At 47.0% G+C, this 576,716-nt stretch overlaps 14 protein-coding genes and 3 long non-coding RNA genes across 23 annotated transcripts; 9 read left to right on the top strand and 8 right to left on the bottom strand.

Moving 5' to 3' along the window:
- The first annotated feature begins 179,921 nt into the window (after window positions 1–179,921).
- Window positions 179,922–182,542, top strand: LOC135813621 (uncharacterized). Its single transcript, XR_010553047.1, has 3 exons — window positions 179,922–180,040; window positions 180,465–180,620; window positions 182,062–182,542. It is a non-coding gene; the product is annotated as an uncharacterized LOC135813621 (long non-coding RNA).
- A 411-nt stretch (window positions 182,543–182,953) lies between these two features.
- Window positions 182,954–186,657, top strand: LOC135813618 (uncharacterized). Of its 3 annotated transcripts, XM_065326693.1 has the most exons (5): window positions 182,954–182,982; window positions 183,664–183,873; window positions 184,042–184,402; window positions 185,289–185,389; window positions 185,668–186,657. In XM_065326693.1, exons 3-5 carry the CDS (start codon window positions 184,087–184,089, stop codon window positions 186,172–186,174), a joined length of 924 nt encoding a protein of 307 aa, XP_065182765.1. In that variant the 5' UTR covers window positions 182,954–182,982; window positions 183,664–183,873; window positions 184,042–184,086; the 3' UTR covers window positions 186,175–186,657. The 3 variants fall into 3 exon arrangements, with proteins under 3 accessions (XP_065182765.1, XP_065182764.1, XP_065182763.1); XM_065326692.1 differs by lacking the exon at window positions 182,954–182,982 and having other exon boundaries at window positions 183,038–183,873; XM_065326691.1 differs by lacking the exons at window positions 182,954–182,982; window positions 183,664–183,873 and having other exon boundaries at window positions 183,918–184,402.
- On the bottom strand, window positions 185,895–188,996 carry LOC135813620 (uncharacterized). Its single transcript, XR_010553046.1, has 4 exons — window positions 188,254–188,996; window positions 187,205–187,332; window positions 186,907–186,989; window positions 185,895–186,018 (listed from the first exon to the last, which is right to left on the bottom strand). It is a non-coding gene; the product is annotated as an uncharacterized LOC135813620 (long non-coding RNA).
- A 16,606-nt stretch (window positions 188,997–205,602) lies between these two features.
- On the top strand, window positions 205,603–211,515 carry LOC135813413 (uncharacterized). Its single transcript, XM_065326510.1, has 2 exons — window positions 205,603–205,860; window positions 206,140–211,515. The coding sequence occupies exons 1-2, from the start codon at window positions 205,603–205,605 to the stop codon at window positions 211,513–211,515; spliced, it is 5,634 nt and encodes a 1,877-aa protein (XP_065182582.1).
- A 7,060-nt stretch (window positions 211,516–218,575) lies between these two features.
- LOC135813617 (uncharacterized) lies at window positions 218,576–231,384 on the top strand. Its single transcript, XR_010553045.1, has 3 exons — window positions 218,576–218,753; window positions 228,983–229,060; window positions 231,005–231,384. It is a non-coding gene; the product is annotated as an uncharacterized LOC135813617 (long non-coding RNA).
- A 1,315-nt stretch (window positions 231,385–232,699) lies between these two features.
- Window positions 232,700–235,531, top strand: LOC135813412 (uncharacterized protein K02A2.6-like). Its single transcript, XM_065326509.1, has 2 exons — window positions 232,700–232,940; window positions 233,358–235,531. Exons 1-2 carry the CDS (start codon window positions 232,700–232,702, stop codon window positions 235,529–235,531), a joined length of 2,415 nt encoding a protein of 804 aa, XP_065182581.1.
- A 6,877-nt stretch (window positions 235,532–242,408) lies between these two features.
- On the top strand, window positions 242,409–339,471 carry LOC135814609 (ATP-dependent RNA helicase A-like). Its single transcript, XM_065327762.1, has 32 exons — window positions 242,409–242,608; window positions 247,076–247,202; window positions 249,829–249,969; window positions 253,194–253,551; window positions 261,427–261,473; window positions 264,499–264,629; window positions 266,597–266,643; window positions 271,743–271,876; window positions 273,301–273,390; window positions 275,198–275,365; window positions 278,259–278,339; window positions 278,858–278,977; window positions 286,016–286,087; window positions 289,462–289,603; window positions 291,754–291,836; window positions 293,045–293,201; window positions 294,870–294,976; window positions 306,917–307,018; window positions 307,412–307,526; window positions 316,689–316,783; window positions 317,523–317,596; window positions 321,228–321,380; window positions 322,332–322,492; window positions 324,106–324,217; window positions 325,003–325,170; window positions 325,432–325,522; window positions 331,686–331,728; window positions 332,379–332,434; window positions 333,092–333,259; window positions 335,840–335,955; window positions 336,842–337,042; window positions 338,338–339,471. Exons 2-32 carry the CDS (start codon window positions 247,083–247,085, stop codon window positions 338,570–338,572), a joined length of 3,888 nt encoding a protein of 1,295 aa, XP_065183834.1. The 5' UTR covers window positions 242,409–242,608; window positions 247,076–247,082; the 3' UTR covers window positions 338,573–339,471.
- On the top strand, window positions 310,461–312,895 carry LOC135813319 (uncharacterized). The gene is made up of 2 exons (XM_065326420.1): window positions 310,461–310,633; window positions 310,864–312,895. Exons 1-2 carry the CDS (start codon window positions 310,461–310,463, stop codon window positions 312,788–312,790), a joined length of 2,100 nt encoding a protein of 699 aa, XP_065182492.1. The 3' UTR covers window positions 312,791–312,895.
- Window positions 339,472–344,932: 5,461 nt separating the features above from the next.
- On the bottom strand, window positions 344,933–416,113 carry LOC135814607 (uncharacterized). 3 transcript variants are annotated; one of them, XM_065327760.1, is made up of 30 exons: window positions 415,886–416,113; window positions 414,773–414,821; window positions 413,923–414,045; window positions 410,521–410,592; window positions 410,242–410,270; window positions 409,444–409,511; window positions 406,991–407,072; window positions 405,679–405,763; window positions 403,152–403,211; window positions 394,781–394,899; window positions 392,438–392,462; window positions 390,850–390,936; window positions 388,358–388,508; window positions 385,869–385,941; window positions 383,726–383,906; window positions 383,018–383,062; window positions 379,710–381,134; window positions 379,527–379,667; window positions 377,800–377,910; window positions 377,443–377,559; window positions 373,108–373,274; window positions 371,514–371,553; window positions 369,767–369,901; window positions 366,146–366,240; window positions 355,482–355,692; window positions 352,839–352,967; window positions 351,301–351,391; window positions 349,152–349,429; window positions 347,696–347,785; window positions 344,933–345,563 (listed from the first exon to the last, which is right to left on the bottom strand). In XM_065327760.1, exons 2-30 carry the CDS (start codon window positions 414,785–414,787, stop codon window positions 345,432–345,434), a joined length of 4,377 nt encoding a protein of 1,458 aa, XP_065183832.1. In that variant the 5' UTR covers window positions 414,788–414,821; window positions 415,886–416,113; the 3' UTR covers window positions 344,933–345,431. The 3 variants fall into 3 exon arrangements, with proteins under 3 accessions (XP_065183832.1, XP_065183831.1, XP_065183833.1); XM_065327759.1 differs by having other exon boundaries at window positions 379,527–381,134; XM_065327761.1 differs by lacking the exon at window positions 413,923–414,045 and having other exon boundaries at window positions 379,527–381,134.
- A 2,422-nt stretch (window positions 416,114–418,535) lies between these two features.
- LOC135813733 (uncharacterized protein DDB_G0271670-like) lies at window positions 418,536–419,705 on the bottom strand (the record flags this gene model as incomplete). Its single annotated transcript, XM_065326745.1, has 1 exon — window positions 418,536–419,705. A coding segment is annotated over one exon (1,170 nt), but the record flags the coding sequence as incomplete, so codon positions are not given.
- A 387-nt stretch (window positions 419,706–420,092) lies between these two features.
- On the bottom strand, window positions 420,093–421,106 carry LOC135816130 (uncharacterized protein DDB_G0271670-like; the record flags this gene model as incomplete). The annotated part of the gene is made up of 1 exon (XM_065329510.1): window positions 420,093–421,106. A coding segment is annotated over one exon (1,014 nt), but the record flags the coding sequence as incomplete, so codon positions are not given.
- Window positions 421,107–422,943: 1,837 nt separating this feature from the next.
- On the bottom strand, window positions 422,944–424,059 carry LOC135813731 (uncharacterized protein DDB_G0271670-like; the record flags this gene model as incomplete). Its single annotated transcript, XM_065326744.1, has 1 exon — window positions 422,944–424,059. A coding segment is annotated over one exon (1,116 nt), but the record flags the coding sequence as incomplete, so codon positions are not given.
- An 11,047-nt stretch (window positions 424,060–435,106) lies between these two features.
- Window positions 435,107–508,094, bottom strand: LOC135814606 (aromatic-L-amino-acid decarboxylase-like). The gene is made up of 15 exons (XM_065327758.1): window positions 507,602–508,094; window positions 503,410–503,523; window positions 500,637–500,688; window positions 500,199–500,278; window positions 475,950–476,084; window positions 475,426–475,521; window positions 463,345–463,377; window positions 462,367–462,433; window positions 460,203–460,297; window positions 445,785–445,852; window positions 443,650–443,729; window positions 440,470–440,486; window positions 440,013–440,111; window positions 437,591–437,701; window positions 435,107–436,126 (listed from the first exon to the last, which is right to left on the bottom strand). The coding sequence occupies exons 1-15, from the start codon at window positions 507,806–507,808 to the stop codon at window positions 435,908–435,910; spliced, it is 1,473 nt and encodes a 490-aa protein (XP_065183830.1). The 5' UTR covers window positions 507,809–508,094; the 3' UTR covers window positions 435,107–435,907.
- LOC135813318 (uncharacterized) lies at window positions 481,252–498,902 on the top strand (the record flags this gene model as incomplete). Its single annotated transcript, XM_065326419.1, has 14 exons — window positions 481,252–481,451; window positions 481,929–481,979; window positions 484,725–484,828; window positions 486,176–486,239; window positions 486,543–486,613; window positions 488,379–488,467; window positions 488,778–488,856; window positions 489,904–489,985; window positions 490,441–490,505; window positions 491,550–491,657; window positions 491,917–492,012; window positions 492,223–492,255; window positions 492,667–492,722; window positions 498,627–498,902. Coding segments are annotated over 14 exons (1,374 nt in total), but the record flags the coding sequence as incomplete, so codon positions are not given.
- Window positions 508,095–509,609: 1,515 nt separating the features above from the next.
- On the bottom strand, window positions 509,610–551,474 carry LOC135814605 (kinesin-like protein KIF28). The gene is made up of 29 exons (XM_065327757.1): window positions 551,138–551,474; window positions 548,720–548,758; window positions 548,463–548,539; window positions 546,224–546,240; window positions 545,367–545,389; window positions 544,856–544,977; window positions 541,533–541,611; window positions 540,434–540,500; window positions 539,613–539,702; window positions 538,986–539,082; window positions 535,392–535,477; window positions 534,328–534,495; window positions 533,450–533,532; window positions 530,446–530,514; window positions 530,000–530,160; window positions 529,553–529,653; window positions 527,038–527,179; window positions 525,041–525,137; window positions 519,683–519,825; window positions 519,087–519,236; window positions 518,255–518,342; window positions 517,760–517,828; window positions 517,054–517,141; window positions 516,241–516,417; window positions 515,715–515,837; window positions 515,156–515,425; window positions 512,611–512,784; window positions 510,979–511,107; window positions 509,610–510,533 (listed from the first exon to the last, which is right to left on the bottom strand). Exons 1-29 carry the CDS (start codon window positions 551,146–551,148, stop codon window positions 510,231–510,233), a joined length of 3,243 nt encoding a protein of 1,080 aa, XP_065183829.1. The 5' UTR covers window positions 551,149–551,474; the 3' UTR covers window positions 509,610–510,230.
- Window positions 551,475–553,336: 1,862 nt separating this feature from the next.
- Window positions 553,337–571,714, bottom strand: LOC135814603 (DNA mismatch repair protein Mlh3-like). Of its 3 annotated transcripts, none has more exons than XM_065327755.1 (10): window positions 571,620–571,714; window positions 562,984–563,070; window positions 562,546–562,597; window positions 562,058–562,135; window positions 561,400–561,719; window positions 561,099–561,122; window positions 559,173–559,245; window positions 558,441–558,540; window positions 554,907–554,958; window positions 553,337–553,479 (listed from the first exon to the last, which is right to left on the bottom strand). In XM_065327755.1, exons 1-10 carry the CDS (start codon window positions 571,668–571,670, stop codon window positions 553,423–553,425), a joined length of 894 nt encoding a protein of 297 aa, XP_065183827.1. In that variant the 5' UTR covers window positions 571,671–571,714; the 3' UTR covers window positions 553,337–553,422. The 3 variants fall into 3 exon arrangements, with proteins under 3 accessions (XP_065183827.1, XP_065183825.1, XP_065183826.1); XM_065327753.1 differs by lacking the exon at window positions 571,620–571,714 and adding an exon at window positions 564,313–566,450; XM_065327754.1 differs by lacking the exons at window positions 561,099–561,122; window positions 571,620–571,714 and adding an exon at window positions 564,313–566,450.
- Window positions 566,655–575,612, top strand: LOC135814604 (hydroxypyruvate isomerase-like). Its single transcript, XM_065327756.1, has 9 exons — window positions 566,655–566,971; window positions 569,885–569,992; window positions 570,526–570,637; window positions 570,985–571,087; window positions 571,651–571,720; window positions 573,093–573,142; window positions 573,442–573,511; window positions 573,768–573,902; window positions 575,145–575,612. Exons 1-9 carry the CDS (start codon window positions 566,869–566,871, stop codon window positions 575,186–575,188), a joined length of 795 nt encoding a protein of 264 aa, XP_065183828.1. The 5' UTR covers window positions 566,655–566,868; the 3' UTR covers window positions 575,189–575,612.
- Window positions 575,613–576,716: the final 1,104 nt, after the last annotated feature.

Genomic DNA, 576,716 nt, shown 5'->3' with positions numbered 1-576,716 from the left:
CCCGTGAATCTTCACTTTGCGAGTAAACTATTCACAGCAGTGCCAAATTTTCTGGGTCACTGAATGCGGGTGCCAGCGCCCTACAAGCAAACCAAAAATCAAACCAATGCGACCACTGAAATTACAGCTGGGTCATGTTATAGAGAGGTATGTTGAAATTGAAAGGTCAGCACAAATGGTCAAAATCGAACATTTACTCACCTTTCTGCCCGTTCGCAGCTCAGAAAATGACAATGACCATCCTCATCTCGTTGTGTTGCTGGACATAGACAAGAGCACCATGAAAAAGAGCCACATTTCTCTAAAGAACTCACCCAGGGCTGCTGAAAGCTGAAAAAGAACCTATCTAGAAGTTTGGGGCTTTTTACCCGTGAATCTTCACTTTGCGACTAAACTATTCACAGCAGTGCCAAATTTTCTGGGTCACTGAATGCGGGTGCCAGCGCCCTACATGCATACCAAAAATGAAACAAATGCGACCACTGAAATTACAGCTGGGTCATGTTATAGAGAGGTACGTTGAAATTGAAAGGTCAGCACAAATGGTCAAAATCCGACATTTTCTCACCTTTCTGCCCGTTCGCAGCTTAGAAAATGACAATGACCATCCTCATCTCGTTGGTTAGCTGGACATAGACAAGAGCACCATGAAAAAGACTCACATTTCTGTAAAGAACTCGCCCAGGGCTGCTGAAAGCTGAAAAAGAACCTATCTAGAAGTTTGGGGCTTTTTACCCGTGAATCTTCACTTTGCGAGTAAACTATTCACAGCAGTGCCAAATTTTCTGGGTCACTGAATGCGGATGCCAGCGCCCTACAAGCAAACCAAAAATCAAACCAATGCGACCACTCAAATTACAGCTGGGTCATGTTATAGAGAGGTGCGTTGAAATTGAAAGGTCAAAATCCGACATTTTCTCACCTTTCTGCCCGTTCGCAGCTCAGAAAATGACAATGACCATCCTCATCTCGTTGTGTTGCTGGACATAGACAAGAGCACCATGAAAAAGAGCCACATTTCTCTAAAGAACTCACCCAGGGCTGCTGAAAGCTGAAAAAGAACCTATCTAGAAGTTTGGGGCTTTTTACCCGTGAATCTTCACTTTGCGACTAAACTATTCACAGCAGTGCCAAATTTTCTGGGTCACTGAATGCGGGTGCCAGCGCCCTACAAGCAAACCAAAAAAGAAACAAATGCGACCACTGAAATTACAGCTGGGTCATGTTATAGAGAGGTACGTTGAAATTGAAAGGTCAGCACAAATGGTCAAAATCCGACATTTTCTCACCTTTCTGCCCGTTCGCAGCTTAGAAAATGACAATGACCATCCTCATCTCGTTGTGTAGCTGGACATAGACAAGAGCACCATGAAAAAGACCCACATATCTCTAAAGAACTCGCCCAGGGCTGCTGAAAGCTGAAAAAGAACCTATCTTGAAGTTTGGGGCTTTTTACCCGTGAATCTTCACTTTACGACTAAACTATTCACAGCAGTGCCAAATTTTCTGGGTCGCTGAATGCGGGTGCCAGCGCCCTACAAGCAAACCAAAAATCAAACCAATGCGACCACTGAAATTACAGCTGGGTCATGTTATAGAGAGGTATGTTGAAATTGAAAGGTCAGCACAAATGGTCAAAATCCGACATTTTCTCACTTTTCTGCCCGTTCGCAGCTCAGAAAATGACAATGACCATCCTCATCTCGTTGTGTTGCTGGACATAGACAAGAGCACCATGAAAAAGAGCCACATTTCTCTAAAGAACTCACCCAGGGCTGCTGAAAGCTGAAAAAGAACCTATCTAGAAGTTTGGGGCTTTTTACCCGTGAATCTTCACTTTGCGACTAAACTATTCACAGCAGTGCCAAATTTTCTGGGTCACTGAATGCGGGTGCCAGCGCCCTACATGCATACCAAAAATGAAACAAATGCGACCACTGAAATTACAGCTGGGTCATGTTATAGAGAGGTACGTTGAAATTGAAATGTCAGCACAAATGGTCAAAATCCGACATTTTCTCACCTTTCTGCCCTTTCGCATCTCAGAAAATAACAATGACCATCCTCATCTCGTTGTGTTGCTGGACATAGAAAATAGCACCATGAAAAAGAGCCACATTTCTCTAAAGAACTCACCCAGGGCTGCTGAAAGCTGAAAAAGAACCGATCTAGAAGTTTGGGGCTTTTTACCCGTGAATCTTCACTTTGCGACTAAACTATTCACAGCAGTGCCAAATTTTCTGGGTCACTGAATGCGGGTGCCAGCGCCCTACAAGCAAACCAAAAATCAAACCAATGCGACCACTGAAATTACAGCTGGGTCATGTTATAGAGAGGTACGTTGAAATTGAAAGGTCAGCACAAATGGTCAAAATCCGACATTTTCTCACCTTTCTGCCCGTTCGCAGCTCAGAAAATGACAATGACCATCCTCATCTCGTTGTGTTGCTGGACATAGACAAGAGCACCATGAAAAAGAGCCACATTTCTCTAAAGAACTCACCCAGGGCTGCTGAAAGCTGAAAAAGAACCTATCTAGAAGTTTGGGGCTTTTTACCCGTGAATCTTCACTTTGCGACTAAACTATTCACAGCAGTGCCAAATTTTCTGGGTCACTGAATGCGGGTGCCAGCGCCCTACATGCATACCAAAAATGAAACAAATGCGACCACTGAAATTACAGCTGGGTCATGTTATAGAGAGGTACGTTGAAATTGAAAGGTCAGCACAAATGGTCAAAATCCGACATTTTCTCACCTTTCTGCCCGTTCGCAGCTTGGAAAATGACAATGACCATCCTTATCTCGTTGGTTAGCTGGACATAGACAAGAGCACCATGAAAAAGACTCACATTTCTGTAAAGAACTCACCCAGGGCTGCTGAAAGCTGAAAAAGAACCTATCTAGAAGTTTGGGGCTTTTTACCCGTGAATCTTCACTTTGCGAGTAAACTATTCACAGCAGTGCCAAATTTTCTGGGTCACTGAATGCGGGTGCCAGCGCCCTACAAGCAAACCAAAAATCAAACCAATGCGACCACTGAAATTACAGCTGGGTCATGTTATAGAGAGGTTTTACCCGTGAATCTTCACTTTGCGACTAAACTATTCACAGCAGTGCCAAATTTTCTGGGTCACTGAATGCGGGTGCCAGCACCCTACAAGCAAACCAAAAATCAAACCAATGCGACCACTGAAATTACAGCTGGGTCATGTTATAGAGAGGTACGTTGAAATTGAAAGGTCAGCACAAATGGTCAAAATTCGACATTTTCTCACCTTTCTGCCCGTTCGCAGCTTAGAAAATGACAATGACCATCCTCATCTCGTTGGTTAGCTGGACATAGACAAGAGCACCATGAAAAAGACTCACATTTCTGTAAAGAACTCGCCCAGGGCTGCTGAAAGCTGAAAAAGAACCTATCTAGAAGTTTGGGGCTTTTTACCCGTGAATCTTCACTTTGCGAGTAAACTATTCACAGCAGTGCCAAATTTTCTGGGTCACTGAATGCGGGTGCCAGCGCCCTACAAGCAAACCAAAAATCAAACCAATGCGACCACTCAAATTACAGCTGGGTCATGTTATAGAGAGGTGCGTTGAAATTGAAAGGTCAAAATCCGACATTTTCTCACCTTTCTGCCCGTTCGCAGCTCAGAAAATGACAATGACCATCCTCATCTCGTTGTGTTGCTGGACATAGACAAGAGCACCATGAAAAAGAGCCACATTTCTCTAAGGGCCGATTCCCACTACGGTACCGTGAGTGCCGTGCCGTGAGTACCCATGGTGATTTGCTCACGTGAGGGGCAGTTTTGGCGCGAGTTCATTCCGTGGCTCCTGCCGTACCGCGCCGTGGACATTCCGGTGCCGAGGGTCTCTGGGGGGTGGAAATGGCATGCCGTGGTATTCCGTGAGGTCGAATGCAGTGAGTAGTAGGTATTTTACTACTCCCTGAAAGGAAGTTTTTTCTTTCTTTTGTATTTGTGGTACGAAGTTTTTTCTTGGCTTTTGGCTTTTCGATTGGTTGATTCTTGAGCTTTCTCCAGTCATCTCCCCCGCTATTTTCCCTCAGGACCAAAGTCAGAAATTGATAAAAATGGTGATCCGGCCTGCCGACGGAATGCACGGAATGATTGGGCGCAGGTGTAAATCACTCTCAGCTTCAAGCTCGTACCGTGGGGTACACGTGACCTACCCAAATTGTCGGCACGGCACTCACGGTACCGTAGTGGGAATCGGCCCTTAAAAACTCACCCAGGGCTGCTGAAAGCTGAAAAAGAACCTATCTAGAAGTTTGGGGCTTTTTACCCGTGAATCTTCACTTTGCGACTAAACTATTCACAGCAGTGCCAAATTTTCTGGGTCACTGAATGCGGGTGCCAGCGCCCTACAAGCAAACCAAAAATGAAACAAATGCGACCACTGAAATTACAGCTGGGTCATGTTATAGGGAGGTACGTTGAAATTAAAAGGTCAGCACAAATGGTCAAAATCCGACATATTCTCACCTTTCTGCCCGTTCGCAGCTCAGAAAATGACAATGACCATCCTCATCTCGTTGTGTTGCTGGACATAGACAAGAGCACCATGAAAAAGAGCCACATTTCTCTAAAGAACTCACCCAGGGCTGCTGAAAGCTGAAAAAGAACCTATCTTGAAGTTTGGGGCTTTTTACCCGTTAATCTTCACTTTGCGACTAAACTATTCACAGCAGTGCCAAATTGTCTGGGTCACTGAATGCGGGTGCCAGCGCCCTACAAGCAAACCAAAAATCAAACCAATGCGAGCACTGAAATTACAGCTGGGTCATGTTATAGAGAGGTATGTTGAAATTGAAAGGTCAGCACAAATGGTCAAAATCGAACATTTTCTCACCTTTCTGCCCGTTCGCAGCTCAGAAAATGACAATGACCATCCTCATCTCGTTGTGTTGCTGGACATAGACAAGAGCACCATGAAAAAGAGCCACATTTCTCTAAAGAACTCACCCAGGGCTGCTGAAAGCTGAAAAAGAACCTATCTAGAAGTTTGGGGCTTTTTACCCGTGAATCTTCACTTTGCGACTAAACTATTCACAGCAGTGCCAAATTTTCTAGTTCACTGAATGCGGGTGCCAGCGCCCTACATGCACACCAAAAATGAAACAAATGCGACCACTGAAATTACAGCTGGGTCATGTTATAGAGAGGTACGTTGAAATTGAAAGGTCAGCACAAATGGTCAAAATCCGACATTTTCTCACCTTTCTGCCCTTTCGCATCTCAGAAAATAACAATGACCATCCTCATCTCGTTGTGTTGCTGGACATAGAAAATAGCACCATGAAAAAGAGCCACATTTCTCTAAAGAACTCACCCAGGGCTGCTGAAAGCTGAAAAAGAACCGATCTAGAAGTTTGGGGCTTTTTACCCGTGAATCTTCACTTTGCGACTAAACTATTCACAGCAGTGCCAAATTTTCTGGGTCACTGAATGCGGGTGCCAGCGCCCTACATGCATACCAAAAATGAAACAAATGCGACCACTGAAATTACAGCTGGGTCATGTTATAGAGAGGTACGTTGAAATTGAAAGGTCAGCACAAATGGTCAAAATCCGACATTTTCTCACCTTTCTGCCCTTTCGCATCTCAGAAAATGACAATGACCATCCTCATCTCGTTGTGTTGCTGGACATAGAAAATAGCACCATGAAAAAGAGCCACATTTCTCTAAAGAACTCACCCAGGGCTGCTGAAAGCTGAAAAAGAGCCTATCTAGAAGTTTGGGGCTTTTTACCCGTGAATCTTCACTTTGCGACTAAACTATTCACAGCAGTGCCAAATTTCCTGGGTCACTGAATGCGGGTGCCAGCGCCCTACAAGCAAACCAAAAATCAAACCAATGCGACCACTGAAATTACAGCTGGGTCATGTTATAGAGAGGTACGTTGAAATTGAAAGGTCAGCACAAATGGTCAAAATCCGACATTTTCTCACCTTTCTGCCCGTTCGCAGCTTAGAAAATGACAATGACCATCCTTATCTCAATGGTTAGCTGGACATAGACAAGAGCTACATGAAAAAGACTCACATTTCTGTAAAGAACTCGCCCAGGGCTGCTGAAAGCTGAAAAAGAACCTATCTAGAAGTTTGGGGCTTTTTACCCGTGAATCTTCACTTTGCGAGTAAACTATTCACAGCAGTGCTAAATTTTCTGGGTCACTGAATGCGGGTGCCAGCGCCCTACAAGCAAACCAAAAATCAAACCAATGCGACCACTGAAATTACAGCTGGGTCATGTTATAGAGAGGTACGTTGAAATTGAAAGGTCACCACAAATGGTCAAAATCCGACATATTCTCACCTTTCTGCCCGTTCGCAGCTCAGAAAATGACAATGACCATCCTCATCTCGTTGTGTTGCTGGACATAGACAAGAGCACCATGAAAAAGAGCCACATTTCTCTAAAGAACTCACCCAGGGCTGCTGAAAGCTGAAAAAGAACCTATCTAGAAGTTTGGGGCTTTTTACCCGTGAATCTTCACTTTGCGACTAAACTATTCACAGCAGTGCCAAATTTTCTGGGTCACTGAATGCGGGTGCCAGCGCCCTACAAGCAAACCAAAAATGAAACAAATGCGACCACTGAAATTACAGCTGGGTCATGTTATAGAGAGGTACGTTGAAATTAAAAGGTCAGCACAAATGGTCAAAATCCGACATATTCTCACCTTTCTGCCCATTCGCAGCTCAGAAAATGACAATGACCATCCTCATCTCGTTGTGTTGCTGGACATAGACAAGAGCACCATGAAAAAGAGCCACATTTCTCTAAAGAACTCACCCAGGGCTGCTGAAAGCTGAAAAAGAACCTATCTTGAAGTTTGGGGCTTTTTACCCGTTAATCTTCACTTTGCGACTAAACTATTCACAGCAGTGCCAAATTGTCTGGGTCACTTAATGCGGGTGCCAGCGCCCTACAAGCAAACCAAAAATCAAACCAATGCGAGCACTGAAATTACAGCTGGGTCATGTTATAGAGAGGTATGTTGAAATTGAAAGGTCAGCACAAATGGTCAAAATCGAACATTTTCTCACCTTTCTGCCCGTTCGCAGCTCAGAAAATGACAATGACCATCCTCATCTCGTTGTGTTACTGGACATAGACAAGAGCACCATGAAAAAGAGCCACATTTCTCTAAAGAACTCACCCAGGGCTGCTGAAAGCTGAAAAAGAACCTATCTAGAAGTTTGGGGCTTTTTACCCGTGAATCTTCACTTTGCGACTAAACTATTCACAGCAGTGCCAAATTTTCTGGGTCACTGAATGCGGGTGCCAGCGCCCTACATGCACACCAAAAATGAAACAAATGCGACCACTGAAATTACAGCTGGGTCATGTTATAGAGAGGTACGTTGAAATTGAAAGGTCAGCACAAATGGTCAAAATCCGACATTTTCTCACCTTTCTGCCCTTTCGCATCTCAGAAAATAACAATGACCATCCTCATCTCGTTGTGTTGCTGGACATAGAAAATAGCACCATGAAAAAGAGCCACATTTCTCTAAAGAACTCACCCAGGGCTGCTGAAAGCTGAAAAAGAACCGATCTAGAAGTTTGGGGCTTTTTACCCGTGAATCTTCACTTTGCGACTAAACTATTCACAGCAGTGCCAAATTTTCTGGGTCACTGAATGCGGGTGCCAGCGCCCTACATGCATACCAAAAATGAAACAAATGCGACCACTGAAATTACAGCTGGGTCATGTTATAGAGAGGTACGTTGAAATTGAAAGGTCAGCACAAATGGTCAAAATCCGACATTTTCTCACCTTTCTGCCCTTTCGCATCTCAGAAAATGACAATGACCATCCTCATCTCGTTGTGTTGCTGGACATAGAAAATAGCACCATGAAAAAGAGCCACATTTCTCTAAAGAACTCACCCAGGGCTGCTGAAAGCTGAAAAAGAGCCTATCTAGAAGTTTGGGGCTTTTTACCCGTGAATCTTCACTTTGCGACTAAACTATTCACAGCAGTGCCAAATTTCCTGGGTCACTGAATGCGGGTGCCAGCGCCCTACAAGCAAACCAAAAATCAAACCAATGCGACCACTGAAATTACAGCTGGGTCATGTTATAGAGAGGTACGTTGAAATTGAAAGGTCAGCACAAATGGTCAAAATCCGACATTTTCTCACCTTTCTGCCCGTTCGCAGCTTAGAAAATGACAATGACCATCCTTATCTCAATGGTTAGCTGGACATAGACAAGAGCTACATGAAAAAGACTCACATTTCTGTAAAGAACTCGCCCAGGGCTGCTGAAAGCTGAAAAAGAACCTATCTAGAAGTTTGGGGCTTTTTACCCGTGAATCTTCACTTTGCGAGTAAACTATTCACAGCAGTGCTAAATTTTCTGGGTCACTGAATGCGGGTGCCAGCGCCCTACAAGCAAACCAAAAATCAAACCAATGCGACCACTGAAATTACAGCTGGGTCATGTTATAGAGAGGTACGTTGAAATTGAAAGGTCACCACAAATGGTCAAAATCCGACATATTCTCACCTTTCTGCCCGTTCGCAGCTCAGAAAATGACAATGACCATCCTCATCTCGTTGTGTTGCTGGACATAGACAAGAGCACCATGAAAAAGAGCCACATTTCTCTAAAGAACTCACCCAGGGCTGCTGAAAGCTGAAAAAGAACCTATCTAGAAGTTTGGGGCTTTTTACCCGTGAATCTTCACTTTGCGACTAAACTATTCACAGCAGTGCCAAATTTTCTGGGTCACTGAATGCGGGTGCCAGCGCCCTACAAGCAAACCAAAAATGAAACAAATGCGACCACTGAAATTACAGCTGGGTCATGTTATAGAGAGGTACGTTGAAATTAAAAGGTCAGCACAAATGGTCAAAATCCGACATATTCTCACCTTTCTGCCCATTCGCAGCTCAGAAAATGACAATGACCATCCTCATCTCGTTGTGTTGCTGGACATAGACAAGAGCACCATGAAAAAGAGCCACATTTCTCTAAAGAACTCACCCAGGGCTGCTGAAAGCTGAAAAAGAACCTATCTTGAAGTTTGGGGCTTTTTACCCGTTAATCTTCACTTTGCGACTAAACTATTCACAGCAGTGCCAAATTGTCTGGGTCACTTAATGCGGGTGCCAGCGCCCTACAAGCAAACCAAAAATCAAACCAATGCGAGCACTGAAATTACAGCTGGGTCATGTTATAGAGAGGTATGTTGAAATTGAAAGGTCAGCACAAATGGTCAAAATCGAACATTTTCTCACCTTTCTGCCCGTTCGCAGCTCAGAAAATGACAATGACCATCCTCATCTCGTTGTGTTACTGGACATAGACAAGAGCACCATGAAAAAGAGCCACATTTCTCTAAAGAACTCACCCAGGGCTGCTGAAAGCTGAAAAAGAACCTATCTAGAAGTTTGGGGCTTTTTACCCGTGAATCTTCACTTTGCGACTAAACTATTCACAGCAGTGCCAAATTTTCTGGGTCACTGAATGCGGGTGCCAGCGCCCTACATGCACACCAAAAATGAAACAAATGCGACCACTGAAATTACAGCTGGGTCATGTTATAGAGAGGTACGTTGAAATTGAAAGGTCAGCACAAATGGTCAAAATCCGACATTTTCTCACCTTTCTGCCCTTTCGCATCTCAGAAAATAACAATGACCATCCTCATCTCGTTGTGTTGCTGGACATAGAAAATAGCACCATGAAAAAGAGCCACATTTCTCTAAAGAACTCACCCAGGGCTGCTGAAAGCTGAAAAAGAACCGATCTAGAAGTTTGGGGCTTTTTACCCGTGAATCTTCACTTTGCGACTAAACTATTCACAGCAGTGCCAAATTTTCTGGGTCACTGAATGCGGGTGCCAGCGCCCTACATGCATACCAAAAATGAAACAAATGCGACCACTGAAATTACAGCTGGGTCATGTTATAGAGAGGTACGTTGAAATTGAAAGGTCAGCACAAATGGTCAAAATCCGACATTTTCTCACCTTTCTGCCCTTTCGCATCTCAGAAAATGACAATGACCATCCTCATCTCGTTGTGTTGCTGGACATAGAAAATAGCACCATGAAAAAGAGCCACATTTCTCTAAAGAACTCACCCAGGGCTGCTGAAAGCTGAAAAAGAGCCTATCTAGAAGTTTGGGGCTTTTTACCCGTGAATCTTCACTTTGCGACTAAACTATTCACAGCAGTGCCAAATTTCCTGGGTCACTGAATGCGGGTGCCAGCGCCCTACAAGCAAACCAAAAATCAAACCAATGCGACCACTGAAATTACAGCTGGGTCATGTTATAGAGAGGTACGTTGAAATTGAAAGGTCAGCACAAATGGTCAAAATCCGACATTTTCTCACCTTTCTGCCCGTTCGCAGCTTAGAAAATGACAATGACCATCCTTATCTCAATGGTTAGCTGGACATAGACAAGAGCTACATGAAAAAGACTCACATTTCTGTAAAGAACTCGCCCAGGGCTGCTGAAAGCTGAAAAAGAACCTATCTAGAAGTTTGGGGCTTTTTACCCGTGAATCTTCACTTTGCGAGTAAACTATTCACAGCAGTGCTAAATTTTCTGGGTCACTGAATGCGGGTGCCAGCGCCCTACAAGCAAACCAAAAATCAAACCAATGCGACCACTGAAATTACAGCTGGGTCATGTTATAGAGAGGTACGTTGAAATTGAAAGGTCACCGCAAATGGTCAAAATCCGACATATTCTCACCTTTCTGCCCGTTCGCAGCTCAGAAAATGACAATGACCATCCTCATCTCGTTGTGTTGCTGGACATAGACAAGAGCACCATGAAAAAGAGCCACATTTCTCTAAAGAACTCACCCAGGGCTGCTGAAAGCTGAAAAAGAACCTATCTAGAAGTTTGGGGCTTTTTACCCGTGAATCTTCACTTTGCGACTAAACTATTCACAGCAGTGCCAAATTTTCTGTGTCACTGAATGCGGGTGCCAGCGCCCTACAAGCAAACCAAAAATGAAACAAATGCGACCACTGAAATTACAGCTGGGTCATGTTATAGAGAGGTACGTTGAAATTGAAAGGTCAGCACAAATGGTCAAGATCCGACATTTTCTCACCTTTCTGCCCGTTCGCAGCTCAGAAAATGACATTAACCATCCTCATCTCGTTGTGTAGCTGGACATAGAAAATAGCACCATGAAAAAGAGCCACATTTCTCTAAAGAACTTACCAAGGGCTGCTGAAAGCTGAAAAAGAACCTATCTAGAAGTTTGGGGCTTTTTACCCGTGAATCTTCACTTTGCGACTAAACTATTCACAGCAGTGCCAAATTTTCTGGGTCACTAAATGCAGGTGCCAGCGCCCTACAAGCAAACCAAAAATCAAACCAATGCGACCACTGAAATTACAGCTGGGTCATGTTATAGAGAGGTACGTTGAAATTGAAAGGTCAGCACAAATGGTCAAAATCCGACATTTTCTCACCTTTCTGCCCGTTCGCAGCTCAGAAAATGACATTAACCATCCTCATCTCGTTGTGTAGCTGGACATAGAAAATAGCACCATGAAAAAGAGCCACATTTCTCTAAAGAACTCACCCAGGGCTGCTGAAATCTGAAAAAGAACCTATCTAGAAGTTTGGGGCTTTTTACCCGTGAATCTTCACTTTGCGACTAAACTATTCACAGCAGTGCCAAATTTTCTGGGTCACTGAATCCGGGTGCCAGCGCCCTACAAGCAAACCAAAAATCAAACCAATGCGACCACTGAAATTACAGCTGGGTCATGTTATAGAGAGGTACGTTGAAATTGAAAGGTCAGCACAAATGGTCAAAATCCGACATTTTCTCACCTTTCTGCCCGTTCGCAGCTCAGAAAATGACAATGACCATCCTCATCTCGTTGTGTTGCTGGACATAGACAAGGGCACCATGAAAAAGACTCACATATCTCTAAAGAACTCGCCCAGGGCTGCTGAAAGCTGAAAAAGAACCTATCTAGAAGTTTGGGGCTTTTTACCCGTGAATCTTCACTTTGCGACTAAACTATTCACAGCAGTGCCAAATTTTCTGGGTCACTAAATGCGGGTGCCAGCGCCCTACAAGCAAACCAAAAATCAAACCAATGCGACCACTGAAATTACAGCTGGGTCATGTTATAGAGAGGTACGTTGAAATTGAAAGGTCAGCACAAATGGTCAAAATCCGACATTTTCTCACCTTTCTGCCCGTTCGCAGCTCAGAAAATGACAATGACCATCCTCATCTCGTTGTGTAGCTGGACATAGAAAATAGCACCATGAAAAAGAGCGACATTTCTCTAAAGAACTCACCCAGGGCTGCTGAAAGCTGAAAAAGAACCTATCTAGAAGTTTGGGGCTTTTTACCCGTGAATCTTCACTTTGCGACTAAACTATTCACAGCAGTGCCAAATTTTCTGGGTCACTAAATGCGGGTGCCAGCCCCTACAAGGAAACCAAAAATCAAACCAATGCGACCACTGAAATTACAGCTGGGTCATGTTATAGAGAGGTACGTTGAAATTGAAAGGTCAGCACAAATGGTCAAAATCCGACATTTTCTCACCTTTCTGCCCGTTCGCAGCTCAGAAAATGACAATGACCATCCTCATCTCGTTGTGTAGCTGGACATAGAAAATAGCACCATGAAAAAGAGCCACATTTCTCTAAAGAACTCACCCAGGGTTGCTGAAAGCTGAAAAAGAACCTATCTAGAAGTTTGGGGCTTTTTACCCGTGAATCTTCACTTTGCGACTAAACTATTCACAGCAGTGCCAAATTTTCTGGGTCACTGAATGCGGGTGCCAGCGCCCTACAAGCAAACCAAAAATCAAACCAATGCGACCACTAAAATTACAGCTGGGTCATGTTATAGAGAGGTACGTTGAAATTGAAAGGTCAGCACAAATGGTCAAAATCCGACATTTTCTCACCTTTCTGCCCGTTCGCAGCTTAGAAAATGACAATGACCATCCTCATCTCGTTGGTTAGCTGGACATAGACAAGAGCACCATGAAAAAGACTCACATATCTCTAAAGAACTCGCCCAGGGCTGCTGAAAGCTGAAAAAGAACCTATCTAGAAGTTTGGGGCTTTTTACCCGTGAATCTTCACTTTGCGACTAAACTATTCACAGCAGTGCCAAATTTTCTGGGTCACTGAATCCGGGTGCCAGCGCCCTACAAGCAAACCAAAAATCAAACCAATGCGACCACTGAAATTACAGCTGGGTCATGTTATAGAGAGGTACGTTGAAATTGAAAGGTCAGCACAAATGGTCAAAATCCGACATTTTCTCACCTTTCTGCCCGTTCGCAGCTCAGAAAATGACAATGACCATCCTCATCTCGTTGTGTTGCTGGACATAGACAAGGGCACCATGAAAAAGACTCACATATCTCTAAAGAACTCGCCCAGGGCTGCTGAAAGCTGAAAAAAGAACCTATCTAGAAGTTTGGGGCTTTTTACCCGTGAATCTTCACTTTGCGACTAAACTATTCACAGCAGTGCCAAATTTTCTGGGTCACTGAATGCGGGTGCCAGCGCCCTACAAGCAAACCAAAAATCAAACCAATGCGACCACTGAAATTACAGCTGGGTCATGTTATAGAGAGGTACATTGAAATTGAAAGGTCAGCACAAATTGTCAAAATCCGACATTTTCTCACCTTTCTGCCCGTTCGCAGCTCAGAAAATGACAATGACCATCCTCATCTCGTTGTGTAGCTGGACATAGAAAATAGCACCATGAAAAAGAGCCACATTTCTCTAAAGAACTCACCCAGGGCTGCTGAAAGCTGAAAAAGAACCTATCTAGAAGTTTGGGGCTTTTTACCCGTGAATCTTCACTTTGCGACTAAACTATTCACAGCAGTGCCAAATTTTCTGGGTCACTGAATCCGGGTGCCAGCGCCCTACAAGCAAACCAAAAATCAAACCAATGCGACCACTGAAATTACAGCTGGGTCATGTTATAGAGAGGTACGTTGAAATTGAAAGGTCAGCACAAATGGTCAAAATCCGACATTTTCTCACCTTTCTGCCCGTTCGCAGCTCAGAAAATGACAATGACCATCCTCATCTCGTTGTGTTGCTGGACATAGACAAGGGCACCATGAAAAAGACTCACATATCTCTAAAGAACTCGCCCAGGGCTGCTGAAAGCTGAAAAAGAACCTATCTAGAAGTTTGGGGCTTTTTACCGGTGAATCTTCACTTTGCGACTAAACTATTCACAGCAGTGCCAAATTTTCTGGGTCACTGAATGCGGTTGCCAGCGCCCTACAAGCAAACCAAAAATCAAACCAATGCGACCACTGAAATTACAGCTGGGTCATGTTATAGAGAGGTACATTGAAATTGAAAGGTCAGCACAAATTGTCAAAATCCGACATTTTCTCACCTTTCTGCCCTTTCGCAGCTCAGAAAATGACAATGACCATCCTCATCTCGTTGTGTAGCTGGACATAGAAAATAGCACCATGAAAAAGAGCCACATTTCTCTAAAGAACTCACCCAGGGCTGCTGAAAGCTGAAAAAGAACCTATCTAGAAGTTTGGGGCTTTTTACCGGTGAATCTTCACTTTGCGACTAAACTATTCACAGCAGTGCCAAATTTTCTGGGTCACTGAATGCGGGTGCCAGCGCCCTACAAGCAAACCAAAAATCAAACCAATGCGACCACTGAAATTACAGCTGGGTCATGTTATAGAGAGGTACGTTGAAATTGAAAGGTCAGCACAAATGGTCAAAATCCGACATTTTCTCACCTTTCTGCCCGTTCGCAGCTCAGAAAATGACATTGACCATCCTCATCTCGTTGTGTAGCTGGACATAGAAAATAGCACCATGAAAAAGAGCAACATTTCTCTAAAGAACTCACCCAGGGCTGCTGAAAGCTGAAAAAGAACCTATCTAGAAGTTTGGGGCTTTTTACCCGTGAATCTTCACTTTGCGACTGAACTATTCACAGCAGTGCCAAATTTTCTGGGTCACTGAATGCGGGTGCCAGCGCCCTACAAGCAAACCAAAAATGAAACAAATGCGACAACTGAAATTACAGCTGGGTCATGTTATAGAGAGGTACGTTGAAATTGAAAGGTCAGCACAAATGGTCAAAATCCGACATTCTCTCACCTTTCTGCCCGTTCGCAGCTCAGAAAATGACAATGACCATCCTCATCTCGTTGTGTAGCTGGACATAGAAAATAGCACCATGAAAAAGAGCCACATTTCTTTAAAGAACTCACCCAGGGCTGCTGAAAGCTGAAAAAGAACCTATCTAGAAGTTTCGGGCTTTTTACCTGTGAATCTTCACTTTGCGACTAAACTATTTACAGCAGTGCCAAATTTTCTGGATCACTGAATGCGGGTGCCAGCGCCCTACAAGCAAACCAAAAATCAAACCAATGCGACCACTGAAATTACAGCTGGGTCATGTTATAGAGAGGTACGTTGAAATTGAAAGGTCAGCACAAATGGTGAAAATCCGACATTTTCTCACCTTTCTGCCCGTTCGCAGCTCAGAAAATGACAATGACCATCCTCATCTCGTTGTGTTGCTGGACATAGACAAGAGCAGCATGAAAAAGAGCCACATTTCTCTAAAGAACTCACCCAGGGCTGCTGAAAGCTGAAAAAGAACCTATCTAGAAGTTTGGGGCTTTTTACCCGTGAATCTTCACTTTGCGACTGAACTATTCACAGCAGTGCCAAATTTTCTGGGTCACTGAATGCGGGTGCCAGCGCCCTACATGCAAACCAAAAATCAAACCAATGCGACCACTGAAATTACAGCTGGGTCATGTTATAGAGAGGTACGTTGAAATTGAAAGGTCAGCACAAATGGTCAAAATCCGACATTTTCTCACCTTTCTGCCCGTTCGCAGCTCAGAAAATGACAATGACCATCCTCATCTCGTTGTGTTGCTGGACATAGACAAGAGCACCATGAAAAAGAGCCACATTTCTCTAAAGAACTCACCCAGGGCTGCTGAAAGCTGAAAAAGAACCTATCTAGAAGTTTGGGGCTTTTTACCCGTGAATCTTCACTTTGCGACTAAACTATTCACAGCAGTGCCAAATTTTCTGGGTCACTGAATGCGGGTGCCAGCGCCCTACAAGCAAACCAAAAATGAAACAAATGCGACCACTGAAATTACAGCTGGGTCATGTTATAGAGAGGTACGTTGAAATTGAAAGGTCAGCACAAATGGTCAAAATCCGACATTTTCTCACCTTTCTGCCCGTTCGCAGCTTAGAAAATGACAATGACCATCCTCATCTCGTTGGTTAGCTGGACATAGACAAGAGCACCATGAAAAAGACTCACATATCTCTAAAGAACTCGCCCAGGGCTGCTGAAAGCTGAAAAAGAACCTATCTTGAAGTTTGGGGCTTTTTACCCGTGAATCTTCACTTTGCGACTAAACTATTCACAGCAGTGCCAAATTTTCTGGGTCACTGAATGCGGGTGCCAGCGCCCTACAAGCAAACCAAAAATCAAACCAATGCGACCACTGAAATTACAGCTGGGTCATGTTATAGAGAGGTACGTTGAAATTGAAAGGTCAGCACAAATGGTCAAAATCCGACATTTTCTCACCTTTCTGCCCGTTCGCAGCTCAGAAAATGACAATGACCATCCTCATCTCGTTGTGTTGCTGGACATAGACAAGAGCACCATGAAAAAGAGCCACACTTCTCTAAAGAACTCACCCAGGGCTGCTGAAAGCTGAAAAAGAACCTATCTAGAAGTTTGGGGCTTTTTACCCGTGAATCTTCACTTTTCGACTAAACTATTCACAGCAGTGCCAAATTTTCTGGGTCACTCAATGCGGGTGCCAGTGCCCTACAAGCAAACCAAAAATCAAACCAATGCGACCACTGAAATTACAACCTGGTCATGTTATAGATAGGTACAATGAAATTGAAAGGTCAGCACAAATGGTCAAAATCCGACATTTTCTCACCTTTCTGCCCGTTCGCAGCTCAGAAAATGACAATGACCATCCTCATCTCGTTGTGTTGCTGGACATTGAAAATAGCACCATGAAAAAGAGCCACATTTCTCTAAAGAACTCACCCAGGGCTGCTGAAAGCTGAAAAAGAACCTATCTAGAAGTTTGGGGCTTTTTACCCGTGAATCTTCACTTTGCGACTAAAGTATTCACAGCAGTGCCAAATTTTCTGGGTCACTGAAAGCGGGTGCCAGCGCCCTACAAGCAAACCAAAAATAAAACCAATGCGACCACTGAAATTACAGCTGGGTCATGTTATAGAGAGGTACGTTGAAATTGAAAGGTCAGCACAAATGGTCAAAATCCGACATTTTCTCACCTTTCTGCCCGTTCGCAGCTTAGAAAATGACAATGACCATCCTCATCTCGTTGGTTAGCTGGACGTAGACAAGAGCACCATGAAAAAGTCTCACATATCTCTAAAGAACTCGCCCAGGGCTGCTGAAAGCTGAAAAAGAACCTATCTAGAAGTTTGGGGCTTTTTACCCGTGAATCTTCACTTTGCGACTAAACTATTCACAGCAGTGCCAAATTTTCTGGGTCACTGAATGCGGGTGCCAGCGCCCTACAAGCAAACCAAAAATCAAACCAATGCGACCACTGAAATTACAGCTGGGTCATGTTATAGAGAGGTACGTTGAAATTGAAAGGTCAGCACAAATGGTCAAAATCGAACATTTTCTCACCTTTCTGCCCGTTCGCAGCTCAGAAAATGACAATGACCATCCTCATCTCGTTGTGTAGCTGGACATAGAAAATAGCACCATGAAAATGAGCCACATTTCTCTAAAGAACTCACCCAGGGCTGCTGAAAGCTGAAAAAGAACCTATCTAGAAGTTTGGGGCTTTTTACCCGTGAATCTTCACTTTGCGACTAAACTATTCACAGCAGTGCCAAATTTTCTGGGTCACTGAATGCGGGTGCCAGTGCCCTACAAGCAAACCAAAAATCAAACATATGCGACCACTGAAATTACAGCCTGGTCATGTTATAGATAGGTACGTTGAAATTGAAAGGTCAGCACAAATGGTCAAAATCCGACATTTTCTCACCTTTCTGCCCGTTCGCAGCTCAGAAAATGACAATGACCATCCTCATCTCGTTGTGTAGCTGGACATAGAAAATAGCACCATGAAAAAGAGCCACATTTCTCTAAAGAACTCACCCAGGGCTGCTGAAAGCTGAAAAAGAACCTATCTAGAAGTTTGGGGCTTTTTACCCGTGAATCTTCACTTTGCGACTAAACTATTCACAGCAGTGCCAAATTTTCTGGGTCACTGAATGCGGGTGCCAGCGCCCTACAAGCAAACCAAAAATCAAACCAATGCGACCACTAAAATTACAGCTGGGTCATGTTATAGAGAGGTACGTTGAAATTGAAAGGTCAGCACAAATGGTCAAAATCCGACATTTTCTCACCTTTCTGCCCGTTCGCAGCTTAGAAAATGACAATGACCATCCTCATCTCGTTGGTTTGCTGGACATAGACAAGAGCACCATGAAAAAGACTCACATATCTCTTAAGAACTCGCCCAGGGCTGCTGAAAGCTGAAAAAGAACCTATCTAGAAGTTTGGGGCTTTTTACCCGTGAATCTTCACTTTGCGACTAAACTATTCACAGCAGTGCCAAATTTTCTGGGTCACTGAATCCGGGTGCCAGCGCCCTACAAGCAAACCAAAAATCAAACCAATGCGACCACTGAAATTACAGCTGGGTCATGTTATAGAGAGGTACGTTGAAATTGAAAGGTCAGCACAAATGGTCAAAATCCGACATTTTCTCACCTTTCTGCCCGTTCGCAGCTCAGAAAATGACAATGACCATCCTCATCTCGTTGTGTTGCTGGACATAGACAAGGGCACCATGAAAAAGACTCACATATCTCTAAAGAACTCGCCGAGGGCTGCTGAAAGCTGAAAAAGAACCTATCTAGAAGTTTGGGGCTTTTTACCCGTGAATCTTCACTTTGCGACTAAACTATTCACAGCAGTGCCAAATTTTTTGGGTCACTGAATGCGGGTGCCAGCGCCCTACAAGCAAACCAAAAATCAAACCAATACGACCACTGAAATTACAGCTGGGTCATGTTATAGAGAGGTACATTGAAATTGAAAGGTCAGCACAAATTGTCAAAATCCGACATTTTCTCACCTTTCTGCCCGTTCGCAGCTCAGAAAATGACAATGACCATCCTCATCTCGTTGTGTAGCTGGACATAGAAAATAGCACCATGAAAAAGAGCCACATTTCTCTAAAGAACTCACCCAGGGCTGCTGAAAGCTGAAAAAGAACCTATCTAGAAGTTTGGGGCTTTTTACCTGTGAATCTTCACTTTGCAACTAAACTATTCACAGCAGTGCCAAATTTTCTGGGTCACTGAATGCGGGTGCCAGCGCCCTACAAGCAAACCAAAAATCAAACCAATGCGACCACTGAAATTACAGCTGGGTCATGTTATAGAGAGGTACGTTGAAATTGAAAGGTCAGCACAAATGGTCAAAATCCGACATTTTCTCACCTTTCTGCCCGTTCGCAGCTCAGAAAATGACATTGACCATCCTCATCTCGTTGTGTAGCTGGACATTGAAAATAGCACCATGAAAAAGAGCCACATTTCCCTAAAGAACTCACCCAGGGCTGCTGAAAGCTGAAAAAGAACCTATCTAGAAGTTTGGGGCTTTTTACCCGTGAATCTTCACTTTGCGACTAAACTTTTCACAGCAGTGCCAAATTTTCTGGGTCACTGAATGCGGGTGCCAGCGCCCTACGAGCAAACCAAAATGAAACAAATGCGACCACTGAAATTACAGCTGGGTCATGTTATAGAGAGGTACGTTGAAATTGAAAGGTCAGCACAAATGGTCAAAATCCGACATTTTCTCACCTTTCTGCCCGTTCGCAGCTTAGAAAATGACAATGACCATCCTTATCTCCTTGGTTAGCTGGACATAGACAAGACCACCATGAAAAAGAGCCACATTTCTCTAAAGAACTCACCCAGGGCTGCTGAAAGCTGAAAAAGAACCTATCTAGAAGTTTGGGGCTTTTTACCCGTGAATCTTCACTTTGCGACTAAACTATTCACAGCAGTGCCAAGTTTCTGGGTCACTGAATGCGGGTGCCAGCGCCCTACAAGCAAACCAAAAATGAAACAAATGCGACCACTGAAATTACAGCTGGGTCATGTTATAGAGAGGTACGTTGAAATTGAAAGGTCAGCACAAATGGTCAAAATCCGACATTTTCTCACCTTTCTGCCCGTTCGCAGCTTAGAAAATGACAATGACCATCCTCATCTCATTGGTTAGCTGGACATAGACAAGACCACCATGAAAAAGAGCCACATATCTCTAAAGAACTCGCCCAGGGCTGCTGAAAGCTGAAAAAGAACCTATCTTGAAGTTTGGTGCTTTTTACCCGTGAATCTTCACTTTGCGACTAAACTATTCACAGCAGTGCCAAATTTTCTGGGTCACTGAATGCGGGTGCCAGCGCCCTACAAGCAAACCAAAAATCAAACCAATGCGACCACTGAAATTACAGCTGGGTCATGTTATAGAGAGGTATGTTGAAATTGAAAGGTCAGCACAAATGGTCAAAATCCGACATTTTCTCATCCTTCTGCCCGTTCGCAGCTCAGAAAATGACAATGACCATCCTCATCTCGTTGTGTTGCTGGACATAGGCAAGAGCACCATGGAAAAGAGCCACATTTCTCTAAAGAACTCACCCAGGGCTGCTGAAAGCTGAAAAAGAACCTATCTAGAAGTTTGGGGCTTTTTACCCGTGAATCTTCACTTTGCGACTAAACTATTCACAGCAGTGCCAAATTTTCTGGGTCACTGAATGCGGGTGCCAGCACCCTACATGCATACCAAAAATGAAACAAATGCGACCACTGAAATTACAGCTGGGTCATGTTATAGAGAGGTACGTTGAAATTGAAAGGTCAGCACAAATGGTCAAAATCCGACATTTTCTCACCTTTCTGCCCGTTCGCAGCTCAGAAAATGACAATGACCATCCTCATCTCGTTGTGTTGCTGGACACAGACAAGAGCACCATGAAAAAGAGCCACATTTCTCTAAAGAACTCACCCAGGGCTGCTGAAAGCTGAAAAAGAACCTATCTAGAAGTTTGGGGCTTTTTACCCGTGAATCTTCACTTTGCGAGTAAACTATTCACAGCAGTGCCAAATTTTCTGGGTCACTGAATGCGGGTGCCAGCGCCCTACATTCATACCAAAAATGAAACAAATGCGACCACTGAAATTACAGCTGGGTCATGTTATAGAGAGGTACGTTGAAATTGAAAGGTCAGCACAAATGGTCAAAATCCGACATTTTCTCACCTTTTTGCCCTTTCGCAGCTCATAAAATCACAATGACCATCCTCATCTCGTTGTGTTGCTGGACATAGACAAGAGCACCATGAAAAAGAGCCACATTTCTCTAAAGAACTCACCCAGGGCTGCTGAAAGCTGAAAAAGAACCTATCTAGAAGTTTGGGGCTTTTTACACGTGAATCTTCACTTTGCGACTAAACTATTCACAGCAGTGCCAAATTTTCTGGGTCACTGAATGCGGGTGCCAGCGCCCTACATGCATACCAAAAATGAAACAAATGCGACCACTGAAATTACAGCTGGGTCATGTTATAGAGAGGTACGTTGAAATTGAAAGGTCAGCACAAATGGTCAAAATCCGACATTTTCTCACCTTTCTGCCCTTTCGCATCTCAGAAAATGACAGTGACCATCCTCATCTCGTTGTGTTGCTGGACATAGAAAATAGCACCATGAAAAAGAGCCACATTTCTCTAAAGAACTCACCCAGGGCTGCTGAAAGCTGAAAAAGAACCTATCTAGAAGTTTGGGGCTTTTTACCCGTGAATCTTCACTTTGCGACTAAACTATTCACAGCAGTGCCAAATTTTCTGGGTCACTGAATGCGGGTGCCAGCGCCCTACATGCATACCAAAAATGAAACAAATGCGACCACTGAAATTACAGCTGGGTCATGTTATAGAGAGGTACGTTGAAATTGAAAGGTCAGCACAAATGGTCAAAATCCGACATTTTCTCACCTTTCTGCCCGTTCGCAGCTCAGAAAATGACAATGACCATCCTCATCTCGTTGTGTTGCTGGACATAGACAAGAGCACCATGAAAAAGAGCCACATTTCTCTAAAGAACTCACCCAGGGCTGCTGAAAGCTGAAAAAGAACCTATCTAGAAGTTTGGGGCTTTTTACCCGTGAATCTTCACTTTGCGACTAAACTATTCACAGCAGTGCCAAATTTTCTGGGGCACTGAATGCGGGTGCCAGCGCCCTACATGCATACCAAAAATGAAACAAATGCGACCACTGAAATTACAGCTGGGTCATGTTATAGAGAGGTACGTTGAAATTGAAAGGTCAGCACAAATGGTCAAAATCCGACATTTTCTCACCTTTTTGCCCTTTCGCAGCTCATAAAATCACAATGACCATCCTCATCTCGTTGGGTTGCTGGACATAGACAAGAGCACCATGAAAAAGAGCCACATTTCTCTAAAGAACTCACCCAGGGCTGCTGAAAGCTGAAAAAGAACCTATCTAGAAGTTTGGGGCTTTTTACACGTGAATCTTCACTTTGCGACTAAACTATTCACAGCAGTGCCAAATTTTCTGGGTCACTGAATGCGGGTGCCAGCGCCCTACATGCATACCAAAAATGAAACAAATGCGACCACTGAAATTACAGCTGGGTCATGTTATAGAGAGGTACGTTGAAATTGAAAGGTCAGCACAAATGGTCAAAATCCGACATTTTCTCACCTTTCTGCCCTTTCGCATCTCAGAAAATGACAGTGACCATCCTCATCTCGTTGTGTTGCTGGACATAGAAAATAGCACCATGAAAAAGAGCGACATTTCTCTAAAGAACTCACCCAGGGCTGCTGAAAGCTGAAAAAGAACCTATCTAGAAGTTTGGGGCTTTTTACCCGTGAATCTTCACTTTGCGACTAAACTATTCACAGCAGTGCCAAATTTTCTGGGTCACTGAATGCGGGTGCCAGCGCCCTACAAGCAAACCAAAAATCAAACCAATGCGACCACTGAAATTACAGCTGGGTCATGTTATAGAGAGGTACGTTGAAATTGAAAGGTCAGCACAAATGGTCAAAATCCGACATTTTCTCACCTTTCTGCCCGTTCGCAGCTTAGAAAATGACAAGGACCATCCTCATCTCGTTGTGTTGCTGGACATAGACAAGAGCACCATGAAAAAGAGCCACATTTCTCTAAAGAACTCACCCAGGGCTGCTGAAAGCTGAAAAAGAACCTATCTAGAAGTTTGGGGCTTTTTACCCGTGAATCTTCACTTTGCGACTAAACTATTCACAGCAGTGCCAAATTTTCTGGGTCACTGAATGCGGGTGCCAGCGCCCTACAAGCAAACCAAAAATGAAACAAATGCGACCACTGAAATTACAGCTGGGTCATGTTATAGAGAGGTACGTTGAAATTGAAAGGTCAGCACAAATGGTCAAAATCCGACATTTTCTCACCTTTCTGCCCGTTCGCAGCTTAGAAAATGACAATGACCATCCTCATCTCATTGCTTAGCTGGACATAGACAAGAGCACCATGAAAAAGACTCACATATCTCTAAAGAACTCGCGCAGGGCTGCTGAAAGCTGAAAAAGAACCTATCTTGAAGTTTGGTGCTTTTTACCCGTGAATCTTCACTTTGCGACTAAACTATTCACAGCAGTGCCAAATTTTCTGGGTCACTGAATGCGGGTGCCAGCGCCCTACAAGCAAACCAAAAATCAAACCAATGCGACCACTGAAATTACAGCTGGGTCATGTTATAGAGAGGTATGTTGAAATTAAAAGGTCAGCACAAATGGTCAAAATCCGACATTTTCTCACCTTTCTGCCCGTTCGCAGCTCAGAAAATGACAATGACCATCCTCATCTCGTTGTGTTGCTGGACATAGACAAGAGCACCATGAAAAAGAGCCACATTTCTCTAAAGAACTCACCCAGGGCTGCTGAAAGCTGAAAAAGAATCTACCTAGAAGTTTCTGGCTTTTTACCTGTGAATCTTCACTTTGCGACTAAACTATTCACAGCAGTGCCAAATTGTCTGGGTCACTGAATGCGGGTGCCAGCGCCCTACATGCATACCAAAAATGAAACAAATGCGACCACTGAAATTACAGCTGGGTCATGTTATAGAGAGGTACGTTGAAATTGAAAGGTCAGCACAAATGGTCAAGATCCGACATTTTCTCACCTTTCTGCCCTTTCGCATCTCAGAAAATGACAATGACCATCCTCATCTCGTTGTGTTGCTGGACATAGAAAATAGCACCATGAAAAAGAGCCACATTTCTCTAAAGAACTCACCCAGGGCTGCTGAAAGCTGAAAAAGAACCTATCTAGAAGTTTGGGGCTTTTTACCCGTGAATCTTCACTTTGCGACTAAACTATTCACAGCAGTGCCAAATTTTCTGGGTCACTGAATGCGGGTGCCAGCGCCCTACAATCAAACCAAAAATCAAACCAATGCGACCACTGAAATTACAGCTGGGTCATGTTATAGAGAGGTATGTTGAAATTGAAAGGTCAGCACAAATGGTCAAAATCGAACATTTTCTCACCTTTCTGCCCATTCGCAGCTCAGAAAATGACAATGACCATCCTCATCTCGTTGTGTTGCTGGACATAGACAAGAGCACCATGAAAAAGAGCCACATTTCTCTAAAGAACTCACCCAGGGCTGCTGAAAGCTGAAAAAGAACCTATCTAGAAGTTTGGGGCTTTTTACCCGTGAATCTTCACTTTGCGACTAAACTATTCACAGCAGTGCCAAATTTTCTGGGTCACTGAATGCGGGTGCCAGCACCCTACAAGCAAACCAAAAATCAAACCAATGCGAGCACTGAAATTACAGCTGGGTCATGTTATAGAGAGGTACGTTGAAATTGAAAGGTCAGCACAAATGGTCAAAATCCGACATTTTCTCGCCTTTCTGCCCGTTCGCAGCTTAGAAAATGACAATGACCATCCTCATCTCATTGGTTAGCTGGACATAGACAAGAGCACCATGAAAAAGACTCACATTTCTGTAAAGAACTCGCCCAGGGCTGCTGAAAGCTGAAAAAGAACCTATCTAGAAGTTTGGGGCTTTTTACCCGTGAATCTTCACTTTGCGAGTAAACTATTCACAGCAGTGCCAAATTTTCTGGGTCACTGAATGCGGGTGCCAGCGCCCTACAAGCAAACCAAAAATCAAACCAATGCGACCACTGAAATTACAGCTGGGTCATGTTATAGAGAGGTGCGTTGAAATTGAAAGGTCAGCACAAATGGTCAAAATCCGACATTTTCTCACCTTTCTGCCCGTTCGCAGCTCAGAAAATGACAATGACCATCCTCATCTCGTTGTGTTGCTGGACATAGACAAGAGCACCATGAAAAAGAGCCACATTTCTCTAAAGAACTCACCCAGGGCTGCTGAAAGCTGAAAAAGAACCTATCTAGAAGTTTGGGGCTTTTTACCCGTGAATCTTCACTTTGCGACTAAACTATTCACAGCAGTGCCAAATTGTCTGGGTCACTGAATGCGGGTGCCAGCACCCTACAAGCAAACAAAAAATCAAACCAATGCGAGCACTGAAATTACAGCTGGGTCATGTTATAGAGAGGTATGTTGAAATTGAAAGGTCAGCACAAATGGTCAAAATCGAACATTTTCTCACCTTTCTGCCCGTTCGCAGCTCAGAAAATGACAATGACCATCCTCATCTCGTTGTGTTGCTGGACATAGACAAGAGCACCATGAAAAAGAGCCACATTTCTCTAAAGAACTCACCCAGGGCTGCTGAAAGCTGAAAAAGAACCTATCTAGAAGTTTGGGGCTTTTTACCCGTGAATCTTCACTTTGCGACTAAACTATTCACAGCAGTGCCAAATTTTCTGGGTCACTGAATGCGGGTGCCAGCGCCCTACATGCATACCAAAAATGAAACAAATGCGACCACTGAAATTTCAGCTGGGTCATGTTATAGAGAGGTACGTTGAAATTGAAAGGTCAGCACAAATGGTCAAAATCCGACATTTTCTCACCTTTCTGCCCTTTCGCATCTCAGAAAATGACAATGACCATCCTCATCTCGTTGTGTTGCTGGACATAGACAAGAGCACCATGAAAAAGACCCACATTTTTCTAAAGAACTCGCCGAGGGCTGCTGAAAGCTGAAAAAGAACCTATCTAGAAGTTTGGGGCTTTTTACCCGTGAATCTTCACTTTGCGACTAAACTATTCACAGCAGTGCCAAATTTTCTGGGTCACTGAATGCGGGTGCCAGCACCCTACAAGCAAACCAAAAATCAAACCAATGCGACCACTGAAATTACAGCTGGGTCATGTTATAGAGAGGTACGTTGAAATTGAAAGGTCAGCACAAATGGTCAAAATCCGACATTTTCTCACCTTTCTGCCCGTTCGCAGCTTAGAAAATGACAATGACCATCCTCATCTCGTTGGTTAGCTGGACATAGACAAGAGCACCATGAAAAAGACTCACATTTCTGTAAAGAACTCGCCAAGGGCTGCTGAAAGCTGAAAAAGAACCTATCTAGAAGTTTGGGGCTTTTTACCCGTGAATCTTCACTTTGCGACTAAACTATTCACAGCAGTGCCAAATTTTCTGGGTCACTGAATGCGGGTGCCAGCGCCCTACAAGCAAACCAAAAATCAAACTAATGCGACCACTGAAATTACAGCTGGGTCATGTTATAGAGAGGTACGTTGAAATTGAAAGGTCAGCACAAATGGTCAAAATCCGACATATTCTCACCTTTCTGCCCGTTCGCAGCTCAGAAAATGACAATGACCATCCTCATCTCGTTGTGTTGCTGGACATAGACAAGAGCACCATGAAAAAGAGCCACATTTCTCTAAAGAACTCACCCAGGGCTGCTGAAAGCTGAAAAAGAACCTATCTAGAAGTTTGGGGCTTTTTACCCGTGAATCTTCACTTTGCGACTAAACTATTCACAGCAGTGCCAAATTTTCTGGGTCACTGAATGCGGGTGCCAGCGCCCTACAAGCAAACCAAAAATGAAACAAATGCGACCACTGAAATTACAGCTGGGTCATGTTATAGAGAGGTACGTTGAAATTGAAAGGTCAGCACAAATGGTCAAAATCCGACATTTTCTCACCTTTCTGCCCGTTCGCAGCTCAGAAAATGACATTAACCATCCTCATCTCGTTGTGTAGCTGGACATAGAAAATAGCACCATGAAAAAGAGCCACATTTCTCTAAAGAACTTACCCAGGGCTGCTGAAAGCTGAAAAAGAACCTATCTAGAAGTTTGGGGCTTTTTACCCGTGAATCTTCACTTTGCGACTAAACTATTCACAGCAGTGCCAAATTTTCTGGGTCACTAAATGCGGGTGCCAGCGCCCTACAAGCAAACCAAAAATCAAACCAATGCGACCACTGAAATTACAGCTGGGTCATGTTATAGAGAGGTACGTTGAAATTGAAAGGTCAGCACAAATGGTCAAAATCCGACATTTTCTCACCTTTCTGCCCGTTCGCAGCTCAGAAAATGACAATGACCATCCTCATCTCGTTGTGTTGCTGGACATAGACAAGAGCACCATGAAAAAGACCCACATTTTTCTAAAGAACTCGCCGAGGGCTGCTGAAAGCTGAAAAAGAACCTATCTAGAAGTTTGGGGCTTTTTACCCGTGAATCTTGGTAGGATGTAAGGTCCTTCGACACAGCACACACACACACAGCAAGGTCAAGTCTTTATATATAGTTATGATCCATTAATCTTACGCGTTTCTGCCTGTAAGGCTTCGTCAGAGACAAGGATGAAATAATATGAATAAAGACTAGTAGTTATATAGGGCTTGATTCTATGTGCCAGATGGGTGCTTGGGCGGTAAATGCGCTATCAAGCAAGTTTAAAGGCGCAATAACTTGAGTTGCAGACAAGTGTAACAAATGTCAAAAAAGTTGTACAAGTTGAACTAATGTACTAAACCGTAAGACTGGGGGTCAAAATATGCGGTCATAGTACCAGAATGTTTGTACAGAGTCAAGATCATGCAGAATCAAAAGAGAGCGGGAAAAAATGGGCGGGAAAGTTTAGGTGGGAACCAGAAATTTCTGGTTCCCACCTAAACGCAGAGCGCTGTGCTCTGCCAGTGTCAGTGATTTGTACAATAGAATGTAAGCTTAGTACTACATGTAGTAGAGGAATCTAAATTGTACAAGATTAATAGAACAATTGCTTAGTTCTCCTGAAAAAGATTTTCCCGTCTTTCATAAAGGATTGTTTAATGAGAGCTTTGTAATCATTAGTAATGAAATGCGGATGGTACTGAGTAGTAAATACAATAGTATCAGATTTAGGCTTGGGAGTTTTACTTTCTATAGCATGATTCATTACAGTAGGCAAAACATCAGTGAATGAGCTAGCCAGAAATTGCGGAGGATAACCTCTTCTGCGTAAACGTTTCCAGAACAAAGATCTTACATGTTGAATGTCAGCAAGTCTTGAGTTTGTTCTGTTGTAACGCAGCAGCTCAGCTTTGATGAAAGCACGCAGATTAGCTCTTGGGTGATCGGAGATCGGAGTTTAGGTGGGAACCAGAAATTTCTGGTTCCCACCTAAACTTTCCCGCCCATTTTTTCCCGCTCTCTTTTGATTCTGCATGATCTTGACTCTGTACAAACATTCTGGTACTATGACCGCATATTTTGACCCCCAGTCTTACGGTTTAGTACATTAGTTCAACTTGTACAACTTTTTTGACATTTGTTACACTTGTCTGCAACTCAAGTTATTGCGCCTTTAAACTTGCTTGATAGCGCATTTACCGCCCAAGCACCCATCTGGCACATAGAATCAAGCCCTATATAACTACTAGTCTTTATTCATATTATTTCATCCTTGTCTCTGACGAAGCCTTACAGGCAGAAATGCGTAAGATTAATGGATCATAACTATATATAAAGACTTGACCTTGCTGTGTGTGTGTGTGCTGTGTCGGAGGACCTTACATCCTACCACTCTGACCGCTACCATGGCCTCCCTCAGCACTCCAGCCAGCACCAAGCGCCGACGATCCATGCAGACGTCGCCAACCGCCACTGCTACCTCGTTCGCCGCTACATCATCAGCCACCTCTGCTCCACTGAATCTTGTCGACAATGACACGTCCAAATACTACTCCTGGTGCGTCGGACGTATCTTCACATCCAAGAAGATTATCGGTGAGCAATCTGCAAAATTAGCCTCATTAGAAGCACAGCTCATTTCCTGTGAATTTCCGACTTGGGTTAGGAATAAGTACAAGAACCTGTGCCCAGAAGCTATGAACATCCAGTGTAAACACTTCACCAACACTGCTATCAACGCTTGCAATGTGAAACTAGCCAAAGCCGAAGCTACTATGAAAACTGCCTACTCTGACTTTGATGATCTACTGAAAGCTTTGTCCAAAAATGCCGACACTAGACCAGCAGTCGAGCCAGTTAAAGAAGCATTCAGAACATTACTCGCATCCAGACTAGCTGGGAGTACAGCAAAAGCTATGTTGGCTGAGAAGCAAAAGAAGGCCAGTGCAGCTGCCGCTATTCCAACTGATGTGTCAACTGCACCACCTTCAACAGAAGAAATTGGCAGCCTCATCAAGAAAGAAGTGAGAACACAAGTGAAAATGGAAGTGAAACAAGTGAAACAACTGGAAGTGAAACAGAAAAAGACGAATCCAGTGAAGAAGGTTAAGAAATCAAAAAACAAGAACGGTGCTCGGAAGACGAAGCCAGGGGGGAAAGGCAACGCCAATGCCCGCCGAAGAGCCAGAAAACATTAGCCGACTTGAGATATCGCTATATTTGGCACCTTAGACTTTCTGACCATGCCGTTTTAGTTACCAACTCTGGATTTCATAACTTTTCTGACCACTCATTCACTGCAGTTGAGAAGCAAGTACTAGGTTACGGTTCTAAGTTTAGACCTACCTCATCACTGCCTTCTACTGACACTTTATTAAATGACATCACCATTTTTGAGAGGAGAATTCGTTGGTCCGACTTCTTCATGAATCGACCAGAACAGCCACTCTCATCTAAACTATTCATCCCAAAATTCCACCAGCCGTCAAATATCCAGCCACCCAAAGCATCCTCTGCGTCTGAATCGGCATTAGCGGAATTTAAAACTGAGCTCCTTAACAACGTTTCACAAAGCAGATGGTTGAAACGAAAGCCAAATGTTTCCTCATCAGAACGTAATGCTATCATCCAACTCAACCAGTATAACGATATTATCATCTGTGATGCAGATAAGAATCTGGGAACTGTTGTTCTTAATAAGTCTGATTACCTTTCAGAAGGCCACCGTCAGCTGAATGACACTAAGTTCTACCGTCTAGTCACCCACGTACCAGTAGGTATAAACGAACCCTTTACTCGTTTTGTACCAGAAGTTAATTTCCTGGAAGACGAACTTCTAGACATTTGCAATGATCATGATGACTTGCTCAATGTTAAGGACCGCTCTTGTATGTTTGCTGCTTTTCCGTTTAAACCCGCTAAGTTTTACCTTTTGCCTAAGCTACACAAGCCTCTAGGTCCGTGTGGGTTAAAGGGACGGCCTATTGTGTCGTGTATTAATTACTGCACATCTCCTGCCTCCCGTTTTGTTGACCACCATTTACGAATAGTTTTGCTCTCCCTAGCAGACACAACAATTCTTAAAGATACAACAATGCTTACAAATCGTTTGAAAACCTCTAGCTTTCCAAACAATGTCCGTATTCTCACGGCAGATGTGGAATCACTTTACACTAACATGAACTGGCATGACACTATAGCTGCAGTCGATTCCCTGTTAGTCAACCACCCACTTCGAAATCTCTTGTTAGATCTGTTAAAGTTTGTTCTAGAAAACAACTACTTCATTTTTGTTAACATTCTATACCACCAAGAGTTCGGAATGGCCATGGGTACCCCAATGGCCGTAAATGTGGCCAACGCTTTCCTTTTCGTACATGAAATGAAGTCTATTACCACATTCAAGTCATCCATGCATTTATTCAATAGATTCATTGATGATCTTATCTTAGTGATCGAAGAATCTGCTAATTTAGCAGCTTTGCAAGCGTCTCTCTACAGTGAGCTTCCAAGTATCAAATTAAATTGGACATTGCCTTCGGACTCTTGCATCTTCCTGGATCTGGACATTTTCAAAACATCTAACAATGATCACTGTGTGTTTGAGTTTCGTACATTCCAGAAACCTCGCAACGCATACCTTTACATACCATTTATCTCCGATCACCCAAGAGCTAATCTGCGTGCTTTCATCAAAGCTGAGCTGCTGCGTTACAACAGAACAAACTCAAGACTTGCTGACATTCAACATGTAAGATCTTTGTTCTGGAAACGTTTACGCAGAAGAGGTTATCCTCCGCAATTTCTGGCTAGCTCATTCACTGATGTTTTGCCTACTGTAATGAATCATGCTATAGAAAGTAAAACTCCCAAGCCTAAATCTGATACTATTGTATTTACTACTCAGTACCATCCGCATTTCATTACTAATGATTACAAAGCTCTCATTAAACAATCCTTTATGAAAGACGGGAAAATCTTTTTCAGGAGAACTAAGCAATTGTTCTATTAATCTTGTACAATTTAGATTCCTCTACTACATGTAGTACTAAGCTTACATTCTATTGTACAAATCACTGACACTGGCAGAGCACAGCGCTCTGCGTTTAGGTGGGAACCAGAAATTTCTGGTTCCCACCTAAACTTTCCCGCCCATTTTTTCCCGCTCTCTTTTGATTCTGCATGATCTTGACTCTGTACAAACATTCTGGTACTATGACCGCATATTTTGACCCCCATTCTTACGGTTTAGTACATTAGTTCAACTTGTACAACTTTTTTGACATTTGTTACACTTGTCTGCAACTCAAGTTATTGCGCCTTTAAACTTGCTTGATAGCGCATTTACCGCCCAAGCACCCATCTGGCACATAGAATCAAGCCCTATATAACTACTAGTCTTTATTCATATTATTTCATCCTTGTCTCTGACGAAGCCTTACAGGCAGAAACGCGTAAGATTAATGGATCATAACTATATATGGCCCAATATCTGAGAAAATCGACCTTCGGGGCTGTTTTGGTGAAATTGATTTTTTTATTGCAAATTGATGTCTTGCCTTTGTAGAGTATTGTGACTTCGTTTCACGGCCATCAGACCAATATTGACCATGTAGAAATGCATTCTACAGTCAGGAGTCATGTTAATGAATTGTTCTTTTTTTACAATTTTGAAATATCAGTGTGTTTGGAGCCACCAAAAATTGTTTCTATGTGATATCAATAGCCAACTAATATAGTAAAGTGTTTTGACTGTTCAGGTCACACGTTCATTTCCAGCATTCCATGACTTTATTGAGGTTGTGTAGTTGCAACAGCAGCAATAGCAGCATTAGAAGGAGAGGTGATTTATCTGTTCTCCTGGTGATAGACATGCTTGACAGGATAGTCTGCAACAGATTTTGACGGAACACCATGATACATGTGACAGCATTCACATACTCATTGTGAAGGAGTCAAACAGAGCAAATGCGTCCAGATTCGCCTTGTTGCACTTTGTGGAGACTGACCATTTCCAAACATCAGTAAACCAGCCTGACAAGCGTTTCACACCACCAACTCAAAAGTAACAGAATGTTACTCGAGATTGCCCAGCCTCATGTGCTCCGTGATGGTCTGATTCGCCATTATTAGCTCGAGTATCAAGCTTGCCATCCCAAACATTTTAGGATCATCGTCGCAAAGAAAACTCGCATCATTTCGTGCTGTTTTAGCAGGTCTGGCGTGACACTCAGGAAACAGTTCTGCCACTCGCGCAAGGGCGCCCAGCGACCTTGCAAGCGGCGTACCCTCAGGAATCCACCTGGTTGTCCTTGCCTGGAGCTGTAGCAGCTATCGCTGAGGCAGACTGTGGTTGGCCTTGATCATACTCATCCAGGCCAAGTCCTCATCATCGTCGGCCCCGACAGGTAAGTACCGCGTGTCACTTGCGATCGATACGCCTGACATGCGCTCTCAGAACTAGAAGCGCTGTCGCCGCTTGACAGGATATCCACAAAGAACGATGCATCACCGTCCATGGGATCGCGGCTGCTGTGCTCCGTGAGCCCAATAACCAACTGACACAAGTATCGCCTTCAATTTTCTTCCGCCATTGTCGTCTCTGCACTTTGCTTTGACGGAATCGATTTTTTTGCGAACAAATTTGTTTTTAGTGTTTTCTCAAAAAACCCGCGTAGCCCCGAAGGTCAAAAGTCTCAGATATAGGGCCATATAAAGACTTGACCTTGCTGTGTGTGTGTGTGCTGTGTCGGAGGACCTTACATCCTACCACAAAATCCGACATTTTCTCACCTTTCTGCCCGTTCGCAGCTTAGAAAATGACAATGACCATCCTCATCTCGTTGGTTAGCTGGACATAGACAAGAGCACCATGAAAAACACTAACATTTCTCTAAAGAACTCGCCCAGGGCTGCTGTAAGCTGAAAAAGAACCTATCTAGAAGTTTGGGGCTTTTTACCCGTGAATCTTCACTTTGCGACTAAACTATTCACAGCAGTGCCAAATTTTCTGGTTCACTAAATGCGGGTGCCAGCGCCCTACAAGCGAACCAAAAACGAAACCAATGCGACCACTGAAATTACAGCTGGGTCATGTTATAGAGAGGTACGTTGAAATTGAAAGGTCAGCACAAATGGTCAAAATCCGACATTTTCTCACCTTTCTGCCCGTTCGCAGCTTAGAAAATGACAATGACCATCCTCATCTCGTTGTGTAGCTGGACATAGACAAGAGCACCAAGAAAAAGACCCACATTTCTCTAAAGAACTCGCCCAGGGCTGCTGAAAGCTGAAAAAGAACCTATCTAGAAGTTTGGGGCTTTTTACCCGTGAATCTTCACTTTGCGAATAAAATTTTCACAGCAGTGCCAAATTGTTAGGGTCACTGATTGTGGGTGCCAGCGCCCTACAAGCAAACCAAAAATCAAACCAATGTGACCGCTGACATTACAGCTCGGTCATGTTATAGAGGTACGTTGAAATTGAAAGGTCAGCACAAATGGTCAAAATCCGACATTTTCTCACCTTTCTGCCCGTTCGCAGCTCACAAAATGACAATGACCATCCTCATCTCATTGTGTAGCTGGACATAGACAAGAGCACCAAGAAAAAGACCCACATTTCTCTAAAGAACTCACCCAGGGCTGCTGAAAGCTGAAAAAGAACCTATCTAGAAGTTTGGGGCTTTTTACCCGTGAATCTTCACTTTGCGACTAAACTATTCACAGCAGTGCCCAATTTTCTGGGTCACTGAATGCGGGTGCCAGCGCCCTACATGCATACCAAAAATGAAACAAATGCGACCACTGAAATTACAGCTGGGTCATGTTATAGAGAGGTACGTTGAAATTGAAAGGTCAGCACAAATGGTCAAAATCCGACATTTTCTCACCTTTCTGCCCGTTCGCAGCTCAGAAAATGATAATGACCATCCTCATCTCGTTGTGTAGCTGGACATAGAAAATAGCACCATGAAAAAGAGCCACATTTCTCTAAAGAACTCACCCAGGGCTGCTGAAAGCTGAAAAAGAATCTATCTAGAAGTTTGGGGCTTTTTACCCGTGAATCTTCACTTTGCGACTAAACTATTCACAGCAGTGCCAAATTTTCTGGGTCACTGAATGCGGGTGCCAGCGCTCTACAAGCAAACCAAAAATTAAACCAATGCGACCACTGAAATTACAGCTGGGTCATGTTATAGAGAGGTACGTTGAAATTGAAAGGTCAGCAACAATGATCAAAATCCGACATTTTCTCACCTTTCTGCCCGTTCGAAGCTCAGAAAATGACAATGGCCATCCTCATCTCGTTGTGTAGCTGGACATAGAAAATAGAACCATGAAAAAGAGCCACATTTCTCGAAAGAACTCGCCCGGGGCAGCTGAAAGCTGAAAAAGAACCTATCTAGAAGTTTGGGGCTTTTTACCCGTGAATCTTCGCTTTGCGACTAAACTATTCACAGCAGTGCACAATTTTCTGGGTCACTGAATGCGGGTGCCAGCGCCCTAAAAGCAAACCAAAAATCAAACCACTGCGACCGCTGACATGACAGCTGGGTCATGTTATAGAGAGGTACGTTGAAATTGAAAGGTCAGCACAAATGGTAAAAATCCGACATTTTCTCACCTTTCTGCCCGTTCGCAGCTCAGAAAATGACAATGACCATCCTCATCACGTTGTGTTGCTGGACATAGACAAGAGCACTATGAAAAAGAGCCACATTTCTCTAAAGAACTCACCCAGGGCTGCTGAAAGCTGAAAAAGAACCTATCTAGAAGTTTGGGGCTTTTTACCCGTGAATCTTCACTTTGCGACTAAACTATTCACAGCAGTGCCAAATTTTCTGGGTCACTGAATGCGGGTGCCAGCGCCCTACAAGCAAACCAAAAATGAAACCAATGCGACCACTGAAATTACAGCTGGGTCATGTTATAGAGAGGTACGTTGAAATTGAAAGGTCAGCACAAATGGTCAAAATCCGACATTTTCTCACCTTTCTGCCCGTTCGCAGCTCAGAAAATGACATTGACCATCCTCATCTCGTTGTGTAGCTGGACATAGAAAATAGCACCATGAAAAAGAGCCACATTTCTCTAAAGAACTCAACCAGGGCTGCTGAAAGCTGAAAAAGAACCTATCTAGAAGTTTGGGGCTTTTTACCCGTGAATCTTCACTTTGCGACTAAACTATTCACAGCAGTGCCAAATTTTCTGGGTCACTGAATGCGGGTGCCAGCGCCCTACAAGCAAACCAAAAATGAAACCAATGCGACCACTGAAATTACAGCTGGGTCATGTTATAGAGAGGTACGTTGAAATTGAAAGGTCAGCACAAATGGTCAAAATCCGACATTTTCTCACCTTTCTGCCCGTTCGAAGCTCAGAAAATGACAATGACCATCCTCATCTCGTTGTGTAGCTGGACATAGAAAATAGAACCATGAAAAAGAGCCACATTTCTCTAAAGAACTCGCCCAGGGCAGCTGAAAGCTGAAAAAGAACCTATCTAGAAGTTTGGGGCTTTTTACCCGTGAATCTTCACTTTGCGACTAAACTATTCACAGCAGTGCCAAATTTCCTGGGTCAATGAATGCGGGTGGCAGCGCCCTAAAAGCAAACCAAAAATCAAACCACTGCGACCGCTGACATTACAGCTGGGTCATGTTATAGAGAGGTACGTTGAAATTGAAAGGCCAGCACAAATGGTCAAAATCCGACATTTTCTCACCTTTCTGCCCGGTCGCAGCTCAGAAAATGACATTGACCATCCTCATCTCGTTGTGTAGCTGGACATAGAAAATAGCACCATGAAAAAGAGCCACATTTCTCTAAAGAACTCACCCAGGGCTGCTGAAAGCTGAAAAAGAACCTATCTAGAAGTTTGGGGCTTTTTACCCGTGAATCTTCACTTTGCGACTAAACTATTCACAGCAGTGCCAAATTTTCTGGGTCACTGAATGCGGGTGCCAGCGCCCTACAAGCAAACCAAAAATGAAACCAATGCGACCACTGAAATTACAGCTGGGTCATGTTATAGAGAGGTACGTTGAAATTGAAAGGTCAGCACAAATGGTCAAAATCCGACATTTTCTCTCCTTTCTGCCCGTTCGCAGCTCAGAAAAGGACAATGACCATCCTCATCTCGTTGGTTAGCTGGACATAGACAAGAGCACGATGAAAAAGACTCACATATCTCTAAAGAACTCGCCCAGGGCTGCTGAAAGCTGAAAAAGAACCTATCTAGAAGTTTGGGGCTTTTTACCCGTGAATCTTCACTTTGCGAGTAAACTATTCACAGCAGTGCCAAATTTTCTGGGTCACTGAATGCGGGTGCCAGCGCCCTACAAGCAAACCAAAAATCAAACCAATGCGACCACTGAAATTACAGCTGGGTCATGTTATAGAGAGGTACGTTGAAATTGAAAGGTCAGCACAAATGGTCAAAATCCGACATTTTCTCACCTTTCTGCCCGTTCGCTGCTCACAAAATGACAATGACCATCCTCATCTCATTGTGTAGCTGTACATAGACAAGAGCAACATGAAAAAGAGCCACATTTCTCTAAAGAACTCACCCAGGGCTGCTGAAAGCTGAAAAAGAACCTATCTAGAAGTTTGGGGCTTTTTACCCGTGAATCTTCACTTTGCGACTAAACTATTCACAGCAGTGCACAATTTTCTGGGTCACTAAATGCGGGTGCCAGCGCCCTACATGCATACCAAAAATGAAACAAATGCGACCACTGAAATTACAGCTGGGTCATGTTATAGAGAGGTACGTTGAAATTGAAAGGTCAACACAAATGGTCAAAATCCGACATTTTCTCACCTTTCTGCCCGTTCGCAGCTCAGAAAATGACAATGACCATCCTCATCTCGTTGTGTAGCTGGACATAGACAAGAGCACCAAGAAAAAGACCCACATTTCTCTAAAGAACTCGCCCAGGGCTGCTGAAAGCTGAAAAAGAACCTATCTAGAAGTTTGGGGCTTTTTACCCGTGAATCTTCACTTTGCGACTAAACTATTCACAGCAGTGCCAAATTTTCTGGGTCACTGAATGCGGGTGCCAGCGCCCTACAAGCAAACCAAAAATCAAACCAATGCGACCACTGAAATTACAGCTGGGTCATGTTATAGAGAGGTACGTTGAAATTGAAAGGTCAGCACAAATGGTCAAAATCCGACATTTTCTCTCCTTTCTGCCCGTTCGCAGCTCAGAAAAGGACAATGACCATCCTCATCTCGTTGTGTAGCTGGACATAGAAAATAGCACCATAAAAAAGAGCCACATTTCTCTAAAGAACTCACCCAGGGCTGCTGAAAGCTGAAAAAGAACCTATCTAGAAGTTTGGGGCTTTTTACCCGTGAATCTTCACTTTGCCACTAAACTATTCACAGCAGTGCCAAATTTTCTGGGTCACTGAATGCGAGTGCCAGCGCCCTACAAGCAAACCAAAAATGAAACCAATGCGACCCCTGAAATTACAGCTGGGTCATGTTATAGAGAGGTACGTTGAAATTGAAAGGTCAGCACAAATGGTCAAAATCCGACATTTTCTCACCTTTCTGCCCGTTCGCAGCTCAGAAAATGACATTGACCATCCTCATCTCGTTGTGTAGCTGGACATAGAAAATAGCACCATGAAAAAGAGCCACATTTCTCTAAAGAACTCAACCAGGGCTGCTGAAAGCTGAAAAAGAACCTATCTAGAAGTTTGGGGCTTTTTACCCGTGAATCTTCACTTTGCGACTAAACTATTCACAGCAGTGCCAAATTTTCTGGGTCACTAAATGCGAGTGCCAGCGCCCTACAAGCAAACCAAAAATGAAACCAATGCGACCACTGAAATTACAGCTGGGTCATGTTATAGAGAGGTACGTTGAAATTGAAAGGTCAGCACAAATGGTCAAAATCCGACATTTTCTCACCTTTCTGCCCGTTCGAAGCTCAGAAAATGACAATGACCATCCTCATCTCGTTGTGTAGCTGGACATAGAAAATAGAACCATGAAAAAGAGCCACATTTCTCTAAAGAACTCGCCCAGGGCAGCTGAAAGCTGAAAAAGAACCTATCTAGAAGTTTGGGGCTTTTTACCCGTGAATCTTCACTTTGCGACTAAACTATTCACAGCAGTGCACAATTTTCTGGGTCACTGAATGCGGGTGGCAGCGCCCTACATGCATACCAAAAATGAAACAAATGCGACCACTGAAATTACAGCTGGGTCATGTTATAGAGAGGTACGTTGAAATTGAAAGGTCAGCACAAATGGTCAAAATTCGACATTTTCTCACCTTTCTGCCCGTTCGCAGCTCAGAAAATGACAATGACCATCCTCATGTCGTTGTGTAGCTGGACATAGACAAGAGCACCAAGAAAAAGACCCACATTTCTCTAAAGAACTCGCCCAGGGCTGCTGAAAGCTGAAAAAGAACCTATCTAGAAGTTTGGGGCTTTTTACCCGTGAATCTTCACTTTGCGACTAAACTATTCACAGCAGTGCCAAATTTTTAGGGTCACTGATTGTGGGCGCCAGCGCCCTACAAGCAAACCAAAAATGAAACCAATGCGACCGCTGACATTACAGCTGGGTCATGTTTTAGAGAGGTACGTTGAAATTGAAAGGTCAGCACAAATGGTCAAAATCCGACATTTTCTCACCTTTCTGCCCGTTCGCAGCTCAGAAAATGATAATGACCATCCTCATCTCGTTTTGTAGCTGGACATAGAAAATAGCACCATGAAAAAGAGCCACATTTCTCTAAAGAACTCACCCAGGGCTGCTGAAAGCTGAAAAAGAATCTATTTAGAAGTTTGGGGCTTTTTACCCGTGAATCTTCACTTTGCGACTAAACTATTCACAGCAGTGCCAAATTTTCTGGGTCACTGAATGCGGGTGCCAGCGCCCTACAAGCAAACCAAAAATCAAACCAATGCGACCACTGAAATTACAGCTGGGTCATGTTATAGAGACGTACGTTGAAATTGAAAGGTCAGCACAAATGGTCAAAATCCGACATTTTCTCACCTTTCTGCCCGTTCGAAGCTCAGAAAATGACAATGACCATCCTCATCTCGTTGTGTAGCTGGACATAGAAAATAGAACCATGAAAAAGAGCCACATTTCTCTAAAGAACTCGCCCAGGGCAGCTGAAAGCTGAAAAAGAACCTATCTAGAAGTTTGGGGCTTTTTACCCGTGAATCTTCGCTTTGCGACTAAACTATTCACAGCAGTGCCAAATTTTCTAGGTCAATGAATGCGAGTGGCAGCGCCCTAAAAGCAAACCAAAAATAAAACCACTGCGACCGCTGACATTACAGCTGGGTCATGTTATAGAGAGGTACGTTGAAATTGAAAGGCCAGCACAAATGGTCAAAATCCGACATTTTCTCACCTTTCTGCCCGTTCGCAGCTCAGAAAATGACATTGACCATCCTCATCTCGTTGTGTAGCTGGACATAGAAAACAGCACCATGAAAAAGAGCCACATTTCTCTAAAGAACTCACCCAGGGCTGCTGAAAGCTGAAAAAGAACCTATCTAGAAGTTTGGGGCTTTTTACCCGTGAATCTTCACTTTGCGACTAAACTATTCACAGCAGTGCCAAATTTTCTGGGTCACTGAATGCGGGTGCCAGCGCCCTACAAGCAAACCAAAAATGAAACCAATGCGACCACTGAAATTACAGCTGGGTCATGTTATAGAGAGGTACGTTGAAATTGAAAGGTCAGCACAAATGGTCAAAATCCGACATTTTCTCTCCTTTCTGCCCGTTCGCAGCTCAGAAAAGGACAATGACCATCCTCATCTCGTTGTGTAGCTCGACATAGAAAATAGCACCATAAAAAAGAGCCACATTTCTCTAAAGAACCCACCCAGGGCTGCTGAAAGCTGAAAAAGAACCTATCTAGAAGTTTGGGGCTTTTTACCCGTGAATTTTCACTTTGCCACTAAACTATTCACAGCAGTGCCAAATTTTCTGGGTCACTGAATGCGGGTGCCAGCGCCCTACAAGCAAACCAAAAATGAAACCAATGCGACCACTGAAATTACAGCTGGGTCATGTTATAGAGAGGTACGTTGAAATTGAAAGGTCAGCACAAATGGTCAAAATCCGACATTTTCTCACCTTTCTGCCCGTTCGCAGCTCAGAAAATGACATTGACCATCCTCATCTCGTTGTGTAGCTGGACATAGAAAATAGCACCATGAAAAAGAGCCACATTTCTCTAAAGAACTCACCCAGGGCTGCTGAAAGCTGAAAAAGAACCTATCTAGAAGTTTGGGGCTTTCTACCCGTGAATCTTCACTTTGCGACTAAACTATTCACAGCAGTGCCAAATTTTCTGGGTCACTGAATGCGGGTGCCAGCGCCCTACATGCATACCAAAAATCAAACCAATGCGACCACTGAAGTTACAGCTGGGTCATGTTATAGAGAGGTACATTGAAATTGAAAGGTCAGCACAAATTGTCAAAATCCGACATTTTCTCACCTTTCTGCCCGTTCGCAGCTCAGAAAATGACAATGACCATCCTCATCTCGTTGTGTAGCTGGACATAGACAAGAGCACCAAGAAAAAGACCCACATTTCTCTAAAGAACTCGCCCAGGGCTGCTGAAAGCTGAAAAAGAACCTATCTAGAAGTTTGGGGCTTTTTACCCGTGAATCTTCACTTTGCGAATAAACTATTCACAGCAGTGCCAAATTGTTAGAGTCACTGATTGTGGGTGCCAGCGCCCTACAAGCAAACCAAAAATGAAACCAATGTGACCGCTGACATTACAGCTGGGTCATGTTATAGAGAGGTACGTTGAAATTGAAAGGTCAGCACAAATGGTCAAAATCCGACATTTTCTCACCTTTCTGCCCGTTCGCAGCTCACAAAATGACAATGACCATCCTCATCTCATTGTGTAGCTGGACATAGACAAGAGCAACATGAAAAAGAGCCACATTTCTCTAAAGAACTCACCCAGGGCTGCTGAAAGCTGAAAAAGAACCTATCTAGAAGTTTGGGGCTTTTTACCCGTGAATCTTCACTTTGCGACTAAACTATTCACAGCAGTGCACAATTTTCTGGGTCACTGAATGCGGGTGCCAGCGCCCTACATGCATACCAAAAATGAAACAAATGCAACCACTGAAATTACAGCTGGGTCATGTTATAGAGAGGTACGTTGAAATTGAAAGGTCAGCACAAATGGTCAAAATCCGACATTTTGTCACCTTTCTGCCCGTTCGCAGCTCAGAAAATGACAATGACCATCCTCATCTCGTTGTGTAGCTGGACATAGACAAGAGCACCAAGAAAAAGACCCACATTTCTCTAAAGAACTCGCCCAGGGCTGCTGAAAGCTGAAAAAGAACCTATCTAGAAGTTTGGGGCTTTTTACCCGTGAATCTTCACTTTGCGACTAAACTATTCACAGCAGTGCCAAATTTTTAGGGTCACTGATTGTGGGCGCCAGCGCCCTACAAGCAAACCAAAAATGAAACCAATGCGACCGCTGACATTACAGCTGGGTCATGTTATAGAGAGGTACGTTGAAATTGAAAGGTCAGCACAAATGGTCAAAATCCGACATTTTCTCACCTTTCTGCCCGTTCGCAGCTCAGAAAATGATAATGACCATCCTCATCTCGTTGTGTAGCTGGACATAGAAAATAGCACCATGAAAAAGAGCCACATTTCTCTAAAGAACTCACCCAGGGCTGCTGAAAGCTGAAAAAGAACCTATCTAGAAGTTTGGGGCTTTTTACCCGTGAATCTTCACTTTGCGACTAAACTATTCACAGCAGTGCCAAATTTTCTGGGTCACTGAATGCGGGTGCCAGCGCTCTACAAGCAAACCAAAAATCAAACCAATGCGACCACTGAAATTACAGCTGGGTCATTTTATAGAGAGGTACGTTGAAATTGAAAGGTCAGCACAAATGGTCAAAATCCGACATTTTCTCACCTTTCTGCCCGTTCGAAGCTCAGAAAATGACAATGACCATCCTCATCTCGTTGTGTAGCTGGACATAGAAAATAGAACCATGAAAAAGAGCCACATTTCTCTAAAGAACTCGCCCGGGGCAGCTGAAAGCTGAAAAAGAACCTATCTAGAAGTTTGGGGCTTTTCACCCGTGAATCTTCGCTTTGCGACTAAACTATTCACAGCAGTGCCAAATTTTCTGGGTCACTGAATGCGGGTGCCAGCGCCCTAAAAGCAAACCAAAAATCAAACCACTGCGACCGCTGACATGACAGCTGGGTCATGTTATAGAGAGGTACGTTGAAATTGAAAGGTCAGCACAAATGGTAAAAATCCGACATTTTCTCACCTTTCTGCCCGTTCGCAGCTCAGAAAATGACATTGACCATCCTCATCTCGTTGTGTAGCTGGACATAGAAAATAGCACCATGAAAAAGAGACACATTTCTCCAAAGAACTCACCCAGGGCTGCTGAAAGCTGAAAAAGAACCTATCTAGAAGTTTGGGGCTTTTTACCCGTGAATCTTCACTTTGCGACTAAACTATTCACAGCAGTGCCAAATTTTCTGGGTCACTGAATGCGGGTGCCAGCGCCCTACAAGCAAACCAAAAATGAAACCAATGCGACCACTGAAATTACAGCTGGGTCATGTTATAGAGAGGTACGTTGAAATTGAAAGGTCAGCACAAATGGTCAAAATCCGACATTTTCTCACCTTTCTGCCCGTTCGCAGCTCAGAAAAGGACAATGACCATCCTCATCTCGTTGTGTAGCTGGACATAGAAAATAGCACCATAAAAAAGAGCCACATTTCTCTAAAGAACTCACCCAGGGCTGCTGAAAGCTGAAAAAGAACCTATCTAGAAGTTTGGGGCTTTTTACCCGTGAATCTTCACTTTGCGACTAAACTATTCACAGCAGTGCCAAATTTTCTGGGTCACTGAATGCGGGTGCCAGCGCCCTACAAGCAAACCAAAAATGAAACCAATGCGACCACTGAAATTACAGCTGGGTCATGTTATAGAGAGGTACGTTGAAATTGAAAGGTCAGCACAAATGGTCAAAATCCGACATTTTCTCACCTTTCTGCCCGTTCGAAGCTCAGAAAATGACAATGACCATCCTCATCTCGTTGTGTAGCTGGACATAGAAAATAGCACCATGAAAAAGAGCCACATTTCTCCAAAGAACTCACCCAGGGCTGCTGAAAGCTGAAAAAGAACCTATCTAGAAGTTTGGGGCTTTTTACCCGTGAATCTTCACTTTGCGACTAAACTATTCACAGCAGTGCCAAATTTTCTGGGTCACTGAATGCGGGTGCCAGCGCCCTACAAGCAAACCAAAAATGAAACCAATGCGACCACTGAAATTACAGCTCGGTCATGTTATAGAGAGGTACGTTGAAATTGAAAGGTCAGCACAAATGGTCAAAATCCGACATTTTCTCTCCTTTCTGCCCGTTCGCAGCTCAGAAAAGGACAATGACAATCCTCATCTCGTTGTGTAGCTGGACATAGAAAATAGCACCATAAAAAAGAGCCACATTTCTCTAAAGAACTCACCCAGGGCTGCTGAAAGCTGAAAAAGAACCTATCCAGAAGCTTGGGGCTTTTTACCCGTGAATCTTCACTTTGCGACTAAACTATTCACAGCAGTGCCAAATTTTCTGGGTCACTGAATGCGGGTGCCAGCGCCCTACAAGCAAACCAAAAATCAAACCAATGCGACCACTGAAATTACAGCTGGGTCGTGTTATAGAGAGGTACGTTGAAATTGAAAGGTCAGCACAAATGGTCAAAATCCGACATTTTCTCACCTTTCTGCCCGTTCCCAGCTCAGAAAATGACAATGACCATCCTCATCTCGTTGTGTAGCTGGACATAGAAAATAGAACCATGAAAAAGAGCCACATTTCTCTAAAGAACTCGCCCAGGGCAGCTGAAAGCTGAAAAAGAACCTATCTAGAAGTTTGGGGCTTTTTACCCGTGAATCTTCACTTTGCGACTAATCTATTCACAGCAGTGCCAAATTTCCTGGGTCAATGAATGCGGGTGGCAGCGCCCTAAAAGCAAACAAAAAATCGAACCACTGCGACCGCTGACATTACAGCTGGGTCATGTTATAGAGAGGTACGTTGAAATTGAAAGGCCAGCACAAATGGTCAAAATCCGACATTTTCTCACCTTTCTGCCCGTTCGCAGCTCAGAAAATGACATTGACCATCCTCATCTGGTTGTGTAGCTGGACATAGAAAATAGCACCATGAAAAAGAGCCACATTTCTCTAAAGAACTCACCCAGGGCTGCTGAAAGCTGAAAAAGAACCTATCTAGAAGTTTGGGGCTTTTTACCCGTGAATCTTCACTTTGCGACTAAACTATTCACAGCAGTGCCAAATTTTCTGGGTCACTGAATGCGGGTGCCAGCGCCCTACAAGCATACCAAAAATGAAACAAATGCGACCACTGAAATTACAGCTGGGTCATGTTATAGAGAGGTACGTTGAAATTGAAAGGTCAGCACAAATGGTCAAAATCCGACATTTTCTCACCTTTCTGCCCGTTCGCAGCTCAGAAAATGACAATGACTATCCTCATCTCGTTGTGTTGCTGGACATAGACAAGAGCACCATGAAAAAGAGCCACATTTCTCTAAAGAACTCACCCAGGGCTGCTGAAAGCTGAAAAAGAACCTATCTAGAAGTTTGGGGCTTTTTACCTGTGAATCTTCACTTTGCGACTAAACTATTCACAGCAGTGCCAAATTTTCTGGGTCACTGAATGCGGGTGCCAGCGCCCCACAAGCAAACCAATAATCAAACCAATGCGACCACTGAAATTACAGCTGGGTCATGTTATAGAGAGGTACGTTGAAATTGAAATGTCAGCACAAATGGTCAAAATCCGACATTTTCTCACCTTTCTGCCCGTTCGCAGCTTAGAAAATGACAATGACCATCCTCATCTTGTTGGTTAGCTGGACATAGAAAATAGCACCATGAAAAAGACTCACATATCTCTAAAGAACTCACCCAGGGCTGCTGAAAGCTGAAAAAGAACCTATCTAGAAGTTTGGGGCTTTTTACCCGTGAATCTTCACTTTGCGAATAAAATCTTCACAGCAGTGCCAAATTTTCTGGGTCACTGAATGCGGGTGCCAGCGCCCTACAAGCAAACCAAAAATCAAACCAATGCGACCACTGAAATTACAGCTGGGTCATGTTATAGAGAGGTACGTTGAAATTGAAAGGTCAGCACAAATGGTCAAAATCCGACATTTTCTCACCTTTCTGCCCGTTCGCAGCTGAGAAAATGAAAATGACCATCCTCATCTTGTTGTGTAGCTGGACATAGAAAATAGCACCATGAAAAAGAGCCACATTTCTCTAAAGAACTCACCCAGGGCTGCTGAAAGCTGAAAAAGAACCTATCTAGAAGTTTGGGGCTTTTTACCCGTGAATCTTCACTTTGCGACTAAACTATTCACAGCAGTGCCAAATTTTCTGGGTCACTGAATGCGGGTGCCAGCGCCCTACAAGCAAACCAAAAATCAAACCAATGCGACCACTGAAATTACAGCTGGGTCATGTTATAGAGAGGTACGTTGAAATTGAAAGGTCAGCACAAATGGTCAAAATCCGACATTTTCTCACCTTTCTGCCCGTTCGCAGCTTAGAAAATGACAATGACCATCCTCATCTCGTTGGTTAGCTGGACATAGACAAGAGCACCATGAAAAAGACTCACATATCTCTAAAGAACTCGCCCAGGGCTGCTGAAAGCTGAAAAAGAACCTATCTAGAAGTTTGGGGCTTTTTACCCGTGAATCTTCACTTTGCAACTAAACTATTCACAGCAGTGCCACATTTTCTGGGTCACTGAATGCGGGTGCCAGCGCCCTACCATCAAACCAAAAATCAAACCAATGCGACCACTGAAATTACAGCTGGGTCATGTTATAGAGAGGTACGTTGAAATTGAAAGGTCAGCACAAATGGTCAAAATCCGACATTTTCTCACCTTTCTGCCCGTTCGCAGCTCAGAAAATGACAATGACCATCCTCATCTCGTTGTGTTGCTGGACATAGACAAGAGCACCATGAAAAAGAGCCACATTTCTCTAAAGAACTCACCCAGGGCTGCTGAAAGCTGAAAAAGAACCTATCTAGAAGTTTGGGGCTTTTTACCCGTGAATCTTCACTTTGCGACTAAACTATTCACAGCAGTGCCAAATTTTCTGGGTCACTGAATGCGGGTGCCAGCGCCCTACAAGCAAACCAAAAATCAAACCAATGCGACCACTGAAATTACAGCTGGGTCATGTTATAGAGAGGTACGTTGAAATTGAAAGGTCAGCACAAATGGTCAAAATCCGACATTTTCTCACCTTTCTGCCCGTTCGCAGCTCAGAAAATGACAATGACCATCCTCATCTCGTTGTGTAGCTGGACATAGAAAATAGCACCATGAAAAAGAGCCACATTTCTCTAAAGAACTCACCCAGGGCTGCTGAAAGCTGAAAAAGAACCTATCTAGAAGTTTGGGGCTTTTTACCCGTGAATCTTCACTTTGCGACTAAACTATTCACAGCAGTGCCAAATTTTCTGGGTCACTGAATGCGGGTGCCAGTGCCCTACAAGCAAACCAAAAATCAAACCAATGCGACCACTGAAATTACAGCTGGGTCATGTTATAGAGAGGTACGTTGAAATTGAAAGGTCAGCACAAATGGTCAAAATCCGACATTTTCTCACCTTTCTGCCCGTTCGCAGCTTAGAAAATGACAACGACCATCCTCATCTCGTTGGTTAGCTGGACATAGACAAGAGCACCATGAAAGAGACTCACATATCTCTAAAGAACTCGCCCAGGGCTGCTGAAAGCTGAAAAAGAACCTATCTAGAAGTTTGGGGCTTTTTACCCGTGAGTCTTCACTTTGCAACTAAACTATTCACAGCAGTGCCAAATTTCCTGGGTCACTGAATGCGGGTGCCAGGGCCCTACAAGCAAACCAAAAATCAAACCAATGCGACCACTGAAATTACTGCTGGGTCATGTTATAGAGAGGTACGTTTAAATTGAAAGGTCAGCACAAATGGTCAAAATCCGACATTTTCTCACCTTTCTGCCCGTTCGCAGCTCAGAAAATGACAATGACCATCCTCATCTCGTTGTGTTGCTGGACATAGACAAGAGCACCATGAAAAAGAGCCACATTTCTCTAAAGAACTCACCCAGGGCTGCTGAAAGCTGAAAAAGAACCTATCTAGAAGTTTGGGGCTTTTTACCCGTGAATCTTCACTTTGCGACTAAACTATTCACAGCAGTGCCAAATTTTCTGGGTCACTAAATGCGGGTGCCAGCGCCCTACAAGCAAACCAAAAATGAAACAAATGTGACCACTGAAATTACAGCTGGGTCATGTTATAGAGAGGTACGTTGAAATTGAAAGGTCAGCACAAATGGTCAAAATCCGACATTTTCTCACCTTTCTGCCCGTTCGCAGCTTAGAAAATGACAATGACCATCCTCATCTCGTTGGTTAGCTGGACATAGACAAGAGCACCATGAAAAAGACTCACATATCTCTAAAGAACTCGCCCAGGGCTGCTGAAAGCTGAAAAAGAACCTATCTAGAAGTTTGGGGCTTTTTATCCGTGAATCTTCACTTTGCGACTAAACTATTTACAGCAGTGCCAAATTTTCTGGGTCACTGAATGCGGGTGCCAGCGCCCTACAAGCAAACCAAAAATCAAACCAATGCGACCACTGAAATTACAGCTGGGTCATGTTATAGAGAGGTACGTTGAAATTGAAAGTTCAGCACAAATGGTCAAAATCCGACATTTTCTCACCTTTCTGCCCGTTCGCAGCTCAGAAAATGACAATGACCATCCTCATCTCGTTGTGTTGCTGGACATAGACAAGAGCACCATGAAAAAGAGCCACATTTCTCTAAAGAACTCACCCAGGGCTGCTGAAAGCTGAAAAAGAACCTATCTAGAAGTTTGGGGCTTTTTACCCGTGAATCTTCACTTTGCGACTAAACTATTCACAGCAGTGCCAAATTTTCTGGGTCACTGAATGCGGGTGCCAGCGCCCTACAAGCAAACCAAAAATCAAACCAATGCGACCACTGAAATTACAGCTGGGTCATGTTATAGAGAGGTACGTTGAAATTGAAAGGTCAGCACAAATGGTCAAAATCCGACATTTTCTCACCTTTCTGCCCGTTCGCAGCTTAGAAAATGACAATGACCATCCTCATCTCGTTGGTTAGCTGGACATAGACAAGAGCACCATGAAAAAGACTCACATATCTCTAAAGAACTCGCCCAGGGCTGCTGAAAGCTGAAAAAGAACCTATCTAGAAGTTTGGGGCTTTTTACCCGTGAATCTTCACTTTGCAACTAAACTATTCACAGCAGTGCCACATTTTCTGGGTCACTGAATGCGGGTGCCAGCGCCCTACCATCAAACCAAAAATCAAACCAATGCGACCACTGAAATTACAGCTGGGTCATGTTATAGAGAGGTACGTTGAAATTGAAAGGTCAGCACAAATGGTCAAAATCCGACATTTTCTCACCTTTCTGCCCGTTCGCAGCTCAGAAAATGACAATGACCATCCTCATCTCGTTGTGTTGCTGGACATAGACAAGAGCACCATGAAAAAGAGCCACATTTCTCTAAAGAACTCTACCAGGGCTGCTGAAAGCTGAAAAAGAACCTATCTAGAAGTTTGGGGCTTTTTACCCGTGAATCTTCACTTTGCGACTAAACTATTCACAGCAGTGCCAAATTTTCTGGGTCACTGAATGCGGGTGCCAGCGCCCTACAAGCAAACCAAAAATCAAACCAATGCGACCACTGAAATTACAGCTGGGTCATGTTATAGAGAGGTACGTTGAAATTGAAAGGTCAGCACAAATGGTCAAAATCCGACATTTTCTCACCTTTCTGCCCGTTCGCAGCTCAGAAAATGACAATGACCATCCTCATCTCGTTGTGTAGCTGGACATAGAAAATAGCACCATGAAAAAGAGCCACATTTCTCTAAAGAACTCACCCAGGGCTGCTGAAAGCTGAAAAAGAACCTATCTAGAAGTTTGGGGCTTTTTACCCGTGAATCTTCACTTTGCGACTAAACTATTCACAGCAGTGCCAAATTTTCTGGGTCACTGAATGCGGGTGCCAGTGCCCTACAAGCAAACCAAAAATCAAACCAATGCGACCACTGAAATTACAGCTGGGTCATGTTATAGAGAGGTACGTTGAAATTGAAAGGTCAGCACAAATGGTCAAAATCCGACATTTTCTCACCTTTCTGCCCGTTCGCAGCTTAGAAAATGACAACGACCATCCTCATCTCGTTGGTTAGCTGGACATAGACAAGAGCACCATGAAAGAGACTCACATATCTCTAAAGAACTCGCCCAGGGCTGCTGAAAGCTGAAAAAGAACCTATCTAGAAGTTTGGGGCTTTTTACCCGTGAGTCTTCACTTTGCAACTAAACTATTCACAGCAGTGCCAAATTTCCTGGGTCACTGAATGCGGGTGCCAGGGCCCTACAAGCAAACCAAAAATCAAACCAATGCGACCACTGAAATTACAGCTGGGTCATGTTATAGAGAGGTACGTTTAAATTGAAAGGTCAGCACAAATGGTCAAAATCCGACATTTTCTCACCTTTCTGCCCGTTCGCAGCTCAGAAAATGACAATGACCATCCTCATCTCGTTGTGTTGCTGGACATAGACAAGAGCACCATGAAAAAGAGCCACATTTCTCTAAAGAACTCACCCAGGGCTGCTGAAAGCTGAAAAAGAACCTATCTAGAAGTTTGGGGCTTTTTACCCGTGAATCTTCACTTTGCGACTAAACTATTCACAGCAGTGCCAAATTTTCTGGGTCACTAAATGCGGGTGCCAGCGCCCTACAAGCAAACCAAAAATGAAACAAATGTGACCACTGAAATTACAGCTGGGTCATGTTATAGAGAGGTACGTTGAAATTGAAAGGTCAGCACAAATGGTCAAAATCCGACATTTTCTCACCTTTCTGCCCGTTCGCAGCTTAGAAAATGACAATGACCATCCTCATCTCGTTGGTTAGCTGGACATAGACAAGAGCACCATGAAAAAGACTCACATATCTCTAAAGAACTCGCCCAGGGCTGCTGAAAGCTGAAAAAGAACCTATCTAGAAGTTTGGGGCTTTTTATCCGTGAATCTTCACTTTGCGACTAAACTATTTACAGCAGTGCCAAATTTTCTGGGTCACTGAATGCGGGTGCCAGCGCCCTACAAGCAAACCAAAAATCAAACCAATGCGACCACTGAAATTACAGCTGGGTCATGTTATAGAGAGGTACGTTGAAATTGAAAGTTCAGCACAAATGGTCAAAATCCGACATTTTCTCACCTTTCTGCCCGTTCGCAGCTCAGAAAATGACAATGACCATCCTCATCTCGTTGTGTTGCTGGACATAGACAAGAGCACCATGAAAAAGAGCCACATTTCTCTAAAGAACTCACCCAGGGCTGCTGAAAGCTGAAAAAGAACCTATCTAGAAGTTTGGGGCTTTTTACCCGTGAATCTTCACTTTGCGACTAAACTATTCACAGCAGTGCCAAATTTTCTGGGTCACTGAATGCGGGTGCCAGCGCCCTACAAGCAAACCAAAAATCAAACCAATGCGACCACTGAAATTACAGCTGGGTCATGTTATAGAGAGGTACGTTGAAATTGAAAGGTCAGCACAAATGGTCAAAATCCGACATTTTCTCACCTTTCTGCCCGTTCGCAGCTCAGAAAATGACAATGACCATCCTCATCTCGTTGTGTAGCTGGACATAGAAAATAGCACCATGAAAAAGAGCCACATTTCTCTAAAGAACTCACCCAGGGCTGCTGAAAGCTGAAAAAGAACCTATCTAGAAGTTTGGGGCTTTTTACCCGTGAATCTTCACTTTGCGACTAAACTATTCACAGCAGTGCCAAATTTTCTGGGTCACTGAATGCGGGTGCCAGTGCCCTACAAGCAAACCAAAAATCAAACCAATGCGACCACTGAAATTACAGCTGGGTCATGTTATAGAGAGGTACGTTGAAATTGAAAGGTCAGCACAAATGGTCAAAATCCGACATTTTCTCACCTTTCTGCCCGTTCGCAGCTTAGAAAATGACAACGACCATCCTCATCTCGTTGGTTAGCTGGACATAGACAAGAGCACCATGAAAGAGACTCACATATCTCTAAAGAACTCGCCCAGGGCTGCTGAAAGCTGAAAAAGAACCTATCTAGAAGTTTGGGGCTTTTTACCCGTGAGTCTTCACTTTGCAACTAAACTATTCACAGCAGTGCCAAATTTCCTGGGTCACTGAATGCGGGTGCCAGGGCCCTACAAGCAAACCAAAAATCAAACCAATGCGACCACTGAAATTACTGCTGGGTCATGTTATAGAGAGGTACGTTTAAATTGAAAGGTCAGCACAAATGGTCAAAATCCGACATTTTCTCACCTTTCTGCCCGTTCGCAGCTCAGAAAATGACAATGACCATCCTCATCTCGTTGTGTTGCTGGACATAGACAAGAGCACCATGAAAAAGAGCCACATTTCTCTAAAGAACTCACCCAGGGCTGCTGAAAGCTGAAAAAGAACCTATCTAGAAGTTTGGGGCTTTTTACCCGTGAATCTTCACTTTGCGACTAAACTATTCACAGCAGTGCCAAATTTTCTGGGTCACTAAATGCGGGTGCCAGCGCCCTACAAGCAAACCAAAAATGAAACAAATGTGACCACTGAAATTACAGCTGGGTCATGTTATAGAGAGGTACGTTGAAATTGAAAGGTCAGCACAAATGGTCAAAATCCGACATTTTCTCACCTTTCTGCCCGTTCGCAGCTTAGAAAATGACAATGACCATCCTCATCTCGTTGGTTAGCTGGACATAGACAAGAGCACCATGAAAAAGACTCACATATCTCTAAAGAACTCGCCCAGGGCTGCTGAAAGCTGAAAAAGAACCTATCTAGAAGTTTGGGGCTTTTTATCCGTGAATCTTCACTTTGCGACTAAACTATTTACAGCAGTGCCAAATTTTCTGGGTCACTGAATGCGGGTGCCAGCGCCCTACAAGCAAACCAAAAATCAAACCAATGCGACCACTGAAATTACAGCTGGGTCATGTTATAGAGAGGTACGTTGAAATTGAAAGTTCAGCACAAATGGTCAAAATCCGACATTTTCTCACCTTTCTGCCCGTTCGCAGCTCAGAAAATGACAATGACCATCCTCATCTCGTTGTGTTGCTGGACATAGACAAGAGCACCATGAAAAAGAGCCACATTTCTCTAAAGAACTCACCCAGGGCTGCTGAAAGCTGAAAAAGAACCTATCTAGAAGTTTGGGGCTTTTTACCCGTGAATCTTCACTTTGCGACTAAACTATTCACAGCAGTGCCAAATTTTCTGGGTCACTGAATGCGGGTGCCAGCGCCCTACAAGCAAACCAAAAATCAAACCAATGCGACCACTGAAATTACAGCTGGGTCATGTTATAGAGAGGTACGTTGAAATTGAAAGGTCAGCACAAATGGTCAAAATCCGACATTTTCTCACCTTTCTGCCCGTTCGCAGCTTAGAAAATGACAATGACCATCCTCATCTCGTTGGTTAGCAGGACATAGACAAGAGCACCATGAAAAAGACTCACATATCTCTAAAGAACTCGCCCAGGGCTGCTGAAAGCTGAAAAAGAACCTATCTAGAAGTTTGGGGCTTTTTACCCGTGAATCTTCACTTTGCAACTAAACTATTCACAGCAGTGCCACATTTTCTGGGTCACTGAATGCGGGTGCCAGCGCCCTACCATCAAACCAAAAATCAAACCAATGCGACCACTGAAATTACAGCTGGGTCATGTTATAGAGAGGTACGTTGAAATTGAAAGGTCAGCACAAATGGTCAAAATCCGACATTTTCTCACCTTTCTGCCCGTTCGCAGCTCAGAAAATGACAATGACCATCCTCATCTCGTTGTGTTGCTGGACATAGACAAGAGCACCATGAAAAAGAGCCACATTTCTCTAAAGAACTCACCCAGGGCTGCTGAAAGCTGAAAAAGAACCTATCTAGAAGTTTGGGGCTTTTTACCCGTGAATCTTCACTTTGCGACTAAACTATTCACAGCAGTGCCAAATTTTCTGGGTCACTGAATGCGGGTGCCAGCGCCCTACAAGCAAACCAAAAATCAAACCAATGCGACCACTGAAATTACAGCTGGGTCATGTTATAGAGAGGTACGTTGAAATTGAAAGGTCAGCACAAATGGTCAAAATCCGACATTTTCTCACCTTTCTGCCCGTTCGCAGCTCAGAAAATGACAATGACCATCCTCATCTCGTTGTGTAGCTGGACATAGAAAATAGCACCATGAAAAAGAGCCACATTTCTCTAAAGAACTCACCCAGGGCTGCTGAAAGCTGAAAAAGAACCTATCTAGAAGTTTGGGGCTTTTTACCCGTGAATCTTCACTTTGCGACTAAACTATTCACAGCAGTGCCAAATTTTCTGGGTCACTGAATGCGGGTGCCAGTGCCCTACAAGCAAACCAAAAATCAAACCAATGCGACCACTGAAATTACAGCTGGGTCATGTTATAGAGAGGTACGTTGAAATTGAAAGGTCAGCACAAATGGTCAAAATCCGACATTTTCTCACCTTTCTGCCCGTTCGCAGCTTAGAAAATGACAACGACCATCCTCATCTCGTTGGTTAGCTGGACATAGACAAGAGCACCATGAAAGAGACTCACATATCTCTAAAGAACTCGCCCAGGGCTGCTGAAAGCTGAAAAAGAACCTATCTAGAAGTTTGGGGCTTTTTACCCGTGAGTCTTCACTTTGCAACTAAACTATTCACAGCAGTGCCAAATTTCCTGGGTCACTGAATGCGGGTGCCAGGGCCCTACAAGCAAACCAAAAATCAAACCAATGCGACCACTGAAATTACAGCTGGGTCATGTTATAGAGAGGTACGTTTAAATTGAAAGGTCAGCACAAATGGTCAAAATCCGACATTTTCTCACCTTTCTGCCCGTTCGCAGCTCAGAAAATGACAATGACCATCCTCATCTCGTTGTGTTGCTGGACATAGACAAGAGCACCATGAAAAAGAGCCACATTTCTCTAAAGAACTCACCCAGGGCTGCTGAAAGCTGAAAAAGAACCTATCTAGAAGTTTGGGGCTTTTTACCCGTGAATCTTCACTTTGCGACTAAACTATTCACAGCAGTGCCAAATTTTCTGGGTCACTAAATGCGGGTGCCAGCGCCCTACAAGCAAACCAAAAATGAAACAAATGTGACCACTGAAATTACAGCTGGGTCATGTTATAGAGAGGTACGTTGAAATTGAAAGGTCAGCACAAATGGTCAAAATCCGACATTTTCTCACCTTTCTGCCCGTTCGCAGCTTAGAAAATGACAATGACCATCCTCATCTCGTTGGTTAGCTGGACATAGACAAGAGCACCATGAAAAAGACTCACATATCTCTAAAGAACTCGCCCAGGGCTGCTGAAAGCTGAAAAAGAACCTATCTAGAAGTTTGGGGCTTTTTATCCGTGAATCTTCACTTTGCGACTAAACTATTTACAGCAGTGCCAAATTTTCTGGGTCTCTGAATGCGGGTGCCAGCGCCCTACAAGCAAACCAAAAATCAAACCAATGCGACCACTGAAATTACAGCTGGGTCATGTTATAGAGAGGTACGTTGAAATTGAAAGTTCAGCACAAATGGTCAAAATCCGACATTTTCTCACCTTTCTGCCCGTTCGCAGCTCAGAAAATGACAATGACCATCCTCATCTCGTTGTGTTGCTGGACATAGACAAGAGCACCATGAAAAAGAGCCACATTTCTCTAAAGAACTCACCCAGGGCTGCTGAAAGCTGAAAAAGAACCTATCTAGAAGTTTGGGGCTTTTTACCCGTGAATCTTCACTTTGCGACTAAACTATTCACAGCAGTGCCAAATTTTCTGGGTCACTGAATGCGGGTGCCAGCGCCCCACAAGCATACCAAAAATGAAACATATGCGACCACTGAAATTACAGCTGGGTCATGTTATAGAGAGGTACGTTGAAATTGAAAGGTCAGCACAAATGGTCAAAATCCGACATTTTCTCACCTTTCTGCCCGTTCGCAGCTCAGAAAATGACAATGACCATCCTCATCTCGTTGTGTTGCTGGACATAGACAAGAGCACCATGAAAAAGAGCCACATTTCTCTAAAGAACTCACCCAGGGCTGCTGAAAGCTGAAAAAGAACCTATCTAGAAGTTTGGGGCTTTTTACCCGTGAATCTTCACTTTGCGACTAAACTATTCACAGCAGTGCCAAATTTTCTGGGTCACTGAATGCGGGTGCCAGCGCCCTACAAGCAAACCAATAATCAAACCAATGCGACCACTGAAATTACAGCTGGGTCATGTTATAGAGAGGTACGTTGAAATTGAAAGGTCAGCACAAATGGTCAAAATCCGACATTTTCTCACCTTTCTGCCCGTTCGCAGCTTAGAAAATGACAATGACCATCCTCATCTCGTTGGTTAGCTGGACATAGACAAGAGCACCATGAAAAAGACTCACATATCTCTAAAGAACTCGCCCAGGGCTGCTGAAAGCTGAAAAAGAACCTATCTAGAAGTTTGGGGCTTTTTACCCGTGAATCTTCACTTTGCGACTAAACTATTCACAGCAGTGCCAAATTTTCTGGGTCACTGAATGCGGGTGCCAGCGCCCTACAAGCAAACCAAAAATGAAACAAATGCGACCACTGAAATTACAGCTGGGTCATGTTATAGAGAGGTACGTTGAAATTGAAAGGTCAGCACAAATGGTCAAAATCCGACATTTTGTCACCTTTCTGCCCGTTCGCAGCTTAGAAAATGACAATGACCATCCTCACCTCATTGCTTAGCTGGACATAGACAAGAGCACCATGAAAAAGACTCACATATCTCTAAAGAACTCGCCCAGGGCTGCTGAAAGCTGAAAAAGAACCTATCTTGAAGTTTGGTGCTTTTTACCCGTGAATCTTCACTTTGCGACTAAACTATTCACAGCAGTGCCAAATTTTCTGGGTCACTGAATGCGGGTGCCAGCGCCCTACATGCATACCAAAAATGAAACAAATGCGACCACTGAAATTACAGCTGGGTCATGTTATAGAGAGGTACGTTGAAATTGAAAGGTCAGCACAAATGGTCAAAATCCGACATTTTCTCACCTTTCTGCCCTTTCGCATCTCAGAAAATGACAATGACCATCCTCATCTCGTTGTGTTGCTGGACATAGAAAATAGCACCATGAAAAAGAGCCACATTTCTCTAAAGAACTCACCCAGGGCTGCTGAAAGCTGAAAAAGAACCTATCTAGAAGTTTGGGGCTTTTTACCCGTGAATCTTCACTTTGCGACTAAACTATTTACAGCAGTGCCAAATTTTCTGGGTCACTGAATGCGGGTGCCAGCGCCCTACATGCATACCAAAAATGAAACAAATGCGACCACTGAAATTACAGCTGGGTCATGTTATAGAGAGGTACGTTGAAATTGAAAGGTCAGCACAAATGGTCAAAATCCGACATTTTCTCACCTTTCTGCCCTTTCGAATCTCAGAAAATGACAATGACCATCCTCATCTCGTTGTATTGCTGGACATAGAAAATAGCACCATGAAAAAGAGCCACATTTCTCTAAAGAACTCTCCCAGGGCTGCTGAAAGCTGAAAAAGAACCTATCTAGAAGTTTGGGGCTTTTTACCCGTGAATCTTCACTTTGCGACTAAACTATTCACAGCAGTGCCAAATTTTCTGGGTCACTGAATGCGGGTGCCATCACCCTACAAGCAAACCAAAAATCAAACCAATGTGACCACTGAAATTACAGCTGGGTCATGTTATAGAGAGGTACGTTGAAATTGAAAGGTCAGCACAAATGGTCAAAATCCGACATTTTCTCGCCTTTCTGCCCGTTCGCAGCTTAGAAAATGACAATGACCATCCTCATCTCGTTGGTTAGCTGGACATAGACAAGAGCACCATGAAAAAGACTCACATTTCTGTAAAGAACTCGCCCAGGGCTGCTGAAAGCTGAAAAAGAACCTATCTAGAAGTTTGGGGCTTTTTACCCGTGAATCTTCACTTTGCGACTAAACTATTCACAGCAGTGCCAAATTTTCTGGGTCACTGAATGCGGGTGCCAGCGCCCTACAAGCAAACCAAAAATCAAACCAATGCGACCACTGAAATTACAGCTGGGTCATGTTATAGAGAGGTGCGTTGAAATTGAAAGGTCAGCACAAATGGTCAAAATCCGACATTTTCTCACCTTTCTGCCCGTTCGCAGGTCAGAAAATGACAATGACCATCCTCATCTCGTTGTGTTGCTGGACATAGACAAGAGCACCATGAAAAAGAGCCACATTTCTCTAAAGAACTCACCCAGGGCTGCTGAAAGCTGAAAAAGAACCTATCTAGAAGTTTGGGGCTTTTTACCCGTGAATCTTCACTTTGCGACTAAACTATTCACAGCAGTGCCAAATTGTCTGGGTCACTGAATGCGGGTGCCAGCACCCTACAAGCAAACCAAAAATCAAACCAATGCGACCACTGAAATTACAGCTGGGTCATGTTATAGAGAGGTATGTTGAAATTGAAAGGTCAGCACAAATGGTCAAAATCCGACATTTTCTCACCTTTCTGCCCGTTCGCAGCTCAGAAAATGACAATGACCATCCTCATCTCGTTGTGTTGCTGGACATAGACAAGAGCACCATGAAAAAGAGCCACATTTCTCTAAAGAACTCACCCAGGGCTGCTGAAAGCTGAAAAAGAACCTATCTAGAAGTTTGGGGCTTTTTACCCGTGAATCTTCACTTTGCGACTAAACTATTCACAGCAGTGCCAAATTTTCTGGGTCACTGAATGCGGGTGCCAGCGCCCTACATGCATACCAAAAATGAAACAAATGCGACCACTGAAATTACAGCTGGGTCATGTTATAGAGAGGTATGTTGAAATTGAAAGGTCAGCACAAATGGTCAAAATCCGACATTTTCTCACCTTTCTGCCCTTTCGCATCTCAGAAAATGACAATGACCATCCTCATCTCGTTGTGTTGCTGGACATAGAAAATAGCACCATGAAAAAGAGCCACATTTCTCTAAAGAACTCACCCAGGGCTGCTGAAAGCTGAAAAAGAACCTATCTAGAAGTTTGGGGCTTTTTACCCGTGAATCTTCACTTTGCGACTAAACTATTCACAGCAGTGCCAAATTTTCTGGGTCACTGAATGCGGGTGCCAGCACCCTACAAGCAAACCAAAAATCAAACCAATGCGACCACTGAAATTACAGCTGGGTCATGTTATAGAGAGGTACGTTGAAATTGAAAGGTCAGCACAAATGGTCAAAATCCGACATTTTCTCACCTTTCTGCCCGTTCGCAGCTTAGAAAATGACAATGACCATCCTCATCTCGTTGGTTAGCTGGACATAGACAAGAGCACCATGAAAAAGACTCACATTTCTGTAAAGAACTCGCCCAGGGCTGCTGAAAGCTGAAAAAGAACCTATCTAGAAGTTTGGGGCTTTTTACCCGTGAATCTTCACTTTGCGAGTAAACTATTCACAGCAGTGCCAAATTTTCTGGGTCACTGAATGCGGGTGCCAGCGCCCTACAAGCAAACCAAAAATCAAACCAATGCGACCACTCAAATTACAGCTGGGTCATGTTATAGAGAGGTGCGTTGAAATTGAAAGGTCAAAATCCGACATTTTCTCACCTTTCTGCCCGTTCGCAGCTCAGAAAATGACAATGACCATCCTCATCTCGTTGTGTTGCTGGACATAGACAAGAGCACCATGAAAAAGAGCCACATTTCTCTAAAGAACTCACCCAGGGCTGCTGAAAGCTGAAAAAGAACCTATCTAGAAGTTTGGGGCTTTTTACCCGTGAATCTTCACTTTGCGACTAAACTATTCACAGCAGTGCCAAATTTTCTGGGTCACTGAATGCGGGTGCCAGCGCCCTACAAGCAAACCAAAAATGAAACAAATGCGACCACTGAAATTACAGCTGGGTCATGTTATAGAGAGGTACGTTGAAATTGAAAGGTCAGCACAAATGGTCAAAATCCGACATTTTCTCACCTTTCTGCCCGTTCGCAGCTTAGAAAATGACAATGACCATCCTCATCTCGTTGGTTAGGTGGACATAGACAAGAGCACCATGAAAAAGACTCACATATCTCTAAAGAACTCGCCCAGGGCTGCTGAAAGCTGAAAAAGAACCTATCTAGAAGTTTGGGGCTTTTTACCCGTGAATCTTCACTTTGCGACTAAACTATTCACAGCAGTGCCAAATTTTCTGGGTCACTGAATGCGGGTGCCAGCGCCCTACATGCATACCAAAAATGAAACAAATGCGACCACTGAAATTACAGCTGGGTCATGTTATAGAGAGGTACGTTGAAATTGAAAGGTCAGCACAAATGGTCAAAATCCGACATTTTCTCACCTTTCTGCCCTTTCGCATCTCAGAAAATGACAATGACCATCCTCATCTCGTTGTGTTGCTGGACATAGAAAATAGCACCATGAAAAAGAGCCACATTTCTCTAAAGAACTCACCCAGGGCTGCTGAAAGCTGAAAAAGAGCCTATCTAGAAGTTTGGGGCTTTTTACCCGTGAATCTTCACTTTGCGACTAAACTATTCACAGCAGTGCCAAATTTTCTGGGTCACTGAATGCGGGTGCCAGCGCCCTACAAGCAAACCAAAAATCAAACCAATGCGACCACTGAAATTACAGCTGGGTCATGTTATAGAGAGGTACGTTGAAATTGAAAGGTCAGCACAAATGGTCAAAATCCGACATTTTCTCACCTTTCTGCCCGTTCGCAACTTAGAAAATGACAATGACCATCCTTATCTCGTTGGTTAGCTGGACATAGACAAGAGCACCATGAAAAAGACTCACATTTCTCTAAAGAACTCGCCCAGGGCTGCTGAAAGCTGAAAAAGAACCTATCTAGAAGTTTGGGGCTTTTTACCCGTGAATCTTCACTTTGCGACTAAACTATTCACAGCAGTGCCAAATTTTCTGGGTCACTGAATGCGGGTGCCAGCGCCCTACAAGCAAACCAAAAATCAAACTAATGCGACCACTGAAATTACAGCTGGGTCATGTTATAGAGAGGTACGTTGAAATTGAAAGGTCAGCACAAATGGTCAAAATCCGACATATTCTCACCTTTCTGCCCGTTCGCAGCTCAGAAAATGACAATGACCATCCTCATCTCGTTGTGTTGCTGGACATAGACAAGAGCAGCATGAAAAAGAGCCACATTTCTCTAAAGAACTCACCCAGGGCTGCTGAAAGCTCAAAAAGAACCTATCTAGAAGTTTGGGGCTTTTTACCCGTGAATCTTCACTTTGCGACTAAACTATTCACAGCAGTGCCAAATTTTCTGGGTCACTGAATGCGGGTGCCAGCGCCCTACAAGCAAACCAAAAATGAAACAAATGCGACCACTGAAATTACAGCTGGGTCATGTTATAGAGAGGTACGTTGAAATTGAAAGGTCAGCACAAATGGTCAAAATCCGACATTTTCTCACCTTTCTGCCCGTTCGCAGCTCAGAAAATGACATTAACCATCCTCATCTCGTTGTGTAGCTGGACATAGAAAATAGCACCATGAAAAAGAGCCACATTTCTCTAAAGAACTTACCCAGGGCTGCTGAAAGCTGAAAAAGAACCTATCTAGAAGTTTGGGGCTTTTTACCCGTGAATCTTCACTTTGCGACTAAACTATTCACAGCAGTGCCAAATTTTCTGGGTCACTAAATGCGGGTGCCAGCGCCCTACAAGCAAACCAAAAATCAAACCAATGCGACCACTGAAATTACAGCTGGGTCATGTTATAGAGAGGTACGTTGAAATTGAAAGGTCAGCAGAAATGGTCAAAATCCGACATTTTCTCACCTTTCTGCCCGTTCGCAGCTTAGAAAATGACAATGACCATCCTCATCTCGTTGGTTAGCTGGACATAGACAAGAGCACCATGAAAAAGACTCACATATCTGTAAAGAACTCGCCCAGGGCTGCTGAAAGCTGAAAAAGAACCTATCTTGAAGTTTGGGGCTCTTTACCCGTGAATCTTCACTTTACGACTAAACTATTCACAGCAGTGCCAAATTTTCTGGGTCACTGAATGCGGGTGCCAGCGCCCTACAAGCAAACCAAAAATCAAACCAATGCGACCACTGAAATTACAGCTGGGTCATGTTATAGAGAGGTATGTTGAAATTGAAAGGTCAGCACAAATGGTCAAAATCCGACATTTTCTCACCTTTCTGCCCGTTCGCAGCTCAGAAAATGACAATGACCATCCTCATCTCGTTGTGTTGCTGGACATAGACAAGAGCACCATGAAAAAGAGCCACATTTCTCTAAAGAACTCACCCAGGGCTGCTGAAAGCTGAAAAAGAACCTATCTAGAAGTTTGGGGCTTTTTACCCGTGAATCTTCACTTTGCGACTAAACTATTCACAGCAGTGCCAAATTTTCTGGGTCACTGAATGCGGGTGCCAGCGCCCTACATGCATACCAAAAATCAAACAAATGCGACCACTGAAATTACAGCTGGGTCATGTTATAGAGAGGTACGTTGAAATTGAAAGGTCAGCACAAATGGTCAAAATCCGACATTTTCTCTCCTTTCTGCCCGTTCGCAGCTCAGAAAATGACAATGACCATCCTCATCTCGTTCTGTAGCTGGACATAGAAAATAGCACCATAAAAAAGAGCCACATTTCTCTAAAGAACTCACCCAGGGCTGCTGAAAGCTGAAAAAGAACCTATCTAGAAGTTTGGGGCTTTTTACCCGTGAATCTTCACTTTGCGAATAAACTATTCACAGCAGTGCCAAATTTTCTGGGTCACTGAATGCGGGTGCCAGCGCCCTACAAGCAAACGAAAAATCAAACCAATGCGACCACTGAATATACAGCTGGGTCATGTTATAGAGAGGTACGTTGAAATTGAAAGGTCAGCACAAATGGTCAAAATCCGACATTTTCTCACCTTTCTGCCCGTCCGCAGCTCAGAAAATGACAATGACCATCCTCATCTCGTTGTGTTGCTGGACATAGACAAGAGCACCATGAAAAAGAGCCACATTTCTCTAAAGAACTCACCCAGGGCTGCTGAAAGCTGAAAAAGAACCTATCTAGAAGTTTGGGGCTTTTTACCCGTGAATCTTCACTTTGCGACTAAACTATTCACAGCAGTGCCAAATTTTCTGGGTCACTGAATGCGGGTGCCAGCGCCCTACAAGCAAACCAAAAATCAAACCAATGCGACCACTGAAATTACAGCTGGGTCATGTTATAGAGAGGTACGTTGAAATTGAAAGGTCAGCAGAAATGGTCAAAATCCGACATTTTCTCACCTTTCTGCCCGTTCGCAGCTTAGAAAATGACAATGACCATCCTCATCTCGTTGGTTAGCTGGACATAGACAAGAGCACCATGAAAAAGACTCACATATCTGTAAAGAACTCGCCCAGGGCTGCTGAAAGCTGAAAAAGAACCTATCTTGAAGTTTGGGGCTCTTTACCCGTGAATCTTCACTTTACGACTAAACTATTCACAGCAGTGCCAAATTTTCTGGGTCACTGAATGCGGGTGCCAGCGCCCTACAAGCAAACCAAAAATCAAACCAATGCGACCACTGAAATTACAGCTGGGTCATGTTATAGAGAGGTATGTTGAAATTGAAAGGTCAGCACAAATGGTCAAAATCCGACATTTTCTCACCTTTCTGCCCGTTCGCAGCTCAGAAAATGACAATGACCATCCTCATCTCGTTGTGTTGCTGGACATAGACAAGAGCACCATGAAAAAGAGCCACATTTCTCTAAAGAACTCACCCAGGGCTGCTGAAAGCTGAAAAAGAACCTATCTAGAAGTTTGGGGCTTTTTACCCGTGAATCTTCACTTTGCGACTAAACTATTCACAGCAGTGCCAAATTTTCTGGGTCACTGAATGCGGGTGCCAGCGCCCTACATGCATACCAAAAATCAAACAAATGCGACCACTGAAATTACAGCTGGGTCATGTTATAGAGAGGTACGTTGAAATTGAAAGGTCAGCACAAATGGTCAAAATCCGACATTTTCTCTCCTTTCTGCCCGTTCGCAGCTCAGAAAATGACAATGACCATCCTCATCTCGTTCTGTAGCTGGACATAGAAAATAGCACCATAAAAAAGAGCCACATTTCTCTAAAGAACTCACCCAGGGCTGCTGAAAGCTGAAAAAGAACCTATCTAGAAGTTTGGGGCTTTTTACCCGTGAATCTTCACTTTGCGAATAAACTATTCACAGCAGTGCCAAATTTTCTGGGTCACTGAATGCGGGTGCCAGCGCCCTACAAGCAAACGAAAAATCAAACCAATGCGACCACTGAATATACAGCTGGGTCATGTTATAGAGAGGTACGTTGAAATTGAAAGGTCAGCACAAATGGTCAAAATCCGACATTTTCTCACCTTTCTGCCCGTCCGCAGCTCAGAAAATGACAATGACCATCCTCATCTCGTTGTGTTGCTGGACATAGACAAGAGCACCATGAAAAAGAGCCACATTTCTCTAAAGAACTCACCCAGGGCTGCTGAAAGCTGAAAAAGAACCTATCTAGAAGTTTGGGGCTTTTTACCCGTGAATCTTCACTTTGCGACTAAACTATTCACAGCAGTGCCAAATTTTCTGGGTCACTGAATGCGGGTGCCAGCGCCCTACAAGCAAACCAAAAATGAAACAAATGCGACCACTGAAATTACAGCTGGGTCATGTTATAGAGAGGTACGTTGAAATTGAAAGGTCAGCACAAATGGTCAAAATCCGACATTTTCTCACCTTTCTGCCCGTTCGCAGCTCAGAAAATGACATTAACCATCCTCATCTCGTTGTGTAGCTGGACATAGAAAATAGCACCATGAAAAAGAGCCACATTTCTCTAAAGAACTTACCCAGGGCTGCTGAAAGCTGAAAAAGAACCTATCTAGAAGTTTGGGGCTTTTTACCCGTGAATCTTCACTTTGCGACTAAACTATTCACAGCAGTGCCAAATTTTCTGGGTCACTAAATGCGGGTGCCAGCGCCCTACAAGCAAACCAAAAATCAAACCAATGCGACCACTGAAATTACAGCTGGGTCATGTTATAGAGAGGTACGTTGAAATTGAAAGGTCAGCACAAATGGTCAAAATCCGACATTTTCTCACCTTTCTGCCCGTTCGCAGCTTAGAAAATGACAATGACCATCCTCATCTCGTTGGTTAGCTGGACATAGACAAGAGAACCATGAAAAAGACTCACATATCTCTAAAGAACTCGCCCAGGGCTGCTGAAAGCTGAAAAAGAACCTATCTTGAAGTTTGGGGCTTTTTACCCGTGAATCTTCACTTTACGACTAAACTATTCACAGCAGTGCCAAATTTTCTGGGTCACTGAATGCGGGTGCCAGCGCCCTACAAGCAACCTAAAAATCAAACCAATGCGACCACTGAAATTACAGCTGGGTCATGTTATAGAGAGGTGCGTTGAAATTGAAAGGTCAGCACAAATGGTCAAAATCCGACATTTTCTCACCTTTCTGCCCGTTCGCAGCTCAGAAAATGACAATGACCATCCTCATCTCGTTGTGTTGCTGGACATAGACAAGAGCACCATGAAAAAGAGCCACATTTCTCTAAAGAACTCACCCAGGGCTGCTGAAAGCTGAAAAAGAACCTATCTAGAAGTTTGGGGCTTTTTACCCGTGAATCTTCACTTTGCGACTAAACTATTCACAGCAGTGCCAAAATTTCTGGGTCACTGAATGCGGGTGCCAGCGCCCTACAAGCAAACTAAAAATGACACAAATGCGACCACTGAAATTACAGCTGGGTCATGTTATAGAGAGGTACGTTGAAATTGAAAGGTCAGCACAAATGGTCAAAATCCAACATTTTCTCACCTTTCTGCCCGTTCGCAGCTCAGAAAATGACATTGATCATCCTCATCTCGTTGTGTAGCTGGACATAGAAAATAGCACCATGAAAAAGAGCCACATTTCTCTAAAGAACTCACCCAGGGCTGCTGAAAGCTGAAAAAGAACCTATCTAGAAGTTTGGGGCTTTTTACCCGTGAATCTTCACTTTGCGACTAAACTATTCACAGCAGTGCCAAATTTTCTGGGTCACTGAATGCGGGTGCCAGCGCCCTACATGCATACCAAAAATGAAACAAATGCGACCACTGAAATTACAGCTGGGTCATGTTATAGAGAGGTACGTTGAAATTGAAAGGTCAGCACAAATGGTCAAAATCCGACATTTTCTCACCTTACTGCCCGTTCGCAGCTTAGAAAATGACAATGACCATCCTTATCTCGTTAGTAAGCTGGACATAGACAAGAGCACCATGAAAAAGACTCACATTTCTGTAAAGAACTCGCCCAGGGCTGCTGAAAGCTGAAAAAGAACCTATCTAGAAGTTTGGGGCTTTTTACCCGTGAATCTTCACTTTGCGACTAAACTATTCACAGCAGTGCCAAATTTTCTGGGTCACTGAATGCGGGTGCCAGCGCCCTACAAGCAACCTAAAAATCAAACCAATGCGACCACTGAAATTACAGCTGGGTGATGTTATAGAGAGGTGCGTTGAAATTGAAAGGTCAGCACAAATGGTCAAAATCCGACATTTTCTCACCTTTCTGCCCGTTCGCAGCTCAGAAAATGACAATGACCATCCTCATCTCGTTGTGTTGCTGGCCATAGACAAGAGCACCATGAAAAAGAGCCACATTTCTCTAAAGAACTCACCCTGGGCTGCTGAAAGCTGAAAAAGAACCTATCTAGAAGTTTGGGGCTTTTTACCCGTGAATCTTCACTTTGCGACTAAACTATTCACAGCAGTGCCAAATTTTCTGGGTCACTGAATGCGGGTGCCAGCGCCCTACAAGCAAACCAAAAATGAAACAAATGCGACCACTGAAATTACAGCTGGGTCATGTTATAGATAGGTACGTTGAAATTGAAAGGTCAGCACAAATGGTCAAAATCCGACATTTTCTCACCTTTCTGCCCGTTCGCAGCTTAGAAAATGACAATGACCATCCTCATCTCGTTGGTTAGCTGGACATAGACAAGAGCACCATGAAAAAGACTCACATATCTCTAAAGAACTCGCCCAGGGCTGCTGAAAGCTGAAAAAGAACCTATCTTGAAGTTTGGGGCTTTTTACCCGTGAATCTTCACTTTACGACTAAACTATTCACAGCAGTGCCAAATTTTCTGGATCACTGAATGCGGGTGCCAGCGCCCTACAAGCAAACCAAAAATCAAACCAATGCGACCACTGAAATTACAGCTGGGTCATGTTATAGAGAGGTATGTTGAAATTGAAAGGTCAGCACAAATGGTCAAAATCCGACATTTTCTCACCTTTCTGCCCGTTCGCAGCTCAGAAAATGACAATGACCATCCTCATCTCGTTGTGTTGCTGGACATAGACAAGAGCACCATGAAAAAGAGCCACATTTCTCTAAAGAACTCACCCAGGGCTGCTGAAAGCTGAAAAAGAACCTATCTAGAAGTTTGGGGCTTTTTACCCGTGAATCTTCACTTTGCGACTAAACTATTCACAGCAGTGCCAAATTTTCTGGGTCAATGAATGCGGGTGCCAGCGCCCTACATGCATACCAAAAATGAATCAAATGCGACCACTAAAATTACAGCTGGGTCATGTTATAGAGAGGTACGTTGAAATTGAAAGGTCAGCAGAAATGGTCAAAATCCGACATTTTCTCACCTTTCTGCCCTTTCGCATCTCAGAAAATAACAATGACCATCCTCATCTCGTTGTGTTGCCGGACATAGAAAATAGCACCATGAAAAAGAGCCACATTTCTCTAAAGAACTCACCCAGGGCTGCTGAAAGCTGAAAAAGAACCTATCTAGAAGTTTGGGGCTTTTTACCCGTGAATCTTCACTTTGCGACTAAACTATTCACAGCAGTGCCAAATTTTCTGGGTCACTGAATGCAGGTGCCAGCGCCCTACAAGCAAACCAAAAATCAAACCAATGCGACCACTGAAATTACAGCTGGGTCATGTTATAGAGAGGTACGTTGAAATTGAAAGGTCAGCACAAATGGTCAAAATCCGACATTTTCTCACCTTTCTGCCCGTTCGCAGCTCAGAAAATGACAATGACCATCCTCATCTCGTTGTGTAGCTGGACATAGAAAATAGCACCATGAAAAAGAGCCACATTTCTGTAAAGAACTCACCCAGGGCTGCTGAAAGCTGAAAAAGAACCTATCTAGAAGTTTGGGGCTTTTTACCCTTGAATCTTCACTTTGCGACTAAACTATTCACAGCAGTGCCAAATTTTCTGGGTCACTGAATGCGGGTGTCAGCGCCCTACAAGCAAACCAAAAATCAAACCAATGCGACCACTGAAATTACAGCTGGGTCATGTTATAGAGAGGTACGTTGAAATTGAAAGGTCAGCACAAATGGTCAAAATCCGACATTTTCTCACATTTCTGCCCGTTCGCAGCTTAGAAAATGACAATGACCATCCTCATCTCGTTGGTTAGCTGGACATAGACAAGAGCACCATGAAAAAGACTCACATATCTCTAAAGAACTCGCCCAGGGCTGCTGAAAGCTGAAAAAGAACCTATCTAGAAGTTTGGGGCTTTTTACCCGTGAATCTTCACTTTGCGACTAAACTATTCACAGCAGTGCCAAATTTTCTGGGTCACTGAATGCGGGTGCCAGCGCCCTACGAGCAAACCAAAAATCGAACCAATGCGACCACTGAAATTACAGCTGGGTCATGTTATAGAGAGGTACGTTGAAATTGAAAGATCAGCACAAATGGTCAAAATCCGACATTTTCTCACCTTTCTGCCCGTTCGCAGCTCAGAAAATGACAATGACCATCCTCATCTCGTTGTGTTGCTGGACATAGACAAGAGCACCATGAAAAAGAGCCACATTTCTCTAAAGAACTCACCCAGGGCTGCTGAAAGCTGAAAAAGAACCTATCTAGACGTTTGGGGCTTTTTACCCGTGAATCTTCACTTTGCGACTAAACTATTCACAGCAGTGCCAAAATTTCTGGGTCACTGAATGCGGGTGCCAGCGCCCTACAAGCAAACTAAAAATGACACAAATGCGACCACTGAAATTACAGCTGGGTCATGTTATAGAGAGGTACGTTGAAATTGAAAGGTCAGCACAAATGGTCAAAATCCGACATTTTCTCACCTTTCTGCCCGTTCGCAGCTCAGAAAATGACATTGACCATCCTCATCTCGTTGTGTAGCTGGACATAGAAAATAGCACCATGAAAAAGAGCCACATTTCTCGAAAGAACTCACCCAGGGCTGCTGAAAGCTGAAAAAGAACCTATCTACAAGTTTGGGGCTTTTTACCCGTGAATCTTCACTTTGCGACTAAACTATTCACAGCAGTGCCAAATTTTCTGGGTCACTGAATGCGGGTGCCAGCGCCCTACATGCATACCAAAAATGAAACAAATGCGACCACTGAAATTACAGCTGGGTCATGTTATAGAGAGGTACGTTGAAATTGAAAGGTCAGCACAAATGGTCAAAATCCGACATTTTCTCACCTTTCTGCCCTTTCGCATCTCAGAAAATGACAATGACCATCCTCATCTCGTTGTGTTGCTGGACATAGAAAATAGCACCATGAAAAAGAGCCACATTTCTCTAAAGAACTCACCCAGGGCTGCTGAAAGCTGAAAAAGAACCTATCTAGAAGTTTGGGGCTTTTTACCCGTGAATCTTCACTTTGCGACTAAACTATTCACAGCAGTGCCAAATTTTCTGGGTCACTGAATGCGGGTGCCAGCACCCTACAAGCAAACCAAAAATCAAACCAATGCGACCACTGAAATTACAGCTGGGTCATGTTATAGAGAGGTACGTTGAAATTGAAAGGTCCGCACAAATGGTCAAAATCCGACATTTTCTCACCTTTCTGCCCGTTCGCAGCTTAGAAAATGACAATGACCATCCTCATCTCTTTAGTTAGCTGGACATAGACAAGAGCACCATGAAAAAGACTCACATTTCTGTAAAGAACTCGCCCAGGGCTGCTGAAAGCTGAAAAAGAACCTATCTAGAAGTTTGGGGCTTTTTACCCGTGAATCTTCACTTTGCGAGTAAACTATTCACAGCAGTGCCAAATTTTCTGGGTCACTGAATGCGGGTGCCAGCGCCCTACAAGCAACCTAAAAATCAAACCAATGCGACCACTGAAATTACAGCTGGGTCATGTTATAGAGAGGTGCGTTGAAATTGAAAGGTCAGCACAAATGGTCAAAATCCGACATTTTCTCACCTTTCTGCCCGTTCGCAGCTCAGAAAATGACAATGACCATCCTCATCTCGTTGTGTTGCTGGACATAGACAAGAGCACCATGAAAAAGAGCCACATTTCTCTAAAGAACTCACCCTGGGCTGCTGAAAGCTGAAAAAGAACCTATCTAGAAGTTTGGGGCTTTTTACCCGTGAATCTTCACTTTGCGACTAAACTATTCACAGCAGTGCCAAATTTTCTGGGTCACTGAATGCGGGTGCCAGCGCCCTACAAGCAAACCAAAAATGAAACAAATGCGACCACTGAAATTACAGCTGGGTCATGTTATAGAGAGGTACGTTGAAATTGAAAGGTCAGCACAAATGGTCAAAATCCGACATTTTCTCACCTTTCTGCCCGTTCGCAGCTTAGAAAATGACAATGACCATCCTCATCTCGTTGGTTAGCTGGACATAGACAAGAGCACCATGAAAAAGACTCACATATCTCTAAAGAACTCGCCCAGGGCTGCTGAAAGCTGAAAAAGAACCTATCTTGAAGTTTGGGGCTTTTTACCCGTGAATCTTCACTTTACGACTAAACTATTCACAGCAGTGCCAAATTTTCTGGGTCACTGAATGCGGGTGCCAGCGCCCTACAAGCAAACCAAAAATCAAACCAATGCGACCACTGAAATTACAGCTGGGTCATGTTATAGAGAGGTATGTTGAAATTGAAAGGTCAGCACAAATGGTCAAAATCCGACATTTTCTCACCTTTCTGCCCGTTCGCAGCTCAGAAAATGACAATGACCAACCTCATCTCGTTGTGTTGCTGGACATAGACAAGAGCACCATGAAAAAGAGCCACATTTCTCTAAAGAACTCACCCAGGGCTGCTGAAAGCTGAAAAAGAACCTATCTAGAAGTTTGGGGCTTTTTACCCGTGAATCTTCACTTTGCAACTAAACTATTCACAGCAGTGCCAAATTTTCTGGGTCACTGAATGCGGGTGCCAGCGCCCTACAAGCAAACCAAAAATGAAACCAATGCGACCACTGAAATTACAGCTGGGTCATGTTATAGAGAGATATGTTGAAATTGAAAGGTCAGCACAAATGGTCAAAATCCGACATTTTCTCACCTTTCTGCCCGTTCGCAGCTCAGAAAATGACAATGACCATCCTCATCTCGTTGTGTTGCTGGACATAGACAAGAGCACCATGAAAAAGAGCCACATTTCTCTAAAGAACTCACCCAGGGCTGCTGAAAGCTGAAAAAGAACCTATCTAGAAGTTTGGGGCTTTTTACCCGTGAATCTTCACTTTGCGACTAAACTATTCACAGCAGTGCCAAATTTTCTGGGTCACTGAATGCGGGTGCCAGCGCCCTACACGCATACCAAAAATGAAACAAATGCGACCACTGAAATTACAGCTGGGTCATGTTATAGAGAGGTACGTTGAAATTGAAAGGTCAGCACAAATGGTCAAAATCCGACATATTCTCACCTTTCTGCCCTTTCGCATCTCAGAAAATGACAATGACCATCCTCATCTCGTTGTGTTGCTGGACATAGAAAATAGCACCATGAAAAAGAGCCACATTTCTCTAAAGAACTCACCCAGGGCTGCTGAAAGCTGAAAAAGAACCTATCTAGAAGTTTGGGGCTTTTTACCCGTGAATCTTCACTTTGCGACTAAACTATTCACAGCAGTGCCAAATTTTCTGGGTCACTGAATGCGGGTGCCAGCGCCCTACAAGCAAACCAAAAATCAAACCAATGCGACCACTGAAATTACAGCTGGGTCATGTTATAGAGAGGTACGTTGAAATTGAAAGGTCAGCACAAATGGTCAAAATCCGACATTTTCTCACCTTTCTGCCCGTTCGCAGTTTAGAAAATGACAATGACCATCCTCATCTCGTTGGTTAGCTGGACATAGACAAGAGCAACATGAAAAAGACTCACATTTCTGTAAAGAACTCGCCCAGGGCTGCTGAAAGCTGAAAAAGAACCTATCTAGAAGTTTGGGGCTTTTTACCCGTGAATCTTCACTTTGCGACTAAACTATTCACAGCAGTGCCAAATTTTCTGGGTCACTGAATGCAGGTGCCAGCGCCCTACAAGCAAACCAAAAATCAAACCAATGCGACCACTGAAATTACAGCTGGGTCATGTTATAGAGAGGTACGTTGAAATTGAAAGGTCAGCACAAATGGTCAAAATCCGACATTTTCTCACCTTTCTGCCCGTTCGCAGCTCAGAAAATGACAATGACCATCCTCATCTCGTTGTGTTGCTGGACATAGACAAGAGCACCATGAAAAAGAGCCACATTTCTCTAAAGAACTCACCCAGGGCTGCTGAAAGCTGAAAAAGAACCTATCTAGAGGTTTGGGGCTTTTTACCCGTGAATCTTCACTTTGCGACTAAACTATTCACAGCAGTGCCAAATTTTCTGGGTCACTGAATGCGGGTGCCAGCGCCCTACAAGCAAACCAAAAATGAAACAAATGCGACCACTGAATTAACAGCTGGGTCATGTTATAGAGAGGTACGTGGAAATTGAAAGGTCAGCACAAATGGTCAAAATCCGACATTTTCTCACCTTTCTGCCCGTTCACAGCTCAGAAAATGACAATGACCATCCTCATCTCGTTGTGTTGCTGGACATAGACAAGAGCACCATGAAAAAGACTCACATTTCTCTAAAGAACTCGCCCAGGGCTGCTGAAAGCTGAAAAAGAACGTATCTAGAAGTTTGGGGCTTTTTACCCGTGAATCTTCACTTTGCGACTAAACTATTCACAGCATTGCCAAATTTTCTGGGTCACTGAATGCGGGTGCCAGCGCCCTACAAGCAAACCAAAAATCAAACCAATGCGACCACTGAAATTACAGCTGGGTCATGTTATAGAGAGGTACGTTGAAATTGAAAGGTCAGCACAAATGGTCAAAATCCGACATTTTCTCACCTTTCTGCCCGTTCGCAGCTCAGAAAATAACAATGACCATCCTCATCTCGTTGTGTTGCTGGACATAGACAAGAGCACCATGAAAAAGAGCCACATTTCTCTAAAGAACTCACCCAGGGCTGCTGAAAGCTGAAAAAGAACCTATCTAGAAGTTTGGGGCTTTTTACCCGTGAATCTTCACTTTGCGACTAAACTATTCACGACAGTGCCAAATTTTCTGGGTCACTGAATGCGGGTGCCTGCGCCCTACAAGCAAACCAAAAATGAAACAAATGCGACCACTGAAATTACAGCTGGGTCATGTTATAGAGAGGTACGTTGAAATTGAAAGGTCAGCACAAATGGTCAAAATCCGACATTTTCTCACCTTTCTGCCCGTTCGCAGCTTAGAAAATGACAATGACCATCCTCATCTCGTTGGTTAGCTGGACATAGACAAGAGCAACATGAAAAAGACTCACATATCTCTAAAGAACTCGCCCAGGGCTGCTGAAAGCTGAAAAAGAACCTATCTAGAAGTTTGGGGCTTTTTACCCGTGAATCTTCACTTTGCGACTAAACTATTCACAGCAGTGCCAAATTTTCTGGGTCACTGAATGCGGGTGCCAGCGCCCTACAAGCAAACCAAAAATCAAACCAATGCGACCATTAAAATTACAGCTGGGTCATGTTATAGAGAGGTACGTTGAAATTGAAAGGTCAGCACAAATGGTCAAAATCCGACATTTTCTCACCTTTCTGCCCTTTCGCAGCTCAGAAAATGACAATGACCATCCTCATCTCGTTGTGTAGCTGGACATAGAAAATAGCACCATGAAAAAGAGCCACATTTCTCTAAAGAACTCACCCAGGGCTGCTGAAAGCTGAAAAAGAACCTATCTAGAAGTTTGGGGCTTTTTACCAGTGAATCTTCACTTTGCGACTAAACTATTCACAGCAGTGCCAAATTTTCTGGGTCACTGAATGCGGGTGCCAGCGCCCTACAAGCAAACCAAAAATCAAACCAATGCGACCACTGAAATTACAGCTGGGTAATGTTATAGAGAGGTACGTTGAAATTGAAAGGTCAGCACAAATGGTCAAAATCCGACATTTTCTCACCTTTCTGCCCGTTCGCAGCTTAGAAAATGACAATGACCATCCTCATCTCGTTGGTTAGCTGGACATAGACAAGAGCACCATGAAAAAGACTCACATATCTCTAAAGAACTCGCCCAGGGCTGCTGAAAGCTGAAAAAGAACGTATCTAGAAGTTTGGGGCTTTTTACCCGTGAATCTTCACTTTGCGACTAAACTATTCACAGCAGTGCCAAATTTTCTGGGTCACTGAATGCGGGTGCCAGCGCCCTACAAGCAAACCAAAAATCAAAACAATGCGACCACTGAAATTACAGCTGGGTCATGTTATAGAGAGGTACGTTGAAATTGAAAGGTCAGCAGAAATGGTCAAAATCCGACATTTTCTCACCTTTCTGCCCGTTCGCAGCTCAGAAAATGACAATGACCATCCTCATCTCGTTGTGTTGCTGGAAATAGACGAGAGCTCCATGAAAAAGAGCCACATTTCTCTAAAGAACTCACCCTGGGCTGCTGAAAGCTGAAAAAGAACCTATCTAGAAGTTTGGGGCTTTTTACCCGTGAATCTTCACTCTGTGACTAAACTATTCACAGCAGTGCCAAATTTTCTGGGTCACTGAATGCGGGTGCCAGCACCCTACAAACAAACCAAAAATCAAACAAATGCGACCACTGAAATTACAGCTGGGTCATGTTATAGAGAGGTACGTTGAAATTGAAAGGTCAGCACAAATGGTCAAAATCCGACATTTTCTCACCTTTCTGCCCGTTCGCATCTCAGAAAATGACAATGACCATCCTCATCTCGTTGTGTTGCTGGACATAGACAAGAGCAACATGAAAAAGACTCACATTTCTGTAAAGAACTCGCCCAGGGCTGCTGAAAGCTGAAAAAGAACCTATCTAGAAGTTTGGGGCTTTTTACCCGTGAATCTTCACTTTGCGACTAAACTATTCACAGCAGTGCCAAATTTTCTGGGTCACTGAATGCAGGTGCCAGCGCCCTACAAGCAAACCAAAAATCAAACCAATGCGACCACTGAAATTACAGCTGGGTAATGTTATAGAGAGGTACGTTGAAATTGAAAGGTCAGCACAAATGGTCAAAATCCGACATTTTCTCACCTTTCTGCCCGTTCGCAGCTTAGAAAATGACAATGACCATCCTCATCTCGTTGGTTAGCTGGACATAGACAAGAGCACCATGAAAAAGACACACATATCTCTAAAGAACTCGCCCAGGGCTGCTGAAAGCTGAAAAAGAACGTATCTAGAAGTTTGGGGCTTTTTACCCGTGAATCTTCACTTTGCGACTAAACTATTCACAGCAGTGCCAAATTTTCTGGGTCACTGAATGCGGGTGCCAGCGCCCTACAAGCAAACCAAAAATCAAACCAATGCGACCACTGAAATTACAGCTGGGTCATGTTATAGAGAGGTACGTTGAAATTGAAAGGTCAGCAGAAATGGTCAAAATCCGACATTTTCTCACCTTTCTGCCCGTTCGCAGCTCAGAAAATGACAATGACCATCCTCATCTCGTTGTGTTGCTGGACATAGACAAGAGCACCATGAAAAAGAGCCACATTTCTCTAAAGAACTCACCCAGGGCTGCTGAAAGCTGAAAAAGAACCTATCTAGAAGTTTGGGGCTTTTTACCCGTGAATCTTCACTTTGCGACTAAACTATTCACAGCAGTGCCAAATTTTCTGGGTCACTGAATGCGGGTGCCAGCGCCCTACAAGCAAACCAAAAATCAAACAAATGCGACCACTGAAATTACAGCTGGGTCATGTTATAGAGAGGTACGTTGAAATTGAAAGGTCAGCACAAATGGTCAAAATCCGACATTTTCTCACCTTTCTGCCCGTTCGCAGCTCAGAAAATGACAATGACCATCCTCATCTCGTTGGTTAGCTGGACATAGACAAGAGCACCATGAAAAAGACTCACATATCTCTAAAGAACTCGCACAGGGCTGCTGAAAGCTGAAAAAGAACCTATCTAGAAGTTTGGGGCTTTTTACCCGTGAATCTTCACTTTGCGACTAAACTATTCACAGCAGTGCCAAATTTTCTGGGTCACTGAATGCGGGTGCCAGCGCCCTACATGCATACCAAAAATGAAACAAATGCGACCACTGAAATTACAGCTGGGTCATGTTATAGAGGTACGTTGAAATTGAAAGGTCAGCACAAATGGTCAAAATCCGACATTTTCTCACCTTTCTGCCCGTTCGCATCTCAGAAAATGACAATGACCATCCTCATTTCGTTGTGTTGCTGGACATAGAAAATAGCGCCATGAAAAAGAGCCACATTTCTCTAAAGAACTCACCCAGGGCTGCTGAAAGCTGAAAAAGAACCTATCTAGAAGTTTGGGGCTTTTTACCCGTGAATCTTCACTTTGCGACTAAACTATTCACAGCAGTGCCAAATTTTCTGGGTCACTGAATGCGGGTGCCAGCGCCCTACAAGCAAACCAAAAATCAAACCAATGCGACCACTGAAATTACAGCTGGGTCATGTTATAGAGAGATACGTTGAAATTGAAAGGTCAGCACAAATGGTCAAAATCCGACATTTTCTCACCTTTCTGCCCGTTCGCAGCTTAGAAAATGACAATGACCATCCTCATCTCGTTGGTTAGCTGGACATAGACAAGAGCAACATGAAAAAGACTCACATTTCTGTAAAGAACTCGCCCAGGGCTGCTGAAAGCTGAAAAAGAACGTATCTAGAAGTTTGGGGCTTTTTACCCGTGAATCTTCACTTTGCGACTAAACTATTCACAGCAGTGCCAAATTTTCTGGGTCACTGAATGCGGGTGCCAGCGCCCTACAAGCAAACCAAAAATCAAACCAATGCGACCACTGAAATTACAGCTGAGTCATGTTATAGAGAGGTACGTTGAAATTGAAAGGTCAGCACAAATGGTCAAAATCCGACATTTTCTCACCTTTCTGCCCGTTCGCAGCTCAGAAAATGACAATGACCATCCTCATCTCGTTGTGTTGCTGGACATAGACAAGAGCACCATGAAAAAGAGCCACATTTCTCTAAAGAACTCACCCTGGGCTGCTGAAAGCTGAAAAAGAACCTATCTAGAAGTTTGGGGCTTTTTACCCGTGAATCTTCACTTTGCGACTAAACTATTCACAGCAGTGCCAAATTTTCTGGGTCACTGAATGCGGGTGCCAGCGCCCTGCAAGCAAACCAAAAATGAAACAAATGCGACCACTGAAATTACAGCTGGGTCATGTTATAGAGAGGTACGTTGAAATTGAAAGGTCAGCACAAATGGTCAAAATCCGACATTTTCTCACCTTTCTGCCCGTTCGCAGCTCAGAAAATGACAATGACCATCCTCATCTCGTTGTGTTGCTGGACATAGACAAGAGCACCATGAAAAAGACTCACATTTCTCTAAAGAACTCGCCCAGGGCTGCTGAAAGCTGAAAAAGAACCTATCTAGAAGTTTGTTGCTTTTTACCCGTGAATCTTCACTTTGCGACTAAACTATTCACAGCAGTGCCAAATTTTCTGGGTCACTGAATGCGGGTGCCAGCGCCCTACAAGCAAACCAAAAATCAAACCAATGCGACCACTGAAATTACAGCTGGGTCATGTTATAGAGAGGTACGTTGAAATTGAAAGGTCAGCACAAATGGTCAAAATCCGACATTTTCTCACCTTTCTGCCCGTTCGCAGCTCAGAAAATGACAATGACCATCCTCATCTTGTTGTGTTGCTGGACATAGACAAGAGCACCATAAAAAAGAGCCACATTTCTATAAAGAACTCACCCAGGGCTGCTGAAAGCTGAAAAAGAACCTATCTAGAAGTTTGGGGCTTTTTACCCGTGAATCTTCACTTTGCGACTAAACTATTCACAGCAGTGCCAAATTTTCTGGGTCACTGAATGCGGGTGCCAGCGCCCTACAAGAAAACCAAAAATGAAACAAATGCGACCACTGAAATTACAGCTGGGTCATGTTATAGAGAGGTACGTTGAAATTGAAAGGTCAGCACAAATGGTCAAAATCCGACATTTTCTCACCTTTCTGCCCGTTCGCAGCTCAGAAAATGACAATGACCATCCTCATCTCGTTGTGTTGCTGGACATAGACAAGAGCACCATGAAAAAGACTCACATTTCTCTAAAGAACTCGCCCAGGGCTGCTGAAAGCTGAAAAAGAACCTATCTAGAAGTTTGGGGCTTTTTACCCGTGAATCTTCACTTTGCGACTAAACTATTCACAGCAGTGCCAAATTTTCTGGGTCACTGAATGCGGGTGCCAGCGCCCTACAAGCAAACCAAAAATCAAACCAATGCGACCACTGAAATTACAGCTGGGTCATGTTATAGAGAGGTACGTTGAAATTGAAAGGTCAGCACAAATGGTCAAAATCCGACATTTTCTCACCTTTCTGCCCGTTCGCAGCTCAGAAAATGACAATGACCATCCTCATCTCGTTGTGTTGCTGGACATAGACAAGAGCACCATGAAAAAGAGCCACATTTCTCTAAAGAACTCACCCAGGGTTGCTAATAGCTGAAAAAGAACCTATCTAGAAGTTTGGGGCTTTTTACCCGTGAATCTTCACTTTGCGACTAAACTATTCACAGCAGTGCCAAATTTTCTGGGTCACTGAATGCGGGTGCCAGCGCCCTACAAGCAAACCAAAAATGAAACAAATGCGACCACTGAAATTACAGCTGGGTCATGTTATAGAGAGGTACGTTGAAATTGAAAGGTCAGCACAAATGGTCAAAATCCGACATTTTCTCACCTTTCTACCCGTTCGCAGCTCAGAAAATGACATTGACCATCCTCATCTCGTTGTGTAGCTGGACATAGAAAATAGCACCATGAGAAAGAGCCACATTTCTCGAAAGAACTCACCCAGGGCTGCTGAAAGCTGAAAAAGAACCTATCTAGAAGTTTGGGGCTTTTTACCCGTGAATCTTCACTTTGCGACTAAACTATTCACAGCAGTGCCAAATTTTCTGGGTCACTGAATGCGGGTGCCAGCGCCCTACAAGCAAACCAAAAATGAAACAAATGCGACCACTGAAATTACAGCTGGGTCATGTTATAGAGAGGTACGTTGAAATTGAAAGGTCAGCACAAATGGTCAAAATCCGACATTTTCTCACCTTTCTACCCGTTCGCAGCTCAGAAAATGACATTGACCATCCTCATCTCGTTGTGTAGCTGGACATAGAAAATAGCACCATGAGAAAGAGCCACATTTCTCGAAAGAACTCACCCAGGGCTGCTGAAAGCTGAAAAAGAACCTATCTAGAAGTTTGGGGCTTTTTACCCGTGAATCTTCACTTTGCGACTAAACTATTCACAGCAGTGCCAAATTTTCTGGGTCACTGCATGCGGGTGCCAGCGCCCTACAAGCAAACCAAAAATCAAACCAATGCGACCATTAAAATTACAGCTGGGTCATGTTATAGAGAGGTACGTTGAAATTGAATGGTCAGCACAAATGGTCAAAATCCGACATTTTCTCACCTTTCTGCCCTTTCGCAGCTCAGAAAATGACAATGACCATCCTCATCTCGTTGTGTAGCTGGACATAGAAAATAGCACCATGAAAAAGAGCCACATTTCTCTAAAGAACTCACCCAGGGCTGCTGAAAGCTGAAAAAGAACCTATCTAGAAGTTTGGGGCTTTTTACCAGTGAATCTTCACTTTGCGACTAAACTATTCACAGCAGTGCCAAATTTTCTGGGTCACTGAATGCGGGTGCCAGCGCCCTACAAGCAAACCAAAAATCAAACCAATGCGACCACTGAAATTACAGCTGGGTAATGTTATAGAGAGGTACGTTGAAATTGAAAGGTCAGCACAAATGGTCAAAATCCGACATTTTCTCACCTTTCTGCCCGTTCGCAGCTTAGAAAATGACAATGACCATCCTCATCTCGTTGGTTAGCTGGACATAGACAAGAGCACCATGAAAAAGACTCACATATCTCTAAAGAACTCGCCCAGGGCTGCTGAAAGCTGAAAAAGAACGTATCTAGAAGTTTGGGGCTTTTTACCCGTGAATCTTCACTTTGCGACTAAACTATTCACAGCAGTGCCAAATTTTCTGGGTCACTGAATGCGGGTGCCAGCGCCCTACAAGCAAACCAAAAATCAAAACAATGCGACCACTGAAATTACAGCTGGGTCATGTTATAGAGAGGTACGTTGAAATTGAAAGGTCAGCAGAAATGGTCAAAATCCGACATTTTCTCACCTTTCTGCCCGTTCGCAGCTCAGAAAATGACAATGACCATCCTCATCTCGTTGTGTTGCTGGAAATAGACGAGAGCTCCATGAAAAAGAGCCACATTTCTCTAAAGAACTCACCCTGGGCTGCTGAAAGCTGAAAAAGAACCTATCTAGAAGTTTGGGGCTTTTTACCCGTGAATCTTCACTTTGTGACTAAACTATTCACAGCAGTGCCAAATTTTCTGGGTCACTGAATGCGGGTGCCAGCACCCTACAAACAAACCAAAAATCAAACAAATGCGACCACTGAAATTACAGCTGGGTCATGTTATAGAGAGGTACGTTGAAATTGAAAGGTCAGCACAAATGGTCAAAATCCGACATTTTCTCACCTTTCTGCCCGTTCGCATCTCAGAAAATGACAATGACCATCCTCATCTCGTTGTGTTGCTGGACATAGACAAGAGCAACATGAAAAAGACTCACATTTCTGTAAAGAACTCGCCCAGGGCTGCTGAAAGCTGAAAAAGAACCTATCTAGAAGTTTGGGGCTTTTTACCCGTGAATCTTCACTTTGCGACTAAACTATTCACAGCAGTGCCAAATTTTCTGGGTCACTGAATGCAGGTGCCAGCGCCCTACAAGCAAACCAAAAATCAAACCAATGCGACCACTGAAATTACAGCTGGGTAATGTTATAGAGAGGTACGTTGAAATTGAAAGGTCAGCACAAATGGTCAAAATCCGACATTTTCTCACCTTTCTGCCCGTTCGCAGCTTAGAAAATGACAATGACCATCCTCATCTCGTTGGTTAGCTGGACATAGACAAGAGCACCATGAAAAAGACTCACATATCTCTAAAGAACTCGCCCAGGGCTGCTGAAAGCTGAAAAAGAACGTATCTAGAAGTTTGGGGCTTTTTACCCGTGAATCTTCACTTTGCGACTAAACTATTCACAGCAGTGCCAAATTTTCTGGGTCACTGAATGCGGGTGCCAGCGCCCTACAAGCAAACCAAAAATCAAACCAATGCGACCACTGAAATTACAGCTGGGTCATGTTATAGAGAGGTACGTTGAAATTGAAAGGTCAGCAGAAATGGTCAAAATCCGACATTTTCTCACCTTTCTGCCCGTTCGCAGCTCAGAAAATGACAATGACCATCCTCATCTCGTTGTGTTGCTGGACATAGACAAGAGCACCATGAAAAAGAGCCACATTTCTCTAAAGAACTCACCCAGGGCTGCTGAAAGCTGAAAAAGAACCTATCTAGAAGTTTGGGGCTTTTTACCCGTGAATCTTCACTTTGCGACTAAACTATTCACAGCAGTGCCAAATTTTCTGGGTCACTGAATGCGGGTGCCAGCGCCCTACAAGCAAACCAAAAATGAAACAAATGCGACCACTGAAATTACAGCTGGGTCATGTTATAGAGAGGTACGTTGAAATTGAAAGGTCAGCACAAATGGTCAAAATCCGCCATTTTCTCACCTTTCTGCCCGTTCGCAGCTCAGAAAATGACAATGACCATCCTCATCTCGTTGGTTAGCTGGACATAGACAAGAGCACCATGAAAAAGACTCACATATCTCTAAAGAACTCGCACAGGGCTGCTGAAAGCTGAAAAAGAACCTATCTTGAAGTTTGGGGCTTTTTACCCGTGAATCTTCACTTTGCAACTAAACTATTCTTAGCAGTGCCAAATTTTCTAGGTCACTGAATGCGGGTGCCAGCGCCCTACAAGCAAACCAAAAATCAAACCAATGCGACCACTGAAATTACAGCTGGGTCATGTTATAGAGAGGTATGTTGAAATTGAAAGGTCAGCACAAATGGTCAAAATCCGACATTTTCTCACCTTTCTGCCCGTTCGCAGCTCAGAAAATGACAATGACCATCCTCATCTCGTTGTGTTGCTGGACATAGACAAGAGCACCATGAAAAAGAGCCACATTTCTCTAAAGAACTCACCCAGGGCTGCTGAAAGCTGAAAAAGAACCTATCTAGAAGTTTGGGGCTTTTTACCCGTGAATCTTCACTTTGCGACTAAACTATTCACAGCAGTGCCAAATTTTCTGGGTCACTGAATGCGGGTGCCAGCGCCCTACATGCATACCAAAAATGAAACAAATGCGACCACTGAAATTACAGCTGGGTCATGTTATAGAGGTACGTTGAAATTGAAAGGTCAGCACAAATGGTCAAAATCCGACATTTTCTCACCTTTCTGCCCGTTCGCATCTCAGAAAATGACAATGACCATCCTCATTTCGTTGTGTTGCTGGACATAGAAAATAGCGCCATGAAAAAGAGCCACATTTCTCTAAAGAACTCACCCAGGGCTGCTGAAAGCTGAAAAAGAACCTATCTAGAAGTTTGGGGCTTTTTACCCGTGAATCTTCACTTTGCGACTAAACTATTCACAGCAGTGCCAAATTTTCTGGGTCACTGAATGCGGGTGCCAGCGCCCTACAAGCAAACCAAAAATCAAACCAATGCGACCACTGAAATTACAGCTGGGTCATGTTATAGAGAGATACGTTGAAATTGAAAGGTCAGCACAAATGGTCAAAATCCGACATTTTCTCACCTTTCTGCCCGTTCGCAGCTTAGAAAATGACAATGACCATCCTCATCTCGTTGGTTAGCTGGACATAGACAAGAGCAACATGAAAAAGACTCACATTTCTGTAAAGAACTCGCCCAGGGCTGCTGAAAGCTGAAAAAGAACGTATCTAGAAGTTTGGGGCTTTTTACCCGTGAATCTTCACTTTGCGACTAAACTATTCACAGCAGTGCCAAATTTTCTGGGTCACTGAATGCGGGTGCCAGCGCCCTACAAGCAAACCAAAAATCAAACCAATGCGACCACTGAAATTACAGCTGAGTCATGTTATAGAGAGGTACGTTGAAATTGAAAGGTCAGCACAAATGGTCAAAATCCGACATTTTCTCACCTTTCTGCCCGTTCGCAGCTCAGAAAATGACAATGACCATCCTCATCTCGTTGTGTTGCTGGACATAGACAAGAGCACCATGAAAAAGAGCCACATTTCTCTAAAGAACTCACCCTGGGCTGCTGAAAGCTGAAAAAGAACCTATCTAGAAGTTTGGGGCTTTTTACCCGTGAATCTTCACTTTGCGACTAAACTATTCACAGCAGTGCCAAATTTTCTGGGTCACTGAATGCGGGTGCCAGCGCCCTGCAAGCAAACCAAAAATGAAACAAATGCGACCACTGAAATTACAGCTGGGTCATGTTATAGAGAGGTACGTTGAAATTGAAAGGTCAGCACAAATGGTCAAAATCCGACATTTTCTCACCTTTCTGCCCGTTCGCAGCTCAGAAAATGACAATGACCATCCTCATCTCGTTGTGTTGCTGGACATAGACAAGAGCACCATGAAAAAGACTCACATTTCTCTAAAGAACTCGCCCAGGGCTGCTGAAAGCTGAAAAAGAACCTATCTAGAAGTTTGTTGCTTTTTACCCGTGAATCTTCACTTTGCGACTAAACTATTCACAGCAGTGCCAAATTTTCTGGGTCACTGAATGCGGGTGCCAGCGCCCTACAAGCAAACCAAAAATCAAACCAATGCGACCACTGAAATTACAGCTGGGTCATGTTATAGAGAGGTACGTTGAAATTGAAAGGTCAGCACAAATGGTCAAAATCCGACATTTTCTCACCTTTCTGCCCGTTCGCAGCTCAGAAAATGACAATGACCATCCTCATCTTGTTGTGTTGCTGGACATAGACAAGAGCACCATAAAAAAGAGCCACATTTCTATAAAGAACTCACCCAGGGCTGCTGAAAGCTGAAAAAGAACCTATCTAGAAGTTTGGGGCTTTTTACCCGTGAATCTTCACTTTGCGACTAAACTATTCACAGCAGTGCCAAATTTTCTGGGTCACTGAATGCGGGTGCCAGCGCCCTACAAGCAAACCAAAAATGAAACAAATGCGACCACTGAAATTACAGCTGGGTCATGTTATAGAGAGGTACGTTGAAATTGAAAGGTCAGCACAAATGGTCAAAATCCGACATTTTCTCACCTTTCTGCCCGTTCGCAGCTCAGAAAATGACAATGACCATCCTCATCTCGTTGTGTTGCTGGACATAGACAAGAGCACCATGAAAAAGACTCACATTTCTCTAAAGAACTCGCCCAGGGCTGCTGAAAGCTGAAAAAGAACCTATCTAGAAGTTTGGGGCTTTTTACCCGTGAATCTTCACTTTGCGACTAAACTATTCACAGCAGTGCCAAATTTTCTGGGTCACTGAATGCGGGTGCCAGCGCCCTACAAGCAAACCAAAAATCAAACCAATGCGACCACTGAAATTACAGCTGGGTCATGTTATAGAGAGGTACGTTGAAATTGAAAGGTCAGCACAAATGGTCAAAATCCGACATTTTCTCACCTTTCTGCCCGTTCGCAGCTCAGAAAATGACAATGACCATCCTCATCTCGTTGTGTTGCTGGACATAGACAAGAGCACCATGAAAAAGAGCCACATTTCTCTAAAGAACTCACCCAGGGTTGCTAATAGCTGAAAAAGAACCTATCTAGAAGTTTGGGGCTTTTTACCCGTGAATCTTCACTTTGCGACTAAACTATTCACAGCAGTGCCAAATTTTCTGGGTCACTGAATGCGGGTGCCAGCGCCCTACAAGCAAACCAAAAATGAAACAAATGCGACCACTGAAATTACAGCTGGGTCATGTTATAGAGAGGTACGTTGAAATTGAAAGGTCAGCACAAATGGTCAAAATCCGACATTTTCTCACCTTTCTACCCGTTCGCAGCTCAGAAAATGACATTGACCATCCTCATCTCGTTGTGTAGCTGGACATAGAAAATAGCACCATGAGAAAGAGCCACATTTCTCGAAAGAACTCACCCAGGGCTGCTGAAAGCTGAAAAAGAACCTATCTAGAAGTTTGGGGCTTTTTACCCGTGAATCTTCACTTTGCGACTAAACTATTCACAGCAGTGCCAAATTTTCTGGGTCACTGAATGCGGGTGCCAGCGCCCTACAAGCAAACCAAAAATCAAACCAATGCGACCACTGAAATTACAGCTGGGTCATGTTATAGAGAGGTACGTTGAAATTGAAAGGTCAGCACAAATGGTCAAAATCCGACATTTTCTCACCTTTCTGCCCGTTCGCAGCTTAGAAAATGACAATGACCATCCTCATCTCGTTGTGTAGCTGGACATAGAAAATAGCACCATGAAAAAGAGCCACATTTCTCTAAAGAACTCACCCAGGGCTGCTGAAAGCTGAAAAAGAACCTATCTAGAAGTTTGGGGCTTTTTACCCGTGCATCTTCACTTTGCGACTAAACTATTCACAGCAGTGCCAAATTTTCTAGGTCACTGAATGCGGGTGCCAGTGCCCTACAAGCAAACCAAAAATCAAACCAATGCGACCACTGAAATTACAGCTGGGTCATGTTATAGATAGGTACGTTGAAATTGAAAGGTCAGCACAAATGGTCAAAATCCGACATTTTCTCACCTTTCTGCCCGTTCGCAGCTCTGAAAATGACAATGACCATCCTCATCTCGTTGTGTAGCTGGACATAGAAAATAGCACCATGAAAAAGAGCCACATTTCTCTAAAGAACTCACCCAGGGCTGCTGAAATCTGAAAAAGAACCTATCTAGAAGTTTGGGGCTTTTTACCCGTGAATCTTCACTTTGCGACTAAACTATTCACAGCAGTGCCAAATTTTCTGGGTCACTGAATGCGGGTGCCAGCGCCCTACAAGCAAACCAAAAATCAAACCAATTCGACCACTGAAATTACAGCTGGGTCATGTTATAGAGAGGTACGTTGAAATTGAAAGGTCAGCACAAATGGTCAAAATCCGACATTTTCTCACCTTTCTGCCCGTTCGCAGCTCAGAAAATGACAATGACCATCCTCATCTTGTTGTGTTGCTGGACATAGACAAGAGCACCATAAAAAAGAGCCACATTTGTCATGGCCAGCAATCAAGGACATCTGAGAGTTGTAATTTTCGTACTCCTCCGAGGTGTGATTTTTGGCGTGCTGGGCCAAGCACAAGGAAGCCAACTGCAAAAAAACTGCAGAAAATCGTTGTTGTTTGATCCTTTGGTGTAATCTTTGTTTCTAGTCGAAGCTGGTTGCTGTTTGGAGCAGAAACGCTGAAATTTACTATTTTCTGCATGTACTCATACATGTACTCATGTACTCAGGCATGCAGTCTCACTCGTATTTTAGCTATTTTTCTGGAATGGATGCTGCTCTGCGCCCCTTGGTGAACATTTCCTGCGCTCGTGGAGCAGCTGAAAAGGACCACTGGTATGTCTGGTTCCTGGTTTGAAAGTGGAGAGTCGACTTTTGTGCCTTGAAAAAGGAGTAGAGAGCGATAAAGGTACGTCTGTGGCTGATTTTTGAGTGCTCCTCGTACATTTTTGATCGTGATAGAAATTCTCAGACCAAAGTCAGACCAAAGGTCGTACAGTTTTCTTGTGAATTTTTTAGTTGTTTCATCTCGTATCTATGTCAGTGTCGTGATGGTGAAGTGGAGAGGGTGATTTTCTTCCTCTAGGCTTCGTTCGGCCGACTTTGCTTCGTCCTCGTTGAAAAGTGATCCTGAAAAAAAGGTCGATTCGCAAAATTATGTTGATTTTCAATGTACGAGATGACATGCGATTGCTGGCTATGATAAAGAACTCACCCAGGGCTGCTGAAAGCTGAAAAAGAACCTATCTAGAAGTTTGGGGCTTTTTACCCGTGAATCTTCACTTTGCGACTAAACTATTCACAGCAGTGCCAAATTTTCTGGGTCACTGAATGCGGGTGCCAGCGCCCTACAAGCAAACCAAAAACCAAACCAATGCGACCACTGAAATTACAGCTGGGTCATGTTATAGAGAGGTACGTTGAAATTGAAAGGTCAGCACAAATGGTCAAAATCCGACATTTTCTCACCTTTCTGCCCGTTCGCAGCTCAGAAAATGACAATGACCATCCTCATCTTGTTGTGTTGCTGGACATAGACAAGAGCACCATAAAAAAGAGCCACATTTCTATAAAGAACTCACCCAGGGCTGCTGAAAGCTGAAAAAGAACCTATCTAGAAGTTTGGGGCTTTTTACCCGTGAATCTTCACTTTGCGACTAAACTATTCACAGCAGTGCCAAATTTTCTGGGTCACTGAATGCGGGTGCCAGCGCCCTACAAGCAAACCAAAAATGAAACAAATGCGACCACTGAAATTACAGCTGGGTCATGTTATAGAGAGGTACGTTGAAATTGAAAGGTCAGCACAAATGGTCAAAATCCGACATTTTCTCACCTTTCTGCCCGTTCGCAGCTCAGAAAATGACAATGACCATCCTCATCTCGTTGTGTTGCTGGACATAGACAAGAGCACCATGAAAAAGACTCACATTTCTCTAAAGAACTCGCCCAGGGCTGCTGAAAGCTGAAAAAGAACCTATCTAGAAGTTTGGGGCTTTTTACCCGTGAATCTTCACTTTGCGACTAAACTATTCACAGCAGTGCCAAATTTTCTGGGTCACTGAATGCGGGTGCCAGCGCCCTACAAGCAAACCAAAAATCAAACCAATGCGACCACTGAAATTACAGCTGGGTCATGTTATAGAGAGGTACGTTGAAATTGAAAGGTCAGCACAAATGGTCAAAATCCGACATTTTCTCACCTTTCTGCCCGTTCGCAGCTTAGAAAATGACAATGACCATCCTCATCTCGTTGTGTAGCTGGACATAGAAAATAGCACCATGAAAAAGAGCCACATTTCTCTAAAGAACTCACCCAGGGCTGCTGAAAGCTGAAAAAGAACCTATCTAGAAGTTTGGGGCTTTTTACCCGTGAATCTTCACTTTGCGACTAAACTATTCACAGCAGTGCCAAATTTTCTAGGTCACTGAATGCGGGTGCCAGTGCCCTACAAGCAAACCAAAAATCAAACCAATGCGACCACTGAAATTACAGCTGGGTCATGTTATAGATAGGTACGTTGAAATTGAAAGGTCAGCACAAATGGTCAAAATCCGACATTTTCTCACCTTTCTGCCCGTTCGCAGCTCAGAAAATGACAATGACCATCCTCATCTCGTTGTGTTGCTGGACATAGACAAGAGCACCATGAAAAAGAGCCACATTTCTCTAAAGAACTCACCCAGGGCTGCTGAAAGCTGAAAAAGAACCTATCTAGAAGTTTGGGGCTTTTTACCCGTGAATCTTCACTTTGCGACTAAACTATTCACAGCAGTGCCAAATTTTCTGGGTCACTGAATGCGGGTGCCAGCGCCCTACAAGCAAACCAAAAATCAAACAAATGCGACCACTGAAATTACAGCTGGGTCATGTTATAGAGAGGTACGTTGAAATTGAAAGGTCAGCACAAATGGTCAAAATCCGACATTTTCTCACCTTTCTGCCCGTTCGCAGCTTAGAAAATGACTATGACCATCCTCATCTCGTTGGTTAGCTGGACATAGACAAGAGCACCATGAAAAAGACTCACATATCTCTAAAGAACTCGCCCAGGGCTGCTGAAAGCTGAAAAAGAACGTATCTAGAAGTTTGGGGCTTTTTACCCGTGAATCTTCACTTTGCGACTAAACTATTCACAGCAGTGCCAAATTTTCTAGGTCACTGAATGCGGGTGCCAGCGCCCTACAAGCAAACCAAAAATCAAACCAATGCGACCACTGAAATTACAGTTGAGTCATGTTATAGAGAGGTACGTTGAAATTGAAAGGTCAGCACAAATGGTCAAAATCCGACATTTTCTCACCTTTCTGCCCGTTCGCAGCTCAGAAAATGACAATGACCATCCTCATCTCGTTGTGTTGCTGGACATAGACAAGAGCACCATGAAAAAGAGCCACATTTCTCTAAAGAACTCACCCAGGGCTGCTTAAAGCTGAAAAAGAACCTATCTAGAAGTTTGGGGCTTTTTACCCGTGAATCTTCACTTTGCGACTAAACTATTCACAGCAGTGCCAAATTTTCTGGGTCACTGAATGCGGGTGCCAGCGCCCTACAAGCAAACCAAAAATCAAACAAATGCGACCACTGAAATTACAGCTGGGTCATGTTATAGAGAGGTACGTTGAAATTGAAAGGTCAGCACAAATGGTCAAAATCCGACATTTTCTCACCTTTCTGCCCGTTCGCAGCTCAGAAAATGACAATGACCATCCTCATCTCGTTGTGTAGCTGGACATAGAAAATAGCACCATGAAAAAGAGCCACATTTCTCTAAAGAACTCACCCAGGGCTGCTGAAAGCTGAAAACGAACCTATCTAGAAGTTTGGGGCTTTTTACCCGTGAATCTTCACTTTGCGACTAAACTATTCACAGCAGTGCCAAATTTTCTGGGTCACTGAATGCGGGTGCCAGCGCCCTACAAGCAAACCAAAAATCAAACCAATGCGACCACTGAAATTACAGCTGGGTCATGTTATAGAGAGGTACGTTGAAATTGAAAGGTCAGCACAAATGGTCAAAATCCGACATTTTCTCACCTTTCTGCCCGTTCGCAGCTCAGAAAATGACAATGACCATCCTCATCTCGTTGTGTTGCTGGACATAGACAAGAGCACCATGAAAAAGAGCCACATTTCTCTAAAGAACTCACCCAGGGCTGCTGAAAGCTGAAAAAGAACCTATCTAGAAGTTTGGGGCTTTTTACCCGTGAATCTTCACTTTGCGACTAAACTATTCACAGCAGTGCCAAATTTTCTGGGTCACTGAATGCGGGTGCCAGCGCCCTACAAGCAAACCAAAAATGAAACAAATGCGACGACTGAAATTACAGCTGGGTCATGTTATAGAGAGGTACGTTGAAATTGAAAGGTCAGCACAAATGGTCAAAATCCGACATATTCTCACCTTTCTGCCCGTTCGCAGCTTAGAAAATGACAATGACCATCCTCATCTCGTTGGTTAGCTGGACATAGACAAGAGCACCATGAAAAAGACTCACATATCTCTAAAGAACTCGCCCAGGGCTGCTGAAAGCTGAAAAAGAACCTATCTAGAAGTTTGGGGCTTTTTACCCGTGAATCTTCACTTTGCGACTAAACTATTCACAGCAGTGCCAAATTTTCTGGGTCACTGAATGCGGGTGCCAGCGCCCTACAAGCAAACCAAAAATCAATCCAATGCGACCACTGAAATTACAGCTGGGTCATGTTATAGAGAGGTACGTTGAAATTGAAAGGTCAGCACAAATGGTCAAAATCCGACATATTCTCACCTTTCTGCCCGTTCGCAGCTTAGAAAATAACAATGACCATCCTCATCTCGTTGGTTAGCTGGACATAGACAAGAGCACCATGAAAAAGACTCACATATCTCTAAAGAACTCGCCCAGGGCTGCTGAAAAATGAAAAAGAACCTATCTAGAAGTTTGGGGCTTTTTACCCGTGAATCTTCACTTTGCGACTAAACTATTCACAGCAGTGCCAAATTTTCTGGGTCACTGAATGCGGGTGCCAGCGCCCTACAAGCAAACCAAAAATCAAACCAATGCGACCACTAAAATTACAGCTGGGTCATGTTATAGAGAGGTACGTTGAAATTGAAAGGTCAGCACAAATGGTCAAAATCCGACATTTTCTCACCTTTCTGCCCGTTCGCAGCTCAGAAAATGACAATGACCATCCTCATCTCGTTGTGTTGCTGGACATAGACAAGAGCACCATGAAAAAGAGCCACATTTCTCTAAAGAACTCACCCAGGGCTGCTGAAAGCTGAAAAAGAACCTATCTAGAAGTTTGGGGCTTTTTACCCGTGAATCTTCACTTTGCGACTAAACTATTCACAGCAGTGCCAAATTTTCTGGGTCACTGAATCCGGGTGCCAGCGCCCTACAAGCAAACCAAAAATGAAACAAATGCGACGACTGAAATTACAGCTGGGTCATGTTATAGAGAGGTACGTTGAAATTGAAAGGTCAGCACAAATGGTCAAAATCCGACATATTCTCACCTTTCTGCCCGTTCGCAGCTTAGAAAATGACAATGACCATCCTCATATCGTTGGTTAGCTGGACATAGACAAGAGCACCATGAAAAAGACTCACATATCTCTAAAGAACTCGCCCAGGGCTGCTGAAAGCTGAAGAAGAACCTATCTAGAAGTTTGGGGCTTTTTACCCGTGAATCTTCACTTTGCGACTAAACTATTCACAGCAGTGCCAAATTTTCTGGGTCACTGAATGCGGGTGCCAGCGCCCTACAAGCAAACCAAAAATGAAAGAAATGCGACCACTGAAATTACAGCTGGGTCATGTTATAGAGAGGTACGTTGAAATTGAAAGGTCAGCACAAATGGTCAAAATCCGACATATTCTCACCTTTCTGCCCGTTCGCAGCTTAGAAAATGACAATGACCATCCTCATCTCGTTGTGTAGCTGGACATAGAAAATAGCACCATGAAAAAGAGCCACATTTCTCTAAAGAACTCACCCAGGGCTGCTGAAAGCTGAAAAAGAACCTATCTAGAAGTTTGGGGCTTTTTACCCGTGAATCTTCACTTTGCGACTAAACTATTCACAGCAGTGCCAAATTTTCTGGGTCACTGAATGCGGGTGCCAGCGCCATACAAGCAAACTAAAAATCAAACCAATGCGACCACTGAAATTACAGCTGGGTCATGTTATAGAGAGGTACGTTGAAATTGAAAGGTCAGCACAAATGGTCAAAATCCGACATTTTCTCACCTTTCTGCCCGTTCGCAGCTCAGAAAATCACAATGACCATCCTCATCTCGTTGTGTAGCTGGACATAGAAAATAGCATCATGAAAAAGAGCCACATTTCTCTAAAGAACTCACCCAGGGCTGCTGAAAGCTGAAAAAGAACCTATCTAGAAGTTTGGGGCTTTTTACCCGTGAATCTTCACTTTGCGACTAAACTATTCACAGCAGTGCCAAATTTTCTGGGTCACTGAATGCGGGTGCCAGCGCCCTACAAGCAAACCAAAAATCAAACCAATGCGACCACTGAAATTACAGCTGGGTCATGTTATAGAGAGGTACGTTGAAATTGAAAGGTCAGCACAAATGGTCAAAATCCGACATATTCTCACCTTTCTGCCCGTTCGCAGCTTAGAAAATGACAATGACCATCCTCATCTCGTTGGTTAGCTGGACATAGACAAGAGCACCATGAAAAAGACTCACATATCTCTAAAGAACTCGCCCAGGGCTGCTGAAAGCTGAAAAAGAACCTATCTAGAAGTTTGGGGCTTTTTACCCGTGAATCTTCACTTTGCGACTAAACTATTCACAGCAGTGCCAAATTTTCTGGGTCACTGAATGCGGGTGCCAGCGCCCTACAAGCAAACCAAAAATCAACCCAATGCGACCATTGAAATTACAGCTGGGTCATGTTATAGAGAGGTACGTTGAAATTGAAAGGTCAGCACAAATGGTCAAAATCCGACATTTTCTCACCTTTCTGCCCGTTCGCAGCTTAGAAAATGACAATGACCATCCTCATCTCGTTGGTTAGCTGGACATAGACAAGAGCACCATGAAAAAGACTCACATATCTCTAAAGAACTCGCCCAGGGCTGCTGAAAGCTGAAAAAGAACCTATCTAGAAGTTTGGGGCTTTTTACCCGTGAATCTTCACTTTGCGACTAAACTATTCACAGCAGTGCCAAATTTTCTGGGTCACTGAATGCGGGTGCCAGCGCCCTACAAGCAAACCAAAAATGAAACCAATGCGACCACTGAAATTACAGCTGGGTCATGTTATAGAGAGGTACGTTGAAATTGAAAGGTCAGCACAAATGGTCAAAATCCGCCATTTTCTCACCTTTCTGCCCGTTCGCAGCTTAGAAAATGACAATGACCATCCTAATCTCGTTGTGTTGCTGGACATAGACAAGAGCACCATGAAAAAGAGCCATATTTCTCTAAAGAACTCACCCAGGGCTGCTGAAAGCTGAAAAAGAACCTATCTAGAAGTTTGGGGCTTTTTACCCGTGAATCTTCACTTTGCGACTAAACTATTCACAGCAGTGCCAAATTTTCTGGGTCACTGAATGCGGGTGCCAGCGCCCTATAAGCAAACCAAAAATGAAACAAATGCGACCATTGAAATTACAGCTGGGTCATGTTATAGAGAGGTACGTTGAAATTGAAAGGTCAGCACAAATGGTCAAAATCCGACATTTTCTCACCTTTCTGCCCGTTCGCAGCTCAGAAAATGACAATGACCATCCTCATCTCGTTGTGTTGCTGGACATAGACAAGAGCACCATGAAAAAGAGCCACATTTCTCTAAAGAACTCACCCAGGGCTGCTGAAAGCTGAAAAAGAACCTATCTAGAAGTTTGGGGCTTTTTACCCGTGAATCTTCACTTTGCGACTAAACTATTCACAGCAGTGCCAAATTTTCTGGGTCACTGAATGCGGGTGCCAGCGCCATACAAGCAAACCAAAAATCAAACCAATGCGACCACTGAAATTACAGCTGGGTCATGTTATAGAGAGGTACGTTGAAATTGAAAGGTCAGCACAAATGGTCAAAATCCGACATTTTCTCACCTTTCTGCCCGTTCGCAGCTCAGAAAATGACAATGACCATCCTCATTGCGTTGTGTTGCTGGACATAGACAAGAGCACCATGAAAAAGAGCCACATTTCTCTAAAGAACTCACCCAGGGCTGCTGAAAGCTGAAAAAGAACCTATCTAGAAGTTTGGGGCTTTTTACCCGTGAATCTTCACTTTGCGACTAAACTATTCACAGCAGTGCCAAATTTTCTGGGTCACTGAATGCGGGTGCCAGTGCCCTACAAGCAAACCAAAAATGAAACAAATGCGACCACTGAAATTACAGCTGGGTCATGTTATAGAGAGGTACGTTGAAATTGAAAGGTCAGCACAAATGGTCGAAATCCGACATTTTCTCACCTTTCTGCCCGTTCGCAGCTCAGAAAATGACAATGACCATCCTCATCTCGTTGGTTAGCTGGACATAGACAAGAGCACCATGAAAAAGACTCACATATCTCTAAAGAACTCGCCCAGGGCTGCTGAAAGCTGAAAAAGAACCTATCTAGAAGTTTGGGGCTTTTTACCCGTGAATCTTCACTTTGCGACTAAACTATTCACAGCAGTGCCAAATTTTCTGGGTCACAGAATGCGGGTGCCAGCGCCCTACAAGCAAACCAAAAATCAAACCAATGCGACCACTGAAATTACAGCTGGGTCATGTTATAGAGAGGTACGTTGAAATTGAAAGGTCAGCACAAATGGTCAAAATCCGACATTTTTCACCTTTCTGCCCGTTCGCAGCTCAGAAAATGACAATGACCATCCTCATCTCGTTGTGTAGCTGGACATAGAAAATAGCACCATGAAAAAGAGCCACATTTCTCTAAAGAACTCACCCAGGGCTGCTGAAAGCTGAAAAAGAACCTATCTAGAAGTTTGGGGCTTTTTACCCGTGAATCTTCACTTTGCGACTAAACTATTCACAGCAGTGCCAAATTTTCTGGGTCACTGAATGCGGGTGCCAGCGCCCTACAAGCAAACCAAAAATCAAACCAATGCGACCACTGAAATTACAGCTGGGTCATGTTATAGAGAGGTACGTTGAAATTGAAAGGTCAGCACAAATGGTCAAAATCCGACATTTTTCACCTTTCTGCCCGTTCGCAGCTCAGAAAATGACAATGACCATCCTCATCTCGTTGTGTAGCTGGACATAGAAAATAGCACCATGAAAAAGAGCCACATTTCTCTAAAGAACTCACCCAGGGCTGCTGAAAGCTGAAAAAGAACCTATCTAGAAGTTTGGGGCTTTTTACCCGTGAATCTTCACTTTGCGACTAAACTATTCACAGCAGTGCCAAATTTTCTGGGTCACTGAATGCGGGTGCCAGCGCCCTACAAGCAAACCAAAAATCAAACCAATGCGACCACTGAAATTACAGCTGGGTCATGTTATAGAGAGGTACGTTGAAATTGAAAGGTCAGCACAAATGGTCAAAATCCGACATTTTCTCACCTTACTGCCCGTTCGCAGCTCAGAAAATGACAATGACCATCCTCATCTCGTTGTGTAGCTGGACATAGAAAATAGCACCATGAAAAAGAGCCACATTTCTCTAAAGAACTCACCCAGGGCTGCTGAAAGCTGAAAAAGAACCTATCTAGAAGTTTGGGGCTTTTTACCAGTGAATCTTCACTTTGCGACTAAACTATTCACAGCAGTGCCAAATTTTCTGGGTCACTTAATGCGGGTGCCCACGCCCTACAAGCAAACCAAAAATAAAACAAATGCGACCACTAAAATTACAGCTGGGTCATGTTATAGAGAGGTACGTTGAAATTGAAAGGTCAGCACAAATGGTCAAAATCCGACATTTTCTCACCTTTCTGCCCGTTCGCAGCTCAGAAAATGACATTGACCATCCTCATCTCGTTGTGTAGCTGGACATAGAAAATAGCACCATGAAAAAGAGCCACATTTCTATAAAGAACTCACCCAGGGCTGCTGAAAGCTGAAAAAGAACCTATCTAGAAGTTTGGGGCTTTTTACCCGTGAATCTTCACTTTGCGACTAAACTATTCACAGCAGTGCCAAATTTCTGGGTCACTGATTGCGGGTGCCAGCGCCCTACAAGCAAACCAAAAATCAAACCAATGCGACCACTGAAATTACAGCTGGGTCATGTTATAGAGAGGTACGTTGAAATTGAAAGGTCAGCACAAATGGTCAAAATCCGCCATTTTCTCACCTTTCTGCCCGTTCGCAGCTTAGAAAATGACAATGACCATCCTCATCTCGTTGTGTTGCTGGACATAGACAAGAGCACCATGAAAAAGAGCCATATGTCTCTAAAGAACTCACCCAGGGCTGCTGAAAGCTGAAAAAGAACCTATCTAGAAGTTTGGGGCTTTTTACCCGTGAATATTCACTTTGCGACTAAACTATTCACAGCAGTGCCAAATTTTCTGGGTCACTGAATGCGGGTGCCAGCGCCCTACAAGCAAACCAAAAATGAAACCAATGCGACCACTGAAATTACAGCTGGGTCATGTTATAGAGAGGTACGTTGAAATTGAAAGGTCAGCACAAATGGTCAAAATCCGACATATTCTCACCTTTCTGCCCGTTCGCAGCTTAGAAAATGACAATGACCATCCTCATCTCGTTGGTTAGCTGGACATAGACAAGAGCACCATGAAAAAGACTCACATATCTCTAAAGAACTCGCCCAGGGCTGCTGAAAGCTGAAAAAGAACCTATCTAGAAGTTTGGGGCTTTTTACCCGTGAATCTTCACTTTGCGACTAAACTATTCACAGCAGTGCCAAATTTTCTGGGTCACTGAATGCGGGTGCCAGCGCCCTACAAGCAAACCAAAAATCAAACCAATGCGACCACTGAAATTACAGCTGGGTCATGTTATAGAGAGGTACGTTGAAATTGAAAGGTCAGCACAAATGGTCAAAATCCGCCATTTTCTCACCTTTCTGCCCGTTCGCAGCTTAGAAAATGACAATGACCATCCTCATCTCGTTGTGTTGCTGGACATAGACAAGAGCACCATGAAAAAGAGCCACATTTCTCTAAAGAACTCACCCAGGGCTGCTGAAAGCTGAAAAAGAACCTATCTAGAAGTTTGGGGCTTTTTACCCGTGAATCTTCACTTTGCGACTAAACTATTCACAGCAGTGCCAAATTTTCTGGGTCACTGAATGCGGGTGCCAGCGCCCTACAAGCAAACCAAAAATGAAACAAATGCGACCGCTGAAATTACAGCTGGGTCATGTTATAGAGAGGTACGTTGAAATTGAAAGGTCAGCACAAATGGTCAAAATCCGACATTTTCTAACCTTTCTGCCCGTTTGCAGCTCAGAAAATGACAATGACCATCCTCATCTCGTTGTGTAGCTGGACATAGAAAATAGCACCATGAAAAAGAGCCACATTTCTCTAAAGAACTCACCGAGGGCTGCTGAAAGCTGAAAAAGAACCTATCTAGAAGTTTGGAGCTTTTTACCCGTGAATCTTCACTTTGCGACTAAACTATTCACAGCAGTGCCAAATTTTCTGGGTCACTGAATGCGAATGCCAGCGCCCTACAAGCAAACCAAAAATCAAACCAATGCGACCACTGAAATTACAGCTGGGTCATGTTATAGACAGTTACGTTGAAATTGAAAGGTCAGCACAAATGGTCAAAATCCGACATTTTCTCACCTTTCTGCCCGTTCGCAGCTCAGAAAATGACATTGACCATCCTCATCTCGTTGTGTAGCTGGACATAGAAAATAGCACCATGAAAAAGAGCCACATTTCTCTAAAGAACTCACCCAGGGCTGCTGAAAGCTGAAAAAGAACCTATCTAGAAGTTTGGGGCTTTTTACCCGTGAATCTTCACTTTGCGACTAAACTATTCACAGCAGTGCCAAATTTTCTGGGTCACTGAATGCGGGTGCCAGCGCCCTACAAGCAAACCAAAAATGAAACAAATGCGACCGCTGAAATTACAGCTGGGTCATGTTATAGAGAGGTACGTTGAAATTGAAAGGTCAGCACAAATGGTCAAAATCCGACATTTTCTAACCTTTCTGCCCGTTTGCAGCTCAGAAAATGACAATGACCATCCTCATCTCGTTGTGTAGCTGGACATAGAAAATAGCACCATGAAAAAGAGCCACATTTCTCTAAAGAACTCACCCAGGGCTTCTGAAAGCTGAAAAAGAACCTGTCTAGAAGTTTGGGGCTTTTTACCCGTGAATCTTCACTTTGCGACTAAACTATTCACAGCAGTGCCAAATTTTCTGGGTCACTGAATGCGGGTGCCCACGCCCTACAAGCAAACCAAAAATAAAACAAATGCGACTACTAAAATTACAGCTGGGTCATGTTATAGAGAGGTACGTTGAAATTGAAAGGTCAGCACAAATGGTCAAAATCCGACATTTTCTCACCTTTCTGCCCGTTCGCAGCTCAGAAAATGACAATGACCATCCTCATCTCGTTGTGTAGCTGGACATAGAAAATAGCACCATGAAAAAGAGCCACATTTCTCTAAAGAACTCACCCAGGGCTGCTGAAAGCTGAAAAAGAACCTATCTAGAAGTTTGGGGCTTTTTACCCGTGAATCTTCACTTTGCGACTAAACTATTCACAGCAGTGCCAAATTTTCTAGGTCACTGAATGCGAGTGCCAGCGCCCTACAAGGAAACCAAAAATCAAACCAATGCGACCACTGAAATTACAGCTGGGTCATGTTATAGAGAGGTACGTTGAAATTGAAAGGTCAGCACAAATGGTCAAAATCCGACATTTTCTCACCTTTCTGCCCGTTCGCAGCTCAGAAAATGACAATGACCATCCTCATCTCGTTGTGTTGCAGGACATAGACAAGAGCACCATGAAAAAGAGCCACATTTCTCTAAAGAACTCACCCAGGGCTGCTGAAAGCTGAAAAAGAACCTATCTAGAAGTTTGGGGCTTTTTACCCGTGAATCTTCACTTTGCGACTAAACTATTCACAGCAGTGCCAAATTTTCTGGGTCACTGAATGCGGGTGCCAGCGCCCTACAAGCAAACCAAAAATGAAACAAATGCGACCACTGAAATTACAGCTGGGTCATGTTATAGAGAGGTACGTTGAAATTGAAAGGTCAGCACAAATGGTCAAAATCCGACATTTTCTCACCTTTCTGCCCGTTTGCAGCTCAGAAAATGACAATGACCATCCTCATCTCGTTGTGTAGCTGGACATAGAAAATAGCACCATGAAAAAGAGCCACATTTCTCTAAAGAACTCACCCAGGGCTGCTGAAAGCTGAAAAAGAACCTATCTAGAAGTGTGGGGCTATTTACCCGTGAATCTTCACTTTGCGACTAAACTATTCACAGCAGTGCCAAATTTTCTGGGTCACTGAATGCGGGTGCCAGCGCCCTACAAGCAAACCAAAAATCAAACCAATGCGACCACTGAAATTACAGCTGGGTCATGTTATAGAGAGTTACGTTGAAATTGAAAGGTCAGCACAAATGGTCAAAATCCGACATTTTCTCACCTTTCTGCCCGTTCGCAGCTCAGAAAATGACATTGACCATCCTCATCTCGTTGTGTAGCTGGACATAGAAAATAGCACCATGAAAAAGAGCCACATTTCTCTAAAGAACTCACCCAGGGCTGCTGAAAGCTGAAAAAGAACCTATCTAGAAGTTTGGGGCTTTTTACCCGTGAATCTTCACTTTGCGACTAAACTATTCACAGCAGTGCCAAATTTTCTGGGTCACTGAATGCGGGTGCCAGCGCCCTACAATCAAACCAAAAATCAAACCAATGCGACCACTGAAATTACAGCTGGGTCATGTTATAGAGAGGTACATTGAAATTGAAAGGTCAGCACAAATGGTCAAAATCCGACATTTTCTCACCTTTCTGCCCGTTCGCAGCTCAGAAAATGACAATGACCATCCTCATCTCGTTGTGTAGCTGGACATAGAAAATAGCACCATGAAAAAGAGCCACATTTCTCTAAAGAACTCACCCAGGGCTTCTGAAAGCTGAAAAAGAACCTAACTGTTATCTAGAAGTTTGGGGCTTTTTACCCGTGAATCTTCACTTTGCGACTAAACTATTCACAGCAGTGCCAAATTTTCTGGGTCACTGAATGCGGGTGCCCACGCCCTACAAGCAAACCAAAAATAAAACAAATGCGACTACTAAAATTACAGCTGGGTCATGTTATAGAGAGGTACGTTGAAATTGAAAGGTCAGCACAAATGGTCAAAATCCGACATTTTCTCACCTTTCTGCCCGTTCGCAGCTCAGAAAATGACAATGACCATCCTCATCTCGTTGTGTAGCTGGACATAGAAAATAGCACCATGAAAAAGAGCCACATTTCTCTAAAGAACTCACCCAGGGCTGCTGAAAGCTGAAAAAGAACCTATCTAGAAGTTTGGGGCTTTTTACCCGTGAATCTTCACTTTGCGACTAAACTATTCACAGCAGTGCCAAATTTTCTAGGTCACTGAATGCGAGTGCCAGCGCCCTACATGGAAACCAAAAATCAAACCAATGCGACCACTGAAATTACAGCTGGGTCATGTTATAGAGAGGTACGTTGAAATTGAAAGGTCAGCACAAATGGTCAAAATCCGACATTTTCTCACCTTTCTGCCCGTTCGCAGCTCAGAAAATGACAATGACCATCCTCATCTCGTTGTGTTGCTGGACATAGACAAGAGCACCATGAAAAAGAGCCACATTTCTCTAAAGAACTCACCCAGGGCTGCTGAAAGCTGAAAAAGAACCTATCTAGAAGTTTGGGGCTTTTTACCCGTGAATCTTCACTTTGCGACTAAACTATTCACAGCAGTGCCAAATTTTCTGGGTCACTTAATGCGGGTGCCAACGCCCTACAAGTAAACCAAAAATCAAACCAATGCGACCACTGAAATTACAGCTGGGTCATGTTATTGAGAGGTACGTCGAAATTGAAAGGTCAGCACAAATGGTCAAAATCCGACATTTTCTCACCTTTCTGCCCGTTCGCAGCTCAGAAAATGACAATGACCATCCTCATCTCGTTGTGTAGCTGGACATAGAAAATAGCACCATGAAAAAGAGCCACATTTCTCTAAAGAACTCACCCAGGGCTGCTGAAAGCTGAAAAAGAACCTATCTAGAAGTTTGGGGCTTTTTACCCGTGAATCTTCACTTTGCGACTAAACTATTCACAGCAGTGCCAAATTTTCTAGGTCACTGAATGCGAGTGCCAGCGCCCTACATGGAAACCAAAAATCAAACCAATGCGACCACTGAAATTACAGCTGGGTCATGTTATAGAGAGGTACGTTGAAATTGAAAGGTCAGCACAAATGGTCAAAATCCGACATTTTCTCACCTTTCTGCCCGTTCGCAGCTCAGAAAATGACAATGACCATCCTCATCTCGTTGTGTTGCTGGACATAGACAAGAGCACCATGAAAAAGAGCCACATTTCTCTAAAGAACTCACCCAGGGCTGCTGAAAGCTGAAAAAGAACCTATCTAGAAGTTTGGGGCTTTTTACCCGTGAATCTTCACTTTGCGACTAAACTATTCACAGCAGTGCCAAATTTTCTGGGTCACTTAATGCGGGTGCCAACGCCCTACAAGTAAACCAAAAATCAAACCAATGCGACCACTGAAATTACAGCTGGGTCATGTTATTGAGAGGTACGTCGAAATTGAAAGGTCAGCACAAATGGTCAAAATCCGACATTTTCTCACCTTTCTGCCCGTTCGCAGCTCAGAAAATGACAATGACCATCCTCATCTCGTTGTGTAGCTGGACATAGAAAATAGCACCATGAAAAAGAGCCACATTTCTCTAAAGAACTCACCCAGGGCTGCTGAAAGCTGAAAAAGAACCTATCTAGAAGTTTGGGGCTTTTTACCCGTGAATCTTCACTTTGCGACTAAACTATTCACAGCAGTGCCAAATTTTCTGGGTCACTGAATGCGGGTGCCAGCGCCCTACAAGCAAACCAAAAATCAAACCAATGCGACCACTGAAATTACAGCTGGGTCATGTTATAGAGAGGTACGTTGAAATTGAAAGGTCAGCACAAATGGTCAAAATCCGACATTTTCTCACCTTTCTGCCCGTTCGCAGCTCAGAAAATGACGATGACCATCCTCATCTCGTTGTGTAGCTGGACATAGAAAATAGCACCATGAAAAAGAGCCACATTTCTCTAAAGAACTCACCCAGGGCTGCTGAAAGCTGAAAAAGAACCTATCTAGAAGTGTGGGGCTTTTTACCCGTGAATCTTCACTTTGCGACTAAACTATTCACAGCAGTGCCAAATTTTCTGGGTCACTGAATGCGGGTGCCAGCGCCCTACAAGCAAACCAAAAATGAAACAAATGCGACCACTGAAATTACAGCTGGGTCATGTTATAGAGAGGTACGTTGAAATTGAAAGGTCAGCACAAATGGTCAAAATCCGACATTTTCTCACCTTTCTGCCGGTTCGCAGCTCAGAAAATGACAATGACCATACTCATCTCGTTGTGTAGCTGGACATAGACATGGGCACAAAGAAAAACAGTCACATGTCTCTAAACAACTCACCCAGGGCTGCTGAAAGCTGTATAATAACCTATCTCCAAGTTTAGGTGTTGGCACCCGTGAATCTTCACTTTGCGACTAAACTATTCACACCAGTGCCAAATTTTCCGGGTCACTGAATGTGGGATCCAGCGCCCTACAAGCAAACCAAAAATCTAACCAATGCGACCACTGACATTACAGCTGTGTCATGTTATAGAGAGGAACGTTGAAATTGGAAGGTGAGCACAAATGGTCAAAATCCGACATTTTCTTACCTTTATGCCCGTTTTCAGCTCAGAAATTGACAATGACCATCCTCATATTGTTATGTAGCTTGACATAGACAAGGGCACCCAGAAAAAGACCCACATTTCTCTACACAACTCGCCCATGGCTGCTGAAAGCTGAATAATAACCTATCTCCTAGTTTAGGGCTTGGTACCCGTGAATCTTCACTTTGCGACTAAACTATTCACAGCAGTGCCAAATTGTCTGGGTCACTGAATGTGGGTGCCAGCGCTCTACAAGCAAACCAAAAATCAAACCAATGCGACCACTGACATTACAGCTGGCTTATGTTATAGATAGGTACGTTGAAATTGGAAGGTGAGCAAAAATGGTCGGATTCCGACATTTTCTCAACTTTATGCCCGTTCACAGCTCAGAAATTGACAAAAACCATCCTCATCTCGTTGTGTAGCTGGGGGAAATAGACAAGGGCACCCAGAAAAAGACCCACATTTCTCTCAAGAACTCGCCCAGGGCTGCTGAAAGCTGAATAATAACCTATCTCAAAGTTTGGGGCTTTGTATCCGTGAATCTTCACTTTGCGACTAAACTATTCACAGCAGTGCCAAATTTTCTCGGTCACTGAATGTGGGTGCCAGCGCCCGACAAGCAAACCAAAAATCAAACCAATGCGACCACTGACATTACAGCTGGCTCATGTTATAGAGAAGTACATTGAAATTCAAAGGTGAGCACAAATGGTCAAAATCCGACATTTTCTCACCTTTCGGCCCGTTCGCAGCTCAGAAAATGACAATGACCATACTCATCTCGTTGTGTAGCTGGACATAGACAAGGGCACCAAGAGAAACAGTACCATTTCTCTAAAGAACTCGCCCAGGGCTGCTGAAAGCTGAACAATAACCTATCTCCTAGTTTAGGTCTTGGTACCCGTGAATCTTCACTTTGCGACTAAACTATTCACAGCAGTGCCAAATTTTCTGGATCACTGAATGTGGGTGCCAGCGCCCTACAAGCAAACCAAAAATCAAACCAATGCGACCACTGACATTACAGCTGGCTCATGTTATAGAGAGGTACGTTGAAATTCAAAGGTGAGCACAAATGGTCAAAATACGACATTTTCTCACCTTTCGGCCCGTTCGCAACTCAGAAAATGACAATGACCATACTCATCTCGTTGTGTAGCTGGACATAGACAAGGGCACCAAGAGAAACAGTCACATTTCTCTAAAGAACTCGCCCAGGGCTGCTGAAAGCTGAATAATAACCTATCTCCAAGTTTGGGGCTTTTTACCCGTGAATCTTCACTTTGCGACTACACTATTCACAGCAGTGCCAAATTTTCTGCGTCACTGAATGTGGGTGCCAGCGCACTACAAGCAAACCAAAAATCAAACTAATGCGACCACTGACATCATAGCGGGCTAATGTTATAGAGAGGTATGTTGGTATTCAAAGGTGAGCACAATTGGTCAAAATCCGACATTTTCTCACCTTTATGCCCGTTCGCAGTTCAGAAAATGACAATGACCATACTCACCTGGTTGTGTAGCTGGACATAGACAAGGGCACAAAGAGAAACAGTCACATTTCTCTAAAGAACTCGCCCAGGGCTGCTGAAAGCTGAATAATAACCTATCTCCAAATTTAGGTCTTGGTACCCGTGAATCTTCACTTTGCGACTAAACTATTCACAGCAGTGCCAAATTTTCTGGGTCACTGAATGTGGGTGCCAGCGCCCTACAAGCAAACCAAAAATCAAACCAATGCGAACACTGACATTACAGCTGTGTCATGTTATAGAGAGGAACGTTGAAATTGGAACGTCAGGCGAAATAGCACGTCATCGTACATTTGAGATCAGCGGGAAGAAGATGACGACGTCCACTAATTTAGTATCTGTGCACACGAATCTGCTGTGTGTATGACTCTGTGTGTCAGCTATGATATCATCTTCTGTGGTTCCATGCCTAGCATGTACGTCTGAACCATCCTGCAAAGTTTGAATGACTTAGGTTGAGCGATCGCTCCGCGAAATATACTTTTTGAAATTCTCTTCATAGTATATCTTCCACCATTGAAATTTCGAATTTCTTCAAAAAAAGTGCTGAGAGGGGTGGCTTGCAACCTCGATATGGCTTGTTCCAGGCATGCTTTGGAGCCATCTTCTGTTGAAATAGTGGCGGGGATCTGCCCTGCAACTGCTACAACAAAAAATGATTCGATCTGAGAAAGGGTGAGACCGCGAATCTCGGTTGAATATTGAGTATTTCAAACCTTTTCACGACGAAGATGGAGTTCTTTTTGGAGATGGACGTCGCGGCAAAGGAGATGGTGTCCGACGTCTGGCGTCTGGTGAAGCCAGGGATCATTTGTCCAGTCAGGTCGGCAGCCTAACCGTCGGTAAGCTTGTGTTTGGATCCCGTTCTGCTCGATGTGGTAGATCACAAACAATTTGATATCGCACAAATTGATCTCAGCATCGTGCGTACGGTATTTTATATTCAGAAAATCCCAAAGTGTCTCTGTGTGGCCGTCCTATGCCACGAGAAACTCCAATCAGGCTCCTATGTCCTCTGCCTTCATGATTGAATGTCCACTTCGTTTGAACAACGAACACAACAATCGAGGACGGCTTTGCAATGAAAAATTCAGCTATACTGGAGCTGAAAAAAGAAGAAAAAAAACGTGCTCAGGATGAGACTCGAGTACACGCATACTCTCCCAGCAGGTGAAACGCAAATTTTTGTGAAAAATGCGTGACGCCGACTGACCAGTAATTTCGCCTGACGGGTGAGCACAAATGGTCAAAATCCGACATTTTCTTACCTTTATGCCCGTTTTCAGCTCAGAAATTGACAATGACCATCCTCATATTGTTATGTAGCTGGACATAGACAAGGGCACCCAGAAAAAGACCCACATTTCTCTAAACAACTCGCCCATGGCTGCTGAAAGCTGAATAATAACCTATATCCTAGTTTAGGGCTTGGTACCCGTGAATCTTCACTTTGCGACTAAACTATTCACAGCAGTGCCAAATTTTCTGGGTCACTGAATGTGGGTGCCAGCGCCCTACAAGCAAACCAAAAATCTAACCAATGCGACCACTGATATTACAGCTGGCTTATGTTATAGATAGGTACGTCGAAATTGGAAGGTGAGCAAAAATGGTCGGAATCCGACATTTTCTCACCTTTATGCCCGTTCACAGCTCAGAAATTGACAAAAACCATCCTCATCTCGTTGTTTAGCTGGAAATAGACAAGGGCACCCAGAAAAAGACCCACATTTCTCTCAAGAACTCGCGCAGGGCTGCTGAAAGCTGAAAAATAACCTATCTCAAAGTTTGGGGCTTTGTACCCGTGAATCTTCACTTTGCGACTAAACTATTCACAGCAGTGCCAAATTTTCTGGGTCACTGAATGTGGGTGCCAGCGCCCGACAAGCAAACCAAAAATCAAACCAATGCGACCGCTCACATTACAGCTGGCTCATGTTATTGAGAAGTACATTGAAATTCAAAGGTGAGCACAAATGGTGAAAATACGACATTTTCTCACCTTTCGGCCCGTTCGCAACTCAGAAAATGACAATGACCATACTCATTTCGTTGTGTAGCTGGACATAGACAAGGGCACCAAGATATACAGTCACATTTCTCTAAAGAACTCGCCCAGGGCTGCTGAAAGCTGAATAATAACCTAGCTCCAAGTTTGGGGCTTTTTACCCGTGAATCTTCACTTTGCGACTGCACTATTCACAGCAGTGCCAAATTTTCTGCGTCCCTAAATGTGGGTGCCAGCGCCCTACAAAACAAACCAAAAATCAAACCAATGCGACCACTGACATCATAGCTGGCTAACATTATAGAGAGGTATGTTGATATTCAAAGGTGAGCACAATTGGTCAAAATCCGACATTTTCTCACCTTTATGCCCGTTCGCAGTTCAGAAAATGACAAAGGCCATACTCGTCTGGTTGTGTAGCTTGACATAGACAAGGGCACCCAGAAAAAGACCCACATTTCTCTAAAGAACTCGCCCAGGGCTGCTGAAAGCTGAATAATAACCTATCGCCAAGTTTGGGGCTTTTTACCCATGAATCTTCACTTTGCGACAAAACTATTCACAGCAGTGCCAAATTTTCTGGGTCACTGAATGTGGGTGCCAGCGCCCTACAAGCAAACCAAAAATCAAACCAATGCGACCACTGACATTACAGCTGGCTCATGTTATAGAGAGGTACGTTGAAATTCAAAGGTGAGCACAAATGCTCAAAATCCGACATTTTCTCACCTGTATGCCCGTTCGCAGCTCAAAAAATGACAATGACCATACTCATCTCGTTGTGTAGCTGGACATAAACAAGGGTACCAAGAGAAACTGTACCATTTCTCTAAAGAACTCGCCCAGGGCTGCTGAAAGCTGAATAATAACCTATCTCCAGGCTTAGGGCTTGGTACCCGTGAATCATCACTATGCGACTAAACTATTCACAGCAGTGCCAAATTTTCTGGGTCACTGAATGTGAGTGCCAGCGCCCTAACAGCAAACCAAAAATCAAACCAATGCGACCACTGACATTACAGCTGGCTCGTGTTATAGAGAGGTACGTTGAAATTCAAAGGTGAGCACGAATGGTCAAAATCCGACATTTTCTCACCTTTATGCCCGTTCGCAGCTCAGAAAATGACAATGACCACACTCATCTGGTTGTGTAGCTGGACATAGACATGGGCACAATGAGAAACAGTCACATTTCTCTAAAGAACTCGCCCAGGGCTGCTGAAAGCTGAATAATACCCTATCTCCAAGTTTAGGTCTTGGTACCCGTGAATCTTCACTTTGCGACTAAACTATTCACAGCAGTGCCAAATTTTTTTGGTCACTGAATGTAGATGCCAGCGCCCTACAAGCAAACTAAAAATCAAACCAATGCGACCACTGACATCATAACTGCCTAATGTTATAGAGAGGTATGTTGATATTCAAAGGTGAGCACAATTGGTCAAAATCCGACATTTTCTCACCTTTATGCCCGTTCGCAGTTCAGAAAATGACAATGACCATACTCATCTGGTTGTGTAGCTGGACATAGACAAGGGCACAAAGAGAAACAGTCACATTTCTCTAAAGAACTCGCCCAGGGCTGCTGAAAGCTGAATAATAACCTATCTCCAAGTTTAGGGCTTGGTACCCGTGAATCTTCACTTTGCGACTAAACTATTCAGAGCAGTGCCAAATATTCTGGGTCACTGAATGTGGGTGCCAGCGCCCTGCAAGCAAACCAAAAATCAAACCAATGCGAACCCTGACATTACAGTTGTGTCATGTTATAGAGAGGAACGTTGAAATTGGAAGGTGAGCACAAATGGTCAAAATCCGACATTTTCTTACCTTTATGCCCGTTCTCAGCTCAGAAATTGACCATGACCATCCTCATATTGTTGTGTAGCTGGACATAGACAAGGGCACCCAGAAAAAGACCCACATTTCTCTAAACAACTCGCCCATGGCTGCTGAAAGCTGAATAATAATAACCTTTATCAAAGTTTGGGGCTTTTTACCCATGAATCTTCACTTTGCGACTAAACTATTCACAGCAGTGGCAAATTTTCTGGGTCACTGAATGTGGGTGCCAGCGCCCTACAAGCAAACCAAAAATCAAACCAATGCGACCACTGACATTACAGCTGGGCCATGTTATACTTCGAATTAGATAGGTACGTTGAAATTGGAAGGTGAGCAAAAATGGTCAGAATCTGACATTTTCTCACCTTTATGCCAGTTCACAGCTCAGAAATTGGCAATAACCATCCTCATCTCGTTTTATAGCTTGACATAGACAAGGGCACTCAGAAAAAGACCCACATTTCTCTAAAGAACTCGCCAAGGGCTGCTGAAAGCTGAATAATAACCTATCTCCAAGTTTGGGGCTTTTTACCCATGAATCTTCACTTTGCGACTAAACTATTCACAGCAGTGCCAAATTTTCTGAGTCACTGAATGTGGGTGCCAGCGCCCTACAAGCAAACCAAAAATCAAACCAATGCGACCACTGACATTACAGCTGGCTCATGTTAACCCGACTGCTGCATGGACGATAAGTGCTGCGAATAGTGATCATGCACCCTGGCCTGAGTACCTCGCTTGGCTAATTGAAAGTCTGCCGACCTGGGCTACATTATGTTGCTAATACATGCACAACCCCAGTCACAGCGCACAAGTAGTTGGTTGAGTTTGGCCGTCAGGAGGCCAGCGCAAGGTATCCGGGGCGCGGGTCTGATTCCAGCGAGGGGCAATTATGTGGTACCCCGCAGCGCAAGGGTAGCGTGATACCCTAAGCCAACGTGCGTGCTGCATGAGTAGCGTGATACTCGCCGAGCGCTTTTGCTGTTGCCTAGCAACGCGTTTCTGTCTTTCCTGGGCCCCCAAATGCATGTTGGGTGGCCCTGCGCACGACTGCACGTTGTCATAGCAACCTTGGAAATCTCAAGCCGGTTACCAACAAGCTAGGAATCAGACCAAGCCACCGAATGCCCCCGCCGGCCCCCGGCGCTTCATTGCAATTGCATTAATATTTTGTCCAGAATAGTGAGCTAGGACAGATCAAATACAATGTAGCTTGGAGTACCATCATGCTGAGTGGCACTCATTGTGAGACGTAGGATAGTGTAGAGCGATAATAAATACCAGGAGGCGTGGGTGAGAGGGAGAAATTGCAAAACAGTTGGATGCACGCAGCAGCACAGCTAGCAAGAGAAAGAGCCGTGGATGGGTTTGTTCCTGTTTTTGATGGCTGTGGCCATCCGTTCGCCCAAAGCTCGTGTGAGTACGGCGTTTGTTTGTGCTGCCAGCTCGGGCCCGGTGCGCGAGTGAAACCGAACCGTGACAAAGGCTTTCGCTCTTTAGTGCTATTGACTGGCTTTTCATACGATGCCTATTGATGTCTAGAGACATGCTGTCTAGCCTTCCCCTGGTACGCATTCACGGGGCTTTGTTGAAGTTCGTGCCGTGAACTGCCAAAGGGAATTGTTTGAATGGTGCTGGGGCGAGTGCGACATTACGGCGTCCCTGCAGCCGGCCTAATCGCGTTTGTTGCCACAACCGATTTTAACCCGACTGCTGCATGGACGATAAGTGCTGCGAATAGTGATCATGCACCCTGGCCTGAGTAGCTCGCTTGGCTAATTGAAAGTCTGCCGACCTGGGTCACATTATGTTGCTAATACATGCACAACCCCAGTCACAGCGCACAAGTAGTTGGTTGAGTTTGGCCGTCAGGAGGCCAGCGCAAGGTATCCGGGGCGCGGGTCTGATTACAGCGAGGGGCAATTATGTGGTACCCCGCAGCGCAAGGGTAGCGTGATACCCTAAGCCAACGTGCGTGCTGCATGAGTAGCGTGATACTCGCCGAGCGCTTTTGCTGTTGCCTAGCAACGCGTTTTTGTCTTTCCTGGGCCCCCAAATGCATGTTGGGTGGCCCTGCGCATGACTGCACGTTGTCATAGCAACCTTGGAAATCTAAGCCGGTTACCAACAAGCTAGGAATCAGACCAAGCCGCCGAATGCCCCCAAATTCTGCGTTGGTCAGCCGAATGACCTTAGTGTGGTATTCAAGCGCTTCAGCTACATGTACGTAGTTCAAATGCGTGCCATTCGTATGGTTGTTTTCCCTTAGTGACACCAAGAGTAGATAAACAAGAGTGTGCAACTCCAGCTATGGGGTCTGCGACGGCAGAACTTCACATCACGTGATGAACCCGTGCACTCTAGTGCATGATAGATACTGGGTTGTACGCAGCCCAGCTTTGGGTACAACTCTCTTGTGGTCACTTTGCACTGTTTGCCAGCATAACCTTTTGAACCATGTCACGTGATGTGAAGTTCTGCCGTCGCAGCACAGCATAGAGGTTGTGCAGGCAGTTGCACACTCTTGTTTATCTACTCTTGGTGACACTGATAAGGGTTTGAATCGCATGTAGTCGGCAAAAGCAATGGGTGGCATGATGCCTTAGGTGGGAGCTATAGCACAGCAACTGAGGGTGCAGGTAACTTATCATAAGTATCAGAGGCGTGCGTGCACAGTCAGTGCTAGAACGTGAGTGCATACGTCCGCGAATGGGCGTACCAGCGTGTGTACCTGCATGCGTGCTTGCGCGGTGTCAGACTGCGGGTGCGCGTACGCGTGCATGCATATGTGTGTGCATGCGTGGGGGTGTGCGTGTGTATGTGTATGCGGGTGCGTGTATGTGGGTGTGGCTGTGCGCGCTTGCGCCAGCGCAAGGTATCCGGGGCGCGGGTCTGATTCCAGCGATGGGCAATGTGGTACCCCACAGCACAAGGGTAGCGTGATACCCTACGCAGCACAAGGGTAGCGTGATACCCTACACAGCACAAGGGTAGCGTGATACCCTACGCAGCACAAGGGTAGCGTGATACCCTACACAGCACAAGGGTAGCGTGATACCCTACGCAGCACAAGGGTAGCGTGATACCCTACACAGCACAAGGGTAGCGTGATACCCTACGCAGCACAAGGGTAGCGTGATACCCTACGCAGCACAAGGGTAGCGTGATACCCTACGCAGCACAAGGGTAGCGTGATACCCTACACAGCACAAGGGTAGCGTGATACCCTACACAGCCCAAGGGTAGCGTGATACCCTACACAGCACAAGGGTAGCGTGATACCCTACGCAGCACAAGGGTAGCGTGATACCCTACGCAGCACAAGGGTAGCGTGATACCCTACGCAGCACAAGGGTAGCGTGATACCCTACACAGCACAAGGGTAGCGTGATACCCTACACAGCCCAAGGGTAGCGTGATACCCTACGCAGCACAAGGGTAGGGTGATACCCTACGCAGCACAAGGGTAGCGTGATACCCTACACAGCACAAGGGTAGCGTGATACCCTAAACAGCACAAGGGTAGCGTGATACCCTACGCAGCACAAGGGTAGCGTGATACCCTACGCAGCACAAGGGTAGCGTGATACCCTACACAGCACAAGGGTAGCGTGATACCCTACGCAGCACAAGGGTAGCGTGATACCCTACGCAGCACAAGGGTAGCGTGATACCCTACACAGCACAAGGGTAGCGTGATACCCTACGCAGCGTAAGGGTAGCGTGATACCCTACGCCAACGTGCGCGCTGCATGAGTAGCGTGATACTCGCCAAGCGCTTTTGCTGTTGCCTAGCAACGCGTTTCTGTCTTTCCTGGCCCCCAAATGCATGTTGGGTGGCCCTGCGCATGACTGCACGTTGTCATAGCAACCTTTGAAATCTCAAGCCGGTTACGAACAAGCTAGGAATCAGACCAAGCCGCCGAATGCCCCCAAATTCCGCATTGGTCAGCTGAATGACCTTAGTATGGTATTCAAGCGCTTCAGCTACATGCATGTAGTTCGAATGCATGCCATTCGTATGTTTGTATTCTCTTAGTGACACTGATAAGGGTTTGAATCGCATGCAGTCGCAAAAGCTATGGGTGGCATGGTGCCATAGGTGAGAGCAATAGCACCGCAACTAAGTGGAGCGGATAGCTTCTCATAAGTATCAGAAGCGTGCGTGCACAGTAAGTGCTAGAACGTGAGTGCGTGCGTCCGCGAGTGGGCGTACCAGCGGTTGCGCAGCGTGTGTGCATGCGTGCATGCTTGCACGGTGTCAGAGTGCGGATGCGCGTACGCATGCGTGTGTGCATACATGTGGGTGTGCGCGTGCGTGCGTGCGTGTGCATGTGTATGCGGGTGCGTGTATGTGGCTGTGCGCGCTTGCGCGCCTGCAGACGGTGAACAGTTACTTTCCACAGCGGACATAGTGTTCGTAGCAGGCACTTCGCCGTTCTGCCGAGTTTCATGATCTCGGATTCGGTGAAGCCGCTCAATGCTCCTGTGGTTGCGGGTCCGGCTCTGAGGCCGTGCAGTGGATACTGGTTCGGTGGGTACCCTGCGCTGCTCAGGAGCTGACGGATTAGACGTGTGAGTCTTTGTGCAGCCAGGAAATTGCCACAGCTTTCGATGACCAGTGGTCTATTGGGCAGGTTGGCGCGTCTGGAGAGATAGGTGTGCATGGCTCTGACCGAGCAAACCGTTGAGTTGGTGGTTGTGAGCCGGACGGAGTGACCCTTGCCGAGTTGGTCGGTCTTGGACTTCTTGATTGTGACCTGTATGGCCTGCGGCGTGATGGAGAGGTCATTTGTTCGGAGGCCCCCGTCTGACATGGTTGTGGCGGTTGTGGAAGTGTATTTGCTTGCCCGGAGACAGGCGAAGAAGCCCGGGCAAATAGCTGCCCATGCCATGGCTCGGTCGGTAGCGTTGAGATTAGACCTAATCAGGGCGTTGCGCATAGCTGCCATGTGGGGCCGGAGGATTGGCTTGCTGGCGTTCTTAGTTCGGTTGGCCTGTGCACGTGCCACTCCTTTAACTGCGAGGTCCACTCTTCGCGAAGAGAGATCTTTGCCGTTTTCTTTGGCAATTGCCCGGATCGCCGACACATACAAGCGGACGGTTGACGCGGCATGTTGACGTGCCAGGTAGGCTACAAACGCCATCATGATGGTGTCTGTCATCACCTTGGTGCCGACTAGTTTGCAGAATTGGTGCAGTCGTTTCCAGGCTGTCGCGCATGTGGCGCTCAGGCACCACAACATCAACAGAGACTCGACCAGCCCGCTGTGCTGCTGTTGCTGCTGCTACTGTTGGGAGTGTTGGCTGTACACGTGGAGGTACCAATGGTTGCAGACCCATCGATGTGGTCAAGTGGCTGTGCGCGTTCAATATGTAAAGCCACACGGCGACGCTCACCGCCATACTTGCGCTCTAGCAACTTCTTAGCTGCGTCATAGGCTGATGGTGAGTAGCCAAATCGCTCGATGGCTGTCAGTGCTTCTCCTGCCAAATACTGCCTCAATTGCAACAGCTTGTACTGAGGGGTGGCGGGTGCACTATCTACACATGCCATGAAAGCTTCTCGGAATGACTCAAACGTACGTTTGTCACCGCTGAATATCGGTATGCCAACTCGTTGTAGCTGCTTCCATGGCTCTGCACGAGCCTGGTTTTGTTGCATTTGAGGTAGCCCTGTTGCATACATTTCAATTTGATTTCCAATATTGGATGGTGTTGCATAACCCTTGGCTGTTGCATGTACCCGGAAGACATCTGTGGTTGGTCGGTATGCCCATATACATTAGTACCTGTAGAAGCCATTGACATTGTGCTCATAGGCGGTGCCTGCCACTGGATACATGACTGGGGCGCTGCCATTGACACTGGAGGCTTTCTGAAAGAGTGTGGATTAGCCTGTGTACCAACGCTGTACTTAGTATTCACTGCAGTATTCACACTATGCGTACTGGTTGAGTATACAGAATTGCTTGGAAGAACATTGCTACTGCCAGTACTGCCCAAGGGTAATGTAGGACCAGTAACCTTAGAACTACTACTAGATGTACTGCCTGAGGTAGTTGTGTTTGCAGTAGCAGGCCTAGCATGCACACTCACACCATCATTGACACTTACTGTGGTACATGTAGTGGCACTTGTCATGGTCACTTTTGGTTTTGCGGAACCATCTGTATACTGGCCAATGGCAATGTTGGACTGGACAGCGCTGCGCTGGTGACCTCTGTAGTCTGGGATGGTACCACCAGTACCATGTGTACCAGTAGCTGTTGAAATAATTGAATGCCCTGTTACTGCTGTGCGGTCATCCGTGTCAAAACGTAGTTGTTGATCAGTTGCATTTGTTGCATCTCCGCTGGCGGACCTGTTCACGTCTCGTTGTTGTAGCGATCTGGCCAGCAATCCCGCTGTGACTCAAACCCAAGCATGGCAGTGGTCCTGCGGACGGTTCATTGCTGTAAACATGTCCTGGCCACCAGCCGCCGACTGCCCTGGCTTCATCGCGGCACTGTTGATGCGAATTACCGGTATACTGCTGCGTTTCAGCTGAGGCGACTGGCACGCGGTGAGTTGTTCTTACAATTTCAAACGCCAAGTCCGTCGCTTCGTCAAATTGCCTCTGGAGTACTTCCAGCTCACTAATCATCTTATCCTTCTCTCTCGCATTGCTCTCTGCTTCGTATAAACCAGCTAGATCTGTGATCGTCCCTTCCGCCTTCCGCTCCCTCATATGATCTTTCGAGCTCGTTCATTTCTTTTTCGACATCGAAATAGCTCTCATCGGCCGTGCATCGCATCTGCACTCGCTGGGCTTTTACTATCAGCCCTCGTCTTGTCCTGCGTTTGGCTCATGTTATAGAGAGGTACGTTGAAATTCAAAGGTGAGCTCAAATGGTCAAAATCCGACATGTTCTCACCTGTATGCCCGTTCGCAGCTCAAAAAATGACAATGACCATACTCATCTCGTTGTGTAGCTGGACATAAACAAGGGTACCAAGAGAAAAGGTACCATTTCTCTACAGAACTCGCCCACGGCTGCTTAAAGCTGAATAATAACCTATCTCCAGGTTTAGGGCTTGGTACCCGTGAATCTTCACTTTGCGACTAATCTATTCACAGCAGTGGCAAATTTTCTGGGTCACTGAATATGAGTGCCAGCGCCCTAACAGCAAACCAAAAATTAAACCAATGCGACCACTGACTTTACAGCTGGTTCATGTTATAGAGAGGTACGTTGAAATTCAAAGGTGAGCACAAATGCTCAAAATCCGACATTTTCTCACCTGTATGCCCGTTCGCAGCTCAGAAAATGACAATGACCATACTCATCTCGTTGTGTAGCTGGACATAAACAAGGGTACCAAGAGAAACTGTACCATTTCTCTAAAGAACTCGCCCAGGGCTGCTGAAAGCTGAATAATACCCTATCTCCAAGTTTAGGTCTTGGTACCCATGAATCTTCACTTTGCGACTAAACTATTCACAGCAGTGCCAAATTTCCTGGGTCACTGAATGTGAGTGTCAGCGCCCTACAAGCAAACCAAAAATGAAACCAATGTGACCACTCACATTACAGCTGGTTCATGTTATAGAGAGGAACGTTGAAATTGGAAGATGAGCACAAATGGTCAAAATCCGACATTTTCTTACCTTTATGCCCGTTTTCAGCTCAGAAATTGACAATGACCGTCCTCATATTGTTGTGTAGCTGGACATAGACAAGGGCACCCAGAAAAAGACCCACATTTCTCTAAAGAACTCGCCCAGGGCTGCTGAAAGCTGAATAATAACCCATATCAAAGTTTGGGGCTTGGTACCCGTGAATCTTCACTTTGCGACTAAACTATTCACAGCAGTGCCAATTTTTCTGGGTCACTGAACGTGAGTGCCAGCGCCCTACAAGCAAACCAAAAATCAAACCAATGCGACCACTGACATTACAGCTGGTTCATATTATAGAGAGGTACGTTGAAATTCAAAGGTGACCACAAATGGTCGAAATCCGATATTTTCTCACCTTTCGGCCCGTTCGCAACTCAGAAAATGACAATAACCATCCTCATCTGGTTGTGTAGCTGGACATAGACAAGGGCACCAAGAGAAACAGTCACATTTCTCTAAAGAACTTGCCCAGGGCTGCTGAAAGCTGAATAATAACATATCGCCAAGTTTGGGGCTTTTTACCCGTGAATCTTCACTTTGCGACTAAACTATTCACAGCAGTGCCAAGTTTTCTGCGTCACTGAATGTGGGTGCCAGCGTCCTACAAGCAAACCAAAAATCAAACCAATGCGACCACTGACATCATAACTGCCTAATGTTATAGAGAGGTACGTTGACATTCAAAGGTGAGCACACATGGTCAAAATCCGACATTTTCTCACCTTTATGCCCGTTCGCAGCTCAGAAAATGACAATAACCATACTCATTTGGTTGTGTAGCTGGACATAGACAAAGGCAAAAAGAGAAACAGTCACATTTCTCTAAAGAACTTACCCAGGGCTGCTGAAAGCTGAATAATAACCCATCTCCAAGTTTGGGGCTTTTTACCCGTGAATCTTCACTTTGCGACTAAACTATTCACAGCACTGCCAAATTTTCTGGGTCACTGAATGTGATTGCCAGCGCCCTACAAGCAAACCAAAAATCAAACCAATGCGACCATTGTTTTTTACAGCTGGGTCATGTTATAGAGAGGGACGATGAAATTCAAAGGTAAGCACAAATGGTCAGAGTCTGACATTTTCTCACCTTTATGCCCGTTCACAGCTCAGAAATTGACAATAACCATCCTCATCTTGTTGTGTAGCTGGACATAGACAAGGGCACCCAGAAAAAGACCCACATTTCTCTAAAGAACTCGCCCAGGGCTGCTGAAAGCTGAATAATAACCTATATCAAAGTTTGGGGCTTTTTACCCAAGAATCTTCACTTTGCGACTAAACTATTCACAGCAGTGCCAAATTTTCTGGGTCACTGAATGTGGGTGCCAGCGCCCGACAAGCAAACCAAAAATCAAACCAATGCGACCACTGACATTACAGCTGGCTCATGTTATAGATAGGTACGTTGAAATTGGAAGGTGAGCAGAAATGGTCAGAATCCGACATTTTCTCACCTTTAAGTCCGTTCACAGCTCAGAAAATGACAATAACCATTCTCATCTCGTTGTGTAGCTGGACATAGACAAGGGCACCCAGAAAAAGACCCACATTTCTCTAAAGAACTCGCCCAGGGCTGGTGAAAGCTGAATAATAACCTAGATCAAAGTTTGTGGCTTTTTACCCATGAATTTTCACTTTGCGACTAAACTATTCACAACAGTGCCAATTTTTCTCGGTCACTGAATGTCACTGAATGTGGGTGCCAGCGCCCTACAAGCAAACCAAAAATCAAACCAATGCGACCACTGGCATCATAGTGGGCTCATGTTATAGAGAGGTACGTTGACATTCAAAGGTGAGCACAAATGGTCAAAATCCGACATTTTCTCACCTTTCGGCCCGTTCGCAGCTCAGAAAATGACAATGACCATACTCATCTCGTTGGTTAACTGGACATAGACAAGGGCACCAAGAGAAACAGTACCATTTCCCTTATGAACTCGCCCAGGGCTGCTGAAAGCTGAATAATAACCTATCTCCAAGTTTGGGGCTTTTTACCCGTGAATCTTCACTTTGCGACTAAACTATTCTGAACAGCAGTGCCAAATTTTCTGGGTCACTGAATGTGGGTGCCAGTGCCCTACAAGCAAACCAAAAATCAAACCAATGCGACCACTGACATTACAGCTGGCTCATGTTATAGAGAGGTACGTTGAAATTCAAAGTTGAGCACAAATGGTCAAAATCCGACATTTTCTCACCTTTCGGCCCGTTCGCAGCTGAGAAAATAAATGACAATGACCATCCTCATCTCGTTGTGTAGCTGGACATAGACACGGGCACAAAGAAAAACAGTCACATTTCTCTAAACAACTCGCCCAGGGCTGCTGAAAGCTGTATAATAACCTATCTTCAAGTTTAGGGCTTCGTACCCGTGAATCTTCACTTTGCGACTAAACTATTCACAGCAATGCCATATTTTCTGGGTCACTGAATGTGGGTGCCAGCGCCCTACAAGCAAACCAAAAATCAAACCAATGCGGCCACTGACATTACAGCTGTGTTATGTTATAGAGACGTACGTTGAAATTGGAAGGTGAGCACAAATGGTCAAAATCCGACATTTTCTTACCTTTATGCCCGTTCGCAGCTCAGAAATTGACAATGACCATCCTCACATTGTTGTGTTGCTGGACATAGACAAGGGCACCCAGAAAAAGATCCACATTTCTCTAAAGAACTCGCCCAGGGCTGCTGAAAGCTGAATAATAACCTATATCAAAGTTTGAGGCTTTTTACCCGTGAAGCTTCACCTTGCGACTAAACTATTCCCAGCAGTGCCAAATTTTCTGGGTCACTGAATGTGGGTGCCAGCGCCCTACAAGCAAACCAAAAATCAAACCAATGCGACCACTGACATTACAGCTGGGTCATGTTATAGAGAGGTACGTTGAAATTAAAGGGGAAGTGCATCGATTTTTCAAGTAGGGCTCAGATGAAAGACAAATAAATATCATATCGGTTCCGATGGTATATCTCTCGCCTCCGTACGACCGCTGCTTCTGTTCGGTCCAGGGCAGAATAGACACGGCTGCTCAAGCTCTCCCCGGCCATACGTCGGTCTCATGGCAGATGACCAGAACTCTCGTTTTGTGGTGGAGGTGGTGTGTGTGTGTGTGTGTGTGTGGTTGCGCGCGCGCGTGTGTGTGTATGTGTGTTGCTCCCTACGTAGACACACTCTTTTTTTGTGTCCCTTGCGCCGTGGGACGGCATTCTTCCATTCTCTCTCCACTGCCCCTCCTTGCCCACGAGACTCTTGTGGCAGTGGCTCGACAGGGCAGGGCAGGTGTGTGTATGGTGCATGGTGTGTGCTGGCATGTCTGTATAAACATGTTGGACAGGAATTTGTTCACCCACGACGTTCACGGAAAACCATGCCAGGTGTTGCTGGAACGTATGGAGTCTGCAAGCACTTACAATAACTTACATCATGTCACAACTAAGAACGGTGCAGTGTTTGACCCTCATGTACTGTGAAACATGATGGTGATGGTACCTCACCTAAGCTATCCAGAAGCTAGAAAGAACATCAGGCCAACAGAATTGTACCAGAGGAAAGCATCTATTGCCCTGACTTCTTCATATGAAATGAACAATACCCTTCTCCAAAGAGACAACATGCAGATGAAGTGTATGGACAAATAATAAATAGACCATTCAGTGAGGGCATGTAATGATCTCTACGTGAAGATTGGATAGACACATGCACGTCTGCAAGGAAAGCATTTGCTCATGGGTTAGCTTGCTGATTGAGTTCACATGGCCTACATTCATACATGCCATCTCTCCTGAGAAATATTTAGCAAACATTTCAAAACATACGACATTATTTGGTTCGCTGATTACCGTTACCCGTCGTCTCACGTGGCTTCAGAATATGTTACGAGAAAGAGAGATAGGAGAGTCTCCAGCAGGCAGCGCATCCATCGTCAGGAAGTGGAAAGAGCAAACGGCATGGTCCTTGGTTGAGGTAAATGCTGAACGTTTGATTTGTCCCAACCAATTCAGCACTTGGTTCGTCACGATTTTCGCTTGCCAGCTAACGTCCCCGCACTCCAGCTTTCTCCTGTCGGTGTCACGTCCCAGTACACAACGGAGAGGACTACTAATAAACAGTTCACGGAACAAACAGCATTGAACACAGCACTTCTTTCACTTCGTGAATACAATAAGACAACTGAAAATACACAATTCTGCAGTGATCGACCTTCTCTCTCTCACGGAGCTATGCAGAATGTGCGTCATCACCTGTAGTCGCCATGGAAACGCAATCAGAAAATCGATATGGCAAGTTTGCAATCTCGTACGGAGGCGAGAGATATACCATCGGAACCGATATGAAATTGTCTTTCATCTGAGCACTGCTTGAAAAATCGATGCACTTCCCCTTTAAAAGGTGAGCACAAATGGTCAAAATCCGACATTTTCTCACCTTTATGCCCGTTCCCAGCTCAGAAAATGACAATGACCATCATCATCTTGTTGTGTAGCTGGACATAGACCAGGGAACCAAGAAAAACAGCCACATTCCTCTAAAGAACTCGCCCAGGGCTGCTGAAAGCTGATTAATAACCTATCTCCAAGTTTAGGGCTTGGTACCCGTGAATCTTCACTTTGCGACTAAAATATTCACAGCAGTGCCAAATTTTCTGGGTAACTGAATGTGGGTGCCAGCGCCCTACAAGCAAACCAAAAATCAAACCAATGCGACCACTAACATTACAGCTGGCTCATGTTATAGAGAGGTACGTTGAAATTTGAAGGTGAGCAGAAATGGTCAGAATCCGACATTTTCTCAACTTTATGCCCGTTCACAGCTCAAAAATTGACAATAACCATCCTCATTTCGTTGTGTTGCTGGACATAGACAAGGGCACCCAGAAAAAGACCCACATTTCTCTAAAGAACTCGCCCAGGGCTGCTGAAAGCTGAATAACCTATATCAAAGTTTGGGGCTTTTTACCCATGAATCTTCACTTTGCGACTAAACTATTCACAGCAGTGCCTAATTTTCTGGGTCACTGAATGTGGGTGCCAGCGCCCGACAAGCAAACCAAAAATCAAACCAATGCGAGCACTGACATTACAGGTGGCTCATGTTATAGAGAGGTACGTTGAAATTCAAAGATGAGCACAAATGGTCAAAATCCGACATTTTCTCACCTTTCGGCCCGTTCACAGCGCGCAAAATGACAATGACCATACTCATCTCATTGTGTAGCTGGACATAGACAAGGGTACGAAGAGAAACAGTCACATTTCTCTAAAGAACTCGCCCAGGGCTGTTGAAAGCTGAATAATAACCTATCTCCAAGTTTAGGGCTTGATACCCATGAATCTTCACTTTGCGACTAAACTATTCACAGCAGTGCCAAATTTTTTGGGTCACTGAATGTAAGTGCCAGAGCTCTACAAGCAAACCAAAAATCAAACCAATGCGACCACTGACATTACAGCTGGGTCATGTTATAGAGAGGTAAGTTGAAATTAAAAGTTGAGCACAAATGGTCAAAATCCGACATTTTCTCACCTTTATGCACGTTCGCAGCTCAGAAAATGACAATGACCATCATCATCTTGTTGTGTAGCTGGACATAGACAAGGGCACCAAGAAAAACAGCCACATTCCTCTAAAGACCTCGCCCAGGGCTGCTGAAAGCTGAATAATAACGTATCTCCAAGTTTGGGGCTTTGTGCCCGTGAATCTTCACTTTGCGACTAAACTATTCACACCAGTGCCAAATTTTCGGGGTCACTAAATGTGGGTGCCCGCGCCCTACAAGCAAACCAAAAATCAAACCAATGCGACCACTGGTATTACAGCTGGCTTATGTTATAGAGAGGCACTTTGAAATTGGAAGGTGAGCACAATGGTCAGAATCCGACATTTTCTCACCTTTATGCCCGTTCACAGCTCAGAAATTGACAATAACCATCCTCATCTCGTTTGTAGCTGGACATAGGCAAGGGCACCCAGAAAAAGACCCACATTTCTCTAAAGAACTCGCCCAGGGCTGTTGAAAGCTGAATAATAACCTATATCAAAGTTTGGGGTTTTTTACCCATGAATCTTCACTTTGCGACTAAACTATTTACAGCAGTGCCAAATTTTCTGGGTAACTGAATGTGGGTGCCAGCTCCCTACAAGCAAACCAAAATTCAAACCAATGCAACCACTGACATTACAGCTGGTTCATGTTATAGAAAGGTACGTTGCAATTCAAAGATGAGCATAAATGGTCAAAATCCGACATTTTCTCACCTTTATGCCCGTTCGCAGCTCAGAAATTGACAATAACCATCCTCATCTCGTTGTGTAGCTGGACATAGACAAGGGCACCAAGAGGAACAGTCACATTTCTCTAAAGAACTTGCCCAGGGCTGCTGAAAGCTGAATAATAACCTAACTCCAAGTTTAAGGCTTTTTACCCGTGAATCTTCACTTTGCGACTAAACTATTCACAGCAGTGCCAAATTTTCGGGGTCACTGAATGTGGGTGCCAGCGCCCTACAAGCAAACCAAAAATCAAAGCAATGCGACCACTGACATCATAGCTGGCTCATGTTATAGAGAGGTACGTTGACATTCAAAGGTGAGCACAAATTAATGGTCAAAATCCGACATTTTCTCACCTTTATGCCCGTTCGCAACTCAGAAAATGACAATGACCATACTCATCTCGTTGTGTAGCTGGACATAGACAAGGGCACGAAGAGAAACAGTCACATTTCTCTGAAGAACTCGCCCAGGGCTGCTAAAAGCTGAATAATAACCTATCTCCAAATTTAGGGCTTGGTACCCGTGAATCTTCACTTTGCGACTAAACTATTCCCAGCAGTGCAAAATTTTCAGCGTCACTGAATGCGGGTCACTTCGCCATTACCGAGCCACCGTGCTCACAGCAGAGACTTCTGTGTGTGTTATTGTTGTGAAGTGGACCACAAAGACACCCAAAAATCAAATCAATGCGACCACTCACATCACAACTGGGTCATGTTATAGAGAGATACGTTGAAAGTGACACGTGGGCATAAATGGTCAAAAAGCGACAATTTCTCACCTTTCTGCCCGTCCGAAGCACAAGAACTGACCATCGCCACCCTGATCTTGTTGTATAGCTGGACATAGGGAAGTGCACTAAGAAAAAAGGCCACATTTCAATAAACAACTCGCCCAGGACTGCTGAAAGCTGAAAACATCCTATCTCCCAGTTTTGGTCCGTTTTGCCCGTGATTCTTCAATTTGCGACTAAACTATTCACAACAGTGCCAACTTTTTGGCGTCACAGAATGTGGGTGCCAGTGGCCTACAAGCAAACCAAAAATCATCTCAATGCGACCACTCGCATCACAGCTTAGTCATGTTATAGAGATTTTTTTTTTTTTTTTTTTAATGTTTATTTGAATTCGGATAGCTCAACAGTACAGAAGTACAACTACAAAGAGTACCGAATAGAAGGCCCCGAGAACGGGAAACCAAAAAACAAAACAAAAACAAAAAAAACCACAACATCAAGTTACTGATTATGCACATTGCTTGAAAGCAAATCACAACAATGATTAAGAGTTAAGCTGTCTTTTAGCCAAATAGCCAATTTGACGCGGAAATCTGCGATAGTAGTGCAGGACTTCAGGTCGTCTGGTAAATAATTCCAAACAAGAGCCGATTTACTTGAAAAGGACAGAAAGCCAGACATAGATCTATAGCGATTGATACTCATGTTATGAGTTGTAGAGCCGCGAGTAGTTCGGGTAGACGTACAGATGGGAAAGAGGGACTGCAAGCAAACAGCCGGCTTAATACAGTAACAGTGGAAAATGAATACAAGGAACAAAAATACTGATCGATATTGGAAAGAGGAAACATTGAGGTGGTGAAGAAGTGGCGTGATATTAGCTTGGGGTGATGCGCCACAAGCAACTCGTACAGCGCGCCGGTGGAGTGAGGCTAGCTTGTTTCTATTTTTAGCGGATATAAACGAAAGGTATACAGGGAGAGCATATTCTAGATCAGGCTGAATAACTACGACAACGAAAGTACGGCGGGCAAACAGGTTCATCTGGCGGAAAGATCGACGCAGTACACCGATCTTCCGTGAGGCTTTCCGGACGACATTGTTAATGTGTTGGTCAAAGGACAGCTTATTGTCAACAACGACTCCTAAGCATCTGGTGCTTTCCACTTCCCCTAGCGTAACATTTGACAAGGTGATTTGCAGTTGTTGCCTTTGTTGTTGTTGCTGACTCCCTGTGGCACGTTTGGGATGGATTTGCATGACAACGGTTTTGTCGGTATTTATCTGCATACCAATGGAGCCAAGGTGGTTGTTTAGTATCTCCAGTGCCGATGACAACTTGGCTTCGGAACGCGCCTTCGACGGATCACTAGAGTAGACGGTCTTGTCATCTGCGAACATCAGTAATTTTGAACCCGCTGTCTCCGCAAGTCGGGGAAGGTCCCTCAGGTAGACATTAAAGAGGGTAGGGCCTAAAATACTTCCCTGAGGAACTCCTCGAGACACTGCAAGACTTGAAGACTGGCTGGCTTGCGTGACGACACGCTGAGATCTCCCGGCGAGGTACGACGCAAACCAACGCAGGGCGCTTGCATGTACACCCATGCCATGGAGCGCAACGAGTAACTGTTGATGCTGGACGCGATCAAACGCCTTGCTGAGGTCGACAAAGGCTACACTGGTAGTCTCTCCGCGGTCCTGGGCCAGTTTCCAATCATTTACAGCAAGTGTGAGCAGTTGTGTCGTGGAACGAGCTGGTCGGAACCCAAATTGGTGATCGTGGAGGTGATTTTCGATGGTCAAACTGTCACATACCTGATTTAGAACCAGGCGTTCCAGAGTCTTAGCCAGAATCGACGTGAGTGACACAGGACGATAGTTCGAAGGAGAAGTAGGATCGCCCTTACGGGATTTCAATATCGGCGTGACATTAGCCAACTTGAATTGTGTCGGGAACACAGCAGTGCACAAAGAGGTATTAAATATTAGGGTGAGGGAGAAGGCGATAACTGGTGCAACGGCCTTCAGGATGCTCGGGAGGAGACCATCTGGCCCAGGCGCTTTCGTACCGTCGAGTTTCTGAAGGTGCCGAAGTACCTCATCCTCAGAAATAGGGCGAAACTCGTGCAAGTCACACGGTCTTGAGGTACCACTTGGAACAACATAAGCCGGGTTCGGATCTGACACAATACTATGGAAATACCTGTTCAAGGTATCTGCCTGGACGAGAGGCTCAGTTCTTGGGTTTGTGCGCCGGGTGACTGAGTTGATGGTGCTCCAAAGACGCCTGGGATCTCGCCGATAATCGTCACAGATGGAGCGGAAGTGGGCATTTCGGAGTTGGCGATAAAGGTTATTGCATTTGCTGTGCAAAACTTTGAACTCCTTCTGTAGAACCGTACTACTGCAGTCAGACGAGCGGTACTTTCTGTAGACGGTTTTACGTCGCCTAATGAGAGCTAGTAATTCCGGTGTCATGAATGGGCACTTCTTCCTTTTTCCACGGGATTGTCTCCGTGATATTATGTAGGGTGCAACCACATCCAAGGCGTCTTCAAATTTTCCTTGCCACTCTTCTAGCATTACATCGACCGACGGGGACGAGAAGGATCCGAGATCAGAAATTGACAATAAATGAGAGAGATCAGAGGCAGAGGCCTTACTGTAATCACGGCGGCGGGATCGATATATTTGTCCTTGTGTTGGAATTGACTTTGGAAAAATAATACTGGTGTGAACAAACTCATGATCGGTGAACTCACAGGAGTGAACGCTTCCGTGCTCAACACAATCCATGTTCGTTAGTACACAGTCGAGAAGTGTTTTAGATGTAGGTGTGATCCTTGTAGGGTGCGTAATCATATTCTTCAGATCAAGGGGAAGTAGCAGGTATGTGTTCAAATTGTCAAAATGATGCGTTTGAGGGGACAAGAAATCAACATTTAAGTCGCCCATCAGAATGAGATCTTCGCCCTGAATGTCATACATGACTTGCTGTAAAGATTGCCAAAAAGCCGCCGGTGCGGACGGTGGCCTGTAGAGACAGCCAATGAGGAATGATTCACCTGCTTCTCGTTTTTTGGAACGCAACCAAACCATTTCCAGGTCGATGTGCTGAATCAACATCCGCTTAAGGAGGCTCCGAACAGTTGCGCAGCGCAGTGTAAAAAGGTCACCTCGAAAATCTGTTTTTTGCCGCGAAATTCGAAAAATGCTGTGTTCCATGCGGAAATAAGCTGTTAGAAAGAAGTTTTTTGATTTCTCTGTGCTCGCAGTTGTTCCAGGATGTACATGTAGTTCTACTCGTTGCAGTGTTTCTGTAGCAGTGGCTGTTTCTACGCTGGAAAGAATCACTGGCCATGGCTAATGCTAAACAAAGGCAGTTCCTACGCTGCTTGATTTTTTTGTGAAAACTTTGTTGATCAATTGAAGCGGTACGATGTGGCCACGAAGAACAAAATATTATTATAATACTGACGGAGAAGGGTGAGAAAAGCAGGCTGAAGTCAGTGAAGACATCGATGTCGAACGTAGTGATACTAGTACTGGCACTGGAATTTAGCATGGACTACCTGTGGAGCGTGAAGTGGCTGCCCACTCGCTGGTAAGTGGACCCACTTGCAGCTCCAGTCGCACGGGGTACGAGTGCCGTTTGAAACTTTCTGTGGATCCTAGAGTATCCTGAGCTCAGTGGACGACGCATCCCAGAGCTGCTGAACTTGGGCGACTGTCCCTGTAGGAATGAGGTTCGTGTCAACCACTGTACTGCACTGATGGTGTAAGGAAAACGCTGGCCAGAAGCTTGTGTTCTGAACCAGGGACGAACTTCTAAATCCTGCTTTTGTAAAAATGGGGATGCCACAACTAAGATGTGCACACTCAGGTGTGTATTGGGTAAATGCCTGTGGTTGATTATTTTGAATCCTTTCCTATGCGCAAGTACATGCGTTTGTGTGTGTGTGTGTACGCGCGCATGTGTGTGTGTGTGTGTGTACTCTCGCGCGCGTGCGCGAGAGTGTGTGCGTACGCGCGCGCGCGAGTGTGTGTGTGTGTGTGTGTGTGTGTGTGTGTGTGTGCAAGCTGTTGAAAGGTGTAATCCGAGCACAAGTTGCTATGTCTAACGTAGTTTGTTCGCTATCCTCGCTTCAGCGTTGGGCAGGTGTATGAGTGTGTGTGTGTACGCACGTGTGTGTGTGTGCGCACGTGCTCGTGCCCGCATGTGTGGGTTCGCACGCAATGTTGATCTGGGTTATGCACATGTCCCCACGAGTGCACTGTGTGCACGTGCATGCAAATGTCTGTGTACATGTATGTGTGTATGCACGTGCATGTGTGCGCGCGTGTGCAAAGCTAGGTGTGGAAGGGGGGGGGGGGGGAGCTCACGGTGCTGGTTCTGTATGCCTCTCCTCTCTGGTGTCTGCAAGGACAGTGTGGTAATGGCTTTACAGTACAGGAGTTGCATGTGAATGCGCATTTGTGAACCGTATTTGAGACACAAAAAGAATTGCCGAGAGAGCATGACAGTACACTACATGTATATCGTATATGTGCACGCCAGCGTGTGTACAGTCAACTTCGCTTATAACGACTGCGGATATAACGACAATTCGCGAATAACGACAGCATTTCCGTGCCCAGAGCAAAGTCCCTTCCAACTGTAATACATATAATGAGACTTCGGGTATAACGACACTTCGCGAATAAGGACACTTTTTTGATGCCCCACCGAGTGTCGTTATAAACGAAGTTGACTGTAGATGCATATTGCCCTTCATGCGATGTTTTTCTGGAGTCTGCTGCTATCAACGCAAATGACAACCAGCAAATGCATGCCCAGTGCAGTGGCTGGTCTTCATGCTTTTATTTACACTAAGTCCTACTATGGACTAGTAGTGTTACAATGATGCGTGCATGAGAGTGCGTGCATGTGGGTGGGTGTTTATGTGCGTGCGCACGCGTGTGAGTGTTTAGTGTGCCTTATTTTGAATGCCTGCTTTCACATTATTCATGTGCCAGTTTCATGGTCGAGGTTGTTATGAAACCTCGCTGCCACATGTACATGTACACTACTCGTATATCAATGTGCTAGGACTGAAGGCTACATGACATACATGTACATGTAATGATACATGTACCTTTCCAAGCACAGACTGCCTGGTATGTCCAAAGGAGGTTGCAGCATGAAAATAACTTCTTCTAAAATAATATTACCATACTACCATGTCATTGGTAGTGATATTTAGTCAAGAAGGCAAGAATGGTCAGATTTTCTAAAAATGCTATTTTCAGAATTGGCCTAAAAATACCATATTTTGATACCTATATTGTTTGGTAGGGGCCTAAAGCATGTAAAGTGCCTGGTGACACCTTCAAAACTGTCCATTATCGGTTTCCTTGGGGCTCAAGGATCACAGAAAGCCACAAAAATCAATATGTCCATGGACAAAATGTTGCAGGCTGAACCATTTCATAATTCAGCACCCGATGGAAATTTCGGTACCCGTAATTTCGAAAAAGTGGCTCGCCAAGGGCAAAACCAAGACGCAGTCTATCTTGTGTAGCCAAGATACCTCCAAATTTGGTTCTTAAACATATGATGAAGAAAATGCTTAGTATCCTCCTTCCAGGAGGCTTCTTTGGGTCAAAAACCAAATTTTTTTACCATTTTTTTACCGAAAATCAAGAAATTGTACACTCACTAAATACACCAGAATACCTCTTATATGCCTGGTGACCCTACCTAAAAACTATACCAAATTGAAGAAGAGACATCACTCCACCATTCTATGCATAAAAAACAGGGTGTCCATGGACCTTTTATTTTTACTTCTTTAGGTGGGAGCCTCCTTAAACCCAAGTTCCCACCTGCTGTAAATCACTACACCGCCGCGCTTTTGGCAAGGTGTTCCATTTGTACAGGAGCAGTTGTAATTGCACTTTCTGTCGAGACGGTGCATTGAGAATCCCCGGATGTCGACTTCTGAGTCCGAGATGCTGTTGTCGAGCCATGTTTCTGATACTGCTAAAATGTCTAAGTTATGGACCCGGACAAGCTTGGACAACACGAAAAGCTTATTTAGAGATGTACGTTGAAAGTGACACGTGGGCACAAATGGTCAAAAAGCGACACTTTCTCACCTTTTTGCCTGTTTGAAGCTCAAGAACTGACAATCGCCACCCTGATCTTGTTGCATAGCTGGACATAGGGAAGTGCACCAAGAAAAATTGCCATATTTCAATAAACAACTCACCCAGGGCGAGCTAATCTATTCACAGCAGGGCCAAATGTTTGCCATTCTGCCCGTTCGAAGCTCAAGAACTGACCATGACCACTCTGATCTTGTTGTATTGCTGGACATAGGGAAGTGCACGAAGAACGAATTGGCGCTTTTAGTGACATTTTGCATACAAATCCCCATCTAGTAGGGCGCAGTCACCCAGTTTCGGTGGAAGTGCGCGAGTTCGATTGGGAATAAAGAAGGAAGGGAGCGTCTCAGCTTCGTTGGACCAAGACCATTCGACTCAGCACCCTGAAGACTACAACTGGTGAAAATTTGATTTTAGGCTTAGCTTTAACTTTTCCTTTTGAAGAATACGACATACAGGTTTATTCTTCAAACTTTGGTTGCAATCATGCTGCTGCACTTCTCACAGCATTTGTTCCAAACTGTAGCACAAAATCCTGGATTTTCGCTATGTTTCCTGCAAAATTTGCGCAAGGCAATTACAAAGAAATTTACATTGTATCTACCTGAATATGAATGCAATTCACCTGAAACTTCACCAGACGTTGAAGAAAGGGTCATGGTTCAACACTCCAGCAAAATATCAATTTCGCCAAAATAGAACCTAAGGTTGGTTTTTGCAGAGCACTGGTCACATGTACTATAGTACTGTGTGAGTTACAAATCACTAACATCGAGCATAGTCACAATACAACGTCTGCCATCATGCCCTTCAGAATACGGTTCGTGCCTCTTCATTGGCGTTATCGGTATGGGTGTGGTAAGTGCAAACTACCAGATTGAATCTGATTCACTTACAGTTCATAGAACCATAATTTCCTCTTGCAAGTATCGTCCATCGTTCTAGCTGCTCGATGAGCCTGCATGTCCCTGCGTCGCGCGCTAGGAACTAGCTAGCGTGCCATTTCAACACCCGTCTTGGACTTGGCGATGTCGGCAGCATTGTGGTTCACAACCGAGGCTGTCACAAAACTCTAAACTGCTTTCAATGTTTTTACTCGGCTTCTAAAGGGAACGTTTTATTCCAAAAATGTTTTAGTGAATGCAGCAAATGTGATTCGCTCTCCATGAAGATTACCATCCTCGATTCAGACATCATGACTGCATGCATCAGATCAACAGCTCGTGGACTATCTTTTTGCCGACAACTGTACTGTACTAATAGTTACTGACTGTACAAGTACTACAATGTACTATTTATGATTGTTAGTACAATGATGACTGTATGACTACGTATAGGATATTGCACGGTTCCGAGGGGATTATTTTTCAGCGCCGCGGGGATTATGAAAAATAATCCTCGCGGACACTGTGCAATATCCTGTATAGACCACACTTTTCGGGTGATCAGCAGCGCTGCATGTAGCATGAACCAGTGCACTGACAGTCTGTGAACGGAACACCGAACACGAAGTACCGGTAGTTCTGATAGTCGTTTGTTCGTCGCCTCTCCAGGTTTTGATCCACTTATTGGTTTGAGGGGATTATGGCTCATAATCCCCTCAAACGAGGGGATCTCATATCCACAGGAAATCCTGTGGATCCCCTCGGACGGTGGGTCGGACCCAGTCCTTCTACCAGCATAACCAAGAGAGCTAGCTCCCTTGGCTGCTGCTTGAATATGCAAGAATGGGCCTTCCAGATAAGGTCCAAAAAGGGGAAGTGCCTATAGTTGTCAAAAGAAAAGCATATTGGTGAAACAAAACTAGGGAAGTGGCAATCTTTCTATCAGCAACAAACAAGAGCATCTTAATTTGCAACATGCTACATGAACCGGGTGTGCCGAACACCGGTAACCATAGAGACACACCACACTCTCATGTAGATACTGGTTATAAATAGACCGAGTAAGGAAAATAATCCAATAGCCTATGGAGAGTAAAAGAAATTGAGTCAATAGCGAGGTTTTGCATTCCGAAATTCGGCAAAAAGATTCGGCACGCGGGAGCGAGGTCGAAAATGCACACGAAGATTCGGCGTGTTTGTTCGGAAAAAGCTCACTTTGCCGAAAATATTTTTCGGATGCATTTTCTTGTAGAAGAGCGCTAGCGCGTGATTTATTCAAAGAGGTTTCTTATCTCGGCATCGCTTGGCAGGCGTCTTTGGCGACATTTTTTTTATTTATTTATTTATTTATTTCACCTTCCCGTGGCCAGAGAATATAGGCCAATATGGAGGGAGGGGGGCGGTAGCCAGCCATGGCAGTAAACAAAGCAAAAATAAATAAATATTACACATTACTGGAGGCAAAGAGAAACAAATGTGAATGAAGAACTAGCAGTTATTAGAACACGAGCTTCATGTTGGCCTTGAAATCCTTTAGCGTACAAGACGATTTTACTGATAGAGGCAGGGCCAGCCATAGAGAATAGGCAGCAAAAAACGGAGATCTGGTATAAGCTGAGGTTCGGGCTTTAGGTAAAGTGCAGGGATTGCGCGTAGGACGAGTGGGAAGAAACCAGTTATATTTACGCAAGTGTGGCGGGGCTTTGTCAAGACGAATAGAATGAACAACAATACACAGTTTTCGATCCGCTTGACTAGAGATAGGGAAGGTGTTAAACAAATCATACAGCTCAGCAGAAGGAAAGTATGATGGTTTGCGGAAAAGGACTTTGAGTATCCTCTTATTGTGGACTTCCAGGATACTCATTAACGATTTACTAAGTAGGGATGACCAGGCGGTTGAGCAATAGAGAAAAATGGGGAGAATATAGCAATGATAAAAAAAGGCGAATGCATTCAAGCGGTAGGTGGGAGCAGTGAGACACGAGGTAGCCAACAGCTTTACTGACTTTGCTACAGATATAGTCGACATGTCTACTAAACGATAAGTCTGAGTCAATGACCAAACCAAGATGTTTGTGTTGTTTTACCACTGTGAGGTCTGTGAGGGATCCGGGATGACATAGCATCGTCAGCTACCTTTGATTGCTCCTCTCCACTGCCTGTCTACTCTCTTTCGCCTGGAGTGTCCTCACCGTCATCTGTGTGGCTGAAAAGACTATGGCGACACGCATAACATTTGACTTGGGAATGGAGTTGGTTTTTCTGAGGCGACTGAGGGGGCAGGTTTGGCCCTCGACTCTTTCGGCGATCAAAGTTCGTTGGAATCAGCAAGAAATGGAGCACGGGACAGGACGTTGCTGATGCTGGGGCTCACGAAATGAAAACACATCATTTTCGACTTGCAAAACAAACGTTGGTGCGAAAATTCGACATTTTGATGTTCGACAAATGACCGAAGAACGCTGTACCGAAATTCGGAATGCAAAACCTCTCTAATGACAACAAATGCTCGTCCAGCACACGAGTTGTTATAGAAACATTGAACGAAATGACAAAGACGCATAGTAATGAGCATAGCCGTTGAATGCACACTTTGGTTTCTAGAACAGTGTTTGGAAAATTCCTTCTTTCACAGACCTGAAAGATAAATCTTTGCAGCAGTTAGCCTACTACTAACTCAATGTCATTGGTTCTACATGTACGTGTAGATGTACCCATTCACGCTCTACTGGTCTTGTCAAATTTGTTCCACACGATCACAAACAATCCATCTTATTTCGGATACTCTTACACCATTTGACTAAGCCATGGGACGGATCAGTGTCTGACAATAGACCAATCCCGAAAAGATTGTCTGGGTTCGAAAGGGGGCATGTCAACTGAGAGTACACTGTACAACACATACATGGCACTACCTGATCAGCATGCGGCACAGGACGTGTTTGATAGTTCGCATGTGAATGCGAGGGTAAGTACACGGTTTTCTCGTTAGTTGCATGCAAGAGAGACGATGCGACAGAAAGCAAAGCCTTTTGTAGTTTTCTCTCTCGCACTGGTAATGGTCTGCTGTTGGAGTTGAAATGCTAAGACATGATCCTTGTTTCGCTCTTCTGTGTAGTGTGAAGAGGTCAACGAACATGTAGAGCTCACTTTGATGAAGTAGGCAAGGCTGTGAGCGCTGTGGCTCAAAGCGATAGGCCCTAAATCTTACGAGATATTTCGAGTGCTATTGTTTGTTGCGAGCGCTTCGTCTTCGATGAGTTCTGCCTCTTTCCTGGCAGCTGCCCTCCTATAGGACCAACCACGAAGTGACTGAACTCATCTGCAGCCGGTCAGTGTTATATTGCACAAGAAGATATCGTTTTCGCCAAGCCAGTGCCCCGCCAAAGACCATCGCCGTGTCACACCGTCGGAACGAGTTCATGATGAGGAACATCATTCGCGCGAGCGTGATGAAGAACTATTTCGAAAGACAACATAGTCTTTACCCCCGAGACGACAACTATGCGCACGTCCTGCAAGGGGAGAATGTCACCAGCGACATCAACGAAGACGACGGCAGTATTTCGGAAACCTGGAGTCAGCGGAGGTCGTCAAGGTCCTCCGCGACCCGGTACATGTACAATAGGTGACATGTCGACACGAGCTTGCGGAAACACAGCATACACTGTAGTAATATTGCGAGAGTTTGCGGAAGGAGTCCAAGTCGGGAAATCCATCAGCTCCAAAAGCTACCTGTGGGTGGGCGATGAGAGTCCAGCTTCAGACTACAACATGCAACAGTCAGGACTTGTAAATAGTTGAACTTTGTGAAGCGGCAGATCGAGTTAGTTAGCTGAAATCGTAGCCTGTTGCAGTATGTCGGCGCTATGTAGCTTGCATTTTTTACGGAGAGTCCATCGCCACGCGAATGTTTCTCTCCTCACCGAGAGCTTGCTGGCCTCCAAACTCCGTCAGGGTCTGCCTAAGGTACCGAAGGTCCTTTGATTAGCTGCTGGCAGGACTCCATCAAATCCTTTAGCTTCAGCTCGGCGAGCAAAAGTCTCTCTCTCCTCCGCCATGAGCTGACACACACAAACTGAATACAAAACGATGCACTTCACACGTGCTGGCTTGCACGCGTGCCCCCTTTCACGAACCCAGACAATCTTTTCGGGATTGGTCTATTCTTCATTGTAGTCTTTGATTTGTAGGGAATAAATCGCCTCCACGCCGGTAGGTGACAGACGAGCAGAGCACCTCAAATTATTTTCAAATAATTACAATATCTACTATTTCGTCGTCTTCACTTGATCGCTATCAGTATCGCTTTTCCCCACGGTCTTGTCAGCTACCAACAAGCAGCAGAGTTCATTAGGCTTCGTCTTGGGAGACAAACCAAAGAAAGTGTGTGACAATCCGCATTCGCCTCAGTCAAACCAATAAGTGGATCAAAACCTGGAGAGGCGACGAACAAACGACTACTACTAGTATATCAGAACTACCGCGTACCGGTACGTTCACAGTGCACTGGTTCATGCTGCATGCAGCGCTGCTGATCACCCGAAAAGTGTGGTCTATACAGGATATTGCACAGTGTCCGCGAGGATTATTTTTCATAATCCCCGCGGCGCTGCGCGCCTTGGGGATTTGAAAAATAATCCCCTCGGAACCGTGCAATATCCTATACGTAGATCTATTACTACATGTAGTACTACTACTAGTACTAGTCGGACGAGACCTTGTCCACATCATGCGATTTTTTCTCAAATTTGGCATGCAAAAGTCAAAGGATATCACCGAAATGTTATCATAAATTCACAATTTCACCAAAAATGCAAGAAACATTCGCTTTGCTGCCATGGTAACCAATATGGTGCCAGAATTTGCCATAAATTGTATGAATACATGAATCAGGGAGTCGTAAAAATACCGGTTTTTAACGACTCCCTGGCATGAATGTACTGTACTGCATAGCATGCGTGTACAGTGCCATTGTACAAGCCTGTACCAAGAGTATCCATGGTAACCCCAGGTGTTATGGACTTTTGCCTGTACACGTTAGGGAAGGCCCGAATATGCTTGCGCATATTTTCGCATATTTTGTCCTTTTGACTCAAGGTCGCATAAAGTAGCAAATCTAGCATATTGTACCAAATGTAGCATATTTTGCTACAAGGAGCAAAGAATTCGCATAATTATAGGCATAATTATAGGGCTGATTGCGGAAATGGACAAGAACACTTACCACGGCACGCTCGGTCAGGGAACACTTCCAAACTTAGCCCGGAAGGAAAAATGCTCATCCAGACACTGGGCGAAAATTTGACCCGAGAAGAGAGTGTCTGCGACTCAAAGTCGCATAAAGTAGCAAATCTAGCATATTGTACCAAATGTAGCATAATTTGCTACAAGGAGCAAAGGATTCGCATAATTATCACTGATATCAGTTCTGGTGATCAAGCATATTTCGAGCATATTTTTCTGCTTTTGTGTGATTTCGAAGCATATTTTGAAATAAGTGGCACATATGCGAAAAGCATAATATGCGAAATTTTGGAGCATATTTGGGCCCTCCCTAGTACACGTGGACAGGTGCATGCACAATAATAGCCCAGTTATTAGCATTTAAAAAAGTAAAAAGTACTCGCTTGGTATCTGCTCTTGCTACTGTACTCTATGGCTGCCAGACCTGGACCATCTCTAGGGGTAAGCGGTATATGCTCTGGAAATGAGCAGATTATGCTCTAGCGGATGTTTGCAGAATGCTCGAGAAAACAGCCAATTATGCTTTTATACACTTCACTAGAAAGACCAAAAGAACATAATTATAACCGTCATGAATAAAGGACTCAGACCATTCTCATGATGTGGATGGACTGGGAGCTTTGTGGAAGTACATGACATTAATAATTATGCAAGAGGAATACCAAATTCACAACCAAACCCTGAACTTTTTTTATCATTCTTAACCGACAAGAAGCGGTATGACATGTATGGTCCTTGAATAGCAGATGTGTAACGTCATAATAATATTATAACGTTACATAACAGCCTCATTGAGCATCTGCCCTTGTTTTTCGGATGCCATTTTACGTCCCTTCCCAAAAAGGACCTGATTATGCCAAAAAGTATGCCTTCAATAGCAGGTGTATATAACAGCCTCATTGGGCATTTGCCCTAGTTTTTCGGACGCCATTTTATGCTCATTCTCAAAAAGGACCTGATTTTGTCAAAAGTTATGCCGGGATAATCCGCTTACCCCTAACCCTCTCACAAGCTATCATAAATCGAATTTTTTTTATATACTATGTGCACATCCCTACAAAGTAATAGGGGTAATAAAAAAATTAGAGCTTTTGAGCTCAGGTATATATCTGCGTAAGTTGCTTGGCATCAAATACCATCTTCATCGCGCAAATCAGTCAGTACTGCACGAAATCAACAATGATATTGGCCCGATCACACGCCTTGATTCAACTCAACTTTAAAAGCATATCAAGTTGAAGTGGTTTAGACATGCGGCAAGGCATCATCATAGCTATTTCAAGATCAATCAATTGGTTCACCAGCATCAAAGACTGATCAATGAATCGTACAATTCTGCCTCTCTCTCTCTCTCTCTCTCTCTCTCTCTCTCTCTCTCTCTGTCTCTCTCTCTCTCTCTCTCTCTCTCTCTCTCTCTCTCTCTCTCTCTCTCTCTCTCTCGTTGCTGCTGATCGTGATAGGTAGAGGCAGCTACATTCTCTTTTTTCTTCTTTTTCTTCTTTTGATGCTGCTGCCTTATGACACACGTGGCGCCCCTACGGCCAGAATGGTTATGGGTTCTACATACACACAATGTACCCAATGCTGTAGACATACATTAGGCTATGACAGTAGCCAACATTCTGATTGTATTTCGGACCCAGGTTTTGTACTCGAATGAACAGAATAAACCGGGATTGCGGCCATGTAACCGAACTACTACACGTAAAAGTCGTAAAAGGGGATCACGTAGAATCCCGTACACCTCGCGCGCACTTGGACCTAGCATGGCGTGTATGTCCAGTGCATCGATTCTGGCTGGAGAATTAGCAATTCCACCCTCTCTTCAGAATTGAGGGGTGTGACGGAATTGGATTCCGTCAATTCTGACGACCGAATTTGGGTAATCGAACAGTGCATCCACCTTAACTAATTCCAGAATTGACCGAAATGTGTGTAATCAAATGCGCCCATAGTCTGCATGGCAGAAACCAAAAAAAGAAAAACGCCGACCGACTGATGAGTGAAGTGACCCAAAACAACGAATTAATTCTGGGTGGCCTTATTATTATTATTATTATTTCCGTGGAGATATTGCTCTATTATTATATGCCGGGATATTGTAGAAAGGACGGTAGAATTGTAGTATTGAAGTACAGTGCGTATCGGTTATAGTGTGGTCGTATACAAGAAAATACTGCTTACAAGAATGAACACTCATTTTTTCATAATCATAACACATATTTTATGTGTATTTTATTCTTAAGAAATGGTTTGCTCCCCACACCGGAGCTCGCGCTATTCCGCCGACTTTACTTGACACTTTACTGACTCACGACTGCCTTCCAGAGCACACGAGAAGTCCATCGAACCTTCCACTCGGCAAACCTGCAAGAAAGCACCACTCCCTGCTCAATACACAGTGTTTCGGGGAATTCACCCCTAATCAGTTGAGCTTGAGTAGGCTGAGGAAGATTGTGCCTGAAGAGCACCACTTATATAGTGCTATCCAGGCACAAACATCACCAGGGATACAAACTTACAGAGACGCTCAGTTTCCAGCGCGACAAACACCTCGTGAACACCAGATAGCAGCGTGAGTCAGTGTCGCTCCTGGACGGTGATACAGACGTCGAGGTGTGGGGAGCAAACCATTTCTTACAAATCATCGCCGAAGTCGCAACCACTACTTCGTATTTTTTTCTTACAAGCAGTATTATCGCATAGTAGAGTATATTGGCCCCAGGAATGGATTTTGTGTAGCAAAATATGCCAGATTAGTGCAAAGTGTATCGCCTGTAGTAATAACATCTGTGCTCTGTGCATGCTCAATACAATAATATTCACCACAAAAAGAGAGTTATGCCCAAGGGAGCATTGGAGAATCACTTTTTCTGTCCAGTCAGACTCTTTCTTCCGACTTCTCTCGTATCCGCTGCTCCGCAGCCGCCTAGCACGACCGCGAGTCTGATTGATCCGTGTGTATCATGTGTACGTGACTACGTGTCCATATGCCAAACGTGCGCGGCACTGCGCGCATATGATAATGTCACACGTGCATATGATACATGTATGTCACACGTGATTTATCGTGTGTAAGAAATATCGGCAATAAGAATCAAATGACTGTCATTTTTCAAACACCCACGCTATAACCGATACCTACTGTACATGGTAGATCTACTAGTACATGCAACAAAAAGATTTATATTATTTATACAAAAGAGAAAGACCGAGGAAGAAGTCCATTTATATTATTAGGCCACACTGAAGAAGGTCTGTGGTTCGACTCACCCGACCGACCGTACATTTTTCAGCCCGACCGTAACTTTTTTTCGGCGGGCTGTCGTGTGACTGACGTACGTGGACTGAACACGTCCACGTCTACGTGCTGTGCAGCGTGAGTCTGCGGACGCAGGCGCAGCAGACGGCTCCTTTTTTTTTTTTTTTTTTTTTTACTTCATCATCATCATGTCAGTGCTTGTCATGATAAATAAATACAGTATACTAGTAATCAATCAGTAAAATCCAAAGAAACCGCTAGAAGCAGTATGCGTAGTAGTCTACGGCCAAGATACCAGAAACCGTATCAAACTCAGCACGGGGTTCGAGGTACTAAAACGATTACCAAATTAAGTCAAGGATTGACCATTACATGCTGCATTCTGCCACTGCTAACGTGATCGAAGGGCAGCCGTTGATTCTTTTGGACTTGACTTGTAGTTGTACTGCAGTGCAGTGCAGTGAGTGGTACGACTGCTGCCTTGTGCTGGTAGTAGAGTCTACTCGATACGACCACCGGCAGACTGGCGAGACTTATTTTGAAGTGACCGTCCGGTTGAGAGTGATTGCCTCGTTCCAGATTAAGGACGGCCTTCTGTTTTGGGATGAAGGACAGACGAGATTGCACTTTCCTCGTGTATTGGGAACGATATTTCACCTGTACCGGTAAGTTGCTGCTCCATGTGTGCAAGCACAGGAAGCGTCGATGGAAAAAGCCCATGTATTCGTGCACGCCGACACCAAACTAGCAATACATGTACCGGTACATTGTACAATTTGTACTTCGAAGTAGTTCCCGAACTTACTTTCAACTCGCATCGTTCTTCATTTGCTTGATGATTTGGACAGTCAGAGTCACCGCTTGAAGTTATTCCCTTCTCGTTCCAGAGCTACACAATGTTTCAAAGTATTAGCCAGTGATCCCTTTATACAACATGTATGGCATAACACTGCGTACTAATGCCGATGTACTGGGTGTCTAAAGGCAGTGCAGTGTATTTACATGTACTAAAAATATATATTAAAAAAAAAATCCGCCCGCCCGCCCGTAAAAAAAGATGTCCATGTTAGTCGAACCACACACCTTCTTTAGTTTGGCCTTATTCAAATAATCTACGTGGAGATAATAATTTTAATATAGCTATGAATAGGATGAAGGCCGCAGACATCACGCAACTACGTTACTTGTTTGACATGTATTTACTGTACATGTCAAACAAGTAACGTAGTTGCGTGATGTCTGCGGCCTTCATCCTATTCATAGCTATTATTATTATTATTATTTTTAGAATTGCGATCAACAGAACTAGCTGAACCGACATTTCACAAAGGCTTTTATTGTATTCAAAAAACGAGTGGATACGAAGGCATGCAGTGAAGAACATGGAAGAAAGAAAAAATGTGATATGGAGAAAATGATGAACAAAAAATCGTACTTCGAACTAGTTTTCGCACAACACTCCTCAGGAAGCTACGTTGTACTAATGAAAAACAATCCAGAAAGATACTAATAAAGAGAAATGGAGTGAGAAGAAACAACACCTATGAAAATGATAATCCTAGCACTAAGGTAATAACAGGAAAAAACTGCGAAAGCACTTAACGAACTTGTAAAGACTACTAGTATACTGTGACACAAGATATGACACCATGGCCAACCAGGGCCAAACAAACAGAACAAGCTGCTACTAGAACAATTTCAAACGAATAATGCTGTCCTTCTGGACACACAGATTAGGCTTATGGATACGTTGACAAACAGCTTCTAACACACTCAACTGCAACTTATAACCATGACGAGCACGGCACAAAACAGAAAAAGAAGAATCAGAATACACCTTGCAGCAATCAGGACGAGATACAAGATGCTTATACACTGATGACTTCCTACTAGAAAACACACGCTCGCACCCACTCTTACTCACACAATCATTCTCGCTCTCACACTCACCGGACTCACTGGACTCACTGGTCGAATCCTCCTCAACGACGTCCAGCCTTGGAGCAATCAGGTCCCGTCTCCTCCCATCCCTTGTCTCACGCTCCTGTTGTGCATTCCGTTGGCTCTGTACTTCCGTACTGAAATAGGTCATGGTGTAATTCGCAGTTGTTCTTCTGGGTCTCGTTGATATTGAGGTAGGTATTGTTGTCGTCTCTGCCGGTGATGCAGCAAGCGATGATGACGCAAACGTGTCTGCATGCAACACACGTGGCGTCGCCCAAGCCACATCCACCTCCGCTGGTGGAGGGAGTGACTTGGTCATGGCCACGGGAGCCAATAGTGGACTTGCCGAGTGGGACGCTGGGTCCTGTGTTGGCGGAGGTAGTGGTTGTTTACGGGGTCTTCCCCGCGTGGGACGCTCCAGTTGTGCGCTACGTGGGATGTGTAAAGGAGTGTGTTGCTTGATTCGTTCGCTCAGGTGATGAACAGTCCTACCAACATACCGGCTAGCACAATTCCGGCATTCAAAGTTGTAGATTACATGACTTACATGACTTTGAATGCCGGAATTGTGCTAGCCGGTATGTTGGTAGGACTGTTCAGCACCTGTGTAACAGTTTTCCCCTGGTCTCTACAACTTTACACTCCCTCGCACCTCATGCGTCTTACGCCTGTCTATTAGCACCTTCATTGGCGCCATTGCCACATGTATACTATCACATTTTGCATATAACTGGTCGAGGCACGCTCAACCAGGCCTCTTACTTTTCAAGTTTGATTAAACCTGTTACACTGGTAGCAGAGGATGGTTACTACTCTGCTTTTGGCAGGTGTTCTGGTCGCTCTGCTTACGCTCCTCGTACTCGTCGTTCGGCTGATAAACGATATCAAGACCGCTCAGCGCGTTAGCCAAGGAAACCGAACGATACATCCGAACTCGGAACCGTGGGAGCCAACACCCCGCCTTACGAAAGAGCCGCCTGTGTTTGGAGGAGATTCCGCTACATTCAAGGAATGGACGTTTGCAATGGACATGGCCCTACGGTCGTTGGCACTCCCAAATGCGGCACAGAGGGTCGACTACGCGGCAGGATTTTTGACTGGAAACGCTCATCTTTGGTTGATAGCGGCATTGGAAGCTAACCAAGTGTTTTCCGACTGGCCTGCTCTGAAAGCGGCACTTGGCGATGTGTACGGACCGCGGCACAACGAGGAAACATCGCGTATGGGACTAATTTCCGCAGCGCAGCGCGGGTCGCTGGACGCATACATTGCTGCTTTCACTCGCCTCAGCCTGCAAGTGCCGGAAATCGACCACCACACCAGAGCGCTGCTGTTCGTCAGGGGTCTAGTGCCGCACATCCAGCGACAGGTCATGCGTGAGCATCCACGTACCCTGGAGCAAGCTGTCATGGCAGCAAACACCGTGGAGCAGTCGTCAGGGCCACCGGCGTCGGGGCCACCAGCCAGTAGAGAGTCGCGTTCCGTGCCCAGCTTCCGTGGTCAGGGCCTCCGCAAGCTGACGGACCAAGAGCGTGTCCAACTGCGAGCAATGGGACACTGCTTTGCTTGCAGGAAGCCAGGCCACCTCGCTAAAGACTGTACTGAGGGTGGACAGCGCTACCCAAACGCTGGTCGCCAGTAAGAAAGGGGGTGCGCTTACTGGCGACGACCCAAGCACCCACGCCGGTACCAGTCGCTAACCGGTTCGGAGCTCTGGAGGTTGAAGACGTTGCTCTCCAGGAACCTACGGAGCCGGAGACACCCATAGCTGTAGGAAATTGTCCCGTTGCAGAAAGGTGTCATGTCAGCAACGTCAGCGTCGGCAATGAACCTGAACACGACCTACTGCGCATACAGGGAAAGATCGGCGGTCGCCGTGCAGTGATGCTGATAGATTCCGGTTCGACGCATGACTTCATTGCAGACAGTTTTGTTCGAAAGCATCATCTTGACACGGATGCAAGCTCAGCAGTGCTGAGCGTAACATTGGCGGACGGCTCGACCAGCGAGGTCCCGCAGATTTCCACACGCACGCTAAGGGTGACAGTCGGGGGCTTCAGTGAGGAACAGCACTTTACTGTGTATCCCCTGACTCGCTACGACGCTATTCTTGGCAAGCCGTGGCTTACAAGGAACAACCCCAGCATCAACTTCCGTACGAACGAAGTTCAGTTGGACGGTGAGCCCTTTGTTGCCAAATTGCCTTCAGCTAACCCGCCGACAGCCGACCGGCCATCTGTGGAAAGCATGTTTATCAGTGGCCGACAAGCTCGTCATGCCCTGAGGAGTGGAGCCGAGGGGTTTCTTGCATGGGTCACTGCTGCAAACGAGGAGAATCGTTCCGGGCCACAACTCCAGGAATCAGAGCAACAAGACATCCAGAACCTGCTCAAGAGGTACCAGGATTTTTTCCAGACGAGCTGCCGAATGAGCTTCCACCGAAGAGACCAGTCGACCATGAAATCCAGATAGAAGATGGAGCCAGACCACCGTCTCGACCCGCCTACCGCCTGCCGAAACCAGAGATGGACGAGCTCCAGTCACAGCTGTCAGAATTACTTGAGAAGGGATTCATTGAGCCAAGTAAGTCGCCATACGGTGCACCTGTGTTTTTTGTGAAAAAGTCGGATGGTACTCTGAGAATGGTGTGCGATTGGCGAGAATTGAATAGAATTACGATCAAAAACAAAGCTTGTCTTCCTAATATTGATGACTTATTCGACACGATCCAGGGCAGTGCATATTTCTCCAAGTTGGACTTGCGGTCGGGGTACAATCAAATCAGAATTCAAGACTCGGATGTTTCTAAGACGGCCATTAATACGCCGTTCGGCCACTTCCAATTTAGAGTCATGGGATTCGGGCTGACTAATGCCCCGGCCACCTTTCAGTCACTCATGAACTCTATTCTGCAACCGCATCTCCGAAAATTCGTTGTAGTATTCTTGGATGACATTCTAGTTTTCAGCAAGACCTGGGAAGATCATCAGCATCATCTTCAAACAGTTCTAGAAACACTTAGAAATAGTGAGCTGTATTGCAAACAGTCTAAATGCGAATTCGGCGTGAGAGAAGTTCTCTTCTTGGGGCATAAAATTAACGGCACATCAATTTCCCCTGATCCCAAGAAGATAAGTGCTGTGGAAACATGGCCAACTCCGTCGTCAGTAACTGATGTGAGGAAGTTTCTTGGCTTTGCAAACTATTTCCGAAGGTTCATAGATCGACACTCGACCATCTCTCGTCCATTAGAAGAAATCACCGGAAAAAATTCACGCTTTGAATGGAGCGCTGCTAGACAGAAGGCATTCGAGTCTCTAAAATCAGCATTACTCGAGGCGCCAGTGTTGCAACTGGCCGATGTTGAGAAAGGCTTCACGGTAGAAACTGACGCAAGTGACTTTGCCGTGGCGGGTGTGCTCCTGCAGCAGGGAGAAGATATGGATTTGCATCCCGTAGCCTATTGTAGTCGGAAACTGTCAGCTGCAGAACGCAACTATACTGCGGCCGAGAGGGAAACGTTGGCTGTGGTATTTGCATTAAAGTGCTGGAGAATCTATCTATTCCGCCACTTTGACCTGATGACTGATAATATGGGTGTTGTCTATTTACGAACCAAACCGACTCTCACCAAGCGTGAGGCAAGATGGGTAGAGTTTTTAGCTGACTATGACTTTACGGTCTTTCACAAACCAGGAAAGAAAAACATTGCCGACCCGCTTTCACGCCGTCCAGATCTGTTCAGTGATTCTGAAATAGGCGGGTCATCCTATCCTCCTAACATTCAGTTGAATGCCATAGAGCATACCCTAGAGATTAATCCAGACTTAGCGCAGTTAATTGTCAGCGGTTACAAGTGCGACAAGGATCTTGCTCCCATTATCAGGAGACTGAAAAATTCAAGCCATGACAATCTGCACGACCGTTACCTTCTAAATGAAACACCCGGTTATCTTTATCTCAGATCTTCACCACAGAACAGGTTATGCATTCCAAAGAGTAGCAAACTCCGACTCGCCCTGCTTCAAGAATACCATGACTGTGTGACTGCGGGGCATCCCGGTCGAGATCGCACCTATTTCAGACTCGCTAGATATTTCTATTGGCCCAGAATGGGACTGGATGTAAAGGCGTTTGTCAAGTCATGTGACGTCTGCCAACGAGTTAAAGGCGGCCAGCTAAAAACTGGTCTCTTGCAGAATTTACCAGTGCCCAATCAGCCGTGGGCGGATATCTCGATGGATTTTATCATGGGTTTGCCTAGGACCGATACAGGTCATGATGCTATATATGTATTTGTAGACCGCTTGACAAAGTGTGTACATTTAGCACCTACTTCCTCTACTATTGACGCTAAAGGAAGTGCTGATCTGTATATTCAACATGTATTTCGACTTCATGGTTTGAGTTCTAGTATTGTATGTGATCGTGATCCAAGATTTACGGCAGCATTTTTTCAGGAATTGTTTGATCGCTTAGGAACGAAACTAGCATTTAGTACTGCCAATCACCCTCAGACAGATGGCCTAACTGAACGAGTAAACAGAATAGTAGAGGATGTGCTGAGGGCTTTTGTAAATCATAAACAAGATAACTGGGATATGCTCCTACCTCTCTGTGAGTTTTCTATCAACAGCGCTACTCAATCATCTACAGGAAACACACCGTTCTTCTTAAATTACGGTCTAAATCCCAGAGCGCCACCCGACTTCCTCAACCCTATTCGGGGAGGCAGAGATTCAGCTGATTGGTTGCAAGCAAGACAAGACGCGGTCAAGATCTCACAAGATGCGTTAGTGGCAGCTCAAGCTCGTCAGGCCTTCTATGCAGATCGGACAAGGGTCGAGGGAAAGCTGAAGGTGGGAGATTTGGTAATGGTCTACCGGGATTTCCTCCTGACTCCTGAAGCTCGGGACCGACCATCCCATAAATTACGCCCCAAGTGGTTTGGCCCCTTTCCTATAACTCAAGCTCAAGTTGCCTCATACCAGCCGCTGTCACCCGGTATTTAATGTGTCGGCACTCCGTGCCTATGAGAAGAACGCTATTCCTAATAGGAGACAGCCTACGCCTCCGCCTATCACGGACCTTGATGGTCATGCCCGCTATGTGGTGGAGAACATTCTCAGTCACCGCCGCCGGCAGAATCAGCTTCAGTACCTAGTCAAGTGGCAAGGCTACTCTGATGCCACTTGGGAGCCTGAACATTATTTGTTGGATGAATCTGGTAATGACATTGTTCCACTTCAGAAGTACAAAACCTTGGCTTCTGCCCACTGAGTTTTGCAGTTGAACTTCTAGTTTCACCTTACACATTTGTTGAGCTTATTACACTTTATTTGCATGGAGTTTCAGTCGTCTTATTGTGTTACTTCAGTGCGAAGCCTTTTTTCGTCTCGCACGTGTTTGCGCTTATTGTACTCTATTCCACTTGAGCATTTGGGTTATAAGCTCCTTCCTCTCCATAGGAGGGGGATGATGTAACAGTTTTCCCCTGGTCTCTACAACTTTACACTCCCTCGCACCTCATGCGTCTTACGCCTGTCTATTAGCACCTTCATTGGCGCCATTGCCACATGTATACTATCACATTTTGCATATAACTGGTCGAGGCACGCTCAACCAGGCCTCTTACTTTTCAAGTTTGATTAAACCTGTTACAACCTGAGCGAACGCATCAAGCAACACACTCCTTTACACATTATCCCACGTAGCGCACAACTGGAGCGTCCCACGCGGGGAAGACCCCGTAAACAACCACTACCTCCGCCAACACAGGACCCAGCGTCTCACTCGGCAAGTCCACTATTGGCTCCCGTGGCCATGACCAAGTCACTCCCTCCACCAGCGGAGGTGGATGTGGCTTTGGCGACGCCATGTGTGTTGCATGCAGATACGTTTGCGTCATCATCGCTTGCTGCATCACCGGCAGAGACGACAACAATACCTACCTCAATATCAACGAGACCCAGAAGAACAACTGCGAATTACACCATGACCTATTTCAGTACGGAAGTACAGAGCCAACGGAATGCACAACAGGAGCGTGAGACAAGGGATGGGAGGAGACGGGACCTGATTGCTCCAAGGCTGGACGTCGTTGAGGAGGATTCGACCAGTGAGTCCAGTGAGTCCGGTGAGTGTGAGAGCGAGAATGATTGTGTGAGTAAGAGTGGGTGCGAGCGTGTGTTTTCTAGTAGGAAGTCATCAGTGTATAAGCATCTTGTATCTCGTCCTGATTGCTGCAAGGTGTATTCTGATTCTTCTTTTTCTGTTTTGTGCCGTGCTCGTCATGGTTATAAGTTGCAGTTGAGTGTGTTAGAAGCTGTTTGTCAGCGTATTCATAAGCCTAATCTGTGTGTCCAGAAGGACAGCATTATTCGTTTGAAATTGTTCTAGTAGCAGCTTGTTCTGTTTGTTTGGCCCTGGTTGGCCATGGTGTCATATCTTGTGTCACAGTATACTAGTAGTCTTTACAAGTTCGTTAAGTGCTTTCGCAGTTTTTCCTGTTATTACCTTAGTGCTAGGATTATCATTTTCATAGGTGTTGTTTCTTCTCACTCCATTTCTCTTTATTAGTATCTTTCTGGATTGTTTTTCATTAGTACAACGTAGCTTCCTGAGGAGTGTTGTGCGAAAACTAGTTCGAAGTACGATTTTTTGTTCATCATTTTCTCCATATCACATTTTTTCTTTCTTCCATGTTCTTCACTGCATGCCTTCGTATCCACTCGTTTTTTGAATACAATAAAAGCCTTTGTGAAATGTCGGTTCAGCTCGTTCTGTTGATCGCAATTCTAAAACTATTGTCGCCTCGACGCCTATTCACATTATTATTATTATTAACCGGTTTGAGGGGAAGAGACAAACAAAAGAGACAAAATATTATTTGAAACTCGGATGTTGAGCCATAAATAAATGTAGAAGAGAAAAGGACATATCGATACGAGTTAAGAGTAACTCTCCATCACTGTAACATGATACTATACACAGTCAGAAAGTGCAATAACTAGGCACAAAACTGACAGAGTACTCTGTCAGTTTTGTGCCTAGTTATTGCACTTTCTGACTGTGTATAGTATCATGTTACAGTGATGGAGAGTTACTCTTAACTCGTATCGATATGTCCTTTTCTCTTCTACATTTAAAAATATTATTATTATTATTATTATTATTGACTGGTTTTGAGGGAAAGAGACAAATGGGAAAAGTCTGAAGAAAAAATTGACTGTCACCACCAGGACTCGAACCAGGGACCCTCGCTTGTACTTGTAGCCAGCGATGCTCTAACCGCTGAGCTATGGTGTAGTCGTCATCCAAGCAGAGACCGTCCAACGTTTTCTTCAGACTTCGTAACTCACACTTCCTGTGAATCCACACAGGCGGGTGGGACGCAGCCCTCACTGTAACCCACACACTTCACGTGCAAACTAGCACGCGGGGAGCCCCAAGTCATATATTGACTGGTTTTGAGGGAAAGAGACAAATGGGAAACGTCTGAAGAAAAAATTGACTGTCACCACCAGGACTCGAACCAGGGACCCTCGCTTGTACTTGTAGCCAGCGATGCTCTAACCGCTGAGCTATGGTGTAGTCGTCATCCAAGCAGAGACCGTCCAACGTTTTCTTCAGACTTCGTAACTCACACTTCCTGTGAATCCACACAGGCGGGTGGGACGCAGCCCTCACTGTAACCCACACACTTCACGTGCAAACTAGCACGCGGGGAGCCCCAAGTCATAAAATATTGACTGGTTTTGAGGGAAAGAGACAAATGGGAAAAGTCTGAAGAAAAAATTGACTGTCACCACCAGGACTCGAACCAGGGACCCTCGCTTGTACTTGTAGCCAGCGATGCTCTAACCGCTGAGCTATGGTGTAGTCGTCATCCAAGCAGAGACCGTCCAACGTTTTCTTCAGACTTCGTAACTCACACTTCCTGTGAATCCACACAGGCGGGTGGGACTATTATTATTATTATTTAAAAAGGCGACGTGTCACGAATTCCATTGATAATTGTGACAAGAAAACGTTCTGGAATACATTATTCGTCCCCATGGTTGTGATATGAGTGCGCATTTAGTTATATCATTGCATTAGGCCACACTGAAGAAGGTCTGTGGTTCGACTCACCCGACCGACCGTACATTTTTCAGCCCGACCGTAACTTTTTTTCGGCGGGCTGTCGTGTGACTGACGTACGTGGACTGAACACGTCCACGTCTACGTGCTGTGCAGCGTGAGTCTGCGGACGCAGGCGCAGCAGACGGCTCCTTTTTTTTTTTTTTTTTTTTACTTCATCATCATCATGTCAGTGCTTGTCATGATAAATAAATACAGTATACTAGTAATCAATCAGTAAAATCCAAAGAAACCGCTAGAAGCAGTATGCGTAGTAGTCTACGGCCAAGATACCAGAAACCGTATCAAACTCAGCACGGGGTTCGAGGTACTAAAACGATTACCAAATTAAGTCAAGGATTGACCATTACATGCTGCATTCTGCCACTGCTAACGTGATCGAAGGGCAGCCGTTGATTCTTTTGGACTTGACTTGTAGTTGTACTGCAGTGCAGTGCAGTGAGTGGTACGACTGCTGCCTTGTGCTGGTAGTAGAGTCTACTCGATACGACCACCGGCAGACTGGCGAGACTTATTTTGAAGTGACCGTCCGGTTGAGAGTGATTGCCTCGTTCCAGATTAAGGACGGCCTTCTGTTTTGGGATGAAGGACAGACGAGATTGCACTTTCCTCGTGTATTGGGAACGATATTTCACCTGTACCGGTAAGTTGCTGCTCCATGTGTGCAAGCACAGGAAGCGTCGATGGAAAAAGCCCATGTATTCGTGCACGCCGACACCAAACTAGCAATACATGTACCGGTACATTGTACAATTTGTACTTCGAAGTAGTTCCCGAACTTACTTTCAACTCGCATCGTTCTTCATTTGCTTGATGATTTGGACAGTCAGAGTCACCGCTTGAAGTTATTCCCTTCTCGTTCCAGAGCTACACAATGTTTCAAAGTATTAGCCAGTGATCCCTTTATACAACATGTATGGCATAACACTGCGTAATAATGCCGATGTACTGGGTGTCTAAAGGCAGTGCAGTGTATTTACATGTACTAAAAATATATATTTAAAAAAAAAATCCGCCCGCCCGCCCGTAAAAAAAATGTCCATGTTAGTCGAACCACACACCTTCTTTAGTTTGGCCTTATTATTATTTTTTCTTTATTTTTTTCACTTCTCTGCGGTTGACGTCACAGTATAAGAATTATTATTATTATTATTATTATATAAAAACTCACGATGGAATCAAACTCATGATGGAAACTACAACCCAATGAGTTGGAAAACCAACCACAGAATTAGATATTGGGAATAGAGTCAGACACAACAACAACCGAAATCAGTACACCAAAAATCTGTCCTACAAAAAAACAAAGGAACAAGAAAAACAAGAAAGACGAAGTACAAAGAATCCCCAAAAAAGAGGGGAGAACGGGATGAAAGAGGACCGGAGAGCGGCAAACCCCAGGAGGACTTAGCGTCACGTAGTAGCGGGAATGCGGGCCTCCACAGAAACAGCATCCACATCCGCCGCCAGACCAGGTGCACGGAATGCACGGCGACTCCCACGAACCATCAGGACGGAGTCGCGGACAAGGCTGAAAGCCAGGTCCGTCCGCAGCTTTCCCATCACGAGGGGATAAGGCTGCGGGAGCTTGGTGGAGAGCTTCGTTCCGAGCAGCTTCAGGAACCGGGTGGCCTCCTTCGCCAGGGCACCAGCAGAAGACAGGACGATCGGGGTGAACGACGCGTGCTCAACTTCCTGGATCCGGGCACCGTATGCCGACTGCTTCTGACGCTCGTGCCATTGGAACACCTCAGCCAGCGGGCGAGATCGGTACGACTGTGCGTTGGGATAGAACACCCTTACATAAAAAAAATGCATTAGTCTGTACCGACCAAAACCCCCTGGCCTTGATGTCCGGTCTGGCGTCGTCCGCAGTGAGCAGGGCAGGACCATGGTCAAACGTGCGGACCGTCGGTAGAGGTTGCAGCGGTGGCTCCAGCTGCACATCCTCAGACACTTGAGAGAGAAGTTGGCCCAGGTAGTTGCGGACATGGTTGTGCCGGTGGATGGGATAGCCGCCCAACTTGCAGATCATTGCATGGTCGATGGTGAACGGCCGGCCGCATGGACGCTCGGTAGGTGAATCGTGGATGGTGAGGCCATACCGAATGCATAGGGCATCAACGAAGGACCGCCGGTCGAGGGAGTATCCATGCTCGCGAACAGGAAGACAGGTCAGCCATGCACCTGTTCCCTTGGCCTGGAGGTGCTCCAGAAGCATTGGTGGTAGGGCCTCAGGAACAGCTGTCTGCAGGACGGTCTTGGTAGTCACAGACTGGGCTTGCTTGGCAGCAGCCTTGGCGGCGCAAATGGCTGCTGGGTCTACGCTGTAGAGGGAGGACTGGTCCGCAATAAGTTGCTGGAGACTGCTCGTGATGGACAGAGATGCTGTCCGCTGTTGCGGGGCAGCCTCAACTGGATTGAGCACTGCAAGGCCACCATGACGCACAGGCAGAGCAAGGAGGCTGCGTAGAGGGGCAGGGACGCCTGGCACACCCAATAGAGCTGGCAACATGACGGAGCGAAGAGAGGACTCGAGAGGCTCGAAGACGTCTGGTGCACAGCTCGACACGCGCATCAGGAATGTCCAGCGGTGACGGTACCCAAAGACCAGTGTGGCATACACGGCTTGGGGCTCGGCCTCGGCCACGTTCACCAGCTCACGCATCTCAGATGCCCAAGCCTCCACTCGAGCATTGCAAAATGTTGTCTTGAAGGCTTCCGAGCCCAGAGGAGCACCCAGGTAGGGGCGGCCCTCAGTGGTGATGTGGACATCGGTGTCGGCGAATGCAGCGTTGGCAGCATCGAGATGCTCGGGCTTGACAACCAGCCAAGTCTTGGCAGCGTTTGGATAGTAGCCGAATGCTGGGCCAAGTTGACAGATCTGATCCCACCAGGTGCGAAGGCGCTGCAGCAGGCCAGCGGCTCCCGCGTCATCGGCATACCATAGCTGGATGGTCGAGGCGTCCGGTCGAGCAGCGGACGCACCGACGCCGGCTGGTCTCTCAGGTGATTCGCGGTCATGCACCGTGCCAGCTGGAGAGTCGTCCATAAGGGCGGTGGCGAGGGTAGTGACAAGTGGCGTAATGGCAATAGCGTAGAGGGGCATGGCTAGTGGGCAGCCTTGCGTGGTGCCTTCAGCAGACCAGATGACCGTACCGCTGACGTGGAGAGGTACTGTGCTGCGGTAAAAGTTTTTCGAAATTGTTGCTATTGCATTATTATTATTATTAAAAAGCTTAAGTGGAGATAAAAATGTAATCAACGCAATAAATAGAGTAAGCTGCGCACTCAGTACAAACTTTTTGAAGTTTTTGGGGACGGTTGGCGGTTTTCGTGCTCTGAGGATCAGCCTCAGCGGCACTCCTACAGCATCCCTTAAGCAGTGACCAAACCTTTCTGTACCTTACGATGTCACTTGATGAGAATCTAGACCTAGCCCTGGTAGGATTCAAGGACCTAATTGACCTGGGCGAGCGGAAATTAGAACTCCGGAAGATGGGCGTGGGAGTGCTGCCGCAGCCAGCAAGTCCAAACGGTACGTTGGAACAATTGTCTAGCCTTGTATCATGTGTTTCAACCTTGTCCAAGGAGATTGTTATGTCGAGGGAAGATAGAGACAGCACAATGTTGGCCCTGAAATTGGAAATCCAAGAGCTGAGGCGTGAAGTAGTAGAGCTTCGTCAACAGAAGTCTTCCATCCCTGACCCCTTACCACACACCGTACCCACGTACACATCCCAACAAAACGTGAGTACGGGACCTCCAGCTGCGAAGTCCTACAGTAATACCGTACGCACCCATCATGTTGCAACACCACAAGGTACAAGTCCAAGTAGCACCCAGACCCAGCCTGCCCAACAAAGCCAAATGTGTGCTGCATGCACCAGTGATACTTGTAGTTGTACAGTCCACACAGCCGACACACAATACTGTGAAGCAGGGGTCACTGGCATATGTAGTACAGAGCCGACACAGAACACGTGGAAAGAGGTGAACCATAGACGAAAAGGACGGCAGGACAAAATCACGGACAGCGTATCCAAAGCTCTGCGGGCTACTATAACCTCTCGGTACGTGAAGGAATCACCTAACACGGAACCTGCTGATCCGTGTGTCCTGACAGGGGTGGTGCCCATCAACAAACTTGTGCTCTACGTTGGAAGCATCAACAGCGGTTGCAACGCTCACTCCATCAGAGACTGGTGCGAAGCGAGGGACGTGGAGGTATTAAATTGCTCCGTCATGGAGTCGAAATACCTTGGCACATCGTATGCCAGAGTCACTGTGGCTGCAGAACATGAAGAGCATGTACTAGACATAGCCTTCTGGCCCGAAGCCATCAGCCACTCAGTACGCAAGTGGCGTTTTGCGGACAGCCCCAAAGTGACGAAGCCAGCTTCCAATGCGTAACCTTTATCCCTCCTCTTCCACTTCAATCCCTGCGCCTCTCAACGCTCTTGCCCCATTCTGTACATGCTGCTACTCACCGACTTACAATCTGTGTCCTTAATGCTCGCTCCATAGCAAACAAGTCTGGCGAACTCATTCAAATCTGTGAGGATCACACACCCAGCGTAGTATGCATCACAGAGACCTGGCTAACTCCCACACAAGCTTTCCACGTGCCACACTATGAATGCTTCCGTCGAGACCGACCTGTTTTAGAAAATAGACAGAACCGTGACCCACACAGGGGAAGGGGTACGGAGGAGTTCTAATCTTAGTTTGTGAAGGTCTGTGTACTTCCATTGATCAGCTACCGGATTTTCAGCCAACGGGCTTGGAAGCGCTAGCACTCCGGCTTACACTCGCTGAACATAAGCTTGTCTCACCTTCTGACCTGCAAACAACCCACCTAACAGTAGCCTGTATCTACCGTGCTCCTTCCCCGTCGACGGATGACTTCTCGACTTTTCTCGACCGCCTCCAAATAGCCCTGCAATCAACTCAAAGGAAGCCCGAAGCCCTTGTGATATCAGGCGACTTCAACTGTAGGTATTCCGGCTGGTGCTCAACTGACCAATCGGATGAACAGGGTCTGAGTCTTGACAACCTTTTCTCATGCTATAATTTGACCCAATCGGTAACCTTTCCCACCCACCTCCGCTCGAATGGACTTGGCAACTGTCTAGACCTTATCGCGAGCAACATCCCTAACCAACTCAACCACATTCAACACCTGGCTCCTCTTGGCGCGTCAGACCATGCCGTCCTGCTCGCTGAGTTCTCCTCCTCAAAGTCTTCCCCCACAGCAGCCAGCGCCTGTCGTAGCCCACCATCTACGCAAAAATACAATGTCCTGAGTGCCACGGATAACATGTGGAATGCCATGAATGTTTTTCTCGCAGATGTACCCTGGTCTCAGGTCCTTGCCTCCCACTGCATCGACACGGCTGTCTCCGCATTCACTGACATCCTTGAAGGTGCCTTGGACCTATATATAGGAAGATCCTCCCCTCCTCGTCGGAAATCACGCCACAAACCCTGCCCCTGGATGACTCCATCACTGAAAGCAGCTATTAAAGTCAAGAGCGATCTCTACAGCATCTACCGGAAATACCCATCCCCTACAAATTTCAACAAATACAAAACACCAACGTAACTATGTAAAATGCCTTTCCAGATCCTGCCATCGCTGCTACATCCGCAACCTCCGTGCCACGATATCTCCCACAAACCCTCGCCTCCCATCCCTGCCTGTGCTCATTCGTCAACTGCGAAATCCTACCAGCGCCCGGGTCATACCTTCGAAGATGGTGGGCCCCAATGGTCGAACAAGCACCTCTCCGGCATCCATTGGTAACTTATTGAACCGCCACTTCGTCAGTGCTGGCTTACAGGTTGACCCCGATGCTCCTATTCCCACTATTTCCTCTCTACCTCCATCAGCAACTGCATTGCACTCCCTGATCATCACCTCATCGACTGTTCACAAGTATATTGCAAGACTGCCTCTGAACAAATCCCCCGGAGCTGATAGGATCACCAATGAGATCCTCAGGAAACTGAGCTACTCAATTGCCCGCCCACTCTCCATTATTTTTAACCTTTCCCTCTCCTCCGGCACATTCCCGTCACGATGGAAGTCAGCCACTGTCATTCCAGTGTACAAAAATAAAGGCGACAAGAACAACCCGTCTAATTACCGACCAATCTCCCTCCTGTCCTGCGTCTCCAAACTGCTAGAGAGAATAGTGTACGACCGCTTGTACGACCATATCTCCCCTCTTCTTCACCCCGCACAATCTGGCTTCCGCCGTAAGGACAACACATCCCTGCAATTGTCCCGCATAATCCAAGACCTCTGCTCCCTAAAAGACCAGCGGCAGGTCTCCTGCATCTGTTTCTTCGACCTCTCCAAGGCCTTCGACACCGTGTGGCACAAGGGCCTGATCGCCAAACTTCGTGCCCATGGTGTCTCCGGCTCCCTACTCGCCCGGATAACTAGCTACCTCTTGGACCGAAATCAGTGCGTCACAGTAAATGGAACCTTATCTGACCCCGAGTCTGTGACATCCGGAGTGCCCCAGGGCTCCATTTTAGGTCCCCTGCTCTTCCTCACATACGTTAATGACCTCCCCTATTCAATTCCCAATATTTCTTTGTTTGCAGATGATACCACTGTCCTTGCTTCCTCCCCATCTCACGCCACCCTGTACCCCAAAGTTCAGACCTGTATCAACGACATTGTTCACTGGATGAGCACTTGGTACCTTCAGCCAAATGTGACCAAAACCGAGCTCCTCCTTTTTCCCCCTCCCACAGATCCAGTGCCCATCTTCCACTTTCCCGATGATCCCGGTCACCCTATCTCTGTAGCGCCCCACCATAAACACCTTGGCATTGTCATAGATTCCGCCCTCTCCTGGTCTCACCATGCTGATCATGTGTCGTCCAAAGTATGCCGATCTGTCGGCATAATGTCAAGTCACTTGTCCCATTTGCCCCAAAATTGCCGGATTAATTTTTATACATCATACATTCTTCCCCTCTTCACGTACTGCTTCCCTGCCTGGTCCACCATTAACAAAACCCACATAGGTAAATTAGAAGTTCTCCATCGCCGTATACTGCGCATCATATTTCGTACTGATCGTTATATCACAAATCTAGACTTGTATGCTGCTGCATCCACTACCACTCTGCAACATTACCTTGATGCTTCCAAATGCAACCTGGCACATTCAATTTTTCTTGACCAGCACCCTGCTCATTTACAGTCCCTTAATTGGTTCAATTCAGGTGGCACCACCCGAAGCTGCGTTCGTCTCCCCCTAGCTAAGTCTACCCTATTCGTAAATTTCCCTTTCTTTTCCTCCTACTCCACGTGGCTCCAACTGCCTCCCAGTGTTAGACAAGCTCCAGATATGCCCAAATTCCGTACCCTCGTCAGACAGCACTTCAGTATCTCCCAGTAAACAAAGTCACAGTCACCACTTCCGCTGCATAGCTCGCTGAGCATCCCATTGCTTTTTAAGTTGCTAATCCCTTCCCACTTTGTGTACGTGCTCTTCATTTTCTTTTTTTCTCTTCTTCCGTGGTTGGTCTCACCCTCTCCTCAATTCAATTGGCTGTCTTGACATGCCACGAGGTGCAGACATAAATGTACTGTAGATGTGCGTGCTACGATTACCCCAGCCAATACAATGTACTGTAGATGTGTGTGATACAATTACCCCAGCCAATACAATGTACTGTAGATGTGTGTGCTACGATTACCCCAGCCAATACAGTGTACTGTACTGTAGTACATGTGTACATGACTTGTTGACCTTAGTCAGTGCCTCTTCCGTGATCATTCTTTTTCTTGACACCAACAATCCGAAGCTATCTCAGGACCGTATCATCAATGTCTCCTGTTACTAACCACTACATTGTAAACCATGCTATTCTGCTATTTCATGCGGAGAATCAAGATTGTTTTTGGATCTGGTGTGCGGTTGCTATGCGTTGCTAAGGAAAGTGGGTTCTCTCAGTTTGACATATCTCTCTGATCTCAAAATGTGTGGGACGTTTGTCGGAAAAATCCGGTGATAGGCGATGACTATTTCGTTTGTGACTTTTTCCTTTGTCCGATTTAGAAAAACTAAAGACCAAACTCCTCAAGAAGCTCTAACCTATCCAAAAAACACAGAAAACCGATTTGAAAAAATGGTCTGAAGTTCCTACTAACTATCTCTGTCACGCAAGACCGGACCTAAACACCTACGAAGTAAGAATTGGTGTTACGGGTAGTACGTGTAGTGAAATAAATTGGTATGCATTGCATCGTGACACAACTTGTACGTCAGGCAAAATAGCACGTCATAGTACATTTGAGATCAGCGGGAAGAAGATGACGACACCCACTAATTTAGTATGCATGCACATGAATCTGCTGTGTGTGTGACTCTGTGTGTCAGCTATATCATCTTCTGTGGTTCCATGCCTAGCATGAACGTCTGAACCATCCTGCAAAGTTTGAATCGCGATCGCTCCGCGAAACATACTTTTTGAAATTCTCTTCATAGTATATCTTCCACCATTGAAACTTCGAATTTCTTCAAAAAAAGTGCTGAGAGGGGTGGCTTGCAACCTCGATATGGCTTGTTCCAGGCATGTTTTGGAACCATCTTCTGTTGAAGTAGTGGCGGGGATCTGCCCTGCAACTGCTACAACAAAATATGATTCGATCTGAGAAAGGGTGAGACCGCAAATCTCGGTTGAATATTGAGTATTTCAAGCCTTTTCACGACGAAGATGGAGTTCTTTTTGGAGATGGACGTCGCGGCAAAGGACATGGTGTCCGCCTTCTGGCGTCTGGTGAAGCCAGGGATCATTTGTCCAGTCAGGTCGGCAGCCTAACCGTCGGTAAGCTTGTGTTTGGATCCCGTTCTGCTCGATGTGGTAGATCACAAATTTGATATCGCACAAATTGATCTCAGCATCGTGCGTACGGTATTTTATATTCAGAAAATCCCAAAGTGTCTCTGTGTGGCCGTCCTATGCCACGAGAAACTCCAATCAGGCTCCTATGTCCTCTGCCTTCATGATTGAATGTCCACTTCGTTTGAACAACGAACACAACAATCGAGGACGGCTTTGCAATGAAAAATACAGCTATACTGGAGCTGAAAAAAAGAAGAAAAAAACGTGCTCAGGATGAGACTCGAGTACACGCACACTCTCCCAGCAGGTGAAATGCACATTTTTGTGAAAAATTCGTGTCGCCGACTGACCAGTAATTTCGCCTGACGCGTGATTGTAAATGTACAAACAACATGCAACGCCGTAGTAAAAACTATCGTAACTCGTGAATTCCGTGTTGTTGACTGAAGGCAAGCAGTACTTCGTTTACACGCTGACAACGACGAACGAATTGATTAGATATGTCACCTGCAGTTACACAACAATCCCGTATGGCAGCGTGCATGCCAAGACAATCAGGGAGTAAGTATTATGCTCTTGTAAAACCTGTCAAGGCAACGACTCGGATATGGCGACCACTACAATCAGGGCCAAGGAATGCTATTTCTAGTCTAGTGACCCTGGATAAGGAGACCACCTGGTAACAGAGACCACATGTTGAAGGTTCCTTGAGCGGTCTTTTTCGACAGGCTTCACTGCTCTCCCTGTTTAAAATCACTAGTAATTTCGTTGGTCACACATCACTCACGTGCACTGTTTTCCCAACAGATATCACAACCCTTGCAGCTATGCACAGAGAGAGACATTCAGGTAATCCGTACTGCGCTGATGTGCCAGCTAACCACATCTAGCCAACGCTGCTGCACTTGTAGGTCCATTCTGTTGTATCCCTTTTAGGAGATAAATTTAAAACCTGAAAATGTGGGTAAATGAGAACCATGCATTTGAATGGCAACAATACATTTGAATAGAGTCCACCATTATTATTTATTATTATTATTTTGCTTGTTCGCGTTGGCATCAACCTGCATAAAGCAGGTATATAGCCTTCGCTTAAGCTGCCAAAAAAAGAAAGCTCATCCTAAGCGAGAGGGCTAGAGGGAAATATAACGATAACGAGATACAGAATACAAAGAAATCCAATGAGTTCAACGTACAATTCAAAACAAGAAAGAAAGGGAAGAAAAACAGAGCCGAATCTACCGATTGATCCATCAATCGACAAAGGGGACTAATCCGTTAGTGTTGCAAAGTAGAAGCTGATTATAGTTGCAGATCTCCAGGCCAGGGCCAGCATATTGCCGATTCTGGATAGGTCTCCGCAGCATTTGATGTGGTAATTATCATAATGTTTGATAAAATTGTTAGAGTATCTAGTATCTAGAGTACCGAGTCTCTAGTATCTAGAGTATCTAGTGTAATTGTATCCGTTATTATTGTTAAGGGTATCTAGTGTAATTGTATCCGTTATTATTGTTAAGGGTATCTAGTGTAATTGTATAACTTCAGCCATTACACACAGCACACATTAGATCCTTCCACTTTCGACGATCCTGGGCGAGCTGCCTCAGTGCAACTAGATCCTCGTGTGATGTGAGGGAGTTTGTGGATCTGGAATTTTTCAGGTCGTTGTTGATGGATCGCGGGAGTGTTGTTCTCGGGCGGCCTCGGAACCCTGAGCTTCCTGGCTGAAAGTATGCCGACATAGCCTGCTGGACCGGGGATGAGGTGTCTAGTCGAAGCATGTGGCCAAACATTCTCCACCTAGCAGACTGGATGATTCTGCTGAGTGGCTTGGAGCCAGTGCGCTTGTACAGTGCTTCATTGCGTATTATACGGGGATATTTGACCCCTATGACTGCTCGTAACTGCTGGCGGTGGAACGAGTCAAGTTTCTTTTCTTGAGTCTCTGTCAGGCTCCATGTGCCGCAGTTATAAAGAAGTATTGGGAGAATAAAGCTGCCGTATAACCTAATCCGAAGGGGTTCACGGGCATGGTTACCTCTTAGCCATATCACCCACAGCTGATGTAAGGCGCATGTTGCTAGACGTTTTCTCCGACTGATATCTTCCTCCACTCCAAGCATCGATCCTAGTTTGACCGTGTTCCGCCATCGCTCGTCTACTCTGTCCTTTTCTCTTTTAATTGTAGTATATTCGGTTTTGGCTTCATTCATTTTTAGATTGTATTCCGCTAACGAGGATGATAGTATGGGTTGATTGTCATGCAAATATTGTAGGCTGGTGCTGATGAAGTCTACGTCATCCGCATACGCTGTTTCATTGGGCAATTGAAGCTGAATATCCAATGCTGGTCGCGGTGAGAGTCGCTCTCGAATCAACCTCAATGCAGCCTCGAGGTAGACAGTAAACAGGACTGGCGATAGAGAATCACCTTGTGGGGTTCCATTGTGTGTGACTAATGGTTGGCTGAGAATGTTATTCAGCTTTACTTTTATTGTGGTGTCTGTCAGAAGGCACTGGATGATGTGCAGCTCATCATGATCAATGACTGTTGACAGTATATCGATCAGCCTGACCCTTGATATAGTGTCAAATGCCTTTGACATATCAATGCCTAAGATTGAGATCTCCGACGCCGACCATACCCGCATTTGAATGACAACCATGCATTTGAGAGGGAACCATGCATTTGAATGGAGTCCATACATCTGAATGGGAACCATACATTGGAATGGCGTGCATACATTTGAATGGGAACCATACATTTGACCAGCGTACACACATTTGAACGGTGTACACACATTTGAATGGGAACCATACATTTGAATGGCATGCATACATTTGAACAGTGTGCATACATTTGAATGGAAACCATACATTTAGATGGTGTCCATACATTTGAATGGTGTCCATACATTTGAATGGTGTCCATACATTTGAATGGTGTCCATACATTTGAATGGTGTCCATACATTTGAATGGTGTGCATACAATCAGATAGGGCCCATATAATGCATACAGAATCAAAATGGCAGCCAAACCTGAAAATTTTGGGCATAGGTCCGTTGCTTTTTGTGTATATTTTAGGAATTTGAAGTTTCTTAGTTATAATAATATTACATCATTTATGCCCCCAATTATGATCTGATTTTCAAAGACTGAGTTTAAAAGTTTCCCTCCCCATTGACAGGTGTTCCGTTCCATTTTTCGGGTCAGCAATGAGACAAGGACATGGGTGTGCAGCCAATTGAAGAAACTCTGGAAAGCCAAAATTCCATGCAATGGAAAGGATCAAAGATTATAGGCTCAACTCCTGATCCATGCTCATTGCTGATTTATTGGGAATGTTGAAATAATAAAAGGAGGGAAGCTGCTGGCGACTCCATGACGTGGCCTTCATCGACGTTCCAAGCGGCGTGTCAATAACCTGTACATGTGGGCTAATACATCTACGAATTAGTGAACAGCAATTTTAGTTGTACAATTTTGATGTCACATGTGGAGTGTGCTGCGGCAATGAACACATCTATCTGTGAAAGGCGCATCCCACGGCTGCGTGTATGCCATCACAACAAATCCCAGGCGTGGTCAAATCTCCATCGGCAAGAGCCATGCAAGGAGACTAGGGACATGAGGACAGGAGAGGTTGCTGTGGATAAAGGCCTTCTAAGATGCGTACGCTCCCTAGAATGGGTCTCTCAAATAGTATTTAAATTGCTTTCTTTGAGAACTCAGTGGAGGCTTCACACTATTGAGAAGCATGCATTTGGCAAGTGCTAGTAGTTCCCTGTTCACTCGGAATTATGGTATCGGAGTTCAGAGTGTCTATTCTAATTGTTACCTCCAGTCAGCGTACAGTTTACCCTTCTGGGATCCCAGACCTAGTGCTAACCGGGGTACAACGTGCAAGTTCATGCAATTAACTCCCAAGCCCGCACAAATGGGTACCAGAAAAATGCTTTACCTTTTTTAGAGCTGGAGATGAAGGCAACCTCCAAGCTGCATCCAACCCGGACGATGAGAGAGACAGCTTCTCATCAGTAGTAACAGTGCGACTGACATCTGCAGAGTAGAGAGGTTGACGGTGCCGGCGTCATTGTGACATGCAAGAGGTGATCAGTCATGTGATAGCTGGCGTTGAGAGCATCGGTATTGGCGTGATCTGGTCACACAGCTGTTGTGATTCGATAGTCAATGCCGGTAGTAGCAATTTACAGTAGCTATTTAGTATTTGCAGTTTTGGTAGTGTCACGTTTGGCTGATGCCGCCAGTAGCAAAGCATCCGGCATAGGTGATAGCGAAGTGGTCAGCATGTATCGCATCAAAGCGGCCGGCATCGATAGCAGCGTTATGGCTGGAAACTGGCATCGGTAGTAGCGAGGTGGCCAGCGTTAGTAGTAGCGAGGTGGCCGGCATCGGTAGTAGCGAGGTGGCCGGCATCGGTAGTAGCGAGGTGGCCGGCATCGGTAGTAGCGAGGTGGCCGGCATCGGTAGTAGCGAGGTGGCCGACATCGGTAGTACTGAGATGGCTTGCATCGGTAGTAGCGAGGTGGCCGACATCAGTAGTACTGAGATGGCTTGCATCGGTAGTAGTGATTGAAATGATGGTGGTTGTGATGATTTACCTGGGCAGGTATGGAGCAAACAGTAATGATTAGCACCAGGTACACGACAATTATGGTGATCACAGTTTTCAAACACATAAGAAATTTCTGGCAAGCACAGTAGAAGAGTAAGCGGCATGGTCTGAGATGTGGCCAAGGCATGTACCTCCCGTTGTACATGCAATCATCAGCCACAAACAAGTTGCAAAGCAGTCCAAACATTCACCGGCTACGGACAGGTGCATCAAATTGGTGCACATGTCGTGAATACAAAGGGATCAAGAATGACTGTGCAGCAACAAACAGCTGGAAAATGGCTGCAATTGGCATTGATTGCTCCATTTCAGAATTCATCCATTTTTGTATTAGCCACACATTCACCAACCCAACACACCTGCCAGTAGCAAGCAACCGCATGTAAACTCTGCTACTCATCAGTAACCTCAACACTCCATGTACAACTGAGCAACATATTCAAACCACATACTCTGGCCATGTCCCTATCACCTACTCTGCAAGTCAGAAATGAATAATTGCAGCATGCAGAAATCAAATTGTGTAACGTACCAAACAAATGGCTTATACTTAGCCATGCTGTGAAGAATCTTGGTCCATTGGCCTTGCAAGTCTAGCGGAGGAAAAATAGACAGCTTCACACAATGGATTAGAAGCATACACCCATGTGACAGCAGCCATCACCGGCTATTGTCACACGGGGAACTAGCAAGCCAAAACAGCAGAATGCATACCCTACCAATGTCTACATACGTACCACCCAAATATACGTTACCAGGGAGACGGGCATCAGCGAGGCTGCCGTGGAGTGCTTGAACCTACCTGAGAGGGAATGAATGAGCATGACACAATTGATTGGTTACATACACCCACACAACAGCAGCCTGTGACAGCCACTGTTGTATGGGGATAGTACAAGTAACGGACACGGTTACTAAACAACATGGTGTTGTACAATACACCAGGCATGCAGTACATAACTACATATTTACCAATGGTAGGCCCGATGACTTGACGCCGTAGCGCTGGTTGGTTGTAGGGCTGGTTGGTCGTAGCGCTGGGTGGATGTAGAAGAGATGACCTACAGGGCTCTTACCTGGCCTGATCTATGCCTAGCTAACCTAACTAAGAATGTGGATATATTAGAATTTGAGTGAGAGAAATGCAATAATGTGAAAATATGAGTTTAGTGTGGCATGAGGGTCGAATATTGTTTAGTGTTTGTTGTGGTTGATAGTCTGGTCGGCTCCAGCCACCAGTTGCCGCCTCTGCTTGGCTGGTCGCACTAATCATCAGCCGAGTGTGTGCTGCTCCACCTCGCTCCCCGCTGGCCACATTGTGTAGTACTCGCTGAGTGTGTAGTTGTGTACTGATCCCTGAGGTGTGTGTGGGAACAAACATGCAGGTGTGGAAATAGTAAGAATGATGTGGCTGTATAATAATGCTACATGTAACAGTACAATTCAATTCATCCACAAACAAATGAATTCATGAATAATTCTACCAAACGTGATCAGTGATCGTGCAAGATAGGTAATACAGTTCTATTAGGGCAGGAATATGGATACTGCAGACTACTAACTTACAGACTATATAGGGCGTGTGTTGTGATGGCATACATACAGGAAATACCTTGAATGCTATAAATAGCAAAATCAATGATCGATAGCCAACATGTTTTGTCGTGACGCTTTGTGGCCTTTTGCCGTACAAGCTTGACCAGCGGTCTTCCGCAAAACAGGCCAGGAAGGTGTTGAATAGAGGCAACTTGAATCGCACAAGATTTTTGATTTATTCACAGACTTACAGATTCCTTTTCCTGCAACCCCATTTTTGAGGCAAAGTTTGATCGAAGGCAGTCATGGAGTCGCCAGCAGCACCCCACCCCCTTTACCCTTTCGTAATGGTTGAAACCAGGGGAAATGGAACGGAACACCTGTCATTTTGTGGCAGCTACATTGCAGCAAGAGTCTTGCCGCAATGAAGTGCCCCCCCCCCAAAAAAAGGTTTTCCAGGAGCAAAATGTATCATAAGGGGAAGCATGGATGGCAGATGGCAAGCCTGGAGCAAACACACACACACACACGATAGGGAGACGCAACACACACACACACACACACACACACACAAGAGGGAGACACAACACACACATAATACTGTGCGCAGTTTGGAGCAAGTAACGATATTCTCAAAGAAATCGTAAAAGGTACCATCACAATAATTGTTATGATTGCCAGTCATGCTCACTCGTTCAAAACTATGCAGGGCAAATCCTTTCTATTGTCTCGTTCTCATACTGGTAGAAACCATGCAAACAACTGCACACACTTCACTGTAGGACTCGTGTAGCTCTTCTTGTTCACATTCAATGGAGGTTGGATAAAATCAGATAAAGGAGCAGGGTTTTTATTGTCGATATGATCCAACCGTAGTTGTCAGTCCAAAACCTAACTTTTTGAAAGTGCTTTCCAGCTTAATAAGCTTGGCTCTAATTGGACAGATTTCCAAAGCTCCAAAGGTCTTCAACTAATGTCGCGGACATTGAAATCCGGTCGGAAGCCAAGTGGCCCAGGGCCATGCAGCCGTGAGTACGAATACGATCAACACGTGCACTGTGCATGCAACGTGCTGTACGTACTGAGGTACTGAGGGCACTGCCGGACCCCGTGTCGTTCGACCGGATTTCCATGTTCACAGCAGTACGCGGATGATAGAATATACAATAGCCTACAGTTGCGAGTTTTGAAGGAGCCGAAATTGATACTTATCACGACAGGGGAACATATCCTATTTCCCACTCTCCACAGGTTGTCCCCGACAAACTCGACTGGGCACACACAAGAAACAGTGACACAGAACAACATGGTCCTTTGGGAAACCTATTCGAAGAGCTATAGTGCGGCACCTTGCTTATTTTTGCTCATTCGCAGTAGTTGCACTTAAAAGCGAAGACATTAGGACATGATTTACGACTCCTGGGTCAAATTGAATGCACTCCATTGAATGCACTCCACCAATAGCAAAGTACGATGTGGAGGGAACTAGCTAGGCCTCATGTCCCGTGCATATGTGGTTTTCTGTAATAGGAGTGGGTCCCCATCCAAGAGGGCCCAGATCAGTCACTGTCGGAGGAGGTGTCCCCTTACCGTGAAGGGAAACCACCACAAAGCGTGTACTCATGTATGGAGCCATAAACCTGGATTCAAGTGGATCCAGAAGTCAGCGTTATCACGCCTCCAGTGTTGTTGTGGTGCAGCACTTTCAAATCATATTTGTAAGCTGTTACAGTAGTAGCAAAAGTTTCCAGAAGTCACCTTGCCCGCAGTTTCAAATTTCCCATTCGGCATCGGTAACCACCGTTTCTCATCAGACAGCTTAGTTATAAATTTCGATCAATGTGAGCATGTTTACCTGCGAGAAAGAAGGTGGGCAGCAGCCACGTTTTTGATGAAGAAGCCTTGGTCCAGTGTACTTCTCAATGAGAACCGTTCCTAACTCGTAGCCTGTGCTTGTCCAGGTTTACTGGTGAACAGACTGACTAGCGGTGGACACTGCCATGGGTGTTCTCCAGTTGCTGGCGCATAGTGGAGAATGCATGTTGCCCGGACATCTGGGTGAGCATTGCTCAGTGGTTGCAAAACACAACAAAACAAAAGCAAACAAGTCGATGTGTAGGGTCTCCTATAGCTGTACCGTATAACCATAGTCTACCACAAGTGAATAGGAGAAGCATGGCATCCATGTGCTGTTGGACTCAGGCACATACGCAATATTGAATATCCTATCGGGTCTCGACAGTATTGCCCTCGCTGCCTGCGTACCGGGGATATCGCCGTAGAATGACTTGTCACGCTCATCCCGGAGAGACGCGTCCTGACGTGACACATCAACGAACTCAATGCTATCGTCGTTTACTAGCCATTCTGGCTGCCCAGGATCAATCGATCTAACTTGCAAACAACCTATTCAAGATTGACCCGTCTTTGACTTCACTGCCTTCACGATTGATCGCGGTCGCGTTTTCTTTGAATACCAGTAACTTTGACGTCACATTCTGATGAAAGTTGAAATCAGGTCCCAAGATGGCCCATATGTTGTAGTCTTTTGGACGCTGAGTCGACTGGTTTTGGTCCGAAAAGGCTGCGATGCAGCGTTCCTCCTTTATTCCCAATCGAACATGGTTGAACAAGCGGTCACGTGCTCCTGGGTGCCCAAATCACCTGGTCACCACGCCAGCAGGCGACAACTTTCACACCAAGGTTCAACTCGAGTGACAGGACTGCACCCAAAAAAGGTCAAACAGGCTAGTAAGTTGTACCCTGCAGGCACGGTGACCAGGTGACTGGCGTACGCAGGAGCACTTGACCGCTTGTTCAACCATGTTCGATTGGGAATAAAGGAGGAACGCTGCATCGCAGCCTTTTCAGACCAAAACCAGTCGACTCAGCGTCCAAAAGACTACAACATATGGGCCAATCGCGATCATCCGTGCTTTTATAAGAACGAAATGGCGCTTTTAGTGACATTTTGCATACAAATCCCCATCTAGTAGGGCGCAGTCACCCAGTTTCGGTGGAAGTGCGCGAGTTCGATTGGGATTCAAGTAGGAAGGGAGCGTCTCAGCTTCCTCGGACCACGACCATTCGACTCAGCACCCCGAAGACTACAACTGGTGAAATTTTAATTTTTGCCTTAACTTCCCCTTTAAGGCACCTCCTTCCCCATTTCCCCTTTCAAAACCTGACTTTTCCATAGTTGGTGACCAGTTTAAAGGGGAAATTAAGGCAAAAATTAAAATTTCACCAGTTGTAGTCTTCGGGGTGCTGAGTCGAATGGTCGTGGTCCGAGGAAGCTGAGACGCTCCCTTCCTACTTGAATCCCAATCGAACTCGCGCACTTCCACCGAAACTGGGTGACTGCGCCCTACTAGATGGGGTTTTGTATGCAAAATGTCACTAAAAGCGCCATTTCGTTCTTTTAAAAGCATGGATGACCGCGATTGGCCCATATGTTGTAGTCTTTCGGACGCTGAGTCGATTGGTTTTGATCTGAAAAGGCTGCGATGCAGCGTTCCTCCTTTATTGCCAATCGAACATGGTTGAACAAGCGGTCATGTGCTCCTGCGTACGCCAGTCACCTGGTCACCGTGCCTGCAGGGTACAACTTACTAGCCTGTTTGACCTTTTTTGGGTGCAGTCCTGTCACTCGAGTTGAACCTTGGTGTGAAAGTTGTCGCCTGCTGGCGTGGTGACCAGGTGATTTGGGCACCCAGGAGCACGTGACCGCTTGTTCAACCATGTTCGATTGGGAATAAAGGAGGAACGCTGCATCGCAGCCTTTTCGGACCAAAACCAGTCGACTCAGCGTCCAAAAGACTACAACATATGGGCCAATCGTGGTCATCCGTGCTTTTATAAGAACGAAATGGCGCTTTTAGTGACATTTTGCATACAAATCCCCATCTAGTAGGGCGCAGTCACCCAGTTTCGGTGGAAGTGCGCGAGTTCGATTGGGATTCAAGTAGGAAGGGAGCGTCTCAGCTTTCTCGGACCAAGACCATTGGACTCAGCACCCCGAAGACTACAACTGGTGAAATTTTAATTTTTGCCTTAACCCTTTGTGGACGGACTGTACGAGTTTCGATCTAATAAGATCGAAACTTCGTAACTCCATCGTTTCTTGAGCAAATTCCACAATCGAAGGGTCTACGTGGTAGCGGGAACTCCAAGCTGTGCAATGCAACAATCGCTGAAGAGTTACAATGTCGGACGCCAGAGATATTGCACGCCGTATTCTTACCTCGGCAAATTCAAATTTTTGATCGATCATTTCGCCATTTTGGGGGAAAATCCCTTTTCGTGTGCTCTTTGAGCGACTGAGCACATGATAATGACGTAGCCGGCTGAAGTTTGAATCGTCTCAAACAGATTTGAGCGTTCTGCGATGAAGGAGAGTGGAATGGCGTTGATGGGACGAATTTGCTTGCATATCAGGCTTGGAGACGACTTTGCTGTGTTACCGCGCCTGATTTGTGGCGGCCGGATAATGGAGATTGGTACCTTGACGTAGCTCTCGCCAAGAGCTTTCCAATGAGCCCTTGATTGTGAAAATCAAGTGAAGGACACCAAAGTTATGACATGGAAAAGTTGAAAATTGTACTGACATTTTGTAATTCTGGTGCATACTGTGCTAGTAATCCGTCCATAAAGGGTTAACTTCCCCTATAATGGATACCAGCCACAGATCTCAAACTAGACCTCGCCTAAATGAACCAGTTATTTTCAGCAGGGTTCTAGCCAAAGAAGGGTAGCTCACTCCGAGTGGTGGGGGAGGGTACTAAACTTAATGCTAGGAAATGAACTGGGCTAACATTACTCTGCTGCACATCAGCCAAAACCGGTGTCAAGGTTGCAACGTTTTCTTCAAGAATCAACAAAATAACGCAACCCTTTGCAAAACCCTACCTTCCATCAATTATTGCTCACCTAAAAGTTGAATTGCTTTCCTGCATTCCCAGGGGGGGATAACAAAGAACACTTTTATGTCACCCTTTGGTTGTAAGCGATGTCCGGCGCTTCTCCATAGCGACCCTCACAGGGACTAACCAACGTAACTGTTCTGTAGCAATCACCACAGTGAACCACAGTGAACCGGTGGTCAAGCTAGTTGCAGGACCGTGCAAGGCACCTGAGTGGCGAACAATGCACACAGAATCCACTCACCTGCGCGTCCAGAGCTATCCCACTTCTCAACATCAAGTCTCAGTTGCCAGCATCACAGCAGCCCATCAACCACGAGATGATTGATGACAGCCTCTCTTCAGTTAAACAAAGTGAAACGGAAAAAGGAAAGAGAAAGGCAGCAAATTTGTCACGTGAAACCTATCAGCAACAACAACCCACGAATCCATGGAGAAAAATACTGAGAATGGTGAGGTTCTGCTATACATGAAAACGTAGAGAAATCACGTTGCGAGCAGGTGTCTGGGTTAGAGACTACGGTTTCGCGTGTTTTGGGTCAGATTTCTACACAGAGTTGAGGTTCTCTACGCTGTGGCTCCCGCAAAGAAAATGCGTACGCATCTGCTGGGTCTCACTTAACCCTTTACCGTTTGTACGTACAAATTTCGACCGCTTGCGGTCGATGACTTCTATGCGCACAGCGCTGGACTGGTTCACCGCAGAGAGCTGGGATTTTCCCTACTGGTAGCCAAGATGTACGCGCAGAGGATGCCGACAATTTTTTTGTGTGATGCAATATAAAAAATCGCGAAAATCGCGACTTGAAAAATGCGCTTTGGGAAAAGTGCGTACCCTGCGACTTTTGGTATTGCCTGCAGATTATTTCGACTTTTGCTTGAGCTGGCCTCACGACTGTCTGCCCTGCTGGGCAAGCCATGGACGCGGAGCAAGCTCTTTCGCTTCTGGAGACCCTTCCTGACGACTCTGTCGCTGCCTCATCCAGCGAAGATGAGTTTGTGGAGCCAGACAATCCTGTTGAAAATATTTATTCTGACGACGACCGCGACGATGACATGGCGAGTGAAAGCAGCGCCAGTGAGAGTGACATGGATGTCACAGACGACGACAGTGTTGCTGAGATGAGTGCCACTATTGGTGGAAGGGGACGTGGCAGAGAGAGAGGATTCGGCCGTGGAATAGGCCGTCGTCACGGTAGAGGTCGTGGTGCACAGGTACTATGTACAGCCAGCGGTGCAACCTGCACTAGTCGATATTTGCAATACTTGGGACAATGCTGACACCGCTGTGACTGGTAACACTCCTGCATTCCACCCAGAGAACGAACCTGGTATCCACTTACCTGAGGGAGCCACTCCAGTGCAAGGATCTGATTTATTGCATATTGCAACAGTTTGCCCGATCGGGAATAAATCCAAATAATTATTAGTGCTAAATGAGCCCCAGCCAGCAGAAACCTGAACATGTGTAATTTTTTCAAAAATTATTTTTTCGCTCGAAATTGATTCTACACTATTAATCATTCAAGTTATCAAGTTTGGTGACAATCTGATAAGCGAAAGCATGGAAAATAGAGTTTGAAGTCACACAGGTCAAGATTCGGTACAGTCGGCGCAGCATCCATGCCTAGTGACCCCATGCAAGTTGATCCTACAGTTTCTGATTGTGATGTGGAACAGGTACATGTAAGTAAATAGAATGGAAGTCAGGCTTGCCCTCTTGGTGCTGCAGGCATGAGTAGTTCAGAAGTGTGACGATATTCCGTATACACCACTACCTTCTTTACAACACCAGACTCCAGAGTGCAAAACGATGATTGGTAGCTGGCCTTCCAAATTGTGTTCAGGGACCTCTGTGCTGGCAGTTTGAGCGTTGTCCCGAAGCTTGCCATACTGATAGATGTACTGACCAATACCACTGACATCCACTTCCTTGCACACTTTCACTCAGACCATGATTTCAGCATAATTGTATTTCAATGATATGAGCGAATACTCGCGTTTTGTAGCACGTGAAGATGTTGCCCCCAAGCGTTCAGCCGGTTTGACTTTTTAGGAATCCCCCTTTCTCAGCACAGGCAGCAGCCAGCTTGGCGTCGTCCGACAAGGCAGAGTACTGATAATACTACGCTCTGTTTTGCGTCGTGAGAAGCCCTCCATCAGTGTCTGCAACATCATTGTTGTTGATGTAGAAATACGGATCGCTCAGCGGGTCGACATTCAGCTTCTCCTCGCAGTCGCTATTACTCCAGCACCGACTAGCGTTGCCACCAGTATCCAGTGTCGATTTTATGAGGACTCTTCGTTGCTATGAATATGAGACTCGCCACTGCTGGACAAACTCAGCGAGATCGCCACCAAAGAAATAATTCCGATCGCGAACAAACTTTCAGCGCCGCTTCGTACAGGGAGTCTCACGCTGACAACTCTGGACCTAAGTCCTTGTCGCGACACCTGTCGCCATCGCTGTGTCTAAACTCAACCTCCGTTTGACGAGCACTCACCTAGCGCTAAAATCAATTGACCAGACTCATTTGAAGACATTTGAAACTCCTTTGACAACGAAGACACCCACTCGATCGAAAAAGAATCTTCAAAAGCCAGCTCACTGCGCGTCCCAAACTTTGACGTCACATTTTGATGATTGATATCAAGTACACAAGTGCTGGTTTTCGCTGGCCGGGGCTCAAATAGTGAAATCTGTGTTCGTTTTCTGGACTTCAAAGTTGTTGCATCGCATTCCTGAGGGTTTTTACTTTCAGAATCACCCCATTTTGTACATAATAAAAGTAAAAAATAAAAAAGTTACGGCATGAACAATGACGGTCGGTTTATGCTGTACAAATACCTGAAACGGTAAAGGGTTAAATGCAGGCAGAAACCTGCCAAATTTGGAAGGGGAAATTCCCAGTGAACGTAGAGCAGAATTGGTTCCCTTTGCGTTATGGAACACTCTTCGTGTTCCCAGGATTCTTCTCGTCACATTCCCGTAACGTAGAGCAGAACATCGCTAATGCCAAGAGTCCATAATCCCCCCAAGTGTGCAGCTGGGATGGGGCTGTGGGACGGCGTAATCCATGATGTACGTCATTTTTTGGGTCGGACTTGCGTCACTCCGTCGACGCAGTCCACCACAAACACACTTCCCATACTCATATCACACTATGACGTGCAACACGGATTTCGCCGCCCCAGGTCTGATCAGTGACGTTGCGCACTCTGGGGGATTATGGACTCTTGCTAATGTGCATAATGAGGTCTTCACGTAGGTTTCTGGCAAGACAAGGAAATTGCAACGGCAACAACGTAAAAATGCCATAAAAGGAAACAGCAACATCGGTGAAGTCACAGTCCAAAAGTTGATGGACAACAAATTGCTTACCTGTCGGATGGGCAGAGCAGTGCCATGAGTACATAACCCCCAAGAGTGTGCAACTCAACTATGGGTGCCGTCCCGACAGAATTTCAAGTTGACGTCATTTTTATGATGCAAAGCCCATCTGATGCTGAACAAATTATTGCAAAGAAAACGTGTGATACTTGACACCCGTACACATGTTGTAAATCACTGGTGCAAGGAGCATTGCATCATAAATAATGACGTCAACTTGAAATTCTGTCAGGACAACAGGATATGTGGGAGTTGCACACTCTTGGGGGGTTATGTACTCTTGGCGGTGCCTGTAGAGTTCCTGGATGAAGATTTCCCATTCTTCAAGGCAGGCTCCCGAGTACAAGGCTTGAAGCAACCCTCACTCCAGACTGTCAGTGGGTGATTGGAATCCAGTGGTCTAGCGTACACACCCGGGTAAGAGCAGCGGAATGGAATGCTGTCAGGTTGAAGACGATTGAGTAGTCTCCTTGAATGTTCCTGGAATCCATCCGTACGTTGCTCAGCAATCACATAGGCACATACACAAGAAATGCCCTCCATTACATCATGACTTGGGAAAGCAGGCATAGGTAAACGTGTGAAGCCAGATGAGAGCGCCAGGAGGGGGGGGGGGGGTGTTTGACCTCAGATCAGTGGGGTTCTGTTGCTGGTAGCGTAGTGCCAGGAGAATATGCCAGCCCTTTAAGTGCTCATGACAGCACAACCATGTCATATTGACGGCTACTCGACTTGGGAAGTGACCTCAACATTATCGCATATAAAGTCTGACACCCACCAACGGGAGAGTACACGGTATGCAACAACCAAGAAAACCAAACATTGTCCACAATTCCCAACACCATTTTTGTCTAGGGCAGCCCCTTGCGGTGGGGTAGGAGTGCAAGCGCGACAGTGCTTACGAAGCATTCTTACGCTGCCCTGGGAACATAAGTTACATGACGATGTGGTCAAGCGTCCGCAGGGGGACCGACAACACACACATCGGCAACACGAACACAAATGGCTGCACCCCCACTACACCTCTCTGAAGGGGTTACGCATGGGTAGATGCTGGCGAGTAGTGGCACTAGTTATAGGATGATTCGATATAGAAATCCAAAATCTAAACCAGCTAGGGTGTTAGCTACTGAATAATTACGAAACCGTAACAGTTACCCTTCAAACGTGGAATTCCGATGATTGCAAACAAAAGCCATGCTAAATGCGCTCAGAATATTGGACGGATGTCACACCGAAACCTTCACACTGCCCGTTGTTGCTAAGATTCAACTGGTTAGAAGTTTAGCAGGCTGTTAGTCTTCACCAAAGAATAATAGAGAAGAAACTCATAAAATCATAATAGGCAGCATGGGACCTCGGTGCAAATTATCCAATATCCATCAACTGTGTTAGCCGTCTCGTAATAATAATTATTATAATGCTCTTTACCAGAGGTTGAAGTACTACATGTACTAACAGGATTTGGAAGTAGGAATATTTTCCGGAGGCGGAATTTCGAAGTGCACCCTATCGCCAGCATCATAAAATCTACATATCCGTCACAGGGGCCCCATGAGCTGAGCCTCTACCTGGCTCAAGACGACATTACTTTGTTGTACTTACAGCTACAGCTGCCATTTTGGCAGTGCAGCCTGGTAAGCACAACGTTCGAACAGACCTACATGTTACCCATGACAATCTAGTACATGTATCACGGTCAAGCTGCAAAGCGTCGCTCCACAGGTGGACGCGTTCCAACGCATTACAATTATCATAATGTGGGTTGTGGCTAGCGACCACAACACGTGTACAGTGTAGGTCCACACGCTTGGACAGACATGTACATTGCACTCGTACAACACTGTCTTCTGACCAACAGGAATGTCGACTCGCGAAATACACGCCACCCGACCACCAAGAGGACAAGACACTGTACCTTTTGTTTGGGGAGTTATGCCCTCCGCTACTCCAATCTGCACAGCGGTCCTGATGCAGGCGTGCAATCCGTTGCGAGTGCGCCGGTTGCCCTGCCAAATAATCCAATCGAATATTCGACGCTCGAAAGATGACGAACTGCCAGCAGAGAACCGAAAACAAACAGGTCGGAGAAATGAGTCACCAGAAACTGTTCCGACTTTGAGAACGCATAAACTACTTTGCACTGGCATTGCCGACAGCAATGGAAAACCCACTACATTCTACAGGAGCAGCACAACAAGGCGGCAGTTTAGTACCGAAAGACGGCGGCCTCGCTCTCCAACCTCCACAAAATAGACACATGTCGCCAGAATTAAACTTACCACAAATCCAGATACTACATCGTCAATCCGTCACCATCATGCGCTCGTAGCCGAACCAATGCATGAAGCATAAACACACCAGCACAGCAAGGACACTTCCTTTAACGGATAATTAGTTATTTTGGAGCTTTGAGTATGGCCGAAAGCTCTGTTGCAATAATTTTATTGACAAGTCCAGATCGGGAAAAGTAATTTTATCAACACTGCAACGCGCCTCCGCGTGACTAAAATTAATGGAGGTTAGGCGTTTCCTGTAGTCATTACAAAGAGGTTGTGGAAATGGTCTTCACGTGGCTCTAGTGCTAGTCGAAATAGCGAGTCGGAAGAATTTAGCGACAGTTCGGACACTGCAAGCCACGCAGCTACAGAGCACCGACCCATACCGACAGAAGGATATGTCTTATAAGAAGAAAAAGAGGACCAAAGATAAATTATCTGCTCGTGAAGGACATGTGCGGGCGTGCTTACCGCGTACATCATTACCAGTCTCTTCTTGCAGCCGGGCAACACTCTTCCATGGAATTTGCGCATGCGCAGTCGAACTGATAATGGCAATACATGCTCCTTCACCGGTCACCTTGGAGGAAAGAAAAAGAGAACAAAACAAGAAGGGCATAGAGTTTAGGTACAGCGGCAAAGTAGCAGCAGCGAAGCACGGCAAAGTACAATGCGAAAGGAAGACACAGCGCAAATGCCAGTCACGTGGTTAGCGGACAACAAATACCGGCCACACCAAACAAATGAAGTTAGCGGGAAAGAAACGATCTCAACGATCACTTGCAACCAATGGTGAACGAAATCAAACCCTTACCATCGCTGCAGTCGCCTGTAATTGTTGGTTGAAATTTCTCACGGAGCTGCTGCTACATAGCGCAGCTCTGTCTTTGCTTCGTAGACTCTACCATCGCTTCGCCAACAACCTCAAATTGTAAAGCAAGGCGGATGATTTTTTTCAGGTCCCGCTTCAGGGCACTCCGTTAGCGAACGGTTTAGGGATTGGTCTCTCCACTATCGGACATAAGCTACTTGAAACTTCTCGCAGCGGAGCATCGTGTACGATAACGCCAGTCACGACTCAGTTCATCTCGAATGCAACTATTTGATACAAGAACACAAACCACCTACACCTAGCTAGGCAAGAGAAGGAAACTCCGAGAGAGAGAGAGAGAGAGAGAGCGCTGAAACTCAACCCACCTCCTACAACAACAACGAAGAAAATGAGTCGTTGGGGCGTTCGGACGAAGCTCCGCAGCTGCGTCCTGGTTCCAAGAAGCTCGTAAGCGCTGTGAGATGTGCAGGGGTCATGGGGTCACAGGTTCAGCTCCGGTAGATTACTGCATAAAGAGTTTGTATCCATGGAGATCGTGCGAGAGGAAGACTAGAGAACAGTACGTAGTCGACGTCTATTGGTCAACGTCGGTTGGATTTCTGCGAAAGCACGTGGCAAATGTGACCCGAGTCACTCGAGAACGTGATGCGACAAGTCTCCCACCGCACGCGCGCCGGTGCACCGCGGGCCGGCCGGCAAGCAGTCTAAAAAGCGAGCGTCCACGAGACCACGACCCCAGTGCAAGGGGTTATGATTCATGGCTATAAACTCTTGACTCTTGTTGGTTGTTGGCAACTAATTTACTTGTAGCCGGCCCTGAGCTGAGTGGAATGCCCCAGCGGGCCTCTCGTTTCAAACTAACTGTTACTTTGCGAGTGGCTGCTCCTAGACCTGCTCGTATCACACTCGCGACTACCATGGTACCAGTATTAGACGTGTGGCACATCAGCATCATATCAGTGAGGACTCCTGCTAGCTGCTGTCGATCCCGTCGACGGGCGGACAGGGCGGTGTGAATCCTGGACGGCAACCCGGCGAGCCTGTCGCGTTCGCAGATATCTCAGCGGTAGAATCTACGGTGAGTCTCACCTCGTCATCTCGCTACGCACAACATACTTTCCAGTGGCATCATTATTCTCGCTTTATTGCAATCAGATCCCCTGATGCTCGTCTCCTAATGCCTGGTTCACACTTGGCCGATTTTCCGGCCGATGCTCCCACACCGACTCCGACAAAAAATCGACCGACTGTGTCGGATGAGTCGGACTAGCTGTTCACACACAACGCTGGCCAATTTCGCTTGTACTATAGTTGTATGCTTGTCTGTTACAAACATCAGCCCAATCTGACAACAGGTTTGAATAGGTACAGCCTTATATTTTCGCTTAGTAACACCAGTTTTTCAATTGCCCGAATAGGTCTTGCCAAAAACACAATTTTCCTTGATGACACAAAATAACACAAAATCCCAAAATTGATGAGAAATCGTCCATAACATCAGTTAGGACAGAAAACATGACATAAAATTTTACAGACTGTTCGAGGTATTGACTAAGATGATATCAACACCGAAAAATGTACACTTTGGTTGACGATGGGATCCAGGTCGTCATTTCCTGGAGAAGAACAAAAAGACGCAAAAAATGAAACTTTGAATATTTTTTGCAGCTTATTTTTGAGTTTGCCCCATATGTGGATACTTCAAATACGTTCTATAAGTGGGTTGGAACAGGTTTACCGTGGCGAAAATAGGGGTCACCGTGCATATTCTGGAGAAAAATCCAAAAAACTGTCAAAATTTGCCTAAAATTGGTAAATTCACGTATCTATATTGCTTGTACTTCTCTGCTGCTGCTTTGGTCATAACTTATTGGATTTTTGGCTGTTAGGTGTTGCATAAACTCACTAGAGCCCTCGGCGTTCAGAACAATACAAGGATGGAATAGCTGAACTAGTGAATTTGCCGGAAAACCCTGGGTGCACGCATTATCGATAGGTACTTTTCTCCATGCTTACTCTCCTGTTGGTACTTGGTTTTGATACATGTACAAGTAGCTGTGATAGCGCTTAGCACAGCCCCATTTCAAATTACAATGAAAGCTGACATGTTGGAACGAATCAGACAACATTGAGTCCTCTTGTTCTTCAACTATGCGAGCTAGAACGTGTCCCCACACTGGCAAAAATGATGGTATTTTACGGTGCGCACAAACAAGTGAAGCACTGTGCCACAGGGCGTTCCTTACAGTTGGGTTGCTACTGGTTCTTCGCTAGGTGTTCAGCCACCGCTAATATAATGTTCCTTGAGACTGTCACCCGCTTTTTACCTCTGACTTGCTCCGTCATCAGTCTGGAAATGGCTGGCTCACCACTTCATTCGTAGGACAAGACAAAGTGCTTCATCACCAACCCACTGGCAGCTGCCCGCACTGCAACTGATTTAGAGAAGCACGTTGCTTGGACCAACGGTTGAAGGGTGGCCAGCCGCTTTTGCTGATGTTCTGCAAACTCCATCGCCGAACATGCTGATGCAAAAGTGACAGAGTGCTACAGGATACTGGCATCAGGGCGAGCTTCGACAATTTCAGCTAGGGCCGCAACATCCGCAACAGCATCATGAGCAGCGAACTCATTCCCAACGATGAACTATAAATCAATCTGAGGCTGTAGCTTGGGAGCTCCGGTATCGCGGTTTAGGGATCAGAGTGTTCACCCAGCACAAAACTGAACACCATCGACACACACATCCGTGCACACATACACACACACACACACACACACACACACACACACACACACACACATACACACATGCATGCTCTCACACGCAATAGAACACACGCGCGCGTACACACACATACATTCACGCACGTGTGCGTACCCACCCACATGCATGTGCACACTCATGTGCATGAGTGGAGATGCCCGCATACACATGTCACACCAACATGCCCTGGGAGCGGTCATGCACGTGTGTATAGTATGTGTGCGAGGGCACGTCCACATGAGCGCATAATTATGCATGTGCATGTTCATACATGCGTATGGTGCACACATGCACAAACATGCAGGTCTATGCAAACACACACGCTCGCGGCCGCCGCGCATACAGTGTGCTCATACATTTCCATAGCCATAGGGTGGCAATGACTCGCAAATATCATGAATAAATCTTATGAGATTGAAAAACACACTTACCCAAAGCAGCTTTGGTGTTGCTTGTGGAAGCACGGGGGCCAGGGTGTTGAGCAGTTACAGGGCTATCTGTATCTATAAAATTCTCCATCCCACACTGCTGCCACGGAATGACAAGTACGCTGCCCAGGTCGTACCTCTTCTCTTCACCGCAATCAATGAGCGCCAGAGGTTTGCCACATCCAGGATTCTGGCACGCAGACAATCCCACAGCCAGATACCTGAGATGAACGATTCGTCGACCGTGAAGAGGGGCACTGAACGACCTCTTCGCGGGAGTCGAATCCAGTGGCGTTAGTGGTGGAGATCGCCCTTTCCGTTTTTCAGGAACTCGATCGATCGTTTGAGTTTGCGAAGCGTCCCCCTCCTCGGCTTCTTGCATCGTCCAGAACGCAGAATGAGAGGCGCGTCGTGGGTGACGGATTACTCTCCCGCGTCTTCATCCCCACGACACGTCGGCAGGAGAACCGAGCTATCCAAAAACCGCCAATGTCAAAACAAATCCGCAAGTCCACTAGTGGCTGAGCTTCTTCCTCAAATCTTGTCTCGACTCGAGCAGGCGCTGCGAAGTCATCATCGCGAAGTCATGGGGTCAAACTGCTTGCATGATTGTAGTTTACTGTGCATGATCGCGTCCCATTTTTCCACTCCGAAAGGCATTATTTTTCCACTCCGAAAGGCATTATTTTTCCACTCCGAAAGGCATTATTTTTCAGAAAAAGATTCGGAAATCCAACATGGCGCTAACCGTCGCGAACCTCCTTAAGGCAAAAATTAAAATTTCACCAGTTGTAGTCTTCGGGGTGCTGAGTCGAATGGTCTTGGTCCGAGGGAGCTGAGACGCTCTCTTCCTACTTGAATCCCAATCGAACTCGCGCACTTCCACCGAAACTGGGTGACTGCGCCCTACTAGATGGGGATTTGTATGCAAAATTTCACTAAAAGCGCCATTTCGTTCTTATAAAAGCACGGATGAGCACGATTGGCCCATATGTTGTAGTCTTTTGGACGCTAAATCGAATGGTCTTGGTCCGAAGAGGCTGCGATATAGCGTTCTGCTCTTATTTCCAATCGAACGCGGTACGTGATCCCGTACGGATGCGTACAAAAGACACCGTGCCTGCCAGTGCATGCAGTGCACTGACCGGTCGACCACTGCTGACTGTGCCGGTGCACAGACTCAGATGGCTGCAGTCTGTGAGACTGTGACACGATCGAGTACAATGACATGGCATCTCGATAACGCGATCTCATCAAGAGTTCATGGACTTTGGGTCTATGTTACATAGCCAGCTAGCCAGACGTACATGTCGACGAGGGTGTATGACGGGAAGAGTTCAAAGTGCACTGCCAACAATAGCAATGCACAACTTCGAGTCTTTGTTTGAAGTACATCGCCAACCAAGTCTGAATTCCTTTCGCTATCCTGGTTCATGGCGACGCTAGCAGCTCGGTACCTTTGGTTTGTTTTTCTATTTTTGTTTCCTTCCACCACCGGCAATGCCTGCCTGTGCCGTTGTGGGCTGCGGAAATCGTAGCGGTGGAGGCATCTCCCTTCACAGACTCCCCGCAGAGGCAAAACGACGCGCCGCTTGGGTGAGAGCACTGAGGAGGGTTACGTTGCTCGATACCTGCGCGGTCTGCTCTGCTCATTTTGTACATCCAGACGACTTTATTGCGGATGTGCCCTCGGCTACCACTCCACCAAGGCTACATCTGAAGCCAACCGCTGTTCCGTCCCTCAGACTTTGGCCACACCATCCACCTCCGCCGAAACGCCGGAAGTCTACTTACCAACAGAAAAGGGAAGCAAATAAGGTACGGGCTTTTATACCGCGTACCGGTACCTGATGCGGAATGTGTTTCCGCTCTAGATTATTCTAGTGAAGGAGAAGTGAAGCACTGTGACTGTTATACAGTGTTTCAGTTCGGCACAGACAGTACCTGATCCATTGTTACTTGACTAAAGTCTGTGGTCAGAATAACTTGTACTTTTCACCAAAACACCACTACCGGTATGCAGATCTTAGGATGCATGTGCTTTCAGAGTAGCCAGAAGCCAAACTAAACTTATACGCTGTAGATAATTATACTGTATATAAATATCGGCGAATTGCTTGAAAAGGCCTATTCGGACTGATGCATAATGCTCGGCCATAACTCACGGCGGCATACATACCAACTGCATAGCTGGCCATAACTGCAAACAATTTCAACAGTTGCCTTTACCATGTTGTTACAGATATCGCCTCAAGCAGACAAGCAGCCGTCAATTTCTCAACATCGAGTTCAGCCCCCCATAGCCTCTGCAACTGTCACAGCCACGGAATACCCAACTATTGAGCTACAAGACCATGATAGCATTACCAAGACGGCGTATGCAGTGAGCAGTGCCAAGGTAAGCGAGTCCCTTGACTTTCTGCGACCGATTATCTGAGTATTGGAGTTATTTCCAAAGCCCACATGTGCATGTGCCCATCTCTGCTGATTGTCTACTTTGAAATACAGTCAAACCTCATTAGGACGAACACTGATAAGGCGAACTTTCCTTTAGTACGAACTAGGGCCAATCCTATGGTTGGCCAGGCATCAGTATCAAGTCAAAGTTATTCGTTCACGACGAACTCCTGTACGGCGAACTTTCGTGAAGACGAACTAATTTCAAGGGTGATTTGAACAGAATCAGCGTGCAGTATGAACTTTCAGTCCCCTTGAGTGCGCTGGCTGTAATTTTTTTTCCGATAATTGAGGCATCTTGTTCTGGCAAAACATGTTACAAGGCGGAGGACATGCTGTCATGAAGTCACTGCACATCATGTTGTACTTACCTGTTGCTGGGTTATGTTATGAAAACAATGTCTTACAGTTTGCCACAGCATGCACCTTCACATAAATACAATCCATAATATGCATATCAATTTTTTGTCAGGTCTGGATAATACGAATTCCGGATAAGACAAACAAACTTGTTCGGTCCCTTGAAGTTCATCCTAACGAGGTTTGACTGCAGTACAATAAATACAAGTTTATAATGCCCCCACAAATGGTCTGACCACTCGCTTTGAGGATGGTATGCGTAGGGTTTTCTGTGTATCTTCAGAAGAACAAAATGTATACTTGAACAGTACGTATAGAACTATAGGTAGAGTACAATTTGCTCATCCATTCTTTAACCCTTTATTACCGGCCTGCAGACTTTCGATCATCTATGATCGAAAGTCTGTAGGCCAGTAATATCTTCGTAACTCCATCATTTCTTGTGCCAATTCAACAATCGAAAGGTCTATTTGGTAGCGGAAACTCCAAGCTATCCAATGCAACAATCGCCGAAGTGTTACGATGTCGGACGCCAGAGATATCGCGCGCCGTATTCTCATCTCGGCAAATTCAAATTTTTGATCGATCACTTCGCCATTTTTGGGGAAACTCCCTTTTCGTGTGCTCTTTGAGCGACTGAGCACATGATAATAACGTAGTCGGCTGAAGTTTGAATCGTCTCAAACAAATTTGAGCGTTCTGCGATGAAGGAGAGTGGAATGGCGTTGATGGGACGAATTTGTTTGCATATCAGGCTTGGAGACGACTTTGCTGTGTTACCGCGCCTGATTTGTGGCGACTGGATAATGGAGCTTGGAGCCAAGGCGTTGCTCTCGCCAAGAGCTTTCCAACGAGCCCTAGATTGTGAAAATCAAGTGAAGGAGACCAAAGTTATGACCTGGTGAAGTTGGAAATTGTGCTGAAATTCGTAATTCTGGTGCATGCTGTGCAAGTAATCCGGTAATAAAGGGTTAATATTGATTTGATTCTAATCCCCCACATGTGATTCTCTACTTTTATAGGTGGGCATGATGGGAGCTGAGTCAGGGAAGAAGAGGGTGGTCTCGGGGAAACAGTCACTGGCATCAACACTCTCCAACCATCTACTCCCACCAAAGCGGCACCTGGTGTCCAAGTATCTAGCACAGAGACTATAATATCGAACTTATCAGAGTATGTGCCAGGCACTGAAAGTTCCGACTCCCACAGCGAATCTGATAGCTCTCCTCCAGCCAGTGACACATCACCTGAAGACATGTACTTTGTCTGTGAGTCGTCCCTCTTTACGCTAATGAAGTATTGCCCCAAGTGCGGAGGGAAAGTTATCAGTCAAAGCAAAACCGTAGTTGGTCCCATGCTAGTGGTGAAGATGATATGTGAGCAGGGCTGTGTCGTCATTTGGCGGTCGCACACCACCACGGGGAGTCAACGACAGTCACTGTGTGAGTACATGTATTTCTGGTATTTTCTGGCTTCCATTTCTCTTAAGTTAAATCACCATTTCTCCTATTACTGAAACTTGGGTTGGTTTTTGGCACTGCATATATTTGGGTGGGAGGAGAATTCAGGAGTTAAAAAAAAGCATGGTTCATGGGAGAGTCAGTGATGTTTGGGATTTGAGAGCTGCATGCTGAAATCTTATCGAGACAAACAAACAATATACTTCAGTACATGAAGTTTAAGTGACTGGCACATCGTGATCAAGACAGTGATAGCTGTGTGTACTTGAATCTTGGCACTTTGCACTGCAGGTTCTGTTCTGCTTGTAGCAGCCATCCTTCTGTGTGGCGGCACCTACAGTAAATTCAGCAAGTTTGCTGAATTTTTCCACCTGAAATTCATGTCTGCAGTCACTTTCTATTCAATACAACAGAAGTTTGTATTTCCAGTCATCCAAGCGGCATGGCTTGCAGAGCGTACACGTGTTCATTCACTTTTGTTAGGTAAGGTGTCTTTGCTACCTGTATGTGCTATAGTATACAAAACTGTGTGGCATTGTTGGATTGTCTGTGTTGTAACTGAGAGACAACAGTACAGGAGAATCTGCTCACTGCCTTGGCCAGCGAATATTACCGGCATGGGCCATGCCTACTTAAAACCCCATCAGTATTTCTAGCTGTTTGTGTTCACAACCAGATTACTGGCACTTGGGAGTACAGTCAACTTTGCTAATAACGACTACGGAATAACGACAATTCGCGAATAATGACAGAATTCCCATGCCCAGAGCAAAGTCAAATCTAACTGTATACATTATAATGAGACTTCGCGAATAAGGACACTTCGCGAATAAGGACACATTTCTGATGCCCTGCCGAGTGTCGTTATACGCAAAGTTTGTCTGTACTTGGGACCGGTGGATTATGCTCGAAAAGGTGGCAGATTCTGCTCCAAGAGCAGTGAAATTGGCAGAACCATACAAACCTTATGGCGGGCAATTCCTCGAATTCTGCTCCATTTCTTTATCCACATACCAAACCTGCATGAAACTTACCAGAAAAAGTACCGAATTCTGCTAATTTTTCTGCCGGCAGAATCCGCCGGACCCTAGTCTGTACCCACACCTTGTTGATGAGGAGGAGGACAGTTTCTGCATATTTTGTCTTTGCTATGCTACGCTGTAGGCAGACAACTCACTGTAGCTGGCGATGGCAGGTGTGACAGCCCTGGGTATTCCGCACGATTTGGGACATACACCTTTATGGATGTTGCATCTGACCTAATTGTTGATTACCATCTGGCGATGTCCACAGACACAACCAGTTCAGTGGCAATGGAGAAAATGGGATTCGTTGTTACACTTGACCGTTCAGTGTTTGGAGCAAGGGTTGAAGGTGTGTACAGATTGGATATATTTCCTTATTTTAAAACAATGTGCCACTTGCAATATCATTTTGAAGTTCTGCTTGTTTTGATGATTTATGACCCTGAGGAAAACACCCACAAATCCTACATTTCTCTCCTTTTATGTGTACATTTACGTGCTTCGTCCCCTTCTCCAGATTGCCACTGTTGTCACTGACCGGAGCCCCAGCATAAAGAAGGAGATGCGAGGACGCCACTCCATCAAGCATCAGTTTGATGTATGGCACTATGCCAAGAGTGTCGCATCCAAGATCAGGGCAGGATGCAGGAGAAAAGACCAGCAGGCCTTGCTCGAGTGGTTACCAGCCATCAATAACCACTTGTGGTACTGCGCCCGGTCGTGCGGAGGCAATGCCGTGCTGCTGCGTGAAAAGTGGAACTCAGTCCTCTACCACATCGTCAACCGACATAGCTGGACTGAGGGTACACTTTTCACGCAGTGTGCACATCCTCCACTTTCCACCGATGAGCAGCGACAGAAGAAGTGGCTGACACCAGGTCAGTAAAACGTGAAAGTTATGTCACTATCACTATCAATTTCAATAAGTAGGGCTGCAACGGGTAGGGGTTTGGCCGGGTAACGAGATTGGGTATTTCTATCCGGGTAGCATGGGCACCCTATCAGGTATTTTCTTGACATAGTTTGTACATTGAATGTGCACTTGCGCTACATAGACAGTGTACACTGCAGGTATGCTTCTTTTTTTTCATGCACCGTTGCGAAAACTCCGTACTCCAACTACCCGATCGGGTTCTCAGGAGTAAACTGGTACCATAATTAGGGGTGAAACGGTTACCCTTCGAGGTTACAAACGGGTACGTGGCTTAACGGGCGGGCTATCGGGTACCCTTTAGCAGCCAATAGTAACAGTTGCTATACAATAGCCTTTCGCATTTCGTGCCAGGAGGACATGCGATGTCATGCAATTCACAGCGAATGCACTACATCGCGACAACCGCAGCACGCCCACTTACTGCGCTACATGCAAAACAGTCCAAATTGTCATATGTAGCAGGATCAAACTAGCAACAACACATTCAAACTGTACATCGAACTGTACAACTGTACAAGCCAGCTAATTATAACGTACCATACCGTCGTACACGACTAACGGGTACTCGTTTGCTAACGGATCAGCAGCTAAACAGACGGGTACCCGGGTTACCCGGATCACCCCTTTCACCCCTAACCATAATACCCACTCTATTTACGGGTAGCACGGGTACCCTACTACTCGATGACACCCCTATCAGTAAGTCATGCATGAGCACTACAATTTCTGAGCATCTCACGCGTACGTATACACTTTTACCCACGCACACAAAAATTAACAGTAGACCAGCACTAATAGATTCTGATTCTATATCTTTCTGCCTTTCTTAGGGTCTCCAGCGTACAAAGTTCTGGAATCAGTTGTCCAAGACAAGAGACTGCTGGCAGATTTGATGCGCTTGTCAGATTTTCAGCACACTGGAAACGTAGAGGTAAGGAGGAAATAGACCCTTGATGCATCACTTTCACTTACAAATATGCAACAGTCCAATGGAGGAAGGTCAGTTATCCAAACACCTATCATAACATAGACCGATCATCGAAACACTGTGCTCATATTGGGAGTGGTACTAAAATATTGACTCCCTCAGCATTGCACTGTGTTCCCATAACATACGTAAGTTCTGTCAATAATTGACATAAGGAGCATATCAGTCAAATCCAGGTATCAGTGACCTGAATAACTTTCTTGTTCGTCATGTGCATGCAGGTGTACCATAGCATGATGACGAAGTACATGCCGAAGCGGATTCAATTCAGTAGAGAGGGAATGGAGGCCCGAACCCAGCTTGCTGCTCTCGACCATAACTTCAATGCTGGCAGAGAGCAGGCAACAACATCAACAGGACAGCCACAGTACAAAGTCCAGTTTTCTCGAGTGAAGGGTGATTTCGTTGCCAAAAAAATCTACAGTGAAAAGAAATACGGATGCATGCACAGCATGATGCAGCAGGTCAGTGATGTGGCCACGAAGAGGCTGACAGTCCCAGCCATCCAGAAGTGTAAGCCTGTCAACGTGTCGCGACGCGGGGCCCCAGTCAAGGCAACAGTTGTCGCAAACCTGAAAACAAGATTGGCAATGGCAGCAACAGCAGAATCACCATCAGTTGCAGCAGAGGAGGAGGAGGAACAAGAAGAGTACGAAGTAACGTTAGAGGAGGATGCAGGGTATGTGGAGGAGGAAGAAGAGGACAGCGAAGATGAAGGACAACAGTAGTGTGTTGTTCAATGTGATGTTCCCACCCAAATATGAGCACATGGCAACACAGCTGGTGCGTGTAACCAATGTGCGTACTACACAATGCGCAGCACTGAGTTTGAATATGGCATGCGTTTATTTATCGTTCCATGACGGATTTTTTTACATGGCATCAATATAATTATTATATTCCTTCAAGTCCAACTTTGCTTAGCAATTGAACAGCCATCTCTAACATAATGTTAAAATATCCACAAGTGTCTTCACTTATGACTCAGCTTCCCGGATGCACCAGAGCTTGTGCTGTGCTGCACTGCGCTTGTTGTCGCCACTCGCCTATTTCCACATGTTTTAAGACAGCCTCTTGAACGATTCTCGTTTTACCTTACCTTGTTTGTGAATATTTATTTATTGTCCTCCGAGTCATATTGGTGCGAACGCACACCTGGAGATGCTCCAGTCTACAGCCATGTCGTAATGTATTCTGTTATTACGAGCATCCATGCTATTGTTCTACAGAATTCAAGGTTGTTGTTCCTCCGAATCGTTTTTCCGTTGTGCACGAATGTGGAGTGTGCCACTGTGTGAGTGTGCTTTCCCTTTAGTGAACTTTTCTTGAAGTAGTAAAAATAGGTAAGATGCAGTTCTTCAGTATTGCAGCATTGATTCCAAAATGCCCATCCTACAGGAATCCTAGATTGTTCATTGTTTATATTGAAGTATACAGAGAGAAGGCAAGTCATTGCTTACCTCATAAAAGTTATGGTGTCAATCTTCAGGCCACTGAGTAGCCTCCTCATCTCTGGCTTCTTCAAACCCATGGTACGGTACACCTTCGCAGACAATTATCACACACACACACACACACACACACACACACACACACACACACGCACACACACATGCACGCAGGCATATCCGCACCCAAACCGTTCATTCATTTATATTCATAAGTTGATATCTTCAAGTTCAACATACTTCAAGGCAATGGAGTTTCCACATTTCACTCGTATTTGCATTCACTCCATAAAGTGACATCAATGCTTACCTGGAGGGTTTGGAAAGCACTGACGTATTGCTCCCACAAGGCAGGCTGGGATACGACATCTTACACCACGACCCATTTTCCCATGGATCATCCACGTTACCTGTCGGTAGGCAGCATATCTGAATGATCTGGGCAAAGTACACAATATTCCATCCATCATGACTTCACGAAAGTGGACTGAATAGCACATCACACTTTCACAGAGTCCAATCCCGTCTAAGAAGATAGATACTTCTGTCACAGCTTTTGGCAAATCTCAAAGCAGCTGACTAAGCCATCTTCGTTTCCAGTACGCTTTGGCATCCATGTCACGGGCGTCGGAAAGTATTTTCGTGTGATGCGGTCAGCCACCTGAAGTACAATTTACTAGGGTAGGAGGGGTTGCTGAGGTGAAACGTTTGGAAATTTAGAGCACAGGTCAGTGTATTTTAGTGATTCACGGGGTGGACGTCCCTGCACGTACTAATGATACTTCAAACGTTCATTCGAAGTTTCCTTTTCAAATATTCTCGGATCAGTCTGTCAGATCCAACAAAATAGAATACAGCGGTTACTTTCTTGTTACAGCTGTTACATCCCTACTATACATGCATGTACATTAGTTCTGCCAGCGTTCAGCCAACGATGTCCATGTACGTACCATTTGCAAGAGGTGATTGATGCCTGGCTGCACTCCGTTTTTTCTAGTGTTCTTACAATTATTTTCTACTGCATTCTCCCATGCAAAATGGAGCAAATCAGGTCATCATTTGGATCAAATTGTCATGTTTACCAGTATTTCTTTACCATTCTAGGCACGAAGCAGGCAGCCGCACTCTGAGACCACCGTCACTGATGACAGACCAGGGCGAGGTACCTGGTTCAAGCCCTGTTTGGGACAGGTTTATCCAGCCGCGCTGTTAGTGCCACCCACAGTGAACTGTTACTGAGAACTTGTGGGTTGTGACCAAACACCGAGTTCACCCCACTCCTCCCAAGACCTTTTTTTTATCCGTACATCTACACACCACAGCTAAAGCAAGATAAAAATTGAAGTTGAACTCACTCACCTATTGTCAAAATGTGTCGGCGGCTGGTTACAGAGCTGCTTGGTCATGTCCAGGTATCCGCGCAAGGCGATGGTCAAAACGTGTTTATTTAGGCAACCGGTTTTGAATTCCTCTGTCTCAGACACGCACTGTTCGGTGCTGTGCCTGAGAGGAACTGCAGCACAGCATCCACTTCACGGCAGCATATGCAGTCCAGTCTACACTCCATCTGCACGCAGCATGTACATTCACACCAGGAACTGTTGCCGACTCTGGTGTGGGGAGGCCAGGCTTCTTCGACGCTCGCAGCAGCAGCAGCAGCAGCAGCAGCTTCCTCCTCGTTTTCAACGTGCTCATCGCCACCGTCACGCAAACTCTGGAGCTCCTCGCTCGTGTACTGTGGCTCCCTGGCATATGCTAATACATCGACGGCTTCTGTACGCGAACTCGTCGGGGTCTCCCTGCCAGCCATTTTCGAGGTAAACGAATAGCAAACGTAGTGGCAGCAAAAATAAAACTCACAGTGCTGAGCGGCTATAGTGTCACCATGAAAAAGGAAAACGAAGGGCATTTCACACCCAGATTCAAAGCAGTTTTTTTTCTGAAGTGGAAGCAAATTTTTGAGCTCCGCAGTTTTTCAGTCTCTGGCAGCCCGTCGGCGTGGCCAAGAGGACCACTAGCAGTATTAGTTAGTTAGTATCGTGTAGTAGGGCTGGCCCACCTCTGGCGGCCATGCCCCCAGCTACAAAGGCCGCCCTCAAGGGGCTCTCAGAGGTAGAGACAAAACTGTTGTGCTCCCATGTGCTCCCTCCCGGGTATCGAGTCGTCTGTGATTGAGGTTATCACTTGAAGACCCTGGCGAACTTAGCGTCCGAGTCGGCCGATCGCGAGGATCGCCTCAACAAAAGAATCAATGACCTGTCGCGGCAAGTGTCAGGCCTGACTCAGGAAGTTGTCTCCCTCAAGGAAGCCGCCATTGCCAAGGCAAGTGTTCTCCCAAATATTCAAGCTCCTCAGCAGAGCCAGCGTACGAAGAGTAGATCTACGAAATCGTCAAGAAATCGTACCCGTACCCGCACAGGCCAGGCTGCCGCGTGCACTGCTAGTACGGGTGAGCCCCGTAGCGTGGGTGACACTGGCAGTGACCCTGAGGCGTCCGGTGAGGAAGACAGTAATTCTGAGATCATTGACATTGGCATTGAGGGCCCCTACAGCAGGAGCGCTAAACATCGCTCCAAGCCAGTCCTGGAGGTCTTAGACGACGACAGCTGGCAACTGGTGTCAGGAGAGCCTCCCAGGTCCAGGAGGGCAGTTTTGTATGTAGGCAATTTAAGCTCAAGCTGTACTGAGGAGGGACTGAAATGCTTCACCCGCCAGCGTGCAGTTGCAGCAGGGGGTACGGCAACGGTGCACACTTGCAGCCTCCACACCACGGAGGCAGGAAGAGTGTCTGCCCACCTAACTGTGGACGCTAAGGACCTCACCCTGGTCACAACTGAGAATTTCTGGCCAAGGCCCCTGTACGCGAGGCCATGGCGATTTAAGGAACGCACTGAGCAGCAATCCAAATGATTCCCCCAAGCCTAACGCTCCTGCTGACAAATCCCTTCGGACTGCAATCCAAACTTGGTGAGTTCCAGCACACTGATGAATCGTCTGGTGCCCTCAAGGGATCGTCTAGCATGCACGATGCCCAGTAGCCAACCAACGATGTTCAGACTCTTGGTGACGAATGCCTTTGGCCTATCGTCCAAGCTTGCAGAATTCCGCCACACCCTCCAGACCCTGAAGCCAGATATAGCAGTAGTCACAGAGACAAAATTTACGCCAGAGAAGTGCAGCGAATCTGAAGCAGCCATGCCTGGCTATCACACCCCCATCCGCAAGGATCGCTCTGCACACGGTGGTGGAGTAGCAGTCTGGGTGAAGGCTGGCCTAGGATATGAACATCTTGATCACATCCAGTGCCATGATCACGAGATCATCTGGCTGAGTGTCACGACGCAGAGTGGACAGAAAGTTGTTATCTGTGCAGCCTATCGGCCCGGGTCCTGTTCGGAGACAGATCTCCAGCTATTGGAATACTTGGACAACACGCTGGAGGCATCCCGTACCTACGGATCAAATGTCATTGTGACCGGCGACTTCAATGTGCATAACGCTGCCCGGCTCTGCAGCAACAAGACCACCCGAGCTGGAGAGTATGCAGAGGATATCTGCTGCTACCATGGCCTGAGTCAACATGTCGACGTACCCACCCGAGGTGATAACACCCTGGACCTGGTGATGTCTGATTTCCCTTCACCAGCAACTGTTAAGGCACACCCGCCTATTGGACTCTCTGATCATGCTGTCCTCCAAGTTGACTTTCCTGTGAAGCTCACCCGTGAGCCCAAGACATCGCGTAGAGTCTGGCGATACCACCGCGCAGACTGGGAGCGGCTTGGCCACTTCTACCGAACAACAGACTGGGAGAGCATGCTCGGACCTGAACCGGATCTCAGCTGCGACAACATCACCAAGAGGATCCTCGAAGGAATGGCACAATTCATACCCAACAGAGTTATCTCATCGCGCCCCTCCGACGAACCTTGGTGGACACCGGAGTGTACAGCTGCAGTCAACACCAAGCGACAGATGTGGCACCAGATGCGCTCAAATCCCGACAGTGCTGATAAGAAAGCACACTACCGCACAGCTGCAGCCTCTGCACGCAGTACCATCCAGCGAAACAGAGAACGGCATATTACCATGCTCCGGCAGAAACTCACCACTGGTAGCCTTCGGGACAAGGAATGGTGGTCCACTATCAAGCGTGCGGGTGGCAAGGGCCGCAGCGCTGATATACCAACACTCCGATCTGCTGATGGAACTGAGTACACAACCAGTCAGGAGAAGGCCAAGTGCCTTGGTCAGTACTTCGCCGATAAGTGCAGCCTCGGCCCACAGGACTTCAATGAGGAATCTGAATTCCCCTTTGTCCAGCCTCGCTCCCAAAGCCGTCTCCTAAGTATTCGCTTCCGCCCTGCTGAGGTCCGTAAATTGCTGAGGGCCCTTGATCCTTCGAAAGCGTCAGGCCCTGATGCAGTTCCGGGCAGAGTCCTCAAAGCCAACGCTGAGCACCTTGCAGTGCCACTATGCTTGCTCTTCCGCCAGTGCAGGACGTCGGGGACACAACCACAGTCTTGGAAAGTGGCAAGTGTCGTCCCAGTCCATAAGAAACGGTCAAAGTCAGCCCCATCGAACTATCGGCCCATTTCCCTCCTGTCGCTCATCTCCAAGACAATGGAAGCAGTTGTTAACCGTGCTCTCACCAACTTTCTCGAACGAAATAATATACTCTCAAACCACCAGTTCGGTTTTCGTCGAGGGTTAGGACCTGCTGATCTCCTAACAGGACTACACCACCAATGGAGCAAGATAGCAGCTGCTGGCGGTGCTGTACGTATTGTTGCCGTCGACATTGCGGGGGCCTTCGATAAAGTCTCCCACGCAGGTGTCCTTCACAAGGCAAAGGCTTACGGAGTGTCCGGGAACCTCCTCAAGTGGCTCCACAGCTACCTGGCGGATAGACGAATCCAGGCCGTTGTGAGTGGACAAACCTCACCTAAATTCCGAATCAGCTCAGGTGTGCCGCAAGGGAGCATACTGGGCCCCACTCTGTTCCTCCTATATGTCAATGACATGGAGGACCACCTCCCAGCCACAACCCAGCTCGCCATATATGCAGATGACACCACGCTTTATCAGTGCATCCCATCCCTGACCGCTCTCCCAGTTGGCCTAGCGCAGCTCCAGACTGCTGTGGATGCCTTAGCTGAATTGGGCCAGAGCTGGAAGATCGCATTCGAGCCGACAAAGTCGCAAGTCTTGACAGTTTCGCATCACCGTCAACCCTGGCTGATTCCTCCAGCCACCTTCAATGGGGTGGCCATAGAGGAAGTGGAGGAGCTGAAGTTGCTCGGAGTGCTCTTTGATCGGAGCCTCTCCTTTCGCTCCCACATTCGACAGGTTGCAGTCCGTGGTCACTAACGTCTTGGCTTCATGAGGAAGGCCCTGCCCATTCTCGACAGCAAGGCCAAGTATGCAGTGTATCGCGGCTTCGTCCGCCCAGTACTTGAGTACTGCCCGCTTTCATGGTTGGGTGCGTCCCAGTCTACCCTGAACCAGCTGGACCGGGTACAGCACCGAGCCCTAAAGCTCATCGGCCCAGGGTCATACCTCCCAAGCCTCACTGTTCGGCGTCAAGTCGCAGCACTCACATTCCTGTACAAGCTGCATTGGATCGACGGTCCCCCAATCCTGACCACCATGACACCACCGAGGGCAGTTGCAAACCAGCACCGGCGCTCCACTCGCCACCAGCAAAAGAACCAGCACCAGCACCAACTAGCACCGACACTGCCCGCCGGAGCCCGTAATAGTGCTCTCCGATCATTCCCCCATGCCACGATCCAAGACTGGAATCGTCTCCCATCTGCCCTGCTACGCAACCTTCCCACGCAGAAGGGAATGCAGGCATTCAAGGAAGGCGCCTACAAGTCGCTCCGCAGCCGAGACTGGCGTTCAGCCACAGATGCCCTCTGAACACTCCCTGAACACCCTCTCTGCTTGCACCCTGGCTCCCCCCTTTTTATTTTTTTTATTTTTTATTATTTTATTTATTTTTTATTTATTTATTTTTTATTTTATTTTTTTCTTCCTCTATCACATGTATCATCTCTCCGTTTTTCCTTCCTCTATATAAATGTACCCCCCTCCCCTCCCCCTGTGCCTACTCCTCCCCAGTTTTTGGTGCTCTGAAGTGTCGCTGAAGCCGAGACCTCAGGTCGGCGGAGATGCTCCAGTTTTCACCACCACAGTTGCGTCTGCAACCACCTCTACCATGCAGTATTCTGTTCTCGAGGTTCGTGGCTTCTCGTAAAAATAAAAAAAAATAAAAAAAAGTGCATGCAGTGCAGTGCACTTTGAACTCTTCCCGTCATACACCCTCGTCGACATGTACGTCTGGCTAGCTGGCTATGTAACATAGACCCAAAGTCCATGAACTCTTGATGAGATCGCGTTATCGAGATGCCATGTCATTGTACTCGATCGTGTCACAGTCTCACAGACTGCAGCCATCTGAGTCTGTGCACCGGCACAGTCAGCAGTGGTCGACCGGTCAGTGCACTGCATGCACTGGCAGGCACGGTGTCTTTTGTACGCATCCGTACGGGATCACGTACCGCGTTCGATTGGAAATAAGAGCAGAACGCTATATCGCAGCCTCTTCGGACCAAGACCATTCGATTTAGCGTCCAAAAGACTACAACATATGGGCCAATCGTGCTCATCCGTGCTTTTATAAGAACGAAATGGCGCTTTTAGTGAAATTTTGCATGCAAATCCCCATCTAGTAGGGCGCAGTCACCCAGTTTCGGTGGAAGTGCGCGAGTTCGATTGGGATTCAAGTAGGAAGGGAGCGTCTCAGCTTCCTCGGACCAAGACCATTCGACTCAGCACCCCGAAGACTACAACAGGTGAAATTTTAATTTTTGCCTTAACTTCCCCTTTAAGCCTCTTATACGGGCAATCACAGAACATGATTTCACTGGCCTGACCGCGGCAACAACTTTCATGAGAGGAGCCATTGGAGTAAACATCCACATGGTTCACTGATTACCTGTGCATTAGAGTGGATTCACCTTTCTTATCCTTGACTATTGTGTGTGTGTGTGTGGGGGGGGGGGGGGGGGGGGGTGTATGTGTTTGTGTTTGTGTGTGTGTTTGTATGTGTGTGTGTGTGTGTGTGCAGCGTTGCAAGCTGTTGAATGGTGCAATCCCAGCACAATCTGCTATGACTTCTGCTGTAGCATCGCTATCATCGCCTCTGGCGAAGGGCGTCAAATGGTCAAAATGGTCAAATGGTGTGTGTGTGTGTGTGTGTGCTGGAATTGTGAATTTGTCGTGTTGTTTGGACCTGAGTGGCCAGTCGTCGTGCGGCGATGGTGTTGTGATGTTAGCTTGCTGCGCATACTCCTCGTCGTTTCGTGAAAGTACGTCTTGTGGAGCCCTTGTGGGACGTTCGGTGCCCACCCTCCAGCTCAAGATTGTGCTTTCCTGGTGCATGAAGGCCGAAGCAGTACAGACGTTATGGTTGAACAGAACATCATGTTCACATTAATATTGTTCCTTTCTTCAGTCGTTGCATGTTATAGTGGACCTACAGCAGACTGTTCATCTGGTTTGTGATATTTCCTTCCTCTGTTTGTGAGTCCCTTTCCATCAATATGGCAGCTTGTTTTGATTTCCTTTTTTTCAATTCATTTTGCTGTACTTTCTGTTTTGTTTGCGCCACTGCCTCTCACCTTGCGCTCAGTTCTCTGAGTGGAGGGCGGCGTGACCCCAAGGGGTAGCTGATTGATAGTAGTAGTAGTAGTAGTGTGTGTGTGTGTGTCTGTGTCTGTGTCTGTGCGCGTGTGTGTTTGTGTGTATGTGTGTGCGCATTCTTGGGTGCGTGCGTGCATCCATCCACACATGCATGTGCATGTGACTTGGTAGGTTGCTGAGTATACAAATTCATGACTCACACTGCACTGGAAGTGCCAAGTGGAGGAAGGGTGTTTGTTTGGGGGGGGGGGGGGCATCTGTGCACCTGTTTGGTCGTATCATCACATGTACAGAGTGCTACGCGCCTACGCAGCATTTCGCTAGGCACACACGTAGCCTGGGCTATGCTATCTCAGACTCGGGTCTTACTGGACCAGCAGCTAGCTGTAATCCCCCCCCCCCCTCCGCCTCGAATGATTATGTACTGACACCATAGCTGCGCTCGCTGGTCTTTCCTTCACTGCTTCACTTCAGTTCAGACCCCAGACCCAGTCACCAGGTCACCATTGCCATTGGCCACGGCGATCACCATGATCACTGCACTGCGGAAGCGTTTCTTTTGACGCGCGCAGGAGATCACCGTCAGTAAAAGGCATGTTATCACTCCCTTAGTATTGACTCACATAGATTTTGCCATACCTAAGCAGTCAAATATTCCTGCATATTTCACTCCTAAGGGCTATATTGACTGCTTATATTTGACTGCTTAGGGGTTGCGCAGTTGAACGGTGCCTAGTGTCGCATTGTCACTGCATGAGTAGGTGGTGGTGCAACGGTTGTGCAATCATAAAACCGGGATTCATGAGGTTATCGTTCTGGAATTTGAAATACGGACTGTTTGTCGTGTTAAATCTAATATTGACTTCGCACTTGGTCAGTATATAGGAAATAAAAACCTCGTAAAAGACCTCGGCTTCGGCTTTTATTTCCTATTGACCTCGTCGTACTCAGTCATTATTAGATACGTAATGTACGTACATGACTTGTTACCTGTCAGTGTCAGTGATGGTAGATCTATGTTGGCCAAACACACTTCCGGTCTGCTCAGTTGTCTACCGGATGCCATGGGCATGGTGTAGATCTACGCTACATGTAGATATCGCTGCGAGTGGAACTACCAATGCCTGGAGAAGATCCACATCTACATGATCTGGCCACGCGCGCTGACCTCGCAGCACTCACAGACAGTACAGAGTCAGTGGCAGCAAGGAAACACACTGGCGCGCAAAACCGTCCCGTGCAGCTGCATCAGATCATGCACGATCATGATGATGGTATTCCGCGTTGCACAGCTAGCTAGCCTACACACTACACACTACACAGACAGTCGACCGTACAGTCAGGATATGCAGATCGTCCGTATTTCTGTAGATGCAGACATCTCTCACAGACTGACTGTGGAGGAAGGAGTAGAGGCGCGATGCCTGCAATCACTATACTTGTCGTTGTGTGTCCTGTCTCCAACCAGACTAGATCATCCTGTGTATCTACACAACACGTGTTGTCCCCGTAACGCAAGTTATAATTATTTGCACAATCTTACTATTTGCCTCTGAATCTAACTTCTATGGGATTAGAACGATATTGTCAGAGCAGGATAGTTTGTAGCAGTTTGTAGCAAGCGGCGCACATGGTCCGTAAATAGCTTAGCTACGAAGGGAATGCAGCAGCTGACAATTATTTCTACGTTACACTGCCACAACCGTTCGAGGTGAGAGACATATTTCCCGTCTGCTCCTTATCGTCTCGGACTTGGGAGAAATGGGAGGTCGAAGAATAGCCGTGCAAGTACAGCACTGGGCATGCCGCTAATATCAATTTTATTCCCTAATAACAATCATTATACTCATAAAAAGGACACACTTCAGGCTCATTACAAACATCTTGAAAGTTTCTGTCTTCACAAGTATACTTTCAAGCCTTCTCGACAGGTGAAATACAGGCAAGGGAAAAGGAACAGGAACAGTGGATTAAATACAGTAAGAAGGTGGTAAAACAGCACACAAAGAAACCCAACCTTTGCAAGCAGAAACAAATCAAATTCACACTTAGGCTGTTAGGTAGGTCGTCAAAACCTCGTTAGTTACATGTATGTCCAGTGGTTGTCTCTTGTTGTCGCACTACATGTCACGCTTATTGAGTTTTCTCGCATTTGCACCTTTGTGTGCATTATTGCAATTTTCGCTGTTTACTTTAGCTATCTTCTTTCTTTTTTTGCGCTGTTTTACCACCTTCTTACTGTATTTAATCCACTGTTCCTGTTCCTTTTCCCTTGCCTGTATTTCACCTGACGAGAAGGCTTGAAAGTATACTTGTGAAGACAAAAACTTTCAAGATGTTTGTAATGAGCCTGAAGTGTGTCCTTTTTATGAGTATTATCGCATTTTTGTCTCAGAGGAAACTGTTTAACAATCATTATCGCATTCTTAGTAGGGATCTCAGCGCGTGAACTGTGCAGCCAGTCTGCGCAGGTGAGATTTTCGATCCCAAACGCGTCCAGTGCAGAAATCGTGGAAAAGAACATTTTTTCGGAACAAATCAAGTTGAAGAAGACAGTAGAAATGGCTGAATATTGCGTCCAGGAAAGCACGTTCTACGGCCATCTCCAAGCTACCTATCTCCCAGACACTCTCTCAGAGGAACTATGGAGGGTCAAAGAGCACAATCTTTCACTCTTGGACGCAGCGTGAACACCTCTTCTACTGAGCGCGATGTCTTCTCTCTGAGTGATAATGGCGGCGATGTTCGCGATGGCTGATGCACTGAAAATCGAAGTTAGGACAATCTAACCGGAGAAAACGTCTGAATTTTTGACTGAATCCTCTCTGAAGTGGGTTCCTGCCGCATGGCAAATTATAGGCAAATTGACCGGGGCGATATCGCCTTGGCCACGCTGTCCTTCGGCGGGAATTACAAAGTATGTTTGAACGACGATGAAGATGACGATTCCGCTAGTGTCCACCGCGTCCGCTAGTGTCGAAAATCGACCGTCGCCATTCTCTGCTGTGTCTGCGAGCTGCACTCAAAACTCGATGACGCAATGTATGCGCAAACACCCTGCGCACTGCACGCGCTGAGATCCCTATTCTTAGTATTTGACCCCACCGATTTCCTTGATACCTAAGCGGTCAAATATATCGCATATTGAACTGCTTAGTCAAATACGCAGTTATACTTGACTATTAATAGGGAGGTTTAGTTCCCACGTAACGGAAACGCGTACGTGGGTGATCCACGTAAAGTGGATGAAGGGCACCCACGTTGCAATGTTGTGTTTAGTCACAAGGAACAAACAAAAGCATGAAGCGAAAGGCCCAAACCTGGTCAAAGACGAAGCTACCCGGGCCTAAGAAGCTCATCCAGTATTTTGATTTCGTACTTCGGAAACTTCTTCAGCTGAGCACCCTCACAGCTTGCACAATGCACTCCATTCTGATTTTCACCCACGTTCTGGCGGAACGTGGTTGAGCCTTCATACACGGTATGTCGTGAATCAGAAAACGTCTGTACGTGGGTCACTGAGCATCACGTGGTACACACACGTAGAGTACCCACGGATTACGTGGGACTAAACCTCCCTAATAATTGATTCCTTAGAACCTCTTGGACACATACATTGTCTCTCCACCTTAGAAAAAGAAAATTTTGAACAAAGCAGATGTACACAAGAGGGGATTCAACCCACGACCATGTGAATGTCAGGCACTCTTCCTTGCAACCCAGCCCCTGAGTCTGTGCTACCGATGCTGAACGTGCTGTGTGCGTGTGTGTTTGTGTGTATGTGTGTGCGCATTCTTGGGTATGTGTGTGTGTGTGTGTGTGTGTGTGTGTGTGTGTGTGTGTGTGTGCGTGTGTGTTTGTGTGTATGTGTGTGCGCATTCTTGGGTGCGTGCAAAAAAAGCTGCGAACGGGCATAAAGGTGAGAAAATGTCGGATTTTGACCATTTGTGCTCACCTTCCAATTTCAACGTACCTCTCTATAACATGAGCCAGCTGTAATGTCAGTGGTCGCATTGGTTTGATTTTTGGTTTGCTTGTAGGCCTCCTGGCACCTACATTCAGTGACCCAGAAAATTTGGCACTGCTGTGAATAGTTTAGTCGCAAAGTGAAGATTCGAGGGTAAAAAGCCCCAATTTGAGATAGGTTATTATTCAGCTTTCAGCAGCCCTGGGCGAGTTCTTTAGAGAAATGTGGGTCTTATTCTGGGTGCCCTTGTCTATGTCCAGCTACACAACAATCTGAGGATGGTAATTGTCAATTTCTGAGCTGCGAACGGGCATACAGGTAAGAAAATGTCGGATTTTGACCATTTGTGCTCACCTTTGAATTTCAACGTACCTCTCTATAACATGACACAGCTGTAATGTCAGTGGTCGCATTGGTTTGATTTTTGATTTGCTTGTAGGGCGGTGGCACCCACATTCAGTGACCGAGAAAATTTGGCACTGCTGTGAATAGTTTAGTCGCAAAGTGAAGATTCGAGGGTAAAAAGCGCGAAACTTTGAGATAGGTTATTATTCAGCTTTCAGCAGCCCTGGGCGAGTTCTTTAGAGAAATGTGGGTCTTATTCTGGGTGCCCTTGTCTATGTCCAGCTACACAACAATCTGAGGATGGTAATTGTCAATTTCTGAGCTGCGAACGGGCATAAAGGTAAGAAAATGTCGGATTTTGACCATTTGTGCTCACCTTTGAATTTCAACGTACCTCTCTATAACATGACACAGCTGTAATGTCAGTGGTCGCATTGGTTTGATTTTTGATTTGCTTGTAGGGCGGTGGCACCCACATTCAGTGACCGAGAAAATTTGGCACTGCTGTGAATAGTTTAGTCGCAAAGTGAAGATTCGAGGGTAAAAAGCCCCAAACTTTGAGATAGGTTATTATTCAGCTTTCAGCAGCCCTGGGCGAGGTCTTTAGAGAAATGTGGGTCTTATTCTGGGTGCCCTTGTCTATGTCCAGCTACACAACAATCTGAGGATGGTAATTGTCAATTTCTGAGCTGCGAACGGGCATAAAGGTAAGAAATTGTCAGATTTTGACCATTTGTGCTCACCTTTGAATTTCAACGTACCTCTCTATAACATGACACAGCTGTAATGTCAGTGGTCGCATTGGTTTGATTTTTGATTTGCTTGTAGGGCGGTGGCACCCACATTCAGTGACCCAGAAAATTTGGCACTGCTGTGAATAGTTTAGTCGCAAAGTGAAGATTCACGGATAAAAAGCCCCAAACTTTGAGATAGGTTATTATTCAGCTTTCAGCAGCCCCGGGCAAGTTCTTTAGCGTCAGGCGAAATTACTGGTCAGTCGGCGACACGAATTTTTCACAAAAATTTGCGTTTCACCTGCTGGGAGAGTATGCGTGTACTCGAGTCTCATCCTGAGCACGTTTTTTTCTTTCTTTTTTTCAGCTCCAGTATAGCTGTATTTTTCATTGCAAAGCCGTCCTCGATTGTTGTGTTCGTTGTTCAAACGAAGTGGACATTCAATCATGAAGGCAGACGACATAGGAGCCTGATTGGAGTTTCTCGTGGCATAGGACGGCCACACAGAGACACTTTGGGATTTTCTGAACATAAAATACCGTACGCACGATACTGAGATCAATTTGTGCGATATCAAATTGTTTGTGATCTACCACATTGAGCAGAACGGGATCCAAACACAAGCTTACCGACGGTTAGGCTGCCGACCTGACTGGACAAATTATCCCAGGCTTCACCAGACGCCAGAAGTCGGACACCATGTCCTTTGCCGCGACGTCCATCTCCAAAAAGAACTCCATCTTCGTCGTGAAAAGGCTTGAAATACTCAATATTCAACCGAGATTCGCGGTTTCACCCTTTCTCAGATCGAATCATATTTTGTTGTAGCAGTTGCAGGGCAGATCCCCGCCACTACTTCAACAGAAGATGGCTCCAAAGCATGCCTGGAACAAGCCATATCGAGGTTGCAAGCCACCCCTCTCAGCACTTTTTTTGAAGAAATTCGAAATTTCAATGGTGGAAGATATACTATGAAGAGAATTTCAAAAAGTATGTTTCGCGGAGCGATCACTCAACCTACGTCATTCAAACTTTGCAGGATGGTACAGACGTACCTGCTAGGCATGGAACCACAGAAGATGATATCATAGCTGACACACAGAGTCACACACACAGCAGATTCGTGTGCACAGATACTAAATTAGTGGACGCCGTCATCTTCTTCCCGCTGATCTAAAATGTACTATGACGTGCTATTTCGCCTGACGAGAAATGTGACTGTTTTCCTTGGTGCCCTTGTCTATGTCCAGCTATACAACGAGATGAGGATGGTTATTGTCAATTTCTGAGCTGCAAACGGGCATATAGGTGAGAAAATGTCGGATTTCCACCATTTGTGCTCAGCTTTGAATTTCAAAGTAACTCTCTATAACATGAGCCAGCTGTAATGTCAGTGGTCGCATTGGTTTGATATTTGGTTGGCTTGTAGGGCGCTGGTATCCACAATCAATGACCAAGAAAATTTGGCCCTGCTGTGAATAGGTTAGTCGCAAAGTGAAGATTCACGGGAAAAAGCGCGAAACTTTGAGATAGGTTGTTATTCAGCTTTCAGCAGCCCTGGGCGAGTTCTTTAGAGAAATGTGGGTCTTTTTCTTCGTGCCCTTGTCTATGTCCAGCTACACAACGAGATGAGGATGGTCATGTTCACTTTCTCAGCTGCGAACGGGCATAAAGGTTAGAAAATGTCGGATTTTGACCATTTGTGCTCACCTTCCAATTTCAACGTACCTCTCTATAACATGACACAGCTGTAATGTCAGTGGTCGCATTGGTTTGATTTTTGGTTTGCTTGTAGGGCGCTTGCACCCACATTCAGTGACCCAGAAAATTTGGCACTGCTGTGAATAGTTTAGTCGCAAAGTGAAGAATCACGGGTACCAAGCCTTAAACTTGGAGATAGGTTATTATTCAGCTTTCAGCAGCCCTGGGCGAGTTCTTTAGAGACATAGCCAGCAATCGCATGTCACCACGTACATTCAAAATCAACTTAATTTTGCGAATCGACCTTTTTTTCAGGATCACTTTTCAGCGAGGACGAAGCAAAGTCGGCCGAACGAAGCCTAGAGGAAGAAAATCACCCTCTCCACTTCACCATCACGATACTAACATAGATACGAGATGAAACAACTAAAAAATCCACAAGAAAACTGTACGGCCATCATCGCGCTGACTTTGGTCTGACTTTGGTCTGAGAATTTCTATCACGATCAAAAATGTACGAGGAGCACTCAAAAATAAGCCACAGACGTACCTTTATCGCTCTCTACTCCTTTTTCAAGGCACAAAAGTCGACTCTCCACTTTCAAACAAGGAACCAGACATACCAGTGGTCATTATCAGCTGCTCCACGAGCGCAGGAAAGGTTCACCAAGGGGCACAGAGCAGCATCCATTCCAGAAAAAGAGCTAAAATACGAGTGAGACTGCATGCCTGAGTACATGAGTACATGTATGAGTGCATGCAGAAAATAGTCAATTTCAGCGTTTCTGCTCCAAACAGCAACTAGCTTCGACTAGAAACAAAGATTACACCAAAGGATCAAACAACAACCATTTTCTGCAGTTTTTTTGCAGATGGCTTCCTTGTGCTTGGCCCAGCACGCCAAAAATCACACCTCGGAGGAGTACAAAAATTACAACTCTCAGATGTCCTCGATTGCTGGCAATGAATGGTACTGTTTCTCTTTGTGCCCTTGTCTATGTCCAGCTACACAAACAGATGAGTATGGTCATTGTCATTTTCTGAGCTGCGAACGTGCATAAAGGTGAGAAAATGTCGGATTTTGTTCATTTGTGCTCACTTTGAATGTCAACGTACCTCTCTATAACATGAGCCAGCTATGATATCAGTGGTCGCATTGGTTTGATTTTTGGTTTGCCTGTAGGGCGCTGGCACCCACATTCAGTGACCCAGAAAATTTGGCACTGCTGTGAATAGTTTAGCCGCAAAGTGAAGATTCACGGGTAAAAAGCCCCAAACTTGGAGATAGGTTATTATTCAGCTTTCAGCAGCCCTGGGCGAGTTCTTTACAGAAATGTGGGTCTTTTTCTTGGTGCCCTTGTCTATGTCCAGCTACACAACGAGATGAGGAGGGTCATTGTCACTTTCTCAGCTGCAAACGGGCATAAAGGTTAGAAAATGTCAGATTTCCACCATTTGTGCTCACCTTTGAATTTCAACGTGCCTCTCTATAACATGACCCAGCTGTAATGTGAGTGGCCGCATTGGTTTGATTTTCTGTTTTCTTGTAGGGCGCTGGCACCCACATTCAGTGACGCAGAAAATTTGGCACTGCTCTGAATAGTTTAGTCGCAAAGTGAAGATTCACGGGTACCAAGCCCTAAACTTGGAGATAGGGTATTATTCAGCTTTCAGCAGCCGTAGGCGAGTTCTTTAGAGAAATGTGACTGTTTTTCTCGGTGCCCTTGTCCATGTCCAGCTACACAACGAGATAAGGATGGTCATTGTCATTTTCTGACCTGCGAACGGGCATAAAGGTGAGAAAATGTCGGATTTTGACCAATGTGCTCACCTTTGAATTTCAACGTGCCTCTCTATAACATGACCCAGCTGTAATGTGAGTGGTCGCATTGGTTTTATTTTTGGTTTGCTTGTAGGGCGCTGGCACCCACATTCAGTGACCCAGAAAGTTTGGCACTGCTGTGAATAGTTTAGTCGCAAAGTGAAGATTCACGGGTTCCAACCCCTAAACTTGGAGATAGGTTATTATTCAGCTTTCAGCAGCCCTGGCCGAGTTCTTTAGAGAAATGTGACTGTTTCTCTTGGTGCCCTTGTGTATGTCGAGCTACACAACCACATAAGGATGGTCATTGTCATTTTCTGAGCTGCGAACGGGCATGAAGGTGAGAAAATGTCGGATTTTGACCATTTGTGCTCACCTTCCAATTTCAACGTACCTATCTACAAAATGAGTAAAAAGCCCCAAACTTTGATATAGGTTATTATTCAGCTTTCAGCAGCCCTGCGCAAGTTCTTTAGAGAAATGTGGGTCTTTTTCTGGGTGCCCTTGTCTATGTCCAGCTACACAACGAGATGAGGATGGTTATTGTCAATTTCTGAGCTGTGAACAGGCATAAAGGTGAGAAAATGTCGGATTCTGACCATTTGTGCTCACCTTTGAATTTCAACGTATCTCTATAACATGAGCCAGCTGTAATGTCAGTGGTCGCATTGGTTTTATTTTTGGTTTGCTTGTAGGGCGCTGGCACCCACATTCAGTGACCCAGAAAATTTGGCACTGCTGTGAATAGTTTAGTCGCAAAGTGAAGATTCACGGGTACCAAGCCCTAAACTTGGAGATAGGCTATTATTCAGCTTTCAGCAGCCCTGGGCAAGTTCTTTAGAGAAATGTGACTGTTTCTCTTGGTGCCCTTGTCGATGTCCAGCTACACAACGAGATGAGGATTGTTATTGTCAATTTCTGAGCTGTAAACGGGCATAAAGGTGAGAAAATGTCAGATTTTGACCATTTGTGCTCACCTTTGAATTTCAACGTATCTCTCTATAACATGAGCCAGCTGTAATGTGAGTGGTCGCATTGGTTTGATTTTTGGTTTGCTTGTAGGGCGCTGGCACCCACATTCAGTGACCCGGAAAGTTTGGCACTGCTGTGAATAGTTTAGTCGCAAAGTGAAGATTCACGGGTTCCAACCCCTAAACTTGGAGATAACTAAGTTATTATTCAGCTTTCAGCAGCCCTGGGCAAGTTCTTTAGAGAAATGTGACTGTTTCTCTTGGTGCCCTTGTGTATGTCGAGCTATACAACCACATAAGGATGGTCATTGTCATTTTCTGAGCTGCGAACGGGCATAAAGGTGAGAAAATGTCGGATTTTGACCATTTGTGCTCACCTTCCAATTTCAACGTACCTATCTACAAAATGAGTAAAAAGCACCAAACTTTGATATAGGTTATTATTCAGCTTTCAGCAGCCCTGCGCAAGTTCTTTAGAGAAATGTGGGTCTTTTCCTGCGTGCCCTTGTCTATGTCCAGCTACACAACGAGATGAGGATGGTTATTGTCAATTTCTGAGCTGTGAACAGGCATAAAGGTGAGAAAATGTCGGATTCTGACCATTTGTGCTCACCTTTAAATTTCAATGTATCTCTATAACATGAGCCAGCTGTAATGTCAGTGGTCGCATTGGTTTTATTTTGACCCAGAAAATTTGGCACTGCTGTGAATAGTTTAGTCGCAAAGTGAAGATTCACGGGTACCAAGCCCTAAACTTGGAGATAGGCTATTATTCAGCTTTCAGCAGCCCTGGGCAAGTTCTTTAGAGAAATGTGACTGTTTCTCTTGGTGCCCTTGTCGATGTCCAGCTACACAACGAGATGAGGATTGTTATTGTCAATTTCTGAGCTGTAAACGGGCATAAAGGTGAGAAAATGTCGGATTTTGACCATTTGTGCTCACCTTTGAATTTCAACGTATCTCTCTATAACATGAGCCAGCTGTAATGTCAGTGGTCGCATTGGTTTGATTTTTGGTTTGCTTGTAGGGCGCTGGCACCCACATTCAGTGACCCAGAAAATTTGGCACTGCTTTGAATAATTTAGTCGCAAAGTGAATGTTGCTGCATGACAGCACTGACTCACGGCACCCTTTTCGTTTGTGCTTTGCCCGATTGGGCACCCACTGTAAAGAGCACGATACAACACTTTTCCATACATGTCCGACTCACTTTGCACACTATTTTTCCTATAATCACACAACTCCCGAGAACAGGGACAGATCAATAAAGAACACCTTCTAACCAACAAGAGAATTAGGAGCTTGTGTCTGTGACGAGGGTTGTGCCACGGGGCACCAGGATCTCACGAAAACATTGGTCCTTCGAGCCGGATTCTCTGCGGAGAGGGTCCGGCATCGCCATACTCGAACCAACCAGAGAGCTGAGGAGCGTCGCGGATCGACGCCACAGCGAACCTATGTACACCACACGGAGTGGCCGTCTGTCTCGTGCACCGACGCGATTCGGAGACGACGACAACGCAACAGCAGCAGCGGCAGCCCAGGACGACGCCGGCAAGTCAACGCAGATGGCTGACATCGTCAAGACGGAACAAGAGGCTGAGCTAAGTGAAATCACTCGAGGTGGAGCTGGAGAAAGCACCAACCAGTTAGGTCCTGGTCTCCACACACCAAATAATTATATGCCTGTTTGTTCTGCTGTTCGTAATACTAATGTTAGTAGTTCCACGAATGAGTTTGTTCATGAAAGTCATGAAAACAATTTTGAAACGTGTAATGCTTCCTCTACAAGTAGGCCGTTTTCATATTCGCACACACGCACCTCACAAATGCATGCAAACAATGATCCCGTACACGCACCACATCATGTTGCTGTAGATTTAGCACCTCACCAGCCGTACGCTGGCCAGTCCTTTTTAGGTTCCGATTTGCATGACACTCACACGCGCTCTGTGACCCCGGCTGTTCCTTTTTTGCCTCATGCACACCAAAAGCGTGTCCAGTACACAAACGACGCGCAGATCGGCGAAAATGCAGGCCTTGCTGCAGCCAGCGCAGGGTACCAAAACGGGAGCAGGTCGATGAGCGCTCGTTCACTCACCACTTCATCAGCAACGTCTTGCAGCAGCCGGCGCTCGCTCCGCTCAATCGACGAACTCGACGCGGAAGCGGAACGTATCGCCGCGGAGGAGCTTGCAGAAGTAGAACGAAAGCTGATCCGCAAGAAGCTAGAACTCCAGAAGAAGTTGAACAGAAACCGGTCAAGCGGCAGCAGTAATGCCAGCGTCCGATCAAGTTCGTCCCGTCGATCACGGGAGACCGGCAACGGATCCGAGCTGACATGCGCGGATCGCATTAGCCTAGCTGAGCGCGCACAGCGCGCCGAGCGTGCGGAGAGAAACATGGGAGCAGCGCTTGAGGAAGCCAATGGTCAAATCCAGGATCTGTTACTGGACCACCAAGTCCAAGGTGAGCGGGCTTCAGGGAACGAGCCCAATGGCACACGTCCTACCCCTACAAGTGCAAGGCAGTCACACCCCATGAATCTCACCACCCACCATTTCATGGCAAGGCAGTCCACTGCCAAGGACTTGCCTCAGTTCTCTGGACATGCTGACGAGTGGCCAGCATTCATCTTCGCCCTGGAGCACACGACCAGAGAGTGCGGATTCTCGAACGGGGAGAACCTTGGACGACTGCAAAAGGCGCTGCGCGGAAAGGCAAAGGAAGCTGTACAGGGGATGATGACTCTCCCCGACAATGTAGGGGAGGTCATCTCCATCTTGAGGATGAGGTTCGGCCGCCCGGACCAGATTGTCCAGAATCTCATTCTGAAGACGAAATCACAGAGAGGCATGAAGTCGGAGGAGGCCATCGAGGTACTGATTGAAATCAGCGCCCTGTGCCGCAACTTTGTGGCCACTATGCGAAGCACAAAGTGCACCGGCCATCTCTACAACCCTCAATTGGTCAAGGAGCTAGTTGGCAAGCTGTCTGGGGGGCTTCGGATCCAGTGGGGAGAGTACGTGCTTAAAACCGGCACAGACCCGCACCTGGACACCTTCTCTGCCTGGCTTCAACAGAGGGCCAAGGCTGCATGCCTAGTCGCTCAGCCGAGCCCATGTGACGTCAGTCATGCCACTCCACGCACAGGCCAAACGTTCACAGTCGTGGAGGCCACCGCCGGTAAGCCACATTGCCTATTCTGCAGCAAAGCTGGGCACACCACAAGTAGCTGCCGTCAGCTAGCCGCGGAGCCACTTAACGCCCGTCGGCAGTTCGTTAGTGACAGACGGCTGTGCTTCCGCTGCCTTGGCGAAGGCCACCTGGCGAGGGTATGCGAGGAGAAGGCCTGCTCGTGTGGCAAACCCCACCATCCGCTACTACACCGCGATGGCCGCGGAAGTGTAGCACCGCTAGGACGCATGTCAGAGACGACATACACCTCGGCAACCCACGTGTCGGAACACAGTGGAAGGGTGCTGCTGAGGGTGATTCCGGTCACGGTACGAAACGGAGACACAGCGGCTGATACATACGCACTCCTGGACGAAGGCTCAACAGTGTCCTTGATTGAAAGCGAACTGGCGGAGGAACTTGGACTTGCAGGATCAACGCGGCCCCTGAGGCTGTCATGGACGGATGGCAAGCAGCACCAGGAGTCCAGCTCCAAGGTAGTAACATTCAGCGTAGCTGGCAGGCAGAGACAGGACAGCTTCACCTTGACAAACGTCCACACTCATGCCAAGTTCAACCTGCCAACACAATCAATCAACCCTCAACGGCTGAAAAACTGCCCCCACCTGGAGGGACTTGAACTACCAACGCTGTCTTGTGCCAAGCCCAGACTCCTAATCGGACAGGATAATTACAGCCTGATCGCACCACGGGTGATCGCGGAGGGCCCTCCAAACGCACCCGTAGCTACTCAGACCAAGCTAGGGTGGGTTGTTCATGGCAAAACGATCGCCGACCGCTGCAGAATCGATGAAGGCGTGGTCCTCTCCACCTGGGGTCTCAACAGCGACCTCCATGACCTGGTCCAGCAGTCGTTCGCCCTAGACTCCCTCGGGGTCAAGCCTGCGAAAATCCGCAGCAAGGCTGACGACCGCGCACTCCAGCTGCTAGACACTCTCACCACGCGTACCGGACGCCGGTGGCAAACGGGGCTTCTCTGGCGGGAGGACAACATCACCCTTCCACGGAGCAAGGCAACGGCTGCCCAGCGTCTCGAGCAGCTGGAGAGGCGCCTGCGGAAGGATGACACGCTTGCACAAGGCTACCAGAGCAAGATCGACAGCTATTTGGAACAGGGGTATGCCCGGAAGCTGTCACCTGAGGAGGCCACCCACCAGCCAGAGCGGACATGGTACCTGCCACACTTTGCTGTGTACAACAAAGAGAAAGGCAAGGTGCGACTGGTGTTTGACGCCGCGGCAAAGTCGCATGGAAAGTCTCTAAACGACTTCCTCCTCACCGGCCCCGACCTCCTGACGCCGATCACACAAGTTCTGTACAACTTCCGACTGTATGAGGTTGCCTTTGGTGCAGACATCAAGGAGATGTTCCACCAGGTGAAGATGCGTCCCGAAGACCGTCATGCACAACGCTTCCTCTGGCGCGACATGGATGCAAGCAGACCAGCTGATGTGTACCAGATGGACGTGATGACGTTCGGTGCAGTCTGCTCACCAACCGCCGCCCAGTTTGCGAAGAACATCAATGCACACAACTTGGCTTCTGGAGATGCGCGAACCGTGACAGCCATAGAGGAGTGCCACTATGTCGACGACTATTTCGACAGCACCCCAACAACCGAGGAAGCTGTAGCACTGACTCGCAAGGTGATGGACGTCCACGAGGGGGGAGGGTTTGTGATCCGTAACTGGGTGAGCAACTCTCCGACGGTCCTCGAGAGCCTTCCATCAGATCTGAGGTCACCAAGAATCGTGAACGTCCACAGCCACGACCTCCCCATCGAGAAGACCCTGGGCCTCCGATGGGACCCTGCGAAGGACACTCTTGGCTTCTCCTGCGGCACGAAGCCAGATCCAAAGGCACCAGTCACGAAGCGAAGCGTCCTGCGACACACAATGTCGGTATTCGACCCACTCGGCCTGGTGTCCTGCCACTCCATCATCGCACGCATGCTTCTCCAAGACGTGTGGAGAGCTGGCATAGGCTGGGATGATGAACTCCCTGCATCTCTTGCACTGAGATGGACAGATTGGGCTGCAGAGCTAGATCAGGTGGCCACCGCAGAAGTGCCACGGTGCTACACACCGTTGATTGCAGTCGCTACAGACATCCAGCTGCACGTGTTCGCTGACGCAAGCGAGAAAGCATACGGCGCCGCTGCGTACTTGAGAGTAGCGAACCACGGTACTCAGCTGGCAGTGTCCCTAGTTGCAGCGAAGGCACGCGTTGCTCCACTGAAACCGGCCTCGATACCCCGTCTGGAACTCCAGGCTGCGGTCCTCGCCTCGCGCCTATCCTGTACCGTACGGGAGCAGCTGCGTATTTCAATTCCACGGGTCATATTCTGGACAGACTCCAGAACGGTGCTGTTGTGGATACGCTCGGACGCCCGGCAATTCAAACCATTTGTGGCCCACCGGATCGCGGAAATAACAGACACAACAGAAGTAGGTCAGTGGCACTGGGTACCGACAAGACTGAATCCAGCCGACGACCTCTCCAGAGGCATCTCTGCCCAGCGCTTGCAGCCGGACGATCGCTGGTTTGGCGGCCCGGACTATTTGAGGCAAGGCGAAGCAGACTGGCCCGCCGAGGAGACTCGTACGCCGGACCCGGATGATCTCGAGCTGAAGCGTGCGTTCAGTGGCGTCCACGCAGCAGCCGGAGACAGCTCAGAGCCACCCAGCCTGAAGGCAGCACTACCAGAGATCGAGCGCTTCTCAAGCTGGTGTCGCCTGGTAAGAGCAACCGCCTGGGTGCTACGCTTCACTCGCCACCTGAGACACGGAGGAAGAGACACTGCCAAGCCGTCGCTGACAGTCCCCGAGCTACGAGCCGCGGAGAGTCTTTGGTGGAAAGCTGCACAAGCGGAAGGCTTCCCAGAAGAACTCGCTGCGCTCCGCAATGGCAAGCCAGTCAACAAGGACAGCCGCCTGGTCCAGATGACACCCTTCATCGACGACAATGGCATCATGCGCTCTGACAGCCGCGTACGGAACGCAAAGGTTGAAAACAAGAACCTGCGCCAACCTGTCTTGCTCCCGCCGAAGCACGCCTTCACTAGGCTGCTCATACAGCAACACCATGTCTGGTCGTTACATCAAGGACAGGATCGCGTAGTGAACGAGCTGCGTCAGAAGTACTGGGTACCCGGTATCCGCACAGCGGTAAGAAGCACCTGGAGCGAGTGCCAGCATTGCAAGAATCTCCGTGCCAAGCCGCAGCCACCAATCATGTCGGCCCTGCCAGAGTGCCGCACTGACGCCTTTCAGCGACCCTTCACACGGACAGGACTGGACTACTTCGGCCCGCTGTCTGTCACTGTTGGGCGCAGACATGAGAAGCGGTACGGCGCTCTCTTCACTTGTCTCGCCACCCGAGCCGTTCACGTGGAGCTGGCGCACGACCTGTCCACAGACTCAACGCTAATGGCCATCCGGCGATTCATCAGCAGGCGAGGCTGTCCACTGGTGATCCACTCAGACAACGGAACCAACTTCAAAGGCGCCGCCAAAGAGCTCCGCCAGGCCATTCGTGAGCTGAATGAAGCCCGCATCCAGGACCAGCTTTCTCATGGCGGCATTACATGGTCGTTCAACCCGCCGGCGGCACCCCACATGGGCGGAGCCTGGGAGCGGCTCGTTGGATCCATCAAGACCGCACTTCACGCCATCCTCAAAGAGCGCCATCCCAAGGAGGAGACCCTCCTGACCGCACTGGCAGAAGCAGAGGCACTCGTGAACAGTCGACCTCTCACACATGTCAGTCTGGATGCCGCCGATGACGAGGCCTTGACTCCGAACCACTTCCTGATCGGTTCCTCGTGTGCCATTCTTCAAGGAATCGCGCAGGCAGGAGATGTCTCGCTGCGGCGCCAATGGCGCGTTGCGCAAGCCCTTGCAGATATGTTCTGGCGCCGTTGGGTTCGCGAGTACCTTCCAACTCTCGCTCGCCGCACAAAGTGGAACCGCCAAACGAAGCAGCTCGTCGTAAACGACATTGTCATTATCGCGGATGACAACGCACCACGGGGTTCCTGGCCCAAAGGTGTCGTCTCAGCTGTCCATCCAGGCCGCGATGGTGTTGTCCGTGTTGTCGACGTCAAGACCGCATCAGGTAGCGTTTTTCGCCGACCCGCCGCGAAAATTTGTGTACTGGACGTGCGGTCGTAGAGCTGTCATGCCTCCCGCACTTCTGAGCTGCAGCTAGCTGCGCTGTTTTTTTCTCTTTTTTTTCTTGTTTTCCTTTTTCTTGTTTCGTGCGTCCATGGACCGTCCACCCTCATTTCTACTCAAATAACACGATGGTTGCTAGGTTTTAATACAGTCTTCTTCGCTTTTCTTCTGTTCTTTTTTGCATGTTTATGTTAACTCTCCCACGGTTCGTAACCAGGGGGGAGAATGTTGCTGCATGACAGCACTGACTCACGGCACCCTTTTCGTTTGTGCTTTGCCCGATTGGGCACCCACTGTAAAGAGCACGATACAACACTTTTCCATACATGTCCGACTCACTTTGCACACTATTTTTCCTATAATCACACAACTCCCGAGAACAGGGACAGATCAATAAAGAACACCTTCTAACCAACAAGAGAATTAGGAGCTTGTGTCTGTGACGAGGGTTGTGCCACGGGGCACCAGGATCTCACGAAAACAGTGAAGATTCACGGGTACCAAGCCCTAAACTTGGAGATAGGTTATTATTCAGCTTTCAGCAGCCCTGGGCGAGTTCTTTAGAGAAATGTGACTGTTTCTCTTGGTGCCCTTGTCTATGTCCAGCTACACAACCAGATGAGTATGGTCATTGTCATTTTCTGAGCTGCGAACGGGCATAAAGGTGAGAAAATGTCGGATTTTGACCATTTGTGCTCACCTTTGAATGTCAACGTACCTCTCAGCATGAGCCAGCTATGATGTCAGTGGTCGCATTGGTTTGATTTTTGGTTTGGTTGTAGGCCGCTGCCTCCCACATTCAGTGACCTAGAAAATTTGGCCCTGCTTTGAATAGTGCAGTCGCAAAGTGAAGATTCACGGGTAAAAAGCCCCAAACTTGGTGATAGGTTATTGTTCAGCTTTCAGCAGCCCTGGGCAAGTTCTTTAGGGAAATGTGACTGTTTCTCTTGTTGCCCTTGTCTATGTCCAGCTACACAACCAGATGAGGATGGTCATTGTCATTTTCTGAGCTGCGAACGGGCATTAAGGTGAGAACATGTCGGATTTTGACCATTTGTGCTCACCTTTGAATTTTTAAATGCAGCTCTCTATAACATCAGTCAGCTGTAATGTCAGTGGTCGCAATGGTTTGATTTTTGGTTTGCTTGTAGGGCGCTGGCACCCACATTCAGTGACCCAGAAAGTTTGGCACTGCTGTGATTAGTTTATTCGCAAAGTGAAGATTCATGGGTAAAAAGCCCCAAACTTTGATATAGGGTATTATTCAGCTTTCAGCAGCCCTGCGGGAGTTATTTAAAGAAATGTGGGTCTTTTTCTGGGTGCCCTTGTCTATGTCCAGCTACACAACGAGATGAGGATGGTTATTGTCAATTTCTGAGCTGTAAACGGGCATAAAGGTGAGAAAATGTCGGATTCTGACCATTTTTGCTCCCCTTCCAATTTCAACGTTCCTATCTATAACGTGAGCAAGCTGTAAAGTCAGTGGTCATATTGGTTTGGATTTTTGGTTTGCTTGTAGGGCGCTGGCACCCACATTCAGTGACCTAGAATATTTGGCACTGCTGTGAATAGTTTAGTCGCAAAGTGAAGATTCACGGGTACCAAGCCCTAAACTTGGGGATAGGTTTTTATTCAGCTTTCAGCAGCCCTGGGCGACTTCTTTAGAGAAATGTGGGTCTTTTTCCGGGTGCCCTTGTCTATGTCCAGCTACACAACGAGATGAGGATGGTTATTGTCAATTTCTGAGCTGTGAATGGGCATAAAGGGGAGAAAATGTCGGATTCTGACCATTTGTGCTCACCTTCAAATTTCAACGTACCTCTCTATAACATTATTATTCTTTATTTCCACGATGGCCCATGGCCAATAAGGAAGATAATATGATTCAAATCAGTGCAGAATTATATAAAGTCAGTCTAGCAAGTAAGGAAACCATTACATTGCAGGGGGATGGGGTTACGATGGGGTACAGTGTGAGCTACTACAGGAGCATATGCATGATAGAATGAGGCTAGACGCCATTGATTTAAACGCATGCTTGCTATTTGTTTCACGCAGGTCGGGGGGTAGTTGGTTGAAATTGTGAAGGGACAGGTTGATGGGTGAGTTGGTGTGTCGGTATGTGTGTGATGTTCTCAATGTGTATGTTCTCATGTATCGTAGTGCATATGGCTGCTCTGTGATTGGTCGTGCAAGATGAGGCTGTTGCAGGTGAAGGGGAGCGCGGATGTACTTGATGTTGTGGGCAAGAGTAACCTGTCGTAAGAGTTGCCGGGAGACTAATGTGGGGAGTTGGAGATGATGAAGAAGTGAGCTGTGATGGACTGGTGCAAAAAGGGGTATCCGCAAGCAGATACGGGCTGCTCGTCGCTGAACGCGTTCTAATTGGTCCTTCTGTGTGCGGGTGGTGTTGGATAACACGAGACTGCCGTACTCTATAACCGGGCGAATGTAGGCGGTGTAGATTACGAGCAGACTGGGGGTGTTAAGTTGGCCTCGCGTTTTACGAAGTTGGTGAAGGAGTGTTTTGGATTTGTTTACAGTTGAACATCGATTATCCGACCACCTCTGGGCAGACAACTGTCAGGCGGTGTTCAGATAAGGCAAATGTTCCGGATAAGAAAAAACTGTCCCTCACACACTTTCAGTGGTTATTACTAGCCGCACGACCTTTTTACTTTTTACTTTTCAAAATTTTCGTATTTTTTGAATGGCTCACTACAGGCACAGTGCGTACTCTACGGCACGTGCGCCCAAAAAAACTGTTACGGGTAATCGAATGGTCGGATAGTTGATGTGCGGATAATCGATGTTCAACTGTATTATGTGCGTGACATGTGAGTTCCATTGGACGTTGTTTTGTAGTATGATTCCAAGGTGACGGTGTTCGTTGACTTGCTTTAGGGGTGTGCCGTTAAGAGTGATGTTGAGTTGGTGGTTTGGTGTGAACGACAAGGTAACGGTCTTTGAGGCATTGACGAGGAGGTGCCATCTGCGCAGCCAGGTTGCGGCAGCTGAAACGGCTGACTGCAGGGACAACTCCGATGTCAAACGGCTCTGGTGTGTTGCGATGAGCGCCGTGTCATTTGCAAATTGGCTGCACTTTGTGTTCGAGTTGGTGCAGGCAGAGGGCAGGTCAATGGTGTAGATCAAGAACAGCAGGGGGCATAGAACGGATCCTTGGGGCACCCCTGCTGGTATGGCTTGCCACTCACTGAAGGCGTCGCCGACACGAACACGTTGACGGCGATGGGTGAGGTAGTTGACCATCCATTGCAGGGCGGTATCCTTCAGGCCGAGGTGTTGCAGTTTCTTGAGGAGACCGGCGTGCCAGACTCTGTCGAAAGCCTTCGAGAGATCAAAAAACCAAGATGTGACGGAAAGACCTTTATCTCGGCTCTCGGAAACCTCGTGCACGAGTCTGGCGAGCTGGAGTTCGGTGCTATCATTGGCACGAAAACCGGATTGATCCACTGGGAGGAAGGGTGTGACGTGCTTGTAACATGAGCCAGCTGTAATGTCAGTGGTCGCATTGGTTTGATTTTTGGTTTGCTTGTAGGGCGCTGGCACCCACATTCAGTGACCCAGAAAATTTGGCACTGCTGTGAATAGTTTAGTCGCAAAGTGAAGATTCATGGGAAAAAAGCCCCAAACTTTGATATAGGTTATTATTCAGCTTTCAGCAGCCCTGCGCGAGTTCTTTAGAGAAACGTGGGTCTTTTTCTGGGTGCCCTTGTCTATGTCCAGCTACACAACAAGATGAGGATGGTTATTGTCAATTCCTGAGCTTAGAACGGGTCGAAAGGTGAGAAAATGTCGGATTCTGACCATTTGTGCTCACCTTCAAATTTCAACGTACCTCTCTATAACATGAACCAACTGTAATGTCAGTGGTCGCATAGGTTTGGTTTTTGGTTTGCTTGTAGGGCGCTGGCACCCACATTCAGTGACCCAGAAAATTTGGCACTGCTGTGAATAGTTTAGTCGCAAAGTAAAGATTCACGGGTACAAAGCCCGAAACTTTGATATAGGTTATTATTCAGCTTTCAGCAGCCCTGGGCGAGTTCTTTAGAGGAATGTGGGTCTTTTTCTTGGTGCCCTTGTCTATGTCCAGCTACACAACAAGTTGAGGATGGTCATTGTCATTTTCTGAGCTGCGAACGGGCATAAAGGTGAGAAAATGTCGGATTTTGACCATTTGTGCTCACCTTTGAATTTCAACGTACCTCTCTATAACATGAGCCAGCTGTAATGTGAGTGGTCGCATTGGTTTGAATTTTGGTTTGCTTGTAGGGCGCTGGCACCCACATTCAGTGACCCAGAAAATTTGGCACTGCTGTGAATAGTTTAGTCGCAAAGTAAAGATTCACGGGTACAAAGCCCGAAACTTTGATATAGGTTATTATTCAGCTTTCAGCAGCCCTGGGCGAGTTCTTTAGAGGAATGTGGGTCTTTTTCTTGGTGCCCTTGTCTATGTCCAGCTACACAACAAGTTGAGGATGGTCATTGTCATTTTCTGAGCTGCGAACGGGCATAAAGGTGAGAAAATGTCGGATTTTGACCATTTGTGCTCACCTTTGAATTTCAACGTACCTCTCTATAACATGAGCCAGCTGTAATGTGAGTGGTCGCATTGGTTTGATTTTTGGTTTGCTTGTAGGGCGCTGGCACCCACATTCAGTGACTCAGAAAATTTGGCACTGCTGTGAATAGTTTAGTCGCAAAGTGAATATTCACGGGTACCAAGCCCTAAAAACTTGGACATAGGTTATTATTCAGCTTTCAGCAGCCCTGGGCGAGTTCTTTAGAGGAATGTGGGTCTTTTTCTTGGTGCCCTTGTCTATGTCCAGCTACACAACAAGTTGAGGATGGTCATTGTCATTTTCTGAGCTGCGAACGGGCATAAAGGTGAGAAAATGTCGGATTTTGACCATTTGTGCTCACCTTTGAATTTCAACGTACCTCTCTATAACATGAGCCAGCTGTAATGTGAGTGGTCGCATTGGTTTGATTTTTGGTTTGCTTGTAGGGCGCTGGCACCCACATTCAGTGACTCAGAAAATTTGGCACTGCTGTGAATAGTTTAGTCGCAAAGTGAATATTCACGGGTACCAAGCCCTAAAAACTTGGACATAGGTTATTATTCAGCTTTCAGCAGCCCTGGGCGAGTTCTTTAGAGAAATGGTACTGTTGTTGTAGTACGTTATTCTCCTGGTGCCCTTGTCTTTGTCCAGCTACACAACGAGATGAGTATGGTCATTCTCATTTTCTGAGCTGCGAACGGGCCGAAAGGTGAGAAAATGTCGGATTTTGACCATTTGTGCTCACCTTCCAATTTCAACGTACCTCTCTATAACATGAGCCAGCTGTAATGTCAGTGGTCGCATTGGTTTGATTTTTGGTTTGCTTGTAGGGCGCTGGCACCCACATTCAGTGACCCAGAAAATTTGGCACTGCTGTGAATAGTTTAGTCGCAAAGTGAAGATTCACGGGTACCAAGCCCTAAACTTGGAGATAGGTTATTATTCAGCTTTCAGCAGCCCTGGGCGAGTACTTTAGAGAAATGTGACTGTTTCTCTTGGTGCCCTTGTCTATGTCCAGCTACACAACGAGATGAGTATGGTCATTGTCATTTTCTGAGCTGCGAACGGGCATACAGGTGAGAAAATGTCGGATTTTGACCATTTGTGCTCACCTTTGAATTTCAACGTACCTCTCTATAATATAATTTTCACGGTTCGCGTGAGACTCGGCTGGAAGCCGGGTTTTCCGCATCCGTAGGAACGCCACCACCCTTCAAGGATCAAGGCGCAGATGCAGTTCCTAAAGCGGTGGGAGGTGAGTAGATCAGCTCACCAGCAAGTGGTCAAAGACCGAAAATCCCATTCACTGCATACATGTTCCTCGTGCCAGGCCACGAGTTCCCAATTAAAGGGGAACTGTCACCAAAAATATTTTTTGTCTTATCTTGTAGTTCTTTGGCTCCTGATCACGATGGTTTTATCCGTTTTTCTCTGCGATGGCTGGAAGTGGGTGAAAACTTGAAAAGAAGGTGCCCAAAATTGTCCCGAAGTACCGAGTGACGTCACGCCGGACTTGACCTCCACGCGTACATTCGTCGTCAAAAACGAAGTCCAGCCCGTGTGCTGGTCGATTGAGCTAGCTGTTCCAATGTACGGTGCACGTGTGCCTTTTGAACTGTAACACAGATGGGTACGTCGTACCGAAGGAGAATGCCAAAGAGGCAGTGACCCACGTGCAGCTACACAGCCAAATCAAAATAAAAAGCAGCTGAGCTTTCACCTTTTTGACTTCTTCCACGAGGATCTAAGTTTTATTTTGTGAGAACGGAAGTACGTCGTTGTTTTGAACTTTTCGTGTGAGGAACAACACGATGATGAGTGCGTATGCAGAAAACAGTACTCCTCCGGCCGGCGATAACACCACCAACCCGAGCCCCAAAGGAACGCAATGTAGGTACGTGAAGGCGATTCATCTGGCGATGTTGCTGAAGATGCCGATGACAAACTCCGACGTCTTTCATTTCAGAGCCGAGTGGGCAACACCGCCACCTTCGGCTTCGATACAACGACATCATTTTCAAGCACGAGGTATGTGTGTCACACTAACAGCAAACAAACATCCTTCCACTCCTTCGTAATCACAAATAAAACAAAGAGCTGGAGCTTCGTGGAGGAAGTACCAGTGCGACAAATTGCTGTCGACTTTAGTATATTTTGTCCCTTTTTGGCGTTCTCATTGTGTACAACGTACACATCGAGTGTCCGAGTTCAGAAGGCAAGCGTGCACCGTACATCGAATAGTTGGCTCGATCGACCAGCACACGGGCTGGACTTCGTTTTTGACGACGAATGTACGCGTGGAGGTCAAGTCCGGCGTGACGTCACTCGGTACTTCGGGACAATTTTGGGCACCTTCTTTTCAAGTTTTCACCCACTTCCAGCCATCGCAGAGAAAAACGAATAACACCATCGTGATCAGGAGCCAAAGAACTACAAGATAAGACAAAGAAAATTTTTGGTGACAGTTCCCCTTTAACTGTGGGTCGCAGCACGGCTAGAAAAAATCCTTCCGTTATTATTCAGCTTTCAGTAGCCCTGGTTGAGTTCTTTAGAGAAATGTGACTGTTTCTCTGTGTGCCCTTGTCTATGTCCCGCTACACGACGAGATGAGTCTGGTCATTGTCATTTTCTGAGCTGCGAACGGGCCGAAAGGTGAGAAAATGTCGGATTTTGCTCATTTGTGCTCACCTTTGAATTTCAACGTACCTCTCTATAACATGAGCCAGCTGTAATGTCAGTGGTCTCATTGGTTTGATTTTTGGTTTGCTTGTAGGGCGCTGGCACCCACATTCAGTGACGCAGAAAATTTGGCACTGCTGTGAATAGTTTAGTCGCAAAGTATGGAATCAAGCAAGAGTACGAGTGTGAGATCGCCTAATCACAGCCCGCCGCGCGAAGCGCGAAGGGCTGTGATGTAGGCTGATCGAACATGAGTACGAGTGTTTTGATTGCATTTCTGACATGCACCCGCGCTTGAAACTCATATCGGACTTGTAAATACTTCGCGAAGGGCTGTGATTGGCTGATAGAACGTGAACACGACTGTTTTGATTGGATTTCTGACAAGAACACGCACTTCGATCTTCCTATCGCGCTTGAAAGCACGACTGTCAACCTTCTCGAGCCGGAGTCAAGTAAAAAAAAGCGAGCTTGATCAGTGAATCAAAGCCCTAGTGGAGCGGGCTTTGATCGTAAAATCAAAGCCCGCCTGGGCGGGCTTTGATGGGAAAATCAAAGCCCGCTCCACTAAATATGGAGTTCTACTTCTTGTAGCATGCTTTGATGGCCTCATCTAGGCCCTGCTAGGTGCAATGCGATTGGTCATCTCCGTGCCTACAGTCTTGTGACATGTCAGAAGTGAAGATTCACGGGTACCAAGCCCTAAACTTGGACATAGGTTATTATTCAGCTTTCAGCAGCCCTGGGCGAGTTCTTTAGAGAAATGGTACTGTTTCTCCTGGTGCCCTTGTCTATGTCCAGCTATATAACGAGATGAGTATGGTCATTGTCATTTTCTGAGCTGCGAACAGGCCGAGTCCTCGCGGACACGAGTCCTCGCAATGTTCGTCCATCACAGACATCAAGCGCCGCAAGGAGCTGATACGCAAGAATGGTCGTTGCTTCATCTGCCTGAAGAAGAACCACATGGCTCGCGACTGCAAGTCCAGGCTGAGATGTAGCAAATGTGAGCATCGACATCATACGTCCATTTGCGAACCCAAGTCGTCAGAGCAGCCTGGGACTGGCGCGAAGACATCATCTCCGCCATCTAGACAAGGCGGAAGTGGAAAATGGTCGAAGTCAGTGTTTTCGTCAACAACCGCAGCTACTGTCAGCGACAGCGGAGCTGTATTTCTACAAACTGCACAGACCTCGGTGGTCTCGCCTCAACGTCCAGATCGAAAAGTGCCTGTACGAGTAATGCTAGACGGTGGGAGCCAACGCTCGTACGCTACATCATCGGTACTGACTTAGCTGGATGTGCGCCGCTCCGGTCAAGAACGTGTAGTGATAAACGCGTTTGGCGGCGAACAGCCAAGCCCAAGCACACTCCGGGACGTGGTCGAACTGGACATTCAGTGCGTCGATGGCAACCGGATTCATGTCAACTGCATCGTCGTTCCATCAGTCTGTGCACCCATGCAAAATCAGCACACCGCAGATGTAGTCACAGCGTACGAGTCTCTACAGAATCTCAGTCTCGCCGACAACTGTGGCGGCTCAGCTAGCATCGACATTCTACTCGGCGCTGATGTTTATTGGCAGATCGTCACGGGCGACATCGTTCGTGTAGATGATGGGCCAACTGCTCTCGATACTCGCCTCGGGTGGGTTCTGTCCGGACCAACAGGCAGGTGTAATTCAGGCATCATCTCCACTAACGTCGCAACCGTTCACGCTTGCGATGTCGAACCATCTACCGTGCAAGATCCAGACAGTGCTTTGGTCCAGCTACTCCAGACGTTCTGGCAGCTTGAATCCATCGGCATCTTGCCTAATGAACCGGACACTCTGCAGCTGTTCCAACAGACCATCCGCTACGATGGGCAGAGGTACACGGTCAGGTTGCCATGGAGGGAGAATCATCGCGCGCTTCCAGACAATTACAGTCTGTCCGAGAAACGGCTGCAGTCAACACTCAAGAAACTGCAGAAGTCACCAGAAATTCTGAAGGAATACAATGCAGTAATTCAAGAGCAACTTCAGAAGGGCATCATCGAGGAGGTGCCAACTACAGAGCACGACGTGGTGGGCGAAGTACATTACCTGCCTCACCATCCTGTCATTCGGCAGGACAAGACCACTACGAAGGTTTGTGTGGTGTACGATGCCTCAGCCAAGGTGAAGACGCATCCGTCCCTGAACGACTGCATCCACACGGGACCACCGCTGCTCGAGCAGATCACCAGCATACTGCTCCGGTTCCGAACGCATGCGGTAGCCTTCACCGCAGACATAGAGAAGGCGTTCTTGATGGTTGGGATTGAGGCAGCCGACCGCGACGTCCTACGCTTCCTCTGGGTCGACAATCCCACAAGCGCTCAGCCTGTACTCAAGACGTACCGATTCACGCGTGTTGTCTTCGGTGTATCCGCTAGCCCATTCTTATTGAACGCTACCCTGCAACACCATCTCGCCAAGTTTGATCCCGAGTTCACTACGAAGCTGCTGCAGAGTCTGTACGTGGACGATGTTGCGAGTGGCGGCAACAGCAATGCAAATGCGTTGGAATCGTTCAACCGTGCCAAGAATCACCTTGCAACAGGCGGATTCAACTTGCGCAAGTTTGTCTCCAACTCCGCTGAGTTGAATGAGATCGTCAATGGTACCGCAGCGACACCACTGTCGACTAACGGTCTGCCTACTGTCGCCGTGGACAACGACTCGTATGCCAAGACCATGTTGAACGGCTCATCCGCAGCCACCACCAAAGTCCTGGGCATTCCATGGGACAGGACATCTGACCGTCTTACGTTCAGCGTCGACGAGGTGTTCAGCACGACCAAGGTCGACTCGCCAGTAACTAAGCGCCAAGTCCTATCGGCGTCAGCCAAGCTGTATGACCCCCTCGGACTCCTGGCACCTATCACCATCACCCTCAAGGTATTTCACCAACAACTATGCCAGTTGAAGATGGGCTGGGATGACCCATTGGAGGGAGAGTGTCTTGGCAAGTGGCAGACGATGATACGGGAATTGAAGGCCATGCCACCGGTCTCATTGCCACGGCACTACGCAACAGACGCGAACGGCAACATCACACGTGTCGAGCTACACGGTTTCTGTGACGCGTCCGAGAGAGCCTATGCAGCAGCGATCTACATTGTGTTCACGACGGAAGTGGGCACTTCAGTACAGCTAGTCGCTGCAAAGACTCGTGTTGCGCCGCTGAAGCAACAGACCATTCCCCGTCTCGAGTTGCTTTCAGCACTGGTATTGGCTCGCCTGATGGCATCAGTCTCCTCAACTTTGGCAGATCTGAAGATTGATCAGATTCACTGCTGGTCAGACTCCCAAGTGGCACTGGCGTGGATAGCTGGAGTGGAGCAAACTTGGAAGCAGTTTGTTGAGAGCCGGGTTACAGAGATCCGACGTCTCGTTCCGACGTCCTGCTGGAGCTACTGCCCAACAGCTTCGAACCCAGCCGACCTGCCGTCGCGAGGAGTGAAGCCCAGCGAGCTCACCAGTACCATCTGGTACACTGGTCCGAAGCGGCTACACGAGCCACAACCCCGAGCAGAAGTCGACAGCGGCTCCGCAGTATCTCAGTGTGAAGAAGTCGAGAGAGAGAGAGAGAGAGAGAGAGAGAGAGAGAGAGAGAGAGAGAGAGAGAGCGGAAGGCGACACCTACCACGGTCATGGCAGTCGGCGCTATCCAGTAATCTGGTGCGCACCCCGGCGCCATGCGTCCGAAGAGAGATGCTGCCCGGTCAGCTGATAAGGCCAGACAGCAACTGATTAATGTTGGCTCCTTATAGAACTGCAGCAGCAATATTCTGTGTTTGATGAGAGCATCACGTTGCACCATGCTCTGTACTCTAGTAGCATCACGCTGTTGTAGGAATGAGTCAGGTACATGTAGTACACTAATTTCTAAGCTCTCATCTGGAGGGAGTGTGGAATATTGCATGCTTGTTAGATATTGCATGCTTGTCAGATATTGCATGCTTGTTAGAGATTGCATGAATAAGAGTATTGTCACAAACTAATGGTTCGCACCAAGCATACATACAAGCATACAAGCAATTGATTATACAGTCTTCTTTCTTCTTTCTATCGTGTCTTCTAAAGTATTTTACTTACCTTTTGCGCCATGGTACGCCTACGACGTTCCCATGGTCTTCACGTACGACATACGGTTTTCTAGCCCTTTTTCCTGGAGCTTGTCTCCTCGTGTCGTTTCTGTTTCATTGGTTTTTCATTACGTTGTCTAGTGATAAGTTACAGTTTTGAGTCTAAGTGAACCCAAGATGCGCTCGCGTTGAGCCAAAGCAGCCTTACAAGATACCGTTTTGTAAAGGAAGTAACACGTTAGTTAGTTTGAGTTTTTGAGGTTATCAGTTCCCACACGTGTGACAGCGATCGTGGCTGGTGTTCTGGGTGGGCGGACAGAGTTTTTTTAATAATCTGCAGTGCAGGCAGAGGTGTTTTATTCATGGGTGTGACTGGTGTGGTATGATTGAGTGATTTGCGTGGTCTTTTCCTCTTTTTCCTCTGTTTACTATTAGAATCGAGGACGATTCTACTCTTGGGAGGGAGTTATGTTGTAGTACGTTATTTTGTGTACGTCGTGTGTACGTCATGTTGGTGCATGCGCGTGTTGCTGTGGTGTGAAAAGCAGTCTTCGTCTTGAGTTCATCACGTCTTCGTCTTGAGAGTTCATCATGTCTTCGTCTTGAGTTCGTCATGTCTAGTTGTGTTTCTTCGTCGTGTCAATAAACAGTCTTCTAAATGTAGTTATCGTCGTCCCTTTGTATAAATGTGGAGATGGCACGGGACTGGGAGCAGGTAGAGAAAAGCGAGATACAACACAAGCACGGGCAGGCATCAGAGTACGCCGATGTCCTCACCGCTCTACGCCAAGGAAAGCAGCAACAGCTCATCCAGCTCAAGCTCTTTCAAGGCCCCGATGACGTCATCCGCTGCCGCGGGCGCTTGGAGAACGCTGACCTAGCAGACAGCGCCAAGTTTCCCGCTCTCCTGCCCCCCCGCGGACCACATCACGCTACTTGTCATCCGGCAAGCGCATCAGAAAGTGCTACACAATGGTGTCGCGCACACGCTCGCGCGAGTCCGCACGGAGTACTGGATACCCACTGGTCGTGCCGCGGCAAAGAAAGCAATACACGAATATGTGATGTGTAAGCGCGTTCAAGGACTGCCGTTTGCGACGCCCGATTTCCCGCCATTGCCAATGGAACGAGTCTCCAGAGCCACTGCGTTCACCAATACTGGCCTGGACTACTTTGGCCCCCTGTACGTCTTCCGGCAAGCAGAGCCACAGAAAGTGTGGGTGGCACTGTTCACATGTATGACGACACGAGCCGTCCATATGGAGTGTGTTGAACACATGACAACGTCTGAGTTCCTGCTAGCGCTCCGGCGCTTCATATCAAGACGTGGCGCACCCCAACTTATTGTGTGCGACAACGCGCCTCAGTTCGCTCTGGCGCGAACGACCCTGGACACGGCATTCGAGACGTCGGTGCGAAGTGACGACCTTCAGCACCTTCTGACATCTGCCAGGATATGCTGGCGGTTTATCGTGCCTCTCTCGCCCTGGATGGGCGGGTTTTATGAACGCATGGTTGGGCTTGCAAAGCGCTGCCTGCGCAAGACCCTCGGCAACGCCCGGCTTCAGTTGTCACAGCTGGTGACGATGCTGAGCGAAGTCGAGGCAGTCCTGAATTCGAGACCGCTGACATACGTCGGTGACGACATCGCGGCTGTGCTGACACCATCGGCATTTCTCTGTCACCGGACTACGACAGCTCTACCACTGCCCTCGCCGGACAATTCGAACGACCCGGAGTACGTTCCGAACGCCACCCCAGCACACGACCTGGTCACCCTGTGGGCAAAGGGTGAGCGCCTGCTGAATGCCTTCTGGCAACAGTGGCGCAATGAGTACTTGGCGGAACTGCGTGACCGCCATCAGCGACTTCAACAGCGTGATAGAGCCACCACAGCGGGTCCAGCAGTCGGCTCAATTGTCTTGCTGACTGATGACGCACCAAGAGCTACCTGGAGGCTCGCTAGGATTGTTGATCTCCAGGTTAGCGCCGACGGTCACATCCGGTCGGCGACAGTCATCACTGCAGACAAACGCCAGCTGAAACGCCCGTTGCGCCTTCTGTATGCTCTGGAATGCGAGGATGTAGCACCCGCCGCCGAAGCCGCTGCCGCAGATACACTCGCCGCCACAGCCACACCCGCCGCTGCCGCCACGCCGCCGCCTGGTCGTCCGCAGCGTGCAGCTCCTGCAAGGCAACGCCAGCAACTCCAGCAGCTAATCAACAGCGACAAGTTGTGAAGATGACTTGTTTGCCAGCATCATAGTTAAAATTCGTATTGTCTTTCTCTTTCCATCTATCGTCTCCCAATTTCTTATCTTCATATACGTGTATGTAACTAACTTCGTTCCCGTCTTTCTGGGGGGAGTGTCACGACGGGTGTCGTGATTCTATTCCAGCTATCTCTTAGCCTGTCACCAGGAAACCCTATATATAGGGTTTGACATAACGCTACACATAAAGACCCTATATATAGGGTTAGGACCCCTAAAGAAAGGGTTTGATCAGTCCTCACAACTGGGCACACAATACACACAGTTTCACTTGGTTTTTTTTTGATATTTTCACTGCATTGCCATTGATGTTAGCAGGAGCGCTCCTACGACGTGCGCGAGTGTCGCCGCATTTGCTGCTTCCGACCCACGTGTGGATCAGCTGATGCAGAAACGGCAATGGCGGGAGCGGCAGCTGCGACAGCCGCTGTTGATGCTTCGCCTTCTTCTTCAGGAGCATCCGACGCTGCTGGAACATCGACATCATCATCCTGAGTCGACACCAGGTCGCCAGGAACATTCTCATCGCCCGAGTTCGTCTCCACTAACTCAAGTTGCTCTTCCTCCATCGTGAAAAATCAAACCCTAGATATAGGGTCTAGAAAATGTTACGACAGCGCTGCACTAAAACTAACCGTACTCGAAGAAAACAGCAACAAAATGATCACGGTCTTCAGCAAGAGAACCGTACGTACATTCTACGTATGTAGGCCCAGGCGTCTAGTTGCCATAGCAGCCAAGTGGGCTCTCAAGAGAGCTCAAGATAGAACGCGCGGCTGAAAACCCTATATATAGGGTTTGACAGGCTAAGAGATACACATATGCAAACCAAGTCATCATATTACTACATGTACAGGAGTTGCGATCTGGCTTCACCTTTTTTTTCTCCTGTTTTTGTCCCTCTTGCTCATGTTTGAATTTGCCGCGACGCCTTTGTTTCTCCAACTTTACATCATCCACTTACATACGTACTGGTAGTACCTCGCGAGTTCACCATTCTGGGCTCACACCTAGACCACGACATGACATCCATCTTGTTCTTTTCTGTTGAGTTACCTTTTTTCCGTTTTCACCTTGGGGCAACAGCGAGTTCTCCGCTGGTGCCATATCACTTCAAAGAAACGGAAACTGTTCAATACTCTAGATCCTTGTGCGGTTTGAACTCACCCCTAGCTCTCCCACTGTACCCAACTAATCTTCATTCCGCACAAAGTATGTGTGCAAGTGGATCTCTTCGATTTCGCTCAAATTTTGCAGGTATGTTCCCTTTGGGGTGTAGATCGATTGTGCAAAGCCCTTGAAAAAGTTTCTGAAGGGAACCTTGAAACTTGCATACCCCTCAAAAATTGTCGGTGGCGCAAGGAGAAGCTTGGCGTTTGGAGTGACAAGTGATCACCGCTGGTTTTCCTTGTCAGAGTCAACAATACACTTTATTCTGCAGCGTTGGGAGTAGTGTTGGAGTAGAAATTGCTGAGGAGACATTGCGGAGGGGCGAGCTTTCTTGCGCAGGTATGACTTTGGTCGAGTGGAAAAATTCAAAAAAGTTTATTTCAAGAAAACCCCAAAAGGAAGACGGGGGACATGTCGGATGATGTCCTCAGCGCTAGAAGAGGTGTTCTACTATCTGCCGGTGTATAGTTCTTGCCAATTGAGGACGTAGCTGGCTGTTTTGGCAGCGGTTGTAAATTGGCTATTTTCAAGACGATCATTTGTGGCGTCGGGGGGGGGGGGGGGGTGGCCCTGGTCTTCTGGGATCCTGGCGTGGCTGAGCGGTACTGCTCCAGGAACTCTTCTAAGGTGAGGCAATGTTGGCTTGATGGAGTTTTGTTCGTAGCTTGTTCGTATACGCTGTGGCGTGACTCGTTTGTAGACCCATAAAGAGTGTGATATTTCGGCCATATTTGAGGGGTATGCAAGTTTCAAGGTTCCCTTCAGAAACTTTTTCAAGGGCTTTGCACAATCGATCTACACCCCAAAGGGAACATACCTGCAAAATTTGAGCGAAATCGGAGAGATCCACTTGCACACATACTTTGGTATTCTCAGACATGCTCTCTTTTAAGTTTTATTGTGTGCACTCAACACACCGCCTCACGATCACGCAAAAATTCTAAAATGTGAGAGCACAAATCATAAAAATAACAAAAAGAACAGAATCCACTGGCTCTGTGGGGGCCTCTAGTTATCCTCATAGAAGGGCAAATAAAAAAACGAACAGAACACACGCGCTGTGCGGGCGCCTCTTTACCCTCGAGGAGAGCAAATAATAAAGAAGAAAATGTTGGGAGAACAGAAAATACAAAACTCACATACTCATCACGTTCACAACAACACACGTACCCTCTCACCAACGAAACTCCTCACGCCGTCTGCCATGTCGTCCGCCATCTCAAAGCGCTGCTCACCGTCCACATCCTCACACTGCAGCCTTCACCTTCCATCCTTCTTTTTTTCTGTTTTAGTTTTTCTTCTGGGCACAGTTTTACGTCGTGTCCGGGACCATCCATCGATCATCCTTCTTTTCCCTTTCCTTTTCTTCTGGGCACAGTTTTACGTCGTGTCCGGGACCACCAGTGACGACGACTGACAAGAGACGGGAGAGACGAATGATGAAGGACGAGGACGATGGACTAACTTCTTCAAGACGGACAAAACTGTGACGATAGGACGACTGGAGATGACATCGGAAACTGGGAGCGAAGGCCACGCAGGACGAATCCAGAAGTTGCAGTTTACAACAATTTCCATTACCGCTGCCACCAATGTTAGCTGCTCCCGGCTAATGATGCCCCCTCACACCGGAACACAAGGGTTTTATATGATTGGATAATTAGAAGTATTTGATAAGAGTGTAGACAGAAGGAGAACAGGACAACGACAACTCAAGGCAGACTAGAACAGAACAGAACTGGAGCATGCGCTCTTCTATGTGAGTGGCTCATTGCCAAGGGGAACGAGCGGGAAATACGAATAGTGAGTATTCAGGTCGTAGCATACATACACCTATTACATATGCGTGCATGCATGTGGGTTAACAGGTATGTACGTATACTTCTTATAGCAAGTATATGAACCCTGAAACCAACAAATACACCTTCAAGCAGCAGAGCCTTATGGCAACCCTAACACCATCTGGCGTAAGTGTACCCACCAACCGAACTAGCTGGCACTACACGCCTAACACACACACACACACACACACACACACACACACACACACACATACATACACCCAGACATACTCTCTCCATCTCTCTGTTTCTGTCTCTTTGTCTCTCCCTCTCTGTCTCACTGTCTCTCTGTCTCCCTATCCGTGTGTCTGTGTATGCATGTGTATATGTGTGTCTATATGTCTGTCTGTTCCTCTCTCTCTCCCTCTCCCTCCCTCCCTCCCTCCCTCCCTCCCTCCCTCCCTCCCTCTCTCTCTCTCTCTCTCTCTCTCTCTCTCTCTCTCTCTCTCTCTCTCTCTCTCTCTCTCTCTCTCTCTCTCTCTCTCTCTCTCTCTCTCTCTCTCTCTCTCTCTCTCTCTCTCTCTCTCTCTCTCTCTCTCTCTCTCTCTCTCTCTCTCTCTCTCTCTCTCTCTCTCTCTCTCTCTCTCTCTCTCTCTCTCTCTCTCTCTCCTCTCACTCTTTCTTTCTTTCTCTCTCTCTGAATTGAGTGGCTGATTTGTTTTTCGGTACATATGCATATATTCTTTCCATCCGTGTGTGTGCCTGTGCACATGCTGCACATGTGTGTGTGTGTTTGTCTGTATGTGTGTGTGTTTGTGTGGGTGTGTCTTTCCGTATGACTGTGCTTGGTTTGTTGTTGACAGCCCTAAGTATCGTTCATTGCCTGCACGAGCTATGAAATACAATAAACAGGACACTATCCTGACACTATCAATAAACAGGTTAGTTACTCGTGTGTGTGTGTGTGTGTGTGTGTGTGTGTGTGTGTGTGTGTGTGTGTGTGTGTGTGTGTGTGTGTGTGTGTGTGTGTGTGTGTGTGTGTGTGTGTGTGTGTGTGTGTGTGTGTGTGTGTGTGTGTGTGTGTGTGTGTGTGTGTGTGTGTGTGTGTGTGTGTGTGTGTGTGTGTGTGTGTGTGTGTGTGTGTGTGTGTGTGTGTGTGTGTGTGTGTGTGTGTGTGTGTGTGTGTGTGTGTGTGTGTGTGTGTGTGTGTGTGTGTGTGTGTGTGTGTGTGTGTGTGTGTGTGTGTGTGTGTGTGTGTGTGTGTGTGTGTGTGTGTGTGTGTGTGTGTGTGTGTGTGTGTGTGTGTGTGTGTGTGTGTGTGTGTGTGTGTGTGTGTGTGTGTGTGTGTGTGTGTGTGTGTGTGTGTGTGTGTGTGTGTGTGTGTGTGTGTGTGTGTGTGTGTGTGTGTGTGTGTGTGTGTGTGTGTGTGTGTGTGTGTGTGTGTGTGTGTGTGTGTGTGTGTGTGTGTGTGTGTGTGTGTGTGTGTGTGTGTGTGTGTGTGTGTGTGTGTGTGTGTGTGTGTGTGTGTGTGTGTGTGTGTGTGTGTGTGTGTGTGTGTGTGTGTGTGTGTGTGTGTGTGTGTGTGTGTGTGTGTGTGTGTGTGTGTGTGTGTGTGTGTGTGTGTGTGTGTGTGTGTGTGTGTGTGTGTGTGTGTGTGTGTGTGTGTGTGTGTGGTGCCAGCTAGTTCGGCAGGGCCGGCGGAGCCGCTCCGGTCGGTCCGGCCATGGCCGGACCAACTTTTCGGCCACCGACGATTTTTTTACGACGCAGTAACGTTATGACTGTTGTGATCATCGATTGCATGTACGCGTACTTGCGATCTCGCTCTGATCTTGCCGTGTACGTGTGCGCGCTTGAGGGCTAGCTGTGGCCTGTGTGTGGGCGACGCCTGTAGCTGTGGCGCGACCTGAAAGCACGTGCCATGATGGATTCTACATTGTAATTAATTTTGTAGTCTTGAGGGTATTTCGTCAAGTGCTTCAGATTCTTTTACTGAACGAAGTAGTTTTTCAAATTTTTCTCGCTGTTTGGTCAGCTTAGCTGCAGTGCATGCTTAGCAGCTATGGCTTCTTCCAGCGAAATATCTGTGCCAGAAGTGCCAGTCCACCCAACCACTTCCTTCGCGTTTCCTCGGCGGGAATTTGGGAAAAAGACAGTGGTGAAGCGCTCTTGTCAGGCGTCACAATTATTTCAAGACATGGTCTTGGTTGACCTACGATCAAAGCAAAGAGACATTGTGTTGTGTCACACGTGCGCAAGTGCTGTGCTGGCGAAAAAACTTGGCCGGACCAATCAACAATTGCTTCCGCCGGGCCTGTTCGGTTGGTGGGTACACGTATGCCTGATAGTGTTGGGTCTGTTGCCAACGGGCTCGGCTGCTTGAAGGTGTAATGTTGTACCTGCCACCTTTGTTGGTTCCAGGGTTCATATACTTTCTATTTGAAGTATACATACCTGTTAACCATGAACTGCTTCTGGCTAGATTAACTCTTGTGTACTCAATGGTGCTAGTGAAGCTTATATCAGATCCACTCTGATTTAGCCACCCACACTAGTAGCAAGTATTACCTTCACTGGGGGCAGGGGTTCTGCAGTTGGATCCCAGGACGGATACCCTGATGCCGTCAATCCTTTTTCTGCACCTTGTCCTCACCCACTTACTGAGGTGTGGTGAGCCCATAAGTGGGATCATTTTCAAGTCCACCCAGAGTTTTGGGGATTTCAGGGGGTGTCGGCCGTTGGGCGGTTCAATAGCCAATTGAGTCATCTTTCCAAGATTCCTTTTGAGTCTCTCTCCCCTCTCCCGGGAAGACCCACGTGGCCAGTTTTGGCAGTGAGCAACAAGTACAAGTACAAGTGTGTGTGTGTGTGTGTGTGTGTGACAGCAAGGGTGGTCTAGCTGTTCACCGCTTTTCCGCACCTCAGCCTCAGCCTCCCGAGCCCCGGCAAGTCTATGTGCAGGATGCCTGCTGTGCTGCGCACTGTGCTGTGTGTGCCCGCTGCTTTCGGTCTGTGCAAGGCCGCGGTCGTCACCGGTGCTCGAGGACTGGCCCGCGCCCGACTGCCCAGCAGCGTAATTCGTTCAGCCATGTATGCGTGTGTTCTCGCCGGTTCCGTTTGCCCCACCATCTCCGGCGTCATCAGGCTGCGTGCTCCATCTTCCTCTCTGATGCCCCTCCGGGGCCCACGTGACCCCTGTGGCAGTGGCTCTACAGGACAGGACAGGTGTGTGTGTGTGTGTGTGTGTGTCTCTCTCTCTCTCTCTGTCCGCCTCTCTCTCTCTCTCTCTCTCTCTCTCTCTCTCTCTCTCTCTCTCTCTCTCTCTCTCTCTCTCTCTCTCTCTCTCTCTCTCTCTCCGAGTCTCCGAGTCTCCCTGCCTATGTGAGTGCTCAGATTGATTCTATTTTTGGTTTCTTGGTAGGCCGCTGGCACCCACACGCACTCACCCCAAAATGATCGCAATAACCCCGAAATTATTTTCAGGTTTCAGCAGCATGGGGAGGTTGTTCACGGCAATGTGTGTCATTTCTGTTGTGCACTACCCTTTGTGTGCCTATTGCAGGAATTCACGCTGGTCACTGTCCATGTTGCAGCTGTGAATAGTCGGTAAGGTGAGAATTGGTGAATTTTTGACCATTTGTGTGCACCTGTTCATTTCAATGTACCTATGGGTAAATGGGGCCAGTTACAATGTGGGTGCTGGAACTGCTTCGATTTTTGGTTTAGGCTAATAGGCCGCTTGCACTCGTAGGCAGTGCCCTAGGAAATTTGACCTTGCTGTAACTGGCTGGATTTCCAAGTTCGGATGTACGGGCAAAAAAGCCACAAAGTTGGACATCGGAGCCGATTTCGAATTGTGGCTCGAGGACATTGATGATTACCTGAAAATTTGTGGAGTTACGACGGCAGCTGATAAGAAGAGGCTGTTTCTGAACCTTGCAGGCCTCGCTGTCAGGCGTATTGTCAAAGGAATCGTAGTTCCTACTCCACCAGCTCAGGCTGATAGCAGTGCCGGATGTGAGTACAAAGCTCTGACGGATGCTGTAATTGCTCATTTTCATCCTGCCACAAACACAACATCGGAGCGCCACCGGTTCCGTCAGCTTCGTCAGAATGAAGGCGAGTCTGTCACATCATTTGTGGGACGCCTGCGCGAAGCAGCTGATCGCTGTGAATTTGCGTCTACTGCTGTGGACTCCATCGATCAGGGATAAATCCGTGACCAATTGATCGAGGGCCTGCGATACCAGGAGCTACGTAAAGAACTTCTCAAAGAGTCAAAGTTTACACTAGCCAATGCTGTGAGCAAAGCTGTTGCGCTCGAGTCCTCTATCACGGACAGCAAGCTTTATGGTAACGCTGCAGCTACTCCATTGTCTAATTCATTCTCTCAAATTCACCGTGGTTCACACTCCCAGCCCGTCTCCGCGCACAAGAAGTTTGGGAAGTGCAAGTACTGTGGCCGCTCGCATCCAAGAGGCAAGCAGCATTGCCCTGTAGCGGATTCTACTTGTGGCAACTGCTCGAAAGTCGGCCATTTCACAACAGTATGCCTGTCTCGCAAGTCTGATAACGCGTGCATGGCATCCGAACAGGTGGAGGAGGAGGACGCCAACTATTTCTGTGATTACGCATTCTCAGTGGATACTTCTCAGCACCAGCAATTTTTTCGTAAGACGCTGATCGTCAACGGCCGTCCCTGTGAAGGTCTATTGGATACAGGTGCTACCCGATCGGTGCTAGCCGATGATGTTGTCCAGCCAACGCGAAAGAGTGATCGAATTTTGAAAGCGTACAATGGCGGCATCATCTCGACACTCGGTATGGCTGATGTGACGATCTCTGTTGGGTCACGCAGCATTGTATGTACAGTCGAATGTCACTTATCCGGTCGCCAGTTATACGAGCGCATCGGTTATCCGACAAGCCCAGGAGTGGTAATTTTATGACTCTCAACAGTAAAATTCTAAATTTTTGTTTTGTTTTGTATATTATACGGTGTAATATGCATTTACTTGAAGTAGATGTGGTCAAGTATGCTAACATGTATGTGTACATGGAGAAATTCATGAATATGCATGAATATATGTAGGTATTGTGTACATAAATCAATGAAATCCAGCCATATATGCACATAAAAATGATATCAGTTATCCAACATATTCAGTTATCCAACATGCCTGATTCCCGAAGTGGTCGGATAAGTGACATTCGACTGTAGTTGTTTTGTTGTCCCAGTCGCGTCTGGCCGCCAAATCCTGTATGGCCCGGAGGACGTCATCTCCGAACTGGAGTTGCTGACCTCTGCTGAAGTCAATGTGGTGAACGTGCCCATCTCTATCACAGCGGACCCTGACACCACTCCAACAGCACTCCCACCCCGTCGGCACGCGTTCAGCATCCGGGATGAAATTGCCAAGGAGTTGGATCATCTGGTGAAGCATGACATAATCGAGCCAGTGCGAGAAGCTACTCCGTGGGTCTCACCGTTGATGCCGGTCAGGAAGTCGAGCGGTGCTTTGCGTCTCTGCGTGGACTACCGCATGCTAAACAAGATCGTAGTCCGGGAGCGTCACCTACTTCCCACCGTTGAGGAAATCAATGCACAGCTGGACGGTGCAACAGTGTTCTCTGTTCTGGATGCTGAATCTGGCTTTCACCAGCTCCCTTTGGCCGATGAATCTCGTCCGTTCACCACTTTCGCAACGCACAAGGGCCTCTTCAGATTCAAGAGACTCCCATTTGGCATTGCTTGCGCACCGGAGATATTCCAACGCGTGGTGTCTGACATCCTTGCCGGCCTACCTGGAGTTATTGTCTATATAGATGACATTCTCATCTATGCCCGCAATCGACAGGAACACGACGAGCGCATGGCTGCCGTACTCCGTCGTTTGAGCGAAGCCCATCTGCGCTTAAACTGGGAGAAGTGTCGAGTACGTCAGTCAGAAATCAAGTACTTGGGACACTGGCTGAGCAAGGATGGTGTGCGTCCTGACAGTGACAAGCTACTGGCAATCCAACAGTTGCAGCTGCCGCAGACCTTGACAGATGTACGTCGTTTCCTTGGTATGGTGACGTACCTTGCCAAATCCATACCGCAGCTTTCACAGACAACTGAGCCGCTGAGGAAACTGGCTCAGCGACAACCGTTCATCGTTGATGATGCGCTGACAGCCGCATTCACCGACGCAAAGACAGCCGTGGCCTCGTCGCCAGAGTGCTTAGCGTACTTTAAGCCATCCTTGGACGTCCCAACCAAGGTAACATGTGACGCATCTCCACTTGGTCCGGGTGCTATTCTGTGGAAGCAAGACAAGAGAGGCACTTGGTTACCTGTCACCTGCGCCAGTCGTTCACTGTCCGATGTTGAATCCCGCTATCCCCAGTTGGAGCACGAGATGCTTGGTATCGTATTCTCTCTGACTCGATTCCGACAATACGTCCTGGGGAGATCTGTTCAAGTTGTGACCGACCACAAGCCCCTGATCTCAATCGTCCAGAAGCCGTTTGACGAAGTACCACCACGGCTGCAGCGCTGGATGGTCGCTCTCATGCCATACCAGTGCACCTTCTCACATGCACCTGGGAAGCAGATGGTGTGTGAAGACACATTGTCAAGAGCGCCTGTCCAAGACTCAACTGCCTCACCAGAAGAAGCCCGCTCTATGGCCGAGTTCATTGGCCTGGTCTTGGAAGAGTGCCCAGTCAATATCGACGATATCGCCAAGGCGACTAGTGATGACTCCCTGTTGCGCAGCATACAGCAGCGCGTCTTGATGCAATCATGGTCGCAAGTCACACCCGCCGAAGAGCCATACTACCTTATCCGATATCAGCTGACGACCATTGACGGCATCCTGCTATTCGGTAACCGCTGTGTAATACCAGAAGCTCTCCGACATGCCGTACTGCAGTTGGCCCACGAAGGTCATCCGGGTCGGGACATATTCAAGGATGCTTTGCGACGACGAGTATGGTGGACCGGCATGTCTAAAGATGCAGACAAGTTCGCCGAGCAGTGTTCGGAGTGTTGGCGCCGTCATACAAACCCCGCACAAGACCTGCTGCCATCAGAAATTGAAGAAGCGTGGCAGAAACTGGCGGTTGATCTGGTGTGTATCGAGGGTCAACAAGTATTATCCATCGTTGACTACGGTTCACGCTATCCGGAACTACTTCCCTTGTCAGCTACCACAACCGCAGCTGTCATTGACCGGCTGATGGAAGTATTCGCGAGGTTTGGCCTGCCTAGCGTGTTGGTGTCCGACAATGGCCCCCAGTTTGCCTCAGCCGAAATGGCCCAGTTCCTGCAGTGGTTGGGTATTCAGCACAATCGATCAAGCCCACGCTACCCCAGAATTAATGGCATGGTGGGACGTCTTCATCGAGTCGTCAAAGAGAGAATTTAATCTCTACGACCGTCCCTGTCTTTGCAACGCCGTTTGCCACAAGTTCTCTTTCATATTCGCAACTCGGTGCACCGAATGCTGGGCATGTCACCCAATGAGGCTATCTTCGGTCGCGTGGTTCGCACCCATCTACCTCACCATTCCACCCCACGCATTGTGAATGCTTCTCATCAGATTCGCGCGAAAGCTGACATGGCAGTCTCGCATGATAGTCGCCGCGGTGTTCGCCAGTTGCCTATGCTGCATCCCGGCACAATGGTGGTCTTGCAGGATGGCTATTCTGACCCAATAATTCTTTGGCGCGTGGTCGAGCAATATGGCAGACAAGTCGGCGTCACTGATGGCAGGCGGATACTGCTCCGAAATTGGCAGCATGTGCGAGAACATGCTTCACCTGCGTCATCAACTGCCACCTCTTCTCGGTCTTTGGATCTCGAGCCAGTTCCGACGCCAGATCTTAAGCCAGCTACAGCGTCAGAAGTGAAATCCTCGGCAGATGTGCCACCTGCTAAGCCTACTGCTCCATGTGAAACAGGAGTGGAATCTGAGATTAAAGAGGCTGATGCTCAGATTCATCCAGACTCCAGTGATCAATCACGTCACCAATCATGCCTACCACGACCAGATGCCCAGTCTGGCTTGCTCTATCGCGAGGGCTATGTAACCCGCTCTGGCCGCACTGTCAAGCTCACCGAGAAAGCTGCTGGTGCGTTGATGTAATATCTCCATTTTGACTGACCATGTTGCATAACTATGCCAATTTGCGATTTAGTTGCTGGTTTGGTTTGGTTTGTTTTGTATCGTGGTACAGGTTTGATGTATCTTCAGTGAGTTGACCCTGTCAGTGTCAGGGTGTATCGAATTTGTTGCTTTGAATTGATTCTTGCTGATTCTTGCTCTTTTCCTTATCGATTTTATTGTTCTTTTCTTGTCTGCATTTTTTCTCCTTTTTCTTTTTTTTCTCTCCTTTTCTTTTTTTTCCTCAAACAGGTTTGCATTTGCAGACATTTTTTCTTGGGGAAGGGGGGTAATATGGTAGTCATGCCTTCTACATCACGGCTGTTGAACTGATGTGCACAGTCATGGTAACAGTGCATTGCGTAATGCTCTTGGCCATATGCTGCTGTTGAGCTGGTTTTACAGATGAAGAATCTGAGAGACACAATGGCTGGTTGTCTATTCTTTCCGTGTGCTTAGTCTGGTTTCTTGCATGCCTACACACCTGTTCTTTCCGATGTACTTGTGGGTAAATGGGCGCAGCTGTAATGTGAGTGCTGGAATTGCTTAGATTTTTTGTTTGCTAGTAGGCCGCTTGCACTCGTAGGCAGTGCCCCAGGAGATTTTACTGTGGTATAACTGGCTTGAGTTCCAAGTCCTGATGCGCGGGCAAAAAGCCCCAAAATTGGAGATTGGTTGTATTCCGGGTTCAGCAGCCCTGGGCAGGTCGTTTATGACAATGTGTGTCATTTCTGTTGTGCACTACCCTTTGTGTGCCTATTGCAGGAATTCACGGTGGTCACTGTTTATGTTGCAGCTGTAAAATAGTCGGAAATGTGAGAATTGGGGAATTTTTTCAACATGTGTGCGTATGTGGGTGTGCGCACGCGTGCATGCGCATGCGTGAATGTGGGCGTGCATGCATATGTGTGTGTGTGTGCGTGTGTGTGCGTGCGCGCTGATGCTTAGCTCTCCAGAATTATGTCCGTGTGCGTAGCCAGTGTATGGTGGCAACATAGCCTTCCTTCATGTATAAGTGTGTGCGCATACTATTTGGGATGCTTTACTGTTTTTGGTGGCATCCAGTTACATAGTTTTCTGTTCCATTATTTATGTGTATACAGCTGCTGTATTTGTAGTGCAATTTCATGCCTTTCTGCTGGTCAATTTGTCGTCTTGATGGTGTTCTAATGCTGATATACATAGAAAATATTACCCTCAGAAAGTGTGCTCGTTGTGAAGTTGTCCTTCTTTGGGCTCAAACCATTGCTCGTGTATACGTAGATATATATCAGTGGGTTCGATTTGTGGTGATAGGTCAGCCTAAATTGTTTGGGGCGGAATTCGGCACGAAATCTACGCTGAGTACTTTTTGACGAGTTGCGTCGGTCTTGAAAACTCTGGCGAGAAAGCGAGGAAAATGATATCGCTTGGAGCTTTCCGCGAAACTAAGGGCAGCTAATGCCCGCACCTTCCCAAACATTGCCTCGGAACAAGACGATACCACCAGGGAAGCTCTTGTGGGCCAGGGATAAAATAGTCTCTTTTTGGCGATATTGAGCTGAGTTTCAAATTTCCCGGGCCTGGTGTCGGATTTGGAAAGCGCAGTGTAAAAAGCAGGGAGTAGTACAATACCGTATTGTACTACTCCCTGGTGTCGGCGCAGTTCAACACGCGTAACAAGAGTACATAACCGTTATGTACTCTTGATAGTAGTAGAATTTATTATTTTGATAGGGCAGACCCTACGTAGTACAGATAGTGTAAAAACAACAGAAAAAAATGATAAGGCAGTTAAAGGCACCCATTTTGATAATCCAGGGGATGGCCCACGCCTGGTACTGCCACTGTATAAATCATACGTAATGACTGATAAAATGCTACACCTGGGAAGTAAAAGAAAAAAAGGCCCAACCCTGCCCTGCCAGCTATTTGGGCTTACGGGGGTCGCCATGGCAAGTAATAATATTAAAGAACTAAAGACTATAAAATTAATGACGGGAAGTGCCAGCTTCGGCAGCAACTAGGGAGGCAGAAGAAGAGACAGGTGCATGTACAGCGAAAACAGAGCGGCTACCACGCAGGCACATGACACTTGCTCTGAGCAACGCAAAGCTAAGGCGGCAGCGGATGAATGACATAACAACCGAATACGGTTCGCTGCTTTTCTCAGCAATGAGAGATGCAATTCGCTTGTAAAGCGAGGCAGATTGCTTGCCCATGCCACCGGTTGTCGAGAAGACCAACGGGACAAATGCAGCATGCTCGATCTCCCGCAGCCTCTCTTCATACGATCTCTTCTTCGCTTTCTCATGGCGAACGTAGGTGGCAGAAATGGAGGAGGACTGGTTCGAAGACGCAAAAGGGTTGAACACCCGGACGTCGAAGAAGGTGCGTTCGAACCGCCCTCCCCACACTCCATTTGCTGCTACGTCCAAGCGAGCCTGGTCGTCGCGGATGGCGGTGCGATAGCGCAGCTGCTCCCCACTCAGGGGCTCCAGATGAGGCTCTACAGATACGTTGGTGGCAACACGCTTCAAGAAACCAGCGGTCACATCGCGGATCTCGTTATGTCTGATGGTAGGGTAACCGCCGGTGGGGCACGAGAGGGCATGGGCCACAGTAAACTGGCTTCCACAAACGCACCCTGATGGCATGCGCTGTGGTTGCCAGTTGTACCTTAGGCTTAGGTGCACTCCATCGCGAAACTCCGCTTTGGAGAGGGCAAATCCATGGCGCTTCAAGGGCCTGCAGGTCAGCCAACTGGAAGAGCCCTTCTCCGCAGCCAGGTCGATTACACGCTGCTTGGCCTCCGGCACACTGGAGCGGAGCTGCAGGGCTTGGGCTTTGACAGCATTCCGTGCTGTTATCCTCACCTCCGCCTTGGCAGTACGAACGAGACTGGTTGCAGAGCCGAGCGCCATAGTCTGCAGCTTGATGTTGGTCTGCAAGGACTCAGTCACCCTTCGCGATGCATCATACTGGGATGCGAGATCCACGGGATTGCCCAGCCCGAGCCCTCCGTGACGACATGGAAGCGCAAGAATTGACCTTTCCTCCGAGTTGACAATATGGCCGGTAAGAGCGGGGATGAGCCTCTCCATTAGCAGCTTCTCCACAGGCGTCAGAGCAGCTGTTGGTGTGGTGCGGCAGAGGAAAGACCACTTATTCTGCAGGCCTTGGGTGAGTGCAGCGTATGCAGCTTGTGGTTGCGTTTCCGCATACGAGGACGACTTCTCCACGAGGTTGAGCCATCTTGTTGCCTTCTGCTCAACAAAGCTATCCAGGAACGCAGGCGTACCAATAGCCGAACCCAGGTACCGGCAACCATCGACGCGGATGTCAACTCCAGTGTCGGCGAACATCTCCACTGCTCGATCATAATGCTCAAGACCAAGAGTACATAACCCCCCGGGGGTTATGTACTCTTGTCAAGACCCTACGTAGTAGAATTTATTATTTTGATAGGGAAGACCCAACGGTAAGCCTACGTAGTAGAATTTATTATTTTGATAGGGAAGACCCTAGCCCTACGTAGTACTTCAAGTAGAATTTATTTTTTTTATAGGGAAGACCCTACGTAGTAGAATTTATTATTTTGATAGGGAAGACCCTACGTAGTAGAATTTATTATTTTGATAGGGAAGACCCTACGTAGTAGAATTTATTATTTTGATAGGGAAGACCCTACGTAGTAGAATTTATTATTTTGATAGGGACTCTTGAAGACCCTACGTAGTAGAATTTATTATTTTGATAGGGAAGACCATACGTAGTAGAATTTATTATTTTGATAGGGAAGACTCTACAGACGTTGCCGTCTTGTTACAGGGAACCTTAAGTGCTCTTTACAGAGCGAAACAAAAACGGATAGATGCTCAACTTGACGAGGTATAGGAGAAAGCCAAAGCAGCTCACAACAAACAAAAGTTAAGGACGATGGAAAGAGAGCATGTCAAAAAGAAGAGGAACAGTATGAAATTCAAATGCCATTATGGTTTTGAACACTCGTACCGTACCACCAACTTACTACACAGTATACCACTTTCAATAAATCGTGACGCCATTTTGTTTTAACACGCATATCGCGGACTATACTCTAGTCTATATATATACATGTATATACCCAATGCTGTAGACAGCAAGCTGTTTCGGCCATAAAGGCCTCATCATATAGTCGACTACGCGAGCAAGAGTACACATGGTAAAATTTTGCGAAATTCTACCTTTTTTAGACCTATTTTTAGGGGTGAGGTGGAGCACGCATCGTTTGTGCCTGCAGTGTTTTCCACTACGCGTATACGGGTGGCATGAGCAAGTGCGCCTCGTCGCTCTACAAGCGCATCGCTGCTGGCGGAGAAGACGTGCGAGCCATACTCGACAACCATGGCCCATATCCACTGCCGCCTTAGCTTTGCCCTTGTGCGTGCTAGCGTCATGTGCATCCGTGGAAGTCGCTCCCTCTTCCCCTCGCATGCACCGGTGGACTGCCCTGCCTCTCTCGTAACTGCTGAGGCCGTCGTTGTACGAGTGTAGTTCTTTCCTGCTCACATGTGCCCCTTATAACTCTTTGCGCGCGACCCTCATGTCCGCATATTTCCTTTTTTTATTTTCATGTTGAGGTCCGCACTTTATCTATACTATAGGTTTTGTGCCAGAAATAATCCCTGAAACCGTTTTCGCGGATGGTCATTTTTAGGGGTTTTAGAAAAGGACCAAAAGCACCGATCACGTACCGCTATTTCTTTTTTCGCGTACATTTTTTTAACACAATACTGTCCCTCCAGGAATCCGCCGACAGAAAGTTGAAATTCTGCGCTGAATTCTGCGGCACAAATCGCTACATTATGCGGCGGATGGCGTGAATTCTGCGGCAATACTGCGGTATTTCTGCGGCGCTGCACCGGCGAAAAGACATGGCTATATGCTATGTACAAGTATCAATAAAAAATTTAGTGGTCGAAAACACACGATAGGCTCAATACAGTAACTAAGAAAACTGGTACAGTTTGAATGCAACAAAATAGCGACAGGACACTGCACTGTGCATGAATATGAAGCGCGTGCTCGCATTGCCCCCAAACCGTGACTCGAAGTTTTTCACGATTCTGCGGTGAAAACTGTGAATTCCGCGGGATATAAAAAAAATGAATTCCGCGGATTTTACCGCGGCCGCGGAATCCTGGAGGGACAGACAATAATAACTCAAAGCGTCTTGTACGGGCAAAAACAGAATAAAAACAATGATTATTGTAGATCGAGCGCACGCGGCGATGATCATGTACAATGTTCTTGACAGATTTATTGGGGCGTTCGTTTTTGATTTACAGGTTTGGGTAGAAAACTTCTTTCGGTAGAGGTGTTCGTTCTTTGAAAAAAATTCTACTCAAAAGGGTAGATTGTACTTTCCTCTACCGGCTCTACCAGGAAAAAGTTGGTAGAATCCGGTGGAAGTTAGTTGGTAGAGCTACGGGATTTCCAGCTAGATCAAGGATTTGTACACAACTCCATACAAAAAATAAACATTTCACGTACTTCAGAGTACACATCGTGTTTTAAACTACTATAAATCCGGTAGAACAGCGTTCGTGCACTTACCTCTAGCTAGCTCTACCATCTACCTCTATCGGTAGAGTGACTCTACTCTACTCTACCAGGTAGCTAAAAACGGACGCAGCCTATGCAACAACAAGCGCTGCCGAGTCTGAAGCTGGTAAGAATGCCTTGCGTGCACCACGCAGGTACGTCAGCACTGAACCAGTGCAAAGCCAATCTTTATCATTCTGGCAGCGGATGGAAGCTAGGGTGATGCCTGATGGCTGATGCTGTATGGCTCCCCAGTCTTGGCAGCATCACTAGACTTTTACTGAGTTTTACATGGCAGTCCATATCAGAATGAAAATGACTTGCTTTTTGAACGAAAAAAATAATTAGAGTACATAAATCCGGTGATCCCCGCGGCCCGGCCGGCCCGGGCCCGAGCTAGCTGCTAGCTACGAGAGAGTGCACAAACTATGTACATAATTTATTATAAACCTATGGTTTATGTACTCTTGTTACGTAATCTCTTTTAAAATGTACATAATTTATGGTCCGGTTTTTGTAATCTCTTTTAAAATTTTGTTCGAACAGTTGATGTTTGAAAAGCAGGAAAAAGCAGCCGGTACATATTGAACAGTGGGTCAAATCTTGGACAACTCGAGCTAAGTAATAGCAAAGTAAGAGTACTGGTTTTCATGTACTCTTGGTAGTAGTAGTTGCGATTGAGTCTTGCTTTGCAGCTTGGCGATGGATGCTACGACTCCTTGAATGGCGTGCGTCGGCTCTGTGAACGTAGTTGCGTAGACCAGGATAACACTGGTAAGAAACGATGCTGTTAAAAATATTCTAGATTAATTTCGTGAATACTTTTGTGCTGTGGATCATGGACTCAGCATCCCACCCCTTCAACACGAAAGTGCTATTTTTTCCAGGTTGCAGGTAGCATTTATAGCCTCTTTTTCCTTCTTCTTATTTGACCGATTTGAGAAGCAGCATGTCGCGGTGAAACCAGTGCTGTAAATTTGTTGCACTCAGAGAAAAGAAAAGAAAAGCATAGCTATATAGCCAGCAATCGCATGTCATGGTACGTACACATTTCAATGAGGACACAGCAAAGTCGGCCGAACGAAGCCTAGAGGAAGAGAATCATCCTGTCCACTTCACCATCACGATACTGACATAGGTACGAGACGAAGCAACTAAAAAATCCACAAGAAATCTGCACGCCCACCGCCATGCTGACTTTGGTCTGAGAATTTTCTATTGCCATCAAAATCTACGAGGAGCACTGAAAAATCAGCTACAGACGGACCTTTGTCGCTCTCTACTCCTTTTTCAAGGCACGAAAGTCGTCTGTCCACTTTCAAACCGGGAATAAGACATACTAGTGGTCCTTTTCAGCTGCTCCACGAGCGCAGATAATGTTCACCAAGGGCCGCAGAGCAGCATCCATTCTAGAAAAACAACTAAGATGCGAGTGAGACTGCATGCCTGAGTACATGAGTACATGCATGAGTACATGCAGCAAATAGTTAATTTCAGCGTTTCTGCTCCGAACAGCAACTAGCTTCGACTAGCGACAAAGATTACACCAAAGGATCAAACAACAACCATTTTCTTCAGTTTTTTTTGGCAGAAGGCTTCCTTGTGCTTGGCCCAGCAGGCCAAAAATCACACCTTGGAGGAGTACAAAAATTACAATTCTCAGATGTCCTTGATCGCTGGCCACGAAAGGATAAACATACTAGTAAACAGGTGCAACTCAACGAGCTAGTTGCAACTGCTTATACTTATAATAGTATAGAGAATGGGTTGTTTGGTGTCCCCTAACATGCATGTTGCGTTTGGTCTCTGTGATGGGCATTGCATTACAAAGCAGGGATGAATTTACTGTAATTATTTTGAATTGCAGTTTTTGCTATACAAAATCTCAATTGTGTAGCAATCTTTGATTTTCGATTGGCACAAAGCAGATGTCTGCGTACATTTCCCGCTAGCTTCCACCCTACGTGTGGTTACTTGCATCATACGTGTGCACGCAAATTGAGACTATAGTCATGTACCACCTACACTGCACTGTGTGCATGTTACTTGACGACGCAAGCTAGGCATGCCTAGCCTGTATGTATCGCAGTTTTCTGCTAGTCGCGGTGATATTTGAGTAGCAGTAGATCAATTTTGCTTAGCAAACTGCGGTGCGATACCGGATAAATTCATCCCTGCAAAGTAGTAGTTGAAAATACTTTCACTTCTTACCGTCGGGTATACTGTTATGTAGGCAGGAGAGACACAACAAAGATATGTTTTTTACACGATACAGGTGACAGATTTGGCATTGTCAATTCGCATGGCGTTGGGAGTTACTCAATCTCCGGACAGCTAGCTGCTTTGACCTTCTTACAGCGTTCAGCCCTTATTCCATAACGAGCACGTAATGCAGCGTACAGCAGTCACCACACCTGAGTCCAGTCCAGTGCACCTTGTACCTGGGAGTACTCGAGTGCAGTGCCACACCATCTCACATATGCCTACAGTCCATTCATACGCCGTATGCTCGTTATACAGATGTGCGAAATTTCGTAGAGTCTTGTAAAATCCCGTAGACCCGGTCGGGTGTTGAACATTCAGGACCCTATTATGTTTGCTGCTACTCCCACTACGTAACGTGTCCTGAATGCATTTCCCACGAAAGTTTTCAAGGACGAAGATCTAGCTAAAATTCGTCTATGGTAACATTGGCCAACACTCAGTTGCACTGTTATTGCACACAGCCTGTCGGAAGTGTTTGCTCAAAGCAAAAAAAAGCAAAAACTTCTGACTATGTGAAATACTATGCAGAAATAGTAGTATTAAAATAGTAGTGCGTCCCTTTTTTGTTACAGTAAAGCTGCTTGAAGCATTGTTCCGAATTTAGGAGATCTAGCTAGTCATTAGCTGTAATCAAAGTGATGAAGCTGGAAAATCGATTGTCTGCCATTGATTATAGGGCTTAATTGGTCAAATGCGCATGTATAGCACACAGCGAACACCCAACTGGACACTACACACCTACAGGATTTCGTACATCTGTACGACGTGCATGAGGAACATTGGAAACGGGCACTCTAACATTTTGACTTTCCATCTTAGTAAATGCAATACCGTAAAAGCCCCTGTATACGCCCACCCTCCGTGTACACGCCCAGTCAGGGGAAGACAACACTTTTGTTTCAAAATAGCGCTCATGCCCAAGTATACGCCCAGGTATGCCGGAAACACCAGTACATGTACAGGTACTGATACCCAATACTTACTGCTATCCCTATTCCAAGTATACGCCCGGTTCCAAAATAACGTCCGTGCCCTGGAAATCGAGGCTGCTATTCTATACGCCCGGGGGCCTATACACGGGCTTTTACGGTAATACAGTTTGAATGCAGATGGTGAGCCAATGTAGTCATGGATTTAAAAAAAGAAGAGAAGGACCATACCATGTTGCGGGCTCCCGGTTGTTAGGGTAAGTTTTTGGCTGCGCCATGAAGCGAATCGAAATAAGCACGATTTGAGAGCACGGAAGTGACATCCATTAGGAGACAGGCAGTGGAGATGTCTTCACAGTATGAGCAACCTTAGCTCTTTATCGCACGAAAACAATGCTATCTAATGTGAAACGCATTGTGTCGAACCACAACTATGCCTGTTTCAATAAATCGTGATGTCATTCACATACGGTCCATTGACCGTGGGTATGTTTAGACTGTTTGGCTGGTGATTACACGTAATGTAACAACTGCATGGAATGTCTTCTGCAGTTGTGCAGAAAGAGACCTACTTGAATCCTGCTTGTGCGCACTACATCACTAAAATGATGTAATCACGGAATTCTGCCGTGACAGCAACCCATCAGAGCTGCACACTCTGGTTTTCATGTACTCTTGGTTTCGCTCTATGTGATTTCTCCACGACTGCTAAGCATGCCTTGTTGCGTTGGAGACGTGTCGGCTGCATGCCCCCACCGCATGCACCACAAACCTACACCACATTCCCCATTTAGTTTTCCACGTGCTGTGGACCTTGTGTTTCGCCCGACCTGAACGTTGCCATGGATACATCCAGAAAATTCGAAAACAAAAATATTTCAAAAAGTCCTACGAAGGACCGAACGCAGGAAAGAGCTTTCAAAAATCCGTAAAGAGATCTACGTAGGAAAGTTGCTCTTGCTCCCCGGCACGTACGACATGGATTTTCACACGTGATTTATCGAGTGATCTTTTCAGCCCTAGTTAAAAAGTCATATGGTGTAGTAAGTAAAGTAAAGCTTGCACATCCACGTTACCACCGGCTTAACAGCAATGGTGATATGGTGAGTCTCACGACCAATGCCCGATAGGGGGCGAACCTCGTCAGCTGCATCTCTATTACCCTCACTCCGAGTAGTGAGTACCCAGTTGACTGTGGGTGTCGGCACAGTTCATTGCATGTACCGTAAGACCAGATATTTTATGCCATTAAAGTTAGTGATCTCTGGGGTTTTTGTTAGTAAACGAGGTGAAATGTTAACGAATTCTGTCTGTCAAAACGGGTGAATGGCTGTACACGTACATTGTTTTGCGCATAACGACTTCATACAATTCGTTAAGTCTTTAGAATTAAGTGTTCGTTAACATTAGTGGTCTTACAGTAAAGTGGTTCACGTATGCATCACCGCATTTGTTAACGCAGTACATGCTCCGTGCTCCCAGCGCTGGTCTCGAACGACGAATGTGGTGTAGGTCAGGCTAAATAGTGGTGAGTCTGGTGACCCACTCTTTAGGCTTGCAAGCTGTTATATGGTGCAAAACCAGCACAAGTGGCGATAGGTTTTGTTCCAGCATTGATATCAACTCCTGTGATGGGTGTCTAAAGATGCAGTCACAACCAACGCAAGCAGATGCAGATACAGATGCAAGTCGTGTGGAAATATGAATTGTTCGACTCGGATGAGCACAGAAAGCGTATTTGAATTACTTCAAGTACGTGTCACATTACACAAATAATTATAGAACCTGCCCTCTTTCTGCTTCTTCTCGCAGTGACACAAAGTGCCAATTTGTTTCATGCCATGTTAAGGTGTGTGTGTGTGTGTGTGTGTGTGTGTGTGTGTGTGTGTGTGTGTGTGTGTGTGCGTGTGTGTGTGTGTGTGTGTGTGTATGCGTGTGTGTGTGTATGCGTGTGTGTGCATGTGCGTGTGCATGTGCGTGTGTTTGTATGTGTATGCATGTTTGTATATTTGTGTTGGTGTGCGCATGTTTGTTTGTTTCGTCCTAGTCTGATAATGGCAGATTATGCCCATTTTAAAAATTTCCTCTATGCTTGGTGTGGCAAGCAAAACATCAAGCCGGAGTATCTATTTGAGTCTGAAGGTGATCCACATCAGCTGACATTTTATTGTGAGGTATGGTAATTTTGTCACAGACTTTGTGTTCTGCAGTTTTTGTTCCTGTAGCATATTGTAAATCAGGAATAGTTGTGCACACTTTTCATCTGATGTTTGGGACTTTACTCCCTCACATCCAGGCCCTGATTTCAGTGCAAACAGGTTTGTAGAAACTGTGTACGCTGTCCATGGCACAGTCATACATCATGGTGTTTTCTGCCTCGGCAAGATAACATTTTAGCCGCTCAGGATGAGTATGTTTCTTTGTTGGAGAGAGGAGGTGTCTGTGCTGATGAGGCCCGAAGTCCCATAGCCACATGACGAAAGGCGCACAAAAGGCGTACAAAGGATCACTTTTGTAGGTGCAACATTGAATATTGCTCTGTCACGAAATATTGAGCTTTCTTTTGCAGTGTTTTCCCCCAAGCCTTGTAGGCAATAAAGACCTGTTTAAAAACCGAGGCGCTGCCAGTGTTTTTATAAATTGTTTTTTTTTCCAAGAGATTTATTTACCAACGACAAGGGCTGGAACGGACGTGTTGTGTTCCTTCGGCCCAACCTCGCCCACCCGTTTCTCTTCAGAAAACTATATACTGTAGTCCGTTTCAAAAAGATTAGCAATCAGGTTTTGGTCTTGAAAAGTACGAAGATAAGAGAAATTCGGACAACAAAATACATAGAAGGGCTTGTTAGGGCACGGCAAATTGTTCTGTGAACAATTGGACCAGCCGTTAACCCTTTGGAGCCCGTACAGTCAAAAATGAAACGAACTTATCAAATTCATCAATCAAAGTAGCACAGTTTGAAAGGACACCTTCATTTGATTACCAAAAACAGGAGAACCGAACTTCCAAAGAAGAACCTGCCAAGAAAAAGCAGCGTGCCGAGAAAGGAGGTCGTACTCACAAGTCAACTCGCTGTGGCCCAGTCGCGGGACCGTATCTTCCCGGACACACGAGATTGGTGCACGTAATATCACAACCCTGTAGCACCCGTTACGTTTGTGCATTCCAGCTCGACTTTTCTTCACCAAAAACACCTAAGACTCTCGACTCAAAAACAAAGGTGCCCTGCCTTGCACTGGTGTTGAGCGTACGCGCGACATCAGAAGATCCGACTACGTTCGACCAAGACCCTATGCAGATCTGAATCAGGTGTTGCACACTCTGGTGGTTACGTACTCTTGATAAAAGTCATAATAACTCGGGCTCATCTAATAATCTATACATACCGTAAAAGCTCGTGTATACGCCCACTCGAAATAACGCCCACCTTCCGTGTACACGCGCAGTCAGGGGAAGTCAACTCTTTTGTTTCAAAATAGCGCCCATGCCCATGTATACGCCCAGGTTTGCCGGCAACACCAGTACATATACAGGTACCGATACCCAATACTTACTGCGGTGTTGATGGATGTGTTTCAGGATCGCTTTTCCCAACCAGAACACTGTTTCTGGTTCATTCAAGCGAGTATACAGTATTTATAGTGTGCATGCTCAGCTAAAAAAATGAAATGGATACAGTTTTTGAGCAAGGGAAGAATGTCAACATATACAGTAGGTATCGGTTATAGCGTGGGTGTTCGAAAAACGACTTTCTATTCTTATTTCCGATATTTCTTACACATGATACATCAAGTGTGACATATCATATGCATGTGCGCAGGGGCAGGAAGATCATCGTACGTGCAGCGTAATGCTACTGTGCATGCGGCTGGTCAGACTCATAGTCCCATAGGCTTACCATGTGGCTATCCAACATGAGTTACATGACCACAACAGTTGAACCTGCAGCACTACGACGCAACGCGAGTCAGATCAGAACTGCATGGGACAGATGTTATTACGACAGGCGATACACTTTGTACTAACCTGGCATGTTTCGCTACACAAAGTCCATTCTTAGGACCGATATATTCTACTATGCGATAAATTGCTTGTAAGAATAAAAGTGCACTTGAAACTAGGGGTGAAACGGTTCGGGTAAGGAACCGGTTTTGGAACCGCCAGCTGAAAAGAATCGGGTACCCGTTCCGTCAAATTTTGAACCGAAACTCGAAAAATCTCGTTCTTGTACAAATACATGTACACATCAAGGCTACTCAAGATTTTAAATGTCTTACCTTACGATCCCCACTCTTCCAAAGAGTTCTCTGGTCATTATCTTCTTCACAATTGGACTCTCCGATGTCTCATTCTTGCTCGTAAAAATGTTTTTTCTAAAAAATAATTGTCGCGAACGCATTTTGTAGGTCTGGAGAAAAAAGTGCATGGAACCGATACCTGAACCGTGGGAAACAATGCTGGCATTTGGGCACCCGAACATGAAAAACATGGAACCGTTTCACCCCTACTTGAAACCCATGTTATGATTATGAAAACATGAGAGTTCATTCTTGTAGGCGGTATATTCTTTTACACAACCACGCTATAACCGATACGCACTGTATATATTCCAAGTATAAGCCCGGTTCCAAAATAATGCCCATGCCCTTGTATACGCCCAGGAAATCAAGGCTGCTTTTCTATATGCCCGGGGCCTATACACGGGCTTTTACAGTATTAGATAATGGTTCGTGCTCCTTCAGTGAATAACACATGATAGGAATGCTGATTTGTGTTTTCTTTCTGTTCCACGTATCCAGCTGAGGCTCAATGGGTTTGATTACGTAAGTTGTGGAGAGGCAAAGAACAAAAAAGAGGCCCAGGGCCTTGCTGCGAAACAGTTTCTGGAGTACCTTGTGCAAGGAGGTCAGGTTTGCGCTGATGCACTAAGTGCTGATGATGTAAGTTACACCCTTCCTGTGACCCTGCTCTTGCCCTATTTCCTTTCCTGACTTGAGCCTTCACCTAACTTAGAGTATAGTGTTGGTTAGGAAAGCAGTCCCTGCTGCTGCTGCTGTTGCTGCTGCTGCTGCTGCTGCTGCTGCTGCTGCTGCTGCTGCTGTTGTTGTTGTTGTTGTTGTTGTTGTTGTTGTTGTTGTTGTTGTTGTTGTTGTTGTTGTTGTCAACTTGGGAACTCAACCAACTACTAGTGAAACGTGGTTTCAGTGACCACCCATTTGACGAGTCTATCATGGCGTTTTAATGTAGATGGTCTCTGAAACTAAGTTATCCCCATGTACTTCCACTTATTTCTTGCCAAAGAACGATGGTCTTATAGGTAGGGCTGAAACGATTATACCGATTACTCGGTAATACTCGTTAGAAAGATATCGAACGAGTATTTTAGTTGCTAACGGCTTATCGGCTTGAAAAAGTACAAATTTTGACGACGAGAGGTATTATTTATACCGTGTATGCATCCATTGGTCGCGTCGAGAAGCATTGTGACGTATGACAGTACACCTGATACACTGCGCGGCGTGGAGCTTGCAGTGCAGGTCAACAGACTCAGTTCACGCGCATCATGCAGTATACTGTATGCTGTGCCGGTGGCTGTAGCAGCAAGAAAAATGTTTCGCTTGAAATGAGAATGAACATGATGGATTCACCTTTTGAAAAGTGTAGTTTTTCCTTACTAGTGGGCTCTTCTTTTCTCGAACACTCGCCTTTGCCAAGGTGTTCTCCAGCGAACCGAGGACTGGATTGTGGATGATTTTTGAGCGTGGTGTGGAGAAACATACTTCTGTTCGAGCGGAGAAAAACACGTTCTACTGGCAGAGCAGGATGTGCTATCTCTTCGCTCACCTCGCGTTGGAAAACCCATCGATATTCCAACTCGGGCACCCTGCAGGCGCGGCTACTGAATCGGACTAGAGAAGTTCAACTTTTGCAGATTCGGACAAGCGCTGCAACGAGTTGGGTTTACTTGGCAACTCCACCAGTCGCCCATGTTTGATCGCACGGGACTGAGAAACTCGCCGACCTGAATCTTGACTGGGTAGTGGCAGTTGATCATTGCAACTCGAAAGAAGACACTGTATTGCTGTAACTCAGAGTTTCACGCACGGGCGATCACCAGCTTCATAGCACGGTTGGCTAGTGCTAGCTGATGAAACTCAAGAGTTGCAGAAATTTTATTGACCTTCCCCCTCTACAAAAAGTCTAAGTACACGATGCCCTACACCCAGGTGCACAGAGCACTCACTCGAGCTACCACAATCGTGTAGAATTTATATTCACATAATCCCATAATCCAATTTTTTTAAACTGATCCCGTGTCGTGATTGTGTTGATTCTGCCATATGGAATGAAAATATGTCGCTAAGCCGATAAGCCGATCGTTATGATAATTATCAGCTAAGCCACTAAGGAAATATCACGATCGATTCAGCCCTACTTATAGGTGGTTGGTGAAACCAGGGGTTGCTTAAAACCCTTTGTGAGGACTGCTAAATGTATGTTGTAGTAGTTGAATTTGACCTCAACTCGCGTCAAATTAATGTCCATGACAGTACATGCCACAAAGGGTTAAGCAGGTTTCACCTATAATGTCATCTGCGCCAAAGACTGGGTTACTGTGTTCATTCGGCAACTGAGGTTACAGTCCATTCATGAAAAGATTATATTCTAGCTTTTGGCCATAAATGGGTCAAATTTTGAGTTTTTTCGCAATTTTTTGGCAATCCCCGATGGAATCCTCTTCCAATTGTGATTCTGAAGGCTATTTCTCCAAAAAGAAAGCCATAACAAGAATAGGATATCGGCCAGGTTTTGCCCCCAAAGCACTGAATTGGGGAAAAACCATGAAGCCCGTTCACACCACTTGCATAACTGTAATTAACAGTACATTGTGTGGTTCGAACCCCAGTACGAGGTGAATTGCTATTTCTGGACATTGTACATTTCTGGACATTTCGAGTAAAATAATTTTTTGTCGCGTGTAGAGTCAAGTCAGTCAGGTTGATGAAGTTTTTTCTTGTTGTAGTTGACAGCTGGGCTGTTGTGGTTTCTCCTCTTGTCGGTGCCTTGTTGATAGCCTTTCCTTGGGAGGCATTTCAACGAGTTTTGTGGTACTATGTCGCATGAGAATTTTGAGTAAAATAAGAAGTAATGGACGAATCGTTGGCTTCCCCATGTGCACTCCACTTCAGACGCTGTATAGTCTTGGACCTGTTGGCTGGAAGTGTGAAGAAGCCAACTGCAGTCCACCAATAGAAAAATAACAAAAATGGTGCAGTATAGGATGCCTATTGACGCTATTTTACTTTCATGTCCAGAATTCCATACACTGAAATTTAGGCCAAAAAATTGGCCTGTCGAAAACATCCTGCTATAAAGTCTCTGGGATCACAGCATGAGCAATTGTCACGTATTTGGAAAGATGAAGGATTAGGCCATACAATAGATACAAAAAGATATGAAAAATGTAAAACACACAGCCAGTGGGCCTCTATTTTATTTTCATGTCCAGAAATTGCTATTCACCTCGTAGAGGTACCTTTTTGGACCCTTTTTCAAGTAACAGTTAGTTTCAAGTCTTGCGGCACTTCACCGTGTACCACAAAATCATGAAAAATCACCAAATAAAGGAGCTCGGCAGAGCCAGCGCTCATCCTTTTCTGAATGGACTGTGGTGGGTCTGTTTACTGGTTAATTTACCCTATTTTTCAGGTATACAATGGCTCAGGCATAGTTGACATGGGTGTTGATGGGGACGTAATAAACTGCATGTCCCCGAGAGAAGCAAGGGAAGGACATGTTTGACCACATTGCAAGCATCGGCTCTAGGACTATGACAACTAAAACTGTCAAGGTTCTTTCTTTTCTCTGTTCCGTCTTCTGAACACATACACGGGATATGTACTTGATGCACACGATCGATGCTCACGCGGGGTCATGCGACTCACGTGCACCATACCCGCGCTAGCACCACACTTTCTCCACATGCCTTCTGCGAGCCCTGGGATTATTACCAAGATGCAATGTTGGTGAAAAGCGAACACAAAACTGTCTGGAGAAATCACACCTTGATATTTTGGTGCTGTCATTGTATCCTGCTTTATCCTACCTTGATTGCTACATTATTTTATTTAGAATAGTATGCTTTTGTATGTTTATGGCTCAGGGCAGAGCACTGTTGCAAAGTCATCCACAGCAGCAGCAGCAGCAGCAACATCGACATGGTGGGCTGCCGCCTCCAGCTCCTGCACAGAGGTATTCTGACCAACCAGCTCCTTCAGACCAGAAGCACTATGATGATCAGGCACTTACTAGCGGGCGGCAGGGTAATCATCATGGAGGCAATGTAGCCACAGCACATGTACATAGTGGCTACAGTCAGGGCCAGCAAGGAGGTGGTCATCCTGAACCAGCAGCTAAGCGCCCATATTTAGGTGGAGCTTCTGTTCAGTTTCCATCCGGCACCCGTATACCACAGCCCATCGCTACATCAATGGCGCCTCCTGTGTCAACCAAGAGAGATGGTAAGCCTGGGACCTGTTTTTAGATTTGCTTTTGTCGATGAGTGCAAAAACGGGGAGTATCCCATCTCAAGCAAGTAAAACTTGAGCTCCTCATCGTGATCGACAGTCAGAGAACAGTTTTATACTTCACTTGTAATTTCTCCTTCAAGGCTCCTATCGTTCTTTCTGCTATTTAGTCAGTGGATACCTAGGCATGATGTCGAGCTATTGCTGCAAATTTGTGAGCAAGAAATTCGCTTCGCAGCTCGATTTCTCTCCGGAATATTTTGTTCGCGGAAAAAATGACCAGGGAGAACAGAGCCAAGCGTTTCCATGACTGTACAACACCAAGAACCAAAACCTTCTCTCAGCCCATTTCGGCAGAGACTAATGTGGGTGCACAGATTGCAGTAAGTTCTGATTCTCAAGTGGCGAAATTAAATTTCACGGTTTGTGTGAGACTCAGCTGAAGGCCGAGTTTTCCGCATCCATAGGAATGCCGCCACCCTAAAGGATTTAAGGCGCGGATGCAGCTCCTAAAGTGGTGGGAGGTGAGTAGATCAATCCTTCCACTTCCAAGCAGGACTTGAATATGGTACCCTCTGTTTCTCAATCATGGTCTTAGACCATCCCACTATGCCTGCATGCGAAACATACTTATACGTGTACACTGAAAACATTGCAGTCTAGAGTGAGTGGCAAATCAGTGGTGAACTACTGCTACTTGTTGGGATGTTCTTTATTTTATTTTATTTATTTTTACGAAAGCTGCAACTCTTCAGCTGCCAACATCATGTAATTCCTAACCTGCGTCCGTTTGAATCCATATGCATACTCTGAAGCTCTGAAAAAATTCGGAGTGTGCTATTCTCATAATTATTGTCATGCTGCGAAGTATTTGTAAATGTCGTATACAACACCTCTAATTATTATTCCTACAGTACCCGTACTAGTCCTATGAAGGCTATGATATTAATATAATATCATAAAAAAGCGTACAGTCAACTTCGCTAATAACGACTGCGGATATAACGACAATTCGCGAATAACGACAGAATTTCCAAGCCCAGAGCAAGGTCCCATCTAACTGTAATACATATAATGAGACTTCGGGTATAAGGACATTTCGCGAATAAGGACACTTTTCTGATGCCCCGCCGAGTGTCGTTATACGCGAAGTTGACTGTAGTCCTATGATGCGTACATGCACATGTACACACACACACACACATGGCATGCACGCCCGCACTCGCGTTTGTGGTCGCGCACGTTGTATGTGTGCCCGCGCTCATACACACCTCTACATGTGTGACACACGTAGTCAGGAGGTTGTGGTAGCTACTCAGTAAATTATTATTTGCATACCTTTTTAATACATGGGTGTGCACGTATATGACATATTTTGTGTGTGCAAGGTGTACTTGTTTGTGAGTGTTAGTATGTACGCGTATTTATGATTGTGGGAAACGCACACTTACGCGCACTTGCATATGCTTGTGCGAATCCCGCGTTATTGGAAGTGTACATACTTGAAGTAATATGCTATGCTTGTTAGGGGTGAGAGTTTGCAATGAGGTCCTGAGTTCGAGTACTCTGATTTTTTTCGCCTCCTACAAATCACATAATGTAACAAGCATGAAACTCAGATAATACAAGCCCCGATTGAACAGATTCGTGGTCCTTTCCTTGATTACATTTGATTGATTGGTCATTGTGGATTCCCTCTACTCCTGTACCAATGTTCACGACACAGCCTGTACATCACTAATGATTTACTATCACTATTCACTATGCCTCTGTCTGAGTCTGCCAAGTCTCTCACTACGTTCATCACGCCGTGGGGGTAGATACCGATTCTGCCAGAATCCACAAGGTCTCGTGTCCGCTGGCGATGGACACTCGTTACATGTGTGTTTCAGGATAGGTACTAGGTATGGGCCGGGGACTATAATTGTAGGATAGGTACTAGGTATGGGCCGGGGACTAGAATTGTAGGATAGGTACTAGGTATCGGCCGGGGACTAGAATTGTAGGATAGGTACTAGGTATCGGCCGGGGACTATAATTCCCAAATGGGAAAGATAACAAATAATAGGAAACAAGGGGGGGGGGGGGGGGCAGAGAAAATTTTGCATGAGGGCGGATTTTTTTATTCTTATAATTTCGGACGACCCCTTATCCTCCGAATGTGAACGAAAGTACAAGTTTGGTGTGTGTGTGTGTGTGTGTGTGTGTGTGTGTGTGTGTGTGTGTATGGCCAGAAAAAGCCACTTCATAGCTGTGTGGTGACCAGGCTGAATAGTGGTGGTCAATTCTTCAGCCTTGCAAGCTGTTGAATGGTGCAATCCCAGGACAAGTTTAGTAGGGATATCACCGTATTTTTTTCTTTCGTAGTAAACCAAGAAAACTGTTTGTTTTCGGGAAGAACTATAGTACAGGAGATAGCACAGAAAATTTGGATGAAAAATCTTGAAGGATACCATAGATATGAGGCGTCAAAGTCATACGCCAACCTTCATCATGATGTATGCGGAATGCCATACTGCTGTGGCACCAACAGGGTTTTCCGGAAAGCCTAGCAAATGCTTAGCAACATTACAATATTGTCAGAATGCTATGAAATCTGGCTTGTAGGTGCAATATAGGTGTCTCTTCGTCTGGTGAAGCCTACATATAGGCTTTGGGCATGTTGACAGGGGCGACGCACAGGCTGAAGCATTGCCATGGCAAAATATGGCCGCTGAGTGCCCACACAAACATATCTGTGCCACGTAGGCCATAAAAACTGAGAGAGAAACGCTTTTTTCACAGAAAGAACGAAGAGTATTGCCTTGCGAGTCGTGCTTTTTTCTCAAGCCTATTGAAAGGCTTTGCGAAGACTACTTCCTGCTATCAGCTGATCATGGAGGTTCCGAGTGCGGACGAGTCAGCTGGCACGAACAGCGATTTAGAGTGCGCTCCTGGGCTTGAGTCGGATGGAGAGGTGGACACCGGCAGCGGTGATGAAGTTGAGACTGAGACTGAGAATGTTCCTGCTGTGGCAGCCAGCAGCGGTGAACAGCCAGCACGAAGAGCTCGGCAAATTAATGTTGGCTGGACTGACGTTCTGCCTACAAATGAGCTGCCGACTTTTAACGGCCTTCCGGGCATCAAGGGCGACCTGACTGTGGAGCAATTGGCAGATCCTGAGTTTGTATTTTCCAAGTTCATCACTGAAGAAATGTTGAAAATTTGTGTGACCCAAACGAATTTGTATTATCACCAATGGATTGCCCGCGTAGTGCTGCAAGATATGCCACACCAACGCCCATGGAAGGATCTGACAGTGTCTGAGCTAAAGGTGTGGATTGGAATTCTACTGCACAATGCTCTACACCCGTACCCCTCCATATCCCTGTACTGGTCTTCCGACCCAAACTTTGCGAGCGAGATTGTTAAAAAGACAATGAGCCTAGTACGTTTTGAGCAAATCAAGCGGTTTATTCATCTGGCCGACAGCGGACAAGAGCCTAAGCGCGGTGCAGCAAACTATGATGTCCTCTACAAGTTGCGGCCTTGGCTGGCAGGTCTACTGACCAACTCCCAGGAGATGTTTGTGCCGGGCAAATGTGTGTCAGTAGACGAAATGGACATATCCTTCAAGGGCCGGTCAGCGTTCAAGTCAAGGGTCAAGTTCAAGAGAGCTGGGGATGGATTTCTTGCCTACGCTCTGTGCGATCCAGTGACAGGCTACACCTACTCGTACCAGTTTCAGTTTGACAACAAGGTGGCCACCACTCCTGGCCTAAGCAAAACTTTCAGTGCTGTTTATCAACTGATGCGCCAGCTTCCAGGTGACGGCTATCATGTCTTTGTGGACAATCTGTACTCAAGCTGCTTGCTGGCAGAAAAGCTGCTGGAGGACAACAAACTGTACACGTGTACAGCGCGCTCAGATCGGATTCCCGACTGTGTGAAGCAGACTGTTCGCCGTGGCCAAGGAGCAGAAGAAGCACGAGGCACCGTCAAATGGGCATGCCGGCGCAATGTGGTTGCTCTAACCGTTTATGACAATAAGCCAGTTCCCATGATAACAACCGGTCATCACAAGCTAGAGGACGTGGTCTACACTAGAAAGAGAACAAGGATAAACCTCGACACTGGCCTCCCGCACACGGAGGATGTTGAGCTGAAAAAGCTCAATGTCATTCATGATTACAACTCCAACATGAATGGCGTTGATATGGCAGACCAGCTGCGAGGGTACTACAGCTGCTCGATCAAGTCCCTCAAGTGGTGGCATTCGATTCTCTTTTGGATTATTGATACTGCTGTGTGCAACGCGTACATCATTCATCGTGAAGGCATGAAAGGTCATGCCACCGCCTTGCCAACCCAGTCTCACTTGCAGTTTGTGAGTTCCCTTGCCACAAAGTTGTTGCAGGCTGAGTGCCAGGCCAAGGAGCGAGCCAGTAGCAGTGGAAGAAAGAGGCGAAGGTCATCAGACGCTGTAGCAAACCGACCAGCAGAGAGGCTTCTTGGAAAACACCTCATCCGGTCGATTCAAGAAAGCACTGCAGCCACTCCGCAGCGTGATTGTGTCCTTTGTAAAGAGCAAGGGAAACGCGCCCGCTCTAACTATGAATGTGGCACGTGTGATGTTGGTCTTCATCCGGGCTGTTTTGAAGGCTGGCATCAGTAGTACAGCTTGCTGTTCCACCTGGGATTGGCATTTTAGACCTTAGTGTACTTTGCAATCCCCGATGTTCTTCTGTATTTTTTGGTAGCAGCATCCTCCTAAGCGTTTTTGCATGTTTTGTTGGTACTGACCCTTTTGCTCTTGATTGCTGATTCAATGAAGTACTTAGCATTCGCCAATGTTCTTATGCAGATTTTGCTAGCATATTCCTCCCATGCTTTTCTGTATGTTTTGTTAGCACTGACCCTTTTGCTGTTGCTTGCTGATTCATGTTTCCTTCTGGTTTTTGAAATTGCATGATCAGTAGATAAGTAACAGGCTGCTTTAGCCAGCATGTTGGCAGAATCAACCTCGGTTGTTTGCATGAAACAAGTGTCCATGTGGAGTGTGCCTGAAGGAGCGGTGGTATTTTGTGTGTGCTCAATAACTGGGTTGCTGAAACACACTATCATACACATGCTTGGGTCAAATCCAGTCTTGAAAGTCCAACAAGAAAAGCAGCCGCAATGAAAATAAACTTTAGCGGGCTTGATGTGGAGTTTGAAACAGTTTTTTCTTGATTTTTTGAAAAGAAACCGACTTTCCAAAGCCTGTCAGGCCTCCCAAAGTCAGCTGAGTTGGCCTGAGCCTATAAATAGGCTTGAAACGCCTTTTAAATGAGCTGAAGTATGGGATTTCTTTAGAGCCTATATATAGGCTTTGTCCCACCAGACTAAGAGATAGGTGTAATATAGGTGCAATACAGGTTGGTTAGTCCTAATATTGACCAAAATATAATATTTCGGCAAGCGATGACCAATGAGAACGAGCGCGGCGCCCGTAGCAACCACCATAGCAACAATGCTAAATCCATTGAACACGAGTTCCATTACTATGAAATTGAAGTGAGCACTGATGGCTATGGTTGTATTATACATGTACAAATAATAAATACAGCAGTTTGGTCTTCAGATGCCCAACTTTACTGCGGCTGTCACACAGTTGATCAATCATGTACATGTACATTTTTCATGTAAAATGCACAATAGTGAAATATGCGTACAATCCAATCACTGACGCGATCCATGTCAGAGCACCACTCCATAGCAATTTCTTTCTGGTTTCAAGGCGACGAGTCGAATACAAAATCATAGCTCACTTTGTCGCAATAGCGAAAGTCTCCGTCAGGTGCAATCTTTCACTAGGGCCAACAAATCATCTGAAACACTCCTAGCGCTTGAACATATTGGGTCCAGAAATTCATTCCTTTTGGGCGACCAGGAGGTGAAAGTCTTGAAAGCGCGATGAAGAGCGATCCCCCAGCTCGAGAAGAAAGCACTATTCTACATAATTCGAGGTCGCTGAACACGATGGTGGGTGTTTCCTGGCCGTGTACTCCCTCCAAACGGATGAAAAATCCAATTGAAAACTACACTCCTCACAACAAAAAGCTCAAACTACAGTTGCCCAAGCAAGTGCGGCACCAAAACGAGCAGGAAGACCTCAGCTATCAAACGCACCAACTTTCAACTTTGAAAAAGAAAGCAGGACAAAGCAATTCGACAAAAACTGCAGCGAAGTCCATGGTGCCACCGCTACCATGCTAATGTACGTGACCCGCGTGAAGGCTGTTTTCAGCTGATTTGTCACGTGACTGAACTCCCTAAGTTTAGGGTTCACGGCTTGCCACTAAAAGCACCCGTCACGTGCGCCTCCATTTTGGATTATGGACGCGCGCTACAGGCCGCGACAGCGCCTATCGAAGTAAAAAAATATCGACTCGAAGTCTAGCCGGAGAGCGTACTTTTTGAATTTTTCCTTGGCTTCAGTGGCTTCACTTCACTCGGGCTTTGCATTTTTCTGACTGACCTGGACTTGATGATGGCGGCGGTGGCGGTCTTGGCGAAAGATCCAGTTCCATCTGAGACACTCTGTCGTCTTTTCTTATCTGCTGAGGTTCTGCCAAAGCGCAGCTGCATCGAACCTGACTAGATGTAGCTGCACGCATCCTTTGTTTGCCCTGCAAATCTCGATCTGTTGCTCCTCTTGCTGTTTGGCCGCTGATGCCATGGAAGAAAATATTCTTCCTGTAAAGAGGCCGAAACTGAGCTAGGGCACGTCAAGATATGTAGGGTATACAAAGAAAAAGAAATGTCATGGTCGTTTCAGCAGCTCACGACAGCCAACACGCTCCATCGTCGGGATTGGAAGTATCCAGCACGGCTGTTCCGAGCGCTGCTGCTCTTGTTATTCTTCTTCTTCAGAAATTCTCCACACCTTGTCGGCCAAAGTACGCGCGCGCGTGCACGGAAAATAGATGCGCTGAGCCGTTTCTTGTTCGATTTTGACAAATAATGGCTTGTTGTTTTGCTCTCGACCTTGGCTATCCTTCTACCGTTCAGTATTTTACGGAAACGCAACGGCTCCCCCTGTTTTTTTAGCCGAACTTTGGCCAAAGTTACTGGAAAACCAGGAACTCGTTTGAAAAAATACGAACGGTGGAAGTCTTGGAACGTCTTTCGTGCGTGTGGATTCAAAAATTCAGGCAGTTTGAGCCAACCGTAATGAATCCCGTAGAGTTGAAAGTGAGTGATATTGATGGGAAAATGCGATTTGAGCACTGACCGATTGTGTGGGACAGTATATGCACGCGCCTGTCACGTGCGTGATGTAGCTGGCGACGCTAGCATGCCAATCCGTGAACCCTAAAGTTGCTTCTGCTGTAGCATCGCTATCATTGCCTCCGGTGATGGGCGTCAAATGGTGTGTGTGTGTGCGTGTGTGTGTGTGTGTGTGTCCCATATGGTGCAGTGGTATGTGCAGTCGATTTCCAGTCGAGAGGTTGCAGGTTCAATTCCCGACAATTACGGCCGCACACGTCTTTCTTCTCTTTCTCATTCTCCTAGCTCTTCTTTCATTCTCCTGGGTGGTTACCAACAGCCAGTGTATGCCGGAGTATGTGGTGTGGCGTGCGTGTAAAAAAATTAAATAATTGAAAAAATTAAAAATAGGGATTCACTGGCCAGAAAAAGCCACTTCAATCAGCTGTGTGGTGGATACCAGGCTAAAATTAGTGGCGGTCAATTCATCAGCCTTGCAAGCTGTTGAATGGTGTAATCCCAGCACAAGTTGCTATGTCTAACATAGCTGTTCGCTATCATCGCTTCCGCGATGGGCAGGTCTGAGGTCTGAGGTGTGTGTGTATGTATGCATTTTCTTATTTCATGTCTGTCTGTTAGATGCATTGCAACAGTCTCTGGAGAAAACTTTCCAATATCAAGACGAGGTGAGATTTTCCAGACATGACAATGCATTCTGGTGTCGGTCTAGGTATTGCTGATACATGTGTACAGGAATTTATCACTACAGTCTTCTTGTGATAAGTTACGCAGAATGTCCTGCATTAGATAATGTGCCACTGACCGCGAGTGTCCAACTTGCAACATCCACCATGCACCACTTGCATAATTATCCACAGTCGTGACTTTTGCTCTTTCCACTGTGGATGCTGCACACTTTATTACACTCTGTAGAGGGGTGGCGTTTTTCCCGCAGTGGTGCACGCATAATATAGGAACGGGCTCAAAGTTATTTATTCCCGTAGCTATACAAAATATGTTACTTTAGTAGTGTCTGGCGCTAGCCAGGGTCCACACCGCTTTAATTCGTATGTCTGTGTGTGTGTGGTCAGGCCATGATCATGTGACGCGCTATCCCGTACATGTGCCGTATGCCAGTAGAAACGTCTTTGCAAAACAAAAAATGTGCCCGGATATCGTTTCCGTCAGTTCGAATAAAACACGTGATGACCTAGGTAAAAAGCAAAGTGTAGCGAGGGCTCCTGTACTTTCAAGCCCTTTCGTTTGTTGATAATTATTTTGATTCGGAAACATTGTCACAGCGAGACTATGATGTTTACTCAATGGCAAATGTTCACGTCCCTGCGAAGGTTTTTGCCATGTGGTTCTTCTTCTTATAGCAGGTGAACAGTGGTTCGCCTCTTCCTGATAAAGCACCTTTCACCAATGAAGCCACGATTGTAAAGGATGCGCACATGAGGCATATCTTATTTCTGTCTTGGCCGTGGTGAAAAAATAGCACCTAGAATTTCTGAATAAAAACTCGGATATTGAGCCAATAGTAATATGTAAAAGAGAAAAGGACCTAACAGTCCACCAAGGTAACGAGATAATATACAGTCAGATAGTGCGACAACAAGACACAAAACTGAGAAGGATATTGAGACATTCGACGACCTGACACCTAGCTCCAACATATCTACGAATCGCATTATTGTCGCACTATCTGACTGTATATTATCTCGTTACCTTGGTGGACTGTTAGTCATAACTAGTAACTTATAGGTCCTTTTCTCTTTCCATAGAATTTCTGAACTCAAATTTAAGTGGAATCACTAACTACTATTATTCCCTTTTGAAACTGCCTCTGTTACACCAAAATTTGATACGAGAAATTGGGCTGCTTTAAGGCAACGGACCAACAGACAGGAGTGGCTGGGTTCGTTCGCCTCTGGCCTCAGAATAAACTTCAATATGTCAGCTTCCACAAAATATATTTCGAGTGAACTATCCACGCTATTAAATGATCAGTTTCGGCCCACATAGTTTTTGGTGACTGGTGTATGCAATACGGGACCATATTGAATTGGGAAAAGCAGGTTCTGAGATGGTCATCTTCATCCATGTTTCTTAACCCATTCAGCGCTACTGGGCCTTGCCTATGGTACTCTGCATATAAAATGCTAAAAACAGGGCCAATAGCATGTTCTAAAACTCCAGGGTTCTGGCAACTGGGGTCCTCAAATCTTTTGGAAAGGATTGCCAAGACTATCAACCACAGGGTGACAGAATCGATACAGTCCCCAAAAAGAATAGCGCCTCACAATAGGGGACGCAAGTTTGCTCTAATTGCGTGAAATACGCCAAATGCATGAAATTGCAGCTGAAAGATCGCTGAAAAGAGAAGAAAAAAAGACGCGTAGTGTTTCCAAGCGGGATTCGAACCAACGACCTATCGTACAAGAGGGATGATCATGATCCAAATGACTAACAGGGCTTTTACACACCAGACAGTGCCAGAAATCACTATATATCTCATGACGTCTATAGACGTCATCCCGCGCATGGGGGGCATTTTCAATGACGTCTATAGACGTCATCAGCGTTCAATGGGTTAAAGTGGTGCTTTCAGTGAAAACATTCCACTATCTAGTTGAGCGCACTCATCTTATTGCGGTGGAAGTGCGTGAGTTCGATTGGGAATATAAGACCATGGGAGCTCTCGGACTAAAATCATTCAACTCAGCGCCGAAAAACTACACGTACGGCCGCACCAAAAAAATCCTTTGTTTCGGGCAACCCGACTAACCGATGTTTTGAGCGCCGACCGATTTTTTTGTATGCAGTCATACATATGCATATATTGTGCGCATCCTACGCATGTACGTGCGCGCACTTCACAGTGTGCCAGGCCGAAGGCTCTTCCTTCCTAGCTCTGGCTAGTCGTTTCAGTCCTTTGTTTTGAGTAGACTCAATCGAGTCGGATTTGTTGCAGGGCGCTTGTAGTTGCCAAGTGTAGCGTTTTCGACACCGACATGTAGTTTAGAAACTCGAGTGGCAAAACGATTCCGTCACTATAGTTGATGGCGGCCGGACCGTCGTCAACAGCTGCCTTATCACGGTGGATTGTACACTGAGCAATTTGTTGGAAAATCTTCATCCAGAAGGCATCACTCGCTTCAAAGCAGTGTTTGCTGCCTCCGTCAAAACTGGGTCAAGCCGGAACGATGCTGACATGAGTGATAATGTTGAACTTCATTTTTGAGTTCGGACGCCAATTCTTGTCTTTTACATTGGAGCAACAGGAATCTGTAGTTTCTGGCCCGCGACGATCGCTGAACGATGTGTTGGTGCTCAGCGTCTCAGAGTATGACCACGGTCCAGTTTGACTGTTCCTGGTGGTCTGATTGAGCTGTTGATTGCGATTGCTATGTACGCCTGCTTTATCAACCACGCATTTTGTATCTGGGCTGTGTACTCTACACATGTGCATACTGGTAATTACATCTGGCATGCTTAAAAAATATCAGCAAAAAAAAAGAAAGCCGGCCGACTGACCGGTATTTTCTGGCCATGTTGCCCGAAACAAAAGACTTTTTCGGTGCGGCCTATTAAATGGCATTTAGATGTTAGGCCTTACTTCCTCTGTAGCATACTGTAGCTGTGTTTTAATGTATGGTGGCTTGATGATGGCATGACTGATTGTGACATGTACACGTTCTTGTCATCCAGACTGCTACGGAGGCACAGTCACATGGTAGCTGGACTCTGGAGAATGCCAAGGGTAGGCTTTGTGCCTTTCTACAGCAGACTAAGCAGAGCAAGGAGATCAGAATCACCACAGAAGGACCTGCTCACTGCAGGTAAGAAGTTATCCTTTCTAGTTATCCGAATGCAGCCCCATGGACTGATATGTACAGTCAACCTCGTTAGAACGAACACTGAAACGGCGAACTTTCCATTACTACGACCTGGGGCCAATCCTATGGTTGGTCAGGCATCATATCAAGTCAAAGGTATTCGTTTACGACGAACTCCTGTACAGCGAATTTTCGTGGAGAAGAACTAATTTCAAGCGTGATTTGAACAAAATCAGCTCATAGTACTTGGTCCGCGTCACCAATATGGTCGCTTATCTTTCGACAATTTGAACTTAGACTTTGGACAACAACGCATGCACTTCAGGTGATAAAACCTGGTACGATGGAAGGTAAGGTAGAGAATGACAACTAGCCATGAGGAATTTATTGTCCAATGAAGGGTTCATCCTATTTTTGGTCCTCTTCGTCGCTTCAGCGCTGGCGACAAAATATTCCTGCTCGGGATCGCCTCTCTCGCTTTCGCAAGTTCATCTCTCTTCCTCTCAGCTGCCTGGCTATTTTCTAAAGGGAAGTCGATCGTCACGGTTGCCTTCTCTATAGATCTTCCCGTGGAAAGTCGAACGGCGCGAGTCATAAGGCACGGTCCGTGACGGGGTGACTTTCGGACCTAATTTCTCATTTTTCGGGTCTTCTTTTCAAATATTTTTCCTTGAAAGAAGCGGAATCAAGTTCACAATACCAGTTTTTCACGAAGACCAAAAATTAGCCCTGAAAGTTGTGGCATTCCAATAATAGCCCCAGGAAATGATAGAATAGTTCATCTGTCACGCTCCTGAACTATCCCTAAATACGATAAGTGACATGAGATCTTATCTTGCTAAAATTCAACTCAAGTTGTGCTAGCCATTCTGTGAGTTATCATGGGAAGCGCAGTGTTCGAAATGCTAAAAATTTCCAAGTACGAATCGGGAGTAGTTGGCGCACGACACCGTCTCCTGTTCACACTCGAATTGCAGCCGTTCTGTAAGCTTGCGTCCCGTCTACGGTATGAAAAGTTGAATCGATCAAACTCTTCCCGTCGCTTCCCGATCTGTACGGTAGTACGGTTGCGTTCCCGTTCCTGGTGTTGACATTGGACGCTGTCAGACAGTCCCGTCGCTTCCCGTCGATCCTTACGTCGCGTCCCGTCGCGCCCCGTCGAATGTGAACTAGGCTTAAATTATCACAAGTGTAGCCAACGCGTATAGGCGATTGGTTTGTAGGCTTGCCGCCTGCCAATCATGAGAATCATGAGATCATGAGAATCATGAGATCATGAGAATCATGAGGTTCTGAGTTCAAACCTGCGCTGGTAACAGGGAGTGTGTGTAGTGCTCTCTCAATCACGCTGATGCGGGCGGGTACCACTTTACATCCAATGGACTGTGCCAACACCCACGGTGAACTGGGTACTCACTTGCTCGGTGTGAGGGTAACAAGGATGCGGTTTATGGGGTTATAGGACCTTTACACGCCCACTTGTTGAGAGACTTATCCCCTCTCCCCTGACTCACTTGTGAGGTCTGCATTCGACACTGAGGATATATGGGCGAAGTGGTGGCCCGTCGATGCCAATGTATTTGCTTGATGTGTTCCTAAACACGTCAGGTTTTGCGGCCACGAATCCGGCTAACTTTACTTTACTTTAGAGAACGAGTCCAATACAAAAGCATAAACAGACTGTCCCGAAGTTATTTTGGGAACAAAATGTACTACTTGCTGACACTGACGTTGACGTTGACGGAACACGAATTTGTGTTTAACACGCACAAAGTCTTGTACATCATTATGCGCCGGTGTTGTGGAGTAAACAGCAGGCACGACCACAGTCACCAATCCAGCTTCAACCCTGCGCTCGCTTCAGCAGCATGTTGCTCGCGCTTGCTTTACCTCCACACGGATGGACGACCAGCGCAGAGTGACATTTTTTGATGTTTTTGTATCTGTTTTCTCTGTTTATGGCTGTTTAGGCGGTTCAAAGCTGAGCTTACAATAGATGTCCCCCGCCTTCGTCGCAGTGAGTAGTTGAACCCTTTGGAGTCCATTATTTCATTATTTTTGCTTCCTCAGAATTTGTGGTAGCCACAAAACCCACACACCTTTCCAACATAGCTTTGGTTCTACTTACCCGATTTTGAAGATCTATTGGAAAGCTCTTGGTCAGTTGATTGCACTGAGCCCAAACTCATCAAGAGCACTACTCAATGCCTGCCGCTGCAACGTACTCCAAAAGCGACTCCAGTTCCAGATCTGAGACAAAATCAGTCCTTTTCACACTGATCCTAGATTGCAACTGCTTTTTTTCTTCTTCTTTCGAATGGAAGCTTTCCTCGCCGTGGCTTCACGCCACACTGGTCTTGGCACGTGCTGCTTGCCCTGAAGCTGGGGTAAATTGATTTTTCATGCACTATTTGACTCACAGCACGCATTGCAGAAAATCCGAAAATATTCGATTGCTTGCCGCTTCCTCCAACTTCACCGGAGAGACTTGAGATTTGTTCAAAGCCATAGCGCAGAGTTTTCCCTACCACTTAGACCTTTCGATCATTGAATTCTGGTTAAGATTCGGCTGAGTTACTAGTGTGCAGAACTGCAACCGCATTATTGTGTATAGTGTGAAGTTCACCCTAAAATGAAAATTTCACAACCTGTAGCGAAAGATGCACTGGTTTTAACCCTTTGAGGCCCATAGTACGGATATATCTGTACCAGTGTACTTGCATACTTTTATAAGCGCAACCTGGCGTAACTCGGCTGTCCCTTGGACCAAATCGGACAATCGAAAGGTCTGTCGACATTTGAATTGTCTCGGCTATCGGCTCGAAAAAACCCGAAGGCGATCCGATGTCGGAGAGCGGAGTTATAAGACTCGAACTAAGTTCTCTCTGCAGAGTCAAATCGGGTGCGTGCATTTTGTACTCGTTTTGGGGGTTTTCCCCCACTCGCGGCCCATGCAGCCACAGATAGTTCATGTCATCACAAAGGCATGTTTCTCAGCTCTCATGTAAAAAAATCTGAGCCATCTGCGATACGATTTGTTGAAATGGTAAAGAATTTGAGTTGGGCGCTCACAATGCTGGCTTTGGAGCGCCGAATCGCGCTGCGGCGCTGGTTCTATGGATCCAATGATGGATAGCTAGCTATCGCTGTGTTTCTCTGGCCAAGAGCTTTCCAGAAAGCCCAAGATCACCAAAATCGGCCAAAGGACACCAAAGTTACGACCAGATAAGTAACTGGGCTCGCGTACGCAGTGCATTCCTTGAAATAATCATGGGCCCTGAAGGGTTAATATTGCATCTCGGGAGACCTGCATCGGTGGCTCCAAGACTACCTCTGCAACCGCACACTTCAAGTCCTCATCTCCGGCCAGACATCAGCCAGACGCCCAGTTAAGGCTGGGGTGCCACAGGGCAGTATCCTGGGGCCCACCTTATTCTTGGTCTACGTCAACGACCTTGAAGACCACCTCCCAATCGGCTCCAACCTTGCCTCATTCGCCGATGACACAACCATATACGCCGAAATTGCAACGCTCGCTGCTGTTCCTGACAACGCTAGAGTACTCCAGGCTGCTGTCGACCTAGTATCCAGTTGGGGCTCGGATTGGAAAGTGCAGTTCGAGCCAGCCAAATCTCAGGCCCTTACAATTTCCCACCATCGTCGGGACTGGCCAATACCCCCCATTGTCTTCAATGGAACTCCTGACGAGGAGCAGCCCTCCATCAAAGTACTCGGCGTCACGTTTGACCATCAGCTAAAATTCAGCCAGCATATCCGAACTGTTGTAGTCCGAGCAACGCAGAGACTTGGAGCCTTGCGCAAGGCATTTCACTTGCTGACTATTCCTGCCCGGCTTCGAGCCTACAAAGCCTTTGTCCGGCCGGTTATGGAGTACTGCCCAATCGTCTGGATGGGGGCAGCTCCTTCCCACTTGAATCGGCTGGACTGGGTGCAGGAGCGAGCCATCAAGGCAATACATCCGCAATGCTGGCTTCCTAGCCTCATAATTCGCCGCACCATCGCTGCCCTCTGCCTCCTGTATAAAGCCCTTTGCGATAATTCTCCCGCTCTTCTCTCGAGAATGGCTCCACCCCCGACACACCAACCCAGGACCACACGCCTCACCCGCCAGGCTGTACGACTGTCCACCGCGCATCCCCATCAGTTACAGAATGTTCTTCCTGCCAATTCCCGGAACAATGTGAGCCGAGCCTTTCCCCACTCCGTCATCCCAATTTGGAACCAGCTGCCTACCTCTATCATTCCCCACCCATTTCACCCAAAGAACATCCAAAAGTTCAAGACAGCAGCTTATCACCATCTCCTCAGAACGAACTGGAACTGGGCCACTCATAGCATACGCGAGTAAGAGGGTACAGTGTCCTACCCTGCTTGGACATACATGTAATCTCTCCTCACGGACAGTCTCCTCTTGAATTTAAAAGTCTAACAGCGTTCACATCAATATTCAACTTATTCTTTTGCTCACTGAGCAATACAATCTTTCCATTTTCTTTCGTCTGTTTTCTTTTTCAATTTAATCCTCCCCACCCAATATCCCTTTGGTGCGTCCATGGAGCTATGAAGCCGAGACCTCTGGTCGGCGGAGCTTAATGGGCCCCACCACCACACTCCATCATTCACCCCAGTGTCTGGAGATATGTGGATTTTGTAGAGAAAAAAAAAAAAAAAAATTGAAGGTCCCAGGTTGATCAGACCAGCTGTTCCAGAGTTATAGCAGCTTGACGTTTCATCTAAATTTGATGACATCATGATGACAACATTAACTTGCCCAGAGTAGGCCAGATTTGTGACATCACAGAGATAAACTTTGTATGGGAGTAGATAGGGAAAAATCTTTTTCTTTCTTTCTACAACAACCGAACTTCTTGCCAGAATTTTTTTCCAGTCAGGATACCGATAATGTGCCATATGTCCCACACCGAAGTTTGAAAAACATCCGACTTCTTTGGGACAATTTCGAGCCAAAATACTGTTATTTCCCTATCTTCTCCAATAGAGCTTTTTCAAGGTCGACGCGTCGTGCCCGCCACCGGCGCTCACCCTAAGATTGTGGTGAACAAGTCGCATTTCAAAACGCATTGTAAGATACACAAAATGTGACAGGTTCGTCTCCACCAGCGCTTGGAGCGATTCTGAAGCTTGTTCTTTTTCGCCCAAGCCATGGAAGGGCTTCCTGGCAACTGCTCTGACTCCACACGAGTGTCGGACATCAAGTGGAGCTCCATTCTAGTGCTTCTTTCACCTGCATGCATCCATTCCCATACATTCTAGTGATTCTTTCACCTGCATGCATCCATTCCCATACATTCTAGTGATTCTTTCACCTGCATGCATCCATTCCTATACAAAGTGAACGTGAACTGGGCTTTGCCTGTTCACCAGTGATTCAAGATTTCTTGCACTTGACCCCAAAAAGTGACCGTTGGTCCAACCTTGAAAAGCTCTATACAACGTCTTATCTCTCTGACGTCCCAGATCTAGGGGGCGTTCGTTTTTGATCTACAGGTTTGGGTAGAAACTACTTCTTTCGGTAGAGGTGTTCGTTTTTTGAAAAAAAATTCTACTCAAAAGGTTAGATTCTACTTTCCTCTACCGGCTCTACCGGAAAAAAGTTGGTAGAATCCGGTAGAAGTTGGTAGAGCTACGGGATTTCCAGCAAGATCAAGGATTTGTACACAACTCCATAAAAAAAAGAAACATTTCACGTACGCATCGTGTAAACTACTAGATCTGGTAGAACAGCGTTCGTACACTTGTCTCTACCATCTACCTCTATCGGTAGAGTGACTCTACTCTACTCCACCAGGTAGCTAAAAACGAACGCAGCCCTAGCCTATTCTGGGCAAGTTAATGACGTCATAATGATGTCACCAAATTTAGTTTTCCTCACAAGGTGAGAGCAAATTGTATCGCAGCTCAAAGAAACTTTTCGGTCACCAAATGAAATGGGACTTATGCCGCGCTTCAACATTTACCATGCTATTGATATGTCCTTTGTGATTCCATGATCGAGGAAGATATTTGCTTGTTGTAAGTTAGACATGGAGAGTGAGTTTGTCATTTTTCATGCTTTCGTGCAGAATATTTCTTTGATTTCAAAGCGTGCTTTTTTCCAGGAAGCTCACACAGTTAAACGGTTAACTTGCTGCATGTTCATCAGGATTGCTTATTGTTTTGAAACTCTCAATAGTATATGGCGAGAATATGCGTTAAACATGAACTCATTAGTATAATTATGACTGAGAATACTCAATGTGCGGACAGAAGTGTTTTGTCCTTTGTGGACTCATCAGCGCAGCACAGAGAAAATGAGGCCGAACCTGATAGCAATGAAAAAAAGATGAAAAATCAATTTCCCCAAAGCCGGATTTAAACCAGGCCCGAACGTTCCTTGCCAGAGTGCTCAAACTGAGAAATACAGGTCACACTACTGGTACAACACAAGTCTGTAGTCTTAGTAAAACAATACAAGGCTGTAGTCTTAGTAAAACAATACAAAACTGTAGTCTTAGTAAAACAATACAAAACTGTAGTCTTAGTAAAACAATACAAAACTGTAGTCGTAGTGACACAATGCAAGACTGTAGTCGTAGTTTTCGGCTTTCATGGCTCATCAAGTGACATAAACAATGTATTCCGGTTTTGCAACGGCTTAGATGTGGAGTTGCAAGCTGCACGTGGTATACTTCACTACAATCGTGTGAGATGTCGAACCTGTATCATTGTTAGCAGCCACCTACAAATATGTAAAAAGTTTAATCACAGAGAATCACATGACAAACTCTAGCTTTATTGCTTAGGAAAAGCAGTCAAAATTGGGCAATGGCTCCATCATCCCCACAGTATGTCAATATACTGACAGCTGAACAAAATGCCATGCAAGGGAGTGCTAGGGGATTTGTGACACTGAAAGTATGAATGAATGCCGTGTGCCTGGCTGTTGCTTACACCTGCTGTCGCCACCACTCGCTCGCACTGTTGTTAATAGTGCTAGTACTGGTTATGGTGCTGCTGCTACTACTGTGCAGTGCATATGTGTCATGAGTGATGTCACTTTCATCTTCTACTCTTGTGTATTGTGCCCTCCACCAGCCATCAGTGCCTGTGAACTAGCCAACAGTAAGAAACAGGCTGGAAATTCCTGTGCCTTGTCCCTTGTTCGTCAGCTTTTTCACATGGGTGCTATTGATAGCAGTAAAGCGCCAGTGAAAAAGCTTTGTGATCAGGTATGTGCAGCTGGTATGGCATTTTACGGTTGTGCTACATATGAAATACAATATTGGTTTCCCGTACGTCGGTGCCAGCATGGATTCCATTGCTTTTTGCGTGCGTTTCCCATTTTAAGGGAGCATCTCAGAAATTCGCATTTTGTTTGTAAACGTAACGCATTTCGAATGGACTCTACCCCTCCCCCCCCCCCCCCTCTATTCGAAGGTCTTATCACACATTTTCTGTGTACTACATATACCTGCCACTGACATACCTTGCAATCCATGGTATACATGTACATATACCAGTGGCATACCCGGGGGGGGGGGGGGGGGGGGGTGCTTTGGGTGCTCAAGCACCCCCCTCAAAGTCTTGACATTCATGTAGGCCAACTTGATGTACCCATGCCACGAAAAGTACCATAACTTTGTGACCGATTTTCCGATTTACGCAAATGACAGCCCATTGGAAAGGTCTTGAGCGAGGCTATTCATTGAGATGTGATTGAATTTGATATTTTAGAAAACTGTATTGTGCCCAAACTCTGAAAGAAGAAATGGGAATATTCATGAACCAGACTTTTGAACGCATTTTTGGTGGCAATTATCAGATTTTTATAACTGATTTTTTGCTTTCCGCTCGCTGTCACCACTACTACTGGTAGTTGATCATAGTTCACCGTGTTGCATATACTTCCATGTGCCGGGGCAGAGAGTTATCCATACTGTCAAGGCCTTGCCTTTTCTATTCCGATTTCCGGGAACACTCCGATCTGTTGTTCCGACAAACCGACCGAAAACGATTGTTCACGAAAGTGAACTAATCTGTTGTTTCGGGCCCTTGAAATCCCGAAAATATTACGGCTTCTAAAGGGGTCGCTGCCTCCTCGACTCCCTGCCATTGAACACCTCAGAATATCTGAGGAATGATGCTCGGACCATGTGACCACTGGTGGTCGTTGTCATCAATTGATGGCTACTTCACTTGTCAACATACTGTAACGCATGCACAAGGAGTTTATGAATATTGCCAGCAAGGGTCGTATTTACGGCTATTTCCTAAAAACATGTCAAAATTGTGGTCAGAAGACTCCTTTTGAATCTCTTTCTATAGTCTGTAAAATGGTGGTCAGCATACGCCAGACATCACACGCTCTATCTAGCTGCAACCAGTTTTGTCACATCTTGCAACGGTAGCAGCAGCAGTGTTTGCAGCTAGGTAGAGCATGTGATGTTCAGGTGTGATGACCGCCAATTTACAGACTGAAAATGGCAGAAAGGTTGTAATATTGTCGATCTACTTCGAGTAGAAATCAATGATACAGATCATATTCAGTTATGTGGAGGTTCGAGGGTGGTATATTTAGAACACTTTAGGATCGAAATGTTTTCTCTGGAGTTTATGAAATTGAAATATTTCTTTGTTTCCCATCCTCGTGCAGATGAAGCCAACAGTTGTTGATATTCCAGCTGAGCTTCAAGCTGATATTCGCGATCATTTAGCTCAGTTGAACTTTCCCATAGCTACACCAGTAAGTTATAATATAGAAGCCTTGCTTGATAGTTTAACATGTTTTCGATGAGCGCTGTGCGTCGTCCTCGCCTTGTAACATGATGAGCACTGTGCGTCGTCCTCGCCTTGTAACTTGTAACATTTGTAACATTTGTAACATGCCGTTTAAACCAGTAAGTTAGGTAGGTGAAATTGAGAGGCAAACTAGCCAACAAAAAATGCTCTCTTTTCCTCTGGTTGTAGCTGCGACTCAGTGAAAGTATGCTGATATCTATTTTGAAGGAAACTTCTGCGATGGCCCAGTTGCGACAGTTGCGTGAGCTGCGAGATGGATGCGATATGGGGATTTTCCGGTTTCGCGGCCGTCGCATCGCACATTGCAAAAATGCTTCTGTGAATCCCGCTTTAGGCTGTATTTACATGAGAGTTTTCAAACTGTTGCAGTTTCGTAACTCTGAGTTTCGCGAATTGATCGATCATCTGATGGATATTGATATTTTCACTGCCCCGAGAATACTGCTATATGCTATGATTGTGGCAACATCGCCCTACATACATGACAATTGTTACGCTGAACTTGCCACATTCATGATAATAATATAGAAGTGCTCTCAGGGCAGGGACAATATCAATAATTGCTCCAAAACATCTTAGCTCGCGCTTCCTACCGACTGACTTGACACTTGACTCACTCAGGACTGTGTCTGGAACACACGAGAAGTCCATCGAACCTTCCACTTGGCAAACCTCCAAGAAAAAAAGCTCAACTCCCTGCTCAATACAATCATAGTGTTTCGAGGAATTCACCCCTCATCAGTTGAACTTGAGCAGGCTACAGTCCATTCATAAGAAGATGAGCGCTGGCTATGGTGAGCTCCCGTATTTGGTGATTTTTCGTGATTTTGTCGTACACCGTGAAGTGCCGCGGAATTTGAAACTTAAAAATGGTCCGAAAAAGGTACCTCAACTAGAGTTTGAACCGCACAATGTACTGTTGCAAGTGGATTGAAATGGCATGGATTTTCATGTTTTTCCCAATTCAGTGCTTTTGGGGAAAACCTGGCCGAAATCCTATTCTTGTTATGGCTTACTTTTTGAAGAATTAGACTTCAGAAACATAATTGGAAGAGCATCCCTTGGGGGATTGCAAAAGCAATTATGAAAAAACTCAAAATTTGACCCTTTATGGCCAAACGCTAGGATATCATCTTTTTATGAATGGACTGTAGTGAAATTTGTGCTCTGAGAGCACTGCACTATGTTGTGCTCTCCGAGCCGAAACATCACTAGGGATACCAACTTACAGTGACGCTCTGTTTCCAGCATGATCAACACCTCGTGAGCATCAGGCAGCAGCGTGAGTCAGTGTCTCACATGGAGTTGTGAGAGCAGACGCTGAGGACCCTTTCCCATTCGCAACACTGTCGCCTCCAACCATCTAGTCGCGTTCCCGTGCGAGGGACAACAGTTCGAACTAAGATGCCGAGAAGTACTTCATTTAGGAGTACATGTATCAATGTAATTGAAGGAAGAAGGAAAAAATTGCCCATATTGGTATTCCAGCCCACAAACCTTGATTTGGGAAAGAAAACAGAAAAGGGTCACCTAAAGTCGTTTTCAAAACTCACAACCTTCGGTTTTTTGCCGAAATGGTGATATATGTACATGTAATTGGTAACTGTCGCGAACTGCTGTCTACCAAAGAAGGCAATGAAAGTGCTGTGGAAATGTTAATTGGAAAGAGCCTGAAGTCTGTGTTGTTCATTGGTCTCATTGCATTTTGTCGTCAAGAAAATTATTCTTTTCCATTCATGTTTCCTTCATAGACAGCTGATGGTGAAGTAACTCGTATCATTGCGCCAGAAAGCAGCATGGGAGCACCACGTGGTGACAGAGATGGTGTCGTGATATGGGAGCCACCTACCATCGGCTTTAATCCCTGGACTGGACGTCAAGATGAAAGTTTACAAGAGAAGTTGGCCATGTCAACGCCAGTACGTATATAGGCTTAGCTTTCACCCCCCCCCCCCCACACACACCCTCATATTCTCTATTCTCCTTTCTTCACGTTCATGCGTGCAGCCTTCACGAAAGCCGTGATGGGCTGCTCATCTTTCCCTGCCTTATGTTTGGGTCCCTATGATCAATCCTATAATCAATCCTACTGCTACTTAAAGGGGAAGTTTGTATGGGAGTAGATGGGGAAAAACCAGTTTCTTTCTCGTTTCTCTGAAACAATGATTTTCATACCAGAATGTTTTCCAGGCGGGGTACCGGTAGGGTGTCATATGTCCCATACCGAAGTTTGAAAAAGATCCGACTTCTTTGGGACAATGGAGAGCCGAAATGCTGAAATTTCCCCATCTACTCCCATACAAAGTCTATCTCTCTGACGTCATAAATCCGGCCTAGTCTGGGCAACTTAATGACGTCATCATGATGTCACCAAATTTAGTGCAAACTTCAAGCTGGTATAAATCGGGAACGGCTGCTCCGATCAACCTGGGACCTTCACCGTTGGAATCAGTGCATTTTTCGCTACAGGTTGTGAAGTTTTCATTTTAGGGTGAACTTCCCCTGTTAAAGGGGCACTCCGGTTATTTTTTTGGTAGTGTGTTCTCTTCATGGGGGCTTCGGATGGCCCCCAAGGAATGGGGAATCGCGAAAACTAGACCTAAAAAGTCGATATATGAAGCCAGGGAGGGCTAAGTTTGTCTCCTCCGCGGACGGTTTTGATGACGTCACGTGTGACTAGGAGCTCAATCGCGCTCCCGGAGCTTGAATGGGAACACTGCTGAAACTGTCGAGGTGAAGCGCTGCAGGGTAGTTGTCAAGTTTGTTTCTTTCATGTCGTCGATGTGCCAGCTTCAGATTTCCTGTCTGTCATGCGGAGGTGCTGTGCTCCCGGCTGTTCAAACGATCCGAAGGATGAGGCATGCACACATTTCATGTGGTTTACGTTTCCCCACGACGCTGAGTTGCGTCTTTCGTGTGTCAAAATCATGGGCAGAGCAGCTCGAGTCGCCGGTGGGAAAACGCACAAGCTCTTTGAGCCAATAAAGTGGGATCGTTTGTGTTCAGCCCACTTTGAACCGACCTGCTTTCAACGCGATCTGATGAGCGAATTTGTGGCTAGCGGAGCGATGAGCAGCCAGTCAGGAAAAAAGCGAGCTCGTCGCGTGGAGGGTGCAGTGCCAACGTTATTTTCGAGTTCAGGCGTGTCTGCAAAGTCTAGTTCCACACCGAAAACAACACCTCGAAAGGAATCACTTTACCTCAAGCGAAAACGCGAGCAGGAGGAGGGATCGGACGAGGAGCTGGTAAGTGTTTAGACAAGCTGACGGGAAGTCGGGGTGATGCGTAATGCATGTCAAAGCGCTGTCAATGCTGACAGCTCCGTCGCTCTCTCGACAGCAAAGGCAATCGACTGCCCTCTGCATCACTCCGCATTTCTGGCAGGAACACCAATCGTCTTCATTGTCGACCAGTGAAGTCGTCTCCTCCAATCTCCTGGCCTTCATCACGCTGCACTTCTACCAGGGGCACCTGAGGAGGCCCCTCAGGTTCCTTGGAGTATGGCCGCAGTTGTCAAGCTTGGGAATGTCGACCAAACATCGTTCTTCATCACCAGAAAATTCAAACAACTAACACCTTCAAATGCAGGGAATTTGAATACTAATCACACGTGACGTCATCAAAACCCTCCGCGGAGGAGACAAACTTGGCCCTCCCAGGCTTCATATATCGACTTTTTGGGTCTAGTTTTTGCGATTCCCCATTCCTTGGAGACCATATGAGGCCCCCATGAAGAGAACACACTACTGAAAAAATTCCCGGAGTGCCCCTTTAATGGATGTAACTTATTTTTCCTCTGCCCCTGGAATCAATCCAACTGCTTCTGAGCCCTTTGGTGTCCATCACTCAAAAGCCACAGGCCTATTCAGCCGCTTCTGACTACAGAATCTTGGAGATACTAGATGGTCCTTAGAATTTGGTGTGCAAGAAAAACCAGCTTTCTGCGATGGATACAAGTCAAGTTTGAATGGTACGAGGAATATGTTAGAAGAACTCAAGTGGATACTCTGTGATGCAGCGACCGGTACATGCCCGAAGGCAGGGGGCCATACCAAGATCTGTATCCCTCCTGTCACTATCTTTCCAACGAGCGCCCATCCTGAAATTAGGGTTAGACCACCGCCATAGGCTGCTAGGTCATGTCCCAATTCCCAACAAGTGGTCTGAATAAAGTTATCTGCTAAAACTCACTTAGGGAAGTATTCAAATCTTGAACTTTTCAGCGACTCTACACTCGCAGAACCCAACCCTATGGTAAGGAAGCTTACATGGAGTGCCGCGACATGCCTTTGCACTAAGCTTCCGGCCCCAAAATTACTTGGGAATAATCCCTGCCCTCACAGAAACTTGAATGAAGCCACCACGAAACACCACTTGCTGAACAACAGTGCCACCTGACAAGAAAGAAGATCTAGCGACAGCAACAAATCAGCAAGGAATGCAACAGTCACTCAAGCTCCCCGGGAAATTCCTGCTGTACTGGGCAGCTCAAGCCCATGAGTGTCACATGCATCATGAGGTACTAGTAGAAAATCGTGACCGAATAGTTGCACTTTTGAGGATTTCTATTATGTTTAAATGCATGAGGTAAATCATGCATCCACACGCGTGCTCATAGCAACCTGAACTAAAAGTTGAATTTTTGGTGTGAATGTGAGGCGCATGAGAAACTGGAGTGCCCAAGCTGCACAGTACACCAGGAATTAGCTTGGCTTAGCCTATTTTAGTTTAGTGAAAAGGCGTATGGCACTTCCCTATTTTGATAGCTCCCCTCCCCCCTCTTTTTGTTTCTTTTTATGTGTTCTTATGCAGGATCTTGTTGGTCAAGCGCTCAGTGATGATCTTTATCAACGCCAACAGCAAGCACAAGCTTCAGACCCAGCTTTGCAGGAGGTATACTAGATCTATCACGACAACGCCCACCTAAATTGCTGTTTGGAAAATGCTAAAAGAGAGAAAGGGGAATTCGATACTATATCTGTGTCTATATTATTACCTTTAAGGGAATGAAGACCGGTCAGGTGGACGCACCCATTCCTAAACTGGCTAAAGACACTGCGAATCCTAACCAGTAACTTTTTTCTTTCTTTTTTACAACGCTTCAGCACTTGGCCATGTGAGCGAGTTAGTTTTCCAAGTCATGAACACTACCTCTGTACATGACTAATGATTACTCAATCTGCGGACAGAACTGTTTCATCCTTTGTGGACTCGTCAGTGACTAATGATTATGTAGTTTTTGATGTCAAGAAAAATCTGCCGTATATCAAAGCGAGTAGAGCTGCTGCTTTGTGGACTCTTGCTATTACTAGTATGCATTAGTAGTCATGTCACCACACGGACATACTAGTGTGCGTAGCTCTTGAAATTATTGTCTGTGTGCATGTATTCTCATTTTGTCTTCTCTACAGCGGATTAGTAAGCGTCAAGAACTACCTATTGCCAATGTAGCCGTTGACATTCTGCAGGCCATACGTTCAAACCGTGTCGTCATTGTGCGAGGTGCAACTGGCTGTGGTAAAACAACGCAGGTATATCAGTTTTCAGGGGGTGCTGCTGTCTCTTTTGTTTTAACAACATACATAGTAATTTATGATGCAGTTGCGTGATGTCCACCACTTTCTCAGTCAACATACATACTGTTATGTTTTCTTAAAAGGAAACACAACTATTGTCATGCAGGTTCTCACACGCAACGGGAACACTTCGTGGTAGTAAAATAGATATTTCGCAAACAACAAAAAACAACCCTTTCTCTTCGAAGAACCGAACTTGCCGAGCCTCATCGAAAACAAACAAACTCTGAAAAACCCCTACATTACACTAGTACGGGATTCAGCGCAGAGCAAAAAATAATCATGAGTCATTATACAATGCATGCAGTGTAGCCGTGAAAACTGGTGAATAAAGAATGCAGTAGGTTGGCAGCACGTGACCCGTCGTACCGCAGTACGCGACGGCGTCGCGGCTTAGAAATGAAAGGAAACACTGCGAGAAAAGACAAAACGAAAATACATGTCCCTTTGTCAAAACTTAGAAGAAACAAACAAAATGCGACCAAGAATCATTTTGAGAGTCAACGTCAATACTCTTGTGCAGTTGTGCAAATTCTTGTCTTGCACTGTGCAACACAAGAAACAAACAACCTACGAAATAACTCGTGAACTAACTGTAGGCTAAATCACTACATGTACGCGAAATTGCGTTCCAAAATAAACTGAATTTCTGAGACATTTCATATTTCACATCCTGAGGGAAATATTGAATAAATAGTAAATACATCCTAAAAAAACACATGGCCACGACGGCCTTCCCAACATACCCCCCTCCTTGATACATCCGTATCAAAGAATGAGTAAAATGAGAAAAGAGATCGAACTGACTAAAGATGGCGATAAGTCCATCTAAAACGTGCGTACGGACTGTCAGCCTTTCACAACCGGACATAGCCGTACAACTGACCTAGTTACCTGCTTGCCTCCGACCTGGAGCTTAGCGACACGCACTCTGCCGTCAGAACCAGGGTAGACCTCCAACACCCGTCCAAGAGGCCACCTGCCACGGGGGGTATCAGCTGACACAACGAGGACGATGTCACCGACACTGAGATCCGGGTACTTTTTCCACCACTTGGACATCCATGCTGTCACTCCAGAACACGACATTCTCCATTGCAATGGCGGTGTCTTGGCTACGGACACACCAAGACGACATCCGATGACTGCTCCCATTAGCTCGAGTCAGGGGATGCTAACAGCTGATAACGGCGCCACTTTGGCTCAAGCCATGACGAATCTACTGGACCTCGTACCATCCTGGTACACATGACAGAGATAAGCGACTGCTCCATATGCATCTTGCGAGGCATCGCAGAATACCTGTAGCTGAGTCTCCACCACCTCTTCATCGCGTTGAAGACACCGGTGAACTCGGACATCCTGGAGTGCATCCATGTCGGCACACCACTTTTGCGCCTCTGCGCCTAGCTCTGGCGGCAGAGAGTCGTCCCAGTCAGCACCTGCTAGCCACATCTTCTGGAACAACATCCAACCAACTATGGTGAATGGCAGTACGAATCCGATCGGATCAAACAATGTGGCTAGGTTCTTCAAGAAAGCTCTCTTGGTGACAATGTCTGATGGCGGCTTGACATGAATCAGGAACTCGTCTTCCTCTGCTCGCCACTTAACTCCGAGAGTCTTGGTCGTCGGCAGGATTCCATTAGCGAGGTCCACTTCCTTGGCTCGGTCCTCCTCGGGGACTTCGGCGAGCACCTCAACATTGTTGGAAATCCATTTTCGCACATGCATTCCAGCGAGACCCCACAGCGCCATAAGCTCGTGGTACAGCTGAATCGCTAGCTCTGTTGACTTTGTCGAGTCCATTGAATCGTCCATGTACGTGGACTTCAACACGGTTTCTGCTGCCATAGGAAACTCCTCCTGGTTCCGCCGCGCATGCTCTTGCGAGACCAGTTGAGCTAAGAATGGAGATGTATTGATCCCGAACACCACTCTATTGTACTGGTAAACGGCCGGTTGGTCCTCCGTATCTTCTCGCCAAAGAAATCGATGGAACTGTCGGTCATCCTCTTCCAACTCGATTTGTAGATACATCTCTGCCACGTCGGCTACCAGTGCGTTTGGGTGTCGCCGAAACCGCAGGAGAACGTCGGTGAGGTCCCGTTGTAGTTTGGGCCCAGTGCTGATGTAGTCATTCAGACACTTGCCTTTCGTCTTTGCTGCTGCATCAAAGACCACACGCACCTTTGTGGATGTAGCCCCAGGTCGTACAACAGCAAAGTGCGGCAGATACCAGCCGTCGCCATCACTTGCGTTGCTGATCTTGCTGATATACCCTTGTTCTAAGTGACGGCGAATCACGGTTCGGTATTCCTCAGCGACGTCTGGCTCCTTCGCCAGGCGTCTCTCTACTGCGATGAGCCGCTTCATTGCAGTTTCTCGACTGTAGTTGTCCGGAGGTGGTCTCTTGATCCACGGCTCCGAAACCTGGTACCTTCAGTTCTTGTAGGTCATCGACTGGACCGTCTGATCAAAAACGGCTTGATCATCTGCACAGAATTTGTACAACTGGGGAAGTTCCCCCACCTCCCACATCCTTCTCACCAGTGCATTCAGGTCGACGTCCTTTCCGAAGTACGTGCGTGTGAAATTTGTCGTCTGTTGCGGTCTGGTGCTCCTGCCAACGCATGTCCACCCGAGTGGCGTTCTGCGTGCGAATGGCTCATGAGCCTCACCATAGACTTCCTCCATGCACCTGTGGAGACTAGCGTGGTCAAGGCCGATCAGCGCTTCTACTCGCTTCTTCTGGCATTGCGGAAACTCGATGCCGTTGAGGTGCGGATACCGTGTCTGATCTACCGACCAATCATGAGGTGTAAGGTCACCGGTGACATTCTTGGCAGTCAGAGCAGAGAACTGTGTGATAAATCTGCCATCCAGACTCTCGATGTGGCAGTCGACTGGCATGGTCTCTAGGGTCTCGATGCGGCCGTTCAGCGTGCTCACTGACACTTCTTGTGTGGGAGCGCTAAGCTCTAGCTGTGCTGCAACGTCGCAATTAAGGTAAGACTGCGTGCTGCCGTCGTCCAGCAGCGCGTTGACCGTGACATTCTTGTTGCCGTGGCGAAGTATGACGGGAACGGTTCGCAGTGCGACAGCTCTAACGCCGACACTACTCATATATGTGGCCATGGAACTGGTGTCACCCCCCCCCCCCCCCTCCGTGGAGGCGCTAGACTGGAGCACTGGCTTCTGTGAGGCTCCATTCGAGTCTGTAGTAGCACTAGACTTTCCGTGCAGCAACGCCTTGTGGGTCTCTGTACAACCGTCGGCACCACAGGGCTGCGACCTGGGACAGTTATTTCCCAAATGACCAGAGTTAAGGCAACGGTAGCAAAGCTTGAGCGTCCGGGCCTTCTGCCAACGCTCTGCAATTGACAGCTTCCGATACTCTAGGCATTTCCAAACGGGATGGACCTTCGTGCAGATCGGGCAACTGCTGCTGCTCTGGGCCTTCTTGGGCTTGTCAGCGAAGAATGCCTGATGCTTCACTCCACCATGACTGGCCTGACCCTTCAGCGGGTGACTCTTTGCTGTTTGAGTGGACCCTACTGGAGTTGCCGTGGAGATACCTTGGATCGTCTCCTGGGCTCGTACTTGGAACTCGCTTTCCAGCTCCACCCATTGCAGAAGCGCTTCGACAGATTCAGAGGTGCTTGTCTGGTGTATCCACTTCTGGTAGCTCAGCAGAAGAGACACCCCCAGCTTCTGTGTTAGCCGGACATAAAATGTCCCGTTAGCCAACTCCTGTGTCTGACCACTCGCCTTCAAATTCACCACAGCGACATCGAGTAGCTCCGCAAAACGCTCCAACTCCTGGGCGTTTGCAGATCTCATCGCTGGGAACTTCTCAAGGGCTTCTAGATGCACTGCAACTAGACGTCGCTGACCACCGAACTTGCGTTCCAGCCTACGTCGTGCTGCCTCATACGCCTCGGCCGAGTAGCCAAGAGTGTCGATAGACCGTAGTGCATCGCCCGCGAGGTATTTTCGGAGCTGCAATAACTTCAGCCCATCCGGAATGTTAGCGCAGCCAATGCACATCTCAAACGCCGCCTTCCACGTCTCATATTGCCGCTTGTCGCCCTTGAATGTTGGAATTGACACTTTCTCTAAATGTCGGTACAACTCGATTCTACCAGAACTACTCGCTTGCACTGGTAGACCACTCGGCGAAGTCATGGCAACTGGAAGACTGCTCGGCTGCACACGACCATAATCTTCATGGTGTGACGCGTGACCCGGCTGACCAACTGGTATTTGTTGCATGACCGGTTGGGTCGCTGGTGGTGTAGACATTATTCCAGACTGATTCGGCAAGACGTGCGTCGGGAAGTCGGGTGCCGACAAGAAACCCGGTGGTGTTCCAAATGAGAATGGATGTCCAGAATGGGTCGGCGGTGGAACGTACAAATTTCCTGATCCCGGCACAAATGCAGGTGTAGAAGCCGAGAGAGTATGACTTGCAACTGCACGAGGCTGCACAGCTGGAGTTGGTTGCGTCCCACGAGGAGGCTGCACTGCAGGAGTTGGTTGCGTCTGGGCTGACTGCACGAGTATGGTCGTGGCCGACAATGCTCTGGGTGGTACACTGACCCCACTTGAACTACGGTTAGGGGCAGTGATTACATTTCTTGCCGAAGCTGCCGACGTAGATACCGGTGCCTGCTGCGCGCCAGACTGAGCAATGCCACTTGCCTGGTTACTCCCTGCAGACTGATGACCAATGTCCAGCGGTGTCGCCATGGTTTCGGCGGTTGCCATGGCAACCGGGTGAACTTTTGACAAGAGCTCCGCCGTAAACGGTAATGTAGGTACAGACGACAAAGAGACCGGAAAGGACACCTTAATCGTGCGTGACTTGTCTGTACTCACATTGGTTGCCATGGTTGCACTTGACGACGACACAATTGGCTGGCTGTCACTGACGCTTGCCGTGTCAGCCGCAAGCGATTCGTCCTGTCTATCATGATGGTCACCACTTGGAGTTCCCAGGGGGAGTGCCGATGCATTTGCTCCCAGAGGTGCTCCCGAGGAAACGGCAGGTGGCTGGGTAGTCCCCTCAACAGTCGCACTCTGGCTGACACTGGATGCAGACACATTCCCAAAACGACTGAGACTCTTCTCAGCACACATGTTCTGTTTTTCCTCAAGGGCCTTGCTAGGAGAGTGTGGCGGTGTCAACATCCTCCCACTTGCTCTGGGATTCTCCAAGCTCTGCGTCAACATTGCCTTTACTAATCTTATGTTCTTGGCTCTGGTGATGGAAGCTGGCGAACTTTCACCCGTTCTGGCTCGACTTGGCCTCTTGCTGATTTCTGCCAGCACGTCGCTGGTCTTGCTGACAGCATCGCTGTAGTCGACGTTGATGACCTCTATCTCCTCGTGCACTTTTTCTGTGGGTAGTCCTAATTCTGCGTACCGAGTTACCAGTTTTAGACACACATCCACAGCGTTGTGAACACTCTCAGTCACGTCATCCAACAACCTCTTGATCTCTTTCGAGGTCGCATCCTCTTCGTAGATCCAGCTGAGCAACAAGTTTCGATTTCGTGTGACATGGAACTTGGCCTTGGCCTTCGCCTTCTTGCACTCCTCAAGATCCATGTTGTCCAGCGAAAAGCCGAAATGCTACTCACTACCACACTGCGCTTGGTGAAGGAACCACTACTTGACAACTATCCTCTGCTACCAATTTGTCATGCAGGTTCTCACACGCAACGGGAACACTTCGTGGTAGTAAAATAGATATTTCGCAAACAACAAAAAACAACCCTTTCTCTTCGAAGAACCGAACTTGCCGAGCCTCATCGAAAACAAACAAACTCTGAAAAACCCCTACACTACACTAGTACGGGATTCAGCGCAGAGCAAAAAATAATCATGAGTCATTATACAATGCATGCAGTGTAGCCGTGAAAACTGGTGAATAAAGAATGCAGTAGGTTGGCAGCACGTGACCCGTCGTACCGCAGTACGCGACGGCGTCGCGGCTTAGAAATGAAAGGAAACACTGCGAGAAAAGACAAAACGAAAATACATGTCCCTTTGTCAAAACTTAGAAGAAACAAACAAAATGCGACCAAGAATCATTTTGAGAGTCAACGTCAATACTCTTGTGCAGTTGTGCAAATTCTTGTCTTGCACTGTGCAACACAAGAAACAAACAACCTACGAAATAACTCGTGAACTAACTGTAGGCTAAATCACTAGATGTACGCGAAATTGCGTTCCAAAATAAACTGAATTTCTGAGACATTTCATATTTCACATCCTGAGGGAAATATTGAATAAATAGTAAATACATCCTAAAAAAACACATGGCCACGACGGCCTTCCCAACAACTATGTATGTCGTACTGGGGAACCTTCTCTAGATCCTGCATTATGTACTATTGTGGCATGCAACATTATTTATCTTCAGTCCTTACAGGCCATTCACACGACGTGTAAACACTTGCACGTGTGTGACCAAGATAACACTGGGAAACCGTGATCCAGTTCACACGGTGCTGGGCAAACTTTGCAACCGTCAATGTATCCATAGTGACCTCCTAGAAATGCCGGGAAATGTTAAATTTTGAATTTTCCTTTGTTCAAGCACTGCATTTGCAGTACGCACTTTCAACAACCGATACTTTTGCTGGCATGCAAAGATAGTCGTGAGCAAAAGGGCCTCGGTCAAGATACAAAAATCAGTTGCACGCGTGTGTCCAAGTTTATCGTATCCGAGTAAATATCCTTGGAAACGATACGATAAAAGTGAGTTTGGACGTCGTGTGAATGATAAAAGTGAGTTTGGACGTCGTGTGAATGGCCTATAATAGTCATTTGACTCCATCCTTTCAACTTCACGGAAAGCAACAACTTGTAAATAACAACGCATTTCGATTGCCATTATCCACAAGGTTGACTGTATTTTGGCATCACTATTGGGATTTAGTGTTCTGACTATTCCATATCCTTCTACTTTGTTGTTATTTTTAGTTGCCCCAGTTCATTCTGGATGATGCCATTGCATCAGGTCGTGGAGCTCACTGCAATATCATTGTCACGCAGGTTAGTGACACAGTGAAGTCCTAATAAGAGAAATGTACCCCTCAATCCTAACCCTCAGTTTTTTGGTCAATTTAAGCGGCAGCTAGTCACGTGCAAATTTATTTTGAGATACCAGTAGGCGTTACTGAGTATTTGGTTTTCAATTCTGTTTTTGAATTGAGTTTAAATTATGCTTGCTTGCGATTGGATATACACTATAATCAGTGTCAATTCAGACCTTTTGCTAACGATTTTCGTACACAATTTTCGTAGTTCGGGAACGAGGTTACGAAGATCTTACGGAACTTCGTCTAACCTTGACGGAAAAATACTCTTTCAACGAATCTTGCTTTCGTTCTTATTTGGCGGGATTTGTTTCAACATTTTTAAGACTTTTCCCTCTTTCTTCTCTAACCGTAAACGTGTTGCACTGTATGGCAACAAATTTGCCTGCGCCTGTTCCTCCCACACCTGTTACACTGGATCGGCAAAGGGTAGTTTGGGACTCAGACATGGACTTGGTCCGGCCTAGACAGATTCGGGGAGCAGGCAATCCTTTTGTGCGTGGTTCTTCTGTGTTGGATGATGTCGTTGAAGAGTGTCGTGATGGAGCACGAAACCGCGCTGGCAGGACGAGCCTTTGAAGCAGGCGCGTATGCAGGGTCAACGGGAGGGGGGTTACTTGGGGTCCGTTGTAGTAAATAGCTACGTCACGTTAACCAACTCTCGCGCGTGTTGCGTGTTTCAGCGCATGTGCAGTGCATGAAGACGTCAAGTAGTCGTAGAATCTGCGACTTGACGACTCGTTGACAGCATGGCGCGACGCCCACGCACAGCGCGAGCGCAGGGCAACAAAAGACGAAAAACCGAAAAAATCGTTCAGTTGGCTGACAGAAAGGGGAGATCGTCCGAACCCTGTGGAACCCCCCCCCCCCCCCCCCCCTGGGTACGCGCCTGTTGAAGCAACTCCAGAACCTGTGCTTTCGTAAAGTCAGGTGCGTGCACCGGGTCAAAAAAAGGTGGTTTCCAAAAAATTTCGACCGCCATCTTGCAATATTAAGCTACCTGCAGATTCAGCAGTATTACACGCATTACACACTGAAAGAAAGCTTTAAAAGTTATGGCTGCCAGTCCCACCGAGCCATCAAAACAAATGTGGTACAAAGGCATTTTCCTGACACAGGATAAATGAATAGGCTAGCCGACGTTATACAAGTAGTTCGAAGCAGTGAAGGAAGATTCAGACACTCTTGCTAGTAAGTGAGTCAAAGAAGCAGGTCAATCCATGTCACTGTCTGAGTCTGCAGTGGCACTATAGCCCTGGGAAGACACGTGCAACCGGAAATTGAGACAATTCGCTAAGATCCATGGTATTTTTGTAGTATTCATCGTAGAGCGCTCCTTTCTTTTCTAGCTGACCGCTAAAGACCTGTGCCTGACGTCACACAGGTCTATGCATTTCTGGAGTCCTGGACTAGACTGTCGTGCAATAGAGGAAAATATTTATGACAAAATAATAATTATGATTGCCACCCAAGTGCGGAAGTGAACATTCCGTTCAGGGAAAGCCGAGTTACGAAATATTTGAGTGTTTGCAGAATGCACTTCATAGCGGATGCAAAAAGGTGGTTTCCGGGCTCCAAGAAAACCACGAGGTGCACGCGCCTGAAAGTGATATCTACGCAAACACGTCTCCTCGTCAATTTTGTCGAAAAGTAAGCGATCACCCACATGCTGAGGCAGATTCGCACAGGTATCTTCACATATACATGTAAAGCGAATGAGAAGCAGAAGCTCCTCTACATCCAAAATTTTAGGGGTCAAACGGGTGTACCTTTAACTAACGAACGGGTAATTTTCTTACCGGGCGGGTTAACGGGTACCCTTTAGCAGCCATGTTTAATTTTTACGCATTTTTACATACATGTACTTGGTCCGTTTCATCGCAATTGTCGCTTATCTCCCACGCACCTTTTGACAGGTAAAACCCAGTCCTATCTCGATATCTAACTCACATTCGTTTGGGAGGTTGTGATGGCAAGATCAGAGGAGCCAGAAAGAAAAAAACCATCGCGACTAGCGCCAGTGGCATCGCGATTCATACAATTTTGATGGAAAAGTGGGAAACTTTTCGCTGCAGTGAATGCACTGCAGTGAATGCACACATTCACTGCAGCGAAAAGCCAAGCGCAGCTCAAAGACCGGAACTGTAGCAGGGGAAATCGACATCCTGACCTGGAGAGCGTGACAGTCACGGCCAGGACTGATGGCGAGATGGTGGCAAAGAAGACATTGTCCGACCTGGCAGCGGCAGCACAAGAGTCGTGGTCAGCGTATCCAGCAGAGCGTATGACAGCTGTCTGGAGAGGGATGAGTGCCTGATTCAAAAACATTGTTGAACACACAGTACTGTAGTGACAGACGGGTCACGCTGCCCACGTTCCTCCAAGTGCCAAAGTGACAACCGCGACTGTTCCTTTCCCGTCATACACACCAGTGAATGTGAGCTCAAGTGGCATCAGCTCGAGTGATGCAGAGCCAGAGTCGGATAAACTAAAGCCTGAGTGCAAGAAGGCGCTCCGTCGCTGTTTTCTTTTGTACATTTTTTGTAACCTTGCTTCCTTTCTTCGACTTGCTTCATCAGATTCCATCGCTGAATTTATTTCTTGTGGCGGACAGGAATCCTGTATCATGCTTCTTCACTATGCGTATTGGAAATTTCACAGAGCGGTAAAAAAAACTCCTGTTCTTAGTTGCGATAGATAAGCGACAATTGCGATGAAACGGACCAAGTAAATCATTATTTTAATTCATCTGGTCTCATGTTGCATTTTGATATCACATTGTGATTCGCAAATTGATTTGTGTCTGATAGTTGCAGAGGTAGACCTACTACTGAAGGTGCGAAAATGCTACAACAATGCAGACATCCAGGGTAGAGTTGTAAATAATTGACTCCCGCCGGGAATGCGCGATCCCAGCGGTGTTGTTCCGTGCTGACTGGATCATCGAAATCCAAACGAGTACCCTTTTACTAACGGTACCAGAGATTAACGGGCGGGTACCCGGAACACCCCTTTGACCCCTACAAAATTCCATTCTCGTGCTCAAGAAGGAGCAGAGAGAAAAGCATTTGATGATCGAGTTCTCAAAGGCGAAATTCGAAATAGAAACAAGAAAACACAAAAAGGTACGCCGTAAAATTGTTGTTTTTCAATCTCCCGCAGGTGAGAAAAATGTTGCTATGCCAACAACGCAACGAAATGCGGACATGTGGAGCAAAACGAAAATTTTACGGAACTTCTGTGCGTAATCCAGGCCAAAGGAAAATTAACGAAGATCGTTAGCGAAAGGTCTCTAATGCTTCTGTGTTCTCTTGTGCTTTCTTGGTACAGCCACGTCGTATCAGTGCTGTATCTGTGTCGGAACGTGTTGCCTTCGAACGAAATGAGCGCCTTGGGGAAAGTGCTGGATACAGCGTTCGCTTTGACTCCAACTTGCCCAGATCTTATGGCAGTCTGTTTTTTTGCACTGTTGGTAAGAGTCGTACTGTTTTGTTTAGTCACCCACACCCTATCAGATTTAATGTAATGGATAAATGTAATTGATTATGTAAGTTAACTCATTTAGAGATTAACGGGCGGGTGTCCGTAAATACATGTATTTACTTAGAGACGTCCAAGAGGCGTTTCTTTCTTGACCCACCCACCCACCCCCAGAAACGCCCCCCCCCCCCCCCCACCCCCCTACGAATACAGATAATACCACTCAAAATAAACACCATACTATGCACACATATACCGTACAGTCGACTCCACTTACATGTATAACGAGCTCGCATATAGCGAATTTCGTGATATAGCGAACCCTTGTCCATTTCCCTATTTGAACCCATACATATGTGTCCCTGCCTCCCTGTCGTCCTTGGTCTACTCTGCCGTGATGCGTGCAGTGCAGTGCGTCTCAACGCCTACTTGTGTCTGATCTACAACCTGTAGTGCAGTGCTACATCATGTACATGTACATGTACACACGCGGTATGGTATGCATGCACTCCGAAATGTATTTTTTAGAAACGCCTTGCAGGCGAACCCACCCACCAGAAACGCCTGTTAGACGTCTCTAAGTAATTACATGTATTTACGAACGGCCCCTTAACCCTTTCAGTGCTAATGACGAGATATCTCGCTCTGTAAAGTGTGCCTGAATGGCGGATGACGAGATATCTCGCTCCACGGCCCACGAAATAGTACGAAGTGCATATATCACTGTACAAACTGTCAACGGCGGCTGATTTTCAGAACCGATATACTGTTGGAAAGGTATTGAGCTTAGCTTTCCAGTGATATACAGTTCTTTGCCGATAGGACTAGATTTGAGTGAGCGATGACGAATAGAATTGCAACAAATCTAAAATACGCTTTCTGGCCATCAGTTCAAACTTTTTGCTCGTGACTCGCTTTTTTAGGGATTTCCCTTTGCTACAGCGCATTCGTGTTGGGCATCAAGCAAAGCGCTTGGATCTCTGCTTTGCAGCGCAGTTTGAATCGTGAAGTTTGGTTTAGTTTGAGAGAGATGGCGAACGAAAATGTATTGTGAAGTTGTTTAGCGATTCTGAGACATGTAAGGGCTTCTTCTAGTGCACATAGAAGTGACCCTGGGATGCCTATGGAGCTGAGAACTGCCAAGGAGTCTTCGCTTGGCTCAGGCCTTTCCAACAAGCCATAGATCGTGGAAATCCATCAATGAATGCAAAAATGGCGAAAGATTTTGCTCGGCAACGTGCATGCAGGGTTTGAAATGAAAGCAAATGCGCTGAAAGCTTAGCCGGCAGGGGGAAACTAGGCCAGCAGTGAAAGGGTTAAGGCCACAGGTGATGACACCCAGGCTCTACACTCCTTATTTGGCATTGAAAAATACCCGTTATACGTCCTCAGCGCCTGGGCGTCATTATCGAACATCTTTAGCGCTGAATGGGTTAAAAGCAAGCAGAGTGAATGTATGTACGAAATATGAACCAGCCAAGTACAACCAGCCCCCCCCCCCCCCCCTCTCTCTATTCGTGTTGTCATTCTTGCCATTTAGTCCGAGATCCAAGCCTGGGAAATATTGAAACTAAGCTATTCCGCTCCTATGGGAGGTGTACCAAGGCTTGACGTCACAGATCGATAGAGAAACCATATGTGGCCATCTTTCGAGTGGACTTGGTTGCCGAAGCCTGACTTGGTGGCTCTTACTCACAACAAAACTTCACTTTTTTCCGAAGCGAATTCCGGACTAATTGTTGTGTGTGTTGTGTGTGTGTTGTGTGTGTGTGTTGTGTGTGTGTTGTGTGTGTGTGTTGTGTGTGTTGTGTGTGCTGTGTGTGTGTGTGTGTGTGTGTTGTGTGTGTTGTGTGTGTGTGTGTGTGCGTGTGTGTGTGTGTTGTTGTTGTGTGTGTGTTGGTATGTGTGTGCATGCGTGCGTGTGCGCGCGTGTGCGTGCGTGTGTGTACGTGTGTACGTGTGAGTACATATGTCCGGGTGTATGCACCCGTGTGCCTGTGTTCATGTGTGCCTGTGTTCATGTGTGCCTGTGTTCATGTGTGCCTGTGTTCATGTGTGCCTGTGTTCATGTGTGCCTGTGTTCATGTGCCTGTGTTCATGTGCCTGTGTTCATGTGTGCATGACTGTGCTTATGGTTATTAGGTGTGCTGCTGCGCAAGTTGGAAACAGGAATTCGTGGAATTTCACATGTTGTTGTAGATGAGATTCATGAACGTGATTTGAATGTGAGTACACTACAGGTATTCATGAATTCAAAATGATTACAGGGAATATTATAACCGGTATTGCATCGCAGTGTGTGACCCAAATCTTCTTCTATGGTGCGAAGAAACTTTAGGAATGAATGTGTCGCAGGAAACTGTGAGTGTGAGGCATGTCAAAGTTTCACTGTACCATATGATGTACAGTGTGCATACCCGGTGTGCCACTCAGGGATCAAGTAGGTGCATTTTAAGAAGTGCTGTACATTGTCGCATACACTCGGTTGGGTTCGCAATTAAATGGGAGTACATGCACATAAACGCTAAAGTCAAAGTTTCACCAGTTGTAGTCTTCGGGGTGCTGAGTCGAATGGTCTTGGTTCGAGGAAGCTGAGACGCTTGCTTCCTCCTTTATTCCCAATCAAGCTCGCCACTTCCACCGAAACTGGGTGACTGCGTCCTACTAGCTTTTAGATGCTGAGTCGACTGGTTTTGGTCCGAAAAGGCTGCGATGCAGCGTTCGGCCCTTATTCCCAATCGAACACGGTTGAGTAAATGGTCACGTGCTCATGCATGCACCAGTCACCTGGTCACCGTGCCCACAGACTACAACTTACAGCCTGTTTGGGCGCGTTCCTGTCACTCGAGTTCAACCGTTGAACCTTTGAGTTGAACCTTGGTGTGAAAGTTGTAGCCTGCAGGCACGGTGTACGCGTGAGGATGTGACCGCTTACTCAACCGTGTTCGATTGGGAATAAGGGCCGGACACTACATCGCAGCCCTTTCGGACCAAAACCAGTCGACTCAGCGTCCAAAAGACTACAACATATGGACCAATCGTGGTCATCTGTGCTTTTGTAAGAACGAAATGGCACTTTTAGTGACATTTTGCAGACAAATCTCCATCTAGTAGGGCGCTGTCACCCAGTTTCGGTGGAAGTGGCGAGTTCGATTGGGAATAAATGAGAAAGGGAGCATCTCAGCTTCCTCGGACCAAGACCATTCGACTCAGCACCCAGAAGACTACAACTGGTGAACAATTGATTTTAGCCTTTACTCTGAATGCTATAGGGTGCATTGGTCTGACTCCTCTTTTTTGACTCCCATGTCGTATCGCATGTCCTCATGTTTGCATGCCTATGTGGGCATGTGGGTCTCTGTGTGTGTGTTTGCGTACATTTGCGCATACGTGTAAGTTGCAATTTGTTTGTAATTTTGCATCCACTGTGTAGACTGACTTCCTGCTGGTAGTTCTACGTGACATGATGATTGCCTACCCTGCTCTTCGAATTGTCCTCATGTCTGCCACTATCGACACGTCTCTGTTTTCTCGCTACTTCGACAACTGTCCCATTCTGGAAGTGCAAGGAAAGACCTTTCCTGTGTCACGTAAGACTACAAGACAGTCAATACTAGCATGGCGCCGATATTTTTTTAATAGCTTTACTTGAGAACGGCGATATACCATTATAGCTTTACTACCGTACTGGCAATATAATTATATGGTCGCAGTGAGGCCATGAAGCGTTACATTGGCACATGTTTACCGCACGCAGGGCGTTACATGCAAAGTCGCACAGGAGCCGTTACACAGGTTTCTATATTGCCGCAGTCCTTTTTTTGCTATTGCCACATCACTTTTTTTGCTATTGCCGCATCATTTTTTTGCTATTGCCGCATCATTTTTTGCAAACTGCAATGAAAAGATCGCCGCACCCCGCCGGACGCGCGTTACGAACGCAACGAAAATTTGTCGCACTAGCCTGGTCGCGCGTTACGCCGCACCCCCCTGCGTTACGCGTTACGCGGCAACATATATTGCCAGTACGGTAGTATGCTGTTCTGAAAGACCCGGTCATGCATGCATGCTCATACGCATAGACAAGAGCCACGAGACAAGCACACAGGCTCACAGTGTTAGGCCGGGTGCTGCTGGCATGGTTCAATTCTGTAACTACTTTATTTACTCAAATTAGCCCTGCCTCGAAAATAAGCGCCACCTTGTTATAAGCCCTTTGGTAGAGAAGTGGTTGAAATGTTCAACTCTTATCTGAAAGTATCTCCTGTGGGGGGCTATTTTGACACAAGGCATATTTTTGGTGCGATCGTCAACTGCAAACATGTACCGTATATTATACATAGGTCAGATGGTAAAAACATCCTTCAAACGCATTGCAGTACGGTGCAGATCATGAACTCTGCAGAAATGTATGGTGTACGACTAAACGTTACGCATTTCAGAAGTGTGTACGCCACTGCACGGTAATTGTTTCCCGTATTCTCTGATCTGTATGATTTTCCTTTGTCCACAGCTGGCAGAACCCAATAATACATAGGTACCCAAAACGGGCTCTCGAAGCCCCTAAATAGCTCCTTAAGCTATCAATAAGAATGAAGTTCACAATAACAGCCCAGGATTTTTCTTCGATCCTCCTTTACTAGTACTCGGTGCTGTTGAGTTACCGAAGGAAAATGTGCTATCATACCATACCAATTTTCTCTGCACACAAACTACAAAACTACCCGTGTAAGGGTACACACGTATGATGCGTTATATGTCTTACAATGAATCTCGATTAAATTTTGGCAAAGATTATCCTGACCTAGCTTGAAAAATAACTGCTTGGTCAGCTTCTATGCGAGGGGGATAATAACCTCGTGCTGAAATAGTTAGTGCATGGTAGATCGGGCCTAATGCTTGTTAGTGCCCTCGGGCTAACCTGGAGGGCACTAACAAGCCATAACTTCCCTGCCATGCACTGACCTATAATTGAAATTCCGCAGTAAATGTGCGATGCATGAACGCGTACTCTCAGTACTTCGAGTACAATGACGCATTTTTTGTTGGTGTTTCTGGCTACTCTTCTTTGCGCTGTTCCAACACCTCTCCGCTGTATGAAATTCATTGTACTCATTCAGTGCCCTTTTTTGCCTGTTTCCATTCAATGAGAAAGCGTCAAAACATTTCTGGGCATTTTTGAAAACATTACTTGTAAGGAACGTAACCCTAGTTCTTTTCTTCTTCAGTCTAATTTTTTATATTTTTGTTTGTTTTAGGGTATTACATGGAAGACACAGTAGAGTTGCTCCGATTCATGCCCCCTCCATCGGATAGAAAGAAGAAAGGATCCAGTCGTGATGATCCTGATGATGAGGAAGTTGAGGTATGTTGGTCTACTGTTGCGAATTATTCAATTATATAATATACTCCCTCACTAGAGGGATTTATTGACTTTTTTTCACCCGACTTGGGCCATTGGGTCAGATCTGGGTTAGCGTCATGCTGGGATCGAATATTGGATCTGTTTACATGAGCTTGTTGTTGTTGTTGTTGTTGCTGCTGCTGCTGCTGCTGCTGCTGCTGTTGTTGTTGTTGTTGTTGTTGTTGTTGTTGTTGTTGTTGTTGTTGTTGTTGTTGTTGTTGTTGTTGTTGTTGGTGTTGTTGTTGTTGTTGTTGTTGTTGTTGTTGTTGTTTTTGAATTCTTTATTCTCACGATGGCACCATCGCCAATAAGAGATTGTTGTTGTTGTTGTTGTTGTTGTGGTCGTCGTCGTCGTCGTCGTTGTTAATATTATTCTCGGATATTGAGCCAATAGTAAGAGAAAAGGACCTATAAGTTACTAGTTATGACTAACAGTCCACCAATATCCTTGTCAGTCTTGTTGTCGCACTATCTGACTGTGTATTATCTCGTTACCTTGGTGGACTGTTAGTCATAACTAATAACGTATAGCACATTAGAGCTTGCGGTAATGTAGGTTAACACATTGCACAAGCCACCATTTCACACGCGCTCCAGCGGCTTCCAAAGAGCCCGCAGATCCCACGCTATTCATTGATGCATGTCAAGTAACACGTACATGCACGCTGTGGTGGCATGTAACATGCGTAGATCTACGCCGGAACTCACCTGAACTCGCCAGCCAACCAGCCATATGCGGCTGCAGCACACATCGGAGCTTGAACCCGTAACGCATACACCATACTTCGCGCTGGCCGTATTGCTACTTCATATTTGCTTTGCTTGGGTAGTGAGAAGAACACCGGTTTGTTCCTTTCTCACTTTCTCTCTCTTTCACCATGCCACGAGGCTCTGTACGAGGAAGCAGACGTGGACGCGGACGCGGGTATGCCGTCGAGGTTACCCGTCGCCGCTCGGGTAGGGCTTCAACCTCGCCATACGCGCGGACTGACGGCATGCGCGCCTTCGCGCCTGATGCCTCCGACACACCGTCAGCAGCTAGTTCAGACTTCTGACCGCGCTCCAGGCACCGACGCTTCTATGCAGGACGAGCCCTCATTGCTCTCCCCGGACATCATTTCCTCAGCCGTTATGAAGATGAACGCCCTCCACCCTCTCCTCGAACGCGTGGAACGCCTGGAGAACAGACAGTGCTGAGTCTGATCTGGAAGCCGATCTCTCCCACGCGCGCGCTCCGCACCCGAAAGATCGCTCCCACGCTCCGAGCGTCAAGCTCCGGACCTATCCTGCCCGGAACTTCCAGTTCTATCGGAACCTCCGACTTTGCCAGGACCTCCAGTTCTCTCCAAGCCCTCGGTTCTACCCACACCGCCACGTCGTGCGATTGAAAAAAATCCAGCGCGGAGAGTTCGTGGAGCTTGAGGAACTCTTGCCGGAAAATTTCAGCTCCCAGGGACAGGAGCCAATACAACTGGTTACAGCTGGCGGCGACATGGCTCAGCTCTCGCTCAACCTCAGCGCAAAGCACACGTGCGCGATCAACTGTAACATGTTGCACATGTTCCGTTTGGCGTAGTAATATTTCCACTCTTAATTATAGCTATGAATTGTGACTCTACTTCATGACATGTATGCATACGTCATTCGTACACACTCACAGGCACACACGCATGCGTATCCTTTCGTTGGCTCGCTCTGTTATGATGCTGGTTCTTCCTTTTGCTTGAAGAGGATGTTTTGGACTTGAGAGTTGCAGTTTTGATCTCAACGTCTTGTCATGGTTGGAACTGGTGCCTGGCTGGGGGCTGGGGAGTTTATGCTCCTGTGAATGTAATTGTAACCTCAGGCCAAGGTTACACGTGGTGGCAGCGAATTCGAATTCCACGTCTTGTGAGAGCACGCGTACCAAATATTATTTGTGGAAGATTGATCGTGTAGAGATGGCTCAGCAAGGTGGCGCTCCTCCGCCCCCTCCACCACCACCACCGGGCCCAGCGCAACAACCAGCACGTCAACAACAGCAGATGCGGGCATGGGCCACGCCAGAGAAATTCTCTGGCGAGCGCAACGCCGACTGGACATCATGGATTGGCCATTTTCGCCTCGTCGCGAATGCAAACAACTGGACACCGGCAGACCAAAGCAGGTACATTGGGTTGTACCTCACCGGCCACGCACTGTCTTACTTCCAAAGTTTGGAAGCCCATACGAGGACAGGCCCATTCGACCAGCTGCTGCAGGCGTTTGAACAGCGATTCGGCGACGCAAACTTCATCCCCACGTTCAGAGCAGAGCTGCAGTCACGCCGGCAAATTCGTGGCGAGTCCCTGTCGGATTTTGCGGAAGTCGTCCGCAGGCTCAGTAGACGGGCGTACCCCACGGTGGCTGGAGCAGTGCAGGATACCCTGGCGCGCGACACCTTTGTAGCCGGCCTTGACAGCAGGGACCTGCGCCTGCATGTTCGTGGCACGGACCCACCAACATTGGATGATGCACTCCGACGGGCTATGCATTTTCAGTGCATCCTGGAGGCAGACCAGCAGCAGCAGGCAGCTAGCCCAGTTATATGTGCGGTGCAATCTCAACCCAGTGACCCTCCACTCAACGCCCTGCTGTCGAGGATGGCAGCCCTGGAGGACAAGATCTCCAGGCTCACGCTGGAGAGGCCAACTAATCTGCATCGGAGTGGAGATGGTGACACCAAGCGGTGCTATGTGTGCGACAGCACAATGCATTTCGCACCTGACTGTCCGCACCAGAGATACACACCGGCTAACCGTGGTGGTCACCGGGGTCGTGGACGCGGTCGGGGAAACTGAGCGTCGCTGACAACCAGGGTCCGCCGTCAGCAACCTCCCCAATGGACCCATGTACCGGTAAGCAGAGTGAACCGTGTTCTGTGTGTCGCGAGGCTGTCTGCTTACCTACTGAGACAACTTGTCAGGCCTGCACAACTACTCCAGCCGAGTGTCCAGACAACTCGATCGTCCTGCCTCTGTCGTGTCTTGCAACACAGTCCGACAGCACGGTGCAGATCCAAGGCACGGTCGAGGCTGTACCAGCCAACATGCTTGTGGACACCGGCAGTTGCGTAACGTTGTTGAGCACCAGCTTTGCTAAGTCTCTCTCTCATCGTAATGTTCATTTATCTATCTCACCCGTTAATACTGTTCTTAAAGCGGTAAATAATTCTTCTGTCCCTGTGCTCGGGGAAGCTGTCGTATTGTTAGCAACTGGCAAGCTTGCTGTACGCCACAGAGTCATTGTTGCTGACATTATGCCCGATGTGCTAATCGGCATTGACTTCTTGCAATCTCATGGCTGCACAATTGATTTCGGTCGCAACATGCTCGATGCAGGCGGTGTCGATGTACCCCTAGAGCCCACCCATAATGCTAATCCTGTAGTCTGCCGTGTTCATCTTGCTAATTCGGTTACTGTACCAGCGTACACACAAGTCATTGTTCAAGCGCAGCTGCGTACCGATGATAATCATTTCCCTAGCTCTGCTGGTTTTGTTTCACCCTCAGAGAAGTTTATTTCCAAGTTTAGCACTGCTATGTCACGTGTGGTGGCTACTCCTGACTCTGCTGGCCGTGTTTGGATTCGCCTACAAAATTTTCTTCCTCAGTCCACAACTGTCCCGAAGAATTATCAAATTGCTGAATTTGATTCTGATATTTACATTGACGATGATCTCAATGATTCGCCTACGCATGCTGCCTCTGTTGACGAGCATAGCTGTAACGCAGTACAGGAAGAGAGCTGCTCACCTTCCGAGCCAGACGATCTATTTGACTTACGTCACCTCGATCCGCAAGCGCAGTCTGCTATAGCTACTGTGCTCAACGACAATGCTGATGTCATCTCGCAGGGACAATTCGACCTTGGGAAGACTGATGTAGTAACACACAACATCCAGACTACATCTGATCAACCTAAGAGACAGCCACCCCGCCGAATTCCTCTCAGTCAACGAGCCGAGGTAAAGCAGCACGTTGATCAACTGCTTGATCATGAGATTATATCTCCATCCAGAAGCCCCTGGGCTGCTCCGATAGTTGTCGTACGCAAGCCTGACTCATCTATCCGGCTATGCATCGACTACCGGCAGTTAAACAGTATCACCGAGAAGGATGCCTTTCCCCTTCCTCGTGTGGATGATGCTATCGACGCTATGGCGGGTGCACGCTACTTCTCTACCTTAGATCTCGCAGCTGGCTATTGGCAGGTGGAGATAGATGAAGCTGCCAAAGCTAAGTCGGCGTTTGTGACACCGTTCGGATTATTCGAGTGGAACCGTATGCCGTTCGGCCTGTGTAACGCACCGGCAACTTTCCAACGCCTCATGAACCGGGTCCTTGGTGACCTAGTACCCAATATCTGTCTGGTCTACTTGGACGACATTATCGTGTTCTCATCAACGATTGAGGAACACATGCGTCGTCTCGAAACTATATTCAGTCGTCTTCGTCAAGCTGGCCTCAAGATCAAGCCCAAGAAGTGCTCACTGCTTCAGTCCTCAGTCACGTACCTGGGATTCTTATTCTCAGAGCAAGGTGTGGCACCGGACGCAAGCAAGTTCACGGCTGTTCAAGACTGGTCATCCCCAACATCACTGAAAGAGGTGCGTAGCTTTGTTGGTTTCGCATCGTACTATCGCCGCTTTGTGCCACATTTCTCAGAAATTGTAGAGCCCCTGAACCGTTTGTCCCAGAAGAATGCCACTTTCAACTGGACAGATGAGTGTGAACAGGCGTTTGCTGAACTGAAGTCCCGACTAGTCAAGTCACCTGTTCTGACATATCCTGATCCTGCCAAACGCTTCATCCTGGACACTGATGCGTCAGATCTCGCCATGGGAGCTGTTCTCTCGCAAGTCAATAGTCACGGTGAGGAAGTAGTGATTGCCTATGCCAGCAAAGCATTAACGAGATCCCAACGTAACATGGGCAGTACACGCAAGGAGCTGCTTGCTGTTGTCACATTTACTGCACATTTCCGCCATTACCTACTTGGAAATCAGTTCACATTGCGAACTGATCACAAGGCGCTCATCTGGCTACATTCGTTCCGGGAAGTGGACGGTCTTCTAGCCCGGTGGATTGAGCGTTTGGCCGTCTTCGACTACGTCGTCACACATCGGCCCGGGAAGCAGCATGTCAATGCAGACGCCTTGTCAAGACTCCGCTGCCACGGCCCGACTACCGCAACCTCACCGACGCCAACGCCCGAGCAGAGAGTAAGTGAGCAGACTACTGTTGTCAATCACCTGTCTAGCGCTAGTCCTGATAGTAATCCTGTAACAGTCAATGCTGAAGTGTCGCCACCCAATTGGTGTGAGTCTTTCACTGTTGAAGAGTTGCGCACAGCTCAATTAGAAGATGCAGATGTGAGTACAATGATCGGCTGGCAGGAGGCATTACTTGACAGGCCCCTGCGTAGTGATTCTGCCATGCACGGTGCGTCTATTGCATTGATACGATTATGGAGCCAGTGGAAGCGTCTTAGACTGGTTGATGGAGTGTTGTACCGGGTTTACCACCCCGAGAATAGCGACACACCGTACCTACAATTTGTTGTACCACAGTCTCTGCAATCCCGCATGCTTCAGTCTGTGCATGCTGATGTCTCTGGAAGCCACTTAGGTATTGAGCGAACACAAGACAAGCTTCGCAAGCGGTGTTATTGGCCCTTCATGTCGTCTGCAGTTAGTGATTTTTGCCAAGCATGTGATATTTGTGAGAGCCGCAAAGCACCGCTACCAAAGGCCAAAGCCCCGCTTGTCCAAGACCGCCCATCATTCCCGCTAGAGAAAGTTGCTATTGATATTATGGGCCCACTGCCTACTACGCCTAGCGGTAACAAGTATTTAGTCGTCATTTGTGACTATTTCACTAAGTGGCCAGAAGCGTTTCCTGTACCGAATATTACTGCTGAAACAATAGCACATGTCCTTGTTGACGGCTTCTTCTGTCGTTATGGTATTCCATACCAGCTGCACTCTGACCGTGGTGCGCAATTTGAGTCGAGGTTATTCCAGCAGATCTGTCAGTTGTTGGATATCAGAAAGTCACGTACAACAGCATACCGGCCCCAGAGTGACGGCTTAGTCGAGAGGATGAATCGCACACTGGAGCAAATGCTGGCTGCTCACGTCGACGACCACCACACCAATTGGGACCGTCATCTGCAACGTTGTCTGCTTGCCTACCGGTCTAGTGTGCACTCCTCGACCAAGGAGACGCCAGCGATGCTCATGTTAGGTCATGAAATCCACCTGCCAGTTGATGTGATGTTTCAGTCACCAGACTCTGAGCGATCCCATGTGAACACGTATGTTATCAACTTACGACGCAATCTACAACGAGCGTTCTCGCATGCCCGTGATGCTGGAGCAACAGCTCAACGACGGCAGAAGGCCCACTATGACAAGCACGCTAAACAACCGAAACTCAACGTTGGTGACATGGTTCGGTTGCATTCTCCTGCCGTCAAACCAGGTACGACTTCCAAGTTCCATCGACCTTGGAAAGGCCCGTACACTGTGCTAGAACGTGTTGACGATGTAGTACTTCGGATAGCTGACAAATCCGGCACAACCCAGACTGTTCACGTTGACCGTCTGAAGGCTTGGACTGGCTCTGATCTGCCTGCAAGTGCCAATGAGCTCGTACCGAACTCGCCTCCGACTTCTATTGCCGACTATACGCCTGATGTTGAGTATAATGTGCAACCAGTACCAATCCCGGCTCCAGTGCAGGCGCCACCTGCACCAGTAATTGCTGCTGCGCCGGTGCCGCCACCAGCCGCAGCACTGAATCATGCACCTGTGCCTGTTGTGCACCACTATGACCTGCGGAACCGTGCAAACATTCAGCCGCCGGCAAGGTTTGCTCAGTGAGTGTCTATGACTGTACAGTGTGATTATTGAGAAATTGTACATTCTTAGTTCAGAAATACACATATTTCACACAGTCCTACCTGTTGTTAGGTTAGTATGAATAATGTCGAGCATTTCACTTGCTGTTTCACAGTCCACTTACATAGCATTAGTAGTTTCTAAACTTTCCATTATACCTCACACCGATTAACTACACTTGTACCATACTTGCGCCACACTATTTCACTTTCCAGTATTTAATTTTCTCATGTAGAAAGCTATCACGGATATGCTCTAAGCTTTGTAACTTTCGGTCACTATCGTTCCCTCTGTAACGAGGGGGGAGGTGTAACATGTTGCACATGTTCCGTTTGGCGTAGTAATATTTCCACTCTTAATTATAGCTATGAATTGTGACTCTACTTCATGACATGTATGCATACGTCATTCGTACACACTCACAGGCACACACGCATGCGTATCCTTTCGTTGGCTCGCTCTGTTATGATGCTGGTTCTTCCTTTTGCTTGAAGAGGATGTTTTGGACTTGAGAGTTGCAGTTTTGATCTCAACGTCTTGTCATGGTTGGAACTGGTGCCTGGCTGGGGGCTGGGGAGTTTATGCTCCTGTGAATGTAATTGTAACCTCAGGCCAAGGTTACACAACGACTTCTCGGCTTGGCTGGAGGCCTGGACGATCTACATGGGCATCGTCGTTCTTGCTCGTCCTGACCGAGCTCATGAGCTCGTCTGCTACCAGCACATACTTTGTACTGCGAACCAACAGTTCACAACGTCTGCTGTGCTGAACTATGATCGAGCATTTCGCCAACACACCGCCAGCATGGCACTGCGCTGGGACGTGATCAATCAGACGCTGTGGAGTATTCACCTACTCCGCTCTCCCCGTCCGTCATGCACCAAATGCACGCTCCAAAACAGCCGCGACCGCTGCCCACATGCCGCAGCTCAACACGCGCAGCCCTTTCCATCAGTGGCGGGCAGCACCCGCCAAGCCTGTTTTAACTTCAACCGCGGCAGGCCCTGTTCCCGCACACCCTGCGACCGTCTCTACGCCTGCAGCTCATGTGAAGACAAAGGACATGCTGCCACATCCTGCACCAGCGCCACCCGCTTCAGGTGGCAGCGCCCTGCAGATAGCCACGAGAAGACTTCGAAGCCCACTGAGAAAAAGTAAGCCGACTTCCACTCCCCTGAACACTTTTCGCTTTCACACATTACTGCCTTCCTCGGAATTGTGCTGGACACCGTGCACATGGAAGCCCGTCTCCCAGACGACAAACCGGCGGACCTCCGCGAGCTCCTCAGCGAGCTGTCACGCTGCACCCAGACCACGCAACGCAAACTCGATCACTTCCTGGGGAAACTCTCCTTTGCGTCGAGCGTCGTCGTACCAGGCAGAACATTTACGCGGCGCCTATGGGATATCAACAAGAGGTTTAGCCGCGCCAAGCCCTATTTCCGTATCACTCTGACAGGCATTCCAGCAGCTGGCACCATCGGCACAGCAAGCCGCGGACACTGCAATCCGCCTCCCTCTCCTGGACTGATGCAGGAGGTGGCCGACCTGGCAGCCATGGCAATCGCCCCGACAACACGGCGCACGTACACCACTGGCGAAAGGAAATTTACGCAATTCTGTGCGTTGCAGAGATGGACGCCCATGCCGGCTACAGACACGATGCCCAGCAGCTGCTTCGCAGCACACCTCACACAATCGGTTCAACCACAGACAATTCATGTCTACATGGCCGCAGTACGCAACATGCATCTCGAAGCCGGATTCCGAGATCCAACGATGAACGCATTGCTGCCGCCACGTGTTATGCGAGTCATCAAGAGGACGGCAATCCAGCGCACTCGCCTCCCAATCACCATTGATTTGCTGCGGAAGCTCCTCAACCAACTCAGCCTGGACCAACGGCGTCACCAGCAGGTCAAGGGCATGCTCAAGGCGGCAATGGTGCTCGCCTTCTTCGGATTTCTTCGATGCGCTGAATTCACTGCGCCTCCAGCCGGGTTTGACCCTACCACTCATGCCACGCGCCAGGATGTGACTCTGGATGTCACTCAAGGACGCACATATATCCGCTTCCACATCAAGCAATCGAAGACGGACCAACTCCGTCAGGGCCATGCAGATAATCGGTAGTACCACTTCACAACCTTGCCCGGTTGCCGCCCTCCTGGCATATTTTACAGTCTGTCCGTCTGACGCCACTGACGCACTCTTCCGCTACCGCCCTGGGAGACCGCTGACCAGGCAGGCACTGACAGAAGAGCTCCGACAGCTTCTCCCACTCACGGGAACACCCAATTAACGCGATTACGCTGGTCATTCGTTCCGCATCGGTGCCGCCACAACTGCAGCCATGGCGGGTACCCCGGACTGGCTAATCAGGGCAATGGGCCGATGGAGAAGCGACAGTGTCTTGCGCTACATCAGGACAACCGACACAGACATGGGGCAGCTGACCCAAAAGCTGTCAGAGGTACAAGCGCATCACAGAACGCATGGAGGTATGTAAGAACCCGCCACGCGGGCACGCAACTCGCACCCATGCACGTACCTACACGGCTGACCGTTTGGAACAGCACAGCAACTTGCTCTGCTAGGATTGTGCTGACAAACTGCGCTGATAGCAACAACAGTGTCATTCACGTGCATTGCAATGTGTCACAACTTAGCATGGAGGCTGGGCAACCATGGGCCAGCTATCTCCTCTCATCTGGCAATTATCACGGCCTTCGGCCATCACACTCATACTCCCACACTCCTGCCTCCTAACGGGCATTGCACTTCGTGCGTGGGCCGTCCACACTCCGTCCATTTCATGGGCGCCCATCTCATGGGCTGCACTTTGTGCGTGGACATACATACACACTATCATACAGGCCGTCCACACTCCGCCCAGTTCATGGGTGCCCATTTCATGGGCTGCACCTCGTGTGCGTGGGCCGTCCACACTCCGTCCATTTCATGGGCGCCCATCTCATGGGCTGCACTTTGTGCGTGGACATACATACACACTATCATACAGGCCGTCCACACTCCGCCCAGTTCATGGGTGCCCATTTCATGGGCTGTACCTCGTGCGTGGACTATCCTACATGATTATCACATGCCAGATTCGGTTGCCCAGCACTCCATGAATCCTCCATATGATGTGTGCTCTCCACTGGTCTGCAATAGCGAGTGCATGCGTGTTAATAGGTCCTTTTTCTCTTTCTGTGTTCATAATATTATTATTCTTTATTCTCACGGTGGCGACTCGCGCCAATAAGAGTCGTCACCGTCGCCATCGTTGTCGTTTTCGTTGTTATTGTTGTTCCTCTTCAATTGTAAATGTAAGCATGTTCATGCAACTTCGCTGGCAAAGTCAAGCATATGTGACCTCATGTGGTCCTACCTGAGGCTCGATCGACGAAATTCTTGTTCTTGTTGGAGTGGTCTTTGCTTGCACCTACCTTCGCACTGGCATCGAGAACTCGGCCTTACAAGAGTCCATGGCTGTATGCTCTCACTTAGAGCCACAAAAGAACAAAAAGGCAACTTTACCTACTGGTGTGAATACGGCCATGACTGTGTTGTCTGTGTGCAGCTACTTGAGTACGTGTAGAATCTGATATACTTCCTCCGTTAAGAAAACCTTCGTTGCTTTTTTTGTGTTCTTGTCATGATCTTTCTGTCGGCATGAGACAAACATGTCAGTGATCTATCCCCTACATAGGGTAGCCACAGTGTCGTCCATTGTTCTGACAGGCTTTTGAACCTCTGAAAAGCGTGGAGTCCTTTCGAAAAATCGGCGAAGCGTAACCGTTTATTGACAGGATGTCACCAGAACACAACCCCAGGTGCATGACACCAAAGTGCGAAAATGAGAAACAGTTTGAAAGACCACGTGGCTCGAAGAAGTGCCCAGAAGCCGCCCAGCCACTGCTGTACCAGCACGATGGTGCGCGTCACACAGCAATGAAATCAATGCACGTGTGTTTTTCAGTGGGCTCAGTGTGCTCAGAGCTGCTGCTGCAATTTGACATACATATCGGGTTCAGCATACCGTTTTGGTTAATCAGAAGTTCCTCTCCAAAATCGAGGTTTGAATTATCAGTATGGTACATGTACATGTAGCAATTCCACCTCCACCACCACCACACGCGCTCTCTGGCCGACTATCCAACACGCAACACGACTCCAAGTACTGTAATAGTTGTAGATACATCATACATGTACATTCAACACAATCATTTATGCTACGTGTATTCTGCATTGGCTTTATGAAGCAATGTGAGTACATGTTGAGCACAGGCATTGAGCACAGCATTAATCCCGCCGCGTCCCCGATGATGATCACAAATGTACATGTCATTGTCTACACATACAGTAAACTACCCTTTTCTAGACACCCCTAATCCCGCCAACGTCTGCATCCGCCGTCTACAGGGCACCTTTCTGGACCATCTGCAGTCACAAAAGTTGGCTTTTCAACGAAAAATAACCCAACAACTATTGATTGGCATAAAAAAATGTTTACTAGTACTTGCATGCAGTAAGCATGTTGTCCTACTTGTAGTTCCGGGCAGCGCTCGGTCCCAACCTACCCGGATGAGGGGAGTTTTACTGTTTGTGTCTGTGCATGCACATCTGTGTTTACATAGTGCACGTGTGCTAATGAACAGGTATGAACGTGTTTTGTGTTTGCATGTGTGTGTGTGCGTGCATGCGCGCGTGTGTGTGTGTGTGTGGGTGCGCGCATGCTTGTGTGTGTATGTGGTGTGTGTGTGCATGCATGCATATGTGTATGTGTGTGCATGTGTGTGTGTGTGTGTGTGTGTGCGCACATGCTTGTGTGTGTTTGTGGTGTGTGTGTGTGTGTGTGTGTGTGTGTGTGTGCGCGCGCGCGCGTGCGTGCGTGCATGGGCACACACGCTTATGCGTGCATGCATTAACTTGTCTGTGTTATGTCTGTCCATGCTGTGTTCTTCTTGGCGACTCAGGAAAACATGAACTTGGTCATTGATCGCAGCTCCTATTCAGCCCAAACTCAACAAGCAATGGCAGCTCTTAGTGAGCGTGAAATTTCCTTTGAACTGATTGAAGTACGTACTGCATCCTAGTGGTATAATCTATTTTCACTGTGTACAGGAGTTATGTTTGCTTTCACTTAGTAGGCAACTGCCTTCCATTCTTCGTTCAGTATGACCGACTATTGTTCTCTGCTGCTCTCCTCCAGTGCCATGCAAGCCTGTGTATGAAATGAACGACTTTTTCTCTGTATATGTAGAAGTTCATGTACATGTATCTGGGTATTTGTGTGCACTGAGCATCCGCGCGCATGTGTGTGTGTGTGGGTGTATGTGGGTGTGAGCATGCGTGTGTGTGTGGGTGTGTGTGTGTGTGTGTGTGTGTGTATGTGTGTGTTTGTGTGTTTGTGTGTGTGTATGTGTATGTGTATGTGCATGTGCATGTGCATGTGTATGTGTATGTGTTAGGCTTTGCTCACGTACTTCTCAACCTTAGAAGACAAAGGTGCTGTTCTCATCTTTCTGCCCGGCTGGAACTTGATTTTTGCCATGCACCGGCATTTGAGCCAACACCCTACATTTGGTAAGTATTGTATAGTAACAAGAGAGTGCCTGGCGCAACGTTTTCCTCATCATACATCAGTAATTATTAGTCTTGGGCTGAAACGATCGTGTATTTTCACCTATCGATTACTCTTTAGCTTAGGGGTCGTCCGTAAATATCGAACTTTTTTCACAAAACGAAATAATTTCGTTATGGGGTGGGAGGAGGTTGACCAATTTCGTTTCAGAAAACATTGATTCATGTACATGGCCGTTGTATATGCATGTATATCAACATTTTTTACGTTCTGAGGGGGAGGGAGGGAGGGGTTGGGTCTAAACTAAAATAATTCGTTTGGTGAAAAAAGTTCGATATTTACGGACGGCCCCTTAACGATCGATTAATCGATTGTAATCGTTAGCAAATAGTGTCAGAATTTTGTGCAAAAATTGCTCTGTTTCCAAAAGCTAGCCTACTAGGCCTTCATAATACCAAAAATCTGCATTAGTGACTGGGTAGCTCCGAAACATGGCAGTTTTGAAGTCAATTTAACCTCAGAATATGCACCATGCCCTGGGCAACTGCATACTCACAGCGGATACTGATTCAAACTTCACAAAACGAGGGGTTTCAGACTTTCAGTACTTTTGACTCAAAATCCCTAACGAGTAATCTATAACGTAACGATTACTTGATTTAGTAGCAGTGGTGAGGCTTCCTGCAGCTTCATTCATAGGAAAAAAAGGTTTCAGAGCCGACTCGCTCTCTTCCCATTCACTCTGCAAACTCGCATACCTGATGAGGGCAATTTTGCCGAAACGTTGTAAAAATTGATTGAGAAATGAGTTCGAGTTTGCAGAGTGAATGGGAAGAGAGCGAGTCTGCTCTGAAACCTTTTTTTCCGATTACTTGATAAGGAATTATCGATCGCTTACCGAGTAATTGGTATAATCGTTTCAGCCCTAAATTTATTTTAATTTATTACCATCACCAAGAACGGAGATGCACTAGAATTATAGGAACGTGGAAATGTATCTATGAAACCCGGCACTGAAATATTGGAATAAAGCGAGATTCACAGAAGGAGTTTTGTGATGCGATTGCTGTGAAACTGTGGAACCTCCCTAAGCACAGCTGATTGCTGTGAAACTGTGGAACCTCCTTCAGCACAGCTGATTGCTGTGAAACTGTGAAACTGGGGAACCTCTCTAAGCATAGCTGATTGCTGTGAAACTGGGGAACCTCCCTAAGCACAGCTGATAGCTGTGAAACTGTGGAACCTCCCTAAGCATAGCTGATTGCTGTGAAACTGGGGAACCTCCCTAAGCATAGCTGATTGCTGTGAAACTGGGGAACCTCCCTAAGCACAGCTGATTGCTGTGAAACTGGGAAACTGGGGAACCTCCCTAAGCATAGCTGATTGCTGTGAAACTGGGAAACTGGGGAACCTCCCTAAGCACAGCTGATTGCTGTGAAACTGGGGAACCTTCCTCAGCATACCGTAGTGACGCGCATATAAGCGCATGTGCCTATACCCGGGCATAAGCACACCCTAAGCGCATGGGCTTATAAGTGAACCTAAATTCAATTCCATCCCGCGACATACGACAGGGACTAATTTACTTCAAAAAATTTGCGTAGCAATAATTGCTACACACCCCGACGTTTGCATAGCAACGCAACAATTTTGCATAGTAGTTTTTTCCGTCAACAATGCCATCAACATGGAACTTGAAATCCGAACAAGTACATCATATCATGGTTAAAAGAAGGAGGAGAAGAAGAAGAAGAAGAAGACTCTAGAGAAATGCGGGTCTTACAACGGATAGATGGATAGAACGTTGTCCTTCTTCAGTGCACTTCCACTTATACCGTCAACGAACGCCGTGCTGTAATTCCTCAAACCACGAAGCGAGGACGCCTTCTCCCTGCACATCTTGCAAAATATCTTGGTCACAGCTCCACCACTCGACTCTGCGCAAATCCATTCTTTTTTGGGATCAAATTCAGCAATCCACTTGTCCACAGTACCTTGCTTCACAGACATGTCGGCAGTGAAGAGGCTTCATCGATAAGGCAAGCAGAATTTTTACAAAGATAAGTCCTGAACGGTCGAGACGCCTACTGCTAGTGAAGAAACGCGGTATAAATCTCAAAATCAGGGGAAGTACTTGTCGACACTCGCCTCGTGCTTCCTGGGCTGCACTTCAAGTAAGTTAGTTAGTTTCCAAGTGCATGTGCTGCAGTGCGCGCGCGCGCGCGCGCGGAGAAAGTGCGACATATGGACATGGTCCCGCGGCCCGCGCGTGCGTATCGTGTAGAATCTACCTGCAGTGCAGGCTGGACAACCACACACACACAGTCTAATCTAGTCACAGTGCTTGCCACGCCGCCTCGTGGCGCCTAACCGGCCACACACACTGTAAAGCTACACATGTGCATGCGCTACGCGTGCACTACAAGTCTATTTCCAGGGCCATACTAACATGTATGTTGTGTCGCAGTTTACCGCGACTCACTACGAACTTCGAATTGCAGACACTGTGTTTTGCGTCGCAAACTGCATGCGATATCGGTTAAATTAGTCCCTGTACGGGCACCACAAAAACACCATGTTCACATAGTTTAATGTGCAGTGCGGTATCGCACTATTTGTATTATTATACGAGGTATTGGTACACTAGCAACTCAAGCACATGCGCCTATGTGTGAGACAAAACGACCCGCAAAATATAGCAAAACACACAAAACTCACTCATAAGCGCATGGGCCTTTATGTGCGTCACTACAGTAGCTGATTACTGTGAAACTGGGGAAACTCCCTCAGCACAGCTCATAGGCCCATTGCGTAATGATGTCATGCGTACGCGACCAACCTGGAAAGTGCCGAGTTGTGGGCAGAAGCAAATCTAGGCCGTGTCAGCTGCTTCTGCAAGTAAAGGAACACTTTTCGTAGTCTTTTGTTTGTCGGAGATGGAGACGCAGGCTGTGAAGCTCTCCGAGGACGATGTGCCTGGAGCATCGTTAGGTCGGAATCCTGATGGCTCTCAACGCTTGGCAAGTCAACTTTCCGTGAAAGAATTGAAGCGTTGGCTAGCTTGCCGTAATGCTCGTCGATCGGGAACGAAACCTGAATTGCTGAAAAGGTGAGATTTGTGCTGGGATTTTTCTTTAGACCTATTTGCAAGACGGTATGGTAATACATGTAGTGAGTAGAACCGGGAAGTAACATTGTTTGGGTTTTATGTCACTTCGCCTTTAGTTAGGAATTATCCCACATATCCTCCCATAATCATTATTTTCCTTTTTCGGTTGTCAATGTTTTCTATTTTGAAATTTATTTCGTTTTTTGGGTGTTGTTCTTTGTGTTCAACAGAGTTGAAGACTACATACGTGGTGGCTTGGCACATGAAATTGTTGACCCTGATGGTGGTGTAAACATTGCTGCTAAAGCTGAGCGTCTGAAGTCCGCAGGTGTCGTGCACCCCAATCTAAGAAGTGTCCCCCCGTTCCCCACCGAGGGATGGAAGGATAATCTAAGTCAGCTGCCATCATTCTCATTCCGAACCCTGTATGTGCATTTCACAGAGCGGACGGTCCAGGAAGTCATCAGTGGGCAAGAGATTGCAAGAGGTGACGACACTGCTGCTATTCCTGCTACTTCACATGCCAGTGATTCTACTGATAGTGCTGTCGCTGCTGATAGTGCTGTCGCTGCTGATAGTGCTGTCGCTGCTGATAGTGCTGCCGCTGCTGATAGTGCTCTCGCTGCTGAAGTTGATGACGAATGGGAGGATGATGATGGGGAGGATGACGAGGAGGTTGGTGATTCAGGCACAGCCAAGTACAGCTCGTTCCGTGGAATAGACAAAGGGTTCAGGTTCTTCAAGTCAGGCCACATCCAGAAGATCCAGTTCAATTCACTGCCTGTCTTTCCACAATTCTGTTTTGTCCGCTGCGTCGTCCTGCCCTCTTTCCGTAAGGACAGGAAATACAACGTTCGGATATGCTGCACTGCTGGCGGTGTGTCACATGTCCCTACGGTTCTCACTGCCTATTGCACATGCCCTGCTGGGTTAGCTGGTTCCTGTAACCACATAGCGGGCCTATTATATGCATTGGAGGACTTTGTAAGGCTTGGCCTGCGTGAAGAGGCAGCCAAAACGTGTACTGAGAAACTGATGCAATGGAATCAGCCCCGAGCAGCACGCGTCAAGGCCAGCAGAGTAACGGAAGTCCACCTGAAGAAGGACACGTATTCAGGCAGAGATCTTGTAGAAAAGAAAAAGAGCATCCCGTTTTATGACCCCAGGCCTACAAACCGCAGATTCGTCAATCCTGAGGCAGTTGCCAGGCTGCGTACTGACTTGGAGCGCGTTGAGGAGAAGGCTCTGGCAGAGGACAAATCAGGAAAGATCAAGATGTATGGCAGCTCATGTTGGCTAAAGCTACTTGAACCTTCTCCTGTCCCAAGCTCAGATGACTCGGAATGTGACGAGGGCAGCAGCAGTGAGTCAGACAGTGAGCGCCAGATGGGTGTACCAGAGTCTTCTTCTGAAGCGCCTGTGCCTATGGCCGCTATTGATCCGGAATCGCCTGCTGATTTTTATGAACACCGTGTTGCTGTGTCCAGTGCCCGTGCAGCTGAAATTGCAAGGGAGACGAAGGGACAGTCAACTAACCTCTCCTGGTACAACGAGCGGCGACTACGAGTGACTGCAACACTTGTTAAGAGTATTGCAAGCCGACGAAGTGATGATTTCTCCACCATCATCAACAGGAAATTGGCTCCACCGCAGCATCCTACAGCGGCTATGAAGTATGGCTTAGCGCATGAATGTGATGCTGTCAAAGCCTACATCACACGTGCACAGACTTCGGATGTTCCTGTTGTCGTCGAATCCTGTGGCCTTTTCATCCATCCAACCAAACCATGGCTTAGTGCTTCGCCTGATGGTCTCGTCATGGTCAATGGCAAACTGCAGCGTGTGGTGGAGATCAAGTGTCCTTTCACCATGCGGAATGGTATGTCGCTTCGTGAGTTTGCTGGACAGCAGACTTCATGCTTGACGGATGTTGATGGCAATTTGGTCCTCAAGCGAACGCACACCTACTACTACCAAGTTCAAACGCAGATGTATGTTTGCGGTGTGGAGGCTGCCGACTTTGTCATATGGTTTCCAGATGGTCTGTTTGTGGAAACTGTCGCTGCTGATCATTCCCTTGTGAAGGAGTTTCTGCCCCGACTGGAGAAATTTTATTTCTCGCATTACCTTCCGGCCATTCATGCTGCTCTAATGTGATGTTGTTCTTAATGTCAACACTGGACTTCTTTCGAACTTTCTTTTCCTAGTTACTATTTTTTTTACTAGAGCCACGTAAACCCGTCATGTGTAAGCCATGAATAAGGGGAGTGGTGGCGTGGTCTGGGATGCTCTGCCGACCTTGGGTCTCGGCTTCATCACAACCAGGCCAATAGCAGAGAGAGAGAGAGAGAGAGAGAGGGAGAGAGAGAGAGAGAGAGAGAGAGAGAGAGAGAGAGAGAGAGAGAGAGAGAGAGAGAGAGAGAGAGAGAGAGAGAGAGAGAGAGAGAGAGAGAGAGAGAGAGAGAGAGAGAGACTTCACCATAGCACTATTCGAGAACTCACAATCTTCTTTCAAAGTTCTTGTTTTCCATTCAATCATAAAATACACTGTTAGTTCTCGTGGAGTACTCACAATCTTCTTTCAAAGTGATTGTTTTTCTATTCAATCATCAAAATTAATACACTGTACTTGTGGAGTACTGAACACGATTTGTAGGCGTCTGAGTACTGGCTGGGTAAGGGACTGGTTTAATGGATGTGCCAATAGGAAGCACTAGTAAAAGGAATGGCAGCTTAGAACACCGTAGGTGACGAAATACAATAATGATCAAATAATAGGGTGTGGGGTGGTGCCAAAACCAGAAAGAACAGAGTAATGACAACGCTCTCAACGCAGCAAATAGAAAGAATAATGCGCACAGCTGCACCTAAATAATACAGTTTCTGGGAACACCACCGTTTATGTCTGTGATAATATAAAAATGTTCGCTTATTTACATAATTATGTACATTGTTCAACAGGACAGGGCGATTTATGAATGAAGGTGTGAAAATTGTATTGACATCGAGACCATATCAGGTAGCAACCAATGTGGGTTGGTAATTGCATAAAACACACGCTGAGAAGACAGCTTGCTCAAGAATATCAAATAAATTGTTGTCAATGACACCATCCAGAAGACGATATTGCTTGATGCGGTTGATGGCTCTTTCCACATGAATTCTTACAGCAGCGATGGACTTCGTTTCGACAACATCCTGGGGGAGCATTTGATGTGCCTTGGTGTTAAATGGTGGAATATTCAGCCGGACACCGTATGGAGCAAGGAGGTCTTGGATGTTGAAGCCCTTGTCCGCCATGACTGAGTCACCATGGTCCATCAGTGAGATGAAGCCCGAGTCAATGACTATATCCCTGTCCGAGATTGACCCCTCATACAACGTGGAGACAAAGCTGATAGTTCCGTTAGGAGTGATTCCGATAAGGGACTTGCACGTGGTGTGATTTTTGTAAGCGGAGAATGCTGCATTGTTGGTGGACAGACGGGACGGCCGCTCGATGAAAAACTCGGTGCAGTCAATAATGACTCTAGTAGTGGGGTAGTATATCTTGAAAGATTTGGGCATGTCTTTGTCGATACGCCGACGAGACAGGAACACCAGCAATTCTTTAAAGGTCACATACATCAAATTCACCCATGATGTGAAGTACCTTGACAGGGTTGAACTGTCCACCTTGAATCGATCTGCCAGATCGTCCAACACGAGTCCTTGCCGTAACCTGACACATACAAAGAAGAATTGCATCTCCAGGCTGAGTTTAGGCAATGGACCATTCTTTCTCCCGAGTCGCTCACCATCAAGCTTCGTCCTCGATCCTTTCCAAGCTCGCATCTCAGCAGCGTCTGACTCCAGATAGCGAAAACATGCCATAAACATGTCAAATGACGTGAAGCCGGTGTAGAGCTTCACCATGTGGGCCTTCTCAGAGAACCTACGGATGTCAAATTTGTGCAGGACCAGGCTTTCCTTTGTCTGCCTGAGTTCCTCTTCCAATGTCTTTTGCTCTTTCCACAGTTTGGAGCAAAGACCCACACTCACATCCCGAGACGACTTAGCGGACTGCAGTTCTAAGTCAAGCTTCTCATTTTTCAAGTTCAATTCTGCTACTTGTTGCCTGAGTCTCTCCAACTCATCCACTGAGTCGTCTTGGTGGCTGCCCTCACCGTCATCCACAACCATTGCCTGAGCATCTTCGTCACTCGAACTGGAGTCTGACGTAACCGGCTTCAAGAACACCCGCTTAGCTGGTGGTTTTCACGAAGGGCCCTGTGTCGCTGATTTATGGAACGAGAAGACGGTAGGTACTGTTCCAGGTACCAAGCGCGGTCGAGGTTTGCCACCCTTTCCCTCCTTTTGTCTTCGTTTCAAAGCACGATCACTCACAACACGATAGTCACTTTCTTGGAAGTGTAGTCCGCAAACTTTTGTTGTTTTCGGCTTCACCTTGAAGTGCTTCCCTTCATCACGACGAATGGCATGTAGCCAAGCAGACTTCAAAGCACGATCGGTTGGAAAGTCATGGAACTTTGGTGAATTTGGTTTTCCATACTCAGATTTGCACAACGGAACACAACAGTAGCTACATGTACCAGTGACTCTAGGCTTGTCACCATCGTCTCCTGACAGAGAAGAATCGCTGCTGCCATCGGGATCAAACCCAGTCGCCGCCATCACATACGGTACTACATGTACAATGTACAAAACTGAACTAAAGACACGAACAAGAAAAAAAGCACTGCACCAAACAATCAAAATAAATTTTTACAAACTCTTTGGCAAGGAAGAGGTTAACCGGTTGCGGGCAAAGACTTTTGCCCACAACTCGGCACTTTGCCACGGCACGCGATTACATCATCTCTCCCAAATATAGGATTACGCAATGAGCTAATGCAGCAACCGTAACTGGTTGGAGAATTTTGAGATTGGCTCAACTTTCGCGGTCCGATTTGCAATGCAGACCTTGTTTTGCAGCAAAGTCGTATGCTTCGCTCAAGAGTTGCTTGTTTATCTGTACAAGTTGTTCGCAGCTATGGAAATGCTTAAGATTCGTACGCCCACAATGGTATATTGTGCTCTGGGAAAGTCGTCAAATCGACATCACCTTTGCTGACTTCTGCGAATTGTAATTCACGTGCTCGCATTACTCTTTTACATCGTGACATGCAATCACTCTTTGGCGTTGCACATCGTAATATTTAAAACAAAAAGGAGTTAGTATTGACTACTGCATACATCATCACTGCATGCAAGGTTCCAAGCACGCTTTGAATAGATTCATAACTTGAATAGAAGCATGGTTTGAAGCCCGGCATACGGCCCGTAAGCACCTGCTACACCTTGCATGCAGTGATGCATTCGTGTAGCATGGACTACAGTCTTTTTTTAGTGAGGCATTCGTGTAGCATGGACTACAGTCTTTTTTTAGTGATGCATTCGTGTAGCATGGACTACAGTCTTTTTTTAGTGATGCATTCGTGTAGCATGGACTACAGTCTTTTTTTAGTGATGCATTCGTGTAGCATGGACTACAGTCTTTTTTTAGTGATGCATTCGTGTAGCATGGACTACAGTCTTTTTTTAGTGATGCATTCGTGTAGCATGGACTACAGTCTTTTTTTAGTGATGCATTCGTGTAGCATGGACTACAGTCATGCTTTTATACGCGACATTACGGTAAGCGGATTTAGTCGATGAATAATTTCGTCGTCCAACTCCAAAGAAAGACAGTTTATCTGGTGGAAATTTTCGACCATGTATGTTGAAACATTGTGAAAGGCTAGGCAAATCGACATTAAGTTAAATTTAATCTGAAAATTCTTTGGACAAAACTGACAAAATTAAATTCCTGACCAATATTTCTGCTTGTACAATTCTTCTTTAGTAAGACTTTACTGCTTTTAATATTACTGACATTGTTGTTACTGTTCTTGCTGCTGCTGCTGCCATTGCTGCTGTCGTTGCTGCTACTGCTGCTTCTGTTGTTGCTGCTGCCGCTGCTGTCGTTTTGTTGCTATCATGACGTTGCTTTCATCATCATTGTAATCGTCTGCAGGTGGTCGGAACTATCGCTTGTTGCCATTGCATTCACAAATTCCTCGTGAAGATCAGCATCGTGTCTTCATGCCAGTACCACCTGGTGTCACTAAGGTTAACCTTTCTTTTTCTTTATCCATTTCTGATTGTGTCCACTACTTCAAGTATCAAGGGCGGGGGGGGGGGGGGGGGGGGCGGTTGTCAATGTCATCTCTGTCATTGTCATTTCCATTATTATCATAGTTGGTCCCATCCTCTCCAATAGCACAAAGCCAGCACTGATTGTATGCTGGATCAGTTGAAATCAGTCTCTGCTCTACCATGGTCGTCATGCCAAAAAATTATCTGACTGAAAATATTCCGAAATAGCCTTCAGTGAAGTCTGTTCTTTGAAGATGATGAAAACTACTATCTACTAGTACTAGCTAAAATGTCCTCTCCAAAAAGATTCTATATCTGAAGCCTGGGAGATATTTGACCACCTTTCGTTTTGGAGAGGAGCGCACGTGCACCGGACTCTAGCTACAAGTGTGTGACTGTTTGACTGCTCTATGGGGATTGTGACTGTTTGACTGGTGACGGGGGATTGTGATTAGTCAGTAGTCATGGAGTCAATAGAGTCATGGAGACGTGACTGATCACTGAGTGGTGTCTGAGTGGTATCTGAGTGGTGTCTGAGTGGTGCATATATAAAGGGCCCCGCACACCTGTACTTGCTCCACTAAATCCCACGTGTTTGGACATGCACCTTTGCGGTAGGAGCCTGCTCCTCTCCGTTTGTTCCCGGATCTATTGTAACACGTCTCATACAAGGCATATTTATCTATTGTACCTGTACATTGCATCCTCACAGGTCATCTTGTCAACAAACATTGCTGAAAGTAGCATTACGATAGATGATGTAGTCTTCGTCATCGACTGCTGCAAGTAAGTGAAGAAATCATGTTTGTTTGGTTGGTTCCTACATACAAGCGTCTACCATGAGTCAGTCTACTGATTCTTGTATTTTTTGACCGGGTGATGTGTAACTTTTCTGAATTGCAAATAGACCACACGCAAAATCATGCATACACAAACTCGCACACATGCATCGCATTTTCATTGGTCATGCCTGAGAGTAAGCAATGGTCAGTAGAGTGCCTCCAGACTCATCAACATGGCTACCCTGTAGCACCCACCTTCCCATTGCTCTCTATTGTCCTCCCCCTGTAGCACCCACCTTCCCATTGTTCTCTGTTGTCCTTTTCATGTTCTCCCGTTTTCCCTGTCCCCATGGGGCAGTGTTATTGAAGTAAAAAAATCACGGTTCGCGTAGGAAAAATGAAAAAATATATAAAAATGCACTGGCAGTTGAGTAGAGAGTCTTATCTTTATGCTTTCATTGATCATTGATTAGAGAGTCTTATCTTTATACTTTCGCTGTTTTTAACCTTATTGCGCATTCACATTTTGCCGATTCTGTTTGCAGATGAGTATGGATTTTGGCGAAAGCCTGACCGTGACAAAAAATCTCTACTTTTTAAATATTCACAGATTGGCAGTGATCAAGATCCGGTAACCTTTCACCAAGTAGTTGTAGCATCTAGGGAGACGGCACAAGACCATAATACCCTGAACGATGTGTGTTTCGATCCAGGGTTTGGAAGTTCGGCCTTATCCGTGGTCTGTGCAACTCGCGATCGCGGCCTTGACCTGCTGACCCCAAACTCGACCTGGCTTAACAGTGCCATATGCGCATTTGTTTGAATTGGCCCAGCCCCACGGTGACTGGAACAGGCAGTGCGGATCGAAACCAGCACCGCTTCATGCTCCAGTCACCATGAGTACATGAAAACCAGAGTGTGCAGCTCGGATGTGTTGCTGTCACGGCGGAATTCCGTGATTACATCATTTTAGTGATGTAGTGCGTACAAGCAGGATTCAAGCAGGTCTCTTTCTGCACAACTGCAGCTCAGTTGTACGCACTACGCCATTTCCCGCCTCAGATCTGCGCCAAATATGATGTAATCACGGAATTCCGCCGTGACAGACACCCATAGCAGAAGAGGCCCCAAGCTGCACACTCTGGTTTTCATGTACTCTTGCAGTCACCCATGTTGTCTTCCTACAGTCCATTCACCAAATCGGGGCTCCTGATACACTAAAACTATGTCAAAATACCATACCATATGTGAAGCTCGTAGCGCCAAAGCCAGTCCTGTGTGTTGTACAGTAGGTTGTTAGCGACATGTAGAGCATATGACCATCACGTGGTACGTTGGAATCGCGAATAGCAAGGTCCCTGGTTCGAGGCCAAGTGGTGTGACTGATGATTTTTTCTTTCTTCCGTATCTGGCTTGCAAGTGTTGAGTTTCGGAGAGAAAATAGCAGTACGAGGCATGTGGCCTCTAATTTCCTAATACATTTTTTTTAAAGGGAAGAAAACACATGAGAACGAATTATGCAGCAACTATCCACAACTGTAACAAGATGATAAAGAGTCAGAACGTGCGATAATAGGGCGCAAAACTGACAGGCTACTGAGACATTTAGCGACCTGAAACCTAGCTCTAACACATCTCCAGTGCGCAAACCAATAGCCTTCCAACTTGGAAGGTTCATGGCTACGTAGGACCAACGAGGGGAAGGTGAGCGCAGCGAAAATGTGCACAAGCTAAGACCCACGGCAACAAAGAATGCCGACTGTTACAGGACGATGATCTTTTTTACATTAATTACTGGCTCAGTATCCGAGTTAAAATTCCCTAGTACAGTAAAACCTGGTTTAAGCGACCTCTCGTTTTAGCGACCAGCTGCTCTTAACGACCGTTTTTCCATGCACGAACAGTTCTACACACACACTGTGGGACCTGGTTCTAAAGACCACCTGTCTTTAATGACCGCTTTTCCTTGCACCGTGGGGTGGTCGCTTAAACCAGGTTTTACTGTACTTTGAAATTCTCCGTGAAGTCCAAATTTGACATTATAATGCAATGAATAAAACTACAGGCGCACTCATATCACAATCATTGCAACGAATAAATTGTTCCAGAACGTTTTCAACATTTTCTAATCAATTATGTGCTACTTTCTTACTTGTATCCTTGTTTTTGTCACTCCAAGTCAGTATAAATCCTATTGCTATTTTGATATTACCGTAAAGTACCGCCAGAGCGCCCCACCATCTCGTCCTTTCGTGGTCGTCTTGTGGGGATGGTTTCCTGTCTGTAGGTCATACGATACGAGCCGTGTACACACATTGCACGTTGTGCAGTCAATTCGTAGTATTCCGTACCCAGTTTACCTTCGAGCGGAGACGTGCTCGATCTACAGTCCATTCATAAAAAGATGGGCTCTGGCTCTGGCGAGCTCCCGTATTTGGCGATTTTTCGTGATTTCATCGTACAGAGTGCAGTGCTGCGAAATTTGAAATTTGAAAAAGGGTCCAAAAAGGGTACCTGAACTGGGGTTCGAACCGCACAATGCACGTTTGCAGGCAGGGTCAAACGGCCTGGATTTTTATGGTTTTTCCCAATTCAGTGCTGTTGGGGCAAAACCTGGCCGAAATTCTATTCTTGTTATGGCTTGCTTTTTGGACAAAAAAACTTCAGAAACATAATTGGAAGAGGATTCCATAAGGGATTGCAGAAAAAAAATTCTAAAAAAACTCAAAGTTTGACCCATTTATGGCCAAAAGCTAGAAGTCCATCTTTTTCTGAATGGACTGTAGCGCTCCCCATAAAAACATGCCGAGTGTGACCTTAGTACACGAAGGTTCTCGCACCGTACAAACTTGGCAGCATTCTGCCATACGATTTTCTTCCCTTGGCTGTAAAATCAAGGTGGGGCGCTCTCGCGAGACGGGGCGCTCTTGCGGTACTTTACGGTATATTCAGTCACGAGTTTCCATTGATAATTGTGACGAGAAAACATTCTGGAACAATTTATTCGTTGCTATGATTGTGAATCCCATTCACTGCACCCATGCTTCCCTCGTGCCAGGCCACTAGTTCCCAATTAACCGTGGGTCGCAGCACGGCTGGAAAAAATCCTTCCGCTTCCAAGCAGGACTTGAACCTGGTACCCTCTGCTTCTCGATCATAAGAGCTGCATCTGCGCCTTGATCCAAGAGGGTGATGGCGTTCCTGCGGATGCGGAAAACTCGGATTTCAGCCGAGTCTCACGCGAACCGTGAAATTTTTATTTTATTTTTTATGATTGTGATATGAGTGCGCCTATAGTTTTTTTCTATTTTCACAGGATTCACTTCATCTTTGGCTACCATAAACCTATAAGTCATTGACTTTACGATCTTGAATAAGAATGAAGTGAGACTGTGAAAAACCTATTGGCCTAGATTTGACGGTGAATGGACTGTACATGCTACAAATCCCTGGTTTTCAGTGTTTTCACTTAATCACAAATCTGCTGTGTTTGATAGGATGTTGTGTGTATTTCCGCATGTAGATCCACGTATGACAAGCAACAGTTGCATTTCAGTTATACAGACAGATTTCAAATTGCACTTTTTCTCTTACAAAAGTGCAAGTCTCTTTTTCTGTGTCTCTGTTGTTGACAGGCAGAAGCAAAAGGTGTTCACATCGCACAATAACATGACCAACTATGCTACGGTCTGGGCATCTAGGACCAACCTCGAGCAACGTGCTGGTCGTGCTGGTCGTGTACGCGAAGGCTATTGCTTTCATATGTGCAGCAGAGCACGTTTTTCAAAGTAAGGACCTGTACTCCCAAGATTTCTTGTTTCCATTATTTAGTGATCTCTAAGAACTCTTGTTTCAATTAGACAATGGCCTCTAAGAACTCTTGTTTCAATTAGACAATGGCCTCTAAGAACTCTTGTTTCAATTAGACAATGGCCTCTAAGAATTCTTGTCTCAATTAGACAATGGCCTCTAAGAATTCTTGTCTCAATTAGACAATGGCCTCTAAGAATTCTTGTCTCACTTAGACAATGGCCTCTAAGAATTCTTCTCTCACTTAGACAATGGCCTCTAAGAACTCTTGTCTCACTGGTCTGAATTCTCTACTATGGACATACTAGTACAAATTGCGAATACGCTTTTTCAGTGTTTCCTCGAACTTGTAGATCCGTTGTACGTACACACAGCATGCAGTAGACGAAATAAACCATGTTGAACTGCAATGGATCGCCGGTATAACGGCAGTCAACAGAAAGTTTAGTTGTGCAGTTACAGCTCAATGCAATGATATTCCTTTTGCTTGAGCAGAAGTCATGAAAAATACATCTGCTAATGATGGATGCGCTAAAAAATTGGTGTCCAGGGAAAACGGTCAAAATCAAGGGAATTCAGCCTCGTTGTCCAGGGAACTCAAGCCTCCAGGTTGGCATATATGCATCCTAACCGGTGTGCCCACTTCATTCCTGATGATGGTTATTTTATGACCGAAACGTTGAATTGAAAAAAAATCTGAAATGAATTTTTGAAAAGCAGTGATTGAGTGTGAGCCAGTGTTGCTCACAAGCCAAATTTTACTTATGAAGCTGCGTGATGCGTCCTACAAGATTTTAAATCTGTGCCTTTTCAAGGAAATATGTCACATGTGCTTGAAAATCATTTTCTACAAGTAATTTGTGCTGGGTTTTTAATCATTTTTTACAAGTAGTTTTTGCTGGGTTTTTGATGGGTTTTTCTATCTGCAGCCTGCCCCAGCATGCAACGCCGGAAATACTACGCACACCATTGCATGAGCTGGCCCTAAGCATAAAGCTGCTCCGTCTTGGTGAAGTCTCTCCCTTTCTGTCGAAAGCTCTTGAGCCACCTCCTGCTGACACGGTTGAAGAGGCTGTAACTTTGCTGAGAGGTGAGTTGTATAGAGCCTGTTAGCCATCTCCCATGGTTGATGGTGTGATTTTCACATTCATAGTTGTACTTTGCATTTCTCAGTTTGCACACTTGACGAGTACTGTACTGTTGGTCGCTGAAGAACTGGGGGTCGGCCTCCTAGCCCAGACCGTTCTTATCTTCATGTAGTACAGTCTATGTACAGTGGAGTCGCCGTGTTGTATACCGTAAAAGCCCGTAATAAGGCCCTGGGCGGAAACGTTAGTGAAGGTCAAGAACATGTGCGTCAATTTGGGCATGGGCGCTAATGTGGGCTCGGGTGCTATTTCGGATAAGTGAAATCAAACTAATTTTCACATCATGTCGTAGTGCTACAGGTACGTATAAGGTTAGCACAGTATGCTGTACACTATGTATAACTTACTACAGTGCAGTGCATGCACGTGGAGCTGTGCATGCACTGCACTGTGTACTGGGTCTGTGCTGTCGCCCATGGGCGTTCACACAGAGGTTGGCCAGAAAATGGGACAAGAGTGTTGGTACACGGCACCTGGGCATGTACACGGGTAGTGGACGTTATATTATGGGTGGGCGTATTTACGGGCTTTTACGGTACATTGGTATGCTGTACTGCTTGGTACAATTCTAGCTAGCTGGTCGTTCTTTGGCTTTGGCCCCGGGACCCGACAGTACTGTACTGTAAGAGGTGCAGTAGCAGTCTGGACTCGAGTCCCCCCTGTACATGTCATGTTTAGCAGAGATGCTGCTGGGTCTGGACTCAAGTCCCCCCTGTACATGTCATGTTTAGCAGAGATGCTGCTGGGTCTGGACTCAAGTCCCCCCTGTACATGTCATGTTTAGCAGAGATGCTGCTGGGTCTGGACTCAAGTCCCCCCTGTACATGTCATGTTTAGCAGAGATGCTGCGTCTGGACCAAACGCTTCATCCTCATCTCTGATAAAAAAGGTCGATAGAAGTACATGTCCTGTAGCCACTTACAAACAGTTCCCACTCTGGAGTATGACAATCGTACAATCATACACAAGGAGAACCACTGGCAAGCATTTGAGATCTTCAATGTAGGAGAGTGATATGACTGATAAAGAGAATATATTCGCTTGTATATCCACCTCTAGGGACAATTCGAAGTGCCATGACGTTTAGGAACGGATGTGCTGGATACTGTATAAGTACGAATTTTCGTTCACTTAATCTTTCGTTACATCACTCCACCAGCAGGTTCGTTACGTACTAAATTTCGTTTTTGGTCGAGGTCTGTCGAGGGTTGTCACCCCGAACGTTCAGAAGGGGTCACTTTAGTTTGGTACAAACTTTAGTTATCTCGTGCCCCCTAACGAATATAGCGAAAGTTAATTCCAAACGAAACTTTGTACTTATACAGTAGCACTAGTAATACTAGAGTGATTTGCTGTTGTTAATGTTGCTGGTCATGCTGCTATCGCTGTCGCTGCTGTTGCTGTTGCTGTTGCTGCTGCTGCTGTTGCTGTTGCTGTTGCTGTTGCTGTTGCTGTTGCTGTTGCTGTTGTTGTTGTTGTTGTTGTTGTTGTTGTTGTTGTTGTTGTTGTTGTTGTTGTTGTTGTTGTTTCGTTTTGTTTTGTTGCTCTTGTTTAGAAATGGATGCTTTGGATAGCCAGCACTCTCTAACTCCGCTTGGTGCAATCTTGGCTCGTCTTCCTATTGATCCGCGACTTGGAAGGATGCTAATTCTGGGCTGTTTGTTCCAGTGAGTACACAGAGTAGTGTAGCAAGGCGTCGTCGCATCGCTGACTTCTTCTGTGAATGGTATTTCGCAAGTTCACATCGCACACCTCCATCCCACATCGCGTCGCATCGCCCATCGCATCGCAAAAAAAGCTTTTGTGATCCCGCTTGAGCCGCACCCCCTGTTTCGGGTCCAAAATTCGTGTTTTTGTTGACATTCGGTGTGTAAGCCACACATCAGGCTTTGAATGTTTTGGCAACCTAGCCTAATGGGTATGGGTGCAAGACGTTACCAATGGTAAAACAGTTGAGAAGCACGACTGAAGTTCTAAAAAAGTTGCCTAGGTTGTCCATCACTCAGAACTGACAACGTGTAGAAGCTTCGCACAAGTACAATGATGAACTGCAGAACATGAAAAGTAGCTGAATGACACCATACATGCATTATAATAAGCATAGAGTGCTGTAGCGCTGGTTGATTCACATCTAGCATTCGGAGTATATTAAAGCCACGGGGGCGATTTTGGGGTTTTTATGCGCTTCCAGGTACGGCTAGCACCCCGGAAAACACGATACTATCTATTTAAGCCCCTCGAACTTATGAATATACCTTTACTAATGAATAGATAAATTAAATAAAAAGCTTTCTTGGAGACCTGAACCTGAAGTTTGTGTTCTTTCTTAGTGTTCTAGAAAATATATATAACCTTGATTTATTTTTATTTTTTATGAATGGACTGTGAAGGGACCGGCACACTCATTTGACAATATGATGCTGTGATGCTGTAATACTATGATCTGCTTTAGGTGTGGCGATGCATTGACTACAATAGCAGCAAGTACCTGCTTCCCAGAACCTTTCATTACGCCATCTGATCGACGTCGCTTAGGTTGGGTTCACAAGAACCTTGCTGGAGATCGGCATAGTGATCATGTGGCATTGCTTGCTGCTTACCAAGGATGGGAAGAAGCGAGGTCAGTTCTCTTTCTTTCTACTAGCAATGGTCATGTTAATGGTCAAGACCACTACTCGGCGCATACCCCCGTTGGCTCACTTGGCTTTGCTGCACAAACGGTCTTAATTTCAACACATGTGGGCACTTACCCTCAACTAGTGCTTGCTCACGATTTTGCGCTTCTGGAATTTATGCCATTTAGTACGTCTCCTGCCTGTCTTTTTTCTCTCTCTCTGTCTCATGCATGTTTGTTGCATGCTGTTGTTTGTGTTGAATCCAGCATGTCAGATGAGGGTGAACAAGCTGAGATTGGTTACTGTGATGCCAAGTCCTTGCAGTTACAGACTTTGAGAATGACATCTGAGGCCAAGGTATGGAGATGCGTGTTGCTAACTACACAGACTTCGTTCACACCACAACACTGGGGATGAAAGCGCAACCAAATCCTTTCGGATCCATGGTTCGTTTACACTGCAGGCGGAGCAAAACGTATAAAAGTGTGCACCGAAACGGAAGAATACCAAAACACTGACCAAGGTGGAAGAATTTGAAAACGGAAATGTTCTGCTGGATAAATTTGGAAACGGTGTGCTGGGCCTCGTTACCGTCACGTTTGTATCGTTTTCGCGCATCCACCAGGAATTACAAAGGGTTTGACAGTGTTGACAGTGTTGACAGTGTTGACAGTGTTGGTCATGTGAGAAGTGTTGTATGGAGTGTTTGACTGTGATTGGTACTTCCACAACAACACTTGATACATGGCCAACTTTGGCGGATCCTTCGCTCTCGTGCAGATGCGCGAATACAAACGGAGACCAGCTCGGATCAGCTCTGATCGTGTAGACGCACAAAAACGGTAAAAGAAATGCGGGAGCGAAAGCGGAAAACTGGTCGTGCATTTTTGTGTAAACGCAGCTTCAATCTTGATACTACCTAGATCCTTTGACTGCTTGGCCTCCTCTGAGGAGAACATACCATCGTAGAGGTTGCTCATTGTTGTTCGGTTCTCTTCCGCAGAATCGCTGGGGGAGAGGATGAGAGCATATGGCCGAAAAAGCTATTCCTTTTCTCAGTACCTACAGAATTCATCATGTGAGCTAAACAAAGGCGAACACAACCAGTGAAGAAGCTTCGGATACTGGCTAATAATTCACTCATGGAAGTGGAGACCACAAATCACATCAGCGTGGCATCACAAGATACTATTACCGTATTACCTCCATTATAAGCCCCGCGCTTATATATACAGTCAACTTCGCTTATAACCACACTCGGCGGGGCATCAAAAAAGTGTCCTTATTCGCGAAGTGTCGTTATACCCGAAGTCTCATTATAATATATTATGTATTACAGTTGGAAGGGACTTTGCTCTGGGCACGGAAATGCTGTCGTTATTCACGAATTGTCGTTATATTCGCAGTCGTTATAAGCGAAGTTGACTGTATATATGTAGGACTCAGTATAGAGTCCATGCACTATATGATGTCCAGCACCCTATATAGAGTCCATTGGTCCAAAATCCACTATACAGAGTCCAGGAGTCCACTCAGTTTTGATCAGCTTCATCCTGCCGCGCAATCCCCTATAAGGAGTACACTTTTTCTACAAGTCCCCTATTCACGGTCCAGGAGTCCAGTTTATCCAGTCACGCCGTCCTGTGTGTTGTGCCCGAAAGAGTACACATTTTCAGTTTTGCTTGCCTCGTGGCAGCGCATTCCTTTCTTCACTTCAGCCATGGCTGCCAATTCTGCTGTGCAGTTGCTGACAGTAATCTGTCTCGAGCTAACCAAGGAGGATAAGGAGACGTTCAAAATCAAATCTGGAAAGCGTCTTGTGGTTCTCTGAAGACGTTTCATCAGTGCGCGGGATGAAAGCAGAAATTGCAGAACGAGAAAAGTTCAGCACAGTTCAAATCTGACGAGTCAGGTACACTGACGCTCTCTTTCGTTCGACGCCACAAGGATCCCCTGTTTGGCTGGCCATTGCTGCCAGTAAGACGTTTGAACGGTTTCATCAGAGCGAAGGATGAAAGCAGAAAGCGGAGAAAGAGAAAAGTTCAGCACAGTTGCAATCTGACGAGTCAGATACACTGACACTCTCTTCCGTTCGACGCCACAAGGATACCCCTGTTTGACTGGACAAGAGCTGCCTGTACCACCGTGTCAAAAGGCTGTCCAACTACATGGCAGGACGATGACTGAGGTAAGGAAGCTTTTACTCGTTTCGATTGGTCTGCTGGGCTGTTCTGTCGTTATGCTTGAATTTGTTTTCCATTTTCAAGGAGCGTATCGCGTTTGTTTGATGTTGCTTGAATGAATGCCCTAAAAGTAATCAACCACTTCGTAATAGTCCTCAAGGACTGCAAGGACTTTGCATCAATCGTATATGATCGTCTAGCTATCATCAATTATTATTTTATTTCATGAGAAATGTATTTTTATCCCTGTGATAATTATGTGAACTCCACGACACTCTTCCTGTAGTATGATGTCAAATACAATGGGATCCACAAACGCAGTGCCAGTGTACTAGTAGTAGTAGGACTAGGAGGATTGCTTGTATGCCAATGACAAGAAAAAGCTTCTCAAGCTAATACCAAGAGTGCATAAACAAGAGTATGCAACTGTGATCTCTTTTCTATGGACCAGATGCGCGGCGCGCTGCCTTCATTACATCATTCAGCTGCTGTCCGCGCACTGCGGAAAATCAAACACCGCACTCTTCCTCTGGTTTGAAATGAACTTTCGTACGGAACTGGAGTTCACGCGCCAGAATTTAGAGATCGCGTAGGTACTTGAACGAATCGAGCAAAAACAGATGGGCTCGTACGAGAAATTGTGAGTTTGAATGCATGCTTTCAGAGCGTGATGAAGGCAAGTTACGTAATGAAGGCAGCGCGCCACGCACTGACCCATAACCACAGTTGCATACTCTTGTTTATGCACTCTTGCTAATACTCGTATTCCCTGAAGTAACCATTTTGATGTCACGAACATGACATTGTGTCAGTGAAACTGCCTCGTGACAACAAATCATTGCATTTCCATCTTGGGGAAGACTGACTGACAGCAACGCTGTACAGATTGTTCAAATCATCTCATTTCAATTTAGTTGCAGTGAAGTGAAACACTGTGTACACTACATGTATGTTGGTGTGTCTGTGCGTCTTGAGTGTGCACAAACGATCTTATTCCTCATATTACTAATAGATTATTGTCCCCACCATCACCTGTTCACAGGTCTTTGAGTGGATTGATTTTCATTGAGCATCACATTCGTTGAGAACTTGGTAGTTGTGTGCTCCCATGCATCATTACGGTAATAAGCGTATCCTTGTGCTATCTATTTGTTGCAGGTGTGCTGATCTTCAGAAGCTTGCGGAACTGAGTGCTGCTGAACATTTGCATGGCCATGAGCAATGGTGAAGCTTGCTATTGCACTCTCAGCATGTGCTAGTATTATGCTCACCACTGCACTATGTTACTCTCTTAAACTACTACGTGTATGTAAACGTGCGTGTACCCGTCCCCGTACGCATTCGTTTCGTATAATTATTTGTTATCCCTCTTGACTTTACATGTAAATGGGTGGACGTTTGCATGGCTGTTGGAGTTGCGTGTGTATTGTGTCTCTACTCTTTTCTTGGTGTTTTCTTGGCGTTGTATAAGTTTGTGTGTGTGTGTTTGTGTGTGTGTGTGTGTGCGCGCGCACAATAATTTGAAAACAAATAATTAATCCTGGGCTCTCCATTATTCTCTTTCGATTCTTGTTTTTTTTCTAGGTATTTTCTTGGCGTTGTGTGGGTGTGTGCATGTGTGTGTGCGTGCACAATAATTTGGCAACACCACATGATTGAGATATTGTAATTTGCAGCGTCTGCGAAGAGACCACTTGATTTGAGGATGGTGTTTGTAGGGTTTTTCATGTAATGAAGTGGCTGCAGTGGTGCCTCAATACATATTTTTTTATCTTGAGAAGTGAATGATGTAAAGGATTAAAGGGAGAGACCGCATTCTGGTTAATATTCACTGCTTACAGCAGATCCTATGTCTATTTTCGAACTCGATAGGGGATGCCTAATTGGCTGGACTTTATACAGGGGGTGTAGTCCACATAAAGACTCTTTATAGTTGATTTCAAAGTTTGGACTCCGTACAGTTGATTTTGGACCAATGGACTCTATATAGGGGTGAAGCCAATTGGCTGGACTCTATACAGGGAGTGATGTCCATCGAAACTTTGAGCTCACAGTTGATTTCAAGTTTGGACTCTGTACAGTGGATTTTGGACCAATGGACTCTATATAGGGGTTGGACATCATATAGGGGCTGGACGCTCTACTGAGTCCAACATATATATTTCGATCAATCCGGACCCCGGACTTATATTAGAGACTGGGCTTCTACTAGAGACTGGGCTTATAATTTTTCAACCACCTGATACATGTACATTGCCTATGATTTTTTCAATATATCAGTAGCACAAAGTTTCCCAGCAGTACCGGGACTGCAATTTTGTGCTTCCTGGTACACTGAGTCTGAACTTTAGATCTCGGGGATCACAGACTTTTACCACAGCATCTGTTTATGTGATACTGTGTGACGTCAAACATGCATGGCCATGATCCATACAGCTCTCCATTATAAGCCAGGCCCGTCGTCGCACCAACTTTGGAGGTGGGGTGACCATGGAAGGGGGACCGCCCCCCAGCGGGAAAATTTTCAAAAATGAAAGCCAATTGCAAGCATTTCCGGGCATTTGGGGCCATTTCAGTGTAAGGGCGCGTTCAGACTACCGATAAAAAGTGACGGAATGGGAAAGTTTCCAAGATGATTTGATCACGTGACGTTACTGGCACGTTACCGGCGGAAAAGTCTTACTGCCGCGGCTGCTGCGGCAGTAAAACTTTTCCAGCAGTAAAAAGAGTGCTCAGGCTGGGGAAAAAAGGAAAATCCCTTCTCAGTGCCGCGGTGAGAGGTGCAAAACTTACGTACCGGTAGCGTTAGTTTATCGGTAGTGTGAATGTCCTTCACGGTTTATCGCCATTCACGGTTTGATGGGATTCACGGTAGTCTGAACGCGCCCTAACTGCTAACTTCAACGAAAGACTTTTGATTCTGCAACAAACCAAGAAGACGCTACAATCCCCCGGGAAAAAAATTTCAAAAATTGAAGCCAATCGCAAGCATTTCCAGGCATTTGGTGCCATTTCAGAGTAACTGCAATGAGAGACTTTTTGATTCTGCAACAAACCACGATCGACTGGGGACAAGAATTTTTCTTTATTTGCCACGTTTGCACTGAGCTGTGATCATCGCACTTCGTTGCAGTGTGCTCCAAAAAAAAAAAAAACGGCCGAAAAAGTGGGGCAGCCTCAGCCTCCCCAGCCGCCCCGCCCCGGCTGTGACCTTGTTAAGCCCTGCGCTTATATTGGAGACTGCGCGTGTACATGCATATTTTCGAAGCCCTCTTGGAGTACGCTTATAATAGAGACTGGGCTTCTTCAAGAGACTGCGCTTGTAATAGAGATAATACGGTATGTAGATTTTCAGTTGCAAAACAACACAAAATCCTTGAACATGCCTTTCACTTTGAATAAAAAATCAATAAAAAATCAATGTGCAGGCCTGTCAGTTTTGTTATGGGGTTTTGAAACTTGCTTTGGCCGCTTCAGCCTTGGGGATGGGAGTGTCCAGAACATGTTAACACTCCAAACACTCCAGACCAATCAAACGTTCCTGTTCTAAACGATCCTGTTCCGGATCCGACCAGTCAAATACACCCTTATTCTGCTACGTTTTCCAAAGAAATATATCATGAAAGGCTCGGCGATCCACTAGAAATCCCTTAGGCAATTGGTAGACATATATCACCGTCAGCTTTGTGCTGAAAGGAATCTCCTTGAACAAGCGGTCACGTGCTCCTGCGTACACCAGTCACCTGGTCACCGTGCCTGCAGGGTACAGCTTACTAGCCTGTTTGACCTTGTTTGGGTGCAGTCCTGTCACTCGAGTTGAACCTTGGTGTGAAAGTTGTCGCCTGCTGGCTTGGTGACCAGGTGATTTGGGCACCCAGGAGCACGTGACCGCTTGTTCAACCATGTTCGATTGGGAATAAAGGAGGAACGCTGCATCGCAGCCTTTTCGGACCAAAACCAGTCGACTCAGCGTCCAAAAGAGTACAACATATGGGCCAATCGCGGTCATCCGTGCTTTTATAAGAACGAAATGGCGCTTTTAGTGACATTTTGCATACAAATCCCCATCTAGTAGGGCGCAGTCACCCAGTTTCGGTGGAAGTGCGCGAGTTCGATTGGGATTCAAGTAGGAAGGGAGCGTCTCAGCTTTCTCGGACCAAGACCATTCGACTCAGCACCCCAAAGACTACAACTGGTGAAATTTTAATTTTTGCCTTAACTTCCCCTTTAAGGTTACACCGAAAATATCGTGTTTTACAGTACTTAAAATGCTTATTTTCTCTTCTCTGTACGTCTGTCTCCTGCTATCTCTCCCTCCCTCCTTGTTGTGGCTGCAGTACCAGCTCCGTGAACTCTTGCTGGGCTGTGGATTTCCTGAAGGTCTGTACTAGGGGACACTCAGTCTTGCATTGTTATGTACTGGCTGCTAATGGTCTTGTTATATTTGCAGTGTAGTGATTGTCTTTCCATTATAGTATTGCTACTGGTCACATTTGCAGTCTGATATTGTGGCACAATGAATACTAATGGTTCCCAATTCCCACCAGATACTCAGTTACTGTAATTTTATTTGATTTTATTTCACTCAACTCGTGGTACAAGACCAATTGGCACACATACGAGTGCGAGAGAGGGGTGATAGCCAAGCACTGTCCTACTTGACTACTGAGTTCACAATTCTGGGCCACTCTTCCCTACTCAGATGGAGTGCCCTGTGAGGTTCCGCTCCCTACTCATATTTGCTTTTTCAGGTTATCATAACAAAAATGCGAAGTCTTGGTTTAGTTGCACAAGCCAGATCCAATGTCCTATTGGGCAAGTTCGAGAGAGCGCAGCACTACACAACACTACATACCGGTAGCTGCTGCTGTCGACTTGTCAGACACACATGAATTAGTGTGTCTTATGTGTAGCGAAAGAAGGCGATATTGGAACAAATTGGTAGGAATTGGTGCTGGTCAGCTGTCTGTGCCCCCACTACTATTTTTTCCTGGCTAGAACCCTGGTATGACATGTGATTTGTTTTACAGACTGCCTGAAGCCACATCCATTTTCTGTGTATGGAGCAGATCACTACCTTGATATGGTGAGCCTTATTTATACATGTATGTACGGGAAGTTCACTCCATCTTGGAATTCCTTTCCAAGTGGTTTACTGGAAATATTTTATTATTTTCACAATTCTTACTTGCACATGTATTCAGAGCCAAGAGGTGAAAGTGAGTATTCTCGCCCAGCGGTATTGGTCCTGTTCTGTGTTTGTCAGCCAGAGAACAGCCGTTGCGTCACTGGCCAGAGTCACTCATGCGTTCAAAGCTTGTTTCGGAGTAACTAGTAAAATTTTGCTGCAAACATGAACCAGGATGGTTACCTTGCTGCCTTCATTGTTTCTGTGCTTTAAACCAGTCCAGCCACAGTAGGCATTAACATTCACTGTTGTTGTTGTTGTTGTTGTTGTTGTTGTTGTTGTTGTTGTTGTTGTTGTTGTTGTTGTTGTTGTTGTTGTTGTTGTTGTTGTTGTTGTTGTTGTTGTTTTTGAATTTGAATTCTTTATTCTCACGATTAGTGTTGTTGTTGTTGTTGTTGTTGTTGTTGTTGTTGTTGTTGTTGTTGTTGTTGTTGTTGTTGTTGTTGTTGTTGTTGTTGTTGTTGTTGTTGTTGTTGTTGTTGTTGTTGTTGTTGTTGTTGTTGTTGTTGTTGTTGTTGTTGTTGTTGTTGCGGTTGTTGTCTGATTGTATGATAGGTTATTGCTCTGCTCGTGACTGGACTCTACCCGAATGTTTGTGTTCACAAAGAGAAAAGAAAGGTGTGGACACCCGGAGACCGTATGGCCTTGATTCACAAGTCATCTGTCAACTGCTCCAACCAGGACGTTACGTTTCCATCACCTTACTTTGTCTTTGGAGAGAAGGTAAAGTATATTTAGTTACCTGCTTCGTGTCTTCATATACCGTATTTTTCCAGTTGTAAGTCGACCTTTTACGACTAAAAATAGAAGGAGAAAGGGTGGGGTCGACTTACAACCGGGATTCGACTTCTAACCGGGAACTATCAGTATCTTTAAAAAAAAAGACCTGCACTGCATGCACCATGTGTACACATTTTTGCCAGTTTATTGGCCTTTTTCAAGGATTGGGACGTTATACTCTCCAATAAGGAATGTTTACATGATTTGTTGATGTGCTAGTAGTAGGGAGTAGTTAGTAGTGCTTCGTTGGGTGACAACTTTAAAAAGCAGAATTGAGACCTCCGGATACGGGGGTCGACCTATAACCGGAGTCGACTAACAACCGGTAAAAAAAAATACGGTAGAAGCTTTCAAGTTGTTTTCGGGATAAGCCTGTGCATGAATAACCCAAAGTGAGGGTGTGTGGTAAATCACTCTCGTAAAGGAAAATTGCACTGTACAATGTCATATTCCTGCATGTTTTAACATGCATGTCTCTGTCAGATCTTGCCCCTAACTTTGGTTGTAGGTACTGTTGACTCTTCGAGCACACACAGTGCCAACTTCCAAGTTCTAATCCTGAATTTCTGATGTGTCCTGCTGGTGTTCGGTTCTATCATACTGTTATCTTGCTGCTGGCCAGCACTACCAAATAGTCGTCTTGTTGCTGGTCGCACTATCTATTAGTTGTCTTGTTGCTGGCTGCGCGATCTAATTCTTGTCTTGCTACTGGCCGGCGGTTTTGAATAGCTCTTGCCACAAGTAGAATGTGTTGCTATTTGTTTGAAGCCACTTTTAAATCCTTTTAAATGATATACTTTGCGCTTTGAACAATAATAATAAGAGGACTAAAAAAGTGTTTTTACTCCGAGTTTCACGCACTAAGCGACCATCAGAAAACAGCAATGAGTAAATCTGGATCAGTATTGGTTTATATACCCACAAACTTGCAAAGTGTAAATGACCGCAGACGTGAAAGATTGCATCATGTGTCATTCGTACCTTTTAAATTTCCACCATGATGCAATCTTTCACGTCTGCGGTCATTTACACTTTGCAAGTTTGTGGGTATATAAACCAGTACTGATCCAGATTTACTCATTACTGTTTTCTGATGATCGCTTAGTGCGTGAAACTCAGAGTTTTAAAACACTTTTTTTAGTCCTCTTATTATTGTTTGAACAAGCTCTGCTTTTCGGTATTGAGCACTGTATTGGACAGCCTGGAACCTCTCTGTTTTGCTTTGTATTATTTTATTATTATTATACGCATTCCCGCGTTGAAGTGTAGCAGCAGTATGCTGCGTCCACAGCTTCGCTTATGCAGAATGGCTTGGGTGAGAGGAGAGGGGAGAGAAAGCAACAAGGCAACCAACATCTATGAAATTGGTCACAATAACATGAAGAGAACCAACCTACATACATGTACGCATGATTGCACAAGAATGGAGACGACCAAATATAATGGCTATAAATAATCATTGTGCCACAAAACCGGTACACAGGAGATCTGACGACAATGTAACGAAACATAAAACTCAGTTACTCAATACAGGTTCCACTAAATTACAAGAGAACAACGCTACAACGTTAGAATTGCCGCTAAATTATCGCAAGTGTAGAGAACGAGTCCAATACAAATGAAAACCATGAACAGACTGTCCCGAAGTTATTTTGGGAACAAATTGTACTACATGACTGTACTTGCTGATACTGACGCTGACGGAACACGAATTTGAGTTGAATACTCACGAAGTCTTGTACATGCACATCATTATGCGCCGGTGTTGTGGAGTAAGCAGGTACGTCAGTCACCAATCCAGCTTCAGCTCCACGCTCGCTTCAGCAGAATGTTGCCCGCGTTTGCTTTGCCTCCACACGGATAGACGACCAGCGCAGAGTCCCGCAGCTCCGTGGCCGTAAGGTCTTGATATTCGCCGTTAGCGCCGTCAAGTCTCAGTCCACCTCTCACACCAAGCCGCCCTATAAAAATCTTTCTCTCTCCATTGGAGTGCTCCCCAGTTGCGCGAGGAGACTAGAGAAATTCCTCCGGTGAGCGAGGAAGAAGAGCGGAGTTACCCAACTCAACCTTGCTTTGTATTGCTGAAAGTAAAGTGAGCACACGCATACCACGAGAACAATGGAACAATATTTTATGATTTGAACGTCGTTTTCATGTGAAAATCATCAAAAATCCGAAAAAAATCTGTTGATAAGGCAGTGGTACCGTATTTTCCCGAATATAAGTTACACCATTTTTATGCTAAACTTCAAGAGGCAAAGAAGGGGATGTGACTTACAATTGAGTGTGACAACCTACTTACAAGAACATATTGAAACAATATGGCTCAGACCTGAAAGTTAGGATGCGACTTATAATCGAGTGCGACTTATTATTGGAGAAATACGGTACGACCTTGTGTAATTCTGATTGTCAAGCGCCTGAAATTAGTTTGGGCTGCTGAGTACGACTAGCTCTGAATAATAATAGTATTACCACTGCAACAGTGCCATTGTTTGCTGATCTCCTTTCCTTTTTTTTAAGCTTCGTACACGTGCCGTCGCCGCGAAACAAATGACAATGATCTCACCACTGCACCTATTGCTGTTTGGATGTCGCATTGCCGATGCTGGGTCTGAGTCTGTTTCTCTGGATGAATGGTATGTTTGTAGCCACTAGATCATTAGCCGCCTTTCATATGCCTGTTAATTTATGTTGCTTTTAGCCAGCGAGGAGTGCTGTCGGGAGAGAGAGACAGAGATAAGAGATAGAGGAGGTGGGGTGAGAGACAGATACAGACAGACAGATATACCGTATTTTCCGGAGTATCAGCCACTCTTTCATAAGTAATACACCCAAAACACCCAAAACAGTCGGTGCGGCGTATACTATGATGGTCAAATGGACGGTGATATAATATAATAGGGTGGATGTCTGTATTTCGGTGATATATAGGGTGGATGTCTGTATTTCGTGACAAAAAAATCTGGGTGCGGCGTATACTCCGGAAAATACGGTACAGAGCGAGAGACAGAGACAGAGGGAAACAGAGAGACAGAGACAGAGATAGGCATAGAGAAACAGACAGAGAGACAGACAGAGCCAAAGACGGAGACAGAAAGACCGAGACGGAGAGACAGAGAGACAGAGAGACACAGGGAGAGAGAGAGACACACCGATAGAGACAGAAACAGATACAGACAGAGACAGACAGACAGACATAGACAGACAGACACAGAGACAGACAGACAGACAGACAGACAGACAGACAGACAGACAGAGACAGGCAGACAGAGACAGAGAGGCAGAGACAGAGAAAGAGACCGAGAGAGACAGACAGACAGACAGACAGACAGAGGAGAGAGGAGAGGGAGAGGGAGAGGGAGAGGGAGAGGGAGAGGGAGAGAGAGAGAGAGAGAGAGAGAGATAATGGAGGTTAACTGGACTATTGAAGTTTAGTGTTTGTGCTTGGCCATAGGTTTGGGCCCAGTTTGATCTTTGAAAACATTGGCTGTATGCTTGCGCAACTGTTGGTTGTTTCCTTAGGATCCGGCTTGGTTTGCCATTCAGTACTGCAGCTCTAATTGCTGCTTTGAGAAAGTCCATGGATGGTGTCCTATTCCGTGTTGCTGGCAACCCGTCAGTTGCTTTGAATTTGGAAGAAGCGGATAAGAAGACTGTCGACCTTGTGCAGGCACTGGCTGGTGATGTAGCTAGAAAGCAAGTGGCCCACTCTGAGGCATACAAGTGAGTGCGTTGGTCTATTGTTCAGCATATCCAACTTACTTTTCTCTTATAATTCTAAGAAGAATTATACAATAATGGACTCGGATGAAGAGCCAAGGATAAATTTATGGAAAAGAAAAAGGACCAAGGAACTTCAAGTTACACTATAATGTCCACTAACACCACCAGCTTCTAAACAATCAGCTGGTGCTGGTGCTGGTGCTAGTGGTGTAGTGGACATTATAGTGTAACTTGTAGTTTCTTGGTCCCTTTCCCTTTCTAAGAATTATAAACTTCAGGTTCTTGAACAACATTTTGAGAATTCGAAATGTTGTTCAAGAATCTGAAGTGTGGCCTTCTTCTTCTTAGTATTAGAGCATTTTTGTCTCCAAGGAAACTGTACTTTCTCTTGTTACATTTTGCCATGCAATGTTGCGCAGGGACTCCCTACTATACCAAGATACCACTCAAAACTCCTTTTTTTATCAACAAATCACTTGCAGTCAACTCCTGCAGTGCAATTTACTCTCTCCATGAGACAAGAACAGCATGGCCATGGACTCATTCTCAAGGCCCTAACTTGTCAAATATCCCCTCTCCCCTGACTCACTTGTGAAGTCTGCATTCGACACTGAGGATATACTTGCGAAGTGGTGGCCCATCGATGTGAACGTTTTGGCTTGGTGTGTTCCTCAACACGTCAGGTTTTGCGGCCACGAATCCGGCTAACTTTACTTCTTTTCTTTTTTTTTTAACTTGTCAAAGCCACCTGAGTGACTTTGGTGACTTTTGGAGAAAGGCTGACGCCTGTGATACTGTAGGTGGTAGGAGACGGTGACTCTACGTTCTGATTTTTTGGCAAATGTGGGATACTCCTGGCAGGCTTGTTTTGCATTCTATAGAAAACAACTACCAAGTACTTGTGATGAATCAGTTGTTGAAGGAGTTAGTAGAGAGGTTGTGCACAACGAAACTTCGTAAGATTTTGACCGTCCGGGTTCGAGTAACGAAAGTTGCTGCGAAGATCCGTCCAAACGCAACCGAAACAGAGCAGATCTACGATAATATTTTTCGTTACCTGGAGTACTAAAATACTGATATTTTACAACTCCCTGTCTTGACCCTTCGCACCCGCGCGGCCGCTGCGTCGACCCACTACGAAAAAGTTCACGCGTTGTGCGCAACCTCCCGGTTTACGAATATTCGTTAGCTTTTTTCGTGAAAAATATTCGTTACGGCGCTACGAATTTCATTGTGCGCAACCTCTCTGTTATTATTGTGTTTGTTTCTTGGTGATGTGTATCCTCTGAATGCAGACAAGCTTCATCTGCACCTGCACCGATGCCAAGCCGTGGTGGTTTCCGTCCTGGCTATCGACCAAGGTACGCTCGCCGTGGTCAAGGTGGTGCTGGTGGTGGTTATGGTGGTGCTGGTGGTTATGGTGGTGCTGGTGGTGGTTATGGTGGTGCTGGTGCTGGTGGTTATCGCGGTGGTGGTGCTTATCGCGGTGGTGGTGCTGGTGGTGGTTATCGCGGTGGTGGGAGATGGTAGGCGCAAGCTGCTCACTGCAGCTTTTTGCTGCGCACTGATATAGCGTTAGCTTCTTTTCCCTTATCAGATTTCGCATGTGGAGTTCAGTGTTCATTTCTCTGTTTTGAGGCAATGCATGTGGCTTTCATATCTTGCATCACCTAGTATATCTATTACTATTAGGTTGATATTGATACACAGTGAATGCTGTGCATGCATGTATTGTGTGCATACTATGCTCATTGTGTACACTATTGCCGTACAGTGTCCATGCTGTGTTTGTGTGTGTGTGTGTGTGTGTGTGTGTGTGTGTGTGTGTGTGTGTGTGTGTGTGTGTGTGTGTGTGTGTGTGTGTGTGTGTGTGTGTGGGTGTGGGTGTGGGTGTGTGTTTGTGCGTGGGTGTGTTTGTGCGTGGGTGTGGGTGTGTTCTGTGGACACAGCTGCATAATATATTCTAGTACGGATCTTATTCTACAGTGCTATGTGTTTCATTTCTTCTGCTTATGTGGACGGTGATGTGTTGTAAATACTGTCTAGCATATCAATGCATCTTCTGCTGCTATTTTTCTTTCTTCTTGGCTGTGTCATTTCCCGTCGTCTGTAGTTATTTTCTTCGCTGCTCATTGCTTTGCATGTCTAACAGCCAATACAATGTGCTGAATTAATACAAGCAACAGCAGCAGCGTGTGTGAACTTGCATGCAGCAGCAAGTTTTGTTGATTCAGCGAATGACGCCGGCAAGAGTCCGTAAACAAGAGTATGCAACTGTGATCTATTTTCTATGGGCCAGATGTGCAGCGCGCTGCCTTCATTACATCATCCAGCTGCAGTTCGCGCACTGCGGAGAATCAAACTCCGCACTTTCCTTCTGGTTTGAAATGAATTTTTGTACGGAGCTGGTGGGTTCCAAAAAACTTCAACTCAAAGCTCTATAGAAAGAACTGTGAAGTATGTTGGTGTTGTGATAGACTGTGATGTTCAGCGGCATATAATGGCACAATAACTTCACACACAAGTTAGTGTATGTTTGTGCTACATGTAGCTGCTGATTGCACTCAGTGTACTTACCAAACCGATTTTGCTTTCATCTTCAAGTTGATGTCACACATATGGGCTGGTAACGGCGGTATGGCTCTACTACAAATGACTGAAATGTTATGACTTTCTATGGCGTGCTAACACGGTCATAAATTCACACACAGGCATACCCTCAACTTCTCTTCCTCCCTAGGCCCTCCCCAGCTCAGTTCACTGGACCAGTGGCAGTACTGCTACTTTACACACATACAATGTATGTGTGTAGAGTAGCAGTACTGGTCCAGTGAACTCATCATACATAACAGGGTATAATAATATTCTTGAATAATACACCTACAAGGCACATGTATCTGGCACATTTTGCTTTTCAACTAAATAATTTAATTATTATTAATTTTACTTCGCTTTCTTCTCATCACATCCCGGCTACAGCAACCCATGCCATATCTACTGATTGTGGTACATGGTTGTTTACTGACTGTCTGTGACCGTGATTTGAAGTAGTTCAGTAGGGGTTCACCCTGATGATGGCCCTCCACGCTCAAAACTTAGTGTATGTGAAGCAGAACTGACGGTGACTTGCAGCAGAGGTAGAGCTAGCGGGTGTTCGTTTGGATGGAAGAAAAGTGAAGGTAAGTACAGTACATGTCAGTGCTCAGTCAGTCAGACAGCTCCAGGCTCGGAGCTAAAACAAATCAGCCAGCTTACAATAATTGTTATAAACTCACCAGTGCAGTGCAATTTGGAGCCTCATGCATGATTCTACTACACTGACCAGTACTACTTGGACAGCAAACCGTATCAAACTGGTCGTCAGTGACAGTGACGACAAGTCAAGCTTAACGCGCTTGCAAAGACTAATAATATTATTACCGGTATTAAGAAAACATGATGTTGAACGGTCTCTGCTGGAATGGCGCCTACACCTTAGCTCAGTGGTTAGAGCATCGCTGTTTGTATGTGAAGTGTGTGGGTTACAGTGAGGGCTGCGTCCCACCCGCCTGTGTGGATTCACAGGAAGTGTGAGTTACGAAGTCTGAAGAAAATGTTGAACGGTCTCTGCTGCGGGAATGACGGGCGGTTGCCGGCAAAATTATAGAACCTTCTGGAACATGAGTATAATCAGCCAATCACAGTTCCCAGCTCACAACTTTGGAACATTCTGCAACACTAATACAAGTGGCTAAACTGTAATGATTAGGGAAGTTCTTTGGCTTCTTTAGGCAGTTGCAGTTGGTAGAAGCTGTCTATATTCATACACGTGACCCGGCCTGTGCTGTGTAAGCAGAAATAAAACGCTGTAGCACTCACACTCTTCAAATACAATGCACTCACACTTTGTTGTCCACACACGCACATACATCTGCCACATGTATTTGCCGCTACCATTTTCGCATTCAATGGCGTTACGGTAAGCTTACACTGCTGGTGTAAATGACGCTATGTGTAGCCGCGAGCTGCTATTTGTGATATTATTCTAGCTATATAACTGGTTGTTTCAGTGATTCTTACCATGTGACGATGTTCCACTGACGATAGTCACGAGAAAACGTTCTAGAATTTTCATGTTTTTCATTTTAATAATTGTTTTATACACGGTTATGAGTGCACAATTGGTATTCATTGCTACTCTACGACTAGGGGAGATGCGCAAATAAGAGATGAGAGAACAGTACTAACAATGAGGGAAGGAGGTTAGAACCTAGTACTTGCAGGTTGCATGTTGAGACCAGCTGCAAAGAGAATTCACAAGAAGATTGGCCGTGGATCCTTTAAAAAGCTCAACTTGGGGAATCGCACGTCAGGTCGGGTGGGAAATTGCTTGTAGTGGTCGAGGGCAATGTTAAATGGGGAGCCTTTGTGCTGGTCACTACGGGTTGTTGGCAGGTGATAGGAGCGAGGGTACCTAATGGGGTAGGCTGTAATTACAACTGAGGGGTAGAAGCAAGGTTGGTGACGTGTGAGGGTGCATGCCTCTGGTGAATTTTGTGAGCAATGAGTACGTGCTTGAGAACGCGGCGGCTGTAAAGAGTGGGGAGGTTAAGTCCGTGCAGGAGAAAAGAATGATCAATTGGGGTAAAGGGGAAAAGCGCAGGCAAAGTCGGGCGGCACAGCGTGGGAATCGTTCCAGCCTGTCTGATTGGGCAACAGTGAGGGCAGTTAGTGCAATGCATACTCTAGGATTGCACCGTGGGGGATCGTCGAGTTGCACACTCTTGCCTGATCTTGCTTATGTACTCTTGCTATAAAAAAAAAGAAGAAAAAATTCGACGGGTTCGCGTACCGGGCAGGTCAAAAACAAGGAGTCGTACAACTCCCTGGTCAAGAACCACCTTTCCGCTTCCGTGGGACGCCACCACCCCATGATCAGGCGTCAGATGCGGCTCCTAAACGGTGGGGGAGGAGAGATCAGATCCACCAACCCCAGAGGCCAGAGGCCTACTTTGAAATCCCATTTGCCACATCCACTCTTGCTATGACTGGTAGGAAATCCAAAACTTCCTAGTTTCAGGCTTAGATTGCCCCATCTATAGCCTATAGGCATGCAGGGACTCACATTGGTCTACACTGTTTGCGACCTAGTGAATATAGATCAGGGTACTAATTTTTTGTTTCGGCAGTGAATTCCCCCCCCCCCCCCTTTCCCTTGTTGGTGTGTGGTGTGTTGCCACCAGGGAGTCGTACTCAAACTAGGGAGGTGACACGGCACAGAAATCCGTGTCACAGGGGTTGACTCGCACCCGTGACCCCTCGTTGTTATTTTTGGAATAGTTCAGTCCAGTCCAGTCCGAAAGGTCATACTCGGATCGACTCGCCTTCTGTACTTCACCTCCAAGCGTGCAACGCGAGACCCGCAAAGTATGATTTTTCTGTGGGGAACGATTTTGCCATTGATCAAGTTTTTATTGGAGTGCTCAGGCATACTACGATTGCTGAGACGTCCCGAGCACGCTTGTTCAGGTTCTCTATCTTTGACGAGCCGGTCCTACAGCCCCCTACATTGTATCTAACGACGTAGGAGCTGACAATGTAAGAGGATTTCCCTGGAAATAATGATGATGGTGGCTGGCTATGACAGTATGACTAGATGTACAATGTAGCTCTCTTGTATGGTACTTAACCCCTGCTATAAATGTGTTGTTTAGGAAGACTGGTGTATTGTGCAAGTCATAAAGAAGAAATGGGGCAGATACACGACTTACAATTTTCAAAAACCAGCTTCGTGTTATGTCTAATTTGTGTCAAAATTGTAGTATTTAGACATGACAATATCATTGGCTGTACTTCTCTAATATGGTACATAACCCCTGCTATAAATGTGTTATTTAGGCAGACTGGACCATTGTGCAAGTCATAAAGAAGAAATGGGGCAGATACACGACTTACATTTTTCAAAACCTGGCTTCGTGTTATGTGTAATTTGTGTCAAAATTGTAGTATTTCAACATGACAATATCACTGGCTGTACTTCTCTTATATGGTACTTAACCCCTGCTAGAAATGTGTTGTTTAGGAAGACTGGTGTATTGTGCAAGTCATAAAGAAGAAATGGGGCAGATACACGACTTACAATTTTCAAAAACCAGCTTCGTGCTATGTGCAATTTGGGTCAATTTTTAGTATTCGGATTAACCTAGGATACGACTCTGAACAGTTCTGAACAGTTACCGTAACACTACACGCCGTCTCATAACTGCTGCTGTTGCCATCACTGCTATCAATTAGTTCGGACATGGCAGGAGGTAAACAAATTGCTGGTAGTCTTTCAAAGAATACTGGCGATTGATGGGCTGTAAACGAAATGTGCTGCCTCAATAATTTCAAAAACTAGACACCCATGCGGCACGCTTGGAGGTGAAGTACAGAAGGCGAGTCGATCCGAGTATGACCTTTCGGACTGGACTGGACTGAACTATTCCAAAAATAACAACGAGGGGTCACGGGTGCGAGTCAACCCCTGTGACACGAATTTCTGTGCCGTGTCACCTCCCTAGTTTGAGTACGACTCCCTGGTTGCCACCCACCTATTTACTAGATGTACTTGTACTTGTACACATTGACAACATATCACCTACACATTGACAACATCTCACCTATATGAGCACATTTGGTGACGTTTAGTATCAGCAGTGCACAGTCATGAGTGTGATCATTTGTAAATTGGGTGGTAAATCGGAAGGCAAAGCTTGGTTTTAGATCGTGTGAAGCATGTTGCACCGGCATGGTGGTTGACAGATAATACGGAGTGAGTGGAGTGAGTGGAGGATGACTGATGCCAGTAATGTTGAACTTTTAGGTGTGCAATGCCCAGATTGTGCTTGTCAAGTTTCCCGGCTGCTGTGTAATTCTCACTGCTGTTATTCCTGTTCTGTCACCTGCTTCAGGTCCAGCGCTGCATTTGAGCCATCACACCACATTTTGTGTGAATCTCGGCATTTCCAGTGAATGTCACAGACAAAAGGTGAGTTGTGAGTAGTTTTAGCGCTTTTAGCGCTTTTAGGTGTTGCTTGATGCTGATTGGCGTAGTGTTCACACCTTTGTCTGAGCTCCTATATAAGCAAACCATCGAACGGTGGAGGGTGGGATTGGAGGCTTACTCTTGTCCTCCGACCCCCCTCCTGCTGGGGAGAGTGCACCAAAAAACCCCTGCTTTTTATCCCCCCAGCACTTTCCCCCCTATAAAGTCACACCCTTTTTTCCACCATGTCATCAGCTGGCTGCGCGTGAATTTAGAGCCCATAGCGAGAGTTCATCACGTTCGTAGCGTGAGTTCATTATATTTTTCACTTGGCGGTGCATGTTTCTGAAAGATTGGTGATGGCGGATGGTAGCAGATGGTGGCGGATGGTAGCAGATGGTAGCGGATGGTACCTTGGTGACCTAACATAGTCCGTCTTACACACACTCCATGTACCTATTGAACTTCACTCTCAGTCTGCATACTGCAACTTTAGCATTTGCTGCTATTACTCCTTTGTTCTGCTTGGGTCCTTTTCTCACTTTGTAAAAAGGCTTGAATTCAGATTCGCTCAGGGAATCCCAGCAAGTAGTTGTTGTATGCATATCGCAAAGACCACCAAACCCCGCCAAACCCAAATTAATGGTGAAGGGTAAATTGCCGAGCACGCAAAGGCCACCATGATGAAAACCGCAACATGTCCAGAAATTCCTCTTCGTATTGTCCCCCTGCACGGGTGCAGTGTCACCAGATGATCGGGAATATTTTGTCTCCCTGGAACCCGTTCCCTAGCTTTGACTCCGGGAGAGCACTACATAAGGAGCACACATTTCATCATCAGATTACTCTAGCTGAAATTATGAGCTAGAGTACCCGAAGCACTGTATATTGAGCAGGGAGTGTTTTCAAAGGCTTGAAGGTTTGTCGAGTCGATGGTTAGTCAAGTTTTAGTCAGACGGCAGGAAGCATGGAAAGCATCCACCTTCTAATACAGTGTGCAGAGAATAGATATACAAAACGGGATCAGCAAGCTAAGACTCGGGGGTGGGGGGTATGACTCCCTCAAGACGATGAACTGTGTAAACCTTTGTCAACGAGAATTGTTCATTTAGGGAATATTCGGAGTGGGAGTGGATGTGAATGAGAGAGAGGGAGAAAAAGAGGAGTGAAAAAGGGCAATAGTCATCCGAAAACAAATATACTCTATAATTCACTATCCTGATGATAATCTCACGATTGTGGTGGTCCTAGTGTTGTTCTGTATGTGTGTGCGTGTGTGAGGGTGCACACTGGTGCAAGGATGCATAAATCCGGTTCAAGGGTGTGTATTTGCAACTATTTGCCATAATGCAATTTGGCAGAAGGGCAGGGCTTCTGGGTATGTTACCAATGGCCCACATTCACAACAGACACCGGCGCTCTGAATTTCTCAATTGCTACGTCTCTGTGATGGTGATGTAGCCAGAAGATGCGCTCTTTTCGGTCCGTTCTCATCTTCTCCAGGTAGTTTACACCCTAAGTAGAATGACCCAAACAAAAGCCGAACAAGGACAGAAATGACGGTTGTCAGCCTAGGAATCAATGTGCATGTTCATGAGAGTACCATCTTCTCTGCGTTCAGAGCCTCGTTATGGTACAGTTAGACCTCGCTTAACCACACACATCCATTTCCCACGAAAATATTCGGATAGGCGAGGGAACCGGATAACTGAACACACATACTGTACATGCATGTGGCACATCAAAAGGGGTGGCATCGTACATACTTCAAAGAAGTACAGTGCGTATCGGTTATAGTGTGGTCGTATACAAGAATATACTGCTTACAAGAATGAACACTCATTTTTTCATAATCATAACACATATTTTATGTGTATATTTATTCTTACAAGCAGTATTATCGCATAGTAGAATATATCGACCCTAAGAATGGATTTTGTGTAGCAAAATATGCCAGATTAGTGCAAAGTGTATCGCCTGTAGTAATAACATCTGTGCTCTGTGCATACTCAATACAATAATATTCAACACAAAAAGAGAGTTATGTCCAAGAGAGCATTGGAGAATCACTTTTTCTGTCCAGTCGGACTCTTTCTTCCGACTTCTCTGGTATCCGCTGCTCCGCAGTCGCCTAGCATGACCGCGAGTCTGATTGATCCGTGTGTACGTGTATCATGTGTACGTGTGTCCACATGCCAAACGTGCGCGCATACATATGTACATGTATGATGTCACACGTGCATATGATATGTCACACGTGATTTATCGTGTGTAAGAAATATCGGCAATAAGAATCAAATGTCGTTTTTCAAACACCCACGCTATAACCGATACCTACTGTACATGTATAATTATGGGTCCTATGCAGTACAACCAAGTAGCGTTCATAATATGTAAAACAAGCGAGACAAATGACAAGCGCATGCAACTGAGTGCTATCCGCATGCATCCAGCAGGTCAAGGACCTTTATTTGCGCAACTCCCTGAGTCTAGCTTCTGCAAGCCACGTCAACCGGATCCGACGAAGCTGTTTGTACACATTTCAACCAGTTTGTACACAAAATCATGCACCGGTATGCGGATCGCGAGGTCCGGTATGTTGTATGCATAACGTATGCTGCACATGGGTACCAGCATTTTCTTCCGGATGGCGAGGGATCTGGATTAAAGAGGACCGGATAAGGGGTCGTCGCAAAAGTTTTCTGTCGTCCCTGAAACGAACATCGTTCATTTCGTACTCGGACCCCTCCCCTCCCTCTGAAACGAACACAGCTTGCTATGCTGGACGACGAAAATGGCATGCATGTGCACGTCATATGTACAGCGTCGGTCGGCTTGCGATTTTGGCTCGCACCCCCTCCTCCCCCAAATGAATCATGTTCGTTTCAGGGACGACAAAGAACTTTTGCGACGACCCCTAAGCGAGGTAAGCGAGGTAAGCGAGACGGTCTGACTGTATGTGACTATGTGTTGCCCCGTTCTCCTCTTGAATGTCAAATGTCACACACTCCAGTTCGTGTTGTTCTGTCCGCAGATTGAGTAAGTTGCAGGATTGAGTAAGTTGCAGGATTGAGTAAGTTGCAGGATTGAGTAAGTTGCAGGATTGAGTAAGTTGCAGGATTGAGTAAGTTGCAGGATTGAGTAAGTTGCAGGATTGAGTAAGTTGCAGGATTGAGTAAGTTGCAGGATTGAGTAAGTTGCAGGATTGAGTAAGTTGCAGGATTGAGTAAGTTGCAGGATTGAGTAAGTTGCAGGATTGGGTAAGTTGCAGGATTGGGTAAGTTGCAGGTTAGATGTTGGACTGAGTAGGTACATGTAGTTGGTGTCCTATCAACCATCGGAAGTCCACTAAGGAGTCAAAGTTATGATCTAGTCATATGTTCATGATTCCGTTGAACTCACACTCCTTTCAATGTACAAATTCGAAACCTTTCTAGTACACAGTCTGAGCTCGTGAGTTGAGGTGATTTGGAAAGATTATGCACCCGCTTCATCCACCATTCATGGGATGTGCAGGGTGGGAGTTACTTCTCTGCATTGGCTGTGAGTTGGCGTGGCCGTGCTGCCTGATTATGAAGCACTGCAATAGGATACATATGACTGTAATGTTAAATAATAGTATCATGTCAAAGAGTAGAGCTGCTTACCCTGAACATGACATCGTCACCAAAGTCGTTCCTCATCTCTTTGATCACTTTGCGTAGCTGACTTTCAAGCCTGTCCAACCTTTCTTCTTGCTGCAGTTTCAGAATGACAAACAGCATGTCGAATGATGGAACGCTTGCATGTCGGAATAGTGAACAGCGTCACGATATACCTGAGTATTTAAATCCATGTGTGAAGAGTAGTACACACCCTTGACTCAATATGAGCTCGGTGGATGAGGTGTAACTCAGCCAAGCCGACCCTTTCCATGCACATCCCAGCCAACAGAGGCAAAGTGACATACCAGTGCACATGTTACCCTGTCCCCCCCCCCCCCACACACACACGTCGTCGGCCAACTAGACCACTAAGAGTAGCCGGCAGCCTGCAACCCTGCCTTGCCAGTGCTGCCAGTGGGCTGGGCTGTCACTGGGATAACAACCCTGCCTTGCCAGTGCTGCCAGTGCTGCCAGTGCTGCCAGTGGGCTGGGCTGTCACTGGGATAACAACCCTGCCTTACCAGTGCTGCCAGTGGGGGCTGTCACTGGGATAACAACCCTGCCTTGCCAGTGCTGCCAGTGGGCTGGGCTGTCACTGGGATAACACATACGCAGGGGGTTGGAGTTGATGGGGGTAATGTCACGTGTCAGAATGCTGAAGTCTAGTGTGGACAGGCCAGTAGCCGGCACAGGGATGCTGGCCAGCCGTAGATGATTGCAGGCCAGCAAGCTGAGATGGCATGTCTTCACAGTTCACATTATAGCTTGTATATGTATGCCAGTGCATCAGCGTGTCGTCAATATGCTAGACTGTGCAGGGAATATGCTAGACTGTGCAGGGAATATGCTAGACTGTGCAGGGATCAGCATTGTACGAGGCTTGAAGATCTTGATGGCACCACTCCCAACCCGTGGCAGATGCAATGAATCCCACATCCTTCATACTAATGATTTAATTCCATTTCTTTTCGAAGCACTTTATAAATCAATTGTAATCAAGTAGGGTGGTCCACTGCCCTCAGTAATAGTGCTGAATACCTATCTACGGCAGAGCCTTCCACACAATAGAAGTCGAAATACAGCTTCCTCTCCCCCCCTCTCTCTCTCTCTCTCTCTCTCTCTCTCTCTCTCTCTCTCTCTCTCCTCTCTCCCTCCTCTCTCTCTCTCTCTCTCTCTCTCTCTCTCTCTCTCTCTCTCTCTCTCTCTCTCTCTCTCTCTCTCTCTCTCTCTCTCTCTCTCTCTCTCTCTCTCTCTCTCTCTCTCTCTCTCTCTCTCTCTCTCTCTCTCTCTCTCTCTCTCTCTCTCTCTCTCTCTCTTCTTGAGTGATGAATCGTTGTGATATTTGACGTACGGTATATGTTTGGAACTCAGCATGCGTACTTTGCCTACACCCACCAGATTATACTGTCTTCTGTGCTAGTATTCTAAATCAAGTACTACTAGTAACCAATAACCATACCTTAGCAAGTCCTGTGTCATAGCGATGTGCTTGCTTGCCGCGTTTTCTAGAAACTGTATGAGCAGCCTTCATTGTTTTTGCTTCTCGTGTAAACTCTTCTCCAGTACGAGCAACATCAGCAGCGCCACCATTGGTAATGCCAGTAATACTAGCATCATCTGTCCTTGGATCACCAGCACCAATGGCAATACCATGCGTACTGGTACCATCACCACAACTACCACCACTACCACTATCACCTTCTGCAACAGTGTTATCAGCATGAACTGTGCCGCCACCTGAAAGGAAGATTACACAGACACTGCTACTTACAATACATACGAACAGATTCATTCTGATGATCTCATCGCCTTGTTACATTTTGTTATTGGTCACACATCCCTTGCGAAGCAAGAAGTGAAAAGAATGCTGCAGCCAGTGTGCATACTCTTCATACCTCAACTTAGTGCGGGCTGCGAAAATTACATTGTGGAAAAACAAAAAAAAGAACTACATTAGCATTCCGCGCACACAGACAGGCATACACCACACGAATAAGGCTAGGTTGTGTTGGGCAAATACTGGTGACGAGGAACTGGTTGGTCTTCGCCGCAAGGTAGGCACGAGCCCATGAGGCTGTGATTGCCGCAGGAAGGCAGAAGCCCGGAGGCTGTGATTGCTGCAATGGAAAGGCAGGACCATAAGGCCATAATGCCGCAATGGAAAGGCAGACCAGTAATGAGTGACTCGCCACCAGGTTTATTGTACTTGAAGTAGGAATGATGCAATGTGGTATTAATGGTTAGTGGTGGGATGGTGGGTCAGCAAAAGACAAAGGCAGCAGGATGCAAGTCGGGCATGAGCCAAAGCAGAGAAGACTCAAAACTGAGAATGGCAAGGAGATGTGGCACGTTGCTGACTCGAACCCGATCAAAACTGAATTAATTAGTGTGATGGCGTACGCATAAATGTGATGTAGAGCAGGCAGTCTTGCCGGTCGCGGCAAGGCGCACTAAACAAGTGAGGCGGCCAGAACAGTAGAGGGCGCTGTTGCACAGCAGATACGTAGTTGCGAGATGTACGCCTACGCTAAACTCAATTCATTACATGAATACATCAATAAATGGAAAGAGAAAGTTTTAACATTAAGCGTAGTTCCTTTTGGTTTATTATAATTATTATTATCGAACTCGGATGGTGAGCCAATTTAATTATGGCTAAAAGGAGTTATAACTCGTAGAAGAGACGGTTTCAAATAGGACATAGGTTGCAAACCGGAACGGTCTAAATATTCACTTTCTCTCTTGGTATTTTGATTAGAAAACGTATGTCACAGTGAGACTACAATGTGTTTTACTCAGCGCCAAAATTCCATGGCTCTGCGATGACCAGAAGCGCCATACCAAGCATTTGAGTTTTCGACGTGTTGCTTCCCACTGCGACTTGAGTTTTATGTCTTTTGAAAAATCAACTTCTTGTCGCAGGTAAACAGCGGCTCGCCTCTCGCCAATAAAGAACTGTATACCAATGAAAACTAATGGAAGCACACACAAGGCTAATTGGTGCTCTGTACTGGCCGTCGTGGAGCCATAGCAATTACCTAATTTCAGACCCAGAGTGAATTTGACGAGCACTCTAAAACCTGTCCGGTTTGGAGCCACCTCTGTAAACACCAAAAATTGAGGGCAACTTGGAGGCAACGGGCGAACACAAAGGAGGGGCTCAGATCGATCGACTCTGGCCTCAGAGCAAACTTCAACATGCCAGCTTCCTTCCACAAACATATTTCGAGTGAACAATCCACACTGATGATCGGATTGGGTCTACACAATTTTGTTGTCAACCCGTTCCGGTATCGAACCGTCACCTCTACGACTTTTGTTTTGTTTTAAGGGACTGCCCAAGGTAGCTCATGTTCAGATTTGTTTTTCTTTGCCTCATCCTGTGTAGGTTTTTGCCTCTTGTAATTTGTCATCAAATTTTTGCATTATTTTTACTTACTGCCATGGCTGGCTATTGCCCCCCCCCCCCCTCTCTCCCTCCATATTGGCCTATATTCCCTGGCCAAGGGAAGGAGGGAAGGTGAAATAAATAGAATAAATCACAGGTGACAGTTTGACTGTTGATATGCAACTTTACATGGTACAGTCAAAGACACATTGGTACTGACCTGGGAGGAAGGAAGGATGAACCTCCCAGCTTGCTATCATAACTTCACGTTCATTTACAAGAGAGAGCACATTCTTCCATGCACAAAGTGCCTGTGGAACAACAGAAACGCACACAATCAAAACAATTTAAACAACCCTGAAGTTGTGTCTGCAATTCGCAAACGGTCCGCGGCTGATTGGAACAGAAGCAGCAACTACACAAGATGAGGCCTGCAGACACAGCGTGGAATAGTCGTTACCAGATAGAGTCTGCAAAATATTAAAACAGACTGCAAAATACCAGAATTTAGAAATTCATCAATTCGTTTGCCCGGTACGTACTGCGAAATAGAAAATCCAGCCTATGGAGCAGTGAAAACTCTTCCACAATCAACATGTTGATGAGGAGAAAGCAGGGTGCATTACCCAAAGTGCCGGCAATACTCAAACATAGCACACGAATACTAGTACTAGTCTGGGATGAAGATCAAGCCGGGGGGGGGGGGGGGGGTGATGAGACACAAACACCTATCTGACAAAAGAAACTCGAGCCCAATCACCTTTTGCAAGCCCGGCCTTCCAGTGGCAATTAACAGGTCAAGCACTGACTCATTTTGCCGCCACAGGCTAGGGGACAAACTGGCCTTTGTTGCAAGGACCATAATCACTTGAAAACCGTGAACAACATCCGATGACTTGATGTTTCACCTCTACTGCTTATGTATTTTAAAAACGCTCTGGAGAAAAGTCAGTTACCGCATGCCATGATGTAATTCAGTAACATTTGCATCACCTGAAAGTTAGATACCGGTACTGCTCTCTCTCTCTCAGGCACAAATATCATAGTCCTCAAATATTGTTTGAATACAGTTAGCTCCCTAACTCTAACAGCTCAAACAGATTACTATCTTTTCCTGAGTACAACCGCACATTCAACACGCATAATTCACCCTAGAACGTGCGCAAAGCAGCGTGTGGTAGGTCACGTAACTGGCGAAAAAATGCAACAGCGCGCTGTGACAGCCGTGACAATGCAACTGGGTGCATGCGCATGGACAACGCACATTGGATCAGTGCAAGAAATTTTGATACAAGTCACTGTCTCTGGCTCTCGCTCAAGTTCGTTCCCTTTTCATCTAACGTTCAGAGCTGAATCACGGTACCGTTGAACATACTTGTAGCAGCTATCAGACTTGATTTAAGCTGAGAGTCATTGAAGATGTCGAGGAATTAGGCCATCGAGCTTCTCTCCATATGTTCAGTATTGATAAATCCATGCCGGTTACTAGCAATTTGTTGTTGGCAAACAGGAGAACCGAAGCTGTCAGCGGCCGTTTGCACAGTAGGTCCCTCAAGTGAGGGACGCGGCGTATACACCTAACACAGGATAGATATCTGATTTTGTGACAAAAAAATCTGGGTGCGGCTTATACTCCAGTGCGGCTTATACGGAGACTCCCTTGATTTAAGCCAAGGCCTGTGGAGAATCCATAAACACAAAATACAAATACACCGGAAAACGGTAGCTGCTCCCTGCAGCATTGAGTACCGTACATACCTTGCTCAGAATCTGTAATGGCAGATGCTCTCCGCCATACTTGAAACTAAGTTCCATTATTGTACTCTCTGGGAGGTACAGCTCCTTCCAAACGCTCTGCAGCTCCTTCTGAAGTTCCACGGAAATGCTCTGAGACATGATCACAAAGTCACATCAAACCATACCACATGTTGCACATTAATTCCCCCGCTGACTTCCGGCCTCGGAGCATGTCGACAGAATCCTGGACGGAAACTTGTCAATCTGGACAGGCTTTGCAACACTCGAATATGTCAATCAGGCTGGACAGGCTTTGAAAAACCAGAATATGACAATCTGGACAGTTTTTGCAACATCAGAATATGACGATATGGACAGTTTTTGCAACATCAGAATATGACGATATGGACAGTTTTTGCAACATCAGAATATGACGATATGGACAGTTTTTGCAACATCAGAATATGACGATATGGACAGTTTTTGCAACATCAGAATATGACGATATGGACAGTTTTTGCAACATCAGAATATGACGATATGGACAGTTTTTGCAACATCAGAATATGACGATATGGACAGTTTTTGCAACATCAGAATATGACGATATGGACAGTTTTTGCAACATCAGAATATGACGATATGGACAGTTTTTGCTACAATAGTATAATAATATACTGTTGTTGTGAAATCTGGCCATATTTTGTTCATTTCTCATTGACTAACTTGAGAGAGAAACGAGAAAATTAATGTTCTTTTCCGTCTTATGTCATGCCGTAATATTTGCAGCTCGCAAAAGTTGAGGTATGCACACTTGCTGTACCGTTCTTTTTCAATTCTTTCTTTGCAAGTGATGTGTGACCCTGCTCACGCGGCACCCGGCACCCGCCCTAATTAATAATAAATTATTCCTGTAGCTATGCAGAAGACGTTACTTCAGTAACGTCTGGCGCTAGCCAGGGTCCACACAGCTTTAATTTGGTGTTTGTTTGTGTGTTTGTTTGTGTCACGCCTGGCGCTATCCGTATCTGACGGCAAAAAAGCATAGGATGTTATAAATTTTTCAATTCTCCTATTTTTTTTTTTCAGGCAGATCCTGGGATTCGAACCCGCACTATCGCCCTGCATGCATTCCCCCATACACTTCGCATTCATACCCATTCTTCCAAGTTGCTTCACGTTATTATCTTGCGTTTGAAAGCCCTATTTGAATATTGCGGGCAGCTGTATGTGGCCAGCTGTGTTTGATGGTACGGTACGGTACTGGAGACGGTGTCGTATTACCCTCGATCGTACCTGTCCCGTACCTATCCCCTACCGTACCGTACCATCAAAGACGGCTGGCCACAATGCATATTCAAATAGGGCTTTCAAATGCAAGATCACAATGTGAAACAACTTGGAAGAATTAGTATGTATGCGAAGTGTATCGGGGGATGCATGCAGGGCGCGCGATAGTGCGGGTTCGAATCCCAGGTTATGTCTTAAAAAAAAAGGAATTTTTTAAAGAATTTATAACATCCCTATGCTTTTTTTTTGTCTAGGTCAAGGCAAAAAAAGCATAGCGTAGGGCCCTGAGCTTCCAAGCTCTCTCGTAGTCTTTATCTGGTCGGTCCTTTCTAGACTGGCAAGCTCTGCCTTGCGAGCAAATTGCTGGCAGTATGCTGCAGCTGGAGACTGCAGTCTTAGCATTGATACTAACTACAGCGTACATCTATTTAGTCTTGGCCATCTAAGCCGAGCAGAGAGAAAGTTAATGCTGTGATGTGGGTGTTGTTCTTTGCGAATAGAGAATACACTGGCATTACAGCTTTTTCGGCTGCTGTCCCTGCAGAGGAGGCTGATGGTTGTTGTGTGTGCAGATGGTTATGCGGTGCCTGTGACCAGTGTGGCGTGGCTGTGGCATCACTGTGTGTGTGTGTGTGTGTGTGTGTGTGTGTGTGTGTGTGTGTGTGTGTGTGTGTGTGTGTGGTGTGTGGTGTGTGTGTGTGCGTGCGCGCGTGCGTGTGCATGTGTATGTCACTGTATGCGAGGCTGTGGCTGTGAGGGTGCGAGTGTATTCGGGTGAGAAGAAAGAGTAGAAAGAGAAGTGAGTTTCAATGGTGTTCAACGAAATATGGCAAGTCTATATTATATAGTCTCTTCCAGTGCGCCAATCAATGGTGCAGTCAATTTTCTATTTGGTGTGAAACGGTGGTTCAGGGAAGAAAGTAAACATGAACTTTCAGTACCACAAGAACTTTCCTTTCCAAATCCAGACCATCACAATACACTAACAGTTGCACGTGGGTACAGTGAGGACAATCGTTGTTTGGGATACTCATCAAAGTTGCCATTCCTTTTGAAAGGATTAGTAAGGTTAAAGTAGAAAGCCTGATACCGGCATTGCATGGCTTATCCGAATAGCCTTTCATCAGCAGAAGATCACACCTCAACCTCCTATACATGTATGTGGCAATATACTCGTGTTTCCCTATCCCTCAATGGTACATGCAGCTAGCTCGCTTCAATATAATTCGTGGTAATCAGTAGCCGCTGGTAAGAAAAGATGTCCTGCTGATTACTATGTTACATAAAGTGGTTATCTCTCTCAATAACGTATGTCGGGGGGGGGGGGTGCATGGATACATATGAGTTGTTGATCTGGTAGTAGTATTGACTTACAGAGCTCTGTTGTTGCTGCTGCAGCTGCTCTGCCCTTAGAGAAACAGGACCAGAACATGTTGACTCCAAGCTATTATCGGAATCGGACACGCCGGGTTTAGTTAGAGAGTCGGCGTAAGGATGAGCTAGAGCATGATACACGTCATCGCTTGCAGTCCATGTTTGCGCAGAGTAGGATTCGTCACCAGACTGAAACCAGGACTTGCCTTTCCTATACCAAACAAAGCAACAAAGTAGGAGCCAACATAAGTCGAAATATATTAGTGATGCAACAAATGGTGTTTTCTTCGAACGAATATTCTAAATATTAACACAACCAAGAAGTGCCAATTTTTCGAATTTTCCAATATCAAGTAATGCTGCCTGCATTCGAATATTCTTTCTGATGTTGGTATTCTAGAATATTCGAATAATTCGAATATTCCTTGCATAAATATATCTAACAATCTGAAAGGAGACAGGAAAGGAATATGAAAAAAGGAATCTGAAAGGAATTGTAGTATGAGTACTTTATCACACGTATTGAGTATACTTATTGAGTATACTGACATAAATAGTACACCATAGGTATTCACGGTAAGCTATGCGCCGCATACTTGCACTGCCTTTGTCTTCTCCTCCTCCACGTGAGACAAGGAGCAACAACTTACAACCCGTAACCATGTGCTTTGAGAGAGTCTTGCGAGTATGAGTGTTACACAATAATTTAATCAAAGCTATTATACGAGATAGTGGTAGCAACTTTGGCGATGGTTTCATAGGAAACCTCTTTGCTCCTCACACCGGAGCTCGCGCTTTTCCGCCGACTTTCTCACTACCTATCCGGTATGCCGACTTTCTGCACTTCCTGTTCTCACTGTGCAGAAATGACACTTACTCACGCTGCTATCTCTTGCTCAAAGGGCGTTTTTCTCGCTTGAAACGGAGCGTCCCTGTAAGATTGTATCCCTGGTGATGGTTTGGCTTGGAAAGCAATATAAGTGGTGCTCTTTAGACACAATCTTCCTCAGCCTACTCAAGCCCAATTAATGAGGGGTGAACTGCCCAAAACAAGGTGTATTGACCAGGGAGTGGTGCTTTCTTGCAGGTTTGCCGAGTAGAAGGTTCGATGGACTTCTTGTGTGCTCTGGATGGTAGTAGTGAGTCGGTCAAGTGTCGTATATCACATCAAGTGTCAGCTCTGCATTTGATAACCGGGCCCAGTGTGATGCCGTCTTTCTCGATTTCTCGAAGGCATTTGATCGTACCAGCCATCGCCTCCTAGCCTCATGTCTGTCCGGTTGGTGTGCACCTGACTCATTCGCGTGGCTGATGGACTTCCTGGAAGGCCGATCGATGTCTGTGCGGGTCGGAACCTCCTTATCAACCCATATGTCGCTCACCGCTGGTGTGCCACAAGGCTCCCACCTAGGCCCTCTATTATTCAACCTTTCTATCAACTCCCTTCCCAGCATTCCCCAATCCAGCGATCTGACTCTGTTTGCGGATGATTCCAACATGGTCTGCGTTTCTCCGCCTACTGTCGTACCCGCCGCGCACACTGCCTCCCTGCAACTAGACCTTGATAGATGTGTGAACTGGTCTCATAAAGCTGAAGCAGTTTTCAATGCTACCAAATGTGTCCATGTTCCCTTTCGCAGACCTAAATCAAACCCACCTAATCCCAGGACCGTCACCATGGCCGGTACGTTACTGACCCAGCCCTCTTCCCACCGCCATCTGGGCATCACCCTCACTCCTTCACTCAATCTGGCCCCCATATTCAACACATTACCAGCAAATTTCGAGGTCGGGTTTTTCTTTTAAACCACATGTCCAACTTCCTTCCTTTTCCTGCTGTGAATCTTTTGTATAAATGTTATGTTCGTCCCCTCCTTGAATATGCTGTTCCCGTTTGGATGTTTTCCGTTTCAGCCACCATGTCCACAACCCTTGATTATCGCCCCTCCCCCGAGACACACACATCATAGCACCATAGAATGGGGTTGCATTTTTGTTGTTTTTGCCATGTGATTAAGCAATCACGAGTGAAACGAGGGTTGCCTGCTGCTCCTCGTTGCTAGTCTTGAAGAAAAAAAAATCACGCCCATCTGCTGCTGCTGCTAGCTGCCAATATTGATGCTGTCCCTGCGTTCGCCACCTCCAACTGCTGAGGTGCCTCGTGCTGTGGCACTACCACACCTTGGGCTTGGTCTGCGTTGATCCGGCCTCGTACTCTTGTACTCTGCTCATGCTGCCGTACTCTCGCGTTGTGGCCTCGTGGGTACGTCTTACGCTATTTGCGCTTGCCACGTGCTTATGTGGCCCGCCTTACCTGGTGGGCTCTCGCGCCTTATTTCCCATATAAGCATGGTGGTGTCTGTCATTGTGGGCCGGGCGGCATCCGGGGACTTCGCCTCTTCCATACGTGGTATGTTTGCTCCGCCACACCGCCTGTTCTATCTTGCGTACTCGGTTAGTACTGTACCTTGGCTGAGGCTTAGTACGCGCGCTGGAGTCCTTTCGTGCCATGAAAGGAACTGCTTCCTAATATAGAGATTAGGCGCCATGAGCTAGCCCTGCTTGTAGTAAACATTGCATTAGTAGCGCTGATACCTTTATGCAAATATGGGGTAGTCTCGCCCGCGCATATGGGCGTACTCGTACTGCGGCCTGGGCTTTCCCCAGTACGGCTGCCCGCCATTGCATGCCAGACACCCCCATTGTTGCGCGCCTAGCCACGCGCGTGGCTTTTGCCTGTTGCTCGGTTGTCAGCGATAACTACGGTTTGCCGTACGCTGCAAACCTACATTTATCGCCCCTCCCCCCGAGACACACACATCATAGCACCATAGAATGGGGTTGCATTTTTGTTGTTTTTGCCATGTGATTAAGCAATCACGAGTGAAACGAGGGTTGCCTGCTGCTCCTCCAAAAATAGGTTTTTGCATCGGTCCTGGGTGCCGTGTTTCCATGCCACCCAGCTAGTGGGAGGGCAAGCCTGCAGATGTGTGGATGTACCGCTTGTACGCTGAGCTGCGCCAACGTCCGGCTGCCTGCCGCTGCCGCTCTGGTGCCCGTTGTGCTGCCAACTCGGTGGCACCGCCCTTGCGCAGGGAGTGGCTACCGACCTCGGGGCGCAAAGCTCTCGGCAGTAGGTTGATGTCCTTCTGTGTGAGCTGCTTGCCATTGCCGTGGACAAATAAGGGTGCCCCGGCGTTTGGCCACCGTCGCCTGGATCTGTATGCCATGACGGCCTCTACGGGACACAGCTCTTTGTTGGCTGCCGCTTAAAGCAACGCTGTGCCGCCTCCGCCGAACTGCGAGGTGTTGGTGGGACCAAGCTTGATTACCACCTTTGTCTGCGCTATCTGGACCTAAGCCACGGTCAGGGTGTTGAAATTGCGTCCTTCGTCCGTTGACGTTGAGGCATATACGCCTACGCACAGCAGCCCGTAAAATGCCGTCAACAGTACTGCCCATATCATTGCTTTATCGCTTGCCGAGTGGGCGGACGTACCCACTTGCGCTTTTATGGTGAGCAGATCTGACGGTGCAACTGGTAGGCGCTGCTGGCCCGCATGGTTACCTGCCTCCGACCTCCGTGTGTCAAATTGCGTTCGCTCGATGCCTTTCAATACGGCAAGGAGGCGCCTCGTTGTGAGCGCAGTCCCTCTACGGACATGCCTTGCGATAGCAGGTGAAACCTTATCGCAGCCAAGTATACCTTTAAAAGTGTTGCCTGCAGGCACTAACTCTGAAAGTGAGGTAACAAAGCGCACAATCTCTTCGTTGTTCGGCTGAGCCGGGTTGAAGCCGACCGCTGACGCGGATTTCAAGTATGCTTTAATGCCTGGCTGGTATGTCTTACGTGTGCTGGGCGCGACCGACAATGCTACCAGGGTGTTGGCATCACGAGACAACTCGGGCTTCCCAACATCGCCTGTGCAGACCAAACGCATCTGCGAAAAAGTGGATGTTGTACGTGTGTCCTGCCTTTTCTTGACCTCTCATCCTGCTCGGACATGCCCTTACTCTAGGCCAAGCAACCTCCAAAAATAGTAGTGGGGATCTCCCTTAGGAGAGCTAATGCTATGCCTTGACCATATGCTCCTTGGTTTGCTTGACCGACATGGGATGCCGCATAGGCTCTGTGCGTCGCAATTCTGCCCCGCTTGGGTATACAGTCGCATTGCCATGAGCCTTATGGGACCCGCGCGTGCAGGCTGCGCGACATGCCATGCTTGGCTGCGCTGTTGAGGTTTGTCAAGCGGTCTATGGCATGCACCAACTCCGCTGTACACCATGCTAGTCCCGCGCGGGATGATTATAGACTTTAATATACTGTACGCACAGCGGCGTCTAATTGGCCTTCTATAATGTATGCTTATGTATTATTATAATTACTGGCAACGCCCGTGCCCTTTGCCAACTGCATAAGGCAACGCCGCATACGCCCTGCGCGCCGCAATGCTGCCCCGCATGGGTATACATATTGCTATGCGCCTTATGGGACCCGCGCGCGCGGTCTACCTTAGAAGCCGTGCTTGGCTGAGCTGCTTAAGTTTGTCAAGCGGTCTGTGGCGCGCGCCAGGTCTGCTGTATGCCATGCTAGTCCCGCGCGGGAGGAATAATTATAGACTTTTTATATACATTGCACGCACTGCGGCATATAAATAGCCTTCTATAATATATGCTTAAAGCATGTATTGCTATAATTTCTGGCAACGCACGTGCCCTTTGCCAAGCGCATAAGGCAACGCCGCATATGCCCTGCGCGCCGCAATGCTGCCCCGCATGGGTATACAATACGCCTTATGGGACCCGCGCGCGCGGTCTACCTGAGAAGCCGTGCTTGGCTGAGCTGCTTAAGTTTGTCAAGCTGTCTGTGGCGCGCGCCAGGTCTGCTGTATGCCATGCTAGTCCCGCGCGGGATGAATATATACTTTTTAGAATGCATTGCGCGCACTGCGGCATCTAAATAGCCTTCTATAATGTATGCTTTATGTATTATTAAATTTCTGGCAACGCCCGTGCCATTTGCCAATCATATAAGGCAACGCCGCATATGCCCTGCGCGCCACAATGCTGCCCCGCATGGGTATACATAATTATTGCTATGCGCCTTATGGGATCCGCGCGCGCGCGGTCTACCTGAGAAGCCGTGCTTGGCTGAGCTGCTAGTTTGTCAGGTGGTCTGTGGCGCGCGCCAGGTCCGCTGTATACCATGTTAGTCCCGCGCAGGATGAATATAGGCATTTTTAGAATACATTGCGCGCGCTGCGGCATCTAAATAGCCTTCTATAATGTATGCTTTATGTATTATTAAATTTCTAGCAACGCCCGTGCCCTTTGCCAAGCGCATAAGGCAACGCCGCATATGCCCTGCGCGCCGCAATGCTGCCCCGCATGGGTATACATAATTATTGCTATGCGCCCTATGGGACCCGAGATGCCGTGCCTGGCTGAGCTGCTAAAGTTTGTCAAGCGGTCTGTGGCACGCGCCAAGTCCGCTGTACGCCATGCTAGTCCCGCGCGGGATGAATATAAGCTTTTTTAAATACAGTGCACCCGCTGCGGCGTCCAAGTAGCCTTCCATAATATATGCTTATGTATAATTGGGAGAGTCCCCCAACGCCTAGCATGTTAGGTTATCTCTGCTTATAAAATTGCACATAATCATCAAGGCAACGCCCGTGCCCTTTGCCAACCTCCTGCCACGGCCGTGATGATAATTTATAGCTGGGCTTTACCCGCCGCCCTGAGGCTGACCCTCGCGCTAAGTGTTAGCCCGGATGCCCGCATTGCCTATGTGTCAGCCTATGCTGAACCAGTGGTGACACAATATACATGCAAGCCAGTGCATGCAAAAAGCGGAATGAAGACAGTCTGCCAGCCCTGGCATGCGCTTGCCAGGGAACCCTGGAGGTGCGGTTTTGCGTGCGTGTTATTCATTGATGAAATCGTCTAAATAATGCTCAAAGTTCTCAACAGCGTGGGTTTCGCGTCAGATCCGCGCCAGTGCATCAGCAAAACGATTAAAAAAATAAGTGTGACGACCGCAAGCCAAAAGGTCAGAATAAATTTGTCTCGCCAACACGTGCCAAATCTTGGTCGATAAAGTCATTAACGCTATTCCCAGCAAGGGGCAGACCATGCATAATTAATCGGTGGCCGCCGTCTTTTTTTTGGTACTACACCCGTACCAGACGTGCGCAAAGGTAAGAAAGGTGGCGTGTCAAAAGCGTCTCTAGTGTGCTTAAAAGTTTGCATTCCTTAGCTAAATAGGCATCTACAATAGCTAGATCTGTGGATGCAGAGGCAAGATTACTAGAAGCAACTGAAGTGCGTGATCGCCTGCAAACTCGATGCGGCAGCAAAAACGCAGATTGAACCAGATAGCTTCCACTAAGACCCGATCAGGGTGGCCAGCAAGCTCTACACTAACTGCATCAAAATTCATTGGTGTGGAGACTGAGTTTTAACTTAAAGAATTAGCAGATGTGGACATAGCGTTCTCGCGAACTAATGACGGCTGTACAGGCGTGTGATGAGGCTTTTCAGGCCGAAGCGCGGGTGGGACACTCCATTGCTTGGTGTATTCCCTTGCAGAACATGCACCTGAGCTGGTAGCTGCAATTTGAAAAGGTGCAGTTCCCTTTGTTTTAAAAACATTTTGCAGATCGGCTTTCCGCTGGGCCCAGAGGTGGAGGCACGAAAAGGCGCGTTCAGTGAAGGCTTCGCTACACATGCCACGGTGGAGTGGCCTGTCCTCTTACATTTAGCGCACACGGGCAGAGCTTGGCCGGTGAAGGACTGCGTGAAGAGTTCCATGTGTAGATTACCGATGCTGATGCTGTGGTCTCTTGACATCGCCTGTCGCAACCGAGTGTCGTATACTTGCACCGCAGCAAAACGATATTTTTTCGCCGCTTGTACTACCTTTAGCTGGCGCTCCATGAGACCAGCACATTCCCTGGTGCGACCTCGCTAGCAATGACCCTAAAGATCGACCAGGCTTCGATCCAGTCGGTGACCTTTTCAATTTTACGCCTGGGTGTCGACACGGTAGAAATTAGTACTGAAGCGTCAGCAGCGTTTTCGTCAACTCGGAAGCGTTTAGCGGGTGGCTCCATTCCTACACTGCGGCTTGGCCATAGTGTTGCCAGCTCTACATACTCAATGTTTATGATCTTTCTAATGGAATCCCCAGACACATGTGCTACACACGAGGGCATTCTTTTATCACCACTGGCTAATGTTCCATACCTTGGACTTCCGCCGCAGAGGTATCGGTCGCCTGACTGGGGCCCGCTAGCTGGTTCCACGCGGCCCAGACAGCGGAGGAAGCAGCCTCGCTGATGGCTCTCAGCTGTGCTGGGGACAGCTCCATTGCCGGCATGCCGACGACTGCCACAGAATATAATAATTGCTGCTACACTGTACTTTATATAATTTACTTTACGCTCTGAAACAAAACAAAATCACGCCCATCTGCTGCTGCTGCTAGCTGCCAATATTGATGCTGTCCCTGCGTTCGCCACCTCCAACTGCTGAGGTGCCTCGTGCTGTGGCACTACCACACCTTGGGCTTGGTCTGCGTTGATCCGGCCTCGTACTCTCGTACTCTGCTCATGCTGCCGTACTCTCGCGTTGTGGCCTCGTGGGTACGTCTTACGCTATTTGCGCTTGCCACGTGCTTATGTGGCCCGCCTTACCTGGTGGGCTCTCGCGCCTTATTTCCCATATAAGCATGGTGGTGTCTGTCATTGTGGGCCGGGCGGCATCCGGGGACTTCGCCTCTTCCATACGTGGTATGTTTGCTCCGCCACACCGCCTGTTCTATCTTGCGTACTCGGTTAGTACTGTACCTTGGCTGAGGCTTAGTACGCGCGCTGGAGTCCTTTCGTGCCATGAAAGGAACTGCTTCCTAATATAGAGATTAGGCGCCATGAGCTAGCCCTGCTTGTAGTAAACATTGCATTAGTAGCGCTGATACCTTTATGCAAATATGGGGTAGTCTCGCCCGCGCATATGGGCGTACTCGTACTGCGGCCTGGGCTTTCCCCAGTACGGCTGCCCGCCATTGCATGCCAGACACCCCCATTGTTGCGCGCCTAGCCACGCGCGTGGCTTTTGCCTGCTGCTCGGTTGTCAGCGATAACTACGGTTTGCCGTACGCTGCAAACCTACATTAAACTGCAGGCTACTGCTGCTAGAGCATACTTAAATAGTAAACTCAAGCGTCGGCCTGACTGGACGACTTCCAAAGAAGACCTCAATGTTCTGTCCTCTTGGGAATCTTTAGCTTGGCGACGGCAGATTCTTGGCCTTGTCTATTTCCACCATGTATTCTCCCAATACCCCTCCTTGTTGTCTCACTTCCAGCTACCCTCTTCCCAAAGAAGTCGTCACCCTTCATCCATAATTCTTCATAAAGCTGGCACCTTCTTTCGTAAATCAACCCTTTTTTCTTTGAGTGTTGCCTGGAATAAACTTCCTGAAGATATTCGTTCACTCTCTACAACAGCAAAATTTAGTATTGCTGTTCGTCGGTATCATTCGCAATCAATGTTTTCTTTGAAAGGTATTCCTGACTTTTGTGTCTAGGCTAACCACATCTATGATAGTTTCAATAGTTTGTGTATATGTCAGTTATAGTAGTCCGCAATGCTGCTTTTCTAATTCTCATTATGATTAGCATGCAATGTACTACCCGAAGTACTGAATTTACTTCTTCTGTACTCTATATTCTAATGTATCTTCTACCTCTTCTCCCTTACGAACATACTTTCTCATTTTCCATACTTACTTAGGAGACTCCCTTCGATAGGCATCTATTTGCCTCTGGAGGATCCGTGAAATAAAAACCAATCAATCAATCAATCAATCAAATCAAGTCAGCGGAAAAGCGCGAGCTCCAGTGTGGGAACACCTACATTTGAACAAGTTGCATTTTGCATGCTGATGTCTGCAGCCTTCGTTCCATTCGTTATATTCATAGCTTTAATAAAATATAAGTACTTCCGAAGCATGAACAAACATACAATCTTGCAAAGCAGCATTTCAACATTCCCATTCAATAGTCAATATACCTGTTTAGTCTCGGTCTTCTCACGTCGGTTGTACTGCTCCCCTTCCTCTGTTATTTACCATGGTACATGTATTGGTGCACCACCACACTTCTTATACTTTCTTTCTACGCCATGGCTGGCAAACGCCCCCCCCCCCCCCCTCCTCATCTATATTGGCACGGAGTCATCTTTAGCCACTGGAAGGTGTAATAATAATAATAATATTTAGCATGAAATGCTACTAAAATTAATAGGTAAGGACTCTGCCACCTATATCCCTGGAATAAGCCCGATCAGAGTGGCACTGCATGTATGTTGTTATTGTTGTACCATGCGCCGGGCCCAGTACACGTCACTTTGCCCTTGGTCTTTTCCTTGTATCTGCCCGACATCAGGCGCGTAGCTCGGATATAGTCAGCGTAGTCCCGTCACCACACCTGCAAATGGCTGGCATGGGTACTGCATGGTGAAAATAGGTACAAATGGCTGGCATGGGTACTGCACGGTGAAAATAGGTACAAATGGCTGGCATGGGTACTGCATGGTGAAAATAGGTACAAATGGCTGGCATGGGTACTGCACGGTGAAAATAGGTACAAATGGCTGGCATGGGTACTGCACGGTGAAAATAGGTACAAATGGCTGGCATGGGTACTGCATGGTGAAAATAGGTACAAATGGCTGGCATGGGTACTGCACGGTGAAAATAGGTACAAATGGCTGGCATGGGTACTGCACGGTGAAAATAGGTACAAATGGCTGGCATGGGTACTGCACGGTGAAAATAGGTACAAATGGCTGGCATGGGTACTGCACGGTGAAAATAGGTACAAATGGCTGGCATGGGTACTGCACGGTGAAAATAGGTACAAATGGCTGGCATGGATACTGCAAGGTGAAAATAGGTACAAATGGCTGGCATGGGTAGTGCACGGTGAAAATAGGTACAAATGGCTGGCATGGGTACTGCATGGTGAAAATAGGTACAAATGGCTGGCATGGGTACTGCATGGTGAAAATAGGTACAAATGGCTGGCATGGGTACTGCACAGTGAAAATAGGTACAAATGGCTGGCATGGGTACTGCACGGTGAAAATAGGTACAAATGGCTGGCATGGGTACTGCATGGTGAAAATAGGTACAAATGGCTGGCATGGGTACTGCATGGTGAAAATAGGTACAAATGGCTGGCATGGGTACTGCACGGTGAAAATAGGTACAAATGGCTGGCATGGGTACTGCATGGTGAAAATAGGTACAAATGGCTGGCATGGGTACTGCATGGTGAAAATAGGTACAAATGGCTGGCATGGGTACTGCACGGTGAAAATAGGTACAAATGGCTGGCATGGGTACTGCACCGTGAAAATAGGTACAAATGGCGACTATGAGTCACATGATCACTACACCACAGTCATGCTCTAGACTCTAGTACAGAGTCATCACAACACAGGTGTGCGAGCTACATGCCTGCACGTCGTGTCGTATCAACCCGCGCCTCCCCCCCCCCCCCCCAAGTATCCCAGAGACATGGCACTGGTACTGAAGTAGTCATGGTAACGGTAATATAATATGGATGACAATGGAATCCACTACCCATATGGACTTACAAATCTTCAGGTCTTGGAGAAGGAGGAGGTGATTCTTTACATGGCTCGGGAACGGGATCATACAGGTGGAATGCACAGTGAAGAAAATCACTCTCCTGCAACAAAACCAAAATAGTGAAGTGATCAGTAGCGCACATGAATAAAATAACCTGACAGTCACTATCATCAACAGTAGAGGCCACATCATCAGGGTGATGAAGCTAACACCAATGGTAGCAACACCAGAAACAGTAACAGCAGCAACAACAGCAACAACAAGACACAACGACAACGACAACGAAAGACAACAACGATAACAGCGGCAGAATCAGCATCAGCAGCACCAGGACCAGCAACAACAACAACAACAACAACAACAACAACAACAACAACAACAACAACAACAACAACAACAACAACAACAACAACAACAACAACAACAACAACAACAACAACAACAACAACAACAACAGCAGCAGCAGCAGCAGCAACATCGATGACAACGACGGCAGCAGCAGCAACGGAAAAGTGGCAGGAGAAGCAGCATCAGCAATAGTAGAAATACATCAGGGGCAGTCAATAGTACTGCAGGGAAAGGCAAGAGAATTTGAGACTGCGGAGAACGGCAGACTGTGCTCAGTCAATGACGTATCATGCACTCACTTGATAGTATATCACTTTTAAGTGGTATACTATCGTGTGAGTGCATTAAAAATATTGTCAATATTTGACGATTGAAGTGCCTGGGAAGGAGCGGGGAGTCCAGCTTTCCAATACAGCAATCGACAATGAGTACGATATTGCTTGCCAGAGATATTGTGGCTGATATAATTACTAAACACTTTGAGCACATGTGCGACATAAAAAAAAAGATTAGAGGTGAAACGAGTATCATGACCCGGATCGGACTCGTCGTGAAAGCGACCATGCATTGAGTTCAGCAACCAAAAGCTGGGCTCCGAAATATTCTAGAGTTCTGTAAGAACCATGATAAGTCCTGCGAAAAATTTGGCACTTTCGTTAGTTGAGCAATCGTGGCTTACAACTCGTGGCCTAGAGCCGCAAAGTGTGGTTGTACGTCGGCCACACCTTCAGTACAAGTCGTCAGCATTGCACTCACTACATTGTTGAGCTTGAGGGGGCCACGCTTAGTCCTGCAAGGGAGCTGATACCCTTGTTAGTTGAGCAAGAGTGGTGCCTCTTCTTGCGTCGTACACCATAAATGGTCTGCAGTGCTTCGTGTACTGTGGACTCCGTACCCTTTTGGAGGGAACACGGCATTGCCGCCTGCAGCTATGTTTGGGGGAAGAGCCCACTGGGTGAACCTTTTTTTTATTTTTATTTATTTTTTATTGGGAACACAGCCCTACAAAGAGACATGTGGAGACAAACACAAGACAAGACACCCAGCACCTACAAGAAGGACGCAGCTACGCTTCCCGCCTGCTGCAATGCATCCCAGCCTACCGGATCGCGGACCAAGATCATGCCACTGAGCATTTGGAGATCAGCAATATTCATATTTGGGTGAGCGGGCTCCCCGTATTGATCTTTGTACTATCTTCTAGTTTGGCTGATTGCACCACTGGTTGAACTGTAGCAACAACAATAATTACGCATTCTTGCCGCTGTATACTTTTGATCACATAATGTAGCATATAAGGAGCTGTTTTGCTGGAATTCATCCTCGACTCTCGGGGAGCTCACTACTCCCTCGATTCACTCTCGATTCTGAGAGTCACTCCGACTCTCTCCTGCTTTGGGTCGTTGACTCTTCATGCTTGATCTTTCGATCTAGCATTGCAATGGCTCAATAAACACTGTTCAAGTGGAATTAGAAACCTGTTGTTCTGTGTGAGCTAGCTAACTTGGATGGCGGCTACATTGGTCGTCTACCTGGGTAGCCACTAGACTGATCAACGCCAGGTCACAAACCTGCCAACACGTGGCTGAGACACGAGTATATCGGGCAGATGGGTACTCGCTCGCTTGCTTGAAGCTCGGTAGCTTAGTGAGCACTCGATAGACTGTATTGTTAATTAAAGTGTCCCTGCTTTGTGTGAACAGTACTGAACTGCTAATCACTGATAGCCGCGCATGTACCATGCGTACATCCAATCATGGCGCATTTACACACTCGACAGCTTACAAAATGATTCACATGGCCAGCAATCGAGGACATCTGAGAGTTGTAATTTTTGTACTCCTCCGAGGTGTGATTTTTGGCGTGCTGGGCCAAGCACAAGGAAGCCATCTGCAAAAAAAACTGCAGAAAATGGTTGTTGTTTGATCCTTTGGTGTAATCTTTGTTTCTAGTCGAAGCTAGTTGCTGTTTGGAGCAGAAACGCTGAAATTGACTATTTTCTGCATGTACTCATACATGTACTCATGTACTCAGGCATGCAGTCTCACTCGTATTTTAGCTCTTTTTCTGGAATGGATGCTGCTCTGCGCCCCTTGGTGAACATTTCCTGCGCTCGTGGAGCAGCTGAAAAGGACCACTGGTATGTCTGGTTCCTGGTTTGAAAGTGGAGAGTCTACTTTTGTGCCTTGAAAAAGGAGTAGAGAGCGATAGAGGTACGTCTGTTGCTTATTTTTGAGTGCTCCTCGTACATTTTTGATCGTGATAGAAATTCTCAGACCAAAGTCAGACCAAAGTCAGCGCGATGATGGTCGTACAGTTTTCTTGTGGATTTTTTAGTTGTTTCATCTCGTATCTATGTCAGTATCGTGATGGTGAAGTGGAGAGGGTGATTTTCTTCCTCTAGGCTTCGTTCGGCCGACTTTGCTTCGTCCTCGTTGAAAAGTGATCCTGGAAAAAAGGTCGATTCGAAAAATTATGTTGATTTTCAATGTACGTGATGACATGCGATTGCTGGCTATGCTCTAACCTCTAAAATAAAGAATGTGAGCAGAAAATAATCAGAGACATCCACGATCAGGGAGAGTAAAATGGCTGTAGAAGAGAGAATTTGCTCATCTATCCAGACCTGTGCTGGTGTTGGATATGTGATCATGTGACCTCTGTGCAACATGGCATCATCTTGATCATGTGACCTCTATGTAACATGGCATCATCTTGCTACTCTCTTGCTCTGAGAGCTTTCCAGGTAGCCCAAGGTTATGGAAATCGGTTCATCCAGACTAGACCAAAATGACAATGTCCAAAAAAAAAGTATGCACCTTTGACGTGTAGTTATATATACAGTCAGACATGCTCGCTTAACCGCTCACATCCGTTTTCCACAAAACAATATCCGGATAGGCGAGGGAACTGGATAATCGAACAAGCATACTATGCAACCATGTATGTAACCAATGATTTTCTTCCAGATGGCGAGGGATCCGGATAAAAGAGGACTGGATAAGCGAGGTCTGACTGTAAAAAGTAAAGGCATGTGATAAGCCAGTCAGCTCCTCCCTCCCCCCCCCCCCCCAACTCTCCCTCCCCCTCTCGCCCCGCTCCCCCCCCCCCCTCCCCACGCTCCCTCCCCCTCTCGCCCCGCTCTCCCTCCCCCCCCCCTCTCTCCCTCCCCCCCCCTCTCTCCCTCCCCCCCCCCCCTCTCTCCCTCCCCCCCCCCCTCTCTCCCTCCCCCCTCTCCCCCCCCCCAGACTGGAAATGTATGGCAAATTATCACTCACAGATTGAGTTAGACACCGAAAGTAGTCTTCAGGATTGATCGTCGTCATCCACCATTGTTTCCAAGAGCGAAACTTGCTTTCAGTCTTTGCATCCATTGATGTCACCGTTGTACTACTGTCCTGGTTAGCATCGGACTACACACACACACACACACACACACACACACACACACACACACACACACACACACACACACACACACGCACACGCACACGCACACGCACACGCACACGCACACGCACACGCACACACACACACATACGCACACACGAACGCACGCACACACACACACACACACACACACACACACACACTGTACAGTACTGTACTTGCTCACTGCCATGACTGGTCACGCAAGACGGTCTCCCCCGAAGAGAGAGATACAAAACGAATCTTGGAAAAATGACTCAATTGGCTATTGAGCCGTCCGACGGCCGACACCCCCTGAAATCCCAAAACTCTGGCGGGACTTGGAAATGATCCGGTTTATAGGCTCACTACACCTCAGTAAGTGGGCGAGGATAAAGTGAAGAAAATGGAATGACGGCATCAAGGTATCCGTCCTGGGATCCCACTGCATTCACCTCTGCCCCCCCCCCCCCCCCCCCCAGTGAAGCTAATACTTTCTACTAGTGCAGGTGGCTAAATCAGAGTAGGTCAGATAAAGGCTCCACTACTACCATTGATTACACAAGAGTTACTCTAGCCAGAAGTAGTCCACAAGAGTTACTCTAGCCAGAAGTAGTCCACAAGAGTTACTCTAGCCAGAAGTAGTCCACAAGAGTTACTCTAGCCAGAAGTAGTCCACAAGAGTTACTCTAGCCAGAAGTAGTCCACAAGAGTTACTCTAGCCAGAAGTAGTCCACAAGAGTTACTCTAGCCAGAAGTAGTCCACAAGAGTTACTCTAGCCAGAAGTAGTCCACAAGAGTTACTCTAGCCAGAAGTAGTCCACAAGAGTTACTCTAGCCAGAAGTAGTCCACAAGAGTTACTCTAGCCAGAAGTAGTCCACAAGAGTTACTCTAGCCAGAAGTAGTACACAAGAGTTACTCTAGCCAGAAGTAGTCCAATAGTCAACAGGTATGTGTACTCAAGACCGTCACAGCCGGGGCGGCTGGGGCGGCTGGGGGGGGGGGGGGAGGAGGGGGAGGCTGCCCCACTTTTGCGGCCGATTTTTTGGTGCACGCTGCAACAAAGCGCGGTAATCGCATGCACAAATGTGGCAAATAATGAAGAAACCTTGTCCCCGATCGTAGCGTCTTCTTGGTTTGTTGCAGAATCAAAATGTCTTTCATGCACTGAAATGACACCAAATGCCCTGAAATGCTTGCAATTGGCTTGAACTTTTAATTTTTTTCCCAGGGGACAACCCCGCACCCCCCCCCCCCCATCCTTCCATGGCTGCCCCACCTCCAAAGTTGGTGCGACGGGCCTGGTCATGTGGGCCCCTTTGGATCAACACTGCAGTAAGTGGATGAGAATACTGTGCAGGAAAAAAATATGGCTTCAAGTTCTGCATCCAGGGATCCAACTGCAGTTATCTCTGCTCTACGCAACCTGCTCATCACACACATTGTGCTACAACACTTTGCATACTAGCATACTAGCATGAGTACATTGCCACATAACTACAATAGTAACAAGTCGTTGCAAGCATTACTATCAGACTGAATACCCTTAGAACATGCAAGCATTGATATCAGACTGAATACCCTTAACATGCAAGCATTGATATCAGACTGAATACCTTTAACATGCCGCAATGGAAGCCTCCATGTCGTCCAAAACTGAAAGGCAAGCAGACCAAAATACACAGCATTTGAAGAAAGTGTCTTTGCTTGGCCGCATGGAGCTTTAATTACGTAGCTCGATGTACCAATGTAGTGTGTGCTCAGTGCAACACTCAATATCACTCACCTTGCCGTTGATATCTTTTTAGCCATGTATTGCTTGGAATAAAATAAAATAAATAACACCTTAGTGGTGGACATCACGCAAATGCATTGTAAATAAAAGTGGGTTTGTCAACTGACAACCGCTCCATTTAGTTGTTATTCACTCTTGGCGCATGCACAGGATGACGATGGGTGACTGGCACGAAACCTCATAATTTTTCGACATCACTAATAAAAGAATTTTTCATCCAGCGCATGCGCCAAGAGTGAATAGCAACTGAATAAAGTGGTTGTCAGTTGACAAACCCCCTTTTCTTTATCTCTATTCTTAACACCGTATCTCTACTATGCACCCCCCCCCCCCCCATATCCCCATCACTAGCAGTAAAAAAGGTGATTTGGGGTGAAAATGGGTATTTATGGCTTTGTACAGTCCGCTCAATGAGTGGTGATCTGTAGGCTATATTTGGAGCTGCGGGCAACCTTCAAGATCCCGCAGAGAATGGGTCAAGAGCAGTATTGCAAACTAGAACTGTGACACAGTTGGCTTTGACAGAGTGGGTTCAACTTGCATGCACGACATACCTATTAATGTGCAGGAAGGCACACAATAGTCGAGGATAGTCAACCATTGTTGCCTGCATATGCTGCTATTAACTAGACTACTCTAGAATATCTGCCATATGCAGGCTTGCTGTTGGTTGCAGACTTGCCAGACAGAAAGAAGCCAAGCAACTGAGGATTTACATTACTTAAAAGACTATACTCTAACTGCAACTCTAACTGCAAGAGTGTGCATCTGCCTGTACTACCTCCATCCTGCACTGTGATGGCAGAATTTCACATCACATGACCACGTTTTGGTGGCAAGCAGTGGAAAGCGACCAGTACAGAGTTGTACCCAAAGCAGGGTTGCTTCAGCGTACCTATCATGCATAGGGTACAAATAGACCCCATTGACCCCATCGACTGGAATTGCACACTCTTTGGGGTTATATAATCTTCGTGACAGGCAAGAACTTGTGATGTGCAAAACTTTAATATATGCATACTTCTGGTTCTCCTATGCATAGTAGCTTGTACGTATCTAAAAACCTGGCAATGTATGCCAACCCAGAAGTAAAATTGGAAATTACATCTCTTCTTGATATAGACTGACCTACAAGTAAACACATCACGGATCAACTTATTCCGTTGCTACAGAGTTTACACCCCTGTCACCACAGCGCAACAGGCAGCAATATACCGGCACATGAGGGCAAATTCAGTCGACCATGGTTGTTCTTCTATAGCTAATTCAGTCAACCATGGCTGGTTGTCTATGGCTATGAGAACTAACGCAGAGTAAGGATCATACCCTCAGTGCAGTATCCCCCCCCCCCCCCCCCCGTACTGGCAGTAGAGTAGCTATTAGAACCATGCTGCGGGGAGTAATGACCTTCTTACTTTCCAAGCCATTCACTGTAGTCATGGCCCTGCCATGGAGGCTGAGAAGCTTGACATATCTTACTACTCTCTCGCAATGGACAGTGCAGATCCTGGATGAAAGCTGAGCTCATTAGGTTCGGCAGAGGTTCATTCAGTTGAGAAGGAGCAGGATGAGTTGGAACATCCTAGCAAAGCACATATTGTCACAGACACGCATATATGCATGCATACATACACGCACGCACGCACACACACACACTAGCTGGTTGCTTTCGGGTTGCTGAAAAACGGAGGATGGTGGAGGAAATATCCGAGGGGAAGCTAGACCACTGCGGATGGAGGACGGAGGGCACGCCAGTGATACTCTAATTTCAGAAATGTTTGGTGCTGAATATTTTCGGTATAAGGGCAACAGGCTAGGTTAGGTGAACAGAAATTTTCGGTACAGAGAAGCAGTTCCCTATTGGATTATGTGTGATAGTGTTTGTTCGGTGTATTGAAATTTTCGGTATGAAACAGACGCACCGAAAGTACCGAAAATAAAAGTACACCGAAAATTTGTGAAATTACAGTAATATCAAAATTTAAATGGTCCTGGAAGACGTACCGTGAGCTTCTCCGACCTGTATTTCTATCCGGACGCCAGGGGCTCTCCTAGCAAGGCTAGGAGAGCCCTGGGGAACAAAAAACTACCTTAGGGAGAGCTCCAAATAAGTATGAAACGGGAACTGGACAGAGCTTCAAAAAAAATAAAACACACACACACACTGTACTTGTACTTGTTGCTCACTGCCAAAACTGGTCACGTGAGTCTCCCCGGGAGAGGGGAGAGAGACTCAAAAGGAATCTTGGAAAGATGACTCAATTGGTTATTGAACCGCCCAACGGCCGACACCCCCTGAAATCCCTAAAACTCTGGGTGGACTTGAAAATGATCCCACTTATGGGCTCACCACACCTCAGTAAGTGGGTGAGGACAAGGTGCAGAAAAAGGATTGACGGCATCAGGGTATCCGTCCCGGGATCCAACTGCAGTTACCCCTGCCCCCAGTGAAGGTAATACTTGCTACAGGTCAGACCTCGCTATAACGTAATCTCTGGGGGATGGGAGAAATTATGTAATAGCGAGGTTTATGTTATAGTGAGTTGGGCACACCAATATGCAATATGTATGTCAAAATGACGCTCTTCACTTACTGATTACAACTGTACTGTTTTACATACAGGTATGATGATGACTAGCAAAGATATACAAGCTTGTCAGCAAAGGGTTACAAGAGTCATGCAGTGCGTGTACGTGTACATGTGACAAGATTAGAGCCTATAAAAAAGTAATGGGAGTAGTAAAATACCGGTATTTTACTACTCCCTGCTTCCGAGGTGGACGGCTCAGTCTCGAATTCGTCGCGAGAAGGCATGCATGCCGTGTACATAGTCATTTTTGTACGACTTTTTACGTTATGCTGAGGTCTCCGTGCGCCCGGGTCCCAGCAAACAGTGCGTTATAGCGAACATTACGCTATAGCGGATTATGTTATAGCGAGGAAATTTTGTACAGAAGTGATGCGGTTTCGGCAGGGACATTCACATTTGTACGTTATACTGAGGTTTATGTTATAGCGGGGGTCGTTATAGCGAGGTCTGACCTGTACTAGTATGAGTGGCTAAATCAGAGTGGATCTGATAAAAGCTTAACTAGCACCATTGATTACACAAGAGTTAATCTAGCCAGAAGCAGTCCATGATTAACATGTATGTATACTTCAAATAGAAAGTATATGAACCCTGGAACCAACAAAGGTGGCAGGTACAACATTACACCTTCAAGCAGCTGAGCCTGTTGGCAACAGACCCAACACAATCAGGCATACGTGTACCTACCAACCGAACTAGCTGGCACACACACGCACGCACGCACGCACGCACGCACGCACACACACACACACACACACACACATTGGTATCCCTTATTATCACTCTCTTATTATTGACCCCCACAGAAACTTGTGATCTCTAAGCGGTCAAATATCAGCATATATTGACCGCTTATATTGACCACTTATTATTGACTACTTAGTCCGAGGACTTAGAACTTTTTCCTCAACTTAGAAAAAAATCAGAACTGAAAGAAGAAAAATCTGAAGCCAAATGCTGGGATTTGAACCCAAACTGTCAGATTCTCAGTCAAAGAACTTGGGGAACATACTACAAGAGACAACTGAAGACTTCGGTTTACACAGAAGTAATGTCCAATGTAAACGGCATATGTACATACTATTATACTATTACAATAGTATTCCTTTCTTCCTATAGCAAAGCAAAACCAGTTTTAGGTATGCTATGTCGTGATAAATCTATTATTGCCCTCATAATCGGTCAATATATGAAATATAGACCTCGTAAAAGACCTCGGGGGACCTCGGTCTTTTACTCGTTCTATATTTCATATATTGACCTCTTTAATCGTGCAATAATAGATACATAAACGTTTTTTCGCCTAAGCCATGCATTCTTCAGGTGGGACTGACGTTCTGTTGGCTCTGAACATTGGTCAGAAACCGTGATTTTCAGTATGGGAATGGCAATCTATATGCAATTGGTAGCCAAGACGGTCGGTCCACTGAGCTGGGCCTGCCCACTGGCACAACCACCTTCTGCCTTGCCCTTACTTTAGTCCTCTCTGCTCTTCTCTCCCTCCTTTCCATTATAATGTCATTGGATATGATAGTGTTTGAGGTAGAAATGAAATACAGAAAGTAATACACAGAGTTTACTTACTAATAGGAGAAAAAAGGGCTACAGTTTTCAATACTCAGTATGTACCCAAATGATCTTTTCCTGCAGTTTGTTGTGTATGGACAGAGATATTCATAATGTAAAAGAGAAAAGGACATATGGATACGAGTTTAGAGTAACTCTCCATCACTGTAACATGATACTATATACAGTCAGAAAGTGCAATAACTAGGCACAAAACTGACAGAGTACTGAGACATTCGACGTCCTGACACCTAACTTTAACACATCTCCGTAGCGCTAACCAACAGCCTTCCAACTTGGAAAACTAAACTCGTATCCATATGTCCTTTTCTCTTTTACATTTATTTATGGCTCAACATCCGAGTTTCAAATATTCATAATGATTTTTTGTTTTGTTGTTTGTATTCTTTTTTTAGAGTGGGAAGTCCAAAACAGGCCCGAGCCTAATAACAATGGTCCCACATTTTTACTTCTAGGTAGTAGGCACGAGACAGTTTGTGGAATGTCATCAAGGGGGCAGGTGTTGTGAGATGATTGTGTTGTTTTCCTGTGTGATGGCATTCCAAAAACTGTCTCGTCTAGTCGCGTGCATGTGTGATATGAGCATGCGCGATTTTGTAGTCGAGAGTCCTTTTGTCAGTCTTCTTGTTCGTCCTTTGAGTGTTGTCTTCATTTCCGTAATGTCAACATAAATAATATAAAACAAACAAGTCTTGTCCCTTGTGTCCTGCGTCCCGGGGAACGGAATGGCTGAGATTCCGTTACAACGTGGTGCCGAAACCCGGGACGCAGAGGATGAGTAAGTGTTTCATGAGTCTGTTCGTCGTCGTCAACAACAAAGTAGAACTATAAAGTATGCGTGGGAATGGAGGAGGTCAGGAGAGGAGCTGGTGGGAACGCAAGACGGTGGAAGAGGAGGCAGAGCAGGTGGTTGGACCGGCAGAAGCTGGGGACTGGAGCCTGGGACGGCAGGTACCGCATGGAGCGTGTGGCCGTGGCTCGCCAGCCAGTGGATGAGTCTGGCATAACCGACTGTGTGTCGTCCTTTGTTGTTCGTCTTGTTGTTGTCTTGCTCGCTGTGTTGTCTGATCGTGTTTCTCTCGCTGTTCAGTTCGTTGCTGTGTTGTTGAGTTTGGTTGTCGGTATGTTGCTCTTCTCGTCGTTCTGTTGTTCTGCATTAATTTGCGTTGTAGATTTATTTTGCGCTGCTGCGCGCATGTTGTTATTTGTTGGAGCTTTGGCTCTCGTGTTTCGGTTGGCCTTGTGTGCCTGAGTTTAGAGCGTCGCCTCTTGTGTTTCTTGGTTTGGCCCTGTGTCGTGGCCCAGTTTTGTTGTGCTGCAAGTACAATGTAAGCTTTTGGTTGGTTTTGGTTTTTCTGTTTTGCTGTGGTTCCTTTTGCTGTTGTGCATGTGGAACGTGGTGTCGGTTTATTATTTTGTGAAATTGTCTCCGAGGGCCAGCTACTACACAGATAGTATTGATCTAATATTTTAAGGATTCCCCAAAGGCTAAAAGCCTATCCGGGGGGTCTCAGATGAGAAATCAACGAGAGTCAGCACACGGTTACATGCAAATACATAAGCGTAACATACCACATCAAATGTGTTGTGCCGGTCTGGAATAACCTTCTCTAGCTCTGTGAAAACCAAATCCAGGTTTCGCTCCTCATCTGTGCTTTTATCAAGCTGTTTACTGATCTCATTGCTTATCTGTTAGGGCAAGCACAGTGCACAGCAAGAACTGAAACATGGTGCTTCAGCTGATTAGGAGACAAAGCACAATGCATAGACTTGAAGCAAATCAGAAACACTAAGAGAATGGATCACCAGCCAGGTAAAATGATAGACATGCACATGTTCAACGTTTCATGCCATGCAGTATGCTACAGTACATGACCTGCACTTACACATGCAGTATGCAGTATGCTACAGTACATGACCTGCACTTACATTGTGAATGAGAGGGTTATACATGATGTGCTGCTGAGTAAAGACTTCACCAGGAAGGAGGTCACGATCTTCTACTCGCATCCACGCTAAATGAACTGGATCCAATCCATGCTTCAGAAACAACACCGAGAGCAGACATATACATCGATATGATCTTCCCTGCCGACTACAAATGAAACAACCGTAGTCTTGGGCCAAATGTCACTCCTTCCCATCCTGCATCATACAGGCAAACAATGACTGTTGTTCAAACTGAACCTCACAAAGACACAAGACTAAGTTATCCACAACAATTGAAGAAGAACAGAAAGACAACAAAAAATTCAACAAAAGAACATGCACATGAACATGTAATGATTTCTGCCAGTTCGCTAGCTATACAGGTTGTGTGATTACATCCGATCAGGCGACATACTTTGGCAAAGTCGTGGCACAGCAATGTACTAGCAATGCACTAGCGCCGACTCACTCGGTATACATACAAGTAGCGGCCATAGCCTGCAGTCCCACTGACTCACCACCATGGCATCACCATGACATCACCATGACATCACCATGACATCACCATGACATCACCATGGCATCACCATGACATCACCATGGCATCACCATGACATCATCATGGCATCACCATAGCATCACCATGGCATCACCATGGCATCACCATGGCATCACCATGGCATCACCATGGCATCACCATGGCATCACCATGGCATCACCATGACATCACCATGGCATCACCATGGCATCACCATGGCATCACCATGACATCACCATGACATCACCATGGCATCACCATGGCATCACCATGGCATCATTAGCATAACCTCTATAATTCATTGCCAGCGTCTGCACATGGATTAGAATGTTTCTGTTTGGCACACAGATACTGTAAAATCCCGCCAGATCGTCCCGTCTCTCCTATGCGCCCCTCCCTGACTTCTTGCCGGGGTACTAGTGATCATCGTCTGTGAAGTGCGATGCCTTACTGCACTGCAGACAGGTGCTCAACCCGGTTGCAAATGTACGCAACGGTTCACACCCTCTTGATCTTTGGTCGGTGTACGAGATGCACATACAGTTGATACAATCTGTTCAAGGAAATGATAATAAATAGATAGTTGGAAGCTGCTGGTAAGGATCGTGCTAGTCCTGCCTGAAAGGAAACTTCTCCATGCGGCCTGCTGAATGCATCATGTACACAGCTTTCGTGCGCTGCACATAATTACCCGAGCACAAACTGCTTCAACTCGGTCATAGGGTGAATACTTATTCATGTAGTACTGAATGCGGCAAGTACGACATCCGCCCCTCCCCATCTGGACCTATTGGAAGCGTCGCAGAGGTAGGGGCGGAGGTAGGGGCGGAGGTAGGGGCGAAGGTAGGGGCGGAGGTATGGGCGCTTTGGAGGGATTAAACGGCACTGTACTTCTTTTGAAGTAACGTTACTTTAACATAAACAGAGAAGTTGTCACCTTTGGTGACTTAGACAACCATAAGAACAGTGGCTACAGAATGCAGAGAGGCAATGATAAAGAGCAGAAAATGTGAATGCACTTGTCCACAGTCACAGAGCACCCATCAATCTTTTCAAGCTTTTTTGTTTTGTTTCTGTTGTCTCTGATGACAGCCACAGGAAAACGTCTGGATCAGATTGATTGTTGCTCTGTTACTGCGGGTGAGTGCTTTCAAATGGCCACAGGCTAATAGTTCTTCATTGCACTTACATACTCAGCAAGCTTCAGCTGCACAGTATCCACATCATGGAGAGCACACGGTGTGTATGCTCCGCTTTCAAGTAGACTGTGCTGCTGGTCATGGTTACTGTTAAACTTCCATTCACGGTGGGGGCTATGCAGCTCACGGTGGGGGCTATGCAGCTCACGGTGGGGGCTATGCAGCTCACGGTGCCGGGGGCTATGCAGCTCGCCATCACTACTCGACTTCCCCTTGGATTCATCCTGCATCATCTGTGATCGATAGGATTGCTCAGAACAATACTCTTTGTTAGAGTGGCGAGTGGCTGAAGGAGCATCAGTGTGGCAAGCTGCTGCTGCATGTGCTGCTGCACTGTCTGCAGTGCGAGAAGTTGGTTGCCGCTGCGTCTGCTGCTGCTGCTGTTCAAGGCAGTCATCTACGTGTAGTTGACTTCGTTGATCATTTCCAGCATTGCCAATAGATGGATGGGGTAATTGACTACTGCCCTCATGGAAGTGAAAGTCGTCATTGTCTGTCTGGTTCGAGACTTCCGATGATGCCATGGTAATGCTGCTACCGGCCTGACAACTTCCCAATGTCACTTGCGAAATCTGCCCGGCTTGCTGAAAGGCAATATCGTCCGCCGTGTACATCACTTGACCACCTGCTGCTGCCATTGGAGAATCCCAATCAGTGCCCATATCAACAACATGGTCAGGATGGTGGTCAGGGTGATGGTCAGGGTGATGGTCAGGATGATGGACAGGGTGATGGACAGGGTGATGGTCAGGATGATGGTCAGGATGATGGTCAGGATGATGGTCAGGATGATGGTCAGGGTGATGAACTGGCCAACTTGATTGTTCTCCTTCACTGTATTCTTCAGGCCTATCTAACACAATCTGCTGATATTGTTGCTGTTGCTGCTGCTGCTGCTGCTGCTGCTGTTGTTGTTGATGATGATGATGATGTTGGTGGTGGTGGTGATTATGGTGCTGCGGCTGCTGCTCCTGCCACTGACTAGTCAAAGATGCACCAGCTGCAGTCATGGATGACAATGACCCAGCTTGACTATCATATGGGACTCTGTGATCAATGTCAGCAAATGATACATCTCCCATGTATACACCAGCAGTACTGGTTACTGCATCAGTGCTCATTGCTGTCATGGAGACACCTTGACGCTCTTCTTCGAACCCATCAGAGCTATGAGCAGGATAGTAAGCATATTCTGCAGTAGGGATAGTGTCCTGCTTACTACCTGAAGCCAAAAGAACATTGTATTCAGGCTTTTGCATCGTCAGTCTTGGCGAGCAAGCATCACCATGATCAACGCGAGAAAGTGATGGAGCTGCTAATGATGAGGCTGAAGGAACAGATGAGGAAAGGCAATGCGATGTGCTTGCTCTTGATCCAGATAGGTCTTCCACATTTGGACCAGGGTGACGTTGTTGATATGGGCTGTATGCAGGGTTTTCAAGTTTAGCACTGAAGCAATCGCTGGAGCCACCTAGACTATGATGAGTTGATATATTATACTGCTGATACTGCTGCTCTTGCTGCACTGACGTGGCTCTCAAGGAGGTGCGTACTGCCGGTGGCTTCTTTGGTAGATGCTTTCTCTCCCTAACAACAGCCTAGGAGACAACAGGGATCAATAGGAAGCACGGGAAAGTCACGATTAAGTAGAGCTATTGTTGCAAAGCCGCAAGTCAAAGGAATGTAAGCTGAGCTGCATGCATTATCACTTTAATAAGGAGCATTAGCCCCATCCCTCACACAAACAAGTCAACAAAGAGGCATCTTTGGATTGAGGAGTGCTGGTATCGAAACAACTGGTTTGAAGCTCAAAGTAGAGTTGGTGTTAGCTCAGAGCAGAACTGCTGTTAGCTCAAAGTAGAGCTGCGGTTAGCTCAAAGTAGAGCTGCAGTTAACTCAAAGTAGAGCTGCGATTAGCTCAAAGTAGAGCTGCTGTTAGCTCAAAGTAGAGCTGCTGTTAGCTCAAAGTAGAGCTGCTGTTAGCTCAAAGTAGAGCTGCTGTTAGCTCAAAGTAGAGCTGCTGTTAGCTCAAAGTAGAGCTGCTGTTAGCTCATGGTAGAGCTGCTGTTAGCTCAAAGTAGAGCTGCTGTTAGCTCAAAGTAGAGCTGCGGTTAGCTCAAAGTAGAGCTGCTGTTAGCTCAAAGTAGAGCTGCTGTTAGCTCAAAGTAGAGCTGCGGTTAGCTCAAAGTAGAGCTGCTGTTAGCTCAAAGTAGAGCTGCTGTTAGCTCAACGTAGAGCTGCAATGCTAAATGGATGTAATATAGCGCAAGGCAGAGCCGCAGCAAATAGCTAGATAACACCAGTTGTGAGAGTGGACCCGATTAGTGGGTACGATAATTATGATAGTGTGAATAAGTTGGATAGGGAGGGATGGTGGGAAAAGAAACACTGCTGAAGCACGATCCGTTGTCTGGAAGAGCACAACAGGGCAAGCAAGATTTGTTTTTCTTTTCCGCAAAATGGGCTGGTGCCATTTGTGATTACGCAGCAAAACAAAGCGCATGACGTCAGTCTTGAATGCAGTACAAAGCAATGCAGTGCAGTGTGTGCGCTAGTTCGGATTGTTGCTAACAAGTACTAGCACAGCTAGTACACCATAAAACATTGCAGCAGCCAGTTGACACGTTTGAACACAAAAGACTTTGCAAACAGAAGCTAGTGGACAAGTGCAACTTAAGCAGCTGAATGGTTCTGAATGGTTCCCAGAATAGTTCTGAATAGTTCTGAATTGTTCTGAATGGTTCTGAATGGTTCCCGGAATAGTTCTGAACGTTCTGAATGGTTCTGAGTGGTTCTGAATGGTTCTGAATGGTTCCCGGAATGGTTCTGAATTGTTCTGAATGGTTCTGAATGGTTCTGAATGTTTCTGAATGGTTCCCGGAATAGTTCTGAATGGTTCCCGGAATAGTTCTGAACGTTCTGAATGGTTCTGAATGGTTCCCGGAATAGTTCTGAATGGTTCTGTCGTCTTACAGACAGGAGTATTAAACTTCCAAAAAGTACTATTCCTTGCATGCACAAGATATGTGGTGAAAATAAGTACTCAAACTAAACCAATCCCACATTCCAGTTGCTATCAAACCAACGGACTCGTGTTCTACAATGGAGCTATTTCAAGGACGCCGTTCCCACCACCGCCCCGGCGCTCACCCGAGATTGCGGTGAACAGGTTGCATGTCAAAAGGCACTGAAAAGTACACGAAATGTGACAGGTTTGTGTCCACCAGCGCTTGGAGCGCGTCTGAAGCTTGTTCTTTTTCGCCCAAGCCATGGAAGGGCTTTGTTTGGACATTTCCTTGGCTCACCGCTGGCAGTGTGTGTGTGTGTGTGTGTGTGTGTGTGTGTGTGCGCGCGCGCACGCGCGCGTGTGTGTGTACGTGTGTGTGCGTGGGGGGGGGGGTGAGGTGTGTTAGGGGTGTGAGCATGCATGGTGTGGCTGCACACAGGAATGAGAAAGAGAGTAAAAAAGAATGTGACTTACATGCCAAAGTGGATGAGTGTCTGGACTGAGACTTCTGAGTTGAAGCTAGTCATTAGTTTTGGGAGAAGCCAGAACAAGCAGGAATGCAGGCATGCAGGCATGCACAAACACACGACGTATGTACCACCACACACAAACACACACACACACACACACACACACACAAATGCATACATACACAAACATGCACATAACACACACAAACACACACACTCACATTCACATACACATACATACCCCCCCCATACACACAGATACACACACATACACAAGCATGCACACACGCACATACACAAGCATGCACACACGAGCATGTACACACAGATACACACAATCCACAGCTCATAAAATAGAAGCCTATTAAGTGTATTGCGGTCGGGAGGATGGCACAAGGCATTTTTAAAACCTATAAACTAAAGGAAGTGTGTACAGCTTATCAAGAAACAGCCTGTACTGTACATTTTTATCCAGTGTACTATCTGTTCACTTGTGACAGGTTTGTCACAGTATTTCCAGCCATTCGTTAACTAGTCAATTCTACCATTATAAACCTAGCAGGCAATCTCATGACTTGCTAGACAAACGCCGCATGGTTCTTATTGAAATTGTAGTAACTGCTATGTTCTACCCGGATATTGGTGAAACATTCTTATTCAGATTGACGGAAGTGTTAACAGTAAGCGACACAAGGTGACTTGCGACACTTACTGAGGATGTTGACAATGAGTCGTCCACACTGGATGAACTGCAATTCCCACCAATGTGTAGACCGGAGTAGTAGTCATTCTCATCTGCAGCCACATCACTAAATCCACCGTTACCATCTGCTGATAAGAGACTATCCGTGCCAGTTGATAGCGTTGTCGGACAAAGAGTTTGCAGCCGCGACCTGAAAATGCATCAAACCAGTCAGAACTCCTATGGCCGCGGCATCAACACCATGACGAGCGAACACACATCCTCACCCGCACAGCTACCATCTGCAGCCCCATCTCTTTATCTGTCCGGCCTTGTTTGTGCCTTCTCTTGTCTTTCTCTTCGCATCTTAAGAATTCAGCTATAACCCTGACCTAACCCGCATTGAGGGCTGTGTGAGTGATTTTTTCACTCTCTTTGTATAGGATTGACTATACCTAAGCAAATTAACAGAAATTAGTCCGTATTTCATATATAGCACCACAAAGGTGTTCTCTGGAACTCACTTAGTACAGACCGGGGTAAGACATACACCTGCTTAGTACGGTCCTTTTTCGTTGCACAAATATTCCTCCCATAAGCGCATATACAAATGTGTACGGGTACGATGTACATGTACTCTGATAACACGTCCAACTCGTGTATGACGGACTTTTCAGCAGGTCCCGATCTTGCTGGCCTTTTTTTTCTTTTTACAGTATTATACTGTTTAGTGTTTTCGTACACCTGTACACACGAAGGTTTGCTTGACAGGTACTTTGATCTCTGGCTACGCATGATGGCATCAGTGAGTTAAATGGCCGCTTTAAAGGGTTAAAGACTGTTGCACACTCTTGGCAATGTCCTCTTGTTGATAATGGTGTGCATTGCTCATGGTACATACTTGATACAGTCTGGTCTGACATAGGCTTCACCAGCGCCGTTTACAGAGCTTGAAAGAGATGGTGTCAGGAGTCAACAAATAACAACTTCTGGGTCAAATTAGATCCACTCTGCCTATCATGAAGTACAGTATGTGGTAGGGAAGACCCTCGTGTCACATGCAGGTGTGATTATGTTTGTACCAGGAGTGGATCCCCGATCGCCGGGTAGGGCCCGTCCAGTCACTATCAGAGGCTGTATACCCCACTGTGAAGAAAGGCTGTATACCCCACTGTGAAGAAAGACCACCCAGGCGTGTACAGGTCCATAGAAACCTGAATCCAAGAGGATCCAAATATGGCAGTGTTGTCATGACTATGGTCTGACAGTGATGCAGCACTTTTAAGCATGCACACCCATGCATGCACACGGGAACATGAATTGCTGGAGAAGTGAAGAAGATGGCGAAAAAAGGGGAGAGACCCAAATGGACTATGCACAACAATAATTGTTGTCTTCACACTTTTGATTCTTATTTTAGGTGGGAAGGAGCAATGAACATGTCCAAAAGTCACTGCACATACAGTAGAACGCCGATTATCCGGGCGTCATCTATCCGGATGATTTATTATCCGGATCGCCTCGTCGTGCTGGAAAATAAAAATAGCAGCTTTTTCGAGGTTTTTGCTGATTTTCCCAACTCGGAGCATCATTCAAGCTGGGATGCACAAGATGCATTACAACAGGTTGGGGTCACAATGTATGACGATAGCATCATTTTTAGGAGCTGGAGTGCGCCTAGTTCCTGTTGTGCTGCCGAAGAGAATGAAGAGTGACGAAAACATGCGACAATATGCATGTTTTCAAGAGTCCAAAACCCCAAGAGTATGCAACTGGGGTCTGGCTGCTGTGGGCCCACTGCGTGGCGGAATTCCAACATTACGTCATGCCGCTGAGGCACAGGCACAGCTGTACAAAACTCCGCATTCCGCGGTGCTTGGAACCAGGGAGTAGTAAAAGTGCAACAAACGTGTACGTCATTTTTGACGTAATGTTGGAATTCCGCCGCGCGGATCTCCATGATTGTGCAGAGTTGCACACTCTTGGGGTTATGGACTCTTGAAGTTTTAGATAGATGTGTGATTGCTTCGTTATCCGAACATTCTTCTCATCCGAACCTCCTGGAGACAGCCTGCGCCCCGAGGGGTGCGGATAATCGGCACTCTACTGTACTGCACAACACAAAGAATGCAAGTGAAGCTGTAGATTGCTACCAGCAATTTTTACAACTCACTTTCGACTTCTGTTTCCGCCAGACATAAGATCATCACAGCTTTGTGCTCTCCTGATATTTCGTGAACCATCACCTGGACACCACACATGTACACAAAGTTAATACCGGTAGTTTTATGGAATGCGAAATGTCATGCCCTGGCAACCTCTATGTTCGACATTGACATGCGGCACTATGGCCATCCCTACCGTTATATTGAAACTGCATGTCCTGGCAGGTGGAAACAGCCACTGACTATGTTGAGAGAGAAGGAGAGAAAGACGACAAGAGAGAGAGAGAGAGAGAGAAGAGAGAGAGAGAGAGAGAGAGAGAGAGAGAGAGAGAGAGAGAGAGAGAGAGAGAGGGGAGAGAGAGAGAGAGAGAGAGAGAGAGAGAGAGAGAGAAAGAGAGAGAAAGAGAGAGAGAAAGAGAGAGGCAACAAGAGAGAGAGAGAGCGAGAGAGAGAGAGAGAGAGAGAGAGAGAGAGAGAGAGAGAGAGAGAGAGAGAGAGAGAGAGAGAGAGAGAGAGAGAGAGGAGGGGGGCACCCACGGCTAACTAAAGGAACCAAAGCACCATGCTTGTCTTCACATGGTGTCCCATGTACACGACAGAGAGACCAGTTGACCAAAGAGGCCAGCCAATTGTAACGCTCCATGTAATCCCGCCCAGTGAGTTTTGAACTCTCACACCGGATATGGGTAACCAACTCGCCGCCTTCGAACACATCGGAAGGGGCTTCCGTCCTGATAGAAAAGTTAAGCCTTGGGCAGAATATTTACCAGGGCCTTGTTCTGCGCCGTGATGATCAGACTCTCGGTGGCCTGCTTGAGATCAGACTCTCGGTGGTCTGCTTGAGATCAGACTCTCGGTGGTCTTCCTGAGATCAGACTCTCGGTGGTCTTCTTGAGATCAGCATTTGATCAGACTCTCGGTGGTCTTCTTGAGATCAGCATTTGATCAGACTCTCGGTGGTCTTCTTGAGATCAGCATTTGTCAGCCAACTCCTGGAATTCTCGCTGGTCAGTTGTTCTGTATGCCGGACAACATTATTACTGTTTGCATTTGTCCTCCTGCGCTCTCTTCAGTTATTATTGTGAGAACTTTCAACTAGTAACAGGCGCGTAGCTCGTCTATAGTCAACGTAGTTCGGTCACCACACCAGCAAAATGGCTGCCATGATAGGTACTACATCATCAAAAATGGGCAATATGGCCACTATGAGTTTGCCCGTGGTTCATGGTCACTACACCACAGATGTACGCTGGCGGAGGGTCACCACGATGTGCGCTGGCGGAAGGTCACCACGATGTACGCTGGCGGAAGGTCACCACACCACAGATGTACGCTGGCAGAGGGTCACCACACCACGGATGTGCGAGCTACGCCCCTGAGTAAGAAGTCAACCAGATTGTGGCGCTGTTGGGTGGCAGGGGACAGGGTGGAGAATGTAGCAAGTGTAGTGAACATTGATACGACTGTGTGTTGTACATAGCTACGACAGCCTACAGAATATCTTACATGTATAAGACACCCTACAGTTTACTGTACATGGCAAAGACAGGCTACGGTGCATTGTAGGTGGCTCTAAGGCTCACACTACTACCACGTCTTCCAGGGTGTTAGCCGCTCCTGGGTCTAGGCCACACTCCACTTTTCGGGTCCAAAATTCGAAATTTTGTTGACATACATGTATGGTGTACATAAGCCGCACATCAAGCTTTGAATTTTTACAGTTTTAGGCAACCTACAACCTAACAACCTACAGTCCATTCAGAAAAAGATGGACTTCTAGCTTTTGGCCATAAACGGGTCAAACGTTGAGTTTTTTTTAGAATTTTTTTCTGCAATCCCCTTAATTCCCCTATGGAATCCTCTTCCAATTATGTTTCTGAAGTCTATTTCTCCAAGAAAGCAAGCCGTAACAAGAATAGGATTTCGGCCAGGTTTTGCCCCAAGAGCACTTGTATTGGGAAAAACATCAAAATCCAGGCCGTTTGACCCTGCCTGCAACAGTGCATTATGTGGTTCGAACCCCAGTTCAGGTACACTTTTTGGACCCTTTTTCAAATTTCAAATTTCGCACCACTGCACTGTGTACGATAGCATCTTGAAAAATCGCCAAATACGGGAGCTCGCCAGAGCCAGGGCCCATCTTGTTGTGAATGGACTGTAACTTAAAGGGTATCGGCTTACAAGACATTCCCAACAGCTGAGAACAGCTGAGTTGAGAAGAATGATTGAATGATCTACAAAAGTTGTCCATTTTTGTCCTTCACTCAGAACTGACAATGATGGATTGCAGTACATGAAAAATAGTTGAATGACACCATACATGCACTATATGCATGGAGTGCCGTAACACTGGTCGATTCACATCCAGCATTCCGAGTCTGAGCCGCAGGGGCAATTTTGAGTTTTTTTATGCGTATCAAAGTGCAGCTAATACCGGCCCGGAAACACACAGTACTTCCATGCAGGTAAACAAGAATAGCAGTGAAGGTTTTCTTACCATCTTCCTCATCATCATCATAAATAAGATGAAGGTATTGTGTCCTCCAGTGAGCAGTAGAGGTTAGCAATGGATCATCAGCATCAAGACCCCCAGTAGCTGAATGGCCACTTCTGATCTTGATGGCGGGTAGTGAAGGACAGCGCTCAACCTGAATGTGATGGGACCCAGCGAGGGAGAGAGAGAGAGAGAAAGAGAGAGAGAGAGAGAGAGAGAGAGAGAGAGAGAAAGAGAGAGAGAGAGAGAGAGAGAGAGAGAGAGAGAGAGAGAGAGAGAGAGAGAGAGAGAGACAGACAGACAGAGGCCGAGGGGAAGAGAGAATGAGATAGGGAGATAGATTGATGGATACAGATAGATAGAAAGATAGATAGATAGATAGATAGATAGATAGTTAGATAGATAGACCAACAGACACACACGGAAAGACCAACAGACCAACAGACAGACAGATAGACATTTTGGCAAACGCTTCATGTCCATACGACACCACACTAGCACAGGTTCAGCCAAGGAAATCATAAAATGCCGCAATGGCAGATAGGTGGACCACACAAAAAGAGAAAGGCTTGACTGATTGATACTGATATATAAACGTTTTGACGATAGTCCGCTTCAGAATGATAATGATAGACAGATAGACAGACAGACAGATAGGGTCTGTGTATATACATGTCGTGTGTGTGTGTGTGTGTGTGTGTGTGTGTGTGTGTGTGTGTGTGTGTGTCGACGGCTGTCTGATTATCAGTCTGTATGTCTGAGACTTGATTTCCATTTTTTCTTCTTCCATTTTACATTCTCTCTCCCTCCATGTATGTGCATGCGTGTAAGAGTGGGCATGTACCTGCCAGCAGTGTTTGCCTGTCAGTTTCTTGGGCTCTCTGTATGTTCTTACCTATTATCGGCATCTCCATAACGGTGTGCCGGTTTTTTGGCATTTAGCCTACTATTCATCCTCTGCGGCGCTGCTTTGACACAAGCCATTGTGTTTTGCTTTTCATTCATGCCTGTCCTACCTATCCTTCTTCTTACTCCCTCTCCCCTTTCCATGTATTTTTCATGATAATGGTGTATATAGTCAAGCTCACTATGAAGCCCAGACCTCAGGTGACCTCAGGTGACCGAGTTCACTAGGTCTTACTCTAATGTTCCTGTGTGGACGTCAAGTTAGTTTCTGCACTCCATAGATCAACTTCACTCCACAAGTCCCAGACAACAACTAAGGTATATTTACATAGAACAAGAAAAGATAAAGATGAACTACCAGGATGCGTGTATGTACACAGTACGGGAATGTATAGGGATAACTCCACGAACGGATCGGGTACAATCAAATCATGAAAGTGCAGAGTATTTTAGAGAGTGCTATCCATTTATGGATAAGTGTAACGTGACCACACCACTTACCACCCGTTTGCTCCTCAATTCTAACAAGATTGGAACCCATGAGCACTTTGTAGAAAAAACCCAGACAGATAGTGAAATAACCATACATCCTCCCAATACTCTCCAAGCTGTCTCTGGAAAAAAAGAATGAAAAATATCCGAATTATCGGGTAAGGCCCATCTTCGTGTGAAGATGAGTGGTTAAAGTGGATGGCTGCAGTGAAGTCTGCGCATATTGTGATAGATAGTGGAATGAGCAGAGGAAAGCGAGTGGCCGTCTGGTAAGGTGAAACGGTATGGAGTAAATTCACGTTTTTCCCCTTTTCTCCAATCGGCCGGCTGTCCAGTGCACTGACTCTCTTGGTGTAGTTTGCGCGCACAGCTCTGAATGGAATTTATTCTCATTTCATTCCACCATGATGGATTTTCATCATCCTGGGCTCGTTGGAAAGATCAGGACCAAGCGAATCCATCATGGTAGATCTCAGCAACATAGACACACCAGGGCCACTTCCACCTCCTCTCCGAACTACTCCACCGTGCCTCGGAACGGCACAACAACTCAATCTAACGTTCTTGTTTGGCATCTTGCCCAAATTCAACCGATTTTCACGATTCGAACTGTGCTGCAAAGCTGAGATCCAAGCGCTTCATTTGATGTCCATCACGCATGCGTCGTGCCAAAGGGAAATCCCCTAGCACGCTCCAAAAAATTGGGAAGTCATGAACAAAAAAATTCGTGTTTGCTCTGGCCCGTGATTCTGGTGTTCATCCTGTCGCCGCTCAGTGATTCTTTATCCCATCGCGACGAACGTTATATTCGCGGAAAGATGAGCTCAAGACCTTTCCAACGGTGTATTGATTGTCGCGATGCGTTTATGTTTCACAGAGTTACGATAGTTTGTACACTGGTCTATGCACTGCAATATAACATGCGCACTACGAGGACGAGATATCTCGTCCTTGGCCAATCGCGTGGGGGTCTGCAGGACGAGTTATCCCGTCCTTGGCACTGAAAGGGTTTAGTATTAACAACCAGGATTCCATGGCAAAATGGGACAGCCTGGTAAACTGAATGCCAATAGGCCCATGGCCATCTAAGCACTTACTAGAAACTTCGGTTTTTCCTTCTTTGATTTCTTCTTCAGCAAGTCATCTTGTGGAACTTGTGATTCTTTCTGTCGTTCATCCATCTCCTATGCCATAACCACAACAAATCGAAAACATACAGAGGAACTCATTCAATGAGACCTATATGAAACTATCAGAAACTAGGTTGTATTAAAGAAAGTGTAGGTCGGTTGTATTAGCTGTAAATGATACTATTGACGCAGACATAATACCATGATGAAACAATGAAATGAAATATGTATAATAATATTGATTATGCATGGCTCGCTACTTTTCGTAGTTGAAGCACTCTGGCGCTAGAGCGATAAACTATCTTAAATGTCTGTGGTGCCACCTTTTCACCAAGGCCGGTAGTTTGGCTCATTTAAAGCTCGTAGCTTTAGCGATGAGGCCTAGACGGCAAAAACAGCTAGCTGACTACAGCATTGCGTAATAAAGTTCAGAAACATTTTTCTTCAATGATCATCAGTGAATCTACATCGAATAGTGTATAAGGGAAACTAGATTGTACTTTTACAACCCAAGCAGGACTGACTCTGCACTGCAGAGCCATCCCGTAGCACATTATATTGCGAAGGGAGCTCCAATGGTGCTTCCTTCCCTGAAACAACATACTAAACACGTACATAGTGCAATAAGGGTCCGACAGCTGCGAAAATTGTGCTCAACATCTAAGATGGAGTGACGACATGCAACTGAGTCATTGAGCAGTGGACGGCCAAGGAATTCATTGTCACTCTGAGCTTCGTGCAAAAGCACTCACCGGATAGTAACTTCATGTGTTCTGAACTTTATGAAGTTGTCTTATACGTGCTTTGAAGGAGGCGGCAACATCAATATCAACATCCAGATCAGGCCACTCTGCTTACAAAGTAACCCAGATGAAGTGTAATTTCCCTCCTCCCCAACATGGTAATGTTACAGAACAGTTTCATGTAGACGAAGCACCCATGAGTCTCACACCTCACTCAAGCACATGCAGTGCTCCCTGCACTGTCACTTCCGTTGACTGCATGCACTCACTTCTGATCGCATTTCAACCCTGTTGCAGTCAAGCTTACTGGCCACTGAGAACAGCACATTTGGTCACTGTATGCAGGTCAGATACAACACTTGCCACACTAAAACTTGTTTGCTGGTTGCGCACTACAGGAAATCACTGTTTCCGGAGCAGTTTTATGCAGAACTGGCAGTCCATGGAAAAGCGGCCGTTAAAATCAGTTGGAACCACTCGTCTACAGGTTGTATTATTGTGGTACATGTATAACTAGAGACCGTTAGAGAGAGTGTGTACAAGGTGTGTGTACAGGATGCGTGTACAAGGTGTGTGTACAAGGTGTGTGTACAGGATGTGTGGATTCATGTATAACTGTGCTGCTTATAGCCTCATCACCTGAAGTTTGAACATTAACTCTCTCTCTTCTCTTTCACTCACTTTTGGCCCAGAATGGCTTCAAATTACACTTTTCTGAAAGAATAGCTCAACGCCTGACCGGCTTGCAATATTCATCACCAAACACGGTATTATCCTAGGTTCAATCAAGCAAACAGTGCGGCAAGTCTCACGTGTTTGGTAAACTGCTGTCTTGTGCTGCAAAGAGAACACCCGCGTAAACAGAGCCAAGCATGCACAGCAGCATGCACAGCAGCATGCACAGAAAAACAGAAACAGAAGTGCGTAGACAGACAGAGAGACAGATGGATGGACGGACAGACAGATACGCAATCACACACACACACATGCAACCAAAGAAACACACCGGCATACACATTCCAACGGACACAGCCATGAACACATGTCATCATCAGGATATATGCATAAGGCATACATGATAATTCTTTTTAATATACCTCAGAGGCCAATACTACAGCCCCTACGATATATTTCTCCCGCATAGCATTCCAGTCCCACTAAATTTGATAAGCTTCTGTTCTTCCTGTCCTTTCCAATGTCAAGTTATTTTCGAGCTATCAGTAGCCAACTTGCCACCATAGTAATCATCTTTGGTGAAATTGTGCCAGGTGCCTGGCTTCTACTCAGAGTAATATATCCCGGCCTTGGTCAGGATTTTTCCACTTTATGGAACATACTTAGGATACTCAATCTTGGATTTTGCTGTCTGCACTCAGTTGTGCAAAACCCAGAGGGCACAGCCAGGCAGATTGTTTCCCTTCTCATTGTGTGTATTTTTAATGGTCCATATTCTATTGCCCATCTGCCTCCTTAACAACATCAAAGCACACGTCCTACCCCCCCCCACACACACAGACACACACAAGCCCGCGCACACATTGTATTTGCTCACTGCCATCAACTGGCAACATGGGTCTCCCCTTGGGAGTGGAGAGAGAGATTCAGAAGAAATCTTGGAAAGATGACTCAGTTGGCTATCGAACCGCCCAACAATGGCTAACAACTCCCAAACCCCCAACCTACGGGTGGACTTAAAAATATGACTTCACTTATGGGCTTACCACACCGCACTAAGTATGCGAGGGAAAGGTGCAGAAAAGGGATTGACGGCATCAGGGTCCCGTAAACCGTGAAATTATTGCGATGGTCTAATTTCTGCGAAATTCGCGACCGCGTGGAAATCGCGAAATTTAGACAGCGCGAAAAGGAGATCCATGAAAGGTTTAGCAAGAATACCACAGCAGGGATGAATTTATCCGGTATCGCATCGCAGTTTGCGATTCAAAATCGATCGAGTGCGACTCAAAAATCACAGCGACTCGCAGGAAACTGCGATGCATAAACGGCACTGCATACTAGCTCGCGCAGTCAGTAAAAGTGATGCTGTGACTATGTTGTACACTCACTACACCTAGTACCTGTACAGTGCACGGACCCCGCTTTTTTCTCGGGAAGGTGTGATTTCTAGTACATGTACCTGTGAACTGTGGCTGGCTCCGCGTGCACATACTGACTGTACTGGTGAGTGGTGTCCTACTTGAACTACACGTACCACTTTGCGCGGCTTTCATTCAGTAGTTCAGTAAGTAACGTTCATGTACATGATTGTACTTTCCGTACTGACAAGCATCATCTTTCCTCCACGATCCCGGCGGAGGTCTTGTTGTTTGTTTTCTTCTTTCTGGTTCACTTACCTCTTTTCGTGATATTATAGCTTTCTGCTTTCTGGTCGTGAGGAACGTTTGGAATCACGTTCGTCCTTCTCTCTGACAATTGTCCAAGCTGTAGTTTTTGTCTAGTCTGGTTCTGCCTCCAACATGTCTGTACGACAGAGTACCTTTGAGAAGTGGGTGGCAGAGGTTGATGTCCAGAAGAAATGGCTTGGTTCTGAGAAAGCTACAGGTGCAGCGGTGACGCTAATTTTCTGCCAGCTATGCAGACAGCACGAGTACTCCCTCCGTGGACTGAGAAATTTTAGTCGGTTTCCGTGGAAGAAAAAGTGCTAATCAAAAATCAAGGACTGCTACGCATTTTGGCGTTTGCGTCGCGAAACTGCTATGCAAAAAAATGACAGTAAATTCATCCCTGCACAGGTTTAGCAAGAATGCCATTCTGCAATCGCAAAATTGAAACCTCGCAAACCTGTCCGGATTGTGAAAACGCGAACTAAAAACGCCGCGAAAATGTCACGCTTTACAGTATCCGTCCCAGGATGCAAGTGCAGCTACCCCTGCTACCCCTGCTACCCCTGCTCCAGTGAAGGTAATACTTGCTGCTAGTGGCGGTGGTTAAATCAGAGTGGATCTGATAGAAGTTCACACACACACACACGCACACGCACACACACACACACACACACACACACACACACACACACACACACACACATTATATTACATGTACACAGTCACGCATATACTATAAATGGATGTCACATGATAAATGTACATTTCCGAAGGTGTGCAGGGATACAAACAGATAAAGCAAGCACATACCTGCTTTCACCTCTGGTTTTCTTCTCGTTCTTCTGTGATGTGATGTTCACGTTACTGCAATGTCCATCTGTACCGATTCTCCCAACTTTCTGTCCATCGGCACTGGTTCTTTCAACTTTCTGCAACACCACATTATGTAGAATAGTTCAAAAACAGAAAAGTTACATTCCTCATGCAACATGTTTCAGTTGCAAACATGGCATCTGATGTGTTCCCTATCGTTGTTTCTTTTCCTGGCTTTTTTTTTTTACAAAATAGCTATAAACTATCATCGTGCAAATGCCAGCAAGAGATAGCCAGGGAGGCACATAGCGATGGCAGCCGAAGCAGTGGAAGCAGGGCAGAAGCAGCTAAACTGACCAAGGGTGTCGGTAACAACACTGCTCATGCGCACCAAACAGAAAAAAATGCATAATGAAAGGAAAAGGAATGAAAAGGAAAGGTGACAGAAAAAAGCAAAATGAAAAGAAAATGAAGGACAACACTATGGAGCAAGGGAGAAGTAAAAGGTTAAGGTGACAGCACAATAGGATGGAAATGTTGGCTATAAAAGTTCAGCAGGAATTTATACAGGATGCTTCAAAGCGTGGGCAAGTCACCATGTAAAATCTGTGCAGCTGTGTAGTGTTACAGGTGAGTAGAGGCCTAATGCCAGTCAGCAGTCAGCAGAGCAGCAGATACTTGTGAAGTCCTTCCTTGAGTAGCTGGAGGCAAGGTAGAGCAGGTGGTCATGTGAGAAGCTCTGGAGGAAGACGATTCCACTCCTCAATGATGGCTGACGGAAATGATTTACTCGTACACTGTTGTGGGAGTGATGGCTGTGGAGCATGGCACACTGTAATCCGTGGCACACTGTAATCCATGGCACACTGTAATCCATGGCACACTGTAATCCATGTCACACTGTAATCCATGGCACACTGTAATCCATGGCAAAGTCAGCTCTGCTGGCGGGTGGATCATTTCTCACAGTGGCACTGAAGCTAGTTGGGAGGCACTGAAGCTTGTGTCATGACCCGGACTCGACTCGTCGTGAAAACGACCACGCAATGAGATTCAGCAGCCAAAAGCTGGGCTCCGAAATATTCTAGAGTTCTGTAAGAACCATGATTAGTCCCGCGAAGGATTTGGCACTTTCGTTAGTTGAGCAATCATGGCTTACAACTCGTGGCCTCGAGTCACAAGTGTTGTCGTACGGCGGCTACACCTTCAGTACAAGTCGTCAGCATTGTACTCACTACACTGTTGAGCTTGAGGGGACCCTGCTTAGTCCTGCAAGGGAGCTGATACCTTTGTTAGTCGAGCAAGCATGGCACCTCTTCTCGCGTCGTACGACGTAAAGGGACCTGCAAGTGCTTCGCGCACTGCGGACTCCGTTATCCCTTTTTGGGAGAGGTCGCGGCTTGACCGTGAAGCGCCCTACGGGGTAATGAGAGGGAAGAGCCTACGGGGCAGAAGATGAAGGGTGACCCAATCAAGACACCGTACGAAGGCGGCGCGCTCTAGCTGCAGCAACATCCGACAGCGTACTCCAGGCTCCGTCGCACGATCGACGTACGAATAACCTCGGAGATCACTCATATTTGTAACACTATCATGTAATGTGGGTGAGCGAGCTCCCCGAAGCTATACTAAATATTTCCTACTAATTATTATATCACAATTATACTATAACCAAAATCACATAAAAGCCGCCTTCTCGCTCCACATACACTGACATAACGACATGGACCCAGACAACAGAGACAGGAGCACACAGAGTGAGGGTAGTAGGCCGCAGCCAGATGTGACTAGGGTAGTAGGCCGCAGCCAGATGTGAACCGGAATGCAGAAGAAAACTAGGAGCAACAAGAGGGGGACAGACCCAGGAGTAAGGAATTAGCACATTCATCTAATAAGCCAGGACAAGCACCACTTGGGACCGTCAGATTAATTTCTCTGGACCGAGCCAGCCGGGAAAAAACCCTCGCGCCGACGGACGCATGAATGAGGGAAAAAACCGGGTGTATAACCCCAAGTGGCAATCTGGCAGTATAAAAACAGGCACAACATATCTACAGCCAAGAAAGAAATGGAAGAAGATGGGCAGACATGAAGGGTGGGGACACTGGTGAGACACAAAAAACTGACTGAAGGAGTCAGGCAAAAAGAACGGCAACAAAAAGCGAAAACATCAGATTCCATATTCGCAAGACAAATAATTTTGTTGCGCGAGAAATCATTTCTCGCCTCACTCGCTCCGCTCGGCCGGCGAGAAATAAAACTTCTTCCAACGAATAAAAGTATCTTTTGATCGCTCCCCTTCAACCTTCGACTACCTTGTGTGAGCCGGAAAACAGGTGTGAGCTAGCAACTTGGATGGCGACTATATTGGTCGTCTACCTGGGTAGCCACTAGACTGATCTAAGCCAAGTCACAAACCCGCCAAGCGCGGCCATGACACTTGTATAGGTAGGTGTGAGTAGTGACAGCGCGGCGGAGGGCCAGACTTGGGAGCCATAACTCACGGGAGATACTCTTTGTAGTGTATGTGTAGTTACTCTTTGTAGTGTATGTGTAATGGTAGTTTTCTCCGACCCTGTTATTGTGCTTTGATGAACCCGACATAACAAGTGGCGACGAAGATCGGATCATGGCGCTGCTCGGAAACCTGGGCCCCTTCACATCTACGGATGCTGATGACTGTGAGTCTTATCTGGCCAGGCTGGATCAATTCTACAAAGCGAATAAAATTGAGGACGGGCGGAAGAAATCTGTATTCTTGACAGTTGTAGGAGAAAGTGTTTTCAGGTTGCTAGTGACGCTGATCGCACCAGCAACACTGGATGACAAGTCCCTCTCAGAGCTGCGACAGACTCTGACTGCACACTTCTCCCCTAAGCGTCTGACAATTGCGGAACGCTACAAATTTTGGAGCCGCAGCCAGCAGGCAAGTGAGAGTTATCATGACTATGCCGCTGAGCTACGACGTTTGGCAAAGACCTGTGACTTCGGCAATGGTCTGGAAGATGCCATCCGCGACAGGTTCGTCTGTGGCATACGAGACGCTGTCGTTTGTAAAAAAATTGCTGACCATCGATGCCCTCACTTTGGAGACTGCTCTGAAAACGGCTGCAGCTCAGGAGGTGGTCGATCGCGAGGCTGCGCGCTTGATGGCCGCGGGTAGATCTACCTCCGAGTCCAGCGATGTCCATGCCGTTTGGCACAAGAGACAGCCACCTGCACCTAGACAGCGAGGCAAGTCCGGAGCCAGCACTACTGACGGGGCTGCGCCTTGTTATCGCTGTGGCAATAAGGACCATGCTCCTTCACAGTGTCGCTTCAAGGCTTCCGAGTGCCACTACTGCCACAAGCGTGGGCACCTCGAGAAGGTGTGTCGTACGAAAAAGGGCGACCAACACCAAACCAATTTTGTATGTGAGGAGCATGAAGTTGGTGATGTGTACTCCGTAGAGTCCCGTCCCAAGCTAACTGTGAATGTGATGTTAGACGGGGTGGAAACGACAATGGTGCTCGACACCAGAGCTGCAGTGAGCCTTATGTCACGTGAGACGTGGGACCGTACCAGTGACAAACAACTCGAACCGGCTAACATCAAGCTGCGCTCGTACACAGGTGATGAAGTCAATGTGTTGGGTCAAGCCACAGTGGAGGTATGCTATGATGGCCGTACAACGCCATTGCCACTGCTCATTGTTGAAGGCGAGGGTGCTACACTGCTCGGAAGGAATTGGTTGCCACACGTCCGACTCGACTGGTCATCCGTGTTTGGGGTTGACGAACCTACGGATGGACTCAATTTGGAGCGGATAGTTGCTGACAACGCGACCTTGTTTGACGGCCACGTTGGTGAGCTGCGAACAGGTGCATCTACCTTGCATCTGAAAGAGGACGCACGACCGGTGTTCAGGCGTCCCTTTTCAGTGCCGTACGCTGTCAAGCCCTTGGTTGAGGAGCAGCTCAGGAAGATGGAGCAGCAGCACATTATAGAGCCTGTCAAGCACAGCGAGTGGGCAACACCAGTAGTGGCTGTTCCAAAGCCCGATGGCTCAGTTCGTCTCTGCGGTGACTACAAGGTCACTGTGAATCCCCAACTACGAGTGGACCAGCACCCACTGCCGACAGCGCAGGACATCTTCAGCTCCCTGAATGGCTGCAAATATTTTGCGAAGCTGGATTTGTCGCAGGCGTATCTGCAAGTGCCGTTGGATGAGGCGTCCCAGAAGATGACTACCATCAACACGCACAAGGGCCTGTACCAGTTCAATCGTCTGCCCTACGGTGTTGCATCGGCTCCAGCGGTGTTCCAAGGAATCATGGACAAGCTCCTGGTTGGCTTGGAAGGCGTGTCCAAGTACCTGGACGACATCCTGATCGCTGCACCCACTCGCAGACTACTGCTGGAACGTCTGAACACGGTGTTGTCGATTCTGTTGCAAGCTGGTCTGAAGCTAAAGAAATCGAAATGCATGTTCTTCTCCGACTCAGTCCAGTACCTCGGCTTCAAAATTGACGCGTCGGGTCTACACGCCACCGATGAGAAAGTGCAAGCGGTTCAGAACGCACGTGCACCGACGAATGTCACGGAGCTCAAGTCATTCTTGAGTCTGGTGAATTATTATGGCCAGTTCATTGAGAACCTGGCTTCGCTCGCACAGCCTCTCTACGGTCTCCAGAAGCGTAACACCGTCTGGAAATGGCAAGCGCCACAGCAGCAAGCCTTCAGAGCTTTGAAGTCAGCTCTGAGTGCACCACCAGTTCTAGTTCATTATAGCCCTTCGCTACCGCTACGTCTGACCTGCGATGCATCAGGCACAGGAATTGGCGCTGTCTTGTCCCATGTGATGCCGGAAGGGCAGGAGCAACCAATCGCATACGCCAGCCGCTCTTTGACAACCAGCGAGCGCAATTATAGCCAACTGGAACGAGAAGCGCTTGCTATCGTGTTCGGTGTCACCAAGTTCCACTTGTACCTCTATGGACGGCGCTTCAACCTGGTGACCGACAACCGCCCTCTTGCCGTAATCTTCGGTCCAAAGAGAGGCATCCCCTCAATCGCAGCCATGCGGTTGCAGCGTTGGGCTGTAACACTATCAGCGTATCAATACGATGTGATGGTAAAGACGACTGAAGCCAACGCCAACGCTGATTACCTGTCACGCATGTCGCTTGATTCGCATAGCGTTGATGTGTGTGAGGTGTCTGAGATTCTGACGACTCACCAGGATCAGCTGCCAGTCCTCGCAGCAGACATCAGTGCAGAGACGGCCAAGGACATCGTGCTCAAGCAGGTACTGCAGCATGTCGCCAATGGTTGGCCCGAGACTGTCCCCTCAGAGCTGAAGCCCTTCCACCGCATCGCAGAGGAGCTCACAGTAGTGCAGGGCTGCCTTCAGCGAGGATTTCGCACAGTGGTGCCCAGCACGCTTCAGCCCCGGCTCCTTCAAGAGTTACACATTGCACACCCTGGTATGGTGCGCATGAAGGCTTTGGCAAGGAACCATGTATGGTGGCCAGGTCTTGACAGCGACGTGGAGCGAGCCGTCCGAAGCTGCCATGCATGCCAAGTGAACAAGAATCGTGATCAACCAGTGGAGGTGACACGTTGGCCCAATCCAGCAGCACCCTGGAGTCGCATTTACGCCGATTTTGCTGGACCAATGGAAGGACGAATGTATTTGATCGTGACTGATGCATTCTCCAAGTGGTTGGAAGTGATTCCTATGTCCTCCACCACCAGCAAGACGACTATCGCAGAGTTCCGGAAGCTGTTTGCGGCGTATGGTTCTCCTGATGCAATCGTGACGGACAACGGCCCGCAGTTCACGTCCGTGGAGTGGAGCAACTTCATGGCTGAGAGAAGTATCATCCACCTGCGCAGTGCACCATACTTCCCCGCAACCAACGGAGATGCAGAACGCTGTGTCCAAACATTCAAAGCTGCCTTGTAGAATGAGAAGCGTGGTCTACTGTCCTGGACCGAGGCACTGCAGACGTTCTTGGAACGGTATCGCTGGACTCCTCATGCGACAACAGGAGAAACTCCATCGGCATTGTTCCTTCAACGGGAGCTCAAGACCAGACTGCACCTGGTACAGCCGCAAGCCAAGAATACCACCACCGCTGCCTGCCACCAGCCGCCAGCAAAAGGGTTGGACGAAGGCAGCGCCGTCTATGCGGGGATGTTCAACCAGCCTCAGAAGTGGTCAGCTGGCACCGTATTGCAGCGGAAAGGCACCAAGTCTTTCGAAGTTAAACTGGCCAATGGTGTCATTGTGCGTAGACATGTGGACCAGCTGCGTGTTCGTGGTCCTGCAACGACTCCTGAGCTTCCCTCTGATCCTGAGAAGGTAGTTCAGCAACGTGATGCTCGGACGCCATCAAGGCGTCACGCACTGAAGCCACAGCGCTACAGGGACTGAACTATTCTAGAGCACCGCTCTGTTCTCTTGTTCATGTTCAGCCGCCTTGTCATAATGCTCACTCTTCGCACACTGTCCTGCCCTCTGTTAGGCTCTCCCTTGTGTTTTTGAAGGGGGAGATTGTAGTGTATGTGTAGTTGCATGACATCATTATTGTGTGTACACCAGTCCGCATGCGCGGTCTCTGAATCTGCATAACTTCTAGTGGAGCGGTGTTCTTTTCCCGCGCCTTGCTTGCTTTCGGACTGTTCTTCCAGATGTACTTGTAATGGTAGTTTTCTCCGACCCTGTTATTGTGCTTTGATGAACCCGACATAACACTCTTGAGAGCTTGTATCTAAATAGCATCTAGTTGGCGAAGGATTGTGGATTTTGGTGGCAGCCCCCAGACACACCAGCGGGCAATACTCCATTATTGATCTGACAAAGCCTTTGTAGACCTCGCTCCCTTCCACGAGCGTCGAGGATGGGGGTAGCTCTGGTCAGGAAATGTAGCCGTTGGCGTGCAAGTACATCTACAGAGCGCAACTTCTGGTGAAAAGACAACTGTGTATCAAACTGGACTCCTAGGAGCATGAGCTTTGCTTTCTCCACAACTGGTATTCCATCGAAGGAGATGGCTGGGAGCTGCCAATGTGGCCGATGATGATCGATGGTGAGGACCTGGGTTTTGGTGGGCTTAGATAAGATCTCCCAGGCCTCGCCCCAGGCGGAGAGGTCATCCACTGCATGCTGCAAAGCACGGCTTTGTTCATTCACATCTACGTCTACCGCAGGACACTGACACATTGTGGTGCCATATGCGTAGACACCAAAGTCTACTTCCTCTCGGAGAGTAGTGTCACAGTTGTTCACATACAATAGGAACAGGGTAGGCCCAAAAGATACTTCCCGAGGGACACTGGCAGTAATGGAGAAAAATAGGACTCGTGGCCAGGTGCGACTGCATGGAGATGCCAGGCTGATAGATAATCGGTCAACCAGGCTAAAAGGGGTCCCCGAGCCCATAGACAACTTCCTCAGTCCTTTTTGAATCTCACCAGTGTCCCTGCCCCTCACCCTTCATTTCTGCGCACCTTAATCTCGATTTTTCCAACTTTTTGCTATGATGTGCTTTGCCATGTTTCCATGATGCCAAATCTCCATTGGGGATATACGCCCATTTCTTCACCTCACTACTGCGTCCGTCGGCGTGAGGGCGGTGCTCATTAAGCAGAACCAGGAAATGAGGTTCCACTATACCACAATTTCTTGTTTTTTTTAGGATAGAGCCTTCAGGATTCGGGTTTATGGTCTACCCTGGATCTAGCTTGTACAACGCCGGTTACAGGGCGGGGGGGGGGGGGGGGGCTTGCTTTTCCATCACCTTGAAATGGGGCAGCTGTTGGCAACACTCTTCTCACTCCACATATACTGGCATACACAGAGACATAGACAGCAATAGCGACAACACACAAAGTGAAGGGTAGTTGGCCGCAGCCAGATGTGAACCGGATAACGAGTGAGGCATGGAAGCAAGCAAGGACTGAGAACAGAGTGTCTCAGATAGAATAGGCATGCCAGTGGATAGCAGAAATAGGCCATGATGCAGAACCACTTGGGACCGTCAGATTAATTTTCCTGGACCGAGCCAGGCGGGAAAAAACCCTCGCGCCGACGGATGCATTTGTGAGGGAAAAAACGGGTGTATATCCCCAGTGGCGATTAGGCATCATGTAGGCATGGCAAGCACATCACGGCAAACAGTGATAAAAAACATTGATAATATGCACAGAAATAAAGGGTGGGAGGGCAGGGACACTGGTGAGACTCAAAACTGACTGAAGAAGTCAGGAAAAGAAGCGACAACAAAGAACACACCAGATGCCATATTTGCAACTGAAAATATTTCGCGAGAAATCATTTCTCGCCTATCTCGCTGCACTCGGCCGGCGAGAAATACAACTTACCTGATCAGGTGATAATCCTTGCAGGGTCGCTTCACGGAGTGATTGAATTTCTTCTCTCTCCTGTAAGCGAAGGATTTGTTACACACATGCGAGCAACAACGCATACATCCCCCCCCCCCCCCCACGTTCACACGTGCGCGCACACACACACACATGCATGCACATACACATGCACACTCACACGAGCATGTGGGTATTATACACAAACACACATAGTTAGTTCCTGAGAAACTGAGAAACAACTGAAATGATTAAGCGACCACCCCACTGTGCAAACAAAAGCGGTCGTTAAAGCCAGGTGGTCTTTAGAACCAGGTCCAATACATTTGTGGCATATCGGATCGTGTACGTACATGTGCATAATTGTACTTCGAAGTACATGTATGTACTCATATTGACAGGTGTGGAGCATAGGATATTTTCATGCAAGAAAAGTACACCTCACTCAAGTCCATGCAGCGCATCCTGCAGTGTAACTGGTCACCTCTGTTTACTGCATGCACTTGCTTCAGTCATTCAGAGCGCACTTCAACATGTTGCAGTCAGCCCTGCCAGCCAAGATGGCACTTTTGGCTAGTTTTGGTCGCTGTGTGCAGGTCCAATATGGCATTTGGTACACTAAAAGTCGGTCGCTGGTCGCGCAAGGCAGGTGGTCGTTGTATCCGGTGCAGTTTCTGTGTAGAACTGTCGGTGCATGGAAAAACGGTCGTCAAAAGCAGGTGGTCGCTTACACCAGGTTTTACTGTTATGCCTGGTTCACACTAGGCCGATTTTCCGGCCGACATGGACTCGTACGAAAAATCCTCAAGATCGGGGCGAAAATTGCGTAGTGTGAACTGTGTTGTCGTACAGGGTTCCGACAAATCTGCGGCGATTTTCTTGTCGCACTAGTTTTCGGCCAAGTATTGACTGGTCGATATTTAGCCGAAAAGCCGGCCGATTTTTACTGCTTGCACGTGATGGAGCGGTCATCGGACCAATCACGGTAGGCTTTTCACCATGACAGCAAAGAGCGTCGATGTCGAGCTCATGACCTCTTGTACTTTTGTACTCTTGAGTCTTGATGAAATGTAAAGTCCTACCAAAATTTCATAACCCCCATGAACTCTTGCTTTTATGGATAATCGATGCGACTCTATTGCGAGTGAGTCGTTCCCCGTGTGTGAACAGGCCGTCCGACTCAGTCAACACAGTCGGCAGACTCCATGTCGGAGTCGGTGTCGGAGCACCGGCCGGAAAATCGGCCTAGTGTGAACCAGGCTTAAGTCGACTTTTCCCGTTTGCATCTTTCCCTCAAACTAGTGAGTAATAAGTCAAGGCAAATACTTCGTCGAATATCAAATCAATCAAACCAAGAGTACATACACCGGAGTGTGCAGCACCTTATCTATGCTACTCAAAACTGATCTCACCGCGAAGCTTTTGCTTAGGTCATCTTGAATCATAGAAAACATGTACAGTCAAATCTGTCGTAAGCGACCGCCCCTTGGTGCAAGAAAAAGCGGTCTCTTACGGCAGATGGTCTCTTACGGCAGATGTATGGTAAATCCGGCATACCGGGCATGCATATATGCTTCCATGTACTCAAATCGACGAGAATAATGTGATTTTTAATAATATCATTTTATTGGATATTCGATAGAATATAGGGGTGCACAAACCCAAGAATAGTGCACATACCAGGGCTAATCTTGAGAGCTACAGCGCAGCCTCAGTACAGGCTAGGGCCAGTCGATCGCACTTGCAAGACAGCGCATTTTCAAACCTTGCAGTTGACAGCGCACTGGCAAGTACAGTTTCGCACCTGACTGAACCTGGGTCGTGGTCGCTTACAGCAGATTGAATGCAGCCATCGTGCATGAAATCGCGGTCGCTGGTCGCGCACAGCAGATGGTCGCTCTGGACAGATCAGTTTGTATGTGAAACCGTCGGTGCACGGAAAATCGGTCGCTAACGGTAGATGGTCGCCTACAACAGAGGTCGCTAACGGCAGATTTGACTGTAACACCGTAGGCTCAGGGTTACAAATCACCTTATCACTAAGGTGATAGCAGGAACATCGCGCTTTTCACTTTTGGTATGACAAGCTGCAAGCAGCAATGCACACTGCAGAAATTACCTTGGTGATGGGGTAAAATGACCGTGAGGACATGTTTGAGATACAGAAAAGGTGAGTCACTATGACCTTAACAAAACATTTCGCCATGGGATGATTTCCCCGAGCTGTAAACTCTGGTCCATGTACTCTTCATCAAACTGTAATAAGTGATTCACAAGTTGTTATTGTTTTTATGTGACTTTAATTCAGGCACGATTGAACAGGCATGGCTGCCTTCTCACTAGAGGGTAACCCCAGCTCCTATAAGAAAAGGCGAATGATCTGTCCCAGAGTTGATATTACCAACACAATTAATATCATTACAGAGTTGGTACTACCAAGGTTAGTGACAGAATTACACAATCAGGACAAAAGACACAATATTACCTTGAGAGAATTAAAAAAAAATCATGGTTGACTAGCTCATACCTTTCTCTCCTTTTGCCACTTGTAACAATCATTCAAGGTGAGTTTCGGATTCTTTATCCATTCCGACAAGCGAATTGAATGGCACCTACGTAAGACAAAAACGAAAGAAAAGCATTTTAAATAGTTAGTGCGTGATTCACACGACGTGCAAACCCACGTGTATCGCACTGTATCCATAGAGATATACTCGTGTGACCAAAACGCGAGTGAAATCTTTTTACACTTGTGCGCGAGCCATGTGCCCACGTGTGTGCTTTGCGCGCGTGTAAAAACCAGCGAAAGTACTGGAGTATGCTCAAGTACACCGACTCATGCGAGATTTGCACACGTCTGGTATATGTGTGAATCTGCCGGGCAGCTTGTCCACTTCTACACAAACATGTTATCGTGTATTTTACACGCTGTGTGAATCGCCTATAAGGGGTCATCCTTTTAAATATCGATATTTTTTCAAGACGATAATTGTTTTGTTCATTTCTTCCCGGACCCCCCCCCCCCTCAAACGAACATACCGGTACACATGTTTATGCAGGGCATGGATATGTTTCAATGAAGTGCAATCTTCTCGTGAACCGTGACCAACTGCAACTCCAAATTCACCATACACCTAGGTTTGCATTGCCACGGTCACACAACCTTGCCGTGGCCATGTTCAAGAGGCTGACTTTCACTTTGCGTAGGTCATAAAATACGTGTTTGCACAGTGCCTGTCCACATCTAGGGATCGATAATTTTTTCACACAGACGAGACGAACATGGACTCCCCCCACCACCCCCCACCCCCACCCCCCAACGAACCGGGCCAATATCTTCTCTAAAAAATAGATTGGAGTGAACAACTTGTCAACGCCTTCTAGGTTCGGCCTGGTCCCATAGCTCAGACGGTTAGAGCATTGCTCACTGACAAGCACGGTCCCAGGTTCAAATTCTGGTGGGTCTGGCATTTTTTCTCTTTTCAGGCAGTTAAACTTCCCCGACTGACCTTTGAATCTTGAAGTTCTCCCAATCATTTCAAAAATACATTGATATTAATTTTGTGGACGACCCCTAATAGTAGTAATTAACTGAAACCAAGGAATTTCGTTGCTCCCACACTGGAACTCGTGCTTTTCCTGATAAAAAAAATATCGTCGAAGTCGCTACCAGTATTTCCAACTGGTCCAGGTAAAACATTTGGTTTTCGATGTGTACCTGAATCAGAAAGGTAAAAATACTGTAATACATCATCCAGATCTATGCTTATAAAGAGAAAGAAATATCTGGTTAATCCGCAAAAAAATTGAATGATTGCGGTTGCTGCATCTCAACTCACCGCTTCTGGATAATCTTGATGGCTTCTGCATTGATACGTACAAAGTTGCCATGGTCAGTGAACACATGTGATTTCCGCATTGCTGAACAAAACATGGCATAAAAAGCACACCACTGCTCAGGCATGCAGGCATGCAGGCATGCAGGCATGGTGCAGTACATGTACAGTGCTGGCAACTGACTCCCTTGTCCCGACTCCCACCGCGCCGCCAAGGGAGTCGGATTTCAGTTGCCAGCACTGTACTTCAAATACAAACGTGCACGTGTTCAGCGAAAGGGTCAAGCTGATGGCGCATTCATTTCCGGATCAAATCATGCACCAAGATTCAATATTGATCGGAGTCAAATCAAACACAGATTTCGAGCGAGATTTTCCTTAGCAGCTATAACCTCAGACTCGTAGCCCTCAGTGTTTCCAGGTTGCCGGGAAACCCCCTCCGGGGTGCAGCACAGACGCCAAAACCTTTGAAAGCTACAGTTAACCTGGTATGAGCGGTGACCTCTGGCTTGACCACAACAGGGCTGAAGTGCACTCAAAGTTCTCTTTCATGTTGCGTATTACAATAGAAAATTCTTAGATGTGAATGAACCACAACACACTGACAATGGTAATGTAAAGTCCCAGATTGGGCAGGCTCCGAGTTAACCCCGTCGGAGTACAACCCCAGCCCCCCCCCCCCCTCACAGACCCTTCCAGCTACAGGCCTGAACCTGGTGATGGCATCACTGGTACAGAACACTCCACTTAGCTAAGAACCAATACTGCTAGTCAAGCTGGTGTCATCACTCACTCAATGTGCACATAACACTGCTAGTCAAGCTGGTGTCATCACTCACTCAATGTGCACATAACACTGCTAGTCAAGCTGGTGTCATCACTCACTCAATGTGCACATAACACTGCTAGTCAAGCTGGTGTCATCACTCACTCAATGTGCACATAATATTGCTAGTCAAGCTGGTGTCATCACTCACTCAATGTGCACATAATATTGCTAGTCAAGCTGGTGTCATCACTCACTCAATGTGCACATAATATTGCTAGTCAAGCTGGTGTCATCACTCACTCAATGTGCACATAATATTGCTAGTCAAGCTGGTGTCATCACTCACTCTGGCAATGTGCACATAATATTGCTAGTCAAGCTGGTGTCATCATCACTCACTCAATGTGCACATGTTTGGCCAGTACTGAGGTTACTAACACCTCCACGGTAAGGTTGCTTCATGAATGGCCTAGTTTGGGATGATTTTTCTAGGGAGACGACAGGAGTGCGTGGCATGCAGAATGGTGCGGGCGTTGCTGCCGGTCTGCTCATTACAGTCACAGAGCCAAACAGAGCCGAACAATGCATGATGGAGATGCAGTGATCTACGGTCTAGGGCAACAGCCTCAAGTGCTATCTCTACATGGTACACGATACAGGCCAAGGCATTGCAACGATTGCAGGCAGAAAACATGCCTTGGCGCTATGTCCAAAGTGAATTTTGACCATGGCACATCGGTGATGGTGAGGAAGGTTTGTCTTTCCCAGCATGCCGTGTCAGTGGAGTGCCAAATTCCACGCTCCACTTCCGTGGTTGCCATGGACTGTTGTCATGGTATTTCGTACTATGCCCTGAATGACCATGCCTAAAGTAGGCCTGTGGCACCGACTTTGGAGGTGGGGTGGCCATGGAAGGGGGTGCGGGGGTCCTCCCGGGAAAATTTTCTAAATTGAAGCCAATTGCAAGCATTTCGGCGCATTTGGTGCCATTTGGTGCCATTTCGGTGTAACTACAATGACTTATTGATTCTGCAACAAAACAAGAAGATGCTACTATTGGTGACAAGGATACTCCATTACCCTTCCCCGAGAAAAAATGTCAAAAATTGAAGCCAATTTGCATCCATTTCCGGGCATTTGGTGCCATTTTAGTGTAACTGCAATGAAAGACTTTTTGATTCTGCAACAAACCAAGAAAACGCTACGATCAGGGACACGGATTCTTCATTACTCGCCACATTTGTGCTGAGCTGCAATCATCGCTCTTTGTTGCAGTGTGCTCCAAAAAAACCCACAAAAGTGGGGCGGCCTCTGTCGCCCCAGCCGCCTAGGCTGTGACGGACTTGTAAAGTGCGTGAACTCCTGCATCAGCCCCTTAGCAACAGTTTAGGGTCAGGTTTTAGGTCAATGTTAGAACAGAGGCTGTACTGCATGTCTGTGTATGATGGTCCTACGCAAACTATCAGTAATCTGATGTTGCATGTGAGAAAATATTGCTAATTCCTCATACAATCCTGTGCCGAATGGTGGTGAATTTGGATGGTCATGGAACAGCAAGGAACATTGCACTAGAGAGCTCTGAAAAAGAACACATAGTGCTTTCTCTCCCCTCCCCTCAAACAAAAGCTGAAGTGAGGTGCTGATATTGATGGACTGTAATGTGACACCACAAAACAGTTTTACTGACCTGCCAAATGTTTCGGTATCTTCTCAAAGACTTCAGCTGAAGTCAGTGCAACATGCATGGCCAGCAATCTGCACAAATACACAAGCACAGATTATACATTTAAACCCCTGGATAGCTAGCCACTTCGAAGGTGACGTCTTTAGGTCTCGTGACGGTGGAGCTCAGAGGCAGACAATACCTAGCAGAAGGTCAGGCTGAACATGACTCAGAACTGTTCTCATATTTCCAGTCTTATAATCACTCATAATTATGTCAACAGAAATAAACTCGTTAGCCGACTTAAAATCCTGCGCAGCAGTGCAGGACTTTGACAGAAGACAGAACGACAGACACTTTGAATATACAGTCAACTTCGCTAATAACGACTGCGGATATAACGACAATTCGCGAATAACGACAGAATTTCCATGCCCAGAGCAAAGTCCCTTCCCACTGTAATACATATAATGAGACTTCGGGTATAACGACACTTCGCGAATAAGGACACCTTTTTGATGCCCCGCCGAGTGTCGTTATAAGCAAAGTTGACTGTACTACTAGAGTACACTGGCCATCGAGTAAACGCACATAAAGGCATACATGCCAAGTTACATGCCAAGTTACATGCCAAGTTACATGCCAAGTTACATGCCAAGTTACATGCCAAGTTACATGCCAAGGTAAAGGGCAAACTGGTTCAGTAGGATGCGCATGTACTCGTACATGTATAGAGAGCATGGGTGAGGCTATGGCCCTGAATAGTGTTCAAGCAAAGTTTGAACTATACCCCGTCAATACAGTGAGTGCAAAGGTGCATACCTGAGATGTTCACAATGCCGTTTTGATTTCTGTTAGAAACAGTACACAACACACATATGCAGCATGACGTTAAAAGCATTCTACACTTCAATCTTAGAGTTTTATGATCTACATGTACATGCTAAAAGAGTTTTAGCTTCTGCTGATGGTGTACATACCGGCATGTTGTGTACTGGGTTGATGCTAGAAGAAGGGGTGGGAGAGATCCTTGTAGTGGGCAGATGTGGGTGCCTGCATACATACATAATAGTTATGAGCAATGTCAACTGATGAGCCTACCCAGTTCTTGGTGAAGGCTTCGTCTAACACACGCATCCAATAGTCGCCACACTGTGCAGCCATCATACCAATCTAGAAGCATATCAAACAGGTCAGCGACAAAGGAGAACAATAATAGAAAAGCTGACAGGATCGCTTTTCTAAAGGACACCAACAATGACAACATCAGCTGAGCATCAAGAGCAGCAACAAACGCACTGTAAAAGGATGCAGAAAGCAGTATGAACCTAAATACACCCACATGGTCTGAGCATACAGAATAGAACAGTGGACCAAGCCTATGATGGTATTGTTACTCAGGCGGTGTTGTTACTCAGATGGTGTTGTTACTCAGATGGTGGTGTCATACACAATGTCATAGTACAATCACCGGACAACAGGGAGAAGAGTAATGATCAAGTCACCGGTATAACTATGTGTTATGTACATTGTACAAGGAAACCAGGGTGTTAATAACGGGGAAATTGTGTGCCAGTGCCAGGAATCGCAGCTTAGGGTAAGAGGTTTGAAGTGAGGAGGGGAGAGGGAGGTGACATGGTACTTTTGTGGTGTCGTGCTTTCGGTGTTAGGGTGTCTTGTGTTGTGCTAAAGTTTATCAGCGGAACTTGTGTACATGGGATAGTGTGAGCTTCAGTACAGATTTGCTACTTCACCGTATTGGGATAACAGATGACTGCTCCTATTGTGATACCACAACGACTGTACAGGTACTTGTGCTCACACCAGCACACTAGTAGAATTGAATTCCTAATGATTTTTGAAATATGGGGACATTAGTGTGGGGAGAAGGTGGTGATCTTCAGTGTGCCAAGGCCACATTGCTTTTGCTTTGTGATGCTGCTACAGTAGACTCTTTCACGATCGGCTTCCTTTGTGATTGTTAAAAGATATAAAGTTACTGGTAATGAAAGACAAATATTGGCCAGTTGTCAGATATCCTCACAGACATAATTCTATAGCCTAGGACAGAACATAGTATAGATAACCTACTGAAGCTACGTCCAGTTACCGGTACCTGCCATGCACCCACATGTACATACCTGTCCCCTCGGAAATTTGTAGAGATAAAATATTAAAGTTGTGATGGTTTTGCTGGCCCTACATAAGTGTGTTTGGGGTTAAGAATACGGGGCAAGCGGTTGGAGCACGGGCAATATCACCTACACATTCACACACTCACACACACACATGTGTCACAGTCGTCCCCAAAATTCATCCAAACATCGATACAAGTGACTATCCGTGTAGCTATAAGGGAGAACTAAATCAATAGAAAGTCAAGTACTCGCTGGTAGCTAGCGTGTGTGAACAATGCTGTATGTACAGCTAGCGTGTGTGAACAATGCTGTATGTACAGCTAGCGTGTGTGAACAATGCTGTATGTACAGCTAGCGTGTGTGAACAATGCTGTATGTACAGCTAGCGTGTGTGAACAATGCTGTATGTACAGCTAGCGTGTGTGAACAATGCTGTATGTACAGCTAGCGTGTGTGAACAATGCTGTATGTACAGCTAGCGTGTGTGAACAATGCTGTATGTACAGCTAGCGTGTGTGAACAATGCTGTATGTACAGCTAGCGTGTGTGAACAATGCTGTATGTACAGCTAGCGTGTGTGAACAATGCTGTATGTACAGCTAGCGTGTGTGAACAATGCTGTATGTACAGCTAGCGTGTGTGAACAATGCTGTATGTACAGCTAGCGTGTGTGAACAATGCTGTATGTACAGCTAGCGTGTGTGAACAATGCTGTATGTACAGCTAGCGTGTGTGAACAATGCTGTATGTACAGCTAGCGTGTGTGAACAATGCTGTATGTACAGCTAGCGTGTGTGAACAATGCTGTATGTACAGCTAGCGTGTGTGAACAATGCTGTATGTACAGCTAGCGTGTGTGAACAATGCTGTATGTACAGCTAGCGTGTGTGAACAATGCTGTATGTACAGCTAGCGTGTGTGAACAATGCTGTATGTACAGCTAGCGTGTGTGAACAATGCTGTATGTACAGCTAGCGTGTGTGAACAATGCTGTATGTACAGCTAGCGTGTGTGAACAATGCTGTATGTACAGCTAGCGTGTGTGAACAATGCTGTATGTACGTGTGTGAACAATGCTGTATGTACAGCTAGCGTGTGTGAACAATGCTGTATGTACAGCTAGCGTGTGTGAACAATGCTGTATGTACAGCTAGCGTGTGTGAACAATGCTGTATGTACAGCTAGCGTGTGTGAACAATGCTGTATGTACAGCTAGCGTGTGTGAACAATGCTGTATGTACAGCTAGCGTGTGTGAACAATGCTGTATGTACAGCTAGCGTGTGTGAACAATGCTGTATGTACAGCTAGCGTGTGTGAACAATGCTGTATGTACAGCTAGCGTGTGTGAACAATGCTGTATGTACAGCTAGCGTGTGTGAACAATGCTGTATGTACAGCTAGCGTGTGTGAACAATGCTGTATGTACAGCTAGCGTGTGTGAACAATGCTGTATGTACAGCTAGCGTGTGTGAACAATGCTGTATGTACAGCTAGCGTGTGTGAACAATGCTGTATGTACAGCTAGCGTGTGTGAACAATGCTGTATGTACAGCTAGCGTGTGTGAACAATGCTGTATGTACAGCTAGCGTGTGTGAACAATGCTGTATGTACAGCTAGCGTGTGTGAACAATGCTGTATGTACAGCTAGCGTGTGTGAACAATGCTGTATGTACAGCTAGCGTGTGTGAACAATGCTGTATGTACAGCTAGCGTGTGTGAACAATGCTGTATGTACAGCTAGCGTGTGTGAACAATGCTGTATGTACAGCTAGCGTGTGTGAACAATGCTGTATGTACAGCTGCTGCACTACATACTCTTCTGCACCATCTGATGATCGTTCATTCTGCAAGTTCTACTCTTTCCCACATCATTCGCAACGATATTGTAAAAACTTCACAGTTTGCTGCAAAGGCAGAAATTTGCAGAACATTTTGCTGTGGTGAGATTGCAAATTTCCGAGGGGGCATACATACACACACGGACACATACACACATGGACACATACACACTCGGTCACACACAGACACATACACACAGACTCATATACACACGGACACACACACGGACACCTCCTCCTCCTCCTCCTTCGCCCACTGCCACGATTGGCTATGTGTCCCCAAACGGGGCGACTTGAAGGAGTGCTGTCTTCGGAACGCGGTATCAGGCCCTGCGAGTCCGGCGGGGCGTGAATGGCTGTTTGACTGTTTCTTTTTTGCTTTTGCGGAGCGACGGGGGGTGCAACTATGTCTAGCGACGTCTTGAGTACGGCTGAAACGGAGTGTGCAGACCATACACAGGAGTGGTTTCACGGGACACACACACACACACACACACGCAAACATATGCACTGTACCCCACGTACCAGCTCATCCTTCGGCTTCTGTGGAAGCAGTTCATCCATTCCATCAATCTTCATTGACTTCAGCAAACGAATGACAGCTTCTGTCACTTGTCTACCTCGGACTGGTTGATTGCAAAATAGTTCCTGGTTCCGTTTGAACAGAACAAGAATAATGGTTAAATAAAACCTTTCAAGTTTTCTTAAATAAAAAAACTTGGTAAAGTTTTTTTTATAAAGCATTACCAAGTTTTACCTTTAATCAAAACACAGTGGTATGTTACGGTCACTGTTGCTTGAAGGGTATAGTTAGATGTGTCAGTGATTGGCTCCAAGCAAACAGTTCAGTTAACTTGCTACCACACAGTGGACAGGTAGGAATTCAATCATAACACCGAGCACTCCCTCAGTATGTGTAGCGTTAAAACCATCGCATTGATTATGGGTGATATTAATCACAACACAGTTTTCTCTTGGTCTGCGTGGCGCTAAATAAATCACATGGATAATGGTCAGGAAGTTAGAATGTAGTTATTACTGCATGAGCTTGTGTGGTATTGTGAAGTGGAGTTACACAAAGTATGTCGAACCTCTAACCAAATGCATTGCCATGCAGGATACTGAAACTGGCCGTACCGAGATTACTGGGTCAAGCACTGAAACTGACCGTACCGAGATTACTGGGTCAAGCACTGGACCTGGGTAGAATAAGTGCGTGTCAGGTGAATAGACTGATAAGACAGTACAATGCATACCATGCATACATGATGTATACCATGCATACATGATGTATACCATCCATACATGATGTATATGTAGGACTGCAATGCTGAGAACAACATGCACGTTTGCAGCACTGCACCGGTGCCATTACCTCAAGAGACTCCATTCTTCTAGCTGTCGAGTTGTTGCAACATTCCAATCTAAAAAGAATAAACATGGGGAACAATGCAGATGTCTTACTCCATAGAAGTAGGCCAGTGTGTCTCGATAACAGGAACACACTTTATCGCAGTGAGTAGAGGGTGAGGCACATCGACCAAAAGGACCCTGGCATAAGTTTCCTAAATGTCTATTCCTGAAGGTTTTCGAAGCCTTCTCATCTGAAAGGAATTACAGGCGGCAAGGAATAAGCACATTAGACAAATGCCATGGCCCTTGTTTATTACACTTATATCTCTCTTATCCAGACGGTCCGGGACCGGGCACTGCCCAGAACATGGAAATGTCTATAAATCGGAATCACATACGTTTTGATGGAGAAGGGTCAGAGATCTGGCATATGATGTCACTCTTCCCACAAAAATTGGCAAAAAGAGTAGTAATAATTCCACATAATGGAAACAAGCAAAACGGTGGGCAACACAAGGTTTTGAACAGTCAGACGTGCACAAGGTAGCACCAGACTGACAAGGAGGACTGAGAAAACCTGGTTTAGTTGGTGGACTCTAACGCATAACTTGTGCCCTACCGTTTCCTTGGCTCACCATCTATTTATGAGTGTACACTTTCAGCATGGATGCAGTGAATGGGATTTTCGGTCTTCGACCACTTTGGCGGCGGGTGTAATCTATTCATCTCCCATCGCATTAGGAGCTGCATCTGCACCTTGATCGTTGAGGGTGGTGGTGTTCCTACGGATTCGAGGAAAACTCTATCTAACTGAGTCTCTGCCCGAACCGTGAAATTTATTTTATTTTATAGCATGGGCTTAGCTATGGCAACATATGGCAACACGACGTATAGTCCTAGAATTCATCATCAAACACTGGAACAAGGTCAACACTGAACAGGGTCAGCACTCAGTTTCAAACTGCATTACCACGCACTGTCACTGAGGCTGTACACATCAACTCACGCCGCATTCAGTCACGCTCGAGCGAAGCCACAGAAAAGTGCAGTCAGTGTGCTAGCGAGCATGTGCTGTGCGCAAACTAGTAGGAATATGCTTTTGAACCACATGTATCGATATTTCTAACGCACATACCTGAGATCAATCAAAGAAGTCGAAAACTGTCCACATCTCTCAGTGAACACTGATCAATCAGAGAAGTCGAAGATCATCCACATCTCTCAGTCGACAGCAAACTAACTTCATCGAAGCAGCTGGGGAAAGCGAACTGGATATTAGTAGCTTGTGCGGCTTAGGCAAACAGAGTCAAAATGTGCCACTTGTAGCAAACTGAGGAAGAGACGCCACAATTGTACATGCAGGTAAGAGTAAGACGTCGGAAAACGAGAACTACCACTAGTATCAGTATCACAGACTCAGTATCAGAAGCAATGAAACCATTCACTGAGTCAGTGTGTTACTGACTGTGACTGTTTGAAAAAAACAGAGATGCAGTTTTGAAAAAGGTGCAGCTGCATGCATAAGTAGCCACGGATATCCGGACGCACGTGATGTTGAACTACAGTCTACACTACAGAGACTACATTCTACTTTCTAGTCTACAAAACTGAGTCGTATCTATGCAGTATCAGTATGCTTTTTGCCACAGAGACCATTACCATGGAAACTACAGCGCGGATTTTCGTCTTGTAAAATTAATGGATTATGTACATGTAAGTAAGTATATTATTACTTTGGGAATTGTTTCATTTTAATTGTTTATAGTTATGAGTGCACAATTGATATTTTTCATTGCTATTTTAAGTATATTATTAGTTGTTGACTTGTCTAGTCTTTGGAGTTTGGCCCTCATAATATTATAATCAGTGTTTCAAGGCGTTTGGGTCTTGCCATCGAGTGAGCGAGTGTAGATCTGGACGGTAGTGCCACTGCTACTACTACTACTACTACTACTACTACTACTACTACTACTACTACTACTACTACTACTACTACTACTACTACTACTACTACTACTACTACTACTACTACTACTACTACTACTACTACTACTACTACTACTACTACTACTACTACTACTACTACTACTACTACTACTACTACTACTACTACTACTACTACTACTACTACTACTACTACTACTACTACTACTACTACTACTACTACTACTACTACTACTACTACTACTACTACTACTACTACTACTACTACTACTACTACTACTACTACTACTACTACTACTACTACTACTACTACTACTACTACTACTACTACTACTACTACTACTACTACTACTACTACTACTACTACTACTACTACTACTACTACTACTACTACTACTACTACTACTACTACTACTACTACTACTACTACTACTACTACTACTACTACTACTACTACTACTACTACTACTACTACTACTACTACTACTACTACTACTACTACTACTACTACTACTACTACTACTACTACTACTACTACTACTACTACTACTACTACTACTACTACTACTACTACTACTACTACTACTACTACTACTACTACTACTACTACTACTACTACTACTACTACTACTACTACTACTACTACTACTACTACTACTACTACTACTACTACTACTACTACTACTACTACTACTACTACTACTACTACTACTACTACTACTACTACTACTACTACTACTACTACTACTACTACTACTACTACTACTACTACTACTACTACTACTACTACTACTACTACTACTACTACTACTACTACTACTACTACTACTACTACTACTACTACTACTACTACTACTACTACTACTACTACTACTACTACTACTACTACTACTACTACTACTACTACTACTACTACTACTACTACTACTACTACTACTACTACTACTACTACTACTACTACTACTACTACTACTACTACTACTACTACTACTACTACTACTACTACTACTACTACTACTACTACTACTACTACTACTACTACTACTACTACTACTACTACTACTACTACTACTACTACTACTACTACTACTACTACTACTACTACTACTACTACTACTACTACTACTACTACTACTACTACTACTACTACTACTACTACTACTACTACTACTACTACTACTACTACTACTACTACTACTACTACTACTACTACTACTACTACTACTACTACTACTACTACTACTACTACTACTACTACTACTACTACTACTACTACTACTACTACTACTACTACTACTACTACTACTACTACTACTACTACTACTACTACTACTACTACTACTACTACTACTACTACTACTACTACTACTACTACTACTACTACTACTACTACTACTACTACTACTACTACTACTACTACTACTACTACTACTACTACTACTACTACTACTACTACTACTACTACTACTACTACTACTACTACTACTACTACTACTACTACTACTACTACTACTACTACTACTACTACTACTACTACTACTACTACTACTACTACTACTACTACTACTACTACTACTACTACTACTACTACTACTACTACTACTACTACTACTACTACTACTACTACTACTACTACTACTACTACTACTACTACTACTACTACTACTACTACTACTACTACTACTACTACTACTACTACTACTACTACTACTACTACTACTACTACTACTACTACTACTACTACTACTACTACTACTACTACTACTACTACTACTACTACTACTACTACTACTACTACTACTACTACTACTACTACTACTACTACTACTACTACTACTACTACTACTACTACTACTACTACTACTACTACTACTACTACTACTACTACTACTACTACTACTACTACTACTACTACTACTACTACTACTACTACTACTACTACTACTACTACTACTACTACTACTACTACTACTACTACTACTACTACTACTACTACTACTACTACTACTACTACTACTACTACTACTACTACTACTACTACTACTACTACTACTACTACTACTACTACTACTACTACTACTACTACTACTACTACTACTACTACTACTACTACTACTACTACTACTACTACTACTACTACTACTACTACTACTACTACTACTACTACTACTACTACTACTACTACTACTACTACTACTACTACTACTACTACTACTACTACTACTACTACTACTACTACTACTACTACTACTACTACTACTACTACTACTACTACTACTACTACTACTACTACTACTACTACTACTACTACTACTACTACTACTACTACTACTACTACTACTACTACTACTACTACTACTACTACTACTACTACTACTACTACTACTACTACTACTACTACTACTACTACTACTACTACTACTACTACTACTACTACTACTACTACTACTACTACTACTACTACTACTACTACTACTACTACTACTACTACTACTACTACTACTACTACTACTACTACTACTACTACTACTACTACTACTACTACTACTACTACTACTACTACTACTACTACTACTACTACTACTACTACTACTACTACTACTACTACTACTACTACTACTACTACTACTACTACTACTACTACTACTACTACTACTACTACTACTACTACTACTACTACTACTACTACTACTACTACTACTACTACTACTACTACTACTACTACTACTACTACTACTACTACTACTACTACTACTACTACTACTACTACTACTACTACTACTACTACTACTACTACTACTACTACTACTACTACTACTACTACTACTACTACTACTACTACTACTACTACTACTACTACTACTACTACTACTACTACTACTACTACTACTACTACTACTACTACTACTACTACTACTACTACTACTACTACTACTACTACTACTACTACTACTACTACTACTACTACTACTACTACTACTACTACTACTACTACTACTACTACTACTACTACTACTACTACTACTACTACTACTACTACTACTACTACTACTACTACTACTACTACTACTACTACTACTACTACTACTACTACTACTACTACTACTACTACTACTACTACTACTACTACTACTACTACTACTACTACTACTACTACTACTACTACTACTACTACTACTACTACTACTACTACTACTACTACTACTACTACTACTACTACTACTACTACTACTACTACTACTACTACTACTACTACTACTACTACTACTACTACTACTACTACTACTACTACTACTACTACTACTACTACTACTACTACTACTACTACTACTACTACTACTACTACTACTACTACTACTACTACTACTACTACTACTACTACTACTACTACTACTACTACTACTACTACTACTACTACTACTACTACTACTACTACTACTACTACTACTACTACTACTACTACTACTACTACTACTACTACTACTACTACTACTACTACTACTACTACTACTACTACTACTACTACTACTACTACTACTACTACTACTACTACTACTACTACTACTACTACTACTACTACTACTACTACTACTACTACTACTACTACTACTACTACTACTACTACTACTACTACTACTACTACTACTACTACTACTACTACTACTACTACTACTACTACTACTACTACTACTACTACTACTACTACTACTACTACTACTACTACTACTACTACTACTACTACTACTACTACTACTACTACTACTACTACTACTACTACTACTACTACTACTACTACTACTACTACTACTACTACTACTACTACTACTACTACTACTACTACTACTACTACTACTACTACTACTACTACTACTACTACTACTACTACTACTACTACTACTACTACTACTACTACTACTACTACTACTACTACTACTACTACTACTACTACTACTACTACTACTACTACTACTACTACTACTACTACTACTACTACTACTACTACTACTACTACTACTACTACTACTACTACTACTACTACTACTACTACTACTACTACTACTACTACTACTACTACTACTACTACTACTACTACTACTACTACTACTACTACTACTACTACTACTACTACTACTACTACTACTACTACTACTACTACTACTACTACTACTACTACTACTACTACTACTACTACTACTACTACTACTACTACTACTACTACTACTACTACTACTACTACTACTACTACTACTACTACTACTACTACTACTACTACTACTACTACTACTACTACTACTACTACTACTACTACTACTACTACTACTACTACTACTACTACTACTACTACTACTACTACTACTACTACTACTACTACTACTACTACTACTACTACTACTACTACTACTACTACTACTACTACTACTACTACTACTACTAGTATTCCACTTCTGTTGCGGTGACGGAGCCGCTTGTACGTCTGATGGTCGGTGATGGTTCGGGGAGTGCCGTCCCCGATGGCGAGGAGGTGTCTTTGGCATCGCCTCAGAATCCACCCTTGTCGGTTGCTTCTGCTTCTGCTGCGTCCGTGCCCGATGGCGAGGAGGTGTCTTTAGCATCGCACCGGAATCCACCATTGTCGGTTGCTTCTGCTTCTGCTGCGTCTTCTGCTGCGTCCGTTCGTGATCCTCCTGGACCTGTGACCCGGCCAGAACCTGGGGTCCACACCACCCAGCCGGTTCGTGATAACCCGTCGGTCGCAGCCGTTACCGAGTCCCGCAAGCGAGCGGTCTCACGTCGCAAGGACAAGGAGAAGTCGCAGAAGGCACTAGTCGCGGCGTTGTATCCCGATCTGCCACCGCCTCAGAAATGCCTCACAGATATCGCCGGTGAGAAGGGCGTGTCGTCATGGCTGACGTGTGCCCCGCTTACTGCGCACCGGACAATCCTGAACAAGTCCGACTTTCGAGATGCGGTGTGCATACGCTATGGGTACCTGCCACTGGATGTCCCGTGCAAATGCGCTTGTGGAGCGGACACCACCCTACACCACTCGATGACGTGTCCACATGGGGGGTACCCGATGGCACGTCATGACGAAATCCGGGACACCCTGGCGGCTGTCCTTGGCGATGTCGTGCCAGACGTGGAGGTCGAGCCTAGACTGCTCCCTCTCGATGGCGAGGTGCTCGCCGGCCGGACCGCCAATCGCAGCGCTGAAGCTCGTTTGGACATCAGGGCCGGGGGTTTCTGGACAAGGCAGCAGGACGCTTTCTTTGATGTCAGGGTCACCCACCCTAAAGCATCCTTGCTGTCGCGTTCGGAAGCCCTTGGCCAACTGCGTACCAGCGAGTTGGAGAAGAAGCGAAAATACTGCCAGAGGATCACGGACGTCGAGCGAGGTGCCTTCACTCCGTTGGTGTTTGCTACGAATGGCATGGCTGGGGCAGAGTGTGGAATGTTCCTGAAGCGGCTTGTTCAGCGCGTGGTGGAGAAGCACTCTGACCTACAGTACTCCGTCGTCATGCACCATCTTCGTGCCAGGATTGCCTTCTGCCTCCTCCGCTGGGCCGTAACCTGTCTGCGTGGATGCCGGGGAGCTCGGGGCGTACGCCGTGGCAATTCGTTTGTCACGGAGTGCAGGCTGCTCCGGTAGTGGCATGGGGCTGTGTGGCCGATCCTAAACGGATGTTGTGACGTAACGGACATATCTGTTTTTGAGCATGTTTTTTTTTTCGTTTTTGTTTTTTTTGTTTTTTGTTTTTTTTGGTTCTACTTTTATAATAGTTTGTTTTGTTTTGTTTATCGGACAGATCGAAATAAGCATTCACACGCAGACAAATTATACATCCACCACCCTATTGGTTTATGATGTTTTTACACATATACCCCCAATAGGCTATTTATCAGACTCGAGTTTTCAACTTACACATTCCACATTCACCACTCAATCGGCTTTTGGTTTGTTCACACATACGTACCATACGCGATCTATTGGACTTGAGTTTTACCTTGTGTCCTTTTTTGCAGTCAGCAGATTCTTTTGTTGGACATTGTTTATTGAGTTTCTTGTTGCTTTTGGTTTACGCATATGCGTCATTTGCCCGTAAAAGAGGCCTTGTTACTACTACTACTACTACTACTACTACTACTACTACTACTACTACTACTACTACTACTACTACTACTACTACTACTACTACTACTACTACTACTACTACTACTACTACTACTACTACTACTACTACTACTACTACTACTACTACTACTACTACTACTACTACTACTACTACTACTACTACTACTACTACTACTACTACTACTACTACTACTACTACTACTACTACTACTACTACTACTACTACTACTACTACTACTACTACTACTACTACTACTACTACTACTACTACTACTACTACTACTACTACTACTACTACTACTACTACTACTACTACTACTACTACTACTACTACTACTACTACTACTACTACTACTACTACTACTACTACTACTACTACTACTACTACTACTACTACTACTACTACTACTACTACTACTACTACTACTACTACTACTACTACTACTACTACTACTACTACTACTACTACTACTACTACTACTACTACTACTACTACTACTACTACTACTACTACTACTACTACTACTACTACTACTACTACTACTACTACTACTACTACTACTACTACTACTACTACTACTACTACTACTACTACTACTACTACTACTACTACTACTACTACTACTACTACTACTACTACTACTACTACTACTACTACTACTACTACTACTACTACTACTACTACTACTACTACTACTACTACTACTACTACTACTACTACTACTACTACTACTACTACTACTACTACTACTACTACTACTACTACTACTACTACTACTACTACTACTACTACTACTACTACTACTACTACTACTACTACTACTACTACTACTACTACTACTACTACTACTACTACTACTACTACTACTACTACTACTACTACTACTACTACTACTACTACTACTACTACTACTACTACTACTACTACTACTACTACTACTACTACTACTACTACTACTACTACTACTACTACTACTACTACTACTACTACTACTACTACTACTACTACTACTACTACTACTACTACTACTACTACTACTACTACTACTACTACTACTACTACTACTACTACTACTACTACTACTACTACTACTACTACTACTACTACTACTACTACTACTACTACTACTACTACTACTACTACTACTACTACTACTACTACTACTACTACTACTACTACTACTACTACTACTACTACTACTACTACTACTACTACTACTACTACTACTACTACTACTACTACTACTACTACTACTACTACTACTACTACTACTACTACTACTACTACTACTACTACTACTACTACTACTACTACTACTACTACTACTACTACTACTACTACTACTACTACTACTACTACTACTACTACTACTACTACTACTACTACTACTACTACTACTACTACTACTACTACTACTACTACTACTACTACTACTACTACTACTACTACTACTACTACTACTACTACTACTACTACTACTACTACTACTACTACTACTACTACTACTACTACTACTACTACTACTACTACTACTACTACTACTACTACTACTACTACTACTACTACTACTACTACTACTACTACTACTACTACTACTACTACTACTACTACTACTACTACTACTACTACTACTACTACTACTACTACTACTACTACTACTACTACTACTACTACTACTACTACTACTACTACTACTACTACTACTACTACTACTACTACTACTACTACTACTACTACTACTACTACTACTACTACTACTACTACTACTACTACTACTACTACTACTACTACTACTACTACTACTACTACTACTACTACTACTACTACTACTACTACTACTACTACTACTACTACTACTACTACTACTACTACTACTACTACTACTACTACTACTACTACTACTACTACTACTACTACTACTACTACTACTACTACTACTACTACTACTACTACTACTACTACTACTACTACTACTACTACTACTACTACTACTACTACTACTACTACTACTACTACTACTACTACTACTACTACTACTACTACTACTACTACTACTACTACTACTACTACTACTACTACTACTACTACTACTACTACTACTACTACTACTACTACTACTACTACTACTACTATTGCATTTGTTTTGCTGAGGTGGTCAATCACGTGCCTCCGTGGTTGCAGAGCGTCTTACTTGAGGAAGAGAATAGGCCCATCTTTTCTCGACCAATGTCGCCTTCTGTCCATGTAACCGCCTTCGATATTCATATGTTGGCCTATTTAACATTGGCATGCTCTGCGGATTTGTAGGCATGCTAGGCAATTTAAATATTATCCTGCAAAGTATTTTGTAGGTGCTTGACTACTATACTACGTCATGTATTACAATTGGTACATGACTTAATAATAGCCGTTTGGCATGGTACAATAACCTTTTTTGTTTTATTTTTTATTTTTAATGGCTTTCTCTTCTTCCTCGGATGGTTTACAATTTGTATCGCAATTATTTGTGGGTTCAGCAATAAAGGATGTGACTACTACTACTACTAAAAAAAAAAAAAAAAAAAAAAAAAAAAAAAAAAAAAAAAAAAAAAAAAAAAAACTACTACTACTACTACTACTACTACTACTACTACTACTACTACTACTACTACTACTACTACTACTACTACTACTACTACTACTACTACTACTACTACTACTACTACTACTACTACTACTACTACTACTACTACTACTACTACTACTACTACTACTACTACTACTACTACTACTACTACTACTACTACTACTACTACTACTACTACTACTACTACTACTACTACTACTACTACTACTACTACTACTACTACTACTACTACTACTACTACTACTACTACTACTACTACTACTACTACTACTACTACTACTACTACTACTACTACTACTACTACTACTACTACTACTACTACTACTACTACTACTACTACTACTACTACTACTACTACTACTACTACTACTACTACTACTACTACTACTACTACTACTACTACTACTACTACTACTACTACTACTACTACTACTACTACTACTACTACTACTACTACTACTACTACTACTACTACTACTACTACTACTACTACTACTACTACTACTACTACTACTACTACTACTACTACTACTACTACTACTACTACTACTACTACTACTACTACTACTACTACTACTACTACTACTACTACTACTACTACTACTACTACTACTACTACTACTACTACTACTACTACTACTACTACTACTACTACTACTACTACTACTACTACTACTACTACTACTACTACTACTACTACTACTACTACTACTACTACTACTACTACTACTACTACTACTACTACTACTACTACTACTACTACTACTACTACTACTACTACTACTACTACTACTACTACTACTACTACTACTACTACTACTACTACTACTACTACTACTACTACTACTACTACTACTACTACTACTACTACTACTACTACTACTACTACTACTACTACTACTACTACTACTACTACTACTACTACTACTACTACTACTACTACTACTACTACTACTACTACTACTACTACTACTACTACTACTACTACTACTACTACTACTACTACTACTACTACTACTACTACTACTACTACTACTACTACTACTACTACTACTACTACTACTACTACTACTACTACTACTACTACTACTACTACTACTACTACTACTACTACTACTACTACTACTACTACTACTACTACTACTACTACTACTACTACTACTACTACTACTACTACTACTACTACTACTACTACTACTACTACTACTACTACTACTACTACTACTACTACTACTACTACTACTACTACTACTACTTCAAGTACTACTACTACTACTACTACTACTACTACTACTACTACTACTACTACTACTACTACTACTACTACTACTACTACTACTACTACTACTACTACTACTACTACTACTACTACTACTACTACTACTACTACTACTACTACTACTACTACTACTACTACTACTACTACTACTACTACTACTACTACTACTACTACTACTACTACTACTACTACTACTACTACTACTACTACTACTACTACTACTACTACTACTACTACTACTACTACTACTACTACTACTACTACTACTACTACTACTACTACTACTGAACTTCGCCTTTATTTGAAAACAAACCGGGTATCAGAAAGAAGAAACTGAAAAGCGCAAGCAAGAAAAGCAATGGTGACAAAACCATTCAAGAAAAATCAAATCAAATAAATGGGCCAGTGCATGCGAAAACGTGTCTTCGGGGGAAACCGATTTCTTTCAGAATTTTGAGAAAATCGCTCGGAAAGAAGAGTTATTTTGTTGTGGCTCGACCGCGGATCTTGTCTACTCGATCTCAAGACGACAAGAGAAGCGACCGACAAGCGATCATCATGGACGTGGCGGCGCAGGAGGAGTTGGAATTAGCACTTGAGGAAGGGCCTCTGAGTAGACACACTCGTGGCAGACGCCGAGCAGCACGCCGGTTGAGCTGTACCGCTCGCGTGATTATCGTCGGCGCGTCCGAAGAGATCGGCAAGGTTTATTATCGAGGAGGAAGACGACAATTTATTTGGCGAGTCGTGAGTCGGAGCAGTCGGCAACTAGCAGCTGTTCTGCTCACAGTGACTCTGACGAAGCCCCAGCTAAGCGTCCGGGAGTGAAAGACTCCTGTGTTGAGGTTGAAGGCGAGTCGAGAGCGGATGAATTAGGCGGAGATTCTGTGGCCTCTGCAAGCGACGATGAGCAGGACGCGCTTCAGAGCATTGCCGCTGTGGACTGACTGACTCTTGAAGGCTGTGGCTGCGTTCGGAACTACCATTTCAGCAGCTTCACGTCGAGCGCAATCCTCCATTACGACGACTAAATCTCGGCGATGAAATCGAAGGACCTCGGCATTTTTTATATTGGTGCGCTGGCTGCGCTGCACGCGTGACGATCCTGTCGACTGTCGTGCATCAGTCGACAGCTTCCGCAACGGAAAGGACGCCCATCACGTTTGGATACACTGTGATGGGACACATCGTGTGTCGAACCGCGTTTATGCAGCTCCATGTGGTTGGCAGAATATGACTGTCTTCAAGTGGACAAGGAGAACATTAGCTGTGACCCTGGTGCACATGGAAAGCTGGCAATGTGCCTTGGAATAAATTTACTGCAGAAGTGGGAGACAGAGCGCAGCAGTTAATTCTGAACAGACTGAACTACAGCTTAGTGTTCGGTCTCCCTTTGTCTGTTGCACCAAGAGGGAGAGGTGAGGAATCTCCCATGAAACTTACCTACATCCGTCGCCTACAAGTTTGTCCTTTCGGAACATGTCGAGCAGTCTGGTGAAGCGCAAACCCTGGGTTACCATACTTTGTTTGTATCTGTGGACTAAGAAGTGCAAGTCCATCGAGTTCATGACGCAACGGATGGATGTGTTCAACAAGTGTGCGCTGCTCCGGGACGATATTTGTTCTCCTCGTGCAGAGGATGAAAAGAAGTCTGCAACGGAACCACTCCGTGACCATGTTGTCTTTGCACAAAAGGAACGCGAGTTCTTGTTAGGTCAACGCTGCAAGAATTTGCTGGACAATGTTGCCCGGTTTTGTCTGGATAACAAGGCAGCCTTCATTGAATGTCTTGGCCAATACTAAAGGCTTATACGCAAAACTGTTGCTGCTTTCAGCGACGCTGTAGATAATGCATTATACAAGGCATATTCCATGTTGGACAATGCCATAGAAATCATGGTCTCTATGTACTTTCAAATGTGATATCCAGCTTCATCTTCCACAGAGTTGTTCTCTAGACCCCAGTGATTGATTTTCAAGAAAGAAAAAAAATCCAAAAATTTGCCCTTAGACACGGTATTGCATGCACTGGCCCAAATAGGAAAATCCAATCAGAAAATAAAATAAAATAATAGAATCAAGCCAACTAGGGAATACAAAAACAAAAAGCAAACCCGCAAACACCATCCAAGCATCGCTACTACCAGTACGGTGACGTTTCCATTCACCCAACCGCTCAAACGCTTTTAAAACGAAAACAAATACAACAGAACACTCTGAGACAGAATGAAACCAATGACAATATTATGGCAAGTCCATTGATGCCCGTCAGCGCGGCATATGAGCCAATGTACGGCACTCCGTTACAAAGCAATGTCGGCCAATGCCGGATCCACTGCGTAGGTATGATGCACGTGACCCCCGGAAGCAAGTAATCTGCCACCGCATCAGAGATAGACTGATTCTCGAGCGCAAGTGGCTGATGATGAGACGATACGGTATGTCCGAGTTCTTATGGTGCAGTTGTGTTGCGAGGGTCTTGAGGAAGATGCCACATTCGGGAGCACACTGTCCACTGGTGGCGAAAACAAGCGGAGTGAACGATCCTCGATCCACCTGGTTGATTCGATCGGAATACTGACGTTTCTTCTGACGCTCGTGTTGGGATAACTGCCTCGACACTTCTGGTCCAGACAGCAAAGACGGCCTTGGGTGCGTGACCCGTACATCAAAAAAGGCGTTTTGCTGCCTGGTCCAGAAGCCACGAGCCCGTATATCCACACGAGCACCGTCAGCTGAGCCCCCAGAGACGGCTTCACCACCCAGCGGCATCAGCGGTGGCTCAATCTCGACATCGCAAACAACACTAGCGAGTGCGTCCGCTAGGAGGTCGCGAAGTTCATTATGTCTCTGGGTAGGGTATCCCCCGCTTGGGCACGTGAGGGCGTGATGAACTGACATGTCTTGGCCACAAACACAGGATAATGATATGCCATCAAGCGGCAGGCCATACCTCAGGCACAATGCGTCCCGAAAATCAGACTTGTTGAATATAGTTAAAGGAAATGAAGCCGATGGAGGCGTAACCAGCCACGTTGACACACCGCCGTCACCCGCGACATCCACTAGTAGGCGCTGCTCATCTGGCAGAGCGGGCCTGATCTCCTCCAATGCAGCATTGTGCTGCGCACGGCGTTCCCGGCGAGCCTGCGTGGCCAAACCCCTGGAGGCAGCGATGATATCGGCAACAGGACCGTCGATAGCATCAGGACCATCGACAGCACCAGTCAGCACGCAATCCACCATGGGCATTATCGACGTCCGGCAAAGGAGGTACTCAGCCTCCGCACGCAAACTGCCAATGCGGATAGCCAGCCCTCCATTCCTCACAGGCATTGCAAAGAGCTGACGGAGTACACCATCAGCCGCAAGAGGATGGCCTGTCAATGCTGGCAGCAGATGTTTGTTGATGACGTCATCCAGTGGCGTATACAGGACAGGGTCCACAAAGACTGCACGCTGCAGATAGGTCCAACGGGACTGCAGAGAGGCAGAGAAGACGCGAAAGGCCGCCTGAGGCTGGGTGACAGCCAGACCAGCAAGGCGCCTAACCAATGTGGACAGTTCCTCAACACGGCTCTTCACAAAATTCTCTCGGAACTGTTGGTCTCCAATGGCCCCGCCAAGGTAACGAACGCGTACTACTACTACTACTACTACTACTACTACTACTACTACTACTACTACTACTACTACTACTACTACTACTACTACTACTACTACTACTACTACTACTACTACATGTAGTGGAGTAGTGCCAGTAGTAGGGTGTTCGGACGATTTTGAAAGTTGCTCCGATCTCTTCGATTTTAGTCTCATTGGAAAGAGTAGGGTAAACTAGCCGGGAAATATATAAGGTTTGTCTAAATCCGACCAGACGTTCAAGAGTTATGATCGTTTGAAGTGCGCTTGTTGGCACTTTTGCTGGAACAGTTTTGATGCAGGCCAGTGGCACAAAACCGGGAAATTCAAAACCAACTAGAACAAGGTGAAAATCAATTTCGTTCAGGGTCTTTCAAATTTTCACAGATGATAGCCAATAGAGAGCTTCCATCACTTGACCAATTTTTTTGGTATTCCATCCAGCCAAATTCAAATAACGCCCATAGCAACCACCATAGCAACGCGTACAAATTAGTCGAAATAGATACGAAAGATGCAACCCTTCACAGGGTGAAGCTAATTGGAATACGGGTACTACAAAGACGTATCACCAGGAGGAGATTACAGTTATCTACCCCATGTAGATGAAGCATCCAAGAAAATAACATACGCACTCAGCCGAGACGGCACCCGCACCCGGGCATGTTGCGCCGCGGGACCGGATGCATGCAGCCAATTAACAGGTATGCTGCACCATTGCAACACGATGTAAGCTTCAGCCAGGCCAAGGCAGCAGCAGTCCTGCTAATCATCAGCTTTAGAAGGACAACTTGTTCCCAGTCATATACGGCACGTGCAGCACTTCGGGGCAATTGGTGTCGCACGTCACATGTAATTTATTCATACGATTTGCACAATCAAGAGACAGTTCATTTATCGGATGATTGTGCAAGCGTAATTTGGATGTAATTTATAAAGTCGACAAATACACTGGCCCTACATTGCCCATGCTATGTGGATGACAATGTACTTCAGACACGGTGCATACGGCATTGCGTAGCTGCACTGCGTTAGCGCGCTGCAATTTTGCAAATCCTCAGAGTGTCAATTCTGTGCAGATTTTCAGCTGCATATTGAACGCAGTATTGGCAGGAAATCTGTTCTTGACCAATTTGTCTGCACAATGGCTTTCTCCACTCTCCAGATACAGCGACCAGAGGTTTATCTGATGTGGTAGCTCAGCGAAACTACAAATAAACAGCACTACAGCCAAGTCCATCAACTCGATGTACATGTACATGTACATGAACTCCATACATTTGGTATCCTGGCGCAAATCGATCGCTCATAGAACAAGAAGACAGCATCGTACAGCCTCCAAATTTCACACACTGCGTAGTTTTTCGACGCTGAAGACGATGGAATAGTCGCCGGCGTTGCGACCGGCCCAGAACAGGCCGAAATCGATACCCTGAAGTTGCGCAGGGCGTAACATTGCTAAAATTCGTCGTGTGGAAACGGGACTTACGGTCTCAACAGCAGAGACATCTCCTCTTTCCAACAAAGAAACAAACTCGTCCTGAGCTGCTAAAATTTTACCTTGCCAAGGCAAGAAGCACAGTGATGTACGATTGTGCCACGGACCCCGTACAAAACTGTTTCCACTCAAAATGCGCCTGGGTTCGAGGCACCGAACACCCTACCAGTAGTTGGTAATGCCAATGGACTGGACAAGCGGCAGCCTGGTCCACCATGGTCTACCAGTATAATGTTCTACTTCGAAGTACATGACCATTCCACACAGCTGGTTGAAGTGGCATTTTTCTGGCTAATGAATCCTTATTTCCATTTTTCTATTTCTTTTCATTTCTCACACACCACACCGCAATCATACTCCGGCATGCATTGATGTTGGTAACCACGCAGGAGAATGCAAGAAGAGCTAGGGGAATGAGTAAAAGAAGAAAGAAAGACGTGTGTGACTATCCTTCTTCGGGAATTGAACCCGCAACCTCTCATACACGTAACACTGCACCACATGGGACACACACATACATAGTCATGTACATACATTATGTACATGCATACATCTACTGCCGCTACAGTTACACAGCTGCATAATGCCGTTTATTATTATTATTTTTTTAAATTTTACTATTATTATTTTTTCGGCAACGCAGATGATGATGATGATGATGATGATGATGATGATGATGATGATTGCCCTGCTCTAGGCAAAGTGTTTGCCAACATCTACAGCTCGCCAATTCGCCTTTTCGTTGCTGGTGGCGGTGAGATATTGTCACAGGAAGGGACATGCCAAGGGGACCCATTGGCAATGGCAGTGTATGCTGTTGCCACAGCACCTCTGGTGAAGCACCTGGCAACGGCTTGCCCGTCGGTCGTCCAGTCCTGGTATGCAGATGACGATGCGGCGGCGGATAGACTCCTGCAGCTCCGACAGTACTGGGATACTCTGGAACAGGCTGGCCGCGGATATGGTTACCACGCCAATGCAGCCAAGACCATCCTCGTTACGAAGCCAGAGCATCTCGATCGAGCGAGAGAGGTGTTTGACGGTACCGGGGTGACTATATCAGCCGAAGGAGCCCGATACTTGGGCGGTGTGCTGGGATCGGCCAGGTATACCGAAGAATGTATATCCGCAAAGTCGCGTTGCTGGGCACAAGAACTCAAGTCTCTGGCTGGACTGGCGAGGACTCAGCCACACGCGGCATACGTGGTGTTAACCAAGGGTCTGGCTGGCCGGTGGCAATACCATCTCCGTGCCACACAGCACAGCCCTGAGGTTCTTCAGGTACCTGGCCAGGTTATCGATTCGGAGCTTTTGCCAGCTCTCCTGGGCCATGAGTTCGACCCCAATAGCTCACAGCGGGAGCTTCTCTCTCTGCCAACGAGATGTGGTGGTCTTGCTGTGCCGATTCTGCCTTCCCTGGCGCCTGTGGAGTATGCGGCCTCAACAAAGATCACTGAGCCGTTCGTGCGCCTGATTGTACCGCCAGATACATTAACGCCTCCAGAAGAGGCACCTGCTGCTCCATACCAGTCCTCCACACAGCCTCTGACCGTTGCGGGCGCGGAACAGCCTCACAACGTTCGGGGCCATTCTCCCGGGTTGATTTTATCGTCATCTCTACCCGATGATTTCCGCCTACATCCTGTACCACGGCCGGGGATCACTAGCCTGGATGACGCGGCCGGAGGCTCGGGCGCAGATGTTACCCTTGATGCCATCGGGGATGTTCGGCAGCGGGCACGTCAGTCACGTCAGCAGCGGCAAAAGAAACAGGATGAAAGAGTGGCACAGTTGCGCCCCATGCTACCGCCGGCGCAACAGCTTTTGTTGGAAACGGCTGGTGAGAAGGGTGTTTCAAATTGGTTATCCTCCATGCCGTCTTTCATAACGCCCAGTTCAATCCTGAACAAATCGGATTTTCGTGATGCTGTTTGTATTCGATATGGTTTGTCATTGGAGGGAGTGTCCAGTTCCTGTATTTGTGGGCAAGACATGACAATAGATCATGCCATGAGTTGCCCGGCGGGTGGTTACCCAATTGCAAGACATAACGAGATCCGGGACATTCTGTCAGAAGCTATTCGGGAAATACTACCAGATGTGGAGAAGGAGCCTCTTCTCAAGCCGTTCGAAGGAGAAACACTACCACATCGAACTGCGAACCGGTCTTTGGAGGCGCGTCTGGATATCAGGGCGCGGGGCTTCTGGACCCGGCAGCAGGATGCCTTTTTTGATGTACGGGTAACACACCCGAAGGCAAGCCTGCTGTCGCGTACAGACGTCCTGCGTCAGCTGAAGACCCATGAACAGGCCAAAAAGAGAGAATATTGTGCCCGTGTAAATATTGTAGAGAGAGCATCATTTACACCGTTAGTTTTTTCAACTTCAGGCATGTGTGGGCCAGAGGGGTCTCGTTTTTTGAAAAATTTGGTATCGCTTGTTGTTGAGAAAAATCCTGAGTTACATTATTCTGTAGTCATGGGACAACTTCGATCTGTATTGTCGCTGTGTTTGCTCCGCTGGTGTATTACCTGCATACGTGGTTCGCGGGCATCATACAAGCGCCAGCGCCACAGCTTTTTAACGAGCTGCCATACCCTTAGAGCACGTTGATGTGTACGGGTGTCTTATGTTTGTTCTTTTATTTTCCATTATGAGCCGGTCTTCTGCGATTGGTGGCCCCATGCCCCATGCTCATTGTGTTCAACTGCACTTTGCGTTCCTTTTTATTATTGAGTTCCAGTGCACTTTGTGTTCATTTTCCTCTCTTTTTTCATTCTATTTGAATTTTGATGTATTGCGTTTTTGCTTGCCCGTAGAAGAGGCTGTTCACATGATGATGATGATACATACATGTACATATAGTATGTACAGTCGTGGCCAAAGAAATCCAACCCACGGGCCGAAAGCAGCGCCAAGGCTCATGCGGCGGCTGTGGCCCTCGGATCATTTTTGCGAGCATGCACGGTGTCATCGAAGTGGAAATGCGGCGCTATTTTTGACTCACGGGTCGGATTTCTTTGGCCACGACTGTACATACATACGCACACAAGCACGCACACACACACGCAAGCACACACACACACACCATTTTGACATGCACCACCCACCCCCAACCACACACAAATAACATGCATGCGAGTGCGTGCACATACATACTATGTTAATATCCACCCCCCCCCCCCACACACACACACATACAAACAAAAAGCACAATAATTTACTAGGCCTTCTGTGCCAATCCATTCAAAAGTATCAGGTCTGAAGAATGAAACCGTGGCAATGCATAGCCGCAGAGAAAGCATGTTTACAAATATTTTTAAATTGCTCAAAACCTCAGAGGTATGCACTGTACTGGTCCCATCAAAGAATCATATAAAATCAGTTGTGCCTTCACACGCGATAAGGTCAGATGCAGGGACACCCTGACGTTACGCTCGGCTTAGCACTATCCAAACATTTCCTTATTGCAGTTCACGATACAAAAGAGCCCTGTGTAATGCATGCAGGGAAGTCCTATGCGGCCATGTCAAAGAAAAAATTAGAATCCTTACTGGGTTAACGGAAACCCGGTGTGTGGCTCCAATGGAGCCTTTCCAGGGATCGGGTCTCATTCACTCGCTGGGCATAAAGCTGGCAGCGCAAGAAAACACTGTAGCATGAACGCATTATTGGCCACACCAAAGGATGGTCACAGCCATCAAAAGCGAGAACAAATCCACCCACGGCCTCTTTCTCTTGCTGACTGTGTTGCAGCATGCATCAAGCTGTTCTAAAGTTTTTGGACAACGGTCCAATTCCACTTACTTGTGCTTTGCGACTGGGGTTATGCTGATGAACATTGCGTGGCCAAGGTGGGCTGACTTTCCATCAGCCATGCTAGCCAGAGGAGCCACCCAAGGTGCATGATCACTATTCACACTGCGGCACGTATTGCCCATGCAGCATTCGGGTTAATAATTATTATGAGATCAAATAGAATATTGGTGCAGAAGATGAGTGTTGTTTGCTCACATACTTGTGGTGCGGTAGCATCACATGAGAAGTCTTGCACGCCTTTTTGCATCAGGTAGTAGTTTGTTCATGCAAGAGAAAATCAGCTTCCAAAGGCGGTCAACGTCTTCGAGGGTAGGATACTCGAAAATATCCACCTTTATCATGACAAGTTCATCGCTGGTCTCCTCTATCTCCATGGCAACAGGATGCGTGGCCATCAACTTATCCAGTAAGAGCTCTGTGAGCATTCTGTTACCCTAGGTTTAGGAGGCATCGCAAAAAAAGAACATTCAAACGGGGTACTGATACATCATTGATACAACTCTAACTTCAAAGTCTTGGCATGTAAACCCTACTATCAACACATTGTAAGTTTGTAACTACTCAATCTGCGGACAGCTACAATAACTATAGAGGTTATGTGATGACATCACCGTTTAAGATGTTTTGGCGAAGTCGCGAAACAGCGCTGCACTTGCACTAGCGACTCACGTTGCATACATAGCCCCACACGGTTCCACTGTATACTTAGCGCCCATTAGCAGTCTCGCTGGAATCATTCGCAAAACCTCTGTAGCCTATCTCTCCCCCCCCCCCCACACACACAGAGGTACACACACACATTGATGCCCACACATCAAGTCACACACAGTCGGGTTGCATTTTTGTTTCTGAGCAAGTATGTACATAGTCATTGTAGATATTGGTCATGTTCAAGCAAAATCACCATGGTTACCAGAGGCGCCTGCTGCTCTTCTGTATAGCACATAATGACACATGAGCAGTGTTCATTAGTTTGATAGAGTTCACTCGGGCTTACAGTGCTAATAATTCAATGCTACTTTGAGCAGTGTTCATTACCGTATTTCCCCGTAAGTTAGTTCTCCCCAATGACTTAGTAACCCCCTATAAAAAATACACTTTCCACTGCCGAGGTTATCACCCCGAAAGACAGTTCCCCCGAAAGATAGTAAGTTCGTACCCGTCCTACATGTACAGACACCGTACGGTAGATACATCATATGCACGGACACTTAGAGTTGCGCAGGCTTCCCACTGCGTGTCATTTACTCCCGATAAAAAAGTACTCCCCGAAAAATAGTACCACCCCCGAAAGTTAGTACTCATGTGTCTGCTAAGTTCGAAATTTAGTACGTACTAACTTACGGGGAAATACGGTAGTTTGATAGAGTTCACTCTGGCTTACAGTGCTAATAACGCATTGCTACTTTTTTTTTCACGGTTCGCGTGAGACTCGGCTGGAAGCCGGGCTTTCCGCATCCGTAGGAACGCCACCACCCTTCAAGGATCAAGGCGCAGATGCAGCTCCTAAAGCGGTGGGAGGTGAGTAGATCAGCTCACCAGCAAGTGGTCAAAGACCGAAAATCCCATTCACTGCATCCATGTTTTCCTCGTGCCAGGCCACGAGTTCCCAATTAACTGTGGGTCGCAGCACGGCTGGAAAAAATCCTTCCGCTTCCAAGCAGGACTTGAACCTGGTACCCTCTGTTTCTCAATCATGATCTTAGACCATCCCACTATGCCTGCCTGCTCTTATTGCTACTTTCAGCAGTGTTCATTAGTTTGATAGAGTTCACTCTGGCGGCTTACAGTGCTGATAATGCATTGTTACTGTCTGTAAGCCATAGTGAACTCCACAATACTAAAGAGCACTGCCTGTGTGTCATTTACTTGCTGTACAGAATACCACAATTACTTACAAGTACGTAGAAGAGAACTTCACCGCGAAGAGGCGATCCCCGCTCAGAAACAACATCCAGACGTCGGTCATTCCTAAGATAACTTATAAGTTGCTTGGCATTGGTATGTCTCTGCAATATGATTATAGAGGGAATGAAGCAGACCAGACAGATAGGTTGACAATTAAATTGGGTTTGGCTCTTTTCTAAAATTATTCATTTTGCAATAACAAAGAAACTGTGCAAAACTGTGCATTGCTGGGATCGAAATTGGGCCAGTGTACTCCAATCATTACAAAGTAGGCAACTTGAACTGCTACGGAATACATGTTCACAACCATGCACACCTATGCATACACACACACACACACTCAGGCACCGGCTAGCTCAGTCGGTAGAGCATGAGACTCTTAATCTCAGGGTCGTGGGTTCGAGCCCCACGTTGGGCGCCGATGAAGTGGACTTATCCCCCGCTCCCCGCCACACAATAATTCTCTGACTCATTGGGTTTAGTTTCAATAATATCATACGGTTTCTTTACACTGAACGAAGTAATCTTGCTGGCGAGAGAATGGGGTAAAAAGACAACGAACTGATAAACAACTAACATTAACATCCCACCGCACACACAGACATTCAAGACCAGGTTTGGGCTAGATCGGGACTCACAGTGGGTGAAATGATTAGGCCATGTTGTGGGTCCCTATTTACTTGTAACGTTGATATGAACTTAGAAGTTGCGACTTCGGCGGTAATAGTCATGAAGTGGATTGAAGTGCTTTCTTGCAGGTTTGCCGAGTGGAAGGTGCGACGTGCTCCTCGTGTGCTCCGGATGGCAGTCGTGAGTCAGTCAAGTGTCAAGTTCGGCAAGAAGCGTGTGTTCCTAGTTGCAACAATCAACTTCATGACGTTTAATTGAGTTGCTTTTTTGGTGAGTCTGGCACCAAAGAAAGCGTAAAAGTTGGGTGGGTTTGGGATGGGGAAAATCCTGGCAGAGAGCTAGTTTGTGAGAAAACAGCGAGCCAGAGCAGCAAGCAAGCTTGGAACAACAAATGCTTGAAAGTAGAATCGGTACGCACAGGCAGTTTAGTGAACCAGCTGCCATGCTAAGCTGACGTCAGTGAAGGGCGCGCAGCCCCAGGTCGTGTTTGCAGCATATGCACGTGGTCGCATGCACAGACAGTGACAAGGCCAGCGCAGCGTATCAGCTGTGGTATGGGTAAGGAACAAGTGCAACGTGGACCCTATGCAAGAGAGCCAGCTGAGAGGGTGTTACATGACTGTTAACAACAGTTAATGCTTCGCATAAACTGATATTTATAAACAGAAGAAAGGGTGAACAACTCGAAACGACCAATGAGCGACCAGTACGTACGACACACGTGACAAGCACCAAGACAACAACTCCGTGGACGAATCACACCACTCTCTTGCACCCGAACCTTACTCTCGCAGCGCATGCTCCACATAGTCCACGCATGCGCAACAACTAGTCCACCAACACTCTCACACGGGCGGAAGCAGATTCCGCCACTCCACAACGCACACTCCTGCATGCACCACATATACTACGTACACCATACCCATATACTGCACACAACGCACCACACCCGTACACACAGAAGACCATATTTGACACCGGACAGGACGAAACAACAGCGAGACCAGAGACAACAGCGGGTGAAAAGAATAAGCGCGTCGAATTTCGCAACACATGCACACACCTCAGACCTCAGACCTGCCCATCGCGGAGGCGATGATAGAGAACAGCTATGTTAGACATAGCAACTTGTGCTGGGATTACACCATTCAACAGCTTGCAAGGCTGATGAATTGACCGCCACTATTTTTAGCCTGGTATCCACCACACAGCTGATTGCACACACACACACACACACACACACAGACCTTTGACCTTGACCTTTGACGCCCATCGTCGAAGGCGATGATAGCAATGCTACGGCAGAAGCCATAGCAACTTGTGCTGGGATTACACCATTCAACAGCTTGCAAGGCTGAAGAATTGACCGTCGCTATTCAGCCTGGTCTACACCATACAGCTATTTGGAGTGACATTTTCTGGCCAGTGAATCCCTATTTTTGGTCTTTTCATTTTTTTCCCCGCACACACATCACACCACATACTCCGGCATGCACTAGCTGTTGGTAACCACCCAGGAGAATGAAAGAAAAGTCAGGGAGAGTCTGAGAAAGAGAAGAAAGACGTGTGTGACCATAATCGTCGGGAATCGAACCCGCAATCTATCGATTGGAAATCGCTGCACATACCACTGCACCATATGGGACACACACACACACACACACACACACACACACACACACACACACACACACACATCAATTCTGCAGGGCTCTGATGTACAGGAAAATCAAACAAAGTCATGTACATCTGGACCAACACCTCTATACCTGGAGAACTTACCTCACGTAGTACACTCTGCAGACCATTTACACCGAAGTTGCGCAGGTTGAACCAAAGTTGTAGCGCAAGGAAACGCCGATCAATTACTAGTTTGAAATGCTGAAGACATAGAGAGGGTAATTGACACCAACCAGCCAAACATAAATGACTCAAAGGAAAGAAGTTCAGACAGAGAGATGTTTTTCATGGCTATCAGTCATTAGTAAGGTACCAACCACCGCATAATCAAACTAGGAAGTCATTTTGCACGTCACCTTTCCATCATGCTTGCCTTGCTCTAATATCCATAGTAAGAATGAAAACGAGCCTTGTTTCAGCAACAACCATGCACACACACACTCACACACACACGCACTCACACACACACACACACACACACACACACACACACACACACACACACACACACACACACACACACACACACACATTGTCGGATTCCCTGATTACAACGTACGTCATAGGAAGGAGTAGCTTGATCATCATGTGGATGGCCATGTTGGAGAGAGCACATACAATTGACAAAAATGGTAAGCAGCAGCATGATTTTTTTTGTAGTTGCAACAGAAGCCATGACGAGAGTGATGCCGATGATTGTTTTCGTGATGACAACCACGGCACAATTTACGATACCAGTTATGAACAGCAGCAGCACCACCACCGGATCACCACCAGCGGCGACGATGACAACGACGAAGATTACAGCAACAACAAAGACAGTGACGACCATGACAACAGTGACAGCAACAATAAGAAGAAGTATTAGTTCAGAGATTCATGGGTTAACATGTCATAGAAACAACATAGCTATGAAATAATCCACGTGTCCCACTATTCCATAGCCAGAAGAAGGTATAGGTTCGTTGGTTGGCGTTATAAATAATTCGATCACCTTGGAAAATCAAGGTGTGCCTTGGCAAACCATATCCCTCATCCAAGAAGTCATAGCTTTCATTTTACATATTTGAAACACAGCTGGCACACAAGTCTACTCGACTAAACCACTTATTCCTACTAGTGTCAGAACAAAACGCAATGCCGCAGTGCCTGGGCAAACTGAAGTCAATGCCGTCTTTGCCCGGAGTAGGTCCTGTCATGCACATCCTCCAGGTCTCAAGATGTTTCAAATCTTCTTAGTGATAGCTTGCATAGACCCTAACTGTAGGACGTACCGGTAGGACCATCATATACAGACATGCTGCACGGCCTCTGTTCTAACATTGACCCAAAACCTTACCCTAACCTGTCCCTAGGGGCTTATGAAGGAGTCCACAAATTTAAGACATTATCGTACAAAGCATGTTGCAAAATAACATGGCAACAGCCCATGGCAACTGCGGAAGTAGATGATGGAATATTGCACTCCACTGAGATGGAAAGCTGGGAATGACAATAAGTCCTCACCAAGATCGATGTGCCACGGTCAAAATTCACTTTGGACATAGTTGCAAGCGCTCCGACTGGAGCATGTGGGGCCAGTTTGACAATTGTTAAAATTGAACATATGCAATGCACTGGGCATAGCCTTGCATTTTGCGCCATTACTTTGCCTTACAAAGACCTCATCTGAACAATTTTTAAAGAACATTATCACTTGTAACTGAAAGGGCTTTTGCAGAGCAATTTATTGGGTCCTGCCGGCATGCAAGCTATCACTAAAAGAAATTTCTCCTCACCAAGGTGCTTTTCCTCTCCCTGGCTACTCATTCTTAGACTGACAGAAATATCTTGTGAAATCTCAACACAGCAAGTGCTGTGGTCAGGAGTTGACTACGACACTGCAGGAGATAGAAGGGTGGAGATGAAGGTGGACCCTAGGTGGAAATGCTTTACTGCAGGAGTTGCTTCATTTTTCATTTCAAGTGTTCTTGAAGTGACACTGGAATATTCGGTGCATGCCTGGAGTTGCTTCATTTTTCATTTCAAGTGTTCTTGAAGTGACACTGGAATATTCGGTGCATGCCTGGAGTTGCTTCATTTTTCATTTCAAGTGTTCTTGAAGTGACACTGGAATATTCGGTGCATGCCTGGAGTTGCGGGGTTGACTTTAAAAAATGATGAGATGTTGTGCATATTGCATGTGAGCTGAAAAGATATTGCAAAACTGTCTGTGCATATCAGTGATCTAGCCAAAGCCGCTGGGAGGGCGACCTGACAGCTCCAAGGGTAATTTTGGCCGGCTGCAGTCACCCCCATGTAGACTGTAGTGCCCCATATCCTGGGCGTAGGTATGTACAGTACAGTACAGTACATAGCACTGGCTACTCAGGCTCAGTGCTAGCTCGTCACCCAAGCTCAAATGCACTTGAGTATGCACTTGAGTACGTCAGTTAAATGTAACAGGTTGGGTCATGGTTCGCTGCTTCTGGTGGTGTACATGGCTGTGGCTAGGCTGGGTCTTGTCAGATGACCAATGACTATGTACACTGCATGCAGACATGACCTTGGTGAACACATGATCCATGCTCATGTAGCTGTTTGCTTCCTTTTTCATATTTTGTTAATTTACCTATAATCACATTCACGTTCACAACTGCCTCATGAATGACCATAATTGGACGAAGCGAAAGGAGATGCAAGCTGCAATGAAAGATTTGTAGTGGTGTGTGTGTGTGTGTGTGTGTGTGTGTGTGTGTGTGTGTGTGTGTGTGTGTGTGTGTGTGTGCGACTCTTCGCCAGTGAAAGCGGACTTCGGCGGCACAAATGCAGGGAAGAGCGACTGAAGCCGATCCATGAACAGGCCGGTGCTGTGTTGTGCGAAACGTGCCATCGTTGGTTTGCTAGCCGAGGTGGATTTGCTGTGCACAGCTGCTCTCCCAGTCTTGGTGACGCTCCAGTTCCAGAGATTGTTGCACCTCGCCCACCTGATTGCAGCCAATGTCATTACCACTGCCACACCTGTGACCGCTGTTTCCGGAGCAAAGCTGGGCACCGCCGGCACAACTGCAACTGCAACCGCAGAACATGCAGCTCTGGCTCCGAGCGCCGCACCATCCCATGCCCGACCTGCTCTCGGAAGTTCACACGTCTCCAGTACCTGGCTCAACACAAATGCAAGAAGTAACTCTGCCCTCCTTGCCTCTTTGAGGCACTGCATCACCTTTAGGTGGCAGTTTCAAGGTTTCAAGGTGTGTGTGTGTGTGTGTGTGTGTGTGTGTGTGTGTGTGTGTGTGTGTGTGTGTGTGTGTGTGTGTGTGTGTGTGTGTGTGTGTGTGTGTGTGTGTGTGTGTGTGTGTGTGTGTGTGTGTGTGTGTGTGTGTGTGTGTGTGTGTGTGTGTGTGTGTGTGTGTGTGTGTGTGTGTGTGTGTGGATACGTGACTGATGGGGGGGGGGGGGGTCTGGGGGCACAGCCCCCAGAACGATGCATTTTAACTGGAACGTGTTGGCCGGCTGGCATAAAATCCTGGCTAGACCTCTGCATATGGCTGCAGTATGTATAGTTTTAACGAGTCGTTCACAATAACAAGCATAGTACGCTAGAATCTGCGTGGTAAATTAATCCGAGACACGCATGTGAGTACTTGACTCACAATATGCTCCTCCACTCACACTCAGTACCATGTCCACTCCACTCACACTCCACTCATACTCCACTCACACTCCACTCACACTCCACTCACACTCCACTCACACTTACCATGTTTCAAGAATCTGCTTGGAAAGAAAGGTGCCGGCTTAGAGCCGAAAACCTCACTGAAATCTTGCAGAGACTTCACCCTAAGTGAAGTATAAAGCACAAAAGAACAAATCAAATATATTTATTCCGAAAGTTCATCGAAGTTTGTTCCGGACAGATACAGCTGTGAATACCACATGTCACACGTGTGGATATAGGATAAGGTCCTCGATCATTTTAATTAAACCAAAATTTTCGAGAAGAAACTCTTCTTCTACAGGAATTGAATGTTGGCAAAGTTTGACTGAACATTAACAACTAGTAACTCTTGAAGTATTAGAGTTTTGACCTATGTGAGCATGCACTGTTTAGAGGGAGTATCAAGTAATTTTGAAACACTCCGCCACTCGACATTGCGCTCTTGGCCCACATTCGCAGCACCATACTCCATAGCGAGGAAATTCGTTCTTGGGTAGATGTTGCATATCCTCCAGACAGCCAGACAGCTGTTTTGCTCATTGAGAGCTCATCAGTGGAGGAAGATAACGAATGAATAGCGAATGAATAGTAGATACAGGAATGAACATATTTTTATAGGGTAAAAGATTACGAATGAATAGCGAATGAATAGTAGATAAAGGAATGAACATATTTTTATAGCGTAAAAGATTACGAATGAATAGCGAATGAATAGTAGATAAAGGAATGAACATATTTTTATAGCGTAAAAGATTACGAATGAATAGCGAATGAATAGTAGATAAAGGAATGAACATATTTTTATAAGGTAAAGGTGGTGCAAATGCGCCCTTTCCATATGGAAAATGGCATACCGAAAGAAAATGAAGCCGTGACAAAAGTTCTAAAGGTGATAACGAAATGCACAGTGCTGCTGAAATTTCAAATGACCGAGTTCGTCGCAGCTTCTACGTGAGAGTATCATCATATACTTGCAACGAAACACTACTGTCCATGATTAGACTGTAGTAGTGATTTGCTTGTTTCAGCCACGGTGCACGGTGCACGGTGCATTCCACAAGTCATGCCATCAAAATCTAGAATGCTAAACATCTCTACCATTTTCAGAATAGGTGGTGAATTGTCTCCCAACCCAAATTTGGTGAGTGGCTTACTAGCACAGATGATGCGAAAGGTGTCCGCTCTATGATTGAGGACCAGCCCAGTACAGCTCCCCTTCTGACCGAGGTAAGCCACCCTGCTGATCTGAATTGGTTTAGGTCAGCAAACGCTTGTCCAGGCCAAAGGAACCCGATCATACCGAGTTTAGTGTATTGTTGGTTGTGCGACAATGGGATCATCTGCTGCTCCATAGAGGTAACCCATCCACACAGCTAATTACAGAGTAACACGGTCAGTCATCTGGACAGAGAGTTCAGGAAGCACTTCCACCAAGGAAAAAGGGAATGTTTACACAATAAACGCAGTGGGGCACACATCAACGAACTCCGTGCACAGCGCAAAGCCGGAAAAAACGAGGACAACAAGCGTGTACCAGGCTTATTTCTTTTTAAAGAAACCAGGTGCATATAAAGTCTCGGGTGGGTCACTGACCCTGCTGACCTGGCTCTGGATACTGCCTCTGGAGTAGGCCTTGCATACTGTACATGCCAAACTGGAGGGGTGGGAGCCACCACGCTCAGTTTCCAAGTTTTGACTGTTTTGTACCAAAAAGAGGAGAGGAGATCAGCATTGCTTATCTCAGGGATGAATTTACTGTCATATTTTTGCATAGCAGTTTGTGCTATACGAAATCACAATTGTGTAGCAGTCTTTGATTTTGATTAGCATTTTTCTTTGAAGGTTGTGTGTTTACCACATTGTCCTTGTTGAGAGTGCTGCATGAAAGCCCATTTGCAAAAAAAAGACCGTGAAGCATACACGAGTTCACGCAGATTGAGAGTACCTGCACCACCTACACTGCGCTGTATGCATCTTACTTGACAGTGCAGGCTAGGCATGGATAGTCTATATGTATCGCAATTTTCTGCTAGTCATGGTGAGTTTTAAGTAGCAGTAGATCGACTTTGCATCGTAAACTGCGATGCAATACAGAATAAATTCATCCCTGTATCTATTACTGTACAGTCTCCCATTGAATTATGCTTTAGATCACAGCATGCAATAACATTGCTTACCACAAACATGTTCCATTAAATAGCTGAATCATTGTCTTGTTGGGTGTGAACTGAAATGAATCTACATTCTGGAGAAGTAGTGCAAACAGAAACAGTGTGTGACATAGCGGGAGAATGAGAATCTTTCACCCCATGCACAGGCTGGACACCATGTGGAACCGAAGTAATGAAAAACTGAGCTATCAACGGAGCTTAGCCAGTAACACTGAATACAGCTCCTTCAACAAACCATTAACTGTTATACCATATTGATACACTCCAGTAGCGGTGCAGCTATGGCTATACCTGGCTACACCTGGCTATACCTGGCTATACCTGGCTATACCTGAGCTATACCTGGCTATACCTGGCTATACCTGAGCTATACCTGAGTACCTGAGCTATACCTGAGCTATACCTGGCTATACCTGAGCTATACCTGGCTATACCTGAGCTATACCTGGCTATACCTGGCTATACCTGAGCTATACCTGGCTATACCTGAGCTATACCGGAGTACCTGAGCTATACCTGAGCTATACCTGAGCTATACCTGGCTATACCTGAGCTATACCTGACCATAGCTGGCTATACTTGGCTATACCTATGCCTGAGAGTGCACACACGGGAAATGCCGGCTGATCTATGCCAGAATGGCGCAACCCTGAGGGCATGTATCAGAGTCGGTATTGCACGTGAAGGTCACTTGTAGGCAGGCTGTATGGCATGTATTGTGCCAGGCTGTATGGCATGTATTAGTAGTATAGTGAGGTGAGGGTTCTGGGACAAAAGTGACATTTGACCCCTGGCTGCCAAATAAGGAAGAATAGTCCATATATGGCAGATGACCTTTGACCTTTGAGTTGACCTTTGACCTTTGAGGTGCCATATAAGGCTGAATAGTCCATATATGGAAGATGTCATTTGACCTTTGTGGTGACCTTTGACCTTTCCGTATACGGATGAGTAGTCCATATATGGAAGATGTCACTTTGACCTTTGACCTTTGAGCTGCCATATAAGGCTGAATAGTCCATATATGGAAGATGTCATTTGACCTTTGACCTATGCTGTGACCTTGACCTTTCCAAATACGGATGATTGGTCCATATAAGGAATGTGACCTTTGACCTTTGGGATTGACCTCTGTGCTTTATATGGAAGTAGTGGCTATATAGGGTGATATGGTAGAATGTGCTATATATGTCTGGATGGTCTATAGTGGGGGTGAAGTGTCCTTATAAGGACGGTGCACGTGGTTCAGATCATATAAGGCATCTTCCATAGTGGGGAGAAGTGTCCTTATAAGGAAGTTGTACACGGATGAGGTCATATAAGGCATCTTCCATAGTGGGGTGAAGTGTCCTTATAGGGAAGGTGTACACGGTTGAGGTCATATAAGGCATGTGTCATAAAGGGGTGAAGTGTCCTTATAGGGAAGGTGTACACGGATGATGTCATATAAGGCATATTCCATAGTAGGGTGAAGTGTCCTTATAGGGAAGGTGTACATGCTGTAGTTTTTAAATAAGGCATATTCCATAGTGGGTGGAAGATGCCTTATATGGCATGCGTATCCTGGCCAGGTCATATAAGGCATGCAGTCATAGTTGAAACAATCATTGAGGGCCTTTCTGTCTGAGGCTTTGAAGAAAAGAAGCATCATGTAACAAAGCTGGGTTCGTACCCGCAACCTCTCGTACGGAAGGCATGAACTGTACCAAACGACCAGGACGACTACACACAAGACCCAAGGCTCAAATCGCCTATTTATACCCGGACCGTAAAGAAGGAAAAAAACGAATCATGTAACAAAGCTGGATTCGTACCCGCAACCTCTCGTACTGAAAGCACCAACTGTACCAAACCACCACGGACGACTATGCAGAAGAGGGAAGGCTCAAATTGACTACATATACTGGGACCGAAGCTCACCAAGGTCTCGCTGGATGAGACATCAGCGACCTATCGACAATGTCATCGAGCATGGAAAGAAGGGTGGGTGGTGGTGGTGGTGGTCATGGTGATGGTGGTGGTGGTGGGATCAGCATGGCATCCAACAGATCGACAGTCGCCAACAATCACTACCCGGTGAAAGGGAGCTGAAGGCCCCATTTTTGGGGTAAAAAAACCGGGTGCCCTATTTTTATATTTAAAAATCATGTTTCGGATGTTTGAGGTGGTTGAGGGGATATGACATCATGATTGTACCCCCAATGGTTATACCTGTTAATTGCCTCGGATGGGAGTCGGTATATAAAGTAGATACATTGTTGGATAATGTTTCATTATGAAGATGGTGATGATGTGGGGTGAAGATGGATTCTGATTTTGATATCTTACGTGCCTATGTACGTGAAAAGAGACTTCGTGAAGTAGAAGAAGAACAAGCAAGAGAAGAAGAAGAAGAAGAACAACAACAACAACAACAACAACAACAACAACAACAAGAAGAAGAAGAAGAAGAGCAAGAAGGGGAGGAAACCAGTGTCATCATCTTAATCATGTTGTTCATGAAGGAAGATACGTATGTTCTTCGTGTGGACTTGTCATGGATGTGGTTTACTTACCTGAAGTTGATGTGCATCAGAGATGTAGTTTGATGAAGAAGCCTTATGCTGCACATGAGCGGTTATGTGGTGTGGATCGTCATCTTTTGCATTTTCTTTCGAAAACTGAACTCTTATCCGATCAGCTTCGTGTACACCCTCTTCGAGAGCAGATAAGTGCGATGAAGAAGTCCTGTTTATACAAGAGTCTAAACTATTCTATAGCATTATCCTGTATAGTATACGATACGAATGTGGATGCATTACGTAAACTACATTCCTACTTACCTCGTAGCAATGTGTCCTGGTTGAGGTTCAGTCGAATCATGAAACCTCTTCCTCAGCATTTTCCACTCCTATACGTACTGCATCTCATGGAGTCGACTAGGATGGTGTCTTCATTGCAACTGTCCACGTTGCGTTCGAATTTGCTGCTTTTATCTCCATCTGATATATCTCTTATGACATCATTGATTGATGCTTATTGCTGGGAAACCTATTCACTTGATCACGTGATCCAGAACATGCACACGTTTGACTGTGATCTTATTTCTATACTGTATCAGTTCACAAAGGTGGCGGTATCGTGTAAGGAACCTTTAAAATGAGATGGATTTTAGCGTGCACGATGCTGATTGGTCAAATATTTTTGGCGGGCTTGATTGACTGTATACTACTTTCTACTCCAATATCTCATGATAGTCATAAAAAAAATAATAATAATAATAAAAAATAATAAAAATAAACAATAAAACTTCTAAAGAACAAGTATGGGTGGTGTTGTGTCGAGTAGTACGTCCACTGAAGAGTGCTGTCTTGCCTCTTCTGACTCTAGTATCCCCACTCCTACTAGTGGAGAATGGGTTGCAGGATGTGAAAAGAATGGAATTGGGAAAGATGAACCAGGGTGATCTCATGTGCACACCCATTAAGGAATACGATTTATTTGAGAAAGAAAATATTTCCTAACCTAATTAGTACAGTGTGTGTGTGTGTGTGCGAAGATGGCATACTGGGCTACGCATTTCCATAGGAGTGATGGTGACGAGGCCTCCCTCAAACACATGCAAAGCATGCGGAATGACATTGCCGAGATGCAATCGGTTGTGGGGAACGATGACACCGAAAACACCTTGGTTCATGATGTGGAGAAACTGAAAGAGGAGAAAGCCGATGAGAGCAATGTGCAAGATGTGGAAAACAGATCTATGCGCTACACAGATCAAGCCATAGCAGCTGATGAGCTGCACGTTAAAACAGACGGATCCGTGCCCATGGATGCTAACCTCGACATGAACGAGCATTCCATCTGTAATTTGACGTACGACGATAGCTCTTTGACATGTGCTGTCCCTGCCGGTTGGGTGAAGAATGAAATCCGTCAATCATCATCAAGATTGCAACACGACATCGACGCTGTGCGCAAGATGAAAGGTCCTCGTGGTGATCGGGGATTGGGATGGCTTAGCGGAGGTGATATGCCACTGAACTCTGTAGGGAGAAACGGCGACTTCTATGTGGACGCAACCACGCTCATCTTGTACAAGAAATTCAGCTCGGAATGGAAGGCTTTCGGTCGGCTTCATAGATCAAGAGATGAAGCTGGTCCACGTGGAGAACGTGGATTGATCGGTCCTCAAGGTGAGACTGGACCTAGAGGAGCTGATGGACAAGGTGGTGAGCGCGGTCAAAAAGGTGATCAAGGAATACCTGGTCCAGAAGGTCCCAGAGGTAAAGTTGGACCACGTGGAGAACGTGGATTAGTGGGTCCTGAATGTGAGATTGGACCTAGAGGACAAGATGGGCAAGACGGCTCACAAGGTGAACGTGGTGTCCAAGGTGATCAAGGAACCATAGGCCCCGTTGGCCCCCAAGGAACCATCGGTCCAACCGGTCCTCCAGGAAAAAGAGGTCCCGTGGGTCCCCAAGGAACCAGAGGTCCCGTGGGTCCGCAATCAAATCAGAACCTATCCGATCCGTTTCATCTACTACCTTACATTCGGAGAAACGCCTACCTCTACATATACTCTCATCCTAGCAGATTTGAATCCGTCACCAGGGTGAGCAGAAACAAGTACAGAGGTGGAAATCTCGTTGACTTGAATGACAAGAGAATCATCGTGAACGACATCGACATGTTCCGAGACGGTCACTTCTACCTCAACATTTCACAACACGAGCAAGTTTCCATTAGAGAACGATTCGTCAATCTGTTTGACGACAACATGTCTTTTGCAATGTTCCAAGTTATTCAAGTGGACGCACCTGACCCTAGAAACATGGCGTTGAAGGCATTCGACATCGATACTGTCGGAAATTTCACCTTGGATAGTTTGTACGTGTTGTTCACTGCCACCCACATAAGTGGCAACTACTTCACGGGTTCCGGCTCTTCATCATTCAACCTACCCGTTTCGTCTTTAACGAACCAATTATCGGCGGCTTTGGATAAGCCTGTGTCGAGCATGACGGATCTCTTGGGTACAAAGTGTGTCATAAGTTACGCTCGGAATTCAGAAGGCCTATTCACTCTATACGTAAACTCCTTTTTGATACATTCCAACTTGGACACGGATCCATTTTCCAGAACCAATGGAATCGAAGATTGCGATTATCGCATTGGTGGTACTCAATTCTTCAACGGCACTACGTCAAAGTTGTTCTGTCATTTGCACTTTGTCGAGAGTTTATCTTCTCACACAATCCAGGGCATCAACACAGAACTCATGGCACACTACAATATCTGAAAGTATTAAGTACTTCGATTGTACATATAATATATAGCGCACACATGCTACTCTACATTCTTGAGATGAAAATGAAAAATAAAACCTACCTATAGTGATTACCATCACAACATCAAAATGTCTGTGATACTGACGGTGGCGAACAACACGTCGGGGGTGAGCAGGGGATTGCACAAACCGAACTTTACTCTAAATGTGAAGGACCTGGATACGCGCGATAAAGTCTTGCATGTTGAATCGGCTCAGTTTGAAGTACACTTTGAGAACATAGACGAGGCAACGAACAAACTCTATGTGGTACATGGAGAAGAAGAAGAAGAAGAAGAAGAGGATAGACTGTCCATCAAGACGGGAACATACAGCGATGTAGACGATTTGGTGTCTATAATCAATGCCACTCTGAAACGAGCAGGACACGGAGACATTGTGTTTTCCTACTCTCGTCACACCAGCCGCATAAGTGTCTCGGTACCCAGGAAGAAACGGTGCTTGTTGAAGAAGGACTCACCCGGATTGGTGCTGGGTGTGGGCACTATTCTCAAGCCATACACGATCGAGGGATCTCACACGTTCCCGTTCGCTGTGGATCTGACAAAAGACAGACGACTTGTCCTGCTCTACACCGACCTCATTGGACCTGCTGTGGAGTACGAAGACAACACTGATTCGAGGGTGTTGAAGACCTTTCTCATTCAAACCCTCAACGGTTTGAATAACTACGTGTTTGGAAAAGAAGACAAGCGATTGCTGCTTCCACACGAAAACGTGACTAGCATTTCGTTTTGGTTGAAATTCAACACCGGCGAACACATCACTTCCGGATATCCCGTCTACCTTGATCTTCGGATCACCAGCACCACTTAGATGGATCTTCCAGATGTTCGTGTCCGCCACGTGCGAGACATGGTGGAGGATATAGCAAAACGAAAGGAATTGGAGAGCGAAAAGGTGCGTTGCCTGGAGAAGTACGTGATTTACAACACCGCAATCTTGTCCTTTCTCATACTCACTCAAACCCTTCTCAATATTCTCCAAGGGAGTGGTGTCGTATCTGGAGAACATCGCATTCGAATCATCGCCATCAGTAGCACGATCATCGGCGTGATCATGGCATGCATAGGCAAACACGTTCTCGACACCAAACGTCAGCTTGTCACGTGTATCGAACAACTGCAGCAGATGGAGAGAGCTGAAGACGCGTTCATGTTGGAATTGGGCATCACTCTGGAAGATGGGAAGCTCACTAACGAGGAGCATCGACGATTGATAGCGATGATGAACGACTTTCGCAAGACACTGGATATTGGATCGTTGAAAAAAATTCGCCCCTATTATAATGTGACTGGCAAGAATGGCACAGGAGATCTACTCGCCGCAAGCTCCGGAGTCCTTCACGGGACTCCTGACCAACACGAAGATCGTTCAGAAGAACATCCTCGACAGGACGGAGAAGAAACTCTCGTTGCTTGAGGGTAGACGCGGAGTACGACTCTTTTCCACAGCAGATCGCTCACCACCATCCCTGAACAATGAACTGGACATCTCGTCACCGAATTTCATTGCTCTCGGGGAGAGCTATTTCATCGTGAAAATGCGCTATAGTGTCAAAAACAATCTCGATAATCAACCTGGAGGCTATACGCGATGGGTGTGCACCACGTCACCAGCCTTTTCGTGGTTCAAGAACATTCGAGTGGAGATCAACGGAACAGAGGTCACGCAATCGAGTAAAGTTGCCGACATGCAGATGGTTCAACATATCCTCAGTCTAATGGAAAGCAGCAGCGAACGCCTTCAGTACGTTGACTCGGATCTCTACGGTCTACAGAAACTGGATCCGCAAAGAGCATTGAGAGGTGTGGATTTATCGCCCTATCAACTTGGTGTGAAGCGTAAGCATGGCTATGCCTTCGAAACAAACGCTGTACACGCTGATGCAGCACGAGCACCGGATTTCGCCGCTAATTTCACACCCAAGCGTGCACCCACCGTCGAGCTTGTCACCAACGAAGGCTTCTCCAACACGGTACAGGAAAATGCACTTCGGGCAGCCGTTGGACGGTTTCAATACAAGCTGAGACCCTTCCTACCGTTTTTCAATCAGGACGATGCTTGGTTACCGCCGGGTACACAGATGAAGCTTCGCTTTGATCTACCCCAATCCGAGCTTTCCAGATACATCATGCTTAGCGATCAGGGCGGTGGTGGCAACAGTGCTCTGAGTGTCGGTGATATTAACATCGATCTACTCCAACTGGACTTTGTGTACACTACCTATCGCATGGAACCCAATCTTACCGATCGTGTACGCCTTCCCAAGCAACTCTATTTCCACACGTGGTGCCCTCGTCTCATACAAAAGAGCATTTCAGATGATGCTGGTACACTGGAACTGCTTCACAATGCAGACATACCACGCAGAATGATCCTGTTCTTCACGGATTTGACTCATGGTACACAACCAACATTGGCTGGAGGCCAAGCATCACATTCTTCGAACAGACTGGCCATGATTCATGCAAATCTCAGTCAACTTCGCGTCACTGTCAACGACGAGACGCTCTTTGACAACCCGCTCAAGTTCCAGTGGGATGTGAGTCGTAATACGGAAGGACAATACTTCTACGATTACAACAAATCCTCCTACCTGCGTGGCTACAATCTGGTTCAAGACTTTTTCGGCAAGACGTATGGAACGCAAATCCCCATCACTGCTGCAGATTACTGCAATCACTACTTTATGGTGCCTATCAACTTGAATCTGGATCGGATGACAGACAATCCAAGATCGAGAGGAAATCTGTCCATCGACTATCAATTTAACGACGTGACAAACGCTCCGTTGAGAAGACCTAGCGAAAATGGTGCCTCGATCAAAGTCAACCTTCTCTGCATGGACAAGTACCTGTACACCATGAGCAAAGACGAAGGCATCAAAGCCGAAGTTGTATAAATTAATTCCGATCTAGTACTAAAAGGGCATCATGGAAGGTGGTGACCTAGAGACCAGACATCGTGTCTACGGTGGTGATTTGAAATCGTCGAGTCGACAACACGGTGGTTTCTTCTGGAAAAAGAGCTTCTGGAAAAACCTTATTGGTGCTGGACCCGAGGAGATGGACAAGCAGATGGCGGAACCCATGACAAAACAAGATGACATGCAACGCGGTGGACTTGGACCCTTGGCTGCCATGGCAGGAATGACGCTTCTTCCCATGCTTTTGGGGAGAGGAGAGTCCGGAGACATCGTGGAAGCACAAATGAAAACGGCTTACAACCCGTCCATGCACCGAGGTGGTCTAGCCATTCCACCAGGATTAGCCGCCAAGGCCATACCACTACTAACGAATCTGGCTGCTCCCTTAGCAATGGGTACCATGGCATCACTAGGTGACAACGTCATGGATAAAATATTCGGTAGAGGAGTAAGGAAGGGAAGATCAACAGGTACCACGAAGCGCGCTAAAAGTCGTCGTCGTCACGCTCCGAAGAACATTCGGCAACGAGCACCTCGAAAAACCAAAAAGCCAGCTCGTCAAATTCTCTCCAAAGGTCGCAACACACGAGGAATAAAGAAACAAGGAAGGGCCTTGTTCAAGCAATTAGGACATCGTGCCCTGAACGAAGCTTCGTCATTCCTGTCTGCACCACCACCACCACAGAGATCACTGACCCGTCCTGAAACCCCATTTGCTCAAAAAATTCGACAGAACATTAACAGTGCAGGACCGTCTTCTCTGAGTTCCGCTCACATCGGCCCATCCTTCAACATCTGATCATGGACTTTATCTCGCTCCTTGGACAGGAAAGCGAGAGGAAGAAAAAGGCTAGTCCCGTAAGGAATGACGATGTTCCATCCACGGTCACTGCTCGACACAAGCTGCACGTTCCTGGTCTTCAATTCGAGTCTAAGGATTGGTTCACGGAAATCATTCCTGCTCTGAAATCCTGGGGACAAAACGTATTGTTTCTGGGACAGAGCAACATGGGTAAATCCCACTTTCTCATCAAACTCCTGAAACGCGTGGAACCCGAGCGTATGGTGGTCATCTCCAACACGCCGGCCGATCAGTATCGTCTTCCAAACCTCAAATCCTTTAAGCATTACAGCATCATGCCCGAGTGCATCGAAGACATGGATCTCCAGCCTAATACCTATGTGATCATTGATGACATCAGAGTGATGGGTTTGAAGCATGGTAGTCAAAGAGAGTGTCTCTACAAGTTCTTCACCATGTACAGTCATCATCATAAGTTGAACGTGTTCTTTCTCTCTCAGAGCTTTGATAACATTAAGGACATGAAGATCAATGCAAACTTTATGTATCTGTTTCGCTTCACCGATAAAAGCAACATCAAACGTTATCTCAATACTCTGTTTGGTGGTCTGTGTACGAAGTCATTCATTATCTTTAGATTGTATGAGAAGTTATTAACGGTGTGTCGTAGGCCTATCCTAACCATTGATTGCTCTTCTAATCAGTACTACACGTATTGCGAAGACACTGCATTAAAGGTGTTTTTTGAATAAACCCCTCGTTGATGTGTGTGTGTGTGTGCGTGTGTGTGCGATAAAATAAAAAAAATAAAAAAATATATATATTTAAAAAAAAAACTCAATCTGCGGACAGCATGCTGTTTCGTTCTAAAAAAAATAAAAAAAATAAATATAATAATAAAAAAATCCAATAATAGCCGAAAAGTTAGCCCAGAAATTAGCCGAAATGTTAGCCCGAAAGTTAGCTGAAACGTAAAAAAATTCCAACCATGAATAAGAATGGAGCATCTTACGGTGAAATTCTCCAATGGGCTACCGAGCAGTATACAAAGAGTGGGGCTCAGAAAGGGATCTTTCGTGATACCCAAGCGGAAAAGGTTGCAAACCTTACAGTTTATGTCAAAACATCCCCAGCACATCATCAAGAAGAGAGCAAATTCGTGGGAAGTTCTCGGTATACCACCACTGATGCGGCAAAAAGGAGGTAATAACTACAATAACTACTTGAAAAGCGTCAAGAAAGTTCTTTCTCAAGTGCCAGATCACAGTTTGAACACCTCCACCCTGTTGGAACTGCAAGCCGATCCGCGTGTAAAGCGTCTATATGACACCCACTTCAAAAACAATCCCGATCACATCAGTTACCCGTCTGTGAGAAATGTGATTGCATCCAACATACTCAACTATGATTCCACTACCGATCAAGTTCGCGATTCCGTTGCAGATGTCAGGAAGAAGAGAAAGGCACCTTTAACATCGGTGCCTTTCAATCTACTACAAGATCATGAATTTGACCGATGGATCCTGCAAATCCTGGACAGTTTCCTCCGGCATACAAATATACCGGTAACCTTTTTGAAGAGCAACTATTTCACAAGCCGATCACAACTGCTGCAACTCTACGATGAAGATCGACTGAGGTTCAGGAGTCGGGTGGAAGCGGCAGCGGATGCCCTGAAGACGCAGACGCTGGACGACTACACTACTCTGGTGAACGAGACGAATCGCATCTACATGTCCAGGTACCCGTTTGCAGCCATAGCAGGTGCCATGGGAATCGACAAACACGTCGATGGGTTCCTTCGATCGGAACGAAAGATTCATGAACTAACCACCCTTGTGCTAGCTGTACCGGGATCACAGCTCAAGTTTCAAGATCTCAACGATATGACTTCCACCTATGGTAGAACAACAGAAGCAAAATTGATCCATCCCGAGCATTTCATGATCAGAGCACAAAAGGTGATGGTGGACGATGCATCATTCATTCAACAGGTGCTGAAGGACAAAAGCAGGATCACTCGTATCATCAAGGATATCCTGAGCGGACGCTCCATGTGATCACGTGCCAAATATTTTCAGGCTATGATCAAGAATGGACTATCCTCTCAGCAGTGCCGATATCAAAGGAAGATTGAATGGTGTCGAAGGGTTCGTGGGCTGTACGAGTTACGACCTCTTGCTACCCTTGAACAATGGAGACTTTTGTATCGTCAACACCGACAACGTTCTACCGGTGTACGATGCAACGGAAGGCGGACATCATTGGTTGACCGTGTGTCGCGAGCAAAACGTGATCTTGGTTTTCGACAGTTTCGGACGCAGTCTATACACTATGGAGCAAGATTACACTGAACCTGCACTGTGCGATTTCTTTAAAGAAGCCTACGCAGACTGTAAGATCATCACCAACACCCAAGCCGTTCAAGACAGAAGCACAGCAGTATGTGGATGGTATGCCATATTGATGGGAAAGCTATTTTCCAAATATGGTCTGGATGAAGCACTTCGAATTTTCCGAAGAGTCTTTGATGATGACGAAAAGCTGGAAAACGATAAACTGGTTCTCAGTTTAGGTGTCTTGCAAGGCGGTGGTGGAGTCTTGTGGGACACCAAAGTGCAAAGGGCAATTCATGATGGAAGACCGAAGAAGAAGAAGACACAACCCGCACAGTTCCATACGAAACTGGCTAACGAATTGCACAAGCCCAGACGAGTGCATTTCAAAAGACGCAAGGTGAAGAGCAGAGCAATTGACCATATATGGAGTGCAGATCTCGTGGATATGCAACGGTTTGCCCGAAGCAATAAGAACATCAAATTCCTGCTAACAGTCATCGACTTATACAGCCGCTATGCCTGGGCAATGCCTTTGAAATCGAAGACGGGTATCGCCGTGAGAGATGCGTTCGATGAGATTGTCAGTACATCCGGAAGGACACCGTTAAAACTCTGGGTAGACGAAGGCAAGGAATTCTACAATGCCCCCATGAAACGATGGTTATCACAACACAACGTCATCATGTACAGCACCCATAACGAGGGTAAAGCGGTGGTGGTCGAGCGCTTCAATAGAACGTTGAAGTCAAGAATGTGGCGTCACTTTACAGAGAAATCCACGAACACGTACCTCAACGTCCTACCTCAACTACTAGACCGCTACAACCAGTCAAAGCATTGAAGCATTGGGATGACACCTACCGAAGCATCGAACGGTAGAATACCAAAAGATGCAGATCAACAAGACCCCCTGCAGTCGAAACCCAAGTTCAAAGTGGATGATGAGGTGCGCTTAACCGTATCTAAGCGTCATTTCGAGAAGGGCTACACTGCAAACTGGACGGAGGAAGTATTCAGGGTGGATGACATCCTACCAACATCACCACACACCTACAGGATTCGTGATCTGATGGGAGAACACATCATCGGATCGTTTTACGAAGCAGAACTGCAACACGCCAGAGAGACCGGTTTGAGATTCGATAAGGTGTTGAAATACAACAAGGATCAACGTCTTGTGCAATGGAAAGGCTACACGGATAATAAATTCAATACCTGGCTCACAAAGAAGGATGTGAACAGTCTTAGATCATGATTCACAATGTCATTCATATGAAAAAATAAAAAATAAAATAAATGAAACGAGTGCTCTGTACGCGTGCTGGGTTGACTTGCATCATGATCCTGCACGGGTAGTGATTGTTGGCGACTGTCCATCTGTTGGATGTCATGCTGATCCCACCACCACCACCCACCCTTCTTTCCATGCTCGATGACATTGTCGATAGGTCGCTGATGTCTCATCCAGCGAGACCTTGGTGAGCTTCGGTCCCAGTATATGTAGTCAATTTGAGCCTTCCCTCTTCTGCATAGTCGTCCGTGGTGGTTTGGTACAGTTGGTGCTTTCAGTACGAGAGGTTGCGGGTACGAATCCAGCTTTGTTACATGATGCGTTTTTTTCCTTCTTTACGGCCCGGGTATAAATAGGCGATTTGAGCCTTGGGTCTTGTGTGTAGTCGTCCTGGTCGTTTGGTACAGTTCATGCCTTCCGTACGAGAGGTTGCGGGTACGAACCCAGCTTTGTTACATGATGCTTCTTTTCTTCAAAGCCTCAGACAGAAAGGCCCTCAATGATTGTTTCAACTATGACTGCATGCCTTATATGACCTGGCCAGGATACGCATGCCATATAAGGCATCTTCCACCCACTATGGAATATGCCTTATTTAAAAACTACAGCATGTACACCTTCCCTATAAGGACACTTCACCCTACTATGGAATATGCCTTATATGACATCATCCGTGTACACCTTCCCTATAAGGACACTTCACCCCTTTATGACACATGCCTTATATGACCTCAACCGTGTACACCTTCCCTATAAGGACACTTCTCCCCACTATGGAAGATGCCTTATATGATCTGAACCACGTGCACCGTCCTTATAAGGACACTTCACCCCCACTATAGACCATCCAGACATATATAGCACATTCTACCATATCACCCTATATAGCCACTACTTCCATATAAAGCACAGAGGTCAATCCCAAAGGTCAAAGGTCACATTCCTTATATGGACCAATCATCCGTATTTGGAAAGGGCAAAGGTCACAGCAAAGGTCAAAGGTCAAATGACATCTTCCATATATGGACTATTCAGCCTTATATGGCAGCTCAAAGGTCAAAGGTCAAAGGTCAAAGTGACATCTTCCATATATGGACTATTCATCCGTATACGGAAAGGTCAAAGGTCACCACAAAGGTCAAAGGTCAAATGACATCTTCCATATATGGACTATTCAGCCTTATATGGCACCTCAAAGGTCAACTCAAAGGTCAAAGGTCATCTGCCATATATGGACTATTCTTCCTTATTTGGCAGCCAGGGGTCAAAGGTCACTTTTGTCCCAGAACCCTCACCGCACTATACTACTTGTATTGCAGGCAAAACGGGTGCTGCACTGCTACATGTAGTGACACAGGGATACAAGCAGATGCTCTCAAATGGGCTCTGGGGAGGGATATAGTCGCTTCAAGCTGTTAGCTTCATCGGCATCATGTCACTCTGATCCGGACATGTTTCTGCAACCAGTAGCTTCTACACAATGCACACTCTGAATGCAAGCATTGAGTTGTGCACACAAACCACTATCGAGTTGTGCACACAAACCACTATCGAGTTGTGCACACAAACCACTATACACCATCGCAAAATGCAACCTGCACACCCTAGCCCATTGGTTGCTGCGATGGCACCCTTCCGACCCGCAATACACTACGAAATGCTGCAGTGCACCAGGTTATAACATCAGTGGCCAACACATTGATTAAAAACATACTTCTCTTTACTCATCCTCACCTGAATTCCTGTTAGAGATTTGCGGAACTCTGGACAAGCAAAAGCAGAGCCTACTGAGCCAGCATTGACATGCAGCCATAGGTTCTCTCTCTTTGCTGCAACAAAGCATAGTTTAGAAAGACCACAACATGCACACACGGACACTGTTCAAACATAAGTCACATTGATGCCAAATCCAGACACAAATATAAGTACGTAGGTGCACGCAGATCTTTATACCCGGTAAGAAGAAAAGAGGACCAAAGAGCTACAAGTTACGCTATAATATCCACTAACACCACCAGCGTAGCAGCAGCGTAACAGCGTACGCGTAACCAGCGTATCCATTATTTAGACTTGGGTGGAGAGCCCAGGATTAATTTATAAGAAGAAAATAGGACCGTCAAAGAGCTACGAAAAAACGATGGGGTAATGGGGTATTTTAAGTACAAGACAGCCTCAAACCATCATGGTGCAAACACCAGCATGGAGGTACATAGCGATGGTAGTCGAATGGAGGTACATAGCGATGGTAGTCGAATGGAGGTACATAGCGATGGTAGTCGAATGGAGGTACATAGCGATGGTAGTCGAATGGAGGTACATAGCGATGGTAGTCGAATGGAGGTACATAGCGATGGTAGTCGAATGGAGGTACATAGCGATGGTAGTCGAATGGAGGTACATAGCGATGGTAGTCGAATGGAGGTACATAGCGATGGTAGTCGAATGGAGGTACATAGCGATGGTAGTCGAATGGAGGTACATAGCGATGGTAGTCGAATGGAGGTACATAGCGATGGTAGTCGAATGGAGGTACATAGCGATGGTAGTCGAATGGAGGTACATAGCGATGGTAGTCGAATGGAGGTACATAGCGATGGTAGTCGAATGGAGGTACATAGCGATGGTAGTCGAATGGAGGTACATAGCGATGGTAGTCGAAGCAGTGGAGGCGGGGCAAGAGCAGCTAAACCGACTAAGGGTCTCGGTATCAACACTGCTCATGTGTGCCAAACAGAAGAAAAACTAACTGGAAACAAACCAAACAGGAGCACTAGTGAGCAACGCCAATCAAAGGTGACAGCACAGTCAACAAATGTGCACAGATGAATCTGAGAACACAGTTCTGATGGGGTAACTTGAATAGGATGTGAAAGTCAGCCATGTAATATGACCAGGGAGAGAGGATACTTCAAAGCATGGGTAAGCTGGCCATGTGAAACCAGCTCAGTGCGGTGGCGGCAGCTATTCAGGGTTACAGGTGAGTAGTAGCCAAATGCCAGTCAGCAGTCAGCAGATCATAGGTACATGTACAGTCAACCTGCATGATGAATAATGCCCACCTCGGCTATCACAATAATGACCTCGGCTATCACAATTACTTGCCAATAACGACACAATCTTCGCACCTAGCGATCTTTTGACTACATACTTTCAACCGCACAAGTAACGACAACTCTTGAATAACGACACTTTTCTTACCGTACTTCCCCACATATAAGCCCATGGGCTTATAAGTGAAAATTTGCTACAAAAAAGATGTGTTGCTGTGTGAACATGTTCGGGTAGCAGCCCATGCGCTTATATGTGCAATAAAGGTTTGTCTGTGCCTCAAACAACAGTGTTATCACAATGCTCAGCAGTATATTCAGCTCCCGGGTGTTTCACCAATAGTGTTCACATATAAGCACATGCGCTTATAATTGAGGGGTGCGCTTCTGTCCGGACATAAGCACATGCGCTTATATGTGCGGAAGTACGGTATGTACGACCGAGGGTCGTTACTCTTAAAGTGTTGACAGTACTTGTAAACTAAGTCTTGTTGCGAGGTAGAGCAGTTGGTGTTGGTAGAAGCGCTTGTGGAAGAAGATTCAACTCCTCAATGATAGCTAATGGGAAAGATCTGTGTACACTGTTGCGGGAGTGACGGTGGTGGGGCAAAGCAAATTGCAATGCATGGCAGAGTCTGCTCTTCTAACGAGTGTAAGGACATCCTTGCAGATCTGCTGCAGAGACAGGGATCATTGCTGGCAGTGGAGGAGGGAGAGGGGAGCGTAGGACCATATGAGGAGAAATTACAATATTTCATGTGGAAACTGACATATTGGTGTTTACAGATGGTCCCTGAGTCCCTGAGTCCCCGTGACTGTAATTAACACCACCTCTGTCACAACATCCTTACCAATTTTTGAAATCTCGCTCAGATTATCAAAGAAGCAGCCTGGTCCTGATCCAAGTTCCACCATGACCTGCGAAAACCAGCATTAAAAAAAAAGAAACTCTGTACTTTGGAGAGTGAATTCCTCGCTTAATTTTTATTTTTACGGGTCGCTTGAGACTCAGTTGAATTGAGTTTTCAGCACCCGTAGGAACGCCACCACCCTGCAAAGATCAAAGGCACAGATGCTCCTCCTAAAGCGGTGGGAGGTAAGTAGATCAGCCCACCAGCAAAGTTGTCAAAGACTGAAAATCCCATTCGCTGCATCGATGTTTCCCTCGAAGCACAGCTGGAAAAAATCATTCTGCTTCCAAGCCGCGGACTTGAACCTGGTACCCTCTGTTTCTCAATCATGGTCTTAGACCATCCCACTATGCCTGACTGCAGGGGGGGGGGGGCACCCCAACCCCACAAGTATAATTATTGTACTTCAGGTGACTGACCATACCACCCTAAAATACCTTCCCACGCCCACGTGGACAGTACGGTCTAACCACAATTCGACAACGCAAAGTAACAACCAACCAACCAACCACCCACCCATCACTGTTAACAAAGTACAGTGCTGCAGGATATAGGCCGCATTTGGCTTGTTACAATTCACCCTCGTGAAGCTTCCGTTTCATTTCTTATCTTTGATAGAATTGAGCCTCCCAAGTTGCATGCACTCACTATTGAAGTTTTACTTTGCGCTGGTTGATACTAGCATCATGCTCTTCTTGCAGATATTGCTAACATTTTCTATGTTTCAAACATTGCCCATTTTACATTATCTCCAAAGAGCCCAATAAGCCACCTTCAGTAGGAAAAATTCTTGAAAAAGCAAACAGTGATAATTTAAATGGCCTCTAAGTTGCCATGCCATGTGGAATGACATGTCACAACTAACTTATACCTGCAGGATTAAAGTACTTCCTTGACTGGCCAAGAGTGATAACTCACATAAATGGGGAAAAGTCCATCCTCTCGATCTCGCTGTGCAAAGGAAAGAAAGAAAGAACATCTGAACGGTCTCTAAATACATGCCGTGGAAACAACAGTTTAATAATGGCAATAAGTAAAATCAGTTGCACTGTCCTTTTTGTTCAATCCCTTGAGTGATGACAACCACTGATGATAGTCACAAGATAACGTTATGGTTAACTCGAATTGGACTTACCTGGAACTTGTGTGCGTGTGTCGTCAACGAGACACGTGTTACAATGACAGCACAACTGATTTTATTAATCGCCACTATTAACAGTCTCCGTTAGAAATTACCAACTGCGACAATACAGTCAAATGTCACATATCTGACTACTTCATGCTGGACAACTGAATGTGTCGGACAAGAGAAATCAGGGCCCGTTATGAAGAGAAAGAAGAGAAAGAAGAGAAAGAAGGCCGCAGACATCACCACACAGCATGGCACTTGTTGGTAATGTAATTGTATAGTAATCATCCAGTACCACTGCACCGCTCTACCGGCGGATGCAGCTTAAAGCCAAACGGCCAAAACCTGACATACCGTGCAAGTACCCGGCCCTTATGTCACTGACACAGCCCGAGACAATACCAGATGCTGGGCCTCAAAATGCCAAAACTGTGAGCACAACCTGTGCTCTGCTATCACCGGAACCTCCACCAGCTCCGCTGGGGGCTAGCGGGTTCGGGGTAGATAAACCCATACACACCCCGACACCGCCGACACTCACAGAGCTTACAAATGCACATGCACATGCAGTACCCACTCAAAAAGGCAGACCATCCAGGCATATTGCAGCACCCACACCTGATACCTCGGAGGACGACAGCTAAATATTCAAGATATTCATGCCAGGAACAGTTAAGGCCAATGAGTAGGAGAAATTAGTACTAGGAGACAGTTGGACCAGTATGCGATGGCAGGAAGAGCTGATCACAAGGAGAAGAAACAACAGGAGCAGGATGAGGAGCAGGCGAGTGCGCCGGTGCCCTTCAAGGGGGTTCCGCCCCCCCTCCCCGGAAAAAATTTCAAAAATGAAGCAAAATCCTGCATTTTGAGCGAAAAAAGGGGGGTTCCGCGCACCCAGGAACCCATACGGGGCACGCGCCTGAGGAGGAAGTAGATGAGAACACAGCAGTAAGGGCAGATATAGAGGAGGAGACGGATAAGGGGAAACAGAAGATGAAGGTAATGGTAAGATAGATAAGGAAGAGTCAGGCGGGAGGGAGTGAGATGAGGCAAATGAGTGTTTGTCAGGAAAGAGTCTTCTTGCCAGAGTCAGATATCCGATGAGCTCACAGCGGCGGATCCAGTGATCTTTACAGGAAGGTTCCAGTATAGTCAAAAACTGCTGCTCCGCGGGTAAGTGGTGACCAAAATAATACGTGACATTTGACTGTACACTGTCAACCGATATGCTACCTTGAACACAACCCCCGGCCAATAAAGAAGAGACTGGTGAACACAACCCCCGGCCAATAAAGAAGAGACTGGTGAACACAACCCCCGGTCAATAAAGAAGAGACTGGTGAACACAACCCCCGGCCAATAAAGAAGAGACTGGTGAACACAACCCCCGGCCAATAAAGAAGAGACTGGTGAACACAACCCCCGGTCAATAAAGAAGAGACTGGTGAACACAACCCCCGGCCAATAAAGAAGAGACTGGTGAACACAACCCCCGGCCAATAAAGAAGAGACTGGTGAACACAACCCCCGGCCAATAAAGAAGAGACTGGTGAACACAACCCCCGGCCAATAAAGAAGAGACTGGTGAACACAACCCCCGGCCAATAAAGAAGAGACTGGTGAACACAACCCCCGGCCAATAAAGAAGAGACTGGTGAACACAACCCCCGGCCAATAAAGAAGAGACTGGTGAACACAACCCCCGGCCAATAAAGAAGAGACTGGTGAACACAACCCCCGGCCAATAAAGAAGAGACTGGTGAACACAACCCCCGGCCAATAAAGAAGAGACTGGTGAACACAACCCCCGGTCAATAAAGAAGAGACTGGTGAACACAACCCCCGGCCAATAAAGAAGAGACTGGTGAACACAACCCCCGGTCAATAAAGAAGAGACTGGTGAACACAACCCCCGGCCAATAAAGAAGAGACTGGTGAACACAACCCCCGGCCAATAAAGAAGAGACTGGTGAACACAACCCCCGGCCAATAAAGAAGAGACTGGTGAACACAACCCCCGGCCAATAAAGAAGAGACTGGTGAACACAACCCCCGGTCAATAAAGAAGAGACTGGTGAACACAACCCCCGGCCAATAAAGAAGAGACTGGTGAACACAACCCCCGGCCAATAAAGAAGAGACTGGTGAACACAACCCCCGGTCAATAAAGAAGACACTGGTGAACACAACCCCCGGTCAATAAAGAAGAGACTGGTGAACACAACCCCCGGCCAATAAAGAAGAGACTGGTGAACACAACCCCCGGCCAATAAAGAAGAGACTGGTGAACACAACCCCCGGCCAATAAAGAAGAGACTGGTGAACACAACCCCCGGCCAATAAAGAAGAGACTGGTGAACACAACCCCCGGCCAATAAAGAAGAGACTGGTGAACACAACCCCCGGCCAATAAAGAAGAGACTGGTGAACACAACCCCCGGCCAATAAAGAAGAGACTGGTGAACACAACCCCCGGCCAATAAAGAAGAGACTGGTGAACACAACCCCCGGTCAATAAAGAAGAGACTGGTGAACACAACCCCCGGCCAATAAAGAAGAGACTGGTGAACACAACCCCCGGCCAATAAAGAAGAGACTGGTGAACACAACCCCCGGCCAATAAAGAAGAGACTGGTGAACACAACCCCCGGCCAATAAAGAAGAGACTGGTGAACACAACCCCGGCCAATAAAGAAGAGACTGGTGAACACAACCCCCGGCCAATAAAGAAGAGACTGGTGAACACAACCCCTGGCCAATAAAGAAGAGACTGGTGAACACAACCCCCGGCCAATAAAGAAGAGACTGGTGAACACAACCCCCGGCCAATAAAGAAGAGACTGGTGAACACAACCCCCGGTCAATAAAGAAGAGACTGGTGAACACAACCCCCGGCCAATAAAGAAGAGACTGGTGAACACAACCCCCGGTCAATAAAGAAGAGACTGGTGAACACAACCCCCGGTCAATAAAGAAGAGACTGGTGAACACAACCCCCGGCCAATAAAGAAGAGACTGGTGAACACAACCCCCGGTCAATAAAGAAGAGACTGGTGAACACAACCCCCGGCCAATAAAGAAGAGACTGGTGAACACAACCCCCGGCCAATAAAGAAGAGACTGGTGAACACAACCCCCGGCCAATAAAGAAGAGACTGGTGAACACAACCCCCGGCCAATAAAGAAGAGACTGGTGAACACAACCCCCGGCCAATAAAGAAGAGACTGGTGAACACAACCCCCGGCCAATAAAGAAGAGACTGGTGAACACAACCCCCGGCCAATAAAGAAGAGACTGGTGAACACAACCCCCGGCCAATAAAGAAGAGACTGGTGAACACAACCCCCGGTCAATAAAGAAGAGACTGGTGAACACAACCCCCGGCCAATAAAGAAGAGACTGGTGAACACAACCCCCGGTCAATAAAGAAGAGACTGGTGAACACAACCCCCGGCCAATAAAGAAGAGACTGGTGAACACAACTCCCGGCCAATAAAGAAGAGACTGGTGAACACAACCCCCGGCCAATAAAGAAGAGACTGGTGAACACAACCCCCGGCCAATAAAGAAGAGACTGGTGAACACAACCCCCGGTCAATAAAGAAGAGACTGGTGAACACAACCCCCGGCCAATAAAGAAGAGACTGGTGAACACAACCCCCGGCCAATAAAGAAGAGACTGGTGAACACAACCCCCGGTCAATAAAGAAGAGACTGGTGAACACAACCCCCGGTCAATAAAGAAGAGACTGGTGAACACAACCCCCGGCCAATAAAGAAGAGACTGGTGAACACAACCCCCGGCCAATAAAGAAGAGACTGGTGAACACAACCCCCGGCCAATAAAGAAGAGACTGGTGAACACAACCCCCGGCCAATAAAGAAGAGACTGGTGAACACAACCCCCGGCCAATAAAGAAGAGACTGGTGAACACAACCCCCGGCCAATAAAGAAGAGACTGGTGAACACAACCCCCGGCCAATAAAGAAGAGACTGGTGAACACAACCCCCGGCCAATAAAGAAGAGACTGGTGAACACAACCCCCGGTCAATAAAGAAGAGACTGGTGAACACAACCCCCGGCCAATAAAGAAGAGACTGGTGAACACAACCCCCGGTCAATAAAGAAGAGACTGGTGAACACAACCCCCGGCCAATAAAGAAGAGACTGGTGAACACAACCCCCGGCCAATAAAGAAGAGACTGGTGAACACAACCCCCGGCCAATAAAGAAGAGACTGGTGAACACAACCCCCGGCCAATAAAGAAGAGACTGGTGAACACAACCCCCGGTCAATAAAGAAGAGACTGGTGAACACAACCCCCGGCCAATAAAGAAGAGACTGGTGAACACAACCCCCGGCCAATAAAGAAGAGACTGGTGAACACAACCCCGGCCAATAAAGAAGAGACTGGTGAACACAACCCCCGGCCAATAAAGAAGAGACTGGTGAACACAACCCCTGGCCAATAAAGAAGAGACTGGTGAACACAACCCCCGGCCAATAAAGAAGAGACTGGTGAACACAACCCCCGGCCAATAAAGAAGAGACTGGTGAACACAACCCCCGGTCAATAAAGAAGAGACTGGTGAACACAACCCCCGGCCAATAAAGAAGAGACTGGTGAACACAACCCCCGGCCAATAAAGAAGAGACTGGTGAACACAACCCCCGGCCAATAAAGAAGAGACTGGTGAACACAACCCCCGGTCAATAAAGAAGAGACTGGTGAACACAACCCCCGGCCAATAAAGAAGAGACTGGTGAACACAACCCCCGGCCAATAAAGAAGAGACTGGTGAACACAACCCCCGGCCAATAAAGAAGAGACTGGTGAACACAACCCCCGGCCAATAAAGAAGAGACTGGTGAACACAACCCCCGGTCAATAAAGAAGAGACTGGTGAACACAACCCCCGGCCAATAAAGAAGAGACTGGTGAACACAACCCCCGGTCAATAAAGAAGAGACTGGTGAACACAACCCCCGGCCAATAAAGAAGAGACTGGTGAACACAACCCCCGGCCAATAAAGAAGAGACTGGTGAACACAACCCCCGGCCAATAAAGAAGAGACTGGTGAACACAACCCCCGGCCAATAAAGAAGAGACTGGCGAACACAACCCCCGGTCAATAAAGAAGAGACTGGTGAACACAACCCCCGGCCAATAAAGAAGAGACTGGTGAACACAACCCCCGGCCAATAAAGAATAGACTGGTGAACACAACCCCCGGCCAATAAAGAAGAGACTGGTGAACACAACCCCTGGCCAATAAAGAAGAGACTGGTGAACACAACCCCCGGCCAATAAAGAAGAGACTGGTGAACACAACCCCCGGCCAATAAAGAAGAGACTGGTGAACACAACCCCCGGTCAATAAAGAAGAGACTGGTGAACACAACCCCCGGCCAATAAAGAAGAGACTGGTGAACAAAACCCCCGGCCAATAAAGAAGAGACTGGTTAACACAACCCCCGGCCAATAAAGAAGAGACTGGTGAACACAACCCCCGGTCAATAAAGAAGAGACTGGTGAACACAACCCCCGGTCAATAAAGAAGAGACTGGTGAACACAACCCCCGGCCAATAAAGAAGAGACTGGTGAACACAACCCCCGGTCAATAAAGAAGAGACTGGTGAACACAACCCCCGGCCAATAAAGAAGAGACTGGTGAACACAACCCCCGGCCAATAAAGAAGAGACTGGTGAACACAACCCCCGGCCAATAAAGAAGAGACTGGTGAACACAACCCCCGGCCAATAAAGAAGAGACTGGTGAACACAACCCCCGGTCAATAAAGAAGAGACTGGTGAACACAACCCCCGGCCAATAAAGAAGAGACTGGTGAACACAACCCCCGGCCAATAAAGAAGAGACTGGTGAACACAACCCCCGGCCAATAAAGAAGAGACTGGTGAACACAACCCCCGGCCAATAAAGAAGAGACTGGTGAACACAACCCCTGGCCAATAAAGAAGAGACTGGTGAACACAACCCCCGGCCAATAAAGAAGAGACTGGTGAACACAACCCCCGGCCAATAAAGAAGAGACTGGTGAACACAACCCCCGGTCAATAAAGAAGAGACTGGTGAACACAACCCCCGGCCAATAAAGAAGAGACTGGTGAACACAACCCCCGGCCAATAAAGAAGAGACTGGTGAACACAACCCCCGGCCAATAAAGAAGAGACTGGTGAACACAACCCCCGGTCAATAAAGAAGAGACTGGTGAACACAACCCCCGGCCAATAAAGAAGAGACTGGTGAACACAACCCCCGGCCAATAAAGAAGAGACTGGTGAACACAACCCCCGGCCAATAAAGAAGAGACTGGTGAACACAACCCCCGGCCAATAAAGAAGAGACTGGTGAACACAACCCCCGGTCAATAAAGAAGAGACTGGTGAACACAACCCCCGGCCAATAAAGAAGAGACTGGTGAACACAACCCCCGGTCAATAAAGAAGAGACTGGTGAACACAACCCCCGGCCAATAAAGAAGAGACTGGTGAACACAACCCCCGGCCAATAAAGAAGAGACTGGTGAACACAACCCCCGGCCAATAAAGAAGAGACTGGTGAACACAACCCCCGGCCAATAAAGAAGAGACTGGTGAACACAACCCCCGGTCAATAAAGAAGAGACTGGTGAACACAACCCCCGGCCAATAAAGAAGAGACTGGTGAACACAACCCCCGGTCAATAAAGAAGAGACTGGTGAACACAACCCCCGGCCAATAAAGAAGAGACTGGTGAACACAACCCCCGGCCAATAAAGAAGAGACTGGTGAACACAACCCCCGGCCAATAAAGAAGAGACTGGTGAACACAACCCCCGGCCAATAAAGAAGAGACTGGCGAACACAACCCCCGGTCAATAAAGAAGAGACTGGTGAACACAACCCCCGGCCAATAAAGAAGAGACTGGTGAACACAACCCCCGGCCAATAAAGAATAGACTGGTGAACACAACCCCCGGCCAATAAAGAAGAGACTGGTGAACACAACCCCTGGCCAATAAAGAAGAGACTGGTGAACACAACCCCCGGCCAATAAAGAAGAGACTGGTGAACACAACCCCCGGCCAATAAAGAAGAGACTGGTGAACACAACCCCCGGTCAATAAAGAAGAGACTGGTGAACACAACCCCCGGCCAATAAAGAAGAGACTGGTGAACAAAACCCCCGGCCAATAAAGAAGAGACTGGTTAACACAACCCCCGGCCAATAAAGAAGAGACTGGTGAACACAACCCCCGGTCAATAAAGAAGAGACTGGTGAACACAACCCCCGGTCAATAAAGAAGAGACTGGTGAACACAACCCCCGGCCAATAAAGAAGAGACTGGTGAACACAACCCCCGGTCAATAAAGAAGAGACTGGTGAACACAACCCCCGGCCAATAAAGAAGAGACTGGTGAACACAACCCCCGGCCAATAAAGAAGAGACTGGTGAACACAACCCCCGGCCAATAAAGAAGAGACTGGTGAACACAACCCCCGGCCAATAAAGAAGAGACTGGTGAACACAACCCCCGGTCAATAAAGAAGAGACTGGTGAACACAACCCCCGGCCAATAAAGAAGAGACTGGTGAACACAACCCCCGGCCAATAAAGAAGAGACTGGTGAACACAACCCCCGGCCAATAAAGAAGAGACTGGTGAACACAACCCCCGGCCAATAAAGAAGAGACTGGTGAACACAACCCCTGGCCAATAAAGAAGAGACTGGTGAACACAACCCCCGGCCAATAAAGAAGAGACTGGTGAACACAACCCCCGGCCAATAAAGAAGAGACTGGTGAACACAACCCCCGGTCAATAAAGAAGAGACTGGTGAACACAACCCCCGGCCAATAAAGAAGAGACTGGTGAACACAACCCCCGGCCAATAAAGAAGAGACTGGTGAACACAACCCCCGGCCAATAAAGAAGAGACTGGTGAACACAACCCCCGGTCAATAAAGAAGAGACTGGTGAACACAACCCCCGGCCAATAAAGAAGAGACTGGTGAACACAACCCCCGGCCAATAAAGAAGAGACTGGTGAACACAACCCCCGGCCAATAAAGAAGAGACTGGTGAACACAACCCCCGGCCAATAAAGAAGAGACTGGTGAACACAACCCCCGGTCAATAAAGAAGAGACTGGTGAACACAACCCCCGGCCAATAAAGAAGAGACTGGTGAACACAACCCCCGGTCAATAAAGAAGAGACTGGTGAACACAACCCCCGGCCAATAAAGAAGAGACTGGTGAACACAACCCCCGGCCAATAAAGAAGAGACTGGTGAACACAACCCCCGGCCAATAAAGAAGAGACTGGTGAACACAACCCCCGGCCAATAAAGAAGAGACTGGTGAACACAACCCCCGGTCAATAAAGAAGAGACTGGTGAACACAACCCCCGGCCAATAAAGAAGAGACTGGTGAACACAACCCCCGGCCAATAAAGAAGAGACTGGTGAACACAACCCCCGGCCAATAAAGAAGAGACTGGTGAACACAACCCCTGGCCAATAAAGAAGAGACTGGTGAACACAACCCCCGGCCAATAAAGAAGAGACTGGTGAACACAACCCCCGGCCAATAAAGAAGAGACTGGTGAACACAACCCCCGGTCAATAAAGAAGAGACTGGTGAACACAACCCCCGGCCAATAAAGAAGAGACTGGTGAACACAACCCCCGGCCAATAAAGAAGAGACTGGTGAACACAACCCCCGGCCAATAAAGAAGAGACTGGTGAACACAACCCCCGGTCAATAAAGAAGAGACTGGTGAACACAACCCCCGGCCAATAAAGAAGAGACTGGTGAACACAACCCCCGGCCAATAAAGAAGAGACTGGTGAACACAACCCCCGGCCAATAAAGAAGAGACTGGTGAACACAACCCCCGGCCAATAAAGAAGAGACTGGTGAACACAACCCCCGGTCAATAAAGAAGAGACTGGTGAACACAACCCCCGGCCAATAAAGAAGAGACTGGTGAACACAACCCCCGGTCAATAAAGAAGAGACTGGTGAACACAACCCCCGGCCAATAAAGAAGAGACTGGTGAACACAACCCCCGGCCAATAAAGAAGAGACTGGTGAACACAACCCCTGGCCAATAAAGAAGAGACTGGTGAACACAACCCCCGGCCAATAAAGAAGAGACTGGTGAACACAACCCCCGGCCAATAAAGAAGAGACTGGTGAACACAACCCCCGGTCAATAAAGAAGAGACTGGTGAACACAACCCCCGGCCAATAAAGAAGAGACTGGTGAACACAACCCCCGGTCAATAAAGAAGAGACTGGTGAACACAACCCCCGGCCAATAAAGAAGAGACTGGTGAACACAACCCCCGGCCAATAAAGAAGAGACTGGTGAACACAACCCCCGGCCAATAAAGAAGAGACTGGTGAACACAACCCCCGGCCAATAAAGAAGAGACTGGTGAACACAACCCCCGGTCAATAAAGAAGAGACTGGTGAACACAACCCCCGGCCAATAAAGAAGAGACTGGTAAACACAACCCCCGGCCAATAAAGAAGAGACTGGTGAACACAACCCCCGGCCAATAAAGAAGAGACTGGTGAACACAACCCCCGGCCAATAAAGAAGAGACTGGTGAACACAACCCCCGGCCAATAAAGAAGAGACTGGTGAACACAACCCCCGGCCAATAAAGAAGAGACTGGTGAACACAACCCCCGGCCAATAAAGAAGAGACTGGTGAACACAACCCCCGGTCAATAAAGAAGAGACTGGTGAACACAACCCCCGGCCAATAAAGAAGAGACTGGTGAACACAACCCCCGGTCAATAAAGAAGAGACTGGTGAACACAACCCCCGGCCAATAAAGAAGAGACTGGTGAACACAACCCCCGGCCAATAAAGAAGAGACTGGTGAACACAACCCCCGGCCAATAAAGAAGAGACTGGTGAACACAACCCCCGGCCAATAAAGAAGAGACTGGTGAACACAACCCCCGGTCAATAAAGAAGAGACTGGTGAACACAACCCCCGGCCAATAAAGAAGAGACTGGTGAACACAACCCCCGGTCAATAAAGAAGAGACTGGTGAACACAACCCCCGGCCAATAAAGAAGAGACTGGTGAACACAACCCCCGGTCAATAAAGAAGAGACTGGTGAACACAACCCCCGGCCAATAAAGAAGAGACTGGTGAACACAACCCCCGGCCAATAAAGAAGAGACTGGTGAACACAACCCCCGGCCAATAAAGAAGAGACTGGTGAACACAACCCCCGGCCAATAAAGAAGAGACTGGTGAACACAACCCCCGGCCAATAAAGAAGAGACTGGTGAACACAACCCCCGGCCAATAAAGAAGAGACTGGTGAACACAACCCCCGGCCAATAAAGAAGAGACTGGTGAACACAACCCCCGGCCAATAAAGAAGAGACTGGTGAACACAACCCCCGGTCAATAAAGAAGAGACTGGTGAACACAACCCCCGGCCAATAAAGAAGAGACTGGTGAACACAACCCCCGGCCAATAAAGAAGAGACTGGTGAACACAACCCCCGGCCAATAAAGAAGAGACTGGTGAACACAACCCCCGGTCAATAAAGAAGAGACTGGTGAACACAACCCCCGGCCAATAAAGAAGAGACTGGTGAACACAACCCCCGGTCAATAAAGAAGAGACTGGTGAACACAACCCCCGGCCAATAAAGAAGAGACTGGTGAACACAACCCCCGGCCAATAAAGAAGAGACTGGTGAACACAACCCCCGGCCAATAAAGAAGAGACTGGTGAACACAACCCCCGGTCAATAAAGAAGAGACTGGTGAACACAACCCCCGGCCAATAAAGAAGAGACTGGTGACAACATAATGGCCCAGTGAGAGCTACGCAGGGTGAATATGCCAGTCGCCAGCTTAGAAGACTGTCTTCTGGAATACTTAGTTTCCTTCAATTGTTTACGCATTAGAGACAGTAGTGTGTACAATAAAGCATGCGCATGGATCATACATGTAGGACCAGTCCGGTACAGTAAATAGTAAATAGTATGTATTATGACTTGATAGTCGGGCCTGCTCACCGGCAATACAGTACCCACAATGCCTACTCATACATGCCAGAGGGCACTGACAGAGGGAGCATCACGGTGTTAGAGCCAATACAGTACTAGTATTGCCTGTGCACTCACTTTAAGCTAGGCTGAACTGCATTTATTCCCGAAGCTATGCAAAATACGTTACTTTCGTAACGTCTGGCGCTAGCCAGGGTCCACAGCACTGTAATTGGGTGTGTCGGCCGTAGGGCCGTCATCACGTGACTTGGCAGGCCTGGCGCACTATCCCGCACATGTCCCGTACCGTATCGTCAAAGACAGCTGGCCACCATAATTCAAATAGGGATTTCAACGGCAGGATCATAAGGTGAAGCAACTTGGAAGAATGTGTGTGCATGTGAAGTGTATTGAGGAGATGCATGCAGGGCGATAGTAGGGGCTCGAATCCCATGTTACATGTACGTTTGGGGAAAAGCCAAGACCATAGCGTGATATAACAGTACTTGGTAGGGTTTACCTGTCTGGGAGTTCAAGTTATGAGTTTTTACTTTAAAAATAGGAATGAAAGGGCTTGAAAGCCCAGAGCCCTCGCTATGCTTTGTTTTTACTTAGGTCATCATGCGTGTTATTCGAAATGGTAGAAACGTTTTTGCAATACGAATATTGAGGACATGTTTTTGTATTGAAAAAGTTGTTTCTATCATTTTGACTAACACGCATGATGACTTGGGTAAAAAAGCATAGCGAGGGCTCTGGGCTTTCATTGCACAGAACAAAGGTCTAGCTGTACAGCATGCATACACAACACAGGTGTAGTCACCTCAATCGCAGCTTCAAGAGCACGTCCTTGTAGAGCTCTTTTCAAGTCGCTATCCACTGGACGTATCGTAATACGTGGTGCATACAAAGACACCACCTATGAAAAGAAAACAGCACACGCAAAGGAAACTGGGTAGGTAAGTGTTGCGAGCACACTTTTAAAAGCACAACGAACCCCCACCCCTAAGAACCCCCACCCCTAAGAACCCCCACCCCTAAGAACCCCCACCCCTAAGAACCCCCACCCCTAAGAACCCCCACCCCTAAGAACCCCCACCCCTAAGAACCCCCACCCCTAAGCATAGGTAAGAATAGTACAGCTATATACTACAGCTATTATTGCACTGTGCTGGTCGATATCAATATTAATTTTGTGCCAGCAGGAATCCCGCCAAAGGGGTAGAAGAGGGCACAGAATGGCATCAAATGAGAATAATACTCATTAGTTGAGGGAATGGAAAAGGGAAAAAGTCTGAAGAAAACATTGACTGTCACCACCAGGGCACACAAATAGCATCAAATTACCTTATCTGAGCAATACGCCACCATGCGAGAGAAATCCTCTCCTTCACTTGTTTCAGGGAACTCCTTATCAAGATGCAGCAGTGCTTTCTGCATGCTTGCCAGTATGGTAGAGGATGTGGCAGTGGTCAATCCACCCTGTTGACAATTCGTAATACATGTAAATTATGCAGTTAAAACGTATTGCACCATATCTTCCATTGGCCTGGCTAGCTGCATACAGTACATGCTCATCATGATCCATATTTGCCAAAGCTACCCATGCCCTGTATCCAGCTTTCCTTACACTTCCTCTCTGTGCCCATACTGAGAAGAAAGATTGGCACTATTCACGATCATCAGGCAAATGGTGATCCAAAACCGGCAGCCTGCGCATAAGGGGGAGCGAGGCAAGGTGGGGAAATAGCGCAAGCTTCAGGTGCAGGCAATAAGTCGAGAAGACTGAGGACTACAAGCCATGCAGCAATGACACAATAATGTGGGCTGTGGAATACATACATGTGATGAAATTTAGTCCTGGCAAACCTGCCTAGGTGTAAAAAGCACAAGGAGAACAAACATCCTTGGAGACTTAAGCCATGAAGCCAAGCCATCATGTGACTACAGTGACGGGCTGGTTGTGATAAGAACCACACAATAGTTCAACACATTGAAGACCTACAATCTCTGTCTCACAGAAAAGCAACAGATCACCTGGGTCGATAAAACCCGCTACCTACAAGAGTTGGCAGCTTCTATCTAAGTGCCGTCACGAGAACATGGTTCTATCTTTGTAACCGTTTGTCCACAACTTTGTGCGAACAAAGCTTTGTAGCTACTAGCTATGCAACCTGTCCCTTGTTTGTATGCTTGTTTGCCCTGCCCGTGCTTTTTAACTGCATGTTACAACCTGAGCCCACCAGCACTGTACTAGTATGTCATCTAATGCATATATAGTATACCCCTCCCCCCCCCCCCCCCTTCGGCTACAGCATAGTGGTTCCTAGTCCATAGTCATCTCAACTTATCGCCTGCAAATGAAGCTTGCACCATTGTTTCTTTCCCTCCTCACCTCCCCCCCCCCTCTCCACACACACACACACACGCACACACACACACACGCACACACCATACACACACACACACACACACACACACACACACACACACACACACACACACACACACACACACGCACGCGCACACACACATACACACACACACATCAACACGTACACACCTCAGACCTCAGACCTGCCCATCGCGGAAGCGATGATAGCGAACAGCTATGTTAGACATAGCAACTTGTGCTGGGATTACACCATTCAACAGCTTGCGAGGCTGATGAATTGACCGCCACTATTTTTAGCCTGGTATCCACCACATAGCTGATTGAAGTGACACACACACACAAACACACATACACACAAACACACACACACACACCTGTTCTGTCCTGTCCTGTCCTGGGCAGGGGGAGGGGGGGGGGGGGGCTTGATTTTTCTTCCTAGCCTTGTTCGCTCACCAACAACGCCACCGCCACTTCCGCCAATGCCTCCACCATCATACCTATGTCAGGTTTTGCTTACCAGCCTCATTTTTCCACCACTACCACCACTACCACAACCTCCGCAGCCACCACTACCACCACTACTGTCCTACCCACTGCCAACGCAAATGCCAACGCCACTGCCAACGCCACTGCCAACCCCAATGCCAACGCCAACGCCAACGCCACTGCCAACGCCACTGCCAACGCCACTGCTAACGCCACTGCCAACGCCACTGCCAACGCCAACGCCACTGCCAACGCCACTGCCAACGCCACAGCCAACGCCACTGCCAACTCCAACGCCAACGTCAACGCCAACGCCACCGCCAACGCCACCGCCACCGCCACCGCCAACGCCACCGCCAACGCCACTGCCAACGCCAACGCCACTGCCAACGCCACTGCCAACGCCACTGCCAACGCCACTGCCACTTCCGCCAATGCCTCCACCATCATACCTATGCCACTGCCAACGCCAACGCCACTGCCAACGCCACTGCCAACGCCACTGCTAACGCCACTGCCAACGCCACTGCCAACGCCAACGCCACTAACAACGCCACTGCCAACGCCACTGCCAACTCCAACGCCAACGTCAACGCCAACGCCACCGCCAACGCCACCGCCAACGCCACCGCCAACGCCACCGCCAACGCCACTGCCAACGCCACTGCCAACGCCACTGCCAACGCCACTGCCACTGCCAATGCCAACGCCACCGCCAACGCCACCGCCAACGCCATTGCCAACCCCACTGCCAACCCCACTGCCAACGCCAACGCCAACGCCAACGCCACTGCCAACGCCAACGCCACTGCCAACGCCACGGCCACCGCCACTGCCAACGCCACTGCCAACGCCACTGCCAACGCCTCTGCCTACGCCACTGCCACTGCCAACGCCACTGCCAACGCCAACGCCAACGCCACTGCCGTTGCCGTTGCCAACGCCAACGCCACTGCCAACGCGTTGGTAGTGGCGTTGGCAGTGGCGTTGGCAGTGGCGTTGGCAGTGGCGTTGGCGTTGGCAGTGGCGTTGGCAGTGGCGTTGGCGTTGGCAGTGGCAGTGGCGTTGGCAGTGGCGTTGGCAGTGGCGTTGGCAACGCCAACGCCAACGCCAACGCCACCGCCAACGCCACCGCCACTGCCAACGCCACTGCCAATGCCACTGCCAACGCCACTGCCAACGCCACTGCCCACGCCACTGCCAACGCCACTGCCAACCCCACTGCCAACCCCACTGCCAACACCACTGCCAACGCCACTGCCCACGCCACTGCCAACGCCACTGCCAACCCCACTGCCAACCCCACTGCCAACCCCACCGCCAACCCCACCGCCAACACCACCGCCAACGCCACCGCCAACGCCAACGCCACCGCCAACGCCACTGCCAACGCCACTGCCACTGCCAACGCCACTGCCAACGCCACTGCCACTGCCAACGCCACTGCCAACGCCACCGCCAACGCCACCGCCAACGCCACGGCCAACGCCATTGCCAACGCCACTGCCAACGCTAACGCCACTGCCAACGCCACTGCTAACGCCACTGCCAACGCCACTGCCAACCCCACTGCCAACCCCACTGCCAACGCCAACGCCAACGCCACTGCCAACGCCACTGCCAACGCCACTGCCAACGCCACTGCCAACGCCAATTCCAACGCCACTGCCAACGCCACTGCCAACGCCACTGCCACTGCCAACGCCAATGCCAACGCCACTGCCAACGCCACTGCCAACGCCACTGCCAACGCCACTATCAACCCCACTGCCAACCCCACTGCCAACGCCAACGCCACTGCCAACGCCACTGCCAACGCCACTGCCAACGCCACTGCCAACGCCAACGCCACTGCCAACGCCAACGCCACTGCCAACGCCACTGCCAACGCCAGTGCCAACGCCACTGCCAACGCCACTGCCAAAGCCACTGCCAACGCCACTGCCACTGCAAACGCCACTGCCAACGCCACTGCCACTGCCAACGCCACTGCCAACGCCATCGCCACCGCCAACGCCACCGCCAACGCCACCGCCAACGCCAACGCAACTGCCAACGCAACTGCCAACGCCAACGCCAACGCCAACGCCACTGCCAATGCCACTGCCAACGCCACTGCCAACAACACTGCCAACGCCACTGCCACTGCCAACGCCACTGCCAACGCCACTGCCAACGCCAACGCCACTGCCAACGCCACTGCCAACGCCAGTGCCAACGCCACTGCCAACGCAACTGCCAAAGCCACTGCCAACGCCACTGCCAACGCCACTGCCAACGCCACTGCCACTGCAAACGCCACTGCCACTGCCACTGCCACTGCCAACGCCACTGCCAACGCCATCGCCACCGCCACTGCCACCGCCAACGCCACCGCCAACGCCAACGCAACTGCCAACGCCAACGCCAACGCCACTGCCAACGCCACTGCCAACGCCACTGCCAACGACACTGCCAACGCCACTGCCACTGCCAACGCCACTGCCACTGTCAACGCCACTGCCAACGCCACTGCCAACGCCACTGCCAACGCCACTGCCAACGCCACTGCCAACGCCACTGCCAAAACCACTGCCACTGCCAACGCCACTGCCAACGTCAACGCCAACGCCACCACCAATGCCACTGCCGTTGGCAGTGGCGTTGGCGTTGGCAGTGGCAGTGGCGTTGGCAGTGGCGTTGGCAGTGGCGTTGGCAACGCCAACGCCAACCCCAACGCCATTGCCAACGCCACTGCCAACGCCACTGCCAACGCCACTGCCCACGCCACTGCCCACGCCACTGCCAACGCCACTGCCAACCCCACTGCCAACCCCACTGCCAACCCCACTGCCAACCCCACCGCCAACGCCACCGCCAACGCCACCGCCAACGCCAACGCCACCGCCAACGCCACCGCCAACGCCACCACCAACGCCACCGCCAACGCCACTGCCAACGCCACTGCCACTGCCAACGCCACTGCCAACGCCACTGCCACTGCCAATGCCACTGCCAACGCCAACGCCACCCCCAACGCCACGGCCAACGCTATTGCCAACGCCACTGCCAACGCTAACGCCACTGCCAACGCCACTGCCAACGCCACTGCCAACGCCACTGCCACCGCCACTGCCAACCCCACTGCCAACGCCAACGCCAACGCCACTGCCAACGCCACTGCCAACGTCACTGCGAACGCCACTGCCAATGCCACTGCCAACGCCACTGCCAACGCCACAGCCAACGCCACTGCCAACGCCACTGCCAACGCCACTGCCAACGCCACTGCCACTGCCAACGCCACTGCCACCGCCAACGCCACCGCCAACGCTACCGCCAACGCCACCGCCAACGCCACCGCCACCGCCAACGCAACTGCCAACGCCAACGCCAATGCCAACGCCACTGCCAACGCCACTGCCAACGCCACTGCAAACGCCACTGCCAACGCCAACGCCAACGCCACTGCCAATGCCACTGCCAACGCCACTGCCAACGCCACTGCCACTGCCACTGCCACTGCCAACGCCACTGCCAACGTCAACGCCACCGCCACTGCCGTTGGCAGTGGCGTTGGCGTAGGCGTTGGCAGTGGCAGTGGCGTTGGCAGTGGCGTTGGCAGTGGCGTTGGCAACGCCAACGCCAACGCCAACTCCAACGCCACTGCCAACGCCACTGCCAACGCCACTGCCAACGCCACTGCCAACGCCACTGCCAACACCACTGCCAACGCCACTGCCCACGCCACTGCCAACGCCACTGCCAACCCCACTGCCAACCCCACTGCCAACCCCACTGCCAGCCCCACCGCCAACGCCACCGCCAACGCCACCGCCAACGCCACCGCCAACGCCACCGCCAACGCCACCGCCAACGCCACTGCCAACGCCACTGCCACTGCCAACGCCACTGCCAACGCCACTGCCACTGCCAACGCCACTGCCAACGCCACCGCCAACGCCACCTCCAACGCCACCCCCAACGTCATTGCCAACGCCGCTGCCAACGCTAACGCCACTGCCAACGCCACTGCCAACGCCACTGCCAACCCCACTGCCAACCCCACTGCCAACGCCAACGCCAACGCCACTGCCAACGCCACTGCTAACGCCACTGCCAACGCCACTGCCAACGCCAATTCCAACGCCACTGCCAACGCCACTGCCAACGCCACTGCCAACGCCTCTGCCAACGCCAATGCCAACGCCACTGCCAACGCCAATGCCAACGCCACTGCCAACCCCACTGCCAACCCCACTGCCAACGCCAACGCCACTGCCAACGCCCCTGCCAACGCCAACGCCACTGCCACTGCCAACGCCACTGCCAACGCCACTGCCAACGCCACTGCCAACGCCACTGCCAACGCCACTGCCAACGCCACTGCCAACGCCACTGCCACTGCCAACGCCACTGCCAACGCCACTGCCAACGCCACTGCCACTGCCAACGCCACTGCCAACGCCAACGCCACCGCCAACGCCACCGCCAACGCCACCGCCAACGCCACCGCCAACGCCAACGCAACTGCCAACGCAACTGCAACTGCCAACGCCAACGCCAACGCCACTGCCAACGACACTGCCAATGACACTGCCAACGCCACTGCCACTGCCAACGCCAACGCCACTGCCACTGCCAACGCCACTGCCAATGCCACTGCCAACGCCACTGCCACTGCCAACGCCACTGCCAACGCCAATGTCAACGCCAACGCCACCGCCAACGCCACTGCCGTTGGCAGTGGCGTTGGCGTTGGCAGTGGCAGTGGCGTTGGCAGTGGCGTTGGCAGTGGCGTTGGCAACGCCAACGCCAACGCCAACGCCACTGCCAACGCCACTGCCAACGCCACTGCCAACGCCACTGCTAACGCCACTGCCAACGCCACTGCCAACACCACTGCCAACGCCACTGCCCGCGCCACTGCCAACGCCACTGCCAACCCCACCGCCAACCCCACTGCCAACCCCACCGCCAACCCCACTGCCCACGCCACTGCCCACGCCACTGCCAACGCCACTGCCAACGCCACTGCCAACCCCACTGCCAACACAACTGCCAACACCACGGCCAACGCCAACGCCACGGACAACGCCACTGCCACTGCCAACGCCAACGCCACTGCCAACGCCACTGCCAAAGCCACTGCCAAAGCCAACGCCACCGCCAACGCCACCGCCAACGCAACTGCCAACGCCAACGCCAACGCCACTGCCAACGCCACTGCCAACGCCACTGCCAACGCCACTGCCACTGCCAACGCCAACGCCAATGCCACTGCCACTGCCAACGCCACTGCCAACGCCACTGCCACTGCCAACGCCACTGCCAACGCCAACGTATACGCCTACGCCACCGCCAACGCCACCGCCGTTGGCAGTGGCGTTGGCGTTGGCGTTGGCAGTGGCAGTGGCGTTGGCAGTGGCGTTGGCAGTGGCGTTGGCAGTGGCGTTGGCGTTGGCGTTGGCAGTGGCGTTGGCAGTGGCGTTGGCAGTGGCGTTGGCAGTGGCGTTGGCGTTGGCAGTGGCTGTGGCGTTGGCAGTGGCGTTGGCAGTGGCGTTGGCAACGCTAACGCCAACGCCAACGCCAACGCCACTGCCAACGCCACTGCCAACGCCACTGCCAACGCCACTGCCCACTGCCCACGCCACTGCCAACGCCACTGCCAACCCCACTGCCAACCCCACTGCCAACCCAACGCCACTGCCAAAGCCAACGTCAACGCCAACGCCACCGCCAACGCCACTGCCGTTGGCAGTGGCGTTGGCGTTGGCGTTGGCAGTGGCAGTGGCGTTGGCAGTGGCGTTGGCAGTGGCGTTGGCAACGCCAACGCCACTGCCAACGCCAACGCCACTGCCAACGCCACTGCCAACACCACTGCCAACGCCACTGCCAACGCCACTGCCAACACCACTGCCAACGCCACTGCCAACACCAACGCCAACGCCAACGCCAACGCCACGGCCAACGCCACTGCCAACGCCACTGCCAACGCCACTGCCAACGCCACTGCCAACGCCAACGCCACTGCCAACGCCAACGCCAACGTCACTGCCAACGCCACTGCCAACGCCACTGCCAACGCCACTGCCAACGCCACTGCCAACGCCACTGCCAACGCCACTGCCAACGCCAACGCCACAGCCAACGCCACTGCCAACGCCACTGCCACTGCCAACGCCACTGCCAACGCCACTGCCACTGCCAACGCCAACGCCACTGCCAACGCCAACGCCACTGCCAACGCCACTGCCAACGCCACTGCCAACGCCACTGCCAACCCCACTGCCAACCCCACTGCCACTGCCAACGCCAACGCCAACGCCACTGCCAACGCCCCTGCCAACGCCAACGCCACTGCCACTGCCAACGCCACTGCCAACGCCACTGCCAACGCCACTGCCAACGCCACTGCCAACGCCACTGCCAACGCCACTGCCACTGCCAACGCCACTGCCAACGCCACTGCCAACGCCACTGCCACTGTCAACGCCACTGCCAACGCCAACGCCACCGCCAACGCCACCGCCAACGCCACCGCCAACGCCACCGCCAACGCAACTGCCAACGCAACTGCCAACGCCAACGCCAACGCCAACGCCACTGCCAACGACACTGCCAATGACACTGCCAACGCCACTGCCACTGCCAACGCCAACGCCACTGCCACTGCCAACGCCACTGCCAACGCCACTGCCAATGCCACTGCCACTGCCACTGCCAACGCCACTGCCAACGCCAATGTCAACGCCAACGCCACCGCCAACGCCACTGCCGTTGGCAGTGGCGTTGGCGTTGGCGTTGGCAGTGGCAGTGGCGTTGGCAGTGGCGTTGGCAGTGCCGTTGGCAACGCCAACGCCAACGCCACTGCCAACGCCACTGCCAACGCCACTGCCAACGCCACTGCTAACGCCACTGCCAACGCCACTGCCAACACCACTGCCAACGCCACTGCCCGCGCCACTGCCAACGCCACTGCCAACCCCACTGCCAACCCCACTGCCAACCCCACTGCCAACCCCACCGCCAACCCCACTGCCCACGCCACTGCCCACGCCACTGCCAACGCCACTGCCAACGCCACTGCCAACGCCACTGCCAACACAACTGCCAACACCACGGCCAACGCCAACGCCACGGACAACGCCACTGCCACTGCCAACGCCAACGCCAACGCCACTGCCAACGCCACTGCCAAAGCCACTGCCAAAGCCAACGCCACTGCCAACGCCACTGCCAACGCCACTGCCAACGCCACAGCCAACGCCACTGCCAACGCCACTGCCACTGCCACCGCCAACGCCACTGCCAACGCCAACGCCACCGCCAACGCCACCGCCAACGCCACCGCCAACGCCACCGCCAACGCAACTGCCAACGCCAACGCCAACGCCACTGCCAACGCCACTGCCAACGCCACTGCCAACGCCACTGCCACTGCCAACGCCAATGCCACTGCCACTGCCAACGCCACTGCCAACGCCACTGCCAACGCCACTGCCAACGCCACTGCCAACGCCAACGTATACGCCTACGCCACCGCCAACGCCACCGCCGTTGGCAGTGGCGTTGGCGTTGGCGTTGGCAGTGGCAGTGGCGTTGGCAGTGGCGTTGGCAGTGGCGTTGGCAGTGGCGTTGGCGTTGGCGTTGGCAGTGGCGTTGGCAGTGGCGTTGGCAGTGGCGTTGGCAGTGGCGTTGGCGTTGGCAGTGGCTGTGGCGTTGGCAGTGGCGTTGGCAGTGGCGTTGGCAACGCCAACGCCAACGCCAACGCCACTGCCAACGCCACTGCCCACTGCCCACGCCACTGCCAACGCCACTGCCAACCCCACTGCCAACCCCACTGCCAACCCAACGCCACTGCCAAAGCCAACGTCAACGCCACCGCCAACGCCACTGCCGTTGGCAGTGGCGTTGGCGTTGGCGTTGGCAGTGGCAGTGGCGTTGGCAGTGGCGTTGGCAGTGGCGTTGGCAACGCCAACGCCACTGCCAACGCCAACGCCACTGCCAACGCCACTGCCAACGCCACTGCCAACGCCACTGCCAACGCCACTGCCAACACCACTGCCAACGCCAATGCCAACACCAACGCCAACGCCAACGCCAACGCCACGGCCAACGCCACTGCCAACGCCACTGCCAACGCCACTGCCAACGCCAACGCGACAGCCACTGCCAACGCCAACGCCAACGTCACTGCCAACGCCACTGCCAACGCCACTGCCAACGCCACTGCCAACGCCACTGCCAACGCCACTGGCAACGCCAACGCCACTGCCAACGCCACTGCCACTGCCACTGCCAACGCCACTGCCAACGCCACTGCCACTGCCAACGCCAACGCCACTGCCAACGCCACTGCCAACGCCAACGCCACTGCCAACGCCACTGCCAACGCCACTGCCAACGCCACTGCCAACGCGTTGGGGGTGGCGTTTCCCACTGCCAACACTAACGCCAACGCCAACGCCAACGCCACGGCCAACGCCACTGCCAACGCCACTGGCAACGCCAACGCCACTGCCAACGCCAACGCCAACGCCAACATCACTGCCAACGCCACTGCCAACGCCACTGCCAACGCCAACGCCACTGCCAACGCCACTGCCACTGCCAACGCCACTGCCACTACCAACGCCACTGCCAACGCCACTGCAAACGCCACTGCCAACCCCACTGCAAACGCCACTGCAACTGCCAACGCCAACGTCAACGCCAACGCCACCGCCATCGCCAACGCCAACGCCACCGCCAACGCCACCGCCAACGCCACCGCCAACGCCACTGCCAACGCCACTGCCAACCCCACTGCCAACCCCACTGCCAACCCGACTGCCAACGCCTACGCCAACGTCGACGCCAACGCCAACGCCACTGCCAACGCCACTGCCAACGCCACTGCCAACGCCACTGCCAACGCCAACGCCACTGCCAACGCCACTGCCAACGCCACTGCCAACGCCAACACCACTGCCAACGCCACTGCCAACGCCACTGCCAACGCCAACGCCACTGCCGACGCCAATGCCGACGCCACTGCCGACGCCACTGCCAACGCCACTGCCACTGCCAACGCCACTGCCAACGCCACCGCCAACGCCACCGCCAACGCGACCGCCAACGCCACCGCCAACGCCACCGCCAACGCCACTGCCAACGCCACTGCCAACGCCACTGCTAACGCCACTGCCAACGAAAATGCCAACGCCACTGCAAACGCCACTGCCAACGCCACTGCCAACGCCAACGCCACTGCCAACGCCACTGCCAACGCCATTGCCAACGCAACTGACAACGTTGCGTTGGCAGTGGCGTTGGCAGGGGCGTTGGCGTTGGCAGTGGCGTTGGCGTTGGCGTTGGCAGTGGCGTTGGCTGTGGCGTTGGCAGTGGCGTTGGCGTTGGCGTTGGCAGTGGCAGTGGCGTTGGCAGTGGCGTTGGCAGTGGCGTTGGCAACGCCAACGCCAACGCCACTCCCGACGAGTTGGCAGTGGCGTTGGCAGTGGCGGTTGCAGTGGCGTTGGCGTTGGCAGTGGCGTTGGCAATGGCGTTGGCGTTGGCAGTGGCAGTGGCGTTGGCAGTGGCGTTGGCAACGCCAACGCCAACGCCAACGCCAACGCCACTGCCAACGCCACTGCCAACGCCACTGCCGACCCCACTGCCAACCCCACTGCCAACGCCAACGCCAACGCCACGGCCAACGCCACTGCCAACGCCAACGCCACTGCCAAAGCCACTGCCAACGCCAACGCCACTGCCAACGCCACTGCCAACGCCACTGCCAACGCCACTGCCAACGCCACTGCCACTGCCAACGCCAACGCCACCGCCAACGCCACCGCCAACGCTACCACCAACGCCACGGCCAACGCCACTGCCAACGCAACTGCCCACACCAACGCCAACGACACTGCCACTGCCAACGCCACTGCCAACGCCACTGCCTCTGCCAAAGCCAACGCCACTGCCAACGCCACTGCCAACGCCACTGCCAACGCCAGGCAGTGGCAGTGGCGTTGGCAGTGGCGTTTGCAGTGGCGTTGGCAGTGGCGTTGGCGTTGGCAGTGGCGTTTGCAGTGGCGTTGGCAGTGGCGTCGGCGTTGGCGTTGGCAGTGACAGTGGCGTTGGCAGTGGCGTTGGCAACGCCAACGCCAACGCCAACGCCACTGCCAACGCCACTGCCAACGCCACCGCCAACGCCACTGCCAACGCCACTGCCAACGCCACTGCCCACACCACTGCCAACGCCACTGCCAACCCCACTGCCAACCCCACTGCCAACCTAACTGCCAACACCAACGCCAACGCCACGGCCAACGCCACTGCTAACGCCACTGCCAACGCCAACGCCAACGCCACTGCCAACGCCACTGCAAAAGCCACTGCCAACGCCAACGCCAACGCCAACGTCACTGCCAACGCCACTGCCAACGCCACTGCCAACGCCACTGCCAACGCCATTGCCAACGCCTCTGCCAACGCCTCTGCCAACGCCACTGCCAACGCCACTGCCAACGCCACTGCCACTGCCAACGCCACTGCAACCGCCCCACTGCCAACCCCACTGCCAACACCAACGCCAACGCCAACGCCAACGCCACGGCCTACGCCACTGCCAACGCCAACGCGAACGCCACTGCCAACGCCACTGCCAAAGCCACTGCCAACGCCAACGCCACGGCCAACGCCACTGCCAACGCCACTACCAACGCCACTGCCAACGCCAACGCCACTGCCAACGCCACTGCCAAAGCCACTGCCAACGCCAACGTCACCGCCAACGCCACCGCCAACGCCACCGCCAACGCCACTGCCAATGCCACTGCCAACGCCGCTGCCAACGCCACTGCCAACGCCAACGCCACAGCCAACGCAACTGCCAACGCCACTGCCAACGCCACTGCCAACGCCACTGCCAACGCCAACTCCACCACCAACGCCACCGCCAACGCCACCGCCAACGCCACTGCCAAAGCCACTGCCAACGCCAACGCCAACGCCAACGTCACCGCCAATGCCACCGCCAACGCCACTTCCAACGCCACTGCCAACGCCAACGCCACAGCCAACGCCACTGCCAACGCCACTGCCAATGCCACTGCCAACGCCACTGTCAACCCCACTGCCAACCCCTATACCACTGCCAACGCCAACGCCAACGCCAACGCCACTGCCAACGCCACTGCCAACGCCAACTGCCAACGCCACTGCCAACGCCACTGCCAACGCCACTGCCACAGCCAACGCCACTGCCAACGCCACTGCCAACGCCACTGCCACTGCCAACGCCACTGCCAACGCCAACGCCAACGCCACCGCCAACGCCACCGCCAACGCCACCGCCAACGCCACCGCCAAAGCCACCGCCAACGCCACCGCCAACGCCACCGCCAACGCCACTGCCAACGCAACTGCCAACGCCAACGCCAACGCCACTGCCAACGCCACTGCCAACGCCACTGTCAACGCCACTGCCAACGCCACTGCCAACGCCAACGCCACTGTCAACGTCACTGCCAACGCCACTGCCAATGCCAATGCCAACGCCACCGCCACCGCCAACGCCAACGCCACCGCCAACGCCACTGCCAACGCCACTGCCAACGCCACTGCAAACGCCACTGCCAACGCCACTGCCAACCCCACTGCCAACCCGACTGCCAACGCCTACGCCAACGCCAACGCCACTACCAACGCCACTGCCAACGCCACTGCCAACGCCACTGCCCACGCCACTGCCAACGCCACTGCCAACGCCACTGCCAACGCCACTGCCAACGCCAACGCCACTGCCACTGCCAACGCCACTGCCAATCCCACTGCTAACCCCACTGCCAACGCCAACGCCAACGCCAACGCCACTGCCAACGCCACTGCCAACGCCACTGCCAACGCCAACGCCATTGCCACTGCCAACGCCAACGCCACTGCCAACGCCACTGCCAACGCCACTGCCAACGCCACTGCCACTGCCAACGCCACTGCCAACGCCAACGTCAACGCCAACGCCACCGCCAACGCCACCGCCACCGCCAACGCCACGGCCAACGCCACTGCCAACGCCATTGCCAACGCCACTGCCAACGCCACTGCCAACGCCACTGCAAACGCCACTGCCAACCCCACTGCCAACTCCACTGCCAACCCCACTGCCAACGCCAACGCCAACGCCGACGCCAACGCCAACGCCACTGCCAACGCCACTGCCAACGCCACTGCCAACGCCACTGCCAACGCCACTGCGAACGCCACCGCCACTGCCAACGCCAACGCCACTGCCAACGCCACTGCCAACGCCACTGCCAACGCCACTGCCACTGCCAACGCCACTGCCAACGCCACTGCCAACGCCACTGGCAACGCCAACGCCAGATCCGACGCCACTGCCGACGCCACTGGCAACGCCACTGCCAACGCCACTGCCACTGCCAACGCCACTGCCAACGCCACCGCCAACGGCACCGCCAACGGCACCGCCAACGCGACCGCCAACGCCACCGCCAACGCCACCGCCACTGCCAACGCCACTGCCAACGCCACTGCCAACGCCACTGCCAACGAAAATGCCAACGCCACTGCCAACGCCACTGCCAACGCCACTGCCAACGTCACTGCCAACGCAACTGCCAACGCAACTGACAACGTTGTGTTGGCGGTGGCGTTGGCAGTGGCGTTGGCAGTGGCGTTGGCGTTGGCAGTGGCGTTGGCGTTGGCAGTGGCGTTGGCAGTGGCGTTGGCAACGCCAACGCCAACGCCAACGCCAACGCCACTGCCAACGCCACTGCCACTGCCCACGCCACTGCCAACGCCACTGCCGACCCCACTGCCAACCCCACTGCCAACGCCAACGCCAACGCCAACGCCACGGCCAACGCCACTGCCAACGCCAACGCCACTGCCAAAGCCACTGCCAACGCCAACGCCACTGCCAACGCCACTGCCAACGCCACTGCCAACGCCACTGCCAACGCCACTGCCACTGCCAACGCCAACGCCACCGCCAACGCCACCGCCAACGCCACCACCAACGCCACGGCCAACGCCACTGCCAACGCAACTGCCCACACCAACGCCAACGCCACTGCCACTGCCAACGCCACTGCCAACGCCACTGCCTCTGCCAACGCCAACGCCACTGCCAACGCCACTGCCAACGCCACTGCCAACGCCAGGCAGTGGCAGTGGCGTTGGCAGTGGCGTTTGCAGTGGCGTTGGCAGTGGCGTTGGCGTTGGCAGTGGCGTTTGCAGTGGCGTTGGCAGTGGCGTCGGCGTTGGCGTTGGCAGTGACAGTGGCGTTGGCAGTGGCGTTGGCAACGCCAACGCCAACGCCAACGCCACTGCCAACGCCACTGCCAACGCCACCGCCAACGCCACTGCCAACGCCACTGCCAACGCCACTGCCCACACCACTGCCAACGCCACTGCCAACCCCACTGCCAACCCCACTGCCAACCTAACTGCCAACACCAACGCCAACGCCACGGCCAACGCCACTGCTAACGCCACTGCCAACGCCAACGCCAACGCCACTGCCAACGCCACTGCAAAAGCCACTGCCAACGCCAACGCCAACGCCAACGTCACTGCCAACGCCACTGCCAACGCCACTGCCAACGCCACTGCCAACGCCATTGCCAACGCCTCTGCCAACGCCTCTGCCAACGCCACTGCCAACGCCACTGCCAACGCCACTGCCACTGCCAACGCCACTGCAACCGCCCCACTGCCAACCCCACTGCCAACACCAACGCCAACGCCAACGCCAACGCCACGGCCTACGCCACTGCCAACGCCAACGCGAACGCCACTGCCAACGCCACTGCCAAAGCCACTGCCAACGCCAACGCCACGGCCAACGCCACTGCCAACGCCACTACCAACGCCACTGCCAACGCCAACGCCACTGCCAACGCCACTGCCAAAGCCACTGCCAACGCCAACGTCACCGCCAACGCCACCGCCAACGCCACCGCCAACGCCACTGCCAATGCCACTGCCAACGCCGCTGCCAACGCCACTGCCAACGCCAACGCCACAGCCAACGCAACTGCCAACGCCACTGCCAACGCCACTGCCAACGCCACTGCCAACGCCAACTCCACCACCAACGCCACCGCCAACGCCACCGCCAACGCCACTGCCAAAGCCACTGCCAACGCCAACGCCAACGTCACCGCCAATGCCACCGCCAACGCCACTTCCAACGCCACTGCCAACGCCAACGCCACAGCCAACGCCACTGCCAACGCCACTGCCAATGCCACTGCCAACGCCACTGTCAACCCCACTGCCAACCCCTATACCACTGCCAACGCCAACGCCAACGCCACTGCCAACGCCACTGCCAACGCCAACTGCCAACGCCACTGCCAACGCCACTGCCAACGCCACTGCCACAGCCAACGCCACTGCCAACGCCACTGCCAACGCCACTGCCAACGCCACTGCCAACGCCAACGCCAACGCCACCGCCAACGCCACCGCCAACGCCACCGCCAACGCCACCGCCAAAGCCACCGCCAACGCCACCGCCAACGCCACCGCCAACGCCACTGCCAACGCAACTGCCAACGCCAACGCCAACGCCACTGCCAACGCCACTGCCAACGCCACTGCCAACGCCAACGCCACTGGCAACGCCACTGCCAACGCCAACGCCACTGCCAACGCCACTGCCAACGCCACTGCCAACGCCAACGCCACAGCCAACGCCACTGTCAACGTCACTGCCAACGCCACTGCCACTGCCAATGCCAATGCCAACGCCACCGCCACCGCCAACGCCAACGCCACCGCCAACGCCACTGCCAACGCCACTGCCAACGCCACTGCAAACGCCACTGCCAACGCCACTGCCAACCCCACTGCCAACCCGACTGCCAACGCCTACGCCAACGCCAACGCCACTACCAACGCCACTGCCAACGCCACTGCCAACGCCACTGCCCACGCCACTGCCAACGCCACTGCCAACGCCACTGCCAACGCCAACGCCACTGCCACTGCCAACGCCACTGCCAATCCCACTGCTAACCCCACTGCCAACGCCAACGCCAACGCCAACGCCACTGCCAACGCCACTGCCAACGCCACTGCCAACGCCAACGCCATTGCCACTGCCAACGCCAACGCCACTGCCAACGCCACTGCCAACGCCACTGACAACGCCACTGCCACTGCCAACGCCACTGCCAACGCCAACGTCAACGCCAACGCCACCGCCAACGCCACCGCCACCGCCAACGCCACGGCCAACGCCACTGCCAACGCCATTGCCAACGCCACTGCCAACGCCACTGCCAACGCCACTGCAAACGCCACTGCCAACCCCACTGCCAACTCCACTGCCAACCCCACTGCCAACGCCAACGCCAACGCCGACGCCAACGCCAACGCCACTGCCAACGCCACTGCCAACGCCACTGCCAACGCCACTGCCAACGCCACTGCGAACGCCACCGCCACTGCCAACGCCAACGCCACTGCCAACGCCACTGCCAACGCCACTGCCAACGCCACTGCCACTGCCAACGCCACTGCCAACGCCACTGCCAACGCCACTGGCAACGCCAACGCCAGATCCGACGCCACTGCCGACGCCACTGGCAACGCCACTGCCAACGCCACTGCCACTGCCAACGCCACTGCCAACGCCACCGCCAACGGCACCGCCAACGGCACCGCCAACGCGACCGCCAACGCCACCGCCAACGCCACCGCCAACGCCACTGCCAACGCCACTGCCAACGCCACTGCCAACGCCACTGCCAACGAAAATGCCAACGCCACTGCCAACGCCACTGCCAACGCCACTGCCAACGTCACTGCCAACGCAACTGCCAACGCAACTGACAACGTTGTGTTGGCGGTGGCGTTGGCAGTGGCGTTGGCAGTGGCGTTGGCGTTGGCAGTGGCGTTGGCGTTGGCAGTGGCGTTGGCAGTGGCGTTGGCTGTGGCGTTGGCAGTGGCGGTGGCGGTGGCGTTGGCAGTGGCGTTGGCAGTGGCGTTGGCAGTGGCGTTGGCAACGCCAACGCCAACGCCACTGCCAACGCGTTGGCAGTGGCGTTGGCAGTGGCGGTTGCAGTGGCGTTGGCGTTGGCAGTGGCGTTGGCGTTGGCAGTGGCGTTGGCAGTGGCGTTGGCGTTGGCAGTGGCAGTGGCGTTGGCAGTGGCGTTGGCAGTGGCGTTGGCAACGCCAACGACAACGCCAACGCCACTGTCAACGCCACTGCCAACGCCACTGCCACTGCCAACGCCACTGCCAACGCCACTGCCAACGCCACTGCCCACGCCACTGCCAACGCCACTGCCAACCCCACTGCCAACCCCACTGCCAACCCCACTGCCAACACCAACGCCAACGCCAACGCCAACGCCACGGCCAACGCCATTGCCAACGCCACTGCCAACGCCAACGCCAACGCCACTGCCAAAGCCACTGCCCACGCCAACGCCACTGCCAACGCCACTGCCAACGCCACTGCCAACGCAACTGCCAACGCCAACGCTAACGCCAACGCCACTGCCAACGCCACTGCCAACGCCACTGCCAACGCCACTGCCAACGCCATTGCCAACGCCAACGCCACTGCCAACGCCACTGCCACTGCCACTGCCAACGCCAACGCCACTGCCAAGGCCACTGCCAACGCCACTGCCAACGCCACTGCCAACCCCACTGCCACTGCCAACGCCAACGCCAACGCCTCTGCCAACGCCACTGCCAGCGCCACTGCCAACGCCACTGCCAACCCCACCGCCAACGCCCCGGCCAACGCCACTGCCAACCCCACTGCCAACGCCAACGCCACTGCCAACGCCACTGCCAACCCCACTGCCAACGCCACTGCCAACGCCACTGCCAACGCCACTGCCAACGCCACTGCCATCCCCACTGCCAACGCCAACGCCAACGCCAACGCCACTGCCAACGCCACTGCCAACGCCACGATCACTGCCGCTGCCAATGCCAACGCCCCTGCGTTGGCAGTGGCGTTGGCAGTGGCGTTGGATGTGGCATTGGCAGTGGCGTTGGCGTTGGCGTTGGCAGTGGCAGTGGCGTTGGCAGTGGCGTTGGCAGTGACGTTGGCAGTGGCGTTGGCAGTGGCGTTGGCAGTTGCGTTGGCGTTGGCGTTGGCAGTGGCAGTGGCGTTGGCAGTGGCGTTGGCAACGCCAACGCCAACGCCAACGCCACTGCCAACGCCACTGCCAACGCCACTGCCAACGCCACTGCCAACGCCACTGCCAACGCCACTGCCCACGCCACTGCCCACGCCACTGCCAACCCCACTGCCAACCCCACTGCCAACCCCATTGCCAACACCAACGCCAACGCCAACGCCACGGCCTAGGCCACTGCCAACGCCACTGCCAACGCCATTGCGAACGCCACTGCCAACGCCACTGCCAAAGCCACTGCCAACGCCAACGTCACTGCCAACGCCACTGCCAACGCCACTGCCAACGCCACTGCCAACGCCACTGCCAACGCCACTGGCACAGCCAACGCCACTGCCAACGCTACTGCCAACGCCACTGCCACTGCCAACGCCACTGCCAACGCCAACGCCACCGCCAACGCCACCGCAAACGCCACCGCCAACGCCACCGCCACGGCCAACGCCACTGCCAACGCAACTGCCAACGCCAACGCCAACACCACTGCCAACGCCACTGCCAACGCCACTGGCAACGCCACTGCCAACGCCAACGCCACTGCCAACGCCACTGTCAAGGCCACTGCCAACGCCAACGCCACTGCCAACGCCACTGCCAACGCCACTGCAAACGTCACTGCCAACGCCATTGCCACTGCCAACGCCACTGCCAACGCCACCGCCAACGCCACCGCCAACGCCACCGCCAACGCCACTGCCAACGCCACTGCCAACGCCACTGCCAATGCCACTGCCAACGCCACTGCCAACGCCACTGCCAACCCCACTGCCAACCCCACTGCCAACCCGACTGCCAACGCCTACGCCAACGCCAACGCCACTGCCAACGCCACTGCCAACGCCACTGCCAACGCCACTGCCCACGCCACTGCCAACGCCACTGCCAACGCCACTGCCAACGCCAACGCCACTGCCACTGCCAACGCCACTGCCAAACCCCCTGCTAACCCCACTGCCAACGCCAACGCCAACGCCACTGCCAACGCCACTGCCAACGCCACTGCCAACGCCACTGCCAACGCCAACGCCATTGCCACTGCCACTGCCACTGCCAACGCCACTGCCAACGCCAACACCACTGCCAACGCCACTGCCAACGCCACTGCCAACGCCACTGCCAACGCCACTGCCACTGCCAACGCCACTGCCAACGTCAACGCCAACGCCACCGCCAAAGCCACCGCCAACGCCACCGCCAACGCCACCGCCAACGCCACCGCCAACGCCACGGCCAACGCCACTGCCAACGCCACTGCCAACGCCACTGCCAACGCCACTGCCAACGCCACTGCCAACCCCACTGCCAACTCCACTGCCAACCCACTGCCAACGCCAACGCCAACGCCGACGCCGACGCCAACGCCACTGCCAACGCCACTGCCAACGACACTGCCAACGCCACTGCCAACGCCACTGCCAACCCCACTGCCAACGCCACCGCCACTGCCACTGCCAACGCCAACGCCAACGCCACTGCCAACGCCACTGCCAACGCCACTGCCAACGCCACTGCCAACGCCACTGCCAACGCCACTGCCACTGCCAACGCAGTGCCAACGCCACTGCCAACGCCAACGCCACTGCCGACGCCACTGCCGACGCCACTGCACACGCCACTGCCAACGCCACTGCCACTGCCAACGCCACTGCCAACGCCACCGCCAACGCCACCGCCAACGCCACCGCCAACGCCAACGCCAACGCCACTGCCAACACCACTGCCAACGCCACTGCCAACGCCACTGCCAACGAAAATGCCAACGCCACTGCCAACGCCACTGCCAACGCCAACGCCACTGCCAACGCCACTGCCAACGCCACTGCCAACGCCACTGCCAACGCAACTGACAACGTTGCGTTGGCAGTGGCGTTGGCAGTGGCGTTGGCAGTGGCGTTGGCGTTGGCAGTGGCGTTGGCGTTGGCAGTGGCGTTGGCGTTGGCAGTGGCGTTGGCGTTGGCAGTGGCGTTGGCAGTGGCGTTGGCTGTGGCGTTGGCAGTGGCGTTGGCGTTGGCAGTGGCAGTGGCGTTGGCAGTGGCGTTGGCAGTGGCGTTGGCAGTGGCGTTGGCAACGCCAACGCCAACGCCACTGGCGGTTGCAGTGGCGTTGGCGTTGGCAGTGGCGTTGGCAGTGGCGTTGGCAGTGGCGTTGGCAGTGGCGTTGGCGTTGGCAGTGGCAGTGGCGTTGGCAGTGGCGTTGGCAGTGGCGTTGGCAACGCCAACGCCAACGCCAACGCCACTGCCAACGCCACTGCCAACGCCACTGCCAACGCCACTGCCCACGCCACTGCCAACGCCACTGCCAACCCCACTGCCAACCCCACTGCCAACCCCACTGCCAACCCCACTGCCAACACCAACGCCAACGCCACGGCCAACGCCACTGCCAACGCCACTGCCAACGCCAACGCCACTGCCAACGCCACTGCCAAAGCCACTGCCAACGCCAACACCACTGCCAACGCCACTGCCAACGCCACTGCCAACGCCACTGCCAACGCCACTGCCAACGCCAACGCCACTGCCAACGCCACTGCCACTGCCAACGCCACTGCCAACGCCAACGCCAACGCCAACGCCACCGCCAACGCCACCGCCAACGCCACCGCCAACGCCACTGCCAACGCCACTGCCAACGCAAGTGCCAACGCCAACGCCAACGCCACTGCCAACGCCACTGCCAACGCCACTGCCAACGCCACTGCCACTGCCAACGCCAACGCCACTGCCAAAGCCAACGCCAACGCCACTGCCAACGCCACTGCCAACGCCACTGCCAACGCCACTGCCAACGCCACTGCCAACGCCACTGCCAACGCCACTGCCAACGCCAACGTCAACGCCAACGCCACCGCCAACACCACCGCCAACGCCACCGTCAACGCCACCGCCAACGCCACCGCCAACGCCACTGCCAACGCCACTGCCAACGCCACTGCCAACCCAACTGCCAACCCGACTGCCAACGCCTACGCCAACGCCAACGCCACTGCCAACGCCACTGCCAACGCCACTGCCAACGCCACTGCCAACGCCACTGCCAACGCCACTGCCAACGCCAACGCAACGCCACTGCCAACGCCACTGCCAACGCCACTGCCAACGCCACTACCAACGCCACTGCCAACGCTACTGCCAACCCCACTGCCAACGCCAACGCCACTGCCAACGCCACTGCCAACGCCACTGCCAACGTCACTGCCAACGCCACTGCCAACGCCACTGCCAACGCCACTGCCAACGCCACTGCCAACGCCACTGCCAACGCCAACGCCAACGCCAACGCCAACGCCACTGCCAACGCCACTGCCAACGCCACTGCCAACGCCACTGCCAACGCCACTGCCAACGCCACTGCCAACGCCACTGCCAACGCCACTGCCAACACCACTGCCAACACCACTGCTAGTGCTATTGGCGCTACCACCAACACCACTGCCAACACCACTACTGTCACTGCCACCACAGCCACCACCAACCATGACATACTATGAAGCTTGGATAAGACACTTCAGCAGGCAAGCAAGACACACAAGACACACAAGTCACACAAGACACACAAGTCACACAAGACACACAAGACACACTAGACACACAAGACACACAAGTCACACAAGACACACAAGACACACTAGACACACAAGACACACTAGACACACAAGACACATAAGTCACACAAGACACACAAGACACACTAGACACACAAGACACACTAGACACACAAGACACATAAGTCACACAAGACACACAAGACACACTAGACACACAAGACACACAAGACACACTAGACACACAAGACACATAAGTCACACAAGACACACAAGACACACTAGACACACAAGACACATGGGTGGACAGCCTTGCTGGTCGGTCCGCTCGTATTCGTGACTTTGTCGAAGCTGAGTTGTCGTCTCATGATTTTGTTGAGGGCAGCGCTTCCAATCCATATGCTGTCGGTGATGCTGTTTTGCTCCGTCACCCCGCTCGTTCGCAGAAGCGCTTGCCACCGTTCGAAGCTGGGTGGAAGGTCACCGAGATCCTTGGTCCTGGTTCCGTGCGTGTGTGTCGTTCTGTGGATGGCTTTGATCAACAAAAGTCTGTTAACATTCAGTTGATTAAACCTGCTGCTGAATCTGTGTTGTCGTGTGAGTCTGGATCTGTGCCTGCGTCGCCCGTGCAGTGTGATCTCGGTGTTGAGCCGTTGGCTGTCGCCGATCGTAGTCTGCGTAACCGTCGTCATATCCAACGCCCGAGTCGCTACATCGATTGACACTGTGTTACCTGGGGGACTGGTGTAAATATAGAGATAACACTGTGGTAAATCGACTGCTTGTATTGTTACAATAGTTCTGACGATATTAGTTATTTGATTGTATTCTTACTTTGTAGCTGCGTCCAGGCTCGTTGGAATTCTCATCACGGACTCCATTCTAGTTTCGAAGAGATATATATTCTTGTGCAATTGTTCTCTAACAAATTCCTCGTCTTGTGCATTTGTTCTCAAACAAATTCTTCTTCGTAATATTTGCAGTACGTAGTCTCGCGCTCTTTGATTTGTTTGACTCGCGCGTGACTTTCCTTTCTTTTCTTTTGTCATGTATGACGTATCGGTATGACGTGAGTGTGTACGCACTCTGTTTATGACCACGTGACTGCATGCTCACGTGGAACTACAGTCAGTAGGCTAGTGCATTTTAGCGACTGCAGCGATCCGATCTTCTTGCTGCAGCGCTGTTTCTTCTTCTTCACTTGTGTCTTTTCTTTGGTCGCTGCACTAGTTTGTGATTACCATGATTACGCGTCAATGGACGACATGGTCGCCATTTTGTGCATGTCCTTTTTCCTGATGGATCTTGGATCTCGTGGAAAAAGAAGGGTTTTCTTTTCTCCCAACTTTACCACTATTTCAATATTTCAACTCTCTTGATTCCTTGTTGATAGTTGTGGCTCAGTGCATGTGCGAGTGTGCTGGAGTGCTAGCTGGAAGAGATAGAGAGCATAGTGGTGGAGTAACAAGACACACTAGACACACTAGACACACTAGACACACAAGACACACTAGACACACTAGACACACTAGACACACAAGACACACAAGACACACAAGACACACAAGACACACTAGACACACAAGACACACTAGACACACAAGACACACTAGACACACTAGACACACTAGACACACAAGACACACAAGACACACAAGACACACAAGACACACTAGACACACTAGACACACTAGACACACAAGTCACACAAGACACACAAGACACACTAGACACACTAGACACACTAGACACACAAGACACACAAGACACACAAGACACACAAGACACACACGTCACACAAGTCACACAAGACACACAAGACACACTAGACACACAAGACACACTAGACACACAAGACACACAAGACACACAAGACATACCCTTATTACAGTTTTTACAGTTATTATAGTTATTGATAGAGTATAATACAGAAATATAGCACGGCTGTCGTGAGCCAGAAAATGTGACACTTTGTTCTATCCAATTCCGTCTGTATAATTGCACACATGTCCTCGTACCTGTATAACTCCTCCACCACCGGTCTCCTTGCCCCTTGAGTCACAAAAATGAAACTCCACTGGTAAGCCAAGCATCTTTGCTGTTGAATGCAGCAAGAACATGAACAGAGAATGCAGTTGAGCAAAGTAACAAAATCAATTACAAATAACAATGTGCAGTGACAGTTTCAAGATGATGTGACACCGACCTGACACATTGCTTGTTTGAAGATTGATAAGTACAATGTAATAGGGCTTCAGTGTCTGATGTATTATGCACATACTTGCCAGAGAAAAAGTCAAACTCTCAAGTAGGTTCGACTTTTGATAGTCATTTCAAAACTTTGGACTATAACTTGCAACAAGGGTACAGAGTTCCGGGGTTCCGCACTTTTCATCCACCGGCATAGTCTGGGTGGATAATTACTCTACACAACAGTATAGTGAGAAAGTTCTTACCTAGCCAGTCCAACATAATCTCTTCAAGATCATCAGCTGCATTACTATGGATCTAAATCGCAAGAAAGATTAGAAGAAAAAACACATTCCAGGTGATCTACTCGTACATAAGCAAGGATATGTACTTGAAGTACAAGTGAAACACACCGTTCAGATGGCAATGCCACGCAAGTGAAGGAAAATACAAAAGGCCTGGCTCGTTGGTAAGACCGGGAGAGACATATTCAGAGAAAGTGAGGTCAGAGAACAGCAAAGAGTACGAGGTGAATAGCAATTTCTGGACATGAAAATAAAATAGAGGCCCACTGGCTGTGTGTTTTTTATTTTTCATATCCTTTTGTATCTATTGTATGGCCTAATCCTTCATCTTTCCAAATATGTGACAATTGCTCATGCTGTGATCCCAGAGACTGTATAGCAGGATGTTTTCGACAGGCCAATTTTTTGGCCTAAATTTCAGTGTATGGAATTCTGGACATGAAAGTAAAATAGCGTCAATAGTCATCCTATACTGCACCATTTTTGTTATTTTTTCTATTGGTGGACTGCAGTTGGCCTCTTCACACTTCCAGCCAACAGGTCCAAAACTGTACAGCGTCTGAAGTGGAGTGCACATGGGGAAGCCAACGATTCGTCCATTACTTCTTATTTTACTCAAAATTCAAAATTCTCATGCGACATAGTCCCACAAAACTCGTTGAAATGCCTCCCAAGAAAAGGCTATCAACAAGGCACCGACACGAGGAGAAACTACAACAGCCCAGCTGCCAACTACAACAAGAAAAAACTTCATCAACCTGACTGACTTGACTCTACACGCGACGAAAAATTATTTTACTCGAAATGTCCAGAAATGTACAATGTCCAGAATTAGCAATTCACCTCGTAGTACACTATTCCGGAATACCGTGAACACACAGCCATAGTACCTGACACCTAGGCCAGGTATCTCAATCTAGCATTCGACAGCTCCGCGTGACTTGATCTGTGCTCTATGCACCGTGCCATCGCGATATTTTTAAAACTTTGTTTTACTTCGCAAAATCCAAACGGAAATTTCTTCCCAATGACAAGGCAGCGAAGAGGGAAGGAAAAAAGAGAGAGAAAAAAGTGTGTATGCACTGGAAATGATAGTCAGCTGGAGATCAATAGTACGGATCCATTGTCAAACATGGCATTTGCTACTGTTGCGTGTATTTAGCAAGGAATACATCAGGCACAGTCCATGACCAATTGCGTAAGGTACTGCTGCAGCTTTGAAGGTCTCCAGCGTTGTGCTTGAGGCATCAACCTGCATGGTGACCCCACATGCCGCCTAGACTAGTGATGGCATACGCCATTCCTCTTTAACGACAAAACAATGAGGCAGCCCAGGAGTGGAACCCGCGTGTGTTGTCCCCGCCTAGATGCTAGGAATCCCTGGTCAGTGGTCAGTGCGCAGACATACACGGGTCATAAGACTAATAACAGTTGCAGGTGCGCTAATACACACCAAGAAGATCATTGAACCGTTCGCCTTTTTTTATTATATAGATATGAGTTGAGTGGATGGGAGAGTTCACGTAGAGCAGTTAGGGAACAGTACAATGTATAATGTAAACACACCATACGTGTGTATGGTGTGTTTACATTATACATTGTACACACACACACACACACACACACACACACACACACACACACACACACACACACACACACACACACACACACACACACACACACACACACACACACACACACACACACACACACACACACACACACACACACACACACACACACACACACACACACACACACACACACACACACACACACACACACACACACACACACACACACACACACACACACACACACACACACACACACACACACACACACACACACACACACACACACACACACACACACACACACACACACACACACACACACACACACACACACACACACACACACACACACACACACACACACACACACACACACACACACACACACACACACACACACACACACACACACACACACACACACACACACACACACACACACACACACACACACACACACACACACACACACACACACACACACACACACACACACACACACACACACACACACACACACACACACACATGCACGCATGCACCAAATACACACACATACACACACACACACTATTCGCTAGTTGTTCGAGCTTGCATATGCATATCCATGATTTTCGCACTACCCCTCAGTCGCTACAACTGTAACAAAGAAACATCTACCAGCATAATTGCCAATGTGGTGAATATGATCAGGACATGTGAAAGGCATCGGGAAAGCAATTGAAACCACATAGCAGACGAACTGCCTAAATTTCTGACAGTCGTCTATTCGGCCGGGACGAAAAAATAAGCTTGTTTCGGGTCGGCAATACCCAAAAAGCAGACTCAGTCGGCTCGGAAAAACTTTTTTTGGAAGTTTTGGTTATCAGTATCAATGATCCTGAGGCTAACGCTATTGATGGGCAAAAGGAAGGCACATACCCATACACTACGTATAAAGTGCACAAGGTATGGATCAGTGTCACAGCTACCTGTCTGGTACCGTCTGTGAACTCCTGAGAGAGTGTGGACACCTACTGAGTGTTTGTATGCTGCACGCGTGCTTGCACGATGCAAAACGAGCAGTTTCACCAGTCACCTACTGAGACGCATGCATGCACTTATCATACACACACATGTATGCGGACCAAAAAAGGCCATCTTTTCTGGCTTACCCAGGAATGTTTCCCACGTCCAATTGAGTCAGAGATCATATCACTCATGACACTGGTGTAGTGTTGGCTGGTTGGCAGATCGGCAAAGTAGTTAGCACCTTGCCATGGTATCGCCTGTGTTACACGTACAGTCAGCAGAAACAGCAACAGATGAGATGTTGCGGCAGTAGCAGCATCACCACCACCACCACCACCACCGCTGCTACTACTACAGCTGCACTACCGCTGGTATTTGGAAGTGATTTTAAAAACAAACAGCCAGCATTTCCACAGCCTGTGAGTGTTTGTCACAGCTAGCATTAGGTGTTTGTCACAGCTAGCACTCCAGTTTTTTTTACATAGCAACAGTAATTATAATACGGTTTTTAAAAGAGAGCCCTCCCCTCCCCCCCCCCCCCCCCCAAAGCGATTTTCAAGGGTGGCCACATGCTATGCGGCCATGCTTGTGTGGCCATGCTATGCTATGCTATGCGGCCATTCTATACAGACATGCTATGCTATGTGGCCATGCTACGCCATGCCGGCATTCAAATTTGGCAGACCTGCAGCAGGTGACACGATGGTTGGCTGACGGGCAGAACTGGACGAATCATTTGACAGATTCCCCGCAGATGATACTGTATGTGATGGACCAGAAGTAGCAGCCATTGCCAAATTTGGCAGACTCGCAGCAGTTGACACTGATTTGACTGACCAGAGGCAGCAACGAAGTAAAATGTAGTTGGCTGAACAGCGTCAATGGACAAATTTGGTAGTCTCGCTGTAGATCACACTATATTTGGATGAACAGCCGTAAGAGGCCGTACATGATATGCTTGGCCAGCAGTTGACGTCGAGGACTCTGGCTGCTCAGCAGCAGATGGAAAAATCGGCCCACGCAATTACAGAAAAACTATCCTGCCTACGGCTCGACAGGGTGAATATTTGACTTGCCAACAGCTAAGCAACAAATCGCTCAATCACGTCTTCCCTCTGACCACCAGCATCGATTTTCTTTCCTGCTGTAAAGCTACAGTTGAAGCCCTGTTCCCGTCGAGAGAACACTCTTCCATGATCATGATAGACCCAAAAAATTCACACAACTCCAAAATACAACCCACCCGAATTCTTTTCGCAGATGAAGCTGCAGGAAGCCTCAGCCCTTCTTCCAAAATACAAACCGCACCAACGAAAAGCCACTGCTATGCCATGCTATTTTGTATTTTGTATTTATATCATTATCTCATGGCACATCATGACGACGGCCAATAAAACTGAGACAAGGGTGAAAGCCAACCACAGCAGTAAAACAGATAAAAGAATACAAGTAAGAGGCAAAGAAGGCAAAGGAGGAGACAAACCAGCAGGATATACATGAAACCTATAATTGAGCAGAGATTTTAGCAACAAAATTATCCATCGACGTGCTGGTCTTGGCCTGCGTTGGTAATGTTGCCCAAAACACATAGCCAGCAAAGATCGGGGATCTAGTGAATAGGGTGGAGGCAGCGCGTGGGAGACTGAGTGAGTTCCGGGTATTCCGTGTTTCGGAGAACCAATTATAAGCCTGCATATGCAAGGGTATTTTATTTAGTAATATTTTATGTATGAGAACACAGAGGTGGTACTTATGTCGAGTGGAAAGGGGACTGATCTTGGCAATTTCGTAAAGACTAGCGGAGGGAAAGCGACGATCTTTGCTAAATAAGATTTTAAGGAGCATGCGGTTATGGGTTTCTAGCTTGTTCAATACAGTAGTAGTTATGCCACACCAAGCAGTATCACAGTAGTCAAGTAAGGGCAATATATAGCAACGATAAAACAAGCGTTTGCAAGAAAGAGGAAGATGTCTACAGTGGGCTTGAAGAGCCCCAAGGATGGAGCTTGTGCGCTTGCAGACATACTGCACATGGGGTGACCACGACAATTTAGAGTCAATAATAACGCCAAGATGCTTATGCTCTTCAACAATATGAATAGCAACACTTGAAGAAGGAAAACAAAGTGGCAGGGAAGGGGGAGAAGGGGAAATGTACATAGCTGCCGTTTTATCAACGTTTGGCTGCAACTTCCAATCATGCATCCAGGTTATAACTTTCCCAATGCTATCTTGCATGGCTTCGTGCAGGCGTGTAGGGCAAGCATTGGAGCAAAGCAGGGCTGTGTCGTCAGCGAAAAGGCTGACACCAGGGGCAATATCGGGGAGGTCATTAATATACAGGAGAAATAGCAGTGGCCCAAGGATTGAACCCTGGGGGACTCCAGAAGTAACGGGTAAAGGCTCCGATAACACAGTTGAGAGGCGTACAAGCTGATGTCGGTTAGAGAGATACGATGAGAGCCAGCCGATAGCCTTGCCATCAATGCGATATACTGTTCGCAGCTTAGCTAAGAGACCCCTGTGCCAAACAGTGTCGAAGGCCTTTGCGAGATCGAAGAAAACTAAAGCAACATGGTTATGGGCGTTCCGGGCGGTGTGGATGTCTTGCACGAGGCGGGTAACCTGGTACCTGGTGGAGTCACCCCGACAAAAGCCCGACTGTGCTGGCGAAAGTGAAATGCGAACATGATCATAAATGATGTCATATACAACACGTTCGCACACTTTTGATAAAGTAGAGAGCAATGAGATAGGGCGATAGTTGCTGGGGGTGGTGCGTGGTCCTCTATTTTTGTAGGTGGCCACGACTACCGCAGTTTTCCACATGGCTGGGAATTTCCCTTCACGAAATGACATATTCAAGATAATTGACACAGGATAGGCAACAGACGGAGCAAGAGCTCTCCAAACTTCGTTGGTAATTCCGTCTTGACCAGGGGACTTGCCAGTTTTCAGATTACGGAGATATTTCCTCACTTGGGCTGTACCAGTCGACAATGATAGGAGGGACGCAGGTATTGAGGGTGAAGGGGTGAGTGGTGGTATAGGCCACGTAGGGTCGTCAGGAAGTCCAAACGACGTAAACTGCGTGTTCAATATGTCTGCTATGTCTGCGGGATCTGTTGCTACCGTGCCGTCTGAAGCTGTCATTGATCGGATCGGCTCCCGACTACAGTTCTTACGGAGATGGCGGAGAAATTGATGGAGACTAGGGCGATCATGGGAAGACAGGGTGGCATGAACCGACTGTACATACTGACGATGGAGGGTACGTGACAAACATTTCACTTCGTTACGCTTGCGCTTAAAGGCAATGAAGTTTTCACTGGTTGGATACTTCCTATAAATGCTATACAAATCTCGCTTCAGTTTCACAGCACACTTGAGGTCCGGAGTGATCCAGGGTCGGGATGCATCCCGCATAGTAGGACGAGGCCTAATGTAGTCTCCTGTCCGCGGAATAACTTTGTAAGGCAACAGATGACGATGGAATGCTGACTGTAGTAAAGCATCAAACAGGACAATGGCATCATCAACATCAGAATGCCGATGAAGTAATGACCAGTCCAACCTAGACAAGTCTTCATTCACAACCTGCCAGACACGGGTAGGCACTTGTTTATACCTGTACTGAGCCTCACGGCTATGCCATGCTATGCGGCCATTCTATAACCATGCTATTCAGCCTTGCCATGCTATGTGGCCCTGCTATGCCATGTTATATGGCCACATGACCAAAATGTCATGATTGTCTGTCCCCGGGGAAAATTGCAATTCCGCGGCCGCGTTTTTTTCCGCGTTTTTTGCGATTTTTTAAAAGACCGCGTTTTCCGCGATTTTCCCGCGTTTTTTGAACTTTTTTGTTGCACTACACGTACACACAGTGCACTGTTCGGTCAGCAACGTCTCATCGTGGCGGCTTTTTACTCAAATATGACGAGTGCTTACACCAGAGACTTGTAACTGATTGATTTCACTACATACTCACTGAAAATTGCCGCACATCAATATTATTCACCGCATATTTACCGCATATTTACCGCAAATTATGCCATATTATGCCGCGTTTTTCCCCGCGTTTTTTGCGATTTTTTTCCGCAATTTTCCCCGGGGACAGGATTGTGTGCTACACTGTTCTAGGCCCATCTTCCTAGGAACATACTAATACTACACTGGACAGTACCATCAGGACCCCACCTTGCATCCACCACCGTACTTGTGATTCCACTACTTCTTCACTGCTCCCACTAGTAATAGTATGCTTCTCGCCGCAGTGTGTAATGTGTATGGTCTACTCACTAGTGAGCAGTGTGGACTCTATCGATTGCTCACCTTTGGTCTGATGTACTTCCTGATTTCCTTCAATACCTTCCGATAGGCTTCACCATCGTTAGGAAGTGCCGCCGGTAGAACAGAGCGTAGATAACCCGGTGCATACTGGGGTACGCACACAGCCTCCACGTTTTCATTTTCCAGAGCATTTGAGTCGAAAGTTGGAAGATCGGGAAGGTCGTTCACAAGGAATAAGTCGAAATCCATGGTGGTGTCGATGTTTTCCTAGTGTCAAAATTTGCATTGACCGGCAAAGGAAATACGTCTTTCGGTTATTATGGGATAACAGTTCTCACGGAGTCAGACGCTGTTCCAGCTCAGCTTCACTTTTCAACTCCAGCATAACAACAATCTGCGGTATTCCCGTCGACGAAGCTTTGACAACATAGCAGATCGCCGCCTTTACAATACAATCCATCAAGTGAAGACTCCGTGCCGCGATGTGACGGCAAGTCGCCATGAACTGCACAGCCTTTTTCCCGCGACTTCAAAGTAACAGTTAGTTCCGAGCCTAGCGGCAGCGCGCACCAGCCACAGACTACAGTACAGTAGCTATGGATCGGAGGCGAAACCCACACTGACAGTGTCTGTGACACTGTGACAGTCTGTACGAGCATACTCCATCTACTCGGCGCGGCCATGGCAATGGGCTGCCTCAGCCTGCTCAGGCATGATACCGGTACTGCAGCCTCAGCACTGGCACAAGGCCCAAGCCAAGGCCAGCAGAACCGTTCTCGTACTCGTAGTCGTAGTCTGCTGCTAGCTACAATTTGTAGCTGTACTCTGCAGTACCATGGTTACCGGTATCATGGCTTTTATCGCTTTACTTTTTAGTGGCGACGCCTTTTAGTGTTGAAACCTGAGCATGAGACTGAGAGTCCTAGGCATTGGCGGATAATGCTCGGAAAGGTGGCAGATTCTGCTCGAAAAGCAGTGAAATCGGCAGAACCATACAAACCTTATGGCGGGCAATTCCTCGAATTCTGCTCCATTCCTTTATCCACATACCAAACATGCACGAAACTTACCAGAAAAAGTACCGAATCCTGCCCATTTTTCTGCCGGCAGTATCCGCATATTATGCCAACATCATGCATCGTACATAAGACAGACTGAGTCACCGACCAGCCTCGGCAGTCGGTGGCCTAGAAAGTAGAATAGGCTAGAAAGTAGAATACAGTCATGTACAATATATGTTGTTGGTTGACAGCATGAATTGTAAGTATTACGTGTAGTTGCGACAAGGGGAGGACCACCGTGTTCGGAAACAGTGCTACAGTAGTGACCTTTATACTTCTGTTACATGCTGTCAACCAACAACAATCATGTTTCAACAAAACAAGGTTTGTTTTTTTGTTTTTTGTTTTTTACTAGCAAACACAGCCCTGCTAATAATAATAATATGGGAAAGAGCTTCAAAGATGACAACTGAGTGACACTGGACAACAAGACAAGGGGAATAGGGGCGATGTGCCAATGTGGTTGGTGAGGCTCATCCGACCGGAGGTCTCGGAATCATAGCCTACACCAGGCATCAATAGGAATGCAGCTGGGGGGGGGGGGGGAGATCAAGTGAGAAAGAGAGAGAGAGAGAGAGAGAGAGAGAGAGAGAGAGAGAGAGAGAGAGAGAGAGAGAGAGAGAGATAGATAGAGCCGGAGAAAGAGAGAGAGAGAGAGAGAGAGAGAGAGAGAGAGAGAGAGAGAGAGAGAGAGAGAGAGAGAGAGAGAGAGAGAGAGAGAGAGAGAGAGAGAGAGAGAGAGAGAGAGAAAGAGAGAGAGAGAATGTAGGGGTCCATTTAGTGTTTGTCTTTACACAGTGTGTTTTAGTTCCTCTTGCTAAATTTCATGAATTTCGGAGTCCTTATTGATGATGATTGTGAAGAATAGCTGGAGATTTGTAGTATTTCTTTCCATGATAAGCTTCCTGTCTCCACTGAGAAAGTTAGAGGCAAAAACTGTTTGCCAATTCAGTTTATTACGGTTGTGTTTATATCGGGTGCCGCGCAGAGTCTGTAATTGAAGTATTTTCAACTGTAAAGATGCTCCAGTCATGGTATGAAAGTTTGAAGAAATGCTTAGCATGATCTGGATAATAATGAAGTAATTATAAAATCTCAATGTAAAATCGGCAGACAGTACTGTTTTCATGATTTTCACTTCATCATTTTGTGCCTCAGCATGGAGAAATCAGGTCAAATCCATGGAAGCAATGAAAAAGCATGTAAGGATAAAATGTTGTCGAAGAAAAACACCAAAACACCAGTTGGTGAGAGGGGGGGGGGGGGGGGGAGGGGGGGCAAAGTCATGAGTTTTTCATTGCACTGCAACAGAAAACAGCATAACCTACCTATATTCCAAGTGAAGCTCATTCCTGAACCCAACCTGGAAATACATGCATGCACACAGGCACATTCACATTTACGAGTATATGCATGTATACCCCCATACACGCATACTCGCGTGTGCACGCACACGCGCGCGCACGCACACACACACACACAAACACACACACACACATACCATACACACACAGATACCCTACACAAACACACACATACACATACCACGCATATATGCCCGCGATCAGATGTGATACAGACACAGCAAAGTCTTTTGAAAGGAGTAAACTCTACTGCAAAACACAAACTTGACTGCTCTGTACTTTGCGAGGTGGAGGTGATGCTGCTTGCTGCTGTTGTGTTGCTCCCTTGTCAATATTCTGGACATCAGCGGCGGTCATACGACTTGTACTTGCTGATCTTGTAGGACTAAATCCAGCAACATCACTACCAGCAGAAGCATCGGCTGATAGAGGTGATTCACTTGTAGAAGCAACTGCAGCAGCTGTACCGCTCTCTTCCCGCTCGTGGTCTGATATGTCTGAAACAGATCCTCTGCTCTTCTCGGAGGTAAATTTTTGCACTTGCAGGGTCTAGGATAGAACATTCACATTCATTCACAAAATGATAGCAACACACAAAAGTTTAAAGAATGCCAATATATCATAAAAGGTTCCAAGGTAAAGACATTCCTGTGCGACAGTAATAAGCATGCTGCGTAATATTAAAAGCACAACATCTCAACTGGTCAGCTATAAAAACAATCATCAGCGTTTTGAAATGGTAGCATTGACACGACGATGCAAACTTTATATAAAGTTCCGGTTGAAAAGAAGAATTCTGAGTCGGAGATCTCGAAACAAACAAACAAACACATATGCACACCCACATACACGCAGACAGACAGACACACACACACACACACACACACACACACACACACACACACACACACATGCACACACATACGCACGGACCCCCCTCCTCCCCCCCCCCCACACACACACTCACACACACAAAATAGACCATTTTTCTTACAGCTCCAACCGTCTTCGCAATTGTCCGTAGTCTGGAGCCTGTGCTGAAAACAGCAGCATTGACAGCTCGGTGAAACGGTCGAAAGGACTGCTCTGTTTTGGGCTTCATTGCCCACTGTTCAACCAATGTCTACAAAGATAATGGGAAAAAACATAACAGTGCAATTGTTATTTATGCAGTTATTATGTACAGCACAAGTCGCACTCGTACATACATACATACATACATATATATAACGAAGTGCTAATTCTAACGAGTTAACGAGGAGAAATCTGTCGTTAAAATAGAAATCGTTATACAGTAATCGATACATATACTGTTACTATTGAGCGTTTAGAATGAGTGAGAATCGTTTCTTTTGGTACACGTGAACCAGTCAATTTTGGGAATCGTTGTATATGCGCCTCGTTAGAATACTGGCTTTTACAGTAACTACGAAAAGTAGCGGGCAATGCATAATGAAGCAGCACTGGAGCAGCCTACCGAGAGTGCTCAACAAGACGAATGTCGAGGAGCGTAATACACACATACCCATTGCTGTAGACAGGAAGCTGTTTCGGCCATCTAGGCCTCATCAGTACAGCTACGAGCTTTAAGTAAGCCGAACTACTGGCCATGGTGCAAAGGTGGCACCACATACCTTGAGATAGCTGGTCGCTCTAGCACCAGAGTTCTCTAATTACGAAAAATAGCGAGCGATGCATAACACAGCAGCAATAAAGCAGCCTACAGAGAGTGCTCAATAAGACGAATGCCAAGGAACGTAATACCCCACACATTTACATATATACACATGCACACACACAGGCACTTACACCCGGACGTCTCTTATCCGGGCACCTTGGGACCGGGCACTGCCTGTATCTCAGATTTGCCCGCATCTCAGGATAACTCATCTATCATGTACGCTATCAGTTTTTGATGAAGTTTATCTGGCACGTATTGCACATGCTCAGGATAAAAAAGAATCCATTGATGAAAATGTGTGGATTACACGAGTTGGCAGTGACAATTAATACACACTTGTGCATATCAAAAAAAAAGTTCAAAATTCCCAATTTTTTTGCCATAGTAACTCAAGCTGAAGGTGCCCGGTAGAGAGTGCCCGTATCCGAGGCGTCCGGGTAAGAGGCGTTTGAGTGTACATGTACACACACAAACACACAAACACACACATGTACTTGAAGTGAGCTTCCTCACTGCCAGAAATCGGTCACGCGAATCCCTCCGAGAGAGGGGATCCCAGGAGTAATCTTCCAAAGATGACAGAATTAGCCATTCATGGCATTGAATTGCCCAGCGGCCGACACCCCCTGAAATCATCAGACTCTGGGTGGACTTAGAAAGAACACCACTTAAGGGCTCATACACCACAGTAAGTGGGTGAGGACAAGGTGCCGAAAAAAGGATTGCTGGCATCAAGGTATCCATCTCAGGGTTCTAGCCAGGAATATTTTTGGGGTGGGGTAGGGAAACAAACAGTACACCCATTCTTTCCATGTTCCACTATTGCCTTGTCACACAAAATGCTGTTGGTTATTACTCATGGTGATATGCTACGACACATACTGCAGCATGTATGCCGCTGATGAACACCGCAGCTATTACACTGTAAAGAAACACATCACTCACCTGTATCCTCTTCTCCTTTCTAGAGAGTAGGTTGACACGCGATCTCAAGACGACAAGTTCCGATCTCATCTGTTGAAGATATTCTTGTGAGCGATGCGTGACTGCGGTGAATGGCCTAGCTTCATTAGAGCTAGATCCATACTGCATTTGCATCCGTTCTGCCTTGCGCAGCTCCTGTGTTCAGTGAAAGCAATACAGTACATATACATAATATATACATGTACATGTACATTGCTGAAACTGGGCAAGCTATGATATAATTTTTTAGAACATATTTTATTTTAGACCTTTGTGTAGTGGTGGTGGCTGATCATAATAACCTATGATATACTTGTAGAAAGGAGAAAGGACACATGGATTGGTGTTCCCAGCAACTGTCCCCTGATGACTAATTAAAAATTTCACGGTTCGCGTGAGACTCGGCTGGAAGCCGGGCTTTCCGCATCCGTAGGAACGCCACCACCCTTCAAGGATCAAGGCGCAGATGCAGCTCCTAAAGCGGTGGGAGGTGAGCCTGATGACTAACACTCGATAATACAGGCGTCCCTCTCTAATCCGGCACTTGTTAATCCGGAACCCTTGCCAACCGGCGCACTTTCTGATGAAACCGATTTTTTTCGTTCAATTCCTACATCGTAATCCGGCACTTGAATTCCGCCTCCGGCAGTGACTTTTTGAAACGAATCGCTCAAACTGCACGTAGTTTGATTTCATAATCCGGCAGTCGTAAATCGCGTACCGTACAGGTGCACTCCTTGCCAGGCCAGTCTGGTCAGTGCCGCGCGCGCGGGGCCACTTCAGAGTTCAGTTATCGATCGAATTCAGTTGACAACTGTACTCGACCTCACGCGGGAGAGTTCAGTTCGGTTGGTTGTTAGGACTTTTCCGAACCCGAACTCAATTTATACAAAGAGAAAGACCAAGGAACTACAAGTTACGCTATACTGTCCACTAACACCACCAGTTACTAAACAATCAGCTACGATGCACGACACTGACCGACGGTACTGACGTTCTACAACTAACTGGCTAACAGCTCTAGCACATCTTGGATGCGCACTCCAACAGCCTTCCAACTCTGGCACAAGCATCCCGTGCACTTGCTGATGCAATTGTTTGCTTCGAAGGACATCCGTCGTTCGACCTGCATGATGTCGACTGCTTGCGTGGCCTTCTCAAGAGGGTCAATGTTGTCCAGGAGACAACTGCTAAGCAGTCAACCATACTTTCTTATTTTAGCAAGGAGTAGTGTCCTGCCAATTTTCAGGTCTGTGTGTGTGTGTGTGTGCATGTGTGTGCAAGAGTACATGTGAACATGTTCTCTGTTTTACTTTATCACTTTATCACTGTGTGTATTCTTGGAGAACAGTTGAGAATATAAAGTTGTGCACCAAATACTTGGATCGACATGGAAAAACCCTGCGTTTTGACGTATGACACATGCATGCAATTGGGTAGGGCCGGGTCAGAGGGCAGGATTTCTTAATCCAGCACCCTCGTTAATCCAGCAGAAAACGCCGTAGCAAAAGGTGCCGGATTAGAGAGGGACGACTGTAATAATAATATAAGATGAGACAATGCGACAACTAGGAACCCAACTGACACTCTAGTGAGACAATCAACAACCTGACGCCTAGCTCCGACACATCGATTTGTACTTGTAGTCAACTCCTCCATCATTTGCCATACAGATGGAGTATTGTAGGATCATGACTGGTGTCCGGGTTCCATGAGTCTGCTGATTTCCACCATATTTGTGAAAAATCCCAGCTGCCCGGGGAATAAATGAGTTCACTAGTATAGTGCCCGGATACTATCTGCGCAGTTCACATGTACTTGAAGTATGCTACACAGATCACACAAACTAGGTTAGCGGATTCATCAGCCAGTACTGCCGTATTTTCCGGAGTATAAGCCGCACTTTGAACACCAGTGATTCATCCAAAAAAGGTTGGTGCGGCTCCTACAGTGTACTATGAGTCTATGATGGTCAAATTAATGAAATTAATGGTGATAAATAGGGTAGATGTCCGTAAATTGTGACAAAAATATCTGGGTGTGACTTATACTCCGGAAAATACGGTACCTGATGATAATATCTCGCAAGCAATTCGGACTTTTGGCAAATCCGCGAGCCTCCTTTGTGTGTTGCGTGTAGTGCTGGTACATATACTGAATAACAGCCATCTTATAAAATGTTTTACTCTGTACAATGAACCAAGGCCGCAATTGAATTGATTCTGGCCTCACTTAGGAGCAGCATGACGTAATCAAGTAGACATTGACCAATGGACACTGTTCTAATAAGAGAACAAAGAAAAAGAGGAAATGAGCTACGGTAACCACGCACCCGAAAGCGGCTATGTGGGACAATTGATTTTTGGCAGCGTTTGGTACTGAGTTGGTGGGGGAAGTTGGTTCGCACACAGCGCTTGTGTGTCGTGCTGAAGCCGGTCTTCTCTGAAAGGTCTTCTCTGAAAGCATGGTAATGATCCCAGACTGGAATGATGTGATAAGATCTGTTTGTCAAAGATTGGTGACTTACCGTCGTTGTCATCAGCGACTTTCCAAGATCGGGCGGCAGATTGCTTTGGTGAGCATAGACGTGGAACATGATACAACCATCATCAAAGTAATGCAGATGCTCCTTGTCCAGTACATCTAATGACACCTGGTGAGAATGATCAAACTTTGCGTCAAGCGTATCATGCACAGTGTGTGTGGTAATGCTAGTGTCCTCTCCGTATACGCGATACTCCACGTGGAGACCCAGAGAGAACCGTTGTTTGGTCACCGACACTTGATCAACGCACACCTACACAAACACGCACAGTAGTTCACAGTACAAGCTATCACACAATACAAGCTATCATACGATACAAGCTATCATACAATACAAACTATCATACGATACAAACTATCATACGATACAAACTATCATACGATACAAGCTATCATACGATACAAGCTATCATACGATACAAACTATCATAAGATACAAGCTATCATACGATACAAGCATATCATGCTATCACACTATGTTACCAACAAAGATAGTTTTAAATACAAGTAGTTTTAAATTAAGCTAGCCCAGCAGCACTTACTTTGAAATGAAATGGTTTTCCCATTAGTTGATCAGGATCTTCTACAAAGAAATCATCATCCAGTGCACTTGAGTCGGCATTGCATGGCTCCACTGCCACGGCTATGCTGCCTTGCTCCACATTCTGTGAAGAAATGGCAAGGAGGGAGCAGCGGTTTCAAGACACTGTTGATCACATCAGAATTATATCAAAGCAATTTGCATTTGGCACAATCATCCAGGCATGCCGAGACATGTCTGTAGTGTATCACACACCCAAGTACACTGGCAAATGGTGTGTGTGTGTGTGTGTGTGTGTGTGTGTGTGTGTGTGTGTGTGTTCGTGTGTGCATGTGTGCATGTGTGCGTGCGTGCGTGAGTGAGTGCGTGAGTGAGTGCGTGAGTGAGTGAGTGAGTGAGTGGGCGCATGCATGAGTGTAAATACATGTCCTTGGTAGGTTCTACTGGACAGTCATCTACCACAACTGCACTTGGGGAAACCTTGAATAAACATTGTGCAGCCAGAACAAATCATTTGAAGCACTTACATGGTAGTCGCTGAGTGCCAGTTTATCCTGGAAATCCATTCCGTATGCTAAACTTTGCAAGTAAACACATGCAGTTCCAACAAGAATTGGCTCAGGTGGCTCCCAGAATGGATCATCTTCTTGCGGGATGGTCTGCGCATCCATGACTTCGCCATCGACCCAACGTTGATAAAGCTCCTGATGCAATCACAAGTGATTATGGCAAACATAGACAAGGAGTGAAGTTGTAGGACATGCACTGAAAATACACGTGTCTTCAAGTTCCCATGGCATCAGTATGACATCATCATGATGTAAGGGCAACCAATGCATGAGTACTAAGTAAGCTTGGTGGCATTGCAAACCGGCCTAGGCTGCATGGCCGTGTGGAAATAGAGCATATCACCAGCGGCCTGAGTTGTATAAAATATACCAATAAATCTCGGTGAAGTCATAAGTCGCGGGCGGTGCTGCCTACCTGTACATAACATTAGAACCCCGCTCTAGGTCTGCTGCAGGTCTTACATGTAACTCTATAGTGTCTGCTGCTCGGCAGGTATTTTCAAGTGGGAATGTGTGAACACAGGCACTCAACATACCGGTGAAAATCTCAGTCTGAAGAGCTAGAGTTACAGCAGTTACATACTCAGTAGTGTACACCTTCAAGATCAGAAAGTTCAATAATTGGTCCAGTATGGATGATCACAGACAATTGGTCCAGTATGGATGATCACAGACAATTGGTCCAGTATGGATGATCAAAGACACCCACGTATCGTTGTGGGTGCATATTTATGAAGCACTCAAGCAACCATTACCTATTTTCAAGCCCACCTGTATCATATAGCGGCGGTTGAGAAATGTTCCGTACTGCCACAACCAGCAGTTTCCGTTCAGTAGATCGCGCATCATCACAACAGGTCTGAAATGGTCAGTTTGAAACGGGAAACATCACAGAAACATCACAGAAACATCACACATGTTGTTCAGCTTTTCATAAACATGACTTGCAATTATTTCCAAGAAGTGATGAAAATGTAGCTGCCAACACCATAGTTGATCTGAGTCTTTAGGGTAAGTGTTCCCAATGAGCCACAAATCATGATAGTGATTATGCACTGACGTATCACAATCAACCTATTGATAAAGCACACATGTGTGACCAGCATCCACCATACATTACAGTATTGAGTATTCTAATGACCTTACACGGATACACCTACTTGAAGTACACGAAGACAAACAATGGACGAGAGAGTTGAGCTGAATTTAGCATTATCATACTGAAGTACCATACAGCTTTTAATACCCCTGGGATTGTTCACAGGCAATCTTGCATCCATGGATACCAGCCACATGTGCTGCATTCTTCCGGTGTGCCACACACAGAGCAATCTCCCTGTAATCTTCACACCGCATGGGGATGAAGCGGCTACTGAGAAAATGAGAACCCTATACCAAGACGGCTAACCAGGGTTATGAGGGGATTCAGTCCCTTAGCAGCCCCAATCAGTCTGCTTGTTACTAAGTATGTACTCACAGTGTTGTAGCATCTCTCTTCTTCTTTCCATAGGTGGCTTCAACTGGGACGACGACTATTTCAAACGTCCTGCAAGAGCATCAGAAAGCCAATAGAGAACTTTGTATGTCACAGCACCTACATATAGCACTCTGGCAAGGTACGTTCGGGCCTGGTTTAAATAGGGCTTTGGAAAATAAATTTTTCATTGCTATCAGGTTCGGCCTCATTTCGTCTGTGCTGCGCTGATGAGTCCACAAAGGATGAAACAGTTCTGTCCGCAGCTTGAGTATACCTAAACCTGTAAGAATGGAATAGTACTGGGAGCCCGGACGAGCAGATAAGAAGTTCCATTACCTAAGTTACTAATGTTATAACCTAAGCAATGAATCATATTCCTAGTCATACGGCAGGGAGCCATTTATTGCCAGAACAGTAGGATGGAATATCCAATGCTTGAAGTGCAGTCACTCAACAACTGGGTATTGAGCATGGACAACAGCAGAAATCACATACTTGTACTTGTTGAGTTCTTCACTGATAGCATTGACCTCATTCACCATTGGTAACAAGTCCACAACTTGATCATGGAAAACTTGCTCCTCTGTGAATCATATTGCATAGGCACACAATAAATACAGCAAAACTCTCTAATCAAACAAATTTGGGTTGAACAAACCCTTGAATTAGACGAACTCTTTTTCCGGGTCCCAAGAACAAGCAGAAGTGTCCAAATGCTTATGGACTTGGATGAGATGCACTCTTAGATAGGATCCAAAATCAAGTTAGGATTGAAACTAGGTTTTAACTTTAGAGACAAGTGTTAGGCAGGAAGTGGCAGGATTCTGAGTGGCCATCCTTGTCACTCGAGTCGTTTGACATGTACTTTTCAACATGGACCCATCTACGAACCACTTCCCCGATCACGTACATTGGATCCACTCATTGGATCCACTTTTATTGGGCTTCAACTGTCATGTCTTCATTTTCCTTAACTTGGCATCCATGCAGGCTGTGCAGCCTGATCTGCACGATAGCTATAGTATTCGCTGAATTCCGAGTCTGCAATTCTCACTGCCAAGCTGCTGTAGACTCAAAATGCTCCTACTTTATCATGATTGGTGTTTCTCAACGGCAATATTTGGAACCAGCATGGCTGACTCAGCATGAGCTCCCACGTAGGGAGCGACGCACGATTCCATTCTTTATATCCGAAGTCACAACAACCTCTTCATGACAGACTGTTGTTGACAATAGATATAATGCAGGATATTTTCTGACCATTCGGAACACGACAACGCTTGGATGAGACAAGTGCATGAGCACTGGCATTGCTTGTCATGTGTACCTTTGCTTAGAATATGTTCTCCAGACTTCACAACCAATCCACGTTGCTCTGCAATCTCCTGCTGTGCATACTGCCAGTCTACCAAGTCTGGTGAGTTGGCTGACATCGACATGTTCATAGGGTTGATGAAGACCATGTAGTGATTGGTTCCTGTAGTAACATGCAATGATCCAAAGTGAAGGAAAGTGTGTGTACTGCTCCAAGCTGCACAATGCAACAACAAACTCCTTCGGCAGAGAACTGTCTAAACCCTCACAGTGAATTCCAAACTGACAGTAGATTGTTGCATGTACATGCACTTTGGTGTACAGAGCTGGGGTGGCAAATATACACAGACAGTGGACACTGCATACATGTATATACACAGACAGTGGACACTGCATACATGTAAATGTAAAGAACACTCCAGTCAACCCCACATAATAGCCCGTAGTTCATTCGTCTTCAAATTTGCCATGTGCAAAACTAGCATAGTTATACGTCACGCTATGCCCCCCCCCCCGCCAATAGAATACCACTTCTGGGTCACTCTCCAAATTATCTCAAATCTGTAGATATGACGAGCGAGTGATCACAGCTCTTGTCTTGTAACTCACCAAACACAACTCTATCATTGTGCATGAGTACTCGGCATCCAACGAGTGGTGTACCGTTCACTTTGGTGTCAGCATTTGCCGCCAGTGCAGTTAGACAGACTTCATTCTCTTTGTTCTCAAGCTGGCAGTGATTGTGCAGTATACTACAGAAAGAAACACACACACATACACACTGGCGGTATAGTGAGGCAGATCAGCAGTGTCCTGTACATGTACATGCTGCATTGTGAGGCAGATCCGCAGCGTCCTGCACATGGATTGCTATGAATGACAGCACATGAAGTGAAGCCAATAGCTTGCTTTGTGGTAAAGTCTGAGGTCAGTGTACATGTGTATGTAGACATGCTCTGGGAGAGGGGGAGAGGGGAGAGGGGGAGAGGGGAGAGAGGGGAGAGGGGAGAGAGGGGGAGAGGGGGGAGGGGGAGAGGGGAGAGGGGGGAGAGGGGAGAGGGGAAAGAGGGGGAGAGGGGAGAGGGGGGAGAGGGAGAGAGGGGGAGAGGGGAGAGAGGGGAGAGGGGGGAGGGGAGAGAGGGGAGAGGGGGAGAGGGGAGAGAGGGGAGAGGGGGAGAGGGGAGAAGGGGGAGAGGGGAGAGAGGGGGAAGGGAGAGGGGGGAGAGGGGAGAGGGGGGAGAGGGGAGAGAGGGGAGAGGGGGAGAGGGGAGAGAGGGGGGGGGGAGAGGGGAGAGGGGGGAGAGGGGAGAGAGGGGAGAGAGGGAGAGAGGGGGAGAGGGGAGAGGGGGAGAGGGGAGAGAGGGGAGAGGGGGGAGGGGATAGAGGGGAGAGGGGAGAGAGGGGAGAGGGGAGAGAGGGGGAGAGGGGAGAAGGGGGAGAGGCGAGAGAGGGGAGAGAGGGGAGAGAGGGGAGAGGGGAGAGAGGGGGAGAGAGGGGAGAGGGGGAGAGGGGAGAGAGGGGGACAGGGGAGAGAGGGGAGAGAGGAGAGGGGGGAGAGGGGAGAGAGGGGGAGAGGGGAGAGGGGAGAGAGGGGGAGAGGGAGAGAGGGGGAGAGGGGGAGAGGGGGGAGGGGGAGAGAGGGGGGGGGAGAGGGGGAGAGGGGAGAGAGGGGAGAGAGGGGGAGAGGGGAGAGGGGGGAGAGGGGAGAGGGGGAGAGGGGGATAGGGGGAGAGGGGAGAGAGGGGGAGAGGGGGAGGGGGAGAGGGGAGAGGGGGGAGAGGGGAGAGAGGGGAGAGGAGAGAGGGGGGAGAGGGAGAGAGGGGGAGAGGGAGAGAGGGGAGAGAGGGGAGAGGGGGAGGGGGAGGGGGAGGGGGAGGGGGGAGAGGGGGAGAGGGGAGAGGGGAGAGGGGGAGAGGGGAGAGGGGGAGAGGGGAGAGAGGGGAGAGGGGAGAGAGGGGGAGAGGGGAGAAGGGGGAGAGAGGGGGAAGGGAGAGGGGGAGAGGGGAGAGGGGGAGAGGGGAGAGAGGGGAGAGGGGAGAGAGGGGGAGGGGGAGAGGGGAGAGGGAGGAGAGGGGAGAGAGGGGAGAGGGGGGAGAGGGAGAGAGGGGGAGAGGGGAGAGGGGAGAGAGGGGAGAGGGGGGGAGAGAGGGGAGAGGGGGAGAGGGGAGAGGGGAGAGAGGGGGAGAGGGGAGAAGGGGGAGAGGGGAGAGAGGGGGAGAGGGGAGAGGGGGGAGAGGGTAGAGGGGAGAGAGGGGGAGAGGGGGAGAGGGGAGAGAGGGGGAGAGGGGAGAAGGGGGAGAGGGGAGAGAGGGGGAGAGGGGAGAGGGGGGAGAGGGGAGAGAGGGGGAGAGCGGGGGAGAGGGGAGAGAGGGGGGGGAGGGGAGAGAGGGGGAGAGGGGAGAGAGGGGAGAGAGGGGAGAGGGTGAGAGGGGAGAGGGGGAGAGGGGATAGAGGGGGAGAGGGGAGAGGGGGAGAGGGGAGAGGGGAGAGAGGGGGAGAGGGGAGAGGGGAGAGAGGGGGAGAGGGAGAGAGGGGGAGAGGGAGAGAGGGGGAGAGGGGGAGAGGGGAGAGAGGGGGAGAGGGGGAGAGGGGGGAGGGGGGAGAGAGGGGGGGGAGAGGGGAGAGAGGGGAGAGAGGGGGAGAGGGGAGAGAGGGGGGGGGGGAGAGGGGAGAGAGAGAGGGGGGTCGAGTAAAATGAGAAAGCTCAGCTAACTGAGGACACTTTGATATGCTTTGATATAACCTAGCACACGCAGGACATTTTTCCACTGCCAAAAATGCACAGGAGCACCAGCACCTTGACCCACGGCCAGTGCAGTGAAGGCACATGAACACCAGCAGCCACCAGTCCAAAGCAGTGTCACACGGTTGGTACAGTCATGATACTGACTCAGTGAAGTTTTGGCACAGTGCAAGCACACACACAAACACACACAGACACATACACAGACACACACACACACACACACACACACACACACACACACACACACACACACACCTTGGACCTTGGACCTTGGACCTTGGACGCGCTGCCATATTCTGGCTATGCGGACCCCATGGGGGGTTGAGCAGGTTCGGAACAGTAGGGGCGATGACGGGATAGGTCCTGTGGTCTACTGAAACGCCGACCGCAATTGCAAACGATACAGAAGGAGCTACGGTCTGTGTTGGTTGCTCTGGCCGAGCCACGGCTGCACTTGTGACGTTTCATGCCTTGGCGCGATAGCACACAGCGGTTGCAGCGGGCGCAGTGGAAACTGCAGCGTTCGCAGGACATATTGTTTGTAACCGGTGACTCAAGTGTGTCAGAAGATGCCTCTGCTGGTGATGTTGGTGGCGAGCACTTGTGTCGGGCAAATCCACCCTTGCTCCGGAACCATCTGTCGCACTGATCGCAGTGACAGCTTCCTGGCTGTTGGCTTACGGGTAGGGCACGCGTAGCTGTACACTTGTGTCGCTTCCTGTCACTTACACGACTGAAGGAGCGGTGACAAGTTTGGCACACAACCGGTGATGGTCGAGGTCTGTTCTGCTTGTCTGGCAGACAACGGTAAGCCTGGCGCCATTTGGAGCGAGAAGAGGTGGCCACTTCATACCAGTCGTCAAGTGGTTTGACGTCACTCCGAACACAGTCTCGCCACCTTTTCCGCGGACCATGGGCAGGTCTCTTGTTTGGAAACGAACCGAACAGTAGAGCCTTCGGGATGCGCTCATCCTCCATCCTTGCCACATGACCAAGCCACTCAAGGCGACGTCTGCTGAGACGACACTCAATGTCCAAGGTATCTCCCCAGCGCTCCAGGACTTCAACATTAGTTATCCTGTCATTCCATACATCTTGACGACTGATGCCCAGAATGGTGCGGACACAACGGAGATGAAAGACAGACAACGCATGAACATCAGCCTGTAGCGGTACCCAGCATTCGGACCCATAGAGCAGAGTCGACAGCACACAAGCATTGTACACTGACCGTTTGATGGATATTGTCAGTGTTACATCGTGGAATATCGATTTCTTCAGAGCGCCAAACGCTGTGGCAGCTTGTGCAATCCGGGATGTGACATCATCATGACATCGGCCGTTGCTGTGTATGTTGGATCCAAGGTAACGAAAAGACGACACATGGGCAATCTCCATAGTTCGAATCGCGAGCGGCTCTAGATCGTCGTTAGAGATGTTGGGGCCAGAGACCATGAACTTGGTTTTGGTGGCACTGACGGTGAGGCCAAAATCGCTGCATACATCCACAAATACCTCCAAGGCTGAAACTGCGGCCTGGCGTGTCGCGGCCACAAGAGCGGAATCATCAGCAAACTGACACTCTGTCAGCTCCAGGGATCTATCACGGCGGCTACGGTGGTGGAGTAGCTTCCCATCTGGCTCGAAGAAGACCTTTGCGCCTACACCAGGGATAGGCTGCACGTGCTGGCGCCAACAATGCATCACTGCCCACATGAAGATGTTGAATAGGACAGGGGCCATGCAACATCCCTGCCGCAAGCCGTTCGTCACAGGGATGGGGTCAGCTTCAACATTCGACAGACGGAGAGTTGCGGTCATGCCGTCATGGAATGCACGGATAACAGCGATCAGCTTCTCGGGGACGCCAGCTTTTCGCAGTACTAACCACAGACACTCTCGCGGAACTGAGTCATAGGCTTTCTTCAGGTCAATGAAGATGAAGAAACACTTCTGCTCATGCTCGTAGCTCTTTTCGATTAGTTGCCTTGCCGCAAAGATCATGTCAGCACACCCACGTCCTGTGCGGAAGCCGCACTGAGAGTCTGGTAGCACATCGTCTAGTTTATCAGCAAGTCGGCTCTGGATGACGCGAGCAACCACTTTACCAATAACGTCGAGGAGAGCTATGCCTCGCCAGTTGTCACATTCTGCAAGGTTACCTTTCTTGGGGATAGGCACCAGCTGCGCGTTGACCCAGTCGCCAGGAACACTGCCACTGTCCCAGACTGAATGGAGAAGCTCCAGTAGGTGGTCAGTAAACAGATCTGGACAGGCTTTGAGCATCTCCGGCAGGATTCCTGACTGACCTGCAGCTTTGCCACTTCGACATTGCGTGATTGCCTGCTGTAACTCCAACAGATCAGGCGGCGCAACCAAACTATCCAGACACGGCATTTGTGGAACACAGTCAAGAATACTGGAATTGAACGTACTTTGCACATTCAGAACACCAGAGAAATGACGGCCCCAACGTTTGCCCTGGTCTTCGGCAGATGCACATGGATTTCCATTCTCGTCGTTGATCGCAGCAGTTGTGATGCGGGTCGGGCCTTGTTCGACTGTTTGTAGTGCACGAACACATTTCCACACAGTTCGTCCTGAGAATCTTTGTGCATTGGCGAGCTCTGCCTTGGATGATATCCAGTCACGTTTAGCCTTCCGCACTCCGGCACGCGCTTGACTGCGAGCCTGTTTGAAAGCAGTGTGATCCCTAGGACGTTGATGTTGAAGCCAGAGCGCGTGCAGCCGATTCCGTTCCTGTAACAGAGGTTCAATAGTCGGGCCACTGTCCACATACCAATCAGGTTGTTTACGCTTGCGTTGACCAAGAGTGTCCGTTCCGGCAGTGACAACAGCATCGCGGAGGACGTTCCACTTTTCATCTATTGGATCATGCGGGCGCCAATGTGTTGATACGAGAGTGGACACCGCGTCTTCATAAGCAGACAACGGGGTGGCGCCATCATCAGGGTTGTTGTTTGCATCGGCAGAAAGAAATAACTTGGACGTGTCGAAGCGACCCTTGCTACGTTGCACACGCACAGCTTGCGGGTTGACAGAGTGGTGATACGTGCCAAGAAGGAAGCGTGCACAAAGCAGTTGATGGTCACTGCCACACTCTGCACTTGGGATGATCTGAGAATCCATGCACAGCATCCTATCACACTGGCCAGTGATGATGTAGTCAATGCAACACACACACACACATACACACTAACCTGATACCTTCCAGTAGAATCTCTTCAGACCACTCATTCTCATCTTGTACAGCAGCAGGTGACCGATTCCTGGACAAGCGGCTGACAACAGTCTTCCCTGCCAATTGGATAAAACAAGTATACACAGAACACACCATGAACACAAACACATACACATACACACATACACTGCACACATACGCATACACATGCAGTCTTACCGCACAGTCACTACGGTGTGCACAGACTACTGCGTCCAGCAAGTTACTAGTAACATCAATCACGTGACCAAAAGGCAGAAATCCTTCGCCACACGAATGTATGGTGCAAGGGGTGGTGTGCATGGAACAATTTTTCTCTTGAAGTTCTACGCCTGCCTACACGCTACTGTTAACCGGGTATGATTATTGCCATGGTCTAATTTCTGAGAAATTCGCGACCGCTTGGAAATCGCGAAATTTAGACAGCGCGAAAAGGAGATCCATGAAAGGTTTAGCATGAATGCCACAGTAGCACATTCTGCAATCGCAAAATTAAAACCTCGCAAACCTGTCCGGATTCTGAAAACGCGAACTGAAAAAGCCGCGAAAATTTCACGCTTTACAGTATTTATATGCCCTGCATCTTTGATTCTTGCATGATGGGCAAGCATACATGAATAGCTTTGATTCTTGCATGATGGGCAAGCATACATGAATAGCTTTGATTCTTGCATGATGGGCAAGCATACATGAATAGCTTTGATTCTTGCATGATGGGCAAGCATACATGAATAGCTTTGATTCTTGCATGATGGGCAAGCATACATGAATAGCTTTGATTCTTGCATGATGGGCAAGCATACATGAATAGCTTTGATTCTTGCATGATGGGCAAGCATACATGAATAGCTTTGATTCTTGCATGATGGGCAAGCATACATGAATAGCTTTGATTCTTGCATGATGGGCAAGCATACATGAATAGCTTTGATTCTTGCATGATGGGCAAGCATACATGAATAGCTTTCGAACGGTGTGTTGCATGTCATGGTTCATCGATTTTCTGATATATTGCCCGTATGTTTAGTTTTCGCTGAAGTGAATTTTCAGCATCTCAGCTAGCTTGCCCGTCAATGACCGTGTCACCAACGTGTTCCGCGGCCTCAAATTAGTTAGATGTAGGTTCACGGTAATGTTCTTCTCCGTAGCAGTTTTCAGCCGTTTGAAAAGTTTGTGCCCAGTGGTTGAAGTCGACTATTGAAGTGCACTACTTGAGGAGCTCGGCATGACGTAGCGAGCAGACGTTCGGCTTGTAAATCGCCGCCGCTGTTGTCGAGATTCTGGACGTGCTTGAGCAGGAGCTGATGATTTCAATCCACCAAAGTAGAACACATCCGGGATCCTGTCCAACATCTACGACGGTCATGAGGTTGGAGAAACCCACTTTTGTGCCATCGCTCCACATGCAATTGCATACACGGTCTCTGACGATTGCATACCAACTTTGTGGCCGCGTAGCTCCAGTATGGGACAAGATATTCCCATGAGATGTTCTGTGTATAATCTGCAGAGGTGCCCCTACCCAGTCGTGTAAACTGTTGGCCATAATTCTAATTTTAAAATTTTGGACTGAAGTCGCTACTAGTAATCAGTATGTCTGACCATGCCCCTCCTCCTAGGAACAGGAGACACATTTACATACAGGGGGAGATCTACATGGGAATGAGGCACTTTAAATCGAATGAACCCAACTACAATGCATCAGCTAGAACTTTACTCCATTCGCCACATGAAGCTACAAATCGCTATAGAATTACGAAATGAAGAAAGGCACAGGGCTCATCTATGAACTGAAATCCAAACAAAATACTTTCTTCTGACAATGCACTTCCATGTGAGAGAATATTATTATAATATTTGTGTAGCCCTGGGTGGATGGTCAGTGCAGGTCAATTTCCAAAGAGAGAGACAACACAGAAAGGCTGTTCTACCAGCGAAAGGAAACACTTGTGCAACAGATACCCTTCTTGCACTGACCTTCTGGCAGGAAATGTTCAACTACTCTGGAGAGCTGTAGATCAGCATTCAGGTTGAGAAAGTGAGGAACAAGCTGGCGTTTTCTCTTCACTTGCAGAAGCCGCTCCTCCTCATCACTGATTTCTGCCCGGGCATTGCGCAACTAGAAAGGAAGAAATACAGGTCTGTCCATGATTGTAAGAAATACAGGTCTGTCCATGATTGTAAGAAATACACGTCTGTCCGTGATTGTAAGAAATACAGGTCTGTCCGTGATTGTAAGAAATACAGGTCTGTCCATGATTGTAAGAAATACAGGTCTGTCCATGATTGTAAGAAATACACGTCTGTCCATGATTGTAAGAAATACAGGTGTGTCCATGATTGTAAGAAATACACGTCTGTCCATGATTGTAAGAAATACAGGTCTGTCCATGATTGTAAGAAATACACGTCTGTCCGTGATTGTAAGAAATACAGGTCTGTCCGTGATTGTAAGAAATACAGGTCTGTCCATGATTGTAAGAAATACAGGTCTGTCCATGATTGTAAGAAATACACGTCTGTCCATGATTGTAAGAAATACAGGTGTGTCCATGATTGTAAGAAATACACGTCTGTCCATGATTGTAAGAAATACAGGTCTGTCCATGATTGTAAGAAATACACGTCTGTCCATGATTGTAAGCAATACAGGTCTGTCCATGATTGTAAGAAATACAGGTCTGTCCATGATTGTAAGCAATACAGGTCTGTCCATGATTGTAAGCAATACAGGTCTGTCCATGATTGTAAGCAATACAGGTCTGTCCATGATTGTAAGCAAGAATACAAAATAGGCCCGTGTACACTGTAAGATGAACATTCATTAGTTGCACCTGCTTTGATGCTTTGATGCTTTGTTGCATCATGTAGTGTGCTAGTAATAGAGCTTTGTCAAGGATGGGGCGCTGTGCCCGCCACCGGCGCTCACCCTAAGATTGTGGTGAACAGGTCGCATGTCAAAACGCATTGTAAGGTATACAATATGTGACAGGTTCGTCTCCACCAGCGCTTGGAGCGATTCTGAAGCTTGATCTTTTTCGCCCAAGCCATGGAAGGGCTTCCTGGCAACTGCTCTGACTCAACACGAGTGTCGGACATCAAGTGGAGCACCATTCTAGTGCTTCTTTCACCACCATGCATCCATTCCCATACAAACTTCTTTCACCTGCATGCATCCATTCCCATACAAAGTGAACACTTCCATGCATCCATTCCCATACAAAGTGAACACTTCCATGCATCCATTCCCATACAAAGTGAACACTTCCATGCATCCATTCCCATACAAAGTGAACACTTCCATGCATCCATTCCCATACAAAGTGAACACTTCCATGCATCCATTCCCATACAAAGTGAACACTTCCATGCATCCATTCCCATACAAAGTGAACACTTCCATGCATCCATTCCCATACAAAGTGAACACTTCCATGCATCCATTCCCATACAAAGTGAACACTTCCATGCATCCATTCCCATACAAAGTGAACACTTCCATGCATCCATTCCCATACAACGTGAACGTGAACTGGGCTTAGCCTGTTCACCAGCGATTCAAAATTTCTTGCACATGACCCCAAAAAGTGACCGTTGGTCCAACCTTGAAAAAGCTCTGTAGAGTCAGTGATGTCAATGGTGGAGTGGTGGAGTACTAGTATGCCTGTGTCTAGCATAGCATGAGATTAAGAACTGTATCAATACATGAAGTTGATTGTTCCAACTAGGAACACACGCTTCTTGCCAAACTTGACACTTGACTGACTCACGACTGCCATCTGTCAAGTGTCAAGTTCGACAAGAAGCGTGTGTTCCTAGTTGGAACAATCAACTTCATGACTATTACCGCCGAAGTCGCAACTTCTAAGTTTGTATCAATACATGTGTACACAAATCATTATTTGCATTGATGACCTGTACACATTCTGTGACACAATCTTCCAAATTAGAATGTACTACAAAGTGCTTGAATCCACGGACTGGGCCAGGCCTAACCGCATACACTCATACCTCGTTTATCCAGGTGGTCCGGGACCGGGCCCTGCCTGTAACTTTGAAATGTCCGTAACTCCCAATTACATACATTTTGATGGGGAAAGGCCATAGATATGGCACATGACGTCACTATTTCCACAAAAAGTTACAAAAGAGTAGTAATAGTTCCGCTGAAACTCGGCCAAAGGGTGCCTGGTAGATCGAAGTGCCCGTAGCTTCGGGGTCCAGATAACCAAGGTATGAGTGTATCATCGGAGCCTTGTCAATAATGCATTCTGTACACACACACATGTACGTGCACACACACACACACACACTCACACACACACACACACACACACACACACACACACACACACACACACACACTCACACACACACACACACACACACACACACACACACACACTCACACACACACACACACACACACACACACACACACACACAAACACACACACACACACACACACACACACATATACACACACTATACCTGATCCTCGAAGTCAGTATTCGCCTCTCTCAGTTGATATTGGTTGGCAAGAAGCTTCTCCCTCATCTCATTTTCAATCTCAGCCCGTAGTCGCTGTTCCGCTATGGTATCATGATTACAAATAGCAGAGATGGCAGCATCAGCAGTGTCAGCAGCAAAAGCCAGAGTGGCAATATGACCAACCACAGTGGCAGCAATAGCAGCAGCAGTAGCGGCAGCAGTGGCGGCAGTAGCAGCAGCAGTGGCAACCACCACGACATCAACAGCAGCAGTGATGGCGGGGGTGGATGCAGCAACAGCAATAGAAGCATTCAAACAAGAACGGGGTCGCATTTGACGTTTCCTTTAGCCGTCTAGGGCTGATGTACATGTATCAATAGAATACACTAGTTCAAAGTATGTGCCGTACAAGACTTAGTGTATAGCACTTTGTAGCAAGTGTCTTACCTTCAGGGTCAATAGCGCTTGAAATTGGTTGACTTGGTCCGCCAGGTCCTAGTTGAGCCTTCAGCTTCTCATTCTCTGCCTTGAGCTCGCGAATTAGTTTGTCTAATGGGTTTTCATTGACCGTAGCTTTCGTCTTGATCTGCTTAGCCCGATCAGCATACCTACATTAAGTAACAGCACAGCAACAGCACAGTAACAGCACAGCAACAGTAGAAGTTTCAGACGCAAGGGCAAACACATGTAGCATGCATGAAAATATTAGTTGAAATGCACCTACCAATCATGAACTTACGATCAGCTCACTACACAGGAGAATCCATGAATGGCCAAAGCCCAAAATTGAGGGTAGGGTAAACGAGGAGTTTTAGCGGTGATTTCTCCCTTGTCATTATCCAGGATACCGTCTTACCCACTGTGGACGTTGTCAGATACATCACTGAACTGACCTTAGTGTCCCGAGCGTTTCATCATGGTTGATATCAGCAGGAGACAGAGCTGCAATCATCACGGTTTTGCTGCACAGATACAGACACAGAGCAACAGATACAGATACAGAGCATCAGATACAGATACAGACACAGACACAGAGCAACAGATACAGACACAGACACAGAGCAACAGATACAGAGCAACAGATACAGACACAGAGCAACAGGTTGAAGCATGTCTTTTCATAGGTTACCAAACCAGGTAGCCATGATCACTATTCAACCACAGGGCAGTCTACCAGGTTAGTCCACCAGTATTACAGTGCTCAATGTGTACAAATACACAGAGCACACAGAGGACGAGAAGTCATTGTTCCTAACCCCGGATTTCATGATAGAGCCATCATCAATAGCTGGTGGGTGTTCGTCAAATTGTGAATCTCCGAGTTACAAAACAAAACTACCCATCCTCTACTTTGTAAAATCATTAATCCACAATTAATGCAGAAGCCAAGGCAGTGGAAGGGTATAATCCAAAATTTGTACACCCTGTTATGTGTTTGGTCTTAGTCACTGATGACCTATAATCATCTTGCCCACATGCAACCAACACCATTGTCGACAGCATGAAGCAGTTCATTCCCCACTAGACATTAAAGGGGAAGTTAAGGCAAAAATTAAAATTTCACCAGTTGTAGTCTTCGGGGTGCTGAGTCGAATGGTCTTGGTCCGAGAAAGCTGAGACGCTCCCTTCCTACTTGAATCCCAATCGAACTCGCGCACTTCCACCGAAACTGGGTGTCTGCGCCCTACTAGATGGGGATTTGTATGCAAAATGTCACTAAAAGCGCCATTTCGTTCTTATAAAAGCACGGATGACCGCGATTGGCCCATATGTTGTAGTCTTTTGGACGCTGAGTCGACTGGTTTTGGTCCGAAAAACTTAGCGGCTGCGATGCAGCGTTCCTCCTTTATTCCCAATCGAACATGGTTGAAGAAGCGGTCACGTGCTCCTGGTTGCCCAAATCACCTGGTCACCACGCCAGCAGGCGACAACTTTCACACCAAGGTTCAACTCGAGTTCAACTCGAGTGACAGGACTGCACCCAAAAAAGGTCAAACAGGCTAGTAAGTTGTACCCTGCAGGCACGGTGACCAGGTGACTGGTGTACGCAGGAGCACGTGACCGCTTGTTCAACCATGTTCGATTGGGAATAAAGGAGGAACGCTGCATCGCAGCTTTTTCAGACCAAAACCAGTCGACTCAGCGTCCAAAAGACTACAACATATGGGCCAATCGCGGTCATCCGTGCTTTTATAAAAACGAAATGGCGCTTTTACAGTCCATTTCAAAACTATAGACGCGTACCTAGGCAAAAACCGTTATGCCAGCATCTATACCACATAAAATCTGTGATCACTTTGTGCATAAATTTTTCCAAATTGGGCGTCTGTTATCCAATCCTTTAGAAACTATATGAGAGTAATTGTGGAGCGATCCTGAGCAATATTCCGAAAACTATTCTCAAAAAGTTCCAGCCAAATTTGAAATATTTCAAAAACCCTACGCGTCTATAGTTTTGAAATGCACTGTAGTGACATTTTGCATACAAATCCCCATCTAGTAGGGCGCAGTCACCCAGTTTCGGTGGAAGTGCGCGAGTTCGATTGGGATTCAAGTAGGAAGGGAGCGTCTCAGCTTTCTCGGACCAAGACCATTCGACTCAGCACCCCGAAGACTACAACTGGTGAAATTTTAATTTTTGCCTTAACTTCCCCTTTAAGAATAACTTGCTTGTCTGATCCCAGATGGTGGACTTCCTAGTACACACAAGTATGTATGTCAGTGATAGGAAAGGGACTAAATAGAGACATGGCAATCACACCAAGAAGCAAGCCTTGATCGATTCAGTTACCCATGCTACCATGACCTCACAACATTCCAAATAGGTGAAAGAACGGCACCCACTGGACAGATTCACAAGCAGCTCAGTCCACTATACGGAATTGTGTGGCAATGTCAATTAAAGCTACATGGGGTCTTGGGCGCCACTCTGACATCCCTCTCTTCATAGCCTGATAATGCTAGAAAGGAGTACATCAGCAGTATCAAGAGAGTTGACTTCTTTACTCACTTCTGTCATAGCACTGAATGAATGCAGTCTGTATGACAGGGACATAAGTCATGCATCGTGTGGCACCCTGACACCCTGACACCCGCTCTTTCACACCTATCAACTCCACCGTGTCCACTTCGGAACTCAGTCCTCTGCCATCTGCTGCAAGATGAAGGCAAGTAGTTATGTTGCGTGCCAAAAGGGGCACATACCCTCCAAAAGGGCAGGGACAACAGTTACCTACAAACACATTAGGAATCACTTCGAGGGGCATGCACTCATGCACTCATGCACTCCTTGCACAGAACCAGTTTGGCTTTAGACAGAGCCTTGCCGGGTACAGCCAGTGTCTTTGCCACACTACACCACTCCCGGGCATATGCCACTGGACGCGGCCATACGGCACGAATGCTTGCAGTCAGTACCTTTGGCAAGGTCTCACCCGCAGGTGTTCCACTGAAGCTTCAGAGATGTGGACTCCAAGGAGCCCTCCTTACCTAGCTAACCTCATACCTGTTAGGCCCACGACAGAATACCGAAAACCAGTTATTATTGCTTTACTATCAACTTGATAGCTGCGCAGTCCTTCACTTGGTGCTCCTTCCCATTCATATCCACTGCATTGTTATATTTATACTTCCATTTTTTATATTCTTGTAACCTTTTTCTGTGCCTTTGGGATGTGCAGCACAGGCTAGGAAAGCGAGACTTTTGGTCAAGGAGCCAACTGCACATCACATGCCCATACATGTATGCTTCATTTGCAGCCTCTGCTAGCTGGTTCTTGACTGTCTTTCTATAACCATACTTTTCCTGTGGTGGGGAATGTGTCATTCACAAGAAATAGATACACACTTTGCAAAACATCAAGCATGATCTACCAATACATGTCCATCAGACAGTACCTGTTCCCTCCGAGGGCATTCTTCAGAAGTTTTGTTAATGCTGATTCTCTGTACGGGATTGTCTTCTGTCCCTCCGCCAGTAACTTTGCAATGCAGATACATGCACATACATACAGACACACACAAACACACACACACACACACACACACACACACACAAGACACACAGACATAGGCAGACACACAGTGGCACACACACACACATGTACTCATGTACACACACACACACACACACACACACTAACACACACACACACACACACACACACACACACACACACACACATGCATTTGCTGAATCCTTGTATGTTTTGCTCCACTGTCACAAGTATTAGGTCACAGGTTCCCGTATGAGAAAGGGCAGGGCAAGGGTGGATACATGTACACGCCAGCAGAAAGTGCCAGGTCAGCCTATTCTGGAGGAGTATTACAGTACAGTGGTCATGTAGATCTACATGTAGCAAGCTCATACCAACAGAAAGTTCTCTATCTACTTTACCCGCTTGTCCGGGTACTTGCAGGATCATAAGCATCATGTGACCAGAACCTAGTCACTGGCTGAACGCATGGTCATCTACAACACAGACAAAAACGCCCCCCCCCCCCCCCACACACACACACTTTCCCGAAATGTAATGGGCAAATACGACCTCCGACCACACCGGGTGTAACAACTTGATGTGGCACCATACCGGCAGTGTAGTGCTCTACTGACCTGAGGTACTAGAAACTCTATGTAGGACATGAACAGTGTAACCCTCATTATATAGCACAAGCCTGAGTACCAACTCACATGATGCACCATGGCAATATGGTTTGGGGATAGGACAGCATGGCTAAGATTGCATGCACTGCTAGCAATGTGAGGAGTTACCTACCGAGATCACTTTACCAAGCGTTGACAAACTTTGATTGATATTGGCACCTTCCTTGAGACGATCACCCGTGGCACCAGTACTATCAGCTCTTTCACTGCCGGCCAAGTCCACAAGGTTGATAACACTAGTCTTCTTCCGAGCACTGGCATCGCCCGCTTCACCATACACCTGAATGCACACACAGCAGTGGACATGAAAATTATGAATCGGAACTGGTTAGCAAAGCAAACTAAAGCACTCTGACATTGTTTGTTTGCTTGTGCTGTGTACTTCAAGTAGCTCACTGACTTATACGTTTGAGTGCTCTAGCACACCTGGTGTAAACTCTGGTTTTTCAGAATGCATCAGTTCTTCACTACCATATTTTTTTTTCTCTACAAAATCCACATATCTCCAGACACTGGGGTGAATGGTGGAGTGTGGTGGTGGGGCCCATTAAGCTCCGCCGACCAGAGGTCTCGGCTTCATAGCTCCATGGACGCACCCATGCAATGTCATTGAATTTTTTCTGTGACTGCACTTTTATTTATTTATTTTATTGAAAACCACAAACCTTCAGACATGTGAATGTGCACATACACAGTGTACGTGGTGCGTATGTATAGAGAAGGCTGCACAGAAGCGGCAGTGGTGGTGAGGCCTGGGCAGCTCGTCCGACCGGTGGTCTCAGAGTCAACACTGGGCAGACGCGCCGGGATGGAGGGGTGTTTGAATCCACACAGGTCGAAACAGTGCAGTATGCAGAATATCACAATCAGCTGAGTGTTTGATAGATGTGCTAACTCCTTGCCTGTCCTTGCCTGTCGCCAAGTAATCCTATATGTAGGATTTGCATGCAAGGCACTGTTCCATTCTTGAAATGATTGCACGTGATCGGATATCATCACCGGCAGAATGGTGTCCTTACTAGTTTTGTTTGATTGATTTACTGATAGGGATGGCCGGCAGGTTTAGATTCTGTGGAGGGTGCAGTGAATCTTGTCAAACTATGGGGAATCGAAGTAATTGTTAAAGTCGCTTATTTCCAGAATAATGGAAAGTGCGGATGCGGAGTGCATCATTACCTGACTGAAAACCACAGTGACAACTGTATGCGCTCTGCTGCTGGTAGCATTCATATTAGTACTGGCAACGGTGCGGTTGTTGGTACCTGCATAAGCATACATGTACACACCAGAATACATGACCGGCATTCAAACTTCACACGTCTCCAATGTTAGTCATTACAAGCACCCTAGATGAATGTGCTGGTACGCGGATGATGGCGAGTCGAGTGGAAGATTGGCGGATCCATCAAGGAGATTGGCGGATCCGTCAAGGAGATTGGCGGATCCATCAAGGAGATTAGCGGATCCGTCAAGGAGATTGGCGGATCCGTCAAGGAGATTGGCGGATCCATCAAGGAGATTGGCGGATCCATCAAGGAGATTGGCGGATCCATCAAGGAGATTGGCGGATCCATCAAGGAGATTGGCGGATCCATCAAGGAGATTGGCGGATCCATCAAGGAGATTGGCGGATCCATCAAGGAGATTGGCGGATCCATCAAGGAGATTTGGCGGATCCATCAAGGAGATTGACCCGACGTACAGCTATTATACAAATGCAGCAAAGACTGTTCTGCTGGTGAAACCCACCTTGGAGTCCTGAAGCCCAAGTACTGGTCCAGCCTACGGGGATACATGTGCTGACCAATGGTGTTCGCTCAGATGATCATATATCAGTCTTGGTGGGGTCATTGGTGAGAAGAATTCTGTACAGGAGAGCCTGGGTCATTAGTGAGAAGAATTCTGTACAGAAGAGCCTGGGTCATTGGTGAGAAGAATTCTGTACAGGAGAGCCTGGGTCATTGGTGAGAAGAATTCTGTACAGGAGATGTACAGGAGAGCCTGTGTTGTGACTACTACTCCATCTACTACAATTCTTACATGACTTTTAAAATAGTAGCCGGCTGGCATGGTACAATAACCTTTTTTTTTCCTTCTTCATAAATGGCTCTCTACCTCAAATGGTTCTTCACAATCTGTATCACAATTCGTAAGTTCAGCAATAAAGGTCTTCACTATAGATGTAAGTGTAGTGCTCCAGCTGATACTGCCATTGTATATATATGTAAGTGTAGTGCTCCAGCTGATACTGCCATTGTATATAGATGTATGTGTAGTGCTCCAGCTGATACTGCCATTGTATATAGATGTATGTGTAGTGCTCCAGCTGATACTGCTATTGTACAGTATTAGCCAAATATATTTCCCAGTAGTACCCACGAATGACAGATTTGACAGCAAAAAGACAGCCGAAACTAGAGAGTGAAGCACAACAAAGCCTGCATATTATCTGGATGGAATGGCCAGTAAAACTACAAGCACTGATCACCCTAACTCCATCCACTGCTTCTTGAAAAGTTTATGGAAGGTCCTCAGTCATGTCTTAGCACAATGGTAACAGAGATGCAGTCAATTACAGGCTAACTTGTGGTTGATCTGAGCTACTCAACTCCCACCGTACAGGAGCTGCAAAACGACATCAATCCTTCAGCGTGGCGGTATTCCTACACACACCCACACTTTCCTATGTGGCATGCATAAAGATCCATACTTTAGTTTCAGTTTTGCTGACTCTCTCGCAGGCAGGATTTTTTCATATTTAGAATGCACAATCTTGGGGCAAGTTTGCAGTTATTGAGTGTGCTGTGTGTGGGGGGGGGGGGCTCAATACACAGCACCCTTCACGAACACTTAATCCCGAAGGCACCTCAATGGCTACTAAACTAGGTTGAATATCCGCATGTATGCTCGGAGAACATGCCAAAGAGCCATCTGCACTACTAGCTTGTCTCTTCTCTCTCTGGTTCTCCAAAGGAGTTCAGCCTGTATGTGGAGAGTAGCCAACATTGCACCAGTGCAAAAACGATCCTCTCACTCTGTACTGAGGGCCCCTGCTTGCCATCAACCCTAAGGTCATGCAAACAATCATCAATGAACAGATCCTGTACCATCTTCAGCGATCCCACTTCCTCATATTCCACCGATATGGCTTTCGCCAGCTACTTTAGACTGCTGATGCTTAGTCTTACTGCTCTCTCCATACAGTGTGAATCAAAGCTGTCAGTGGCCATAGCGCTGCTCCCGTCCTTGCAGTTTACAGTGCAGCCGGAAGCAATCGACAGACCATCCCACACCAATATGCTATTCAAGCCAGAGCGGCTTGGCTGGTCCACTCTACTCTTGATCTGGCTATCATCATGCCTTACCAACCCGTTAAGTACATTATTGATGGCCGCACATCCCAGCCTCTGATAATCTGTGCTGGCGCGTCTCAGGATAGTGTGCTCGGATCCACTCTATAAAGTAAATGATGCTGACTAGTGCCTCTCCTCTGGATCATCTCTGGAAGTATATGCCGGCATGCATAAAGATCCATACTTTAGTTTCAGTTTTGCTGACTCTCTCGCAGGCAGGATTTTTTCATATTTAGAATGCACAATCTTGGGGCAAGTTTGCAGTTATTGAGTGTGCTGTGTGTGGGGGGGGGGGGGGGGGGGCTCAATACACAGCACCCTTCACGAACACTTAATCCCGAAGGCACCTCAATGGCTACTAAACTAGGTTGAATATCCGCATGTATGCTCGGAGAACATGCCAAAGAGCCATCTGCACTACTAGCTTGTCTCTTCTCTCTCTGGTTCTCCAAAGGAGTTCAGCCTGTATGTGGAGAGTAGCCAACATTGCACCAGTGCAAAAACGATCCTCTCACTCTGTACTGAGGGCCCCTGCTTGCCATCAACCCTAAGGTCATGCAAACAATCATCAATGAACAGATCCTGTACCATCTTCAGCGATCCCACTTCCTCATATTCCACCGATATGGCTTTCGCCAGCTACTTTAGACTGCTGATGCTTAGTCTTACTGCTCTCTCCATACAGTGTGAATCAAAGCTGTCAGTGGCCATAGCGCTGCTCCCGTCCTTGCAGTTTACAGTGCAGCCGGAAGCAGTCGACAGACCATCCCACACCAATATGCTATTCAAGCCAGAGCGGCTTGGCTGGTCCACTCTACTCTTGATCTGGCTATCATCATGCCTTACCAACCCGTTAAGTACATTATTGATGGCCGCACATCCCAGCCTCTGATAATCTGTGCTGGCGCGTCTCAGGATAGTGTGCTCGGATCCACTCTATAAAGTAAATGATGCTGACTAGTGCCTCTCCTCTGGATCATCTCTGGAAGTATATGCCGGTGACACCACCCTGTATTGCCTCGTCCTCGTCCTTGGACGGTGGAACGGACTCAATAGAGCCTACCGTACAGCTGCCAGTTCCCTGTAGAAGTCGGTAAAAGCACTCCATGACTGGGGTGCCATGTGGAGCCTGTGTGTCCTTTGAACCAACAAATTCACAGACAATGACCATTACTCCTGCCAGGCATACAAACCTGGATTTCCCCACCCATCGAGGCTCTGTGCAACTCCCCAGCATTCTGCTTGCTGGTAGTGCTTGAAAGCATGCCAAGCCAACCGCACGAACACCAAAAGATACCTATACCTCTCCTCCTAACGGTTACACAGTCCCTTTGAAACTGGTCACGGCCATGTATTTTAATTGGTACAATGACCTTGGATCAAGTGTTGTCAAGTCACTGGCTCTGTTAGTGCATACCTTCAGACATTCGCTTCTCAATTTCTTCATAGCTTGCCACTGGTACCTTTCTCAGATCAGGAACGTAAAACATTCCTTGCGATGGGTTTTGCCGGATCTAAGTGAAAAGATCAACAAATCAAAAAACATGTGATCATGAGATCATACTGGTGCAGATCCATGCATAATTGCGCCAGAACACTGGGTCTACAGTGGAGAGTGTCACAACATAGCACATCACACACAATACGCCACTGTCCCAACATACCACTATGCAAGATGTGACTGACACATTGGGTGGCACGTGTCTCCGTGCAGAGTAGCTATACTATAACATCTGCACTTTCCTGTCTAATCACGTAGGACACTGTGCATGCCTGGATTGTGTAACTGTGCATGTCTGGATTATGTAACTGTGCATATCTGGATCATATAACAGTGCATGCCTGGATCACGTAAATGCGTAGGCATGGATTATGTAGCTGCGTATGCCTAGATCGTGTAACGTGATTCTGATTCTTGTTTTGCTTGCTTTGGTCACTTTGTGGAAACTTGGCCAAAATGGCATGACTTTTTTTGTTTCTAAAAGCAACCGGCAAGCACTGATGTGTGTAAGCCGAGGACAAACACTGGGATATGTTCTGTTACCTTCAAACCTCCTTTGGGATTTTTCTTGCTCAGCAAATCACGAACTTGCTCATTGTAGATCTCCAACATACTGAAGGTTATCTCATATCTCTATAAAAATGACAATGGCAACAATGACGACGACAGCAACGATGGCAGCAAAACAGCAGGATCAGCAGCAGCCATCAGCAAAGTCCAGTTCTCTGTACCGGGACTGTAATGCCAGGACGCAATAGTAGCTAGTAGCTGATAAGGGGCACAACTGCACAATTGTTTACCCAGGAACACAACTCTAGGACATCAGCTCAGCCAAAAGGCATGAAAAGAAACACCAGGCGAATGCCCCAGCTGGACCTTTTTAATACCAGAGGAATAATCCGAGGCATAACGTTATGTCCTATTCTCGCTCCACACACACGGCATACACCGAGACATAGACAGCAATAGCAACAGCACCCAAATTGAAGGGTACTTGGCCGCAGCCCGATGTGATTCAGTTGAGCAGCCAGAAGCAAGTACTGCACTTGTCCATGACTTGAAACCAGGAACACGGGATCAATGAGTGAGAATAATACAAGTACAGTGGTCCCTCTATAATCCGGCACCATTTGTGCCACGGAAAATCTGCTGGATTAGGGAGGGTGCTGGATTAACAAATATCATGTACTGTTTCAATGTGCATGAACAGGACATTTTGGCTACTGAAAATTGTGCTGGTTTATCGAGGGTGCTGGTTTATAAAGTGCTGGATTAGAGAGGGACGACTGTAGTTACTGAGTATACCTGTCTGAAAGCAATACCATCTGATTACTAGCACGGGTTGCTTGCAAAACACAACTTACCACTCCAGTCTCCTCCGAAGACATGATCTTCTTGAACAATTCATCGCAGGTAATTGGCACTATTCCCCTGATGAACACATAAATAGAAACATGATTAGAGTCTTGAAACGTCAGCGGCAGTTGGACTCAGAAATCGTGACACAATCGAATGGCATTTTTTAAACATAGCCGTGTACAGTCAACTTCGCTTATAACGACATTTGGCGGGGCATCAAAAAGGTGTCCTTATTCGCGAAGTGTCGTTATATCCGAAGTCTCATTGTATGTATTACAGTGGGATGGGACTTTGCTCTGGGCATGGAAATTCTGTCGTTATTCGCGAATTGTCGTTATATCCGCAGTCGTTATTAGCGAAGTTGACTGTACACACTCCTCGCTTGAAACAATACCATGGTGTGTGCCTGTAATGAGCATTGGACTCCATGGTTGGGTGGCTGAGTCAGGTACATGTATAGATGTAATGTAAGTAACTTACAGAGTACAATGTCTCTGGTCCGAATACTATAATACAACATTGCCTTCCAGAATATTTCAAATAGAAGTTTAGCACTGCGGTCTCTGGGAAATGCACTGATTACCCTCATAATAATGCAGGCGCGTAGCACCGCCGTTGGAGGTGGTCTGGGCAGAGGGGGTTCCGGGGGGGGGGGGGGGGGAGGTGTCCCCGTGAAGAATCATGAAATTGGGGTGCAAAATCCTGCGTTCTGGGCACTTCTGGGCGAAAAAATGGTCCGGCCAAAGCCGTACCGGCTGCTATGCCCCTGTACTGGTAACAAAAAGTTCGGAGAAAGAGTCTGCTTCAAACGTTGGAGCTCACGCTTCCTGTCGACTGACTTGACACTTGACTGACTCACAACTGCGTCTGGGGCACGCGACAAGCCAGTCGAACTTTCCACTCGGCAAACCTGCAAGAAAGCACCACTCCCTGCTCAAGTCAAGTCAAGTGTCAAGTCAGTCGGCAAGGAGCACGAGCTCCGGCGTTTGGAGCAGACTCGTTCTTCACGAATTACCACCGATGTCGCAACATCTTAGTTCTTAAAGAGTTCAAAGCTTGTGAAGTCGATGAGTACTTCTAACAGTTCTGTCACAATGATCCTACCTGTTAGCACCATAGCCCACCATTGAGTAGGACTTTCCTGAGCCGGTCTGGCCATAGGCAAACAGGGAGCAGTTGAATCCTGATGCAGTGAACAACAAATGAAGTAGCCGGATTAAATACAATGAAGGTGGTGGTGTGTGGGTGGTGGTGTGTGGGTGGTGGTGGTGTGTGGGTCACCGGGTGGTGGTGTGTGGGTGGTGGTAGTGTGTGGGTGGTGGTGGTGTGCGGGTGGTGGTGGTCGTCGTGATGGTGGTGGTATGTTGTTGTGGTGGTGGTTGTGGTGCCCTGTCTGTGCCGGTGTGTGTGCGTGGGGGGGGGGGGGGGGTAGGAGGATGCCTGTGCGTGCATGCATGTGTGTATGTGTATGTGTGTGCATAAGTGCATAATTATGTTTATGTGTGTGTGTGTGTGTGTGTGTGTGTGTGTGTGTGTGTGCGTGCGTGCGTGCGTGTGTGTGTGTGTGTGTGTGCAGTAGTGACACCCTGGACCCATTGCTGAAGCGTAGAAATGATGCCTATGCAGCATGGATTGCCCATGGTCGCCAGGACGATCAGTTTGCCCGTGAATTTAGATCAGTGCGCAATGCCTCCCGTTCTACCATACGCCGTGCGAAAACACAGTGGCTAGAGGAGAAAGCTGCGGAGGCGGAGCGAGCACGCTTCAATGGCGCAACGGTCTGGAAATGTATTCGTGATATTCAGCGTGCTACTCTTGGCCTTGCCCCAACTAAGGTGCAGGCCATCAAGGATGAACACGGTTGTGTGTGCACCACAGAGGAGGAACGTGCGACAAGGTGGTGTGGTCACTTCAAAGGTGTCCTGAACATTCGTAGCTGCGCCGACCCCCGTATCCTTGCGCTCTTGCTACAGCTGGAGAGCCAGGATGATCTCGCGATCCCACCACAGCTAGCTGAAGTGACCAAAGCCGTTGCGCAACTCCAAAATGGCAAAGCAGCCGGCAGCTCAGGCATTATCCCAGAGCTGGTCAAGGCTGGCGGCGACACCTTCAACTATGCGCTCACCAACTTGCTGGCCACCGTGTGGGAAGAAGAACGAGTCCCGCAAGACTGGGTAAATTCTGTCCTGGTCCCTCTTCCGAAGAAGGGCGACTTGTCACTTTGTGACAACTGGCGTGGAATTGCTCTGCTGGATGTGGTCGGCAAGGTGGTCGCTCGCGTTGTCCAAACCCGGCTGCAGACAGTGGCTGAAGAAGTCCTTCCTGATTCCCAGTGTGGATTTCGTCGCGCTAGATCCTGCACTGATGTGATCTTCTCTGTACGCCAGATCAGCGAGAAGGTCTTGGAACATCATGACCGAGCCTTCTTACTGTTCATCGACCTGAAGAAGGCATACGACAGCGTCCCCCGTGCCGCGCTTTGGGCTGTTCTCCTCCGTCTCGGTGTACCGGAGAAACTGGTCAGCATTATCAGAGCATTCCATAAGGACATGGAGACATGTCTACGCATTGATGGTCGGCTGTTGGACCCGCTAGAGGTACAGAATGGCCTGCGCCAGGGCTGCTCCATGGCACCGGTCCTTTTCAACCTGTACATGGCTGCTGTCTTTCATACCTGGAAGCAGCGGATGGAAGGCGTGGATGGCTTCGGTGTCGATATCCGCTACAACATCAATGGTCACCTAATGCAGAAGCCTCGTCGCACAGCAGTGTCAGACACCGTAACTGAATGCCAGTTTGCGGATGATTCCACACTGTTTGCGACATCTCGATCCGGGCTCGAGCGAGCTGCAGTGACATTCGATGAAGTCGCCTCCGAGTTTGGACTGACAGTTAGTCTCTCCAAGACCAAGTTCATGGTGATCGGCAGAGACATTTCTGATGCAGACCTCGCCCCTGTTTGTGTTGGTTTGAACCAGATCAAGTGCGTAACGGAGTTTCGCTACCTTGGGTCGATCATCGATACGTCTGGCCGGTGTTCGATTGACATCTCCTCCAGAATTGCGGCTGCCTCCCGTGCGTTTGGCTCCCTGCGGAAGCCAGCCACCATCTGTCCGTCCGCACCAAGAAGAATATCTTCAATGCGTGCGTTGTCACCATTCTGCTGTACGGAGCTGAGTGCTGGGTACCCCTCCAAGCCGACATCCGGAGGCTCTCCACGTTCTACATGCAGTGTCTGCGTACCGTTCTTGGCATAACAAGGTTAGACGCCTGGCAAGAGCGGATCAGCAATGATCAGTTGCTGGAAATGTGGGGCGACAAGCGCCCACTTGCTGTCCGGATTCGCCAGCGACGACTTGAGTGGCTGGGTCATGTTGCTCGCATGCCACCAGAGCGCATCCCGAAGATTCTGTTGTTCGGTCTGCTCCCATCCCGCCGTCCACCTGGCGGTCCACGCAAACGCTGGAAGGACTGCATTAGTGCAGACCTGAAGGCCCTGAATGCTGTGGAGGGATGGTACGATCTGGCAGATTCTCGCCCCGACTGGCGCCGCATGTACCGCTGTTTCGAGCCCGAACCGCCCACACCCAATGTCCATTGCCAAGTATGTGATTGGTACTTCTCTCGCCCATCAGATGAGAAGCGTCACAAATGCTTGGCAGAACGGCAGAAACCAGTGTGCAATCAGGCTGGCGCTTGCCAATGTCGTCTCTGCCAACGTTGGTTTCGCAGCCCCGGTGGATTGGCTACCCATCGGTGCGATCACGGACCTGCTCCCAACATTGAGCACCCCGGCAACCCGGTCACTCCGCAGTGCAGCACCTGCCACCGGAGTTTCAAGTCCAGCAGCGGCTTGGCCAGACACAAGTGTGACCGCACGAAACGTAGGACAGTGTCGGAAAGGGCCGACTTCCCGTTTGAGTGCCCTTGCCAAAGGAAGTTCCGACTACGTCACCATCTAGTGCGCCATCAAAAGTGCTGCTCCTCAGCCTCTTCCACCCCTCTCCCCTGACGGGGACCGTGTAACCTATCAAGGCAACGTGTATCAAGGTCAAGGTGTGTGTGTGTGTGTGTGTGTGTGTGTGTGTGTGTTAGTGTGTGTGTTAGTGTGCGTGTGTGTGCGTGCATGCGTGCGTGCGTGCGTGCGTGCGTGCGTGTGTGTGTGTGTGTGTGTGTGTGTGTGTGTGTGTGTGTGTGTGTGTGTGTGTGTGTGTATGCGTGTGCATGTGTGTGTGATGAGAGGGGATGGGGTTGAGGGGTCACACAATCACGGTAACGTGGTTACAATATGCTAGTGACTCCATGGCACACATTACTAGCCAGTATGGACTGTCTTGCATAGCAAGGGCTTGTGACCCTTCATTGAAACTGAGCAAACACAAGTCGTCAATGCAAGACTACAGTTTCAATCTGCACCCTTCTCTCACCTTTGAAGGCATTGTCCAAGACACCCTGCCCAAGATCATCAAACACGCGCCTCTGTGATGCATACTTGTCAGTGTCTGGTTCTAGAACACCATCTTCTGTCTCGGAATACCCATCATGGCTCCTGCAGGGGGATAAGGTGACAGCAAAGGTTATTCTGGTAAGCATCATAACTCTATGATTTTATTCAGATGGCTTACAGGCAATGTCAATGCAGTGAATGAATTCTCCAATATGCATCATGATCAACTCTCACCAAATCTAGTAGTTTTAATCTACCCAAGATTTCTAAGTACAACATACATTCTACAAGTACTAGAAAAGTGTTTAATCCGTCCTGCTCATGCAAATGAATACAGTCACACGTTGTTTGTTTGAATGTTATTCATCCGACAAACCCCTGTCAACGGAACCATACAAGCACAGCCAGTGAATTATATGAGTAAGGTTCAGCCATCGATACACACATGCACAATCATTGATGCGCACAGACATGCCAATGCAGCTACTTACCAGTACGAGAAATCAAACGTGAACTGAATGGCACGTGGCATAGATATGGTCGGAATGAAAAGGAGAAGCCCCACATAGCACAAAATACACACAGTAATCCGTATGAACTTTCTGTAACTTGAAAACAGGTAGGCGTACATGTACCAGTAATTTAAGATGTTGATGGTCTAAGCAAAAGGAGTGTTTTGATTATTTTCCCTAAGTAGAACTTGGTTCCACTATTCAAGAATATGTATTTTCATACTGATTCCCTCTTCGAGTGAGGACCACATGAGCAATGAGCTGGTGCAGGGCCATGTGTAACCCAAGCGCACTTAATCTTGTTTTTAGAAAGAAAGAAAAACCCCGTATGAACCTCTTTTCACTCGGCGACACTGCTGCGTTGCTTTCCCCTGGCCATACACCAAGGTGGAGTGCTTTCACGAGATGAGGCACTCTGGCTGCAGGTACTTTACGGTACATTCACTGGAGGAAGATCAGTTTTTGTAGGATACGAGAAAGAACTGCCGCCAAGGAGATGCGAAGGACGTAAGTCTCTACTTGTAGGATTCCTCGCTCCATGCTAACCAATGCTTTGCATAACTAACAAGTTAGAACAAGCTAGGAATTTGGTTCGGTAAAGAAGCCTTGACAAGCAAAGAAAGCAGCGGAAATAAAATTTCTCTATTTTAAGTTGTAGGCAAGCAAAAGCACTGCAAATGTGACATGTTAATTGTCTGTAGGACGTACAGTGAAAATGACTTTAACTACACATGTACGTCTAAGCAGCAGTGTCACAACACAGTCATGATATTCACTTCTGCAGTAGTGTCTATGAGGAACTAGTCAGAGTGGTGAAGACCCATTGTTGGACTTACCTTATGTGCGGGTTGACCTGAGAACAAAAAAAAGAAAAAGCGCAGAAGTCACATCAGCGGCCTTTCAGCCCATCAAAAACAAATGGGTTGCTTTGCATAATGCCACATATCTCAGTATTTTCTAGATATTCGACCACCAATAGATGCTTGGTTGGAGGAAAGCAAATCAGCACACCAAGCACAGAAGCCATAGTTTCGACTAGGCCTTTCGTACCATTACTTTTCAAGTCGAATACAGAGCATTGACAAAATAGCACTTTAAAAGATAGTGCTAGTGGTGCCAACTACATATTCGGCGGTCAGAGCATTGGCCAAATAGCACTTTGAAAGGTAGCGCTAGTGGCGCCAACTACATAGTAAAACAATGAATATTATTAGTATCAAACAACAGTGGGGACCACGGTACTGCAATGGCAAAACAGTGACAACTTTCGCACACACAGTTCAGGCTTCAGCTTGGCAATGTACACTGCCTCCAGCACAGCAAGGTGAGATTTGTTGCGTGCACGTGCTTGAATTGTGAAGTGAGAATGGGTGCCATGTTTGCAGACTGCACTGAGGCAGGCCAGTGACGATGTCAGGTGACGGAGTATTGCCGAGTCCTTCTCGCTATCGTCAGCGTCCGGTGGTCCATTTGTGCGGTTGCTATTATGCAGGGCAGTTGTGCCACTGGTGACTTCTCTGCCGGGTGAGGGGTCATACACTGTTCCACATGTTGATCCCGTATCAGCCACTTGTTGCAGAGCGTTGTTGCGGAGACGCAGCCGTTTACTTCGTCTCGTGGCGATTGCTGGTGGTTTGATCGGTGTTCATTTTCTTCTCCCTTTCTTGACGGTGACGGTGATGTCCTTGACTGGTTCGCCTCTGGTCGGCCTCTCCCTGTCTGACTGCCAAATATGTAGTTGGCGCCACTAGCGTTATCTTTTAAAGTGCTATTTTATCAATGCTCTGCAGGCCCGTAGCAGCCCCATTTTGGTTGGTCCGGCAAGATCCGACCTCGATGCTCCCCCCCCCCCCCCCCCCGAGCCCACACTCCTAGTAGTATTACCGTGACATATGCCGGTGTACAGGTACAAAATGTACATGATTGTACGTGTATGTACATGCATGTAATCGTGACCATGCAGAGTGACATAGGGCGAGAAAAGGAAGAAGGATGTTCTGCATGAGTCAGGGAAAAGGGCATCAGCATGTTGTGTCCGTCCAAACAGAACTTGTTAACTGAAGCCTATGAAGGGATAGCAACAGTATCTAAACGTATGTGATAAAAGAACCACAAATGGACCTTTGGTCCCTTGGAGGAGGAGAAAGGACATTGCAATGGAGGAATGGCAGGAGGTCCGATATATGATAAAGTACAGGACAACACCCACATGGATATATGTACATGGATCTATGTACATGGTATTCGCAACAATGTCATGTACATGACAGTCATGTACATGAATACTACTAGAGTTCAAACTTCAAAGTATATCCTCTTGCTATTACCATGTACTACCTCTACTTATACCTCACTACGGCTCTACTTATTGCACATATCATGGGTGGACATCCTGAGCTGCTTACATGTATGAGCTCCTGCTTTTTTTTTTTTTTGGCCGAATATTGGTCTGGCAGCTGCCGGACCTGCCGGACCGCCTGCTACGGCCCTGCTCTGACCGCCAAAGTGCCGGTTATAAGGACTTGATTGCTACCTTGTTATTCACCATTGTATTCGACTTGAAACTGAGTAATGGTACGAAAGGCCTAGTCAACCACCAATCAAAATACATCTGCATTTCTACTACTTTCTATAGCTGGGCCAATTCCGACATTACTTTCTTGATGGCCATAATTGCATTTGAAGTACAGAAATTACACAATCGGATTCTATGTTATGCATACAGTACTAGCTGATGATGGAGAAAGCAAAATTCTAAATTTTGGTCCATATCGCCATATTCAGCAAAAGACCCCCCCCCCCCCACTCGGTTGCTATGCAACTACGACTGTAGTAGTTCTTGTTTGAGGAAAAGCTCAGTCTTTATCTTTCATGAAGTGTGTAGCCTGAGCTGGATGCTGCGAGTGTTCATACTTCTCATTTACCTCCCGCTACGCGATCGCTGTTCATTTCAAAGGGGAAAATCTCAAGAGCAAATGATACGTTCACCAGATAATAGGTGTTTTAACCCTGCACCATTCCGCTACATGTATTTGAATTGTTCGCCAGAGAACGAGATCACCAAAGTTCACTTACTGGGATTGTCCGGATTCTGAATGTAGGTTGTCGCACCGTTCATGTCAATAATCAACTTGGCATTGCGCTGCTTCTCACTGCACATAGACACACGTACATAGCTGCTTGGTGATTTTACTAACACCCCCCCCGTAGAGCTAGCAGCACAACTTCCTAATGTGCCCAGCATCCCTGTACCAACTTGTTCATGCAACTGCCAACAAGTGCACAAACACATCATGTAGTACAGTTCCACCATGACCAAAAGGTGTGCTTACCGCTGATTGAACGGACGCACACGAACAGCTACCTTTACACTGCACAGACCACACGCAAATAAACACATACACACATACACACATACACACACACACAAACACACACACATATACACACATAAAGTATAAGCACAGTCATATTGATTGCCAGACAAGGCTACCGAGGACACAATTGAGTTTCAGTACACACCGGCATAACAATACGAGAGGTGACGATAGTCGGTGGTGGGCTAAGTACACTGGCCGGGTACATGCACATGAGTCAATGTAGAGAGGTTTCCCTGGAAATCAGCACATTTAACAAAATAGCCACCAGAAATCCAATGAAACCTTTAAGAATCATTTCAGCACCGTTAATGTCTCTTCAAAATCCATGCAAAGGTGAAATCACCAAATGAGCAAACTTTGCCATTCAAAACATATGTCAGCTTTCCAGGCAGTCGGAGCAGTGACAGCTACAGGGCAGTGTCAGCTACAGGGCAGTGCAAGCTACAGGGCAGTGTCAGCTACAGGGCAGTGTCAGCTACAGGGCAGTGCCAGCTACAGGGCAGTGTCAGCTACAGGGCAGTGCCAGCTACAGGGCAGTGCCAGCTACAGGGCAGTGTCAGCTACAGGGCAGTGCCGGCTACAGGGCAGTGCCAGCTACAGGGCAGTGTCAGCTACAGGGCAGTGTCAGCTACAGGGCAGTGCCAGCTACAGGGCAGTACCAGCTACAGGGCAGTACCAGCTACAGGGCAGTGCCAGCTACAGGGCAGTGCCAGCTACAGGGCAGTGCCAGCTACAGGGCAGTACCAGCTACAGGGCAGTGCCAGCTACAGGGCAGCGTAGTGGTTAGAACAGTAAGCACACAGTAAAGTCTAATAATAATAATAATGGTGACAGCCATGCAAACTACAGTCTACAGTCCAAGGGCAGAACAGTAAGTCAACGTTCACACATGCTTCGTTTTCCACACAGTCCAGGCTATAATATTAGCAATGCACACCACATCTAGCAGACACACAACCTCTAGTCTAGTACAGTAGGTATCGGCAAGAGTACTTAAACCAGAGTGTGCAACTGTGCATATCAGATCTGAAACAGCGCAGTTCGTGCACTACATCACCTTGATGAGGTCAGCCAAGCCGCGACTTGCGGACAGCTCAAATTTTCATGTTTCATAGCCCGGAAATCAGCCCAGTTTGCTTGATTTTAGACGTACAGTTTCAGGATTTCGGTGTTTTGTGTGACTGTGTACGCTGCGTACATCCACCGACAGGTAAAGTCACCAGGCTATCCGTATCAAAAAACCGAAACTCGGTGACCTGCACCACCGCGACTGGTTACGCAACTTTTCACCGTACCTGTGGCTTACCATGCCGTCAGAAACGACGTACTGCACGAATTACGCTCCCACAGGAACCATCCCGAGTTGCACACTCTGGTTTATGTATTCTTGGTATCGGTTATAGCGTGGGTGTTTGAAAAACGACTTTCTATTCTTATTTCCGATATTTCTTACACACGGTAAATCAAGTGTGACATGCCATATGCATGTGTGCAGGGGCAGGAAGATCATCGTACATGCAACGTAAGCACTATGACGCAACGTGAGTCAGATCAGAACTGCATTGAACAAATGTTATTACAAGTACAGGCGATACACTTTGTACTAATCTGGCATGTTTCGCTACACAAAGTCCATTCTTAGGACCGATATATTCTACTATGCGACAAAATTGCTTGTAAGAATAATTGTGCACTTGAAACCCATGTTATGATTACGAAAACATGAGAGTTCATTCTTGTAGGCAGTATATTCTTTTACACGACCACACTGTTAACGTTACGCACCGTGTCACGGTGTGTACATGCACACAGGCTCTAGCACAGTCAGGCTACAATTGTAGATTAATGAAAGCCCGCGTTTGAATATTGAAGAGTAAATGGGTGTTCTGTTTACTCATTGCACTCGGCCAAGCTGGTGACAATTTCCGGTGACAACTTATTGCTGACCCCTGCTAGTTCTCAGGCACTGTCACCATGGTCACCATCATCACGTGTGTTATCTTGCATACTGTGTACTGACTGGTTGCTGGTTGTTCAGCAGTCTGGCACTGTCTGGCTTTCTCTGTTATGTGTAGTGCTGCAATATCGGCATGTCACGGTCAGTACTAACTAGTACATGTACTTACATGTAGCTACTGTATCTGCTTAGATTAGAAGTTACATGGAAAGTAGAGACTGATTTATCAAAATGATTGTGGGTGGATAATGGATATACTCAATCTGGCTGGATATACTAGTACATATGCATAGGGGTCAGCCAACAACACGATGGTGGTCAGTCAGCAACATGATGGTGGTTGTGGACTCTATTCTCCGGTACTCATGCGTATCGGTTATAATTACATTTATCGTTTATAGCAGCTTACGAACCTTTCACTCATTATCGCAGCCTAGCGGTTGGTCATTTGACAAAATCATCTAATAGTAATACTACTAGTAATCGGAATGCTGTGGCTCAGCTCATCCTTAGATTGCTTCTCTATCAGAAACTCGTTTTTTCTTGTTCATCATCAGCAGAGCAAGCTCATGCTCACCCACATCGTATGCAGTTCACTGTGAGTAAGTAAATGCTGGCGTAACGTCGTATGGAATAGCACACCGTCCACAGAAAAGTAGTTACTTCTGAAACTAGTGAAAGCGCAGCGAATCATTCAATTTTTCAAAGCCTACGAATCCGATTCCTCTGACTCTGAGTCTAGACGTCTGGAGTGCTACACTACAGTCAGGACAGAAGTGCTGTGCTGTGTGAAAGCGTGCGCTGAAACTGTGGAAGCCACAATCATCATTATTAGATTACATAGGCTGGACATAGCGGTATCGGGACTCGGGAGTCGACTAGACTACATCAATGATCAAGACATCATGACTGTCTACACCAGGGAGTCGTAAAATACCGGTATTTTACGACTCCCTGGTCTACACCATGCATCATTTGCATGGTAGATCTACACCACATGCACACTGCATCATGGGCATGCATGGTAGAAAAAGCGGTCACCATGGTCACGTGTGGACTGCATGCCATCAAGAGTACATGAAAACAAGAGTGTGCAGCTCGGATGGGTTGCTGTCACGGCGAAATTCCGTGATTACATCATTTTAGTGATGTAGTGCGTACAAGCAGGATTCAAGCAGGTCTCTTTCTGCACAACTGCAGCTCAGTTGTACGCACTACGCCATTTCCCGCCTAGATCTGGGCCAAATATGATGTAATCACGGAATTTCGCCGTGACAGACACCCATAGCAGAAAAGGCCCCAAGCTGCACACTCTGGTTTTCATGACTGTACTCTTGATGCCATGCTAGCCAGTGCATGGCGCTACAAAAATTTTTGTAGGCGCGCTGAGTACAGCTAGCTACCATGTACCATGGCTACACTGCACTACAAAATTTCGTCCTACGTCATGTCAGCTGAGCTCTTCAATACTTCATCGATCTGCAGTTTCTGCACTGCATGCATGCAGATCTGGTACCGGTAATGATTTTTTTTATTTTTTACTTTTAGTTTTACTGTTTTAGCACATCACTGCAGCTTGCATTGTTCATTGTTCGTTTTTTGTTGTTATTTATATAGTGCAGTTAGAACTTTGCTTGCTGAAGACACTATGGCCGATCCTCAGCCGTTTGTTGTGAATGTAGGTCCCGTGGGCACCGCGGACGGATCTTCTATGGTTCGCTTAGGTGGCACATGTGTCTTGTGTGGAATTAAAGCAGAATTGACAACTCCAGCAGTAAATCAGCCTGATGAAGGTTATCTCGTGGCGAATGTGAATTTATCAGCAATGTGTTCATCATCGTTCCGTACTGGACCCCCTAATGAAGAGGCACAATCCCTGAGTCAGTGGTTACATGATGTCTGGACTGAATGCGAATTGCTGGACGTGAAACAGTTGTGCATCTCACCTGGCAAGCTATGTTGGGTATTGTATGCGGACATAACATGTTTGAATTACGATGGCAGTCTTCAGCAGGCATGTTTAGCTGCTTTGGTAACAGCGTTAAGAAATTTACGCTTGCCAAGCGTTGAGATATCAGAGGAAACGCAGCGTGTCGTCCGCTCGTCAGATTCATCTCAGCCTGTCAGCTTGAAGTGTATACCAACGTCTGTATCCTTTGCTGTGGCGAGTGATAAGCTGGTGTGCTCACCATGTGGTGAAGAGGAGAGAATAGCCTCAGCACTCGTCAATATGGTTGCAATAGATCAAGAGAGACTCTGTGCTATCACAAAGCAAGGTGGAAAGTCAATCAGCCAGTCAATCTTGCGTCAGTGCTATGAGCAGGCATTAGCACATGGTGAGGAAATACGTAGAACGATCAATGTGGCATGTAGCCAAGCATAGCTGCCACTGTCTACCTACGATATTTAACCTTTCATATGTTTTTCATCATGTAAATATAGGCATGGCATTCAGAAAACCAACCCAGCATCACCGAACTTACCTGAATTACCTGCAATATGCTGTCATATCAACACATACGCTCGTAATTATGAGCACACACACACACACACACACACACACACACACACACACACTGATGCATGTGCCCACAAATATTCCATTATTCATGGTACATGAAAACTGTTTGATTGTTCATAAAATTTGGAAACTCGAGCGAGCATATCTGGACAATTCCCTCCATCAGAGTTTGGCTTGTCACTTGGGCGTGAGCTGATAGAGCTTGCGCAAGCTGGGTTGCTTGTAGACAACACCCTGTCATGAGCGCATTCAAATCACACAGATCATGGTGTACATTTTGTCTTAGTTCTGAGGTGCGACTAGTTTTTTTTCCTCTTTAACTCTTATTATTCATTCTGACTTTTGATCGTGAGTACGTTTTAATGTGCTTTGACCTACTGTTATGGTTTTAGGGAACTGTGCTTTGCAATGACCTGTGTTCTTGTTAGAGCAACTGTTACATAGAAGCATTCTGTGTATGATATGAGTGAGGCACTAGAGAGGTTCCGCATAACATAATTACATTAGTAAAAAAACGTAGTCGATCTACGGAAAGTCTTGCGTAAACTGCATGCGGATCTGTGTTCCGCCATACGGAGTTTTCAAATCACGTAGCTGCCCTTGCCAACTCCGAACGCGGCAGTGTACGACCGGATCGAACTGGGGAGAGTCATAAATTTGTACTCCAATCCGCTTATGGAGCACCTACGTTGTCAGAGCCCTATCTACGTACTCTACGTAGATAACTTTCCGTAAGTGGAGTGCAAACTCGCGAATTCATGGGTTTTTCCCGCCCTATTAAACATAAAGGTGCTCAACTTTACGTAGTGCGGAACCTCTGTACTGTCTAGCTGCAACATGTGTGGTACCCCAGGGCGAGTTTGGAGTCAAAGAAAAATCACGGTTTGCATAAGACTACAATTGTAGGCTAGAAGCCCAGTTTTCCGCATCCGTAGGAACGCCACCACCCGTCAAGGATCAAGGCACAGATGCAGCTCCTAACAAGCGGTGGGAATCAAAGAAGTGAAACTTACATGCACATACGTGGCAGATTCAGATTATTTTGTTCTTCAGAAACAAAGTGTTGATTTCAGCCAGTGCTGCATTTGTGCAGGTTCGAGCTGATAAACCATGATTGTCTCTTTGCAAGTGTTTAAATAGATGCCTGCGTTGCTCAAAGTGTGTGCGTATGCCACGCAGGGGATATTCTTTTGACATCTTGGAGAGTTTGTAGAGTGAAATCCTGGTTCAGAGTTCGGACGTGAGACTTTATACCATATTCATTAAATTAGATTTCATCGTGGCTCAAGAGTCGGGGCTGCATCTTCCATGATCCTTAGGAAGAAAGCACACGTTCGGTGAAGGCAAAAAAGAGGCCCACAACAAAGAATCTATGTGGCACAATTGTTCATACGTTGCTACCCTGCACACGGGCATTATATCTCTTTAGATCCAGCTATGGTGGCACAGACAGTCCAGAGTCTCAACAACAACATAACTTGTGCAGAGTCACACATCTATGTTTTCAAAATGGACTATAATGTGCATCCATAGTGCTCAGTAATAGCTTGTAGTACCTCGCTGCGAAGGAAAGTACATATCCGGTACATCAATAATTGAACTTGTTCATTACAGAGGAAAGTACATGTACATCGATAACAGTTAACTGCACTGCTACTCACCAACGAGTTGAGTTCCAATTCTGTAATGTCCATTATTGGTATGATCGAGGGCCTGATCAAATGAAAGCAAGTATCACAGACACTTGGTTGACTCAATGCAGAGGATGGAACATAGAAGCAAACTACTTTTAATCTAGACGTATTCATATGCAAGTGTTCGATAAAATGTAGCCCTTGCTGTTGTTCCTTGTATGCAGAGAGATAGAGAGAGAGAGAGAGAGAGAGAGAGAGAGAGAGAGAGAGAGAGAGAGAGAGAGAGAGAGAGAGAGAGAGAGAGAGAGAGAGATGTTCTTACAGTGTGTTTCAAAAGTCCAGACTTTTAAAAGTACAGTCAACTTCGCTAATAACGAGACATGGACATGCTTTTAGCGCCCCGAGGTCGTATTCAATGCTTGAATAACGACTTTCTGGGCTTTTGACAGCTACCGTAGAATCCCGCGGATAAGTCCATGGGCGTATCTGTTTCACAAGGACATTTCGGTGGGCTTGTACAAGGATATGGCCTTATACGCAGGCATGGGCTTATACGCTGACACCAAAATTGTGCTATTGAAAAGTACCAAGGAAGTGAGTAGTACATTGCTGAGAGCCACTGTGCAAACAAAAACAACCGATGATTGTGTTGAAATGTACAAAAAAACATACATAAATACATACTAAAAAAAACACAAATAATTTATGGACTCTTGGTGGGCTTATCCGCGGGATTCTACGGTATTTCAAGTACCTGTCATGCAGAAGTACCAGAACCCATGGCAATGGATAAAGGCACACATGAAAGAAGATGCAGCCAGGGGGGGGGGGGTATTTTATTTTTATTTTGCTTCACATTAGGTGTACTATACAAAATACGGGTTCGCATACATTCATATGGGATTTGGGGTATAAGGACACTTCGCGAATAAGGACACTTTTCTGATTGTCGCCGAGTGTCGTTGTTCGCAAAGTTGACTAGGTCGAATTTGGTTTGAGCCTATTGAAAATTTCTTCGGGATAATGCTCAGGCGGTTCCCCTATTTTGTCATATTGACCCCAAAGGGGTTGAACAACAAACGCCCAGTTTCGGAAATTTATACACAAAGTCATCACAGATTTAGGGGCCATCCATACCGTCATCATCGATCTTTTACATGAACCGGGTAGGTGGGTGAAGGAGAATTTCATTTTGAAAATATTCATAGGCTCTTCGTAAGTAACGCTCCTCTTTTATTTTATTTGTTTTAAAATAGAAGAAATCACATGGAAACAAGTTATGAAGTTAAATTTTATTTGTTTATTTATTTATTTATTTATTTATTTTGACAAGTTTGAGGTTATACTGATGGTGGTGGTGGTGAGAAGGAGAGCTCTGTGCCAGAACTTTGCAGCCTAGAGGGCGTGTGTGGGCAGGCGTGTGTTTACCGCCATGTTGCCAGGTGTGTCTTTACCACCATATTTATTAACCATAAGTACAGCTGCAGTGGTGTCTTCAACTTCATTCTCCCGGGTCAAGCTCCGTATGAAGACATCCAAGAAGAAGATTGCCTGATGAGTCCAGCGGGGACGAAACGTACGTCGCAATCGAGCTATGTCGTTGCTGTGTCATCATCTATGTGCCATGCGCTACTTGATGTACCAGCCTGCTATGTCGGATACCGCCAGCCATGCATCGACCAGGCGCCAGGCGCGAGCTGATGGTGGTGGTGGTGAGAAGGAGAGCTCTGTGCCAGAACTTTGCAGCCTAGAGAGCGTGTGTGGGCAGGCGTGTGTTTACCGCCATGTTGCCAGGTGTGTCTTTACCACCATATTTATCAACCATAAGTACAGCTGCAGTGGTGTCTTCAACTTTATTTTCATTATGTGCCATGAAGTGCAGACAGTAAATAAAAATAAATAAATAGCTGAAACATTCATCCATTGTAGTCGCCAGGTGAGTATATTTTTCGTTCAGGGGGTGGGGGAGGGTTGTAACTGTACTAAACCTTTTCGTTCCGTGAAAATTATCGACAATGCCAACGCACTGTAGTACGGAACAATGGAATTCAGAACTCAGTGCTGGTCTCAGGTACAGCGCCTTCCACACTGCAGCTTATAGTATTCATGTGCCATACTGTACTTGCACGAAAAATTGCAGCACTGTACCATATTCCAGCGGATGATGCCATACGTCACTGGCTACATGTGTAGCCAGGGGCATAGCCACGGGCATAGCCAGAATCACGATCAACATGTCAGGATTTCTGATACATCTGCTGTGGATATCAGCCGGCCAGGTAATATACGAGTAGAATAGGCACTCTCCCATTCGTTTCAAAATCCTACAGAATATTCCAAGTAAGATTTCTGCCAACTGCATGGACTCAATATCTATGTTTACCCATTATGACGGAATTTCATGCCCAGAGAATGACAGAGGTTTCAAAAGTTTGTCTTCACCTGTTGCAATAGTACATACCCCATGGACTCTGGGGCATGCCGTGGTAACAATCATGTTAGTGGCTCAAAATTCTGTGGAACACACCGTGATGTCGCGTATAAAGTATAAAAGCAGGAGCTCATGGTCGTACAAGCCGGAGTGCAAACCATACTTCTATTCAAGTTATGCTTCAATTTAAAACATGTTTCTACGAAGTGCACGCCTTGCACCTTCGTGCAGTGATGCATTCCTGCACTGTGCATTACAGGCTACATGGCTTGTACATTGTACAGTGCTTACTGTCACACATGTACTGTGCAAGGCTTCTATTCAAATCGTGCTTCTGTGTCTGGTCACGGCATGCTTCGAAAAACCAGCTTCTATTCGAGTCATGCTTCTATAAGGCCAAGTAAAAAAATCCTAGTTTATCGTCCCCGCCCGTCCCATTTTTCGAGGCCGCCCGGATTTTATTTTTATTTTTTAAATCTAGAATTTTGCCAAAAAGCTTGATTTTTTACGTCGGCTAAGGCTTGAAAACACAGCTTCGTCTTTCTGCCGAAAGTCCGTCTTCATCCTGTCGAGACCTCGACAGTTTTCCGTTCTTTCCGTAGTTGTGACTTTGTTGAGAAGCGACATGCCGTTTGTTTTGCTGCAAATCCGTCGTTGTTTATGTACATATAACTGTTATAGCATTGTGTATTCCATACACTACCACTATTCTGTTGCAGATTGTTGCACATGATGTGTCATTGTTTACCAAGAACTATACTAGTCTGTAGCACATCAAAAAATAAAAAATAAAAATAAAATCCGCCCTCCCTCCCCGATTTTTGTGAAAAAAGGACGATAAACTGGGATTTTATTTTACTTGGCCTAAGGGTCATGCTTTTATACATGACATTACGGTAGGTCTTTCCAAATAACCAAAATTTGGCAAATCTGCAGCTGTCGATAATTGCTCCCAAAGTCCGCGAAAGAGATTCCCCTCCTTTCCCTACTCTTAGACAGAAACTAAGGTCAAGTGAGATGAGTGGTGATTACCATACTGCTACTACTACCCGCGGCACGATCCACCCCAAGTTCAGGCAAACTGAGGGGTAATTACACCAACAAGAATAAGAATGTGTGTTAGAACTCACCGTCCATGGGCACACTGGAAGGGTAAGTTGCATTTTGACAGACTCTTGATTAGCTCACAACACTCTTCTTTCGACAAACAGTCTCCGAAACGAATGGCGCCTGATCAGCACAAGAAGCAGGATATGGCTTTATCAAGAAATGAATTGCCCCTACACAGTGCCTCTTTGATTGAATATCTGAACTAAACTTTCTGTGACGAGTTTACGGGAGGCACTCTAAGCTACCTGCCAGCATGGTGCAGGTACCGGAGGAGGGCAATGAACTGGTCCATTTCCTCTTCCAGCAAAAAGAAAAAGAGACAGCCGGCTGGTACAATCGGTTCAGGCCGACCAATGGCATGGATTTTGGATTAGTTCACAGGCAGCTGGAGATTTCACATTTGCATTGGTCAATTGATGAGAGAGTTTTCCGATTCTGCCTTGGCAGCTGGACATAAAACATACAGTCCGTTCATCCAAGATGCTCCATACACGTGCCATGGTACACCCATCCTAATTTTGTTAAACCTGGCCGGATTGCTAACTCCCTATCTATGGACTTTTTCCAGCTTTGAATGTGGCAAGTAGGAATTGCACAACCCACACAATGCAGGATGTACAGTTGTTTACACTATACGTACGAGACACCAAAAAGTTTGGGTGCCAGTTTCGGATGAACGGACTGTAGTGCATTATTGCGAATACAAGCACTAGTATCACAGAAGTGCAAAACTCCACAGCATAATAACTCACTATGACATGAAAGAGATGCTAACAACTCCGTCAAGGTTGCTGTCCGATTGCAGAAAACTCCATCGCGTAAGAACTAGACAGATGTGGAGCAACAGACACACAGCGACAACACGTGAAATACTTGCCTATGCATGTACCACCACCATTACACTGCCCTCTTTAGCCGACCAGACCCTCCTTCACACAACCATCACCACTGCATGTACCAGGTAACTTAAAAACTTGTTGGTCTTTTACATACACCTCACATGTGCACATCATTACAGTAAATGAAGCGCTGTACAAAACCAGATTCTAAGTTACCAACCTACATGTAGGGATGTAACAAATATCCGAAGATGTAACATTACCTCCTCTAGATCTGGTACATGTATATGCCAAGATATACTAGTCTCAGTACCATTGACATTGTCTTTCTTTATTATTTACGAGTTGGGTATGTGAATATAGTAAAAAAAATACTCCGAGTCAGATGGCGACGATTATTCTTCACACTTTTTTTACAGTGCCGCTTAGAGGGTCCTCCCAACAAGCGGTAGCAGTGTCTCAGAGAGGAGAGAGTACGTGTGTATAAGCCCATTGTTATGGAACTTCAGTCACGCAGGCATGCACGCCAACTCGACCAACAGGCAGTACGAAAGTAACTAGTTGTTATTCAGGGAAGAACATTTCAGAGAGAGAGAGAGAGAGAGAAAACAAGTTGAGAGCAAAACGACAACATAAGAACTACTAATGAACTCATGGCAAAGAGTTCCCAAAAGGCAACTGAGTACAGCCAACTCAGATGCATATGGATTATCGGGCTAGAGCGATACTGAGTGCGGTGGTACGACTTCTACGCACAGCACGCAAGACTCGCAACAACGCACTATACCGGAACTAACGATAGCATGATAAGACTGAAAGCGTGCATACAGCAAGCAATGCAAAACAAAGGAAACACATCCATGCATCGTGTGCAGCAGACCACGATGATTGATGAAAGGGCAAACTGTCATACTGGGTGAAACACTACCCATGTAGGCTTACAGCATGATCAATGAATAGTGAAGCAATAGACAGATAGATAGGTTCAGTTATATATACATTACACCATGTACATTTGAAGTGGTATCCAGTGAATATATATATCTAGGCTCAGGCGCATAGCCTGCATGGGCACGTGGACCCCCCCCCCAAACATTTCGACCTAGACATGCACCAGCCATTACACATATGCGGCCGTGCACCCCCCCCCCCCCCCTGAAAGGGGGACCAGCTATGCCCCTGTAGGCTCTGCATGTATCTAGGCTCTACATATCAGCAGGTATCAACCCTGCACAGCAGTGAAGCACTGGCCTGGGACAATATTGGCGGAATAACTTGCTTCCCAGACATGCCATGAACCAGTTGGCCTATGCCTCTGGAGATGTGACCTGTTGGAGAATGTGGGCAGGTTGGTGAGGTACCAATAAATGATTTGAATTTCATCACTCGTGTACGGGGAATACAGTACTGCCGGGCGCCGAAGAACTGGGGGTCAGGGTTCTAGCCTAGCTCGTTCTCACTTTTAGCGAACACAGCAGTTTCGTTCTTATTCGATGGTACAGTCTTACATGTACATTTATGCAGTTATGCATCTGAGTGTACATTATAGTGTGTAATTACGGTTTCCGTTCTTATCTGCAAAAAAATGCAGCCTACGCTTTTCTTAAAAATTGGTGAAGTCCAAGCCTGGTCATTCTTCGGCGGTCCGTTCTTCGGCGCCCGACAGTACTGTAGCAGAACATCCGTCCAGTCGGTGAATCAGTATTCAACAAAACACCTGTTTGTAGTAAGTGCTGTTCATTACATTACAACAGCCACTGCTTCCAAAGTGAACCTTACAGCGCACAGTAGCTACTCGAAATACATGATGTCAAAGTGAATGAATAAACCTCCTCATACCTGGATCCCCTCCAGTACCAGCTCCTGCGTTCGTATGATTCGTATTCCACAGCCCACATTTGAAGATCGATATGGACACACACAGACACCACACACCCATACATACACACACACACACACACACACACACACACACACACACACACACACACACACATACACACACACGCACACATACACAGTAGCTTTGCGTACACATTGACTGAGCTGGCACATGTTTGCTAGGACGACAATACCAATAGCAGAGCTCCGTGTTCAGGTACATGACATTCTATTCAGATATCAGCTCACGGCCGCTTACTTGAACAGCTTTGCTCAGTTGTGGGTCGTCGGAACGTAGTCTTGTTAGGAGAAGGTCAGGAACACCAACAATGGACAGCTGATATTGCTGACTGTCAATATTGCAAGCAGCGACCTGAACGCCATGATGAAGAAGGTAATTTCTTAGTACTTGGGTTGAGCATGGTACCATTGTGCCAGGAACATGGATGCTGATGCATGGAACTGGAGTAGACTTGACCATGGAACAGTGGCCTAGCGCCGCCGGTATGCTAGACTTGCTAGAGTTCTTGTTACGCGTCACAATGCCACCACAACCACAAGGAACAGATGTGATCATTCCTGAAGCCAACCACAGAAAAGACACACACACACGCACACACATGCATGCGTGCATACATGCTTGTGTGCGTGCGTGCACACACATCCAACTACTTGTAGATATACCCGGTGCAAGCGGTTAGATTGGTCAGCCCATAGCTGAATCAACCTTCCGGCCACCAAATATGTGTCGACTGCTAAGCAAGTAATATGCACCCACCATATCATAATACAAAGTACAACACCCGCTGGCATGGCTGGACCAAGCGAAACCTGCCTCTGCCTGGCCTGTTAGAAAAGAGGGAAGAAGTAGAATGCTATAAAAGACAACACAATTATTTGAAGTATATCCAACTGACCTTTCTCCAACTCTTCCAGTTGCACACGTTCAGAAGCAGCATGCTGATCAACCAGGACAACTTTCTTTGTAGTCAGGTCTAAATCAGAAAACAGGATGACCATTTCACATTACATAGTGCTGCTAACTAACGTTCTAGCACTCTGTGTCTTGAAGAGCCTGCACTGTGGCTCTAACCTATGAAACCTGTGCTACGTGCATGACTGACGAATCCGAAGGAAATAGCACACTAGTGAAAGAAAGTCCTATAAAGCAAGAGCATTCGTAACACTAAGGCTACATCACGACATGGCTACATGGCTACATCACTACATGGCTACATGGCTACATGGAGCTCAGGATGTGGCCCATCTACTAGTGGAGAGCCGCCAACCTAATAGGTGATACTGACTATACATGCACTTGCTTACTGGTGTTCACAATCATGCATATTATCCAATTTTCAGCTGCAGAAGATAGCGGCTGTAGCATCGTTGCTCGGTACCATACCTGCCTCTTGCCATAGGCAAGCTATGAACTTGTTGTCGACTTGACCTATTACCTGCACAGTGAAAAGAAAACAGATGCTGTTAACATACACAGGAAAGTGGCGCTAGCTGGTGTACGGCCCTTGCATATAGTGCACACTTTGAATGTATGAGTGTACTCACAAGATACAGTTTGTTCAGCACACTCAGATGTTGAACGCTGTTCTGAGGCCAGAACCAATTAAACCAAGCCATTCTTTCGTACTGGTGCCTAACTTTTGGACCTAAAAGTGTACCTTGAGCCCCAGAAATGCTACACCAATGCAAAATATTAAGATGCATATCAATCAGTTGGACTGAAACTGACATTTCATACCCCAGAAGTACTAAAATACCAGTAGCTATTCCATGTCAGGATATACTTATATTGCAGACACCACTCTCCTGACACTTCGCTTACTTCAATGTCATGGAGGGATGCCTTAGACAACTTGGATGCCGCAGACAAAGCTCTGGAAGATATGTTTGCAACGGGCTGCACCAGTTTCTGGATGAATATACATGCATAAATACACAAACACACAGATACATAGACAGAGAGACACAGACACAGATATAGACATGCCCCGCTCACTCATGCACGCACATACACAGGGACACACACACACACACACACACACACAGTGACACACTGTAAGTGAGCAGGGGGCAGGGATACCCATCAAGACCGAATAGCTAACCCCGACACCTGCAGCTATGGTCCCCAGCACTGCGATCTCAGAAGGGGGCGTGGATAATGAGTACATATACAGTGATATCAAAACGCCGGGGACCTACCTTACATTATCTTAGCCAGCCGGTTCATTTAGATCAGTGTTTTTTAGCCTAGCTGAGCTCCATGTAAAAGTCCACAAGCTGCCAGTAAGTATCTAGTAAAGAGAATTGGCTATGCTAGAACGTGGAGCACTCAACAGTAAACTATGTTGGTACCAAGCAGACAGTTGATTATTATAAGTGTGATGCTCATAGGCATAATGGAGGTAGGTTGTCAGTAATCGGGTAGGTGTGAGGCACATGTATTCAGCACAATATCAACAGATATTGTAGATGTTGGATGTGGGGAGGTGCTACACTATGGTGTAAGACGTACCACATACATGCACTCCCAAAGCAGGACAGCTATTAGGTTACTTTTAGGTTCCAAAATTGGAAAGGGAGAGTTTAGATTCATGTGCAATATTGCCACTAGTTGTGACTGATCGAGACCATCACACCTATTGGATAGCACAGCGCCGTCAATAGGTGTGATTTGTGTCTCCCTGAAAGCTATACATCAGCAATGCACACAAGTCAGAGCATCGTGAAACAATCAGTTGGAGATACAATAGTCATGTAGTGTCAAAATGCCTGCACAAATTCAATGTCTGCCTTCATAATATTAGAGCGCTAATACATGCATCCTGCTTCGGCAGTACACTGTACAAACAGAGTCCACACCTTTTTTTATAAAAGTCATATTCCCATCCCCGGTGTGACCTGGGGATGGCAATCCCTTTGCTAACTAATCTAGCCGCCCAGAGACTATGCCACAAGCCCTCGGTGCTGCCTGCTAGTCTAATCATGTTAAAAAGGTCCATGCTGCCTACACTGAGCACTGTGACCTATGTTTGTGGTGCATTTTTGTCTACGTGAGTTGTTACAATGAATGTCACATTGCTCTGGGGACACTCCACTTCGCTTTACCTATATTCAGCAAGTCACATGCCTATGCTCGCACACTTGGCCCTACCTTGGAGGATGTACCAAATGTCGGATTCTGCCACGACTCCAGAATACCAGCCAGGCTTGCCTTCTTTCCAGAATTCAGTTGTGGATCACTCCGAACACGAGAACTTGACCTTCCAGTACTAGTGAGTGGGGGTGACAAGAGAGGATTTTGCAGATCCCCTCTAGCCACGGGAGTGCTTGCTGATCCAGGATGCAGATCCTTGCATGAATTTGAATAGGCGCGTATGCTGTCAGCACTGCTATTGGTACGTGACCACAAGATATCTGACCCACTGGCTGTACTAGGTGTTGAGTGCTGTGCTGCACGAGGAATTGTCAATTGACTACAACCAGTCAGCTTGTTGAGAAAGGAGACATGTCCATATTCATCAACCACCTTCGCCCAGATGCTGCTTTGCTGATGATTTTCTTTCTCATCATTATCTAATTCGCTTGCTGGAGACATGTTTACTGATGCAGTGGATCTTACTGATTTGCTTTGCGTTTCTTTCAGCGGCGCATGTGGATTGTGTGATTGCTGGTGAGGCCTGGTTGCACGGTGCGATGCACAACCAAATTGATCTGAGCCGATGGAGGAGGCATTGTTCACTGCCAACCGCAGCCCAGATGTGTACTGTGCTAGTGGAAGCTCGAGGTGTTGATGGCTTGTGGATTTCTCTGTTAAAATACTTGTGCTAAGACCGGAAGATTTGGCAATCATACCTCTGATCATATATGACAGTGAAGACGCGACTTTGCGGTGCAGACGGTTAAATGAAGAATCATTCTCATTGGCAGTCTGGCAAGCCTTCGGTTCAGATAAAAGCAGAACATAAAGAATTGCTTCATTGTTGGTCCCTAGTGTCATCATATCTGTGTCTTTGTTCAAGCCACGTCTCAGATAAGACAAGAAGGATATGTGATCTTTGTCCCCTGCATCAAGTAGGCGACCATTGACAAAGAGGGCATGGAAATCATGCTGCTTCTCAACCGGCCAACCAATAATGCCCTGCAAGGAAATGGATCCAATCTGGCTTTCTCGGATGCGATGCAATTTAGGACAGTTAGCTGGGACCACACTAGCTTGTTTTAGCCTCTTTTCCAGTGATGATACACCTCTCAGCACAAGACTCGTCTTCTGAGCTAAGCCGTCACATGCAATCTCAGTCACTACAAACGTAGCTTTTGGATAGCACAGTGAGATATGTGCAATAGAAGACTGGACCGAACGGCAATGTCTCCCAAAACTCTCGACCAAATCTTTCTGCCGTACGGGAATTGTGCTGAACAGGCCCTGAATCGTGATATCTGTACCGCCAGCTGAACCTCGTGGTACCTTAGGCCAGATGAATTTGGAATAGCTGTCAGCATTACACCTTGCTCCCTGTTTCAAAACGGTACTTTCCTCTCTACCATCAATTCCCATTGACTTCACACAAACAGCATCAGCGATGAAGGAGAGCAGTGAGAGATCTTCACCGAAGCCGTTTCCCATGTGTTGCTTGGAAGTGGCCTGTGCTTGTGCTGGAACTGGATCCAGTGCTGGATTGCAAGAACCCAGTCGCAGCTTTTTCCCATCATCTTTGATTCTCAAATGCACACGATCATGGCAAATGAGGCTGATGTGCACATAAGTTGCACTCCGTTCCAAACTGCTGTACAGTAGTTGCTCCACGCATGTCTCTAGCGATGTAAACCTACACGATGATCTCACCTTCTCTGCTGCAGCAGATTCCAGGAAAGTAATGCCCGTTTTCAAGTTGTTCATTGTGCATTGCTTTGGCAGCAGCACACTCATTCAGTCACTCGCCCAGTATTCCAATTATCAAAACCTGCAATGGACTATTGGTACACTGAATATTTCGACGAATCAGATGACGAGTGACCATCCACGGCAGCCAGTAGGCAATATGCTACTAAGATGTTGGTTTGCAAAAACTCTCAGACTCAGAGACTGACTGTTGGACTGGTGTCAAGAAAGCCAGGACCTACTTTGGAGGAGGTGATTCCTGCGTGGATTCAAATATTCTTGTTTCCGCTATCTAAAATTGATCTGCTCATAATGCGACTGCGATCGAGCCAATAATAATGCAAACAAGTCGCTGTCGGTCTTGCACCTATCGGGTAACCTTTGAACTCGATCGAGTACGGACGATGTCCAGCGCAGTACGCAGTGCATGCAGACAGTGTGCACTGAGTCTGTGCGTCATGGACCGGCTACGGAGGCAGGTGACTTCTTGATACGTACAATCAAAAAGGGGTTTACCCCATGAGTTCTTCTTGCATATGCGCGTATGCGCATGTGTGTTGAACTGCTTCAAAGACAGACAGTGAGATAATCATGATTGTATGACGAGAAAGACACCAAGCTGACATTCACAAAGATCGGTGTGCTCTGCTGAAAAGAATTACTTGCTTGCGGCAAAATCGGAAGATCTGATCGTCTGAAAGATCGAGCCAGTGACAAGACCGGACTTCAAACCACTATTCACTATCATTGATAACTGCTTCGAGTGAAGTGCTCTCAGCAGCTAGTGATTGACAGTAGACTACGTCTCAGTTTAGTTGGTGCGAGATCATGGAAGGCAGTCAAGGACTTCGCTTTGCTGCAAATATATCAGATGGATTCCTCTTCTCCGAGGTCAATTTCCTGCAGCGCTTCAAGGCAGCAAAGGATTCAGGTACCGTACAAAACAGTGGATAGTTGGTGGACCAGGGAGTAGTAAAATATTTTACTACTCCCTGGTGTAGACTGATTGAGGCAATTATACAAGTTTTGAATTTTTGTAGATTTTTTGGTGTTATTGAAATAGTAGTGCCTTCTCCCCCTGGCCCTTGCCACACAACAACGCAAACAACTTGGTAGAGTTTCTGACTTCTTATACAAACGGAAAGGGCACAGGAGGAGAAAGACGAAAACAAAGGTGAAACGAAAGACAAAGGAAAAAGACACCAAAAAACAACAAAGAACAAGCAGTGATAAAGCGACGACAAATCGGGACGACCAATCAGGGACGAATGCGTGCAGAACACATGGCCAAGACCAAGACAACCAGACCACGGGCGAATAACGCATGACTCTTGTTCCCAGACCAAACTAGCACTGCGCATGTACAGCATTCACTTGACAGTCACTCTCACACAGACGGAAGCAGATTCTCACACTAGTACACTCTGACCAGTGGCGTAGCCAGGGGGGTGCTTTGGGTGCCCAAGCACCCCCCTCAAAATTTCAGGTACCATTTTCGTACTGCTGTGGATCTACGCCCGCCCGCGATCGAGACTCGACGTCGACAAGATCGACGCCACACGACGCTGCGCTGCACGACGGGGCCCGGCCAACTGTATTACTAGTAGCGCATGCAGGTTGCACTTGAGACTGCATGCATGGCTGCACATGCAGTCATGTTCTCGCCGGTGACAGGCGCAGTAGTGCTAAATTATTAATTTTTAGTACAATGTAGTACTACCGGTACTGTAATTTGAACTAGTACTACCGTGGTAGTATAGTTGTGTGTAGATCTTTGCCTTTGAATGTGAGTTTGGTCGTTTTCGGATGCACTGCGCATTGTACAACTACCGGTATATAGACTCGCACTTTGTGTAGCTAGACTTGGTAGAAGTGAAAGAGAAGTGACAACGTCGTTTTGTGATCCGCAAGTCGAATGGATTCTTATGAAAATGTCGATCTTGAAGTATTTCAGCCGAGGGAAGTCGAAGAGACCAGATACCAGTAGCAGCAGTGCCAGTGCCATTTCCGAATCTGACGAATCTAATTGCGAAATTGTTTATCTGACTTTTTATTGAATCATTGGTGGAATGGAAAATAATGAAATAGATGCAAAAATGAAGGATTTGGCACTCAATATCGAAATATTTTCCGGGGGAGGGCCCCCGGACCCCCCCCCCATTTTCCCCCCCTTCGGGCGCAGGCCCACACTTCCAGTGATCACCCCCCTCAGCCACAATCCTGGCTACGCCCCTGCTGACAACGCGTACTCTAGCATACACCACATACCATAAACGTCACACATCACACCATACTCGCACGTACACTTAGACCATAATATATGACATCAGACACTGGACTCTACGAGACAAGAACCAAATACAACAACATGCGTAAATCATACTCATAGTACAATTTCGCATTATTATGGGCATCGAAATCCGCTGGGAAGTCAAGCGGCTACGGGGTGCTGGCCTTGCAGCCGTGAGCACTGCTGGTCCATTTTTACAGTGTGCATGTGAACTACAGTGTGCCACTGTGTGTGCTCGCTAAGGCAATAAGGGCGCCGGCCCTGGTTACTCCATCGGATTTCAATGTCCGCGCCAATACGTATTTCTTGATCTGGTACACGTCATACATGTAGTCGGACGCTGATAAATGGCTTCCAACACTTTTAACTGCAACCCAGATCCATGACGTCCATGGCACAATACAGTGAAATAATAATTAGAATAGGAATTGCAACAATCAGGACTAGCCACAAGATGACTGTACACTGGAGATGTTCTACTACGAAACTTGTGTACAGCACAGTGACTCTCACCGCCACTCTCCTGACCATTCTCCTCCTCGCTCCAGTGAGAAGTCGGGGAGCAAGGAGCGAGGGGGGGGGGAGTGGTCAGGACAGTGGCGGTGAGAGTCACTGTGCTGTACACAAGTTTCGTAGTAGAAAATCTTCAGTGCACAGTCATCTTGTGGCTAGTCCTAATGGTTGCAATTCGTATTCTGATTTTTGATACGTGTCAATAAATTCAAGCGTGCGTGGATGAAGACTCTGCAGATTGCAGTAAAGTGCTGAATAGGCAGTGCGTAGTGAATCTGCCACCATGAATAAAACGACCGGTACATGAATGCCAGGTGCTGCCACTCTGCACGACCATAGGAGTCTGCTGGCGGCCATGACTGGGCTTTGCGCCTGAATACCACACTGTAGTGTTTTACTCAATGAGTATGCAGTAAAACCTGTCACAGCGACCACTCGCATATGGCGACCACAAAATCCCGGACCAACGGGCATCACTTCCGCTAACATGACCCTACAGGAGGGACCAGCTGTACATGGCGACCACATTTTTGAGGGGCCCGTGAGTGGTCGGCTTAGACAAGATTGTACTGTACATCGTACACATACTGGTAGCACCCAGAAATATCCATGGGGAAATTGATTTTGTCCACAGAGTTTTCGGACAAGAGTTATAAGCCAGATGAGATTGGTTGGAAAGATTGTTTACCTTCAGGGGACGTTGTGACGTTACCGTGTTTCCCCGGTTATAAGTCGCACCCCATTTTCAGGTTGGAGGAATATCGTTTTGACATGTATTGACTTCAGTAGTAAGTCAAGTTCGATTGTAAGTCGCACCCCCTTTTCCACTCTTGATTTTTGTGTAAAAAGGCGCGACTTATATTCGTGGAAATACGGTACTTTGCTTTTCCTTCTACAGTGTGTGCGGATAGATACAATCTAGGAGACAAATCAAGGACTCATCGTGACTGCTGCCACCAACTTCGCATCTTTGAAAAGGCTATTTTTTGTATGTCTATAATTACGATGTGTTATCATGTCGTTGTTTGTACACTGTATCAGGGTTTAGCGGAGTTGAGTGTGCCTTCCCTGCCAGTGTCACACTAGACAGTCTTGCCAGTGCACAGAAAGCCGCAGGTATCCAGCACGTCCATTTGAATCTTCCAGCAGGTAGGCATTTACTAATTCCTATACATGTATGTATGTATGTATGCATATGGGCATGTCTATGTCCATATCCGCATGTGGCGGACGCATGTGTGTGTGTGCACGCGCAAGCACGTGCGCATGTGTGCACATGTGGGTGTGGGTAAATCCCTTTACATGTGCATGTACCTACTAAGAGAGGTTCTACTGTAGTTGGCTTAGTAGATCTTAATTCTTTGTTGCCATCTTCCATAGGTCCGTCAAATAGTAGTAATAGGTTTTTCATTTGACCTGACGAGACCACACGACCCGTCATCCGTCATCTTTATGGAACGAAACAAGACTTGTCAGGAGTAATACTACTTGCTTTCGTGGAGTGTGGCTGGTGAACTGTTCGTGCTGTGGTCTGCAAGTGTCGTGTGGTCTCGTCGGGTCAAATGAAAAACCTATTATTAGTAGATCGTGTTGGCTGGATGTATGATTGATCCTTTCATCCTGGTTGTTTGTTGGGGACTAATGTGTTGCTCATTGTCTGATGGCGATGTATGTACTTGTAGGTGATTGGGCTGCTGGTGAACGTGGTATTGCAGCGAATCCAGCCAAGGTCAAAGAATTCCAAGAGAGTGTGGAGACAGGAGTGAAGTATGCCAATGCACTGGGCTGCAAAAGGTGCGTCGCGAATTGACTTTGCTTCTTGCAAGCCTGGAAGACTTTATACATTACTATATCTTTGATCTGCGGACAGAACCGTTTCGCCCCTTGTGGACTCATCAGCGCAGTACCAGAGAGAATGACGCCGAACCTGATAGCATTGAAAAATAAATTTTTCCAAAGCTAGATTTAAACCAGGCCCTAATGTACCTTGCCAGAGTGCTCAAACTGACAAGTCAGCGAGCTCTGCGTAACACAAACAGCAAAGGCACTACCCCACATGAGATAACATTACTGTATCAGTATTGGACTTCTAATCGATGCATCTTGCATTTGTGTGCTGCTGATTGATGACTCGACTATAGGGTACATGCACTGGCTGGTGTAGTCAGTGAAGCATGTGATAAGGAGCAATGGACGAGGACATTTGTCGAAAATTTGAAGTGGGCAGCAGATCAACTCAGCAAGGTACTGCAAGCTGTTTCTGCTTTTAGACTTTTGCGTCCATTTTGCAATGTTGTATTGTGCTTATCTAATGGTAGACCAGCGCTTTGGCTGAGTGCTTCTTGCCTGCGAATAATAAGGTCCCGAGCTTGAGACCAGTGCTGCAGCAGGGAGCGTATCTTGTGCTAACACATGCGGTGATGCAGGGTAACATGGGTGCAGCTAACGAGGTTCGTCTCTCCCCCCCCCTCCCCCTTGTCGGGCATTGGTTGTGAGACTTACCACCTCACTCTCGCCATCTGCCACCCTGGTATAATCAGGCATGGTGGTGCCCTGGCACAAGCGAAACTTCCTATTTAAAGCTGGTCTTGTTTCTCAACATAATTGTACTTTTAGTATAGCCGGTGGTAACGCAGATGTGCGAACTTTACTTTTCATCTATAAATGGCAGTGCTCTGCCACACACGTACCATGTAAACTGTTGCTTGAATAAGCTGACTACATACTGCAGCATCTGTTATTTTAATGAATACTCAAATAGTAGCTCACAACTTACAGATTGCTTGTTCTTGGTGTTATTTCTGCAGGAGGGGATTCTTCTTCTCATTGAGCCAATTTCTACAATTCCTGGGTACTTCCTGCAGCACCAGGAACAAGGTTGGAAGAAAGTGAAGCCAGTGTGCATGCGTGTTCTCAAGACAATGCCCAGAATAATCGAAACATGCAGTTACAGTGAAACCTCGTTAAGAAGAACACTGATAAGACAAACTTTCGCTTTAGAAGAACTAGTATTCATAACTTTATTGGATAGATTACAGTGTATTCACTGGGTATAAAAATACGGATAAGACGAACTCCCGTTATTGCAAACAAATACCGCCGGTCCCTTGGTGTTCGTCCTAAAGAGGTTTGACTGTACTATAGACCAAATGTCAAACAATATTCGCAAACAGCGAAAACGCAGCATCACACGTAACGATGAAGCCACTCGTAATTCTGATAAGGCCTTATCAGAATTACGAGTGTCTTCATCGTTACGTGTGATGCTATGTACCACTATATCCCAAATCAGGAATACATTATAATGTATTCCGACTTCGACATGATCAGACTTTTCCCGTTTGTGTCTTTCCCTCCAACCAGTGAACTTATCATATAATATTATGTTGTAATAATGGGATGAAGCACAACAATAGAGAGGTTAAGTGACTCATTTGTTTCATACGAACGAGTCAATGGGTCAGGTCTGGGTTAGAGCCTCGTAGATTGGATTCGTTTACACGAGTCCGGGCTGTTTGATTCGTGAGCAGCTCCGAGATTGCACTGTCCCGAAAAAGGATAACATCCTGGCAAAACAAGAAGTATGATCTAGTACCCGTATTTCTGATGCTGTTTCAGTTGCCGTTGTGTTGCCCTGGCAATCAAAACGCACCTTGATCACGAGTCACTGAACGTCTTTTACACATTACACAATTCAAACACAAATCGAAATTAATTTTGTCTAGTGTACGAGTTCGTAACGAGTTCACAACGAGTCACTGAACCTCCCTCTTATCAGTGTATACCGCTTTGTTGGCGGTGAAGTGGTGATGAAACATTCACTGGAAAATGATAGTGCAAGTTGTGCCAGGTGTGAGAGCACTGTAATCGTCATAAGCAGGTGGGAAATCAAAAAAAGCACAATCTGCCACACAAACAGGATTGACTATTGAGTTTTGAGGCAGTGACATGGTTGTGCTTCATTACATTTTACCATGATTGTACTTATTTGGGAGACAGTGGTATTGAAGGCCTTATCGGAATTACAATCGGCTTCGTCGCTATGGAGTACTCGTACCATAGTAGCATCGGTTACAATTTTTTAAATAAAAACGATCATGAAAATATATCTGATTTACAGTGGTTGATTAGCATCTCAAACTCTCACCTGAATTTGGATGATCGGCGTACATCTTGATTTGAAGATATGAAAGAAAGTGATGTCTATTCCTAGTTTTTCTTTCTGTTTTCTGGTACCATCTAATTTCAGCACTGGATATTCTCCACAAGGTCGGCCACAGCAACTTGAAGCTTCAATTTGTAAGTGGTTGCTTCTTGCAGTGGTATGAGTGAGTGACCAAGTACTGGTTTGCAATGCAGACAACTGTAATACTATTATATGATCTGGTGGTATGTTATGAGTACTGCGAAGTAGATCTCTATCTTCTCTTGTTCAGTTTGCTGACTAATCCTGACCGTCCATTACCAGGATGACGATGTACATGCAACTTAGTACTATCTTGTAGATATACTGTCACCATTCCTGATACTTCCTGGTTCTTTCTAAACAGTACTAGTACTTTGCTCTATGTCTTCTCTTGTTATTTGCTCCATGATAGGATATTTACCATGCTCAAAGAATGGATGGAAATTTATGTGACTTCATGTCAAAGAACATCCACTCTATTGGTAAGCTGTCCACTTATCCTGGTCTCTGTACCGGCTACAGTTGTGTGGTGTTAAAAAGATGATAGCCCAGATCAGCAAAGTGCACACTCTACAGTTAGCAAAGTAAAATTGTCCCGGACTGGCACAATATGTGGTACATCAATCTCTGAGTCACAATTTCCCGTACTCATTTGTTCGTGTATATGTTCATGCACCCTCCAGTCGCAGACTTGTGTGCAAGTTAGTACTTTTATATCTCTTCCACTCTAAACTCCAGGTCACATTCAAATTGGTCAGGTACCAGGACGTCACGAACCCGACCAATCCGGCGAGCTGAATTACTCACATCTGTTTTCCCATATCAAGTCATTGGGGTATGACGGCTGGGTGGGCTGTGAATACAAACCCGCTGGTGAGTCTAGTGACGATAACAGATTTTATGGTGGACACTCTAGTATAGTATATGTACACCTATATCTTGCTATGGCAAATCTCAGTACAATAGATGCATAGTTGTAGATGTACATCTTGCTTTAGTCAAAAGTACAATACGTTACTCGTACCAAGAGTGTGCAACTCAACGATCTCTCAGCCCATGGCGCAGTTTTGTATGACATCACTGGCTAGAGATCAAAGTTGCGAACACTGCCGCTACGACAGTTGAACGCAAACATTGCAGCTACGGCAGTTGAAGCGAAACAGTGGGCGATAGATCCATGTGTCCTGAACCTGATGAACTGACACCATATCTACATGACAAGCGCGGGAAAGCACTTGATCGTACTCCTGCCGAAATGACATAATACGAAAATTCTGCACTGGTTGAGTCCATCGCAGTTGAAGGTAGGAGGTGCGCTCTCTTGGCTATGTACTCTTGCTACGGTGCAGCTTAGTGCGATGGATGCATAGTTGTTGAGGTTTAGGCAAGATTTCAGGTTTGGGGAGTTTTCTCTTCACTTCGGAATGAGCAGAATTAGATTCTGTGGATTCTGACAACAACATCTGTGAAATCAATCCGTGTATGCATCGTAGGGAGTTCTAGAATGAACGGAATCGAGCGTAGTCAAACATGCCCAATTTCTATGTCCAAATTCTCACTTTCTCACACAAATTTGCGACATGCACTAACGATGCAGATTTCGGGCACTCTGAACTGGTGGCCACTTCAGCCTGCTCACCCTCACTGAACTGGTGGTCACTTCAGCCAGCTCAGACTCACTGAACTGGTGGCCACTTCAGCCTGCTCACCCTCGCTGAACTGGTGGCCAGTTCAGCCTGCTCAGACTCACTGAACTGGCTAGTAGAGTGTGCAGTGAACGTTGAAATACTAGTTGTACAACTTGCTAACTTTGAATTATCAGCAGAATCAGACACATTTTCCACAGTTTCACCGAGTGTACTATGTGCCCGTCTGGGTTCATGTGCCGGGCGTGCACACGTGCACGCATGTGTGTCTTGTTGTTGTTGTTGTTGTTGTTGTTGTTGTTGTTGTTGTTGTTGTTGTTGTTGTTGTTGTTTGTTTGAAATCTTTTATTCTCACGATGTTGTTGTTGTTGTTTCAAATCTTTATTCTCACGATAGCCAGTCGCCAATAAGAGATGTTGTTGTTGTTGTTGTTGTTGTTGTTGTTGTTGTTTTTGTTTGTATTTCATAGGTGATACAACCCTGGGCCTGAAATGGCTACCTAAACTCCAATGAGGTGCTGGATCGTAACCTGGGCTTGACATCAGTGTGTACTAAAGGTGTTGACATATGCTGGTCATATCGCAATACAGTGTATTATTAAAATTTCAACTCTCTTCACTGTTCTGCATACTTGCAAGTACTACATTTGTAGTTATAATTATTTAGTTATATTGGTAACACTATGGACACATCACTGGACACTTTCATAACTTGATTGGCCATTGTGAAATTCACACTCCCGTAATTTTGTATAGACGACTTTCCCCTTTCTATTCCCGTACTTTGTGAAATACTACTATTTGAAACAGTTTGATTTTGTGGTCTCCATCGCATTATCCTTGGCATTGTTTACTATATTATTTATGGATATGTTCTCATGCCAATCACATGTACATCTCTGACATGATATCAGATTGTGATAAGTGTGATAACACAATCAGGCTACAGTCTGGTGTGCACAGTTCTTGGAACGGACTAACCTGGCCAAGCACTGCGGAAGAGTCTAAATGTATTACATTCTATCAGGGAGTAGTACAATATTGACATTGTACGGTAGTCCTTGTGAGAACAGAACACGAGAACAAACACTATCTATTTCCATATACGGTACCTTTGGAATCGGAAATTTTCCAAGTGGAGATTTATTTGAGTACCGATAGGTGATACACTGATGGTGCAATAGTGGCAGTCAGTTTATTCTGTCATATTGAGAATGGCATGCTCCACTGTGAATACTGTCGTCAACGGAAAATACACACACACGCACACACACACACACACAAACACGCACACAAACACTGTAGCATAGTGTACACAGTTCTCAATCGTACTTCACACTTCAGCAGCAGTCGCTGCATGCTGAGTAGCTGCCGTGGGCTGTTCAATGGTAACATAACGCTCCGTCATGATTTTCCCAACATATAGCGGCGTGTAGGTACAATCGACCAACAGTCGAGACCTGTCCACACAGATGAGGCACATGCACATGCACCTACAGTACATACATGCATTATCATTATGTGCTGAGGGCATTTGAAAACTTTCGACAGATGCAGCAGACAGGTCAGGAGTCAGTAAAGGCCTCAACTGCAGACTGAACTGCACCATAATTCATGGGCTCACTAAATGCAAGCGCTGCAGAAAATAATTGACAGCACCAGGGTATCTATCCCAGGCCTTCAGACACACACATCATCACCATTTAATACACATAATAATTATTATAGAATAGGAATTTTGTAGGATCGGAAGAAACTTCACCCGTAGAATCAGAATTACTCCTGTTTTGTTTTACTTGATGCTTCGCAGGTCTGAACCAGAAGGACAAACACGGGCACGTGCGTGCACACACATGCACCTCTCCGGCTCCGACTTCATCATCACATGAAGCGAAAATAGCTCAAACAATACAACTATACAAGTACATTGTGCTGATGTTGCAACACAATTAAGAAGCATGCATGATCATGATGACAGAGAAATTAGGATCTCAACCTGTAGTCTTACTGTCTTAGGATTACACCACACAACTAGTTACTTG

Source organism: Sycon ciliatum, chromosome 4 (genome assembly GCF_964019385.1).
Source record: "Sycon ciliatum chromosome 4, ocSycCili1.1, whole genome shotgun sequence".
In the NCBI taxonomy this organism is placed as follows: domain Eukaryota; kingdom Metazoa; phylum Porifera; class Calcarea; order Leucosolenida; family Sycettidae; genus Sycon; species Sycon ciliatum.
This window is presented reverse-complemented; position numbering and strand designations above follow the sequence as displayed.

Excerpts from the sequence above, each read along its gene's own strand:
- LOC135813618 (XM_065326691.1), top strand. The coding sequence starts at position 183,961 with ATGACCCTGAGGAAAACACCCACAAATCCTACATTTCTCTCCTTTTAT. Across the intron at positions 184,403-185,288 it reads GAAGAAGTGGCTGACACCAG|GGTCTCCAGCGTACAAAGTT; the intron begins GTCAGTAAAACG and ends TGCCTTTCTTAG. Across the intron at positions 185,390-185,667 it reads AGCACACTGGAAACGTAGAG|GTGTACCATAGCATGATGAC; the intron begins GTAAGGAGGAAA and ends ATGTGCATGCAG.
- LOC135814607 (XM_065327759.1), bottom strand. Across the intron at positions 392,463-394,780 it reads AAAACCAGAGGTGAAAGCAG|CACAAGACAGCAGTTTACCA; the intron begins GTATGTGCTTGC and ends TTCTCTTTGCAG. Across the intron at positions 377,911-379,526 it reads AGCTGAAGCTTGCTGAGTAT|CATGGATTGGATCCAGTTCA; the intron begins GTAAGTGCAATG and ends TTGTTTCTGAAG.
- LOC135814603 (XM_065327753.1), bottom strand. The coding sequence starts at position 566,088 with ATGAGTGTGCTGCTGCCAAAGCAATGCACAATGAACAACTTGAAAACG. Across the intron at positions 563,071-564,312 it reads CATTTGGTACATCCTCCAAG|AAACTGGTGCAGCCCGTTGC; the intron begins GTAGGGCCAAGT and ends ATATTCATCCAG. Across the intron at positions 554,959-558,440 it reads TTCCAGTGTGCCCATGGACG|GCCCTCGATCATACCAATAA; the intron begins GTGAGTTCTAAC and ends TCATTTGATCAG.
- LOC135813319 (XM_065326420.1), top strand. The coding sequence starts at position 310,461 with ATGGAGACGCAGGCTGTGAAGCTCTCCGAGGACGATGTGCCTGGAGCA. Across the intron at positions 310,634-310,863 it reads AAACCTGAATTGCTGAAAAG|AGTTGAAGACTACATACGTG; the intron begins GTGAGATTTGTG and ends TGTGTTCAACAG.
- LOC135814604 (XM_065327756.1), top strand. The coding sequence starts at position 566,869 with ATGGAAGGCAGTCAAGGACTTCGCTTTGCTGCAAATATATCAGATGGA. Across the intron at positions 569,993-570,525 it reads CCATTTGAATCTTCCAGCAG|GTGATTGGGCTGCTGGTGAA; the intron begins GTAGGCATTTAC and ends ATGTACTTGTAG. Across the intron at positions 571,721-573,092 it reads CCTGCAGCACCAGGAACAAG|CACTGGATATTCTCCACAAG; the intron begins GTTGGAAGAAAG and ends ATCTAATTTCAG.
- LOC135813413 (XM_065326510.1), top strand. The coding sequence starts at position 205,603 with ATGTACACCACACGGAGTGGCCGTCTGTCTCGTGCACCGACGCGATTC. Across the intron at positions 205,861-206,139 it reads CTGCTGTTCGTAATACTAAT|CGTGTCCAGTACACAAACGA; the intron begins GTTAGTAGTTCC and ends GCACACCAAAAG.
- LOC135813412 (XM_065326509.1), top strand. The coding sequence starts at position 232,700 with ATGGCATCCGAACAGGTGGAGGAGGAGGACGCCAACTATTTCTGTGAT. Across the intron at positions 232,941-233,357 it reads CGGCATCATCTCGACACTCG|TCGCGTCTGGCCGCCAAATC; the intron begins GTATGGCTGATG and ends TTGTTGTCCCAG.
- LOC135814606 (XM_065327758.1), bottom strand. The coding sequence starts at position 507,808 with ATGGATTTCGACTTATTCCTTGTGAACGACCTTCCCGATCTTCCAACT. Across the intron at positions 503,524-507,601 it reads GGAAGTACATCAGACCAAAG|GCGATACCATGGCAAGGTGC; the intron begins GTGAGCAATCGA and ends CGTGTAACACAG. Across the intron at positions 437,702-440,012 it reads TGCAGAGTGTACTACGTGAG|AGACATACCAATGCCAAGCA; the intron begins GTAAGTTCTCCA and ends ATCATATTGCAG.
- LOC135814605 (XM_065327757.1), bottom strand. Across the intron at positions 535,478-538,985 it reads TGAGAAGCGAATGTCTGAAG|GTACCAACAACCGCACCGTT; the intron begins GTATGCACTAAC and ends ATGCTTATGCAG. Across the intron at positions 512,785-515,155 it reads AGTCGCTGATGACAACGACG|GAGCTGCGCAAGGCAGAACG; the intron begins GTAAGTCACCAA and ends CACTGAACACAG.
- LOC135814609 (XM_065327762.1), top strand. The coding sequence starts at position 247,083 with ATGGCAGATTATGCCCATTTTAAAAATTTCCTCTATGCTTGGTGTGGC. Across the intron at positions 291,837-293,044 it reads TTCATGAACGTGATTTGAAT|ACTGACTTCCTGCTGGTAGT; the intron begins GTGAGTACACTA and ends TCCACTGTGTAG. Across the intron at positions 333,260-335,839 it reads ACTTTGTCTTTGGAGAGAAG|CTTCGTACACGTGCCGTCGC; the intron begins GTAAAGTATATT and ends CTTTTTTTTAAG.